A 487,587-nucleotide genomic window follows, 5' to 3' on the forward strand; every position below is an offset into this window, starting at 1 on the left:
GATTTTGCTAATTGCATCCCAGTGGTGTCACTTAACATGTTCTTTATTCCTCTTGTGTAGTTGGGAAATTGATAGAGGCTTGATTAGATTCAGGTTGGATTTTTTTTGGGGTGTGTATGTACAGTGACCTTATGGGTGGTATTGTTTACTTCCATTAGGACTAGCCTGCTTTATTCCAGTAAGTCTCTGCAAACTTTGAATCTTAGGAAACAAGTTTTGGGTTCCTGAACACTTCTCTCATATAAAACCCCTAGCCTCCTGAACACAAATAGATTCATTTTGCCTACTCCCTACTCAGAGTTCTGCATACCTAAAAGAAGGCCAGGTTTTGTTTAGTCCCTCCAAATAAATAAATAAAACTCAGCTCTACATTTCCCTCAGGATGCTGAGTTCTTCCTGTCCTCTATCAGTATAATTGAAAGGGACCAAGACACGGAAGCAATCTAAATGTCCACGAACAGATGAATGGATATAGAAGATGTGGTACATATATACAATGGAATATTACTCAGCCATAAAAAGAATGAAATAATGTCATTTGCAACAACATGAATGGACCTAGAGATTATCATACTAAGTGAAGTAAGCCAGGCAGAGATAGACAAGTATCATATGATACTGCTTATATGTGTAATCTAAAAGGGAAAAAAAAAGACACAAATGAACTTATTTCCAAAACAGAAAGAGACTCACAAACACAGAAAACAAACTTACGGTTACCAAAGGGGAAAGAGGGGTGGGAGAGGGATAAGTTAGGAGGTTGGGATTAACATATACACATTACTATGCATAAAATAGATAACCAACAAGGACCTACTATATAGCACAGGGAACTATACTCAGTATTATGTAATAACCTATAAGGGAAAAGAATGTGAAAAAGAATATTTATATATTCTTATATATATATATTCTTATAAACATATAACTGAATCGCTGTGCTGTACATCTGGAACTTACACGATATTGTAAATCAACTATACTTCAATAAAAAAAGTTATTTTAAAGAATAAAAATATTTTAAGTTATTACAAAATAATAGCTATATTTAAATATGTAGTACACTATATCCTTGTTGCCTATTTATTTTATACATAGTAGTTTGATCTCTTAATCCCATACCCCTATCGTGCCCCTCCCCCAACCTCTCCCCACTGATAACCACTAGCTTGTTCTCTATATCTGTGAATCTTTTTCTTTTTTATTTATTTATTGTTTTAAATTTTTTTTAAACATCTTTATTGGAGTATAATTGCTTTACAATGGTGTGTTAGTTTCTGCTTTTCTTTTTTATTATATTCACTAGTTTTTATTTTTTTAGATGCCACATATAAGTGATATAATACAGTATTTGTCTTTCTCTCTCTGACTTATTTCACTTAGCATAATATTCTCTAGGTCCATCTACATAAATGAAAATGGCAAAATTTCATTCTTATTCATGGCTAATATTCCCTTATATACATATAATTCCATTCTATATACATGTATTAAATATACATACCACATCTTCTTTATTCATTCATTCATCTGTTGATGGGCACTTGGGTTGTTTCCATATCTTGGCTATTGTAAACCACGCTGTATGAACATTGGCGTGCATATACTTTTTGAATTAGTGTTTTTGTTTCTTCTGGATATATAGCCAGGAGTGGGATTGCTGGATCATAAGGTAGTTCTATTTTAAATTTTTTGAGGAACCTCCATACTGTTTCCCACAGTGGTGGCACCAATATATTCCTTTTTCTCCACACCCTCTCCAAAATTTGTTATTTGTGGATGTTTTGATGACTGTCATTCTGACAAGGTGAGGTGGTATCTCATTGTGGTCTGGCTTTGCATTTCTCTGATGAGTAGCCATGTTGAGCATATTTTCATGTATCTGTTGGCAATCAGTATATATTTTTGAAAAAATTCAGGTTTCCGCCTATTTTTTAATCAGGTTTTTTTTTAAATTGAGTTGTATGAGCTGTTTGTATATTTTGGATATTAACCACTTATTGGTCATATTATTTTCAAATATTTTCTCACATTCAGTAGGTTGTCTTTTGGTTTATTGATGGTTTCTTTTGCTGTGCAAAAGCTTTTGTTTGATTCGGTCCCATTTATTTATTTTTGCTTTTGTTTCTTTTACCTTAGGAGACAAATCAAACAAACAAACAAGCAAAAACAATGCTGTGATTTATGTCAGAGTGTTCTGCCAATGTTCCGTTGTAGCAGTTTTATGCTTTCAGGTCTTACATTCAGGTCTTTAATCCATTTTGAGTTTATTTTTGTATATGACATGAAGAAATGTTCTAATTTCATTCTTTTACATGTAGTTGTCCAGTTTTCCCAGAACCACTTGTTGAAGAGACTGTCTTTTCTCCATTATATATTCTTGTCTCCTTAGTCATAGATTAATTAACCATATGTGTGTAGGTTTATTTCTGGGCTCTCTGTTCTGTTCCATTCATCTATGTGTCTGTTTTTGTATCAGGGTCATGCTGTTTTGATTACTGTAGCTTTGTAATATAGTCTGAAGTCATGGAGCATAGTATCTCCAGCTTTGTGTTTTTTCTTCAAATTCCTTTGGCAACTTGGGGTCTTTTGTAGTTCTTATGAATTTCAGGATCATTTGTTCTAGTTCTGTGAAAAATGTCATGGGTATTTTGATAGGGATTGCATTAAATCTGTAGATTGCTTTGGGTAGTGTGCCCATTTTAACAATATTAATTCTCCCAAGCCAAGAGCATGGGATATTTTTTCCATTTCTTTGTATCATCTTCAGTTTCCTTCACCAATGGTTTATAATTTTCAGAGTATAGGTCTTTCACCTCCTTGGTTAAGTTTATTCCTAAGTAATTTTCTTTTGATGTGATTTTAAATGGGATTGTTTTCTTGCTTTCTCTTTCTGATAGTTCATAATTAGTGTAGAGAAAGCTACTGATTTCTGTATAGTGATCTTGTGTCTTGCAACTTTACTGAATTTATTTATTAGTTCTAATAGTTTTGGGGTGGAGACTTTAGGGTTTTCTGTATAAAATATCATGTCATCTGCAAACAGTGACAGTTTTACTTCTTCCCTTCCAGTTGGGATGCCTTTTATTTCTTTTTCTTGTCTAATTGCTATGGCTAAGACTTCCAATACTATGTTACGTAGAAGTGTTGAGAGTGGGCATCCTTGCCTTGTTCCTAATTTTAGAGGAAAGGCTTTCAGCTTTTCACTATTGAGTATGATGTTAAGCGTGGGTTTGTCATAAATGGTTTTTATTATGTTGAGATATGTTCCCTCTATTCCAATTTTAATGAGCGTTTTTATCATGAGTGGATGTTGAATTTTGTCAAAGACGTTCTCTGCATCTATTAGGATGATCATGTGATTTTTATCCTTCCTTTCGTAAATGTGGTGTATCACGTTGATTCACATTTGAAAATATTGAACCTTCCTTGCATTCCTGGAATAAATCCCACTTGATCATGGTGCATGGACCTTTTTATTTACTGTTGAAATCAGTTTTCTAATATTTTGTTGAAGATTTTTTTATCTATATTCATCAGTTATTGGTCTGTATTTTTTTTTTTTTTTTGTAGTGTCTTTGTCTGGTTTTGGTATCAGGTAATGATGGACTTGTAAAATGAATTGGGAGTGTTCCATCATCTTCAACTTTCTGGAATAGTTTGAGAAGGATAGGTATTAGCTCTTTTTTATACATGTGATAGAATTCCCCCATGAAGCCATCCGGTCTTGGACTTTTGTTTGCTGGGAGTTTTTTTGGTTACAAATTCAATTTCACTACTAGTGACCAGCCTGTTCAGATTGTCTATTTCTTCCTGATTCAGCCTTGGAAAGTTGTAAGTTTTTAGAAATTTGTCTATTCCTTCTAGGTTGTCTAATTTGTTGACATATAACTGTTTGTAGTATTCTCTTATGATTTTTGTATCTCTGTGGTATCAGTTGTTATTCTCTCTTTCATTTCTTATTTTGTTTATTTGGGTCCTCTTTCTTTTCTTTTTGATGAGCCAAGCTAAATGTATATCAATTTTGTTTATTTATTTTTTTTAAATCACCTCTTGGTTTCATTGACATTTTCTATTGTGTGTTTTTTTTGGTGGGGGTGTCTACATTTCTTTCTTCTCTGATCTTTATTATTTCCTTCATTCTGGTGACTTTGGGCTTTGTTTGTCCTTCTTTTTCTAATTCCTTTAGATAGTAGGTTAGGTTGGGGTTTTTTGAGATTTTTCTTTGTTTTTGAAGTAGGCCTATATTGTTATTAACTTTCCTCTTTGAATGGCTTTTGCTGCATCCCATAGATTTTGGAAAGCTTTGTTGTCATTTTCTTTTTTTTTTTTTTTGAGGTATCTTCTAATTTCCTCTTTGATTTCTTCATTGACCCACTGGTTTTTTAGTAGCATGTTGTTTAGTCTCCATGTGTTTGTGCTCTTCTTCTATTTTTCTTCCTGTAATTGATTTCAAATTTCATACCATTATGGTTGGAAGAAATGCTTGATATAATTTCTATCCTTTTAAATTTGTTGAGATGAATTCAAAAATTTTTAAATACATGTTTTAATGTCCAAAATAGGCTTCATAATTTTTCAAATTTAGAGTTCATAAAGTTAGTACCTTAAGCCTGTTTGCTGACAATGGATGTTACCTCCTACTTAATGTTTTTAAGTATTATAAAGAATAAGATAACAATTATTACATATGTTACATGGAAGATTTATTATGATAGATTTTTCCAGATAAATATTCCTCCTCACTTTTTGTGTTCCCCCAGTATCCTAGCATAGAAACCATAAATGAATATTGAGAATGACAAACTTGCATTAAGTCAATGCAAAACGGTGCTATAATTCACAGCATATAAAAATCATCATATTTTCAGTTAACTAAGAGCACATGCACTAGCAGAAATTGTTCTTTCACTGCCTACCTTTGAAGTCATATATAGTCTGACACATATGGGGTTCATTAATAAAAAATCCAATGGAACAAAGCATACAAATGGTTTTCTAACTAAAGGCTAAGGTTAAAGGCAGAAAAATACCTTAATTTCCCAAAGGTTCCATGCACTCCAAAAGTGTAATTTGGCATCTCTGAAAGTTGTGTGAAACAGAAGTGTCAGCCACTGCTCTGAGGCATAAAATAGCCAACCTCAGTGACGGATCAGTCTTCAGGTATGGATTTACCTTCTAAGTACTTGCAGATTTGTCTTAGAAATTATCTATTCTAAATGTGCCATAATTACTAGGATATTATGTGTTAAATAAACTGTGCGGGACCTCACCTGGAATTGCCATATGACAAGACATCTGGAGAAAACTGTTTTCTGTTCTGAATTTCCAATTATAAAATGGCCAAAACTACTGATTGAGCGTGATCAGGGCATGCAGACAGAGTCATGAATAAAAGGTTCTAAAGGTGACCTGGATATTTCTGTTATTAATGCAGATCTCAATACCATATTTTTCTTGCCCAAATATTTAACACACTTCCCTAGAACAACTGCCACAGCTATGTGGGACGGACTAGGGGAAATCAATTCTGTATTTTATTCACACACTCAAAATATCATTAGAGGGCTTCCCTGATGGCGCAGTGGTTGAGAGTCCGCCTGCTGATGCATGGGACACGGGTTCGTGCCCCGGTCCGGGAAGATCCCACATGCCGCGGAGCGGCTGGGCCCGTGAGCCATGGCCGCTGAGCCTGTGCATCCGGAGCCTGTGCTCCGCGATGGGAGAGGCCACAGCAGTGAGAGGCCCGTGTACCACAAAAACAAAAAACAAAAACCAAACTTAAATAGTTTGTTTTGTTCCACTCTATGCTTTTAAGGAAGAACTAGAACATTAAAATCGTGTGAAGAGAACTTAACAAAAATTGCAGCTTGTTGCAAAAATATACCCTTGAAATAGCTTTTAAAAATCAAGACTTCCAATATAGAAATAGTGCCACAGTCAAATAAAAAAGTTTATTACCCAATCTTCAACATCTAGCTAAATGAGAGACATGTGGAGGAAAAACACTTCATCTAAATTTAGCACACAGTAAATATGCTTTCCCTTAAAAAGAAAAAAATTGTCACTATATTTAAATTATTTCAAAATAGTCTTTAAAATTTTATTGAACTTTATGAGAAAAATACAAACTGAGCTAGAAAACTGGATATGTCAGGATACCATGAGGAGGATTTATGTTTGTTACATGTATTAATTACAGCTGGGGAACTATAAATACCACTTTCTAAAGAAAGAGTCAAAGTTGTAGACCAAGTTAATATATACATTTTTGGGTAAACAAATGCTTAACATGATAAAAGTATAGTCCAGTCACTTGTTTTTATTCCCAACTCCAGCTCTAACTCAAAATGTCAAATTGAGCGGTCATTTATGCTCTATTTTTCAATTTTCCCATCTGCAAAATGAGGGGAAAGACTGTGTTGTCTCAGGGGGATATTATGTTGCTTCCTCTCCAGTCCTTAAAACCAAGCCTGAAACTAGGTCTGTTTCCTGTTTGATGTGATTTGTAATCCCAGCGGTCTTACAGGGGCACCACACCCTAAAATATCTCTCCTCTTACTATGAATATCATTCCCAGGAGCTCAAAGCATATGTTATGTGGGGATCTCCCCCACTGTATCACCATGACCTACTCTTATTTTATGAAGAACCCATGTAATCATGAGAAACAGTCTGGGTGAGCATGTCACTGTGGAAATTCATAATCTCAACCAGAGAACAGCAAAATTACAGTGGAACCTGTGATGTACGCAGTGAAAGGGAAAGTAGATGGATTCTGGAGACACATTTTTCCACTTAATGATTTTGCTTGATTTCTTGCTTAAAATTTGAACCATTACTTGACAATTCTGTACTCCTTTTGACCAAATTGAGCAAATGAAAGACACATTGTAATTACAGAGTCTCTCCTGTGTGCCAGTCACCATGCCAGGCTCTGACGAATTAAAAACAGAAAACAAAAAATGTAATAATACGAAGATAAACAAGACACAGTGTTTGCCCATGAGGAACTCATAATATGACATAATAGTTCAACTCTGGAAACATTCAAGAAAGAATATTCCATTTGTTTACCTGAGATCACTCAGAAAGGGTTTTTAAAAATTAATTTATTATCTGTTCGGAAAATGAAGGTATGAAAAGATATTCCCCAACTGAGCTAAGATTTGAGACTTCTCTTTTTGTTGAGAATCCTGGGAACATCCTTCTATTCCTATTTCTTCCCTTAGAAGTGTTATATTTTCAGAGTACAATTTTGCTACAAAATGTGAAAGTGTAGTCAGTTGGTTTTGTATTTTATATAAACAATCTATCATGAAACATAAGCAAAATGCACAATGTAAACCTGCCCCCTTTAGCTGAAAACAAAACTGATTCCAACTCTCAGTAGACTTCAGAGCTGAGAAAGGGGCACTCGTCATTTCGCACATGACTTGGGTCTGCGGACAAGTTGTTGAAGAGACCCACCACTCCTGCCAGGTAAATGCAGAAACAAAGAGCTCAGGGCTCCGATGCTCAGATGTGTCTTCTTTGCTCCCGTTGCCCCTGTTAAAACATGTTGCTCTTACACATGCAGGCAGAGTCACCCATCTTGCCAGCACAGGTACACTTGTATGAGATTATTGGCTATAGTGCATAATACATGGATAAGTAGAACATAGATGTCTAATCTGGGTCATATAAATCAATATTTAAATGTTGACTTATATATGTTATGCTTCTTAGTAATCTTAGTGTACTCTATGCAAAAATAAATACATAAATTGCTTTTTGAGAGAAACTAGAAACATAACCTGACTAGAACTAGGAGATTTCTCGTTCTTTCACTTAATTCGTCAGAAATCAAGAAAAAATATTTAACTAAAAAATATGGCAGCCTCCAGTAATGCCAACACTGTGAAGGATGATTTCTTGAGCAATTCCCATGCAGATAAACTCACTTTATTGTAAGTTTCTTTAAAGCTGGGATTTCCGAAGAGATCTAAGGCTGATACATCTCACAAAATGTCTCTTATATACAGATCCTTGTCAGCCCAGAGACTTTCTTAGGATGAGGTAGAAGAAGAGATGAAAATAATAAATGAGACAGTCTCCTGGGATTTTCAGTTTTTCTTGGGTCCTGTGAGGTCAGAAACCTCACAGGGCTCCCTTCCTAACGTTATTTCAGTGTTAGTATTTCCACGTCCAGTTCCAGCTGGAAGCAGGCACTGCGGACCATGTGAAAATTCAGCAAGGACACACAAAATTAGCCCTGAGGTTTTGAACCTTAAAAAGGCTTGGGTCGGGCTTCCCTGGTGGCACAGTGGTTGAGAGTCCGCCTGCCGATGCAGGGGACACGGGTTTGTGCCCCGGTCCGGGAAGATCCCACATGCCGCGGAGCGGCTGGGCCCGTGAGCCATGGCCGCTGAGCCTGCGCGTCTGGAGCCTGTGCTCTGCAACGGGAGGGGCCACAACAGTGAGAGGCCCGCGTACCACAAAAAAAAAAAAAAAAAAAAAAAAAGAAGGCTTGGGTCAGGGTTGAGTTTTTTCAGAATTATTTACGAGTCCCTGAAGATCAACAGTGTCACTCTTTGACAAGGTGTCCTTAACCCCAAACTTCTATTTTTCACGTTCAACCACAGCCTTGCATTCTCTCTCTCACCTCTGACCCATTGATTCTCCAGAGCAAAGGCTCTTTAGGGACTTAGATATATTTTAAATGCAAAAGAAGAGATACAAAAGCCTAGATAAGCCATTTCATAGAAATATCTGATATTGGAGTTCCTATGTACCTTGGGTAATTTCAGGGAATGACAGAGTGGATAAGAAGTATAAGAACACTTTAAGATCAGTTTGGACTAAAAGCAAAATCAAAGCAAGCATTTACTAAAAAATTCATAAAATCGTATTTTAGTATGATTCATCATTACAAGATATATTTGTAGCCCTCAGCTTCCCAGCAGGCTGGCTTCCAAAAGTTTGTTTGTAAGTTTGTTTTTCTGGATCTGAAAAGCCATTTCTCTTATAAACAATGTTCTAAATTAGTAGTTCTTGGGCTTTGTGTTATGAACCCTTTTGAGAATAGCCTAAAAGCTATAGACACACTTCCTGGAAAAATTCTCATATGCATGTGTACTCTAATTTTTCGTACACTCTCAGTGGCTTCACAGTTCTATTTAAGAACTTCTTTTCTCAGGCACCAGGGTAGCTCAAAAATCCATAGCCACAGGATGAATTAAATAGCTGGTCTGGAGCTGGAGCCACCATTTCTAACAACATACTAAACAATACACTTGTAATTACGTCTTTGGAGACCAGCGCACCAGATTAACATCCCTGGCAGCCGCCACGGTTAAGCTACGGGGTGGTAGCATGATAGTGTTCTTACCTCATCAGGATGCAAGCCAGAATCTGTGGTTTTACAGGGTTGGGTAGAAGGGGTGTATGTTTTGTAGCTGGAGCAGATACTGGCCTTATTTCTGAAGGACTCTTACTGTTCTTTGAGAAGGTGCTAAATCAAGAGAGACATTTGTGCAGCAGTTCAGTTGTTTATAAATCAGTGGTGCCTATAGTCCGGGTCAAACTACATACGATGAAGCATGTTAACTATGTAACTCTCTTTTTATAGATTTCTCTTCTCTTAGGAATCTGAGAGCCAAAAAGAGTTACTATTGTAAGAGCAAACCCTCTCCAAGGGTTTCTGAATATAAAGTTTACATCTCTTCATAGGCAGTCATTACCTTCCCCACGTTTGTAGCATTTATTAGAATAAATAAAAATCAAACAAAAATCTATCCTCTTTTTAGAATATTTATTTTAAAAAGGCTAACATCTCTTGATGACTCTTGACATGGTGTGCCTAGAGGCATCTACATAGCAAAGTCTTCTTAGACCCACACTTACCTATCTTGGCATGCTGCACAGTGAATGCACTGCATCAGTATTTGTGGTTCTTGTGGGGTGTCAGGAGCTGGCAAAGTCTCCTTCTCAGCATGCTGAGTCTGACAGTGGCTCTTGTGCTCTCAGCATCCCCAGGAACCAATATCAAGGTTCCTGGTAGTGACCCCTTTCAGGTCCAGCACTCAAGAATACCACAGTGTCTTCTTCACTGGCCTCCTAAGATCCCTAGAGATAAGGGCATATGGTGAGTCTGCCAGGTCTCCAAAGAGGTTCTCCCAGTATTTTGTACTATAGACCTACAGACACAAAATCTCCTAGTAGTGTCCAGATTCAGAAAACTTGGCAACAACTTCAAATTCATCTCATAGCTCCACAAAGGATATGGAATCAGAGAGATAAATTAGGAAATTGAGTCCAAAAAATAGCACCAAGATAGATTGGATTACAATTTAGCAAATATTCATGGTCCTTTCCCTCATGGTAGAGTGGACACTCCTGCTGCAAAGGGTTCCTGAACCCAATTTGTGTGTGTGTGTGTTGGCTTCAGCCACACCAACAAGCAATTCTCAGACACCAGCAGGGTGTTTGAGAACTCAACTCAATTCTGACACTATCCACCCAGAGATAGAATCATATTCTACAGGAAGAGGGCTCAGTTCACAAGACTGCCTTCTACTTCAGATACTTCAGACAAGTCCAGGTTGTTAACTGCACTTCTGACTGATGGGCTACAAATCAGAGGTTCTCACAAACCGTCCTTGGGTTTGATTAATTTTCTAGAACGGCTCCCAGAACTCAGGAAACCCCATTTACTCACTAGATTACCAATTTATTATAAAAGCACATTAAAGGATACAAATTAACAGCCAGATGAAGAGGTACACAGAGCAAGGTCATGAACAAAAGTAATTTTGTCCTAGTGGAGCATGGAGCCCTGCACTGTGGCAGACAGAAACTCTCTAAAAAAGGGCAAAAATCTGTCCTATTGGGTTTTTATGGGGGCTTCATTACATAGTAATGATGGACTCATTGGCCACTGACGATTGATTCACCCTCTAGCCCCTATCTTCTTCCTGGAAATCAGTGGGTAGGACAGAAAGTTCCAACCCTCTAATCACATGGTTGTTTCTCCTGGCAACCAGCCCCCACCATTGGGTGAGACCCAAAACTCACCTTCCCTAAAGCATTTTCAGGAACTAAGGACAAGAGACCTCAGGTCTCTCAGGAAATTTCAAGCATTTTAAGAGCTGTGAGCCAGGAACTTAGGATGAAGACCAAATATATATGCAAATATGTATTTGAATGATGAAATATGTATTTCTTATAAATCTCAATATTGCACCAGTCCACTTACTTAGGCCATGTGACTCACTTTGACCAATGAAATGGCTGCAGGTGTAGAGTGAGTAGTAGCTCTCAGTGGGCTGTGTAGTCTGCCCCTCTTGTGCTCCTACTGTTCCCCATAAGGAGAACATGCCCCAGGGTTGCTGGTTCAAAAAGAAGGTGAGAATTGTGGAGCAAACCCAAACCCAAACCTGGCTGATCTGTAGCCTGAAACCCATCTATTCAGCCTACCCACAGGCCTTTAAGTAAGAGAAAAATGCTGCTGTAAGTCGCTGGGTTTTGGAGTAGCTTGTTATGCAACATTGTTTTGACAATTGCTGACTAATTCACATATTAACTCATCTAGCTCATTAAACTAAGAAGTGGGTAATGTTACTGTTTTACAAAGGAGTAAACCATATACTGAGTTGGAGCAATATTTATTAAAATGTATTCCAATGAATCAGGGTTGGCTTCTGGGTTATGTAATCTCTATAGTCACACAGGGCATCACATTCAAAAAGGCCCTGCACTCAGCTTAATGCTCTGTTGTTGGGTTTTTTTAATTCTTAATCATTTTTATCTTTGAATTTGTGTTTTGTATGTGAAGTCCAGGGAACAATGAGCATGCATGTCAGCAGAGGAGATATGTACAATATGGGTGTCCATCCCATTCTTTGCCACTTCATCTGCATGTAGCATTTGCCATGCCCATGAACACAGAATTCTGGTGGACCGCCGATGCGTGGGAGTTCAGCAAGATACAAAGAGTACCTAAGCGCAAGGTAATCATGTTATGTCTGTATCTAAGTAAGCAGGGGTTCTGGCAGCCCTGAAAGGCCTTGCTTTCCGTTTGAGACAGAACTTGCTTTGAACACAGAAAGAAGGGAATAACCTTCTAAGAAACGCAAACAATCAAGGAACCCTATCATGCCTTTTTTATTCACGTTACTTCCCTGTATTAGCCGACCGCTTATGCTAAAAATGATGACATAGAGAAAAAGAGGAAAGATCAGGCAACTTGAACTTCTTTTTCCACTTCGTTCTTCCTTACTCATCAATAAGCATAAAGTAGAGAGCATCGGTAGAATGTGCATGAATCAGGAAGTGAAGTAAGAGGCAATGGACTTGGGAGAAAACTGGATGAACACAGGGAGAAGTTGAACAGAGTTAGAAAATATAAAGAAGAACCAAACAGACCTGAGAGTACGATAACTGAAACAAAAAATACATTAGAAAGAATCAACAGTAGATTAGATGATTCAGAGGAATAGATCAGCACTCTGGAGGATAGAGTGGTAATCACCCAAGGAAAAGAATTTTTAAAAATGAGGATAGTTTAAGAGACCTCTGTGACAACATCAAGTGTAATAGCATTCTTGTCATAGGGTTCCCAGAAGGAAAAGACAGAAAAGGATGGAGAACATATTTAAAGACATTATAGCTGAAAACTTCCCTAACCTGGGGAAGGAAACAGACATCCAGGTCCAGGAAGCACAGTCCCAAACAAGATCAACCCAAAGGAGGTCCACACCAAGACACAGTATAATTAAAATGGCAAAAATTAAAGATAGAGAGTCTTAAAAGCAGCAAGGGAAAATCAAGTAGTTATGTACGAGGGAGCTCCCATAAGACCATCAGCCAACTTTTCAGCAGAAACTGCAGGCCAGAAGAGAGTGACATGGTATATTCAAAGTGATGAAAGGATAAACCCTCAACCAGGAATATTCTACCCATCAAGGCTATCATTCATATTTGAAGGAGAGATAAGGAGTTTTAGACAAGAAAAAGCTAAAAGAGAGGCGGAGTCAAGATGATGGTGTGGGAAGATGGGGAGTTAGCGTCTCCCCACAACTTGGGCGCCTGCTGGCCGCTGGTGCAATACTCTGATGCCCAAGTAGACAGGAGGAACCCCAAAGCGAACCGGTAGGACATAGGGGGACTGATGGGGGAGGAGAAGTGGAGGCCAGACAGGATCTGTGCCCCTGAGGTTGGGGAGATCAGGAGAGGCAGGCGGGAGGGACTATCCAGGAAGAGCGGGAGAAGAGCGGAGGGCGATCACCTGGCCCATCCGGACCGGGGAGCCTGCTGAGCTCCCAAGCGGGTACACCCTCTCCTAAGCCCCATCCAGGCCACGTGGGTCCTTGGGGACATAGGAGGGAGGCTGGGGAGATCAGGAGAGGCAGGCGGGAGGAGGCATCCCGGAGAAGCAGGAGAGAAGCAGAGGGCGATTGCCCCACCCACTCGGGCATGGGGAGCCTGCTGAGCTCCCAGGCCCATCCCCTGCCCTACAAAGCCCCCTCCAGGCTGCACTAGTCCTGGGGGCATAGGAGGGAGGCCAGGGAGATCCGGAGAGGCAGGTGGGAGGGGGCCTCCCAGACCAGAGGAGCAGGAGAGGAGAGGAGGGCATTTGCCCCGCCCACTCCAGCCCAGGAAACCTGCTGGGCTCCCAGGTAAGGTCCCCTGCCCTCTGAGACCGGGGTGGTGGGGCACGCCTGGGCCTCTTCTGTTCCTTGAGCCTAAGCCCCACTCCCCACAGCCCCCAGGGCCTTTTCCAGCCCTGTGGGTCCTAAGCATAGGCCCTGAGCACCACCCAAACCTCGCCCTTGTTAGGCCCCGCCCTCCACAACCAAGGCCTTCCCCTCCCCCTTTTTATTTCCTTTTCCCACCTCCTCTTTTTACTATTGTGTTACTGATGTAGCTGCTGGTTGTTGATTCCTCTATATTTTTATTTTTATATTCTTTCTAACGTATCTGTTAATTTCCTAGTCTAATTTTATTTATTACGTTGTTATTGTTCTCCTTGTTTTTTCTTGTTTTTTTTTTTTTTTTTTTTTTTTTGCCGCCCCATGCAGCTTGTGGGATCTTGGTTCATGAGCAGAGGATTGGGCCAAAGCTCCTGGGGTGGGAGTTCCGAGTCCTAACCACTGGACTGAGAACCTCAGAACCCAGGGAATATTCATGGGAGTGAGGTCTCACAAAGTTCCTCATCTCAGCTCCAAGACCCAGCTCTACCTAATTGCCTACAAACTCCAGTGTTGGAAGCCTCAGGCCAAACAACAAGTAAGACAAGAACACAATCCCACTCATAATAATAATAATAATAATAATGAGACAGCAAAAAAATATGTCACAGATGAAGGAGCAAGGTAAAAATCTACAAGACCAAATAAATGAAGAGGAAATAGGCAACGTACCTGAAAAAGAATTCAGAGTAATGATAGTAAAGATGATCCAGAATCTAGGAAACAGAATGAAGGCACGGATTGAGAAAATACAAGAAACGTTTAACAAAGATCTAGAAGAACTAAAGAACAAACAAACAGAGATGAACAGCACAATAAATGAAATGAAAAATACACTAGGAGGAATCAATAACAGAATAACGAGGCAGAAGAATGAATAAGTGAGCTGGAAGACAGAATGGTGGAAATACCTGCCAAGCAGCAGAATAAAGAAAAAAGAATGAAAAAAATTGAAGACAGTCTCAGAGACCTCTGGGACAACACTAAATGCACCAACATTCGAATTGTAGGGGTCCCAGAAGAAGAAGAGAAAAAGAAAGGGTCTGAGAAAATATTTGAAGAGATGATAGTCGAAAAATTCCCTAAAATGGGAAAGGAAATAGTCACCCAAGTCCAAGAAGCACAGAGAGTCCCATACAGGATAAACTCTAGGAAAAACACACCAAGACACATATTAATCAAACTAACAAAAATTAAATTCAAAGAAAAAATATTAAAAGCAGCAAGGGAAAACCAAAAAATAACATACAAAGGAATCCCCGTGAGGTTATTACCTGATTTTTCAGTGGAAACTCTGCAAGCCAGAAGTGAGTGGCAGGATATACTTGAAGTGATGAAAGGGAAAAACCTACAACCAAGATTACTCTACCCAGCAAGGATCTCATTCAGATTTGATGGAGAACTCAAAAGCTTTTCAGACAAGCAAAAGCTAAGAGAATTCAGCACCACCAAAGCAGCTTTACAACAAATGCTAAGGAAACTTCTCTAGGCAGGAAACACAAGAGAAGAAAAAGACCCACAAAAACAAATGCAAAACAATTAAGAAAATGGTAATAGGAACATACATATCGATAATTACCTTGAATGTAAATGCATTAAATGCCCCAACCAAAAGACAGAGACTTGCTGAATGGATACAAAAACAAGATCCATATATATGCTGTCTACAAGAGACGCACTTCAGACCTAGGGACACATACAGACTGAAAATGAAGGGATGGAAAAAGATATTGCATGCAAATGGAAATCAAAAGAAAGCTGGAGTAGCAATACTCGTATCAGATAAAATAGACTTAAAAATAAAGACTGTTACAAGAGATAAGGAGGGACACTACATAATGATCAAAGGATCATTCCAAGAAGAAGGTATGACAATTATAAATGTTTATGCACCCAGTATAGGAGCACCTCAATACATAAGGCAAATGCTAACAACCATGAAAGGAGAAATTGACAGTAACACAATAATAGTAGGGGACTTTAATGCTCCACTTACACCAATGGACAGATCATCCAAACAGAAAATACATAAGGAAACACAGGCTTTAAATGGCACAATAGACCAAATAGACTTAATTGATATTTATAGAACATTCCAACCAAAAGTGGCAGAATACACTTTCTTTTCATGTGCGCATGGAACATTCTCCAGGATAGATCACATCTTGGGTCACAAATCAAGCCTCGGAAAATTTAAGAAAATTGAAATCATATCAAGCATCTTTTCTGACAACAACGCTATGAAATTGGAAATCAATTACAGAAGAAAAACTGTAAAACACACAAATACGTGGAGGCTAAGCAGTGTGCTACTAAATAACCAAGAGATCACTGAAGAAATCAAGAAGAAATAAAAAAAACACATAGAAACAAATGACAATGAAAACACGACGACTAAAAACCTATGGGACACAGCAAAAGCAGTTCCAAGAGGGATGTTTATAGCAATACAATCTCACCTCAAGAAACAAGAAAAATCTCAAATAAACAATCTAACCCTACACTTAAAACAACTAGAGAAAGGAGAACAAATAAAACCCAAAGTCAGTAGAAGGACAGAAATCATAAAGATCAGAGCAGAAATAAATGAAATAGAAATGAAGAAGACAATAGCAAAGAGCAATAAAACTAAAAGCTTGTTCTTTGAGAAGATAAACAAAATTGATAAATCCTTAGCCAGACTCATCAAGAAAGAAGAGGACTCAAATAAATAAAATTAGAAATGAAAAAGGAGAAATCATAACTGACACTGCAGACATCAAAGGATTATAAGAGACTACTACAAACAACCATATGCCAATAAAATGGACAACCATGAAGAAGTGGACAAATTCTTGGAAAGGTACAATTTTCCAAGACTGAACCAGACAGAATTAGAAAATATAAACAGAACTAGCACAAGTAAAGAAACTGAAACCGTAATTACAAATCTTCCAACAAACAAAAGTCCAGGACCACATGACTTCACCGGAGAATTCTATCAAACAATTAGAGAAGAGATAGCACCGATCGTTCTCAAACTCTTCCAAAAAATTGCAGAGGAAAAAACACTTTCAAATTCATTCTATGAAGCCACCATGACCCTGATGCCAAAACCAGAAAAAGATATCACAAAAAAAGAAAATTATGGATCAATATCACTGATGAATATAGATGCAAAAATCCTGAACAAATACTAGCAAACAGAATCCAACAACACATTAAAAGGATCATACACCATGATCAAGTGGGATTCATCCCAGGGATGCAAGGATTCTTCAATATACGCAAATCAATCAATGTGATACACCATATTAACAAATTAAGGAATAAAAACCATATGATCATCTCAGTAGATGCAGAAAAAGCTTTTGACAAAATTCAACACCCATTTATGATAAAAACTCTCCAGAAAGTGGGCATAGAGGGAACCTACCTCCACATAATAAAGGCCATATGCGACAAACCCACAGCAAACATCATTCTCTATGGTGAAAAACTGAAATCATTTCCTCTAAGATCAGGAACAAGACAAGGATGTCCACTCTCACCACCATTATTCAATAATTTTGGAAGTCCTAGCCATGGCAATCAGAGAAGAAAAAGGAATAAAAGGAATACAAATTGCAAAAGAAGAAGTAGAACTGTCACTGTTTGCCAATGACATGATACTATCCAGAGAAAATCCTAAAGATGCCACCAGAAAACTACTAGAACTAATCAATGAATTTGGTAAGGTCGCAGGATACAAAATTAATGCACAGAAATCTCTGGCATTCCTATACACAAACAACAAAAAATCAGAAGGAGAAATTAAGGAAACACTCCCATTTACCACTGCAACAAAAAGAATAAAATACCTAGGAATAAACCTGCCTAAGGAGGCAAAGACTTGTGCTCAGAAAACTATAAAACACTGATGAAAGAAAGCAAAAATGACATAAACAGGTGGAGAAATATAACATGCTCTTGGATTGGAAGAATCAATATTGTGAAAATGACTATACTATCCAAAGTAATTTACAGATCAGTGCAATCCCTATCAAACTACCAATGGCATTCTTCACAGAATTAGAACAAAAAAGTGCATAATTCATATGGAAACACAAAAGACCCCGAATAGCCAAAGCAATCTTGAGAAAGAGAAATGGAGTTGGAGGAATCAGGCTCCCCGACTACAAACTATACCACAAAGCTCCAGTAATCAAGACACTATGGTACTGGCACAAAAACAGAATTATAGATCAACGGTACAGGAAAGAATGCCCAGAGATAAACCCAGGCACGTATAGGCACCTAATGTATGACAAAGGAGGCAAGAACATACAGTGGAGAAAAGACAGCCTCTTAAATAAGTGATGCTTGGAAAACTGGACAGCTACATATAAAAGAATGCAGTTAGAACACTACCTAACACCATACAGAAAAATAAACCGCAAATGGGTTAAAGACTTAAATGTAAGACCAGACACTATAAAACTCTTAGAGGAAAACATAGGAAAAACACTCCTTGACATAAATACAGCAAGATCTTCTTTGACCCACCTCCTAGAGTAACAGAAATAAAAACAAAAATAAACAAAAGGGACTTAATTAAACTTAAAAGCTTTTGCACAGCAAAGGAAACCATAAACAAGACAAGAAGAAAGCCCTCAGAATGGGAGAAAATATTTGCAAATGAAACAACAGACAAAGGATTAATCTCCAAAATACACAAACAGCTCATGGAGCTCAATATCAAAAGAACAAACAATCCAGTTAAAAAATGGGCGGAAGACCTAAATAGTCATTTCACCAAGGAAGACATACAGGTGGCCAAGAGGCACATGAAAAGATGCTCAACATCACTAATTATTAGAGAAATCAAATCAAAACTACAATGAGGTATCACCTCACGTGGGTCAGAATGGCCATTATCAAAAAAATCTAGAAACAGTAAATGCTGGAAAGGGTGTGGTGAAAAGAGAGCCCTCCTGCCCTGTTGGTGGGAATGTAAATTGTTACAATCACTATGGAGAGCAGTATGGAGGTTCCTTAAAAAACTAAAAATAGAACTACCATATGACCCAGCAATCCCACTACTGGGTATATACCCTGAGAAAATCATAATTCAAAAAGAGTCATGTACCGGGCTTCCCTGGTGGCGCAGGGGTTAAGAATCCGCCTGCCAATGCAGGGGCACAGGTTCGAGCCCTGGTCCAGGAAGATCCCACATGCCGCGGAGCAACTAAGCCCATGCGGCACAACTACTGAGCTTGGGCTCTAGAGCCTGCGAACCACAGCTACTGAAGCCCATGTGCCTAGAGCCCGTGCTCCGCAACAAGAGAAGCCACCACAATGAGAAGCCCGCACACCACAAAGAAGAGTAGCCCCCGCTGGCCGCAACTAGAGAAAGCCCACACGCAGCAACGAAGACCCAGTGCAGCCAAAAATTAATTAATTAATTAATTTAAAAAAATACTCATTGAAAGACAAATACCTTATGCTAACACATATATATGGAATTGAAGAAAAAAAATGTCATGAAGAACCTAGAGGTAAGACAGGAATAAAGACACAGACCTACTAGAGAATGGACTTGAGGATATGGGGAGGGGGAAGGGTAAGCTGTGACAAAGCGAGAGAGAGGCATGGGCATATATAACACTACCAAACGTAAGGTAGATAGCTAGTGGGAAGCAGCCGCATAGCACAGGGAGATCAGCTCAGTGCTTTGTGACCGCCTGTAGGGGTGGGATAGGGAGGGTGGGAGGGAGGGAGACGCAAGAGGGAAGAGATATGGGAACATATGTATGTATAACTGATTCATTTTGTTATAAAGCAGAAACTAACACACCATTGTAAAGCAATTATACTCCAATAAAGATGTAAAAAAAAAATACTCATTGCCGAGCAAGTATCATAAACTTCATGGTAGCATCAATTTCCTTTGTTTCTCAAGTCCTACAGGAGTGTTTCAGAGAGGGCCATAGGCGTGAATTAGGTTTACATCACACCTGTGGAACCCTGAACTTAGGGAACACTAATCTATTATAATTGTCTATAAGTAAACGTACACAACCTATGTGCCAGAGAAAAACATTGTCAGTTAACAAACCTCTCATTTGCTCCAGGGGGAGGCACTATCTCTATCTTCCAAGATGATTTTCTATACAGACATCCTTGAAAAGATAGTCCAGAACAGTAGGGCACTGTAGTGCCCCTGCTCCCAAGAGGTGCTGAAACGTGAGAGGCCTATGGAGAATTGTCTCCTAGCAATTTTAACACTCAGAAGTCATTTACTGGCTTGCCTTGATTCAGGCAAAGATTTCATAGGTACAATACCAAAAGCACAGTCCATAAAATAAACAATAAATTAGACAATCATAATTAAGAATGCCTGCTCTTTGAAAGACACTCTTAAAAGAACAAAAAGCGCAACCCACTGGAAGAAAATACTTGCAAATCATTATCTTATTTCAGAATAAGAAAACAAACCAATGAAACATTGCCAAAAGATTTGAACAGACACACAGACACGTCACCAAAAAGATATACATACGGCAAATAAGGCACTAAAGGATGTTTATTATCAGTAATCATTAGGAAAACACAAAGCCATAATGAGGTACCACTACACACCTATTAGAATGTCTACAATTTAAAATATTGACCATGCCAGGCCTTGGTGGTGACGAGGAGTGGCTGTTGTTTAGAATGAGAAATGGCACAATGACTTTGGGAAACGGTTTGGCGATTTCTTACAAAGTTAAACATACGCAAAACATATAACTCAGCTATTCCACTCGTAGCTGTTTCCCAAGAGAAAGAAAGGAATGTGTCCATATGAAGACTTGTACATGGATGTTCATAGAAGCTATCTTTTTAATAGTTAAAAACTGCTTAATAGTAAAATATATATATATATGTTAACCCCATCCCAGCGATCCAACTCCTGCGTGTTTACCTAAGAGGAATGAAAACTCATGTTCGCACACAAACCTATATATGAACATTTATAGCAGTTCTATTCATCATCTAAGCTAAAAATGGAACATAACCCAAATATCCTTCAACAGGTGCCTGGACAGACCAACTGGTACATGCAAACGATGAAATACTACTCAGCAATAAAAAGGAACTGTGGATACATGCAAGAACTTGGCTGATTCTGAAAGGTGCTATTCTGAGAAAAAGGAGCCAGTCTGTGATGATTTCGTCCTGCAGGGTCCTATTTAGTTGATATTTTGGAAAATGAAAAAGTATAGTAATAGACAACAGATCAGTGGTTGCCACGGGCTAGGAGTTTGCAGGAGGTATGATGGTAAGGAGGCAGCAGGAATGAGGGTTTTTTAAAAAACTATTCTATTGACTGATCGTAGTTCCACAAATTTACACAAGTGTTGAAACTCATAGAACTGCACACCAGTAAGCAAACTAAATAAGCAGAGGTAATAAATACTCAAACCCTATCACTTTCCAATTATTTTACTACATTTTGCTGTCATCATGTTCTTGAGCTTATTCATGTCTATTGTATCTGCACAGAGAAAATGCTGTATAACAGCACTGCTGCACCCCTTTCCCCCACTCATCTTCAGTGATGACACACTGGTAGCTTGGAACCAGCATGGGGAGAGCATTTACACTATGGGTATTGACAGCTGCTGCAAATTGAGGTTTGGATTTTTTTTTTTTTTTTTTTTTTTTTTTTGCGGTATGCAGGCCTCTCACTGTTGTGGCCTCTCCCGTTGCGGAGCACAGGCTCCGGACACACAGGCTCAGTGGCCATGGCTCACGGGCCCAGCCGCTCCGCGGCATGTGGGATCTTCCCGGACCGGGGCACGAACCCGTGTCCCCTGCATCGGCAGGCGGACTCTCAACCACTGCGCCACCAGGGAATCCCAAGGTTTGGATTTTTGAGGGCTTTTTGGAGAGCTTATTTCTGAGAATTTACTGACACACCACTGCGTACCTTCCCTCTCTGATGACTGGATGTCCTTGCAGTGGAATGCTGGAGCCTTGAGCAATTACCTGAACCATAAGGATATCTACCTTTGTCTTTGACGTGGATATTTTACGAATCTGTAGAAGTTAAAATGAACTTGTCCAGAATTGATGACAATGCAAATGATTCTTGTCAGTGAACATGCAAATGGCTTCTGTCCAGTAGAGAGACAACGCTCCCATGTGTGGGAAGTTTGGGATCCATGTGCAAGTTCATTTCAATATTCCTGATCATAAATGTGTCTGTTCTTTGGATTCTCCTTTGAACCAACATCTTTTCTGGTTCTCTCATTTAATTAGTGATATAAATAATTTTTTTTACATGTCCTCATTTTACATTTGCTTGAGAGTCCAGTTTTAGCTTTTTTTGAAAAATATCTTTAATAGCATACTGTTTTGTCTGCAGCACTTGACTGCCTTTAAAATCCCTTGCTAAGAAGTCTGCCTTGTTCCAGTAAGATTATTTAAACTCCAGGTTTCTCTGCTATCCAGTTTTCCCAATACAGTTAAATACTCTGTACCCAGAATATGGTACTTTTCTTACGGATGGTACCACAGTGCAACCAAAGAGACTTTGCTGTCCTAGCTCTGGGGTGAAATATCAGGAAATGCTAGTTCTACAAGAGTGATATGATGGGATTGCGTGAAGATAGCCAGAGTTAAGATTGAGGGAGCTCTGGGAATCTGTCTTTGATTCCAATAAAAGACTCACAGCAGGGAAGGGAGCCCTACTTTATTTAATTATATTTTGCAATAACTGAAGAGACTGGTCTTGATCAAGTTAGCCATAGTATCTCGTGGGAAAGGATATGTTAACAATTGACTCGCTGGCTTCTTTCCTAGTGTCATTCATTAACATAACATTAACCACTAACAAATGACCTTTTAAAATTCCTTTTCTTTGGAATATTGACAAAATTCTCATTCAGATACTGCTTTTGCCTCTATTTTTTAATCATTGAATATTAGTTAATATCTCCCAGATCAGACAATTGGGATTCTGACATTTGCTGCACCAGGAACTACTTACAAAATAACTGTCCCTTCTTCAGCTCTTTTATTTAACAGTCATGTGAACTGGGATAAGTTGTATCACCTTTATTGGGATCAGTTCAAACATTAAGTCTAAAAATGTAACAATCACGCATTGCTGTTTTTCTTAACGGTTACATCATGTGCATTCACATATATATTTTTTTGGTTGTTCGTTTTTTAACAATATTAAGAAAATTGCCAATTTATCTAGAGACACTTGATAATTGGCACTTGGTCAACTAAATTTGGAATCCCAAGCATTTGTTACTGAAGATGTGTAGTGCACTTAATTCCTCCTGCATGTGTACTTTTTATTTAATATTTCAGAAATTACTGTGCTCCCTAGGAAAGTCAGACTAGATATAACATTTTCTTTTATTAATATAGTCTCTCTAAAAAGCCCAAAAGTGTATCTTCTTGGCCTATAGCAATAATATATCAGAGCCTAAAATGTATTGTAGTTTCCAAAATTGTATACATCCCAAAGGGGGAATAATTGTATTTGTTCTATGAGAATTGCTTAGGGGAGTTGTAATTGCTTCTTAGACAAAAGAGCTAGTCTTTCTTCCAATTTAGACAAATGACTGATGAAGCTCCCTTCCAGGATATATAATGTCATGAAACATAGACAATGCCAACTTTTCAATTACATAGAAAATCCAATTTATTAAACACTCTTGGACTGATCATCGATCTGTAATTGTTACTCTGAAATGAGTAATCAGATGAGTTTTAATGTTACCTTATTAATGTTACCAAGGAAACTCCACTGAGATGGTTAATAGTCACTCCTAACCTGCATTTCTACAATCCAGGGGAGAGCACATTCTTTGGGTATAGGAGAACTTATGTTCAAATTCTGTTCTTAGCTTTGTGACATTAGGCAGCTCACTTAGACTTTCTCAATTCACTTTTCTTTCATCTAGTAAAATAGGAATAATACCTGCCCCTCAGGGGTTTTGTTGGTGATGGTGGTGGTATGTTTTTGTTAGGATTATTTTTTTTTTTTTTTGAGACTGGAGATAATACTTATGAGGCTGTAACACAGGGTCTGGAAAAGTCATAATAATTCTTATAAAAATTTAATGTTCTTATAGCTTTATGGGACTTGAGGCATCTATGGGTTTTCCATGTTACAAGATTAAAAGCAGAGGTAATAACTTTTTAGTATATTCTGCCCCCTGAGAGAGAAGAGATCCATAAACCTTATTCATGTTGGGAAGAAGGGTATAGAATAATAAATAAGTCTAGGTCATGACTAAATTACCTTGGGATCCTGGGGAAACTTGCTCCAGAGTTGCTCCAGGCTAGATTGGATTTCTTGGTAAAGACTTAGCACTCTCAGAGCTCTCAGAGACTCCCAAAGTCCTTCCCAACCTCTATGAGGCCAATTAAACAAGCATTTATGTGAGCTAATCCTTTTAAAAACAGAAGTCTATTTAAAGGCATAAAGCAGACAAAACTGAGATTATAGCACAGTCCTTTCTCACCTGCCTTTCCAAGCCCTTGCCCTGGAGGCAGGAACCTCTCCGTGGCTGCGGTTCTGAAAGTTTGTTGCTATTCTTGATATAGGGATATAGGGATAATGATGTATTGGAGTGAGCAATTATCAGACAGATTTTAGCCACATGGTTGTGCTAGGCCCCAAAATTACAGGTTCATGGAAGGCACCAAAAAGTGAGGCCCAAATTCTAGTAGACTCCTGAGATAATTAGAAAACTCTATTTGCAAAGGCCCCATCAATTGAGTTAGGAGTGGTGCTTTATGCATGGCTTCACTCTGGCCAGTTCTTAGCTCCTGACAGATGTGGTGAGCTACAGCCACCTACAGCCATGGAAATTTGTAAACCCTCTCACATATATATATTTTTTGCCTTTTTTTTTGTTTGGGGCTTTTGTTTGTTTGTTTTTACATTTTCAAAGATATCCCTTTGTTATATGTTCACCTGGCACAAGAACTTCAGACTTTTGTTATATTCATCTAGAAAGAGAAATTTGAACTTTGCAGAGCACCGATTGACATGGTTGGCTATGGCTTTATTAACATTGCCCAGTCCATGCTTATATCCAAGGTATCTTAAATTATTTCAATTAATGAAAAGACAATAATAACAATCAATATAAGCACTGGCACATTTATGGGAAGTGAACATTTCAAAGATCAGTATAAAACTAGTCATGTAATTTAACCTTATCTTAAAAAGTTATTGATTCAAATATAAATATGCAAGGTTCTACTATTGAGAGTTGTTTTGTAAATAACCACCTTTCATATGCAGATCCTAAGATAACTCTCATTTCCTCAAAACAAACACTAAGATAACTTAGAAATTCAGTTGATGTCTAGTTTCTTCATTGGAGGCTGCACAGCGCCTGGCTTACTTCATTTGTCTAGTTGTCATTTCTACACAAATTTAACTGAGGACCCAACTTCTCAGATACTTTGCCTGTAGGAGCTTGCAGCCCTCATTGTGTGTGTAGATTGATGGGGGAGGAAGAAGAAAGCTGGAATCAGTATGGTAGCCGTAGGGGAGTTAACCTTGGTACAGAAGCTAACACCGGTAGGCCACGGGGTGACACGTGTCAGGTATTTGGTAAGGTAAGTGGCGTAGTGGATAGGTGTTCACGTCGGCTGGTACAGCCTAGCAGCTGAGAGCTGGAGAGAAGACCAGTTCTTTCACCCACGGTTGCATGGAGATCAAGCCGCAAGCTCCAAATGAAGAATGACAAGAGATGAAGCACAACAGGCTATCAAAAAGAGAGCTGGGTTACTGGCAGGAAGTCAACAACAAAGAAATCCATCTGGACAGGGTGGGCTAAACTGGTTGCTCCAGAGAAGTGGAGAAAGAAGAGAGAGTTCCAGGATCTGGAAACCTCGAGAACGTGGAGATCATCCCGACATACAAGAAGTGGGTTTATGGCAGCAAGACGAATTCTGAACCCCATCATGTGGTAGATTTCATTCTGCTGAGAAAGACCCCGTTATGATAAACCAGAACTCCAGCTCAGGTCTGAATTTACAGGGAAGAAATTTAAGACAGGGTCAAGGGATTTTAACACCATGAAGTCAGGATGTTTTGTTAGACCTGCGCGGTCTCCTAGGAGTTTCGACTCGCCCAGGAAACAACAAGAGTCGGAAGTCGATGCAAAACGCAAGAGGTTTATTGAAGGCCGGTGCACCGGGGTTCCTTGGTCCTCACGCAGGAGGTCGAAGAAGGAACCCTTTTGGGCGCGAATATGTCAGTTTTATAGGTTCCCACTTCCCCGTATGTAAATTATAGATTTGGTTGTGTTCTCCTGCTGATTGGTCCCGGCTTAGGCTCGGACCAGAGAGGGAACTTGTCCCCAGCTGCCTGATTGGTCTTTGACAGACACCTTTTTTACATTTTGTTATCTCCCTCCTTCTCCCCAGCTGCCTGATTGGCCTTTGACAGACACCTTTTTTACATTTTGTTATCTCCCTCCTTCTCGGAAGGGGGCCGGACATCCTGGAAATTCACCCATTGTCTAAGAAGCCCCTATTGTCTGGAGAGTTCTTAATCATTAGCTGGAACAATGTCCCTCGAGTCCCACATTCCCCCCTTTTTCTTGTGACTATTGATTCCAGTCATGGAATCTCAACCTTCTGTTCGTAAACTTTGGTACTGTTGTCTTAACATTAGAACTTGTACAGTACTGATACGTTCTCTAATAAATGCTATCAAGCGATTTAGAACACATGGTCCAAAAGTTAAAATCAACAATAAAACAATAAGAGGTCCCAACAGAGTAGAGATTAAGGTGGTAAACCAGGGGGACTTATCAAACCATGATTGAAACCATCCTTTTTCGTTCTCTCTCTCCCTTTGCCTTTTATCTAAGCGTTCCCTTAGTTTATCCATGGTTTTGGTAATGGTTCCTGAATGATCAATATAAAAGCAATATTCTTCTTTTAGAGCGGCGCATAATCCCCCTTCTTTAAGAAACAGCAAATCTAGGCTGCAACACCGTTTCTGAAAGTGAGGTGAGTGATTCCTTTAGTTGAGTTATGGAACTTTCTAATGCTCGAAGGTCGACGTCTACAGCCTGTCTTAAACTTGCATAATACTGGGGTTGTTGTATGAGGGCTGTGGTTCCTGTTCCTATCCCGGCAGATATTCCTAGTCCTAGAAGGACAGCCAATGTGAGGGTTACAGGTTCTCTTTTGTTTTTTGTTTTTCCTACGTATTCATCTAAAAAGGATGAGTCTGAATGGTAGATAAGTCTAGGGACTAATTGCACTAACACACAAAAGTCAGCTGAAGTATTAAGAACCTCTAAAGAGACACAAGGGGTGAGCCCCGTGTTACATGTCCACCATCCATCTTGAGGAGGTACAAGATATCCTGAGCCTGAAGGGAGGCTAAAATCATGACAAAGGTGTCTATGGGACTGGGGAGGTGTTCCTATACAAGTACCATTTCCAAAAACCGAGGACAGGGTTAATTTACTGTTCCCTTCTTGCTTCCATCGACATTGGTCTGAGGAGGTAGAATTAGTATAGTTGGAGCTATATCCTATAGCATCATAATAAGGGGGAGGGGCAGCATAGCAAAGCCAACATGATTTTGTAGCCTCTGGGTTTGTAGCATTGAGAACCGTAAAGGCTGCCTGCACCAAAGAAAGCATCCTATCCTGAGGAGTCCCAGGCTTAACTGTGGGTTCTTTGGATCCAGAGGTTTCATTAGTCTCATTCTTTGTTGACGTAGTTGAAGGGGCCGGGGGAAGCAAAGGGGGGCCAAGTATGGGATTTGGGCCTATTGATATAGGAGCAGGAGTCTCAATCTTTAGCTTAAGGGTCATTAATATTTCTAAATCATATCCTCTCATGTAAAATCTAACACCCCAAGAATGACCATTTATCCATTTTTTATCTCTTTTTCCGGGATTACTAAAGGAAATTTTAAGGGGATGACACCATCCTGAACATTTACTCCGGTGTCCGGTATCCTCATTATGAGAATAATTAGCCGTTACAGTAATAAAATCCCAAGTTGAGGTGGGTTTCCAATTAGTATCCCCGGTAGTTTCACATCCCCAGCTTTTGCAATAAAAGTTTTCAGTTCCACCACATTTATAATTCAGAGATCAAGGGCGGTGGAACCCGGGGCATACGTAGAAAGTGAGGATACCAAGCATCATTTTTTTGCCTGCATTTTTGCAACCCGGCCCAAACCAATCAGTTTCCGAAACTTTGGAAGGGGCAGTGTTCATATCATGAGAATCTTCTGTATCCCAATAAGGTGCTCCTATAGCCAATTTACAAACATCAGGAAAAAGATCTGGCCACCAGGTCCAGGGGGGTGCAGTATGACTAATGGACCACGTTACATCTTCAGTCTGAGAAATTACCTGCCAAGTTAAACGTTGGGGGAGGTGAGGGCTAAAATCACTTACAGTCAGTAAAGGCAGTAAAACCAAAATTATAAGTCTTAGGTTCGTAGAAGCTTGAGTTTGAGCGGGTTGTCGGTTCTTTGGGCCCGCCATCCTGATGATGCCGTCGCTGGTGCAGCCTTCACATGTGAAGCATGGATCTAGGCAGCGATGCCGTCCACTTTTATGGCCGTTGGGGTGGTGAGGAGGACGGTGTATGGTCCTTTCCATCGAGGTTCCAACGTCTGGGTTCGATGCCGACGGACGTATACGGAGTCTCCGACTTGGAAAGGATGAGTTTCTCCCGGTGTTCCCGGTTGGTAGGCCTTGGCGAGTTGGGACCATATTTCTTTCTGGACCAATTGGAGTCCCAGTAGCCTAGCATATAAGTCAGTGTTATTTTGACAATCAGGTTTTATTTCTTTTCCTAAAGTGGGGAGGGGAGGCGGGGCACCATATAATATTTCAAAAGGAGTAAGATGGTATCGGGAAGGTGTATTTCTAACCCGGAATAGGGCCAAAGGAAGGAGCACCGTCCAATCGGTACCGCCAGTCTCCAAGGACAATTTAGTTAGGGTCTCTTTTAGAGTCCTATTTATTCTTTCTACCTGACCTAAACTTTGGGGTCTATAGGCACAATGTAATTTCCAATCAGTCCCCAAATATCTGGCCACATCCTGACTTACCTGGGCGACGAAGGCTGGACCATTATCAGACCCTATTACCTTTGATGCTCCAAATCGAGGAAAAATTTCTTCTAAAATCTTCTTGGCTACTACAGCAGCTGTTTCTTTCTTTGTTGGGAAAGCCTCTATCCATCCTGAAAAAGTGTCTACAAAAACTAAAAGGTATTTATTACCGTACCTTTCAGGACGCACTTCGGTAAAGTCCACTTCCCAGTAAGTTCCTGGGCAGTCCCCCCTGAGTCTCTTTCCAGTTTCAAGTTTCCCTTTGTGACCATTTACCTGTTGACATGGGACGCATTCCTGCACAATTTGTTCAGCTAATTTTGTCATTCCAGGGGTTTCGTACCCGGCTTTTTGTAACAAGGCTACCATCTTTTTAGTCCCCAAATGTGTCCATCTGTGCATCTGTTGTAACATGGATTCTGCTTGCTGAGGGGACAAAGTTCCTTTTGTTGTGGCCGGGATGATTTCTTCATCGCGGCCTGGTTTTTCAGGAACTCTATCTGACAGTCCTAAAATGACTTCTCCCGATGCTATTTCTCGGGCCACTTGGTCAGCCATATTATTTCCCCTAATTATTGGGGTATTTTCTTTTTGATGTCCAGGGCAGTGGATGATACTGACTTTAGTAGGAAGCATGAGTGCAGTCAACAAAGCCACGATTTCGTCTTTGTTTTTAATTTCTTTGCCACCTGAAGTTAGTAGCCCTCTCTGTTGGTAAATGGCACCGTGGATATGAGCGGTAGCAAACGCATATCTACTGTCTGTGTAGATGTTTACTTTTTTATTCTCTGCCATCTCTAATGCCCTCGTCAGGGCAATTAATTCAGCTCGTTGGGCTGAGGTCCCTTGTGGTAGCGCCGCTGCCCATATGACTTGTTTTCCGTCTACCACGGCTGCCCCAGTTCGACGCTTACCTTCCTCCAGGAAATTGCTCCCATCCGTGAACCAGGTGAAATCAGCATCAGGGAGGGGCAGGTCCATCAGATCTGGCCTACTGCCGTGTGCTGCGGCTAGTACTTCCTGACAATCATGTATGATGGTGGAGCCTTCCAAGTCAGGATCAGGTAGCAAGGTGGCTGGATTGAGTCCTGTGGCTGGAGCAAACTTGATGCGATCTGAGTTTAGCAACAGGGTTTGGTAATGGGTCATCCTGGCATTAGTTAGCCACCTATCCGGTGGTTGACGGACTACATTTTCCAGGGCATGAGGAGCTGTTATCGTTAGATTTTGTCCTAAAGTTAGTTTGTCAGCATCTTTGACTAGAACGGCCACTGCAGCGATTATCTTTAAACAGGTGGGCCATCCTGATGCCACAGGGTCCAATTTTTTTGACAAATAAGCAACTGGGCGATTCCAGGGACCCAATTTCTGAGTCAATACTCCTTTTGCAATGCCCTTATTTTCGGCCACATATAAATGAAAAGGTTTGGTTACATCTGGCAGTCCTAGGGCTGGAGCTGAAAGTAAAGCTCGTTTGATTTGGTCAAAAGCCCGTTGTTCCTTATCGCCCCAAACGAAAGGAGTGCTGTTTTTGGTTAGGGGGTACAATGGGGCTGCCAGCTCAGCAAACCCTGGAATCCATAGTCTACAGAATCCGGCCGTCCCCAAAAATTCTCTAACCTGCCTGGCATTTTTGGGAGCCGGAATTTGGGCCACCGTATCCTTTCTGCTCTCCGTGAGCCATCTTTGCCCCCCTTTTAATAGATACCCCAGGTAACTGACCTGTTGTTGGCATATTTGTGCTTTCTTGGCTGAGGCTCTATATCCCAGGGTTCCAAGTTCCGTTAACAGTTTTTCAGTACCCTTGATACAATCTTCTTGGGTCTCAGCAGCTAATAAAATATCATCAACGTATTGGAGTAATGTTACCTGGGGATTTGATTCTCTATATAATGCCAAATCCTGATGGAGGGCTTCATCAAAGATGGTCGGGGAGTTCTTAAATCCCTGAGGTAGCCGTGTCCATGTCAGCTGACCAGACATTCCCGATGTTGGATCTTTCCATTCGAAGGCAAAGTAGGGTTGGCTCAGGGGAGAGAGTCTTAAACAGAAAAAAGCATCTTTAAGGTCCAAAACAGTATACCACGTATGTTGAGGTGGAAGAGTGCTCAGGAGGTTGTAAGGGTTTGGAACTGTGGGGTGGAGGTCTGCCACCCGTTTGTTTACCTCTCGTAGATCCTGCACCGGCCGATAATCATTTGTTCCTGGTTTCTTTACCGGCAGGAGAGGGGTGTTCCATGCTGATTGACATCTTATTAAGATGCCCAAGTCTAGTAGCCTCTGTATATGGGGACGGATACCGTCTTTGGCTTCTCTACTCATGGGGTATTGACGGACCGTTATTGGGGTGGCAGTTGCCTTGAGTTCCACTAGCACCGGGGACCGATTTTTGGCCATCCCCATTCCGGCAGTTTCTGCCCAGGCTTGAGGGAACCGAGTTACCCAATCAGTAACATTAACTCGTGAGGATGAAGGCTGCTCGTATAATTTATATTCATCTTCTAATTTCATAGTCAATATTTGAAGTAACCTTACCTTATTATCAGTTATGGTGGGACCTTCTGGCTGAAAGTGGATTTGAGCCCCTACTTTGGAGAGTAAATCTCTTCCCAGCAAAGGATAGGGGCATTCCGGAATAATCAAAAATGAATGGGTTACTCGTCCAATCCCAAGATCTACTGTCCTTCGTGTGGTCCATGAATATTGTTTATTCCCAGTGGCTCCTTGTACCCATGACCTTTTAGCTGAGATAGGACCTTTTGAGTGGAGAAGGACGGAGTGCTGGGCTCCGGTATCTACCAAAAATTGAACAGGTTCCCCCTCCATTTTAAGAGTTACCCGGGGCTCGGGGAGAGGGTTCGAGCCCTGACTTTCCTAGTCTTCTTCTTTCAATGTTAAGATTTTGTTTTTGGTTGGCCTTCCTCCATTCTTTTTTTTAGGGCATTCTCTCGCCCAATGTCCTTTTTCTTTACAGTAGGCACATTGGTCCTTGTCTAATGGCCGCCTTCTGTCTGCCGTTCGCCCTTCCTGCCTATTTCTATCCCCTATATTTCTTCCTCCAACCACAGTGGCCAGTATCTTACTTAAATTCCTCTCCTGTCTCTTATCCCGTCTTATTTCACGGGCTTCCTGCTCTTTCTGCTTTCTTTCTTCCTTCTCTTCCTCTGTTTCTCTTTTGTTATATACTTTATCTGCCTCTTTTACTAACTCCTGAAGCAAAAATCCCTGCAAGCCATCTAGCCTCTGTAATTTCTTCTTAATATCAGGGGCCGCTTGATCTATGAAAGCCATTGCTATAGTAGCCCTATGTCCCTCCGAAGTTGGATCATAAGGGGTAAAGCGTCTAAAGGCTTCCATTAAACGTTCCAGGAACACAGTTGGCGATTCCTGGGGCCCCTGAGTTACTTCCCTTACCTTAGCCAAATTAGTGGGCCGTCTGGCCGCTCCATGGAGACCCGCCACCAGAGCCTGGCGATACATTTTCAGGCGCTCCCTACCTTCCGGGGCATTGAAATCCGTTTGGCCTGACGAGTGGGAAACCAGCATCAATCTCGTTAGGCAGCTGGGTAGGTTGCCCATTGGCGCCTAATACATTTTTTCTGGCTTCTAAAAGAACCCGTTGCCTCTCCTCAGTCGTTAGGAGAGTCTGGAGCAGCTGCTGACAATCATCCCATGTGGGCTGGTGGGAGAAAACAAGAGATTCTATTAAAGCGGTAAGGGCCTGTGGATTTTCGGAAAAAGTTGGGTTATGCATTTTCCAATTATAAAGATCTGCAGAGGAAAAGGGCCAATATTGGAGAGGTCTATTCCTTTGGCCATCAGGGGGGCCATATTCTCTAAGAGGTAGGGCAGTGGAGTCCGGGGAGATAGCCCTCCGGCTCCTAGTGCCCACTGAGGGACCCCTTTCTTCTTCTATCATGGATGGTTCCCATGGTGCCGAGGGCAGTGGAGCTGGGGGGTCCTCTAGGTGGTAGGGGATTCGGGGCCGGAGGATAAGGGGGTGGGGAATCCAAAAGAAGCAAATCGGACTGCGGGTCAGGATAAATCGCCTTCAGTAGATCCGGGGCGTCGGGTAGCTTCTCCGTGTTGGGGTTTTTCTTTAAGGCTAATATCTCCGACGCTGCTGATGTATGCGCGGACGTACCTGTTGAGGAAACAAAGGGCCGGACCCACGGAGGTGGGGAGAGAATTAAATCTTCCCAGACCAAGACATATGGTACTTGGTCTGGATGTCCGTGGGGATCTATATTAAATATCTTAGACTTCAGCAGCTTAATCTTGTCTAATAAAAAGGATCCTTCGGGGGGCCATCCTATCTGAAATGTTGGCCATTCAGAGGCACACAAAGTCTGCCACTTTCCTTTCTTTACCTCTACTGAAAAATTATGGGCTCTGGCCCGAACTTCGGTCCAATAGCTTAGGGTAAGGGAAAGAGAAGTCGTCATAGTTTGTCCCATTGTCGTCCGTCAGAGAAGAAGAATAGACCACAATACAGAAACAGTTAAAACTCCACGAAACACATATACGTATGGGCCACCGCGAGCTCGCTTCAAAACCGAAACTTCTTCAGATGGCAGTTATCACCAAGGGAACTGCCGAAACCGAGTGAAGGGGAGACAGAGTTTGCCTCTCCTTCCAGATGAGCCACCAGGGCGTCCCCTAGGGCTCATGGACGCCGGCTATTAGCACGTCTGCCTAGCCAGAGGTCCGATACAGATTCCATAATAAGCCGATTCTTACGGCTTTCCTCCGATAATGGCCCACAAAGAACAAGGGACAAACAGACAATCAAGCTCGAGCTTACCTGGTACCTCCAACTCCCGATGTTCTTGTGGTCCGGGCGAGTGGAATCCCGGACGAGCCCCCAAATGTTAGACCTGCGCGGTCTCCTAGGAGTTTCGACTCGCCCAGGAAACAACAAGAGTCGGAAGTCGATGCAAAACGCAAGAGGTTTATTGAAGGCCGGTGCACCGGGGTTCCTTGGTCCTCACGCAGGAGGTCGAAGAAGGAACCCTTTTGGGCGCGAATATGTCAGTTTTATAGGTTCCCACTTCCCCGTATGTAAATTATAGATTTGGTTGTGTTCTCCTGCTGATTGGTCCCGGCTTAGGCTCGGACCAGAGAGGGAACTTGTCCCCAGCTGCCTGATTGGTCTTTGACAGACACCTTTTTTACATTTTGTTATCTCCCTCCTTCTCCCCAGCTGCCTGATTGGTCTTTGACAGACACCTTTTTTACATTTTGTTATCTCCCTCCTTCTCGGAAGGGGGCCGGACATCCTGGAAATTCACCCATTGTCTAAGAAGCCCCTATTGTCTGGAGAGTTCTTAATCATTAGCTGGAACAATGTCCCTCGAGTCCCACAGTTTTTGTTTTGATTTTTAAACCATTTCTGTGTCTGACAATTAAGTAGTTCAGTGTCAATCTTATTTTGCTTTCAATCAACAGATAATTTGTCTACCAGCCTACAACAAACTGCTGAGAACCCTGCAGTGTTCCACCTGGAACCCAGTCACATCTGTTTGTTTTACTTCACAAGTATAATAATTACTGAGGCTGTGGGAAACCAGTATCCAACCAATCCCTATATGTCCTCTCTTCTTTATTTCTCTGTGAATAAAAATCATTCTAATGAGAGAAACTTTTTTTTGCCTTCTGGGGAGAAGTTCTGATTCAGAGGCCATCTGAAAGAAAACCTAAATTATTCTTTTTGAATTGCCACATTTGCTTTGAGGTTAAGTGCTTTGCTAGAAATCATCAGCTCTTTCCACCAGGATTATGATTTTTAGAGACAAAAATCATAGTTTTTTCAAAGTTAGGTCTAAAATTTTTAACTGTAAAACTTTTATTGGCTTTGCCCTCAACTTCTGGCCAATCACATTGCTAATGCTTTGCTCATCTTGAAGCTAGGAGGATGTTAATATTTGTTGAAGCAGATCTGCAGATATGTGAAGAGGATTTTCTGCAGATGAGCCATCCTAAGAAAACAAAAATTGCAAAGAGAAATCATGTAGGATAGGGTTATCCTTCAGTTTATGTGTAGATTGATAGATATGATAGTATGGACTATTGTACAATAAATATTTACTCCTCCTTCAGTGTGGTAAGTTACACTCCCAGTCCCCATTGATATGGAGCTTGGCCATGGGCTTTTGCCAGTGAAATGTAGGCAGAAGTAATGAGGTGTAAGCTCTGAGCTAAGAGCTTAAGAGGCATTGTGTGTTTTCATTCAACTCTCTTGCATTTCTGCCTTTTGTCTCAGATAACTGCTAGACCATAGGGGATGAGAGAATACGGAGCAGACTTGGGCCCAAGCCATAGACTAAAACCAAGCCCAGCCATTCCCAGCCTCTATCAGCTGAACCCCAGGTAAGCCCTAACCCACCATATAACTGAGGGCAGGAAATAATTGTATTGGGCTTTGCCTCTGCATTATGGAGTAGTTTAACAGCATTATTGTAGAAATAGCTTACTGATTATATATTATATATTATAGCAATAGCTTACTCTCTCTATATCTGTATATAAATTTGTACTTCGTTTAATTGATGAAATAAGAAAATAATTTATGTTCATGATCTGAAGAACTGAAGTTGGGAAATTTTCAGTTTGGCGGACACCATACTAGCATTGATAAATATTATAAAAAGGAGATTGCTCATACTCAGATAGTAGGTAACTTATTCAGAACAAAGGTTTGGGTCAATGAGTATAATAACATCAGGAAGAAATGAAATTCCAGCCAGAAAAGAGGGTGAGATGAAAAATATATAACGATGTGTCTGTAGGAGATTTCATCATTCCTTGCATTTAAGGTTAATTACAAAGTGTAGTTCTTAATAGGTCAAAATTCTATCTTAATCCCTTTATCTCCAAAATTTTCTACTTATTCTAAAACCAAAGAATTTTACAGCCATAAAGGATCTTGGGAATCACTGGAAACATTTTAGTTCAATCATTTTAGAAATAAGGAAACTGAAGACAAAATAAGAAACCACACCATATCAAATTAGAAAAAAATTTTAATCTTGACTAATTAATTATAAATCCATTAATAAATCTCCTGATTAAAAATGTGATCTTTCTACTATATCACACCATCTCATTATCAATTTATATGAAAGTATTCTTTTGTTGACAGTTTTTTTTCTTCTGTTTATATGGGACTATTCTTTTGTAGTTAAGAGTATTCCATTATATAATTAAGATAAAGTAGCTGTAAGATAGGGTTTATATGGGTTTACAATGAAATTGTATATAATGCTCTGCATACCATTAAAATCAGTGATCCTTAATTTTCACCACACATGAGGATCCCCTGGACAGCTTTATAAAATACTGGTGCCTAGTCTCACCCTTTGAGATTCTGATTTAAATCGTCTGGGGAGTAGCCTAGGAACAGGAATTGCTAAAATCTTCTGTAAAGCACTATAAATGGCTTTTCTTCATTTTTCCTTTTTAGGCTTTATTCTTATATAAATAAACATCTATTCTTATTGAATAGAAACATTAAATGCTATGAATTTCCCTCTATAGCACTTTAGCTACACCCCACAATTATGATATGTGGTATATTCATTTAAAAAAACAAACTTTTTAACTAAGCACTATTTATTAAGAAGAAAAGAACTTTACTTTTCATTGATTTATAACTATAGTAAATATAGGTCTGGGCAAACCAAATTGCCTTTGCACTTCAAATATCTCCTTTTGCTATAAACTGTATATATTAAATAAATATAATATGTATAGGATATAAAAATATAATAGAACTAATTCACTTATAAAATTTATATGAAAATAATCATTAGAGAACACTATTCTGAGAACTAAGTTCCATCAAGCTTTATTTTGAGCACAAGTTTGAGTCTCGTAAGTATCATCCATTCTTAAAATAATGAACAAGATTCCTTTTGAAAAGAGACATTTCTGAAGTGTCCCAAGTTTCTTGGTGTATTTCTGGCATTCCAAAGTTGGTTCATTTGAAGTTTGAATCAGCCTTAAAGGAACTCACATCTGATTTCAGAATGTGAAGGTGGACAAAATAAACTCCAGCCTGTGAAGGAAGGTTCTTAAGTGCTTCCCAGAAGCACAGACAATGACGGACCTCATTTTGGAGGGGGGAGGTAGAGAACCAAACCTGGTGGCACGCGGTGTCTGAGTGGAGGGAAGTGAAGAGCTCCGCTTTCAGACCTTTAGTGAGGGACAGTAAGGATGCAGGCTTCCAGCCACTGCAGTGTTTGAAAAGTCTTCTTGTAATGTGATGTCTCTTAAGTCATTTTCTGGTGACTGGATCATTCTTATAATTTCATCCATCATCTTCTGTCTTGAGGGTCTGGACTTATCTTTCTTTATTTCTTTTACTAGAGAAGTCATTTCCTCCTTTGGGATTGAGTTGGTTCTCTTCAACTTTCCACATGTGTCCACCAGGCCCTGTGTTTTTGATGACTCTTTTCCTAGGCTGGTATCTTCTAAATATGACTCAGGATGTAAATATTCCTCTTGAACAGAACTAAACATGTCAAAAAATTGATGCTTCACCTGAATCAGTGCAGCCAGTGTTTGTGCAGCCAGCCTTGCACATAAAATGAGCTTCTAACCTAATGTATAAGTCTGAACAAATATAAGAGACCCACCAAAAAGACAATGACAGATACACACACCACTGACTCCCATCGGAGGCTGTTGTGGACAAGGCCTGGTCTCGTGTCATCTGGCAGCAGCACTGCTACCACTTCTCGTGACTTCCCTAGGAATAGCCAAAAACCAAGCTCCATAGTGGTTCACACCCGCTCTGTGGCACTGAAGTCCACCCCAGAGTTCCACTGGGTAGTCATGGCTCCCAAAGCCTACAACAAACTGCTGAGAACCCTGCAGTGTTCCACCTGGAACCCAATCACATCTGGCAAGCTAAGCTGGCTGCCAGTGGAGCTGGTCAAAATGAAAGACGGGTACAACGTTTTGCCATAGTGGCCTCTCTTTTCTCTTTCTCATTTTTCAATTATGAAACATTTTTATTAAAGTCAATTATATACTGTGAAATTCACATCTAAAATGTACAACTTGATGACTTTTGACAGGTGACATTTGTAACACCAACACTCCAATACATGTTCATCACTCTAGAAATTTCTTGTGCCTCTTTCCATTCCCTCGTGCCTCAGTCTCCTTCCCCAGAAGCAATTACCATTCTGATTACTATCACCATATAATGTTGACCATTCTTAAACTTCCCATAGATAGTATCATACAGAATGTAATCTTTATGTCTGAATTCTTTCACTCAATACAATGCTTTTGAATTTCATCCATGTTGTTGAGTAGAACAGTAGTTCACTCTTTAGTTTTCTATTATGCCATCATATAAATGTTCCATGATTTGTTTATCTATTCTCCTTATTGATAGAATTTTAAGTTTCCGTTTGTCTTAGGAAAATAGCTAGGAATGGAGATGTTTGTGTAAGACACTGCCGGTTTTTCAGTGGTTGTACAGTTTTACACTACTATCTACAATGCATGAGGGTTACATTTGCTTTGCATCCTCACCAACCATTTGTTTTTTCCAGTCTATTTTTAAATGTTAGCCATTTCTAATACATGTGTAATGGTCCTAGTGTTTTGTTTTTTTTTTTTGCGGTACGCGGGCCTCTCACTGTTGGGGCCTCTCCCGTTGCGGAGCACAGGCTCCGGACGCGCAGGCTCAGCGGCCATGGCTCACGGGCCCAGCCGCTCTGCGGCATGTGGGATCTTTCCAGACCGGGGCACGAACCCGTGTCCCCTGCATCAGCAGGCGGACTCTCAACCACTGCGCCACCAGGGAAGCCCGGTCCTAGTGTTTTTGATTTACCTTTTCATGTAAAAATCGTATAAATTCTTGTGTGAAAGACATCTTTGCCTTGTTTTAAAAAAAACATTTAAGATATTTGTCTTATTCTCATTGATTTATAGAAGTTCTTCATACATCCCGGTCATAAGTGTATATGTTTGTTATATGAAATGAAAATATATACTTCCAATCCGTAGCTTGCAGTTTCTTTTCCTAAATGGTGTCTTTTGATGTGTGGGAGGTTTTAACTTTGATGAAGTCCAGTTTAACACTTTTTCCCTTTTATGGTTAGTGCCTCTTGTGTCCTCTCTTAGAAATCCTTGTCTACCTCCAAGGTCATGAAGATATTCCCCTACCTTTTCTTCTAGGTGTTTTATAATTTTAACTTTCACATTTGCATCTTGAATTGATTTTTGTGTCGTGTAGTGTAGGAGTCAAGGCTTGTTGACTCTTTTCTCTTGATTATGGGTCACATTTTCCTACTTATTTGCATGCCCAGTCATTTTTTTATAATACACTGGACGTCGCGTATAATACATGGTCGAGAATCTGGGTTGGTTGTCTTCCTTCAATTGGTGTTGTGTATTTCTTTAAACATCTTTTTTTTTTTTTTTGCCGATGCCACGTGGCTTGTGGGATCTTAGTTCCCCAACCAGGGATTGAACGCCGGGCCCCCGGCAGTGGAAACACGGAGTCCTAACCACTGAACTGCCAGGGAATTCCCGTGTTGTGTATTAATCTGTTAAGTCAATCCTTTTGAGCAGGCTTGGTTTTATTTATTTTCTTGTTAGTACATGTTTTACTTTTTGTCTTTAATCCTAGGGGATGGCCCTTACTCTTCAGGTATGAACTTTCTGGGGTCTTCATAGAATGTCAGAGGTGCTCCATCTGTTCTCAACACAGTAGCCAAGCTGGCACCCATATGTCCCCAGCACTGGGCTCTCTCTTGTATCTCTCTTATGACAAGTGACACAGAGCCAGGGAAGTATAACTTCTAGGAACAGGTGATGCAAAAATTCACAAAATCCACTGGAACCTAAGTGGTGATGAAACTAAAGACCCAAATATTCTCATCTAATTCCATTGATAGATCACTTGAAATACCCTTAGATTTCTCTTAATACAGGACCCTGGGACAATTTATCTTCATTCATTAAAAAAAAAAACTCCACTAATCCTTAATTTAGACCCAAAAATAAATAAGAACATTCCTCACAGATTAAGGTATAACATCCATATCATTACTATTTTGCACAAAAACCCTAGTGTTATCCATTAAAATGCAGTTTACAGGAGCACCATTGGTCAAATTCAGCTTTGGGCTTTCAGCTCTGCAATGGCCACCCTCCAATACCTCATGGAGTTTTGCCCTGCGCCCTTGGACCAGCACCTGCGGGGAACCTCCAGGTGGACTTCTGCCCCCACCTCCCAGCCTGCCCCACGCCCTCCCTCTCTAATACTCTATCTTATAAATTCCAGCTGCCTCAGCAGCCCATTCCTGCCTCCTTAGCTCAAGGTGACCCCAGGGCTCAGCCTGGGCTCCACTCTACCTTCCTAGCTCTGGAGAGTGTCCCTACCTGAGAGGTAGGCCACACTGTGTGTGCTTCCATTCTCTCAAGGATGCCTCAGTCCAGGACTAGGACTGGAAACAGTCATGGCCTGTGTTTTCTCTAGTTCTGTGTTTGTGAATTATAGGTGGAACCGTGTGTTCCTGTATGGTCAGGCCACCGAGGATAGCTCTCTGTACAGGCCCTGCACCACCAGTCCCTGCTTCACCTACACCCTACGCACATGAGGAAATACCGACGTACTTGCCCTATCCCCCACCCGCAGCTAGACTGTTCTAATCTTTAGATCAGAATGGCTCCCCTTGGATAGTTTAACAGAGGGAAGACCTCTGCCTCTTGAAGGTACTTAGCCGGAGGAGCTAAGAGAGTTGTGCCTCTCTGCTGGTTTCCCTGGTAACCGATGAGCCAATCTGACCTCAATAGTCAATTCTCCCTATAACTGATGTCTCCCTATCCACCCCCCAGCCGCCCACCCCCCTCAACAGCAAAGACTGCTGCTGCCTTGTTCTGCCTGCCATCTGATGTCCACAGTAGGGTGTTGCTCCGGGACCCTTTAGCTTCAGGTATGTAAGATACCCATCTGTTAACCATCGATGTCTGTCACTGACGCAGGGCTCTTTCTTCAGTCTTGAGGCTGGGCAAGTAAAAGGCTTGGACTTGCAGGGTGCAGCCCAACAGTAAGCCCCCTCAAATTCATATGTTGAGGACCTGACCCCCAGCACCACAGAATGTGACGTTATTTGGAAATAAAGTTGTGGCAGATGTAATTAGTTAAGAGGTCACACTGAAGTAGGGTGGTCCCCTTATTCAATATGACTAGTCCTTATAAGGAAGAGAAAGTTGGAGACAGACAAGCACACAGGAGAATGCCATGTGAAGATAAAGGCAGAGATCTAATAAGCGAAGGCATCGAGTACGAGAAACTAAGAGAGAGGCCTGGAATAGATCTTCCTCTCACAGCCCTCAGAAGGAACCAACCCTGACAACACCTTGACCTTGGACGTCTAGCCTCTAGACTGTGAGACAACAATTTCTGTGGTTTAAACCACCCAGTTTGAGGTACTTTATGGTGGCAGCCCTAGCAAACGAATACATTGTTGTAGGAGACTAAGTCCAGTACCAGTAGCTCTGCTTTCGGTGGAATTTCTTGACTCTGCTTGTGGGCCCCTTCCTCTGAGGCATTCTGGGTAGGCCCTGCACCCACTTCCCCAGCTTCAGCTCAGCTTTCAGGCTCTGGCGCTCCTGCAACAGCTGCTGGTCCTTACAGGAGGACACTGGGAAGATTTTTAAATATACCAGAGCCCCGTTTCCAGAGATTCTGCCTTAATTGGTCTGGAGTGAGGACTGAGAGTCAATTTCTTTTTAATGTTTCCCAGGTGATTTTAATGTACAGCCAGGGTGGAGAAGCCCCATTTTAAGCCTTACAGAACGTCCGCTGCCCAGTTTGCTCGCAATCTGGCTTTGTTTTAGGCTTAGACATGTACCTATTTTCACAGCAAGTGAAATATATTTATTATAATATCTTTCATTAAAATAATGTATTGGCTTTAACTAAAAGATAAAGTGGTACACAATCATTCTATTTATTCAAAGGAAGAACTAAAACACAGGATAGGCAACAAATATTGAGATCTTCCCATGTGCTAGGCATTGATCTTGACATAGGAGAAGCAGTAATAAGCTAGACAGCTACAGCCCCTGGCCTCAGGAAGCTTAAATCATATGGGTTGAGGCAGACAATAAACAGGTAGACAAACAAATGATAAAGATAACTTATAAATAAAATAAAATCATGTAATGGAACAGAGTGACTGAGGGACAGAGGCAACTTGCAGAGAAGACCACCTCAGAGGAGGTGACATTTACACTTAGACCTGAATGAAGAGAAAGAATCAGCTTTAGGAGGATCTGGGGCACAGCATTCCCAGCAAAAGGCACAGAATGTGCAAAAACGGAGGAGAGAAATAGACATAGCATGTTCATGAAAGAGAAGGAAGGTTAGTGGGACTGTAACGCAAAACAAGAGTTTTATAATTCACATTTATAATCCATATTAGGTAGAGCTTTATAAACCAGTGTGGTATGCAAAATGGTCCCACAAAGATGTCCATATAAAACCCTGGACTATGGCAAAAGGGACTCTGCAGCTATAATCAAGTTTACAGGCCTAACGAGAGAGAGATTGTTCTGGATTATCCAGGTGGGCCCAATCTAATCACATGAGCTGCTGAAAGCAGAATGTTTTTTCCAGCTGGTGAGTGAAGGCGTAAGGCAGAAGGGAAGGCAGAGAGACTGAAAGCCTCGTGAGGTGAGCAGCGTGATAAAGGGCACAGGCAGCCCTAAGGTAAGAGGCCCCCAGCTGACAACCAGGAAAGAAATGGGGACCTTAGCCCTACAACCTCAAGGAACTGAATTCCACCACCAACCTGAGTGAGCTGGGAAGTGAATTCTCCCCCAAAGACTCCAGATAAGGGCCCAGGCTAACCAACATCTTCATTTCACCTTCTGCGACCCAGAGCGGAGCAATCAGTCAGACTCATCTGGACTTCTGACCTACAGACCTGAGAGGTAATAAATGTGTGTGTTGTATTAAACAGCTACGTTTGTGGTTATTTCTTATGGCAGCAGCAGGTAACCGATATAGCCAGACATCAAGCTGGTTATTTGTTTCATTCGTCGTTTGTTTTAGTTTGGGGTGAACTGAGTCAACGCTAAAGTATTCATCTATTTTAATCACTATGAAACTGACTTAGCTACAGGTTGAATTCTCAATATGTCAAGTATTGAGCCAAAATTGTCTCTCTTCAGCAACAACACTATAGACACAAAAGTTGTCCAATTATTTTGCTTCCTTAGATCAGTTTTTGCCTATATTTGTAAGGGGCCATTTTTATAATCTCTGCTTTAATTTTTCACCCATAAATTTGTATTTCTGCTTGACTCGGCACCAGCTCAATTTGTATAGTAATTGAAGATGGTTGAGAGGGAAGTGTTAAGTAAATACTAAGTGGATATTGTCATAAAAGAGATGTAGACATTGTGTCCTAATACTGATAAGAATGTCTCTGGGCCATTTCTCTTTACTTTTGAAATTAAATGGTCATAAAATACCATTGCTTCAGGCAAGAATATGTAAGAATGTGAAAATAAAGACATACAGCCTTTGGAAAAAAATTGGATTTCAACCTTACTTTCACCTCTCATCCTTTATTGTTTAACAAAGGAGAATTAGAAGGTTGAAAATAACTCTTTCCTTATTTGTTAAGTCATCATGGCTAGTGGGAGGGGGTATACCATTTAGCATGTGTTTTCATAAGAAAACAATATTGGAAAGCCAATTTGTCAGCAGTGGACCTAAGGCTTATTGAAGAGCTCTCAGCTTCTTAGGGGAAAGCAATTTTTTCTCCCAAGGCAAATTCAGTTCTGTGACAAATCATCTTTTTTTTTTTTTTCCTTCTCTCAAGTCTTTGGTCATACCTTTGGTGAAGCAAAATTCTGAATCCTGCCTGGTCTCTTCATAAATTTAGGCTGATTCAAGCTCTCTGAGGGTGGTATACTACAGATAATTAAGAAAGCCAGCAAAGTTGTATTTCAGCGGAGAATGATGTGGTTAGTTTTATATTTGGATACAAAAAGGAGGAGAAGATATTGAGAAGCAACTTTCCTTTTGGTTGGTACTTCTCACATCACAATCCATGAGGAGCATTAGCAAGCCAGCAGGGATAGTCAGGGTTCCTACAACATAAAAACAAGTGTGATGCCAGGACTGGACTGTTCTCATATTGAAAGAACCAACAGTGAGATTCATCAAAGTAAATCCTTTTTTAGCCCTCAGAAAGCCACTGATAGACTTAGCTTCAGGGTATGAGGATAGATACTTGGAGAATAATAGAAAAGGTTATTTTCTTAGGCTGCAATTCCTAGAAGGCTTGAGTTCCTAAGATCATGCTAGGCTGCAGGACAGTATCAAACTGAAGTGTTTAAACAGATTTAAAGACACATAAGTTGTATTCTTTTGTTCAGTAAATATTTATTAAGCATCTACTATGTGCCAGGCACTTTTATAGGCATTAGGGGTACAATGGTGAACAAAACAAAATCCTTGCCCTTGGAAAACTTAAAAATAACTCAATTCATAAATACTTAAGATCATTTAAGTGGCAATAGGTGCTATGAAAAAAATGAAGCAAGGTACGGGGCCAGAGAGTGGCAGGGAAGGTGTGTTTGCTGAGTCACAAGGTAAGTTCTCTCAGAAAGCGACATTTGACAAAGACCTGGGTGATAAAGAGGAGGAATTTAAACATAGATTTTGGGAAGAGCTTTCTAAGTAGAAATAACCACAGGTACAAATGCCCTAAGATTACAATGAACTTGGCGTTTTCAAAGGACAGAAGTTATGCTCAAGTGAGGGTAGTGGGAGGGAGCCCAAGAGTTTGGTATTTGAGACAAGAGGGAAGTGGGAACCAGATCATCTGAAACTTGTGGACCTTCACAGGAAGTTTCGGTTTTATTCTAAATGTCACAGGAAGTCATAGAGGGATGTTAAGTAGGGGGAATTATAATCTGATTATCTTTTGTAAAAGATCATTCTAACTGCTGTTGGGAGAATAGGTTGTAGAAAGATCGTAAGAAAGCAATTTTAAGGAAGTAGAATGCTGCAGTAGTTCCAGTAAGATATTATAGTGCCTTGGACTAGGGTGACTGTGGTGAAAGAACTAATATTAATATTATGTGTTGCTTTGACATCTGCTAAAATCAGAAGGGCATCAAATTGCCTAACCACGAGTTCCCCTCCCCCTCTGCCCCATAGATAAGGTCCCCTAGCCAGACAACCCTCCTTACCAAGCAGACTGGGTACAATTCTTGCTCATCCCTGAGTAGCAAATTTTGGTTCTTCTGAGCAGCACTCAGGATTATTGAAACAAGACAATCACATCCTCCTGCAGGAACTGGGGCACACCCCATCGTCTTGCTACTGCAAAGCTTGTCTCTTTCAGCCTCTGCTTGTTCGCTCTGTTCCCAAGTATAACTTCTGTTTGGCCCTGCATAGTGTGTAGTGTCCCCTGGGCTGTAAGTATACGTGACTAATAAACTGCTGTCACTTTCATCTGTCCAGTGTTGGGTGTGTTTGGCCATCCCCATAACCCTAGGATGGAATTCCCTCCCTCACCAATGAAATAAAGAGGAGGCTAATAAAACAGTGATAGCACTGGAGGCGATGAGAAGTAGAGATAATGAAAACTGATCATATGTATTTTGGAGGTTAAGCTAATAAGATTAACAGGTGGGTTTGGATATGACACCTAGGGGTTTTTTTTTCCAGCTTTATTGAGATATAATTGACATATAGCATTGTGTACGTTTAAGGTGCACCATGTGATGATTTGATACAAGTATATTTTGTGAATATAGAAATATAACCAAAATAAGGTTAGTTAACATATCCTTCACCTCACATAGTTGCCATTTTGTTTTTGTTGTTATGGAGAGAACATTAAAGCTCCAGTCTAATGGTAACTTTCAAGTATATAATACAACATTGTTCACTCTGGTCTCCACACCGTATACTAGATTCCCAGAACTTATTCATCTTATAACTGGAAGTTTGTACCCTTCGACCAACATTTCCCTATTTCTCCTACCCCTCAACTCCTGATAATCACCATTCTACTTTCTGTATCTATGAGTTTGATGCTTTTAGATTTCATATTTGAGTGACATCATATAGTGTTTGTCTTTCTCTGTCTGACTTATTTTACTTAGCATGACGCCCTCCAGGTTCATCCATGTTGTCTGTTGTCACAAATGGCAGGATTGCCTTCTTTTTTTTGTAGCTGAATAATGTATGTATATTACATCTTGTTTATTCATCCATGATGGACACAGGTTATTTTCATGTCTTGGCTGTTGTGAATAATACTGCAGTAGACATGGGGGTGCAGCTATCTCTTCAGCATAGTGGTCTTGTTTCCTTTGGGTGTATTCCCAGAAGTGGCATCGCTGGACCATGTCATTGTTCCTTAGAGGGTCACATGGTGGCTCCTTGCCAGCATTTGCTCTCTCGGCTTTTTGACGACAGCCACTCTAACAGACGTGAGGTGACGTCTCACTGTGCTTTTGACTTGCAGTTCCCTTATGATTAGTGATGTTGAGCACCTTTTCATGTACCCGTTGGCCATTCATATGTCTTCTTTGGAAAAACGTCTGTTGAGGTCCTTTTTCCATTTTTTAATTGGTGATTTGGTTTTTTTGCTATTGAGTTGCATGAGTTCTTTATATATTTTGGATATTAACCCCCTTATCAGATATTTGGTTTGCAGATATTTTTCTCATCCCGTAGGTTGTCATTAAATTGTGTATCTGTGTTCTCATGTAGCTCTCTGATCATATTTAGAACAATTATATTTAATTATTTGTCAGGCAATTTCTGGATCTCCATTTTTGGGGCATCAGTTATTGGAAGTTTACTGTATTTCTTTGGTGGAGTCATGTTTCCCTGATTTTGTGATCCTTGTAGCTGTGCATAGATATCTGCCCATTTGAAGAAGTAATCAAAATGAAACCGTTCTTCCTTCTTTGTACAGTTATTCTCAGATTTTCTCCTCCGCTGTGTTGCTGAATTTTCTTAAGTTGCACTCTGGAGCTCTCCTAGTGCTATTCTTGTTTGTGGATAGCTGTCTAATTGTTGATCTTCATTGGGGGATGGAGGCTAGGGTCTCCTCTATGCCATCTTGCTGACGTCTGACCACTAGGTTTTTTTCCTGAAAAACTGGAAACATGGTGAAACCCTTAACTGAAATAGGTAAAGATAAAGATAGGGACAAATATGATGGGAAAAATTAAGAGTTCTGTTTTGACGTGTAATCTTTGAGATATTTAATGGATATGCAAAGGATGCCCAGTTGGAATTGTGTAATAGGCAGGTAGAAATTTAGATCTGAAGCTTAGGAGTTTTATAGATCTTTGCTGCCCTAACATGTCACGTGGCAATGTGGAAACTGTAGATCAAGGAGATTAAGTGACTTGGTCAAGATTGTAGCTTAGAAATGGCAGATATTCAGACTCTAAGTCCAGTGCTCTTTCCAACAGAAACATGAATCCTAAAGCAAAGAAAATATATTGTCCCATTTGTACCCTTTTCCACTAAGCTACATGTAAAGCTTTGGAAAGGTAACTTGGAGACTGAAGGGTAGAACTGTTTAATGGTGGCTAACTTTTCTTCTACAAAGTGACAAGTAGCAACACAGAGAAGGGATTATTAGTGTTGGCTAATTCACTTTAAATATAGTGGACTTAAGCATGCACCCATTTTTAAAATTTATTTTATTAAAGTATAGTTGGTTCACAATGTGTTAATTTCTGCCGTATAGCAAAGTGATTCCGTTATACATATTTATACATTCTTTTTCATATTCTTTTCCATTATGATTTATCATAGGATATTGAATATAGTTCCCTGTGCTCTACAGTAGGACCTTCTTGTTTATCCATTCTATATGTAATACTTTATATCTACTAGTCCCAAACTCCCACTCCATCCCTCCCCTGTGCCCCCTCCCCCTTGGCAACCACAAGTCTGTTCTCTATGTGTGTGAATCTGTTTCTGTTTCATAGATAAGTTCATTTGTGTCATATTTTACATTCCACATATAAGTGATATCATATGGCACTTAGCATGCACACATTTAACCTTCATTGTTTAACCATTTATAAGTGACTGATTCCCATGATAGGTTGTGATCTTGCTAAGGTTACAAAGTGGCATCAAGGGAAGAATGAGTCTCTCCACTAGTGAATGGACCTAGCTGTCTGCAGAGTATCCACATCTCAAGTTGGTTTCATTGTTTCTACTTGTCTTCTTGTACATGGGGACTTTTAGTAAATGATAAAAAAAAAAAAGAAGGGCTTCCCTGGTGGCGCAGTGGTTGAGTCTGCCTGCCGATGCAGGGGACACGGGTTTGTGCCCCGGTCCGGGAAGATCCCACATGCCACGGAGCGGCTGGGCCCGTGAACCATGGCCACTGAGCCTGCGCGTCCGGAGCCTGTGCTCCGCAACGGAAGAGGCCACAACAGTGAGAGGCCCGCGTACCACCAAAAAAAAAAGAAAGAGAAAAGGTTTGATTCTAAAATGCACAACAATCAAAAACAAACACAAATAAAAACCTCCATAAATAAGAAGTTCAAATATAACTTTAGTATTGTATTTATAAAATTATTAGAGATTTGAAGAAATTATTTAAAAATTTAGTATAAAATGCTGTATTGCATCTTATAGGGGAAATTGTTTGCTGTCATAGTGCTTGGGAATTATATCGTTCTAAACATGTACTCCTTACAAACATCAGGAGTGTGTGCTAGTATTTATTTAAATGTCAGGAAATCTTTTTGATTCTAGACCCCAAAAGGCATTCATTTATCATCAGAAAATTTTTAAACATGCATTAAAATGGAAAATGATAAAGGCAACCTGTAAGTATATTTGGTAGGGAAGCTTTCAGTCTGGTACATTCAGTTGCCACATGGCTATCCAATGTTGGCAACGGTCCAGTAAATAGAACAGTTGTTCCAGTTTCAACAGATGCTCAATGAATTTAACAGGACTTACAGATCAATGTAGTTAATCATCTGAACCAAGAGAACATGTTATTATTGATACTAAGAACATTTTAGGGAAAAATATACAAACATTGCTTTTTTGGTTAAAAAATATAAAGTCCAACCCAACAACAAACTTTTACATTTGAGGAAAAACACTTATAACAATGGAAAATTAAAAGCAGAATCTCAGCAGGTGCAAGGGATTCTGAATGGAGCCCTGAAGTAATAAATACAAGATGAGTTGGTAGCAGCTTGGCGTGGGCCACAAACACCATTAACACAAACTGCTACTAATAAAATCTGTCCCAGAAGGAGGGAGCGGGCATGGTCACCCACACAGTCTGAGGACCCTCCTGGTTTGATATTTAGACCTTGAAGCTCTGCACATAGTCCAGAGTGGCACTTGAATTAATTAGGCAAGGTGAGGATAATGGGGAGGAAGGAATAAAAAGGTGCTAAAGAGGGAGGTTACAACATTTACCTGGACTTTAGTTCATGTGCGTGGTTGTGTGTGTATTTAATCTGTCTTCCTAATTGACTGTCTTCCTAAATGAAAAGTAACAACCACTATAAAAAATCCAAACAATCCAGAAATGCATAAAGTAAAAAATTGTCCTCTCTCCCATGTTCTCCTTCCAAAAGAAACCACTATTAGCCTATGCTGTACATTCTCACAAGCATTTTTTGAGCTTTTACATATATGTATACACGTTTATATATGGATAAGGAGAGGGCAAAAGAGCTTTATATTTCTTTCCAAAAGTGGTATCATACTGCACGCACTGTAGTGTAGCTTTCTGTTTTTGCTTAGTACGTTGTGAACACCATTCCATGTCCTTACATGGAAATCTACTTCATTTTTTAATGCTTTGCATACATGGAGTAAATATTCCATAGATTGTATGTACCATAATTTATTTAACAAATTCCGGATCGGTGGACATTGAGCTTGTTTCCAAATTTTAGCTATCAGTGTCACAAGCAATGTTGCATGGTAAACATATATTAATGCATACCAGTGTAAGTATTTCTGTAGGACCAGTTCTTACAAGAATTGCTGGGTCAATGTGCTCTCTTATATGGTGAATGCAAAGATAGAAGCAGCAATTGCATCCTGATTTCTTCTACCTCTCCAGGGTCCAGCACCTGAGAAGAAGAATTCAGGACACACAGGCAGAGTAGGGGGCTACCCTTCTGATATGGTATGAGAATCCCTAAAAGCCTTCCTGGCCAGAACTCATCCCTTTCCTGGTCTGCTCAAAAGCCTGGAGTTCTCAGCAGCCTTCTGCATCCTCTCTGTAGTGGAGTGATGGCCTTACTGATTTGGGAGTGGCAATATCCTCTCTGGCTGAAATATTGCAGGAATTTACATATCTCGTATAATCAGCACATCTTTTCCTTTCAACACTTGGTAAGGATCTTTATAAAATTTTAGTCTATTTTTCTGTCCTTGTGATTTTAGGAGATTGGATTAATTTGCTTTTCTAAACCTGAGGATATTGTGACACCTAAGAATCATTCTTACAGTAACACCGTATTTTGCCCAACTTATAACAGTTTGATATTTTATGATAGTGGGCTTCTTTTAGGTATAGCATCTCACCTCTCTCCCAACTGTCCAGTGAATCAAACAGGGCAAAGAGTACTTTGGTTTTATAAATGAGAATGTTGAGGTTCAGAAATGTTACAGGACTAACCTAAGACACGTGAGGAGTATTGGCAGGATTTATCAGTGATGAGTGCCTTATGTGATAGATTTAAAACCTATTAGAAATGGAACTGAACTTGATATCCTAAAAATTTGAGATTGGGAGTTTTCTGGTATTTTGTTTAAACACTGTTCTCTCTTTACTCAGTTCTTAAAACATCATGGTGCTATTTTTTTTTAAACATCTTTATTGGAGTATAATTGCTTTACAATGGTGTGTTAGTTTCTGCTTTATAACAAAGTGAAGCAGCTCTACATATACATATATCCCCATATCTCCTCCCTCTTGCATCTCCCTCCCACCCTTCCTATCCCACCCCTCTAGGTGGTCACAAAGCGTATGGTGCTATTTTAATTTACTATTTCCTTATAACATCAACGTGTTTTTTAAGTTATGTTAATTAAGAGGTCTGATTAGCTTCCTGATTCTTAAACGAGGTTTCACTCTGTTACTACATTGTGACTAGAGCATAGATGTATGCACATCCATCCCCAGTGGACACATCAGCCAAGTTAACGAGGCAACTCTGTGAGCCGCCACAAATAACATTAAGAAGAGCTAACCTTTCCATTATTCTTTCTATGTGTTGGTCATCCACCTAAGATTTACTCATATTAACTCACTTAATCCTCACAAACTCTATGAAGTGGGTTTCATTACTATCTCCCTTTTGTACATGAAGAAAACAAAGTGCAGAGCCAGTACGTAACTTGTCGAATGTCGTGTAGCAAGGAAGTGGCAGACCTGGACTATAAATCCCCTTGTTCTGACTCCACCATCTGTGCTCTTAAATCCCAGGGCTGTACCGCAGTGTCAGCATGGCAACTGCCCACTTTTCCCGTGTAATGCGCAGGTGCTCAGAAAGCTGGTGGCTTCAGGAAGCAAACACTTCAAACTGCAACTTGTAGATAGTTCAGTATAAACACGACTCCAGCCAGGCCAGAGAAGCCAAAAAGATTTGTAAAAAATTCAGACCACTTCCTCAAGACCCCTACTCTGAGTTGAATCTGACCTAACGTGACTCTATCATACTTTAGCTTTTACTGACTTCCCTGTAGGCCAAGAAAAATAATGGAAGGAATTTATTCAATTTTATTAGATTAATATTCCTAAGTGAGTGAGCTGTACAATAAACCTCTTATCCTTACCCATTGGTTCATATTTCATCTAAATACAGCCTTTATGATAACATTCTCCTTTTACCTATTAAAGTAGGGTTCAGTTACATAGTTGTAGGAAACTTGTTCTTTTTCCCCTGAGGCTTAATAGCCTTAAATGTTTTTATTAGCAATACTCATACTTTAAAGGCATTTTTCTTATGTAGTATTCAGTATTTTAACAAACCAAGACCTGATCTTGACAGTGCCACTAAAATTTAACTAAAATTTCTTATTTATACTGGGATCATCATATGCAATCTCAAGCCACTCTGCCTCGGTTCAAAACCCATCTCTGCCACTTACCAGGTGGTACTCTTGGGCAAATGACTTAATTGTTTTGTGCCTTAACTTCTTCATCTGTAAAGTAGGGATTTTGATATTAGTATTAATCAGAGTTCTCTAGAGAAACAGAACCAATAGGATATACCTAGATATATGGTGAAATTTAATTGACTCATGAGATTATGGAAGCTAAATCCCATGATCTGTCTGCAAGCTGGAGGCCCAGGAAACCAGTGGTGCAGCTGGTCCAAACATGAAGACCAGGGGGTGGCCAGTGGGGTTCGTCCCAGTCCAAGTCTGAAGGCCCAAGAACCAGGAGTGCTGATTTATGAAAGTAGGAGAAGATGGATGTCCCAAGCAAAGAGGAAATTCTCCCTTCCTCTGCCTTTTTATTCTGTTTAGGCTCTCAATGATTGTATGATGTCTACCAGCATTGGTGAGGGCAGTCTGCTGATTCAAATGCTAATCTCTTCCAGAAACACCCTCACAGACACACCCAGAAAAAATGTTTTACCAGCTATCTGGGCATCCCTTGGCCCAATTAAGCAGACCAATAAAATTAACTGTCACACCTATTTCGTGGGGTTGAGAATTTAATGAGTGCTTACTATGTCTGGCACTGGTCAAAGCTCTTAACATGTATCACTCACTCGTTCAATCCTCACAACTACTGAGATCCTAATATCATCTCCAATTTAAAGATGAGGACCCTGAAGCGCAGAATGGTTAAGGAAGTTGTCTAAAGAGAAAACAAAAAGCTCGTAAGCAGTAGAGTTTGGATATGAACCCTGCCAATCTGGTTATAAATCTGCAGTCTTAGGCACGGCTATGTGCTGCCTTTTTTAAAAATTAGTTTAAAACAACAACAAACTTTCAAACCCACTTTCTAAATGCAAGCATGCTCTCCAGTGGTTTCTCACTCTGACCTTCTGTCTGTAAGGGGCCAAACCACACCTAGTTTGCCATTCAGATGGCCCTGGTGTTCTGTCCACACACACTGTGATTATGTAATAACTCAAACATCAGTTTGATTTCTATAACTCCAATTCATCGAAATCCCTTTGTCTGCCACCAGAACTTACACCATCTACTATAGTAGATGGTTGGTCAGGGCTCATGACAGAACAAACCTCCTGATTAGAAACCTGTGCAATGACAGTTCTAGAATCACTGGAAAATTCTTCTTTCAGAGATAAAATTTTATAAGAGAAGCTTTAGGAGAAAGACTCAGAAGTAAAATTTAACAATTAAAATTCCACATCTCAAACTTTTTAATCCAATTATTTTTGGCTAATTTTATAGGAAAAAAGAAAAATGGAAATTTACATTGTTATTTTGGATGTGGAAATACTTCATTTTCATTGCTCTTGAGCCTTTAAACCAAAATAAGGGAGCAGACCAACTTAGAGGACCATACTTCAAAATATATTTTAAAAATGAGCATTGTAGCCTAGTCATGCTATTGCTGTAATAGATCTCTATTTTCCTTTCACTTTTGGTAAATTCAGTTAGTTGGCCCCAAATACAGTACTCTGCATGCTATTTGAAGTGAGTCAAATACTTTGAAGAAAAAAGTTTTGATTTTTGGACAAACTGTGGGAAGCCATTACTAAAAGGGACAAATATCAATACTATGTACTGAATTTGGATCAATCTTTATGATTACTTCATAGCTTTTTAAGTGAAGAAATATGCTCTTTGAATGAGGCTTTTAAAAAAAAGAAAAGAAAATGACCACAGTGTCCTCTGGGCTGATGGGACTTGCTATGTTTAAAAACACTGATTAGGGGACTTCCCTGGTGGCACAGTGGTTAAGAATCTGCCTGCCAATTCAGGGCACACAGGTTTGAGCCCTGGTCCGGAAGATCCCATATGCCACGGAGCAACTAAGCCCGTGCGCCACAACTACTGAGCCTGCGCTCTAGAGCCCATGAGCCACAACTACTGAAGCCCATGCGCCTAGAGCCTGTGCTCCGCAACAAGGGAAGCCACCACAATGAGAAACCCTCACACCGCAAAAAAGAGTAGACCCTGCTCGCCGCAACTAGAGAAAGCCTGCGTGCAGCGACAAAGACCCAATGCAGCCAAAAATAAATAAATAAATTTATATTAAAAAAAAAAAACACTAGTACTTCTAAAGAAATGTTTCAACTCCACTATAGGAGGAAGAGTCCATCTAAATCTGGAGCAGACACATGATGACTTGAGAATTTCTGAAACACCTGTCTACCTTTGAAAGAAGCAAAAAATTTTAAGGTCTCAAGATTGGAAAGAATGTAACGGTCAAATACTGTGACCAATCAGCTTCTGTTTTAAGTCCTTCTCTCTATATTCCCCAAATGTCACCACCAGCCTATGAATCATGCCTCTGATGATAAGAAACTTGCTTCTTCCTCAAGCTCTAAGTGCTATGCAGTCATTCCTTATAAAGACCAACTTGAATCCAAGACTTTTTCTGTATTACAAGTGTTGTATTCATATTTGTATTCTTAGGACCTAGTAAAACATAGGAACACAAGTGCTCAGTGAAACTGGTTGTATCAAATTGAAGAAATTTCCTTGGGTCATATATTACATTGCAGCCTAGTTAATTGTGCACAAATTTTATTTTCCCAACTAGATTGTAAACTCTGTGAGGGATGACATCTTGTTTTATACATCTTTGTATCCTCCACATCCCCTAGTATGGTATTATGCACATAGAAGGTCCCAAATAACTATTTGTTGAATTTAAAATGTGAATGAATGAATGAATAACTGAATGAATAAATCTTATTACTAAGCCATTTTCAGGGACATATTTTTATGCTGCTCTTCAAAGCTAAGGACAAACACTTGTATTCCATTTCTGAGACTTAAAAGAATGACTTCAGTTACAATTTTCCTATACCTAGAAGTTTCTACACAAAGCAGCCTATTAGATTATGGAAGAAGACTGGTACTTACCCCTTGTTAATTTTTTTTTTTGCATTTTTTTAAATTGAAGTATAGTTGCTTCACAATATTGTGAGTTTCAGGTGTACAACAAATTGATTCAGTTATATATGGTTTCTTCAGATTATTTTGCATTATAGGTTATTACAAGATATTGAATATAGTTCCCTGTGCTATATAATAAATCATTGTTGCTTATCTATTTTATGTATAGTATCAATAGTTTGTATCTATTAATCGTATACTCCTAATTTATCCCTCCCCCTCTCCCTTTCCTCTTTGGTAAACATAAGTTTGTTTTCTGTGTCTGTGAGTCTGTATCTGTTTTGTATATAGATTCATTTGTATTATTTTTTAGATTCCACATATAAATGATATCATATAATATTTGTCTTTCTCTGTCTGAGTTACTTCACTAAGCATAGTATTCTCTAGGTTCATCCACATTGTTGCAAATGGTATTATAGAATTTCATTCTTTTTATGGCTGAGTAATACTCCATTATATATATATATATATATATATATATATATATATATATATATATATATATATATATATATAAAAATCACGTCTTCGTAAGACAGTCATTTGTTAATGAGTATCTGGGTTGTGTTCATGTCTTGATTATCATAAATAGTGCTGCTATGAACATTGGGGTGCATGTTTCTTTTTGAATTAGAGTTTTTATCTTTTCTGGGTATATACCCAAGAGTGGAATTGCTGGATCATATGGTAACTTTATTTTTAGTGTTTAAGGACCCTCCATACTGTTTTCCACAGTGATTGTACAAATTACATTCCCGCCAACATTATAGGAGGGTTCCCTTTTCGCTACACCCTCTCTACCATTTATTTTTTGTAGACTTTTTGATGATAGCCATTCTGACCAGTATGAGATGATACCTCACTGGTTGTGATTTGCATTTCTCTAATAATTAGTGATATTGAGCATCTTTTCATGTACCTGTTGTCCATCTGTATGTCTTCTTTGGAGAAAAGTCTATATAGATATTCTGCCCATCTTTTGATTGGATTCTTTTTTTTTTGATATTGAGCTCATGAAATGTTTGTATGTTTTAGATATTAACCCCTTGTTGGTTGCATAATTTACAAATATTTTCTCGCATTCTGTAGGTTGTCTTTTCACTTTGATAGTTTCTTTTGTTATGCAAAAGGTTTTAAGTTTGATTAGGTCCTGTTTGGGTTTTTTTGCTTTTATTTCTTTTGGGAGACTGATCTAAAAAGATATTCCTATGATTTATGTCTGAGATGTTTTGCCTATGTTCTCTTCTAGGAGTTTTATGGTGTCATGTCTTATATTTATGTCTTTAAACGATTCTGAGTTTATTTTTGTGTACAGTGTGAGAGAGTGTTCTAATTTCATTGATTGACATGTAGCTATCCAACTTTCCCAACAGCACTTGTTGAAGAGACTGTCTTTTCTCCATTGTATATTCTTGCCTCCTTTGCCATAGATTAATTGACTGTAGGTGCATGGGTTTATTTCTGGGCTTTCTATTCTGTTCCATTGATCTATATGTCTGTTTTTGTGCCAATACCACACTGTTTTGATCACTGTAGCTTTGTAGTATAGTCTGAAGTCTGGGCAGGTTATGCCTCCAGCTTTGTTCTTTTTCCTAAGGATTGCTTTAGTAATTCTGGGTCTTTTGTGGTTCTGTATAAATTTTAGGATCATTTGTTCTAGTTCTGTGAAAAATGTCATGGATATTTTGATAGGTATTGCATTAAATCTGTAGATTGCTTTGGGTAGTATAGCCATTTTAATAATATCAATTCTTCCAATCCAAGAGCATGGGATATCTTTCCATTTCTTTGAATCAACTTCAGTTTCCTTTATCAATATTTCATAGTTTTCAGCATATAGGTCTTTCACCTCCTTGGTTAAGTTTATTCCTAGGTATTTTGTACACGATTTTAAATAGGACTTTCTTTTCTTTCTCTTTCTGATATTTCATTTTTGTGTAAAAACATGCAACTGATTTGTGTATATGTATCTTGTATCCAGCTACCTCCTTTTTGAACTCAGAGTCTAGTAGACTGGTGAAGCATGTTTCATTATTTATTCTTTCAGGGCATTTCACTTGTTCTTTAATTGGGAGTAGTTCCTCCACTTTTTCATTTTACTTAGCTTTCTCTGTCTCTCTGAATTTAAGAGAAACTGTTATCTACTGTGGTCTTGAAGAGGTGTTTTTATGTGGGAGCTTCCCTGTGTAGACTGTGTGAGTCCAGTATTTTTGGTGTGAGGGCTGGTTTTGCTGTGGATGCCAGCCATGTTTTTCCTCAGAGTGTGCTGCCCCTTATCCCCTTGATAAGAAGTATGATTGGTGTTGTGGTATCCAGAGCCTGCACTGGATTTTGGGCAGGCATCCTCTTGACTCCGTGGCTAACACTGCCCTGTCGGGGCAGGGTCTGCTACCCAGTTGTTGAAGTAGAAACCCTGAGGGTAAGGTTGACCAGACTCCATTGCCCCTGAGTGAGTGCCCTGCCCCAACCTTACTCCTTGATTTTTGAAGCTGGCTATTTGCTTCTTAGGAGTATGCAGCGTTTATAAACACATGGTTTAATAGAATACAAAGGCTTTTCTATATCTCACTTTGTCTATTATTTTTCTAATAGATCTTTTTTGAAGTATAATTGCTTCACAATACTGTGTTAGCTTCTGTTGCACAGCAAAGCGAATCAGCCATATGCATACACATGTCCCCATATCCCCTCCCTCTTGAGCCTCCCTCCCATCCTCCCTATCCCACCCCTCTAGGTCATCACAAAGCACTGAGCTGATCTCCCTGTGCTATGCTGCTGCTTTCCACCAGCCAACTGTTTTACATTCGGTGGTGTATATATGTTGATGCTACTCTCACTTTGCCACAGCTCTCCCCTCCTACCCCAAGTCCTCAAGTCCATTCTCTATGTCTACCTATTTATTCCTGCCCTAAAACTAGGTTCATCAGTACCTTTTTTTTTTTTTTTTTTTTTTTAGATTCCATATATATGCGTTAGCATACGGTATTTGTTTTTCTCTTTCTGACTTACTTCATTCTGTATGACAGACTCTAGGTCCATCACCTCACTACAAACAACTCAATTTGGTTTCCTTTTATGGCTGAGTGATATTCCATTGTATATATATGCCACATCTTCCTTATCCATTCATCTGTTGATGGACACTTAGGTTTCTTCCATGTCGGGCTATTGTAAATAGAGCTGCAATGAACATTGTGGTACATAACTCTTTTTGAATTATGGATTTCCCAGGGTATATGCCCAGTAGTGGGATTGCTGGGTAGTTTTATTTTTAGTATTTTAAGGAACCTCCATACTGTTCTCCATGGTGGTTGTATCAATTTACATTCCCACCAACAGGGCAGAAGGGTTCCCTTTTCACCAAACCCTTTACAGCATTTATTGTTTGTAGATTTTTGATAATGGCCATTCTGACTGGCATGAGGTGATACCTCATTGTAGTTTTAATTTGCATTTCTCTAATAATTAGTGATGTTGAGCATCTTCTCATGTGCCTCTTGGCCATCTGTATGTCTTCCTTGGTGAAATGTCTATTTAGGTCTTCCGCCCATTTTTTAACCGGATTGTTTGTATTTTTGATATTGAGCTCCATGAGCTGTTTGTGTATTTTGGAGATTAATCCTTTGTCTGTTGTTTCATTTGCAAATATTTTCTCCCATTCTGAGGGTTGCCTTTGTGTCTTGTTTATGGTTTCCTTTGCTGTGCAAAAGCTTTTAAGTTTAATTAAGTCCCTTTTGTTTATTTTTGTTTTTATTTTTGTTATTCTAGGAGGTGGGTTAAAGAAGATCTTGCTGTGTTTTATGTCAAAGAGTGTTTTTCCTATGTTTTCCTCTAAGAGTTTTATAGTGTCTCGTCTTACATTTAAGTCTTTAATCCATTTGTAGTTTATTTTTGTGTATGGTGTTAGGGAGTGTTCTAATTTCATTCTTCTACATATAGCTGTCCAGTTTTCCCAGCACCACTTATTGAAGACACTGTCTTTTCTCCATTCTGTATTCTTGCCTCCTTTATCAAAAATAAGGTGACCATATGTGCGTGGGTTTATCTCTGGGCTTTCTATCCTGTACCATTGATCTATATTTCTGTTTTTGTGCCAGTACCATAGTGTCTTGATTACTGTAACTTTGTGGTATAGTTTGAAGTGGGGGAGCCTGATTCCTCCAATTCCGCTTTTCTTTCTCAAGATTGCTTCGGCTATTCAGGGTCTTTTGTGGTTCCATACGAATTGTGCAATTTTTTGTTCTAATTCTGTGAAGAATGCCATTGGTAGTTTGATAGGGATTGCATTGAATCTGTAAATTGCTTTGCATAGCATAGTCATTTTCACGATATTGATTCTTCCAATCCAAGAACATGATATATTTCTCCATGTGTTTATGTCATCTTTGATTTCTTTCATCAGTGTTCTATAGTTTTCTGAGTACAAGTCTTTGTCTCCTTAGGCAGGTTTATTCCTAGGTATTTTATTCTTTTTGTTGCAGTGGTAAATGGGAGTGTTTCCTTAATTTCTCTTTCTGATTTTTTGTTGTTGGTGTTTAAGAATGCCAGAGATTTTCTGTGTATTAATTTTGTATCCTGCAACCTTAACAGATTCATTGATTAGTTCTGGTAGTTTTCTGGTGGCATCTTCAGGATTTTCTATGGATAGTATCATGTCATTGGCAAACAGTGGCAGTTTTACTTCTTCTTTTCCTGTTTGCATTCCTTTTATTTCTTTTTCTTCTCTGATTGCCGTGGCTAGGGCTTCCAAAACTATGTTGAATAAGAGTGGCAATAGTGGGCATCCTTGTCTTGTTCCTGATCTTACTGGAAAAGCTTTCATTTTAACACCATTGAGTATGATGCTTGCTGTGGTTTGTCATATATGGCCTTTATTATGTTGAAGTAGGTTCCCTCTGCCCATTTTCTGGAGAGTTTTTATCAAATGGGTGTTGGATTTTGTCAAAACCTTTTTCTGCATCAATTGAGATGATCGTATGGTTTTTATTCCTTAATTGGTTAATATAGTGTATCACATTGATTGATTTGCATATATTGAAGAATCCTTGCATCACTGGGATGAATCTCACTTGATCATGGTGTATGATCCTTTTAATGTGCTGTTGGATTCTATGTGCTAGTATTTTGTTCAGGATTTTTGCATCTGTATTCATCAATGATATTGGCCTCTAATTTTTTGTGTGTGTGATATCTTTTTCTGGTTTTCATGTCAGGGTGATGGTGGCTTCGTAGAATGAATTTGAGAGTGTTTCTCCCTCTGAAATTTCTTGGAAGAGTTTGAGAAGGATTAGTGTTAGCTCTTCTCTAAATGTTTGATAGAGTTCACCTGTGAAACCTTCTGGTCCTGGACTTTTGTTTGTTTAAAGATTTGTAATTACAGTTTCAATTTCATTACTTGTGATAGGTCTGTTTATATTTTCTAATTCTGTCTGGTTCAGTCTTGGAAAATTGTACCTTTCCAAGAATTTGTCCATTTCTTCATGGTTGTTCATTTTATTGGCATATAGTTGTTTGTCGTAGTCTCTTATAGTCCTTTGATTTCTGCAGTGTCAGTTATGATTTCTCCTTTTTCATTTCTAATTTTTTTTATTTGAGTCCTCTTCCTTCTTTTCTTGATGAATCTGGCTAAGGATTTATCAATTTTGTTTATCTTCTCAAAGAACCAGCTTTTAGTTTTATTGATCTTTGCTATTGTTTTCTTCCTTTCTATTTCATTTATTTCTGCTCTGATCTTTATGATTTCTTTCCTTCTATTGACTTTTACTGACTTTGGGTTTTCTTTGTTCTTCTTTCTCTGGTTGTTTTAAGTGTAGGGTTAGATTGTTTATTTGATATTTTTCTTGTTTCTTGAGGTGAGATTGTATTACTTTAAACTTCCTTCTTACAACTGCTTTTGCTGTGTCCCATAGTTTTGTGTCGTGTTTTCATTGTCATTTGTTTCTATGTATGTTTTTATTTCTTCTTTGATTTCTTCAGTGATCTCTTGGTTATTTAGTAGCACACTGCTTAGCCTCCACATATTTGTGTTTTTTACAGTTTTTTCTGTAATTGATTTCCAATTTCATATCGTTGTGGTCAGAAAAGATGCTTGTTATGATTTCAGTTTTCTTAAATTTTCCAAGGCTTGATTTGTGACCCAAGATGTGATCTATCCTGGAGAACATTCCATGTGCACTTGAGAAGAAAGTGTATTCTGCCACTTTTGGTTGGAATGTTCTGTAAATATCAGTTAAATCTATCTGGTCTATTGTGTCATTTAAAGCTTGTGTTTCCTTATGTATTTTCTGTTTGGATGTTCTGTCCATTGGTGTAAGTGGAGTGTTAAAGTCCCCTACTATTATTGTCTTACTGTCAATTTCTCCTTTCATGGTTGTAGCATTTGCCTTATGTATTGAGGTGCTCCTATGTTGGGTGCATAAACATTTATAATTGTCATATCTTCTTCTTGGATTGATACTGTGATCATTATGTAGTGTCCCTACTTATCTCTTGTAACAGTCTTTATTTTTAAATCTATTTTATCTGATACGAGTATTGCTACTCCAGCTCTTTTGATTTCCATTTGCATGCAATATCTTTTTCCATCCCTTCACTTTCAGTCTGTATGTGTCCCTAGGTCTGAAGTGGGTCTCTTGTAGACAGCATATATATGGGTCTTGTTTTTGTATCCATTCAGCCAGTCTCTGTCTTTTGGTTGGGGCATTTAATGCATTTACATTCAAGGTAATTATCGATATGTATGTTCCTATTACCATTTTCTTAATTGTTTTGCATTTGTTTTTGTTGGTCTTTTTCTTCTCTTGTGTTTCCTGCCTAGAGAAGTTTCCTTAGCATTTTTTGTAAAGCTGGTTTGGTGGTGCTGAATTCTCTTAGCTTTTGCTTGTCTGAAAAGCTTTTGAGTTCTCCATCAAATCTGAATGAGATCCTTGCTGGGTAGAGTAATCTTGGTTGTAGGTTTTTCTCTTTCATCACTTTAAGTATATCCTGCCACTCCCTTCTGGCCTGCAGAATTTCTGCTGAAAAATCATCTAATAACCTTATGAGGATTCCTTTGTATATTATTTTTTGTTTTTCCCTTGCTGTTTTTTTTTTTTTGTTTTTTGTTTTTGTTTTTTTTGCGGTACGCGGGCCTCTCACTGTGTGGCCTCTCCAGTTGTGGAGCACAGGCTCTGGACGCGCAGGCTCAGCGGCCATAGCTCACGGGCCCAGCCGCTCCGCAGCATGTGGGATCTTCCCAGACCAGGGCACGATCGCATGTCCCCTGCATCGGCAGGCGGACTCTCAACCACTAAGCCACCAGGGAAGCCCTCCCTTGCTGTTTTTAATATTTTTTCTTTGAATTTAATTTTTGTCAGTTTGATTAGTATGTCTTGGTGTGTTTTTCCTGGGGTTTATCCTGTATGGGACTCTCTGTGCTTCCTGGACTTGGGTGACTGTTTTCTTTTTCATATTAGGGAAGTTTTTGACTATAATCTCTTCACATATTTTCTCAGACCCTTTCTTTTTCTCTTCTTCTTCTGGGACCCCTATAATTCGAATGTTGGTGCATTCAGTGTTGTCCCATAAGTCTCTGAGATTGTCTTCAATTCTTTTCATTCTTTTTTCTTTATTCTGCTCCTCAGCAGTTATTTCCACCATTTTGTCTTCCAGGTCACTTATCTGTTCTTCTGCCTCAGTTATTCTGTTATTGATTCCTTCTAGTGTATTTTTCATTTCAGTTATTGTGTTGTTCATCTCTGTTTGTTCTTTAGTTCTTCTAGACCTTTGTTAAACATTTCTTGTATTTTCTCAATCCGTGCCTCCATTCTATTTCCAAGAGTCTGGATCATCTTTATTATTGTTACTCTGAATTTTTTTTCCGGTAGACTGCCTGTTTCCTCTTCATTTATTTGGTCTTGTAGATCTTTACCTTGCTCCTTCATCTGTGACATATTTTTTTGCTATCTCTTTTTTTTTATGAGTGGGACTGTGTCCCTGTCTTACTTGTTGTTTGGCCTGAGGCTTCCAACACTGGAGTTTGTAGGCTATTGGATAGAGCTGGGTCTTAGTGCTGAGATGAGGAACTTCGTGAGACCTCACTCCCATGAATATTCCCTGGGGTCTGAGGTTCTCTGTTAGTCCAGTGGTTTGGACTCAGAGCTCCCACTGAAGGAGCTTCGGCCCGACACCTGCCTCATGAACCAAGATCCCACAAGCCGCATGGGGTGACAAAAAAAAGCAAAGGGAACAATAACAAAGTAAAAAATAAGGTTAGACTAGGAAACTAACCGATATGTTAGAAAGAATGTAAATAAAAATATAGTTGAATCAACAACTGGAGTGTACATCAGTACCACAATTTTAAAAAAGGAGGAGTAGGGAGAAGGAAAAAAATATAAAGGGGGCGGGGGGGAGGCCTTGGCTATGGAGGGCGGGGCCTAAGCAAGTGCAAGTTTGGGGCAGTGGGTGGGCCAACGCTCAGGACCCTCAGGGCTAGAAAAGCCCTGGGGACTGTTGGGTGTGGGCCTTAGGCTCAAGAAACAGAAGGGGCCCAGGCATGGCCACCACACCTGTTCTCAGAGGGCGTGGCACCTCACCTGGGAGCCTAGCAGTCTTCCTGGGCTCGAGTGGATGGAGCAAATGCCCTCCTCTCCCCTCCTGCTCCTCCGATCTGGGAGGGCCCCTCCCACCTGCCTCTCCTGAGCTCCCTGGCCTCCCTTTATGCCCCCAGGGACCCGTGCAGCCTGGTTGGGGCTTTGGAGCATAGGGTACTGGCTTGGGAGATCAGCAGGCTCCCTGTGCCCAAGTGGGCAGGGCAATCGCCCTCTGCTCCTTTCCTTCTCTTCCCAGAGAGTCCCTCCTGCCTGCCTCTCCTGATCTCCCCAGCTTCAGGGGCGCCGATATTGCCTGGCCTCCACTCCTCCTCCCCCCTGAGTCCCCCTGCGTCCTACTGGTTCATTTTGGGGTCCCTCCCGTCTCTTTGGGCATTAGAGCCCCCCACCAGCGGCCGGCAGCTGCCCTAGTTGCAGGGAGCTGCTAACTCTGCATCTTCCCACACTGCCATCTTGACTCCCCAGTCTATTATTTTGAATCTATAAATATAACAGATTGCAAACCCATTTAAAAGCAAAACCAGATTTACATCTTTCATGAGATTATCACATCCTTTTTGTAGTCAGGGGAAACAGTGAATATGAAAATGAGCTATTGACACTGAATGGAACCAATATAATGTAGAGTATAAAAGTCAATAAAATAATTTTCAGCACAATAAGTATTAATCTTTGGTTAAATGTTTATGAAAACACAGAAGTTGACATATAATTACACATATTTCAAACTTTGTCTCTTTAGTTTTGGCTTGATGAAACAGCATGTATACAAAGTATGCCTTTGATCAAAATCTGAAACTGCTACAAAGTAACTGAGTTGTCTTGGATAAGTTACTAAGTCTTTCTGTGCCTGTTTCCTCCATGTAAATAGGATTTTTTTTTTTTTTTTTTTTTTTTGCGATACACGGGCCTCTCGCTGTTGTGGCCTCTCCCGTTGCAGAGCACAGGCTCCGGACGCGCAGGCTCAGCGGCCATGGCTCATGGGCCCAGCCGCTCCGCGGCATGTGGGATCTTCCCGGACCAGGGCACAAACCCGTGTCCCCTGCATCGGCAGGCAGACTCTCAACCACTGCGCCACCAGGGAAGCCCCTAAATAGAATTTTTTGATGAAGAATAAATATAAAGTATTTAGTACAATGTAAGTGATCCATAATTAAAAGTTATTATTATTAATATGCTCACAAAGGAATAGGGCATGGCTATCGAGTAAAAGAATGATTTTAAAACACTATTGCTATTATTTATGCAGTCAGAAGGAGCATACACTTTCAAATCTGTCATTTTATGTAACTATTTAATTATTCAAGAAATGCTGCCTTAACTCAAAATAGTTTTGGACCTCCTCTTTTGAAATTGCTGTAAAACTACTTTATGATCCACTTAAAGCAATAAGACAGAATCTTAAAATCATATCTTACTTATTTTTAAAACCAGTAATAGTGCTTCCCTGGTGGCACAGTGGTTAAGAATCCACCTGCAATGCAGGGGACACGGGTTCAAGCCTGGTCCAGGAAGATCCCGCATGCCGCGGATCAATTAAGCCCACGCACCACAACTACTGAGCATGCGCTCTAGAGCCTGGGAGCCACAACTGCTGAGCCCGCGTGCCACAACTACTGAAGCCTAGGCTCCTAGAGCCTGTGCTCCACAATAAGAGAAGCCACCACAATGAGAAGCCCGCGCACTGCAACTAAGAGCAGCCTCGCTAGCCATTACTAGAGAGAGCCCACGCACAGCATTGAAGACCCAACACAGCCAAAAAAAATAATGATAATAAAAAGTAGTAATACCCTACTGTTGTAGTCAACTTACAAGACTTGGCTGTGAATGACTTTGATATGTTTACAGAAATCTAATCATTTGCCAAAGGAGAAACATTTTTCCACCAAAGGGAATAATCAAAACAAGATCCTGAAAATGCAGAAGATAATTGCAAAAGGTACTTTATGCAGTGGTATTATTACTGGGTTTAGTGGTTGCTTCCCAACTAGTTTGTAAAGTCTATGAGGAAAGGCATCTTGTTTCACATATCTTTTTATCTTCTGCATTACTGAAAGGATTTTTGAAGGTGGATGCTATGTGTTTGATCACATAAGTCCTATAAATGTTGTACTTTATTGTATATTTGACTACACATGTTTATATATATAATGCTTTATGATTATTATATTTTATTATTATTCAGGAAATATGTGATTAAGACACGTGATTAAGGCACCAACCAAAATATCATCCAAGACAGATGGTAGGAGTGTCAGATACTGTGCCTGCTTGAGCTCTCATCAGGCTCTGATAGATACATTGCAGTAGTCCAGGAAGCTTGAGTAGAGATGATCATCTAGCTCCCAAGACAACATCCAGGAGGGCAAAAATGTGGCAGGAAGAGCATAACCCCTTCTAGACTCTGACGTTCTCTTATGCACTGGAGAATGAGATTCTCTCCTGAATATCCATTTAAGGGTTTTCCTCATCTTTAATCTCTTAAGCGCAGATTGGAAAGACAATGAGTGTTCCTCATTTCCATGTATTTTCTCAGTCACAAGGACTTGGAGAAGACAACTGTTAGGAGACAATTCTTTTTTTAAAAATAAATCTATTTTTTTTGGCTGCATTGGGTCTTCGTTGCTGAGCGCCGGTTTTCTCTACTTGCGGCGAGCGGGGTCTGCTCTTTGTTGTGGTGTGCGGGCTTCTCATTGCGGTGGCTTCTCTTGTTGCAGAGCACGGGCTCTGGCGCGTGGGCTCAGTAGTTGTGGCTCTTGGGCTCTAGAGCGCAGGCTCAGTAGTTGTGGCGCACAGGCTTAGTTGCTCTGCGACACGTGGGATCTTCCCAGATCAGGGCTTGAACCCATGTGCCCTGCATTGACAGGCGGATTCTTTTTTTTTTTTTTTTTTTGCGGTTCACGGGCCTCTTACTGTTGTGGCCTCTCCCGTTGCGGAGCATAGGCTCCAGACGCGCAGGCTCAGCGGCCATGGCTCACGGGCCCAGCCGCTCCGCGGCACATGGGATCTTCCCAGACCAGAGCACGAACCCGTGTCCCATGCATCAGCAGGCGGACTCTCAACCACTGGGCCACCAGGGAAGTCCCAGGAGGCAATTCTTATATTTCTGCACATTTTGCCTTTTCCTGATTATCTTTTCAAGGACATTTGTATAACAAAGATAATGTTAGTGTCTTCATTCACAGCAAAGGGCAGACTTACTACAGTCTTGGAGGATAGAGATAGTAGCTTCTTCCAGAGCAAAGAGCAGACATACTTATCATTCAGTATAATAAAGGCAGTGCATTCCTCTGGGGCAAATTACAGGCATGCTAACAGATTACTACAGATTAAGTTTTCCTAAACTCAGAATTCCTCTCCTGTAATGACACCCTTTAGGCATGTATCTTCATATTGCCAAAGGGAACTGGGTCTCAGGGAACTAGTGCAAAAAGAAAAAAATAAAAGGTTGGTACTCTGGTGAATGTTACTGTGAGTAGTAAACTATCCTTTACTTTTTGATCCATGGGTTCCATATCTTGTAGTAGCATCCCTGCAACTGTGGTAAGCCAACTTCATAGTTTGCAAATAGAATAAAACAGACCTTTTTAAAAAAGAACCTAGAAATCAGAGAGAATAGTAAGCAAATAGGATAGTCAAGAGCAGTGTTTGCCAACAGGAATATACTTTGGCCATATATATAAGTTTAAATTTCCAGTAGTCACATTAAAAATTTTTTAATAAGTAGGTAAAACTAATTTTAATAACATTTTATTTAACCCAGTCTATCCAAAGTATTGTTATTTTAACATAGCAATTAATATAAGAATTATTAATGAGGTATTTTACATTCTTTTTTTCATACTAAGACTGAAATCTAGTGCATAATTACACTCACAGTGTATTTCAGTTCACACAGGCCACATTTCAGAAGCTCTATAGCTACATGTGGCTACTGATACTGTATTGGACAGTATGGGTCTTAGAGAATGAGACACAGCTAGAGCAAGATGTCCCAAGAATGTTCCATGTATATGAATAGGGGTTCTATGAAGAAAGGGTTGCATGGTCACATAAGTTTGAGAAGTGCTGAATTATAGGAAGTTGAATTTATTTCCTTTTTTGCAAAACTTCTTAGAGCCTTTATTACTCTAAAATATTGTTTTCCTAATTAATTTGACTGAAAAATGCTTTTCTTTCAGAGCATTTTGTGGGGCTAGTGTTCTGTGTAATACCCTTGGGAACTGCTGACACAGATTGGGTTTTCTAGGACAGCCATGATTTCAAACATTTTGTCCTGTTGTCCACTTAAGCATTGTGTGCCATGATTTTAGCTTTGAACATCTTAATCACCAAAATGCACTGCTCTGCTAACTCTCGATTCTCTTCCTTCTATTGCATTCCCATTTTAGCCCTTATGACTTTTCTCACTTTCCAGACCATGTCACATACCACTGTTGTCGGTCTTTTAAGTTATAGTTTTGACCCCATCCATGTCTCCCCACTTTTTCCTAAATATATGTGTATTAGTTTCCTATGACTGCCATAACAAAGTACCACAGATAGCGTGGCTTAAACAACAAACATTTATTATCTCACAGCTCTGGAGGCTAGAAGTCTGAGATCAGGGTGTCAGCAGGGTTTGTTTCTTCTTAAGGGCTGTGAGAAGGAATCTGATCCATGCCCATGACCTAGTTCCTCGTGGTTTGCTGGCTCATAGAGCTTGGCCTATAGAAGCATTACCCCAATCTCTGCCTTCGTTTTCACATGGTATTCTCCCTGTGTGTGAGTCTGTGTCCCAATTTCCTCTTTTTATAAGGACACCAGTACTATTGAATTAGGGGCCCATTCCACTCCACTATACCCTCATTGTAACTACTTTCATCCACAATAACCCTATTTCCAGGTAAGGTCACGTTCTGAGGTACTAGAGGTTAGGATTTCAATATATGAATTTGAGGAACAGACAACTGAAGCTATAATTATAAGTAAAAAAAAAAATGCACTTAGCAAATATTTATATGTTCACTATATGCCAAGATGCTTGCTCCATTCCCCAGCCTACAGATTCAGTCCTATTTCCCATTACTCCCCTACAAACCATATCCAAACTGAGCTGCTCACTATTTCCTAAAACGCTGTATTTTCTTATTACATTAGTTTCCAGTTGCTTTTGCAGCAAATTACCACTTAAGGGCCTAAAAACACAAGTTTATTATCTTGCAGTTCTGGAAGTGAGAAGTCAGATATGGGACTTACAGGCTACATGATGATGTTGGCAGAGTCACCTTCCTTCTGGAGTCTCTAGAGAAAACTATGTTTCCTTGCTTTTTGCAGCTTGTGGAGGCCACCTGCATTTCTTGGCTCCTGGCCCAGTTCTCTCCAACTCTCTCAAGGGCCAGTTATATAGCAGCTTCAAGTCTCCCTCCCTCCTTCTCTCTCTCTCTCTGTCTCTCTCTCTATATACCTATATGTCTATCATCACCTCTCCTGTGACTCTAATCCTCCTACATCCCTCTTTTTTAATTGAGTTGTAATTAGCATAAAATATTATATTATTTTCAAGTGTATAACAGAAATTTGGTACTTATACATTATCAATATCACCACAGTTAAGACCAGTTAGCATTTGTCACTATACAAAATTATTACAATATTATTGACTGTACTTGCAAGTGTGGGTTACATCCCCATGACTTAAATACCTTACGGCTATAAGTTTGTACCTCTTAATCCCCTTCACCTATTTCATCCATCCCCTTACCCCCACCCCTCTGGAAACCACCAGTTTGTTTTCCGTATCCATAAATCTGTTTTCTTTTTATTATGTTTGTTTTTTTGTTTTGTCTTTTAGATTCCACATGTAAGTGAAATCATATGGTATTTGTCTTTCTCTGTTGGACTTATTTCACTTAGCATAATACCTTCTAGGTCCATCCATGTTGTCACAAATGGCAAGATTTCATTCTTTTTCATGACTGAGTAATATCACCTTATGTTATATATATATCACTTCATCTTTATCCATTCATCTATTAGTGGACACTTAGGTTGCTCCCATATCTCGGCTATTGTAAATAATGCTGCTATGAACATTGGGGTGCATGTACCATTTCAAATTAATGTTCATTTTCTTTGGATAAATACCTAGAAGTAGAATTGATGGATTGTATGGGAGTTCTAATTTTAGTTTTCTGAGGAACCTCCATCCTGTTTTTCATAGTGGCTGCACCAATTTACATTCCCACCAACAGTGTACGAGGGTTCCCTTTTCTCCATGTCCTCACCAACACTTATTGTTTCTTTTCTTTTTGATAATAGCCATTCTGACAGTTATGAGGTGGTATCTCATGGTGGTTTTGATTTACGTTTCCCTGATGATTAGAAATTTTGAGCACCTTTTCATGTGCCTATTGGCTATCTGTATGTCTTCTCTGAAAAATGTCTATTCAGGTCCTCTCCCCACTTTTTGCTGTTTTCTTTTTCTTGATATTGAGTTGTATAAGTTTTTTATATTTTGGATATCACACCCTTATCAGATATATCATTTGCATGTATTCTCAGTAGGTTGCCTTTTTACTTTGGTGGTGGTTTCCTTCCTATCCAAAAGCTTTTTAGTTTGACGTAGTCCCTTTTTTTTTTTTTTTTTTTTGGTTACCCTTACCTGAGTAGACAGATCAAAAAAAAGTACTGTCAAGACCAATGTCAGAGAGTATACTGCCTCTATTTTCTTTTAGGAGTTTTATGGTTTCAGGTCTTACGTTTAAGTCTTTGATCCATTTTGAGTTTATTTCTGTATATGCTATAAGAAAGTGGTTCAGTATCATTCTCTGTGTATGTAGCTATCCTGTTTTTGCAACACTATTAAAGAGGATGTCTTTTCCCCATTGTATTGTATCAGTATATTCTTGCCTACTTTGTTGTAGATTAATTGACCATATGAACATGGGTATATTTCTGTACTCTCTGTTCTGTTCCATTGTTTTATGTGTCTGTTCTTGTGCCAATTCCATACTATTTTGATTACTACAGCTTTGTAGCATCAAGTCTTGGAGTGTGATACCTTCACCTTTGTTCTTCTTCCTCAAGATTGTTTTGGCGAGTCAGGGTCTTTTGTGTTTATATATACATTTTAGGATTATTTGTTCTAGTTCTGTGAAAAATAACATTGGCATTTTGATAGGGATTACATTGAATCTATGGATTGCCTAGGGTAGAATGGACATTTTAATAATATTGATTCTTCTAATATCATGAACATGGTATATCTTTACATTTATTTGTGCTGTCTTCCGTTTCTTTCTTCAGTATCTTACAGTTTTCAGAGTATAGGTTTTTCACCTCCTTGGTTAAATTTATTCCTTAGTATTTTATTCTTTTTGATGCCTTTGCAAATGGGGTTTTTCTCTTCATTCCTCTTTCTGATAGTTTGTTTTAGTGTATAGAAATGCAACAGATGTCATTATATTAATTTCGTATCCTGCAACTTTACTGAATTCATGTATTAGTTCTAATAGTTTTTTGATGGAGTCTTTGGATTTTCTACATCTCTCAGACAACCAGGAGAAAAGATGCTTTTAAGAGGGTCTCTATCTCTTTTCTTTGTGCAAGGGCAGTCACTAATTTAGAAAGCTCCATGAATTCTATTCCTGATCTTCTCCAAATGAGTGACCCCCTAATTCATTAAACACTGTATCACAACCAGTTAACACCAGGTTACTTTCAGCATTTCGTAGACTAGATCCAAATTTTAAAGTACGTGTAAAACAGAGGGTGAAGGAAATATCATTTTAAAATAACCATAGGGCTTCCCTGGTGGCGCAGTGGTTGAGAGTCCGCCTGCCGATGCAGGGGACACGGGTTCGTGCCCCGGTTCGGGAGGATCCCACATGCCGCGGAGCGGCTGGGCCCGTGAGCCATGGCTGCTGAGCCTGCGCGTCCGGAAGCTGTGCTCCGCAATGGGAGGGGCCACAGCAGTGAGAGGCCGGCGTACCGCAGAAAAAAAAAACCCCAAAAAACCCCATAAAACCATCTGTTTTGATTTACTCATGTTGAAGTGACTAATTTTCTCTGAAGATTAAATAAAAGGGTGTGGGAATGATTTGAGAAAGCATACATTCTTAACAATTGATCTTTCTAAACTATGGTTATTTTTCTTCTCAAAGATAATTGGAGCCTTTGAGTTTCCACAGGATAATGGCAGTCACATAAATTTTAATCTCTTTTAAACAACTTTCAAAAACCACACAGATCAACAAGGAAAGCAAACAAAATCACCCATTGCCTCCTGCCCAATTACGAGACAGAAAATACTAGAGATTTATTCAGTGTACTGTACACCTAAGTGAGGAATTCAACATCAGAGACGAGCAGCCTTTGTCCTAGAGCCCACAGCTGGAATAAGATTGTAGGGATTGCAGAACGTAGAAGCCACTGCAGCAGGTTTGGGGTTGCAGTCATGCTGGAACATGGGTAACACCAATGAGGACACGCCCACAGGGAGAGTCCTTCCCTCAAGGAGAATTAACCCTGCGTTGGCGTGTGGTCTGGTAGATCAAAGTTCTGGCCACTGGGGTGGGGGTGGGAGGAGGGGAGGGTAAGGGAAAGGGGCTGAAAGTGTTCAGGATGACAGAGGGCACCCTTGGGAAGGTTCCACTTCTAGGGAAAAGGGAGGATCTTCAAGTGGTGGCCCTTGTAAGCTTTGTGAAGAGAGGAAGAAAGCAGGCAAGCATAAGGACCCTAATGAAACAAAATAATATTAAACAACCAGCAGAAGAGAGATTCCCTCTCCCACAAAGTAGTCACCATTTATTAAAGAAACTGCCTTTTCTTGACAAAACAGAAGAAATTCCTCTTGAACTAAGAAGCCATGGAAGCCCCCTGTAAATACAAAATTAAGACTGTGTTTGCACTTTAAAGTGGCCAGATGGTATTTTATTATTTTGATTGAGTGGATGAACTACAATATGCTATGGAGCTAGCCCTGGTCTCATGCATCATCTCACAGAAGGCAACGTTCATCCCCACCAAACATATTTTAAGGAACAATGGAAGACAAAATATAGTTGATTTGCTTCTCAAGAGCTCTACTCATTGTGTATCAACTTTCAAAGATTAATTTAATGTAATAAATGTAGTTTGCTGAAAACAAATCAACAATGTTGAAGTTAATAACAGAAAGATGGTCTGTCTTGGCCACTTCTAGATTCAATCCATATTTGTATTTTAACTTCATGATACCAATACAGAGATACTTGTTCACAAAAGTAGAATAGACAAAATTGTCTTTAAATATGTCATTGGCTAGCTCAGAATAACATCACTTCACATACATTACCCTGCCAACCTTGATTCCTCAAATGCCGATTTTAATTTATTCTCAAATTATATAAATGCTTTTAGTTCAATTTAACTTAGCTTTGTTGTGTTATTAAAATCTGCATTACACTGATATTTGATCCAGTTGTTGCTGAAATCACAATGAGAATATTTGCTCATTGTTTATTTACTACCCTACTTGCTGTTAATTATAAGCTGCCCAGTACATCAGCTCCTAAAATGCATGTGATACAGATTCCTATAATGTAGGATCTTGATGTGACATAGCTCTGACAGTTCTGACCTTGTGATGACTCTGTATGCTTGCCTCTGATTCAACTATCACAAGCCTTTTTGCTACAACAAGCCTTAAAATCTTTTGACCTTCTCTCAGCATAAATGAAAACACCAAGGTAATTTTGAGCCCTGAAACATTATCAGAGTGTTCAGTTACAAAGTAGTCACCCAAAAGATCCAGAATGTATATTTTTATTTATATGTGTGTATTAGATTAGCCTATGACCTTCATGTCCCCAGTTTGAAAAACCCTCCTTATTAGAAAGACATGATGTGTTAGGAAGAAGAGAACATTATAATCTAGAATTAGTTATAGCAAATTGCCTCAACTCTCTGTACCTACGCAATGGATGAAATGATACACTTCGTACCTTAACAAGATAAGATTGTCAAGAAGAGCAATGCCTTGAAATGAAATGACATAAAAATTCAAAGAAATGCTTTGTGAATTTAAATGTAAATAATGTAATAATGCAAGCTGTATTAACTCATGTCTGAGATTTTGTTGAGAATCAGATTCTGGTTTTCTTCAATGTTCTATCATGAAGCAAAACGTATTCAATTCAATCTAAAATAATTAGAGTCATTTGAGGAGAAGAAAATTTTTACCTAGCGTATCACCTTGGTTCAAAGATATCTTGAATAGGCAGCTTATGTAAATTATTCATGGAGATCCTTTATTAGTCCACTAAAATTTCCATTGATGAGCACTTTTTATTTCCTTCAACTGCTTAAAACTTGCTTAGGTGCTTCATTTCCAACTGGAAATGCAAGAAAATTTTCTCAGAGTAGCATATATTTTTCTGCATTTAAATCAAAAAGCCTCACATTCAGTTATAATTCTATGTAAGGGAAAGGAGATCATCTTTGTAGTTGCTTCAAGTCCTATAATTTTGATTCTTTTTGTCCAGAAGACCATTCCATGTCTTCTTAGTCTTATAATATTTGGTCAGTTCAGACCTTTTAAGTTGTGAAGATAAAAGATTTGTACTTTATCTGCAAGTCAAAACAACAATGAGATATAACCTCACTCCTGTCAGAATGGCTGTCATCAAAAAGACCACAAATAACAAATGTTGAAAATGTGTGCAGAAAAGGGAACACTTGCACACTGTTGGTGGGAGTGTAAATTAGTGCAGCCACTATGGAAAACAATTTGGAAATTCCTCAAAAAACTAAAAATAGAACTATTGTATGACCCAGCAATTCGACTCCTGGGTGTATATTCAGAAAAAACAAAAACACTAATTTGATAAGATACCTATACCCCAATGTTCATAGCAGCACTATTTACAATAGCCAAGACATGGCAGGAACCCAAGTGCCATCAAGAGATGATGGTATTAAGAAGATGTAGTATATGTAAAACATGGAGTATTACTCAGTCATAAAAAGCATGTAATTCTGCCATTTGCAGCAATGTGGATGGACCTAGAAAATATTATGCTTAGTGAAATAGACAAAGACAAATATTATATGATATCACATGTGGAATCTAATAATACAAATGAATGTGTATGTAAAATAGAAACAGATTCACAAATATGGAAACAAACTTGTGGTTACCAAAGGGGAGAGGGAGGTGGGGAGGGACAAATTAGGGGTATGGGATTGACAGATACAAACTACTATGTATACAATAGATAAGCAACAAGGATATACTGTAGAGCACAGGGGATGATAGCCATTATCTTGTAGTAACTTATAATGGAGTATAATCTGCAAAAATACTGATTCAGTATGCTGTACACCTGACACTAATATAATATCATGAATCAACTATATTTCAATAAAAATTAATTTATTAAAAGTCTTATACATTAATTTAATTTGTCCTCTCCATAGTAAGTCTTACGAAGTTTATCCAAAGCATATTTCAGTTTTCAAGCTTCCCAAAGGAAAAGTGAAATATGAGATTCATCCTAAAACAAAGTAGAAAATTATCCCATCTGTTTTGATTAATATATTAAAAATTTTTTAAGCAAAGAAGAAATGTGATCTATCACAGTATAACAGGAAAGAGATATGTCATTTTGTTCATAATTCTTTCATCCTATTGAACATCAATTATATCTTAAAACATATAATAAATAGTAGGATGTGGATTAAATATATTTGTGCCATATGGAAAGAGGGAAACATACTTTCTCTCGACAGCCTAGGGAAACTTTCAGTGGCAATGTGGTTGTAATAGAGAAAAACAATGCCAAATTGTTTGATCTCTTAGCGAAGAGCTCTGTTGTGCTGTGAAAGTATTTGTGGTTAGGTGAAATAATATAGAAGAAGAATTTGAAAGATGAACACAGATCGTGGAAAGCTGAGTTTTTAAATATTTTCTACCTCCTCTTCCTACACCATAATTGAAGAAAACTTTTCTTTCCCCAGGGTCTCCTATGCTAGGTCATATAGCCATACATTCCTATGTTATGCTTTCGGTAAGAGTTAGTATTTTTTTTTTCCCTGAATCTCCCTTCTGAACTCTCTCATTTAATATATTGAGGCTTTGGCTCTGCTTTTCTAAAATATCATAAATTTAAAAAAATTTTTATTAACTCTAGATAACATGTACTAAAGATGAGAACATAGGGTTGAATTCATTCTTGGCCATTAACTAGCTGTGTGGGCTCAGACCTCAGTCACCTGATCTGCCAAGTATGAATATTAATACCTTATCTTCATAAAGCCAGGCAGCTGTGCCAGATCACCTCCCAACTTCTTTCTAACTTTCTAAGTTATTTTTTCCTCTAGTTTATGGATTCTCTATGATACTAAGTCTAAGCTATTTCCCAACTGCATTAAACTGGTTATGCCGACTTTTGATGGACACATTTACCACGCTTTTTGTGGAGTGGGGTTGAGGGTTAATCCTTTTCTAGTATAAACCCTTCCAGAGTCTCCTTTTGGTTAGATCTTTGCATGCATGTTTAATTCAGCTAATTCAGTGCTTTGGCTGTCTAAGTCAAAGGAATGTTCTATAAAAGATAATCATTTGTATCATTGCATGAAAATAATATATGCAATATAATAGCTGTAATTAGTGTTCATGGCTCCAAATTACAAGGAATAGAATACCTTCCTGAACTATTCTAAAATTTTTATTAGTGCTAAAAGGGATGGTGCTGGGGGTACATAAAACCAAAGAAATATATGCACTAAGTCAGAGATGGTAGAATCAATTGAATCACCATTAAATGCAGCAGATCAAAGTAGTTTATTCCCATCCCTCTTATTCTTTATGTGTATAGATTGGGGAAATTCACTTAGAAATTATATGAAGTTAGGAAAATGTTTTTGAGATGCACTCTTAGCCATGAGGTTATTTTTCCATGAAGAGATGTCTTATCAGAGACCTAGATGAGTCAGAAAAGGGAACATCAGATAGATCGATGTTTATTTTCTTGCTGGGCCGATACACCACAAAATACCCTGCAGTGCTCTCATTTAGTCAAATGACCACCATGTCAATTCTGGTCTTCCATTCAGATAAATGTATCTTTTCTAAGACTTCCATTTTGTGTATATACCTGAGAAGCTTCTGAGCTGCTGGGATTTTATCTGAAGTCTTTAGGCCTGTGGTGATGAATCTCTCTCTCTCCCCACCACCACCTGGGCCCCCATTCACAGTACCCCTAACCATTAGCATTATTATGTCTGTCTCCTTCCTTTCTACCACTTTATTTTTATTTCTCAATTTCTATTCTACTCTGTCTCAGAAACCTCCAACTCAAACCTTTAAAAACAGTGCATATTTTCTGTGTTCAACCATAGTGCCTATATTGACACTTTTTGCTGTCCTCTTCCCTGCCCCAGACAGCAAAACTTCGTTTAAGTTAATGAAGCTTCTGGTTCCAGGCAGAACAGGGAAGAAGATGACTCTCATTTTTCCCAGCTCCAGGTCTAGCTCTATCTCTTCCAGTGCAAGTGGCCCGCTTGCCAAACGGAAACCCCACTTACACCTGGGTGTTCATGTAGCTCTGGCTCCAGAGAGGCCTTCCTGTGAGGCATCACCACATCCATCCCCACTGGAAGAACTCCAGGCATGAAGTCTTTTCGCTCTCCTTTTATTCCATTCCTCAGCAAAGTGTACTCACCATTCTTGGGTCCTAGTCCCTCAACTCCTGACTGCTTCCTGATCAAATTTGATAAGCCTAATTACTTCTAAGGTTTTAGTAATTGATAATGACTTGATTATTCACCTTTTGCATTTTAATAGTAACCTGCACTTCTTGGCCCTGAAGATGATGGCCCAGCATCAAAGCAACAGGAAGGGCACTGAGGTGATAATGATGATGACATGAGCAATGGCATGTGTACATGGGAAGGTGTTCATAGGAGGCTTCTTAAAACGTAAGTTCCCCCCCCCAAAAAAAAAAGTTAAGTCCCGTTGGGATATATGAACTGCATTATCCTTGTATAGAGAAGGTTTTATATAATATTGCTGATGGTGCTCTACACTTGCATATTTGAGAAGTATTATTGATAAAATATGTCGTTATAAGAATGTGAATAATAGACAACTTGTTAATACCAGAGACACCTAGATAAAACATCATCTTTATTACTAAGCATTACTAAACTTTTTATCAAAAAGAAAACAGAGCAACTGAGGCAAATAATAAGTTTGATTTGTCTCTGAATGGGCCTAAGGAGAAAAGAAGATAATTAGGTGTAATCAAACATCATCCCTAATTCATGGCTCCCCTCCTGATATTATAGGCTTGGGGAATAGAGACCAAGAAGGAGTTTTTCTTGCTGTCACTGAAAAGTGACTACTAATGGTGGAAATTTCAGACGCTGTGATAGTCTATGCAGGAAAAATCAGGGGGTAGCAGAGTCCTTTAGGCATCCTAAAGACAAGTCATCTAATCACCAGTGTGCCGGTGGATGGTCACAGTGAGCCACGTTTTCCAGGTAGCTGAGTTCTGATGGAAGAGGAGATGGTAGACACAGCCTTGCTGCAGACCAACTGAGGAAAGGGGAAGTTGTCTCCTGTGGCTGTAAGATATGGACACCACAAGGTGGCTTCCTCTCCCTGAGAGATTTAAGCAGGGATGCACACCACTGGAGTGTTATGTTTAGGAAGCGTGAAGAAGAACCTTCTCTTCCACAATGCCACAGAGATGAACACATCTGAACAAGCTGTTCAGAGAAGAAAAGGAGGAGTCAAAGGTCTTTGAAGACCTAGGCCCTGATGCACCACAGTCCCTTTGCTGAGAGAGTAGGTCTCAGCCCCATGGCTTCTGGAAGTGACCTAAAAAGGCAGACAGGAGTTGCTTCCTGACATGCATCAGAAGAGGCTGCAAGCAGCATCTCAATTGCACAGCTTTGGAATTTTTCCAAGCTCTCCTGGGGTTTGCAATTTCTAGTGTGAAGATCAGTAATTTAGTTAGATATCATGGGGCTTCTCGTCACACAAACTTCCTAGTTTCCATGCGTCGTCACTTATTCCAAAGACGTAATTGACCACCCACAGTTGTTTTCCCTCTAAAATTTTTGCCTTCTGCCCTCTGGAACTTTTGCTGCTTTGTAAACAAACTCTCCTAAGTCCCCAATCTCTCCATAGCTTGATGTGGTGTGAAATACTATACAGGAAAAATCTGAAAGATAGATGTGTTAGTCAGAGTTCCCCAGAGAAGGAGAACCGATAGGACGTGTAGATAGAGATTTATTATAAGGAATTGGCTCATGCCATGATGGAGGCCGACCGGTCCAAAATCTGTAGTCTGGGCTGACAGGCAGGAGACCCAGGAGAGCCAGTGGTTCAGGACATCCAAAGGTTTCTGCTGGAGGATTCACTCTTGCTTGGGGAGACTGGTCTTTTTGTTCTACTCAAGCTTTTAACTGATTGGATGAGGCCCACTCCCATCATGGAGGGCAATTTGCTTATTCATAGTTCACCAATTTAAATGTTAATCTCAACCAAAAACACTCTCCAAGTTGACGCACAAAATTAACCATCATAATGAAGAAAAAGAATAAATATTTGTTTTTTAAAAATATCTTCTTCCATTTTTCTTCTCTCCTTCCCTTAATGGGACCTGGCTTTCCCACAATGAAATTACTCTCGTTGAACCCTCTTCTATGGAGACAAGCCATCCTCCCATACACCATGGCCATGGGACTCAGAACAATGCTGTCATTCTCTTAGCCACCCAGTGTCACTTCCAGATCCTTTCTCCCCCTTTCTGCAGAAAGCCATCTTTCTTCAAGCTTGTGCTTATAGGTTATGTCTGCTGTCGTGCCACTGTCAATTTCCTGCTGATCAATCCCTTACATTCATCAAGGGTTCTCACACCAAACTCACAGCATTTCCTCTTCAACTCAGTTCTACCACTGAGTTGACCTCAGTGCCCACGGTGCTGACTCATCCTTAAATGAAGAGTTTCTTCACCACGCTGCCACCCTTGAGGACTCCACGCCTCTTCAGCAGTCCAATCTACATCCTAGGGCTGACCTTCCCATCGAGGCTTTAAACTGAATTCATTCCCTTTCCTTCATCTCCCCACATCATAGAAGCCACTTTCTACTGTCTAGTAAAAGCACCCAGTGGGAAGGACACTTAGGTAAAGAGTCTGAAGCAGGTGGGCAATAGAACAGAGTAAGAATGGAGTAAGCAAGAAATTTGCTACAAATGGGACTAGAGTTACCCTCTGGCCAATCTTCTACTCACCAATCACTTCTCCTCGCTCCCTCCAAAACACTGATCCACTGTTTTTCCCTATACAAAATACTTTAGTGGTTTAGTAGATAAGTCCTAATTTCTTACCATGGCATACAAGGGGCTTCATGATCAAAATTCTTCCTAAGTCTTCAACATTCAATGCCTACATACATACTCTGCTGTGTATTTAGTGAAAGACTTTCAGGTCCCATAATTAAACTGTGCTTCCTCAGATCTCATTCCTTTGCACGTTATTTTCTGTGTCTGGAAACTCTTCTGTATTTATACTTCTGTTTACCTAGCAAACTCCTGCTTATCCTTTCAAAACTAAGGCAAAGTGCTCTTTGTTGGATAAAACAAAAGGGCTGTTTCCTGAACCCCTCCCTCTCAAGCAGGGTCATCTCTTTCATAATTCCCTCTAGGTACTACCCTTCCCAGCATAGTTCCTATCACTTTATATTGCAATTACTTGTTTGTTTATGTATCAGTTCTCTTTCGCATTCTGAGTTTCTTGAGGGCAAGGTCTGTGTACCATTCAATCCTCAGCGCCTCACATAGTGAATGAATGTAAGCCTACTAAAGTCTACTTAGAGCAAGCTGACCACCAACATGGCCAGGAGACTTAAAGGCTCCCTGACCATTGATAGAAGTTATTCTAGGACTTTTTGCCCTGTTCCTTCTTACTCTGGTCCGTTGTCTTTCTGGCCTCTAATGTCTTTTGATCCATCTCTCCTCTCCCACTCTGTGTTTTTTCCCTCTGGACAGGACAACAGAACTTAGATCTCTAAGCTGCTTAGGGCAGCAATTCTAAACCTCTGCGTCCCAAATGTGTTGAGTCATAGAACAAAAAGAGAGGACAGGGTAGAGTTACAGTGACCTTGCTGGGAATTCAAAATTAAGACCATATGCACAGTATGCACGAATCTCAAAAATCATAACACTGAGGCATGCAGCCAGACACACACAAAGACGTACGTACATAAATTAGTCAGTGCTGTTAGAAGTTGGGATAGTGGTTGTTTAGAGGCAGAGTGAGTCGAAAGGAACGTACGGAGGGGGGTCACTGGGGTGCTTGTGATACTCTGTTTCTTGATCTGCAGGTTCATTTTGTGAACATTTATCTGTACTCTTATGTTCTGTGTGCTTTTCTGTATTATACAATACACAATACAGAATGTAATGTTAAACAATGAATACCACAATGGGAAATCATTTTATTCCCAGGAGAATAGGAAAAAAGTTTAAAGTCTCACAATGCAAATTTTTATCAAGAATGTGCAAAAATGAGAACTCATTGTTTTTAGAAGTGTAAAGTGGCAAAAGATCTTTGGAAAACAATTTAGCATTATCTTGTAAAGCTGGACATGTGCATGTCTTACAACTCGGTAATTCCATTCCTAAGCCAGAGAAATTCTTGCTTATCTGTATCAAAAAGCATGTAGAAAAATATGCATAGAAGCATTGTTCATGAATAAAAGCATAAAGAAAAGAGAAAAAGAAACGGTTGGAATGATCCACTATCAGGGAAATGAATAAATAAATGGCAGCATATTCACACTACACAGCAGTGAAAATAAAAGAATACAAGTACTCACGTCAACAGAGATGATTTTAGAAACAAAATGGTAAATGAAAATTTGTCTCAAGAGATTATATGCAATCCAATGTTCATAAAACTAGCAAAATAATATATACAGATGTGATAAAGCCATAAAAGAGAGCAAAAGCACAGTAAACACACAATCTAGGAGAGCGATTTCCTCTGGGATGAAGGAGGGAGATGCAATTGAGGAGGGGCATCAGGAAGCTTCATTGGCGTTGTCCCAGGTCAGGGAGTGGGTTACTGTTGTGCTGTGTAACTTGCATATTACCTATGTTGCATTATCTATATTCATGTGGATGTACAGATATTAACCAGCCAAACATTTATCGGCGAGTTCCTATTCAGTATGAGCGCATGATCTTACCTGATCTCCTTCATAAACCCTCGTTGAAGGAAAAACTGATAATAATAACAAAGGCTTTTTTTCTAAAGCACCAAGCGGAAGAAGAAGAACCATTAGCTAACAGGGCTGTCTACCCGCTTCTGAGAGACAGAAAGTGTCTGGAGGGGGCTGCTGAGGGAGCTCGGCAGAGGAAGCGGTAGTCAGAATGCGCGGAGGAAGGCTCGAGGCTGGGGAGGGACGGAGCCCACAGGGAGCTTAGCCCCAGGCAACGTGGAATGTGACCGAGGCGGGGGCCAGAAGTGAAGGGCGAGGCAGGCAGGTTCTTTGAACATCTGCATCTAAAAGTCTGATCCACTCCACGCCCATTCCCCCCCCCCCACCCCGACCGGATGGAAAAGTCACGCCCTCTTGGTGAACGCAGCTTCTTTCACGGGGAGCTAGGACCTCCATCTCCCGAGTCTCTCTGAGGTTCTGCAGCCGGACACCTTTAGGCTTTCTTTTCCCAGGGAAAGGCCTCAGTTAAATCTGTTATCGTTTGCCAGTCTACTGTCCAGCTTTCAGAATGCAGCTGCTAGTTTCTCCTCTTAGCCCCTGTGGTCTTGCCCTTTTATTTAAATTCCTTTATCTTGATGGAGAGGTGGGAGCAAGATGGCGCGGGGAGCTCCGGCAAACTTGAACATTCAGTCACCTGGTGACCAAAGCCTCTAACTTTTACAGCAAGAAAAATAAGAAATATTCTTCAATCAAATTAAGTCGGGGAGATAAAATGTATATGTGCACGTTTAGTGGGTTGTTAAAAAATGGAACAGAACCGAAAATATTAGGGTATATCATATAGCAGTAGTAAGTAGTTTCCCAAAATGTGTGTGTTATTTAAATATGGTTCTTATTGTGGGTTGTGATTTTTTTTTTTTTTTAAGTGTGAAAAACGCTCACTTAAACATAGCTCCCAAAGGCCAGAATGGGGCTTCCAGGTGCAGAGAGGCTGACAGTTTTCTGGATCGGGGCGGGGGGGGGGGGGGGGGGGGGAGGGGCCTGGGAAACAGCCAGATACACACTAGTTCTAAATCAACTGCTAGGTGCTGGCCTGGGATTAGCCCTGTGGGAGGAGAACTGGGTGGTCAGGGATGAGGTTCAAGGTAACTTCTTATAGTATATACTTTGGTAAAAATATCACTATTCATAAATAAATAACTAAACACATATCTACAAAAGGGCAAACAAAAATTTTTAAAGCTTATTGATGTCCTACAGTGTGGCAGGCATTGCCTTAGGATTTTACTGAGAGAGCTAACAAAGTGCCACAAGAAAGAAAATGCATCATTAAAAGTCTAAGGTTGGGATGGTGAAAAAGCAGTACTATGTGATGATCTTAGTATGTTCTAGTGATACTAAAAACCAGAGGGGGCTTCCCGGGGGCTTCCCTGGTGGCGCAGTGGTTGAGAGTCCGCCTGCCGATGCAGGGGACACGGGTTCGTGTCCCGGTCCAGGAAGATCCCACATGCCGCAGAGCAGCTGGGCCCATGAGCCATGGCCGCTGAGCCTGCGCGTCCGGAGCCTGTGCTCCGCAATGGGAGAGCCCACAACAGTGAGAGGCCCGTGTACCGCAAAACAAAAACAAACAAACAAAAAAAACCCCAAAAAAACCCAGAGGGATGTTATGTATGTATGTATGTATTTTATTTTATTTCATTGATGCAGGTTGAAGTGAGAATCAAATGCAGTCATTCAGGGGAAAGTACTTTGAAAATGAGGAAAAGCAATATACAGTTTTAATGTAAGGGAAAACCTCAGAGGTCTGTGGTCCCTTAGGGTTTAGGGAAAATTAGGACTTTTCTATCACAGAATGAGTTAGAGGGGACATTTACAAGGTTATATTTATTTTCATATTTTGGGATGAGTTTCTAAACAGCCTCAAAGGTTGGAATATTTTACAAACATCAGAAATGCTGAAAAGTCAGCACAGCAAGCCACGGAGCTTGTTACTAACAAAGCTCTCTGTTTTTCATGTCTTCTGTACAATATTAGTTTACTCATTGTCCTTCTCTCTGAGTGACCTTAGGCAAATGATACTTTCTTACCTTGCTTTCCTCATTTTTGATTATAGATATACAGACATAGAATTATAGACGTTGAACAAGATGTGGAAAATTCCTTCCAGTGCTAACTGTGTGTAATACATCCACCAGCATAGGGACCTGGGCCCATTTTCCCCTTGAACTCATTAATCGGGTCCTTTCCATGAACATCCTCAGGTCAATTTAACCGTGACAGCTGCCCTGAGATGTGATCCTTCCCACGGCTCCCAGATCAAAAGAGAACAATTTCTACAGGAAAGTATTTCTGGCCACTTCCAGAGAGCAGTCATTGGCAATGTTCAAATAACATGAGAAAAGCCAATCCACATATCGCTATATTTTACTTGCTGATTTTAGAAGAACGAAAATCTGTGCCTGCAGCAGAAGAGGGGCTCCCATGAGCACATAAGATCCTTAGCTCCACCACGTACTGTACTTCTAAGTGCGGAGGTCAGGAAGGGAGTGTTCGCATTGGTTTCTGACAGACTATAAGAACTACATGAGACTGTTCTTGACCTCACTAAAAAAGGGGGAAAAAAAAATCTATCAATAAATGCGAAAAGAAACTGAATTATAAAAATATTGAAGAAAATATTGGAATTTCTAAAAAATGATTGGGGATAGTGAAGGTTCTTCTAAGCAACAAACAACCCCAACATTTTAAGAGAAAATATCAGATTTGACCCTATGAAAAATTCTGTACAAAAAATAAGAAAAGTGTGTTTAAGTATATGCAAAATTAAAATACACTTTAAATATTTTGTGATTTTAGTTGCCATGTATACCTCAATAAAGCTGAAAAAATTAAAAGACCAGCAACTGATAGGGAGAAATGTTGCCAGTGTATTAATAAATACACATTTAATACCTAGAAAATATGAGTCTATGAGTAAGAAAGTATACAAACTAACAGAGAATAGGAAAAAGATACAAAGAAATGATGCAAAAATAGAAAAAGAAATAGCCAATAGCATCTGAAAAGATATTCAGCTTGATAAAATCATGTGAAGATTATGTATTATTGGTCATCATAGGAGCAAAATTAAAAAATAGATATCAAGTATTGGCATATGGGGAAATAGGCATTCAGATATAATTGGTAGGCTTTAAATTGCTACTGCCTATTTGGTGGGTAATTAGTGGTTTCAATTAAAATTTGCAGTTGCCTTCTTGGACCCAGCAGTTCTACTCCCAAGTATCTATTCCAAAGAACAATTCATACACATACACAAAGTTTTGCAAGTATGTTTATTTCCGCATTCTCTGAAATAACAAGTATGTAATCTAAAAATAATATATAAGATATATGTTAAATAAGTAAATAAATATATAATAAAATATATTTACTATGTTAAAATTTTATATTTTATATAATATAAAATTATATAAGTATACAAATAAATTTATATAAATGTATATAATTATATATAAAATTATATATATTTGAATAAATTATGGTATATCTATATTTGGATATGCACAATAATTAAAAGGAATGAGGAAAATTAATATACTACATGGAAAGAGCTCCCAGGTGGGCTAGGACTCTTGCAAAAAGCAAGTTACATTAGAATGAGAGGGGAGGTAGAGGGAACATTAACTGTGTAGGTAATTTGTAATAATGAATATGTACACGGAAGTATTGTTATGTTATTTATACATAATTGTTAAATTTGAGGAAGACATTAAACAATGCAGGAAAGGAAAGAAAAGGGAAAAGATGGGAAGGGAGGGAAGGGAGAGGAAAGGAAGGAATGGGAAGTAAAACTTCTACATTCATCAGGCACTGAATTGTCAGGTTAAGAAGCATCTGGGCTCCTTAATAATGATTTATTCTAGAGGAGTCTCATTGCCTTCACCTAAATTTCTTTTGCCAAGAGAAGTAGAGCAGAGTGATTCATAGCCCAGTCTCTAGAACCAGGCTATTGGATTAAAGTGTACTCTACCTTACCAGATATATGATCTTGGTCCAGTTACTAGACCTCTCTGTACTTCAGTGTTCTCATGTGAAAGGGGGAGAAAATAGTAACACCTACCACACGAAGTTCCTGTAAAGATTAAATGCATAAATCCTTGGAACAACATTGACACGTGGCAGACACCCAATAAATGTTAGTTCTAACTATCAGTACCAATGGGCATCCCCTGTCTTTTCTGGCTGAGAGTAACATGAAAGAGCACTGCTCGTTTTCCTTGCTTAGAATACAAGGAGAGAAGGTTGTGTTGGAAGCCAACCCAGGTGTGAGTAGATCCAGGTGGACAGCACGGCCCCTGGCATCATACAGCCTACAGACCTAGTGGGTTAGGTTCTAAGCCAAAATACGATCAATGCCTACTTTGCACTGTTGTAAGAGTTAAAAATATTATTTGCATAGTGCTTAATAGTGCCTGTTAGTAAATGGTAGCTGTTATTATCATGGTCTGAGTCTATCTAAGATGGCTTGTTTTAAAGTTTGGAAAATAATTCAACTTCATTAGTAGCACTGTTTGCAAAGAAGTCTCATGACCAAAACATAAGTCTAAACGTTGGACTATGAACCCAGAGTTCTTTCTAATTTTGGCTCTGTTGCCGACTTCTGTAGTGCCCTTTAAGAAGTCATTTAATCAAATGAAATATTCATTAATAATGATAAAGTCTATAGCCAGAGCACATCTACTTGCAGAATCACTCTCTGTGATTATGCATGAATTTCATTTAAAATTCTTAAACTTCTGTTTGTATGTGTTCTGTGAAATCATTAAGCTGCAGACTTGCACGGGATTGTCACCTATGAATTTTGATTTACTCTAGTTACTCAGAAAGCTCCATGCCTATGTCCTAGCATCCTTGGGCAGCCCCCATGTTTCCTAGTCCCACTTGTTTGAACTCCTTTACCAGCGATTTCAGAGAGGTTGGGCAGGGTGGTTCTTACTGCACTATAGTGGTTCCTTCCCTGGTATTCCATAGTTACTTGTCATATATTAACTCCAGTTGATTCCTCTTGCAAGTGACTATAGTGACACACCCACGCCATCCTTCCAACAGGAAATGTCTCTATCCAGTGTGAACCAGAGCATTTTATCTCTAACCACTTAGGGTATATATGGTTTTCTACCCCACACTATAATGACATATCTTCCCTTTTAGATTATAAATGCCTTGAGGGATCAAAATGTATTTGTATAGCCTCATAAGCCTAATAAAATACCTTATGATAAATTATGATCGAAAAATGAGAAGAAAGTCTATCCTGAGATTCGTTATATCTAGGATAATTTAAAAATTCAGGACCATGATTTTCTAATGGTTAAAAAATACCAATATAATTATTTATTACACTAGTGGCTTATTTTTTATCCTGATATTATACTCTTCATCATAAGACGTAACATTTTATTTCGAAGAAATAAGTTCATAAGATTTAACATTTTGTTTCAATTTATTGGATTGGAGAAAAATCAAAAAAGGTTAACTCCTTTATAAAGATGTCTGGAAAATTTAATGTTAAGTCTTCTATGGTATAGAGTATTATGTACATGTACAATATAAATATAGGACTGGCCCTGAGGAATATTTTTAAACTCCTTATAGTCTTAGTCTTTTTATAAAAGCAACTTTCTTTCAACACTTACTGTGTATTATCTTATTCAGTCTTCACAAAAACTAACCCTAGAAATAGATTACTCATGCATCTGTCATTCATTCAGTAAATATTTATTGGGACCCTACCAGGTATCAGATACGGTTCTGAGTACATTAGGATAAAACAGTTGAGGGGTGGAGAGGAGGAAGGTACCCATCCTCGTGGAGCTTATGAAAGGAAGAAAGAGAGAGAGAACAAATAAACATCTAATAGAATATCATGTAGCAATAAACGTTATCCCCTCCCTCCCAAAAAACCCAAAGCTGCATAAGGAAAAGGATTGGGGAGGTTGGGGGTGGGGGGGGAATAGTTAACTCATATAAGATGTCCTGAAAGGCCTCTTTGAAGAGGTAGCATTTGAACATTTGAGACCCGAATGAAAGTAGGGAACAAATCATGTAGATACCATAAGAAAGAACATTCTAGGCAGAGGAGATCACAAGTGCCAATGTCCTGAGATGAGAGCATATTAGCATAAAGTGAGGGTGGAAAGGTAGACAGAGGCGACACCCTGCAGGGCCTCTTGGGTCACAGCAAGAATCTTGAGGATTTTTGCTAAATGTAATAAGAAATAATTGAAGGGTTCTGAGCAAGGGAATGACATCACCTTAATGACTTCTATACTAAACACATTAGTTACAGGTTGAGAATAGAATGGTGACTGGGACAAGAGTGAAAGCAGCATCTTGTTTTATTTTTTAACATTTAGATGTTGGACTTTATTGAGTGCTTATTCTGCATCTATTGAAATGATCCGTATGGGTTTTCTCCTTTAATTAATATAGGAAATTACATTAAAATACATACCAATGTTTACCATCCTAACATAACATGAATAAACCATTCCTGTTCATAATGAATTCTTAGCGCATTACTCAATTCAACTTCCTTCTAATTTATCCAGGATATTTTCTGTGTTTATACGTGAAGTCGGCCTGTAATAATCTTTACTTACACAGTACTCACCCGATTTTGTTTCAAGGTTACACCAGCCTCATAAATTGGGTAGTTTCTCCTCGTCTACCATTTCTAGAATGGTTTTCATAAATAAATTATATCCATTGGAGATTTGGCAAAACTAGCTTATAAAGCTGTCTGAAATATGGGTTGGAGTAAGATATCTATACTAATGCATTTATTTAATGGTTATCAGTCTACTCAGATTTTTTGATCCTCTTCAGTCCATTTTGATAATTTGTTTTTTTCTAGATAATTAAAAATTTTCTCTCACTTTTCAAATTTATTTCCATGACGTTTTTAAAAGATTTAATCTATTTTTTAATAAATTTATTTATTTTAATTTTTATTTATTTTTTGTTATGAATAATTTCAAAATTAGTTGTGGCTCATAGCCAAAGCTTCAGATTTGCATTTCTTTCATTAAACCCAGGAAAGGAGAAAAGTTTTTGGATGAAAGGGAAATGAAAACCAAACAGCCAAATAAATATACTGGACAATTTCCTAGCTATCATCTCCAGTAGGAAACACCAAATTATTTTTCTGCTAATAAGGTCAAAAGTGGGGTGAGTGAAAATAAAATGACCAAAAATTAATTCTTTCAAAGCATTTTAGGAATACAGAGAAGTTTGCCCATTCTTTTTGGTGTCTTTAATACCAGGCAAAGTAGCTTAGGCTGTATCCTCAGGCAATATGAATTAATGAAAGATTACTGAATAGGGATGTGACATAATGTGGGCTATATTCATCTGTAAAATGTAGGACTGATCTGAATATGGAGAAGTAAAAGGCAAGCAGACCAGTTAGGAAACACTGAATTAATACAGTCGAGAAATAGCAGGGTCAGATTTAGGGAGAGGATTGCAAAAGGGAAAAAGAAAATTAGTAAGCTCTTTTCTTTATTCCAAGCAGTGCAGCACATATTATACATGTATAACTGACTTCAGCAGTTACTGCTTGGAAGAAGGAGCTAATCCAATGGGCTAGTTAGTAGTAGTAGTCTCTTTTTACAGGTTAGGAATCTGAGGCCCAAAGAGGTTAAATGACTTACCCAGTGTCACCAGCTCAGAAAGTAGAGCCCTGATGGAAGTAGAACAGAGTCTTGGGAACTGATTGGATGCCAGGCTGAAAAGGAAAGATGAGTAAAAGATGAGGCCCAGGTTGTCAGGCTGATTCATTTTGGTGGTAAAGTTAACAAAAGTGGGCAAGTCAGGAGGAGGAACTGGTTTGGGTGGCTGATGGGGAATTCAGTGTTGGACTTGATAAGTTTATCAAGTGGAATATATTGATGGACAAGTCAGTTAGTGTGTTAAAAATAGAAATCTGAACCTTAGCAGAATGGTCAGGGCTGCAGATAGAAATTTGGAAACTCTCAACTTAAAGCTAAACAGTAAGAGCAAATGAAATACAGAACATAGATTCCAAGAAAAAATTATTATTATCCCATTGAGGTGATAGGGAAAAAAAGGTCAGTGTAAGCATAAATAATTGCTCTTTGCTTGGGGAAAAAAAAAAAGTAAGACATTTTCTTTCTACTATCTCTTCCTAAAATAAGCCAATAATTGAACCTCAGACAATCATCATCATACAGCAGAGAGAGTTAGTTGCTGTTTCCTAAAGGCTGTATATGTGACAATCTATTTCCTATGGCTGCATTCCTCAACCTAAGTCTGATTTCCCTGTTAGAAGCATAAGGAAATGTTTCCTTCATTCAGCTCCATTACTCTTGCTTCAAAGTCTCCCCTTTAGCCAAGCTTGTTTTAGCTGGGACTGACTGTAGACAGAGGGAAATCTGTCCCCAGATCTCTTCCAGTTTCCGTGGTTCTTTTTTATGCTTCCAGAAAAACCTGTGGATGTTTAAGAAGCAAAAGACAGTATTACCTTTAACTTACTGTTTATTTACTTAGATTTCTCCACGTGTCAGGGGGTGTGCTGTTAAAAATCAGCTCAGCAAAGCTTTTGCTGAGAATTTGGGTGACAGCTGCTACGTATGGGACAGGAGGGAGGTGCAGTCAGCCCTACCACAGCCTTATCCAGATGCCGTTCAGTCAGAGAGGTCAGCACCGTCTCAGAGCAAGCAAGACATCAGAGCAGCCCCAGTTTGGCTTTAGTGTTTTGGCCCATTTGGGGCCATCATCTTTTGTCTTGGATTCTGTAGTTTCCTTCTTCCCGGAAATTTCTATAAAAATCCTGATATGTGGTAAAATAGGGTTATTGCTTTGCTTAAGTAGTCCAAAAAAATCAGATCCTAGTTATCCATCACTTCCTTTTTCTTTTTCTTCTACTTGCTTGCCATCTAATAAAATATAACTTGGAAGGAATTAACTGGTAAAACAAATATTTTGTTAGCAACAGTGGCAAAACAGAATTACTTATAGTCAAGAACTTCTAAAAGTATTGATGATTCTCAAAGATAAGTCAACAAAGGTAGCCTTAGGGAATGTAGCTCCAGCAATATGCTATTCAAAAACAGTGCTGCCCCGTAGCAATTTTCATCAACTGAGGAATAAGATAATAGTATGCAACTAGTATTGTGACACTATATGCTGTATACACTCGTAGAACAATGTAATTCTATATCTAAAAGGCACCATCGGGGAAGACCTTACACAAGTAAGAGGCAATGTGCTCCAGCAGAATGAGTGAGCTGTAGGATGAAACAGATAGAGGTGAGGCTAGCTCTGGCATTTACTATGGGCATTTACGGTGTAAGTTATTTAAATTATCTACAATAATGCCCTCACATTGTTGTGAATGTCAAATGCTGAAATACATTTAAGTGCCTGGCAGTTGCTTTCAGCAAATAATTATTGATCATCTACTAATCTCACCATGCTGGATGGGGGGGAAAGGTGAGGGAAATAGAGGGAAATGAGAAACACATGGTCTCTATCCTCGAAGACAAACATTAAACAAGTAATTTAAAGAGTCATGCATATAACAGAACAGGTATAGGATGCTGTACAGTAGGGGCTTAACACATAGTAGCTATCATCAGCTGATAGAATTATCACGAGTTGTTTTATGAATTATTTTAACTAAAAAATCTTTGCAAATCATTACTATGTCAGAAAATAGGGAAAATCATTTCTATTTTAAGAGAAAAACAAGGTGTTAAGTGTTAAAGTGAGACTTTAGTCTGTATTTATGAACTGAAATGAATTGGTTGGAGTACCAAGTTTAGAATACTTGTGTGATAGGCTGTTAAATCTAAATTGCCAATTTAAAATTCCTTCAACCCCCGGCCCTCTTATCTGTTGGCATTTAGCCTCATCCTTAATTAAGAACACAGTCTTTGGAGTCAGACATACTTGGTTTTCAATGTTCGTTCTGACTGTACTAGCTATATATCCTTGGGCAAATTTTAACCCTAAACTTTCCTTCTTTGTAAGTTGAGAATAATAACAAATCTTTTCTCCAAGTTGTCAAGGAAAAAGCATTTAGCAGTAAGTGCTTAACAAATGCTGGCTTTCACTGTTTGTTACCCCATAGCAGGCACTATGCAAGAGTGAACAAGTCTGTCCTCAAGAGTTTGTAGTACAGTAGAAGAGATGGGTATTTAAATAGGGAATTGTGAAACAGTTAATTGCTACAGTGGGAAGAGCACACAGTGCTGTGTTGGGGACGCATCGTAATGCCCTGGGCTAGCATGGAGAGATGAATAAGAAATCTCTGCCTTGGTGAGTTATGCTAAGCAAGGAGGAGAAGCAAGACATGTACCTAAAAACTACACTAGAAGGCATAAGTGTATAAGGTGGTAAGTACCTTAAGGAAAACCAATGTGTTGTAGAGGTTTCTTGTGATGGAAGATATCTCACCTTATACATATAGTTTGTGAGCCAACACATGCTTTTAAGGAACGGTGTTTATGAACCTCAAAACTAATGGAAATTTTATTGACACAAACCCTTCACTGTGCACAGTATACAGAGTTCTCAGCGTCTAATAAGAGACAGGTAGTCCCTATTATGCACTTATTGTCCAGTTTGTTGTGCCCACGAATATAAAACTCCATAGGAAAGATACTTGAGGCTAGCATCTAATGATTAGATCCTGATTTTCAGTATTCTCTTTTGAGAAACCCAAATGGCAGGAAGATTTCAGTCACAGCAAATTAATTGCCGTATTATAATGACATATTCACTTTTTTTCCAGCTTAACATTAAGAAACAAATCCTGGCATGGGGCTTCCAACCTTAAAGTCTCCTGAAATATTCAAAATATCTTGAACAATGCGATTTTCTGTGCTATTGTTCTCACCATTGCAGCTGTGCACATCGAGTAGAAATAAATCACTCAGGGTGTCAGGATTGGCACAGCATTTGTTAAGGCAAAAACATTCAATGCTCATAGGTCCATTATGTATTAAAATATTGATTTTTCCATAGAAGAGGAATGACCTTAAAATTCATGTTTCACTTAAAAAGAGATAAAAATACCTGACTGGAGGCCTTATATATATTTGAAACTTAATCCTTCAAGTTTATGTATTATGGTTCACATAGGCAATATGTAAGTTTGGTTATATTGCACACTTTTTAAGAGACAGCTGCAGCGCAACTAAAGAACATCAAAAGTATAAGATGAATATGTGTTTTTGGTGATTTTTACTTGAGCTGGTTACATTTAAGAAGCCAGCTGTCTGTTTCCTGACCATAATTCTAGTTTTTCACAGCCGACTGAGCAGATAAGACATTTCCACCTCAAACCAAATATTTATGGCAACTTATTAATAGTTTTAATAAGTTCAGGAAAACAAAAAGTAGAAACATTTGACTTAAAAGATGCTCCTAAATACTGGTTGTTACGGGCTGCACTGTATTCCTCCTCCCCCCACCCCACAAATCCATACGTTGAAGCCCTGACCCCCAGTGCCTCAGAATGGAAGTTAAGGACTGTAATTCAGTTGGTGTTAAGGACTGTAAAGAGGTGATTTCATTAGAATGCGGTCCTTAGGGTGGGCCCTAATCCGGTATTACTGATGTCTTTGTAAGAAGAAGAAATTTGGACATAGACACATACAAAAGACCATGTGAGGACACAGCAAGAAGGCAGTCATCTGCAAGCCAGGGAGAGAGGTCCCATAAGAAACCAAGCTGCTGATATCGCAAACTCGGATTTCTGCACTCCAGATCTGTGAGAAAATTAATTGGTTGTGTAAGCCACTCAGTCTGTAGTATTTTATTGTGGCAGCCCCAGCAAACTAATATAGCTGTGGGTTTCAGTCATATGGTTCCCACCCTACACATCCCCTTAATATGAATAATTGACTGCCGCCTGGATTCTTTTTTAAAAAGACACCTGGACAAGAGTAGTTACGCTTTTGGAGACGCTGGTGTTATGACTTGTTGATCGGGCCAGAAATGGGGCTCATGTTACTGAAGGGTCAAGCTGAGCAATACTCCTCCCCTTTGAATGGAGTCAGAAGAGGCTCCTGGGACAAGGTTATGACCCCTGTCTGTAACTGAGGCAACAAATAGTCAAGATACTTTTTGATATAAAAATAATAGGTTACCTCTGTCTAGACCGAGACCTATGCTAATTTCCAGTTGCCCTTTGTGCAATAAATTTTGAGATTAAATCAGCATACATGTTTCTCATAAATCCTGACCTGCATGACCTACCCGCACCCACCGCATCCCTGGAATTCTAGGCCTCTCCAAACATCTCTCCCTTCTCTGAATGAGGAATAAGAAGTGTGTGTTCATCTGAGACCTCATAAATCATGATAGCCTTTTCTTTACACCTAATGTGGTCTCACACTCTTAGAATGATATTTCATGGCTCTTGATGACTGAGAACAACGTCATTATAAGGATTCCAACAGCTCTGTAGTCTGTGAAGACCCCAATGCTATTTCACTACAGGTTCAGTTTCTGTCTTTTGTGCAAGAACTGTTTGGACTGAATAGTGAGATTGAGCCATTCCCTAAAACAAAACCTATTCCAAAGAAGCTCCACCATGGTATTTTATGCATTTCAAAACTATTTATTATTTATCTCTCCATGGGGACAAATATTCTGGGATTTCTCCACTTAAATTCCAAGAATTTCTGGATTTTATTGTGAGCTTTTGGAGGCTTTCCCTGACTTGGGAATTTTTTTCTACTCTTATTGTTTGTACTTACATTCTTGCAAGAACAAGTATAATAACTCAGTAATCCCAGCCGTCTATATCTTTGAAAATGGAACCTCAGGTTTAGGATTCCACCTGGCTAGATGTTTAGACATTTTAGAGGTTTTGCTACTCCTGCTGCTAGGTTATTGCCAAGATATTGTTGCATTTGCTTTGAGTGAGCGTTTCATGCAAGGGGCCATCAGGTGCTGGAAAGGAGAGAGAGCTACAAGTTCACTGAACAAGCAGGCACAGTTTGATGCCTGTTTTGTGCTTGCTGGCTAATAAGTCACAGTTGGCACAGTGGAATTCTGTCTGAGACTTTATTTCTTTGTAACATATCGCCTGGTAAAGAGGTAATTGGGCGGGGAAGATCTATAGCTCTCATCTCCTTCCAACCATTGAAGGGCACTGGGGCAGGGGTTGGGGGTGGGTGTGGAGGGAGGGAGAGAGAGGGAGAGAGGGAAGGAAAACAGGGAAGGAGGGAAAAATATGGGATGGTTAAACCATTAAGTTTCCCTGTAACAGTCAAAATCCCTAGCAAACTCAAATAAGTCCGGGGGCATGCATCCTGTACTGGAGAGTTGGGAAAATACTAGGAGACTGCATTTCCTTCCACAGCTTATGAGGGAGCAGAGGAAAGCAGGATGGGAAGCCTCAGGGAAACGTAAACTAGAGATTCATTGAGACTTTTTCCAGGGCCTGTCACAGAGAGGAATGAGGAAGAGAAGAGACACGCCCTGGGCTCACACGCGCCCTTAAGGACTCAAGTTAGTGGGGTGCCATTGTCCCGCTGTCCTCCTTTTCCCCACCTGTCCTGTCCATCAACTCTCGCTCTTTACCATTAAAACCTTGCCTTATATTCTTGAACGTTTTAGTTGGACAAATCTATTTTTACTCCTTCTTATTCAACACCCTCAATTTCCTGAACTAATATTAAATTATTCTTATCACTGTTACATTCACAATATTCTGGGATTTTAGCACTTTCTTCCCATAAATGTGCAAGTTGATATGTGCATTATGATTTATTTCTGCATTTTTGTGTTTCCTGCCTCCCAACAGTATAAATATGTTCTGTAAACAGTGCGGCTTAAAAAGTAACTCTTGCTTGGCTCTTCAGGGAGGCTTTTCTTGTACTGCATAGTTTTTATCCAGTCACTCCCAGAATAAGAACAACAACACACAACTCTGTACTGGGAATACCCACCAAGTGATGGACTGCGGGATCTGCCCTAGGGGTGACCAGGGCCATATTTAGACCTAAATCAAAGAGGAGCCTGAGATCTGTTAGGAACAGACACATTTGCTTTCTATTTAGAATCAAAAGTGGAAACTTACCATTCTTTGGTTGCATTACAAGAAAACCAGTAAAACACGGTTTTTATGGTTTTCACACTCTCTGGAATGCATGGAATATGAGACCCTAGCAGACCCTTTTGAAAAGCAGAACTATGTGATGATTTTTATACCCTTCACACTCCCTGGTGTATTTTAATCCCTCTGACTTCTCCTTAAACAATTACAAGTATCTGTTGGGGCAGATCCAGTGAGCAAAAAGAATATAAGATCTTGAAATTTACCATTTGCCCATCAATTTCTTTTCTGGGTTGAGTTTACTGACACTGACCTCTAAGAAAAATTTTAGAAGAAAGTAACCAGCTTGAATCTTTTTTCACATAAATTTCTGCAACTGTAGCTGAGTTTTATATTTTAGTTTTTGTTTTTCGCTTAGTCATACATGCATAAACAGAGCTCAGCTGTTATGCTGGTAAAGGGCATAAAAATTACATACCTACTGAGAAGTGAACTTTAAAATAGAGAAACAAAATGTCTTGGAAAAAGTGTTAAATATGACAGAACAATTTCACATTTGAACTCGAACACACGATTTTTAGTTATTGTCAGTAAGTGGTGAGAATCCTTACCATTGTTCATTTAACTAAGCCCAATATCCAGAGACTTACATTTGTATTTCAAGGGGAGATTATATCACAAATGAGATTACTGTACTACAATATAGCAGGTTTTATATACACACATATACACATGCACACATAAAACAGGAACAAAAACCCTTTCACCTATGTAAAAGGTAACTAATTATTACCTCAGGGTGTTATGAAGGTGCTATTTAATTTTCTATTACATCTTGAATCAATAATTTACAGTTTTCAAGTAATTTGTTTATTTCATCTAAATGATCGAATTTGTTGGCAAAAAAGCTATGCATACTTTTTCTTTACTATTCTTTTCATATCAGTTAGACCTGTAGTGAGTACCATTCTTTCATGCTTGTTATTGGTAATTTGTGTCTTTCTTTTTTCTTGATCAGTTGAGTTGGGAGTTTAGCAATTTTGTTGCTCATTCAGAGAACCTATTTTTTACTGTGCTAATTTCTCTACTGCTTGTCAGTTGTCTGTTCCAGTTATTTGTACTCATATCTTTACGATTACTTTCCTTTTCTTACCCTAGATTTAATTTACTCTCTTTTTCCAGATTCTTAAGGTGAAAGCATTGATAATTTATTTTAAAACTTTCTTCTTTTCTAGAATAAGCATTTAAAGTTATAAAGTTTCTTCTAAACATTGTTTAAGCTGCATCATACAAATTTTAATATGAAGTATTTTCTTTACCAGTCAGTTAAAAATATTTTCTGATTCCCCTTGTAATTTCTCTTTGACCCATGAGTTGTTTAGAAGTATATTATCTAGAGGAAATGCTTGGCATTTCCTCTAGATATCTTACTGTTATCGATTTCTAGTATAATTCCATTGTGGCCAGGGAATATACTCTGTATGATTTTATTAGTCTTTTTAAATTTATTGAGACTTATTTTATGACCCAGTATATAGTCTATACTAAATAGTCTATCTATCTTGGTTTATATCACATGTGTACTTGAAACACATATCTTACTGTTATCGATTTCTAGTATAATTCCATTGTGGCCAGGGAATATGCTCTGTATGATTTTATTAGTCTTTTTAAATTTATTGAGACTTATTTTATGACCCAGTATATAGTCTATACTAAATAGTCTATCTATCTTGGTTTATATCACATGTGTACTTGAAACACATATCTTACTGTTATCGATTTCTAGTATAATTCCATTGTGGCCAGGGAATATGCTCTGTATGATTTTATTAGTCTTTTTAAATTTATTGAGACTTATTTTATGACCCAGTATATAGTCTATACTAAATAGTCTATCTATCTTGGTTTATATCACATGTGTACTTGAAACACATATCTTACTGTTATCGATTTCTAGTATAATTCCATTGTGGCCAGGGAATATGCTCTGTATGATTTTATTAGTCTTTTTAAATTTATTGAGACTTATTTTATGACCCAGTATATAGTCTATACTAAATAGTCTATCTATCTTGGTTTATATCACATGTGTACTTGAAACACATATCTTACTGTTATCGATTTCTAGTATAATTCCATTGTGGCCAGGGAATATGCTCTGTATGATTTTATTAGTCTTTTTAAATTTATTGAGACTTATTTTATGACCCAGTATATAGTCTATACTAAATAGTCTATCTATCTTGGTTTATATCACATGTGTACTTGAAACACATATCTTACTGTTATCGATTTCTAGTATAATTCCATTGTGGCCAGGGAATATACTCTGTATGATTTTATTAGTCTTTTTAAATTTATTGAGACTTATTTTATGACCCAGTATATAGTCTATACTAAATAGTCTATCTATCTTGGTTTATATCACATGTGTACTTGAAAAGAATGTGTATTCTGCCATTGCTGGCTGTGGTCTTCTATAAATATCAATTCTGTCAAAGTAGTTGATAGTGTATTCAAAAATCCTATGCCTTTGCTGATTTTCTGTGAAATTGTTCTATCAATTATAAAAAAGAGTTTATTTAACCTCCAACTGTAGTGCGGATTTGTCTGTCTCCCTTCAATTCTGTCCATTTTTATTCCATGTATCTTGGTGCTCTGTTATTAGGTGCATACAAATTGATGATTTTCTCATCTTACTGATGACCCCAATATGCCTTTTTAATCTTTTAATATTCTTTGTTTGGAGATTTACTTCATCTAATATTAATATAGTCATCAGCTTTCCTATGCTTACTACTTGCATGGCATATCTTTCTTTATCCACTCAATTTACTTTCAACTTACGTGTGTTTTGTATTAAGTGTATCTCTAGTAGACAGCATACAGTTGGATCTTTTGGATCTTACACTTTTTTTTTTTTAATCTTTATTGGGGTAAAATTGCTTTGCAATGGTGTGTTAGTTTCTGCTTTATAACAAAGTGAATCAGTTATACATATACATATGTTCCCATATCTCTTCCCTCTTGCATCTCCCTCCCTCCCACCCTCTCTATGGATCTTACAGTTTTAATCAGTACTCAATAAGTTTCTTTTTCCTTTTATCATTATTTTGGCTTCATTCGTATTTCCTTAGTCTTTCTTGGTCCCTCAACTCTCTACACTAAAGACCCTAATATTTAAAGTCAGTATGCCCTCCTTAGTATAGCACAATATAGCACAATATTCAGCTGAGAACAGAGTTTCTCATAATTCAGAAACCTGTTCTGGGTGCTAAGTGAGAACCTGAGGCCTCTCATCTTCAAATATAGCCAGAGTTGTTTTTCCCTAAATGTTCTTCCTTTCCTTCCCTTATTGACACACATTTAACACTTTTCAGTCCATTCGCATTCTCTTGGAACATTCTTGTCACTTGGATGTTCCCTTTTCAAAAAGACCTTTGTGCTCTCTGCATCCATGAAAATTACAGTGTCTCTCTCTCTCTGAAATAAAACCAGCACCAAAGGAACTTGTTATTGATGCTGAAATTCATCTGGACAGTTGATTAATTTTCTTACTCTGTTCACTCTTTTTAGGCAATTCTATCCATGACTAAATAAAGTGTCTCCTTGATCCTATTCACATATTCAGGAAGTATTTAGTGGGTGACTGCTGTGTGTTAGGCACTGTTCTCAGCACTAGGAATATAGAAATGAATGAGACAGAAGTCTCAATCTCAAATTTAGTTTCCAGTGATCAGGTACTAACATTATATAAGTCAACATAAAAATAAACAAGATAACAGAAATATAGATCAATGGAACAGGATAGAAAGCCCAGAGATAAACCCACACACATATGGTCACCTTATCTTTGACAAAGAAGGCAAGAATAGACAATGGAGAAAAGACAGCCTCTTCAATAAGTGGTGCTGGGAAAACTGGACAGCTACATGTAAAAGAATGATATTAGAACACTGCCTAACACCATACGCAAAAATAAACTCAAAATGGATTAAAGACCTAAATGTAAGGCCAGACACTATCAAACTCTTAGAGGAAAGCATAGGCAGAACACTCTATGACATAAATCACAGCAAGATCCTTTCTGACCCACCTCCTAGAGAAATGGAAATAAAAACAAAAATAAACAAATGGGACCTAATGAAACTTCAAAGCTTTTGCACAGCAAAGGAACCCATAAACAAGACCAAAAGGCAACCCTCAGAATGGGAGAAAATATTTGCAAATGAAGCATCTGACAAAGGATTAATCTCCAAAATTTATAAGCAGCTCATGCAGCTCAATTACAAAAAAACAAACAACCCAATCCAAAAATGCACAGAAGACCTAAACAGACATTTCTCCAAAGAAGATATACAGACTGCCTACAAACACATGAAAGGATGCTCAACATCACTAATCATTAGAGAAATGCAAATCAAAACTACAATGAGGTATCACCTCACAACAGTCAGAATGGACATCATGAAAAAATCTACAAACAATAAATGCTGGAGAGGGTGTGGAGAAAAGGGAACCCTCTTACACTGTTGGTGGGAATATAAATTGATACAGCCACTATGGAGAACAATATGGAGGTTCCTTAAAAAACTAAAAACAGAACTACCATATGACCCAGCAATCCCACTCCTGGGCATATACCCTGAGAAAACTATAATTCAAAACCAGACATGTACCCCAATGTTCACTGCAGCACTATTTACAATGGCCAGGTCATGGAAGCAACCTAAGTGTCCATCGACAGATGAGTGGATGAAGAAGATGTGGCACATATATACAATGGAATATTACTCAGCCATAAAAAGGAACGAAATTGAGTTATTTGTAGTGAGGTGGATGGACCTAGAGTCTGTCATACAGAGTGAAGTAAGTCAGAAAGAGAAAAACAAATACTGTATGTTAACACTTATATATGGAATCTAAAAAAACTGTACTGATGAACCTAGTGACAGGGTAGGAATAAAGATGCAGATATAGAGAACGGGCCTGAGGACACAATGGGGGAAGGGGAAGCTGGGGTGAAGTGAGAGAGGAGCATTGACATATATACACTACCAAATGTAAAATGGACGGCTAGTGGGAAGCAGCTGCATAGCACAGGGAGATCAGCTTGGTGCTTTGTGACCACCTAGAGGGGTAGGATAGGGAGGGTGGGAGGGAGGCTCAAGAGGGAGGAGATATGGGGATATATGTATACATGTAGCTGATTCACTTTGTTGTACAGCAGAAACTAACACAACATTATAAAGCAATTATACTCCAATAAAGATGTAAAAATAAAAAACGAGATAATTTCAAATAGGGATAAATGCCTAGAAAGTTGTTGGGTCTGATGAGAAAGGAAAGGATTAGAGAGGAAACAAAAATTTTAGAAAATTGCAGTGTTCCTATTCCTCTCCCAGACAAAGCTAGGGTGGAGGGTTGGAGATTATAGGATCCTAGAAAGATCTGGAGATCTAGGAGAATAAGAGGGCCATGCCCCTTTCCTGGGTAAGGCACAGGAAAGAATTTCCCCCAGGCCCTGAATGTTTTAGGAGCAAAAGAAATATTGATTTGTGATGTCCATGCAGCGGGTATGAGACATCCCCACAGAGTACTGAGTTCCCCCCAAGATGTTTCAGAAAAATGCAGAAATGCAGAGGGAGGCATGATTATGGTATAAATCATTGGCAGGCCAAAGAGGCTTCATAATTGGGGCGTGAATCTTGACCTTGAGAGATCTCTTTTTCTGCTTTAGAATCTTAGTTTTAACCCCAACTGGTATGGTCTAGGAAATAGCTCCAATGTCCATTAAAAAAATTCACTCCTACGTTTGTTCATAGCATTGAAATAGAGTGGGAAAAGTGAACAAAACCACTGAAAAATTAAAAGTAACCCTACGGATAATTAAAAGCAAGAATTGCCCAGTTAAACCTAAGCTTACATAAAAGGGCATGTGAAATTTACCTTCATAAAGCCAGCCTCCTGTATACTTTCCATGACTTCTACACAGAAAAATACTTGTTTTTGTTTTCAGTTCCCTTTAGATTTACACAAAGCTTTAAGTATGAGCCTTTACAGCCACCCTACACTCCCACCTAGATAATCAATGCTTATGGGCATTTGATTAACTCTGTGATATCCAAGAGGGGATAATTGCTTGTGATCTCACAGGTGAACTGAGTTCTTTGATGCTGAAGCCAAAATACCATTATTGGAGCAAGGCCCATGGCAGAAGACTGGGGAAGCACAGCGCCTGCACTCTGGCGGCACCAAACCACTTTTAGACACTCTCTTCTCACTTGATTCTCCAGACTTGGAAATTTAATTTTTGGGGGAGTCTGATGAAGTTTAAAAATTCTCAGAAAACCGATTTCAGAAAAATCATCAAATATATATTTATATGTTCCATAGCCTTAAATGTGTATGTGCATTTTTATTCACTGTCCTTCAGAAACAAGAAGGGCTTTTGAAACGTAGTTTGTCGTTTGTTTTTTTTTTACGTGTAAGGTTATTATTTTTATGGCTAACAGCTGCTTTTCTAAATAGCCACAGCTTTTATTACACGTATTTCAAAATTGTAATTCTGGAAATACCCAAAGATATCAGTTTCTAAACATGCTTTTTTAAAAAAAAGCAAAAAGCTCCAAGACATGCTTTAAAAGACAAGTATGACCGGCTCATGACACTGGCCTCCTATAGGGGACTGGCAGCAGATTGTGTCATTGTGAAAGTAGACGCCTGCCTGGAAGCTCAGGCTGTGGCAGAGTTCATGATCAGCCAATATAAATGAAATTTAGGCTGCACTGGGTCTTAGTTGCGGCACTTGGCATCTTCACTGTGGCATGCGGACTTCTTAGTTGTGGCATGCATGCAGGATCTAGTTCCCTGACCAGGGATTGAACCCAGGCCCCTTGCACTGGGAGCGCAGAGTCTTATCCACTGGACCACCAGGAAAGTCCCGCCACTGGGAATTTTGATAGGGGTTGCTTTGGGTAGTGGATTGCCTTGGGTAGTATGGTCATTTTAATAATATTAATTCTTCCAATTCATGAGCCTGATTTAGCTTTCCATTTGTTTGTGTGGTCTTCAACTTTTTTCATCAATGTCTTATCGTCTTTCACTTCCTTGGTTAGATTTGCTCCTAGGTATTTTATTCTTTTTGATACAGTTGTAAATGGGATTGTTTTCTCAGCTTCTGTTTATTATAGTTTATTATTAGTGTACTGAAACACAACATAATTCTGTATATTAATTTTCTATCCTGCAACTTTACTGAATCCATTTTTTAGTTCTAATGGTTTTTTGGTGGTCTTTAAGATTTTCTACAAACAGTATCATACCAGCTGCCAACAGTGACAGTTTTACTTCTTCCTTTCCAATTTGGATACTTTTTAAATTTGTGTCTTTTAAAAGAAACTGTACATGACAAATATAATGTGAATATTGATCTGTGAGTTATTTTTTCCACAGAAGAGCTTTATATCTATATCTATATATCTGTATAAAAATAGATAATTTCTCTTAACTGTTATATAGAATTTTGTTTAGAAACACTAGCCATGTATCTATTCACTTCTAATGAGCATTTAGGTTGTTTTCTTTTTTGTCCTTCTATTTTGCTGTTATAAACACCACTGCAATGAATAGCATTCTACAGTTTCCTTGAGCATAAATGCAAAAACCATTCCAGAATATATGCCTATACTTAGCATTACACTTCAGTGTTTTATGAGATATTGCCAAATTGCTCTCCAAAATGGTTGTTCCAGTTTACATTTCCACAGCCACATATAGTGTTCCTATTTCCTTGCATCCTTGTCAATAAATTAATGTTCTTGGCAATTTGATGACTAGAAATGATATCTTCTTGTTGCTTGAATTTATATTTTTCAAAAAGCTGAGCATTTTTTCATACCATTTCGGTTTCCTCTTATGATTATTACCTGTTCATATCCTTTTTCCATTTTCAGAGAGGTTATTTTTCTTTTTCAAATAGATTTTTGGTGGTTTACAAAAATATTCTGTATACGAATTTGGTTATCCTCTACCTTTTGTGCCCCATACCTTCAACTTTGATTATGTGTTGTTGTTGAACATACATTTAAAATTTTGATGTAAAATTTATTAAGCATGTTTTATCATTTTTCTTTTCGTTTTTTATGTAAGACAACCTTCCTTAACACCAGTGTTACACATTTTTTCTATATTTTCTTCTAATGTTTAAAATTCTGTATTTCTCATATGGAGTATGAGTATTGTTATAATATTCATGATACTTTTCTCAATTTTAAAATTTTCTTTAAGAAAAAATGATGTTGGGCTTCCCTGGCGGCGCAGTGGTTGAGAGTCCGCCTGCCGATGCAGGGGACACGGGTTCGTGCCCCGGTTCAGGAAGATCCCACATGCCGCGGAGCGGCTGGGCCCGTGAGCCATGGCCGCTGAGCCTATGCGTCCGGAGCCTGTGCTCCACGACGGGAGAGGCCGCAACAGTGAGAGGCCCGCATACCGCAAAAAAAAAAAAAAAAAAAGATGTTCTATAACTGCCAGTGTGACTACATTACTACTTAGGAAGAACACTGTCACTCTAATTTTGGATTCAGTGCAGTGGCACCAAGTCACAGGAAAGATCGTTCTATAAGGGGGTTATTCCGTAAGGCAGCACAGGGAGATAAATGGATATAATTTAAGGACAGATATGCGTTTTAATTCTGACTCTGCTCCTGCGCAACGTGACCTTAGATACATTATTTGACCAACCCTGAGCCAAAGAGAATAATAATACGTATCTCATAAATTGTTGGGAAGACTTGATGAAATGTTTTATGTAAACTGCCTACAGGAAGTTTAAAATGTTAGCCCCTTCCTTTATGATTTGCCTAGTAATTACTGTCCAAAAAGAGAGAAGCAGTAAGAAGGATAGTAACATTTCTGAATTTCCTTTCATATACTATAGTGCTAGGGGTACAAGGTCACTTGCGCAAACTGTTTCCATTAAATTGCTTATGTTTTGCCACTTCTGGAAAATCAATTTCCTTAATTTTGTGTTGTCTAGTTTAATCCCTCTTGAACTGCCTTCATGTGGATTGCATTTTTTTCATTTTATTTTCATATTACTGAGTTGTCCTCAGTAGTGTGGGCTGATGTCCCCTGTGCTATTCATGATGACAGCTTTAGAGCTTTTTTCTCTTGACCCATTTTTCTTCTTCATTGCTTAAAATTGTCCCATGGCCCAGTGTTCCTCTTTTGCATGTCCCTGGTCACTAGACACACTTCAGTGCATGTCCAGGGAAAAGAATATATATGCCCCGAAAGTTTTAGACCCTAATTAATTGAAGGGCATGTGGGGCACTCAACCCCAAAAGCTCTGCCTTTTCCAACTGGCTTCCCAGCAACTAATGCAGTCAGCTAGAAAAATAGAATAAAATGCACAGTAAGGTCAACCCAGGAAGGCTACCCCAACTTCCTGAGTCATCCAAGTTATGAATGAAGGCAGAAATAGTCCTGTGTAACCCACAGCACTGGTGTTATCTGACTGAGCTGATAATCCTGCAGGGCTCACTGAACAGCCTAACCCGGGGGGAAGACTCCCCCACAGGAAGCACAGGGAGTGATGAAATACCTCCCATTTCTTCACCTCTTAACTTCAAATGCCTTTAAACACGTGTTTTTTTCACTCATTCATTGTTCTGTGCAGGTCTAAGCCTATCTGTAACCAGTGTTGTGGTGGGACTGGCCCTTGTGGCTCTTATTAGGATTGCAAGACACCCCCAGCAATAATCATAAGGAAATTTTGAAAGAGACGTGGTTTATTACCTACAAGTCCTAGAAATTACACAGCACACCTGGGGCCACACAGTGAGGTCGGGGGGAGGGAGGGATGGAGAGAGAGAGAGAAAAAGAGAGGATGAGAGAGAGAGAGAGAGAGAGAGAGCGCGCAAGGGGGGCTGGGCATGAGCATGAGAGCCTAGGGTTCTGCTTTTATTGGAGTCCAGGGTCGGGGAGCCAAGGCGTTTGCAGGATCCTTTTTATTGGTGAATTTAAATATAAGAGTGGGAATTTAATGTGCAGGAAGAGAAAAAACAAGCAGCCCACCGGTCAGTTATCTGGAAACCAACCAAGATCTTTAAAACATAGGTGGGAGGGGCAGGGGTCCTGTCTCTTTAACTAGTCCTATGTTTGGCAATGCATTTATTCAGTATAGCCGTCTTTGTGGAAGATGCCTCTTTGAAGTGGATGCCTCGGCAATCAAAGCTTAAGTCAGCACTTGCAAAAAAAAAAAGAAAACCCAACTGTCAGGGCTTACATTACATTCATTCTTTCATTAATCCATTTACTCTTTCTTTCAAGAAACACACAATAAGTGTCATTATATACCTGATCGTAGAGGTTTAAAAATTAATAAACTCTAATACTGGAGAATCTTAGTGAGCTGGAAAGATAAACTCATACTTTTAAGGGTGTGTGGTGGCAGCACAGAGAAGCAGCAGAGAGAAGGGAGATATTAGAACAACTTAGCCAAGGAGATGACAGTGGCGTTGAACCTCAAGGGTTGGGCAAATCTGGAGGCAAGGGAGAACAGCAGAGGCAAAGGAATGTGGGAGCAAATTCATTACGTTTTCAGGGATAACAAGGGGTCTACTTTGAATAGAGACGAGGTCTCTCTTATTCGTGAGGTCGAGCTATGTGAACTTGGATTTGTCATCTCTAAACTTAGTATCTCTGAACTCTAATTTCTTTACTTGTCAGGTGATGATAGCAATGAAAGATAATATGATTATAGTAGCCGCAGCTACTATTTATTGAGTACTTACTAGGACAACTGTCGTTCTTCGTATAGATTCCCTCATTCAGTTATCAGACAAGAATGTTATACTTTAGATATTATGATTATCCATATTTTATTTGGGAATTTTTTGATAGTAGGACATTCAGTTGGCTCTGGCCAGTGGATAGTAGACCCTGGGCCAACAGGCTCTGAATAAATATAATACACAGTCTTCCTATGGGGGTAAATAAGAGCACCCAGGGAATGTCAGGTGAGAAAAGAAGGGGGCACAGGACCAAACCCTGAGGAGGTTCATCCTTTGTGACATGTAGAAGAGTTCACAAAGGAGACCAAAGAAGGAAGAGCAGAAGGTAAACTGCAGAAGGTGAGGACAGGTTTTACCCCCTTCCAGGTTTGTAGGAATTGACACTAAACCCATGTGTGCACCAAAATTTCTCTTGCTATTGATGTCTGCTCTCACATACCCCCTTGCAGATTATAATCCCTATATAACTGCCCACAAGTAGAAGCTGAATTTTTACACTTATTTAATTTTTGCTAATGTAAATTTAAATTTAAGTAGCCCCATTTTTCTAGTGGCTGTGATATTGGACAGTGCAGCTTTCGAGTGACCAGTAAAAAAGTAATACAAAGAGCTATAGCTAAAAAGATAATGGAGAAAAAGAAATGGAGTGAGAAAAAAATGTTGATTATTTCAAAACAAGGAGGTAAAAAGAAATAAAAGAATAAAGGACAGGGGCTTCCCTCATGGCGCAGTGGTTAAGAATCCGCCTGCCAATTCAGGGGACATGGGTTCAAGCCCTGATCTGGGAAGATCCCACACGCTGCAGAGCAACTAAGCCCGTGCACCACAGCCACTTAGCCCGCGTGCCACAACTACTGAAGCCCACGCACCTACAGCCCGTGCTCCGCCACAAGAGAAGCCACCACAATGAGAAGCCCACGCACTGCAACAAAGAGTAGCCCCTGCTCCCCACAACTAGAGAAAGCCCACAGCAACAAAGACCCAACACAGCCAAAAATAAATAAATATTTATTTATTTTTTAAAAAAGAATAAAGGACAGATGGGGCAAATATAAACATATAGCAAATTAGGTAACTTAAATCCATATCAAAAAAAACCCAGAAAAACAAAAAACTCCATATCAGTTATTACTTAAAGTCTATATAAATAGATTAAATGCTCTAATTAAAAGATGGATATTGTCAGATGGGACCTCCAAAAAGACCCAGTTATTTGCCATTTCAAGAGACATATTTTAAACATAAAGATACAAATAGTTGAAAGTAAAAGATTCAGAAAAACTACATCATGTAAACACTAACCATAAGAAAACTGGTATGAATGGTGATTGAAACATTAAAAAAAAATTTTTTTTTAAAGAAAGCTGGTCTGGAACTATTTATATCAATCAAATGAGATATGAGATCAAATGATTGTATACAAGACCAAGAGGGGCATTTCATATAGATAAATGGTCCAATTGACCAGAAAGAGATAAAAATCCCATGTATATTTCTTTAAATATGAGTTTAAATATATGAAGCAAAATTGACAGAACCAAAAGGTAAAATAGACAATCTACTATGATAGCTGGAGATTTTAATACAGGTCATTTTGTAATTTATAGAGGAAGCCAACAAAAATCAGAAGGCATATTGACAGTTGAACAACATTGTTTACCAACTTGACCTAAGTGACGATTATACACCATCATATCCAGCAACCACAGAATACATATTATTTTCAAGTGAACATGAGACATTAACAAAAATAGGCTGTATGCTATATTTAGAATGCTATATAAAGCTGTATAAATCATTTTCAATAAATTTCAAAGGTCTAACATCATACAAATATGTTCTCTGATCACAATGAAATTAATTAGAAATTAATAACAAAAAGATAACTAGAAAATGCCAAAATATTTTAAAACTAAGTAATACACTCTAAATAATCCATGAGTCAAGTTGAAAATACAATGGCAATGAGAAAATATTTTGAACTAAAGTACGATAAAAATATAGAATATCAAAACTTGTGAGATATAGCCAACACAGTGATTTAGAGGAAATTTTCTATTTCTAAATGCATGTATTAGAGAAGAAGAAATGTGTGTAATCAGTGATAAAATTTGACCTCAAGAAGCTAAAATAAGAGGAGCAAATTAAACGCAAGGAAGGCGGAAGGAAGAAAATAATAAAGATAAGAACAGAAATTAATGAAGTAGAAAAATGTCCATCAAGAGGAGAAGGAATAAGTAAATTGTGGTATATTCATGCAATTGGATACTATACCGCATTAAGAAAGAACTGTTGATAACTCTCAGAAATACTGTTTGATTGAAATACATCTAACACAAAGAGTCCATATATTGTTCTATGTATATGACATTCAGGACTAGGCTAAAGTATCATAATAGAAGTGACAGTGGAGGTTATTACATGTGGCAGTATAGACAAGAAAAGAGGCATGAAGGAACTTTCTGGGTTGATGACACTGTTCTGCAGCTTGTACAGGAAGGAGGTTACAAAGGTCTATGTGTAGGTAAATATCAAACTGTACAATTAATACATGTCAGTTTTACTGTCTATAAAGCATGTCTCAATTTTAAATGAGAATTCAAAGCAGCATCTAAGGAACATGTTTTCCGTGGGGCAAATAGAGTTGTATATGGATGTGTTAACTTTGAGATACCTGTTGGAGGAACAAGTGTGAATGTTGAACTGGTAGTGGAATGGTAAGGATGAAATCCAAATAAGACTGGGTCACGAAGAAAATAGGAAGTCACCAGAAAGACAACAAATGCAGACCACATTTTGAGAAGTATTGCTGTATAGGAGAGTAGAGATATGGGGAAAGATGAAAATGAGAGAAGGAGAGGGAGAATTTTATGAAGGAAGAGATAGCATTTATTTCATGTAGGTAAGATGAGATGGGTCTAAGTGGAGGGTGAGAGTTTAGATAAGAGGGGGGACGATTTTCCACTGTAACAGGAGAGCAGTTACAGTAAGCAACTCCACGTGCCGGTAGGTTGATATATTTATCATTGGAAACATGATGTAATTTCTCATCTGAATATGTCTTCCTCAGTAAAGCATAAGACGAATTCAGCTGAGAGAGAGAACAATGTGTGAGATCTGAGGATAGAGGAGAAAATGTAAAATAATCATGTGGGAATATAAAAGTAAATTTATTAGAAGAATATCAGCCTTTTAGACCCTTTTGAGATTAGTGCTCATAAATTTTAGTGATGCACAGTTTTGTAGTTTTTTCCAACAACGTTTAACTGCCCTAGATCACATGTTGTTTTAGGTATAAATTGGGCATTCTCACATAGAATAATTTTGCCTTAATGGATTACTCAGTTACATGGTAAGCCAATTTTACTGTCTACCTTTATATTAAATGGACTAACTTAACTAGTTGGCATCCCCACTCCATTTTTTTTCAACTGCTGTTTCTGTTTTTAATGAAGAAATATTAAACTCAGGTATCCTAAAACTGTGAGTGCCTCTGTTACATCAATGGAAGCTTTACATTGATTTTAACTTTTGAGTAAAAACAAAGACTAAAAAGGAATTTTAAAGGATAGCTATATTCATAAGTGCTTCTTAATTTTACATATAGTTACCTAGTTTATGTTAAACATTGATATTTTCAAATCTTCAATCTGTTGGAAGAGTGTGAGTGTCTGTAAACTGAATTCAAGCCATGATTAAAATGAAGTATAAAATGAAAACAAAATCATCTCAAAGAAAACCCTAAGGTGTTTGTGAAATAAAGCTAATTTTTCAGCCTTAATTTCATACAGGTGCTATGAAGAAAAAATGAATTTTACTGATAATTTAATTTAAATGACTCTTACTTCAAATAAACAACCCTATACCAAAAATATATATGAGATTCCCTTCTCCAGAAGCAGGAGGAAATTCTCAAAAAGCAGTATAAAATGAAACAAAGCCACTTGAGAAAAACAACATAAGATGTTCATGAAATAAGGTAGATTTTTCAGCCTTAATTTCATATGGATGCTTTGAACAAAAAAAAACGAATTTTAGTTATGATTTAACTTAAATGACTGTTACCTCAAGCCATCCTAAACCACAGGGAAAATATGTGATTCATTTCTCAAAAAGCAGGAGAAAATGGGGAAAGGGAAAGCACTCACATTTAGCAAGCGCCTACTTTGTTCCAGGCACTAGTCAAGCATTTTTAACAGGACTCTCCGAAGGCTATTACTCAAAGTGCATCTCACCAGGTACGAAAACTGGATTTGCTCCTGAAAAGTGTTAACATTTAGACTAAAGTATAGTCTGATGTGCATTTTTCTTTATTATGGAAATGTGTAAATCAACTCACTCAATTAACTATTGTGAAAAGACTACAGATATTTTTACCCAAAGAAGCATATAGAGAGGTCAAAAATGTCTAACTATTTGAACCATTATTCCCCACATAAAAATTTTAGCTTAATCTGCTTTGTTATAGAAGGGACTTGAGTTGTTTGGGATAATTCATGCATAAGTTCCTCTACATTGCATGGCATATTACATGTTTCACTTTAATATCTCTGCAGCTATTACAATTTTAAATGGCAACAAAATGGAGAAATGAGGATTCTATGTGACTTCGTTGCTCTGGATAAAGCACTTTGCTCCTTTTACAAGAAATCATAGTGGTAAACATGTCTTTCATAAAGCAGCAGTGTGTATTTATTGTGAGAAATACTTTGCTTCAAAATCGTTTAAATGAAGCCAAGAGGAGTTTAGATATAAACTTCATGCTGAGTTCAAAGATTTATAAAACCAGTCAGGAATTTTTAGTCATGGTGTTTTTCTCAGCTGAAGCTTGATTTTATGCGTATGGATAAAATGGATGAATCAATGGATTTGTGCTATAGAAAACCTCTGTATTTGACATAAAGATTCACTCCATCAATTTCACTAAGACAAATTAGAGTCCATACGTAAACCCACCTGTTCTTCATAACAGTTCTAAATTTTGAAAATGACGAACATCTCTTTCAATCAATTTAACAAACCTATTAATGACACGATAACATGATTCATGGATTCAGCAAGGTGAAATGGTTTAACATTGAAATGCTCAGAATATATTTCAGGTACTATATTATGATCAGTGGCCTTTGACCACCATATTTTCTAAACTAAAAATCATCCCCCCTCTAGCTTGTGGGAATGCCTTTGGTAAGTGTAAATGCTAACAATCCCCAATTTTTGGAAATAGTTAAAGAAAATATCCCCTGGCCCATTGTAGTTATTAATTGTAGGAGCTAAATTTAAAAACATTCAGGTCAGTTGCTTCCTTTGCAAATATTTTCTCCCATTCTGAGGGTTGTCTTTTCATCTTGTTTATGGTTTCCTTTGCTGTGCAAAAGCTTTTAAGTTTCATTAGGTCCCATTTGTTTATTTCTGTTTTTATTCTCATTACTCTAGGAGGTGGGTCAAAAAAGATCTTGCTGCGATTTATGTCAAAGTGTTCTGCCTATGTTTTCCTCTAAGAGTTTGATAGTGTCTGGCCTTACATTTAGGTCTTTAATCCATTTTGAGTTTATTTTTGTGTATGGTGTTAGGGAGTTGTTCTAATTTCATTCTTTTACGTGTAGCTGTCCAGTTTTCCCAGCACCACTTATTGAAGAGGCTGTCTTCGCTCCATTGTATATTCTGGCCTCTTCTGTCATAGATTAGGTCACCATAGGTGCAAAGGATTAATCTCCAAAATATACAAACAGCTCAGGCAGCTCAATATCAAAAAAACAAACAACCCAATCAAACAATGGGCAGAAGACCTAAATAGACATTTCTCCAAAGAAGACATACAGATGGCCAACAAACACATGAAAAGATGCTCAACATCACTAATCATTAGAGAAATGCAAATCAAAACTACAATGAGGTATCACCTCACACCAGTCAGAATGGCCATCATCAAAAAATCTACAAACAGTGAATGCTGGAGAGGGTGTGGAGAAAAAGGAACCCCTGTTCATTGTTGGTGGGAATGTAAATTGATACAGCCTCTATGGAGAACAGTATGGAGATTCCTTAAAAAACTAAAAACAGAACTACTATATGACCAAGCAATCCCACTACTGGGCATATACCCAGAGAAAACCATAATTCAAAAAGACACATGCACCCGAATCTTCATTGCAGCACTATTTACAATGGCCAGGTCATGGAAGCAACCTAAATGCCCGTCAACAGACAAATGGTTAAGGAAGATATGGTACATATATACAATGGAATATTACTCAGCCATAAAAAGGAATGAAATTGGGTCATTTGTAGAGACATGGATGGACCTAGAGACTGTCATACAGAGTGGAGTAAGTCAGAAAGAGAAAAACAAATATATATTATCGTATATATGTGGAATCTGAAAAAATTGGTATAGACGATCTTATTTATAAAGCAGAAATAGAGACACAGACATAGGGAACAAACGTATGGATACCAAGGGGGAAAGGGGACTGGTGGGATGTATTGGGAGATTGGGATTGACATATATACACTATTGACACTATGTATAAAATAGATAACTAATGAGAACGTACTGTATAGCACAGGGACGTCTACTCAGTGCTCTGTGGTGACCTAAATGAGGAGGAAGTCAAAAAAGAGGGTGTATATGTATATGTATAGCTGATTCACTCTGCTGTACAGTAGAAACTAACACAACATTGTAAAGCAACTATACTACAATAAAAATTAATTTTGACAAATTAAAAATTAAATAAAATAGAAAAAAATAAACATTCAGGTCGGCCAGAATGCATGGCAGTGGGCATTTCTAGCAGTGGTTATGAACAACTTTAATGATTGATGCAACATCTTCCACATGCATTTTATAAAGTATACATAGATACTGACATTATTAATATTTATATAATGCTGTCCAGTTTACAGAGCATTTTTTCATAATTTATTTGCCCCTCACAACAGCTCCATGGAATAGAGTTATCATCCCAGTTTTTCAGGTTAATAACCTAATTAGGAAGATGTAAAATTGGGACTTAAACACAAATCCTCCCTTTTCTGACTCCCCAAGCCAAACTTTTTTCCACTGAATCATTCTGAATCTCTATTGATATGGTATGCTCCGTCTGTACTCATATAAAAATACACCTGCATACAACTTGGATTCCCAGATCGTTGGGAAACCTTCAACAGTGAAAACAGAAAACCATAAGGTATTATAGCGTTGTGTGATATGGAGAACACACCATAATGTGGTAAGGGGCAAATTGCAGTTGAAGATGTTCTTTGTAGAGAATGAACATGTGAGTTTTATAACTACCTAGAGATACTAGCATATAAAGACTTTTTTATTTCTACCTTACAGAGGTAGTGACAGAAAATAACCTGTCAGAGAACTGCTTAAAATAAGAGATTTTAACCAGATGAACAGCATCAAACATGCTGCAGTAATAATCAGATCTTTAAATTTAAAGATCTGATTATTGTTTCTGTTTCTTTGTTTAACAAATATGTATTGAGTGCCTACTCTTTGGCAAGTATTGTACTTGATGCAGGGGTAGAGTGGTAAATAAAAAGGACATGGTCTCACCTTTGTGAGTTACAGTCTAGTGAGGGTGATAAATATTATTTTAAAAATAAAAATCGGGCTTCCCTGGTGGCGCAGTGGTTGAGAGTCCGCCTGCCGATGCAGGGGATGCAGGTTCGTGCCCCGGTCCGGGAAGATCCCACATGCCGCGGAGCGGCTGGGCCAGTGAGCCATGGCTGCTGAGCCTGCGCGTCCGGAGCCTGTGCTCTGCAATGGAAGAGGCCACAATAGTGAGAGGCCCGCGTATCGCAAAAATAATAATAATAATAAAAATAAAAATCAATCATATAATTACCATATGGACAAGGTATAAAGGAAAAGGGCTGTCTTCTATGTGAGAGGATTGAAGAGGTACCTAATATAAATTGAAGGATCAGGGAAGGCCCCTTTGAAGAAGTGATATTTAAGCTGAAATTTAAAGAATGAGTTATCAACCACTTTTCTCCTCTATTATCTTTTAATGTTACATCTTTTATCTTGTTAATGCTTATGCAATATTAATAATAAATTGGAATGGAGTTTAAAATACTGAAAAGAAGCTGCTAGATATTAGGGACATATTATATATGGTAATTAATGATAATAATGGAATTGGAAGGTAAATTACCATGACTGCTTTATCAGTCTACTATTGCTACATTCAATTTGTATAAAAACAACTCCAAATTCTCAATAATACATAACAGCAAGGATTTATTTTCACAGATGAGGGTTAGCATGTCTCTCATCCTTGGACCAGTGGGAGCTTTTTCTTCTCATGGCAATGATAAATGTACAAGAGGGAAATAAGAAACATGGGAGACCTCTTAAGTCCTGGCAGAGTTGGTACACTATAACTTCTGCCCCATTCCATTGCCCAAAGCAAGTCATGTGGCCAAACTCAAAGCCAAAGGGCAGGGAAGTATATCACACCCTTTAAGAGGCCATGGCAAGGATGTGGATGCAGAGAGAGGTGAAATATTGGAGCCAATAATTTATTCTACCTCTATTGCTATGGATTATACTAATAGATATATCCCTGGCAGAGGTATATGTCAACAATGTATCAAATTTAAATAATTGACTTCAATAAACTAAGAACATCATACTCTAAATATATGCCCAAATTACGTTAAAAAGACCTCTGACTGGTTATAATGAGTCAAGTCCAAATGATAGATTCCAAATTGTGGTCAATAAACCAGCTATTTTGCATTTGATGTAACAAAACTCCTAAACATGCTATTGTTATTCTACATGCAAAAAGTACTTACTGAGCACAGTAAGAAATACCAACCAATATGAGAGATGAATAGAAAACATACAAGTTTGAGACAATTATCCTTATCTTACATCGGAAGCCTGGACAAAGTTAGCACACACGAAAGATGTATCCAGTCCCCACTAGGCCATGTGATAGATGCCATGTGACAGGCATGTGATGGATGCCAGAAATGCGGAAGTCCTGATCTGTCTGCAAAGAAGTTATGAATGGGCTATGCTAAGTAGTGATTTGGCTGTCTGAATCATAGTACTACTGGAGTTCAGAGGAGGGAGAAGTTGCTCTGGAATGTGGGGTGGGCCTTATGGCACAGATAGGATCTACGCAGGCCGAGATGAAAGTGGAGGGAAATCCTAGGAGAGGGAATGGTATTAGAAAATGCTTGCAATTAGGCATGCACATAACATGTTTGAGAGACACCGAGACTGCATAATGTAGAGCGTTTCTTGGGAATAACAATAATAATGATAGTAAAATAGCTAACCACATATAGTGCGTACTGTGAGCCAGGCACTCTTCTAATATTTTATATATACCTCAATGTCAATTAGGAGATAGTGCTTAATTAAAAGATTTTGTGAATTTATTTTACTGAAGTATAGTTGTTTTACGTTGTATTAATTTCTGCTATACAGCAAGTGATTCAGTTTTATATATATATATTTATATATACATATATATATAAAACTTAGAGTTACTGATTTAATGGCATCCCATTTCATTAAAGAGCAGAGAGGGACTTCCCTGGTGGAACAGTGGTTGAGAATCCACCTGCCAATGTGGAGAACACGGGTTCGATCCCTGGTCCGGGAAGATCCCACATGCTGCAGAGCAACTAAGCCCATGCGCCACAACTACTGAGCCTGCATGCCACAACTACTGAAGCCCACGTGCCTAGAGCCCGTGCTCCGCAACAAGAGAAGCCACCACAATAAGAAGCCTGCGCACCATGACAAAGAGTAGCCCCCACTCGCCGCAACTAGAGAAAGCCCGCGCATAGCAAGGAAGACCCAATTCAGCCAGGGGAAAAAAAAGAAAAACAGAGAAACTCATTGAAAGTGTGAAAGAGTCATAAATTATAAATTATAATTAAAGGAGAACTCCAAGCAAGAATTGCCTTTTGCCCCTTTATCTCTGCTCTGCCCACTGAATTTATAGCTACACATTACAAAAATGTAGGTATCTGGGAAGAAATAAAAGATCAATTTCATAATCCTAAGTTTAAAGTAGGGACCAGATTGATTTATTCAGGGTATTAGATCTAGTATTTTTTAGACTGTGTGGAGACAAGAAAGAGATGCAAAAAATATAAATAGCACGGGCAAGAAGGGTGCCCTGTATCTACTGACTAATCCTGGTAAGCCAGATTATCATGGCCATAATGTTATCTGGTGACCTGAGCCGCCTCTCACGGGGTCATATGAAGTCATATATATATTTATATATGAATGGTAATGGCAATGAAGTTATTGACTGAAGACCATGAGATTTCAGAACTAGAAGTGGCCATAGAAACCACAAGGTCTAATAGTGTCCGCCCCCCATCTGACAGAAGATAAATTGCAATAAGAAAGGTCAAAATCAAAGTCACATTGAAACAGCAGAAACCGGCACCAGAATAGTGATAAACAAGTGTCTGATTCCAAGTCCATTTCAATATTCAGAAAACATCTTCTATAAAAACTTAAAAAGTGGAAATGTTCTAGACAGAATTGGAATCAGAAGATTTACATACTAGTTGTGTGACTTTGGTCAAATTACTTGCTTGTGCTCAACCTCATTATCCATAACTATAAAATGACAATAATAAAAAGTACTTCATAGCACTCTTTTTAGGATCCAATGAGATAATAAATGTAAAATTGTCTCTAAACTACTTAAGGCAAGGTCATCAACTGGTAGTCTCAAGGTGTTTATTTAGCCTGGAGAGTTTTGTAAATTTTTTAGAATAGCTTAAAATGATAAAAATCTGGATATTTCACATAAAAGTTTAGGGTTTTGGTTTCTCTATAGAAATAAGAAAGTCTAGCAGTACAGAATTTGCATTTCCCTGTAGCCACAATTGGAGAGACATGCATAACAGTCACCACTACACATGCTCATACACTATGTCAGTCATCACTGTACATACCTGGCTCTTATTGGCATTGGGTTACCTGCCCTTGACTTAAGGCTTGATTCAAATACCAGATTTTGTTATGATTCAGACTTAATGATCCGTATGTTTAATAGAAACTGATAAACACTTTCTATGGAACTAAACAGAATAAAATAAGCGTGAAATAGATATAAAAACATGTGGCTTGGAGTACAGAAGTTGTTATGGAAAAAAACTATTCTTGCAAAATAATTCCTGAACTTAATGGCCAACTATACATTTCTTTTATGTCTATTATAAATTAATCTATTTGGAAGGAGAATGAGACACTGCCATAAACCTCTTTTCTCCTTGCAAGTTTGTAAATTAAATGCTACTTCTAGAATAGTGGGAAGCATTTGCTCAGAAACACCCAGAGAAACTGGGTGCTAGAGTGTCTTAAGCTGCATGGCTCCATCTCCTGGTTTCAAATTTGCCTTTTAATTTAAAAATATTTTTATGAGGAAAAATCTGTCAGTATTTTACTTTTGGTTTTTCCTTGCTTTTAGGCTTGGAAAATCTTTTATATTTTTATATTTAGGAATTCTTAATTTTACTTTGAACTCTTCAAGCCCACAGGAGTTCATTTTAATGAAGGAGGAGAGAAAATTCTTTTTTGTTGTTGTTCAAATAATACATTTCTTATTTTGTTCATTAAAAGATTTTGCTGTTCACATTAGTTCAATATACGACCTTTATCTTGGTATAAATTCCTATGTATATGAGTCGATTTCTTGCCTTTCTATTCTATGTCTATAACTTATTCATTTGTCACTACTATGATGCATTAATTACTGATGTTTTGTACGTTTTAATATTCGGTAGTGAAAGTTCCCACACAAAGTTTTCTTTCTTAAAATTTCTTGGACATTCTCATCTACTTCTTTTTCCAGATGATTTTTTTTTTTTTTTTTTTTTTGCGGTACGCGGGCCTCTCACTATTGTGGCCTCTCGCATTGAGGAGCACAGGCTCCGGACGCGCAGGCTCAGCAGCCATGGCTCACGGGCCCAGCCGCTCCGCGGCATGTGGGATATTCCTGGACCAGGGCTCGAACCCGTGTCACCTGAATTGGCAGGCAGATTCTTAACCACTGTGCCACCAGGGAAGTCCCTTGGATACTTACTCCTAAAGATGACCGTTAACATTAGCTTTTATTCCATTTTAAAATCCTATCAAGTTTTTATTGTGGTTGCATTGACTATAACTTTGAGAAGACTTGACGTTTACAGTAGTTACTCTTCTCATCCAGAAATATAAATTCATTATGTCTCCACATTCAGGTATACACTTATATCCTTTAATAAATTTTTTATAGATTACAGGAAGAAAGATGCAGAAGAAAGAACTTTTTAATAGTACTCTCACTTCTGCTGTCATTATTCATTAACTTAGATTACTCAAATTTAATTTAGAGTTAGATTGCAGTATAATTTCCACTGAGACATGAATTGCTGAGAAACTCATCCTTTGAAAGAGCATTTTCTGAGAGTAGAATTGGGAGAGTAACATTGTCTCTCAGGCAGAGTCCTTCTTTAGGGCCCCTAAACCAGATCCTACTTTTGGGTGACAGGGATCACCTAGGTTCTCTTCCTTTTCATGGTTTGCTATTGCCATTATTTCCCAGGTTTCCTTTGAACTGCTTCCAATTTTTTTTAAGGAGAAAACTTTAAATTTTGTCTATTCCAAATTCATTATTCTGGGCTATTGACTTAACATTTGAAAAAGTATGACTCATCTTAATTAACACTCATTAAATCCATCCCTCAGCTAATAGCATTTTAGTTTAGCTGAACACAAGAGTTTCACTAACAATTAGAGAGGGAGATATGGGTAGTTCAGGTGTCCAGCAGAGAGTAGAGTGCTCTGGTATCCAGTTTGATGTATTTTTTTCACATGGTTCTGTGTGGCTTTACTCTGTCACTTTTTTTAGTCACTTTTGAGTGAGAAGCAAAATGTCAGTTTCTGTGCATGAGAGTCAGATATTCAGTGCTTGCATGTTATAAATATCAATAATGACAGGGCTTCCCTAAGCCTGTGAGCCAACTAAGCCCATGCGCCACAACTACTGAGCCTGCACTCTAGAGCCCACTTGCCACAACTACTGAGCCCATGCACCGCAACTACTGAAGACTGTGTGCCTAGAGCCCACGCTCCACAAGAGAAGCCGCTGCAATGAGAAGCCTGCCCACCACAACGAAGAGTAGCCCCTGCTCCCCACAGCTAGAGAAAGCCCACGCCCAGCAACAAAGACCTAAGGCAGCCAAAAAAAAAAAAAAAAGTAAATATCCAAGAATTTCTTAGAAAATTCTGAAAAGTGAAAAATAATGAAGAGGAATTGGCCCTATTAGATGTTAAAACATACCGCAAAGCTAGAAATCTGTCTATGCATAGACATTAGATGAATGGAGAAAAGAAGTGTACAGAAACACACATATGGGGGACTTCCCTGGTGGCACAGTGGTTAAGAATCCGCCTGCCAATGCAAGGGACATGGGTTCGAGCCCTGGTCTGGGAAGATCCCACATGCCACGGAGCAGCTAAGCCCATGCATCACAACTACTGAACCTACGCTCTAGAGCCTGCGAGCCGCAACTACTGAGCCCACGAGCCACAACTACTGAAGCCTGCACGCCTAGAGCCTGTGCTCTGCAACAAGAGAAGCCACCACAATGAGAAGCCCGCACACTGCAATGAAGAGTAGCCCCCGCTCGCCACAACTAGAGAAGAGCCCGTGCACAGCAACAAAGACCCAAAGCAGCCAAAAAATTAAATAAATAAATAAAATTTAAAAAAAAACCCCAAAAACATGTGTATGGAGATCAGGTACATGACAAAGTTGGCATATAGTAGTGAACTATTTAGCAAATATCATTAAGGTACTTCGCTATAGATCTGAAAATAAAATGTAAAAATAGATCATTAACATATCATACACAAAGATAAATTCTAAATAGTGTGTACATAAAACTAAAAAAATACTGGAAGAAAACAGAAAAATATTTTGAAAATTTTGCATTGGAAAAAGATCCTATTAAGCAATTCACAAATCCCTGAAACAATAAAGGGAGTAAACTAAAGCTCTGGTTATTTAAAAAAAGTTTTTGAAAATTTATATCAAAATAATAAATAAAGTTAAAGACAAACAAAAACCAGAATATATCTGTAACATTTCTAAGAAAAGGTAATAATGCATAAAATATAAAGTACTTCTAAAAGTAAAAGGAAAGCCAACAACCCATCAGGAAAAACCAATAAATAATCAAGATTCTAAAACATATTTGCATGTTGATGGGAATGATCCATGATAGAGAGAGAAAATTGATAATGCAAGAAAGAGAGAGACCCAAGGTTTAATATTCTTAAAAAGGGTACAGTTAAATCCTAAGTGTTCTCATTACTAGGAAAAAGTTTTCCCTTTTTTCTTTTTTTTGTTTTCTTTTCTTTTTATTGTATCTATTTGAGATTATGGATGTTAGCTGAATCTATTGGGGTAATCACTTCACAGTGTATGCCAATCAAACCATCATGCTGTATGCCTCAAACTTATACAGTGATGTATGTACTTATATCTCAATAAAACTGGGAAAAAAAATTTTTTATGCACACACACCAAAAAGGATACAGGTGATGGGTTCTACAAAATGGAAGGACTAGTTCTTTGTTAGTTGTAATGGGTAGAAAGAGGGAGAAGATGAGCTCAGTTGCAGGTTAAGTTTGTAGAGTTGGTGGTTGCAAGATGAAGGAGTTGGCATCTTATGGCCTTAGGTTTTGTAATGATGTGGAATAAAGGCAAAGTTATTAGCTGAGGTTAGGAGGAAGGGTGGAGGGACTTCCCTGGACAAAGTGGTAACTGTAGGAAATCAGGGGGATTAGAATCATTTACAATGGATTCAGATAATAAGAGTATCAACTCTCATAGGTTGTTGTATTAGATTTGATTATACCCCAGAAGCATTATGCTCACTGTGTCAACATCAGCAAGTGACAATAAATGTTAACTGTTGTGGTAAGGATGTTCAAACTCCTTATTCCTTCTGTTTAGACCAGGAACCTGACAGTGAACTCAACAAACATTATTAAGATATCCTCAGCAAACAATTTGCTGAATCATTTCCAGCTATTATATTCATGAATATATGCCACTAGTCAGAACATGATTCATTACTATGGTAGTGGAGACTATTAAGTTAGTAGATTACCCTTTGATTTCAAAAGAAATGGAATTCAGAATATCAAGAAAATGGTTACAGAACAGAGTTGTTGAGAGATCATTTTTTACTCAAAGTCGTTTAGATTTTATGCCCGTTGATTAGCGAATCCCCATTTCTACCTCCCCCCTGCCCCTGGAACCACCATTCCACTCCTTGATTTTATGAATTTGACTCTTTTAGATACCTCATGAAAGTTGAATCATGCAGTATTTGTCTTTCTATGACTGGCTTGTTTCACTTAGCGTAATGTCCTCAAGGTTCATCATTGTTGTCACATATTGCAGAATTTCCTTCTTTTCTAAGGCTGAGTAGCATTTTATTATGTGTATATACCACATTTTCTTTAGCCATTTATCTGTCAATGGACATTTATGTTTTTTTTCCACATCTTGGTTATAGTGAATAGTGCCGCAGTGAATATGGGAGTGCTAATATCTCTTCAAGATCCTGATTTCAATTCCTTTGAATAAATACCCAGAAGTGGGATTGCTGGAACATATGGTAGTTCTATTTTTAATTTTTTGAGGAACCTCCGTACTGTTTTCCATAATGGCTGCACATTATGTATTCCCACCACGGTGTACAAGTGTTCCCTTTTCTCCATGTCCTTACTAACACTTGTTGTCTTTTCTTTTTTTTGATAATAGCTATCCTGACAAGTGCAAGGTGATACCTCATTGTGTTTTAATTTGAATTTCTCTGATAATTAGTGACAGTGAGCATTTTTTCATATACCTATTGACCATTTATATGTCTTCTTTGAAGAAATGTCTATTTAAATCCTTAGCCAATTTTGTAATTAGGTTATGAGTTTGGGTTTTGTTTTGTTGTTGTCGTTGTTGAGTTGGAGGAGTTCCTTATATATTTTGGAGGTTAATTGCTTATCAAATACATGGTTTGCAAATATTTTCTCCCATTCCATCAGTTGGCCTTTTCACTCTGTTGATTGTTTCCTCTGTTGTGCAAAATCTTTTTAGTTTGATGTAGTCTCACTTGTTAATTTTTGCTTTTGTTGTCTATGCTTTTGATATCATATCTATGTAGTCACTGCCAAAAACAATGTCATAAAGTTTTTCCCTATGTTTTCTTCCAGGACTTTGCAGGCCTTATGTTTAAGTCGTTAATCCATTTTGAGTTGATTTTTGTGTCTGGTGTATTTCTTTTAAAGTATGGTGTATGAAAAGTATAACATTATTTGCAAGTGGATATCCACACTTTTAATCAAAGCAGTTTTACATGGCCTAATAAAAATAGGGGTCTGAGAAAATTATTAGAAAAGATAACACCCAAAAAAATGTGTGATTAAACATTTATCAATTCACAGACTTCTCTCCAAAGCACTGTAGAAAGCAATAGCTTTGTCTTCATTTCTAATGAGCCAGACCAGGTCAGAGAATTCTTTGACCTTGAGAATACATTCACTGACCCCAGTGATCAGAAGAGTCTATTCCCCCACTAAAATTTAAACAACCTCACTTAAGACTATTCCATGAACAACACAAAACCAAACGTGAGATCTGAAACTACCACGTTTGGTTATAAAGTAGGCATGTAGACAGCCCCAAATATACTTGTGTTTTTTTAAGATTTTCATTGAAATAAAATATAAAATTTTAAAATTCTTGTAAGAATGTAACTGTGGATCACAGTGGTCTGGGATTCTAGTTTAAGAAATACAATACTAGGTCATGCCAGGAAAGGGCTAATCTTAAAATATTTTATTGCATCCATTAGTGACACTCTTGCAGCCTAGCCAAAGCCAAAGTGTGAAGAATGCTTGAAATAGACTTTGTGGGAATGGCTGTGCACAGTACTGGAATGCTGATGTTCTGTCCTAAATGCTGATGTACCATGGAGATATGAAATCATCCACTACACCGTTTGTTAATCTTTAACATTTGTATAAAACATTTCACAAAGTTATTAATAACTCTATTTGGCTCTAGGACAAAACGAATGTGAAAACTATTGGCACATGTAAGTTTGCAGGTCACTAAAAAAAAAGTGCCGGGCTTCCCTGGTGGCACAGTGGTTAAGAATCCTCCTGCCAATAAAGACGCAGATGTAGAGAATGGACATGAGCACACAGGGAGGTGGAAGGGTAAGCTGGGACGAAGTGAGAGAGTGGCATGGACATATATACACTACCAAACGTAAAATAGATAGCTAGTGGGAAGCAGCCACATAGCACAGGGAGATCAGCTCGGTGCTTTGTGTCCACCTAGAGGGGTGGGATAAGGAGGGTGGGAGGGAGACGCAAGAGGGAGGAGATATGGAGATATATGTATATGTATAGCTGATTCACTTTGTTATAAAGCAGAAACTAACACACCGTTGTGAAGCAATTAAACCCCAAGAAAGATGTTTAAAAAAAAAAAGAATCCTCCTGCCAATTCAGGGGACATGGGTTTGAGCCCTGGTCTGGGAAGATCCCACATGCTGTGAAGCAACTAAGCCCATGCGCCACAACTACAGAGCCTGCGCTCTAGAGCCTGCAAGCCACAACTACTGAGCCCGTGTGCCACAACTACTGAAGCCTGTGAGCCTAGAGCCCATGCTCTGCAATAAGAGAAGCCACCACAATGAGAAACCCACGCACCGCAAGAAAGAGTAAACCCCGCTCGCCGCAACTAGAGAAAGCCTGCATGCAGCAACAAAGACCCAACACAGCCAAAAATAAATTAATTAAATAAATAAATTTATTTTAAAAAAATTAAAAAATTTAAAAAGTGCCTAATGGAGCAGAACTTTTAAAGCAAATTTCCTAAGAGTAGCATAATGCAGAATGGAGCTGAAATCCAAGTAGATTTCTTCATTTGTAAATAAGTTTAGTGAAATTGGGTATTACTCATCCCCAAATCTTGAACTGCATTGTCTTCTTGTTAAATTGAATTTTTATAGGTTAGAAGAAGACCCAATGAAATGATACATTAAAACTGGGTATCCATTTACTAATGAATGACAAATATATGTGGTGAGATTAAGACAATTAACTTGTCCTTCAGAGCATTTTATAAATAGTATCCACTAAATCAAATATCTATTAAAAGCACATGTATATTAGTACGTGTTGAAGTATTAAGCTGCACATTGTTGGATTTGACTATGGGAGTCCCACTCGAGAGATTGAAAGAGGAATCACTGGAATTTTGTCAAGACATCTGAAAATAGAACCCTTCCTAATCTTATTCTTTTCTTCTAGCTAATGGATCAGTAAAGGTCAGAAAGAAACGGAAAATTATGAAATCCTCACTTTGAATGAAATCAGTTCCACTAAAGAGTGTAAATCTCTCTTTTCACTTTGATTTTGGGGAAAAGACAGAAATGAACTGACTTTGAAGATATGGAAAAACAGATACCTAAATGCCTACCCAGAGGGACTTCCCTGGTGTCACAGTGGTTAAGAATCCACCTGCCAGTGCAGGGGACATGGGTTTGAGCCCTGGTCTGGGAAGTTCCCACATGCTGCAGAGCAACTAAGCCCGTGCGCCACAACTACTGAGCCTGCGCTCTAGAGCCTGCGAGCCACAACTACTGACCCTGTGTGCCACAACTACTGAAGCCCATGCGTGCGCCTAGAGCCCATGCTCTGCAACAAAGAGTAGCCCCCGCTCACCACAACTAGAGAAAGCGCGCATGCAGCAACTAAGACCCAATGCAGCCAAAAATAAATAAATAAATTTATTTATCTTAATAAATAAATAAATGCCTACCCAGGATTATTTGCTTCCCATCCTGATTTCTGATCTAAAGTGCACCAGAAAGAGGATTACTGTACTTTACTGGAAGACTGTAAGACTCTCAGTGCTCCCTTTTCCCTCTGTCACTTACTGATTGTGAGCGCATAAGCCATCGGTTTAACTAATCTGGGCCTCATTTCCTCCAGAAACAAAATGGCAATAATGACATCTGTATAGAGGCATAGAACTGGATCAAATGAGATTTTAAGAACCCTCTCAAGGTATATGATTTTCAGTTCACAGACTTATCTCATAAAGTTGGAGTTACTCAAACCTATATAAACACCCTTAAAACCATTCCACATCCAAATTACATTGTAATGTGTAATACAGTTTGTTTCAAATTATTTGGAGATTAGTCCATAGAAGTTCATATAAAATGCTCACTATGAAAAAAGACTAATCCAGATGTATTAACCTCAGGCTCTACAAATAATAGTAATATCTGGACAATTTCAGAGTGATAGTATGAACGTAAGTTAGAGACAGTACAGATATAGTGTTATTGGTTTTTATTTGCTCAGTGTTACTTCAGAAGAAGTTTATGGGGTTTACATTTTTTTGTTTGTTTGTTTTTTCTTTTTTCCATGCATATATAATAACCCAAAGTCAATATAGGATAAATTGACTTTGAACATACACTACAATTTTTAACGTGTATTTGGACAGCACATAAATGAATTAATTGCCAAATAACTTGTACTTCAAACTAATATTATCAATTTTGTTAACGGCAGAAAAGAAATGTTAATATCACCATTATTTTTAGATGTCTTTAATTAAAATTCAAACAAATAAAGGGGAAACAATGGAACGGCAAAAAGGAATAAACTTAGAAGAAGGCAAGAAAGGAGACAAAAGGAAACTAGAAGAGAGTGGTACATAAGCACAAAAATACATGATTTTAAGCCAAAACAGATCAATAATTACCAAAGGTTGTCATTAAAAGTTACTTCTTTCGGTCCACCCCACTTATCAATGAGCCTTTGCTTCTGATTTATTTATTTATTTATTTATTCTTCTGTTTTCTGGCCTTTTTATTCTAGAGATATTTGACAATGATTCCTTTTCCAAATAATGACCCTTTATTGGATTTCACATCTCATATCAATTTTATCAGCAATATTTTGATGAGCTTCTTGTAACTGTTGTCCATCCTTTTTCTTAATCTCTTGAATTCTATTTTCCTCAAATTTAAAATCTAATCTACTCACTTGAAGAATATAGAATTGCAGCTTTTCTACAAATTGTTTTTGCTGAGACAAAATATTTGGAGTGTTCATTGTATGTCAGCAATAGAATGCTTAGAACTGGATTTCTGTTTTAAACTTAAAAGCAATCTTCATTCTAATCTTATTTCTTCCATCTGTTTTGAGGTTTATTGTCATTTGCATTTTCCTTCATCTTCATGTCCCTTTATAAAATAAAGTTAATAGGATGGCCTCTGATATACTTACTTCTTTTTACTCTTTTGGTTCCTTTATATCCCTCTCTGTTATATCTTTGAAAATAGCTTTCCACTGTACAGACAGTAGAATAATATCAAAGATATCTTTTTATTATCAAAAATAGTTGCAACTGTTTTAATAGTTGCACGTCGTTTTCAAAAATCAACTACTACCAAAAGGTAGATCCAAAAAGAGCAATTCTCCTTTCCACCACATATCACTCCCACTTAGTGCCCCCAGGGGCAACCATTTTCAACTCTTGGGCTGTTTCTTTTTCATTTCCTCTGTATCCCTAAATGTGTGTGTGATGCCACTTCTTGCTTTGTTGGTTTTGTCATTATTCTTTGACTCTTTGATATGATCTCCTTCACTTTATTACCCTTCCCTCATCATCCCAATGGGGTCATAGTTGGTACTCACATTATCATCAGTTGTATAATGTTGGCATAAGTAGTGTGCTACAACTACTTTTCCTTATTATGGAACTTCAGTAGGACAGATATATAAATATAGATATATGTTCTATCTTTGCTAGCCTTTTTATTCTACATAATATCCATTAAGTGGAGTTATTCTACCACCACCATTCATTTGCCAATAATTCAAAAAGCTTTCACCTCCAGGCCGCTCTCTTGAGCTCATTAAATAAATATATTTTGAGCATCTGCTTTGTCTCAGGCTCTTGAGGAAATTACAGTGCATTTGTTAACTATCCAACTGATATCTACATCTGGATGTCCTCATATTTAACTTGTTCAAAAGTAAATTCATGAAAGAATCCTATATCAATTAAGGTTGGGTTTGGCAGCAGAAAGAAATTTCTAAACAAGATGTAGGTTTATATTTCTTTCACATTAAAGGTATCAGGAAGTGAGTAGTCTAGGACTGTGGCCGGCTCTATAGTCATCAGACACTTGACCTCCTTCCATTTTTCTTATTCACCATCATCAGTGAGTGGTTTTCATCCTCATGGTTGCTTTTTTGCCCAAGATGGCCCTAGACCTTTAGTCATCACATCCACATTCCAGGCCAATCAGAAATGAAGGAGAAAGGGAAGAAGGGCAAAAGCTGTCTGATCTCTTTTAAGGATCTTTCCCATAAGTTCAATCCAATAGCTTCTGTTTAATATTATTGATCAGAATTTAGTAACATAGCCACTTCTATTTGCAAGGAAGGCTGGAAAATATAATGTTTATTGAGGCGTCCAAATATTGGTAAAAGGCATGCATTCGCTTAGTCACCCATATTAACAGGTCAATAGTATCTTCAACCTTTATTTCAGCCTCAATATTTGTATCTCACAAGGCACCAGATTAAGTCAATTTTATCATGGAACTAACTTACACAGTCTCTCTCCCCATCTTTATTGCCACTACCTTATTTCAAGTCTTCAGAATGTCTAGCAGGACCATTGCAACGGCCTATTGCCTGATCTTCCCCTTATCAATTGTTCCCAATTCCTGGCCACACTCCAGATTGCCCCTAGTTATTATTTGAAATAATAAAACAATTTTAATGTGTACTACTTCTTATAAAGCCTCAACATAGATGCTCAATAAACACTATTTTTTTTGGTTTATTGATTGAAAAAAAACTGCGAAAAGAAAAATTTTATGAAACAAAATTAGAAACCAAAAGATGCAGATTTCTTTTCAGCTTCTCTGCTGACTAGATGAGTCTGAAGAAAATTTATATTCTTGAATCCAGTTTGCCAGTATAAAAATAAAAATGCCACTCTAACTGACAAGAGAACTTGCTAATAATTGCAGAGCATATGGAGGCTTTGAATTAAACTTCAAAACATTTATTAAGTCACAGGTTTCAGTTGCACATTTAATTACCATTCTGCAATGAACTGGTCTCCATTTGTTTTGAAAAGTTGTCAGATAACTGGTTGAATTATACTATAATTTGACCAACTATAATGTGATTTCTACATTAAAATTTTAAGTATATTTGAATATGTATTAAGTCAGGGATTTCACAAAACACTTCTGGTTTAGCAGGATGAGCTGTATTTAAATTCTAGTAATTCAAAGAAGAGAGGGGCAGAAATGTATCTGACAATCAGATTTCATACTTGGTTGGTATTTAGGAAAACACAGAAACCTAGAAATAAAGTCACCACTAAATATGAAATCAAATAATTTTCGAGTAAGAGGCTGTAACACTTTGTACACTCAATAGTGAGAAATGCAAAGCAGCAAAATGAACAGAACTTGTTTACTGAAAGAGAATAATAAAACTGAAAAATATTTACAATAAAAATGAAAACACACATGCTTTTAAAAATCAGTGTAATAAGGTTTTATTCTCTCTACCACAAAGAGGTTTATGAGTAGACAAAAGTTTCATATTATCCTCTGCTACTGTGGAAAAGACATCACAGACTCAGAGTCTAAAATAAGTCTTTCTAATTTAGTTTAACAGTTGTACTGCATAAAGAAAATAGAGAAGACACTCACCAACCAGTAGCTAGATAGCTAGCATATCCAATGCCTTAAAAACCTCAAAATTACAGGTTTTCTTTTATGTAGAGGTACAAGCTAAGGCCCCTCAGAAAAGATTGCCTTGTGATTGGTATTCACTGGAGAAGTGGGTCTTATCACACTTATGCCTTGGAGAGGGGGTTCATTTACTAAGGTGGAAATACCATGATACTCAGAAGAGGAAAGGATGGTCATAAGTGAGCAAATATCGAAAATCCGTTTCAAGGGGTACTGTTAACAGTTGAAAATGGCCATTGTGTTTGTCCAGTAAAACATAAGGGACCGGTTGTTGAGACTTACTTTATTTCTCCAACTGGAAGGCTATGTCTTGTCTAGTAACTCTTCTGTTTTGAGGGAATTAGAGGTGGTTTTTCACCCACCCTCTGAGACTACCCAAGTCACACCTATGTGTACATGGGTTCCGCCTGCTTTACCAGATCTACTGGTGTTCATCATCACAGCAAAAGAAGCTTGGGAGAGAAGAACATGAGAAGTCAGATCCACAAAATTTTCCGAGTCTATGTCATAAGCCATAAATTTATTTGAAAGAATTTCTGTGTAATTCTCCAATATTACGTCTGTGCCTTCACTGTGTCTGTACAGATGCCAAGAGGAATGCCCTTTCCCTTGAGCTGCCACAAGGAGGTGAGAACCTGAAGGTTCCCATTTAAGTTTAATCGGCAAAATTTATTCTGATAATGGATAAAACTATTAACAAATTTTTACAATAACTTTCAAGGAGTCTTTGAATAATGTTTGATCCTACTTGCAAACTTAATTAAAAATGGCAGCATTTTAAACTACTTTAATTAATTTCCCTTTGTTAAGTACTCTGCTCAAACAACTAAAACCTCCTAAGTGCTAAATAGTACTAATATATCTAATAAATTAAACTTTTAATAAGTTGAACATACATCACTTATTTTTAATAAATAAGATTTTAAAAGATTTCAGGGGCTTCCCTGGTGGCGCAGTGGTTACGAATCAGCCTGCCAATGCAAGGGATATGGGTTCAATCCCTGGTCCGGGAAGATCCCACATGCCACGGGGCAACTAAGCCCGTGTGCCACAACTACTGAGCCCGCGTGCCACAACTACTGAAGCCTACACACCTAGAGCCCATGCTCTGCAACAAGAGAAGCCATCGTAATGAGAAGCCCGTGCACCACAACGAAGAGTAGCCCCCACTCGCCACAACTAGAGAAAGCCTGCGCATGGTAACAAAGACCCAAGGCAGCCAAAAGTAAAATAGATAAATAAATAAATTTTTTAAAAGATTAGGACACAAAAACACAGAGAAGACTTATGTAGGGAAACAGGTAGAAGGCAATCATCTACAAGCCAAAGGGAGAAGAAACCAAACCTGCCGACAATCTTGATCTCAGATATACAGTTTCCAGAACTTGGAGGAAATAAATTTCTGTAGTTTAAGCCACCCAATTTATAATACTAGTTTTTTTGTATTTTGTTTTGGTTTGGCTTGGTTTGGTTTGGGTTTTTTTTTTAATTGAATACAGTTGACTGACAATATTAGTTTCAGGTATAAAACATAGTGATTTTATATTTTTATATTATGCACCATACAAAGTTATTATAATATTATTGACTATATTCCCTGTGCTGTATATTACTCCTCTGACTTATTTATTTTATAACTGATAGTGTGTACCTCTTGATCCCCTTCACCTATTTCATTCATGCTCCACCATCCTCCCCTCTGGCAGCCGCTGGTTTGTTCTCTGTATCTGTGAGTCTATTTCTGTTTTGTAATATTTGTTCTTTTGGGTTTTTTTAGATGCCACATATAAGTGAAAACATACAGTATTTGTCTTTCTCTGTCTAACTTATTTCACTTAGCGTAGCACCATACAGGTTCATCCATGTTGTCACATATGGCAAGGTTTCATTCTTCTTTATGGCTGAGTAATATTCCATTGTATATATATACCACATCTTCTTTATCTATTTGTCTGTTGATGGTCACTTAGGTTGCTTCCATACCTTAGCAATTGTAAATAATGCTGCAAGAAACATTGGGGCGCATATATCTTTTCAAATTAACGTTTCCATTTTCTTTGAAAAATACACAGGAATGGAATTGCTGGATTATATGATAGTTCTATTTTTAATTTTTTGAGAAACCTCCATTCTGTTTTCCATAGTGGCTGTACTAATTTACATTCCCACCAAAAGTGTGCTAGGGTTCCCTTTTCTCCACATCCTCACCAACATTTATTATTTGTTGTCTTTTTGATGATAGCCCAGGTGTGAGATGATATCTCATTGTGGCTTTTGCTTGTATTTCACTAATAATTAGTGATATCGAGCATCTTTTCATGTCCCTGTTGGCTAATCTGTATGTCATCTTTGGAAAAATGTCTATTCAGGTCTTCTGCCCATTTTTTTATATCAACTTGTATTCATTCTATATGTATTTTGGAAATTACCACCTTATTGGACATATAATTTGCAAATATCTTCTTCTATTCACTAAGTTGCCTTTTGGTTTTGTTGATGGTTTCCTTCGCTGTACAAAGCCTTTTTAGTTTAATGTAGTTCCATTTGTTTATTTTTGCCTTTATTTCCCTTGCCTAAAGAGATAGATCCCCCCCCAAAAAATATTGCTACAACTTATGTCAGAGTGTTCTGCCTATGTTTTCTTCTAGGAGTTTTGTGGTTTCAGGTCTTATATTTAGGTCTTTAATTCATTTTGAATTTGTTTTTGTACATGGTGGGAGAAAATAATCTAGTTCATTCTTTTATATTCTTTCATCTGTGCAGTTTTCCCAACACCACATATTGAAGAGACCGTCTTTTTTCCATTGTATATTTTTGCCTCCTTTGTCATAGATTAATTGACATTATAAGCATGGGTTTATTTCTGGGCTCTCTATTCCATATATCTATGCATCTGTTTTTGTGCCAGCACCATACTGTTTTGATTACAGTAGCTTTGTTATAGTTTGAAATCAGGGAGCATGATACCTCCTACTTTGTTCTTTTTTTTTTCTCAGGATTGCTTTGACTATTCAGGGTCTTTTGTGGTTCCATACAAATTTTTAAATTATTTGTTCTAGTTTTGTGAAAAATGCTATGGGTATTTTGATAAGGATTGCATTGAATCTATAGATTGCTTTGGGTAGTATAGACAGTTTAGCAATATTAATTCTTCCAGCACATGAACGTGGAATATCTTTCCATTTATTTGTGTTATCTTCAATTTCTTTCATCGATATCTTGTTTTCCAAATACAGGTCTTTAACTTCCTTGGGTAGATTTATTCCTAGGTGTTTTATTCTTCTTGATGCAATTGTAAATAAAATTGTTTTCTTGATTTCTCTTTCTAATAGTTCATTATTGGTATGTAGAAATGCAGCAGATTTCTGTATATTAATTTTGTATCCTGGAACTTTACTGAATTCATTTATTAGTTCTAATAGTTTTTTGGTGGAATCTTTAGGGTTTTCTATACATAGTATTATGTCCTTTGCAAACAGTGACACTTTTACTTCTTCCTTTCCACATTGGATGATTTTCATTTCTTTTTCTTGTCTGATTTCTGTGGCTAGGACTTTCAATACTATATTAAATAAAAGTGACAAGAATAGACATTCTCATCTTGTTCCTGATCTTAGAGGAAAATCTTTCAGCTTTGCACCATTGAGTATAATATGAGCTGTGGGTTTGTGATAAATGACTTTTATTATGTTGAAGTATGTTCCCTCTATACCCGCTTTATTGAGTTTTTATCATGAATGGATGTTGAATTTTGTCAAATGCTTTTTCTGCATCTATTGAGATAGTCATATGATTTTCATCCTTCATTTTGCTCATGTCTTGTATCATGTTGATTGATTTGCAGATATTGAACCATCCTTACATCCCTGTAATTAACCCCACTTAATCATGATGTGTGACCTTTTTAATGTATTGTTGAATTTGGTTTGCTAATTTTTTGTTGAGGATTTTTGCATCTATATTCATCAGGGATATTGGGCTATAATTTTCTTATTTTGTGGTGTATTTGTCTGGTTTTGGTATCAGGGTAATGATAGCCTCTTAGAATGAGTTTGGAAGTGTTCCCTCGTCTTCAATTTTTATGACATAGTTTGAGAAGAATAGGTATTAATTCTTCTTTAAATGTGTGGTAGAATTCCCCTGTGTACCTGTCTGGTCCTGGATTTTTATTTGTTGGGAGTTTTTTATTATTATTATTACTGATTTAATTTCATTACTGGTAATTTGTTGAGATTTTCTATTTCTTTCTGATTCAGTCTTGGAATATTGTAGGTTTCTAGGAATTTGTCCATTTCTTCTAGATTGCCCACTTTGTTGGGATACAATTATTCATAATATTCTCTTATGATTGTTTATATTTCCATAATAGCAGTTGTTACTTCTGTTCTTTCATTTCTAATTTTATTTATTTGGGCCCTCTCCCTTTTTTTCTTAATGAGTCTAGCTAAAGGTTCATCAATTTTGTTTATCTTTTCAAAGAACCAGAGCTTAGTTTCATTGATCTTTTCTATTGGATTTTTGGTCTCTACTTCATTTATTTCTGCTCTGATCTTTATTATTTCCTTCCTTCTACTAATTTTGGGCTTTATTTGTTCTTCTTTTTCTAATTCCTTTAGATATAAAGCTATGTTGTTTATTTGAGACTTTTTTTTTCTTGTTGTAGAATTGTATCGCTATCAACTTCTCTCTCAGAACTGCTTTGGCCACATCCCAAAGATTTTGTGTCTTTTATTATTATTCTTTTCTGTTGAAGTGTAGTTGATGTACACTATTATATAAGTTGCAGGTGTACAGTATAGTGATTCACAATTTTTAAAGGTTATACTCTAATTTGGGGAGTTCCCATTCAGTGGAAGTGGATCATCATAAAGTTCTTCATCCTCATCATCTTCACATTGAGTAAGCTGAGGAGGAGGAAGAAGAGAAGGGGTCGTTCTTGCTGTCTCAGGGGTGGCAGAGGCAGAAGAGTTGGAGGCGGTGGAAGGGGAGGCAGGTTCATTTGGTGTAACTTTATGGAAATACATCATAATTTCTGTCTGACGTTTTTGCTTTTTCATTTCTCTAATAATGTTTCTATATGATACCAGTCTTTCTTCCACCATTTGCTTTAGTTTCAGTGCTCATACCATAGAAGGGTCCATGTCATAAAAGAAGTTAAAAGCAGTCTTGAGTAATCAGAAATCTTCTTCCAGATTCTCTAATGTCAGTTTGTTCTGTCACTGCTTCTTCTATGTCTTCTTCCTCATTGTCTGGCACTGGTTTGGAAGCACTCATCAAGTCATCCTCTGTTCATTCCTCTGGTGTGGTGTCTATTAGTTCTTGAATTTCTCCAAGATCCATACCTTGAAACCCTTCAGCCCCCTCCTTTTTTTGCCATATGCACCATCTCTTTCATGATTTCCTTGATTGGCTCTGCCTTAACTCCTGTGAAGTCATGCACAACACCTGGACACAGTTTTTTCTCCAGCAGGAATTTATTGTTTCAGAATTGATGGCTTTCACAGCTTTTTCTATTACAGTGGTGGCATCTTCAATGATGTAATCCTTCCAGACGTTCATGATGTTCTAGGAGCCCCTGATCTAGAGGCTGAATTAGAGAAGTTGTGATTGGGGGCAAGTAGACCACATTGACACCTTCAGTGTTGAACTCATGGGGTTCTGCGTAGCCAGGGGCATTGTCCAAAAACAAAAGAACTTTAAAAGGCAGACCCTTACTGTCAAGGTACTTCCTGACTTCAGAGACAAAGCATAGATGGAACCAATTCAGAAAAGGTGTTCTCATTGTCCAGCCCATCTTGTTGTACAAATGAAAGACTGGCAGCTGGTGTCTGTCTTTTTCCTACAAGGCTTAGGTGTTAGCAGCTTTATAGATAGAAGCAGTCCTGTTTATAAACTTGACTGCATTTGCACAGAATAGTAGAGTTAGCCTATCCCTTCGTGCCTTAAATCCCGGTGCTTGCTTCTCTCCCTTACTGATAAATGTCCTTTGTGGCATTTTCCCCCCCCAGAACAAGGCACTTTCATATGCACTAAAAACCTGTTCAGGCAGATATCCTTTCTCTTTAATGATTTTCTTAATGGCATCTGTGGTTGGCAGAAGCCGCTTCTGCTGTTATCTTAATTTTTTTTAGTCAAGACTCTTTCTAAAATTATCAAACCATCCTTTGCTGGCATAACTTCTCCACCTTTAGATCCTTCACTTTTGCTTTAAGTTGTCACATAATGACTTTGGTTTTTCTCAAATCATATTAGAATCTATAGGTATGTCTTTCTTATAGCAATCCTGTACCCACATAAAAGCTGCATTTTCAATTCGAGCTAAAAAGATATTTTACAAAAAGTACAAGGTTTTTGCACCTGCTGGCATAGCTGCAGCAATGGCTTCACAAATTCCCTTTTATTCTTTTACAATGGTCCTTACACTGGATTCATTTATCTGGAAATGGCAGGCAACCACAGCTGCAGACCTCAATCTACAGTATATATCTAGCAATTCAACTTTTTCTTATAATGTCATGACTTTTCTCTGCTTCTTGGGAGCACTTCCAGCATCACTGGTGGCACATTATGTGTGTCCCATGGTGTTACTCAAGGTTTATGGTATTGGGCTAAACATGATGAAATATATGCTAGAACCACTAGACATCACTTGTTACTGCAATACACAATTTACTAAAGAGACTAACTGCTCACATAGAGATGATTAGCATCACACGATGTCTCAAGTGGACACTCACAACACTTGCGCTTACCACAATAGCAACAGGAGGTGGCTACAAAATTATTACAGGATTACAATACACACTGCAGTGAATTTTATGCATTTATGGTTTAATGCTGCATCTTTACGTTTGTTTACATTTCTCTCAACTGTGAACAGTGCCATGTACAGTCTGTGTGTGTGTGTGTATGTGTGTGTAAGTTTTGGTAAAATTTCACATTTTGTAATAGATTTGTGTATACTTTAAAGTAGCAAATGATAAAATAGACTAGTATCTACATATATTTTATACATTTATGACATACCTAACTTTTTCTTAATTTTTTCAATATTTCTAAGCCACATGGTTCATCTGCAACTTTTTTCAAATTGTCACAAATCTCCAAAAAAAAATTCCAATACATTTACTGGAAAAAATCTGCATATAAGTGGACCCACACAATTTAAACTTGAGTTGTTCAAGAGTCAACTGGATTTGTTTTAAGCTAATAGTCATTTAACTTCAAACACATTCTAAAAGCTCTACATTTTTACTCCCCCTCCACATTTTGTTTTTCACATCATATTTTACATCTTTTTGTGTATCCCTTAGCTACTCATTATAGTTATAGTTGTTTTTATGACTTTGGTCTTTTAACTTTCATACTAGCTTTTTAAGTTGTTGATCCACTGCCTTTACTATGCATTTGCCTTTACCAGGGAGATTTGAGATTTTTCCCTTCATATATTTTCTTATTTCTTGTTATGACCTTTTCTTTTTCACCGAAAGAAGACCCTTTAACATTTCTTGTAATGCCAGTTTCGCGGTGATGAACTCTTTTAGTTTTTGCTTGTCTGGGAAACTGTTTACCTCTCTTTCAATTCTGAATGATAACCTGGCTGGGTAGAGTATCCCTGGTTGTAAGTTTTTTCCCTTTCAGCACTTTAAATATATTATGCCACTGTTTTCTGGCCTGTGAAGTTTTTGCTAAAACATCTGCTGATAGGCTTTTGGGTTTATATAGCCTTATGATAACCTTTTTCCCTTGTATGTGACTTTTTGTTTTGCTCTTGCTGTCTTTAAAATTCTCTCTTTAACGTTTGCTATTTTAATTATGATATATATGTCATGGTGTGTATCTCTTGGGGTTCATCTAGTTTGGGACTCCCTGTGCTTCCTGGACCTGGATATCTGTTTCCTTTTCCACGTTAGGAAAGTTTTCAGCCATTATTTTTTCATCAAATACTTTTTCTGCCCTTTTCTCTCTTTCTTCTCTTTCTGGGACCCCTATAATGCAAATGCTAGCACACTTGATGTTGTCCCAGAGGTCCCTTAAACTATCCTCATTTTTTAAAAATTCTTTTTTTCTTTTTGCTGTTCTGATGGGGTGATTTCCACTATTATGTCTTCCAGGTCACTTATTCATTCTTCTGTATCACCTAATCTGCTGTTGATTCCTTCTAGGTATTTTTTTATTTTATTTATTGTATTCTTCAACTCTGATTAGATCTTTTTTATATTTTCTAACTCTTTGTTGAAGTTCTCCTGTGTCTCTCTATTCTTCTCTTACCTCCAGTGAGCATTTTTATGACTGTTGCTTTGAACCCTTTATCAGGTAAACTAATTATTTCCATTTTATTAGGGTTTTTTTCCTCAGGCTTTTTCTTGTTCTTTCATTTGGAGCATATTCCTCTGTCTTCTTTCTGTGTCTGACTTTTGTCTGACTTTCTGTGTTTGTCTCTGTGACTGAAGCTGTAATAAGTGCGGCTGGGACTTTTTCTGAGGCGTGCTTATGCAGCCATCTTGGCAGGGTGGGCTTGATCCAGAGTTCAGCGTGTGCCAGGGGCTGTAGCCTGGTGGGAAGGGCGGGAGGACTGGAACTAGAGGGGCTACAGCTGGAGCCTAGCACAGGCCAGAGCTTCTTCTGTGGTGTGCCAGAGACTACCCCTTTGGCAGGAGGTTTGGAGATGAAGGGCTAGAGCCAGAGTCTCGTGCAGGCCAAGGCTTCTTCTGGGGCGCTCTGGGGGCCACTGCCTTGCAGGGGCATAGAGGGGGCGCTGGAACCAGACAGGCTAGAACCAGAGCTCAGCACACAAGCCAGCGCCTCTCTCAGGGCATGCAGGGGGCCACCCTCTCAGCAGGGGGATTGGAGCTGGAGCTGGGTGTGGGCTGGGGGGACATGCTGGAGTAGCCTTGGCAGGCCATCTAGAGTGCCAGGAGCTTTTCAATCTGCTGCCTCTGAGCTGGGACTCAGAGCAAGTTAAATGTGTGCACGAGCCCTTTAAGAGAGGAGTCTTGGTTTCCTACAGCCCTCTGGCTCTCCCAGTCGTAAGCCCCATTGGCTTTCAAAACCAGTTAAGGGAGCTCATCTTCCCAGTGCCAGTCACCAGGTCTGGTGTGCCCAATGTGGGGCTCGAACCCCTCACTCTTTAGGGAGGACCTCCAAGTTTGTGATATCTCCTTCCTCTTTTGGGTCATCCGCCAGGGGTGCAGGTCCTGACTAGATCGTTTCTTTTCCCCTCCTACCCACCTTGGTGTAGTTTTTTTCTTTATATCCTTAATTTTTTCTTTATATCCTGCTCTTCTGCAGGTCTTCAGGTCCTTCTGAGAGAGAGTTGTTCTGTATATTGTTATTGTTTTGGTGTGTCCATGGGAGGAGGTGAATTCAGAGTCTTCCTATTTTTGCCATCTCTGTTTGTGGTTCAGAATATATTATGCTTCATTAACTTTGTCTCTTTTATGATGCTTAGAAGAGAATCTTGAGCATAATTACAGTTCACATAATGGAATTGAACCATGCTTACACATAAAAAAGAAATATTATTTTCATTATTTCAAATATAGGGTCTTGGTAGAATGGATTAAGAATGCCCAGTATACATTAAATATATACAGTTTTTTTGTATGTGAATTATACCTCAATAAAGTGAGGTTTTTTTAATGCCCAAATGGGAAGTAGGTTAAAAAATTATCAGACTGCTTTCAGCCTTATAAGCCACATTCTGTTAGCAGCCAGAGTCCTACACCCCCAAGGATAAACTTTGTTCTGCATGCATACCTCAATTCATTTCCATGTGCTCCGTATCCAACCCCATACCTCCTCCATCTGGCCTTCTAATGGTGGCACCCTTATATCCCAAGTTGTTATCTTAGGCATTGTCACTATTCTAAAATCCCAGAAGAGAGGACAATTCTAACGCGTTAAGAAAGGTTTTCTCAGGAGAGATGGTATTTTGACCATTTTCTCAAGAAATTATACACATTTCTAAACTTCCCTGGGGGTCCTGTGTTAGGACTCTGCGCTCTCACTGCCGAGGGCCCGGGTTCAATCCCTGGTTGGGGAACGGAGATTCCACAAGCTGCACGGCATGGCCAAAATAAAAAAAAAAGCTGTCCCCCAAATTCCAAGAGTTTCAAAATATCCCATAAATCCCATTTACCGAGTAGGTTCATAGACCCTTGGGTTAATAATCTATTTTTCAGGCAAAAAGGAGTTAATCAAATGCAAGGAAATTTTATTGTTTATTTCTTGTTCAAAAGTCTTGTCATCTCTGTCTTTCTCTGTCTCTGATTTATCAATGCATAACTGTAAGGATTACTGATCTTTGGGATCCTTTTGGGGCAAAGGCTGCTAATTATCTACCTAATATTCACTCTCGGTTTCTTCTGATTTTATTTAGAATAGTAACAGGTGCAATTAATTTCCCAGCCTTCTTTGTGGCTAGTTTGGTTGTGTGACCAAGTTTAGTAAATGACGTGTAAACAGAGGTTGTTGGATAGGCCCTTTTTGCCCCTCCGCCCTTCATCTTTCTTGTTTCCAGCAACTGTGGATATGCTAGCTAGAGATCCAACAGCCATCTGGACCATATATCTATTTTAAAAAAGAAAACCACATGCTATTATAGTGGGGAAAAAGAAGGTCAAAGAAAGCAGACTCCTTGAAGATTTCATGAAGCTGCCTCACCAGCACTAGAATATCTATTTCTGGACTTTTTTACATAAAAAAAGGAATCTGTATGTGTTCACATCACTATAATCAGTTCTCTGTTACCGAGAGCTAAATGAAACTTCCTTCTGGTTTTTTCAGTGGTCAACAAAACACCAGCTATATACCACTCTAACCCTATTTTATGGCAAAGAGAGTGGGGAAACTTTTTCTTCATTTAGAAAACCCTGTGAGCAACAGACTTGGAATGACTACCTCAAGTCCATTACTAGAGGATAGTTCTCATTCAAGCAAAACAGTATAGAGAAACGTTCCCCGAGAATGTTAGGCACAAGGCCCTTATCAGTTAAAAAATAATGACTCTGTTTAGTCTTCATAGTTCTCCAAAGGTATGATGAATATCTCTCTTTGTCCACAATGAGAAAACATATATGAGGGATGTCTAACAATGTTAACCCACTAACCTCCCCTTAAGCCACAGATGTATTTTCCTCCTGGGGCTATCCAGAACAGAGGCTTTTATAGTCGGAATGTTTCTGGTTCTACTTTTCACTTTCAGTAGCTGGAATCTGGAATCTACCCACCATTTCCATTCATATTCCACAGGTACTTCAATTTCAATATGCTCAAAATGGAACCTGCCTCGCTTCCTCTCAATGACCAAATGGATGGTACTGGAACCAGAAATCTGGGAGTAATCCCACATTCCTTCTTCTCCCTCCCATTGGTCACTATGTAACTGTGGTCCTACTACCTACATGTTTCTTGTATCCTCTTGCTCTTCCTCCCTCTCGTCATTTCTCACCTGGTCTATATCAATTCTTGAATAACTACTGCCTTGCCCCCATCTAACTCATATTCCATGATATAAATAGATTAATCTTTTGAAAATGAAAATCTGATCACTTTAAAATTCAAATCTCTTAGCAGGAAATCAGAGGCCTATTAGAATCTATTCCATGATTGTCCCTGTAATGCCATCTTTTGCTGCTTCATCCCATGACCTAGATAGCAGCCAAACAAAACCACCAGCAACTTACCAAATGAGTCATGTTCCATCATATCTCCACAACTTTCCCTAAAAAGCTCTTTCCTATCTTCCTCACCTGGAAAACTACTATTCATGCTAAAACTTAATTGAGGCATTACCACCTCCAGGTAGCCTACTTTGATTCCGCCCCCAAGAAGCAATTATGATATTTAAGAACATAGTTCATCTACCATATTATCCATCTATCCCACTTCTGGGTATTTACCCAAAAAATATGAAGAACATTAATCTGAAAAGATATCTGTACCCCCATGTTCATCACAGCATTATTTATAGCAACCAAGATATGGAAAGAGCCTGAGTGCCCATCAATGGATGAATGAATAAATATGTGGTACACACACACACACATACACACACACACACACACACACACACAATGGAATACGAGTCAGTCATAAAAAAAATGAAATCTTAAAAAAAAAAAATGAAATCTTGCCATTTGCAACAACATGCTTGGAACTTGAAGGTATTATTCCAAGTGAAATAAGTCAGATGGAGAAAGACAAATACTGTATGATTTCACTCATATGTGGAATGTAAAAAAACTAATAAACAAAGCAAAACAAAATAAATGAACAAATCAAACCAAACAAAGACAAACACGTAGATACAGAGAACAAAGTAATGGTTACCAGAGAGGAAAGAACAGGGGTTGGGGGAATGGGTAAAGGGGATCAACAGTACGGTTACAGATGGAAAATAAATTTTTGGTGGTGAGCACATTGTACGGTATACAAAATTAGAAATATAATGTTGCACACATGAAATATATAATGTTATAAATCAATGTTACCACCATAAAAAAATAATTTGAAAAAAATTTTTTAAAGAACATAGTTCATGTGTTCAAACAATGGCTCTGTGATCTTCTTCAAGTAATTTAGCCTCTCTGTGCCTCAATTTATTCATGTGTAAATTGGAGATAAATTCTCATAGGGTTATTGAGAAAAATGAACAAGATACTATATATAAAAGTGGTTTGAACTATTCCTGGAATATTGTAAGCATTCAGTATATGTGAGCTACTTTTCTTTCTAAGAGTAAGTTAATTCCTTAGTTTTGTTGTCCCAGCCTTCCATGACCTACTCAAATGTGTGGAAGTTGTGAATTGGCTCACAAAGTCTCATCCACTTGTATTTGGAAAAACTAGAAAGTTAAAAATATGACTCTGACTCCCTCAGGTCTAAGGTTCTTCATTCAAGCTATACCCACAGGCAAGAAGAGCAGATATCAATCAGAGGTCATCATCTTGGCAGTCCTTGCTAGCAAACATCACCTTGGAAGTGACTACATTTCAGATTCCTGGGTATTGGAAAGCATCGTTTTGAGCTGATTCCCTAAAGGTAGAAGCTATGAGCAGCTATGAGTATCCATTCTTCAGTTTCATGGGTGTCCAGAGGTAAAAGCACAGTGGCAATAGAGGCAGTGGTAGTAGTCTTGACTTTGGCACAGCCTTTATGAGGCCTCAAGCACGGTAGCTCCCCCATAGGTCAGTTCTTTATTGTTCTGAAGACGTTTCTGGAGGCCCAGCCTGGAATCTGTTCCTTCTCCATTCTAAAAATTTTGTAAGCACCTAATTCCCTGTATTAAATTCCTTACTGCTTTGACTATCTAGGATGGTTTCTCTCTCCTGCAATGAACCCTAAATAACAAGCTAACAGACCCCAGTATTAGCTTTCATTTCTCCCAGCATAAACTCTGCAATCCATTTGGGGTGCTCCCTGCTTCCCAGTTACTCCATGCTTTCTTCCCCTCCCCACTTTTCTTATACCATTTCTACCCCATTCACCTCCTCCCTAGAATCACTCCTATAATCCCAAATCTTCTATTTGAAACTACAATTTTAGAAAGCTCCTTGGTCCATATTCAGTTATAGCTCTAATATAAGCAATTTTTATTTTGCAACTTTTGGCAAAAACAACCCACAAGAGTAAAATAAGGATTAGGAAAGTTCAGAAACATATACTCACAACCTAGCCAAGAAGATTTCATGAATCATTTCCAGATTTCCATAGAAGTCATAATGTGTCATGGAGATCTTTTTCTCAGGACTTTGTAGGGCTTTTCAATATCTATTCAACATCTCTTAATTCTGGGAAAAGAAATTTCTATAGCCCCAAGTTCAACATATAAATAGCATTAAGCTAAGTTGTATTACCCTTGGGAAATACAAGATTTTGAATCAAAAGAGTACATTTTGGGGACTTCCCTGGTGGCACAGTGGTTAAGAATCTGCCTGCCAATGCAGGGCACATGGGTTCGATCCCTGGTCCAGGAAGATTCCACAGAGCAACTAAGCCCCTGTGCCACAACTACTGAACCTGCGCTCTAGAGCCCACAAGCCACAACTACTGAGCCCATGCGCCACAAATACTGAAACCTGCACGCCTAGAGCCTGTGCTCCACAACAAGAGAAGCCACTACAATGAGAAGCCTGTGCACTGCAACAAAGTGTAGCCCCCGCTCTCTGCAACTAGAGAAAGCCTGCAGACAGCAACGAAGACCCAACACAGCCAAATATTAATTAATTAATTAATTAATTTTTAAAAAATCCATTTTGGACCAAAATATGTAAGTGCTTCAAGTTTTAAAATATCTAAGTAACGCTTAATTTCAACACTTTTTTATATGAGTTAAGGTATGGTCCCCAATCTTCATTTAGGTCATATATTTTAAGATCTGGAAATACAGATTTGTTCAGTAATCTTAGGCAACTAGTTTATCTGAGAAAATTATACAATTAAAGCAAAGGTCAGCAACATAAAAATACTGTCATTCTAAAGCTACTGAGATTGCCTTGGATTCAGTAGGAAGTCTAGAAACATGTTCCTCCACTGTGTCTTCTCAGAAGTGGCTTTTTCATTGTCCAAAGCACTCTGAACATTGTGGATGCCAATACGCTTCAGTAGAAACCTTCCTGTGAGGAAAGCAACAGTAATTCAACTTTGTTAAACTCTGCTACATATGCTATTTAAAAAAACAAAACAAAAAAGCAGCATCTGATAGCTTCAGGATCTTACATAAATTTTTGTGAAATAGCTCTTTATTTTTTTAACTCCTTCTCTATTGAAAGCTAAGGCTTAAGCATGAGTCCAAGGGACTGACTAGTGAGCAATGTGAGTAAATACACAAAGCTGTATGCTCCAAATTGTCTCAGTCTTCTGAGCCCAACACATTTTCAAAGGAAAACCCTAAGTACCCCAACTTTCTCTTCTCTTAAGCCCAGTTCATTCCCAGGAGGCATCTTAGTCATGACACCTCTGGTGGGCGATCCTTCCAACCTCCACATATGGTCATTTTCTATTGCTACTGTAACAATTTACTACAAATTTAGTGGCTTAAAACACTACTCATTTATTATCTCACAGTTGTAGTCAGAATTTCAGGAGGACTCAGGTGTACTGAGGACTCATTATTGTTTCAAATATTTCTTCTCCTTTCTCTCTTTCTTCCCCTTCTTGTATTCCTATTACACGTATGTTACACCTTTTGTTGTTGTCCCACGGTCCTTGGATATTCTGTTCTTTTTTTTTTTTTTTTTTTTTTTACTTGGTCTTTGTTCTCTTTGCTTTTGGGGTTTTGAGGATTCTATTGATATATCTCTAGTTCAGAGATTCTTTCCTCTGCCTTTGGTTTTATTTTAAAGAAATCTTAATGTTGGGAAGCTTACATCTCTCTCTTTAAGAGTCAGGAACTGTGATGAGTTTGAGATTTTACCTTACTTGGAAGCTAATAACTTAGCCTGGCACAGTTTCATGAGTGCTGGGAGAAGGCATAAGATCCTGAGTCAGAGACAAAGGCACAGCAAGTAGCCTGCGGATCACATTTGTGCCAGTTCCCCTTGTTCCTGCTGTCTCAAAGGGACACCGCACAGGGTCCAAGTGGATGTTGCACAGGCAGTGTGTCTTCATCAAGCACAGAAACCTTGAGCTTAGGGAACTTGAATCTTCTGTAATGGGCAGTAAACCTGCCTGAATTCTTTGCCCCAAATTAAATCATTACCTTTATGATACTGCACAGTAAACAACCTGCTTTCTTGCTCCAGGGAAAGACACTATCTCCATTTTCCAATGCTGTTTGCTATACAAACATCCTTGAAAAGATAGTCCGGACCAGAGATGGTCAGTGCCTTTGCTCACAAGACATGAAGAAACATAAGAGACTCATAGAGAATTGTCTTATAAAGGAGAAGGAAGGAAGGAAGGAAGGAAGGAGGGGAGGGAGGGAGGAAGGAAGGAAGGAAGGGAGCAAGAAAGAAAGGGAGGGAGGGAGGAAGGAAAAAAGAAATGGAAGAAAGAAAAGGCAGGAGAAAGGGAGGGAGAGATAGAGTTCAGCATTTGAAAGATTTTTTTAAATATTTATTTATTTATTATTTTTGGTTGCGGCATGCGGACTCTTAGTTGCGGCATGCATGTGGGATCTCATTCCCTGACCAGGGATCAAACCCGGGCCCCCTGCATTGGGAGCGCGGAGTCTTACCCACTGGACCACAAGGAAAGTCCCTGAAAGATTTTTATATACATCCCAAAGGGAACAAATTACCTCTAGAGGTAAATGTTGCCTAAATTAAGCTTGTTCGTATGTACAGAATAGAATTGGTGTTAGACCAGAGAGCAGTACTGTACAACTGTGTTATTTGAATGACAAGAACATTCACAGATAATGGGTTATTTGAGGAGGCTGCTGGAAATATTTTCATCCTCACCTCCATGAGGCAGTTCAGACTAGATTATGTTAGCTCAGATATACTCAGTGATAGGGGTCCCCATCCATAGCTGACCTTTGCAAATGATAACAATACAATTGTTCTCAAAGTTTTTGAGATCCAAGCGTGATTCTAAACTGCCTTTATTCTAGAACATAAGCAAGACTGAGCATGTTTTGAGGCATGATGGAAATAGACTAAAGAGATCTATTTGGGAAGAAAAATGAGTAGAGGATAAAGGAGCTATATATGTGGCATTGGTGACAGTATTTTGTATAGTCAATGCATACTATGCCAGCAGTATTGACAGTGTCAAGAGAACCTTGGCACAGATATCAGTACCACCTATGTCAATATGTCAGGGCAGTATCAGCGTACACATCTCCCAGAACCAGTAGTGATGGCACCTGCACTGGGTCTTATCTAAGTACTGCACATAGAAGACATCACTGGCAAACCAGAGTGAAAGAGGAGGCAAATAACAGACGACTTATCACACGTAAGACACTTCTGACAGAAATATCAAAGAGATAAGTGTCCATGCACAGTGAATAGTGGCAGAACCAGAGACATATTTCTTCTTTTTAATTGTCATTATTATTCTATTTTGCCCCCAAGATTGGAGTAACCTGAGAAACATCGTTTACTTATAAAATAGTGACTTCATTTCTGAACACAGATGTCTTTAATGACAAATCTAGAATTACCCTTGTGACATTATTTCTCCCCTCAATCAAACATTCCCAGTTCATAGATACAGAAACATATAATTTTATGTGTAATACAGTTTTTAACTGAATAGGTCATCTTGACAGTATTGTTTTGTTACAGAATTTTCAGGGGATTTTCTTTGGACAACTCCATTTGTAATAACTAGAATTTTTCTTTTTACTTAAGCAGCTACAATGTCAGGACCAGGAACACAAAATCAATTACAAAGATTATTTAAATTCCTCTCATCAAAACCCCAACATTTATTTTAATCACAAGATAGCTTTCAAGCCTACAATATTTCTTGTCTAAACTGGAACATTGGCCCGAATCGTTCAGATCTTGTTTTTCTAAGCTGACTGTGTTACACGTCTTGCACGTAGCTCCATACTTTCCTGTGGAATGAATTACGCCACCAACTGTTGATCCAGAATTTCTCATAGTAACTTTTAAGGCAACAAGCAAGAGTAGTCCTGTCAGAGACTTTTGAGTTGGCTATGCTGGCATCACCACAGGGTCAGGGACATGGCTTGTCATCTTGCCTCAAGGAAGGAACACTATTTTGCTCACAGCTGGTGCCATTACTAAAACTAATGATGAGCATATCATTGTTCAGTACTTGTTTGTGGAATGAAGAAATGAGTGTTTAAGACCATCTACCAGATTCTTGCTGCCTTCAGGACAAGGACAAAACCCTTCATTACTGATTTGGCTCTCAAGGGTCTCTCTAACTGTATCTCTTGAGGAGACCACTAATTTCTGTCCTGTGAAGCAGAACTGCTTTGTCCCAGGACAGTTCTTGGACATTCCAGAACACATTTACAGCCTCTTGCTTGACTACCAAAGTAGACAATTACCACACTGTGGATAGATTTTACTAAATTAATTTTCTGAGGGCAAACTCATTCTTGTCAGACACTTCTCCAAACATCCTTGTGTCAGTCAGGGGAAGCTAAGTAATGCTGAGGTAACAAATAATCCTATACTCTAAGTGGCCTATAAAACCTGAGGTTAGTTTTTCTCACTCACAGGATATGTCCACAGCAGATCAGCAGTGGGACTTTGTGCATAATAATCACTCTCAGTCCAGCAGCACACAGGCTGAGGGAACAGAAACTATCCAGAACATGCCAGTCACAGTGACAGAGGGAAAAGAGGATGGCAGAGCACATGCTGGCTCTTAAGTTTCTGCCTGAGAGTGCCACAGGATGCTTCTGCTCAAAATTGTATTAGCCAAAGCAAGTCATATGGTCACACCTGAAATCAATTGACAGGCCAAGAGTGTGTAATCCCCCTCTGAGGAAAGACTGCAAATATTACTAAACAGTAATATATTCTACCACCACCATGTACTGAAAAATAGAATGTAGAATGTCTAATCAGTCACTTAATGGCATGTGGGTCTAAACCCAGGTTATCCTCACAATGACTTGTGGGAGTGGGGGGAGAGATCAAATATACCATTGTATTTTTTACTTTAATGACTGGAGAAATATAGACTAAAAGTTCTTTTTGCTAAAAATGAAACTTACCAAAACAATTATAAAATTAATTAAAACAGTTACAGAGTTCTTTTCAAATCACTGGAGAAGCTAAAAGCAAAGTAAAGAAAATTCATACAGCAAAAGATCAAAAACAAAAGAAAGAGCAAGTGCATCAAAAAGAATAAAATACTTAGGAATATACCTACCTAAGGAGACAAAAGACCTGTACTCCAAAAACTATAAGACGCTGATGAAAGAAATTGAAGACAACACAAACACATGGAGATGTACCTTGTTCTTGGATTAAAAGAATCAATATTGTCAAAATGACTACACTACCGAAGGCAATCTACAGGTTCAATACAATCCCTATCAAATTACCAATGGCATTTTTCACAGAGCTAGAACAAAAAATCTTAAAATTTGTATGGAGACACAAAAGACCCCGAATAGCCAAAGCAATCTTGAGAAGGAAAAACAGAGCTGGAGGAATCATGCTCTCTGGCTTCAGACTATACTACAAAGCTACAGTCATCAAAACAGAATGGTACTGGCACAAAAACAGATAAATAGATAAATGGTACAGGATAGAAAGCCCAGAAATAAACCCACGCACCTATGGTCAATTAATCTATGACAAAGGAGGCAAGAATATACAATGGAGGAATAAATGGTCTCTTCAATAAATGGTGCTGGGAAATCTGGACAGCTACATGTAAAAAAATGAAATTAGAACATTCTTTAACACCATACACAAAAATAAACTCAAAATAGATTAAAGACTTAAATGTAAGACCAGATACTATAAAACGCTTAGAGGAAAACATAGGCAGAACACTCTTTGACATAAATTGCATCAATATCTTTTTTGAGCCGTCTCTTAGAGTAATGGAAATAAAAACAAAAATAAACAATTAAACTCAAAAGCTTTTGCACAGCAAAGGAAACCATAGACAAAACGAAAAAACAACCCTCAGAATGGGAGAAAATATTTGCAAACAAAGCAACTGACAGGGGATTAATCTTCAAAATATACGAACAGCTCATGCAGTTCAATATCAAAAAAACAAACAACCCAGCTTCCCTGGTGGCGCAGTGGTTGAGAGTCCACCTGCCGATGCAGGGGACACGGGTTTGTGCCCCAGTCCGGGAAGATCCCACATGCCGCGGAGCAGCTGGGCCCATGAGCTATGGCCGCTGAGCCTGCGCGTCCGGAGCCTGTGCTCCACGACAGGAGAGACCACAATAGTGAGAGGCCCGCATATCGCAAAAAGAAAAAAAAAAAAAAACCAAACAACCCAATCAAAAAATGGGCAGAAGACCTAAATAGACGTTTCTCCAAAGAAGACATACAGATGGGCAAGAAGCACATGAAAAGATGCTCAAAATCACTAATCATTAGAGAAATGCAAATCAAAACTACAATGAGATATCACCTCACACCAGTCAGAATGGCCATCATCAAAAAATCTACAAACAATAGATGCTGGAGAGGGTGTGGAGAAATGGGAACTCTCTTGCACTGTTGGTGGGAATGTAAATTGATACAGCCACTATGAAGAACAGTATGGAGGTTCCTTAAAAAACTAAAAATAGAACTACCACATGACCCAGAAATCCCACTCCTGGGCATATACCCAGAGAAGAACATGGTTTGAAAGGATACATGTACCCCAATGTTCATTGCAGCACTGTTTACAACAGCCAAGACATGGAAGCAACCTAAATGTCCATCAACAGATGAATGGATAAAGAAGATGTGGTACATATATACAATGGAATATTACTCAGCCATAAAAAGAATGAAACAATGCCATTTGCAGCAACATAGGTGGACCTGGAGATTATCATACTAAGTGAAGTAAGTCAGACAAAGAAAGACAAATATATGATATCGCTTATATGACGTTTTTTTTTAAATGATACAAATAAACTTATTTACAAAACAGAAACAGATTCACAGACTTAGAGAAGGAACTTATGGTTACCAGGGGGAAAGGGTTGGGCAGAGGGATAGATTGGGAGTTTGGGATTGACATGTACACACTTCTATATTTAAAATAGACAACCAACAAGGATCTACTGTATAGCACAGGGAACTCTGCTCAATATTCTGTAATAACCTAAATGGGAAAAGAATTTGAAAAAGAATAGATACATGTATAACTGAATCACTTTCCTGTACACCTGAAACTAACACAACATTGTTAATCAACTGTGCTCCGATATAAAATAAAAATTAAAAAAAAAGAAAGAGCAAACATGCACAAGAGATGAAAAGCTTAACAAAGTTTAGCAGACGACTGCATATAGCAATTATCACTGCATACACAAAGGTTTGGAGTCCCATAATGAGGCAAATACTAATTAAAAGGTAAAAACCAACTGTATGCTGCTTGAGAGACAAACTAAGGTCTTGAAGCAAGTTCTTGATAAGTAAGATATTTTCATTGGTTTACAACCAGGAGCAAGTATTTCCTAGAGGAATTATCTAAGCTAGATTTCCCTGGTCCCAGTTCTGGTTAGTCAAAAACAGGAAAGAATGATTTAGTCCAGAATTGGTCAGCACATGGACAGGAAAGTATGGTGTTTTCAGTGGTATGCATTTATATCTTCAAACACAAAAATGATCTTTTCAAATTTGAAATGATAAATACAAAATTATATTTTTAAATACAAAAACGTTTTCAAATACAAAATATATATATACTTTTTCAAATACAAAACTTTTATAAACATAGTAAATAAAAATATAAATTAACAATAAATGTTAAAACTGTTATTCAAATTATTGACATAATATTAATGAAAATAAAAATGTTTTTAAATCTAAACATAAAATAAAACAAAAATTAAATTAAATTTTTAAAAGATTCAATGAGTGCACCTTTTTATAGGTAATGAGCTATAATTTGTTTCAAAGAAAGCCTTTCTGGCTTACCTTTGTCTTCCTTAGTTTCATTATAAAACGATTAAGGTTCCAAGTCAGGGACTTCCCTGGTCATCCAGTGGCTAAGACTCCACGCTCCCAGTGCAGGGGGCCCAGGTTTGATCCCTGGTCAGGGAACTAGATCCCACATGCTGCAACTAAGAGTTTACATGCTGCAACTAGAAGATCCTGCGTGCCCCAACTAAAGACCTGGTGCAGCAAAATAAATAAATAAACTTTGTTTTTTAAAAAAAGATTCCAATTCAGTTACTAGGATCACTTCCAGTTCTGTCATGTTAATACTCTTGCTCAGAAAGTTTTGATTAAAATACAGATTACTCGGGCTTCCCTGGTGGTGCAGTGGTTGAGAGTCCGCCTGCCGATGCAGGGGACGCGGGTTCATGCCCCGGTGCGGGAAGATCCCACATGCCGCGGAGCGGCTGGGCCCGTGAGCCATGGCCGCTGAGCCTGCGTGTCCGGAGCCTGTGCTCCGCAACGGGAGAGGCCACAACAGTGAGAGGCCCGCGTACCGAAAAAAAAAAAAAAAAACAGATTACTCTTGCAATAGAAACTTTTATCAGTTATTGTTTCTTCCTCCTCTTCTGGATTATGGAGATAAGTGAAGACATTGCCTCATTCAAAACTTCAGTTCAGCGTAAAATAAATTTCTTAAGTCACTGTTATTTTGAGTCGCTGCTACATGTAGCCAAACCTAACTATTACAGAAAATCCAATAAAAGATTTGCAAACATTATGGATAAAATTATAAAGCTTTATTGAAAGACTTTAAGTTAGACCTAAATGGTATCTTACTATCCATTTTCTTTTGTGCTTTGTTTTTGTCACTCAATGTTATGTTTTTTACATTTTTCCATTGACACGAGTGTATCAGGGCCTGTGCCCTGGAGGATATCACACATGGCCACAGGAGGTAAACATAAGCGTGTTCCTTGCTTGTATAGAATTATATTAGGCACAATTTGAATGCCCATAAATAGATTAAAAGATTTGATATTTTAAAAGTCAGTTATCCCCAAATTATTCTATAAATACAATAAAATTCTGATTCCAAATTCCAATTCAAGAGGGGTTTTTAGTGAAATTAACAAATTAATTCTAATGTACAGGGAAAAGCAAAGGGCCAAGAATAGCCAAGGCAGTTTTTTTTAAAAAAAAAAAAAAAGAAAAGAACAAGTTAGGGAGACTTGCCTTTCTATATATGAGACTTATTGTAAAGCTTTAGTAACTGAAACAGTGAATAGTAACTAAGAGAGTTACAGTTATAGTAACTGACGCAGGAAAGGCAGAGAAATAAGACTAGATCCACACATACAAGAAATCCTGATGTTGGCAGAGGGAGTATTGCAGATTAGTCATTAAACAATGATCTAGTAATAATTGTTAATGGCATGATTTGTAACACATATAGGTGGGAAGTCTCAATATTGTAACATGTCGTTTCTATTTATTCTATAAATTCAATACACTTTTAAATGACTCCAAGTAAATTTTTCTTTTTTTAAAATTTTTATTGGAGTATAGTTGATTTACAATGTTGTGTTTCTGCTGTACAGCAAAGTGAATCAGTTATATGTATTCATATATCCCCTCTTTTTTTAGATTTCCTTCCCATTTAGGTCACCACAGAGCATTGAGTAGAGTTCCCTGTGCTATACAATAGGTTCTCATTAGTTATCTATTTTATACATAGTAGTGTATATATGTCAATCCCAATCTCCCAATTCATCCCACCCCCCTTTCCCCCTTGGTATCCATAAGTTTGTCCTCTACATCTGTGTCGCTATTTCTACTTTGCAAATAAGTCCATCTGTACCATTTTTCTAGATTCCACATATAAGTGATATTATACAATATTTGTTTTTCTTTTTCTGACTTACTTCAATCAGTATGACAGTCTCTAGGTCCATCCACATCTCTTCAAATGGCACTATTTCATTTCTTTTTGTGGCTGAGTAATATTCCATTGTATATATATACCACATCTTCTTTATCCATTCCTCTGTTGATGGACATTTAGGTTGCTTCCATGTCCTGGCTATTGTAAATAGTGCTGCAATGAACATTGGGGTGCATGTGTCTATTTGAATTATGGTTTTCTCAGGGTATATGCCCAGGACTGCGATTGCTGGATCATATGGTAGATCTATTTTTACTTTTTTAAGGAACCTCCACACTGTTCTTCGTAGTGGCTGTATCAATTTTCATTCCCACCAACAGTGTAGGAGGGTTCCCTTTTCTCCACATCCTCTCCAGCATTTATTGCTTGTAGATTTTTTGATGATGGCCGTTCTGACTGGTGTGAGGTGATATCTCTTTGTAGTTTTGATTTGCATTTCTCTAATAATTAATGATGTTGAGCATCTTTTCATGTGCTTTTTGGCCATCTGTATGTCTTCTTTGGAGAAATATCTATTTAGGTCTTCTGCCCATTTTTTGATTGGGTTGTTTGTTTTTTTGATATTGAGCTGCATAAGCTGTTTGTATATTTAGGAGATTAATCCCTTGTCAGTTGCTTTGTTTACAAATATTTTTTCCCATTCTGAGGGTTGACTTTATGGTTTTGTTTATGGTTTCCTTTGCTATGTAAAAGTTTTAAGTTTAATTAGGTCCCATGTGTTTATTTTTGTTTTCATTTTCATTACTCTAGGAGGTGGGTCAAAAAAGACATTGCTGCAATTTATGTCAAAAAGTCTTCTGCTTATGTTTTCCTCTAAGAGTTTGATAGTGTCTGGCCTTACATTTAGGCCTTTAATCCATTTCGAGTTTATTTTGTGTATGGTGTTAGGGAGTGTTCTAATTTCATTCTTTTACATGTAGCCATCCAGTTTTCCCAGCACCACTTATCGAAGAGACTGTCTTTTCTCCATTGTATATCCTTGCCTCCTTTGTCATAGATTAGTTGGCCACAGGGCATAGGTTTATCTCTGGGCTTTCTATCCTGTTCCATTGATCTATATTTCTGTTTCTGTGCCAGTAACATACTGTCTTGATTACTGTAGCTTTGTAGTATAGTCTGAAGTCAGGGAGACTGATTCCTCCAGCTCCATTTTTCTTTATTAAGATTTCTTTGGCTATTCGAGGCCTTTTGTGTTTCTATACAGATTGTAAAATTTTTTGTTCAAATTCTGTGAAAAATGCCATTGGTAACTTGATAGGGATTGCATTCAATCTGTAGCTTGCTTTGGGTAATATAGTTATTTTCACAATATTGATTCATCCAATCCAAGAACGTGGTATATCTCTCCATCTGTTTGTGTGGTCTTTGATTTCTTACATCAGTGTCTTACAGTTTTCTGAGTATAGGTCTTTCCTCCTTAGGTAGTCTTACTCCTAGGTAATTTATTCTTTTTGTTGTGACGGTAAATGGGATTGTTCCTTAATTTATGTTTCTGATCTTTTGTTGTTAGTGCCAAGTAAATTTTTCTTAAAGAATACACACATGCACACACACACCCACACACATACCAAACTATAAAAATGATTGATAAATTTAGCTATATTAAAATTTAGAATGTCTTTACAATAGAAGATAATATAAATAAAACTAGTAGACCAGCCAAAAATTGGAAAAATAGATTTGCAATATATTTGCAATAAACAACAAATGATTACTATAGAAAGTAAATTTAAAAGTCATATAATCAAAAGTAAAAGATAAACAATGAATAGAAAACTGTGCAAAAAATATGGACAATTTACAGAAGAGGTAAACAAAAAAACAGTAAATATAATTAAAAAGTACTTACCCTCACGATTAACCAGGGAAATGATAATTAAAACAACAGAATGTCATTTCAACCATCACATAGGTAAAACTTTAAAAACCATATCAAATCTTTACCACTTGGTAATTAAAATTCCACACACCCTCTCTCTTATAATCACTACTAGATTAAATAAGCCCAAATACTGTCTAATTCACAGTGTGGATAGATCATAATTTATTTACTAATTTCCCTATTAATAAGCATTTACCTAGTTTCTAGTTTTTTGGGCCCTACAGACAATGCTTCAAATAAATATCTTCATACATAAAAAAAAAAAAAGAGAGAGAGAGAGAAGCCGGGACTTCCCTGGTGGTCCAGTGGTAAAGAATCCGCCTTCTAATGCAGGGGACACGGATTCGATCCCTGGTCGGGGAACTAAGATCCCACGTGCCACAGGACAACTAAGCCTGCAAGCCGCAACTACTGAGCCTGCTCACTACAACTACTTAGCCCACGTGCCACAACTACTGAAGGCCGCGTGCTGCAACTACAGAAGCCCCTGCACCTAGAGCCTATGCTCCACAACAAGAGGAGCCACTGCAATGAGAAGCCCACGCACCGCAATGAAGAGTAGCCCCCACTCACTGCAACTAGAGAAAGCCTGCACGCAACAACAAAGACCCAGCACAGCCAAAAAAAAAAAAAAAAAGGAATGTTTTCATTACATTTAAGTAGAGAATCGTATGCGGAAGTACTGTCAAGAAGGTTTTTTTGCTTATGTGGAGCCCAAACATAGCAATTAACATGGCCAAGCTGGTGAAAATGATTTTCAACCCTTGATTTGGATATTTTGAGTGTGTGAGCTATCTCCCGCGTGGTATAATGCTGATTGTTCTCGATTAATGTCTTGATTTGATCTCTGTCAACTTCAGCTAGTCTACCCGACCGTGGAGCATCGTCCAGCGAGAAATCTCCAGCCCGAAACTTCTCAAACCAGTTTTGATGTTTGATCGGTCACAGCACCTTCTCCATACACTGCACAGATCTTTTTGTGTGTTTCAGTTGCATTTTTACCTTTCTTGAAATAATAAATCATAATATGCCGAAAATGTTGCTTTTTTCTTCCATCTTCAATATTAAAATGGCTACACAAAAACTCACCAATTCTGATGTCTTTTTTTTTAAATGTACGCTGATATGACAGCTGTCACATACAATCTAGCAAAATTGTTTCAAATGAAGTTCAGTCCAGTGGTTAAGACTTCCCCTTCCAATGAAGGGCGTGCAGGTTCGATACCTGATTGAGGAGCTAAGATCCCACATGCCTTTCTGGCAAAAAACCAAAACATAAAACAGAAGCAATATTGTAACAAATTCAATAAAGAATTTAAAAATGGTCCACAGGAATAAAAATCTTAAAAAAAAAAACCCAATTCATTAAAGGTAAGCTTTTACCAACGGAGAGGTTGGAAACTTTATCCAGAAATGTTAAGACTGCATCGGGGTAGAGTTGAATCTGTCAGAACACAACAACTTAAAGCTCTAACTAACAGTCTACTCCACACTCATGTCCTACAAGCTTTCCAGCTAAGAAGACTGCCAGACAAGTTGAACAGCAAAACCAGATACAACTGACCAAAAAAAAATAGTAGCCCAACTTAGCAAGGCTTGACATAGAAAATGGATAGACAACATTCAATTTTACAGCCTCTATTTGACAAAAGACTGCATGCCTATGTGCGTTCAAGTCACATCATAGTAATTAAACTCAATTTTTTTCATATTTTTATTGTAGCAAGGTATACATAATATGATGTTTGCCGTTCTAACCAATTCTAAGTGTACCGTTGAGTGGGAATTACATTCACAATGTTGTGCCACTACCACCACTTAAATATTTTAATGAACATTTATATTCATTCGTCTGTCAATACAGCAGGCTGGGATGGAGATCACATGTTGAACAAAAACTGCCATGGTCCATGCCTTCATGTGGCCTTAATGGACTAAGGTGCTGTTTGGGGTTTTTTTCTTTGCGGTCAGATGATGGTGAAGTCTTTCTGTACATCGGAAGTTGGGCAGGGTTGAAAGTGGCCGTGGGTACACTGCAGAGGTCATGGATTGGCGCGGGCGAAGGGGCGGTCTTCCAACGCCCGATTCCAGAGTCCGAGGCAAGAAGGATCTTAGCGCTCCCCGAAAGGGCGGGGCCGTTGGCAGGGCGGGACGGAGGAGCCTCAGAGAGGCTTAGGCGGGGCTGAGGGCGGGGCCGAGGGCGAGTCCTGGGTGGGGCGAGGGCGAGGGGCGGGGTCGGGGCGCGTCGGGGCGGAAGCGGCGGGCGGGTCCGTTTCGGATGACTACTTCCTCTGGCAGGGCCTGCGTCTGCACCCGGCGACGCTAGGGCCGCGGAGCTGAGTGGCGGCTTCGCCTCCGGCCCATCTCCACTGTGGTGGTGGCCTGAGGGGAAGGCTGAGTGGGATGCGGCTGACGCGGAAGCGTCTCTGCTCGATTCTTATCGCCCTGTACTGCCTCTTCTCCATCTACGCCGCCTACCACGTCTTCTTCGGGCGCAGCCGCCGGACGCAGGACGCGTCTTTGCGGGGCCTCAGGAAGGGGGCTGCCCCGGCGCGGGAGAGGCGAGGCCGAGGTAGGACACCGGCCCGCGGCCTCCCTCCTCAGCGGCGCGCCGGGACTCGGGGCTGCGGGCTGGTGGGGGCTGGGCTAGCGGAGCCGCGCGGCCACCGGTCCCGCTCTCGGGTCCGGGATTGCCCCCGGGCCCCGGTATGCGCTTTTCCTCCTTCAGCTCTGGGTAGCCAGCCCAGGCCTCGGGACTGGAGGATGTATGTATGAATGCCCCCGTCCTCGCCCAAGTCCCACACGCCGTCCCCACTCCCTACCCCTGGGGCTGACAGGTGCGCACACCTTTAAAACACATCTTAAATATCCAAGATATTTAGATCTTATGCCCATTTTTGGATTGGGTTATTTGTTTTTCTGTTATTGAGCTGCATGAGCTGCTTGTAAATTTTGGAGATTAATCCTCTGTCAGTTGCTTTATTTGCAAATATTTTCTCCCATTCTGAGGGTTGCCTTTTGGTCTTGTTTATGGTTTCCTTTGCTGTGCAAAAGCTTTTAAGTTTCATTAGGTCCCATTTGTTTATTTTTGGTTTTATTTCCATTTCTCTAGGAGGTGGGTCAAAAAGGATCTTGCTGTGATTTATGTCATAGAATGTTCTGCCTATGTTTTCCTCTAAGAGTTTTATAGTGTCTGGCCTTACATTTAGGCCTTTAATCCATTTTGAGTTTATTTTTGTGTATGGTGTTAGGGAGTGTTCTAATTTCATACTTTTACATGTAGCTGTCCAGTTTTCCCAGCACCGCTTATTGAAGAGGCTGTCTTTTCTCCACATAATTCAAAAAGAGTCATGTACCAGAATGTTCATTGCAGCTCTATTTACAATAGCCAGGACATGGAAGCAACCTAAGTGTCCATCAACAGATGAATGGATAAAGAAGATGTGGCACATATATACAATGGAATATTACTCAGCCATAAAAAGAAACAAAATTGAGTTATTTGTAGTGAGGTGGATGGACCTAGAGTCTGTTATACAGAGTGAAGTAAGTCAGAAAGAGGAAAACAAATACCATACGCTAACACATATATATGGAATCTAAGAAGAAAAAAAAAGGTCATGAAGAACCTAGGGGTAAGACAGGAATAAAGACACAGACCTTCTAGAGAATGGACTTGAGGATATGGGGAGGGGGAAGGGTAAGCTGTGACAAAGCGAGAGAGAGGCATGGACATATATACACTACCAAACGTAAGGTAGATAGCTAGTGGGAAGCAGCCGCATACCACAGGGAGATCAGCTCGGTGCTTTGTGACCACCTAGAGGGGTGGGATGGGGAGGGTGGGAGGGAGGGAGATGCAAGAGGGAAGAGATATGGGAACATATGTATATGTATAACTGATTCACTTTGTTATAAAGCAGAAACTAACACACCATTGTAAAGCAATTATACTCCAATAAAGATGTTAAAAAATATATCCAAGATATTGTCACAAAATGCCAGAGATTTGCTGGAATGCCGCTGGCTTAAGGACATCTATTCCCATATTGAAACAAAGAGCCTGCTCTAATCCTGCTGTGACTTCTGAAGGCCAGAGCGCTTCATCTCCAAGTTTTGATCCCCTCTCTTGTATTTTGACCTATGTCAGGATCGGACTCAGGCTTATTTCTCCCTTCTTTCAGAATTTTGCACAATAGTATCTGAAACTGTGGGACACTTTTCATGTTGAAGTCAAGTTTTTATGTATAGGTTGCATTACATATATACGATCTGTAAAGAACTGGCAAAAGTTAAACTTGTAACTTGATGCATATTACTGTACCCAGTCATTTTAGAAGGCTTTATTTGGGAGAGAGAATTTCCTGCCTTGTGTTAACATTTTATTATTTTATATCAAGCTCTTTCAGGGTAATGGTTCAATCAAACTTAAGTTATGATTTCCTTTTTTTATTTTTACAGTGTTTAACCAGTTCAAATTCTGTTGCTTTATCTCTTTGAAAAATTGAAGTTAGGATGCAATTAAAACTCCCTAACATCTAATTTAAATGGCTTGAATTTATCTACAACTGCAGCTCTATCTTATTGATAACACTTGTTGCTCTTTTTATAACATAGAACAATCTACTTTGAGAAGTGAAGAATGGAATCCTTGGGAAGAAGATGAAAAAAATGAGCAAAAACACAGACAGCAGATATTAAATAAGTCCACAAAAGAGAAAAAAGACTTCCATGTACAAATCTGGGGCAAAGCTGCCATTGGTAAATTAATGTTTAAAGCTAAGACATGTAAAAAGCACTTTGTTAATATATTTACAGTTTATTTCATCATTTGTTAAGACATCCTGATGCATTTTTTCACTTTTTCTCAATATTCCATTTCTCTTTTCTGTTAGACAACATCTGTGTAAATGCATACACACAAACACACACATGCACACATATATTCTATTGTTGGTCTTTAGCAGAGCACAGCTATATTTGTCAATACAAAGAGTGGGTTGTGTTTGCATAATTATACTGAAATGCCTATGTCAACTGAATTTTCATGGAATTATGTGTCTATTGGACACTTGATGCACAAGTACAAGATGTGGCCCCTGCCCTTAATGGCCAAACAAGTTTGGGAAACATTGAACTGAACAAAGTTAAACAAGGTTCTTTATTACAGGGCTTTGTCAGAGCCTTTAATATGACAGTGTTCATTGTGAATGTCTAAGAAGGGGATATAGTATGTAGTTGATTAAACTTGTTTGCCCACAAAAGCATTTTTGCTCTGAGTATCATGAGAGTGTAGTGTTCTAAGTTATATGATATGCTCAATTAGAGAATGGGGGACCCTCAATGGGGGACTCTGACAGAAGAGTCAGAAAGAATTTAGTGAGTTAGAAGGGGCTTTCTTTGGCCATAAAACGTTAGATTTATGTACAGTAAGGGATATGGATAGAAGGTACCAGGTGAAAGGAAAGTAAACAGAATAGTAGTGCCTGACCCATGATGTTTCATAAATTCATAGTCACTTGCATACATACATATATACATCCTTGAAAACTACTACTGACCTCTGAAGTTCTAGTACCCAGACCCAGGCATCCAATCATCAACTTCTAGCAACTTTTTTCTCTATAAAATCTCTAATATTAATTTCTTCCTTTAAATTTCCACTTCCCCATTCTAGTTTTTAATTATATTAACTTCTTAACAAGTTTCATGTTTCCAGACTTTTCTCATTTCAATCCAATAGGCACAAAGTGTCCAGATGAGCTTTATCAAGCACTGCATTCATTCATCGGCCTATTCTCTAGGCACAGTCATAGGATACCAGTCATAGAAATTCCCATTCCAAAAGGGAGAAGATGGGAGGAAAATGGAGTCACAGGTTTAAGCAATTTTAATATCCAGCCAGGCAAACTCCATTAGGTTTCAATGCCTGGGAGTACTCTGTACTCTGGCTCAGAGCTTTACTTCTGGACTTTCAGCTCCGTGCTTGGGAAGTCATCCTTCCATTTTCAGGAAGGTTAGCATGTGTTTGCAGCTCAGTAGTTTTATCATCCTGTTCCTGCTGTTAGAATTTTGGGAGTCCAATAAGCTTGTTTCATTTCAGGCTGTCTCTGTCCCTTTTAGTCCAAGCTGGCAGTGTTTCTGCTAATATAACATTCTCAAGAACCTTGTGGGTCTCCCATTTATGTCACAAAGATTTGCTTTTCTAGACAAGAGTTCGTCCACAGGAACTCTTGTTCTGGAGAGTTCCTGGATAATCCCATCTCTGTTTCTAGCTTCTGCTGAGATGGTTAAGGAGATCCATAAATTAACACCTAATATTTTCAAAAAACCCTCTTTGTGATTGAGTATTCTGACCAGGCATTAGCAAAGGGATGTCACCTACATCCTTAGCCTTCTCTCCAGAGCATGCTTTCTTGACAGTGAATCTCCTAATTTTTCACCTCTTTTGCAATCTGAATAGGCTAAGAATTTCCGAAATCATCAAGTCATTGTTCCTTTTTGCTTACCAGTTTTTTCCTCAGTCTCTCTTTTCAACTCATATTTTACTGTAATCAGCAAGATGAAACCAGGCCACAACTTCAACACTTTACTTAGAAATCTCTTCAGCTAACTATCCAAGTTTATCGTTTACAAGTTCTGCTTTGCATATAACTGCAGGACATAATTCAGCTAAACTTTCTGCTGCTGTATAACAAAGATCCCCTTTTCTCCAGTCTCTAATGACATGTTCCTCATTTCCTCCTGAGCCCCTACCAAGAGCAATTTTAATGTGCATAGTTTTACCAACAGTCAGTTTATGGTGATTTCGGTATTCTCTAAGATGATACAGGTTTTTTCCTATTGTTCTCCTCACTTTCTTCTGAGTTCTCAGAACTGAGTCACTAACATCCATATTTCTACCTACAGTCTGTTCAAAGCAATCTATTCTAGGTGTTTTTTAATCATGCTTCTCAAAATTCTTCCAGCCTTTCCCCATTACCCAATTCCAAAGGCACTTCCAGATTTTTAAGTATTTGTTACAGCAGCACCCCATTTCCAGGTACCATAATCTATTGCTACATAATCTATAGGTTCCTTTAGCTGCCATAACCAACTACCAAAAATTTAGTGGCTTAAAACAACACATTTTTTAATTGATCTGTGAGTGACATATAACATTATATAAATATGTTTCAGGTGTACTACATATGATTTGATATATATATTGTGAAAGGATCAACATAGTAAGTCTAGTGAACATCCATCACCTCACATAGTTACAATTTTTTTTCTTGTGATGAGAACTTTTAAGACCTACTTTCTTTGCAACTCTCATATATGCAGTACAGTATTATTAACTGCTGTCACCGTAAGTTTATTAGCTTACATTTGTGAAGGCAGAAATCTAAACTGTGTCCACAGGGCTATATTCCCTTTGGAGGCTCTAGAGGAGCATCTGCTTCCTTGCCTTTTACAGTTTCTAGTGACTGCCTGCATTCCTTGACTCACGGCCCCACCTCACTCTGACTTCTGCTTCCTCCTCACATCTCTTTCCCTCATTTTCAGTCTCCTGCCTCCCTTTCCTGAGGACCCTTGTGATTACATAGGACCCACCCAGGTTATCCAGCATAATCTCTCCACCTCAGTATCCTTATCTTAATCACATTTAGAAGGTCTCTTTTGCTTTGTAAAGTTAACATTCATAGGTGCTAGAGATTTCATCTTTGGACCTCTTGGGTTGGAGGAAAGCATTACTCAGCCTACCATATTTGGAAAGCTTTATCTGATTAGCCAAGTCTTTAAACATGGGTTTTGTGTGTGTCTTTTAGTACCACGGTGTAATGAGAATGGAACAAAACACATCTCTCAATCTAACTTTTTAGTTACATTTACGTAATTGGGCTCCCTGATTACCTCCTCATCTCCAGATTACCTCATTGTATGACAACACAGAGTTCTGAGACCTCTACTCACAGAGCTTTCATTCAGGTGAAATCATGATAAAACGTAGGGGCCAGCCTAAGGAGAAAAGACACAGTGGCATTTGTTTGCAGAGGGCATCATGCAGTGAAGGATGTGTGTTCAGGTGGGGAGGAGGTAATATCTCCTTGACATATTGAATGTATATGTACACACATGAGCTTCTCTGGTTCTGTTTGGCACAAGATGGTGATTTCCCCCCTCCTTCTGTTATAATATAGAAACAGTCCTAATCATACAGTAACTTACACTGTAATCATATAGTAACTTACACTGTAATAAACACATTTCAGGATAAGATAGGTAGTAAAGGTCCAGTGATGATTAGGGGTTTCTCAAATATAGAGTAAGAGAGTTTTTTGTCTTTAATATAACCCACATTTTACACTGACAACCTCTGAGTTTAGTCTCTCGTACATTAGCTGCCATATTGATGATTTTGAGCCCAAAGAGGAATAGAATCTGGTTTCCTAATCAAATGATATGAAAGAGCAGAACATAAATTCATCTCACACACTAGAGTACACCAGAAGGTACATGCTTTCATTTTTTGTTTTTTTAATTACCAGGTTTGTATCTCTGGGAGCATATTTTTGAAGGTTTACTTGAGCCCACTGATGTGACTGCTCAGCGGAGAGAAGGAAATTTAGTTGTTGGAAGAACACATTACAGGTATTAATTGTGCAGCATTAACCTTTGATATGTTGCTGTACAATTTTTTATGTAAATACTAGAAGAAAAATCAGAGGAAAATATATCAATATTTATAGAAAATATTTTCACTTCAACTTGTGAAGGATGGAGAGATAAACCTCATGTATATATATTTGTAGTTAAAGCTTACCTTAAACATTTTCTTACAAAATTGGATGTTACAAAATACGGGTTTTTTGGAATCATGTGTCTATTTCATTTTAATCAAAACATGTCTGATTGTATGGAAAAGTTCATGCTCTAAATTTTGCAACATTTGGTTGTTGATAAACATGTAACATTCTGTATGTTGGAATAATATGAAAACTTAAAGTATTTTTATTTTTCTCCTTCATGTAATAGATTCACATATTTCTATATATTCACGTGGTAGCAAAGCTACTGCTATTAGTTTTGAAATTTTTATCAAAACATTTCATATATGAATTCTATCATGATTTGATAGTATAGATTACCATTTCATTGCAATATTCAGAAATCTTTTTTTAATTCAATAAAACCAATGTATTACTGACATTTTTGCACTCTTATTTTTATAAAACTTTTTATCTGTGATTGCATATTTTCTGAAGATTTTTAAATAGAATTAAGATCATTTTATTTAGAAATATTGTGACAATGAAAGAATGCTATTTTCTTTTTTTTTTTTTTATTTTATTTTTATTTTATTTTATTTATTTATTTTTTTTAAACATCTTTATTGGAGCATAATTGCTTTACAATGGTATGTTAGTTTCAGCTTCACAACAAAATGAATCAGTTATATATATACATATGTTCCCATATCTCTTCCCGCTTGCGTCACCCTCCCTCCCAACCTCCCTATCCCACCCCTCCAGGCGGTCACACAGCACCGAGCTGATCTCCCTGTAAGAATGCTATTTTCTATTAGATTTTGCTTTCTTATTGAAATAAAAAACAAAAATAATTATTTTAAAATGCTTATTTCATTTTACAATTATATTATTAAGGGAAAAAATGTGAACCAAAGGTTATGGTTTCCTTTAGGTTTCCATTTATTTCTCACAGAAATCAAGAGGAAGAGCTGTAGTTAATATCAGTTTCATTTGAATTTTCGCTGCTCTTTTAATTCTTTATTTACTGTATACACACTTGGAAAGCAATTTCATTGCATGTGTCTTTTCAAAGTAATCATTCTTGAAAAGTAAACAGGCTTTTAAATCATCATTGGTAATGATTATTTTTCCTTTTATCTCCAGGCTTCTATTGATCTAATCCCATTGAAGAGTTTATACATAATCCTAAACTTAAAATAGTTGGATTTGGGTGTTTGAAAGTAAATGTGTATTATGCATATAAATGTAACATTTTGCTGTTTTAAAAGTAAACATGTGTTATGAGTATTAGTCTATTAGGTCTACCTACAATATATATTAGCATTTTCAAAAGAATTATTTGAAATTCATAGAGAAGTTAATATACAGTGTTACTACAGCAAAGGTTTTAAGCAAATGGCATTAACTCCCAAAAGAAAAACTAACTTCCTGTTTCCTTCTGAAATTTTTACCTGAGATTTTATATTATGATTAAATAACAATGCTACTTCCTTTTAGAATTTAAGAGAACTGTATATTCAAGGAAGTTCACTATTGTAAAAGATTTTTTTAAACATTTTATTGAAGTTTTAGGCTTATGGAAAGTAGCATACATAATTTATCCAAAATTAATAAACTTTTATGAAATTGCAAGTTTTGAGTTGAATCAGGCTACATGGGTATTAACTTAAATGTTTCAACACATTCTTTTTTTTAAGTTATTTATTTTATTTATTTATTTTTGGCTGCATTGGATCTTTGTTGCTGCGCGCCGGCTTTTTGTAGTTGTGGCGAGTGGGGGCTGCTCTTCATTGCGGTGTGCGGGCTTCTCATTGCGGTGGCTTCTCTTGTTGCAGAGCATGGGCTCTAGGTGCATGGACTTCAGTAGTTGTGGCTCGCGGGCTCTAGAGCACAGGCTCAGTAGTTGTGGTGCATGGGCTTAGTTGCTCCGTAGCATGTAGGATCTTCCCAGACCAGGGCTCGAACTTGTCCCCTGCATTGGCAAGCGGATTCTTAACCACTGCGCCACCAGGGAGGTCCCAACACATTCATTTTTATTTGACCAAAAGTGAATTGGCAGTAATCGGTCATCTTGAAGATACAGAAAGAGTTTCTAAATACTATCAAAATCCTTTAACTAAGCATAAATACATTCTATTTAAATAAACCTTTAAGTTTACAAAGAGCTTATATCATTTAACGTTAATTTCACAGCACTTCCGATACAGAAAATAGAAAGAGTATCCTCAGTGTTCCAGGGTCGATCAGGCTTCTGAATGCTGATTCTTATCTATTCATAGGCCCAAATAATGTAATCCAGAATGTCAAGTAAATAACTCAGAATGGAAATAGAACTATCGGTCAGTCCCCATGTTTGTATTGGCTTGACCAGCACATTCTTTCCATATAGGCAGACTACAAATGATACCTAAATATTTGAGAGTTGTCTGATTAAATATGGAATCAAAATGTGGGCTATAACTATATATAGCACTTCCAAATCTGTGTGTTTCAGAAGGGAAGAAATGAATGACTTCATGTTCACCACTGAGTCAGTACCATACATAGGCTGTGCTCAGGATGTGAATAGATGAATACATGCAGGGCAGACTGAACTTGTGAGGCAGGCTGGTGAAGTCCAGTCACCTGTTGGCAGTGTAGCAATGTGACTGAGTTGTTAAGGGCACAGACTCTGAAGCCAGAATATCTCAGTTCCAATTCCAGCTTTACCTCTTATTAGTGTCTGACCTTCGCAAGTTTCTTAACCTCTCAGTGCCTGGATTTCCTTGAGTTTAAAATAATTATAATGTAATATATATATATATATAATATATATATAATATAATATAATAATTTAAAATAATTATTAAGGTAAATATTAGTTTCTATTTCACAGGATTGTTTTGAAGATTAAACGCATTAAGAGATATACAGTGCTTAGACCAGTATCTGGCACATGGTAATCACTAATAGAAGTCTTGTTATTAGTTTTATTATTTTTACTGTTACTTAAATAGGTACTGCAACATCTCCCTACCTTTCAGTTCTCCTTTTTTTCTGTGTTTCCATTATTGTCTATTATCTCTCCATTCACATACCTCCCAGTAAACACCTTTTTGATACATGTTTTCTGTTAATGTGTTCAATTAGGTTACAAGCTAGCATGGCACCCATTCCGTCTCTTGAAGGAACTTTGGCTGTCTCAGCTCATATCTGTCATATGTTCATTTATAGTTTAATTTCAAAGGGCAACTTTATGTTTAATTTCTTAGGAGGAGTCTTCTGCTTATCATAACCTTTGATTATCCCCAAAAGACTGCCTTCAGAATTCTGTAATGTGCATGTGCAGGCATTATCATAAGATATATAAATGTCTACCCATTTGATAAAACAAAAGTTAGATGCTAAATTACTTAATTCGTTGTTATCTAAATTCAATTATACTTTCTTTTTTTTTTAATTTATTTTTGGCTGCGTTGGGTGTTTTGTCGCTGCGCGCAGGCTTTCTCTAGTTGCGGCGACTGGGGGCTCCTCTTGTGGTGCTCAGGCTTCTCATTGCGGTGGCTTCTCTCATTGCGGAGCATGGGCTCTAGGCACGTGGGCTTCAGTAGTTGTGGCACGCAGGCTCTAGAGCGCAGGCTCAGTAGTTGTGGTGCACGGGCTTAGCTGCTCCATGGCACGTGGGATCTTCCCCGACCAGGGCATGAACCTGTGTCCCCTGCATTGGCGGGCGGATTCTTAACCACTGCGCCACCAGGGAAGTCCTAAATTCAATTATTTTCAATGAGCATCTGCTCCTTATGAAAAAGTTGAACTTTTCTCTGAAGATCACGATAAAATGTGTCTGATTCCTATTTTTAGAATTTCCAGATATTACTATTATAAGAATTTAGTGAGCTCATTACTCATTACAGTGAGTGAAAGCTTTTATAGATAATGGCTATACTATGTTTCAGTCATATACTGGACCATAGATCAATACAGATCTCAAATAAAATTTTCATTGGTAAAGAAAGACAATATAGTTAATTTTTCATAATGCCCATTCTCCCACTCCAGCCAGGCTAGTATGAGGGTGGGAGTGTTCCATCATAAACACTGAATTCAGAAGGCGTGGAGTCATGGCAGTGATGCTGGCCACAAAAGTAGGGTGAATTGCAACAGCTATTCAAAAGTAAGGGCCATTCATGGGATCGGTATACCTATTTTCTAAAACTATGTATTATCCAAAAATGATGTAGAATTCGATGGCTGAGAGCTGTGTGGATGGTTTAGCTTGTGTGCTTATTCTTTATCAAGGCATTTGCCAGACTCTTAGCTGGCAATTATTAATCTTATCTGTAACTCACTTAATGTAATAGCATATAGCATTTGTTCAGTAGCACTCACTGAATTTAGAAAGAATGAAACAATAATTATATTGGATTCTAAAAAACTATATTTTGCTCATGTTCAGCTTAGAACTCAATATTCAAATGATTTCTCTGGACTCTGTAAGTATTGAAAGTACTTATTGAGAAGAAAGTTTTCTTCCGAACCTAGCAGAAAAATAATAAATATTGAAAATTAGAAGTTCTGACTATTAAATATATGCTAAGAAATCTAGAAGAGCAAGTCACTGTTTTAAAATTCTGTGTATGAGCTCCTTAAATATGTTCATTTTTCAGCTAATGGATATTTGTGACTGATGCATGATGAATAACTTCAGGAAACTAAAATACATCTTTTATCATGCATAAGTATACTATAGTATCTCATACATATGCCCTACTTTATGTAATAAATGTATAGCTAGAAATTTATAAATAAATTGAATTTTTGTAACTTGATTCATATTTTAAATGCAGTAGGAGAACTTAAATAAATTGGTAGAGCAGATAACTCCCTTAAAGAGAATTATGGCTTAACTCATTCAGCGTTTCCTGAGTGCCTGCTAGTTAGTTCCTTGTACGCTCTGAGGATTTCAAAGAGAATAAAATACTTTTCCCTAGCCTCAGGGAGTTCACACACTAGTGGCTGAGATAAACACATAAATAATTTTCATACCTTATACAAAGCATAATGGTAAGGACGTGCATACTCCTTAGTTGTTAGGGAAATATAGAGGGAAGGCCACTAACTCAATATGAGTAGAGTTGGGGATATGGGGCCTATCAAGAAAGACTTCCTAGAGGAGGTGATAGCTGAGCTAAGTCTTAAAAGATTAGTAGGATTTAGGAAGGCAGTGAGAGGAGTGAGGATATTCCCAGCAGAGGCAATATCAGGGCCTTAGAATTGATAAACAGCTTGGGTTGTGCATAGAATCGCAAACCATTCAGAATCCCTAGAGCATGAAGATGGGGTAGGGTAGCTCATATTGGGAGTGGAGGGCAAGGGCCAGATCGTCATGGGCCTTGTATTTGCCACATTAAAACTCTTGGACTTTATTCTCGTTCAGTGAAAAGCAGTTGAAGATGATTAAGCTAGATAGTGGTATTGTCATGTATGTTTTTTGTGTAGATGTCTCCAGTAGCCATGTGGAAAAATGATTTGAAGGAGACAGCTGAATGCAGGCAGACCAGGACGTTGCATTAGGAAACTATAAGTATCCAGCAGAGATATAAATAAGGGATGAAACTGGGAAGTGGTATTCCAGCAGAGCCAGGAATTTTAGAAATTTGGGGACAAAACTATCAGAATTTAAGGATTATTAGATGAGAGCAAGAATCGAATGTGATAGTTCCCTGGTTTCTAGCTTGCATGACTGGGTAGCTAGTATGCGTTCAAGATAGAAAATACAGAAAGAATAAAAGCAGACTTTTCTACTCTTCTCTAGGCCACTACCCAACACCTGCCTAACCCCCTCTTTCTCAGCAGACAACCCTGCCTCTATTTCCTCAAGATATCCACAATTATCTCCCCTAACTAGCTGCCCCTCTAACATTTACTTACAAGATCTCTATGTGATCCCTCACCTAACATTCTCTCTTTCCTCAGCTCTCAGACAATGAGGTGATCTCCCTCACCTGTGTTCAGTATTAACTCCCTCCACCTGTGCATCCCTTCTGCATATCCCAAGACCTTGCTCCATCGGTTACTTCCTTGCTCTCCTTTGTCTCCCACCTTTCACTCATTATTGCATTCTCACCTTCTCATCCACACTTTCAGAAGAGTTGTCTACACTTACTGTCCCCACTTACTTCTTTTTTGTAATTTATTCAAGTATAGTTGATTTACAACGTTGTGTTAATTTCTGCTGTACAGCAAAGTGATTCAGTTATACATATATATACATTGTTTCATGTTCTTTTTCATTATCGTTTATCACAGGATATTGAATATAGTTCCCTGTGCTATACAGTAGAACCTTGTTGTTTATCCATTCTATATATAATACTTTGCATCTGCTAATGCCAAACTCCCAATCCATCCCTCCCATACTCCCCATGCCCCTTGGCAACCACAAGTCTGTTCTCTATGTCTGTGAGTCTGTATTGTAGATAAGTTCATTCGTGTCATATTTTAGATTCCACATATAAGTGATATCATATGGTTTTTGTCTTTTTCTTTCCGACTTCATTTAGTATGAAAACCTCTAGGTCCATCCATGTTGCTGCAAATGGCATTATTTCATTATTTTTTATGGCTGAATAATATTCATTGTGTATGTGTACCACATCTTCTTTATCCGTTCATCTGTCAATGGACATTTAGGTTGTTTCCATGTCTTGGCTATTGTGAATAGTGCTGCTATGAACATAGGGGTGTATGTATCTTTTTGAATTAGAGTTTTATCTGGATATATGCCCAGCAGTGGGATTGCTGGATCATATAGTAACTCTGTTTTTAGTTTTTTGAGGAGCCTCCAAACTGTTTTCCATAGTGACTGCACCAATTTACATTCCCACCAACAGTGTAGGAGGGTTCCCTTTTTTGCACACCCTCCCCAGCATTTGTTAATTGTAGACTTTTTAATCATGGCCATTCTGACTGGTATGAGGTGGTATCTCATTGTAGTTTTGATTTGCATTTCTCCCCACTTACTTCTTACTGTCCCCTTCTCATTCACTTCTCAACCCACTGCAGTCTGACTAACACACCTCCCAACACACACACAACTATCTGAATCTTATGGGATTTTTTTTTTACCCCTAAAGTTTCTTTACCTAAATCTGTGCTTCCCAAACTGTATACTGAGGCACCCTGGGGCACCACAAATATTGTAGGAATCACAATTATACTTCATATCTGTCAAACACCATGCAAACTAGTTTGAGGTAGTTCAAGTTTCAACATTGGATCACCCTACATCCACTTCAGAGATGTCAAACATTTGAGGAGCTGGATTTCCTATGGTTGCTGTGATCAAATCCAAGTACTGTGCAAAAATCAAAGTGGAACAGGCAGCGACTGAGGCAGTGTCCTCTCTGATTCCAAGGTTTGAGAAGTTGTGTAGTGCTCAACGGGTGCACACATCCCATTATTAAGTGTGTGTGGTTAGTTAAGAATGAAATAGGAATATTATTTTTTCCTTCAGTGTATGTGTATTATTTTTAAAGTGGCTTCTAAGCTCTTAGGACATAAATACTAAGTTATTTGGATCTAACAACTTAAAAAACTGAACCATTACTCATTTCTTCTGGCTTGAAAAAATTACTAAAACACTGAAAGTCTTGGGAACCATTAAAATTTGGGAACCTCCGATCTATACCTTAGCTCCAGAGCATTGACCCCAGGGCTTTCACTATTATTTGAACATGGCCTTAAGGTCTAGAAAACCAATTAGTCAGAGCATAAGAGCTGACATGCCTGCTTGCTGGAATGTGAGAGCATTCTACAAAAAGAGAGCTGTGGAGATTCCAAGATGGGTCAAATGTGCCCTGAATGAATCATGCTTTTGTTAATTTGTGTGGATCAATAAAATTAGAACTATTCCCACCTATAATTTTAAAGGAGAGAAAAAGTGTTCATGTACTACCAATAATAAGTATTTTAAACCTATCATAAGTATCATCATTCTCTTTAAAGTGCTTCCTAACCCCTCAGATTCTGCCCGTTCTCTTAAATTACTAAATGATTGCTGAATTATTTATCATCTTCCTGTCCAAAGCAGACTCAAAATGCAGCTCTGATCCGTGTAGCTTATTATCACTGTAGAATAATGTCATAGAATTCATACAGTACATATACAGACAAAATACATATTTATATTTTGTGTTTTAACTAATATCTACTAATTTGAGTACTTGTTAACCATAGTGTCATGGGAATGACTCAAGCTCTGAAGTTAGATCTTTTGTTTTTGTTTTTGTTTTTTTTGTTGGGTTTTTTTTTGCTGAAGTTAGATCTTGATTCAAAACTTGATGCTGCCACCACAGGTTGTGCAACTTAAGCCTGATTTCCTAAATGCAAAATAGGGGACTAATCTCTGCAGAGTTGTTGTGGAGGTTAAAGGATAACCTGTGCAGAGTGCCTATGTATCATGTATATAAAAGGCATTTAATAATGTTAGTTTTTATCCCCAACAATAAGCAAAAAAAGCAGGATTTCAGCATATTTGTACTAAATATTAAAAGATTCTAGCAAGTTATAAAGAATTGTTTGAGCAGCTTGCAAAGAATCTAGGACCGTTGTAACTAAGTTTACGATAGGTTAAATGGTATTTTTTGTATTTAATGCATATTTGTGTAAAATATTTCAATGGTATTGGTTGTTCGAAGCAGCACATAATATGAAATGTGAGTTATGACATGTATCTATTCCTTTTATGATATTTTTTAAATACCTTAAAGAATAGAGAGTAATACAGTAGATTCCCATTTACCCACCACCTAGAACTAACAAATTCTGGCTCTCTGTCATACTTGCTTCAGATATTTAACTTTCCTCGTAAAAGAATTAGATATTTCCAGTAAAGGCAATAAATGCTCTCTTTGTATTGTTCCTCAGGCCCTTTCCTCTTCCTTCCTCCTAAGAGACAACCACTAACTATCGTGAGTTTGTTATATATATCTTCCCATTCAAATTTTTATATTTATACTTTTATTAGATATATAAGGTAAATATTTTTTCCTGTGGGTACTTTCAAATTTGCATATAATTAATCTGTCTACAACCAAAGTTTCCCACTAATCTACATCTATGTCCCATCATCCAGAGTTGTTCAAAAAAACATGTTATAGAAATTATTTCTAGAAAGAACATGGATTAAGTTTCATTATATACTTTATATAAAATGATTTAAAACTTCTGATACCAAATACTTTTGTTCTCTTTCTGTTTGTCTCTTGTTTTTGTTTTGTTTTTAACAGCTTCATCACTGGTCCAGCTGTGGTCCCAGGGTACTTCTCTGTTGATGAGAATAATGTGGTACTCATTCTAAATGGAAGAGAAAAAGCAAAGGTCTTTTATGCCACCCAGTGGTTACTTTATGCACAAAATTTAGTGCAAACTCAAAAACTCCAGCATCTTGCTGTTGTTTTGCTTGGAAATGAACATTGTAATAATGAGTGGATAAACCAGTTTCTCAAAAGAAATGGAGGCTCTGTGGAACTACTTTTCATAATATATGACAGCCCCTGGATTAATAACATGGATGTTTTTCAATGGCCTTTAGGAGTAGCAACGTAAGTACCAAATATTCTTACATGTTTTTAGACTCTAAGACCTGAATTTCTGTATCAGCAAGATTGTGTTTTAAATTTGTAATAAATGTAGTTCTTCTGAGCTCATTGAGGCTGTGTACAACCTTTTGTATGGGCAAAAATATGGTTTGGTCTCATGCTTTGGTAATAATGATGTTTTTAGAGTATTTTAGACTTTTATGAGGAGAGCAGATGAGTTACATTTTTGTATTTTAGAACCCCAAGTCATAGGATAAATTTTAAAGTTTATCACTAGTACCTTAAAGAAATGTTTAGCGGTGGATGGCAGACAGACAGACCTTCCTAAAACAATTATAGAATCTATATATATAACTATACCTATATAACTATATAGATATAGAGTTTTCTTAAATCCTTACTTTATTTCTTCTTTTTTTTGAGGGGGGGCATGCCACATGGCATGCAGGATCTTAGTTCCCTGACCAGGAATTGAACCCATGCCCCCTGCAGTGGAAGCGTGGAGTCTTAACCACTGGACCGCCAGCGAACTCCCCTTAAATCCTTACTTTAGATCCAATATTAAATGAAGAGCACACTGACCCTGGGGTTTGGGAGGATTATAATATGCTCAGGTCTCCGACTAAGATTGATAGAATTTGCACAAATCTGTTGTGTAAAAAGAAAGGGTAATTAAATAGTATGTAATATATGTAAAGTCTTTCTATAGAACTGGAAACTTATTTTGTATCATTCTGTTAATAGAGAGCCTTTGAATAACAGTAAGTTGACTTTAAGTTGCCACTAGTACATAAACTTCCTGATGGCAGGGATTTTTGTCTCTTTTGTTCACTACTTTATCTGTAGAGCCTAAAACAGTTCCTACAGAGTAATCATTCAATAAATATTTGTTGAATGGATGAATTATGAAATAGCTCAGTAATATGATACTGTATTTGAATCAGATGTTCATTATGCATTATTTTATCACTGGTTACAAAATGTGACCTTAGACTGCTGCCCAGTTGGCTACACAAATATCACCAGGGAAGCACATTAATAAGACATATTCCCTGGCCTTCCACAACAAAATTCTGACTCAGCAGGCTTAGGGTAGGGCAGACAAAAAGGTTTGTTAGGTATAGCCAAGTTAAAGGTGCTCTGAAAAATCTATCCCTTGTGTAGAGCCCATATTTGTAAAATGTTTTGAAACAAAAGAATTACTTCTTCACAGTAACTCTGGTAATGTTGGACAAAGCCAGTATCTTTCCTATAGAGCAGTGGTTCTCAACCAGGTGCAATTTCACCCCACCCCCACCCCCAGGAGATATTTGGCAATGTCTGGAGATATATTTGGTTGTTACAAGTGGAGAGAGGAGGTTGTACTGGCATCTGGTGGATAGAGGCCAGGGCTGCTGCTAAATATCTTACAATGTAGAGGACAGCCTCCACAATGGAGAATTATCTGGCCCAAATGGCAGTAATGCCGAAATCGAGAAAACCTGTTACAGACTAACTGTTACGTTAAGCTTTCTCTTATGTGAAGGTTGTAGTTCAGGCACATAATTTGATGCCTGGAATTACCAAATGCCTATTAGAATGGGCCAGTTGCAACAGGCCTCTCCTGTGTGGGATGTAAGGTTGTTTTTTTTTTATCTACTTGGTAAGCCTTTGGAGTTGGAGTTCTTTGCTATAGCAGTATGTATTCTGTAATCTTTCCATCACCTGCCTAAAACATTAATTAAATCATGATTGTTACGAATGTAGAAGATTCTTTATACCTTTAAGGTCTTAAATTCAACCTGTCTTATAACTTCAGGTAAGTAATGGAAGTTGAAGAATATAAAAAACAAAGCACTTTAGGCACATAGTCTCTATAGCAATTTTGTAAAAGATGTCAAAGTGAGAATTTTTTTTAAGTCAATAGATTTAGGAACTTTTCCAAAGTAAGCATGGAAAATTATAATTTGGGGTTTAGAAAATCATATTTTAAATCTCTTTTCTTTACATCATCATGCTACCTAAGATGTTAGATTATGGAAATTTTGCTAGCCCTATTGTCATATATTATTAACTCACATGTACTTATTTTTATAGATACAGGAATTTTCCTGTGGTGGAGGCGAATTGGTCAATGCTGCATAATGAAAGGCCATACTTGTGTAATTTCGTAGGAACCATTTATGAAAATTCATCCAGACAAGCACTAATGAACATTTTGAAACAAGATGGGAATGATAAGCTTTGTTGGGTTTCAGCAAGAGAACAGTAAGTTCTGTGTCTACTTGATTCATCCATTTTGTCTCCAATCTGAGAGTTGCTTTGTGTGACAGCACAGGTTTTCACAGACATTTTTAACTCCATTAATACCAGTCTTTCTCCAGAAGATGCATGAGTAATTAAAGCTGTGAAGAAACTATGTTATATACATTAAAAATAGAGAGACTCTCCTGTAGTCCATCTTGAAGGGGAATGCTGGTAACTATCATATGCAAATGTCAATTGTTCAGGTTTCCTCAATAATATTTGTTAGTCAGATTTGAACACAGGAGATTGTAAATGACAGTAATGGTCTTAGGTTCATCTCTGAGATGTTCGGCAAACCAGTTCAGTGTTCCAAGACTGGCATGCCATACTCCTCACAGCTTCAGGAACCTGACACCACCCTGAGGACAGAGGCCATGTACTATTCTTCTTTGAATCCCCAGATGTAACATAGGACCTTGAATAAAGTAGGCCAGGATAAGTGGGGAGTGGATGGGTGGATGGATGGATGGATTTAACTGCATTGACTTTCTTCCATCCTTTACATGGTAATCATGAAACAGGTGTTCTTGGACTGAAGGAAGAAATTTGGGGATCATTCATTTTATTTTTAGATAAACAAATGGAGTCTCATGTGTAAAGCAGAGTCATCAGAGAAGTAATGCCTAAACAAAAATGTCCTTTTAGATCTAGAAATAACATTAATTGGAGCAGATACTCTCTTTTAGAAAGCCTGACTCTACTACAAGAATACTCTACCCAGCAAGACTCTCATTCACATTTGATGGAGTGATCAAAAGCTTTACAGACAAACAAAAGCTAAAAGAGTACAACACCAGCCTTACAACACATGTTAAAGGAACTTCTCTAAGTGAAAAAAAGAAAATGCCACAACTAGAAAGAAGAAGATTACAAAATGAAAGAAGTAAAGGCAAACATACAGTGAAAGTAGGAAATCACCACACACAAAGCTGGTAGGGAGGTTAAAATACAAAAGTAGTAAAATCAGCCATATCCACGATAAGCAGTTAAGGCAGCAGTCCCCAACCTTTTTGGCACAAGGGACCAGTTTCGTGGAAGACAGTTTTTCTACAGACTTGGGGTGGTGGGGGTGTTGATGGTTTGGGGATGATTCAAGCGCATTCATTCCATTTACTCTGTGTACTTTATTTCTATTATTATTACATTATAATATATAATGAAATAATTATACAACTCACCATAATATAAAATCAGTGGGAGGCCTGAGCTTGTTTTCCTGCAGCTAGATGGTCCCATCTGGGGGTGATGGGAGACAGTGACACCCGAGGTGTGTTGCTTATGTCCAGTCTACTCCATAAGATGCAGCTTGTCACTTGCCACTCACTGATAGGGTTTTTTTTAAAAATTAATTTACTTATTTGGTTGTGCTGGGTCTTAGTTGCAGCATGTGGGCTCCTTAGTTGAGGCAGTCGGGCTCCTTAGTTGCAGCTCCAGGGCTCCTTAGTTGCAGCACACAGTCTCCTTAGTTGTGGCATGTGAACTCTTAGTTGCAGCATGCATATGGCATCTGGTTCCCTGACCAGGGATTGAACCCAGGCCCCCTGCATTGGGAGCATGGAGTCTTATCCACTGTGCCACCAGGGAAGTCCCACTGTGCCACCAGGGAAGTCCCACTGATAGGGTTTTGATATGAGTCTGCAAGCAGTTGATTTATTATGGTCTCTGTACAGTCAAACCTCTCTGCTAATGATAATCTGTATTTGCAGCCACTCCCCAGCACTAGCATCGCTGCCTCAGCTCCACCTCAGATCATCAGGCATTAGATTCTCATAAGGAGCGTGCAACCTAGATCCCTCACATGCGCAGTTCACAGTAGGGTTCGCCCTCCTATGAGAATCTAATGCCGCCACTGATCTGACAGGAGGTGGAGCTCAGGTGGTAATGCGAGCAGTGGGGAGGGCTGTAAATACAGATGAAGCTTTGTTCACTTGCCCACCGCTCACCTCCTGCTGTGTGTCCCGGTTCCTAACAGGCCACGGACCACTACCGGTCTGTGGCCTGGGGGTTGGGACCCCTGAGTTAAGGGATACACAAAACAATTAGATATAAAACATGATATCAAAAACAGTAATTGGGAGGATTTCCCTGGTGGTCCAGTGGTTAAGAATGCACCTTTCAATGCAGGGGACATGGGTTTGATCCCTGGTTGGGGAACTAAGATTCTACATGCCGCGAGGCAACTAAGCCCACACACCACAGCTATTGAGCTCACGTGCCTCAACGACAGAGCCCGTGTACCGCAAACTACAGAGTCCACGTATTCTGGAGCCTACGTGCCACAACTAGAGAGAGAAAATCCACACACCACAACTAGAGAGAAGCCCACACGCCACAATGAAGAGACTGTGTGCTGTAACAAAATATTCCCACGTGCCTCAACAGAGATCCCATGTGCCACAACTAAGACCTGGCACAGCCAAAAATAAAGAAAATAAATAAAGAAAATAAATAAATATTTAAAAGTAAAGAATAAAAACCGTATAATCATCTCGATAGAAAAAACTTTGGATAAAGTTCAGCATCCATTTATGACAAAAACTCTCCAGAAAGTGGGCATAGAGGGAGCATACCTCAACATAATAAAGGCCATATATGACAAATCCACAGCTAACATAATACTCAATGGTGAAAAGGTGAAAGCATTTCCTCTGAGATCAGGAATAAGACAAGGATGCCCACTCTCACTGCTTTTATTCAACACAGTTTTGTAGGTCCTAGCCACAGCAATCAGAGAAGAAAAAGAAACAAAAGGTATCCAAATTGGAAAGGAAGAAGTAAAACTGTCACGTTTGCAGATGACATGATACTATACATAGAAAATCCTAAAGACGCCACCAGAAAACTATTAGAGCTCATCAGTGAATTCAGTAGAGTAGCAGGATTCAAAATTAATATACAGAAGTTACTTGCATTTCTGTACACTAACAATGAACTATGAGAAAGAGAAATTAAGGAAACAATCTCATATACCGTCTCATCAAAAAGAATAAAATACCTAGGAATAAACCTACCTAGGGAGGTAAAAGATCTATACTCAGAAAACTATAAGACACTGATGAAAGAAATTGAAGATAACACAAACAGATGGAAAGATATACCTTGTTCTTGGATTGAAAAAATTAATATTGTTAAAATGACCATACTATCCAATGCAATCTACAGATTCAGTGCAATCCCTATCAAAATATCAATGGCATTCTTCACAGATTAGAACAAATAATTTTAAAATTTGTATGGAAACACAAAAGACCCCAAATAGCCAAAACCAGCTTGAGAAAGAGGAACAGAGCTGGAGGAATCACGCTACCTGACTTCAGACTATACTACAAAGCTACAGTCATCAAATCAGTGTGGTACCAGCATAGAAACAGACACATAGATCAATGGAACAGACTAGAGAGCACAGAAATAAACCCACACGCTTATTGTCAATTTAGCTATGAAGAAAGGAGGAAAGAATATACAATGGAGAAAAGACATTCTTTTCAATAAGTGGTGCTGGGAAAATTGGACAGCTACACATAAAAGAATGAAATTAGAACATTCGCTAACACCATAAAAAAATAAGCTCAAAATGGATTAAAGACCTAAATATAAGACCAGATACAGAAGAAAACATAGGCAGAATACTCTTTGACATAAATCACAGCAGTATTGTTTTGGATCTGTCTCCTAAAGCAAAGGAAGCAAAAGCAAAAATAAACAAATGGGACCTAATTAAACCTAAAAGCTTTTGCGCAGTAAAGGAAACCATCAAGAGAACGAAAAAACAACCCACTCAATGGGAGAAGATATTTGCAAATGATATGACTGATAAGGTGTTGATATCCAACATATATAAACAGCTCATCCAACTCAACATCAAGAAAGCAAACAACCTGATTAAATAATGGGCAGAAGAACTGAAAAGATATTTCTCCAAAGGGGAAATGCAGATGGCCAACACACACATGAAAAGATGCTCAACATTGGTAATCATCAGGGAAATGCAAAGCAAAACCACAATGAGATATCACCTCATACCTGTCAGAATGGCTATCATCAAAAAGAACACAAATAACAAATATTGGCGAGGATGTGGAGACAAGGGCACTGTTGGTAGGAATGTAAATTGGTGCAGCCACTGTGGAAGACAGTATGGAGATTTCTTAAAAAACTAAAGATAGAACCACCACATGACACAACAGTTCCACTCCTGGGTATATACAAAAACAAAAAAACTGGAAAAAAACCAGAAACACTAATTTGAAAAGATACGAATACATGCACCCCAATGTTCATAGCAGCATTATTTACAACTGCCAAAATATGGAAGCAAACTAAGCATCCATCAACAGATGAATGGATAAAGAAGATGTGGTACATATATATACAATGGAATACTAATCAGCCACAAAAAAGAACAAAATTTTGCCATTTGCAGCAACATGGATGGACTTGGAGGGTGTTATGCTAAGTGAAATAAGTCAGACAGAGAAAGACAAATACTGTTTAATATCACTTAATGTGGAATCTTAAAAATACAACAAACTAGTGAATAAGACAAAAAAGAAGCAGACTCAGATACAGAGAACAAGCTAGTGGTTACCAGTGAGGAGAGGGAAGCAGGAGAGGCAATTTAGAGGTAGAGGGGGAAGAGGGTTATTTTGTGATTATATGAAATTATGTGTGTGAAACTTTTGAAAATTGTAAAGCATTATACAATTTAAGAAATGTTTCATTCAAAGAAAAGGGGTTGGAAATTGTAAAAAATCAACCAATCAATCAGGCATAGAAATACAAAAAAAAGAAAAAAAGAAATCCTGACTCTATTGCTAGTGTAATCATATCCATTCAGTATTGCTAGCGTAATCATATATATATATATTTTTTACATCTTTATTGGAGTATAATTGCTTTACAATGGTGTGCCAGTTTCTGCTTCACAGCAAAGTGAATCAGTTATACATATACATATGTTCCCATATCTCTTCCCCCTTGCGTCTCTCTCCCCGCCACCCTCCCTATCCCACCCCTCTAGGTGGTCACAAAGCACTGAGCTGATCTCCCTGTGCTATGCGGCTGCTTCCCACTAGCTATCCATTCCACGCTTGGTAGTGTATATATGTCCATGCCACCCTCCCGCCCTGTCACAGCTTACCCCTCCCCACCCCATATCCCCAAGTCCATTCCCCAGCAGGTCCATGTCATATATATATTTTTTTAACATCTTTATTGGAGTATAATTGCTGTACACTGTTGTGTTAGTTTCTGCTGTATAACAAAGTGAATCAGCTATACGTATACATATATCCCCATATCCCCTCCCTCTTGCATCTCCCTCCCACCCTCCCTATTCCACCCTTCTAGGTGGTCACAAAGCACTGAGCTGATCTCCCTGTGCTATGCGGCTGCTTCCCACTAGCTATCTGTTTTACATTTGGTAGTGTATATATGTCCATATCACTCTCTCACTTCGTCCCAGCTTACCCATCCCCCTCCCTGTGTCCTCAAGTCCATTCTCTATGTCTGCGTCTTTTTTCCTGTCCTGCCCCTAGGTTCTTCAGAACTTTTTTTTTTTTAGATTCCATATATATGTGCTAGCATATGGTATTTGATTTTCTCTTTCTGACATACTTCACTCTATGACAGACTCTAGGTCCATCCACGTCACTACAAATAACTCAATTTTGTTTCTTTTTATGGCTGAGTAATATTCCATTGTATATATGTGCCACATCTTCTTTATCCATTCATCTGTCAATGGACACTTAGGTTGCTTCCATGTCCTGGCTGTTGTAAATAGAGCTGCAATGAACATTGTGGTACATGACTCTTGTTGAATTATGCTTCTCTCAGGGTATATGCCCAGTAGTGGGATTGCTGGGTCATATGGTAGTTCTATTTTTAGCTTTTTTAAGGAACCTCCATACTGTTCTCCATAGTGGCTGTATCAATTTACATTCCCACCAACAGTGCAGGAGGGTTCCCTTTTCTCCACACCCTCCCCAGTATTTATTGTTGGTACATTTTTTGATGATGGCCATTCTGACTGGTGTGAGGTGATACCTCATTGTAGTTTTGATTTACATTTCTCTAATGGCCAGTGTAATCATATTATATCCATTCAGTCAACAAATATTTATCAAGCAACTGCTATATGCCAAAAACTATTTTAGCCATAAAGGGATACAGCAGTGAGCAAAACAGTCAAAAGGGTCCATGCCCTCTTAGAACTTAAATGCTTATTGGAGGAGACAAACCAATAAAATATATTGTGTCATACATATATAGTGTCAGACGATGATAAATACCATGTAAAAAAATTGAGCAGAGGAGGGGGATGTAGAGAGGACTTGGGGTCAGGAGTGGAGCATTTGATATTTTAGAATAGCCAAGGAAAGTGCTAGTTAGAAGTTTGCATTTAAGCACAGGACTGAAAAAGGCAGAGGGGTGAGCCTCATGTCTCTTTGGGAGAAGAGTTGCCCAGGCAGAGGGAAGAGCAAATATAAAGGCCTAAGGTGGAAGCATGCTTACCATGTGTGAGGAACAAGGGACAGTGTGCCTAGAATGGAATGAGTGAGGGCAAAATAACAAAGCTTACTGTGGGAACAGAATTATTCTTGAAATCTCTCTCCTACCATTGAGCCAGGAGGTGGAGTAGGTGTCCTCCTTCTCATTGCTGCTTCCAGACCACTCTCCCTTTTCCCTCCCTAAAACCTCCAGTTTTGAATCTCATACCATCAGACAAAACTATCCATTATTCTTTCTCTTTGAAATCATAAGGGGAAGGGATAAATTGGGAGATTGGGATTGACATATACACACTACTATATATAAAGTAGATAACTAATAAGAACCTATTTATAGCACAGGAAACTCTACTCAATATTCTGTAATGACCTACATGGGAAAAGAATCTTAAAAAAAGAGTGGAGGTATATATATGTGTAACTGATTCACTTTGCTGTACACCTGAAACTAACACAACATTGTAAATCAGCTATACTCCAATACAAAATTAATTTTAAGAAAACTCCTAAAAGAAAAGAGAAATCATATACTGACCGTTGGGTTTATCCCCTTAATTCTTTGAAGAGTCTAGTTCCTGGCCTACTCTCAGTCTCTCCGACATTTTTTCCAGCCTCACTCTTAGTGATTCCCAAATCCACATAGATGGTCTTTCCATGACGTTGGTCTTGCAGTTCCTTTACTTCCTCTCCCCCAGCAATCTGGGTCTCCACTTGACCTCAGCCATTCACTGTCATGGTCATTTCCTGGACCTTATGATTACACATACTGCATGATCTCAAATTCCAGCATCTCTTTCTCTGTAAACGTCATTTTCTATCATTCCAGCTCATTCCCTGTAATAATCTGACTTCAGCAATTTAGCTGGGACTTACAGTTCATTGTTCCTAATACCATTTCATTGTCCTTCACCCACCTCATCTTTACTTTATTCTTTACCCACTTAAATTTCATAATCAATCATGACCACATATACATTCAGCTCCCTAGTTCCTTAATCTAGCAAACACTAACTCTGGTTAAATCCAGCTCTTACCTGCTCCATACCTTCACCCATGCAGCCAAACACACTTGGAGAAAGGTGCCAATTGATCTCACTTTAAATATATGACCTTGGGCTTCCCTGGTAGCGCAGTGGTTAAGAATCCACCAGCCAAAGCAGGGGACACGGGTTTGAGCCCTGGTCCGGGAAGATCCCACATGCCGTGGAGCAACTAAGCCCGTGCACCACAACTACTGAGCCTGCACTCTAGAGCCCACGAGCCACAACCACTGAGACCGCGTGCCACAACTACTGAAGCCTGCGTGCCTAGAGCCCATGCTCCACAACAAGAGAAGCCACCCAGTGAGAAGCCTGTGCACCGCAACAAAGAGTAGCCCTTGCTCGCCACAACTAGAGAAAAGCCCGTGCACAGCAACAAAGACCCAACACAGCCAAAAATAAAAATAAATAAATTTATTAAAATATATATATATATATATATATATATATATATATATGACCCTGACCCTTGAGTGTCCAGCAGTCATCCATCTCCCTTGTCCATGTATTCTTCCTCTCTCCTGGAAGATTGTTTCATACCTTCTTCTCTCTTCCCAACTGCTCTTACCTTATGACTCTATTGCTTATTTCACTGAGAAAATAGGAACAGTCAGGAGGGAACGTCTGGTTTTCTAACTAGCCTCTCAGCTCCTACCCTTGCCCCATACAATCTCTTCTCAACACAACAGCCAGATAGATTCTGATAAAACATAGATGAAGTCAGTTACCCCTCTGATCAAAACCCTGTGTGATGGGTGCTCTGACTTCATCTTCTACACCTCTCCCCTTCAGTTACCCTGCTTTAGCCACCCTGGCTTCCTTGCTGTCCCTTGAGCATGCCTGGCACATGCCATGTCATGGCCTTTATGCTTACTCTATGCTCTCTTCTTCCCCCAGATATCTGTGTGGTTTGCTCCCTCTCCTCTGGCTCCCCTCTCAGATGCCCATGAAGTGAGACACTCCCTGGTCACCTGTTTACAGTTGCAATACCATCCTACCAAAAACTCCCTCCTCACTTCTCTGCTTTATTTTTCCACACAACACTTAACACCTTCTAAATAATTTACTGACTTGACCTGGTTACTATCTGTCTCCACCACTAGAACTGTGATAATAAGCTCCATAAGGGCAGGAATTTGGATGGAGGGTGAGGTAGAGAGAGAAGACGAGCACTCACAAAATTTTGGCTGATTACAATTTCATTCAGAAATTGTATGGCCACTAGATTTTTTTTAATGTGTAGCTGTAAACTTCTCAAATTCTTAAATATTTTCAAGAAATCTATTTGGGCAAGATTTTATTCATCTCTTCTGCCTGCCATCTCTATAATGTGTTTACCATTTCTTGTAACCAACATTAAAAGATAAAATATTTTCTTCCACAAAAGATATGCTTAGTAAAGTGAAAACTTCAGGTTTTCTTCTGATTTTCTAGGTGGCAGCCTCAAGAAACAAATGAAAGCCTTAAGAATTATCAAGATGCTCTGCGTCAGAGTGATCTCACATTGTGCCCAGCAGGAGTAAACACGGAGTGTTACAGAATATATGAGGCTTGCTCCTATGGCTCCATTCCTGTGGTAGAAGACGTAATGACAGCTGGCAGCTGTGGAAATTCATCTGTTTACCATAATGCTCCTCTGCAGTTACTCAAGTCCATGAATGCTCCCTTTATCTTTATTAAGAACTGGAAGGAACTTCCTGCTATTTTAGAAAAAGAGAAAACTATAATTTTACAAGAAAAGATTCAAAGAAGAAAAAGGTTACTTCACTGGTATCAAAACTTCAAAGCAGAGCTAAAAATGAGATTTATTAATATTGTGGAAAGTTCATTTCTAAAGAACAATAAAGGTTAATTGTAGTTCATCTTTTTGAGCTAAGATCTGATTTTTTAAATCATTTCTAATACTGGGTATGTGTGTGTGTGCTTGTGTATTTATTAATGTTCTTTAAGTTACCCCTAGACCCTAGATTATGTCTGTAGTATTGACCAAGTACAGCCTTATTGGGCCACTCCTGAAAATAAAGTTAAAATGTTACTCAAACTCATTTGCACGAAGTTGAGTGATTCAGCATAATCAACTCTTCTCATTCATTTAAACCCGCTCTAGAGAAGCAGCATTGATAGTGGAAAGACTGGGCTTTGGAGTCAGACAAAACCTGGGTTAAAACCTTACCGCTGCACCTACTATCTGGGGACCTTGAGCAAAGCCACCTCATTGTTCTGAGTCTTGGTTCCTTTCCATGTAGAACGGAGATAATGGTACCTCATAGGGTTGGTTGTAAATATGAAATGAAATAATATGTAAAGTACTCAATAATTGTAATAACTTCCAATTCATTTTTCATTCCTTACTAGTTAATAATAGGGTTAAATTTAAATATTTTAACATATGATCATTTCCACAATTGTGGAGTAATCATGTCATGATAGGAATGTATGCGGACAAATCTTACAGAGTTAGACTTTTAGATTACTCAAGTTTTGTTGGATCACATATGTTGAGGTAGGTGCCTAGATACAGAATTTGGTCATAATCCATACAAAACATGGACTGGGGGCAGTCAAGAGCCAGAAAATTACTATCTAAACTCAACAGAAGTTGTCGTTGAAGTATGGAGTAGGACTAGCCAACTCAAAGGAGAGTGCTTGGTGCAAAGGCTGTCTCATGCCCTCGGGGAGCAGTGGCTTTGATTAAGGCTGAGAGAGTGGTCTTGTATCTTCAGGACCTTGGGCTCCTGAAAGGATACAGTTGACTTTGGGCTCAATCAGTTGCTTTGCCTGGCTTCTTATTTACTCAGGAATCCTATGGCTTAACTCCTGTGAAATCAGGGAATTAACATCATCATTCCTTCCAGGAGCTTTTTGTCTCATTATATGAATGGCCATAGATACTGAACAAGTGTAAGCTACCCACACTTTCTTATACCTGGAGCTCCCACAGGGGTGTCCACATCACCAGAAGGTCTGGCAGCCTCGATATAAAGAACCTCATCTTTGCACCATATTGGAGAATCGTCATGGTGCCTGCCACAACCCTATCCAGTTCTGAGGAAACTGCCCCTCCTATAGCCCCTGCTAAAGGAACTGCACACAGGGAGCCATTTTATACCATGTGTCTCTCCTCTTTGTCCCACACTTCAGGTGACAGCTATGGGCACTTTATTCAAGGGCACCCTTTTAATAGGCTTCCTGATGACCCTGGACGTTGATACCAAAAGATAAGAATAATAACTGAGGCAAACAGCTAGTTCAAAACCTTTTTAGACTAGGAAATACTGAGAAACTGGGAGTCAGCTACAGGAGCAGAAATGGAAAGGACGCAGTGGAATACAAGCTATATAAACTAGTGTCGGGGCTATGAGGGAAGCAGAGATGCTGAGAACAAGCTCAAGGAGAGAGAAACCTGACCCCAGAGCTGTTGCGATGTTGCCTGATGGGTTCTCAGTTCCCGCTCCCATGAACTTCGAGATTTCTTTTTTATTTCCCCATTGTATATCCTCAGAATTATCTTCTTTCTTCAACTTTCATCCCTCTTTGCCCCTGGTTACTTGAGCTGACTTCCAAACCAAAAGAGCCTACCCAAAACAATGACAAGATGCTTCATCTTTCAGAGCCCCCATTTTGCCTTTGCCTTGAACAGAAGTGCATGCCAGGTCCAAGGTTGTAACAGAATTCTCCTTTGACTAAGTTAAAGGAGTCTCTGTACTAAATTTTACGAACAAGACTAGACCATCTTTCTCTTAATGTGGTACTTGCTATTATTGCCCATAATCCTTTCAAAGAGTGCTTTCTGCATTGGTGTATTTGTTGCCAACAAAACCTTTGGAATGTCAAGACCATGGAGCAAGACACAAGTGAATCATATCAAAAGAAATTTGCCAATATCCATCAACATCCCTTCTTACCACATGGAGTTTGTTGGTAACTTACCTAGAGGCAAACTCTAAGCTATCCGTTGCCTCTAGAGTTAGATGGAAGTCTCCCTACATAGTTCTGGAGGTTTGCATGACAAAGTTGAGTCTGTAAAGTCTCAAGCTCCAGAACCTATCAAGATCTGAATTCAAAGCTTCACTAACCCAGAAATACAGTCTAAGGCCAATGTTGGAATGAGACTCCACTATTTCTGGTTGCTTGTCTGTCAGTACCAGAGAATTTTCCATCTCAGGAAGTAGCCAGGCAGTAGAATACATTCATACATTAGATATTTTGTAACATATACTATGCATACTATGGGTATACATAGTGTACCTGGGTATGCCTACAGTGAAGCCTTGTTTTTTTGTTTTGTTTTTAATTTTTTTATTGAAATATAGTTGATTTACAATGTGTTAATTTATGCTATACAGCAAAGTGATTCATATCTTTTCTTTTTTTGTATATATTCTTTTCCATTATGGTTTATCATAGAATATTGAGTATAGTTTCCTGTCCTATATAGTCGGACCTTGTTGTTTATCCATTCTGCACATAATAGTTTGCATCTGCTAACCCCAAATTCCCACTCCATCCCTCTCCCACCGCCACCCCTTGGCAACGACAAGTCTGTTCTCTATGTCTGTGAGTCTGTTTCTGTTTCGTAGATACGTTAATTTGTGTCGTGTTTTAGATTCCACATATAAGTGATATCATATGGTATTTCTCTTTCTCTTGGACTTCACTTAGTATGATAATCTCTAGTTCCATTCATGTTGCTGCAGATGGCATTATTTCGTTCTTTGTAATGGCTGAGGAGTATTCCATTGTATATATGTACCACATCTTTATCCATTCATCTGTCGATGGACATTTAGGTTGCTTCCCCATGTCAGCTATTGTGAATAGTGCTGCTACGAACATAGGGGTGCATGTATCTTTTTGAATTATATTTGTGTCCAGAAGCCTTGCTTTTGAAAAACATACAGCATAAAAGGAATTCCCCCTGCCAGGCTGGGGAGGGGCATCCCTGTACCACCCTTCCCCTCCATATTGGCTCCTAATCCTTTCCAGGGAGGTAGAGTTTGGGCCTAGATTCCTAATGTGTCCCTTGTTTGTTTTTTCTCTTTTTGATTTGCTCTTCTTTTGCAATCTGTTGTTTAAAAGGTTTGATTTGTTTAAAGCTTTTTAAAACTCACTAAAAACAAAGCAGGAAATGTGATAATGGATCATTAACTCAGAAACATGTTTCTAACTGATGTTGACATTTTATATATTATGTCTTACCAGTTTTCTGTCCATTACCATTTGCTGAAATTCCACTTGGGTTTTCATTGCATCAAAACTGTTTCCTTTAGTGAGCTTTGGCCAGGTTGCACTTTTGATCTTGTCTGTATTCAAACTTTTGATATTTTGTTCATCATGGATTCTTTTTGCATTAATTGTGACCTTTTTGAAAACACTGCATAAAAATATCACTCATCTTGATTACTGAGTTGTTTGAAACCCTGTGAATTTTGCACTCAAAAAGAGTGTCTTACTCCCATCACCCTAGATAACAACCAACCTCAAATCTTAGTGGCTTACAAGAACAAAAATATTTATTTCTTCTTCATATTTCTTTGGGGTTACAGGTCAGCTTCAACTTTGATGGACTCAGATGGGCTGTGCTCAGCTTGGTTCTACGTGTCTTCCCTTTCCAGAACCCATGGAAGATAAAGGAGTGGCCTTTCTCTGGGGTATTCTCATGGTAGAGGGTAGAGGAAGGATATTTTAATCAGCTTGGGCTGCCATAGCAAAATACCATAAAATGGGTGGCTTAAACAATAGAAATTTATGTCTCACAATTCTGGAGGCTAGATGTCCAAGATCAGGTTGCCAGCATGGTCAACTTCTGGTGAGAGCTCTCTTCCTGGCTTACAGATGGCCACCATCTCACTGTGTCCCTATATGGCAGAGAGAGAGTAAGCTCCAGTCTCCTCCTCTTCTTATAAGGACACTAATCCTATCATGAGAGCCCTGCCTTCATGACTTCATCTAAACTTAATTATTCCCAAAGGTCTCACCTCCAAATACCATCACATTGAGGGTTAGGGCTTCAGCATATAAATTTGGAGCAGGAGGTGGGGACACAAACATTCAGTCCATAGCAAAGGGGCGATTACTTCCACACACTGGGATGAATTGTGCCCTAGATTTTAGTTTAGTTTAGTTTAGTTTGAAGGTTGATTTTTTTTGTTGTTTTTTTTAATTTCTTTATTTTATTTGGCTGCATCGAGTCTTAGTTACGGCCCACGGGATCTTCGTTGCAGCATGTGGGATCTTTCGTTACGGCACGTGGGCTCTTGTGATGCACAGGCTCCAGAGCATGCGGGCTTGGTAGTTGTGGCGCACAGGCTTACTTGCTACGCAGCATGTGGGATCTTAGTTCCCCCACCAGGAATCGAACCCGCGTCCCCTGCATTGGAAGGTGGATTCTTTTTTTTTTTTTTTTAATTTATTTGTTTTTGGTTGTGTTGGGTCTTTGTTGCTATGTGCAGGCTTTCTCTAGTTGTGGTGAGCGGGGGCTACTCCTTGTTGCAGTGCACTGGCTTCTCATTACAGTGGCTTCTCTTGTTGCAGAGCATGGGCTCTAAGCGCGTGGGCTTCAGTAGTTGTGGCATGTGGGCTCAGTAGTTGTGCCTTGCACGCTCTAGAGTGCAGGCTCAGTAGTTGTGGCACACGGGCTTAGTTGCTCTGCAGCATGTGGGATCTTCCCAGACCAGGGCTTGAACCTGTGTCCCCTGCATTAGCAGGAGGATTCTTAACCATTGTGCCACCAGGGAAGACCCTGGAAGGTAGATTCTTAATCACTGGGGCACTAGGGAAGTCCCCTGCCCTAGATTTTGAAGCTTCTGCCCAGAGCTGAAATCCTGTCACTCTGCTCATGTTCCATTGGTCAAAGCAGTCATAGGGCCAAGCCTGAAGTCAGGGAGGGTGGGGAGGAGGGAGTATATCAACACATTTTGCCTTCCAAAAGAGAGAAAAAAATGGAGAAGAACAGTTCAATTTACTGCAATCTATTTAGCTAAAACCTGAACTCTGGGATATATAGTTGAGTTGAGTCCTGGGGCCTGCTCAACCATTCCAGTTCTACTCTCCTGAGCACATTATAGGATTGTACTCACTGCCCCCACTTGAAGGTTTACTTTGGTCAGTGACGTGTAGTAGAGGTGATGTTTCACTTCCAGGTAGAAGCTTTAAGAGGCAATGCACAACTGACCTTGTTACCTTTTTCTACCTCAGCAGTTATGAAAGCCTGTGTCAAGATGGACCTCAGTCAGACGGTGTCCCCGAGTGAGCAGAAACCCCCTGACAACCAAAGGAACATGGAGAACAAAATAGATCAACTTTTGTTATGTTAAGCTGCTGAGATTTGAGGGTTGTTTGTTGTAGAAGCATAACCTAGCCCATCCTGACTAGTACATTTGGCTTTCACTGATGGTTCCCCTTCTTATAGTCTGACATATGCATTGCTATGAAACAAAAGATAATCACTCTTCCCTCATAGGTTAAACCAGTCCTTCTAAATCTAGTGGGTGAAAGTCTGGTAAGAAACAGGAGACTTACATATTCTCAAAGTAATTACAAGGGGAAAAAATAGTAGTTTATAGTTGAGAAACCTGATAAACAGCAACTTAACCAAGTGATCATATTTATATTATCAGTAACAGGAGGAATAAATATCATGTGCTTCCTGAAAGGATGCATTGAGGACATATCATTTCTGCAGTAGTCCTGGCAAAAATGTATCCCCAGAATCTAATCCTGAAGAAACATTAAAAAGAACCAAATTGAGAGACATTCTTCAAAACAGTAAAAGATCAAGAGTAGCCAAGGCAAGAATGAATAAGAAGTGAAAGGTATGCAAACTTATGTGACATAGGGACATTGTAGATCATTGGAAACAATGTACTTTTCAATAAGTAGTTTTGGGATGACTATCCCCATGGGAAAAAATGAAATTAAACTATATCTCACAGCATATGCAAAAATAAATTCCAGGTGGATTAAAGATGAAAGTATGAAAAAGCAAAATTATTAACCAATACATACTCTTTAGAAATATAGGAAAAATAACTTTCTAAATTCAGGAAAGGGAAGGATTCATCTAAAATGATACAATAAACAGAAGCCATTTCTTTTAAAGTTGATAAATTTTACAGTTATCAAAAGGCTCCATAAGGAGAGGGCAAAAGAAAATCTACAAAAAGAAGTTATATGTAGTGAATAATATAACTGGCAAAGGATTGGGATTTAGAATATATGAATAACTGTGATTCAAAAGAAAAAAAAATCTAATAGAAAAATGGGCAAAGGAAAGAAATGGTATTAGCCCCAAAGAAAAAGATAAATGGCCCATAAATCTCATTAGTAATCAGGTCTTGCAATGCTTGACAGACCTACATGTCCTGCCCAAAAGTTCACCATGATTACCTGGAAGAGCTGGACTCAGACACAGAAAGTTGGGCTCCAGAGCTTACGCTCAATCACGATACCCTACCTGGGTCCTACAAATCCACAATCTTGAAATCTATTTTTTACTTAAGTGAACTAAGTGATGCAAATTCAAAAACGGAGCAACTTTTGGATTAGACTAGAAAGAAAACTCTAAGCTGAATGTTTGCTATATTTATGGAGTAAAAGGGTAAGTTTTTCATGTTTAGAGGAGTCTTCCTCTATCCCAAAGTCATGTCTTTGATGTGAATAAAAACAGGACCAATTGTTCTTTTTTATAGATAAAAAAAAAAAAGAAGTAATTGGCAGGAAGACCCAGGATGGACACAGCCAATTAAAATTGACAGCACCTACAGGTAATTATGAGAAGTCTCTTAGAAACACTATAGTGTTAGAGATTCAAATCCATTCAAAAAAGTGTGAAATGCCAGATGTTGTAATTATACATCAAATCCATTAATCCCATCTTTTCTGAATACTTGGTAGCTTTGGTTTTCCATTGTTTAGTTGCTCAGTGATTGACTTACAGCATGATCAGCATGTCTGTGATAAATGGTTGAACTCTTACCCACTTGAAGCAGCAGAGGGCCTGTATTCATTCACTCATTCACCCTACATTTAGATGTCATCTCCTAACTGACATTTATAACTCACTTAAATGCTTACAGCCTCTTAGAAAACATGTACAAATTAACTAGAGCTGGCAGCATGACAAACAGAAAATGCGCTGACAAGGGATTCCAAGGACATTGATTTTGAGACCTAGCTCTACCAATATCTAGTTACTTTTCTGGAATAAGTAACTCAATCTCTTTGACTCTCAGCTTTCTTATCTGTAAAATGGGAATGAAGACTGGGCACCCAAGGCAGATGATAACAGGATGAAAAGGTAAAGAATCAGAAAAGCTTGAGGTGAGGTGAAACTCAGGATGTCTTCAGTTAAGCAAGCCCAAGTTCTTAATACTAGCTGTACATTAGGATTACCTGAGGAAAATTTAAACTACCCACCTTTGTGATTCTGTTCAGTAGTCTGGGGTGGGGCTCAGGCATTGATATTCTAATGCCATTGTTCTCAAACTTTAGCAAACATCAGAATCACCTGAAGAGTTTGGGAAAACACCCCCAGAGTTTCTGATTCAGTAGGTCTGGGAGAGGGCTGAGAATTTGCATTTCTAACAGTTTCCCAGGTGATGAGGTTGCTGGGTTCCTACCCACTTGAAGAACCACTCAAAGTGTGTGTAGGAAGGATTAGTAGAAAATGCCAGAAGGGCATTTGAGGGCATATGCTTTTTTCTCTTATTAAATGAGGAAAGTAATATGTCATCACCCTGAAATTCTTCTTTATTTTGTTAAGCATGTGCAGAGAGTTTCTCTTATAAAATACATGTGTTGAGGAATTGACATTAGAGATTGCTCCCCCAGCAGGAAAGCTGACAAGTGAAAGACTTTTCTCACTGTATACATTTTGGTATTGCATAAATTTTTCATCATATGCAATTATTTCCAAATGAATAAACAAACAAATGAATTAATTAAAAGTAAATCCAACAAAACCTTAGCTCAACTTAATGAGTAACAAAAATAATAGAGGAACCATGCTCCCTGACCTAGGACTATACTACAAAGCTACAGTAATCAAAACAGTGTGGTACTAGCACAAAATCAGACATATAGATTAAGGAATAGGATAAACAGCCCAGAAATAAACTCATGCACTTATGGTCAATTAATCTATGACAAAGGAGCCAAAAATATACAATGGAGAAAAGACAGCCTCTTCAATAAGTGATTCTGGGAAAACTGGACAGCTACAGGTAAAAGAATGAAATTAGAATACTCTCTAACACCACATACAAAAATAAACTCAAAATGGATTAAAGACCTAACTATAAGACAAGATACTATAAAATTCCAAGAGGAAAACATGGGCAGAACACTCTTTGACATAAATCGCAGCAATATTTTTTTGTATCCACCTCCTAAAGCAAAGGAAACAAAAGCAAAAATAAACAAATGGGACCTTATTAAACTTAAATGCTTTTGCACAGCAAGGGAAACCATAAACATAATGAAATTACAACCTACGGACTGGGAGAAAATATTTGCAAATGATGCTACCAACAAGAGCTTAATTTCCAAAATATACAAACAGCTCATACAGCTGAATATCAAAAAAAAAAAAAAATCAAAAAATGGGCAGGAGATCTAAATAGACATTTCTCCAAAGAAGGCATGCAGATGGCCAACAGGCATATGAAAAGATGCTCAATATCACTGATTATGAGAGAAATGCAAATCAAAACTACAATGAGGTATCACCTCACACCAGTCAGAATGGCCATCATTAAAGTCTACAAATAACAAATGCTGGAGAGGGTGTGGAGAAAAGGGAACCCTCCTACACTGTTAGTGAGAATGTAAATTGGTGCAGCCACTATGGAGAACAGTATGAAGTTTCCTTAAAAAACTAAAAATAGAGTTACATATGATCCTGCAATTCCACTGCTGGGCATATATCCAGCAAACACTCCAATTTGAAAAGATACATGCACCCTAATGTTCATAGCAGCACTATTTACAATAACCAGGACATGGAAGCAACTTAAATATCCATTGACAAATGAATAGATAAAGATGTGGTACACACACACACACACACACACACACACAAACACACACACACACACACACTGGAATATTACTCAGCCATAAAAAGGAAATGAAATAGTGTCATTTGCAGCAACATGGATGGACCTAGAGATTATCATATTGAGTGAAGTAAGACAGAGAAAGACAAATATCATATGTGATACAAATGAATTTATTTACAAAAGATGTAGACTCATAGAAAACAGATTTATGGTTACCAAAGGGGAAAGAGGGGAGGGAGGGATAAATTAGTTTGGGATTGACATATACACACTACTATATATAAAATAGGTAAACAACAAGGATGTACTTTATAGCACAGAGAATTATATTCAATATCTTCTAATAACCTATAATGAAAAAGAATCTGAAAAAGAATACACACACACATATCTGAATCACTTCTCTATATACCTGAAACTAACCCAACATTGTAAATTAACTATATTTCAATTATAAAAAATAGAGAAACCCTCTGAATATATTATGGATGACTATCATCTTCCCCATATTGGGGTTCCCCAATATTCCTTGCATTGCACTAAAATTCATTTAAGCAATTATAAGAGATTTTTTTTAAGGAGGGAAAAAAGGAGGAATGGTAGGAAGGAGTGGAGGGATAAATGGAAAGGAAAGGAAAGAAACATGGGCTGATATAATAAATTTTGTGATTTGGGCTTAGTCAACTTCACTTTCAGGAGGAAAAAATCACTTCAGAGAACTAGATAAATATCAGGATTAAAAGGTACAGAATAAATGGAATATAAGTAAATACATCAAGGTCAAGGGTAAATTATCAATTGATAACACTTTAAAATACCTTATTGAGGGGATTTCCATGTCATAAAGACTTAGCTTGGTTTGTTTTCCTTTTTTCTATCACCTACTATCTGTACCTATCTGCCTGTGACAGTTGGATTAGACGGTAGACAGGAAAATAGATAATAGATAGATAAAATATGTTCATTATGAATCTTTACATGTTATATATATTTGGGGAAGTTTAGGTTACAAAAGTAGAAATAGAGAAACATTTTATCAATAATTATAGTATGCAGTGGAAAGTGAATTACTTTCACGGTGCAAGTTTAGGCTTTGGCCAGAAGAGGGCGATCTAAAACCACAAATAGCATCATGGTTCTTCTGACTGCTTCGGATATTTCTGAGCTAAGGAGCCTCAGGAGACTCTGGGACTGGATAAAGGAGGGCTGTTGGTATTTGGACAAATAAGTCTTTGGAGTGAGCAACTGTATCCCACACTGAAGCTTCGGAACCACTGAGCAGAACACCCAGCCACCAGTGCCCAGGCATGATTATCTGTCAAGTCCCTTTCCTTTACAACCTAAAAATTAAGATTATATCCTTATTGTTAGAAGCATTCCATTCTTTTTACGTGAAATGATTAGAATCTAGAATGTGTTCATTTAATGAAAAATGGGTTTGTGTTATTGAAGTCTGACTGTACAATCAGAAATCTAAAGAGTAGGAAATTTTTGTCAAAAATCAGTGTTCAAGGGCTTCCCTGGTGGCACAGTGGTTGAGAATCTGCCTGCTAATGCAGGGGACATGGGTTCGAGCCGTGGTCTGGGAGGATCCCACATGCCACGGAGCAGCTAGGCCCGTGAGCCACAACTACTGAGCCTGCGTGTCTGGAGCTTGTGCTCTGCAGCAAGAGAGGCCACGATAGTGAGAGGCCCGCGCACCGCGATGAAGAGTGGCCTCTGCTTGCCACAACTAGAGAAAGCCCTGGCACAGAAACGAAGACCCAACACAGCAAAAGTAAATAAATTAATTAATAAACTCCTACCCCCAACATCTTCTAAAAAAAAAAAAATCAGTGTTCAAGTTTCTCAGAACTTTAGTAGTTTTTCATTCTTTTTAATGTGAAAAGACAAATATGATTACTTATATTTTATTAAACGTAATAAATTTATTAGTTCCTCATAAATTTCACTTAAGTTTACTTAAATTGAATAAATCCTACTTAAATAACCATCAAGGCCTATCGGGGTCCAATTATGTTTTCACATGCAGCATGTCCTGTGCAAATGGGAACTGTCTCCTATATTGTTTTACATTTTCCAGACAATTCAAGGAAGAGGAAAGACAAATGGCCAATAAACATATGTAAACATGTTCATCCTTGCCAGTAATCAGGGAAATGCAAATTGAAATAAAAAGGAGACAGCATTTTAGACTCATCATATTGGCAAAAATTTTAATGTAAAATTTGAGTTTGTTGGAAAATGGGTACCTTCATGCGCTGCTGGAAGAGTTTAAACTGGTAAAACCACATTGGAGAGCAATTTAGCACATATAATAAAGTTAACGATGCATATACCCTGCAATCCAGCAATTCTATTCCCTCAGTTGAAAAACTGGCTGCACATTTAAACTCATTATCCCAGTGGGCTATCAACCCATCACCCTATAAGAAACTTGCACATGTGCATCGGGAAACAAATTCAAAAATATTCATAGCAACATTATTTATAACAGCAAAAAATTGTCCAACAGCATAAATGTCCATCAACAGGAGAACAGAGAAATAAAATATGGTGTAGTCATTCAGTAGGAAACTAATGAAACTGCACAGACTACAGGAACCTGCAGCTACACGATTGCACTTCTTAAATGTAATTTTAAGAGGCAGTCGGCAAAGAACACATGCAATGGAATTCTACATCACAGCCAAAGTCCTCCCATAGCTGCTCTCCCAAGCAAAAGGCTGCATTCCAGATCTGGCCTGCTACAGAATGGTGAGTTTGCTCCCTCTGCTTAATTGGGACATCCCTCTACTCCTGTCCTCAGAAGTTGGCACTCCTGGTTCTTGGGCCTTTGGACTCAGATTGGGACTTAAATCATTTGCTCCTTTGGTCCTCAGGCCATTGGGTTTGGACTAGAACCATACCATGGCTTTCCTGGGTCTCCAGCTTGCAGACAGCAGATCATGGGCCTTCTCAGCCTTCATAATCACATGAGCTGATCCTTCATAATAAGTACCTTTTAATACATATACTTTGGCTCTGTTTCTTTGGAGAACCCTAACTAATACAAGGACCAAGTATTTCAGAATCTGCCAGATTTAGGCGTGCCTTCCCCTGCAGAGCCACTTTATTTTGATGTTTTTCAATTACAATTAGATAGAAATTAAGGGACACAAAAAGGGAGAGACTAGCCCAAAGTCTTTAGCTTCTTTTTATTTCTTGAAACAAGACCACCAAGAATCCTGGATATTCCTGGCTCTCCCTCGCCCTCTGCCTTCAATGATATAAATGGCCCAGGGCTCAGAACTGGCTCCATTCACGGGTCTTTGGGGGCAGATGAGACAGGGGCCATCTTCTACCTGCCCCTGAGCTGCTGTCCACACAAGTGGGTGACCACTGAAAAGAGAGCAAAGTGTTTTGGGGGGAAGGGGAAGAGAGGTTTGGCCTCTTTTTTGCTTTCTTCAGAGGAGACTTTATGGGCTAAATCATGACATCTAATCACTATTTCCCTGGGAGCACTGTGGGGAGGGTTATTTCCCCCTATTCTATAATAATAACATTAAAAAGAAAGCAAACACAATCTCTCCAATAAAAGTGGGGATTGGGGACCAGTTTTTAACAGGGAACTAGGAAACTGTTGCATACTGTGTTCCATTGCCACAAATATATAGGCAACAGCTTAGTGGTTAAGTATTAGACTCTGGAGCTAGACTGCCCTGATTCTGATTCTAGCTTTGCTACTTACTAGCTATATGTCCTTGGGAAAGACTTGTCACCCTTGAGACTTCCCTGGTGGTCCAGTGGTTAAGAATCCACCTTCCAATGCAGGGGACACAGGTTCAATCCTGGTCAGGGAACTAAGATCCCACACGCTGCGGAGCAACTAAGCCTGTGCACCGCAACTACTGAACCCACGCACCGCAACTACTGAGCCCACATGCTCTGGAGCCTGGGCGCCACAACTAGAGAGAAGCCTGCACACCACAACAAAGAGCCTGCATGCCCCTGTGAAAAGTTCCCGCGTGCCGCAACTAAGATCTAACACAGCCAAAAATAAGTAAGTAAATATTAAACAAAACAAAACTTGTCACCCTCTGTGTCTTAATACCCTCCTCTATAAAATGGGTCTGATAATGATAGCACCAAGCCTACAAGGCTGTGACGAGGATTAAATGAGTTATGCGTGTAAACTTCTTGGAGCTGCACTATTACAAGTCTGAACGAGTGTTCCCTGCTGTTGTTGCTACTGTTGTTGCTGTTGCTGTTGTTGTTTCTGCTGCTGTTGCTGTTGTTGCTGTTGCTGCTGTTGTTGCTGCTGCTGCTGCTGTTGTTCCTGCTGCTGTTGTTGCTGTAGCTGCTGCTGTTGCTGCTGTTGCTGCTGCTGCTTTTGCTGCTGCTGTTGTTGCTGTTACTGCTGCTGTTGTTGCTGCTGTTGCTGTTGCTGTTGTTGCTGCTGCTTTTGCTGCTGCTGTTGTTGCTGTTGTTGCTGCTGTTGCTGTTGTTGCTCTTGTTGCTGCCGTTGCTCTTGTTGCTGCTGCTATTGTTGCTGTTGCTGCTGCTGCTGTTGTTGCTGTTGCTGTTGTTGCTGTTGTTGCTGCTGCTGTGTTGTTGCTGTTGTTGGTATTGTTGCTGTTGTTGCTATTGTTATTGCTATTGTGGGAAGGGAAACAAAGATCTCTGTGGAGACTTAGTTAATAATAACAGACTCTAGTCACAGTTTTCTTATTCCAAATGGACTGCCAGACCCCATCAAAGAGATGGAGTAATATAGGAATTTCAAGCACTGGGGAGAGACCAGTAGGGAAGCCATTTTGGCCAGAGAGCTTCCCGGGGGTTCCCCTGAGTCACACCACTTGGACAGTTACTTGTTCTGCCTCCTTGTACCCCACTGTGATCCGTAGTACTAATCCACAGCTTATTGCTGTGCCCAAACTGGGTAAACAAGTGGATCTAGGAACCCCAATTCCACCCAGATAGGCTGCCCTGGGTTTATGCAACTCAGCTGGTGTTTCCAGGAAGCCAGTGAACCCAGTTTGAAATTGAAGAATTCATTCCCAGCCCGAGTGGATGGCTGGAGGTCTTGATGTCCCACCATGTTCCCCCACAGGAGATGCTCCCACTGTCTGAACACACTGGAATCTCTGTCTCTGATTAAGTCAGGTTCTCCTGGGCTGCCTTCACAGGTCACTTCACACTTTGTACAGAGCTCTAGAGTTTATGACATCATTTCAAATACATTCTCTCTCTCTCTCCAGCTCTTAAATTACATATTCTTTCCATCATTTCATAAGCAAGAAAACAAAAGGTCAGAAAGGTCAAACCAACAGAACTGGAACCCAAGCCCAGGTCTCCTCTAAATCCAGGGCTCTTTCCATTACACCGTGGTTGCCTCAAACTTAGCAGATCTTACTCTCAGAGACTTCACCTAAAGGTGTCTCAGCTAAAACGCAATCTTCTTACTTTCATTCTTGGTGTCATAGCTCCATCTTTTATTTTCATTCATCATTCTTCATTTTGATAATTTGACTTCATCAAAATTAATGAAGGAAGATCCTCAGATACAAGGAATTTCCACTGAAGAGCAACACAATGTCCAAATTATGCAATTTGTCAAATGATGTCATTATTCATTCACGTTTTTCAACAGACATTTATTGAGCATCTACTATATGCCAGGAACAGTATTCAAGCATGCTCCATTACCATACAGATCAGAAGGGTGATCAGACAAATAGATAAATCAAAACATAGAGTGGTAAGTGCTCTGCCCAAAGAAAGCACAAGGTGCTGGTTCAGGGTGAGGTGCGGGGACATGAGAAGGGGACTTAATGTGGCCTGGGAGAAGGTGTTGGGGGGAAGGTTTTTCTAGGATGATGCTCTAGGTGAGTTATGAAGGTTGAGATGTTAGCCAGGCAAAGGATGGGAGAGGGGCAGGTACAGTGTGCTCACGTGTGTATGACTGTGTGTATTCTATGGCGACCCACTCACAACCCCAGAGTTGATATGAAGATTATTTTAAGCTGAAAACATTTGAAATTCAACAGATGCAGAAAGAAGCCTTCTTGGAGCTTCACTTACCTGACTAAAAGCAGAAACTTCTGGGAAATGAGGCTGCCATAAATCCCCTCTCCAGGGGGTTTCATGGCCATGAAGAAGATAGAAAGACCACTCTCACCTGCCTAACCAAACATTATCACAGACTTTTTCATCTCTTGTTTGTTCTTCTAAAAACCCATTTGTCTTTCCTAAAGAAATTTATTTGTTCTTTCTATAGAAGGCTGTTCTTCCCTCTTTTTTCCCCTACTAAGTTAGGTATATAAGCCTCTAACTTTAACCATTTAGCAAGCTAGCTACTTCTTTTGTTAGTCTCTGTAGGCGTACAAATACACCTTATTTCTCCTATCAATCTGCCTTATGTCAGTTTAATTCACAGGCCCTCAGAAATTGAACCTAAGAGGGTGGAGGAAAAGTTTTCCTCCCCAACAGTTTCAAGCAAAGGAACAGCGCGTGCAGAAGTGTGAAGGTGTGAGAGAGACAAAATGCATCTGAAGAGCAGTGAGAGGTGGAGTGCAGCTGAAGCAAGGGAAGGGATGGGGTATGGTAAGAGGTGAAGCTATATTGCCATGAAGGCTGATCATGAAGGATCCTAGGTCTGTCCCAAATGCACCTTAACCAAGTAATAGGTAAGGATCACTGTTAGTACTTCAGGATTCTGAAAGGATGTCAGATATGACCAAAGTTAAAGACAAGTGCTATCTGCTACTTTGTATCTGACTGTATTTATAGATAGGGATCTGCAAACTTTTTTTTTTATTATTAACCCCATCAGTAAAAATATTTGAGCATTCAACTTCAATATCTGTTTATTTTTAATAAATTATATACATATACTACTGTAGTAAGACTTTACAAAATATAAAATGCACAAAAAAGGAAATTTTAAAAGAATATAGACATTATAATATTTTTCCAAACCCCAAGAACAGATCATATTACACCTCTTGGGGTGAAAGTTCCTCACAGTCAAGAATGCCTGCCTTCAGACATGCATCTAATTCTGAGTTCTTTTAAGGAAAATTCAGAAGATGAGGCAGGAAAAGTTTTCCAGAAGAAAAGCCCCAAGGAGACAGTAGTGATACCAGGTCCTGTAATCGCATTAGATTTTTAAGAGAGTGGTTCTCAGTAGAAGCTGAATTGATGCATAGGAAGCTTCTGGATATGTCAGGAGTTGATTTGTCTCCATATTCAGAGAGGAGAGATGATGTTAACATTTAGTGAACAGGTCCAAGGCTGGATGTCCTACAATGCCCAGCTCAGTCTCCTACCAATGAAGAATTATCCCACCAGGCGTTCATATATGTGAAATATTGATTTAAGTTATCTGAAACTTTAGTCTTACTCCATTTTACTTGTTAAACACACAGTATTTTTTTATATATATTGAGTATGCTAGTTTTTATTCTAACATTCATGCATACTTTTGACTTGTAAATCTTTTTTCCTAGCTTTATTGAGATATAATTGACATGAAGTTTGTACATCTTGTATGGAATATCTTCTGGTCTTATTACTTCTCTTACATCTAAATTTATCTGACTACTTCAATCCCTCTCGTGTAGTTGGGTCCAAGTATTTACATATTGAAATTTATATCACTTCATTATGATTTACTTTGTTTTTATTTCTCCTTCATTTTACAGGTAGGATAATACACTGACTGCATAAAGAAAACTATGAGTGTGGGTAAATTTTATTTTCTTTTAGGATAGTTAAGTGAGGTGTTACAAAAATATTTATTATAAAAAAGAGACAATTAGGGTAGTAAAACTATTCTGTATGCTACTATGTTAGTGAATGCAGTCATTATACATTTGTCAAAACCCATGGAATGTACAACACAAAGAGTGAACCCTAATGTGAACTATGGATTTTAGCTAATAATAATATATCAATATTGGCTAGTCAATGGTAACAAAGGTACCACACAAATGCAAAATGTTAATAATAAGGGAAGTGTTAATAAAGGGGAAGTGGCAGGGGTGAGGGGGTATACCAGTGCTCTCTGTGCTTTCTGCCCTCTGTAACCCTAAAACTGCTCAAAACATAAATAAATTTTTTTTAAATAAATAAATTTTTAAAAGTTTAAAGGCAACACTGGTTCCAATTGGTTTGAGAACCACTGCTTTAAAGAAAGGCCTACTACATAAAAATTCAATTTTATATTAAAAAATTAGAGCAGATGATAATTGTTTTCCAAAAATATTCTTTGATTTACAAAAGGCTATACCTTGAGATTCTTTTAAATAGCAAGGGTCTCCATTATATTTAAATAAGATTCCATTTACCAACCTTCTCCTTCCCTGGTATACTCACCAGGAGCATATCTATATCTAAAATGAGGAATAACTGTATGCAGACTTGTTTCTCTGTAGAAGACGAGACAAAATTAGGCAGTCTTAAAATGTCTGCTGCCAAAGTATAATGGCAAGAAGGGGAGGAGTCTATCGTTCATTTCCTAAAATATAAGCATTAGAGATGCACGTATTTCTCGGTACAGTCAACCTTTTTATGAGCATTTGCTCTACATATTAATCCATCTCTGAATCTGACAACTGAGTTGAAGCTGCCATTTTTCGCCTAACTTTGGCTGTTTTCCTCTGAGTAACAATACCTTTTTTTTTTTCTTTTGTCTAAGTGATGGGATTTAATACTTTCATCAGAATGGGCTCGTTGAATATTCATATTCTGCTTATATTGTGCAGCAGCCACATGGGAAGTCGTAGTAGGATTTCAAAGCAGAAAATAGTAACTCTGATGAGAAGACTGTTATGTGTGGGTGTTTGGAAGTTATGAATATGAGATTAAACAAAGTAAATTCTATTTTAACGATCTGTGCAAAATGGAAATGTGATTTTAAGCAGATGGTTAAAAATATTATAAAGCAGTTTTATTCAAAGAAAATTACAGACATTTAAAAGTCCTGATTTATTTTAGCTTTAGTTTTCTTGAAAATTGGAGAAGAATTTTTTTGGAGGGGAGGGGAGCTAAATTATACAAATGAACATTTTAGAAGAATCATTCATTTTATTGTTCTCTTTTGCAGCTTCTCTCCCTGTGACTAGTGTCTTTACCTCTTCCTTTTCCATCTTTTCTCTCCTACTGTCCTTAGTATCTCTTGCATTGACCCCTCCAGGGCCTCATCTAAACTCATCTTTATTGTAACATTCTACCCTCTTCCCTGCCAGGGAAAGTGCATCAGAATGAAATTGGCAAGATCTTTTAACAGCTTGTCTTTACTACTCTGTTGCCAGAAAAGGGAAAATGGCTATTTATATGGTCCATTTCCACAAGCTGCTGTTAAATTATGGGCCAAGTTTCTTTTACAACAGTGGTTAATATTTCTTGATTGACTACCTGGCAGACTGCACTGGACTAATCCAACCTATGAGTGAATGGGATTTCCCTAGATTTGGGCAGGGTTCAACAGAGGCTTCACTTGGATATTCGGAAGTGGGTTTTTATTATTGACTTTTGTTTACACTAATTGCAGAGTGTGAGCTGATAGTATTGGGTTGAGTCATACGGCATTGCCATTTATTACGTCAAAAATGGTCAAATATCCGCACTGTCATATGGTTCAGCTTAATAGACAATAAATATTTGTTGATTAGAACTGAATAGACTATAGAAATCATTCTATAAAAATTTGAGGTAGTGTATCAGAAATACAGACACACAGTAAACCAATAAACTACAAAACAAACCTATTAAGAACAAAGAAATTCTCAATTAGCATAGGAGGTTTAAACAGGGAGGTAAATAAGACACAGATAAACACACTATAAGGTCCTCCACAATTACAACAGTTTGGTGTAAACTTGGAAGTTAACTTTCTGCACCAAAACAATAATGGCAATGACAAGGACAAGCAACATTTATGTAGCACTTACTCTGTGCCTGGCTTGGTGCTAAGTGCTTTATGTACATTTTGCATTTAATCCCTACGAAACCCACAAACCTATTAGGGAAATTATTATCCATCCCCATTTTACAGATGAAGAAGTTAAACGTTTTATTATCTTGAAGGTGAAAACAGTCCAGTTTCTTAGAGATACATTAAATTGAAAAAAAATCTTAATGTCATCGGCATCACTTGAGTAAATGTAGCAAATCTTTTATAAGGATGCTCTTTTTTTAAAATAGCTCTTGGGCCTTGGGCAAATATTCTCAAGCATAAGAATCACCGGAGGACTTTCCCCTCAGCCAAAATTTGGACCTTATGGGTCTTTGCTCCTCCAAGTATGGTCTTTATGACAAAATTATTGGCATGGCTTAGGAGCTTATTAGACGTGCAGGATCTCAGGTGTCACTCCAGAAGGCATCAGAACCTTATTTTAACAAGATTGCCAGGTGATTTGTATGCACATTGAAGTCAAGAAGTGTGGCTTTAAGTGTAGAAGAGCTCCCATGTGTCTGAATTCCAAACAGATTCCCAAGGTGATTCTGATGTAGGTGATCAAGGGTGAGCTCATACTTTATAAAACTCTGCCCCAGGACACAATACCAAAATGCAGTCCATGGAAAGCACTACTGCAAGCAATTTGAGAAGCTAAAGGGTCCAGAGTCAAGACAATGTAAGATATGCATGCACAACAGCTGGTGTTCTGATACTTAGGCTGGATCCAAGAATAAAACCTAGGATATTGGCCGGGCTTCATCAACTTTTTCATCCCAACGGGCAGAGGAGAACGTTTTCCTTATATGAAGAGGAGTAGCAGACTGGTCCACCTCAGACATGAAATTCTTAGACACTAAAACCATAACTAAAAAAATTGTGTCGATTTGGCATTGAGTCCTTAATGTGTTTGTATTTAACTTTTTAAATGACTTAAATTATTTACCACTAGGACAAAGTGATGCTGCAGTAAGGTGCATGATTTATTTTGTGGCTGCAAGGCGCCAGGTACGTTCTCCTACCTACTCCCAGGGTTTATGATCAGATAATGAATTAACTTCTACTTCTGGAAATTTGGAGTGGTCCTAAAAGGAGAATATTATATAATGGAGTGGATTAATCTGCAGTATGGGTCCCACTTTCAGGCGCTCCAAATTTCTCACCACTTGCCCCTAAAGAATGACAGTGTGGCAGGGGAGGGGTAGGTTTTAGGGGGCAAAGTGCAGCCATCCCTGTTGTATAGCTAAGAAAACAGCTACCACAAGGGGGAGCAAAGTCACAGAATTAGACTCAGTTGACTGTCTCCCAAATTGGACTTTTTGGGGGCTTTCTGGATTTTAACTCATAGGCATTCTCCATATAAGCTTTGTGAGGCAAAATATGGGAAAGATAAGGATAACCTGAAGAGATAAAACTATGAAAAGAAGAACTGACTTGTGAATCACACTGATTGGCTGGATCAGAAGAAAACCACCAAGGGAAAACCATCGATCAGTCATACACAGTTCACTGTATGTGATCCTGCTTCACAAGTTTAAAGGAATCATAAGTTCGTAGGCAGAAGAACAGCAAATTGGGAAAACCCAATTTGGAGGCAAGTAGATGTGGGCTGGAATTCTGGCCCAGCCAGGACTTTACACATTTACTGAACTTTCCAGATTCTCTCTGTAAAACGAGGACAATAGTATTCACCTTGTAGGGTTCTTATAAGAATGTATGCAAAATGCTTTGTTTTATTTGGGACCCAACCTTCTACAACAATAAAATGGTGGCTTACTAATATTAAGACATTAACATTCAAAAAAAAGTTTATTGACGGTTTGTTGGGCACTATGATAAAATCAGAGATGATTAAGATACTGTCTCCAATTTTTAAATAGCTTTCTCTCCAAGATTAAAACTGAGATAACAGTAACAAAGATAACTGAGTAGGTACAAAGATGTGGTGTTCTTGTAATTTTTAAGGATTATCTCAGTAAGTGCTTATAACAGTCCCAGGAACTAGGCATTAACCCATTTTACAGATAAGGAGACTGAGGCCCCAAGAGATGCAGTAATTTTTATCCGCTCACTTAGGAAGCCGCAGATATATGATTCACCTCTGGGTACACTGTCTTTGGGGCTTGTAACTACCACGGTGCTTTAGGTCTAAACTCAGCCACCAATTCATTCCCAGGGGCTGCATTCTCTGCACCAAGTTGTATTTCCCAAGTGCAAATATGAAATAAATCCCAGTAGCACCATGGATGGATGACATGAATCACATTTAGATTTGACTACAATTATCGCCAGAGTGTGCTGCTTGCCTCTGGTCTCTCCACCCCCATAGCCAACTCATCCTTCCATGCTGCCAACAGTTATCTTCATAAAACATGTATGTGATCATGACCCTTCTCTACTTAAAAGGCTCCCTGCTGTCTGCAGAACTGTGTCCTAGAGCTCAGCACAGGAGGCCTCTCCCAGTTGGCCCTGACCTTCCTTCTCAGCCTCTGCTTTGGAATATCCTGGCTCTTCACGCTACACTCTTACATAAGACAGCCCCACGTGAAATTAGGGCAGTCTGCGATTCCGTAGTTAACCTCCTGTGTGGCAAAATGGAAACAAAACTTTTTTTTTTTTACATTTTTTCTGTACATTCTATTCTGTCGTTATAAACTAAAAAGATTTGCTTAATTAAATTTTAAAAGGCCATATAATTTAAAACAACGTGCACACACTACCACTTGAAACACACATATATTTAAATTTTAAAAATATTTTTCACCTCCCATCAGAGATCTGGTATTTTAGAGGAGGGCATCCTGTAACTCATTTGCAATTCTCCCAGAGTAGGATTCTCCTTCTTCTCCGTGGAATGCAACACTTTCCCTCTCTAAGGTGGCAAACTACTTACTACTCACCCTTTAAATGCAGTTCAAATACCACTTCTGTGGGAAGCCTTTCTCCCCAAACCTCTTACGCAGGCCACTTTTCTTTCCTCAGGGCTCGCAAAGCCGGCAGTACCTCTCTTATAGCATCACAGTACCGCCTGTAATTACTTTGTAAAACAATAGACCGTGAGATCCTTTAGGGCAGGGTTCTACTTTCTGAATCCTTAGCTCTTACTTGGTGTTTGGTTCGCAGTAAGAAATGTTATCACTGGATACATGAATGAATGATTAAAGTCTCGAAGTCCCTACTCTTCTTTAGATCTAGCAGGGAAAACATTTGATACTGGACACGCCTTTGGACAAATCACTTTGGTAAATCAGGCCCATAATATTGGAGAAGGAAGGTCCCAAACGCTAAATGTGTCCGTCAAAACCTGGTGACATCCTAAGTGTGACCTGTTTCCCCACCACGCCTTTCCCGCCATCCTAGCCCCCTCCAGCTGCTTCTAGGATGGGGAGAATAATGGTGTTCAAGATGGGTATTTTTCTCTGCCTGATCAAGCAGCTTAGCTCTTCTTTGATTCTTAACAGCCAAGACGTTCACAATTCAGTCTCCAGTGTTCCTTCTGGGGTTTGGAGTGACATCTTGGAGTGACATCCTTTTCTTCCATGGAGACATCCAAAGTCTGGATTTCCCCACTGTACACTTAAAAGAGCCCCACCACAGCGCTCGCCCTCGGCCAAAGACAGACCGCCGGGTCGGGAGGGGTTTCCCAGCTGCTGGGGCTGCGCAGCTCGGGGAGGAGCTGGGGGCGTTGCCCACGGCCGCCGGGCTCGACGCGCAGGGCCGGGCTGTGGTTGGCCACAAGAGGCGTCCATCTTCCCGGACGAGCGCGGCGCTTCCTCACCGCGCCGGGAGGGGGCGAGGGCGGAGAAGGGAACGCGCTGCCGAGCCGACCCCTCCCGTGAGCCCTGCCCCGCCTCGCCGAGCCCCGCGCGGCCGCCCCGGCCGCTGCCGCCCGTAGCTCGCTCCCCAGGTGCCGGGGAGCTGCGGGCCGTGAACGTGCCGGCAACTTTGCGGCCTCCGGGGGCGCGGCTCCTCCGGGTGCGTGTGCGAGTGTGTCTGTCGCCGGCGGCCTCCTGGGGGCAGCAGCGGAAAGGGGGTCGGGGGAGAAAGAGACAGCCTCGGCGCACGGTGGCCCAGGAGGCAGAGGCCCCGCGAGGCGCCGGCGGTGGAGACCTAAACTCCGCCGGGGCTGTGCCCAGGACGCGTTCTTACGGTGCGGCAGACGCCCTTGCGGTCGGCGCCCGGGACTTGCTTTAGGATCGCGATTCCTCTTGCCTGCCCGGGGCAGTAGCAACCGTGTGTGCCGACGGAGGAGCGGCAGTAGCATCCCCAGCCCGGGCGGGACCCCCGAGCGCCGGAGCCGGCGGCTGGAGCAGGAAGGGAGAGTCGCGACGCCCGCCCTCCCCGGCTGGCCCTGCCCCGCGCGCCCCGTGCGGGTTGCTAACAATGGTGCGGAGCGCCGGCGCGATTCCCGCGTCCGCCCAGCGGTCGTAGAGGAAGTGGACGGGCTCCGGGTGGGGTGGGCAGGGAGACGCCCCCCACCACTCGCTTGCTGGAGTTTGCTGGCGCGCCGGGCCTCTCCGGCCCCGAGCCCTGGGCTCCCCTCAGCATCACCGACGGCAGCTCGATCCGGAGAGTATGGTGCCAGCGCCCGGGTTAATCTAGTCCTCGGCTCGCTCCTTTTTTTCCTCCTCCTCCTCCTCTCCCTCCCCCTTTCCCTCCTGTCGGTGCTGCCTCTGGGTTCCCGGCGTGTGGGAGTACAACTCTCTGCCTCTCCGAGGAGACTGGTCGGTGACCCTCGAACAGAACTTGCCCGCTGAAAGCAAACCCAGAACAGCTGGATAATGTCCACTCCGAGCAGATTCAAAAAGGACAAAGAGATCATAGCCGAGTATGAAAGTCAAGTCAAAGGTAAGGATGGGAGCGGCTGCCTTGCTCCTTTTGTGTGCTTTCTTGTCATTGTGCTCCGGGAGTTGCATTTCTCACTTGGGGTCTGTGTTGGAGGGAGGTGGTGAGGGACAGCTAGAGCGCCTCGTTGAGCCACCCGGGGCTTCGTGGAAGCCAATCCCAGTCCCAGTCCCGTCAAGCCCACAGGGAGCTGGAAACCGGGTGGCTCTCCGCCGCTGCCAGGGCGCCCCTCCAATAGGGGAGAACTGGCTTTAACTTAACCACCTTCAGCCGGGCAACTTACATAGGAGGCAGGCAGCAGCAGTGGTTCCTGCCCAGTTATCATCACCGTCATCCTTATTATTTTTTTTAAACGATACCATTGTCACAACGTAATTTTTTTTAAGGAGTCATTTTTTGAAGTCTGGCTCCGAAGTGCTCTAGAGCTTCATTGAGTGCAGGCAATTTTTGACATTCGCACTGTTCACTAATTTATCAGGGCGAGTCCCGCTTTTATAAAATAGCTCCCTAAAAGCTGGGCAGTTAAACCAAGCAAGGACTAGTGGAATCTGACTCCTCCTTTTAATCTCTCACACTCACACGGGAATATTGCTTTATCATTTGTTGGAGGCCACTTGCATGTAAAATGAAGGTTTGAATATTTGAGTAGTAGTTTCCATCCATTTACATTGTCAACTGATGAAGGAATCTAATTAAGGTTGATTACGCATTTTTACTTGACGTGCCTTGTGGTTTAAAAAATATATTTTCTCTCCAGTACAAGTATTTTGTGTTGCTGTTGAAGAGTTTAATAAACATATATTTGGGTTTTTTTTTTTCCCTCCTTTATGGTCTCTCATGGGTAGCTTTTCCCATCCATTGAGACAATGGATGGAGTGTTGAGATCACTGCTGTTCTTTGGAATATTCAAAGCAAAGTTGATAAAAATTGCTTTGTAGACACCTGTGTTTGTACAGACACAATATTATGAAAGGACTGCAGAGAAAGGCGTTCCTGTACTTGTCTTGGGAATAGCAGGAGCAGACTGGGGGTTCTTTTGTGTGGTCAAGTTGTGAAAATGCTTGGAGTCCTGTGAGAGGACCTGGTGGGGAAACCCTCTGTCAATCAGTGTGAATCTGGACCATCTCATCATGGCCAGAGACAAACACACTATGCAAGCCCAGAGACTTAAGTTTCCTTTAGGTTGACTCCAGTAATGGAGTTAAGATGAACACTGTTCAGGAAACACAGATTTTTATCTGCATGCAATTAAGATAATTTATACTTGTAGGAACTGGTTACACTGACATGGAAGTTATGTTAGCAGAGAAGTAATTATTTGCTTCGAGACAGGTAAACTTTCTAATGAGCATAACCTTTCTTTTCTTAACGGTCCAACACAGCCAAAAGTCTTTCATACTGAGGTAGAACTCTTGTTCACAATCACCATTTCTCTGTGCGGTTTTTCCACATGGCTCTTTGTGGCAGGTCTTCAAGGGGTAGCAGTCTGGTTTTCCTGCTGCTTGGAGCACTGACTTGTAGAATGTATTTCCAAGTATTGGTTTCGGTATTTCTGCTCTAAGGTCATTTGTCCATGATCAAGTCTTTATCTGAAAAATATTCTCATGATTAATCTCTTTCAGAGTATGAATTTTATAGTTATACGCTTACTTATATGCTTTGAGGGTATAGGCCGTCTATATGGATTTAAAAATAAATACAATGGGGTCTTCCCTGGCAATCCAGTGGTTAAGACTCCATGTTTCCAATGCAAGGGGTGCAGGTTCGATCCCTGGTCCGGAAGCTTGAGATCCCACATGCTGTGGGGCACAACAACAACAAAAATAAATAAAAAAAATAAAAATCAATAGAATGGGATGTGTTGCAATGCTTAAAATGTGTCCATCAAATCCAATCCAAGGAAAAATCACAAACATAGTAAAAATTACTTTTGGAACAAATTCTGTCCCATAGAAAGTGATCTGTCTATTCCCTTCAACCCTCCTCACTTACCTGTGAGTCCTCAGGCTGCTTTATGGCTCTTTACTACACCTGACCTGCCCTTCTCATCAGAGCCTGTGTCCACACTTCATCTACTTCCCCTGTAATACTTACACATCCTGTGTCTAACCCAGATCCTTCTATTCATATGCAAATATGGGAAGAGGGAAATATCAATACAATGGAATTGGATCATATACACCTTGAATGGCACACATTCACCTGAATTTACTAGGCAAAATCAAGAAGGCAGTGGAAGAGAAATGAGTTAAATAGTTAAATAGAGCATGAGGCCCGCTGTCCTGTGCAGTGAGAATAGGTACCTTTTTAAGGATAGTTTCAGAGGTAGGATCCTGGTTTTCCGTTTCTTTTCCTGAGCCCCTCTTTAAAGGTGAGTATCTCACCCTGGCAGATGCTAGTCCACTGCTTAAAGGTAGGTGGTTTTGGAGCAACCAACTCTTTCAATTCTAACAGGTATTTCATCTGACGGTAAACAAAAGAAAGTGGCTTATTCTGTTGCTGGAGGAAAACCTAGCTGTGCTGGACTCATTAAGAGAAGCCGTTGGTCTCTTCCCAATGAATAAAGACGTAAATATTGGACTCTCTGCGTGATTTAAGTGTATCTGTGATACACTTAAATGTATCAAGAGTCATTTTGGATTATATGTGACTTTTTTACCTTCTGACTTGAATCTAACATTCTGGAGTATTGTCCTTTCTTATTCTCTCCCATTTCCCCTAATACCAGTTGCATTTATCTCAGAATTTCTGAGGTAAGGGTTTGATTTAAAAGAATGACTCCACAGATGTGGGATTTAGCCACTGTGGCTGCCTGCATGTGTTTAGGAAACAGACTTCATGGGGCTATTTTCAGTGTGAAAAGAACCATCCTAGGTGTAACGTGTAATTTTATGCTGTAATTTTATGGGTAAGACCATAAATGTATCCAGTTAGATGTATCATGTAGGGCGAGTCACTTAGCTTCTTCCTGGGTTTTGGTTTTCTTATCTGTAAGATAAGGAGTTTAGATTCTCTCAGTCCTAAGGGTCTTTGAGTCTAATTGAAGATGTCATGTCAGTTCACATTAATTATGCAGTAAAATTTTCAAGCTTTTTGCGTTTTCTCTTGGCTGCCCTGTCTTGAGGAGGGTTACCTTTGCTTTAACTTTTTTCATAATTCACAAACACTATGTATTATCTGATTTCTCAAGGAATTAAAATGTAATACCACAGAAAATACAGAAAAATAATAAAACCACGTTCAGAAAAGTAGAGCATAGAATTGTAAGAGGGGGAAGAATTGGGAATTATACAAGCAGTTAAAGGAATAGATAGGTTTAAATCGAGGACAAAAGGACCCCAAGCAATAATTTAAAAGATTAATGTGTTAGGTAATGTGTTAACTATAGGAGGAGAAAGACTGCTTCATGCGTGTTGGTCAACTTCCCAAAGATTTAGAATCCAGAGAAATTAAGCTCTTATTTGTGTGGACCCTTAAACAGCAAGATTGTCTGGAAAAGTGTATGAAACTCAAACCAGTTGACTACACTACTCTTAGCATCTCTGGCAAGATCGTAGCAAGTGGCTAACAGAAGTTTTGGGGATCATCTGTAGATTTTAGAGATCTAGTAATTTTTGAATTCTGCAGCAGAAATATTATGGAGCCCATGTAAAAAATATTGGTTCACATATAAGAGTCAGAAGAAACAAAAGACACATTTTGTGAGGTGGAACTCATGGATGGGAGGTTGTGTTTATTTTTAATAATGCGTGTTGTTAGTTGCTAAGAATTGACAGCTATTATTTGCAGTATTTTCCTGAGGATAATCTCATACTCATCTATGTGCCATACGTGCAGGAAGTGCCAAGAAAATCTGGTGTTTTTCAACCGCTCTGCTGCCTGAACTACAAATAGTACATTTTGGTAGCAGATGGAGCATAAGGAAATGCCAGTTCAATTTAATATGACCTCCCGTCATGTGATAGGTTTCAATAGGGAAATTAAAAGTGCTACTGTCACTCATAGGGAACCTGTGTCTACCTCTAATGTTCTTCATTTAACTTGCAATCGAAAACAACAATTTAAATTACGAATTAAAACTTTATAGCTGGGAAGGACTTTAAACATTTCCTGTCCAGCCCACTTCAGCGGTGCAAGGAGGCATAATGTCAGTTACACAAGTAACTGTAACAAATGTGGGACTGGAACCCAGGTCCTCTGCTTTTCGGTAACAGTGGTTTACTTTTAGATTCCTCACAAAGAAGAGTAGGAGATAGAACACTTACCTGTTTAGACCTTGCATCCGTTGAAGGAATCATAGTTGGATGGACTAGAGAACGGCAACTCTGGTCCGTTAACAGGAGGAGTTAATTAAATTGATTAACCATAATAAGTTGTTTTTTCACCAAGATCATTTCAAGAAACCACAATGCCCAGGCAGCAGCTTCACAAGGTGATTTAAAGATCAAGGGGAAAAAAATATGGTGAATATGTACAAATGTAACGCACTTGAAATTTTGGTCATACTAAGTGAAGCTACTGCAATAAGCCCTCTTATGTTGTCCAGAAAACCTGATTTGTTTCATGAACTTCAAAGTATCTTAAGAAATAGTTTTGGAGAAATGTTTAAGCAAAGCATGCTCCGAAATACAGTGAGGGTTGGAGTATGCTATGGGATGGTAAATCTGAGCTCTGTCTAGATTGCTTTGCTTACTCCTGTGCTGTGTGATGACCAGGTCAGGAACCTCACATCCTCAGCTCTGGTCCAATTTGAGAGTCTACTTTGTGGACTGAGCAGACCCTTTTTTATGCTAACTATTTTTATTTCAAGTTACATAACTGAGAATTAAGATTAAGAAAAAATACGGAGTAAACTGTATGTCTAATCACTCAGTCTACCTTTGTTTTAGTGGTTTGAAGGCAGAAGCTGGGAATAGAGACAGTTACTAGAAGACATTTTTAGTTATTTGAAGGTATTTTTATTCGTTGGACCCAAATTACTTTCTAATTTATTGACAACATATATATGCTCACCTGTTGGTATGTCAGGATGGGAAAAAAACAGAACATAGTGTTTAAGAGCAGAAACTGGTGTTAGCCATTCAGCCCTGCCACTAATAATATATTTGAGCCCTAACAGTCAACTTCTTCATCTGTAAAATGGGGATAATAATAGTACTTACCTCCTTGCCTTTGTGAGACTTCTGTGAGGTGATTTGTGGAAAGCCTTTATCACACGCTTGGCACTGATAAATAGTCTATAAAAATTAGGCCTTGTTATCTGTTTCATTTTGTTTTTCTTTACGTTTCAACTGCTTCTTGTTATATTCTGACTTAGATAAGCTTTTTGAAATTCAAATACATAATCACCAATCTGCTGCCTAAATAGCAAAAGTGGACGATTCTTAAATCATCCTGATAAAGCCCTCTGTACTTTTAGAATGGAGTGAGTTTCATGGTGGGATTAAAAAGGGATATGTGATAGGCAGACCAGAGAGATTCCCAGCTCCTTATAAGGTGGATTTTTTTTTTATTGTGTCATTCCTTTTTATCCAAGTACAAGTAACAGCTGAAAAGCATATTTCCTGGGCTGCCATGTGTTTGCTTACAACTTTTGTTTTACATTTTCTCTACCTTTAATGATGCCAAATGGAAAATGAAAACTGCAGTCCAATCAATTGATTTTATTTACCCATGGTGAAAAGGATTCTTATGATGTCAGATAAAGTCTCTGACTTAATATCATAGTTTTGAGCAAAATATTTTGTTTTAAAATCAATATAGAAATGAAAAATTTCACTTGTACCTGCTAATTTGCTTTTGCTTCATTTGAAAGCACTTTGATTTTTTTCCAGCTTTATTGAGATATATTTGACATATAACAGAAAGCACTTTGATATTAAAAATTATTATCTAGGGCTTCCCTGGAGGCGCAGTGGTTGAGAGTCCGCCTGCCGATGCAGGGGACACGGGTTCGTGCCCCCATCCGGGAAGATCCCACATGCTGCGGAGCGGCTGGGCCCGTGAGCCATGGCCGCTGAGCCTGCGCGTCCGGAGCCTGTGTTCCGCAGCGGGAGAGGCCGCAGCGGTGAGAGACCCGCGTACCGCAAAAAAAAAAAAAACTATTGTCTATATATTTCCCACACCTCCTGGTATAGGGCTTCATTAAACATTAATTGAATGAATAGAGTAATTGTTTTGAATTATCATTCCTTTATAGTATAAACTAACATGGCGATCATTCAGAATTATCTACGGTGTCCAATGAAGTATTACCACAAAATTAAACTGAATTCAAATGTGTAAGTTACACACATTTAGAAAGTCACAGAGCTGGAAACAGAGTGTCCAACAATGGAGAATAGTTAACTAAATTCCACTGGGGAATGGTTAACTAACTTGTGCACATGGAATGTTATGGGGTCATTAACAGTGGTTTTTGAAGAATGTTTTATGGTATGGAGAAATATTTTATAATAATTGGGAAAAAGAGAGACCATTAAAAAAAAAAAAAAGCATGGTTAGGACAAGCTAAAACAGAGCTAAATTGATGTATAGGTACGTACATACACGTGTGTCAGCCATACTGGGTAGTGGGATTTCAGCATGAGGAGAAACCGTAGTTGGACCTCAGTCTATATGTCACCAACAAATGAAATAAAACATCACTCCCTCCAAGTCAGATGTTCTGTGAAGTCAAAAGTTTATAATTAAAGTTAACTTCCATGGCGGGGGGGAAAAAAGGATGATGAAATAATAATAATGAAAAATAATCGTAACAGCAGCTAACAGTTATTGAGCGCTCGGGGTGTGCCAGTCACTGTCATGGCTGCTTTGCATGGGTGGACTCAGCTTTCTATGTACATACCAAACTATAATGCGTGGTGGGAGGAGTTTCCGGTTATTTTTCCTGTTTGGTATAGGTTGTATTTCCTGTACTTTTGGACCTCAGTACATCCTCTCCTTGGTAAATTTCCTGGCCTAACGCAGGAATCTCACTTTGAGACCCACCCTCCTTCAGGATGGGGGTGGGCCAAGGTGCATCCAGGCGAGATTGAACCTCTGCTGATCAGGTTTGTTCACAGGACAATTTCAAACTTCCTGTTTGCCTACAGCTCAGTGATATACTTTGGGTTTTTTCTTGCTTCGAATTCAGCTAACAGTTCGTAGGTTGGGGAGTGGGAGGGTGGGAGAAGCAGCCTCTCTTTTTCTTTTCTTTTCTTGGGTGAAATATATATACAAGTGGGTACAGAAAATTATTTACAATTTAATGCATAATAATAAAATGAATACCTGGTTAGTAGCCACCCAGGTTAAGAAATAGAACTTTAGCAGTGTCTAGAAACCCCCACATTGTCCCCTTTCTAACAGATCTCTCTTCATCCTATTGCCCCCTCAATAACAATTCTGAATTTAGTATTAATCATTCCCTTGTTTTCTTTAAAGTTTTATGATAGTTTTATAGTTTTCTTTATAGTTTTGATGTATGTTATATACATGCATCAAAAATACAGAGCCCTTTTGAACACATACCAGATTTTTTAATGATATTAAAGAATTGATGTTGGGCTTCCCTGGTGGCGCAGTGGTTGAGAGTCCGCCTGCCAATGCATGGGACACGGGTTCGTGCCCCGGTCTGGGAGGATCCCACATGCCGCGGAGCAGCTGGGCCTGTGAGCCATGGCCGCTGAGCCTGCGCGTCCGGAGCCTGTGCTCCACAACGGGAGAGGCCACAACAGTGAGAGGCCCGCATGCCGCAAAAAAAAAAAAAGAAAAAGAATTGATGTTAATTTTTAAAAATAATAGTATTTTGGCATGTATAACAAATCTTTATCTTTTAAATATATGTGCTGAAGTATTTGGGGATGGCTAAGATTTGCTTCAGTATAATCTGGGGGAAGGAGGAAGTAGGTGGGAATATGGGTAAAATAAGATTAGCCAGGAATTGATAATTGTTGGGTACATGGGGTTCATTATTTTATTCTCTTTACTTTTGTGTATGTTTAAAATTTTCTCTAATAAAAAATTTTCAAAGTAAGTATGCCTTCTTATGACTTCCATTTTTCACTCAATGTTATATTAAGATTGATCTACATTAATGTGTGTAGCTATCATTAGTTTACTTTCACTGATATATAGTATTCCAGTGCATGAAAATCCTGGAAGCTATTTATTCTTTATTTATTTATTCATTCTTTATGACATTTGGGTTATTTGCACTTTTTGCCATCATGATTAATAATAATATATAAAATGCTGTGAGTGTCTCCTCGTGTACATGAGTTTCTCTATGTATACTTGCTGGGTCATAGGGAGTGTGCATGGTCAACTTTACTAATGTCAGACTTTTCTCTAAGTGCTTGGTAGTTATTCTCTTACCAGCAGTGAATGAGAATTCCACATCCTGAAAAACACTTAGTATGGGCCAATGTATTAGTTAAGGTAAAGGCTAAACTATAATAATAAAGAGAACCTTGAAAGACAATAACCTAAAAATGTAGAAATTTCTCACATAACAGTCTGGAGGTGTGCAGTCCAGGCTACCAGGACAGTTTTGCCTCCTTAAATTATTTGAGTTTTCTCCATCTCGTTCCTCTGCCATCACCTAGGGAACTGAACTTGTATGCCTGGTTGAAACTGGGTCTTAAGTATATCCATGTTCTGACTTACAGGAAGGAAAATGAGTCTTGAGGAGCATATGGCCAATGTGTTAAAATCCAGGCCAGAAATAATACAGAGAATTTCCATTCATTTAACTGGTGAGAACTTAGTCACAGGACAACAGCTTGCTGCAAGGGAGGCTGGCAAATGTAGTCTCCCGGGGCAGCCCTGTTTTCAGCTACAACTTCATGACCGTGAAAGGAGAGAACAGATTTGGACAACCAGTAGTCAGCATGAAGACAAGGTTTTCTGGAGAGGCAGTCTACTGGGGTAAAATGGTATTTTGGCTTAATTTGTATGTCTTTGATTGCTGATGAGATAGAGCATCTTTTCACATATTTAAGAGCCATTTGCTTTTGTCACTAAAATGCTTATTCATACCTTTGCCCATTTATCTGTTGGTTTGTCTTTTTCTTATTGATTTGTGCATTTTGTTTTGGTTTGGTTTTGGTATGTTCTTAATATTGATCTTTTGTCAATTATATCTGTTGCAAATATCTTCTCCCTGTTTGTAGTTCGTATTTTCATATTTTAAAAAGATATCTCTGAGAAGTTGCTCGTTTTCATTTGTTCAAATGTATCAATTATTTATATTTGGTGTTTAAGTAATCCTTCCCTACTCTAAGGTCAGAAAGATATTTGTCTATATTATCTTAGAAATGTTTTAAAATCTTGCTTTTGACATAAAAGTTTTTAATTTATCTGAAGTTATTTTTCATATTGTGAACTAGGGATATATTTTTAGTTCTTTTCATGTGGATGACCAACTTTTTTCATTCCGCTTGCTAAATAGTTTCTTCTTTTAAAAAGTAATCTACTAGCTACTTCTGTCTTGATCAGAGTTTCATGTATACATGTGTCTATCTCGACACTCTGTTGTGTTCCATTGGTTAATTTATAAATTCTTGCACATACCACACTATCTTAATTACTATAGCTTTATAATAAGTCTTATATTTGGTAGGCCAAATTCTACTTCCTTATACCCTTTCAGAAGTATCTTGGTGATCGTGGTCCTTTCTCTTTCATGTGCATTTTATTTATTTATTTATAAAATAGTTATTTGGCTGTGTCAGGTCTTAGTTGCGGCATGCGGACTCTTAGTTGCTGCATGCATGCAGGGTCTAGTTCCATGACCAGAGCTCAAACCCGGGCCCCCTGCATTGGGAGTGCAGAGTCTTAGCCACTGGACCACCAGGGAAGTCCCTCATGTGCATTTTAGAATCAGTTTTCCTTCCATGGGAAGCCCATAGCTATTTTGATTGAAACTGCGTGAAATTATAAAGCGATTAGCAGAGAATTGGCAACTGTATGTTAGATTATAAGTTCTACTTACCCATGAATATGAATATTTCTCCATTTATTTAGTTGTTTTTAAATATCTTACTGTAAAGTTTTATATTTTCTGTTTTTTGTTAGACTTATTTCACTTTTGTTACTAATGTTTATGAGATCTCTTTTTTTTTTTTTTTTTGCGGTACGCGGGCCTCTCCTGTCGCGGAGCACAGGCTCCGGACGCGCGGGCCCAGCAGCCACGGCTCACGGCCCAGCCGCTTCGCGGCATGCGGGATCCTCCCGAACCGGGGCACGAACCCGCGTCCCCTGCATCGACAGGCGGACTCTCAACCACTGCACCACCAGGGAAGCCCTATGAGATCTCTTTTAAAATTGTTTTCTAATTCTTTCTGGTATACAGAAATGCAGTTTACTTTAGCATATTGGTCTTATATCCAGCCACTTTGCTAGTTTATTATTATTTCAAATAATTTGTTCATATTTTGGTTAAAAAAAATCTTATTATTTGCAAATATAAAGACAATTATATTTCCTCCTTCCAAACCTTACGGCTTTAATTTATTCTTCTATTTTTGCCCTAGGCAGAATTTTGAGTATGAAGTTAATAAACGTAGTGAATTGTCTTTCTTTTCTTGTTCTGGATTTAAAGGGAGTGTTTTCAAGCCTCTTCTACCATAAAGGATAATGATTGTTTTCAGTTTATTATAGATATTCTTATCAGGTTAAGTTTCATGTATTCTCTGTTTACTTGAAGTTTTTTTTTTTGCGGTACGCGGGCCTCTCACTGTTGTGGCCTCTCCCGTTGCAGAGCACAGGCTCCGGACGCGCGGGCTCAGCGGCCATGGCTCACGAGCCCAGCCGCTCCGCCAACATGTGGGATCTTCCTGGACCGGGCACGAACCCGTGTCCCCTGCATCAGCAGGCAGACTCTCAACCACTGCGCCACCAGGGAAGCCCTACTTGAAGTTTTAATCATTAATAGTTGGTTGAAAGCTATCCTTTTTTCTTTTTGCATCTATTGATTTTTTAAAATATTTATTTATATATTTGGCTGCATTGGGTCTTAATTGTGGCACAATGGGATCTTTCGTTGTGGCGCATGGGCTCTTCGTTGCAGCACACAGGCTTCTCTAGTTGCGGCATGTGGGCTGTGTAGTTGTGGCATGTGGGCTTAGTAGTTGAGACATGCGGGCTTATTGCCCCCGGCATGTGGGACCTTAGTTCTTGGACCAGGGATCAAACCTGCATCCCCTGCATTGGAAGGCAGATTCTTAACCACTGGACCACCAGGGAAGTCCCTGCATCTATTGATATTATTTTTTCTTCTTTGATCTGTTAATGTAATGAGAAATATTTACAGAGTTTCTAATATTGAACCATCTCTGTATTCCAGAATTAAACCTATCTTCATCATTGTATTATATATGTAAATAGTTGGATTCAGTTTGCCAATATTTAGTTCAGGTGTTTTTGTTGTTGTTTTTTGTTTTTTGTCTCTAAATTCTTGAATGAAACAGACCCATGGCTTTCCTTTCAGATAATGTTCTTGTCTGGGTTCATATTTCAGTTATACTAGCCTAACAGAATGCATTGGAGAGCATTGCTTCTCTTTCTATTTTGTAAAGGAGTTTGAAATTTTGGAATATTCCTTCTCTTGAAAGGTCGGTAAAACTGCTTATTTGGGCCTAGTTATTTTCTTTGTGTGAAGAACTTTTAACTGCTAATCAGCAGTTAATCATTAGTTTTACTACTGATAGGATTATTTATTCTTTATATTTCTTCTGAAGTCAGTTTTGTTAAGTTATGTTTTTCTAGAAATGTCTCTGTTTTGTGTAAGTTTTCAAATATATTGACATAATGTTGATGATAGTATATTTTAAAAATATGGGCTGATCTGTATTTAATTTAAAATATTATTGTAGGGAATTCCCTGGTGGTCCAGTGGTTAGGACTTGGCGCTTTCACTGCAGGGGCAGCTGGTCAGGGAACTAAGATCCTGTAAGCCATGCAGTCGGGCCAGAAAATAAAAATAAAAAATTATTTTAGAATATTTATTTTTGCCTTATCTCTTTCTTGCTGAATCTTAAAAGGGGGTTGTCTCTTTTTGTTGTTTTTTTTTATTGATTTCTGCTCTTATCTTTACTCTCATCCTTTAAATTTTCTTCAGATTTATTCTGTCCTTTATCTGTTTTTTTTAAGTTGGACATACAGCTCATTTGTTTTTATCCTTCTTTGCTACTGTAAGCATTTAAGGCAATAAATTTCTTTTCTAATGTAAATGTTATTTCTAATAAAAGCATCATTCTTAACAAAGGCATCTGTTCTTCTCCCCAATAAATATTCTCCCCTAATAAATATTTGTGATAGTTCCTCTTAGAGTACCATCTTTGCTTCATCTAGAAAGTTTTGATGTGTAAAGTTTATTAAAATTAACTTCTAAGTATTTTGAATTTCTTATAATGGTTTCTCCTTTGCCCCATGAGGTATATAGGAGTGTGACTTTACATTAAAAAAAAAAGCGAAGGGACTTCCCTGGTGGCACAGTGGATAAGAATCCGCCTGCCACTGCACGGGACACAGGTTCGATCCCTGGTCCAGGAAGATCCCACATGCCGCAGAGCAACTAAGCACGTGCACCACAACTACTGAGCCTGAGCTCTAGAGCCTGCGAGCCACAACTACTGAGCCCACGTGCCACAACTCCTGAAGCCCGTGCACCTAGAGCCCGTGCTCTGCAACAAGAGAAGCCACCGCAATGAGAAGCCCACGCACCGCAACGAAGAGTAGCCCCTGCTCGCCGCAACTAGAGAAAGCCCGTGCACAGCAACAAAGACCCAATAGAGCCAAAAATTAATAAATAATTAATTTTAAAAAAATTTTTAAGTGAAGATATTTATCTTTTTTTAAAAATATAATTACTACATTGCAATCTGAGAGTAATCGTGTTTGAAATTAGTTGGGGATTATTTCCTCTTACTGTTCTCTGGAGGAGTTCATGTAAGACTGGAATTATGTCACTCTTAAATGTTTAGTAAAGTTATCCAAGTTTAGTATTTTCATCAAGAAAAAAAATCTGTCGGGACTTTCTTGGCAGTCCAGTGGTTAAGACTCCGCACTGCCAATGCAGAGGGCACAGGTTCAATCCCTGGTCCGGGCAACTAAGATCTCACGTGTTGCGTGGCATGACCAAAAAATAAATAAAATTTTAAATAAGAAAAAGAAAAAAATCTGTCATTGCTTTCAAATTTACAAATTTTCTTTTTTTTTATGGCTGCGTCGGGTCTTCGTTGCTGTGCATGGGCTTTCTCTAGTTGCAGTGAGCGGGGGCTACTCTTCTTTGCAGCATGCAGGCTTCTCATTACGGGGGCTTCTCCTGTTGCAGAGCACGGGCTGTAGGCACGCGGGCTTCAGGAGTTGCAGCACACGGGCTCAGCAGTTGTGGCTTGTGAGCTCTAGAGCACAGACTCAGTAGTTGTGGCCTGAGGGCTCAGTAGTTGTGGCGCATGGGCCCTACAGAGCACAGGCTTCAGTAGTTGCAGCACGTGGGCTCAGTAGTTGTGGCTCTAGGGTGTGTGGGCTTCAGTAGTTGTGGCGCGCAGGCTCAGTAGTTGTGGCTCACAGGCTCTAGAGCGCAGGCTCAGTAGTTGTGGTGCACCAGCTTAGTTGCTACACGTCATATGGGATATTCCCGGACCAGGGCTCAAACCCGTGTCCCCTGCATTGGCAGGCAGCTTCTTAAACACTGCACCACCAGGGAAGCCCCACAAATTTTCTAATTTACTAACATAGAATTGTTTATAGTATTGTATCTTTTTAGTCTCTGCGGTGTCTGCAGTTATACTTCTTTTCTGTTAATAACAATTGTTTGTATGTGTGCCTTCTCCCGTTTTTTCCTTGATTGACTTTGCCACAGGTATGTTTATTTTATTAGTCTTTTCAAAGAATTAGATTTTGCTTCTTTGAGTTACTGTGTTGTATGTTTGTTTTCTATTTTGTTAGTTTTTCCTCCTTGTGATTCCCTTCCTTTTACTTCTTTGTGAGCATTATTTGCTGATCCTTTTTAAAATTCTTATTTTCCAAGTTCTTTTCTTCTTTTCTAATGTAAACATGTAAGTAATAAAAGTTTCTCTAAGTACTGCTTTACCTGCATTCTACAAAAATTTTTTTTTACATGTTTATTGTTTAATTTGGGGGCATAGCAAATGTAGCTCTTCTTTTTTTAATTGAAGTATAGTTGATTTACAATGTTGTGGTAGTTTCAGGTATTCAGCAAAGTGATTCAGTTATATATATAACTGAATATATATATTACATATGTAATATGTATATATATTTTCAGATTCTTTTCCATTTTAGGTTATTATAAGATATTGACTATAGTTCCCTGTGCTATATAGTAGGTCCTTGCTGTTTATCTATTTTATATATAGTAACGTGTATTTCTATAAATTTGTTTTTTAAAGAATCAATTTAATTTATTGAATTTATTTATTTATTTATTTTTGGTTGTGTTGGGTCTTCGTTGCTGCACACGGGCTTTCTGTAGTTGTGGTGAGCGGGGGCTACTCTTCCTTGCAGTGCGCAGGCTTCTCATTGCAGTGGCCTCTCCTGTTGCAGAGCACGGGCTCCAGGCGCGCGGGCTTCAGCAGTTGTGGCACACAGGCTCAGTAGATGTGGCTCACAGGCTCTAAAGAGCAGGCTCAGTAGTTGTGGCACATGGGCTTAGTTGCTCTGTGGCATGTGGGAACCTCCCGGACCAGGGATCGAACCCCTGTCCCCTGCATTGGCAGGTGGATTCTTAACCACTGCGCCACCAGGGAAGTCTCTATAAATTTTTATATGTAGTGTTTGTGTTACCTTTCAGTTCTGTGTATTTTCTAATTTCCATTATGTTTTTTTTCTATGACTCATAATCTGTTTAAAAGTGTGTTTTAAATTTTTCAGATATACGAAGTTATTTCATTTATTGTTTTATTACTGATTTCTAACTTAATTGCATTGTCATCATAGAACATCGTCTGATTATGTTGATCTTTTGAAATGTTTTTCTTGACCATGTTATTTAAGATTATAAGCCTCAACCTCTCCTGGCTCTTCCCATCTTCCTTCTCCTGCTTTCTATCTCTCCATAGCGCTCTTATCATTTGATCTGCTTTATACTGACCTTATCTTGTTTGGGGACTTTTAAAGTTCATTACTTATGTGAAAGCTGGTGATGTGATTAAAATTATATTTTAAAAATATTTTATCCAGCATTTTAGTTTCAACCTGAAAAGTCAGGTTCAAAATCTATGTCAGAACTACTGACATATATAATAAGTATGAGTTAAGACCAAAATGATAATGAATTTAAAGGAATTTGAAAGGAAATGGTTTTGATGTTCAAAGAAAGATGATCTAAAATATTTAAATTTACTCTATTTAAATTTACTATACTGTAGGAAACAGAAGTCTAATATTCAGTAGTTTGTTTTTGGTTTTTATGGGGGCCCATCAGTATATTACATCGTTTTATTGAGATATAATTGACATATATTATAACATTATATGTCATAATAATGTTATAATAGTATATTAGTTTCAGGTGTGCAACATAATATTCGATAGTTGTAAATATTGCCAAATGAGCGCCACAGTAAGTCTAGTTAACATCCATCACTACACAGTTAGAATTTCTTTTCTTGTGATGAAAACTTTTAAAATCTACTCTCTTAGTAACTTTCATAAAATTATTTAATTTATCCAATATGAAGTTCTGTTTTAGCAAGAGAACCCAAAAGTATATACAGTTCAAGTTACTGGGAAGAATAAGTCTGTGTGTTTTAGTCCCTTGCTCTCCAGGATGATGTTTATAACCCAAGATCCACACACTGAAGAGGATACACATAGATGAGAGCAAATAACGTTACCCTAACAGTTTCAAGTTCTTCATATATAGGTTTATGTTTACGCGTGGAAAAATCCAGGATATATGGATTTTAGGGATGAAAATGTGTAGTGAGGATCAGTGAAAGGCTTTGATATGGGCAGAGCGTGAAAACATCCACACTTTTCTGAATAGTCTGAGATGCTGTTGGGAAATCTGGAGTTCTGCTTCTGTTGCTAATCATCCAGAGTCCTGTCTTTCCTTCTTGGAGTTTGGACTTTCGTTTTCTTGTGGAGCTGTTTCTACCATTTTATCCCTTGAAATTCTACTCGAAAGCTGGCTGCAGTGACCTCCTAGAAGAGGTAGCAGCACCCTCTAGCCTTGGCATCACAGCAGAATAGCCGATGCAGCATAAGCAGTATTTACAAAGGTTCCAGCAGTTCTTAAAGTGCTTGATGTCCCAGTTTCTGGGCTGTCACTTCCAACTCCTTCTCAACTGGTCTGTGGAAGACCTCTGGACTTTGGCCCTTTGCTTTTATTATTCTGAAGGTGCGGCTTACAAAAACAGCTCCCTCCCTCAGACCTCCAGCAGTTAAGATAGAACAATAGGTGTCTGCTAATCTTATTTAAGTCAGGCACTTTTCACTTCTGAGGACGTCCAAGTTTTAGTCTGGCTGTGAAAGTAGCATGTTTGAAAAATAGAATTAAGCCTCCAAACATTATTTACCAAAGAAGAGAGAGCAGGAAGAAGTCATTCTGCTCATCTCGTTTTCCATGTATCATGGCGGTGTGGCATATTTTGATGTCTTGTCAATGTCCAGTGAACAGAAGTTCTCCTTGAGGATCATTGTTGGCGTTTCCTTGTGCTCGTATTGATGGTCTACACTTCTAGGACAGTTCAGTCAAATTATAACCCCCAAGCACCAGCAGAAATTCTGGAACTCAGAGCCAAAGGTGTGCCCATTGCTTCAGGGAGCTGCCTGCTCCGTGTCTTTAGGGGACAGAGAGATAAGGACGGGTAGGTAAAAAGAGCAGCTCTTTAGAAGACTGGTTGAGCAACCCTAGAACGTGGAGGAATGTTTTCTGGGCTGACCCCTGACTCGAATAATTTGCTCTCATTTCTTTGCTGTGCTCAGTTTTCACCTTTCTTTTCATCATTACAACAGTGGATGCATTCCCTGGTAAAAAAAAAACATGGAACAGAAAGCTGGTAAATTCCGAGAAATTAGAAAAGAGAATTTGTTAGATTTCATGTCCCTTAGAAAAGAGAGTTTTCTGAGTGCACTACTACAAAAAGAGAGAGAGGTAATAAATGCCTTTTCAAATGCCCATTCCATTTTTAATTGACCTTCCATTGCAATTATATTAAAAATGTTTATGGAAACTCTCAAATGTGTCACCAAAAGTATGTTTGAAAGATTTCCAGACTGTATTTTTTTTTAAATATTTATTTATTTATTTGGTTGTGCCAGGTCTTAGTTGCTGCATGGGGACTCCTTAGTTGTGGCATGAGAACTCTTAGTTGCAGCATTCATGTGGGATCTAATTCCCTGGCCAGGGATCGAACCCGGGCCTCCTGCATTGGGAGCGCAGAGTCTTAGCCCCTGCGCCACCAGGGAAGTCCCCCAGACTGTATTTTTATAGAGTTTAAATTATACATGTTTTTCTCCAAATACCTAATATACAAATAAATATCTCTTGTTTGAAACTGGGAACTCTACTTCCTACAGTCAGGTTAATGTTTTAGTCTCTTTTCTATTGCGTATCTCATTTCCTCCGTCGGTCTTGGAATTAAATTGTGAAATAATGTACAGAAAGCACTGTGCACTGTCAACCCAATAAAAGTGAGTTTGATTGTGTTTGTGGTCAGTCATCTTTTGCCAGTTTCTGACATTCTCATAATGTCACATCCCATTTTCAGGTACCAGGTAACACTCTGAAATAAGCATACTCATATAAATTTATACGTGTTTTGTGTAGCATAGTAGTTTGTAGCGTGGCCTCAGGAATCAGACTGCTGGCCTGGGGTCCTCCAAATCCTGGCTCCGCCACTCTCCAGCTATTGAACTGTGGGCAAATTACTTACTCTCATCCTGCCTCATTTTCCTTGCCTGTAAAATGGAGATAATAATAGTACTTCACTCAGAGCATTGGTAAGACAAGCAGAGTATTGAACAAACAAACTGTCTGGCACACAGGAAGTGCTCAAGAAATGTTAGTGTATTGCCACTTTTATGAACTCTGGCTCTGGAAGCAATAATAATAAACTTTAAGTTATAAAAGATTTAGTAGCCCAGAGGAGCCTAAGGAGACATGAGGACGAAATCCTGGATGGGATCCTGGAACAGGAAAAGGCCATTAGTTAAAAACTAAGGGACTTCCCTGGTGGCGCAGTGGTTAAGAATCCACCTGCCAATGCAGGGGATATGGGTTCAAGCCCTGATCTGGGAAGATCCCACATGCCGTGGAGCAACTAAGCCCGTGAGCCACAACTACTGAGCCTGCGTGCCACAACTACTGAATCCCATGCACAAGAGAAACCACCACAATGAGAAGCCTGCACACAGCAACGAAGAGTAGCCCCCGGTCACCGCAACTAGAGAAGGCCCGTGCGCAGCAACGAAGACCCAACGCAGCCAAAATAAATTAATTAATTTTTTTAAAAAAAGCTAAGGAAATCCAAATAAAGTATGGGCTTTAGTTAATTTTTTAAAATACTTAGTAAGAATAGGAAAAGAAAACATTTTATCTTTTTAAAAAATCCCACTCATGTTAACTTTCAAAATTTTGGGGGGTAAAGTACAGCATTGGTAAGGCAAAAAATGGCAATTCTCAAATAGTTTGGAGTATATCCTTCCAGTGGCATCATTGGTATTTGTATTCATAACATTTATCTACTTATCTGTTTATAAACTGAACAAACGTGGTCATTTGCAGAATCGTTACTATAGATTCGCTTTTGTTCAACAATAAATTGTCTGCACCCATGCTGCTCAGAACTGGTTCGTAGACCAGGGCTGGTCAGAGCTATTTATTACCGGTCCATGAGGAGATAAGGTAAATCATGGCCCTGCTTCCTTTATCCAGAAAGTCTTGCTACACACAAATGTCAGCTAAACTAAACAGTGCTTAGTGATGTGCTGATTTAGGTTCTGGCACAAGCTCTTTATCTCATTGTGCATCTGCAGCCAGCAGTTCTGTGGCCTGCTTTTGAGTAATGCTGGTCGGCACCATTCCATAGATGTATATAGAGAGCTGCCTTATTCCTTTAATGGCTGTTACTGTTACTTGTTGTTCTTTGTTGATTTAGAGACAAGATTGCCCTTCAGATGGAACAGTGGTGACATTTACCAGTGGCCACCTATGTACTTTAATCACCAGTGTGCTTCCTTTAGAAGGGCAACACAGTTGTTGAGGTTAATATCTCGGATAAGTCCAATTCAAATTATGGTTCCTCTGGAACTCAATTTTCTAATTTGAAAATGGATATGATGATTATGTCTGTTTTATAAAATTGTTTTGAGGATTAAATGAAACTATACCTGTGACGAGTTTAGCACTGCTCTTGGCAAGTAGTAAGGGCTCAATAAAAATGAGCTGCTATAATAATAATTATTATTATTTACTACTGTACCTGAAGCTATTGTCTTTATTAGTAACGGATTTTTTTCTTAAATAATTTAAAACTCACTCATCTCCAGAGAGATTAAAATTACTAAACAGACTTCAGTTTTACAAAGCAAACACTAAAAATGGGGATTTTAATGGTTCTTTAGAAAAGCAATGGGAGACATTTAGCCAATCACCAGAAGCTATACTGGACCCAATCTTAAAAGAATTGTGTTGGTAGGCTTCCTAGGACATTTAGCTACAGAGGCACTTTGTTACATTCCTTTCATCGTCATCGTTGGAGAACCTTGAGAGATAATGAATTCTGTCTTCTTCATGTGTATGATTGCAGCTGTAGATGTAGATTGCTCTACCATTAACCTGTGCTCGTTGTTCGTTAAGGGTTGCCAAAAATAAATCTGCCAAACAAATGCAGAGAACCATAGTTATTCTAGCTGCTGTAAAAGGCATACTCCTCTCATTTGCTTCCAAATGGGATATATCTGTACAGTGTGTGTATGCATGTCTGTTTCTTTCCTCTCTTTAAGCAGAGCAGCGCCCTTCCTAAAGACACCCAAGATAGAGACTCCTTGAATGTCCCTCGTCAGCTGTTTATAAGTCTTTCAAAACTTCGGTCTGATTTCTCCTCTGTGTTCCCCTACAGGTATTCACTGTGCCCTTCAAGTCTTTTATCACTTGATCGTTTTAAGCTAAGATCTAGTCTCCCCTCATAATGAATCAGAATAAGGCTTGGGTCCAGACTTTTGCTTGCGACCTGATGCAAAATGACTGGTTATATTATAAATGTTGCCTGCAATTATTACTGTTAGCGCCTACAGTTCTAGCAGCTAACATCTGTGGTGTGTTCCTTTTGAGGGAGGTTATATTGTTGTTACCTTACGGTTGGGAAAAATGAAACTGAACACTTAGAAACTTGAAATAGTTTTCCCAAGATCACACAGCTACTAAACGGTGGAGCCACCGACGTTCAAACCTCTGTTCTAGTTCTGTAGAGCTACATAAGGACAATGCCTTATAAAAGATTAAATGCTTAGTTTCATTTCACAGACTCTCTTAAAACTTCCAGTCAGGAAGAATGATTGCCGTTTTTATCTTAATAAGCAGAGTTTGTATCAATTCAGATAAAAAGTCCGTTTTTTTGTTGTTCTTAGTGGATTACTTGGTAAGAAAACTCACGGTGGAGCTGCCTCTTTGTATGCAGCAGAGAAGGCGTTTGGGGGGAGAAAAAAATTTTAAGTCCTAAATTGGAATACTCTTGCGAAATTTAGTGCCCTAGTCTTGGGGATAAGAATTGCTGCCTCAGCTCTTTTGTCGTCGTTCCCGTGCCCCGCCCCGCCCCCCCCCCCCCCCCCCCCCCCCCGCCCCACTGGTCCCTCAGTGAAGAGGCCCTGACCTGTCTTGATTTCTCCTGAGAAAGGAGGTGTAGCTCTTTAGCTGGTTCTCTAAATTTACATTAGATTTGGGTTATCTCTTGCTGTTGTTCCTTTTTGAGTGGTGTTAGGACTGCCTGTATCGGAATCACCTGTAGGGCTTGTGGAAGCAGTTTGCTGGGCCCCGCCCCAAGCCCTAGAATTTGCCTTTCTAACAAGTTCCCAGGGGAGGTGGACGCTGTGGATGAGAGACCACACTTTGGGAACCATTGCTGGAAAAATCAAAGCAATTTTGTAACTTCTTTAAATGAGCCAGTTTTGATGCTAATTTTCCTCCCAAATTTCCCTAAAATCTTTACATTTCTTGCAATTGCTCTCAATTCCTGTAAATGGACATCAAATCATGGCACTTTAAACTAAGAGTATAGAAAATGCATGCCGCCCCCAGCTTCTTACTTAGTTTCTATCCCCCCACCCCCAATCTTCGTAATTTGTTAGTTTCTCAAACTGTAAAGAGTCTGTTCACATCACACCTGAGTAAATTGAAAACTAAAGTGGGAACATGATGAGCCCTGGAGGAATAAAGCTTAGATTTCCCTGCACATCTGCATGTGCTTTTGAATTAAGGAGAAAGAGCACCAGGCAAGGTACCCCTTTTAGGACCTCCTGTAGCACCTTTCCATTTTCCACTGTCACTGCCAGCTCTTAGGACCGTCAGGAGCCTTGACACCTAACTCTGGAGCAGCTGAAGTGCATGTTGTTTTGTGGGTTATGGTTAATTCAAGTTATTGTAAGGAAGGGATTTTTTTCTATAAATAGGAAATTTTATTATGTTTCATGAGAGTTTTTATTTGATTGTTTTAAAACCCTAGGTCCACTGACAATTCATGAAAGTGCTATAGCAGTAGTTACAGGGCAATTTCAATTTTTGCTGTAAGTTAGGATCTCAAGTCAAACCATAAGGAGAAAAATTAAACAGAATTATTCTTGAAAATCTCCAAGTCACCGTGTTACCAAGAACTGCTTCCATCAAAGCTCAGAAGGCAGAAATTGTGTTTCTCTTTGCTCATAGACTGTGGCCTCACACTTCCATGAGGCTAAGGTCTAGTTGAAAGACTGAAAGGATGTTGGGGAAAATAAGATTTTCCTTCCCTCCCTTGGACCCTTCCTAATAACTATGAACTTGTAGTTAAATTCTAATAAATGTGCTTATAATGTGACTGCATTATCTGTTAAGATAATTGAAACATTTGATTCTGGGTCTCTGGTTTAAATTCTTTTACAGTCATGCTGGAATTAAATATCATTCATTCATTCTTCATGCATTCAACAAACAGCTATTAAATACCTCCTTCATCAAACTGTAGACTCCCCAAGGGCAGTTTTTTTTTTAGTCAAGACATCTGCTTTGCCTTATAGTAGTTGCTTAGGTGGTGTTCATTGAATTGATAACTAATGATACACACCCATGTCTTTTTATGGATTGTGTCCTAGATTTAGAGATGGAGAAGTAAACAGAGATTTGCTATATAGTATGTTAGAGGTGTTTTAAATTTATGGGAACATTATGCAGGAAGAAATTAGTTCTGCCTGGGAGAGTTTAATACAGAGTCATGGGAGAGACGTTTCAGCTAGCTTTGATGGATGAGTAGGAGTTCTCCAGGAAAGGAAGGGCATTCCAGGTAAAGGAAAGTCTCCTCCAAGGATTCTGTGTTTTTTCTTTTTTTTTTTTAATAAATAAACAAATTTATTTATTTTTAGCCGTGTTGGGTCTTCCTTGCTGCACGCGGGCTTCCTCTAGTTGCGGCAAGCAGGGTCTACTCTTTGTTGAGGTGTGCAGGCTTCTCATTGCAGTGGCTTCTGTTGTTGTGGAGCATGGGCTCTAGGCCCGCGGGCTTCAGTAGTGTGGCTCGCAGGCTCTAGAGTGCAGGCTCAGTATTTGTGGCGCATGGGCTTAGTTGCTCCGCAGCATGTGGGATCTTCCCGGACCAGGGCTCGAACCCGTGTCCCCTGCATTGGCAGGTGGATTCTTAACCACTGTGCCACCAGGGAAGTCCTGTGTTTTTTCTTTTTAGGAATCATTAGCTTAATGTTTTAAATACTTTGAGCAGGATAACAATATGAGAATAGGAAGGTAATGCTGTTAATAGCTTATAGCTATTGGTTGTGTATTATGTGCCTGGCAGTGTAAGTGTACTTTGCACACATTATTTTGTCTGAATCGCACAAGAAACACATGAAGTAGACTGTACTAGTACCATTTTCCACATTAGAAAGTTGAGGAAAGTTTATTTTGTGAGAGATGACATAGTTAGTAAGATGATGATCATTATGTTTTATGTTTTTAAGTCATTAAAGCAGTTTAGACTTTGTGGACAGTAGGGAGCCATTGAGGGTGATGTGGTCAGATGTAAGGGTGGAAAACCCTGAGTGGAGGGAGGCAAATTTAAAAGTCTTCTCGTATTCTACCATGGCATAGTGAAGGCCTCAGTTCTGGCCTTGACCTTGGAGGTGGAAATGTTGAAATATGATGGAGATATGAGAGGTGGAATCAAAAGGACTTGATGGGGTTTCCCTGGTGGTGCAGTGGTTAAGAATCCGCCTGCCAATGCAGGGGACACGGGTTCAAGCCCTGGTCTGGGAAGATCCCACATGCCGCGGAACAACTAAGCCCGTGTGCCACAACTACTGAGCCTGCGCTCTAGAGCCTGCGAGCCACAACTACTGAGCCTGCATGCCACAACTACTGATGCCTGCGCGCCTAGAGCCTGTGCTCCACAACAAGAGAAGCCACCGCAATAAGAAGCCCGAGCACCGCAAAGAAGAGCAGCCCCCGCTCCCCACAACTAGAGAAAGCCTGCACGCAGCAACGAAGACCCAACGCAGCCAAAAATGAATTTTAAAAAATACATAAATTTATTAAAATCAAAAACAAACAGCCAAAAAAAGAGGCCTTGATGACCCTTGGGAGAAAGAAGTGAGTGATCAGGCTTACAAAGGGGAAAACAAGGTACACAGTGATGCTCTGGAAGAAAATGTCATATATATTCTTTGTCTTCTTTTAGACTTTGTGTTTTTTTGGTTTTGTATACAATACCCAATATATGTTAGCACAGTAGTGAATGCGCATAATGTAGAAATGGAAGCACACTGAGAGTATGCTCACTTTTTTCTTTATGGAGTGTACCATTAAAAACGTTTGGAGGCTCCTGATTCACATTTATCCAAGAGATCACAAAGTAAGCCAGCTACTGGGGCAAGAAAGATTGAATAGGGGAGGCGAAAAGATGACTACCTGTACTTTTACTTCTGCAGGTGATCATTTTAAGTTCTTTCTCTCCCTTTCAGCCATTTGTCTTTTGCATTTCAGAATAACCCCCAATAATCAGGATAGAGGTGCTAAAGGGGGAAAGGTATTCCTTTCCTTTGGAAAAGAGTCTGTTCTAAGATGTTGTTAGCATTGGAGAATGTGAGAAGTGGACCGGATGTTAAGGTTGTCTAATCCATCTTCTTCCTACCCATCCAGAATCTCAGACAAGTAGTCAGTCATTGGGCTTGTGCTTGAACCCTTTGAAAGGTGGTAGGCAACTCAACCCTTCATAAGGAAGTTTGGGCAGATGTAATTGGAGGAAAGTTCTTCCTTTTACAAGGATCAGTTTGCTTCCCCATATGCAACTTCTACACATTGGTCCTTTTCCTTTATTGAAAAAAGTTACAGAGCCAGTAAAACCGTACCTGGTGCTTTGCAGTTTACCAAGCACGCGTACATGCACAGTCACACCTGATGCTCACAACTCTTCTATGGAGTGGGCAGGTATGTGTTTGTTCTGATTGAAGAAATGAGGCAGTTGAGATTATAGTCCCATGGAAAAGCATCCTAGTTATTTTCCCTATAAACATTTGTCATGCCTTATTTGCATATTCTATAGAAGACATTGAAGTACCAGGAGCCATCTGACCTAAGTTTCAGTTCTGGTTCTATCACTTTCTAATAACAAGACCTTTAGCAAATTATGTTGCCTTTTTGAGCTTCAGTTTTCTTGTCTATAAGGATAATGCTATCCATCGCAGAGCACTGTTGGGAAGATGAAATTAGATGACTCTTATAGAGTCATTATAAAACCTTGGCTCAGAGTTAGGTGTGCAACAGATGTGAATTTACTTGCTTCTCCCATCTTGTTTGAAATAAGTTTTTAAAAATCTGTGTACAGCATGATGTTTATCTGTGTTAAGTTTTATATTCTTATAAATGGAAATTTGTACCCTTTGACTAATATCACTCCATTTCCCCACCTCCCAGCCCCTGGCAACCACCATTCTATTTGGTTTCTGTAAGTTTGACTTTTTTTTTTTTTAGAGTTCACATGTACATGAGATCATATAGTATCTGTCTTTCTCGGTCTGACTTATTTCATCTAACATAGTGTCCTCAGGGTTCATCCATATTGTTGCAAATGGCAGAATTGCCCTTTTTGTGGCCGAGTAATATTCCACTTTGTATATATACACCACATTTTCTTCATCCATTTATCCATCCATGGACACTTAGGTTGTATCCATGTGTTGAGAATAATACTGCAATGAACATGGGGGTGTAGATATCTCCTTGAGACAGGGATTTCATTTCTTTTGGAATTTCTATTTTTAATTTTTTGAGGAGCTAATGGAGGCTACTTTGCTTTTTTTGTTTTTCGGTGTTTTGTTTTTTTGGCTATGCTGGGTCTTCATTGCAGCACGTGGGCTTCTCTAGTTGTGGCGTGCGGGCTTAGTTGTGGTATGTGGGATCTTAGTTCCCCCACCAGGGATGGAACCCAGGCCCCCTGCATTGGGAGCGCAGAGTCTTAACCACTGGACCACCAGGGAAGTCCCTACTTTGGAACTTAATCCTCTCATTTGTCTTTTTAATTGTCTCATAATAATCATTAATGTTATCTTAATATTTTAAAAAAGAAGTTTATTATTTCAAAGTCATGAAAAGATGCATTATCAGAAAGAAATTTAATCTGTTTTTATTGAGAAAAAATGTTAAACCTGCCTTGACACTTTTAAAAACATTTAATTTTATATGACATCAATTTTTTTTCACAGATATATAGAATTATAATGAGTGCCTTTTTCTATTATATAGACAGTAGAAATGTTGGAAATACATTCTTATCAATTCTTTAGAAATTTATTTTGTTGAAGTATAGTTGATTTACAATGTTGTGATAATTTCTACTGTACAGCAGTGACTCAGTTATACATATATATATATATTCTTTTCCATCATGGCTTATCATAGGATATTGAATATGGTTGCCTGTGCTCTACAGTATGACCTTGTCGTTTATCCATTCTATGTACAATAGTTTGTACCTGCTTATCCCAAGCTCCCAATCCATCCCTGCCCCCAGCCCCCTTGACAGCCAGAAGTCTGTTTGTTGTCAATGTTATTTTTCTTTGGACCTCCCTAGAATTTTCCTTCTTGAAGAATGCATATTCTCTAACACTTTGGTGATGGGGGTGGTGCTGTGGGCACTAGCTGAACTTACCCAGTCCAGGGTACATATGAGATGTCTCTCATCCAAAAGTCTAGCCCTGCAGTCCACCTTTCACCAACAATGAGCAGCTCTTTCTTGCTTGCTTGCTTCCTTCCTCCCTCCCTCCCTCTCTCTCTTTCTTTCTTCTCTTTTTATATCTCCTCTTCAAATTTAGTCCAGTAGCACATTTATACAGAGGAGAAATCTTTCCCCATCTCTTGTTTTTCATTTTTTTTCCCCAGTAAGTTCATCTGTGCAGTGAGTCTGTTATCTGTTGTATCCATTTTCTAGCAACTTCCTGGGCTCTTGAGGGATATTAGGAGAAAAGAATTCAAGGCCAGATACAGTGTGGGTGAGGGTGTCTCCAGTTATGACTTTGACTTTTTTCCAGAAGTTGTAATGAATCATTTGGGAAAGATGCATTATGCATTCTGTGTATTCTCTCCGTGGTGGAGTTGCTCACATACCTCATTTTTGTTACGGTCATTTCTCGGTGGTAAATGCTTCACTCTTCATTTTATTTTATCTTAGTCACTGTTTCTAAATCAGTAGATTCTGTGTGCTGAATCGTAGTTCTTTTCTTCTACCATTTTGGCATTTAGAGTCCTCAACATGAATTTAATCTGAGAAAATATCCTAATGTCCTGACTTCTGGCAGGAAATATTTACATTAGGGAACTCCAGTTTTTACTGACTTTTCCTTGAGTTCTAGGAAAATGTGTGTGTAATGTTTGTCATGTGAGGTTTGCTGAATATTAATGCTATTTAATATGATTAAATTGTCTTCTTAAAAAAAATGTGTAACATGTCACCAGAACTGAGGAATGTTTGCTACACAGGTTGACCATACACAAATGAGATGTGATTTTACTTTTCAGTCGGAAAATGTATATATATATTTTTTTAGGATAATATTTGATGCAGCCAGTTCCTCACTAGGGAGTGTAAATTGATCAACTCTTTCTGGAGTATAATTGGACCCTGCAAATCTTACTTTTAGAAATCTATCCGAAGGAAATAATCAGAGATCAGGATTTAGGCATAAGAATGCTAATCACAGTTTTGTTTTTTTAATGAAAATTATAAGCCACATAAATATCCAAGAGTCAAGAAATAAATTGATTATGGTATGCATAAGTATTGGAATGTTATGCAAGCACTAATATTACGACTCTGAAAAGTATTTAAAGACAAGGGAGGGCTTCCCTGGTGGCACAGTGGTTAAGAATCCGCCTGCCAATGCGGGGGACACAGGTTCGATCCCTGGTCCGGGAAGATCCCACATGCCACAGAGCAGCTAAGCTCGTGCACCACAACTACTGAGCCTGTGCTCTAGAGCCCGCGAGCCACAACTACTGAGCCTGCAAACCACAGCTACTGAAGCCCGCACGCCTAGAGCTGGTGCCCCTCAACAAGAGAAGCCACTGCAATGAGAAGACTGCGCACTGCAATGATGAGTATAGCCCTCGCTCGCTGCAACTAGAGAAAGCCCACACGCAGCAGGGAAGACCCAATGCAGCCGAAAAGAAAAATAAATAAATAAATTTATAAAAATAAAAAAAGACAAGGGAAACTATTCAAGGTGTCTCATTAAGTAGGGAAAAAAATCTACTGTGAATAAAATATGATATATATACCTCAGAATATTACCATTATTATTTCTGAGTAAATGGGACAACTTAAAAATCTTTCTGTATCTTCCAAATTTTCTATATGTATGTGTTACATTGAGGATTAAATGAATATGTATAAATACTAGAATGACGCCTGGCCCCATCATGTACTCCCAAATATGAGCTTTTACTGTGGCTGTGATAATTACTTTTATAATAAAAGGAAATTTTTAAGCCCACTCTAATTGTAATTGATCATTTGCGTGACCACTTGTTAATATCTGTCCTCCATAGACTGTGACCCATTATCTGTCGCGTATGGGTTCTGCCTCAGCACATAGTGTGGTGCCTGGCATGGAGTAAGTGCTCATTAAATAATTGTATGGACCCTCAAAAATCAGATTTTTTAAATGTTTTCTCTTATTTCAGTTTCTTAGCAGGAAGGTCACCAGCGTGAAAGCTGTTAAAATGTTAGTTGTTTCCGACTGAGAATTGTTATATTCTTATGAGTGCTAAAAGATATGTAAACGAGGAGATTGCACTGTGCTAAATGGTATGTTGTTGAACCAGAAATATGTTTATTGGCATATATTATGTACAGATTGGCGCCAAGATTCTTTAAAATTTTTCCAAAAGTTGTTTTCAAACTTTAGAACACAAAGAACTCGAATAAGACTATGACAAAGCTGCTTCCATATCCTTTTAGACTGGCCCTAAGTTTACAAGTTTAGGCAAGAATAGGCACATTTTTAATAGCCTAGAAGGTATTTTGGTGGGACAATAGGAGTGTATTTGGTTATACAAAGATCTATGATTCTATAAAAGGACATAATTTGAATCTGTAGTTGATTACAAGCTTAGAGGTCTCTGTAATATACAAAGTTTCTTAATTGTAAATAGTCACATCCCAAGGCTTGCTGATGGCTCTGAAGAAGTAATGAAACTCAGCAAGAATTACCAGCTGCTGTTTATGAAACCAAACGATAGAATTCACTTAATGAAAGTAATGTGCTGACAGCAGTGTTTACTGTTTAAAACATAATAATCATGTTTATTGTATCTCTCTGAGACAGAATATATCATAAATATACCAGAGAAAATTGAGAGTAATGTGCTTTTTTTTTTAAAAAAAGTGCCTTTATTTACATGAAACCAACATGAAAAGCTTGAAGAATCTTTTGTTGGAGGTCTCAGTTTTACAGAGTTAAACTGGAAAGATTGCAGAATTGGAAAGTATTGTTTTTGGATACGAGAAATTCAGACGTATGAACTCAGAAAACATAGGCATTTAGGGAAAATATTAATATGAACCAGAGACCTTGTGAACTTCAAAAAACATTAAAATCCACTTGTTGATGATTTTTGGAATCTCAGAAATAGTGTTGAAATACCACAGGATAGAAAAGAATAATCAGGAAGCCTAATGCAATCAGAACCTCATAGCCTGTTATGGTAAATAGCATTTGGCAAAGCCTGCTACGCTACTGTAAATGAATGTTAATCACGTTTTATCAGCCGCTTGCACTATCTTTGTTACATAATTTGAATATTTATGACCCTGTAAATATGTTTAACAGTGAAATTACAGTGTTTATGAAACTCAAATTCCAAAAAGCATATAACCCTTTGATGGAGAAGAATTATCTTTAAATACTATAAAATTCAGGATGTTTTTGCCATTTAGCAGTTGTCTGTATACTATGGGACATGTATTTCTGACTAAAATTCTGTGACAAGCAGAATGATGTATGTCAAAATTGACTCTGAAGACACACGTGATTCAGTTCATTTATCATTTATGCAAAAATAGATGACCAACTGGAGTATTTTAACTTTTTAGGATTAAGTACAATTTATTTTCTCACTATAGTTTATATCAATTTGGTTGACTGCATCCATATCTGTTTGGAAATAATTAATGAACCTTTTTTTATATGAACCAGACTGGAATTGAGCAACTCCTCCTAAATTAGCAGTAATATTGAAATGAAAATAATGGATGTAAATGCCTATTTAGTTTTGTAATCTGTACTTATTTGGGGTGTGTGTATGTATTTGGTGTGTGTGTATGTATATTGACTCTCTGCCAATGCTTTCTTATTTCTTTGCAAATATAAACCCACTAAAAGGTATTTTTCCCTTCAGAAGGATTTAAATGCGCATTGTTCTTCTGGAAAGTATAATCTAATAGGAAGATACAGTTCATATTAGAACCAGAAAAGCCTGTAATTAAGATGTGTCTCAGTCACATTTTTTTCCTGTCTTTTGTTAAAACAGAAACATGGATTCATTTAAGTAAATAAAATTGTCAGTGGGTAAAGCATTTGTTTTCACAGGCGATAGCAAGGTTACAAATGTCTCTTTCTTCTCATTTTGATTGTCTAAAATATTAACAAATTCTCATTTCATAAAATGTGGGCATATCTGGTTACTTTACATTTTGAGGTGAATTTAGATTAATTTAGGTTAATTTGGGTGTTGCTGTCTTTGCAACACTACAGAGAAGTGATTCTGAGAGTGAACTTTGGAGTTGTAGATTATGTTTTTAAAATATATTTTTTATTATTATTTATTTATTTATCTTTGGCTGTGTTGGGTCTTCGTTGCTGTGCACAGGCTTTCTCTGGTTGCGGCGAGCGGGGGCTACTCTTCGTTGTGGTGCACGGGCTTCTCACTGTGGTGGCTTCTCTTGTTGCGCAGCGTGGGCTCTAGGCATGCGGGCTCAGTAGTTGTGGCTCACGGGCTCTAGAGCACAGGCTCAGCAGTTGTAGCACACGGGCTTAGTTGATCCACGGCATGTGGGAATCTTCCCAGACCAGGGCTTGAACCTGTGTCCGCTGCATTGGCAGGCGGATTCTTAACCACTGCGCCACCAGGGAAGTCCTAGAGTTGTAGATTATGTTGAGACCAAACTCTAGGTCAAGCACTCACTTAACTTAGACACTGTTGTTCTAATCAGGTTCTGAACCTCGCTGGGTCTCAGTGGCCGCGCCTTCATGGGGTTGTTGGGAGGATTACCTGAAATCCTCACAACTATGTGGAACGTGCTAAAAATGTGTGTCTGGAGTCAGTGGTAGTTCTTATACACTGCTATTACCCAGTTGATGATAGAGCCTCTTTATGCTGGGGGTCTCTTAAAACCCTCTGTCTTTCCACCATCCTTATTTGGGTGAATTAGCTAGTGGGTACACTCTCCTTTAAAAAGTTGACAAGGGAAACATACACAGAATGCAAGTCAGCTCTCTATGCCTAATAACAATGTTGGAGAACTTTTGATATATCAGCCTCTTGATCCTAACGCATAACGTGAGATGGAGGCTCACATTATTGATTTGCGCTCTGTGCTGTTGCCCGTCTTATTGGCACAGGGGTCGACAGACGTTTTCTGTTAAAAGCCAGGAAGTAAACATTTTAGGCTTTGTAGGTTTTATAGTCTCTGTCACAACTACTTTGCTCTGCCATTTTAGCCAAGACCAGCCATTCACAATACTTTAATTAACGGAATGGCTGTATTCCAATAAAGCTCTATTTATAAAAACAGCCTGTGGGCTGGATTTGGCCCATGGGTTGTGGTTTGCCAACCCCTGGGCACAGGTAGTTGAGCGTTAAGTTGTTGTCTCATTTTTTAGAACCAGAGATAAATTCTTGCTGTCAGGGTTGTAGTTGTCCATTATTTAGTTTATCCAAATCTACATGAACATTATAGGGAATTCCCTGGTTGTCCGGTGGTTAGGACTCCAAGATTCCACTGCAGGGGCCCGGGTTCGATCCCTGGTCGAGAACTAAGATCCTGCAAGCCGGCTTGGCCAAAAAAATAAATACACATTATAATTTTCTATTCTTTTTGTTTATAATTTTATCCTAAAAGGATAAACTGTCGACCTTTGATCTCTGAAGCTGTATGGCAATTGAGTTTTCTAGCTAGTTCTCTCACATCTCTAGGAACAGGTGGGGTGATGGGGAATACCTTGATTGCCTAAGAGATTAGACAGACATTACACCATTTTATTCGTAACTGAGTAGATTTTGAGTTCTATTGGACAGTATCAGGTTTGGCTTTGCAATTGGATAGGTTCACCTTGCTGCTCTGCCCCCTCCTAGCCATAGGTCACTGGCTTGTGACGTGGCTTTCTTAAGGCTCGATTTACTCATTGGTAAAATAATAATTCTTACCTTGCTGGGTTGCTCTGAGGATTGAATGAGCCCATGCATTTAAAGTGTCGGGGCCCAGTGCTTGAAAAAGATAAAACAAATAAACAGCAGTTCTTAAAAACTTGGGTGAGAATCTTATCCTGAAGGCTACATGCTTTTTAAAAACTTCATTGTTATTTTACATTCCTTGTTCTTTTTTAAAAGGGAAGATGCATTTCTGTGTACTTAAGCACTCAAACTTATTTGGAGCTGTGCCTTTCAAACTATTTGTGCTGAAAGACTTTTTTTTCTTATCTGTCATGAACCAATGCTTTCATAAAATATAATAAAATGAATTTATTATAAAAATGAAATAAACAGAACACATGCAAAGCCCTATTTTTTTTTAAATGAGATCCAACAAATACATCAAGTTTCTAAATGCTTACTCTAATTTGCCTGCTTATTTCTTTGGGAAATAATTAGTAGATTACTTAATAAATAATTTATTATTAAATAATAATAAATTAATAAATAATAAATAATTAGTAAATCTGTACTGGCCACAGTTTTAGGATCACTGGTTTAGGAGGAAGCCAGTTCATGGGAATTCTTTTAAAATACCGGCATCAGTCTCTCTTGAATAGAATTAGCCACTAAATAGACAGTGAGTTTCCCCCTTCTTAAAAAGTAGTCACCAGGGCTTCCCTGGTGGCGCAGTAGTTGAGAGTCCGCCTGCCGATGCAGGGGATGCGGGTTCGTGCCCCAGTCCGGCAAGATCCCACATGCCACGGAGCGGCTGGGCCCATGAGCCATGGACGCTGAGCCTGTGCATCCGGAGCCTGTGCTCCGCGACGGGAGAGGCCACAACAGTGAGTTTCCCCCTTCCTAAAAAGTAGTCACCAACTGCAAGTGAACGTTATTTACTTACCCAAATCTTTGTTCAACACAACCCCTCTCCACTGCCCAGTCAGATGGTTTGGTTTGAGGTAACCAGAGGTTCTCATCAGGGAATAGGCCTTGATGGTTTGCTCCAGGTCAGGATGACACTCCCTTGGCGCATCTCCCTCACAGGAGGGTCCCAGTGGCTCCAGTGCTGATCCTAAGAGCTTAGACCTCGTGGAGTGTGGATATAGGAATCTCAGCCCCTCACTTTCCCCTCCATCCTCTGCGATCTGACAGCACCTCCCACTACTTATATTAAACCACATATTTTATTATACCACCATTATTTTCTCTGACTCCCCCAGAGAACTATGAGCTTTATAAGGATAAGAGCTATTTTCTTTTCTTTTTGGCTCCCTGGCTCCTGACACACTCTAGGTGTACCTTGAAAATGTACTGATGTGTGAATGGATGAGTAGGCGATGCTGTCCAGGTCTCTCACCAGGCTGACATCCTTTATCTGCACGCTCTTCACTTTGCTAGGGTTCCTCTCAAAAACATAACCAGATTGGGAGGGGTGGAGGAGGAGAAGGGGGTCACTCCAGAGCAGCACACAGCTGCCAACACTTTTTTCATGCCCATAACCCAGAAGAACATGGACTGTGTATTTTGGGAAGTCATCTTTTTCTCATTCCTCATTTTTTTGGTGCTGACTGTGTAACAGGGTTGTAGGAAATTAGTCAACAGTGATGCTACCACCTTCAAAACTGTCACAGTGACTTTCTGGAAGCTGTCAGGGCCACACCTTACCCTAGTTGAAATTCAGTGGCATTGAGCTCTTGAGATTATAGATAGTGATTTTTCTGAAGTAGACACAATGGTGTGTGAACTGGGCTGGAATATACCCAGGTTCTTGCATGGGCTATTATGGGTCATTGACACATTACAGTAAACCACTTATGGATCTTTTATGATATGTATACAGAATAATATCACTGTGATGGGGATGGAAAAGGGGATTAGAATCATTTGTATGGTAACAATCATTTTCAAGGAAAAAGAACTTAAAAATCAGTTGATATCTTACAGTAATAGATTAGGTTTTTGGCAGTTATGTTTTCTTTGGGGGACCAGTAAAGTTAACAGCATCTTGACTAAATGTTGGCTTTGGATGAGGATGCTTGAATCCCATCTTAGCTCTGTGACCTCGTTCAAGTTACTTAGCCTCTTTGAGCCTCACTTTTCCTTATCTGTAAAATGGGAGTAATAATAGTATGGAGGCATAGATGATTATGAAGATTAAATGTGACAATTCATGTACAGTGTTTAGTGGTGTCAGTATTTCTTTAGCATGCATTATTACTGCTTAAGTGTGTATAGATTGTTTGTTGGTGTAGTTACACTTTTGAAAAGAAATGACAGCCTTCAATAGCAGTTGTATTTGAAAACTATTTATATGTGCAGAGTACTAATTTACATATTTCTGCCCTTCTTAACTATTTTATATATGTTAATTTATTCTTCTGGAATTCTTGTAATAAAAGTTATCTAACTTTTTAACACTTAACATTGAGAGGTGATTTATAGTTTATTAAAACAAATTGCTAAAACTCTAGCAAAAATAATAAGCAGACCATTAAACAAATTCTGCTAATTCAGTGGAATACAATATATGAAAACTAGCAATATAGAAAATAAATGAGGGGCTTCCCTGGTGGCGCAGTGGTTGAGAGTCCGCCTGCTGATGCAGGGGACACGGGTTTGTGCCCCGGTCCGGGAGGATCCCACATGGCGCGGAGCGGCTGGGCCCGTGAGCCATGGCTGCTGAGCCTGCGTGTCCGGAGCCTGTGCTCTGTGCAACGGGAGAGGCCACAACAGTGAGAGGCCCGCGTACCGCAAAAAAAAAAAAGAAAAGTAATGAAAAATCAGAATATAGAGTTATATGTATAGCATGAGTATAATTTATATAATATATAATATAAAATTAAGTAAATTATGCATCTTAAGATGAATAATCACTATGCTATAGTGTTGGAATTAAGGATGCCTCTTTTTCCCTTCACTTTCCAATGCTTATAATGTTGCTAAAAGGTATTTGTTTTTTTAATTTATTGTTTTTAACTGAGATATAGTTGATGTCAAATATTATCTAAGTTACAGGTGTACAACATAGTGACTCACAACTTTTAAAGGTTATACTCCATTTATAGTTATTATAAAATATTGGCTGTATTCCCTGTGTTTTATAATATATCCTTGTAACTTATTTATTTTATACATAATAGCTTGTACCTCTTAGTTCCCTATCCCTCTCTTACCCTACCCCCTTCCCTCGCCCCACTGATAACCACTAGTTTGTTCTCTCTATCTATGAGTCTGTTTCTGCTAAAAGGCTTTTATCATTTAAAAAATTTAAAGACCAAACATCTGTTATTCACTCTAATTGCTCAAAATGACAGACATTAAAAAGTCACATTGAATCTAAGTCTTTTATTATAGCTAGCAAATTTATTCAGTTTATTCACAGAATGTTTGCTAAAATCAAGCAACTGCTTTGCAAATTAACTAACTTTCTGGATGGCTAAAAACAAACAGGGTGTCTTTGTTTTATTTACTAGGTACCCAAATATTAATGGCATAGCCTCACAGGACCAGGAACAATTCTCTTGAAACTCTTAGTCCATGACATTTTGTAGACATTTCATGGAGGAAATTTCCAAGGCCAGTGGGCAGTCAGCAGCAGAAACTTCTGTGATCTGTTAAAGGGCTACCTAGAGACCATCACTGGCTCCTGAAGCATGTGTGGAGATATCCAATTACAACCCAGGGAAAGTACAGATCTGGTTCATCATGCGATCAGAGAGTTATCCTTCCCAGTCAGGGTGACAGGCTGCCAAGCTGACATCTGTCTAGCAGGGCATGTGAGCCCACCTGCCAACACCATTATCCCCATTTAGGGTCAGGCCAGCAGGGATCTTTCCCATTTAGCCCTGAATGTCTTCATTTTCACGAAGTTTTCAAAGGAGAATGAACAACTCAGCAGGGCACATGGTGGTGTGATTGAACCTGCCTCAGTTTATTAAATGATAGGACTGTTTCTTGGTCACAGATGGACCTGCCCTTTGTCCATCCCAGGCTATTCCCAAAGCTTCTCTTGAAACAGAACACATTTTTATAGTAGCAAATGTAATTTACCAAAGTACATCTTTTAACGGGAAGTTAGAAAGAAACTTGGTTTTTCATTGTTGTTTGAAGTGTTCCATATGGTGCACTCTGACACGTATCTCATTGCAAATGCTCTTGCTCCTATGACCAAACATCTTCCTAAATTGGAAGCTTAAAAAAATATATATTCTGACTAGAAGTAGATGACATTTTGCATATACAAAATTGCTGAACGTGTATAAATGCCTCTAGTACCAGAATACAGTCTTCACGCTGACAACCCCACCCAGGGCTTGCTCACCGTTCAACAAGACATCCTTTGATTTTGACATTTCCTTTCAAGGGAAATCCTTTTGAATGCATACAGCAAAAGGTATGGAGAGCATTAGTCACTGAGATTTTTACATGCTGTAGTTGAATATCATTGTTAGGTTTGACTCCTACATTATTCAAGTAGATTTTTTTAAAGCAACTAAAGTTTACAGAGGCCAACAGGGAACTTTTGACCTTTCTCTTACTACTGTGGCCTGTAGGGCCATTGACAGGAAGAGCAGCACTTTGCTATTTCAAATGTCCCCTGTGGCTGAACTGCTTGTGGAGAACAAATCATTAGGGAGTAATGGCCTGGCTCGTCACATTCAATTTTGCTGCTTATATTTTTTAGAATGTATAATAATGAGAATAATTTAAACTAGAGAATAATTTAAACTATCTCTTTTCACCAAATACTGTGTAAACATCATATCACATTGCAATTGGGCAAAAGCATAACCACTATGTAAAAGAGATTTGTTTTGTTTTGTTTTGTGTTTTGACTCAGTGTAAATAACTCAATAATACATCAGAAGAAAAAGATGCAAAATGACTCAAAGTCCTGTATGTCAGAATTTTGACCAGTGGGATCATGGGGTAGCTCAGTGACCCCACCTCCCTCCCCCATCCCCCAGAAGGGAGCAGACTTCCATATTCTGCATGGGGGTGTCCCTAACCACTAGAAGGATAAGGACAAGAGCCCCTTGATGGAAAGCCAGCCTGTGCTCGTGGAGGGTGGCAGGTGGTAGACAGGGGTTATCCATGCTTTCTGGAGGAGGAAGAGGAAGAGGAAATCCTCTTCCCATAAATGCCACCTTTGGATGCATTGAAAACTTTGTTATTATTATTTTTAAATTTATTTATTTATTTATTTTTGGCTGCATCAGGTCTTAGTTGTGGTGCGGGCTCTTCATTGAGGCATGCGGGATCTTTTTTGTTGCAGTGTGCAGGCCTCTCTCTAGCTGTGGCGTGTGGGTTTCTAGCTGTGGCGTGTGGGTTTCTAGCTGTGGCGTGTGGGCTCCAGGGTGTGTGGGCTCTGTAGTTTGCGGCACGTGGGCTCTCTCGTTGAGGCGCACGAGCTCAGTAGTTGTGGCGCGCGGGCCTAGTTGCCCCGCGGCATGTGGGATCTTAGTTCCCTGACCAGGGCTCGAGCCCGAGTCCCCTGCAATGGAAGGCAGATTCTTTACCACTGGACCACCAGGGAAGTCCCTCCACTGAAAACTTCGGATTTGGCAATGGAGGCAGCAAAAGGTTTGGCATCCAAGGAGAGAATCTGAGAGGGAAGGGTTTGAGACCTTCCTGTCTCAAAATGAGTAGCAGCCGGTGCCCAGGGGTGGGAGCAGCTGTGCCACCTGGCTCATCAGATGCACGAGGATCCACTTCAGGAGCTCGAGTTTAATCGCTGTTGAGTAGTCTCAGGTCTGTAGCCTCCTGTCTTGAGATGAGAATATCCTCCCACACCCTCACCCTGTGATGGTGAACTTTTAGTTCAAGGAACAGAGTTTGCTTTGAGAAGAAGAAGTGGCTCTTTCCAGCCTTCCTTCAAGGTGTTTGAATGGCTTTTTAAGGCTTCCAGCTCTTTATCCACGTGACTTATCCTGTCATCTGCTCCAGAACTTTCCTACTCTTGCTTTATTTCATGATCTGCCTCGAAGGTAATAATAGCCTGAAAAGTTCTGTTCGTTCTTGACAAAGTTCAGCCTTTTCCTTTCCCTTCTCCTGAAGATTTCAAACTGTACTTTCATTTGAGGCTCACACCATCTGAAGACATTTGAGATGATCTGTCAAGTCTGCTTTGTGTCCTCTTTTTTTAGAAATGTTGGTGTAGAATTGATTTTTCTCTGTATTCTGGTTGTTGAAATATACACTTAACTTTGCAACATCAGTCAGTTCCCTCCTAGCTCCTCTTGCCTGGTCATTAGCATCATAGCTGTCTCCAGATGCTGCCACGTCTTTAACCTTTCACACGCATTCCTCCAGCTCTGATATGAATTTCCACAGAGACTCTAGAGCCCTGTGTGGAGATCCTGACTTTTTCATCTGTTGCCCTGAATAGTGTTGAGTTTGTGGTGGCTTTTCCGTGTCTATGGATTTAGTTTCTGTTTATAGAGACTGGCCCTTGCAGCGTCAGACATTGACTCATCTTGTTTGGAACAAGGAGATTTTTCTTTTCCAAGTTGGTTTGCCATAAAGCACAAGATGGACCAAATCACAGGGTAACATGTCCAAGGCATCAGGCACTTCTGGGCTTTCATCTTCTTCCACCACAGGGTAGAACCATGGTGAACACGGGGCAGGATTATGCCTGGAACCAAGCCTGCACCTGGCAGCTGGGATGAACCATGAATGGAAAAGGCCAGCAGGGGTGCAGAACTGGTCCAAGATAAACACACCCTCAACCCTGCCCACTACTCCTTGACATTTTTCTAAAACTAGAAAAATGCTGAGCTTTTAATGGCATGTTTCTTGTCTCTCTGTATTAGAGAGACTTTTTTTTTTCACTGACTGAAAAATTCTGCCTAAAACTAAGAGAATGGGCCACTTCCAACTATCCAGGCACATGTCACTCTCTTCCATTTTTACCCCGTGAGGATGAGACTGGCCCCACATTGTTAGGTAATTCTGCTGCAGAACAGCAGAATTACATTTTGGCCAAAAGTACAGCTCATGACAGGGCGAAGCCCCTCCATGGTACCCCCAACCTGCCACCCAGTCCCCCGTGGTCCTCATGGGCACCTGGGCCACAGCAGGCCCTTGCAAACACCAGGCAGGGTTCTGCTTGGCACCAAGCTTGTACCTGGTGGCTGGGATGGACCATGAATGGAGAGGGCCAGTGGAGGGTGCAGGACTGGTCCAAGAAAAACACACCCTCAACCCTGCCCACAGCGTCTTGTTTTCCTAAACTTTGCTTCCTGTGGCCCTACCAGCCTCCCCCCATCCTCTGCACTTGCCATGCCCTCTGCCTTGAAAGCCCTTCCCCTCCCTGTGTGCATGGGAACAACATCTATCTTATAACCTCCTCATGCCTGCGACCCAAGTGCTTAGGGCAGGGCCAGGCTCAGAGCGGATGCTCAGTGCCCCACACGTTTGTGGAAGGAATGAAGGAGTGAGGGAGGGAGGGAATGACAGAGGGACAGAGACACGTTTGCCATCCCTGAAGATTCCCTGACTCATTGGCGGGCCCCTGCAAGAGAGCTTTAGGGCTTACCTGGTGGCGCAGTGGTTGAGAGTCCGCCTGCCGATGCAGGGGACACGGGTTCGTGCCCCGGTCTGGGAAGATCCCACATGCCGCAGAGCGGCTGGGCCCGTGAGCTATGGCCGCTGAGCCTGCGCGTCCGGAGCCTGTGCTCCGCAACGGGAGAGGCCACAACAGTGAGAGGCCTGCGTACCGCAAAAAAAAAAAAAAAAAAAAAAAAAAACTTTAAACTCCTTTCAGAATTCCAAACTGGGATGTAGAGAGTAGAGGAGGTGGTGGCAGTTCTGGACTGGGCTCCTGATCTCCTCCTCTCAAGTAGGTTTTCAAACAGCCTATCACGTGTGAATTGCCCAGTCAAATAAAGAGACACGCAGCAGCTGCGGCTACTATTAAGAAATGTAATGCCGTGCAGCTTTTGAGAGATTTGCTCTGTAAAAATAATGGAATGCAATGCAAGAGCTTGTGCTATAAAAAAAATAAATAACAATGGCTTCAGAGTTTTCTGTTTTTGTTTTTTGAAGACCTTTGTTATTTGGGCGTGAGTGGGTAGTGTGGGAAGAACACAGGTAACAACCAGACGGGCTTTTCCCTCCAAAGAACCTGAATCCTCGTGGGTGTCATGCCTGTGTCATACCAGATAGTTGTGTCTTAGCCCAAGCACCTAACTGGTGCCTCTCGCACAGTAGGCCCAGAATACCTATTTGTTGAATGAACTAATACGGCAAATACTAAATACTGCTTAGCTATAGGTTGTACGAGAATGTCTGAGGTTATTGTGCATTTACGACGAGCTAATCTTTCATTTGCTTTATGCGGTCTTTCCATGGTATTTCTTCCTAACTGGCCTGTAGTTTCCCTCCCTTCGGTCTCTTTTTCAGAGGGCTGCAGGTTCACATTTAATAGGTTTCTTGACTTTGCAGGTACTTCTGGAGTACTCCAGGCCCTGATACCTGCCCCAGAGAAGGGGAAGAATAACAGCGTTAATCTTAGATCACCCTTCTCCTCCCCAACCCCAAGAGGCCAGTGCTGTTTTTATTGGAAAGTAGTAGACGGGTTTGTTTGAGAGCCACACTTAACACTGTAGAAACAGATGTTGACAGAGGCCAAAGGGCAGGGGAGAGTAAGCCGGTAGAAAGGGTGTATGTAAGTGGACGGCGTGAGGGAATGTTCCTGAGGTGTGTGTTTTCCCTCCTTCATGCCACTTGCTGCAGTGGCTACTAGCACAAATTTGAGTTTTGTTTCCACAGTAGAAAAAATAATCCATGTTAATGCAAAAGTTTGCATTTTCCGATTGTGGGAATTTGTGAGAGTAGCTGACCATTGAAATTGGAACTCTTTTTTTTTTTTTTTTTTTTTTTTGCGGTACGCGGGCCTCTCACTGCTGTGGCCTCTCCCGTTGCCGAGCACAGGCTCTGGACGCGCAGGCTCAGCGACCATGGCTCACGGGCCCAGCCGCTCCGCGGCATGTGGGATCTTCCCAGACCGGGGCACGAACCTGCGTCCCCTGCATCGGCAGGTGGACTCTCAACCACTGTGCCACCAGGGAAGCCCTGAAATTGGAGCTCTTTAAGAGGACTGTGCTATGAGCAGTGTATGGTGAAGCTGGGGGTGTGGCCCCTGCCTCCACAGCCCCTCACTGACATCCCGCCTCTGATGCTCAGCTGTATCCAGGATGAGGCGGGAGAACAGACCAGACCTAAGTAACACCACCTGTGCTCCTGCAGGACCCGCCTGCCTGAGCACCCATATTGGCAGAACGAAAGCTTTTCACCTGGGTTACGGCACGTCCACGTGACCAGTGAGTTTCATTCCCCCCAGAAGGCAGGATGCCGTCCTCCCAGCGTGGCTCTCTGCTCTGCCCCTTTCCCGTCCTCTTCTGCTGGGCCCTGTGGAAAACTGATGGCAGTTGCATTGTAAGTAAATGCCCCAGCCTCGGGAACCTCTTAGGCTGTTCGTCCAGAACTTTCTGTCTCTGCCATCTCCTCTCATCTCCAAGGATAACACATCCTCCGTGTTATCCTCCGTGGCCTTCTCTAGAGGAAGCCCTGCACTCTCCCAGCCTGGGAAGCAGGAAAGGCCCTGCTTGGCTCTACACTGCTGATTCCAGACTCCTTCTTTTCCTTCTTGGTACAGAAGGCCTCCCTCTTCCCGGAGGTCAGGCCGCCTGCTAGACCCCTCCCTCTGTCATTCCTCGGGACTCTCCTGTGCTTGGTTCTGGGCCGCTCCTACACAGTCACTGGGGCCTTCAATACCTCTCTGCAAGTCCTCACTGCCCAAGTCCAGGGGCCTTCACCTCCATGCCTGAGTCCTTGTTACCAGAGGAAACTCCTCTGCTGCCAGACAGCTGCTCTCTTGCCGCCCCTCATTCTTCCAGTGTTATTGCTTGCTCGCCCCCAGCCCACCCATTCCGTAGGTGATGCACCCACCCAGCCACTTGACTCCCCACTGTTCTTTCCGTCATCTCCACACTCACCCCTTTCTCTGGAGGTTGATTTTGACCCCCATCAAAGCTGATCACGCCCTCCTCTGAATCCCTCCTGTGTCTGGCAGCATAGTTCCCTTCGTCAGTGGAAGACCTTACAGCTGAGTGGGATTACTCTCGTTCCAGTGATCATTGGATCCCTAGCACTTGGTACATCTCTTCACCTAGAGCTGACGTGGAGGGAATGTTGTTGAACTGGTTGAAGCTGTTGATGGGTTGTTAACATGTGAAGGATGTTAGTATATTCAGGAAAAAATATTGGCAAAGGAGGTAAATCTGCCTTCCTCCTGTCCGAAAAGTATGGTATAGCTATGGAGATGGTAGGGGAAAAAAGTATTCTGGAAGTTCTCTTGTAGACTCTCTTTTCCAAAATTTAGTCTTGTAACTTAAACAATTATCAAAGTAGTTTATGCACATAATTAAAAAAGAAGTAGAACAAACTAGCTTATAATGAAAATCAACCATCCTCTCCCTACCTCCAGTCTTGAACTATAGGGTCAACCATTTTTATTTTGTTTGTTTGTTTACTTATTTATTTATGGCTGCATTGGGTCTTCATTGCTGCACGCAGGTTTTCTCTAGTTGTGGCCAGCAGGGGCTACTCTTCGTTGTGGTGCACAGGCTTCTATTGTCGTGGCTTCTTTTGTTGCGGAGCTCGGGCTCTAGGCACGTGGGCTCAGTAATTGTGGCTCGCAGGCTCTAGAGTGCAGGCTCAGTAGTTATGGCGCATGGGCTTGTGGGATCTTCCCGGACCAGGGCTTGAACCCGTGTCCCCTGCATTGGCAGGCGGATTCTTAACCACTAAGCCACCAGGGAAGCCCCGGGTCAACCATTTTTAAATTTTCGGTTTTTAGTTTATCTGGTGGTTACTGGCAAATTTCTAAATGCTGTGGTTTAATCTCAAATAGGGCTAGTGAAGAGCAGCCCCTAAAACTAATGAAGTCCTAGACTATGTAACACTGAATTATTGTTCACGCTGAATCATTGTTACCAATTTCATTATGAAAATTACTGAAAAATATTCTAGACAAAAGTCTTAAATCATGACGCTGTGGAATCAAAGTTTTCACCTCTCACTTGTCTCTGTTTAGTGTTAGGAATGGAAGATTTTTTGATATTTTGGGGTATATTGTATAGTTTTTGTATATTTTAATAGAATAAAAGTGATGTTTTCCCAACCCTTTTTCTTTTCCATGTGTTTTTGCCTCTTGTGGCTCTTTGCTGTTTTCATCCCCTGGGGATACAGTATGGCAAGTTGATAGCACCTGATTTATACCACCTTGATAAGGGCTTTGTGTAGCTCTTTAAAGCTACCGTTCGCTCTGTCTTTGAATGCTATCTCCGAAGGTGGGTTTAGAAACTAGAGGCTTGTTCCTACCTCAAAGCCAGTGAGTGTTACAGGAAATGTCATGAGGAGAGGAATACTTCTTGAAAAAAGGCACATTGTAGATGCCTCATTTCAGAGTGCAAAATGGCTGCCTATGGTTGAAAATAAGTCGGTAGATAGAGTCTTCAGCGCATTTAATTAAAAGTACCGTGCTAAAAGAAAGTGTAGCAATTATATATTATTAACCTAAGTGGCGCCAAGGCTTTGAAGTTGTTTGCTGTGGCCTGTTGTTTCCTTTGATTGCTCGCCGTCTAAGACTAAGCTTGACTGCTCAGTTACGAAGGCATTTAGAAGAAGAGCAACATAGTAACTTTGATTGCACGCCGTCTGAGACTAAGCTTGGCTGCTCAGTTACGAAGGCATTTAGAAGAAGAGCAACATAGTAACTTTGATTGCATGCCGTCTGAGACTAAGCTTGGCTGGCCAGTTACGTAGGCATTTAGAAGAAGAGCAACATAGTAAACCCAAGTACAAAATTAGGATCTTTGGAGCCCCCGTGCTGTACATCCGAGCTGTTGCCTAGTGAATCCAGTCTTTTGCTGCTGTAGTTATTTGGACTGCGATTATTCTGCTTTCCCGACCCATTCCCCGATCAGACGTTGTTTAGTTTATTGGAAAATGCATGTTGTATATGTCAACTAAAAACAGGGTGTCATTTTGGGGCTTAAATGGAGGAGGCTTCTATTTCAAGCCGAATTGAATGAATAAGGAAATTGAAGAACTGAGAAGAACAATGCTGGGCCCATTATCATAAGAAAATGAGGCTCGGCAAATGTCGGGCTTACAAGTCATTATATGTATGGTAGGTAGCAGCGGGGAGAGGGGGCATCTCTGGCTAAAAAGAGATCAAAATGTACTTTCCTGCATTAATAACTGCAAGGTGGCAAAGGGTTTCAGTGAAAAGAATAAAAAAGGTTCTAGATCTGATTTTATCACTTTAAGCTGTGTACTCAGCTACAGTTATTAAATAGAAAAGGTTTACTGAGTGCTCATGACATGTGTGACAGAATGTGACAGCTGAAAATGACTAGGAATCAATGGGCCAAGCCCTTCATTCCACAGAAGGGAAAACTGAAACTGGTGAGGCCAGGTGACTTGCCTAAAGTCCCTTGCTAAGTGACCTTGGGCAAATCCCCATGTAAGTCAGCTATGTTAATTTTTATTAGCTCTGAACATTTCAACGCATTTTAATATTCATTAGAACTTTGTTACTGAAGCTGCATTTGATATTATTGAGTTCTTTGTGCACCAGGAAACAAAAGGCTTCATTTGTTTACTGAAGAAAACATTTATTGAGCACTCACTGTGTTCACAACACTCTTGCTTTTTAAGATATGGCTTGATAGCATAATATAAAACTTAGTGTTCAAACCAAGACTGATCATTTGCTTATCCCATATGGGAGGTATAGAGCCTCCATGAAAATATATTTCATGGTCCACACACAGTAGTAGGTGTGGTTAAAAAGATCTGTAGAACTTTTAGCCCTCTGTCATACAGTTCAGCAATGTAAGGGGAAATTCTGTTTTTTCTTCTCTACGCTCTGCTCTCTATACTTCTGGTCACCAAATGTGTGAAGGTTTTTCCTATACCAAGCGATTCTCAGATGCCAGCTAGGTGTCCTACGATTTAACTCGATTCTGACACTCCCTAGACATAGCGTCAGACCCCACAGTCTGCCCCCATCCCACTTCAGCTGCCAATTCCAAGTCACCTGGGCTAGGTCCAGCCAGCGATCAATTGGGGGTTCCATTGAACCCCCTCCTCAGGTTTAACCATTTGCTAGAATGGCTCACAGAACTCAGGAAAACCGTGTACATACTCGATGACTGGTTTATTATAAAAGGGTACGACTCAGGAACAGCCAGATGGAGGAGATGCAGAGGGCAAGGTAAGGGGAAGGAGTGCAGCGTTTATGAGCCCCCTCCAGGTGGGTCACCCTCCTAGCATCTTCATGTGTTCACCAACCTGGAAGTTCTCCGAATCCCTTCCTTTGGGGTTTCTATGGAGGCTTCATTACATAGGCATGATTGATTAAATCACTGGCCTTTTTTTTTTTTTTAAGAGTTCATAATATACCTTTATTCTTTAACTTGTAAACGACATTTAATTGTCCTCAAAAGCTAATTATAATTGGCAATAGCTTTTCTCAGTTACTTCTCTCACGTCCAAAAGAGGGGAAGATTTTAGCCCTTGATTTAAAACAAGCACACAAGCGGGGGGTGGGGGGAGAAGGAGATGACCTTAACTACTAATAACATTCCGCTGTTGGATTGTTATTGTAATTGGATGTATAAAACATCCAAGCTGGCGGTTCTTCCAGATGCCAATGAATGTTCAACCTCTATCCCTCTCACTGCCCCCCACCTCCAGAGGTGAGGAGCGGGGTGGGATTGAAAGTTTCAACCCACTGATCACAAGATTGGTTCCCCTGCTACCAGTCCCCACCATGGGAGCATTACAGAAGTCACCTCATTAACATAAACTTAGGTGTGGTTGAAAGGGGCTCACGAATAACAAAAGACTCTCATTTCAGTTTATTGCTCTTATCACGTATGAAATTCCAAGGGTTTTAGGAGCTACATGTCAGGAACCCTGGACAAGGACCAAAGTATATATTATTATAAATCACAATATCACAAGTAGCAACTAATCAGCATTTAAATTTAAATGTATAGGGGTCTTGGGAGTAGCCTGTTGACAGCTGGTTGGTCAGAAGCCCAGGTGACAACCTGGATTTGCAGTTGGCATCTGAAGTGGGAGCAGTCTTGTAGGACTGAGCCCTTAACCCGTGGGGTCTGATGCTATCTCTAGATAGATAGCTGACTGTTTAAATTTAAATAAAAATTAATTTTAAATAAGTATACTTAAAAATTCAGTTTCTCAGTCACACAACCACATTTGGATACGAATTGGACAGCATAGATATAAAATATTCCCATCACCATAGAAAGGTCTATTGGACAATGCTTTTCTACCCCTTTCCATGCCAGAGTTACTTACTATGAATCTAGATCTGGAATCCAGAGATCTGAACTTGAACTCCACATTCACCATTTACCCGGTTACATAAGCTATAAGGTCTAAGACAAGTCCTTTAAGCTGAACAGAGCTCTGGTTTCATTTTGCGTAAAATGAGACATATCCTGCAACATCTGTGAATTGCTTCACGTTATGCCTGAAGAGCTCATATAAAGGTAGAAAGAAATTGTTAACTTAGAGCTGTTCGCTTGGTTGCTACTGAAAAGTATTTGCAGTTGAGGGTGTTGCCTCTTTGCTTGCTTCATGGGGAATTCAAGCATGTGTGGTGTCTCAGATTCACCTGTGAGTGAATTCTGACCCTGCAACAGCAGGTAACTGTCTTCTTTATTCCTGGGTCTACCATAAGGCATTGCCTTCTGCCAGACTTCTTCCTCAGGTCTGCTCTTCACCGGAGCCAGTTTTTTCAATAAGGCTGTGTAATGTGTAATGGTTAAGACCACGAGCTCCGGCAACAGTTGGCCTGCTCTGCTCTGCCTTGGCCAGTCTAACCTTGTTTTCTCATCAGTAAATGGGGGGATAATGAAAGGACTTTAGGCCATAGAGTTGCTATAGGAATTAAATGGTATAGTACTAGGTTATTAGCCCAGTGCCTAGAACTTAGTGCTCAATAATTTGTTCTTGTTAATAACAGCATGATGACGTTGAGAATTTAGCATAGAAGATATATTGCAGGACATTCTGGTTGAACTATCTGGTGGGAGTACACAGTCTAGGTACAGATCTTGAGCACTGGAGGAGAGAAGGTGTGACATGAAAAGTTCCGAAGTTTACAAGGGATGAGCTTTCTCATTATACCTACACTTGATCGACTCAGGGGAGCAGGCTTCCGGTGCCTTCGTCATGTCCCCCTTTCTTCTTCACTGAGTCTCCAAGGCAGATAAATGCCTGGGAGCGGCAGGCAGGTAACGTCCATGCGCAAAGCAGACTGTGAATTCGAAGAGACTGTGGAGAATGAAGAGGACTTTATCAAACTGAAGAACGTGTTGTACTCCGTCTAAAGGGTCTCAATCCACTGCTAAGCTTCAGCCAGCATCACCATGCGGGAGTGGAGTATCCGTAAACCTAGATGTTTATGTGGAATCTCCAAATTTCCACTATTGGCTGAAGTTTTATTTACAACTTTATACGTGCGAGATAGAATACGGCCATGGGTAGGAATTAATTGGCCAATGGCCACTATTTTATGATCTTTTCAAAAAAGCAACATTTTCTAATATCTTCCCAAGAATGCTAAGTTGGAGTTGTTAAATTTGGAATTACTACTTGAAAAGAAGATTCTGTAGTCAAATAACTTTGGGGAACCTTGGTTCCAGGACCAAAAATGTTTAGAAAATACTTCACACTGGATTTGATTCCCCAGACTTACTTGATCTGAGAGCCCTGTTCCCCATGAACTGTATGAACCTTTCATTGTCACCATACAGTGTGGGTGGCAGTATTCTGGGGAATGGTGGTAAGGGTGGACTGAACTGGTGGACCTCTCTTTAGACCATAGATGTAAATAGAATCTTAATTAACACTGAGGAAGAGATCATCATCATGTTACTAATTAACTCTTTTGTAATGTAAATAGAATCCTTGAATTGGGTCAGATTTTCTGTTTTTAAATAAAAGATCTCATCACCCTAAAGCCTATTACTAGGACATATGTGCTATTTTGATGTGTTTTCGATAGGAATAAAATTGAGAAGAATACTTTTGTTTGGGAATTAGGCTCTACTGTGCTCCGTAACGATTTGTGCAGCCAAATTTGGGGGAGATAATAGTATATGAACCAAGGCTACTGCAGCAACACTTAGGAGAATCACGTTTGGACATACCATATGTGCTCTCAACTTTCCTACTGCTACTTTATTATAATGGTTTGGTTATTTGGAACAAAGGGATATTTTCACTCTCATCAGTGACACCTGTGCACTGTCTGTGGGAGGAGGTGAAAAAAATTCCTCTAAAAGGAATTCAATGAGCTTTCTAATTAGGCATTAACTCTTGGACTTGCTCTCAAGAACTCCTTGGGTACCAACCCCAATTTATCTTGCCTGCTATTTCAGATGTGTCTTAAAATAGCATGATTTCCCACAGTCCTCTTAAAATTGTGGTGTTCTCCACCTAGTAAAATGTTTCTGCATTAGATGTCATTTAATTGCATTTTCATGTGTCTTTATTTTGAGGCTTAAATTCAATTTGGGAGCACAGTTAACTAATACAAGTCTTTCTGGGGATTTCATTTTGGTTTGGATTTGGATTTGGGGGAGGGAAATAGATTTTTTTTCTTTGATGTTCTTCAAAGGTATTTCTAGATATTAATATAGAAATCAGAGAAACAAGAGGGCACAGCAGGCCCACGCACCTGAGGCTGAATATATTTCAAATGCTGAGAAAAAGAAAGGTTTGGGCACATGGGGTTGGGGGGAAAGTCTCACCCTCAGCACAGCTGCTTCACTGTGATAAGAAAGCAGAGCTCAATTTATGCTGATCTTGTATCTAACCAAAGTTTACCCTGCAAACTACTGGGGGAAGAAAGGAAGAACTTCCTGTAAAATACAGCTAATGTTGGCCTTTCAGAGGTTGCAAAATGAAAAGCTGTGGGCATGACGCATACTTGCAGGGGGGACTCCAACAGGATTTCCTGTGTTGGAAAGGAAGCTCGGTGGAAACCTTTAATTCATTCAGGAACGTGGAGACTAGATAATGGCCGTTAAGAGCTTGGCTTCGCAGTTACGGAAGCTAATCTAATATAATACAGTCAGCTCAGTACATCCCATTTCTCATTTATAAGAAAATTATGCATGCTATATTCATTCTAAACAATCATGATATCTTGTATGGGAACTTTTTCCTTGAACATTTCATGTATTCTTTTTTGATAATTTTAAAATGTAGTTTTGCCAGATGTAACGGACACTTTAGTGGGCTCCTTAGTCTCTGTTTTAATATGAGAAATTTCCTCAAATTAAATTGAAATCATGCTGAGTTTTAAACTCGATGTGTTGCTAACACTTTTAAAAGATGTACATTACATGAATATTACAGCATTGAAGTAGACACCAAAAAACATCATTCAATCGGAATCATTTGAAATAGTAGTATATATCAAGACTCAAAGCAATAGTTACGAGGTGTATATTGATATTATTGTAGTTAATCTTTTTGGGATCTTCATATTTACCATTGTTAGATATCTTTTTTTTTTTTAAAGAGGAAAATATATAAGTAAGTTGGAATGCAGGTATACCTTTTGGCAAAAGGAATGCTAAGGAAGCCTTAGCCACTTGACTCTCTTCAGATTGGACTAGTTTAGTTGGAAGAGTCTTTCTATATGTATTTCATTGTTTTCCTCATTGACCATGTGAGTGGTTGAGTTTCACTTTTGTTTTTGCCAACTTATTTAGAACCAGCTGTGTATAATGTATAATATGCTATACCTTAAAACTTCCTCAAGAATGAAGTTCGCTTTCTCAAAAACAGGACCAGGTTTGCTACATAATAGAAATATTACAAGTCATATTTTTATTGGTGTGTACACATGATTTTTATTAATCTCCTTATTCTGTGTGTTCATAGGTGTCTAAATAAGTAACTATGAAGTGTCTCCTTATATAATAAATTTAAGCTAGCTTTGTTCCAGTATATTAGACTTTAGAAAGAACTCATTAATAAATGTGAGGCAGTGAACTCAGTGCCAAGGGGAAGTTAGTGTTAAAGGACTTTCTAGGATCTCGATAGAGTTCTTAACAGGGCAGGTTTATTTTATTTTGAGTATTAGGAAACAGGTTGGGAAAAAAAGATATGTAATAAATCATGGTCTAAAGTGATTTACCATAGGATTCTTGGTTACCTGCAATGGACCATTCTCACTCTTGTTTGGTAAATAATGCTGATGGGAACAACTCTTGTCTGTAGGTATGAACTAAGCAACGCTTCATATCTCCATTTGCCTTTTAAAAAAATAAAAATAAAATAAATTGCAGGGCTTCCCTGGTGGTGCAGTGTTAAGGATCTGCCTGCCAGTGCAGGGGACATGGGTTTGATCCCTGTCCTGGGAAGATCCCACATGCGGAGCAACTAAGCCCGTGTGCCACAACTACTGAGCCTGTGTGCCACAACTACTGAAGCCCACATGCCTAGAGCCCATGCTCTGCAACAAGAGAGGCCACGGCAATGAGAAGCCCGCGCACCACAATGAAGAGCAGCCCCCACTCGCCCCAACTAGAGAAAGCCCGCGTGCAGCAGTGAAGACCCAACACAGCCAAAAATAAAAACAAATAAATAAATAAATTACAAAGAATAAGTTGTTATTTAGAATTTTGCACCATCAAGCTTAATAAGAAATTGTGCATAGTAAAAGGACGGTTAAAGGTAACAGGAGTGAGTGGGGAAGGGATAAAACAGATCTGTTTGATGGTGTTTATAGATTGTGAGCTCTCAACCAGATTCATGCATCCTTTTTTGTTGTTAAAGACAGTCCAGGCCTGCTGTTTTGGGCTATTGCTATGAGGCTATTGTTCAATCACTTACTTGCCAAGCAGTTTTAGAACACTCACTATGTGCCAGATACTATCCTAGGTGCTAAGAATTCCCAGATGAACACAACGAAAGCTTGTCCTGGAGAAATCTCACAGTTGTTCTTCAGAAGCACTATTCCTAACGTGGTTTGTTCTTTCTTCTCCACACTAAGTGATGAGGAACCCTGGGGCAAATAATTCCAGTAGTGGGTACATTCTTAAAGAAAAAATGAGCTATTCATAGTCTGGGCCCGTGTTTAGCTATGTGAATTTATCTTCCCCAGATCTCCACAGTGTCCACTCTTCTTGTTGAGTTACCTGGTCTGGTCTCATCGCAGCACGTGCAGAGCTCACCCTGTCTTTCTGTTTATACGACTCCTTGTCCCTCTTCCCCTCTGTCTCTATTGTACATGTGCTTTAAGGCTGAGCCAGATCTTCCTTTGTTCATGCATAAGGCTGTTTCTTTCTGGTCGTTGCTGCCCACACTGAGCTTCCATAATCCTGGACTGTCCATAGTTGGCATCTCACAGTTTAGCACTTAAATCACATGTTGGTTTGCACAGTGGGGTTTTAGTCACACATCCCCAACTTGATTGTCTGGGTTTTGCTGGGAGCTATTCCTGACCACACCTTGGATTCCCAGCTACTTTAGGAGAAAGCTGGACTCAAGGTTCTGAGGGGTGGCAAGAGAAAGCCTGAGATTAAAAATTAACTGGATTATCCTCAAGGAATGTAACCCATAGGAGGAATAACCAACTGTAAATTAGAATTTTAAATTAGAATAATTTAAACCCTAGAACTTGCCTGAATTTATTTTAACAGCATTCTTATGCAATAAGTTACCTAACATTGTTCACTAGATTTAGCTCGCCAAGCTGCCTTGTTTGACCTTCATGGTATTTGAAAAACTCAGGAAATCTTACAAAAATTCAGATTCCTACTTTGTCTGAAATAACCTCTCCCACCCTAGTGAACTCTAAGGGAAACTAACTAGCTCGTTTTCATAGTCATGGCAAAGGCAGATGACAACAGCAGCATCAGGCACGTATTATTGGGTGTTTACTCTGTGCCATGCACAGTTCCAAGGACAGTACGAACTCACGGTGCCTCTAGTAAGTAGGTGCTATTATTATCTCGATTTTACAGATGAGGAAACTGAGGCACAGAGGTTAAGCAACCAGTTCCACAATCCCACAGCCTGCAGACAGTGGCTGGGAGACCCAAACCTATGCAGGCAGATTACAGATGTATGCTTTACTGCCTCTTCAGAGGGACTGAAGGCACCTGCTCAAAGGTCTACCCTAAAATGATTGCCTTGGTTTGGTTATAAAGGAACAAAGTTGGTTATAATGTGTGAAAGTGGAACAGCAGTTTATTTTTCTGTTTCCTTAGATTTCATTTAACTTAATTCTAAACTTTGAAACAAAATGACAGCTTCATGAAGAGACCTGCACAGATCTGATTGCTTAAAATTAGTTTGCATGTTTATTATTGTTTTTATTAATGCTTACTCTATTTGTCACATTTGCTTAATTCCAGGGGTTATGGCAATCTCATCCTTCCTAAACCAAACTGATCTTTCTCTAGATTCTGTCCATACCTCTCATTTGGTCACTCCATCACACTGCATTATTTCAGTCTCAACATCCCAATTAGATTATAAACATTTTAAGGATAGCATAGTCCTTTATTTCTTTTTTAAAAATATTTATTTATGGCTGCATTGGGTCTTTGTTGCTGTGCGCAGGCTTTCTCTACTTGTGGCAAGCAGGGGCTACTCTTCCTTGTAGTGCACGGGCTTCTCATTGCGGTGGATTCTCTTGTTGCGGAGCACGGGCTCTAGGCACACGGGCTTCAGTAGTTATGGCTCGCGGGCTCCAGAGCACAGGCTCAGTAGTTGTGGCGCACGGGCTTAGCTGCTCCACAGCATGTGGGATCTTCCCAGACCAGGGCTTGAACCTGTGTCCCCTGCAGTGGCCGGCAGACTCCCAACCACTGCACCACCAGGGAAGCCCCGTCCTTTATTTTTCATATACATATAGTGTATGTGTGTAACACAACATTTAGGACAGTACTTTTTACAGAGTGGGTTTTTAATAAGTATTGTGTATATGAGAGGGTATTAAGATGAAAGTATATGTATATAAAGAGTGTGTGTATGTGTGTAAACTTTTTATTCTAGAATTTTTTAAGTATGCTTAGAAGTTGAGAAAATAGTGATAAATCCCCATGCACCCATATCCAGCTTCAACAAATCTTAATGTTTTTTAAATTGTGAAATATACATAATAAATATTCTATTATTATATATATATGTATAAGAAATAACAAGGAAAAATTGAACCCCATGTTGTAATCACGTGGCTTAAGAAATAAATGTTATTGCCCTTAAAGCCCCTGGAATGCATTTTTTTTCCCCTCCCTCCAAAGATAACTCCTGTACTGAATTTTATGTTCATCATTTGAGGCTGAAATTGCCACGGTTATTTGTGGATCAGCACCTGTGCTCCCTTCTCTTTTAGTAATACAACTTCCCATGTTTTAGCTGGACATACGCCTTCTGAAGACTATTTCCCATGTTCTCTTTCAGTTATTTATGTGTCATGTAACTAAGTTCTGACCATTGTGATGTGAACAGAAATGATATGTGCGACTTCTGTGTTGTGTTCCTGGAAGGATTGTGCTCTTTTCTTCCTTCCCTTTTTATTGGTTGGCTGAAGCAGCATCTTAGAGACCATGAGACAGAATCTGGGTGTTGAGGATAGAAAGCAAAAAGATTGAAGTAGGTTTTGTTCTTCCCAGCCCAGAGCAGGCTGTGCAGGACACTTCCCTGTTCATTTGGCTTTGAATATGCCCTGGTGAGTTTCCCTTATACTATGCAGTTTTAAAAAGGATTTTATAAACTAGTCACATGTTCAAAATCCACAAGTAGTAAGGTATAGAGTGAAAAATTTCACTTCTGCCACGCTCCCCTCAAAGCAAATACCACCAGTTTCTTTTACATCCTTCCAGAGAAATTTATATAGTACTATGTATTTTAAATATAATTCAGTTATAAAAATTTGGAAATAGCTACAGTTCCTAAGCAAGAAGTATCTGAGGACCCCTGCTTTGGGCCATGGTTCTAGGTTTTACCTTAAGTGACAATTCTGATATTGCTAGTGTCTTACTAAAGGATTGCCAAAGAATTCTGAAGCATGCTATGTTCAATTAAAAAACAAAAGGTTATGACCATTTATCAGAGTCTAGGCATAGTAGCTGCATGTGTTCAGATTAAGCTGTCATTCTCTTCAAATTCCTTAAGAGTTGAGTTGACGATGAGAACTGAGCAAGTAGGAGGAGTTCCAGCACAGTAGTGGGCGGCCCAAGCATCATGGAAAGCACTAGGTCTTTTTTTTTTTTTTTTTAATTGCCAAGTGCATGTACCAAAGCTCGTGTGCTTTACATACTGGGGAGCCTAAAAGTTCTACTCAAAACCTCAAACCCCAGTCTAGCACAGGGAACTATATTCAATATCTTATAATAACCTATAATGGAAAAGAATATATATATATATATAAACTGAATCACTTTGCTGTACACCTGAAACATTGTAAATCAACTATACTCCAATTAAAAAAAAACCCCTCAAACGCCAGCTTTGGTTTATACACATCCCTAAACTAGCAAGCTTAAATAAATCTGCTTCCTAATTCCTAGAACAATGGCGTCAGTACATGGGAAAAGCGGGGAGGGGAAAGGGTGCTTATTTATATATAAGCAGGCCCACAGACAGAAGCAAGAAATAACAGCAGACAGGATGACAACACAGGAAGGACATAAGACACAGCAGTCTGAGGCCATTTAATGGAGGGACAGACACTCCCACATACCTCTGTAAGCCCTTTTGCCGTGTTGGAGCTATACTCAGAGAAGCACAACACTTAGTGTTTATAGAGATGAGCCTGAGTCATCACATCAAGACGGTGTGTCCAGTGCACTGGGTTTTAAAAAGTTATTTTATTGAATCAGACCCGTAGAGGAATGGTAACTTGCAGCCTTGAAACCATAGAATAGACAACCAGAGGGCTAACAGATGCAACTATGTCAAGATTAATGACTCTCCACGCACATGCAAAACAAACCGTAAGACAACAACAGACTGGGGAAACTAGTTCTACTGTTTATATCAGGTAAATGGGGTTAATATTATAACCTAGAGAGGGGTCCAGAGTTTTTACTAGAAGAGGGGAGAGTTCATGCAGCTGATAGGTTAAAAAAAGAAAAGAAAAAGTTTGTACAAGGGTGTAGAACTGTTGGTTACTTTTCAAAACATGTATTTTTATGATCTTTTTAATAAATGCATATGAGGATAAATGAAAGTAGAAAAGGCACAGAACTTTGTACAAGGCATTCTAGAAAGATTGTTGTCAAAATGAGTATAAGACACTTCTGGTGTGTGTTGTCTTTGTGTGTACATGCAAAAAGGGTAAGAATATTTAGGTCCCCAGAAAACTTTGCCAAGGATATCTTATACCCTTGGGGCAATTTTTCTTAATAACCATGTAGGGGTCTGTGAAGGCATTCTCAGAAGTCCCTGAATTCTATGGAAATTTTAATTTAGATGCCTTAAAAATCTTCTTTGTGATCCTAAAAAGGCATATTTTGGATTATATGATGACGACCTCCTTTCAGATTCTTACCTCACATTTCTTTTTTTTTTAAACAGCTTTATTCAGGTATAATTTACATACCATAAAACTCACTTGCTGTAGGTGTATGTTTTAATGATTTTAGTAAATTTCTAGAGGTATGGAAACATCACCGCAGTCTAGGTTTACGACGTTTCCATTATCCCAAAAGTTATTTCCTCAGGTTTTTGTGCTGTGAATCCCTGTTCCCACCCCTATCCCAAGGCAACCAGTGATGTGCTTTCTGTCTCTGCAAATTTGCCTTTTGTAGATATTCATATGATAAATGGTATCAAACAATATTTTCTTCTTGTATTTTGTGTCTGGTTTCTTTCACTTAGCATTATGTCTTTGAGGCTCATCACTTTGTAGCATGTGTCACTAGTTGATCCCTTTTGCTTGCTGAGTAGTATTTCATTGTATGGAGTCCACAGGTGGCTTGTTCATTCACTCCGCTGATGGGCATTGGATTATTTCCATTCACGTTCACTTTTATGTTTACAATCAAATTGGTAACAAATAACCATCATGAAGCTAAAAATCACGATATAGGATTTCTCAGTTTGAGGTTTTTAGATTTTCCAGGACTCTGGTATTAAAAGGGTCCCTCCGTTATTCAAACTGGAGAAACACTGTTTAGACATATCAGATTTATGAGCAGTATCCTAGTGACAGGACTTCTCCCCTTTTAAAGTGTTAGACATAACAATACTTATATCTCTCTATACGGTTTGCTTAACTGCATGGTGAACACTATATCACTGAAAAGAATCTCTTTGATCTCTGCCTCCTAAAGTTAGAACTACTGTTTGTTAGAGTAACCTATCAGTAACATTAGGTGGATGCCTAGAGGAATATTTATTCTGTATCAGAAATTGTTCAAGGGAAATTAGTTTATATCCTGCCCTTTGCCTCTGTAAATCTCATGGTCCTGGGACTTATCCTCTGACCTTCCCTGAATATCAAAAATCTCTTCTGACCTCTTCCCAACAGAAACTGATTTGGGATAACTTAAGAAAGGGGGCATTTATTGGAATTAATTCCAATAATGGGAGACAGAATTGAAGCAGTGTTGAACAACCAGTATCCAGGGTAGCTCTGGGGAGCAAAGTTAAAAGGATTCAAGGACAGTGTCTGGAGTGCTGACATTCTAATATTTCAACTCCAAAGGCCTTCAGTCCCTGTGTGACTATGCTAAATATCAAATTCCTGGGAGGTTGGACTGCCTGTTTATTCCTGAAGCGGGGAGCATGGGGACGGGCCGCAAGAGACCCACCTTGAGGAAACATCAAGCTCCCACGCTTACGTCTCTCCTTTTCTGGGAGCACCTTACCTTTAACATATCTTCTCTGTTTTGGAAAGGTCCTCTACTTAAGCTAGTTTGATTATCCAGCTACTTCCTGTCCTTTCCCCTTTTTACAGCTTTATTGAGGTTTATTCCAGATTCCAAAAGGGTCACACAGGTAAAGTGATTCAGTGGTTTTTAGTTTATTCACAGAGTTGTGCAACCATCAGCACAATCTCAGTTTAGAACATTGTTTTCACACCCAAAAAAGAAACTCCTAACCCATGAGAAGTCACCCCAGTTCCTGTTCTCCTCCCTGCCACCCTCTACCTCCACCCCAGCCCCAGCCAATCATTAATCCTTTTTCTGTTTGTATGGATTAGTTTTATTCTGGACATTTCACGTAAATAGAATTATACAATGTGTGGCCTTTTGTGACTAGCTTCATTCACTCAGCGTATGTTTTCAAGGTTCTTCCATGTTGTAGCATGGATCAGTCCTTTATTTCTTTTTGTGACTGAATAATATTCCATTGTATACCAGTTTTGTTTATCCATTCATCATCAGTTGATGGACATTTGGGATTGTTCTTTTTTCTTTATCTTTTCACTCTTATGAATGATACGCTATAAATGTTGGTGAACAAGTTTTTGTATGGATATATATTTTCAGCTCTCTTAGGCATATATCTAGGAGTGGAATCGCTGAGATTCCACAATGCTAACTCTATGTTTAGCATTTTGAGGAATTGCCAAATTGTTTTCCAAAGTGGCTGCTCCATTTTATGTTCCCAACAGCAATATACGAGGGTGCTAATTTTCTTCACATCCTCATCAACACTTGTTATTATCTGACTCTTTTACTTTAGCCATCCAAATGGGTATGAAGTGGTATCTTGTGGCTCTGATTTGCATCTCTCTGATGGCTAATGATGTTGAGCATCTTTCCATGTGCTTCATGGCCATTTGTATATCTTCTTTGGATAAACGTCTATTCAAATTCTTTGCCCATTTTAAAATGGAGCTATTCATCTTTACCGTTAAGTTGTAAGCGTTCTTTATATATTCTGGATATAAATCCCTTGTAAGATAATATACCTTGCAAATATTTTCTCCCTTTCTGTGGTCTGTCCTTTCATTTTCTTCTTGGTGTTCTATGAGACATAAAAGTTTTAAATTTTCATGAAGTCCAACTTACCTGTTTTTTTCTTTTGTCACTTGTGGTTCTGGTGCCATATCTGCATTGCCTAACACGGGGTCATAAGTATTTACTTGTATATTTTCTTCTAGGAGTTTTATGGGTTTAGCTCTTACATTTAGGCCTGTGATCCACTTTACGTTAATTTCTGCATAAAGTGCGAGGTAGAGGTTCATATTCATCCTTTTGCATGTGGATATCCAGTTGCCCAGCACCATTTGTGGAGAAGTCTATTTTTTACCCATTAACTTTTTTTTGTCACCCCTGTTGTCACCCCTGGTGAAAATCAATTAGCCATAAATGTATGGGTTTACCTCTGGACTCCCAGGTCTATTCCGTTGGTGTATATGTATGTTTTTTTTTTAATTAATTAATTTTTATTTTTGGCCATTTTGGGTCTTTGTTGCTGCACATGGGCTTTCTGTAGCTGTGTGGCAAGCGGGGGCTACTCTTCATTGCGATGCACGGGCTTCTCATTGTGATGGCTTCTCCTGTTGTGGAGCACTGGCTCTAAGCGCACGGGCTTCAGTAGTTGTGGCACGTGGGCTCTAGAGCGCAGCCTCAGTAGTTGTGGCGCATGGGCTTAGTTGCTCCGCGGCATGTGGGATCTTCCCGGATCAGGGCTTGAACCCGTGTCGCCTGCATTGGCAGGCAGATTCTTAACCACTGCGCCACCAGGGTAGTCTCTATATGTATATTCTTATGCCAGTACCACAATGTCTTAATGACTGTAGTTTTGTGGTAAGTTTTGAAGCATGAATCCTCCAACTTTGTTCAAGTTTTTTCTTGTTGATATCCTGGGTTGCTTCCATTTTTATATGACGTTTAAGATTGTCAGTTTTTACCAAAAAAAATCAAACTAGCTCAGACTTTTAGGGGTTGCATTGAATCTATAGATCATTATGGAGACTCTTGCCTTCTTAACAGTAGTATGTCTTTGGATCTATGAACATGAGATATTTTCCCACTATTTGGATCTCTTTAATAAGTCAACAGTGTTGTGTAGTTTTCAGTGTACTGTTATACTTGTTTTGCTAAAGCTTTTCCTAAATTTTATTCTTTTTGTTTCATCATATTGTAAATGGGATTGTTAATTTTATTTTCAGATTGTTCGTTGTTAGTATATAGAAATAAAATTGATCCTAGTACATTGATCTTATATCCTGCCATATTGCTGAACTTATTCTACTTCTCTTCTTAACTACATAGCTTTACAATAACAATAATGCTAATCCAATAACATTCATTTATGCATTTATAATATCAAGAAAAATTAATTGAATAGCTGTGAAATTTATGAGGGTAGCCTTGTCCTCCAGGATCTGATCTTTCTCACTGCAGACATGGTCCTCCATTTGCAGCTCACTTTATTTCCTACCACATCACTTGCTCTATCCCCTGACCTTCGTCCTGCCTTTTTACTTTATGCTCCAACAGACATACTCTGTATTCTAACATCTCTTTTCAATTGTGTTTTTCCTTTTCCTGTAACAAATTCCCTCTGTATCCTTCTTTCAAATCTCAGATATTTTTGACTTTCCATGATTGCCCCAGACGAATATAGACACTCCTTCTATGTTCCTACTGCCTTTTGCACTTGGCTTCAGTATAGAAATTTACTTTTTTAAAAAAAAGATTTATTTTTTATTAATTTTAGGCTGCATCGGGTCTTAGTTGCGGCAGGCAGAACCTTCGTTGAGGCATGTGGGATCCTTCGTTGCGCCACGCAGACTTCTCCCTACTTGTGGCCTGCAGGTTTTCTCTTCTCTAATTGTGGCACGCAGGCTCCAGGGCGTGTGGGCTCTGTAGTTATGGTGCGCAAGTTCCAGAGCACATGGGCTCTGTAGTTTGCAGCATGCGGGCTCTCTAGTTGAGGCACGTGAGCTCAGTAGTTATGGCTTGTGGGCTTAGTTGCCCCGCGGCATGTGGAATCTTAGTTCCCTGACCAGGGATCGAACCCACGTCCCCCACGTGTTGTAAGGCAGATTCTTTACCCGTGGACCACCAGGGAAGTCCCAGAAATTTACTTTTATATTGGAATAATCTGAGTGTCTCTGCACTCTTGGACATGACCTTTGCAAGGCATCTTTGAACCGATTTGTTCTTCCCATTACTATTTGCTTAGAATTGCTTATAAGAGTGTGTATGAGGGGCTTCCCTGGTGGCGCAGTGGTTGAGAGTCCGCCTGCCGATGCAGGGGATACGAGTTCGTGCCCTTGTCCGGGAAGATTCCCACATGCTGTGGAGCGGCTGGGCCCGTGAGCCACGGCCGCTGGGCCTGCGCGTCCGGAGCCTGTGCTCTACAACGGGAGAGGCCACAACAGTGAGAGGCCCGCGTACCGCAAAAAAAAAAAAAAAAAAAAAAGAGTGTGTATGAGAGTTATCCAGAGAAACGGAACAAATAGGATGTAGTTCGTATATCTGTAGTACAAAATCTGTAGAGCAGGCCAACAGGCTGGAAACACAGGCAGAAACTGATGCTGCAGTGTTGAGGCAGAATTCCTCCTTCTCTCTGGGAGACCTTAGTTTTTGCACTTAAGGCCTTTCAAGTGATTGAGGCCCAGCTTTATTATGGAGGGTAATCTACTTAAAGACAACTGATTGTAGATGTTAACCACATCTATAAAAGACCTTCAGAGCAACACCTAGATTTGTGTTTGATTAAATTACTAGTTGTCATAAGCCTGTCCAAGTTAACCCACAAAATTAATCATCAAAGTATAAATTTCTGTAGGAAAGGGTTTGTGTCTTCCGTTTTATCTTTTATTTGCTCCAGGGAGTCAAATGCAATGCTAATAATCAGTAGGTGTTTTATAAATGCTGGATTAGATGGTTGAATGGCATGAACAGTGTTAAGTCCAAAATCCAATTTGAAGAATGGCGAGTTGTCATTTTGTAAGATTATTGCTGCTTAGCAGGTGTTTTGTATTGTAAGATATTAACAGGAAGTTGTTTTCCTCAATCTTTGGCAGCCTAATTATTTTAACTAAGTATGTCTGTGCCTTCTGTTTTGGGTTTTTTGCTACTTCAACATTGCTGATACACTAAACTACTGTTTTATTTTCTTTACTTGACTATCCTTCTGAGTCTGCTTGACTGTTAAATAAGTTCCGCATTCAAGAGTAACACAGTGCAGCACAATTCCTTTCCCACCCTCCTCTGCTCCATGTTTGACTCGCAGGCCCTGAGATGCTGCTGCCCATATTCCTCTCTCTGTAGGTACAATAATACTGGGTATTTTGAAACACACTGAAGTCATGATACATTGTTGTTAAGAAAAAGATTACATAGAACCTGACAGCAATGTTTTAGTAATAGCTGTAAGACATGGAAACAAAGCAGAATTCAGAGGTTAAAACATAATGAAAGCAGATATGGGGTACAGAGGTTGTGGGTTATAGATACCATAATAATATTTTCTCTTGACCTTTTATAGTCTCTCTGCAAGTGACAGTAAAATTAAATAGTTTTTTGCTTTTAAGAGACAGTGCTTATACTAAGTTCCTGTAGGTCAGCCTTTTGGCAAGTGGGAGCAGTAAAGAGGTCAGCCCATCCTGGTCTTACAGGGCCTCCTTCACGTTCGAAGAGGTCTTCCATTTGTCCTGACAGCTACAGAGTAAACATGCGGAACTGTTTGGAGAAGAGAGGAGAAAGGAATAGCAGAAACAATATACTTGACAATAAATGTGAAATATAAGGAGGAAAAAAGCTTAATAACTTTATCTAGGATACTAACAGCCTGCTGGATGCCTTTGCACAAGTGCCTTTAGCATCCTGAAGGTGACCCCCAGAACACTTGGGCCTCTAGATTCCTTCATGTTTCTACTGATGTGCCCGCCACATCTAAGACAACCTTGGTTCTATCTCTGGAATGTGTGCCATTACTAGGGGGGCCGCTGCGCCCATCCATGTAGTGGTGGTGTTTTGTCTAGGCGGCTGTGCCCTCAGCTGATCTTCCTGAAAAGACTCCACTCGATTTGGCTGCTACCAGCTCTACAGCTGCTAAATTAAGATAAACTCTTACATTCCTGACCCAAAATTACTACATCCCCTTGCTAAGCCTCTGCTTGAAGAGGCACCACGATGCTTATTCCGTAGTCTCCAGTTGTCGTCAAACTCTCAGTGAACTCCGGACAGCCACCTCAGACTTTAAAATATTTAAGCATCGACTAGATTGCTTTACATTGCTAAGAGGTGCTAAATGTTTTAAATAAAGCCTGCCTAAACAGTGTTGTCTCATTCCGGTTTTCTCTCACAGAGGAAGTGTCTTTCAATAACCCAAAACTACTGGCTTCTAATTTTAGGGATAACTAAGGTAGGATCAGGACGGAAAATAAGCTCTTCTCTATGGATTTTTCCTTAGTCATGTTACTCTAGAGGCCTATAATTAGCTCTGTTTTCACCACCTGTAATACGTGTTTAGCTTTACAGTGATGTTGGGGAAACAGTGGGTGATCTACAGGGTTAGAATTTAGGGAGCCTACTTCATCCTACTTTTGTTTTTTGGTTTTTTGTTTTGTTTTTTAAATTAATTTTTATTGGAGTGTATTTGCTTTACAATGTTGTGTTAGCTTCTACTGCACAGCAAAATGAATCAGCCGTACATATACATCTGCCCCCGCCCTTTTGGGTTTCCCTCCCATTTAGGACACCACAGTGCATTAAGCACAGTTCCCTGTGCTATACAGTATGTTCCCATCAGTTGTCTCTTTTATACATAGTATCAATAGTGTATATGTGTCATTCCCAGTCCTACTTTCGGAAGCTGATATGAGTGACACTGCTGGGGTTGGGAGGAGAAGAGGGATATTATCTATCCTTCCATTTCCATTTCCTTTTATTTTTAATGATATGACTAACTCAGTGACACTCATTGATCACCCACAGTTTGTCAGGCACTCTTATGTGTGCTTTACTTGTATGAACTCATCCAGTCCTTACAGTACAATAACCCTGTGGGGTAGGACTGTCATGCCCCTCTTTCAGTGTTGAGGAAACAGGAAGGGTAAATAAATTGTCCAAGGTCATGGAGCAAGTAAAAGTCAGCCCTGGGCAGAGCCCATCCTCTTGACGGCTTTCTTATCTGCAAGGAGAGATGGCAAAAGAAAAACAAAAACAGAATGAAACAAAAAACCAGTAGGAGGAATATAAACTTTGCCCCTCCCATCCGAAAGCACTCTAGGTCTGGCATGGTAGGAATTCTTTTCCAGTATTTTAGATGCTATGACAAGGGTTCATTAGCTGCATACTAGCTCTAAAGAAAGAGGAGGTCATATAAATATAAGGTGGTCTTAAATGAGCTCCAGCCAGAGGTATTACATTCACTGTGACTGTCGCTGGAGTTATTGTTGTTTTTGTAACAGTATTTTAAATACTGAGGAAGAGAATCAACTGCCTTCTTTTTTCAGTCTTCAGTATGAAATTTTACCAAATGGGGAGAGGGCTGTTACAAAGCTCACATTCAGCTTATAAGACCCTCCTCCACTGGCCTTTCTCTTCCCTCATTACTCAGTTGTATAGACAGTCTTGCTTTTCCTTCCTCTATGTGTTTCTCTTTCTACCTGCAATGCCATTCTTTCTACCCCTCACTGCATTTTACTGGCAAATCCTACTCCATTTTTTAAAGACCCAATTGAAGGGTCACATCCTCTATAAAACTTTTTCTTAGATTAACTCTATCCCTCTCCCCACAAACTGATCACATCACCTCCTCCTATGTGACAGCAACTTACATGCTCTTAGCACCTGTAATACTTCATTGCAGTGCTTGTCTGTGGACTGAAATGTGTTACTGCTCCTCCATGAAACAAGCTTTTATTACTTTTTTTAGCTTTTTTGTTTGTTGTTTTTTTTTTTTTTTACAAAAGTATCAGTCTGTGAAGGATTCAAATTTTTACAAAACTGGTCCTTCACCATGATAGTTTGAGAAGTAGTAGTTGTCATTTTTTTCTTACCTGTCCCCTGTGCTAGAAGGTTCATCTTTGTATGACAGTATTTTGTGTCAACAATAATGTGTTTGACATGTAGAACAATGAAACTGCCACTCTCATAAAATGTTTTTTCATACCAGACACTTGTCCTTTTTAAAAGACTGAATTAGGAGGAGATATGGGGATATATGTATATGTATAGCTGATTCACTTTGTTATAAAGCAGAAACTAACACACCGTTGTAAAGCAATTATACTCCAATAAAGATGTTAAATAAAATAAAAAAGACTGAATTATACTGTTTTATGCCCCAATGATTGTACTTATAATATCACATTGTAATTATCTATTTATGGTTCTATCTTTTCCACCAAATCCTCAAAGATAATTAACACCAGGTCTTAATCGCTTCTGCATCCCAAATGCCGACCATAGTACTTAGCATAGGGTAAATGTTCGATAAGCATGGTTGATTGAATGAACAAATGAATTTATTTATTTCTGTTTTCAGTGACCTCACTTGATTCATAAATTCACAGGCTCTGCAGATTCCTGATGATTTAACCCTGTATCTTAAGGAAATGTCTAAAACAGCTTCAGAAGAATTAATTTCTAATGTTTAACCATGTATAAAATCTACTTCTATAATATTGTTAAAAATCAAAATTACTGGCCTAAATTTAAGTAGCACTTTTTTTTCTTCACATGAACAAAATGAGCTTTACATTCTTTTATCTGTTACTTGTGCTAATAAAAGGCGTCTGTATTACATTGCCACTGATTCACATGATTGTAATCTTGCTGTGCAGATCTCCACCTTTGAAGATGTGAATTTTTGTCCTTGTCCCTGAGTTGCAAAGTAAAATCTTACAGGTTTCTGTCTAGAAACCATTCCCTATGATCCATTTACGAGTGTGTGTGTGTGTTCTAGAAGTGTTCCCTTCTCTGCAGATTTACCTAATTAGGGTTTTGGAAACCCCCTGAAGGATCTGTTGTATAATTTACACTGGAAGCCTAGATTTCAACAAGGCAGCTAACCCTGCTTGAAGAATGCTGAGATTGTTTTTGGATGTTGTATTTTAGCTTTATCCAGTTATCAGGATACTTAGTGCAATACTTAGGTTTTGTTTTAGTTTACTCAGCATTTCAAGTTCTTTTTCCTCTTATATATTTGTAAGAAGCAGCCATCATGAAATCATTTAGGTATTGGAAATGTGAATAATATGTGTGTAATCAAATAAAAGTATATTTACGTTATCTTTAGTCAAAGGGGGAAATAGAAAATTGCATACACTTTAAAATTAATCTTGAGATATTCCAAGCCAAGAGCTTGTTAAGTAAATAGCATGAGAAGAATCAGCAGGTTGGATATTTTTATTGGCAGTGTTCAGTTTCTTCCAGTGCAGATCAGTAGTTCTGAAAAAGAGGAGGTAGCCAGGGTGGACTGCCATATGGTCAATTTATTTTCAGGGAACCAAGAAACATAAAAGTATAAATGGTATTCCTAATGGACTGCCTAATATTATAAACCAAATCAAAGACATTTCCAGAGGAACCAGAAGAATGGGGGTGTTCTGTTTGTATGGAATATTGTACAATCAAAAAAAATTATGAGCAGATTGCATTCATGAAGAAATAAACTATGTGTGAAGGAAAACCAGCAAATAAAGGGGAGATGAGAGAGAATAAAAGCAGCCATCCACATTTTGAAGATTTTTAGCCGGGGACACTGAGTGATCATAGCAACCATCTCCAAGGAGACCTGTGGAAATGAGAAAACGCTGAGGTCACACAGGCGCGCAGAGAAATTCCATATTGATGAACAACTTCTAGATGTATCTTTCTCTCTTCACCTTCCATGCCTCCAGCTTTTTAAACAGCATTTATCAGAAGGATAAAGGAAAACCAAATGTGATTTGCCCTGCAGAGAAAAAGTAACTCTCAGAACAGAAAGTCTGCTCAAAACATTGTGAGCAGCTTTTCACTAAGCTTCAAAAGCTATTCAGAAACTTGGATATTAATGAAGTGAGAAGTCCCAAGGATTAAATGCAAGCCTTGGTTGTAGGTGGTCGTGATGGTTATTGTTTCATTGAAAAAGATGCAAGTTTCAATTCTAGGGCTGGAATCAAAGCTCCCAGAAAGGGGTCTCTTGTAAGTCCTTCATTACTAATCAGGCAGCTCCCTGCCTGTGCAGGGACTCCTCGCTTCCATCCCACTGGTCCTGCCAGGGCATTGTTTAGGTGGATGGTGAGAAACGCTGTGCTGTTCACCAAGAGCAGTGGTTTCCTTAGTTCACTCAGTCAGTAAACATTTACTGCTTGTCTGCAGCAGCCCAGCTGGCTCTATATCAGACACTGGGAAACCAAATGTCACCTGTGGTCTCAAGATGCTAGAAGTTTAAAGGGGAAATGGGCAAAATAAAATAAAAATGAAAACAGTAATTACATGTCACAGGAAATGTGTACTGAGTGTTATTAGCAGAGAGGGACTAGAGGAAGATGACAGGGAGACATTTGAGTCAGGAAGAAATTCCAAGAGGAAGTTTTGGCTGTGTTGAAAGCCAAGAAGGAAGGTAAGGTACCCAGGATGATGTAAAGGTCATGGGATATAAGATAGGTCTGGGAATTGCGTGCCAGTCTGCAGACTTGATGAGAAGTAAGTATGCTCTCCTTTCGCCCCCTCCTCATTTATTTCTACTTGGTTAATTCTGCAGAAATAGCATTAGGGGTTGGAGAGGGGATACCCTCCCTTGATCAAAACCAGGAGGTCAGGCCACTGGGAGCTGCTGTCTCTTACTACTGGGGACCATTTGGGATTTCTGCTCTGTCTGGGTCTCACCTTGCTCGGCAAGGTCAGGTCATTTTCTGGTCTCACTTATAGGGATTTAGTCAAATTACAAGCTTTATACCTAAGCCATGGAGTAGTTAAGTAGATTAAATGAACAAATATATGTAAAACTCTTCAGATAAATACTGCCTGATCCACAGTAAGCACTGGATAAAGGGTTGTTATTGTTATGAGTCATTATTATTATTAATCTGCGGTTCTCCCAGGCCACTGGAACCCTTGGAGTGGGCTCTAGATCTGCAGCCTGAACAGAGCTGGAGCAGATCTCCCAGAAGGACCTAGAGCTCTCCACAAGGGGATGGTTCCTCCAAGGGGAAGGAAGCCCTGGTCCTTGGCTGTAACCAGATGGAAAACGTGGGAGTTCACTGAAAGGTTCATCTTTATCGTGTGTGTGCTGTGAGCCAACAGCCCTGTAGAATTTGGTCCTTTTTGAAGGGAGCGGTGTTGATAGTAATTTTTACATGGGTTTCACAGCAGTGGAAGCCCTGGGTTTACTGCTATAAAATGAGACATTATTTAGGATGTGAAAGCAGATTTTGCTTTTTGTGTTTTGGTTTGGTTTGGTTTTAAAAGGATGTATTACAGCTGATAGTACAAGAACGGTGAGTTACTATTTGAATATTATCCACTCCAGAATCTGCTCGGGCCCAAAGTGGAAAACAGTTTCCAATATGCCCGCTTTGTGGAATTCTTGTACATACCAAGTTCCCAAGCTAGTTGTGGAGAATGAGCCAGATGATGTATCTGAGTTGTTTAGAACAGAGAAAGCCCTCAATCAACAGCAGGTGCTATTTTTCTTCTTCACATCTGGCTGATCTCCTGAGCTGGTGGCTAGGGCAGATGCAAGATTATATCGTGCCATCCTCACTGGAGGTTTGGTGGTTACAAGGTTTCCCTAGCACATCTCTTTAGTTTGACCAAACACAGAAATAACTAGAGGATTCCAAATTGGTCCACGGTTTAAAATTGAGTGTGGAGGAAATTGGTCATAGAAGAACTGCCTAAAGAATTCACATTGCTTGCAGCCACCAAGATGGACATCTTTTGTGGGGAAATTACGTTGTGACTGTATGATAATAATAATTTTCTGCTGGACAAAGTGCTAAATTTTTGCTTTAGTCGTCAGAACCACTCCCATTACAGGTTTTATAGGTAAGGATACTGAGACCCAACGAAGATCAGTAACTCACTCAAGGTCACTCAGCTAAGATTGACTAGAGCCTGGATTTTAGCCCAGAGGTGTCTGACTGCAGAGTGCACACACTAAATGTTTTATGCCCTATTGCTCTGCTAGTGCTATCTCGGCCATTCCTTCATCCTTTTATCCATGTATTTCTTAAATATTTATAGTGTATGCCAGGTACTCTTCTAGGCCTTGGTGATTTTGTGATGGACAAGAAGTCCAAGACTCCACAGTTATGGAGCTTACATTCTAGAGAGACTTAAACAAGAAAATGAATGTGCATGGTATGTATGTATATACACATGTATACCTTTGGGAGCGATGTGTGCTATGGAGGAAAATAAAATCCAGAGAAGAGGTGCAGTAGTCATTTTACATAGTCAGGGAAAACAAACTAAAAAGTTACCTAAAATAGTAACTTTTCCCCTCATTTTGGTTCAGCCATTACTTTGTATTTTAATTTATATTGCCTGACATTTAATATATACATGCTAACATGTTTGTAAGTTATGAAGCATAGCAGTGTAACACCTGTGACCCTACCGTCTAATCTAAGACGTAAGCATTACCAGTTCTGTTTCATCTTCCTGTGCTCTGTCCTAACCCGTCTACCTGCCTGTCTTTTGAAGTGACCACTTCTTAAATTTTTTGTTTACTTCTCTCTTGCCTTTAAAAAAACATAATACTTATCACTTATGGTTATATGCATTAGTACCATATTGTTTGATTTTGCTTGTTCCTTTTGCCTTATAAAAATAGCATCATTGTCCCACACTGTTGCATGTAGCTGCAGTTGATTCATCTTAACAGCTGAGTTACGGTTGGTGGGTTAATGAGCAAAGCCAGTTGATTCATTGCCCTGTGGATGGATATTTGGGTTGTTTCCAGCCTTCTTCTCTTAGAACAGTCCTGCTAAACATTCTTGTGTGTGCCTCTTAATGCACATGTATGGGAGTTTCTCCATGACATTCCTGGGACTGGAATCGCTGGGTCAACGTTCAACTTCACATGATAAAATCAAATTGTTTTCCAAAGGGGTGGTGCCAATTTACCTTCCCACCCAGAAGTGATTAAGAGTTGATCCACTTGGGGTCTTCCCTGGTGGCGCAGTGGTTGAGAGTCCGCCTGCCGGTGCGGGGGACGCGGGTTCGTGCCCCGGTCCGGGAAGATCCCACATGCCGCGGAGCGGCTGGGCCCGTGAGCCATGGCCGCTGAGCCTGTGCGTCCGGAGCCTGTGCTCTGCAACGGGAGAGGCCACAACAGTGAGAGGCCCACGTACCACAAAAAAAAAAAAAAAAGAGTTGATCCACTTGGCTTTATGAGACATCTTAATTTTTTGGCAGTCTGTTGGGTATAAGATAATGTTCCATTGTGGTCTTCATTGGTATTTCCTTGGTAAGTAATGAGATTGAGCCTCTGAGAGGGTAATTTTTGAGCAGAAACCTGAAGGAAGTGAAGGAACAACCAATGCAAAACTGTGATGGAACGTTCCAAGACAACGTTTCAGAGGCAGAGACTTTCTTGAAGTGTCCGAGGAGCAGCAAGAGAGAGGTTTTGATGAGAGAGAAGGGAGCCAGAAGAGATGAGGTCTGGAAGGAAGGCAGGGGCATGACTCCTAGGGCCTGGAAACACACAGGTAAGCACAGTACTTTAGACTTTATCCTAAGCGTTACGGGAAGACATGGGAGGGGACAAACATGATTTGATTGATGCTTTTAAAAGATCCCCTTGGCTTCTGTGTGGATAGACACTAGGGGGTGATGAGAACAGAGGCATAGAGATGAGTTGGAGGCATGCAGAAGTTAAGAGATGGTCCTTTGACCAGGGTGTTGGTGGAGAAGATGGTGAGAAGTTGGATTTAGGACATATTTTGAAGTTAAGGCTGGGTGAGGCTTGTTGATGGCTGGATAGAGGTGTGAGGAAGAGAGTTATTGGATGATACCTTGATCTGAGAGTGAATAACAGAGAATGTAGGTCCATTAACTGGAATGGGAAAGACACTGTGGAGAGAAGCAGCACATGGGGTGTGCTGGGGTGAAAATACAAAGATTTTTCATATGGAGAATAAATATTTATTACATAGGTAGCTATCTACTTGATGTGTCATCTGTTGATGTCTCAGAAGTGTCTCCAATAAAACATGGGTGCTGTGTCATCCCACTCTTGGACCTCTCCCCTGTGTCATTGAGTGGTAGATTATCTATCTGGTTGGACAAGCCAGAAATGGGGAGTCACCTTTGCTACCTCCCTCTGGCTTTTCACCATTATCACTCCATCTCCACAGCCTGCCAGCGTTACCTCTGAAATGTCTCTGGAATCTGTGCCGTTCTCTCCATCTCTGCCACAGCCACCCCAGTCCTGGCTACCATCGGTTTTCACCTGGAGTGCTGCCGTAGCCTCCTCAGTGCATTGGTTCTGGTCCCCCTCCAATCCACCGTCCACTCTGCAACCAGCTTACTTTGAACCCCCAAGCTCAAAACCCTTCAAAGTCTTTTTTTTAAACGATTATTGCTCTTAGGATAAATCTACAATTGCTCTTAGGATAATTGCTCTTAGGATAAATCTATTTATCCTAAATCTTAGGATAAATTGCTCTTAGGATAAATCCTATTGCTCTTAGGATAAATCTATTTATCCTAAATCTTAGGATAAATCTTAGGATAAATCTAATTATATATCTATAATTGCTCTTAGGATAAATCTATAATATGACCAAATCTATAATAATCTATAATATTATTATAATAATCTATAATAATAATATAATCTATAATCTATAATATGACCAAATCTATAATATGACCTGTGGATGAGCAGGGCCCTGCTCAGGCCCCTCTCTAGTCCCATCTCTAGCTGTCTCACTCCACCCCACGCCCCCAGCCCCATGGGTATTTTTTAGTTCCTTGAAGGCCCCTGTTCCTTTCCCTTTCTGGGCCTTTGCACAGACTGTTCCTAGAATACTGCCTCTCACCCCCCGTAATGTCATCCTTCAGATTTTACCTCAAATGATACTTCTTTAAGGAAGCCATATGTACTACCCCTCCACCCCAGCGCGCGCGCGCGCGCGCACACACACACACACACACACACACACACACACCTACACCTGCTCTGCTACAACAAGCTTAGGTTTCCTTGTTTCATGTTCTTAAAGAATATAATTTCTTGCTTTGCCTTCATAGCAGCTATACAGTATATATTTGTATATTTGCATAGCTATTAATATCTTTCTCTTTCCCTGGAAGGTGAACTCTACGAGGCCCATAAGACTCTGTCTTGTACTCCATTGTATCTTGAGGGTCTGGCCCAGTGCCTGGTGCATAGAAAGCATTTAATGAACATTTACTGAGTGAATCAGTGAAGGAAGGAGGAAGCCATGCTCAGTATCTGAATTGACTTTTGTAGGCCTTTCTAAGAGAAAGACATTTTCAGCTATGATAGACTCTTTCTTACTTGCTTGGGAATATCCTAGTTCTGTTTTAGACTTCCTTAGCAGTCTCAGCTTTTCATTCACTGTGTACTGTACATGAAGTAAAGACTTGATTATTTCTAATCTAAGAAACTTGATTTCTTTTTTAAATGTATTTTTTTGAAGTATATTTGAATTACACTGTTGTATTAATTACTGCTGTGCAGCAGAGTAACTCAGTTATACATATATATGCATTCTTTTTCATATTCTTTTCCATTATGGTTTATCACAGGATATTGAATATAGTTCCCTGTGCTATACAGTAGGCCCTTGTTGTTTATCCACTAAGAAATTTGATTTCTAATCTTATTTATTTTAATTTTTGAGAAATGAGGTGTGCTGCTCTTTTTAAAAATATTTATTTGTTTATCTATTTATTTATTTAGGCTGTGCCGGGTCTTAGTTGCGGCACACGGGATCTTCGTTGCAGCACGTGAGATCTTCTTTTTAGTTGTGGCATGCGGACTTCTTAGTTGCGGCATGTGGACTCAGTTGCGGCATGCATGCGAGATATAGTTCCCTGACCAGGGATTGAACTCGGGGCCCCCCTGCATTGGGAGTACGAGGTCTTACCCACTGGACTGCGAGGGAAGTCCCTAATCTAATTTAGAGTAAGGAATTTGTGGATGAATTTTAACTCAGCTGAGAATATTTTGTTCATCATTCCTGAGCAAATGCCTGGGTATAATGGAGGATAGTAGTAAACAGTATTTCAGTAACATTTACAGGTTACAAAGTATTTTTGCATTAAAGATATCTGGAAGTGAATGAAGTTTCTCTTTGTATAGCATGTTACTTCACCAGGAAAATCTTTCAGATACTTTCCATTATCTACACAAAGTCTTAATTCTTTATCCGGGTAAACTAGGCCTCCAGGATCCTATCCTAACCTACTTTTCCAGGATCAGCTATCACCACTTCTCAAGTTATCCATCACCTTCCAGCAACACCGGACTGTTAGCAGTTGCCCCAGGTTAGATCAGGTGCTACTCCTCTGTGCTCCTGTAATACTCTGGGCATGCGTTGCACGGTGGGCTCTGTTTGCTTGTCTCTCCAGTGGACTGCAAGCTCTCAGAGGGAAGAAATACCATCATTTCTTTTTTATACTCAGCCCCAGTAGTACAGAACTTGGTAGGGACTCAGTCAATGCTTGATGAATTTGCTTGTAGTCAACAGCCATAGGAGTAGATCTGTTTGATGACTAAAAGGGGGCATGCACCCTAAGACTAGCCACTTGATCAATACTTCACTGAAGACTTACTTGATCATCAAGAACTTCCTCTGTCTGTGTCTGCTCCTCTCATTGACGTCATTGAGGTTAACCTTTGGCCTGGGCTGTGGGACTAAATAGACTTCAGTGAGTTGCTGTGTAGAAAGCTGATCAACTAGGGTAACCCACAGGGTAACTGGGTAATGGTAGAACATTTTATGGCATCTGCTCTAGGACATCTGTCTGCATTGCGCTTCCCACTACCCTTCTTGAAGACTCACCTACTTAAGTCTGAAATCATACACTGAGCAATCCATAAACTGAAATGCTAATTTTATCACTCAGAGGTAAACACTTAATATTTTCTAATACCCTATCAGCCGTTCATCTGTGCCTATATGTATCATTTTCCTAAAATGGGATCAAACTGTGCCATTTTTTGGTAACATACCTTTCTCTCTTTATATATAATATAGATAAATAGGTAGGTAGATAGAGATATATTTATAGATATAGATCTTATTCGTGTTACTATTATTCTTACATGCTTACAACATCATTTTATAAACGCTTCTAAATATTTTGTTCATACTTTTGTATTTTATCAATAATTTTGTACTTTTTTATGTAAGGGATGATTAGGGTAAGAAAATAGTTCTCTCTTAATATTTTTATCCAGTCATAGCAAAGAAATTTCACATGATTTTATATGAAGGAAAGAAAATTTGAGATTATAGCTTCTTGGGTACATAATTAAGATGGTATTTAATAGCTAGCCTCATTCTGTCTCTCTAATCAAAATTATCTACCTCCGAATACTGATTTTTAAAATTCCGTCACTGCACAATATAATCAAGATAATTTCCTCCCTTGTTAGACTAAGTAAGACTTTGATAATAGTCTCCTTTGAGTTTCTTAGTTTTGTACAAGAAGTATACGAGATGGCTGTCAAAATTTTGTTCCTTTCAGGAGGAAGTCACTTAAGAAAAGGCTACAGTCTATATACCATTGACTCTTTTTAAAAAAAATTTATTTTATTTATGTATTTTTGGTTGCATTGGGTCCTCGTTGCTGCACGCGGGCTTTCTCTACGGGGTCTACTCTTTGAGGTGCGCAGGCTTCTCGTTGTGGTGGCTTCTCTTGTTGCGGAGCACGGGCTGTAGGCGTGCAGGCTTCAGTCGAAGCAGCACATGGGCTCAGCAGTTGTGGCTCCTGGGCTCTAGAGTGCAGGCTCAGTAGTTGTGGCGCACGGGCTTAGTTGCTCTGCGGCATGTGAGATCTTCCCGGACCAGGGCTCGAACCCGTGTCCCCTGCATTGGCAGGCAGATTCTTAACCACTGCGCCACCAGGGAAGCCCCTTTACCACTGACTCTTAAGGCACTGAACTAATTGTTAACTTGAACACTCAAACATTTATACAATGTTGATATGTTGCAAAAAAAAAAAAGTGTGAGCTCTATAAAAGTATGAGCTCCTTTGTCCTGAGATTTTCGTTGCCATGTTAATGTTACCTGAGGATCTTCAGTTTATTAGATTGTTCCGATTCAGTTTCAGAGAAAGTGGGTACCATCTTTCTTTTGGTCTGTTATAGATGAGCTGGGCATTTATAAGGCACTGCCCACCCCAACCTTATGCTGCATTTGATCAAGAGTTAAGCAGATCACAAATAGATTCTATATAACTTTTCATGATTATACTGTGTTCCCTGATTCCATACTTCAGTAGATCCTCTAATTTAGGTGTGACATGAACAGTTTTTTTGGAGAAGCAATATCTGATTTATTGTATGATTTTCAAAAGGAATATTTGCCATCATTCTGATAATCACAGGACCGAGCAAATTCCTACCTTAAGGACCTTCACTTCTTAAATGACTAGGGGTTCCTTTGTCTTTATTCTTTTGGATGGTGCCACCTCTTGTTGAGGATCGAGGAGGGAGCAGTTTGGTGAAATCCCAGAGGGATCGTCCTCTTGAGGGTCATTTGGTTGCCTTGTGGTTTGGTCCTTGAGAACCAGCTTATAAAATGTACAAATGTCTTTAAGAGACCTCTCACGTTTAGCCACTGCCTTTCCAGTATAGTACTGGGATGATAAACATTTGCTTAAGGAATGAATTATTTTAAAACTTTTGTTTAAAAAAATGAGTTAAGAACCTAAGCCAAGCCATGCCATGTGGTTGAAGGCTATTTATAGCTCTTAAGCAGTATCATTTTGACATGGTACAGGAGGGGTGACTGTCACCGTGCTTGATGTTATCCTATGTGTCCATAGTGCTTACTAGAACAGATGATTTAAAGTAGGTGTAATTTTTTGCCTGGATCTTGATTAGCAGCAGAAGCCCTTACAGGATAAGTGGCCCACCTTCTCTAGCCTAGAATCAAAGACAGACAGCTTTAGATGCATATCATACCAGCATTCATATTCAAGGTGAATCTATTGTTGACATCATTCTTTCTTTATTATGAACTATTAGCTTCCAGTATCAATGACTCAGTCTCTCACCAAGGCAGTTGAATGCTAGGCCTTTATGTCTTTATTTCATGGTCACTTGGAAAAATAAGTGAGTTGTATAGCATCTTAATTTTGATGAGTTTTAAGTTAAATTAGAGGAAGAAAAATTGCGAATATTTGCGTACGTTAAAAAGCTTCATTATTAAAATTATGTCAATTAGGATATCCCTGCAGTGCGGAAATTAAAATGTATAAGTGACATCATTATGTCACTCTCAGCGTCCTAGAATTCAAAATTTCTAGGAGGTGTTACAGCAAAGAAAAACCGAGCAAAGTGCTAACATTTACTGAGCATTTATGTTACTGAATTTTCACAGTCACCAGCATGTTAGTATCCAAAGCAGAAAAATCCCAGCAAGGAAGAAAAGAGAATGGAGGAAAGTTAAGGGAGAAGGAAAGGAGTAAAAATAATTTTTGTATGAAGCACTGGATGCACTAGTAAGATGGCCCCTTGTGGCAAGTGAAAAATCAATTTGAACCGAAGAGGACCACAGCTTGGCCTGTTTCAAGGGGATTTCTCTTTCTCTCCTCTAAATCCAATTTTATTTCATGTTCTAAAAATTATTGGATAATGTATATTTACAGTCCTTTGTTATTGTACCAGTGGTTTAAGGACTATAATTCTCTCTTCTTCACACCATCAATTATGTAGACTTTTTTGATATTCAAAAATCCTTCTAATTTAATCTCTTAACAGCAAGCTAATGTGGATTTTTTTTTTTTTTTTTTTTTTTTTTTTTGGCTGTGTTGGGTCTTCATTTCTGTGAGGGCTTTCTCTAGTTGCGGCAAGCGGGGGCCACTCTTCATTGCGGTGCGCGGGCCACTCTTCATCGCGGTGCGCGGGCCTCTCACTGTCACGGCCTCTCTTGTTGCAGAGCACAGGCTCCAGACGTGCAGGCTCAGTAGTTATGGCGCATGGGTTTAGTTGCTCCGCGGCATGTGGGATCTTCCCAGACCAGGGCTCGAACCCGTGTCACCTGCATTGGCAGGCAGATTCTCAACCACTGCGCCACCAGGGAAGCCTGGATTTTTTTTTGATAAAAAAAAATAATAATAGCTAAGAGTTGCTGAGGTGGTGCCGGGTGTTGGGCACTGTGCCATTCGATGTCGTCCAGCCTTCATACCATCTTTGGGAGGGGGATGTGAATGGAGTTATCATCCCAGTTTTACACACGAGGAGAGTGAGGCTCAGAGAGAGGTTAAGTTCTTTGGTCAAGGTCACCCAGGTTGCAAGTGGTCCAGCTGGGATTTGGACCACTTTGTCTACCTCCTGAGACTGAGCTCTGCCTTCTTTGTGGGTAAGGCTTATGTCTCTTTTTATTTACAGAGTCTAACATCCTCACGGTTTTCATACGATTTAAATAAAGAGTTGTCAGTATTGAAATTATTCCATTTGTCATACTGCATATTAATGAGCCCAAACCTCTCATCTAGAACTTTATGCTATTTCCCAAGCATCTCTACCTGGATATTTTTTCCAGTACCTCAAAATCCTCATCTCAACACCCTACTCTCCCTGCCCCAAATATATAGTAATGAGGGATCAATGATGAAATATATACATATTTCATTTTTATATCTGTTACTGTTTTCTTCAGAAATTCTTGAATTGAATGGATTCTGCTCTTAAAGCTCAGGGGACTTTGGATGTCATCCATTCCTATTCTAGAGTTCTAGAACTTGGCATTTGTAAGCAGCTGCACACCCCTACTATACTGCAGGGTCCATGAGAGCAGACACTGTGTCTGGCAGGTTATCACTGTACCCTGATGCTGAGTGCGGTCCCTGGATGGCCCAGATTAGGTACTTGGTAAATATTTGTTGACAGACTGATTGTTACCCTTATACTGTTGCCAACCAGCAGGCGGCCAGCCAGTGCGTAGAGATAGCATCCTCGGGTTTTCGTGGGAAACTGTAGATTCCCTCATGTCTGACCCCACTATATCCTAACTCAGCCAGAGTGACCCAGTCCTCTCGGCAGAATTTTCATTTATGCCCTTCACACTTCTCATTTGTTCTTTAGTTTACATTCTATCCTGAGTCCAGAATGAGAGCCCTTCTGCTTTCTCCATCCATTTCTACAGGTCTAAAACCTTACTGTCTAGCAAGACCTGTATAAAATATTATCTCCTCCATGGACTCAGACCCAGTGTTTTCAGACAAAGGTAATTGCTCTTAACTGTGTCTCCCAAACACTAGAACATTGGGAACACCATAATCTGCCTTGTATTTCTTAGAGAACTGGGGGACCCTTGATCAGCTGGGTTTAACGTGACTAATCAGTTTACTGATTTCCTTACTGTTTCTTTATTACTGGACTGCTCAGAGCCAGTGGGCATTTAATATTCTGGGATTCATTGTGAATCTTTCAGTGAGGAGCGTGCTGTATTTATAGTGGGCTTTCCCCCCTTTTGTCTCCCTTGATGTCTAACAGAACCGATGTTTTCAAGTGCCCACCTGTAAACATGCTGCTACAGGACAAATACCTGTGGTGGTGTTTAGGTTCTATTTTTCCTTTTTTTTGGTCAAATAGTGAATCATTGTCAAATTCCAAACTTCCCCTTCTCCTGGATGACTGCACTATGAAAATTGCAGAATGTTCTTCCTAAAAGGCACTGTAGGGACTTCCCTAGTGGTTCAGGGGTTAAGAATCTGCCTGCCAGTGCAGGGGATGCAGGTTCGAGCCCTGGTCCGGGAAGATCCCACATGCCGCATAGCTACTAAGCCCATGTGCCACAACTACTGAGCCTGTGCTCTAGAGCCCGCGAGCCACAGCTACTGAAGCCTGTGCGCCTAGAGCCCATGCTCCACAACAAGAGAAGCCACCGCAATGAGAAGCCCGTGCACTGCAATAAAGAGTAGCCCCTGCTTGCCGCGACTAGAGAAAGCCCGCACACAAATGAAGACCCAATGCAGCCAAAAATAAATAAATTTATAAATACATAAATAATAAAAATGTAGACCTTTAAAAAAAGGGCACTCTAGGGTACACATTGCTGATAGGAGTGTAAAATGGTACAACCACTTTGGAAAATAGTTTAACAGTTTCTTATAAAGTTAAATGTATATCTACCATATGATTCAGCAATTTCATTCCTATGCATTTAACCACGAGAAAACATAGATCCTCAGAAAAGCTTGATCAAGAATATTCATAGCAGCCTTACTCATAATAGCCAAGAAATGGAAACAGTGAATATAAAATGTTCATGAACCAGGTGACTGGATAAACAAATTTTGGATTCATACTACCTTGACCTGAGACAGACAAAGAACTATTCAGACACGCAACAACATGGGTGAATCTCAGAACCATGAAAGTGTTTGAAATCTTGTTTTGGGTGGTAGTTACATGGCTGTATACAGTTGTCAAAACTCATTGAACTGAATGCCTCAGGTTTTATTGTAGGTAAGTTATCTCTGGGAGAATCAGGCCAGCACAGCAGTTAAAGAGCCTGGGGTTGGGAGCCATATGGCACGGATGCAAATCCTGGTTCTACCGTTCCTTGTCTCTGGGACCTTTGGTGAATCGCCTAAATATCTGCTTCAGTTTCCTCATCTGTCAAATGTGACTGAAATTAGTAACTACCTTATAAAGTTGTAACAGAATAAATGAGTTAGATTGTTTGTCAGTGCTCTTTAGGTTTTTGCTAAATGAAATTTAAAAATTAAACACTCTGACCTTCATGACAATACCCCTAATCATCTGATCCCTAGTTGCCCATGAGAATCACTTGGGAAGGTTTCTAAAAATAAAAATACCTGGGCTCCATTCCCAGGGATTCTGCTCTAATTGGTCTAGGCTGGGGTCTGGGCATTGTAGGGTTTCTTCCTTCTTCCCTTCCTCCCTGCACCTCGCCTCCTTAGGTGATTCTAATATATAGCTAAGTGAAAACCATAGCAATCCATTAGTTTTTTTAAAAAAACTATATCTTGATGAGGAATGCTATATATTATAATAATATTACCTATTTCCAACAATTACGGCACTGTGTAACAGGTGGACTTATTTGCTTCATTTCCAGTAGCATTGGAAGCCTTTTCAGAGAAAACTAAAAAGACCAATTTAATAACGAACTTCCATAAGAATTATTGATCACTTCATTATATTGCCATGGAGAAATAACAGAAAATCCTAACATTCAAGGGGGAGCCCTGAAATCCCCCCTCTTTTTACTTAAATCATTTTTTTTCTTTCTCAGAATGAAATATTAAATATCTAAAGGGCTTGAGGGGAAAAATCACTCCTCAAAGTTGAGATAAGGCATAGGCACTTTAAAACACCCAAAATGCAAATTGTGAGGCCCTTGCCCTTTCCGTTCAGAGCTCTATAAATGTTAGGTGTCACTTTTCTCTCTTTGTAGTTGTGAATGCAGGCAGGGCTGGAAGGACACGAGTCTCTGATTAATATGAGGAGATAGGTTACATCAACTTTTTAGTGTCTCCGAAGAAAGAAATCAAAGTACCTTACTTTTGTTGGGAGTGACTGAGCGAATTGTTTGGGATTGCATTAATGGAAAAGATGATTTATAGTCATTGAGATAAGAAGGAAAAAATTCAAGAAGTGTCAAGAGTATCGCCAGTGAAAAAGCCACATATGGCACTAGACGAATAGACAACCATTTTCAGGTATTACTGCAATGCTATTTTTACCTTTGAAGATGAATCTAGCCAGCTGAGTTTTTGCATAAATGTCTGATTTGTTCCCTTTATGAATGTTTGCTCTTTGTTTATACTTGCATGCTTCTTACTGATAATCAGTCCAGTTATGGACTGGTTTATGATTCTCAATCCCACTGCATTTATACAGCCAGTGTATTTCCACCCTCCCCCACCTTTTGTTTGTAAGTGAGAAAGAACCCCCAGTCATGTAGAGGAAGTCTCTTGTAATTACTGCAGTGTGTTTCTTCATGAATGACGAGGTAATGTTGGTAGCTTTATTTTTGTAGTTTTTGGCAGATGATTTACATTTGCACTGTGTCTGGGTAGACTCAAACATCCATCAGTAATGGGCAAGAGGTGATAGAGGACAGTAGAGTAATACACTCGAAATGAGCCTAGTGGTTCTTCTCTGCTTTTCTTGTCTCATAACCACTCTGGGCCTCGGTTACTACATCTTTAAAATGGCTTTCCTTTTTTTTTTTCCTTTTCTTTCTTTTATTTATTTATTTTATTTAATTTATTTTTGGCTGCCTTGGGTCTTCGTTGCTAAGCATGGGGTTTCTCTAGTTGTGGCGAGCGGGGGCTGCTCTTCGTTGTGGTGCATGGGCTTCTCATTGTGGTGGCTTCTCTTGTTGCAGAGCATGGGCTCTGGGCGCGCAGGCTCAGTAGTTGTGGCTCGCGGGCTCTAGAGTGCAGGCTCAGTAGTTGTGGTATACAGGCTTTGTTGCTCCGTGGCATGTGGTATTCCAAACCCGTGTCCCCTGCATTGGCAGGCAGATTCTTAACCACTGCGCCACCAGAGAAGCCCTGGCTTTCCTTTTGAGCAAAAGAAGGTCATAGCCAAAGTACCATTGATCAGTTGGTGAAACCAGTTGCTTTCATTTTTTTTTCCTCCTGCAATTAACTGTTGACTTCTGTTCGATTGCATTTCCATTCTGCAGTTAAAAGATAAAATTTTTTCTGTCTTCTCTCCTTCCTTTAACAAATACTTATTGAATGGTCACTAATGCATATGGACGAAGTGCTGTGTTAATGCTGTGAACAAGACATGTCAATTGAGAGGCTTCTACTTGGCTCGCCAGAATTGTTCACTTATTTATTCAGCAGATATTATTGAGCCTTCAATAGACAAGACGTGATGCCAGGCACTGTGGGTCTTATCAAGATGATTAAGGCCAGAATGCTCTGAGTGTTCAGAAAAAATGAAGAGCATGCTATATTGGAGAGGGCTCAAGATCAAGGAATAGTTTACAGAGTAGAAGGCATTTAAATTGTGCCTTAAATAGGGTGGATGAGATTTTTAACAGGTGCACGTGGAGAGTACATTCTAGGAAGAAGGAATAGCATAAGCAAAGGAATGAGGGCTGGAAAACAGGGCCCTGATCAGGGGACACACACACACACACACACACACACACACACACACACACACACACACACACACACACACACACACACACACACACACACACACACACACACACACACACACACACACACACACACACACACACACACACACACACACACACACACACACCCACCCATAGGGTTAAGTCTGAAAATAAGATAAGGCCAGGCTATTGAATGCCTTGAATGTTGTCCGTCCAAAGACTTTGCGTAAATATCTACCTGTCCATGTGAGATTTAAGTGAAGGCACAGGGACATGTACTAGCAAATGTTAAGAAGTTCTGAGTTTGAAAAGAGTTGACGATGACAAATCAGACACATACTCTATTCTAACCATATATAGTTGTGAGATTTGTCTTTAGCTCCTTTAAACTTTTTCTAGATTTGTAAAAAGCCCATGCAAAGAATAAAGTAATGCAGATATGAATATTTTCATATTCATATCTTACGCAAATTGAAATTTCAAGTTTTTGCTGATACGTACGGTGGTCATACCAAGAAATATTTATCATGAATTCTTTTAATAAAAAATAAACAAATATATAAAATTCTTTTAATGAATCTTTTGCACTGTGTTCCAAAGTCCTTGAAATATACTCATAGGCACCCAATGCACTGAATGTTAGTAGTGTACTAGTCAGCAGAAGACCCAAGCAACTTGATTTTACCATTGGTGTTTAAGATTTCACTTATACTGTGATTTCTTGGGTATGCAAGGGAAAAGAGCCTGCATTCCTGGCCCCTGTTCACTTCCCTTCATCCTTTTGCATTTTTTCCTCCATTCTGACATGAGCCTGGTAGAAGTGGATAATCACCTAGCAGCCAACTATGTTTCTATGTTATTGCTAGGAAGAATCATGCTTACTTGTAGACAATAGTTTTGCTTTTTTTGGGAGACCATATTTTGGAAGAGGGGTTCATTCATTGGCACCCAAAAAATGCAAGAGTAGAGGGATGATACAGGTACTACACGTACCTACATTATAAGTGTTAGAGAGGGGAAAGGGGTGGGGAGAAGGAAACCATTTTCCATTCAGCAAATTGGAGACATATCCACATCCACATCTGATCCACATCAGATACCTAACTGGGATCAGAAGCATGCAGAAACAAAAAGCTAGTTAACTAGTACTGAGAATATCCTATCGAGTCAGTGCTATTGAGAACCGATAGAAAAAAAGACAACATTCTGCTGCACTTTGGGTCTATATATAAAGGACTCTGAAAAAAGCCATCTTTTTCTTCCATGACTTGTTAAAAAGGATGCACAAGTACACTAAAAGTAAACCAGTTAGAACAAAAAGCTCGAGTAGTTAGAGCTTGAATCTAATGTGGGGAAACTCATGGAGCTTATAAAACTTTGGTAACCAGGTTTCATGAGGCAGTCTTGCCATTTTAAGTGAACCAGTGGTAATTCATGGAAGTTCTTAGTGTTACCTAGGATAAAATGGAAATCAGTGGTGTTACAGCAATGTTAACACAAAGGACAAGCCACGTACTGTAAATATAAGTAATTCTGGCATACGTGGGAAGGCACCCAAGGAACAAACCATCACTGTCACTTTTTTTTTGGCTGTGTTGCTGCGCGCAGGCTTTCTCTAGTTGAGCCGAGCGGGGGCCACTCTTCGTTGCAGTGCACAGGCTTCTCATTGCAGTGGCTTCTCTTGTTGTAGAGCACCGGCTCTAGGTGTGCGGGCTTCAGCAGTTGTGGCACGTGGGCTCAGTAGTTGTGGCTCACGGGCTCTAGAGCACAGGCTTAGTAGTTGTGGCGCACGGGCTTAGTTGCTCCGAGGTATGTGGGATCTTCCTGGACGAGGGCTTGAACCCGTGTCCCCTGCATTGGCAGGCGGATTCTTAGCCACTGCACCACCAGGGAAGTCCAACTGTCACTTTAAATAAGCTTTTTATTGCAAAAGTAAAGCTTAAGGTACAGAAGTTGTGTCCAAAGCTCTTAGAAATATTGTCTTTCTGCCCTAAGATGCAACCCTCATGAGGGTAGAAATTTTAACCTGAAAAGACGGGAAGACTTTTTCTACTTCTTTCAGTTAATTTTTGCTTTCACTGAAGTTCAGTTCTTGTCAAGGCTTATAAACTCAGAGTCCATCCAGTGTGCCGCTTCAGCTGTCATCTCTCTGCCCGTGACTCCTGAGTCAGTCAACGCAGACCTCCTGACTGAGCTCTGCTCCCATACTGTCAGCTGCTTTTGAGTCTGTTCCATTGGGTTGGCCTCCCAAGGCCATTCCACCTACTAGGAGTGGCTTCCCCCATCTCTCTCCTGCCTCCATTCTGCCCCATCGTTAAGAGGCCCAGTAGCTCTCCTGCCACGTTAAGTCGTTGGAATACGCATTGGCCCACTGGAGTCCTTCCTTCTTCTGAACTCATAGAATTCGTTACTGTTCCATTTTTTTCTAGTTCTTGACCCACCTTGTGACAAAAGTTATATTTTTGTCTGTTCCCATGCATTATAATGTAAGCTTCTGTTGCCCTTTGTTGCTTTATCATCTGTGATTCTTCCGAGATCTGGGCACAAAGCACTCCCTGTCCTCAATCAGTATCTGTAGGCTGACAGATTCCTTGGATACCTTGAAGATACTAACTGCAGTAAGTTAACTGACAAGGGTAAAAGGGGACTTGAGGGGTCATCTCAGCCACTGCACGTCCCTCTCCTCCTGGGCTTTCAGATTGTTCCACATATTTTCATGCATTTCCCGAAGAGGTCCTACAACACACCCAAGCATTTGTAACTCATCCACTTCACCCCCACTTTTCCCCAGGAACTATTTTAATTTAAATTCCTTGTGTTTTAGTTCAGACTTGTTTGCTTGCTCTTGTTTAATTAGTGACGATGGAGACTAGAAAGGCAAAATGAAGATGGTAAGATCAGACACTTTGTCACTGGAGATTGTTACTGGGACAAAAAGACTTAAATTTCCTGTAAACCCTTTCAGCAGTGTCCTTGGATCTCCACCACCCTGTGAGCACCACGAGAACAGGATGTGCCTTTGTTTCGGCACACCACTCAATCACCAGCGCCAGGCACGTGGCCTGGCCCATAGTAGATATTCAGTAAACATCAATAAATACTTGTTAAATGAAAACAGGACCATACAATCCTATGGTGGGTTTGAGCAATAGAAGGTTTATCATATGGTTCTTATGCCACATAGAATTGTGCCTCAATTTAAGAAAATCCTTTGACAAAATCAGAGACCAAAAAGCAGATAAATTAGTAGACTATTTTTTTAATATTTATATATTTATGCTATGTTTCCTTCAAATAGCCACTCCAGTGCTTTGAAAATATGATTTAAGTGTATAGAAACATTGCTTTACACAAACGTGTTAGTGATCTTATCTTTTATGAAGTGAATTTGAGACTCATGCTTCCTAAAATTATATTTATCCTACCTAGTTTGCTGTTTGCTGTTGTATCTTTAAATGGAGGTATAAAGGAAATTTCTAGACATCAGGGAAATTACCCAATAGTTTCTGGTCTAAAAACAACATTTACTCACAGAAAACAGTATATCTTATTGCTAGATATTTTATTGTTAGAAATCTTATTGCCAGAAAGTTTAATAAGTTTATTACATGTCTTGGTGAAAAATGAGCATCTGAAAAATTAGTGGACACGTTTTGGAATGTTGTCTTATTAAATCTTCCTTCTTAGTCCCCCAAAGAAAAAGAACAGCTTATTTAAACTTTCTTTGTACGATCCATAGAATCTGAATCACTGTCTTTTAAGATCCCGTAATTGTATGGGGGATGGAAGGAAGCACAGAGAATCACAGTCCTCAGTAAGTTTAAATTTCATTTGGGAAAACCAGGAACGGTTATACCAAAAAAAAAAGACATTTCTCTTACATATAAACACACCTAAATAGGAAAAAAGAGTGGAAGAAAACATTCTGAAATATTAATAATGGTTCTCTCTCAATGAGACTAGGAGTGATTTTTATTTGTATATTTCTGAATTTTCTTCTGTGAACATATATTACTGGTATAATTTTTAAAAATTATTTTAAAAAGAAACTGCCCAAAAACGTGCAGTGAAAGCAAATAAGAGACACGAATAGAAGGGGCAAGGAGAGTGAGCTTCCTCGGGCTTGTGTAGTGAGGTTTCCCAGAAGAGTTGAGGCCTGAGCTGGGTCTTAGAGTAGATAATAGCATAACAATCATGATATCTTGAACTTATGTGCTACTTTTAGATCAGACTGGTTGCCTCCTCCGTCAGCATTCTCTCTTCCTTTGTTGGAAGAGTCCCAATTTTTTTCACTCGTGATGGCTTTTTTCTAGTTGTCAAGGATCAGTTGGTTTAAAATTGGTCATGTGACCCAGTTTTGGCTAATGAGATGGTGAAGGGTGGTGTGCTCAGGTGCTCCAGGGAAAGTTTCTTCAGACACTGAAAGAGATGATCCTTTATTGCCTGTGGACACACCATTGCCTGTGGTGTGTGATATGACACCTAGAGCTGCTGCATAAGGGGAACCTCTTTACATCCACAAGAGGAACCGGATTCAGGACAGTGGAATGTAGAAGGAGAAGGAACCAAGGTCATGAATCCCATTACTCAGCCAGTGTGCCTTGGGTGAACTAGTTTCTTCTCTACCTATGGGTTTATAACTTAACTAATTTCTTTATTGTTTAAAACCAGTTTGGATTGGGCTGAAACCATCCTCACTGATACAGTTCTATAATTTGCTAATCTCTTCATATCCAATATTGATTTTAATCTGAACAACAACTCTGTGAAGTGGTAAGTCGATGTGTTAGTCAGGGTTCTCCAGAGAAATAGAACCGACAGGGTGTGCATGTGCGTGTGTGTGTGTGTGTGAGAGAGAGACAGGTTGATTGAGTGTACAGAAATGGCTCATGTGGTTGTGAAGGCTTGGAGAGTACAAAATCAGATGGGGTAGGCTGTCAGGCTGAGGAAATAGTTGAGGTCTGTGTCCTAAGGATGTCTGATGGCAGAATTCCTTCTTGCTTGGAGGAAGCAAGTCTTCTGTTCTAACAGTCTTTGTTCTGTTAGCGCCTTCAGCTAATTGGATGAAGCCCACCCACACTATGGAGGGTAATCTGCTTTACTCAAAGTCCATGGATATAAATGTTAATCTCATCCAGAAAACACTTTCACACAAACATTCAGAATAGTATGTGACTAAATATTTGGGCACCATGGACCAGCCAAGTTGACACACAGAATTAACCATTATTATTCCCATATACTGATGTTGAAACTAAAGTTAAGAGGATGCAACTTGCCTAAGGGTTCAAATCCAAGTTAGTAATTTTAAATCTTTCTACCTTCTTTATGCTCTTCAAATGGAAAAGCATCTTCATGTGAATAAGAGATGTGGTTCTTATAATCCATCAGTTACAGATTGAATGCCTGCTCTATGCCAAGCAATGTTCTAGGAGCCAGGGATTCAAAGTGGACGAGGCAAGGAAAAGACAACCAGTAAAGAGTGAGAATGTGCTCAGTGTTTGGTTCATGATGTCTTGCATTGGCTTTAGCGGGTGTTGCATGTTGGTGGTTAATGACTACTGGATCCAAAAGTTAAGTTGGTACCAGATTGTGGAGACCTAAGAATTCCAGGCTAAAGAGTAAATTTTCTTTAAAAATTTTTTTTCTGTTCTATACAGAAAAACATCCAAAAGCAAATACATTATAATGATACAAGTGATTGATAACCTCTTTTCTGTTTTAGAGGGAGGCAGTTCTGTGATTCGATACAGCAGACAAGACTTTTAGCTTTATGCATATGATGTGCTTTTTTAAAACTATAAAGCATACTTATGTTAACTGTGAATGACTATATAAGGATAATTTACTTGTAATAGAGTTCTAGTTGATGTCTTTTGTATGGTGGGAAAACTGTGATATTGATGATAACGTCCCAGAATCATGTAGAACCAAAAACAGGAGGATCTTAAAACGTCCTTTTATCTTGGTGACAATTTCTAAATTGTTACATACAATTTTATATACAATTTGCCATAGAACTTGAAATAAAGAAAATCCAGACACCATCAAGAATGTTCTTTTTGGATGTGGGTAGTTTTAGCATTATCCATACCTCAAAAGAAATTTATTATTATTTTATGGATTACTTAGTTCAAATATAAGTTTCCTATGACACATGGGCCCCATATGGTAGATTAATTAAAGCAGGAATGCTGGACTTGGATGGTTTGATATCTTCTTCAAAGACTGACCGCCCTTAAGACCAACACGGGAAAATCCTGACATTTTGATTTCTCTGTGGGCCTTTAGCATGAGGACAATAAACAGGAATTTGTAGCTTCTTCTTTTTTTTTTTAAATTTATTAATTTATTTATTTTTGCTGTGTTGGGTCTTCGTTTCTGTGCGAGGGCTTTCTCTAGTTGTGGCAAGCAGGGGCCACTCTTCATCGCGGTGCGTGGGCCTCTCACTATCGCGGCCTCTCTTGTTGCGGAGCACAGGCTCCAGACGCTCAGGCTCAGTAGTTGTGGCTCACGGGCCCAGTTGTTCCGCGGCCCGTGGTATCTTCCCAGACCAGGGCTCGAACCCGCATCCCCTGCATTAGCAGGCAGATTCTCAACCAGTGTGCCACCAGGGAAGCCCAGGAATTTGTAACTTCTTAGTGAGAGGTGTCGCATGCTATAGGAACAGCCAGGAGCTCGCCTAAAACTGTGCTTCCTCATTAATAACTAATAAAATGAGCACAAAGTGGAAAACCATAGCATTTCTTTTTATTTTTTTTTTCCACCCACATCGGCAGCCTCTGTTTCCCCCGATGTTAAGTCCCCCTTCACAGCATGTGGAAACAGCACGCTAGTTCCAGAAGCACCCCTTGGCACGGTTAGCCTGGAATCTCCAATGATCTCCCCACACAGCAGCAGGCTGCCCTGGATTACCAGGTCAGCCAAAAAGTCAGATGAGTGTTTTGCACATTAGCATAGCACACATGTGGACTGGGCAATATATAATAGTCTCCAGAAAGGGATGCTGGAAGCTCTCTAAGGAGATGAGTGCACCAGGAGGACCAAAAGCTGGCTGTGTGGCCTGAGAAGACAGCCTTCTTAAAGGAACCAGAACAGTGGGGATGCACAGGCAATGAGAGGCGGGAGCTGCAGGGCCTCGTGGAGGCCTGGCCTTTAATAGTGTTTACATGTGTAAGCCTGGCTTGGTGCCTTCTCTGCTTCTAAATTTAAATGCTTACATTTAAGTCAGTTCACATTTCACTTCTCCTCAAACCACATAAATAATGTAGGGCCCTTTAGAGCCCTTGTAGGTGTGGAAGAGCAGATGCCACCACCCTCCTTTGGGGTGGAATCATCCAGGCTTGGAAGGGTGTCTGTTTGTGCTCACCTGTCACCTGTTACTCTGAGCCGTAGTGTGTTCTTACTCTTTGGTTGCTTGTGTCCTGAAGCTTGATAGAGACTCTCAAATCCAGTCCCAAGCCCATCTTCATGAGCAATGGAGTAGAAAAGAATACTTGGTTACTTTCTCTGTTGTACTTTATTTTTTTTCCTCCCTAGGTAGTATTGTACAAATAAAAATGATGCTGCCGTGGGCAGCCGAACAGATGGAAGGTGGTATAAATTATTATGCTATTTGTGGAAATGGAGCGAAACACATTGGCACCTTCTGATACTGTTTGTGAAAATCCTTTAGAAGTGTATTGCATTTTCTTTTCAGCCTGACATGTCTTTAATTTGAGTGAAAATGTGCCTTAAATGCAAGGTTTGCTAAGGTACTTCTCAATCTAATCTAAGTAAAATACGATAAACTTTAAAAATGTATATATAAAAATAGGAACTGAGTTTTCAGTTAATATGCCAACAATTATTACTCAGGAGGAATTACACTTGACCCTTGAACAACATGGGTTTGAACTATGCAGGTCCACTTATACGTGGATTTTTCCAATAGTTTATACTACACAGTCCCTGGATGCAAAACTGTGGATACGGAGGAAGGACAGATGCAGAGGGCCAACCATAAGCCATGGGTGGAGCGTTGGTGACCCTGAGACCTGCATTGTTCAAGGTCACCTGTATGTTTTAAGGGAATAGGTCTGAGCGTGCCAATCCCAAGACTGATCTCAGACTCTTGATACGACCATGTAAAGTGGAACAGTAATACTTGACCTCCGTCCCTTACAAACTCCATTGAGAATAGATGAACACATGCCTGTGAAACACACCAAGTTCCTTGGAAGGGCAAGTGTTCTATAAAGTATTTATAATATATATATGTATATATTTTGTTTCAGAAAGGAGCAAAAAGGGAGTTTGCAAGGATCTATAAAATACAGGAAAACAAAGATATTGAAGGGAAGGCCTAGAAGAAAGGGGGGAAAAAGAAGGCATGAAAGAGAGCTAGAAATTAGTTAAAAATGCCCATTCTGCCTGATTAACGAGGGACCCAGGCTTCCCATGAAGGTTGGTCTCCTCCAGTGAACAGGGAAAACTGGTCTGTTAAACACTTCACAGCAGCCGTGAAGTGAAAAACATGTTGTTTCTCAGGAGAAGAATATTCATTGTTAAGACAGCATTTTTCTCCCAAGGGTGCTCATAGTTAGAAGAGCCCTAATTATGTTAACTGCCTGACATTGTGACCCTGGGAAGGCAGCTGAATGGCTCTCCACTCTTACTTCCTTTTTATAAAGTGGCAAGCTTGAACTAAAAGATCTGTCAAGTCCCTGCAACTCTCAAGTCCAAAGAGTGTGCTCTCTTTACTCCTGATCAGTTTTTCTTCTAGAGAGCGAAACATTCTTCTTACACTGTCCTGAACTTACACTGTCCTTCCATCCTCCTCTCCAACCCTCTTTTTGCTGTTGCCTAACCTGACAGTCTATCAAACTTGTCTTCTCGACAGCTGCTTATCTAGTTTCCCTACTTAAAAAAACAAAAAAACAAAAAACACAAAACTGAGCAGAGGAGCTATGACCACAGAGTGTTATGTGTCGAGGGAGGAAGGGGGTGAGCGATGTGTCAGTGTCTGGAATTGAGGTCGGCCAGGAAACAGGAAGCAGTGTTTATGCTTCCTTCACTTGCAGGATGGTTGGGTATTGCGCTTGGAAGCTCAGCTTTTTGTTTAAAATATAGGCCACAAGGAGCACCGTCTCTGGTAGCGTGATTGAATGGTTAATTGTCCTTGATTGCATTCTTCTGTGTCTGCAGACCACTAACCACAGTATCAGCTTAAAAACAGTGTTTAGGAAAGTTGTTTGTGCCTCTGTTTCTCATGTCCCAGTATTTTCATAGTTGGAGGCAACATGCCTCGAAGTGTCACCATAAGGCTCACAAGGGCACCTGCTTTAGACAGCATGTGGCATCCCCTACCAATTATGCACCATCGACTTACGGGGAGTGGGGGCTGCCTGAGGAAGCGACCAGACTGTTGTCATTGCCATCGTTGTGCTGCTTTCCTATGACCTGACTTGGGGCAGTTTTCTGCTAGATGGGGGCTGTGATTGTTTCTTCCATGTGCTCTGTAGAGACTGTCAGAACCTTAATGGCTTCTGCATGGTGAGGCTTTGGTATCATTTAGTGTTGCTGGTCTATAAATGATAAGTTCATTGTGGTAAATAAGATATTAGAGGTCTAGTTCAGGTGTGGTAAATACACATTAAATTATTCCGCTTTCTTCCCCTCAAACACATTTTCTCCTACTGTTTGCACTTGGGCAGTTTGGTGCATCTGCCCAGATTAACTATAATCCCTTGTCCGCCTGTTTGAATAAAAAAAGGAATGGCTGTTATTAGCTCTTGCCAACATGCGAAAAAATGAAGTAATTATTCTTTTTGAACTGGAGATATGGATGATAGGGTTAAAAAATATTAGGCAAGCCCATTGGATTTGACTGTCAGCTCAACTAGTGACTTATCTTAAGAATGTCAGTGCTGATCTGTAGTTAATACTAATAAGCTAAATACATAAGGGTGAAGCACATGGTTTTCTCTAAAATTATAATTGGGATTTTATTTCAGAATTTTACCTAGATCTCATCAAATCTGGCCTTTAACAGTAAAATGTGTCAACATTATTTGCAAAACCCTCAATATGGCCCAGTTTTTTCATAGTGAAGGATTTAATCCTCCTTTTCCCAACACACCAGTTAAAAAAGAAAAAAAAGAAAAAGAATTGACAACCCCCCCCCTTTAAAATTATTTATTTATTTACTTGGCTGCACGAGAATTTATTTATTTATTAGTCGCGGCATGCAGGATCTTTTAGTTGCTGCATGAGGGATCTAGTTCCCTGACCAGGGCTCAAACCCGGGCCCCCTGCATTGGGAGCACAGAGTCTTAACCACTGGACCACTAAGGAAGTCCCAAGAGTTGACCCCTTTGAGTGGAAAGCCCTTTCTAGCATATTAGCCATTTTCTTGCCTAATATCTTGTTTTGCTGAAAACAGTTTAACTCTGTTCTCTAGTGTCGTGATGCCAGTGAGTGTAGATTCTGCTGAACGGAATGACTCCACCTGGCTGTGATTTCTGAGCTTTTCTGTCTGCTTTTTTTAGGAAATGTATTATTAAGTTATCTTTCTGTGTTCGCACTTCTTGACTTTTTCCACAGTTAACTTACTGCCTCCATTACAGGTTTGTAAATCAGATCTGAGTGTATTAGAATTCTCTGTAAAATAAGAGTAGGTGTATGTTAATAGCAACCCCGTGGGAACTCCTCTGAATAAAGACTCTGCAATTCTGTGCATTTATAACCCATTCCTTCAGTTCTGCAAATGTTTCCCCTTCTTAGCTCCCTTTACTCGCCCTGAAGTAAGAAAGTACTGAAGGTAGCCTCGTTGAAAAGATTTTCTATGGACATCAGTATAATGACCAGAGAATTCTGGCAGACCCCAAGACTGTCATTTACACTATAACAACAATAAGAAAAAAAACCTCGCCTATTGTAGTTCTTTAATTAAATAGAAAGGACATACTTGAAAATAGCTATATACAGTGTGACTTACATGTAGACTTTCCAAACAGTTAAGCTCATGACATACATGTCTAAGTAAAGTATATAACTGTGAATTAAAATTTTAATTGCCTTTTATTGTAAGCAATTTCAAATTATTTGGAAAATTTAGTAATGCAGTTAACCCTTGAACAATGGGGACGGGGGGTTAGGGGCACTGACCCTCTGTACAATCAAAAACCCACATATGTAGTATCTGTGGTTCCTCCATAACTGTAGATTCAACCAGCTGTGGATCGTGCACTACTGTAGTATTGGAAGAAAAAACCTGTGTATAGATGTGGACCCTCGCAGTTCAAACCAGTGTTGTTCAAGGGTCAACTTTAGTTTTTAGGTAACGTGACATTCCTTTTCTTGCTCATTGCTTCCGATTTCTGACCAGATGCTGCTGTTCTTTTTCAGTCCTAGTCGGGCCATGGTGATTTTTCTGGTTGGCTCAGCTGGGCTGGGTCTTCAGAGTAGTTTTTTCCACTTTGTAATGAGTGTCATAGTTACGCACTAGCTGCCTCAGCAAGTATCTTAATGAACCATTATTACCATCACTGAAGCTTGCCACTGAGCATCAGTAGTGCTCTTTGCTTGTGCTTTTTTCTTCTCTAAGCCCATCCTTCCTCCCATCCTCCGCACTGCTCCACACTGCCTTCCATGTGTTCCTTCTCCTGATGCCACCTCCCAGCATGCACTCTTTCCATTTTCATCCATTTGTTACTCTTCTTAGTACAATGCCTGACATATAAAAGTGATCATTAGATAGATGGACAGACAGATCTTTTTAAATGAATGGATACATCCAAAAATTATTTTAGCCACCTTCTAATAAAGGCATTAAAATAAGAAAAAGAGGAGCCCTGCAAAGTAACTGGGAGATTATAGGTACCAGGAAATCTAGACTAAATCTGGTTACTACAAATGAGTCCCAGATTTAACTCTGTCTTTCTTGAAGGTTTCAGAAAGGGAAGCACAGTGAGTTGGTCATCACTCATTGTCTGGTGGAAGGAAGCATGCCAGTGTACCAGGAGAAACAATTTTTTTCCTGAAAACTTGTTTCTGTATATATGGTTGTTCATTCAGCAAAATAATTGACAGTCTCATTGTAATTTTACAATAAGGTGCAGACATTTTTCTTCTCAGTTAAAAGAAATGCATCAAGCATTTAATACATGCAAGGTACAGTGCCAGGAACTAATCATACAAAGGTGAATGAGAAATGCCTGGTCTCTACCATCAAAGAAAGGTCTTTCTTTTATTATGTTCCACAGAGTGAGTTAATGGTAATAATAATTAGCATTCATTGAGCTGTGAGCTGTGTGCCAGGCGCCTGAGTGTGTACATGTATTAGCCTGTTAATTCTTTTTTTTTTTTAATTTTATTTATTTATTTTTGGCTGTGTTGGGCCTTCACCGCTGCACGCGGGCTTTCTCTAGCTGTGGCGAGCAGGGGCCACTCCTCGCTCTGGTGCGCGGGCCTCTCACTTCAGTGGCCTCTCTCATTGTGGAGCACGGGCTCTAGGCGCGCGGGCCCCAGCATCTGCGGCATGTGGGCTCAGTAGTTGTGGCTCACGGGCTCCAGAGCACAGGCTCAGCAGTCGTGGCACACGAGCCCAGTTGCTCCGCGGCATGTGGGATCTTCCCCGGCCAGAGATCGAACCCGTGTCCCCTGCATTGGCAGGCAGACTCTCAACCACTGTGCCACCGGGGAGGCCCTAGCCTGTTAATTCTTATAACATCCTATGTGTACTGTTATTTCTCCAGTTTACAATTGAAGAAACTGAGGCAAAGGGAGGTTAAATAATTTCCCCAAGATCCTATTACCTGGAAGTGATAAGAGCCAGGATTTAAACCTATGTAAGGCTGACTGGCTCCTGAACCCACACTTTTTGACAACTATTCTATATTGCTTCTCTAGGGGTATAGGAAAGGGAAGAGGAACAGATTTGTGGGGACTGGAGGTAGGTAGAGATGATTGGTTTGGAATATGTGTTGCATCTGAGCTGTCCGACAGTATCAAAAACGTAGATGCCATGGGGTGTACAGAGAGATCTGGGCCAACATTTAGGTGATTCTTTAAGTGCCAGCAGCACATGGTTGGCATACGAAGCCATAAGGAGAAAGCCTATGAGATGTATGAGATGAATACATTTAAACATCTACCCTCAGAAGAAAAGTCCAAGAACATAAATTACAGCTCAGTAAAGATACCACTAATAGGAGTTCATGTAATATAGGTGAAGATCTGTAACCCTCTGGCAGTTGGATGGATGTATATATGTTAGGTGCTAGAACTGAGCTTAGCTAATTCTAAGCTAAGAATGAGTGGTAAGCATTTTTCTCATCTTGTAATAGCCAACAATGTATTGGGGGCACATGTTACCTTGGGTCTCCCAATGCTTTCCAGGAAGGTGCTGTTATCCCCCTTTTACTGCCAAGGTTGCCCAGTATACTAAGTGGTAGAGCTAGGGTTTAAAGCCAGGGCTTTGTGTCTGCTCTGTGCTTCCGCCTGTGCTGCACAGAGTGGGGTCCCAAGAACAGCAGTGGGTGTGAAAGCTTTGCTGGGGAAACAGGTGTGGCTCTCCTGACAGACATGCAACCAGACATGCCGTTGAAGGCCTGTAGTTGCCTTTGGTAGTACATGGAAGAAATAGTCCATCTGAAAAGATTTTGAGGACTAGTGTTACCAGCATTCCGTCACACTCACGAAAGAACCCTACAACAGCCATGGTAGTGGAAAATGTGCTTTGGAGCAGGGCAAGAACCCAGGTGCTTGCTGGGTGAGCGACCACAAAGTGCCCCCCTGCCCAGCTCCTTTGCCTGTCCTCAGGCTGCTGGCCTCCCACCCAGGCAGCGAGCGCCATTTCCTAGGCAGACTGCCTCTCGCCTTCCCTGACTGTGCAGTGACGTGGACGGGCCACTGACCCACTTCCCAGTTATTCAGGCAGAAAGGATGACTTCCTGGCAGAGCCCTCAGGAAAGCCCCCCTCCCCGACCCGGGCCCCAGGAAACAAAACAAACAGAGCTCTTCCTATTCCCCTGTTTTGACATCCTCTTTCTGCCCACCCCTCCCTGCAAGACAGCAGAAATTTGGATTCAGCACTTTTAACTCTTTATTGACATTAATATTAATGGGGGATTCTTCTTGGGGGCCAAAGGCTTCTCTCTCTCTCTCTCCCTCGCCCCTTTTGTTATTTCTGGTGTTCAGCCGCGTTCCTAATAGCCGACTTCTCCCCAGGACTCTTGCTGCGCCACATCTCTGCTGACTCAGCTTATGGACCCACCACCTGCAGAGTGTTGTTACACTCATTATTACTCTAGGGATCTCTAACTGTTGAAGGACACTGTCACTGTAGTACACGCGTGTTCCGTTTTATGGGCTTCACTGTTATTGTCTGTCAGTTGTAATAAGGATCGTTCAGATTTTCTGTTGAAAAGGGTGCTTTCTGGAATGCTCTTCCTTTTCTCTGACCAACTTAAAAAAATTCTTCCTTTCCATCTTAAGCCCTCGCCCATATTTCAGCTTTTCCTTTCACGCCACTTTGGGTTGCTGTCTTAGGTGTGGCTCCCTGGGAAACAGATGGAGATTTGTATGCAGGTAGTTTACTGGGTAGTGCTTTGGGAATAAGCACCTTTTAAGAAAACTTGCCCTGATCCCACAGGGAGCTCAGGAGCTGGGATGGCCGTCAGAAGGGGGTAGCTTCTTGGGCAAGGTGGCTCCATTTTAGCCAAGGGCAGTGACTGGGGAGGGGCTCAGCTGTGGGCCATCCACAGCCAACACTCCTGGCAGCTGGAGGGGTGAGCACTTCACCCGAGAGTGGGGATCTGGACAAAAACACAGCATCCTCTGCAACAGCCTTTCTGTCCAGTCATCACACCCTGATCTCTTCAGGCGCTGACGTCTTTTTTTTTTTTGGCTGGGTTGGGTCTTTGTTGCTGCGCGCGGGCTTTCTCTAGTTGTGGCGAGCGGGGGCTACTCTTCATTATGGTGCGCGGGCTTCTCATTGCGGTGGCTTCTTCCTGTTGCGAAGCATGGGCTCTAGGTACGCAGGCTCAGTAGTTGTGGCTCGTGGGTTCTAGAGCGCAGGCTCAGTAGTTGTGGCGCACGGACTTAGTTGCTCCGTGGCATGTGGAATCTTCCCGGACCAAGGCTCGAACCTGTGTCCCCTGCGTTGGCAGGTAGATTCTTAACCACTGCGCCACCAGGGAAGCCCCCTGACGTCTTTTTTATAGAAATTATCTTGGCAAAATAAGGAGTCTTTTCAACTAAAAAATACCTCCTATCTTCTTTTGCCTTAAACTGCCTTATGAACTGGAAGTCTTTGTAATGAACAATAAAAACAAGCCAACATCATAATGGGGAAGATCTGGTTTCCATTTTCTCCTTTATTAACTAGCATTGTCACCATCCTAATTTTGGCCTTAATTACCTCTCTTCAGATTCATGGATTAACTTCTCCCTCTACCACCTTCTTTAAAAAAATTTTTTTACAGTTTTATTGAGATATAATTGACATACAATAAACTGCACATATTTAAAAGGTGCAGTTTGAAGAGTTCTGACATATGCACACACCTATGAAGTGAACATTCACCTATGAAGTGAGGTGAAGACAGTGAACATTTCTATCACCACCACCCCTAAATTTTGTCATGCCCCTTTGTAATTCTCCCTTTGGCCTCTCCTGGCTCTACCCACTCCAAGCAACCACTCATCTGCTTTTGTCACCAGATTTCTGTTCTAGAGTTTTATATAAATGGAATCATATAGTCTTTTTTTTTTTTTTAAGTAGAGGCTCTGGCTTCTTTCACTTGGCATAATTATTTTGAGATTCATTCATGTTGCTGGTATGTATCAATAGTTTCTCTTCATTGTTGAGTAGTATTCCATTGTATAGATAGACCACAGGTTGTTTTTCCGTTGACCTAGCTGATAGACATTTAAGTTGTTTCCACTTTAGACTACTGCATATAAAAGTGCTGTAAACATGTGTGTACAAGTCATTATGTGGACATCCACTGTCACTTGGGCACTTAGGAGTGGAGTGGCTGGATCACATGGTAGGTCTGTGTTTAACTTACAAGAAACTGCCAAGCTGTTTTCCAAAATGGTGGTGCCATTTCACAGTCCCACCAAGAGTGTAAGGGTTACCTTTGTTCTACATCATCAACACTTGGTAGTATGAGTCTTTTAAATTTTAACCAGTCTGCTAAGTCTGTCGTGATATCTCACTGTGGTTTTAACTTGCATTTCCTTAGCCCCAAGCTCACTACATTTTTTTTCTCTTAAGTTTTCTTTTAAAAGTTGTATGTTTGGGCTTCCCTGGTGGCGCAGTGTTTGAGAGTCCGCCTGCCGATGCAGCGGACACGGCTTCGTGCCCCGGTCCGGGAAGGTCCCACATGCCGCGGAGCGGCTGGGCCCATGAGCCATGGCCGCTGAGCCTGCGCGTCCGGGGCCTGTGCTCCACAACGGCAGAGGCCACAACAGTGAGAGGTCCGCGTACCAGAAAAAAAAAAAAAGAAGTTGTATGTTTTTAGTGCTTACTTTAGGTCTATGGCCCATCTTGAGTTGATTTGGTTTATGGTTTGGGGTAAAGGTTTAGTTTTTTTTTATATGTGGATACCTATTGTTCCAGCACTGTTTGCTGAAAAGATTTTTCTTTACCTGTTGAACCTTTATAGAAAATCAGTTGACTCTACGTGTGTGCCTATTTCTGGAATCTATTCTGTTTCATTTATCTTTATGTCTATTTGCTGATTCCTTACTTCAGAGTACTGTAACTTTATATTAAGTGTTGAAATCAGGTAGTGTAAGTCCTTCAACTTTGTTATAACTTTTTTGCAAATTGTTTTGGCTATTTTAGTTACTTTATTTTTCCCCATTAGTTTTAGAAGCAGCTTATTGCACTGGCCAGAACCTCCAGTTCCATGTTGAATAAAAGCAGTGAGAACAGCAAGAGATCCTAACCTTAGGGAATAACCGTGCAGTCTTTTACCACTAAGAATAGTTTTAGCTGTAAATTTTTCATAGATGCTTCATCAGAATGAGGAAGTTTTCTTCTCTTCCTAGTTTGCTGAGAGTTCTTATCATGAATGGATTTAAATTTTGTCAAATGATTTTTTTCTCCATTTATTAAGATGATGATACAGTTTTTCTGCTTTATTCTGTAGACATCACCTTAGCAATATAAGGAATCGTTTCAACTGAAAATACCACCTGATTTCTTTTGCCATAAATTGCATAATGAAATGGAGTTTATCTTAATGTAAAACCAGGAATAACTAACAAAATGGAAAAGACCTAGCTTCCATTTTCTCCTTTGGTTACCATAGTCACCATCCTAATTTTGGCCTTAATAACCTCTAATTTGGATGAGTAGACTAGTTTCTAACTGTTCTTCCCACCCAGTCTCTCTCCCTTCCTGTCTTGATCTGGGAAAAACCTTCCTAAAGAACACCTTTGGTCATGGTGTTAGTTGTTCTCCTAACAAACACCATCACTGGATTCTCGTTACCCTCAGGATAAGATTCACCTGCTCAGTAAGGAGGTCAGTGTTTCCCACAATCCATCTCTCTCTAGGAAGAGCCCATTCCCCCACTTCTTGATCCAGTCTAAATATGGTCATCTCCCATATCTGGGTTCTTATACCATAGGACACTTATCACACTTTTTTCCACATCTGTGTATATTTCATATTTTCCCCAAGATTGTAGACAGCTGAGGATACAAGGTATGTTGTATCTGTTTTTGTATGCCCACAGCACCTCCCTGATATAGTGCCTTGTGACAGGCACATCATGTGTTTATTGAATGAATAGATGAACATAACATTTAATCTCCACAAATACATATTTAATACTAAATAAGAGGATATATCGTTAGTACAAACGGAGACTATTTTCCCACTTCCACTTTTTTTTTTTTTTTTTTTTGCAGTACGCGGGCCTCTCACTATTGTGGCCTCTCCCGTTGCGGAGCACAGGCTCCGGACGCACAGGCTTAGCGGCCATGGCTCACGGGCCCAGCCGCTCCGCGGCATGTGGAATCTTCCCGGACCGGGGCACGAACCTGTGTCCCCTGCATCGGCAGGCGGACTCTCAACCACTGCGCCACCAGGGAAGCCCTCCCACTTCCACTTTTATAAGTGTTTTTTAATTCTGTAATAGCTGCTGGGTCAGTGTTTCTTGTTTTTGGTTTTTTTGGGGGGGGGGGATTTTTTGCCATTGGTGTTTAGGAATCCTAGAGTCTTGAATCAGATGTTTTCATTTTAAAGGATATAAAGTATTCTAGAAATGTGATGGGTCCCATAAATGGAATTTTATGACTTTGAAGCAGTTTTTCAGTTTATAAAGTACTCATAGTTACTGACAATTTATTTTTCTGACTATTATCAGAGTAATCCAATTATTCTTTGGGGCGGGGAAAAAAGAAGAAAGGAATCCAAACTACAGCACAAAAAATATTCCCTTCCCACTGATACTGACTGAACCTAATAGCTCTTGTTTTGAATTTCATAATTCTAGAAGAGTTAGACTTGAAAATGTATCTCTAAACAATGGAGCCTCTGTTTTCCACCAAAAGGCAGTGATTGTGTTGAGCATTTTAACTGGTTATCAGACCTCAGGCTGCCGGTTTGAAGAGTGAACTTTGGCAATGAGAACTTGGCTCTCAACCCTGTTTTGCAGCTGGCTAGAATGTGAATAAACTTCCTATTAAAAGAGAGACATATCGTCTCAAAGAAGGAGACAAATAAAATCCTCAACCTACTAATGTCCTCCTTTCTGTCTGCCCACCCCCAGCCTCTGCTTACCTTCTCTTCAAGTGTCAGAGAGGGATATTTTTATTTATTGTTTATTTTTTATTTTTTTTTTAATGTTTCAGTCTCTTTTAGAGGGATGTTTTTAGATTCTCAGAAACTCAGGAAGGAACTAGAAAGTTATTGCTTCCTTGTAATCCTCAACTTGAGAGATTTATTCTTTGTGAAATCCCCGCACCAAGAGTGTGGTTTTCTTTCTGACTTTTCCCTCTTTCAGGAAGCGTGCAAATACTGCGAGCCTTTGCGCTTTTTGCAGCTCTGCTGTTTCTCTTTGACTTTTATTCGGTTCCATCTCTGGTTCCTCACATGACATGGCTTTAATGTGCGTATGTACAGTACATGCTTCCTCGGGTGACCCCATATCACCCGCTCACGACATGCACGTGGTTTCTCCCACAGCGGTTCTTTGGGACAGCATTGTTAGTCTCGAGAGAGGTTCACCCCTTTCTGTATCCTCTCCCTTCACCCCAGGGCTCACCGTCTTAACCAAAGTCTTGGCGTTTAAGTGAGGTAGGGATAAAGGCTGTACAAACCTTCACATTCCATAGAGGGGTGTTTTGTTTTTTTTGACATTCTATCAATGTAGCGGAGACATTTGAGGTGTGTTGGAAGCCTTGTCTGGGATTTATCATTTCAAACAGTGAACCGTTCCTGAATGTTCCTTACACAGTGTCATCTCCTCTAGAATGACCCACCTGCCTATGCTGCATCCCCCATCCCTCCCTTCTGTGTTAAGTGTCCCACATCTGTGTTTTCTTACCCTTTTCTGCCTGTTGCTGCTGTGGTGCTTACCCTGTTGTCGGATTGATGTTTTTTTAATTAGGAGGACTCCTAGAAGTCAGAGAGGAGCCATTCACATTCTTATTTTATCTCAGGTGTCTTATCCAAGTACCTGACACATGGTAGGTATTTAATCCATGTTTGTGAATGGACCAGTCCCTTCCATTTAGAACTAGTTTAACTGTTGCCATCACCTGATATGCTGGGTTAATTATATGTGCCAGCAGCCATAACAGTGAACCTTATCTGAAAAATATGATTCTGTTTCTCAAATTCGTATAGCATTCTTACTGCAATTTTGGCAGATATTAAGAGTGTTATACATCTTATTTACAAAAACAGATTAAACTTAAAAAGAAAGCTTCTTGCACCATGGCTCTTCATTTTATCAGAATTTTAATTTATTTTTTAACCTGACTTTCAGAATGTTTATGTTGATGGTATGAAGATGAACTTTTTTACAGACACTTTAGTTCCTCAGGCATGCTCCGTAGTTTCTCATTTAAAGACTCTTGCAGTTGGGGGAGGGGAAAGGAGTCTGTTTTTTGGACTTAGTAACAGATAAACATGTGTACCTATTTATAGAAATTTTAGAAACATTTTATCTCTTAGAGACTATACCTTTATTCAGTGAATCCAACTTTTTTTTTGGTAAGTTACGTGTGATTTAGCCAACTTTTCTGCATGTCACTGGGAGTAGGAAGGGGGCAGCTGCTATCGTATAGCTCACGAAGAGAATGACCTTTGTTGACCCAGATGTTTCAGCATCTTTATCATCTAGGTCAGTGGTCCCCAACCTTTTTGGCACCAGGGACCAGTTTTGTGGAAGACAGTTTTTCTACCAGCAGGGGTTGGGGGAGGGGATGGTTCAGGCGGTAATGCGAGCCATGGGGAGCAGCAGATGAAGCTTTGCTAGCTTGCCCACCACTCACCTCCTGCTGTGTGGCCTGGTTCCTAACGGGGTTGGGAACCCCTGATCTAGGACATGTGGCAGTTTTAGGATCTGTGTCCTCTTGACTTTAAACACACACTCTCCTCTTTTTCTCTCTTACACACACACACACACACACACACACACACACACACACACTATTCTGCTTTCTGTTGCCCTTGTGGATCAAAATGTGTGAACTGGGATTGTTAAATAAAACCCACACTACTGAGCCTGCCTTCTGATTTCTGGATGAGAAAAAAAGGCATAATGCATTTGGAATATCAAATGGAAGTTAGCCCCAGGGTGATCAATTTGTCTTATGTGACTTTGGGGATGGAAATGTATTGATTAAGCCTTTACAGAGAGCCCCAGTGTGAGTTATTGGGGTATTGAGTAAAGCTAAATTAAGTGTTTAACAGGGGATAAGAGGGGGAGGAAAAGGAGATAAAGGTGATAACATTTTAAAAACACTTTGCATATATTATCTCATTTAATCTTTAAAACAACCTTGGTGGCAGGTTCCCATTTTCCAGAAGAAAAACCCAGACACTAAGAGGATAAGTAATTTGCCTGAAGTCACGTAGTCAGTGGCAGAGGTGACGTTCAGACCTACATCTCCATGGGAGCAAAGCCTGTACTCCTTCCATTACACCACATTGCCTAAGGTTTATGGTTGGCGGCTGTTTACAGTGCGAGAAAGGATGCCTCCATCAGTTAGTGATGTCTGCCCCAGGGCTCGGGGAGACCAAGGGTGAACCAGAAGTAGAGAATTTGACATTGTACATAATCTCTTTAAACTTCAATCTCTCCATCTTTGTAAAGAAGGAAAAGATGCCTTATCACTTTGTAAAGATTGGTCTAGTTTTACTCTTCCACATGAAGTTAAAGAGAACCTGTTCCTCCAAGACTTTCATCCTTACAGCTGCCATCCCAGCATTTATTTAAAATAACAGGAACTTGGCTTTGTGGTGGCACTTCGAGCAATGGTGCTGCTGTTAATAGCATGAATGCATTTGGGGACTTTTTCATTGGCTTATTTCTGAGCCCTAAACTATATCACTGACCAGCCTTTCTCATGTATGAATACGGGAGAAAATTATTTTTTTTTCGTTGTCAGCCATTTTTGTTATTTAAGACATTTCACTAATTCTTTTTAATATGTTGCAGACGTGTCTTCTTGCTAGCACAGGCCCCGATATATATGAGTCTGAATGTTCTATAAAATCTTGCAAAAAAATTTTTCCTGTTTTATTTTGTTCGTCAAGCTGTGCTTTGAGAGTAGCTCCATATGAAATGTTTTTCCCCCTCTGCCTAGGAAAAAAGGAGGTAGTTCTATATATTTCTATTAGGAAGCAGTTTTAATGGGTCAACATATTAGTGTCCCAGGAAATTTAATATTTTTCCTTTTTGTTTACTTAATTGCTTTTCCTAAAAAACTTTTCTTGGACTAGCAGTTTTTTGAGTAATTTTCTTTTATTTTTTGCTTTATTTGATGGGACTTGCCCCCATCTTTCTCATTAAAAAGAGAAAAGCAATATTCAGTGTTAGCAGAGACAGTTTGTTGCCATGGAAAGATTTTCAAGCTACATAGATGTAGGCTTGAACCCAGCTCTGCTGCTTTCTAGTTTGTGGGGACCTGAAGCAAGTCACTTGTGCTCTTGGATCCTTGGTTTTTTTAATCTCTAAAATGAGTATAGAAACTACCTCCAAGGTTGTTTAAAAGAATATGTGAGGTAGCTTCCTAGATTGTATTAGTAAACAAATTTTTTAAATTAAAAAATTTAGGGCTTCCCTGGTGGCACAGTGGTTGAGAGTCTGCCTGCCGATGCAGGGAACGCGGGTTCGTGCCCCAGTCCAGGAAGATCTCACATACCGCGGAGCGGCTGGGCCTGTGAGCCATGGCCGCTGAGCCTGCACTCCGCAACGGCAGAGGCCACAGCAGTGAGAGGCCCGCGTACCGCAAAAAAAAAAAAAAAAAAAATTAAAAAAAAACAAGAATATGTGAGGTCATTTATGTCAAATGTCAATAGTTGTTAATATTTTTTACTCCTTCCCTTTTCTCTTCTTTCTAAATACTTAATTTAGTTGGTCTTAACACCCCATGTGCCGCTCTTTGTAAGAGGCTTAATAAATACCTGCTAAATTGAATAAGTTAAAATGTAACTTTAAGAGAAACTCCATTGAAATATAAAATAAAACCAGATGGTAGAAAGGGTGACAGTCCTGCTTCTTTTTTATTTATTTATTTAGTTACTTATTTATTAAGAGGTACCTGAAACTGAGTTGTCTTTGAATTAAAATAATGAACTGTTCATGGACATGTCAGTTTGGGGTAAGGAAAAAAAAAAACTTAGAATAGTAGCAAATTCATTTCTTTTGGTAATTATTAGTTTGCCTGGATTCATTTATTTAAAATCACTTGAAGATGTATAGGTCTGATTACAAATCACTGCCCTAAAGAACTTTGTGTTCTCCCTCTAAAGAAGGCAGAGGCCTAGCCAAGATAGTGCGCCTCTTTAAAAAGACCCCGTGCAAACGCGAACATGTGCTTCGGGGTTTGTTATGATTGACCCACCGATTGTGTAACATGACTTTGACAAGTTACTGCTGTCTTTAGCCCCATTTGCATGACATAGGAATGACTCATACTCTTAGGCAACCTAGGTTTGTAAGGAATGGGAACCACTAAAAATGGTATGCTATTTCGCAAACATGCAATATGCTTTGAAATTTTTGACAATAATGTTTAATTATAGACCAGGAGATTAACCAGAAATCTCTCTTGAATACCAGAAAACTTAAGTTGTTGACATTTTTTTATAAAATGTGTTTCATGTATCAGAACGCATATTCCTGCCTTCATGGGGTTGTATTTCAGAGGAGGAAAGATAGACAATACATAGTTAAATAAGTAAACTATATGGTGTGTCAAATGATGCTAAGTGCTATAGAAAAAAGTTGAGCAGGGGCTTCCCTGGTGGCGCAGTGGTTGAGAGTCCGCCTGCCGATGCAGGGGACATGGGTTCGTGCCCCGGTCCGGGAAGATCCCACATGCCGCGGAGTGGCTAGGCCCCTGAGCCATGGCCGCTGAGCCTGCGCGTCCGGAGCCTGTGCTCCGCAACGCGAGAGGCCATGACAGTGAGAGGCCCGCGTACCAAAAAAAAAAAAAAAAAAAAGTTGAGCAGAAGGGGAAGGGAGAGGGAGTTCCTATAGGCAGGCATGTTGGTGCATTTTTAGATATGATGATCAGTTAAGATCTCACTGAGAAGGTAGGTTTGAGCTGAGATGTCAAGGAGGTGAGAAGGCAAGTCGTTGGGACATTGAGGGAGGAGCCTTCCAGGGGAGGAGGGAATGACCAGTACAAAGGTCAGAGCATGCCTGGCCTTGCTGGAGTGTAGGGAATGAGGTCGGAGAGTTATAGAGAAGGAGCCCTGAGGAAATGGTGTATCAGGACAGTGGATGAGACAAATCTTGGCTCTTACCCTGAGTGGTGTGGACTTTCAACAGAGAAGTGACATGATCTTATTTTCTGTTTGAAAATATCACTCTGGATTTTGTGTTTTGATCACTTTGGACTCTGTAGAGCAGAGACTAGAAAGGGGACCCTTTCCTGATTTACTAAATACAGTTATAGTGATAACAGTCAATTGTTTTAGTGAAGTGTCTTTGTAAAAATAGTGCATTAAAAAAAATAAAATTTTCAGTGCCTTGTGATGATCAGCCTGGACCCAGTGTTCATCAAGCATTTGTTCAGGTTTTTATATTAACCTGTGAAGATATTCATGGATGTGACAGATGGAGAAGATTTAAGAGTTGAGGTTGACTGACTTCCTGGAAGGACTGACTGCAGGACTTCCTGGAAGGTTTTCTTTTCAACGAAATTTCACCAGTTTTTGAAATGCAGATTTACCATTTCTAAAAGTGAAGTGCCGAAGAATAAAATAAAATTGAAGGTCTTTGCTTATTAGGTTTAGTCAGTGAAGAGTCCACAATTTATTTATTTATTTTAACAATTTATTTATGTATTTATTTTTGGCTGCGTTGGGTCTTCGTTGCTGTGCACGGGCTCTCTAGTTGCGGCGAGTGGGGGCTACTCTTCGTTGCAGTGCGGTGGCTTCTCTTGTTGCAGAGCATGGGCTCTAGGCGCACGGGCTTTAGTAGTTGTGGTTCGCGGGCTCTAGAGCGCAGGCTCAGTAGTTGTGGTGCACGGGCTTAGTTGCTCTGCGGCATGTGGGATCTTCCCGGACCAGGGCTCGAACCCGTGTCCCCTGCATTGGCAGGTGGATTCTCAACCACTGCGCCACCAGGGAAGCCCTCCACAATTTCTTTGTAGGTTAAAAGAGCTTATTTTTTTTGAAGTTTTTTTAAAAAACTTAAATTTTTTTTTAAGTAGGATGCGCATCATTCATGAACAGCAGTGGCATGGCCATGTCAGTATAACGTGCATTTGCTGGTTTATTGCTATGTGTCAGGCACTGTGCTTGATAGGGAAGATACACAGATGACTGAGATACAGTTCTTGTCTTTGTGGAGCTTAGAATTCAGGAGAGGAGATGCACACACATTCATTTCAACCCACAGTGGCTTCAAGATGGGCCTTCAGAGAGATCCAAATGAAGGTTAATGGGAAAATCACACGAAGACATTATTCAAATTGGGAAGATCTTATACATGCACCCCAATGTTCAAAGCAGCACTATTTACAATAACCAAGACATGGAAGCAACCTAAGTGTCCATAAACAGATGAATGGATAAAGAAGAAGTGGTACATATATACAATGGAATATTACTCAGCCATAAAAAGGAATGAAATAATGCCATTTGTAGCAACGTGGCTGGACCTAGAGATTATAATACTAAGTGAAGTATGCCAGACAAAGACAAATATCCATGATATTGTTTATATGTGGAATCTAAAACAAGGATACAAATGTACTTATTTACAAAACATAAATAGACTCAGAGGCAGGGAAAACAAACTTATGGTAACCAAAGGGGAGGGGGGAGAGGGATAAATTAGGAGTTTGGGATTAAAATATACACACTACTATATATAAAATAGATAATCAACAAGGACCTACTGTATAGCACAAGGAAATATACTCAATATCTTTTAATAACCTATAATGGAAGCAAGTGTAAAGAAAAAATATATATAATATTCGTATATATGTATAACTGAATCACTTACTATATACCTGAAACTAACACATTGTAAATCAACTATATTTCAATAAAAATTTAAATAAATAATTTTTTTTAAGATGACAAGGATCTACTCTAGAGTGACATTTGTAGATCTTCATGGAGCAAAGCATTAAGACATTTTTCACAATATAATATGTCATTAAAAACTCGATTCATTATGTAGCTATTAACATGCATCATATTTTCAAAGATGCAGGCACATAAATTATTCAAGGAGTCATAATGGTCAGTCAAAACCAAAGCTATGAACAAAACAGTTCCCACTGTCATGAACTCATTTAAAATGGAAAAAAAGGATAGCTCAAGATGATCAGGTGCTTGATAGTAGAGAAGCGTATGCAAGAGATAAACTGAAAGAGAAATAGGAAAATTATTTTATAAATAATTAAAATGTGAATGTTTATAGTAGCAGCTTTATTCATCATTGTCCAAACTTTGAAGCAACCAAGATGTCCCTTGGTAGGTGAATGAGTAAATAAACTGGTACATCCAGACAATGGAATATTATTCAGCACTAAAAAGAAATGAGCTATCAAGCCATAAAATGACATGGAGAAAACGTAAATGAATATTTCTAAGTGAAGAAACCAACCTGAAAGGCTATATACTGTATAATTCCAACTGTATTATATTCTGGAAAAGGCAAAACTATGGAGACAATAAAAAGATCAGTGGTTGCCAGGGGTTGAGTTGGAGGAGGGATGAATAAGCAGAACACAGGATTTTTAGGGCAGTGAAAATGTATGATTCTAAAACGGTGGATACGTGACATTATACATTTGTCGAAACGCATAGAATGTACAACAATCAGAGCGAGCCCTATTGTAAACTATGAACCTTGGGTGATCATGATGTGTCAATGTAGGTTCATCGATTGTAACAAATGTACCACTGTGGTGAGTGATGCTGATGATGAGGGAGGCTATGCATGTGTAGGGACAGAAAGAATGTAGGAAATCTCCATCCTTTCTGCTCAATTTTTCTGTGAATCTAAAACTCTTCTAAAAAACAAAAGTCTTTTTAAAAACTATGTCCTGATACAACAAAAATATAAGGGAGCTCCCACCATCTAGCCCTAGCTTCTCGACATGCTCTCATATTGATAGGATACAGATTTGCATTTTGAGGATCAAAAAACAAGGTACAATATTTTTTTTGGTAACAGCTTTATTGAGATATAATTTACACACCATACACTTGACCATTTACAGTAGTACAATTCATTGGTTTTTAGTACATCCGAAGTTGGGCAGCTATCTCCACAATCAATTTTAGAACATTTTCATCATCTCAGGGCTTCCCTGGTGGCGCAGTGGTTGAGAGTCCGCCTGCCAATGCAGGGAACACGGGTTCGTGCCCCGATCCGGGAAGATCCCACATGCCGCAGAGCGGCTGTGCCCGTGAGCCATGGCCGCTGAGCCTGTGTGTCTGGAGCCTGTGCTCCGCAATGGGAGAGGCCACGATAGTGAGAGTCCCGTGTACCGCAAAAAAAAAAAAAAAAAAGTAAAAAAGAAACCCTATACTCATTAGCCATCATCTCCTATCCTGTCCCCCTCCCCCCAGCCCTAAACAACCACTAGTTTACTTTCTGTCTTTATAGATTTGCCTATTCTGGACACTTCATATAAATGGAATCATATAGTATTTGACCTTTTGTGACTTTTTTTTTACCTTACGTGATGTTTTCAAAGTCCATCCATGTTGTAGCATGTACCAGCACTTCATTCCTTTTTACTTCTAAATAATATTTCATTGTATGCATACCCATTTTATATATCCATTCATCAGTTGGTGGACATTTGGGTTGTTTTCAGTTATTATAAACAAGGCTCTGAACACTTGAAGGCACAGTATTTTGCCAGGTCACGTTATTCTCAAGAATTAGGAACCACAGGCTCCTGGCATGTTGGAGGTTAGGCCGTTAGCCTAACCGGTTCAGGTGAGGAGCTGGACGTCAGGCCAGTTGGCGCTGGTGACTTTTCTGGGCTTCTTCCTCCTTGGCCAGCTGCTGTTTGTCAGTCTGCTGCTCAGGCCTCAGGCAGGAGATCCCCTTGAACAAGAGCAAATGTCCACAGCTGGACCAAAGAGCCTGGAACTGTGCCTGTGATAGAACATCTTCTGTACCTGACCCTGAGCAGAGAGAGAGAGCGGGAAGCAGAGTCAGGGGCTTCCCACAGCCTGGCGGGGGCCTCTGTTTAACTGGGCTTTCCTTTCTACCATGTTGTGGGATTCTGTGGTAACTTCTGTAGAAACAAAGTGGATGTGTGCTTGTTCCTGCCACACCCCACCCCCACTTTCATACTGAGAAAGAGAAACCATATGGGAACTGAAAGTGAGCACGTGGGTGTCAGGTAAGACATACAGGTGGCGAGAGACGGAGCTGCGGTACCTGTCTGCTGCCTGTCTTCGTTACTTGTCTGCCGGCTTCTTAATTCGTTTTTTTCCCTCATCAGTTTTCTTCTTGGAAGCTTGGCTTTTTTTTTTTTTTGGCCTCTGCATGAGTTAATCTTTTTTTTTTTTTGCGGTACGCGGGCCTGTCACTGTTGTGGCCTCTCCCGTTGCGGAGCACAGGCTCCGGACGTGCAGGCTCAGCGACCATGGCTCACGGGCCCAGCCGCTCCACGGCATGTGGGATCTTCCCGGACCGGGGCACAAACCCGTGTCCCCTGCATCGGCAGGCGGACTCTCAACCACTGCGCCACCAGGGAAGCCCCTGCATGATTTAATCTCGAGTGAGACGTGGTATAAAAAAATCTCCGGAAATGGTTTCTTGCTTGGCACTGCATCTCCATTCTCCATGACTCAGTGGGCACTGAGTCTTGGAAAAGGATAAGCGCAGTGGCCAGTGTGAACCCCCAAGAGGACAAAGGGAATGGTGCCATTGGAAGCTGCTCCCCACAGCAACGAGGGTACAGTTTCGGCGGGGGGGGGATGCAGAGCAGTCTCCGAGTCCCTGTTTGAGATCTTCTGAGCTTGCCTTCTTTTCTGACTCCGAATTTATGCTAGGAAAACACAGGGACTGAGTTTTCCCGAAATGTCACTGTGAAACGGTTCGGAACATGCTTGGTAGGGGTTAGGTGAGTGGCAACTCCAAGAAAACACCCTGGCACCCAGTGGAGTCACTGGGGCCCTTGGATTCCTTTTCAGAAACTTTGAAGAGCCCTGGAAAGTCTTCTGCTTGCCCGTCCTCAGTGCCACCCTCCAGCCGCTCACTGTGCCAGCGTGCTTAGCTGTCTTGAGCCGTACTTCGGCTTACCACCTTCTTCCCATCACTCCCTTCTCACTCCCCAGAAGACTGGGGAATTAGAGCCCTCCTCCTCAGAAGGCTGTGTCCCATGCTTGCTCCTAACTGTGAAATTGTCTTTAAGAGTTGCAGTCTGGTTTTCTCAGTGACCGCTAACTGTGATTGATCGTCCTTGTCGAATGACGACTTTATGAGCAACTTCACTGGGTGTTTAATAAGGTGAAGTAGGGTCCAGAGGATATCATTAAAAAAATACTGTTTGTGGGGCTTCCCTGGTGGCGCAGTGGTTGGGAGTCCGCCTGCCGATGCAGGGGACGCGGGTTCGTTCCCCGGTCCGGGAAGATCCCACATGCCGCAGAGCAGCTGGGCCCGTGAGCCATGGCCGCTGAGCCTGCGCATCTGGAGCCTGTGCTCCGCAACAGGAGAGGCCACAACAGTGAGAGGCCCGCGTACCGCAGAAACAAAAACAAAAACAAAAAAGTACTGTTTGTGGACAGTGAAGATGAGCATTTAATTTGCTATCCTTTGGTAGTTAGGGTTTGCAAATGAAGGCTAATGGGGCAAATTGTGTTACTTTGGCAGCCTGTGTCTTAAGTTGTTTACTAGCTTTCTGTAGCTGTTACCTTATTTTTAAAAACACAACTATGAATTTGAATCCAGTCTTAAAAAGCATACACCACACCCTACTATAGGCCTCATCAACAGAATGCTGAGTTTAACAATTTCTTGTATTTAAGCTCCGATGTCCCCTCCCCAGTCTTTTCTGTCCCTGTGTATCAGATTAATGGTGTGTCTGTTCATAAAGTCGTCCCATTCAACTAAAACGTTAACTGGGGAGGGGAATTGCTGTCTTCAATGTAAATGAAATGTCTTGGCCCCAGGAAGGTAATATAGATAAACGTACTTTAGATAGACCATCTTCCAGTTTGTCAGTTACAGGATGGGATGTTTTTTTCATTACCAGAAGGTAGAGATTACTTTGCCACTTCAGTCAAAACATGACCCTGGCAAGACCCCAAATTTAACGTGGAGCAATCTGTTTAGTTTCATCTGTGCCAGAATACCAAATACCGTCTATCCTAATCCTATGGCTGGTTTCCAAAAAATGTTACTGCATATTTCCAGAGAAATAAATTCCTGAAATTACCATTGGGAAAATAAGTTCTGATTACCAAAATCTAGTCTGCAAGATGTATATTTTTTTCAGGGATATAGCTAGTCCACAAATGGAGGATGCCTGTATATTTAATTTTTCCCTAATGTATTGGTGCTGATTAACTTAGGTGAGTTTTACTATGTTCCTTAAAACACTAGTGAAGCCTGATGGATCATTTAAAGCTGAGATAGAAGCTAAAAACTTCGATTCATCTGTCATTTATCCTGAAGCTTTAAATCCATGTCATTAGATTATCCATAGTTATTTCACGAGGATTTGCTGATTTGTTTTCTTTCCAGATTTGAAATTTCTATTTGTGTGAGTTTTTTGTTTGTTTTCTGGGTTTTGTTTTTGTTTTTACTATTTAGGAGAGCCTAACCAGATTTATTAGTAAGAAACAATGTGTTTTTCTGATGATGATTCTTGCAAACAGTGCTATCAGTTACTAAAGAATAATTACCTTTATTGATTACCTAAATTGTATTGGACATGAAAGAGGATATCACTTAACCCTCATAGCAACCCTATAATATGCATTATTTTCTCTCCTTTAACGATGAAGAAACTGGTGTTCAGAGGATTAAGTAGGTTCCTCAAAGGTCAAAGCTAATATTATGGTAAAGGCAGTATTTGAACCCAGGTCTATGAGGTATCAAAGCCCACACACAGGCTTACTTTCCTGTATTCAGATGAATCCACTAGATTTATCTTCTGGCTTTAAAACTCCATACTGCACCTTTGAAAAACTCCTAAGTCCCAATGAACATGCCTTGGCATTAAGCTGAAATGACCAAAAATCTTCTGGAGGCCAGACTGACCCTCCTGCCTTCTTGTACAGTGTATGCATCTGCATCTTTGAACATCCAGTGAAAGTTCTACATAGTGTTCACAAGATGAATCAGCTTTTTTAAAACACCTCATATCGTGGAAAATGCCCTTGTATATTGGTCGGTTAGTGGAATTAATTTAAGGTAACATTGATAGACAGGAAAATGATACAAATATTCTGAATCCCCAGCTGGAATTCCAAGAGGTTAGCATTAAAATTCTCACTCACTTTGTCCTTTCCTCCAACATCCCCTCGGGCCAGGATTCCCCACTGGGGGCTCTGGGGGTGCTACCTCCTTAATACTTCTCATCCTCATCCTTTCTTCTCCTTGCCCACCTCCACTAACTGGCTCTAGCCTTCCTTTTTCACCTCTTCTCTTTCCTTCCAGTAAGCATCGTCATTGGTCTCCCTGCCCTCAGTCTGACATCCCTCCAGTCATTCTGCTATACCAGAGTGATCTTTTTCCTGATCAAAGTCCTTCTCTGGTTCTCTTTTGCTCTTTGAGTCTCCTTATCTCCTGTAGCACTCAGTAAACTAGGTAGGCTGAATAATGGTCCTCCAAAGATATCCATATCCCCAGAGCCTGTGAGTGTTACCCTATATGGTAAAAAAAAAAAAAAAGACTTTGCAGATGTGACTGAGTTAAGGATCTTGAAATGGGAAAGGTTATCCTGGATTATCCAGATGGGGTTAGTGTGAAATCACAAGGTGAAATCATAAAAGGAAAGCAGGAGGGTTAACTGGAGAGAGTGTGGTGATGTGACAACAAAAGCAGAGATTGGAGCGGGTTTCCAGTACAGGTCCAAGGAATGCTGGCAGTCTCCAGAAGCTGGAAGAGGCAAGGAATAGATTCTCCCCTAGAGCCTCCAGAAGGAACTAGCCCTCCAGAAGGAGCTAGCCCTCCTGATACCCTTGATGCTAGCCCCAGAAGACTTTTTTGGACTTCTGACCTCTAGAACAGTAACAATAAATTTGTGCTCTTAGACCATTGAATTTGTGGTTATTTGTTACAGCAGCAATAGGAAACTAATTCAAACCTGTTCTGTAATCATTCATTTTCTTTTCCACTAGACTTGCACTGTCCAATACAGTGGCTGTTTAAATTTCACTTTAAAATTAGGTACAAAAATTAGATTTTTCAGTTCCTTAATTACATCTCATTTTAAGTACTCCGTAGCCATATGTGGCCAGTGGTTACTGTATTGGCCAGTATAGCTCTATTACACTTTCATGGTTGCGGCGTGTTCTATTGAACTGAACTGCTTAGGACAAGAATTGTGCTCACCTCTTCTGTTCTCACCCCCTAACCCTGTCCTTCACTGCAAAGGGCCTTGGCTGGATCTGGAGCAGGCCGTGGAAGCAGGCTCAGGCTGTATGCACAGAGAATTGAGAGCACATTCTACCTGTAGGGCGGGATCTGTGTGAGAACACTCCCTAGGTCCCCAGAACTCCTTACCAGCACAGGGGCACCATTGGCCCAAGTCTAAGAGTATCCTCTTTGTACCTGTCACAGTGGCTTAAAATGGATGGTAGATGCACAGTTGTGTTGAGTAAACATGTTGAAAACCAGTGAATGCCCTGCGTTCTGTGCGTGCTGGGGTTTCACAGTGAATAAAACAACTTCCCTGTCCTCGTGGAACTTACATTCTAGGGGAAGAAATAGCTAATTAACCAGTAAATAAATGTGTACTCTAATGTCAGGGAATAATCAGTGACATGAAGAAAAATGTAGCAATGGGATAGATTGGTGGGGGCTGGGGGCTGGTGGGTATACTTGATATCAATAATTGGATAAAACCTTTCAGAGGTGGTGACATCTGAGGATAGGCCTCTATGAAGTGAGACAGGGGACGTGGGAAGAAAGGAAAAGAGGAAATCAATATGGGGTGCAGTTTTTTTATTGAAGTATAGTTGTACAATGTTGTGATAGTTTCGGATATACAGCAAAGAATATATATATATTCTTTTTCTAAATTCTCTTCCATTATAGTTTATTATAAGATTGAATATAGTTTTCCCGTGCTCTACAGTAAGTCCTTATTGTTTATCTATTTTATATATGGTAGTGTGCATCTGTTAATTCCATAATAACAATTTATCCCTCACCACCTCCCCTTCCCCTTTGGGTAACCGTAAGTTTGCTTTCTATGTGTTTGAGTCTGTTTCTGTTTTGGAAACAAGTTCATTTGTACTTTTTTTTTTTTTTTTAGATCCCACATATAAGTGATATCATAGGATATTTGTCTTTCTCTGTCTGATTTACTTCACTTGGTATGATAATCTCTAGGTCCACCCATGTTGCTGCAAATGGCATTATTTCATTCTTTTTTGATAGCTGTGTAGTATTCCATTGTGTATATATATCAGATCTTCTTTATCCATTCATCTGTCAATGGACATTTAGGTTGCTTCCATGTCTTGGCTATTGTGATTAGTGCCGCTGTGAACATTGGAGTACATGTATCTTTTCGAATTAGAGCTTTCGTTTTTTGATATGGGGTGCAGTTTTAATCGCTGTCATTCAGAACTCCATGTCCCCCAGTAGTACACTTCCCGCATTCTTTCCCAGTGCTTCCCTTTGTTCGGTCACACTGGGTGTCCACACTGGCCACAATTTTATTATTTTATTGATCGTTATTATTTAGATACTAAAATCGTGTGTTTGTATGTATACACATACTTACAATCTAAGCTTTTTAAGTTCTAGTTGAAGAGGACCTTTACACTAAAACACTGTGTACCTCTTAAACAGTACAGAATTATCAACCTATTGTAAGTTTTCTCCTTGACCTATGCTTTGCTGATTGGGGATGAGAAACTGGCTTATTCTCTAATCCTCATTATACTCTTAAAACCGCTCTGTAGAACTTTACTGGCCCATATGGCAGCCACTAGCCATCGGTGACTATTCAGCCCTCGAAAGGTGGCTAGTTTCCATTGCAGTGTGCTGTAAGGTTAAAATACACACCCCATGTTGAAGGCTTAATACAAGAAATTTCAGAATATCTCATTATTAACTTTTTATATTGATTACATGTTGAAATTATAATATTTTGATATGTTGGGTTAAATACAATATATTTAAAAATTAACTTCATCTGTTACTTTTATTTTCTTCAATGTAGCCACTAGAAAATTTAAAATCACATATGTGGCCTACATTTGTGGTTCATATTCAATTTCTACCTGCTTACTTTCTGAGGGTACTTGTCTGCAGTTGGGCATATCATCTGGCTGTGATGCCTTGGGGAGAGAATTAAAATATGGGGGGACGAATATGTTCAACAGCCATAGACCAATGTCTAGCTCATATAATATTTAACTCCATAGGAAGCCCTAGTTAAAAGCGAAAACTCAGTAGATGATGCTGTTCAGTAGATTGAGTTTCTTTGAAATGTGACGGTTACCTACTTTAGATTTTTATCTCCACTGCATACTTTTCCTCTTTTTAGGTTTTTCCCAGAACTGAAAATTTAAGATTGTGTGTATCATCCCTTTCAGAGCAGGTGTATAATTTTTCAGGATCATTGGGGAAAGATTTTAATGAAAACCATCTTTAAAATAGCAGTATTCATGGGCTTCCCTGGTGGCGCAGTGGTTGAGAGTCCGCCTGCCGATTCAGGGGACATGGCTTCATGCCCCGGTCCGCGAAGATCCCACATGCCGCGGAGCGGCTGGGCCCGTGAGCCATGGCCGCTGAGCCTGCGCGTCCGGAGCCTGTGCTCCGCAACGGGAGAGGCCACAACAGTGAGAGGCCCGCGTACCGCAAAAAATAAAATAAAATAAAATAGCAGTATTCAGTATTTGAAAGAATTGTAAACCTTAAAAAAAAATTTTTAATGATATTACCTGGTATGCCTAAATATATATAACATTGCTGGAAAAGACAAATCTGTTTTGTGTTTTTTTTTAATCAACAGATTTTTCAGAGTAGCTTCAAGATTACTTGTTTTATTTATTTTATAAAGAAAATTATATAATTGGAAACAGCAAAAGTTGCCGAAGCAATTGAAAATATTTTGGTATTATTTTTTCCCCCGGGGGGCTTGGCACAGGGGCTGTTGGAAGTGAGAAGGAGGAAGTAAAGAATTCTACTATAACAGAAGTTAACATTGTAAATCAACTAGACTTCAATAAAATGAATTTTTTTAAAAAAGAATTCAGGAACCTTCTTTTTATAGTTAAAAGCCTGGACTGGAGTCAGATTGCCTGGGTTCAGAATCCAGCTTTACCTACTGGCCAAGTGACCATGGGCAAGTTATTCACCTCTTTTTGCCTCAGTTTAATTGTCTGTAAAATTGAGGTAATAATAGTACTTACCTAATAGAAATGGTATGAGAATTAAATGAGTTAATTCATATATCAATAACATAGAACAATGCCTGACATTATATGCACTCAATGAAATTTCACTATAGTAATACATTATTGTCATTACTTTTATTAAATATCTTACATATGAATGTAACATTATATTTTCTAAGCCCTTTGACATTCAGACCTCCATCCTTCTGACAATAGTGTGAGTCCGTAAGGATGGGTATTTTTTTTAATTTACTTTTTTAATTGAAGATAGTTGATTTACAGTGTTGTGTTAATTTCTGCCGTATAGCAAAGTGACTTAGTTATACACATATATACATTCTTTTTAATATTTTTTTCCATTACGGTTTAGCCCAAGATACTGAATATAGTTCCCTGTGCTACACAATAGGACCTTGTTGTTTATCCAGAGGATGGGTATTTTTTATACCTGTTTTAATGATGAAGTCACCTGAGCCCAGAAGAGGGTCAGTAACTTGCCCAAGGTCACTGAAGTATTTAGTGACAGAGCTGGGAATCTCATCCATGTCTGTGGATTACCAGTTTATCTTTACCAGTAGCCCGATAAGCAAGGCTTTTAAACCCCAGGGAAAGTTACACTGTGGTTTATACACTGAGGCTCTGCAACTCCCTAGTTAAATTGTGGGTTTTCTCTTTGAATTATAACCCAGTAACAGCACACCAGTGATTGCTTGTGGATGGCTTTAGGGTGTGTTTATTTTATGTAAAATCCCAGCGAACTCTAAATTTAAACATTTCACAGCAGAGGGTTATCTTTGCATTAAAATGGTGGTGTCCTCAACACACAACACACTTAACTGTTTTTAAGACCCAACCTTATCCCTGTTTACTGTGTAACTTTGTAAAATTTTGTAAAATGAGAACCATACTACTGTGTTCCCAAAATAAGGATCTGGATCGATTGAGCTTATTTAATTGTTTTCAGATACACAATAACTTTAAGAAAATATAGGCTTTGGAGTCAGACAAAGATGGGTTGAAACCTAGCTCTGCAAAATAGGGATATTGGAGTGTATTTTGCAGGACGTTTGTAAAGATTTGAAGTAACATAATAAAGCGCCTGGCCCTTAAGAGGGGACAAGTGATGGTAGTTAGAGATGCTCTGGAATTTTTACCCGTGTACAAGTGGAGTTGTATCTTCTACACCAGAAACTGCATGTGAAGAAATCATTAGGGGTTGGAAAATCAAAATGAATATAACCTAGAGCTTTGCATATTAGAAAATATTTGGGGAAGTATACAACAAAGTGTTATCAATATTTATCACTTGGTGACAGAAAATCAAGTGGGTTTTTAAACTTACATTTTCTAACACATTATAATATACATGTCTGCTTTTGTAGCAATAAACAGTTATTTTTAAGTTAAAAGAATCATTCATATATTTTTAAAAAGCACAAAAAGTAACTGCACCATATTAACAGGTGTGTTCCCAAGACGGATAATTTTCCCCTCTTTCTACTTTTATAATCTTCTAAAATGAGTATGTTTGTATGAATGATGGAGAAAATAAAAGTACATTCTTAATATGCATGATCACCACCCTCACATAGAATCTACAGTACATTAGAACTTACAGAAAATATGAATTCTTTGGAAATGTGTGAAGATATTCTAGGACCAACAGATGTAGTAATAATAACCGTAGGTACCATTTGTTTGAGTGTTTTCTATGTGAGGCTCAATTTGAATTCTTTACATGCATTATCTAATTTAATCCTCATAACAACCCAATGAGATTGGTTTTACTTGAGATTTAAGATTATATAAATTACCCAAATTCAGGACTCAGAATTTAACCTTGTGACTTTCAAAGAAAAAAAAAAAATCATAGTAACATGATCATAGTAACAGAGGAAATTTTCACTTATGCTCAGCTGGAGAAATAAAGCTTTCCACCAAATTTATGACCAAGTTTGTATAGGACCAAGTCTTCTCAGCAGCTGTCTGTCAGGCCAAATTTAAACTACCATATACTGATTTTTTTTCCTCAATTTTTTAATTGGGCAACTTGGGGTTGGGGAAAAATGGGAATGGTGTTGCTTGAATATCTTTTACTTGACTTAGGCTTAAGGGAGAGCATAGCAGAACAAGAGTACAGGTATCAATAAGGGGTGAGGTTTGTTAAGTGAAAACACGTGGTGATACTGAAACCTATTTTGATAGTACCACTTCAAGCATGGAGGTTATGGGTAAATCTGCTCCTATTGTAGTGGGTAATGAACTTGGCAACTGTCTTTCCTTTAGGCTTTGTTTCCCAGAGTGGTTAGGAAAAGATGTTAGGTTTTGAAGGAAGTTTCATATGAGTTTTCGTAACCATTTCCTCGTAACTGTTAAACCTTTCCTTTCTTTTAAGTATTCGCTTCTCATGAGTTGTCTGACATCCTGGGCTTTTTAATTGGTTGACTTTGCCCTGTCTCTCAAGTGCACTGACTCATACACAGTACCTTTTTGGAAGTTTGATATTTAATTTAAAAAGTATTTCTGTGAATTCTTTGCAGAGGGGGTGGGGTGCCCCAGTTTATTCATCTTTATGTAAAAGCAACTAGCATGAGTAGTATTGTTGGCATTTGATATGTTTTTTGTTGAACCAATGGAGGGGTTCTTGTTTCAGTTCAAGGAGCCTTTTCTAAGGGATGGAGTTGCCTGACAGTAGCACAGACTGTTCTTGGGAGACAGGTAGTGAATTCTGTGCAGGCATGGACTTGGGGGAGTTTGATTACCAGACAGTAGATAGGACTAAATGATTTCTAAGGCTTACGGTAAATTTGAGATTCTGTGATTCTTCTGTTTCTCTAACATGTGTCTAAAGAGGAGAGAAACAAAACATAAATTGGAACCACAGATCATCCGGTAGAGCCTTTGATAGCAATGATGGTTAATGGGGTTTGTATCAGCACTGGAAGCAGAAGTGCTTTTCTCTGGTTTCCCGAGTCAGCATGGATAGTTCTCGTCTTGAGAAACTGTTCCAATAAGATTGGACTGCAGATCATCTTCCAGATTTAGGCTGAGCCCTAGGAGATATGATGACGAGGAGAAAATGTTCTAGCATTTTCAATTCTGAGAAAACTAGTGTGAGAGTTTTAGAATGGTCAAACTATTCATATCCAGGTGACAAATAAATTCACTTAAAAGCCAAGAAATAATATTACTCACTAAATATGCCACCTTAAATTATTTTGATTGGTTTTCCACACATCATTTACATTGTAGCCTCATTCATGAGGTCCCAAAAGTTATAATTAATCTGAATTTTGTTTCTCTTCTATTTCTGACAGTTGGACAAGGTGTTGATTTTGTCCAATAAGCCGTCTCTGTCAGAAATAACAAAATGGTAGCCCAGAGGCAAAATCTGGCACAAGGATGGGTTTTCATTGGCTTGGACGGGGTTTGATTTTGTTTAATTAGTTGCTGATATTTAAAAATTTGGAGATTTTACCCCCAAATCAGATTTCTGGCTTCTCTCCAGAAGATCGGGTTTGGCATAACTGCATCAGACTTCGCTACACAGCAAGCATTATCTGGAGCTTGGTGGCTAGATGAGGCATGTGTTCCTGCTTAAGCAATCCTTACCTTTCCTTGTTTTTGTTTTTTTTGCGGTACGCAGGCCTCTCACTGCTGTGGCCTCTCCCGTCGCAGAGCACAGGCTCCGGACGCGCAGGCTCAGCGGCCATGGCTCACGGGCCCAGCCGCTCCGCGGCATGTGGGATCTTCCCAGACCGGGACACAAACCCGTGTCCCCTGCATCGGCAGGCGGACTCTCAACCACTGCACCACCAGGGAAGCCCTCCTTGTTTTTTTATGCCCTGCCCGCTTCACTCATTTATGGGCCCAGTCTGGGCTCTGAGGGCATTTAGGTTTGTGACCCTTCCTCTATAAGTAATGCTCATGTGCAGGTCTTAAGACTATAAGTAGCTATTATTTCAGCCTCAGGAAGGGACTGCAGAATAAGGGAAAGTTTTTCACTGGATCTGGGCAGAGTGTTCTGCTTTTGGGGTGATGCCGGCCTGCCAACTTGTAACCAGAGGGGAGAAGAAAAACTATTCATCCTGAACCGCGCCGCTGGCGTTCAGGAGAGCCCTAGTCTAGGAGACGGGGCCTGAAGTGCCCTGCAGACTGTGGCTTGCCTAAGCTCAGGGTGACTTGGCACCTGTGCCAGGGAAGGATCCAGTGGAGTGGCAGAAGGCTCCGTGCCATCCATTCAGACAGCTTTATGAATCCCGGCAGCCAAGAGAACATCATCTGTGCCTGTGAGTAGTGTGGGTTCCCGCCAGAAACTTCTCAACTTCAAAGGAAAGAAAAGAAAATTGTACTGTGGGTCGCTGTGGAAAAGCTTTCGGCCTTACTGAACTGGGCTCATTTTTACAGAGAAGGAAGATGGCGCAAAGAATTCTGAGGGATTCTACCTGTTTTTCGTGGCCTTTCCTTTCTACCCCGGAGGTGCCAAGATCGTTAAAATGCTCAAGGAACTGCTAAACCTAACCATGGCAATAGAATGAACACAAAGAATTGCTATAGTTTGGTCTGAGAGCTGTGTTAGAATTAGGGTAGTGTGAAGAAAGCACGGATGGGCCTTATGGCAAATTCCACTAAAGTTGAAGTTGCCCGTCATGACCAATTTGGATTTCACTTAGGTTTCCAAAGGCTTAAGGGGGTGGTGGAGGCGGGGGAAATCTTACAAATCTGAACAACCTACACTTCGGTTCTAATAAGGAAAAAACTGTGCTTTATGTTTGACGCCGAAAGTTTGTTCTTATGCTGGCCCAAGACTGAAGTCTGATATCTGGCATTATTAAAAGCAAAATGTACTCTTCAAAAAATCTGAGAGCCTGAACACAGGCAGGAGGAGACTGAAGCTCTCTCCAAGGCCCTCTGGTGCCCAAGTCTGATCCAGTGACTTCCTAAGACCTTCGGAATTTACTTTACACTTATTTCATTTGCTTCACCCGCCCCCTTTCCTCCCTTACCTACCCCTCCTTGCTCCTCTCTTATCTCTCTTCTCTCCTTGATTCTCTTCTCCTTTGTTTTCTCAGGAAGCTACGTTTCCCTTTATCTTTCTTCTACTCCCGCCTGCCTTCTTTCCCTCCGCCCATCAGCCCATTGTCTCCCGCATTCTTCTCGTAGTACCTCTTACCCAAGCCTTGGGGAAGCTTAACAGCAGAGGGGACAGTGTGTGAGCAGAGAGCTGGGAAGGAAGTTTTAGTCAAAAGCAACATTTAGATGGTAGATGCATAGTAGGGGCAGAAGCTCAGAGAAAATAGCTGGTCCTGGGGATTTGCAGGGAGGAGGATTGTATTTCTCAACAATGCACTGAGAGCTGTTCGTGCATCTGATCATATTTAAAAATGAATCTCTTCCAGATAAGAGCAGCTGTGTAAGAGGGGGTGTGGCAGAGGCAATAAAGCTAATACTGTGTTTGAGATCCTGTGAAGAGCTTATAAAGAGGTATAAGATGAGAAAATCCTAGCATTTTCACCTTAGTTTCTAAACTTCTGCTTTGTTATAAAGATTAAATGATACCTCTTCAAAGTAAATTGCAAGATGAATGGACCACAAAGTATATAAGAAAGGTAGAAGATAGGTGTTTTAAGTAATTTGCCATTTTAAGCTACTTCAACTCAAAATTAGATACAAATCTAATTATAGTGAAATAAAAGGCAATTCTGAGCACATTGTGGTACTTATAAATCCTTCTGCTCCATAGCCTCAGTATTCTGTTAAATATAGCTGACACTGCCTTCTCTTATCTAAATTGGCATTAAACACTTAAAAAAAATCTCATGTCAAAGATTTGGCAGAAAATGTCATTTTCTGATCATTTAACCAGTTAGAACATATTTCTACAGCTATCCTTTCTAAATGTGAATAGTATGCATTTTTAAAAATAAATTGAAGTATAGTTAACATACAATATTGTATTAGTTTTAGGTGTACAACCTAGTGATTCGATATTTTTATACATTACCAAAAACTCACCATGGTAAGTCTGGTACCCGTCTGTCACCATATAAAGTTATTACAGGATTATTGACTAAATTCCCTATGCTGTACATTACATCCCCAGATGGGAGGGGAGGACATGCCTTTGTTTTTAACTTGTTAAATAAATAAATTGAAGCATTCCCTATAATGAGAGCTGAGTAAAGATAACACCCCTTATCATTATAGAATATTTACTTTTAAGTCCCCTCCCTAATAATTGATCCAGCCCCTGTCTACCTTAGACCCTGCAATATGTAACAAACCGCCGTTCTTGTAAATGCCCTGAACTCTCCAGATACTCATACCCCGGGGCCTTGCACAGGCTACTCCTTTTGCCTGTAATACCCTTCCCACACCCACCCCCAATCTGACACTTCTACTTGGGGATTTGGAGGGAGGAGGGTAGCATTACTCAGCAATGCACTAAGAGCTATTCAGAGCCTTAGTGTCACCTCAGAGCCTTCCCTGATTTACCCTGGGCAGAATTTATTGTTCCTTCCTCTGTGTCCTCACAGCACTTTCCTCATGCTTCCATTATAGGTTTTACAACATTGCCGTTGTAGGAGATGATAGTTATAAAAATAAGTTACTTGTTTCCATGTGTGTAGACCAGGAGCTACCTTGGGAGGCCCTGGGGGTAAAAAGCAATGGGTTTATCTTTTCTTCTCCAGGGCCCAGCACCTGAAAGTTACTCAGTAAATGTGTGTCAGATGAAAAGGGTACTCACTCCTTGGCTTGTTGAACAATGAGAGAACATCGTTGAATTCGATTTCTGCAGGTTATGTGGGTAAAGGTTGAGCGTGCAGGACCAGAAGTAACTTTTACTATAGAATTTGGCTTTCATCTGAGGATAAAATAGAAGAATGTTACTTTAATACATAGGTTGCGTATCAAATTGGACATTTTCTGTGGTACTTTGAAGAGATGAAATGAAGAAGAGAATTATTATCTCTGACATTTTCACAAGCTGGTTGATGTTCAGTATTTGCTGTATCTAAGTATCTGCTTAGACCTAAAAAAAATCATCAAAAATATACATATATATATAATATGTATGTGTGTGTTTCCATAATAGATGTATAGAGCTATGTATGAGTTTTTAAATTGCCATCTCTTTAAGGATTTTGTAGCCTAGGATTGAAAGGTATTTATTCTATGATCCAGAATTGTGGCTTTCAGCTGTGAAATGAATGTTAAGGAAGCACAGGTAACTAGGCTACTTTCCAGTTTCCTTGTTTCAGCTCCTGAGTTAGAGTTCAGGTAGTTCACTTGGAGCCAGAGGTTATTGGAGCTCTCATTTATTGAACTGTAGTTAAATAAAAATAAGATATAAAGTTGCCAATAGCAATCTAATCAAAGTCTCTAATAGAAGTCTAAGGAAAATTAAGTGAAATGATTAGTGCTTCCTTTGTTATTTTCCTAGATGAAGGTTTTCACTTATGTTAGAAACGGACATATAAAAGATACCTTTAGGGCTTCCCTGGTGGCGCAGTGGTTGAGAGTCCGCCTGTCGATGCAGGGGACGCGGGTTCGTGCCCCGGTCTGGGAAGATCCCACCTGCTGCGGAGCGGCTGGGCCCGTGAGCCATGACCGCTGAGCCTGCGCGTCCGGAGCCTGTGCTCCGCAACGGGAGAGGCCACAACAGTGAGAGGCCCGCGTATCACACACAAAAAAGATCCCTTTAACTGAGAGATGTTTAAAACATGATTTTCACTGGATTTAACTGGAGTTCTTTTCAACTGTTGACTGAGTAGAACATTGTTTTTGTGGGAAAGCTTGTAGGGCTGGATGCCCTCTTCATTCTCAGCATGGAGCAGAGAATGGAGCAGAGAATGAAGAGGTGTAGTGATGGGGTGGTGTGTTGCAGGGAGATGAGGCAGGAAACACATTTTATGAATGAACAGAATTTGAGTCCTATGTCCAGATGTGGATAACGAAGCATTTTAGTAACTAATTATCTTTACTGAAGCAAGCATTCATCAGAGATAGTTATTGAGTATCTATTATGTGCTGTATGTAAATTCAGAGACGTGATATTTGTATTCAAGGGATTCATTCATAAGCTATATAGTTCAAAGCTCTACAGTCATTGTAACATAATAGCAGTAGTACAGTAATGATTTAAAATGAAAGCAATTGACCGAAATACATGGTTTCCTGTAAAGCTGTGACATTCAGGAGGTATTAGGGAATTAGCATTAGCCACTTAGCTAGTTTTGTAAAATGTTAGGGTTTTTTTTTTGGCTTTTGGCTTTCTTTTTTTTAAAAATTAATTAGCATTAGCCACTTAGCTAGTTTTGTAAAATGTTAGGGTTTTTTTTTTGGCTTTTGGCTTTCTTTTTTTTAAAAATTAATTAGCATTAGCCACTTAGCTAGTTTTGTAAAATGTTAGGGTTTTTTTTTTGGCTTTTGGCTTTCTTTTTTTTAAAAATTAATTTATTTATTCATTCATTCATTCATTCATTTTTGGCTGCTTTGGGTCTTCATTGCTGCACGCAAGCTTTCTATAGTTGCGGCGAGCTGGGGGCTACTCTTTGTTGCTCTGCAGCATGTGGGATCTTCCCGGACCAGGGCTCGAACCCGTGTCCCCTGCATTGGCAGGCAGATTCTTAACCACCGCGCCACCGGGGAAGCCCTGGCTTTCTTTAAGTAAGAGATGTAAATGCAATTTTTATTGCTTTTCTAAATGATGCTAGACATTTGACACTTAAACTTTTACTTGATACATTAATAGTTATATACAGCATCTATATACATCCTAATAACTTATCTCTAAGGCTAGGCCTAGATCACTTAGGCTTGCTTTGTGTAATTGCACACTATGTGTAATTGTTGAGAGTTATAATTTTGCATCATGAACTTTGGAGTCAGACAAACCTGAGTGGGAATCTAAGCTCTAGTACTTAATCATTGTATAACTTTGGACCAAACACTTAAACCTCCTGCTTCAATTTCCTCATGTATGTAATGGAGGCATTACATAATAGGTTTGCTGTAAGAATGAAATGAGCTAAACTACATCAAGTACTTATCACAGCATCTGGAACATAGTAGGAACTCAGTAAATATTCTCCTGTTAGACATAAATGGTAAATTGCTTGTGGGGTTAAACTGTGTTCTAGTAGATGCTTTAAAATTATAATTTGAAAAAAGCCTCAATTTGTAATTAATTCAATACAGAAGATTTAAACTAGTTTAAAAGTTGTTTATTCTTAAAACTTATTTAGAGAAAAAGATGTGTAACATGTTTACTCCATGAGACTCCATGTTGAGTAATTTCAGGAAAGAATGTCAACGTTTAAAGAATGCCTTGAACCTTTGTCAGTGACACAGCCCTTCCAAAATGTAAATCTTTGGACTCTCTGTAGATCAGTGATTTCCATACACTGTCTTTTCCTAGTAGTAAAAATCAATCTACTAATGTGGTCTTAAGTGTTCTTGCTTAATTATAGGGAAGGTAATGAAGTCCTGCCTCTTGTGCATTCTAAATAAAAGCACTAAAGCTAATCCTTCAGATCTGTACTTCCTTAAACTGGCCTTTCCTACAATGTAGTTAAACTGCAATAATTGATCAACTTAATTTATTGCCTTTTATCCTAGCTAGTTTTCATCTGGAAAAAAAAAAAGTACAAATTTGTTTTCCATACTTTTCCTGAAAATGTTATCTGGACCAAAATATAATATTTGGCTTTCAAACGCTATGAAAACTGATGCTTTTGTAGTAAGCTTTATTCTAAAATAGTACTGAGGTAAATGTCACTTCAAATGAGGATATTATTATGAGAACTTAGAAAAACAGACACAGCCTCTCTTTAAGTGCAGGAAATGTTGTGAAATTGACTTTACTTTCATATCCATACGGTGAGGATTAACTGTGCTGAGAGGACACTTTCTTATTTTATTCCCAAAGGTTTTTTTTTTTTTTTTTTTTTTTTTTTTGCGGTACGCGGGCCTCTCACTGTTGTGGCCTCTCCCGTTGCGGAGCACAGGCTCCGGACACGCAGGCTCAGCGGCCATGTCTCACGGGCCCAGCCGCTCCGCGGCATGTGGGACCTTCCCGGACCGGGGCACGAACCCGTGTCCCCTGCATCGGCAGGCGGACTCTCAACCACTGCGCCACCAGGGAAGCCCCCCAAAGGTTTTATCATTAACTCTACTCCCTCCCAAATGTGCTAATTATCTCTGGAGTTCTAGGATGCAGCCATGGTTCAAGCTTAGAATGGAAGCAAACCTGTTTCATATATGTCTATGGTATTTAGTTTGCCTAAGTCGTTGGTGATTTCATAAGTCAGAAGTAGAAAAAGACTTTAGGGAGTTATATTTTCCATGAGGCAGTAACCTGGTCCAGCCATGCTAAACTTCCTTCCCTAGAACCTTACTCTTCTGGGCCAGGGTATCAAGAATTATCATTTTCGGGCTTCCCTGGTGGCGCAGTGGTTGAGAGTCTGCCTGCCGATGCAGTGGACACGGGTTCGTGCCCCGGTCCGGGAAGATCCCACACGCCGTGAAGCGACTAGACCCGTGAGCCATGGCCACTGAGCCTGCGCGTCCGGAGCCTGTGCTCCGCAATGGGAGAGGCCACAACAGTGAGAGGCCCGCGTACCGCAAAAAAAAAAAAAAAAGAATTACCATTTTCAGTTATTTAAAGAACTACTTTTCCATTCCGCAGATTTGCATAGCCTTCCAAATTTTACATATCCTTTAAATGCAGTGCAGGGCCAACTACCTCTGAAGCTATCACTGATGAAGACCCCAGCTCTGGCCTATGGTCTTTTCTTTTCTGAAAGTCCTTTAGTCTGTGTAGTTGACACCATCAAATCTAGAACTTGTATTTTCCTTTTCTCAATCCATATTATATGATAATTGGCCAAAACAGTGTTTGACATGATGAGGAAGTCTTTGTATATCTCATCTCATTGAAGCCTTCTGTTGCCTTTGGGAGCCGAATATGGCAGTTATGATTAGCGATCATTTTGCAGTTGAGGAAACATGAGTTCCACAGAGATGGTTACTCTTCCAAGGTCCTACTTCTAACTGGAACTGACGTCCTGATACTCTGTATTCTACCCCATGTTTGCCTTGTGCATAAATCTTGTCTTCTGATCTCAAGTCCGCTAACTCTTCAAAGACCTTTTCTGATGGTAACCCCACAGTCCAGATTCCACTTATGAGAAACTTCGTTGCTAATTCACTCATGTACTAGAGGAGAATTGTCCTATAGATGAACCACATTTCCAATTTTAAATTTTCTTTAGCAGTCACGTTTTTTTTAAAAAAAAGGAGACGGACAGGTGATATTAATTTTAACATCTTTTTATAACCAAAATGTCTAAAATTTTTAATTCTAACATTAACTAATATAAAAATATTAATGAGACACGTTTATGTCCTTTTCTCCCCCACACCAAGATTTTGACGTCCTCTGTGCATTTTACACTTAGAGCACATCTCAGTTTGGAGCAGCCATTTCAAGTGCTCAGCGTGACAGATGGCTGCATATTGGGCAGCACAGCTTTCTTCCTACAATGTGGTTGACAATCAGCTTCTCCTCTCCAATAACAGATAACATGGACATACTCATTAGTTCCACACCAGATGACAGAAATGAGTGATTCATAACTAATTAAAATAATAGGCTTAGGCAGAGAAAAACATGGATACCATTCATTCTTGTGAGGGTTTTTGTCGGTGGTGTTGGTTTGTTTTGCCCAGTAATTCGTACTTCAAATGAGGACCCCTATAGCTTACGAAGGAAACAATTTAATAAGGTATAGGACACGTAGCCTGTCATTTCATTTATTTCTTCATCTATTTGTGCTGTTTTCTAGAATGCAAATCTGATCATGTGTCTCTCTTGTTCAAAATTGTTCAATTTCTCCCAACTGGTGTTTCCTACAGTTGCCCAGTGGTAAGATTCACCTGGGTACTTAGTTAAGATCCTCTGTTCCCGGTCCTGTCAGACCAACAGAATCAAAATATCCAGCTGAGGGACCTGGACACAGGTATTTTTAGTAATCACCCCTGGTGGCTCTTATCATCAAGCCAGTTGGGGAAACTGGCCTAAAAGATGACATTTTACTCCTCAGTCTACCGTGTGGGATCCTTTCTGACCTAGCCCATGACTAGACCCATTACCCAGCCAGAGTTAGGTTTTAGCACAGAGAAGCACTTGGCAAGATACTCTTCCTGTGCTCTCCTCCTGCCTGTGCTTGTGTTCTTTCAGCCTGGGATGCCCTTCCCCTTTGTGTCTGCCAACACACTGCTGAGTCCCCCTCAGGATCACCCCCGCAGCGTTTGCCTCGTTTCCCGACACACCTCCTCCCATTGCTCCTTGACATTGGTAGATCAAGGCCCTGAAGGTCACTAGCTCTCACTGTTTGTCTTGGCTGTCTTCTCACTGAGGGATGGGGCTTATGATTTCCAGTCTGTTATTAGAGCCACTTAGAAGGGAGTCTGGCACAAGGAAATAGTCAATAAATATTTTTCTAGTGAAAGCCTGCTGATACTAGTAATAATAACATCTCCATCTGTTTCATAGTGGTTTACAGATCGCAGCAGGCTTTCCACTTACATCATCTCATTTAATTCTCTCACCACAGCCTCGTGAGGTGGAACTCGTATTTTTCGAGATGTTAAGCAACTTGCCCCATGTCATGTGACTTGTAATAGGTGACACCGTAACTCCAACATGGGTCCGTAACGTGCAGAGTGTAAAAGAAGCATAAATCTTGGGTTCAGATTTCTAGTGAAATGAAGAAACGGCCTTTGCTTATTCAGTCTATTCACACACAAAAAGAAATTAATAAAGTTCTTTCACGTTTATGGATTTTTTTTTGCCCAAATTTCTAGCCTTTTTAGCATATTTCTTTTTTTAAATTAATTAATTTATTTATTGGCCGCGTTGGGTGTTCATTGCTGCACGCGGGCTCTCTCTAGTTGTGGTGAGCGGGGGCTACTCTTTGTTGCGGTGCGCGGGCTTCTCATTGCGGTGGCTTCTCTTGTTGCGGAGCACGGGCTCTAGGTGCACCGGCTTCAGTAGTTGTGGCTCATGGGCTCTAGAACACAGGCTTACCAGTTGTGGCACATGGGCTTAGTTGTTCTGCAGCATGTGGGATCTTCCCGGACCAGGGCCTGAACCCGTGTCCCCTGCATTGGCAGGCGGATTCTTAACCACGGCGCCGCCAGGGAAGTCCCAGCATGTTTCACAGAAGTTTGCACCTAGTGTTTAGCTAATCAGTAGCTGCAAGATTATATGAATATTCACATCAGCAATGATTATGTGAACGATTGATGGAACCAGTTAGTCTAATTGGGTTCTTCTCTTTAAAGATATTCCAGTGGTTCTTACCTGGTATTTGGGAGAATTCCTTATAGCCCACAGGTAAAGGTACTGATAAATCCACACACGATGTAGACTTTTTTGACATCATAAGGAAAGTCTGACGAAACAAGACTATGAAATAATTGAGATGGTCTGTGATGCTTTAGAAGTGTTGCTGTGTTTTTATTTTTTGCTGGATGGTCACGAGTATCACACCCAGTCTATCAGTTTTATGCCCTAGTCCTAACCATTCAGTAACATACGAGAGAAACAGCCCAGCCTGGCCTCAGTCTTTCCGTGAAACATGCATCACACTCTGTGGTCTCACACAGATTTATTTTAAGGGTTAGGACTTCCCTTTATCAGAGCAATAGCAAGAAATGCCTCCGTTTCCTCCTTTCCTAGGCAATTCCATTTTATTTGGTAAGTATTAGTCAATATTTCTGTAGCTTAGAGGAACTATTTCAATTTTTTAAACAAATTGAGTAGTTTGAAAGCATAGTCTTTTTGTGTGTTATTCTTGTTGGATTATTGATGTTGATTCATCCTGTGGTGATGCTCTGGTAGAACAGAAATTAAATAAGTCATAAAAAAAACCCAGTAAATTTTAGCTCCTTTAAAATGGCCATTATTAGTATTTAGTAGGTCCTGCCCTAGATTTAAATAATAGCTGCTTGGAGCCTCCTCAGAGATGGCATTTTTCTGCCTGAAAGAATTTGCGCTGTTTTATGCAGTTGTCTGGGAGTCATGGTGACAAGCCCCTCCTGATGTTCTATTAGGTAAATCTTTTCTATACCATTAGAACTTGTAATAATTAATGTACAAAGGATGCTAGCCAGTAATTAAATTTACTATTCTGACTCACGGATAAATTCAGGATGAAATTAAAATATTGAAGCAAGAGCCATTTTTTGAAGACATCATTTTAAAGGGCTTGCCCATATGTTGTCTAATTTGATAAACTGCTAAAAAGTACGAGGTATGGAAATAGGAGGACTCATTTTTTTAAATTATTATTTTATTTAGTTATTTATTTGGCTGCTCCGGGTCTTAGTTTCGGCAAGCGGGATCTTTGATCTTCGTTGCGGCACGTGAGATCTAGTTCCCTGACCGGGGAGCAAACCCGGGCCCCCTGTATTGGAAGTGCAGGGTCTTAGCCACTGGACCGCCAGGGAAGTCCCAAGGAGTCATTTTGTTGTTACTACTGTTATCCTTCTCAGAAATGTCTCAACCAATATTTCAATGAATTGTGATGTGGCAGTCTGTTGTTTTTTATATAACAGCTATATTGTGATATGTTATATATCATTCAATATACCCATTTAAAGTGTACAATTAACTGTTTTTTTAGTGTACTCACTGTTTTATAACTGTCACCACAATCACTTTTTGAACACTTTCATCACCCCCCGCCAAAAAAAAAAAACCCTGCACCCCTTAGCAGTCCCTTTCCATTTTCCCCAACACCTCCAGCCCTAGTCAACATCGAATCTACTTTCTGTTTCTGCAGATTAGTCTCTTTTGGACATTTCACATTAATGTAATCACACTTTCCATTAGTGACTACTTTTATTCACTACGTTTATATTTTCAATATAAGCATGAAACAGTACTTCATTCCTCTTTATGGTTGAATAATATTCCATTGTATGGCTATATCTCATTTTGTTTTTCTGTTCCATATTGATGGACATTTAGATTATTTCCAGTTTTCAGCTGTTAAGAATCATGCTGCCATAACCATTTGTCTATATGTTTTGTGGGAAATGTGTTTTCTCTTGGGTGTATACCTAGGAGTAGATTTGTTAAGTCTATGTCAACCTTTTGAGGAACTGCCACATTGTTTTACAAAGTGGCTGTACATTTTACATTCCTACCAGCAGTGTATGAGGGTTCCAGTTTCTCCACCCTTCACCAACACTTGTGTCTTTTTTATTACAGCCATCCTAGTGGATGTGAAGTGGTATCTCATTTTGCTTTTGACTTCCTTGTGATTTTTTCCTCATTTGTCCTAAACTTTTCTAAATTAAAAGATAATCAAACAAATTCTCTCCGATTTTTGGAGCATACTTTTTCTCCAGGTTCTGTCCCTCCACTTTTTCCACTATTGAAAATGTTGCCAGCGTCCTATTTTGACTGGAAAATTACAGATAATGTGAAATAACAGTTACTCCCTGCAAAATGAGGATGGGATTGTAACTGTTTAAAATACGGCCCTCTGGGGCTTCCCTGGTGGCGCAGTGGTTGAGAGTCCGCTGCCGATGCAGGGGACGCGGGTTCGTGCCCCGGTCCTGGAAGATCCCACATGCCGCGGAGCGGCTGGGCCCGTGAGCCATGGCCGCTGAGCCTGCGCGTCCGGAGCCTGTGCTCCGCAACGGGAGAGGCCACAACAGTGATGAGGCCCGCGTACCCCCCCAAAAATAAAATAAAATAGAGTCCTTCTTCTCAAAACTCCCTAGTTCTTGATTTTAAATCTAAGAATGAGATCCAAGAAGGAAGCCCGTATAATTTTTGTGTACTTCTACAAAAACAAAAAGAACAATGGAATAGTAACTTTACATATTGTTATAAAACCTAAGAATAAAAAGGAAATAGCCTATTCACCACATACTGGATTTAATAAGAAAAGGCAAGAATAAAGCAAGTAATACTTTGACACACCATGAGCTAAACTTTTAAATAATATACACATGTTTTTATAATAAAAGTTTTTTATAATAAAATTTTTAAAAAGGAGGGGGGGAGAAACAAAACAAAACAGAACTCATTGACAGCCAAAGACGTCTGATTTTTTTTTCACTTAGCACAGCAAGATGTGCTAAAATTACTTCATCAAAAAAGACTTCCTGGATGAGAAATGCCCCCACCCTTGATTTTTTTTTTTCTTTATGAAACAAAACTAGGTCTGTATTTGTGGAGGGGGGGGGTTTGGCAGACATGCTGATTATAATACTGTATTGAAAAATATTTACTTTGATGGACTAAAAACCAGCTGCTGTTCGTGGTAGTTAAAAGCCTGTAATAATGTCTTCACTTTGGTGTTCACCACACTTTTATGAGATTAATAATAGGATCCCCCAATCTCCAAGTGGAGAAACCAAGAGAGGACGCTTGAGAAATGCTTTCCTATCTTCTCCCGGGACTCCCCCAAAACCATGCTGCTTGGACATGAGCTTATTGAGATCAGAGACCTTGTTTCATAGTTACTGTATCTTCTTTGCCAGGATATAGGCCTGGCACACTGTAGGTACTTAAAACATGTTGCACGGATGAAAGGCAGGCAGAAGCGTTCAATTAATTGACGGACGGACCTGGGTTAGAGGTCCTGCGGGTGCCACTTACAAGCTGAAGTCTCTACATGAAGTATGTCATCTCATCAAACCTCAGTTTCCTCTTTGCAAAATGAGGATAATACTAGTATCCACTTCATTAGGGTGTAGAACAGCAAGCATTCGATTGTTATTAGCTCTTAAGTTGAGCAAATTTCCTGACTCCTCATTCAGAACTGGATGGCCCTGCTGTTAATGAGTCTGATTACACATGGTCGAGTATGTGCATACGTACTGTCAGCTCAGTCTCTATTTGAGAAGAAGCATGGGAAGAAATTGAGGAGCTGTTACTCGGACATCAGTTTCTTAAACTCCACTGAATTAGATTCAGCCCTCACTTTTAGGGAATCATGCACCCGACACTGGGAAGGATGAAATAAAGAAGTTTTCCAGTATGAATATTCTTGTCTTTGGATGTTAGCCCTGAGTCTCAGAACAAAAACAAGTCAGTAGTTAATAGTTACTGTATCTTATTTTCCAAAACACACATGGATCGTTGTTACAGTCATTTGCAGATAGTTTTGCATGACACACTTTTGCTTTTGTGTTTCTGCTAAATCACTAAATGACTAACCTTCCCGTTTGTATTAAAATTGTCAAAGGATTCTTTTCAGATAAATGTGTCGATAAGGCTTAGTTTGAGCAATGGGGACAAAGTGAAAGCCAAGTGAAGAGCTCTTGATCTTGTGATCAGAATAATAAAGTGGAATCCAAGGATTGCCCCATAATGAATGGATTATTTGGATATAAAAGGAAATTATTTTTAGGTGTGGCATTCCTATAAACCCTGAAGCTATGTGTTTTACAAACTAGAAATTTATGCACTAAATAAAAATTACCAGATGTCAGTGTTTGTATGTGCCAACTGGCAAAGAAATTGAGAAGGTTCAGAAGTCTGGAAGAAATGATGCTCACTTCTTTGCCATTCAAACTCTAAAAGGATAGTTGAGGTAAAATGCTGTTTAAAAAACTACAGGGTCCTCAGCTACCCAAAGATGTCACGCGTTACAAATTGTTATCTGAAAGGCTTTCATTTTTTTTCCCCTCATGACTCCACGCATGTTTGTGGCATTGCAAATGTAATCCATGTTTCTATTCTAATTTTTTTTTTTTTTTTTGCGGTACGCGGGCCTCTCACCACCGTGGCCTCTCCCGTTGCATAGCACAGGCTCTGGACGCATAGGCTCAGCAGCCATGGCTCACGGGCCCAAGGCGCTCCATGGCATGTGGGATCCTCCCGGACCGGGGCACGAACCCGTGTCCCCTGCATCGGCAGGCGGACTCTCAACCACTGCGCCACCAGGGAAGCCCTCTATTCTAATTTATTACATTCTTTCCGGAGGCTTATCTCATTCTTTTACAGGGTCAGCAGATATCTTATTTAAAGACCCAACCTGAGCACAGCAGCCTCGTAAAGGTCCAATACAGAGCTAAATGTATAATAGGATTCATTATTTTTATCTTGCACATACCACCACACCTCAGTGATTTTCATGAAATCATCAAATGGATTCTCTTCTCTCCTTAGAAATTCGAGCTCAACTGGTAGAACAACAGAAATGCCTGGAGCAGCAAACAGAGATGCGAGTTCAGCTTCTGCAGGACCTGCAAGATTTCTTCCGGAAAAAAGCCGAAATTGAGACGGAATATTCTCGGAACCTAGAAAAGTTAGCAGAAAGGTTCATGGCAAAAACAAGAAGCACTAAGGATCATCAACAGTACAAGTAAGAGGGACTTGACTCAAATTCACCTTTCCAAGGGGATATCCTATCTTTTTACCACCCTTATTGGTTTTAGAATTTTCCATTTTTGTCTGAAAAGTTGTTGATTGATATATCCCCATAGATAAAAGCAACCCTCTGCATTTATAATTTATGAGCATAAATGTATTACATTTTAAACTAATAGTATTCTCTTGACATGTTTCTCTTTCCAATAAATACTCTAAGAGTTGTTGTTTAACACAGGTAGATATTGGGATGGGCAAATTTTAAATAGCTGATTCTTCAAGCAAATACCTCAAGATTTCTGTATAGTGATCTTACATGAAAATAAGCAGTGAGGGTTGCTTAAATTTATATCCCACCCCCCAGTCATGCTCGTGGTCATTGCAGTTGAGACTGACTTAAAACAAGGGCTTTTGGTAAAATGCGTACAATCTAGCTTAATTAAACCTTATATTAATTGCACAGTTGACCCTTGAAGAACCCAGGAGTTAGGGGCACCAATCCCCTGCACAGTCGAAAGTCCACATACTGCTATCTCTGCCTCAGAAATAAAGGAATTGATAAATGAGTCACCTAAAGGCAGGAAGCTGAAACAGTTATGGACAGATCAGGACTCAAACCCAAGTTCTACATATTGTGATCTCTAACTGAACAGAAACTTTCCCCCGCATCTAGTTAATTTAAGGATGTAATGAAAATAGAGGTACTATGTTTTTTCATATAAATTTATTTTTTATTTGTGGCTGCGCTGAGTCTTCGTTGCTGTGCGCGGGCTTTCTCTAGTTGCGGCAAGCGGGGGCTACTCTTTGTTGCGGTGCATGGGCTTCTCATTGCGGTGGCTTCTCTTGTTGCGGAGCACGGGCTCTAGGCTCACGGGCTTCAGTAGTTGTGGCTCGCGGGCTATAGAGTGCAAGCTCAGTAGGTGAGGCGCATAGGCTTAGTTGCTCCGCGGCATGTGGGATCTTCCCGGACCAGAACTCGAACCCGTGTCCCCTTCATTGGCAGGCAGACTTCTAAGCACTGTGCCACCAGGGAAGTCCCACAGGGACTATATTTATTGAAAAACATCTGTAAGTAGACCTGCACAGTTCAAACCTACGTTCACTGTCAACTGTACTTCATTTGTTTAAAAAAAAAATACATGCAGGTTTTTCTGATGAGATTTACTTTAGAATTTAAATCTGAGACACAAGTAGGCAGACAACTCCAACAGAGTATACAAGGGCTCTGACAGGGTAGATGCCAGGGACAGACCTGACAGAAATCCATTCTGCAGTGGAGGTGGGGACAGCAGGGTCCAGGAAAGGTCCTGGAAGAAGTGATACATAAGTGAAGACCCGAAGGACTAGTTGGCCAGTAAAGGGACCAGAGCAAGAGGTTCAGGCAAGGGGAACATCACTCATAAGAGACCAGAAGGGAAGGGGTGTAGGGTAGCTTTGCAGAGCAGAAAGTAGGCCGGTGGGAGTGAGTAGCAAGGTGGTGAGCTGTGTGGCGCCCATTGTACCTTGTGCCAGATCATGGAGGCCTGTGAATCATACCAGGAAGTTTGGACGTTATCCTAAGGGCCTGAGAAACCTTCGTAGAGTTTTAAGTAGAAAGAAGACCAGCTCACACCTGCATTTTGAGATGATGACAAAGACCGTAGATAGGATTGGGGGCTGGAGGAGGACACAGTCAAGGGCGGGAGACCAGGTAGAGGACCCTCACCATAATGGCATGAACTGTCAACACTGCAGGTAGAAAGAAATAGACTTGTTTAGGAGATACTAAAAAGACCCCCCAGTCTTTCATTTCTGGAAATACAATGAACTGGATAATATGAAAAATACTTGTGCTGTAAAACTCCTGGAAATGCTGACTAAAATATAATAGACATCACTTTAAATGTATAACTGAACTCAGGAAAGTAAGGGAAATTTCCAGGGGCCAAAAAAGGAAAAGGGAATTGAAAACTTGAGTGGTGATTATATCACCCTTTAGTCCCACGTGGGGACAGAAGATGAGGCTAATGCAAGGTAGGGAGCTGGAAGGGAGGACTTCCCCATTGCCAATCCTATTGCACTGCATCACAGCCTAAAGTCAGGAGCAACAGAACTACTATCTCAGTGAACTGGTAGAACAGAAAGCCACTCGCCCACCCACACAGGGGACAACAAGGAGGCCCGTCTGCTCAGCCGGGGCTCCAAAGGGAAGGGGGTTGCAGAGAAGCGCATCTTAGCTTTCACCATTGGCTTTACAGTTTCATTTTACACCCTTCTGTGGCCTTGGATCCTACATAAAAAGTAGGGTAGGGACTTCCCTGGTGGCGCAGTGGTTAAGAATCCGCCTGCCAATGCAGGGGACACGGGTTCGAGCCCTGGTTCGGGAAGATCCCACATGCCGCAGAGCAGCTAAGGCTCTGCGCCACAACTACTGAGCCTGCACTCCTAGAGCCCATGCTCCGCAACAAGAGAAGCCACCGCAATGAGAAGCCCATGCACCACAACGAAGAGTGGCCCCTGCTCGCTGCAACTAGAGAAAGCCCGAGCACAGCAATGAAGACCCGATGCAGCCAAAAATAAAATTTAAAAAAAAAGAAAGCGTAGGTGTTTTGAGAAACCTCCATACTGTTTTCCACAGTGGCTACACCAATTTACATTCCCACCAACAGTATAGGAGGGTTCCCTTTCCTCCACACCCTCGCCAACATTTGTTATTTGTGTTCTTTTTGATGATGGCCATTCTGACACTACAATGAGGTGGTATCTCATCGTAGTTTTTTTTTTTTAATTTATTTGTTTATTTATTTATTTTTGGCTGTGTTGGGTCTTCATTTCTGTGCAAGGGCTTTCTCTAGTTGTGGCGAGCGGGGGCTGCTCTTCATCGCAGCGCGCGGGCCTCTCACTGTTGCGGCCTCTCTTGTTGCGGAGCACAGGCTCCAGACACGCAGGCTCAGTAGTTGTGGCTCACGGGCCCAGTTTCTCCGCGGCATGTGGGATCCTCCCAGACCAGGGCTCGAACCCGTGTCCCCTGCATTGGCAGGCAGATTCTCAACCACTGTGCCACCAGGGAAGCCCCCTCATCGTAATTTTGATTTGCATTTCCTCGATGATTAGCAATGTTGAGCATCTTTTCACGTGCCTGTTGGCCATCTGCATTTCCTTTTTCGCAATTCCACTCCTGGGTATATATCAAAAAAAAACAAAAACACTAATTCAAAAAGATACATGCACCCCAATATTCATAGCAGCATTATTTACAATTACCAAGGTATGGAAATAACCTACGTGTCCCTGAACAGATGAATGGATAAAGAAGCTGTGTTAAATATGCATAATGGAATACTGCTCAGCCATAAAAAAGAATGAAATGTTGCCATTTGCAGCAACATGGATGGACTTGGAGGGTATTATGCTAAGTGAAATCAGTCAGACAAAGACAAATACTGTATGATATCACTTATACGTGGAATCTAAAAAATACAACAAACTGGGCTTCCCTGGTGGCGCAGTGGTTGAGAGTCTGCCTGCCGATGCAGGGGACATGGGTTCGTGCCCCAGTCTGGGAAGATCCCACGTGACGTGGAGCGGCTGGGCCCATGAGCCATGGCCACTGAGCCTGCGCATCCGGAGCCTGTGCTCCGCAACGGGAGAGGCCACAACAGTGAGAGGCCTACGTACCGCAAAAAAAATAATAAAATAAATACAACAAACTAGTGAATATAAATAAGGAAGAAGCAGACTCACAGATATAGAGGAAAAACTAGTGGTTACCAGTGCAGAGAGGGAAGTGGGGAGGGGCAACCAGGGGGTAAGGGATTAAGAGGTACAAACTATTACGTATAAAATAAGCTACAAGGTTATATTGTACAACACGGGGAATATAGCCAATATTTTATAATAACTATAAATGGAGTACAACCTTTAAAAATTGTGAATCACTATATTGTACACCTGTAACTTATATGATATTGTACATCAACTCTACGTCAATAAAAAAATTTTTTCTAACCTTTAAAGAAAAGGTAGGAACTTTTGAAGAAAAAAAGGAAGTAGGGGTCCTTTTGCAGAAGCAAATGCAGAACTATTCTGGGTAGGGAATAGTTTTTTAATTTTTATTTTTGGGTGACTTTAACCTCTAGTGTTGGTCAGCATAGAAATAAATTTTGGTGATGGTTCCCAGGGTGAGCAAATATCAAATGTGCTTGACAGAGACTGGAGCCAGTACTAGATCCTCATTTATAGAAACTGTCCCTTTTTAAAAGTGATTGCAAATAAGAAGACAGCCCATTTGTACATTCAGTAAATATTTTTGAATGTCTCCTTCTGTGTTCTATACTCGGTAATCTCTTGTGAACTGAAAACATGGATGGACCCATGCACCTTAGTCTGATCCCTGAGTGGATCAGCTGCCACCTTTTGTTCCTCCTGGTTTTTTCACTAGTTTTCTTCAAAAGGTAGGCAGCTCGGAATTTTCCTTGAGTAAGTTTATTATTGACTACAGAAATGAAGATAAGGTAATAAGTTTACAGAAAGGACAAACCAGGGTTAGGGGGGAATAAATCAAAGACAGCCCTTTAGGAAAGAGTCACACAGACCTGGTTTGAATACTGGCTCTACTGTGTGACTTTCGTCAAATTGCTTAACCTTTCTGAGCCTTGGTTTCCTAACTTGTAAAATGAGATTTTGTGACCAGTAAATGAGAAACGTAACGAATTGTTGATGTGATTAATAGCTGACATGGGGTATGCACTCAGTATTCCTTCTCTTCACGAAACAAATGTTAAATCTTTAGCACCTTTACTTTACCAATCATTTAAGCTCTTACTCAGTTTTGGGATGCTTGTTGTGCAGGATAATCCTTGGCCTAAAGTTGCCACAGCATGGTAGAAAGACCAAGGCTTGGATCAGCCTCCCTGGACTCAGAGACTTTCTCTGACACCAGCTCTGGTCTTGAGCAAATCATCGTGCCTTGCTAAAGCTTAAGTTCTCTTATTGATAGAGGGGATACAAAGCATCTCTGCCTTAAGTTGTAGTGGTAAGGATTAGGTAGAGTTAATGTGTGTAAAGTCTTTAGACCAGCCGCTAGATGAAAATCGCTAACTTTACACAGCACTTACTGTGAATCTAAGGCATTCTAGTAAGCCCTAAAAATATATATATTAACTCAAATAATCCTCATAATCTTATGAAGTCGGTACTGTTGCTTTACCCATTTTACAAATGAGGTAACGGAGGCACAGAGAGATTTAAATAATTTGGCCAAGATCTCCTAGGTAATTGTTCCGGGCTTTGAAGCGAGGCAGTATAGATCCATATTCCATGCTCTCGCCTTGTGTGCTCAGTAGGTGCTCAGTAAATGATAGCTTAGCTGCCTCTGCTGTTTTTGTTGTTGTCGACACTGTTATCACTTACTATTACGGCAATAAAAAGGGTTTGTTCAATGAATGAAATAACATTTATTTAATGCTGACCACAGGCAGGGCCCTGTGGACACAAAAAAGTATGAAATGTTATCAAAGAACTTATGGGTTACTTCATCATAAAGGATATCCAGAAAAGTTAAGATAACGCTTACCTCTTGGGCTGGGCGGCTAGAGAATGTCAGTGGAAAGGCTTCAGTATTCTTCCATAGAACCATTGCCCCTTGCCCAATGGCTTTGAGAGAAAAGGAGGGTTCTTTAGGTTGGGGGTGTAATTCTTAGTGTGCCAGCTGGGAGAGTGGGAGGCTTCTCTTCTGGGTATAAGTGCTGGGACCCTAGATCAGGGGTTTCTTCCCTTACACCCATCCATACTTCTGTGGTCTACTTCTTCTTTCTTTTAGAGAGGGTTTTGACTGATGCAGGGTTAAATCCTGAATCCGAGGGACGTAAGGGCTGAAAGTCCTTCTTTAATCATTTTTCTAATTTAATTAGTATTCAGAATCATAAATCATCATGAATATTAGGAGGATAACATGTCTGATAAAATAGCACTAGTGGGGGCTTCCCTGGTGGCGCAGTGGTTGGGAGTCCGCCTGCCGATGCAGGGGACACGGGTTCGTGCCCTGGTCCGGGAAGATCCCACATGCCACGGAGCGGCTGGGTCCGTGAGCCATAGCCGCTGAGCCAGCGCGTCTGGAGCCTGTGCTCCGCAGCGGGAGAGGCCACAACAGTGAGAGGCCCGCGTACCGCAAACAAACAAACAAACAAAAAATAGCACTAGTGTCCCTGAGTTAGGATAAACATTCTGTGCCATTTTGCCATTTTAGAGTTAGATTTTTAAAGTAAAAAAACAAACACTGTACTTTTTTTTTTTTTTAAAGCAGTAATATCCCTTTCGGTCACTGCTTTTGTTTGGAGTTTTTCTTTAAAACTTTTTACAGGTTGCCCTTTGTGGTTTATATTCACTTTTCACTTTATTATGTAGAATAAAACAAGAAGTGGTTACAAATCTGAAATAACTTAATGGGTTTAAAAAGGAGATGTGACATGTCATAAGCCAGTAAACTTCTTGGTTCTATTCACAAGCCCTGAGACAATGCTGGAAAGTTCTGCTTCCCAGGAACACTTTTTGGGAGGCTGGAGGTTAAGTGTCAGGGGATTAGCAAATCATCGTCACATTTATGTTCCATGGAAAGTATACCTAGCCAAATTTCTTTTCCAACAGCAGACTGGACATTCAGAGCACGCTTTGCGTTCAGTGGCAAACCACAGTCTGTCTGTGACACAGTAGTCAATAGATTTTTATGTAAACATAAACTGCTTTCTTCAATGGGGTGTTTAAAGCTAAAAGCCTGCCTTAGTACTGTATATGTTAGGGTCCCATGCCCTTGTCAGGAGTGTGGGTTTTGACTGGTGTTCTCGGTTCAAGTTTTTTCTTCCAAGCCTAGGGGAGTTGCTGGCTGGGTGCCTTCCCAGCCTGGAAGGCTGTGGCTGTCGAGTGTCTTGCTATGAGCAATGCTCAGAGAAGAAAGAACAGGGACGATGCCCGTCTGTTGTGGCTCCTAGTTTGCCTTGGTGACTTTCCCTTAGCTGATTGGGGCAGCTTTGAACTTGATGGTAATTCTCTCTCTTCTTCACTCCTTAGGAAAGACCAGAACTTGTTGTCTCCAGTGAACTGCTGGTATTTGCTCCTGAACCAAGTGAGACGAGAAAGCAAAGACCACGCAACCTTGAGTGACATCTATCTGAACAATGTGATTATGCGTTTCATGCAGATAAGTGAGGATTCCACCAGGATGTTTAAAAAGGTATCCTCCATCAATCCTGCCAGAGTGTGCTTCCCTATAACCACTGAGCCCATAACCAAGACTGAGAAGGGTCTGCTGCCTTAATGACTTAATTGTATTCAATAAATATTAGGCTCAAAAAATAAATAAATGAACAAGTATTTTAAAGACACAGAACAAAAAGTTAAATCGCTGCTCTCTTGGGAAAATGTTATCACAGTTTTTTTCTTATTCCCACCAGACTAGCAGCAGAAGCTGTGAGAGAGTGACAGGAAAAAAATTCCCCAGGGCATGGAAAATTCAGTCCCTTACATGCCAGAGAGCTTCCTCCTTCCCAAATCCACTGGGCTTTTAAGGCTTCATATCATTGTTACCAGTCTCAGCCAGCTCTCAGCAATTTTTTTTGTTGTTTGGACATCTTTGTTGAGAACAATAACAAAATTGGACCATTTCCTGTGTAGGGAATGCAGCTACTTGCTCAATAAGACTGGCTTTTGGTTTTTATGTTTATAGGACAAGGGTTCTCCACCACCTCCTCAGCTTCATACTCAGGGTGTTTGGTGCCTATACCAATATCTGTACATCTATTCAGTAAGTAATTATTAGTTTCAGAAAGTGGGGGGGGAAACCATCTTGTAGATTAAAGACATTTATGTTTCAAAGGGACCCCTTAAAACGAAGTTGTGTCATGCAGGCCATCTGGGAAACTTCTTAGTCATGTTTGATGTGTCCACATTAGATTTGATTTCTGACCTAGAAATGGAATTTAGCAAACTCGAAGTTTTCTTTTGCTCTCTTAAATAGGGAAAAAAAAAAAGTTTCAAACAAAGGAGAAATTTTTAAAATTTGGAAATAAGAACATATTAAGAAGAGACCACGTAGAGAAATATCCTATGTATCTTAAAACATAGAGATTTTTAAAAAATAGTTTAGACTGAGCCAGGAAAGTAAGTAATTTTCTCGTACGTCGGCCCTTTCTGCCAAGACCTCATTTGGTTCAATGGGCTTTTTGTGTCTTGTCCTCTATGAGTGAGAGATGGTGTCAGGTCTTGGAAAGGTTACTTTGATGAAGAAAAACTAGTCCCCGTGCTCAAGGAGGTCACAGTTAATCCAAATTTGTATGACGCTATATGATGCTTCCCAGTCATGGGGATGCTGGCAACCTTTCAGCCAGGGCCTCTGGGACCAGCACCTCAATTGACTTCGTTTATTTATCCATCCAGCAAAACATCTTTAAAATGCCAGGCTGGGAAGCAGAGTTAAAAGACACGTTCCCTGCCTACAAAGAATCCATTACAATAATTAACAGTCACCACAATAAGGGAACACACAACCTGTGGTAGAAACTTGAAGGCTGGAAATCCTAACCCTACTGAGGGGCCAGGATATTCTTCATAGAGGAGGGGACACCTGAAGTGAGACCTGTAGGAGATGGAGGTGGTCATCAAGCAGATGAGAACAATGAACTATTCCAGGTAGAAAGCAGAAGCGTGACACATTCAGGGAAAGGAAAGATTTTGGTGTGACTGGACCAGGGGTTGTATGGGAGTGTGTGATGGGGTGTGAGGCTAGAAAGGACTGTCATATCAAAAGGGACTTTGCATGTCTTGCGAAGCTGTAAGGATTTGTGTTTTGTATGTCAAAGTCAAGGGCTTCATAAAGTTGATGGAAACTTAGGGCTGAGAGTCAAGTGGATTTGGACTTGAATCCCAACTCTTCTGCTTCTGTGATCTTGGGAGATGATTCAAGAGAGTGCTCTCTTCTGTCTAAGGGAGTGGAGAAGGCTGGACTGGCAGAAGGGGAAGGTGAGCCTATGGGAGCTCTGGGGCTGGGATGGCCCTTTGGAGTTTGTCGCCAAGGAGGCCTCGCCTTTGTTTTGCACACATTGGATTTGAGCTGCCCTTGGGGAGGGGCTAAGTAATCTTGGGGTGATGCAGCTCCCCTTGGTGGAGGGTAGTTCCCAAGGGTGATTCCGAGAGAGAGGTCAGCTGTAAGTTTCAACAGCCAGCAGCCAATATTCCCAGTAGTTGGGGAAATATGTTCTTGAAAGAGGGCCTGAGGAATGTACAGTAAGTACACACACACCATGCCTGCTTGTTTGCTACCTAGAAGTTCTCTTCTTATCCAGATTTTCTGGGACTCAAAGAATTGTAATCCTTGGAAGCTGCCTATTTATAGCAGACTCCTGGTTACTTCAGCATTTAGTGGGGAGAACAGTCTTCTCACCGCTAACTATTGCTGATCAGCTGGAAAGTTAGTAGTCATTACAGTGACAGGTATAAAATTCCACTTCTTCAAGCAGACCCAGCAGATGTCATGCCTCACCTTTCCATGTTTTTAAAATTAAGAATAAGAGAGGGTAAGACTGGAACTTCTTGAGGAGCCAGATCAGCCCACGAGGACACATTTGTCATCTGCAAAGATAGGAAGCCAGGACCCATTTCATATATATATATATATCTCTCATCAAGCCGTCTCCTTCTCCAGCTCTTCTTCCACTGTTATGGTCCCAGAAGCATACTGTGTATCAAAACAGAAGGAAATGATCAGAACCAGTCTGAATTGACCTTTAGAACTTCTGTGGAGTCCTTAGTGAGCATAATGCTTGTTCTTCTTGGGAGCGGATTTTGCAACTTACTCGTTTTTCAGAAATAACCCCATGTCTGTATGGAGATCCAGTTAGATGCTGGGTGCTTGACAGGTACGGCCTCTTACACAGCTGTGTCGTATTCAGTGTAGTCATTGACCAAGAATCCTTTTACCCAGACTGTTCTATCAAATAAGGAGTTCGGAGCAGGTAATTCTAGGAATGTTTTTGTTTCCAAATGGATATAATAATCAGGAAGACACTTACAAGAGTACCTAATTCCAGGCATAGGTATAGGCAGCAGCTTCAAGACTTAAATTTTAATCACATCAGAACCAGTTTTAGAAATAGTTGCCTATGCTTGCCAGTTTTCAACGGGTGAAAAAAGGGAAGCTTTAAAAAAATAATAATACCCAATTATTCAAGTATCAGCTATTTCAAATTTAGGTCTTTAGAGCCGTAGATGAAGCCTGTTGGTCAGAATAACATAGTGATTCATCTCTAAGTCTCTGACATCAGATACTTTGCGTATGAGTGTTAGTTTTGTCACTCTTGTTATCTTTGTGGGCCTGGGAGTGTTTGTAAACCTCTTAATTCAAGTCTCAGCTTCTGCATCTGTAATAGTAACCTATTTCAGACACCTGTGTGGAGATTCACGAGTCCTGCATGGAAAGCTACTTAACCCCAGTGTCCAGATTTAATGCTAATATGGTCTAACTAATTTTTAGCTGTTATCTTTGTTATTATCTATACTGTAAACACTTTTTCCTTACACCTGCAATAATTATGTAATGTGAAATTACACCAGACATTATCTTAAATGTGTCCTCATTCTAAAGAGACTACGTAGCACAACTGTGATGAACACCGTCCAGATCATCACATGGTATTTGTATATCACTTATTATGAAGTTCCAAACCATGTTTGTAAACAGACTCTGAGAAATGCTCCAGCATCCTTGCTTGGAGCTGAATTAAAATTTTGGTCCTCACATTTCAACAATTAATGGGAACTTAGGGGATAACACAGTGCATACCTGTGTTGGGCAGCACCCCCTGTGCCTCTCAGGTCCCCCACAGCTGTTTCACATAGACAGTCTTAACTTTGAGGCTTCACTGATTTCTTCGTTCATTCAACAATGCGTGATTCAATTCCACACCCTCTGTTAGGTATGGACAATGTGAGCACAGAGTAGGACTCTGCTTTTACTCTCATACCTTCTGCTTTACTGTTTTAGGAGAAGGTCAGAAATTGGAGACTCCTTGTACACAGGGGTTTTTCATTATCAGTCCTACTGTCCTTCCCGAAGAACAAGAAGCAGTGAGGTGCCTCTTGCCCTGTTCTCCAGCCCTGCCTGCTGGAGTGATGAGATTTTGCCACCTTCTTTCCATTACTCACACTCAAGAGTGGTCTGCATCTGGGTTGGCGCTGCAGCCAGAAATTGTGTGATTTGTATGTTACACATAAAGTAATTAGCGTCAGCAGTCACCATGTAGGAAAGACCACAGCTAGCTTGCAATAATCACTTTATTTAAGCACCTTATCACATGATCTTCTGTATCAAGTTTACGAATATTAACAGAAGTATGTAGTTTAGAGGGAGCACCATAAAATGGCAGCCTTTGAATATGTTAAATTATCTCTGTGTGTTTTAAATTATCTACAAGTCTCTCATTTCCCCATGGATTGTTTTCAAATTATTAATGTTTTTATTCTTGGTTTGCATAGATATGTGTACAAATATAATTTATTTTGTTTCTTCACCAATAATAATGACATAACCCTACCACTTAACTGAATTTTAACTGTGCACCCAGCACCGTGCCCAGCGTTTTTCACACATTAACTCATGCACCCTCACAGCTGCCCAATGAACAGGGATTATAAGGCACATTTCAGGGATGAGGAAACAAAAGGCTCAGATATAATTTGCAGAGCTGGGCTGGCTGGTACGTCTTCTTGTCTTTGCCTGTACGTCTTAGGTAGTTCGTAGTTACTATAACTGTGTTGGTGTTTTTCAGTGGTAACTGGAGATGTTACACAATGCACAGGTTAGAAACTTCTGAGCCTGGGACACTGTGGGTCTTGGCCCCATTCATTTCTAATGAAAATCCTGAAGAATGATCGCTCTGGATGAGGCAGCAAAATCTGTCAGTCATCCAAGTTATAGGCAGAGATTCAAAGCAGCAGAGACTGGCTGCAAGCCACTGAGAATGACCTCACTTTGGCCTAAATGCCGTAGGTTATCAGATTCAGACTCACAGGAATTAAATTAACCCACTTTTGGTATTGTTGATTGTATGGCCTAATCTGAAAGGAAAGAGAAATTACTAGTAAGATTTGGAAATTTGAGGTCATTTTAAAATTTTTATCAAAACTAATCATATTCTATTTAAATACCCTAGTATGAAAGAAAACAAAGACATTTCATGGGAGAAAAAAAAAAAACACTGTGTTTTCAATTAGGCCATTTAAAATAAGTTAATATTCAAGCAGATGCTTTGAGTTAATAAATGATACTAATCTAGTACAGATCTCTAAGGCTCTAACCTTGTTTTGAAGAAAAAGTCCCTAAGTTTAAAAAAAATCTGAAAACTTTACAGATCTATAAATAAAAGTCTTTCCTATTGTACAAATCTATATAAATCTATATATAAAAGAGAGTCTATTTCTTTTTGAATATAAAAATACATACTCATTGTAGAAATTTAGAAAACACCAAAAAATATAAAAATGGAAATGAGTTACCCATATTAATACTACCTACTGGTAATATTTCTGGCTATATCTTTTCAGCATTCATATGTATAAGCATACATGTATACTACATAAACATACATACATATGTATTTTACAAAATTGAGATTTCATTGCAGATAGCCTGGGAACCTGCCCTTTTCATGGAACATATCGTTAGCGTTTCCCATGTCTGGAAATAATCTTTTAAAATAGGATACTTCGCGCCTGCATAATGTTTCACTGTCAGCACGGCCGTGTTGCTTTTCCCATTGTAGGACATTTAAATCTTTCACACATCTTTGATATTTTTCTTATGCTACATTCCTTGAAGTAGAATTATTAGGCCAGAGGGTGGCATTAGAATTTCATGCTTTGGATGAAATTCTTACTTTCTGCCTTTCTGGAGTAAAGATGATCATGGCTGTGATTTACCAAGGAGCAATCTGTCCCCTGAAAAATAAACTGACTACTTATTAGCAGAGAGCTACCACATGTGATTTAGTATGCTGATGCAACAGTGGTAAATAATATAACAAGAGGAACTTTTTCAAAGGATTTCAGTGCAGTGTAGCAGAAGAATTAAATGGTATTCTGGTGGCCTCAAGGGACAGCTTAATAATTGATGGGGAGTGGTTAAATAAGTGAGAGTCGTTCAAGCTAATGCTACTAGCTGGTTCTCTTGAGTTTTATCAACCCTATGGTTAGCTCGTTTCTCTAGAAGTAAATCAAAACCAAACTACCGTTTCTTAGAGTGATGCGCTTTTCTGAAATATTTTAGAAACTATTTTAAATTTGTATTTATAAATTGCTTATCAGGATGGCTGGCACATAAATAAATGGCAGTTGTCAGTGCTGCTGTTCTTGCATTTATGTTGTTGCCTTTATTATTTAGTGACAACAGGACATATGTGATTGACCTAGCCATAAATTTAGCAGCTGAGTTACTAGATAAGAGCATCCCCCATCAGTTTAGAGGCTTCATTAAAGACTTTTAAATATGATATTAAGCAGATGTTATGTGTCTATCTTCCTGGAAAGTGATATAATGTTACAAAACCTGAGGTCAGTGAGGTCAGCTAAGTTGGACGTTTTGTCACACAGCTTGATGTAGTAGTTGAACCCATAATTACATTGAGAATGGTTTTCAAAAAGCACTTGAAACTTATTTATGGTAAAAAAAAAAAAATCTGAAAGTATATAGACCAAAATTATTTTAAATGGGTATCTCTAAGTTACTTTTATTTTCTTCTGTTTGATTATTCGTAATTTCTGATTTTTGTACAATGAACATACTGTATAAGACACAAAGAAAACAATTATTCATTGTAAACTAAAACCTTAAAGAAACTTGGCCCCGAGTACACCAGTCAGTGTTTACCACAAAGAAGTGGGGAACTATATCCAGGAACTAATTCAGCCCTAAAGGCTGTTTATTAATGGAGAATTAGCCTATTCTCCAAGTGCACTTGAAAACTGTGCTTTGAATATACAGTATTCAGGTGCTTAAAATGAAGACATGAAATCAGGGAACTTCTGAGCAAGATGGCGGCATGCACAAGGGCTGCAACAGCCTTACCTCCCAAGTTCTCTTTGCAGTGACTAATCAAATGTACAAATAGGAAAGACTGGAACAGTCCTTTTACCTTCAAGCAGATCCCATACTTCTTTGCTCACTCTATTCGTTCCCACCCTACTCTGAAAGGAAGTCTCTACCCCCATCTCCTTTCCCTAACTTTATTTTTCTCTCCAGCACTTATCCCTTTCTGCCATATTTTGTATTTACTCAGTATTTGTTTACTTTCTGTCTCCCCTCAATTTAAATGTAAGTTTCTGAGGGGGAGGAATCTTGTATTGTTCACTGAAACAGTGACTAGCACATAGTAGGTACTGTGTAAATATTTATTGAATGAATAAATAATGAATACTTACATCTGTATTAGAAACCAGAGGTAAGTGTCAGCCACATAATAGAAATTTCAGAAGACCCAGTATTGACAGGGCTGGATTTAAGCAGCACTATCACATGCTGTCTACTTCCTAAGAGAGAGAAATCAGAGGAGGAATGAGTCATGGCAAGTCTGTGGCAGGGTGGAATAACTAAAGTGCCAGGCTTCTGGGCTGAGGACTGAAAGGGGGTGTCAAAGGGACCAAAAAGTACTAGGGAGATTACAGAGAGGGTGTAGGTTTAAAAAGCAATCTCATGAAGTTCTTTGTTAACTCCTGGGCTCTCTCCTGACCTGCACATGCTTGGGTTTGATCTTAAGTAGTATACCTACCAAAGACTTCGGGAGCTGAACTAAGGGATAGACCACTGCCTGGGCTCCAGACTGGCCACTGAATGGTGCATATGCAAGTCAGATCCAAAGGGTGCTACACAGGTGTTGGCAACAGTATGGATATTGAAACCACACCCCGTAGAAGGCCGGTCAGAATTTGCATCCTGAATTCAACTTGGTTGATTTCCTGATAAAACAAAAATATCAGCATTCTACATGTGGTTTAAATAAAACCCAGAGTCTCATAACATAATATTCAAACTATCCAGAGTATAAGCCCAATTACTCAGCATACAAATAACCAGGAAAACGTCAGCTGACATGGGAAAAGACAACCAATAAATGGCCGATCCTGAAGGACACAAATGGTGCAATTAGCTAACAAAGACTTTTAAAGCAAACATGATAAAAATGTTCCGAGAAGTGAGAGCAAAATACTGTTGAAACGAATGGAAAGATAAGTCTCAGCAAAAAAAAAAAAAAAAAAAAAAAAAGAAAGAACCAAATGGAAATTTTAGAACTGAAAAATACAGTAACCAAAATTAAAAACTCACTAGATGGGTTTCAGTAGAAGAATAAAGATAACAGAGGAAAGAGATGAGTTTCAGTTCATCTTAAAGATAGATTAACAGAAATTATCTAACCTGAGCAACAGAAAAAAAGATTGGGAAAAAAATAATCAGTGCCTCAGGGAGCGTTGGGACAATCCTAAAAGGTCTGATATTCACGTCAGCAGAGTCTCTGAGGAGAGGAGAAAGCGAGTGGGTAGAAAAAACATTTGAAAAAATAATTACAACAAAACTTCCCAAATTTTGGCAAACAAGATAAGCCTACCCATTCAAGAAGCCAGCAAAACCCAAGCTGGATGAATCCAAAGAAGTACATGCCTACACTCATCATAATCAAACCAAAAACTAAAGACAAAGAAAAATATATTGAAAGCGGCCAGAGAAAAATGACACACTACCGATGGAAGAACAATTGGATGACTGTGGATTTCTCTACCTGCTAAATGCCAGTAGCACCTTATTAGTTTTGACAACCAAAAATTCCTTCAGATGTCACCAGATGTCCCCTGGGGGGGAAATTGGACCAAGTTGAGAACCATTAATCCAACTTGAGTTTTCCATTTTTCCAAACATTTTTTTAAAAGAAATGTTCCAATTTGGTTTACATTTCAATTACAGGGTTTACAACTCTAGATTAAATTAACAAATATGGAGTAGGTCAAAGGCACCCAGTCTCTCATCTCCCATCAAGAGAAGTTTAAAATATATATATATATATATATTCAGTACCAGGTTTATTTAGGTTCAGTCATTCATAAAAGATCAGCACTTAAGAAAGTTCATTTTCAAAGAGCCTTGAACACTGAATCCTTACCCATTCTCCTCATCCAAGAAGGAAACTACATTCTTAAAAGAACTGATGAGAGAACATTCCTATACCATGGGTCGAGGTGTCTGTAGTTGAGATCAACAAAGTCTGAAGCAACCTGAGAACAGTATTCTGGTTGCTAGCCAGTGTTTCTTAGCATTTGAAGACTTTGTTTAATTTCATGTGGTAGGATTCTAAAAGATTTCCAGCAGCTGCAAGAAATGCCATATTAGGGGATATTGCACATATAGCAAATATTTGGATTAAGAAACACTTGTGATACCTTGAGTAATAGCAACCCAAAAATATGCAGTTGCGAACAAATACTGAATGTGGCTGTCAGATTGATTTCAGTACCTTTTAAATCTCAGTCAAAGGGAAACATTTTTTTCTTATTAGAGAGGCAATTAAATAGAAACAAGCAGAAATTTTACCAACTAAATACTTTGTCAGATCAATCTAGAAACTTAACAAAATTTGACACTGGCTATATGAACTATATGGATTGAGAAAACCCACTAATGTTCAATAACAGTAGTAAATAAATACATGCACCACTTTTACTTTTTACACTTTGGTAGTTTCAAGTGAACACAGAACCATAATTGGCTTAGTGCACTGGCTTGAGTAAACATGGCCATTAAAATTTCATTTCTTTAGCTCTAAAGATAGAGATTGCAAGGGGCTGCTAAAATAATCTTTCATTTTTTGGTGAGGTCTTACAATTACACTGACCAGTCATGACAAATTCATTGCAACTTCTACTCTTCCTCTCATTTCCTTTTTTTCTGAAACCTAGCTTTACTGAAATCAGTTCTCTTTTCCAAAACAGAGTAGACATTCTATTTCATTATTCATTCATCAAACCTTTATTGATTATCGTTATGTGACAGGCACAATGGTGGGTTCTAGGGTCACAAAAGTAAGACACAAATCCTCAATTAGTATTCCAGAGGGGCTTATAATCTAGTAACGAAAGGAAGTATAGAGATAAAAATTACGTTATAAGTTGGCAACTGCTCTTACAGAAATAGGACCCAAGAGCACCAAAGGCACAGATGATTGAGTAAGGCATACTGCCTAGGAAAATGGAGAAAGGCTTCACAGAGAGAGCGGCATTTGATCAACGTCTTAAACTTGGTGAGGTTTTACAGAGGAATTAGGGGAAGTGCAACCTTCTATATGTATGTAGAGAGCAGCACAGGACCAGGGCCTGGGGTTCTGATCAAGACTAGCACGTATCCAGGAAATGATGCTAGGGGAAGATGACGGTAGGTGGGGCTCTTGGCCCCCTCTTCACAACTCTTAACGGAAGTGAATTGTCATCGTAGGCCACCTCTTTTTGGCCTGGACCTAAAGCTCACATCAGTTACACAGCTGGCTGGGGTTAGGAGTATAGCCTATAACACGGCAAAGTGTACATAGTGGGATAACAGCTACCTGTGATCTAGAAAGGCAGGTTGGGGGTGAGGGCTGCAGGCATGCAAGAATTTTGATTTTCAGTTTGAGGAACTGGTATGTTTTCATCTAAACAACTAAGGAAGCCAAGAGAGATTTTGCGTCAGGGATATGGCATAATCAGCTTTGTTTTTTGAGAGCGTTGTGAGGAGTAAATTGGGATGAGAAGAAACCAGTCTTGGGGAACCTAGTGAGGAAGCTGGTGCATTAGTAATCTGGGTGATGATTTTTGCTCTACCATGAGTTATTTCCATACTTATAATGATATTGTCTTCAAAAAGATCTCATCCATGCAGATCAAGAATGAATCAAATGGCTTTTTGTTGTTTTATGAAAGATCTGTTGGAAATTCAAAGCCAGGACATTCTTATTCAGTCCATCCTAATCAGATTGTAAGGCTTCTGCTCCTTTATCTGATGGCTCTTTAGCCTGTTGGAGAAAAAAAAAAAAAGCTAACAGTGATTCCAGGATTCTTGGGCTTACCTTAACTGTGCAGTTGTGGGTTTGGACTGCCACCACAAAACAGGGTGATTGCAAGCAAATGCAAGTCACTGAGAGGTGTGTGTTGCCTCCTAATCTTCCCAAGATCTTAGCTTCTACCCCTTGAAGTATAAAGAAAGTGTCCTTATTGCCACTAGCTCCAAGACAGTGAAAATTATCTGGGAGGCAAAGAGAATTCTCTCTTCATTTCTTTAAACTGTGTCATATAAGGAACAGTTGAAGACACTGGGAATGTTTGGTACAGAGAAAGTAAGCCTTAGCTAGGACATAGTAACTGTCTCAAATATTTGAAGACCTGTCATGTAGAAGATGGCTTAGATTAACTAGCTCTACAAGTCTCTAACAGTTAAGACTGACTGGTAGAACTTAAGTGGAGACAAGTTTTACTTTATTCTAAGGAAGACGTAACAGTCTAAAGTCAGCAAGGGCTTGCTCAGAATTAAGAGTTCTGCTTCTTTGTAGCTTTGCAGTGTTCTCTGGAATAGACTTTATCCTCCTTGGTATAATAGTACCTCAAACACAAGTATTCTAGAAAGTAAATCTTGAATTAGGTTGAAGTGACCATCTGAGACATACTGATTTGAAAGTTGCTATGAGTAGACTGTTACATTAGCATTTAGAAAAATGGAGGGTGACTTCATGAAATGAAACAAGGATATGATGCTGAGCTGATAATAGCGTCATGACAGTTACATTTATGGAGTGCTTGGTATGTGCCAGGCACCTTGTTACGCACGTAACAATGGATATCTCATTTAATCCTCTTAAGAACCCTAGGGAGTATATTATTGGAATCTTCTCCATTTTTCAGATGAGGAAACAGCTCAGGGAAGTAAAGATATTTAAATAATCTGACCGATAAATAATCTGGATCTATGTTGATGGTTTGGGGTTTGTTTGTTTGTTTTTTCCTGCTTCAAGTAGGCTGTCACCCCATGTACATTTGCCTACTAGCCATAGGTGTTTTCTCAAATTCTCTGGTAGTATTCAAGGAACCAAATTCTTGGTGAACAGGACACTTAGCCCATGGGAATTTGTTTTTTGGGTTTTTTTCTATTCCGTAAGCTACCTTTACTTAAATACATGGTTAATTCTATAGACCAATTAATGAGTTGTAGTTCTGAGATGGTACTATTAATATTAGGATAAATATATATCTTTAAAGGAAATCTCTGATTTAGGATAAATTCTTGAAGATTGGTTTATTAAATTTTGGGCTTGGTTCAAGAGTTATATAGAGAAATTTCACTTGGTTTAAATTGTTTGAATGAGCATATATCAGACTGAATTGAAATTGTTTTGTTTACCTCTCTCACTAAAATGTAAGACCACTTTTCTATCTTTGGCACATAGAAGGTACTCATATAAACTGGTGGAATGAATGACTGAATGCATGAGTGTGTACATGAATAAATGAACTTTTATCAGTATCTCAAAGAATCTCTGCCTTTTGCTTACTAACTCAATGAATGACTTATAAATGAACAAATCTCCTACTTACTTTATTTAGTTTTGTAAACAGTCCCTGGATTTTTTTTTACCACAGTGCCATTAAGACTGAGGTCATGGGTTCCCTACACAATATGGTCTAGTTTGCTTGACCACAGGTTATACTCATAACCCCAGCCCACTGTGCCATAGATGTGAGCTTTTGGTCACACGGGATCTTTGCACAATCACATCTGTCACAGGAGAGAAAGACAGTTGTCTTTAGTGATAAATTAGTAGACTCAGGTTCATGTACTAAAGATGATGTATTATTATGATAATTGTTAAGGAATTATATTAAGGAATTGTTAATAAAGCTGAGTTATTACATTTTTGTTAAGTTCAGCGTATTGAAAAGTGGTCTGGAAATGTATTTCTGATAGTTTTTAGTTAATTATGTTACAGTCTTAACCAGAGTTTCATAACACGTTCTGATTTTAATTAGGTAGGTTTGTTTATATCCGCTACTGAGAATTATGCCTAAGTGATTATTCATTTAGAGGCACTGAAATGGTGTTTCCAGTGTATCGCCATTTTGAGTAGAGAAGTATCCCTAGCATGAAAAATTGTGTTTCTTGAAGAGTTAAGGAAGTGCAAGCTGAAAATGATAATAATTGTTTCATCTACTTTATTCCCTGTAGGACTTAAAATTTCAGTCTTGAGTTACTTAATCTGTTCAAGTGCTCTTTATACCTGGGTGGTTATGAGTGACACTGGTGTACGTGACTTTGCACTTCTGCCTGCTCACAGGCTGAGCACAGTCGAAGGCCACGTTTGCCTAGCAGTTACATTAGTAAATATTCTAGGAGATGCCCCAGATATTTCCTTTAAGGTTAAGTTTTGTCTTGTTTCAGAATGAAGCTCTGGTTCCCCTGTATCTATGATTTTTTTTTCTAACTTTCCCACATTTTCTAGTGACATGGAGTTTTATCTAAAAGAATGTTGATTATTTTTCGCCTTGGGAATGCAGTAGATCATGAAGCTAATTCCATACACTGATACTTAGTTGTGATTTTAATAAGTACAAATCCATGTCCCTTGACAGATAGAAAGGAAATGTGCAACTACACTATAAATATTATAGCTTGCTTCAGGCCATTAAGCCCAGCCCCAATTTTTGCATTAGGCATTTTGAGGGATGCTGTTGCTGCTGTCTTCAGAGTTTACATGAATTAAGAGAATCTATTATTATAAAGACACATGAACACGAGGTTTTGGAAATGTGAAAGCACACGCACTGTAGAGGTGTGGCCTGACCCTTTTAACCAGAATTTCCATCCAAAACTCACTGAGCGTGAGACACTATAATCATTTGCAAGCCTCTCATTAAATATTTAATCTGGTTTTCCTTCTTCTCTCTTAGTCTCACTCTGACTCAGCATAAGGTCAGGATTTCTTGACTGGTCATCACAATAGATTTGCTTTAAAAATAACTCTGTGAGAGGCCAGAGGCCCTCTGAATTGGTCATTTAATCCAACCATATAGATCACTTGATCGATTGCCCAATGTACTCAATTATGGTTGTATTAATTATGCTCTTTCTTCTGCCTTCCTTTCTCCCCTTTCTGGGAGGTTCCAGGGAGCAAGCCTGCTGTTCTCCAGGAATAGAGATACTGGCCAGGGTCCACCCAGTGTAGCACTTATCACAGTGCTCTGTATAGGAAGCTGTTTGGGCACATCGAGCTCCTCCATGAGACTGTGGACTCTGGAGGGAGGAAGCCATACCTTACTCACCTCTGGGTCCCATTCATTCATCAAAGGTATATCGAGCACCTACAGTGTGCCAGGCACCACAGCAGGCCCTGGGAACACAAAAATGATTAGGACACAGTCCCTGCTTTCAAAGAAACCCTCTGTTTATGAAGAGAAAAAGAAACATGATGAGCGTAATAATAACGGGCGGCATCTGTTTAACACTCAACTGTGTGCTGGGTTTTGTGTTAAGTGTTTAATAAGGACCATCCCGATAAAACCCTGTGATGTAGAGGCTGTTGGTATCTCTCTTTTGCCATTGAGGAAACTCACAAAATTATTTAACTTATGCACAGACAAGAGAATTTGAAAACAGGCATCCAGTTTTAGAGTTTGAACAACTAACCACTGAATCATACAGCCTAGAAGTGATAATGAATGAATGTATTATACAGTCAAAAAGAAGGGAGGGTCTAATTTCTTTATTTGAAGGACAAGATAAAGTTACAAGAAAGTTTTCACAAAGTAGTAGCATGTAGGATTGTACTAGGCCAGAGAAGGAAGCAGAGTCTGGGCAATGAGGACGGCATGGGGAAGGCAGAGATGTGAAGGTAGAACCTGGGACTGAGCAGCTTATCAGGCTAAAGGATGTGGTTTGAGAGCTGTGGAAGGTAAGGTAGACTAGTTTGACAGGGGAAGTTATGAGTGATTTAAGAAATTGTAACTCTATCCTGAAAAAAATATAGCAAGAATTTGATGGGTTTTAATCAGAGGAAGGACATAATTAGCTCTTCATCTTTTTTTGGTGGGGGGAGGGTGCTGCACCACGCAGTTTACAGGATCTTAGTTCCCCGACGGGGATTGAACCCGTGCCCCCTGCAGTGGAAAGGCAGAGTCCTAAACACTGGACTGCCAGGGAGTTCCCTAGGTCTTTATCTTTAAAAAAAAATTCTCATGACGTACAGAAAAACAGATCAACCAGAATAGATAGGATTGGTGGCTTCTCTTTCAAGGAGAGGAAGCAAGTCTTGGATGAACCCCAGATTCTGACATGAATGACACTATTGTCCTGGAAGCGATATAAATTCATTATAACCCTTTTAGAAAGTAATCTTCCAATGTGAATCCAGGGTCTTTAAAATGTCAATACTTTTATCCTGGTAATTTCATGTCTGGGAATTGACACTGAGGCAACAGCACAGAATGCAAGGTATGACTTTAGAACAGCATTCATGATAATAGTTCAGGGTGATTAAAATATATTGGTGAAATTGAATGAATAAGTAAGTAATTGAATGATTGATGGAAAATAGTGGAAACATTGGAAACCATAATAGAAGAATGGTTAATATACATTCACTGTGTAGTTATTTTAATCAGTAATAATGTTCTGAAAATTATATAAGTACATGGGAAAATATATGATAACTGGAAGAAAGCAGAGTAGAAAAAAGATACTTTATTATTATAGAATGATTACAACTCAGACCTCTGTTTAGATAAACAAACTTGAAGGAAATATACCCATCAAATTATAATGGTGGTAGTTTTGGCCTTCTGTTCTCTATTTTTCCAATATTATTCAATATACTTAATTCATTTTTATAATGAAAAAGGTGGAAACTTTGGGACTGTTCATTTTGGACTTATTTGAATTGTCTGAAACATCAAAGCGATAATGAATAGGAAACAATTAGAAATTGACTTGGTATTCAACTCTGGGTTTACACATTGGAGACATTTAATAAATGTCAACTGAATGGAGGTTCTAACCATTTTCTTTCCCCTTGGTCAGAATCCTAGAATCCTATTGGGTCAGAATCCTAGAATCCTATTGCAATGCATTAGAAGTTTTTACCATCATTTGAACTTATATAGGCCCACAGAATGGGGGAAAAAAACCTGTTCGCTTTTTCAACTCCATACCTTGCAGTTGGAGGGGACTCTCCTTCCCTGGGCAAAAGTAATTTTAATCAGCCAATCGCAAATAACATGAAAAATACTTTATTTCAAGCATATATCATTTCATAACGTTATTTTTTTCTCTTGTACAAAGGGAGCATTGATTGCTTTCCTTAATACCCGTATCCTTTTTCTTACCTAGCAGCTCTTGGTCAAGGGTCAAGGGTCAAGGGTCTGCTCTCACTGTTTTCAAATTTTTAATGAAATAGAATCCAGAGGTATACTTAAACCTATTGAATTTTGATGGACTTTTGATAATCCAGATATTTTCTAATTAAAGGGTTTCAGTGCATTAGTTGAGTATGTCAGCATCCTGTGTGCCACATCAGATGTGTTTTGTTTTAAGATTGCTTCTCTTGGGGTCCAGAGTCGTATTTAGAAGAAAGGACTGTTTTTCACTGTTACTGTAATAAATTGGAGACATGTTTAAAGTTGGGGGTGGGGATAACATGAGGTGATCTTGTCGTTGCTTCTATGCCATGGGGACAGGGACCAAGCCCCCAGCACTCAGACTAGGACTTGATGTTGTCTGGCCCGGGTATCTGTGAACAAAAGGGTGTGCAAATTCATGCTTCACCCTTCAGTCACATGGTCTAGTGTTTCAGAGCACAGCCCAATTCTTTTAACAGTTTTTGCAGGCAAAAGGAGTGGTGCAGGGCGGGGAGAAAATGGTTAATTTCGAGGCTACTGACTAGGCCACGGAGAGTTTAGACTGTCATTCAAAGCGAACATCCAGGCGGAAACTTCGGTGATGTGTCATGAGGGTAGCTGGGGCTCTACCTACCTGAAAATAACTTGCCACCAACTTCTCACAGAATTTAAAGTTCCCACTGAAGCCTGGCTCCTTAACGGCCTCTTTCATGAGTTGTATATATCTTATCCCATTGGCTTGAGGAATTATCCATTTCCTAGTAGATGTTTGATTAATTCATCTGGTACCACCAGTAGTATACCCACGAAAATGGAACATAGATAAGTTCAGTGTACATGTGCGGCAAGGGTGTATGGATGTAAGAAGGGCTCAAGGGCTGGAGCACAATACTCGAGGCCCTTCCAAATCAGAGGTCACTTGCGTGGATCTAAAGGCCAGGGTAATGGGGAGTGGGGTGAAGGACATCCAATTCAATTCAACCGATATCTGCCAAGAACTTCCTATGTGGAAGTCAATGGAATAAGTGTCCGTAGAGACCAAAAGAAGGAAGAATACCATGTGGGCTTTTCACTCAAGGGAGTTACCCGTTACAGTGTCTGGGAAAGAATTAAATAATTATAACATTTGTGGGATGTTTACTGTGTGTTAGGTACCATTCTGAGTTCTGTGTATGTGTCATCTGGTTAATGCTCTCACCGACCGGATGACGTAGGTACCATGACTACATTCCTTTTATAGATCTGGAAACTCAGGCACAGGGGAGTCCAAAGCCTTTGGGACTTCAGTCCCAGCATTGTGACTCCAGAGTCCTTGCTTCGAAGTGTTATTCTATACTGCCTCCCAGACAGATGTTTTATATTTCAGGGCCTCCGAGGAAAGGTGAACCAAAAATGTGAGCGTGTGCTCAGCAGAGAACAGTATGTCTGTTTTGCCCGACTTCCTCTACCTCATTACCTAAAATCTTGTAAAATGTGAAATGTACAAAGAACCATTTTGCTGTTGTAAGGTATTTGACTTGGCTGGTTTAGCAGGCTCTTATCGCCCCAAACCCAAGTGTTCAATATGATCCTAAATATTCTTGGCTTGCAGTTAATTGGACCTAAGGGATTTTGGAGGTTATTGTTCTAAAGTCTTAGCCAAGAAATATTTTCTTTTTGGACTTGCTACCTGAAATGCGGGCAGCTGAGCAGAGTTACTTGGTAGCCTTTGATCCCATTAGAGAGTTCTGAATTGGTAGCTCAGATCCTTGAATGAAATATGATATTAAAATAACACCAAGCTGAAGTCATAGGAGATTGCAGTGTAATGTATATAGTCAGAATAGCCAAGATTTAAGGGAAATAAAATGAGTTTCATTTGGCTTCATTTGCTCACTTGTGACTTCCCTTTCACCCTTCAGTGATTCTTAACCCACCTCTTCACATAGCAGGGACATAGCAAAACATAAAAATCTCTAACTCAAGTGTAGGGATTTTAAATCTTTCAGAGCTCGATAAACACCAGCACCCTTTATCGCTCCAAGAAAACCCAGGGGCAAATGCAGCTAACGAACTTGAATTTCTCAACGTTTAGCTATTGCTCTGATGTCATCTTCCCACACTATTTTATGTTCACAATTTTTGCTTCAACACATGTGGCCTTTTTTAAGGGAGGCCTAACCCAATGACCTAGTGTTGGCAGATGGACTGTGTTTCATCTAGATCCTCTGATTTTATTAAGGGTGGTCTATGGGCCTTTCTTTTCTGCCCTCTCACCAGTGGCCAGCCTTCACCAAAGGCAGTAACTACTTCAGCAAATCACACAAACAACAGTATTTCACCTTATTTACAGATTCATTTAGCAAGTGCTGATTGGAAGCTTCCTTTGTGCCCAAGCGGGACCTGGACTAGTGTCTTCTTAAATTGCATACCCTCGGCACCCCACTTGCCTCACCCTAGTTCTGGCCTCATGCCCAAGCACTGTGCAGGACACTGGGGTCGCAGAGCTGATACAGATATGGCCCTCACTCCCAGTCCTGACAGCCCAGCAGGAGACACATAAATGAACCATGGATGCTGTTGTTATTGTCTCAAACTATAGCTTAAGCCATGCTACACATTTTTTTCCGTTTTCTGTACCTGACTGAATACTGAACTCAAAACAGGAAAAAAGGGCTTCCCTGGTGGCGCAGTGGTTGAGAGTCCGCCTGCCGATGCAGGGGACGCGGCTTCGTGCCCCGGTCCGGGAAGATCCCATATGCCGCGGAGCGGCTGGGCCCGTGAGCCATGGCCACTGAGCCTGCGCGTCCGGAGCCTGTGCTCCACAACGGGAGAGGCCGCAGCAGTGAGAGGCCCGCGTACCGCAAAAAAAAAAAAAAAAAAAAAAAAAGAAAAGTAATTTGGATATATGATTTCCTTTAAAGTTAACTTACAGATTTTGCTGAAAAAAAAAATTCAAATACTCCTCTGTCAAACCCTCAGAATTAGCCTAGGGAAGGATATCTTAAATGCTGTCATTTACCCACTGAGTGGAAAAGTAAAACTCTCTTTTTTGTCTTAATGAAAAAATAACAATAATAAATGCAGAGGCAAAAAGTATGTGGAGCATAAGTGGCCTTACCAACTCACTACTGTGAAAGTGTTTTCTTAAAATTAAAATTGTAGTCAGTCAAAGGGAGAGAGAAGTATCATATGATATCCCTTATATGTAGAATCTTTAAAAGTGATGTAAATGAACTTATTTATAAAACAGAAACAGACTCACAGACATAGAAAACAAACTTATGGTTACCAAAGGGGAAAGAGGTGGGGAGGGATAAATTAGGAGTTTGTGATTAGCAGACAGAAACTACTATATATAAAATAGATAAACAACAAGATCCTACTGTATAGCACAGGGAACTATATTCAATATCTTTTAATAATCTATAATGGAAAAGAATCTGAAAAAGAACATATATGTACACACATACATACATATATATATACATATATATATGTATATGTATAACTGAATCACTTTGCTATACACCAGAAACTAACACAACATTGTAAATGAACTATGCGTTAATTAAAAAAAAATTTTGTAGTCGGTCACATAGTTATTTTGGAAAGGGAGAGTAAATTTCCGTTTTGGTTTCTAACTTAACTTCTGGGGACTCAACACTGCAGAATTCCCTTGTGATGATACTGAGATGGGAAGCAAGATGCTGGAATTCATCTTTTCATGCCTTAAGTTCTGCAGCTCAACTTCTGAACAAGCATGGCGCCTCACCCTCCTTTTTCTCGCTCTTGATAAAGTCTGATTTGGATGGTGGGAGAGCCATTCACACTGTCCACTTCTTTGCTTCTGTCCAGCCAGTGGTAACCATTGGTGCACACATCTGGTATTTAGAAAGGGCCATTTGATCAAAGATGTTTATTGTATCAGGGTCGTGCTGGCCTTCCATTGTGTTATACACATTCTTCTATTTTTAGCCAGTGGACTTCTTAAGATGTAAGTCATCTAGAAACAAGTTTCTGTTACAGTTTTTAATATTGTTAATTTTTTCTCATTGCAGAGCAAAGAGATTGCATTCCAACTTCATGAGGACTTAATGAAGGTTCTTAACGAGCTCTATACGGTAAGCACTGTAATCTTTCTTTTGGAAAAATCTGGTGTAGAATTCTGGTTTGCAGAAACACTTCTCTTACTAGAACTCATTCCAAGCTAGAGTGTTGATGGTTGCTTGTCTGGTAGAAATGTGGAACCGAGTGAATAGATGGCACGAGACTGTTTCAAGTAAATATGTATATGCAGTCAGAACACTTTAAGAAACTGGACTATAGTTGTCCCAAAAAGAATGTTTTTATGTGGTTGGATTATATGTGATCTATTCATATATTCAGTTCCAGAATATTGAGGGGGAAGGGTATCTATTTTTCCTTCTTGGCAATAGTTTGCTTTTCTGAATTTAAGTTTTTTCAGGTTAATGCATATAATCAGAAGAAATTAAATGATGAACTATTAAAAAAACAAAATCAGTGATTAGTCATATGCCTATGTATATTTTGTTTTATAATTAATGATCATATTATTAAATACAAATTCCTTTTGGAGGAATTGGATGAGTTTTTATTTTATAAGAGAGCAACATAATGAGAATTGAGTAATGTTAATTTGTTCTAACTATAGATGTTTGCATTTTCATTACACAAGATTATTTGAATTTTTCTTTACAGGCAAATTAAACCTGAAACTTATTAAAATAGGTTTCTTGATTTACAAATTCATTTGTTCCTAAAAAGCAAGTGTGTAAAGTACAGTTTTGTGAATTAAATTGCTTTTAATGCTCCACTGATACTTGCTAATTAAAAGAACCTGTAGTTTTAAACTTTATAAAATGAGTGATATTCTTATAAAATCCTCTTTCCAGTTTTATTCTACATGTGTGATAAATTTGTGTTTTTATGCAGCATGTTTGCTACACCTGTGCTTTTGAATTAACTTGACAGTTTCTAATTGCTTGTTCCTCCTTCAGAAACCTTTAACTTTATGTGCAAAAGCCTCATGTTATAAGGTCATATCCATATAAAAGGCCATTTATTAGCCCACGCTTGGTGTGATTTATTAATTTCTGATAACCTAAGGTATCAACCATTTCTAGAAATCCTGGATGTAGCATTTAAAAGTTAAATCAGCATTGTGCCTCTGAGACTTCCACAGAAGAAACTCTGTCTTCTTCCATTGAACTATTTTAAGATGAGGGCTTCCTGGCACCTTCCTTGTGGTTCCCCTCGCTTGGGCATTGTTTTACCTAGAAATATAAATCAGTCTCTAATACTTTAAACAAGAAATCTGCTGGTTGTCATGGCATCATAAACAAGAGCCTGTTGTTTATGGTCTGGAACTAGTAATACTAGTCAGAGCAACACTGGAGAAGATAAACTTGACTGTTGAATACAAGAAAATTTGGTAGAATGTCATGAAAATTTTATCTCAGTGAGAGCTGTGTATAGAGAAATTTCTCCTGGATTCAGCCTATCAAGTGGAATTAGATATCTAGGAGACGCTATAGTTGAATCAAGTAAGTTGATAACTCCTCAAACCTCTCATCAGTATCAGTCTGAAAGCCTGAAGGAGCCAGATTCTAGAAAAGGTCACCAGAGTTTAAATAACCCTGTCAGTCATTTAATCTATGAATCAGTTGAGGAATCAAGGCATAGAGGAGACAGGCAGTGAGGTTTTAATTAGGTAGTCTGTAGATCACTTTGAGCTCTTGGGAGATAATTTTACTTTAACCAAACCAGAGAGCATGCACATTTGAGGTCAGATGTCATGTTCTGTGGGGAAAGACCATCTTATCATACACACAGACACACACACACTTTTTACTCTGAAAGATGGTCTCTCTTGCAATTTAAATTCAGATACATAAATTCTGTCATGTTCAAATGAAATCTGTCCATTATATATATTCAGTTTACATTCAGAAAGGAAGAAAAAGTGAGGAGTGTTTGAACAGGGGACCAAGGTTTGGGGGAATGCGGTTTAGGTTCTTTATTCATCCACTGACTGGTCACGAATAAATTACCTTCTGGGTTGCATCATGCATAGAATTTTTTTACAACTGATGACGTAATAATGATTGTTGAAGTAAGGTGTAAAATATGTAGCCTGAGTGAATTGAGGATGCAATTTAATTGCCTTTTCAAACAAATATTCACTCCTCCCTTTCTCACAACCCTTGATACTCCTTGGGAGTTGAAGGTGAGCTCCTTTTTGAGAGGTACATTAACTTCCTTAAACCAGAGGAATGCTTATTATTAAATTACAGTCCAACCTTAGTGGTGGGCAGTAGCCTTATGTGTGGGCTTCCCTGCCCCAAAATAGTTCTCTCACAGGTCTATTGATTATTCCAAGCATTCTATCAGAAGGCTTTGTCTTAAATAAAATACAAATGCCCAGGACAAATAGAAAGAGATGCCTTATGATCATTTCTACCTTAAAATGAACCGAGTTTCATCAGATTCTTTGAGAATGGGTTGTATCCATGGGGCATGAAGGCCTGGACCTCTGAGCAGGAGAGAGAGGATGGTGGCGTCTGAGTGCCGTCTGGAAGGAGAGGAAAGGCTTTGAAGACATGCATCTCCTTTTCTATATTTTTGCCTCAACCTTGCCTTTATTTACAGAAACAGGGCCTCAGAGTGGTTTTGAACCTACCACATGGGCCAGCCACAGCAGTTAGGATTACTTGGGCCTTGAGTAACAGAGGTACTCAGAATAATGGCATAAACAAGATAGAAGTTTAACCTCTCTCACACATAAAAGGAGTTCAGAGGTTGGCAGCACAGGACTGGTATGGAGGTTACATAAAGCCATCAAAGAATCAGGCTCCCCCTAATACACTGTTCAGAGAAACATAATTGTATCTTTGTTCTTAGAGTTCAAGATAGTTGCTGGAGCTCTAGCCATTACATCTGCTTTCCTGAAACGGAATGGAGAAAGGAAAGAAGGGCAGGTCCTCTGTCTCTTACGAAGACTTAATGAAGGTTCCATATAGCACTTTCATATACATCTCATTGGCCAGAACTTAGAAACACAGTTTCACAGGCTTCAAGGAAGTCTGGGAGTTACAGTCTTTTAGTTGGCCAACTCATTGACAGCCAGTTAAAAATTGAGGATTTTGTTAATTTGAGAGAGAAAGGGAGATATTTTTTAGGTAACTAGACATGCCTTTCAAAGTAGCTAACATTTATTAAATGCTTATTATATACGGCTAGTTATTGTGCTAAGCACACGCATTATTTTATGTAATCCTCACAGTGTCTCTATGAGGCAGATACTATCATTATCCCCATTTCACAGATGAGGAAACTAAGGCTCAGAGAGGCTTGCCTAGGTTGCACAATAAGTAGTAGAGTGGGATCTCAAGTCCAGGGCTGGCTCCAGAGCCTCTGTGGGTCTGTCATTTTATCTCTGTTGCCATAGTTTTGGGAAACCATTCTCTAACAAAGATCTCTAAATGTTAATGCCACCCTAACAACACAAAGCACCTAAGCCATTTATCACTTGCTCCTTTGTATTTTTTTTAAATCAATGGCATTAATGTTGCTTTAACAAAAACATAGGTGAAAAATTGAACATGTGTCTCACTGGCAACCTGTACTTCTTAGAAATGTTCATTTAAATGATCTAACAAAAAGGAAAAAGAAATAAAATGAAAAAATACAAAACCAACAACAGAAAAAACTAAGAAGTTAAAAATTTTTTAAGAAGATCTAACAGATGGGACTCATTGGGCTAAAAAGTAAGAGTGAACCGAGATCTTCAAATTCCCTTTCTAAGTCTAATCCACTAATTAACTTCCTTTTCAGTTTAACATGTGAAAGAGAACTAAAGTAGGGTTAAGAAAGCAGGGAGACTGCTGTGCTTTAAGGAAACAGAATTGACTGGACTCATTGAACTTGAATTTGAATCTCAGCTCACTTAGCCAATCTGGGCATCTGTATTAGTCTGGGAGAAACAGAACCAATAGGAGATTAGATAGATAGATAGACAGATAGATAGATCAATATGGGAGAGAAATTGATTATAAGGAGTTGATTCGTGCAGTGTGGAGGCTGAGAAGTCCCCAGATCAGCAGGCAGCAAGCTGGAGAGCTAGAAGGTAGTTCCAGTCCTTCCAAAGGCCTGAGAACCAGGAGAGCTGATGGTGTAAGTTCCAGCCCGAGTTCAAGTCCAAAGCAGGAGAAGACCATGTCTCACCTCGAAGACAGGCAGAGAGAGCAAATGCTCTCTTACTCAGCTCTTTATTCTATTCAGGCCCTCAGTGTATTGGATAAGGCTCACCCATGTTGTTAGGAAAACTAGTTTATTTATTCCACAGTTTTTGAATGCCTCCTACCATGCCAGCTACTTGTAGATGTACTGGGGATGTATAATAGATGTGAATAAAAACAGACCCTGTTACTTCCTCTCAGGGCATTTATATTCTAGGGAGGAGAAACAGACAATAAACAAATAAATATATAGTATGGCAGGTGTAAGTGCTAAGAGAAAAAATAAAGCTAAGTTAATACAGATTAAGCAATCAGAACAGTGCCCGGCACATAGTAAATGCTTAATAAATGGAGATAGTTAGTGTCATCCCCATTGTCATTGTCATCTTCCTCATCATCGGTGAAGTGGGGATGGCAACAGCTCCTTGTCTGCCTCTCAGCGTAAAGGTGGAGATCAGGGATGATATTAATAGTAATTTCAGATGGTTTATATATATATACATGGTTTTTCCTTATAATCAGTATATATTCGTTTTGTACAAAAAGAAAAAGGATGGTAACTTCCTGTAAGAAAACCAAATCAATAGTAAATGTGAACAGGGCTGTGACTGGGTTAGTGGAGAAGTGAAAAGGCAAAAATGGAAAAATGGTGACACAAAAAGTTAAAAGGAACATTCAAACCAAAATTGGCCTTCATCAGTCTGGGAAAGGGCTCATCATAAAACAGTGGTTTGAAGTGTTAAGCCTGTCCCCTCAGACCAAAATCTCAAAAGGTTATGCTGTATTTTAGGGGGAAAACAATTATTTGTCCTATATTAATGTTTCTTTACTTTGCCTAGGTTTTACAGCATTATACTCAGTGTTTTGAAAAACAAGGCGCTTACCATCCTCAGTAAGCAAATTCTAACGGAGATTAACACAGATGTCATGGTAAATCCACGTGAAATTGATTGTTAATTATGTGTAATTGATGATTACTCTCTCCATACATCAGTGACACACATGGCTAGCCAGAGTCAAGAGATAATCCATCTTCAAACTCCATTAAATTAAGAGGAAAGAACTGAGAAAATGAAGATTTATCCAACCCTTACCGTGAGGCACATGCAGGATCCCATTCATTTCTCACAGCAGTCCTATGAGGCAGGTATTCCTAATCCCAAGGTTACTAACGGGAGCCGGGGCTCCAGATAAATAGCTCAGGGTCACACAGATAGTAAATGAATGCTCCAAAATCTCAGCCCAGTTCCATCCCCAAGGCCCATCAGTTCCCCACTGCACAGCCGCCTTCGGGAAGGATGTGCAGGACAGGTGGGGAGAAGAAGGGTGGAGCCTGATCTAAGAGGTAAACCTCAGAGTTGAAACTTTTCTACTGCACGCTCTGATTGCCACTTGTAAAAACTTCATTGAGCTTTCCACATTGTTGATGTGGGTCACAAAACGGGCAAACCCAAACGGCTTTGGGTTTGCACACTCAGCTTTAACATTAGGATATGTTCATTTGGGGGGCGGCCTCTTTAAAACATAGCTTTTCATATAGCTGTAGTGTTCTGTGTGTCAACACTACCTGTTTAGCTGTGTGTTCTCACATGGTGATTAGTGCTAAGTATCCATTACTGGCTATTCCATGCACCTTTGTTTTCTGCCTTCTGAGCTCTAGCTCTAATTTGCCTAACAAATGCAAACAGAGAACAGAAGCCGTCCCAGTACAAACCCAAGTCTTTTGAGCCTCGTGTACAGGAGTTATTTGGAAAACAGTGTTTCTGAATGCACACAGGTATCCACGCTGGCCTTTACATATCTTTGAACCAGTTTAAAATGTTAAAATAAAAAGCTAATTATTTTTAGAGGAGATGGGAGGGAAGACACTGTTTATTATTTCAAGCCCTTCTTAGAAAACTCCACCTCTGAGGACTGCTGAGGAAAGCTTCCTTGGCTGGCTTTGTGAGCCTCCCACAAACCAGGAGCTAATGCATTCTTCTATAAGAAGAAACATGCCCCAGGCAAGGTTGAAAGGTCATTCTGAAAAAGCCCAAGATACTTGCCACATCCTATCAGAAGATTTTTCTCTGTGCCTCCAAGAGGTTTTGGGGTTTTTTTGTTTTGTTCTGGTTAAGTATTTATTTTAGCTCAAGGGCATTTGAAGTATTTGAAATATATATTTCTGTAGTGAAAATGCAAATTCATTGCTTTGAGAGGGACTACAAAGAGGTCTGGGTCTCGGGAAAAAACACTGAACAAAGAAAAATAAGGCATAAGGATATGTAAAAGGCTCCCCCAAATGAAAACCTCTCTGGAATACCACATTCTCCGTGATGCCACCTGGAAAACTTTTAAAAAGCAGTCTATTTAGAGATCTTGGGCTGACAAAGTGTTTCCATATATCCTTGCCCTGGCTTTATTACTAGACACTTAGATGGAAAGAAAGAGAGGTATTGGGATCACATGACTCCCTGCCAACTTCTGAATTCTAATCTTGGCCTTGACGCAGACTGACTTTAGAGACCAGGTTCGATAGTTTAACCTGGATTCCTCTTCCTGCCAAAACGATTGAGATTAATAAAATTTCCATTGGAAGACTCTCTAAAGACAGCTGTTGTTTTTTTCTTTAATTTTTAAAAAAAAAAGTTATTGAAATATAGTTGATTTACAGTGTTGTGTTATTTTCAGGTGTACAGAAAAGTCATTCAGTTGTTTATATATTATATATATTCTTTTTTTTACATTCTCTTCCATTATACGTTATTACAAGATTTTGAGTATAGTTCCCTGTGCTATACAGTAGGTCCCTGTTGGTGGTCTATTTTGTATAGAGTAATGTGTATATGTTAATCCCAAACTCCTAATTTATCCCTACCCCCGCCAGGACATCCGTTTGATAAGAACTTTATGTGTAGATGTCTTTTAGGGTGCCCTGCTAATTAATGAGGTGAAATGCTCGCTAGCTCCTGCTTGGAATTTTTCTTTTCTCTCTGAGATTTGAGAATTAGTTATGGTTGGTGCTTATGAACTACAAATAAAACTGTCTTTTAAAAGAAGTGAACAATATGAACCGAAAACAAGTATTTGGCTTAGAAATGAAAGAACAAAAAAGTGTTAGAAAGTATAGTTTAGTAAAAACAAAACATTTCTAAAGCATGTTTCATATCAAGAATCCTTCTCAGAGTATTTTCTCCAAACTATTACATTCTGAAATATAGTAGTGTGACTTTTAAATGATTAGAATGCTTTAATAACAGACAATCAGAATGTTTCATTTGTATTGGGTAATTAAGGTACTTAGCTTTGTTTATCATTATTCATCAAAACCAAATATATAATACATATACATAGAATAAATCATGGGCATTTTCCTTAGATTTATTGTCTCAAAATGGACTAGAAATGTTGACCAGTAAAAATCATGTGAAGGGAATGAAGATCTAAATCTGTTGAGCCGGGTGATCCATTTCAACATATCTTAACTCACTTGATTATCTGATAGAATTTTAGCACTGAATGGGCCTTTAGAATTGATCAACTTAACCTCCTCATTTAGGGAGACCATCACAGAGACTCAGATTAAGTGATTAACTAAAGTCCCAGGTTGGAACTGTAACCCAGGTTTTTATTTTAATTCAAATTAGTAAATAGGGCCCTACTATGTATGTGCTACTGTGATGGGAGCTTTAGGCAAGACAGTACCAGAAGTCTGGCAAATAAAAGCTAAACAAGGACTAAATAGCAACAGCTAACCTATATCTGGTACTATTCTAAGCAATTTATATAATTAGCTCTTTAAATTCTTCCAATGGCCCTACAGGGTAGATGAGGCACAGAAAGGTTAAGTACTTTGCCCAAGGTCACACAGCTAGGAAGTCTCAGACCAAGCAGAGTCAAAAGGCTCAGCTCGCACACTGTACTGTAAATAAATCTAAAATAATAGATTTATTTATTTTATTAATTTAATTTTGTCTGTGTTGGGTCTTCGTTGCTGCGCACGGTCTTTCTCTAGTTGCTTCAACTGGCGGCTACTCTTCGTTGCCGCGGGCATGCTTCTCATTGCGGTGGCTTCTCTTGTTTCGGAGCACAGGCTCTAGGCGCACGGGCTTCTGTAGTTGTGGCACGAGGGCTCAGTAGTTGTGGCTCGCGGGCTCAGTAGTTTTGGCACACGGGCTTAGTTGCTCCGCGGCATGTGGGATCTTCCCGGATCAGGGGTTGAACCCGTGTCCCCTGCATTGGCAGGCGGATTCTTAACCACTGCGCCACCCAGGAAGACCCAGTACTCCCTTTTTAATGGTGATTATAACTTAAGGCAGACCATTATGTACCAACAGAAAGGTTCAGCTAGAAGGCTTTGGAGTTTCAGAGAGGTCCACCCTGAGGATTAAGAAAAATTCAGAGAGGAAAGGGTCTGAAAATGGACAGGATTTTACGAGTAGGACAGACGGAGAGAAGTTGGGGAGGGTTTTTGAGGCAATAGCAGTGTGAGCCAAGGCATCCAATTAGGACGAACACAGGCATATTCATAGAATTTCCCTCTGGAGCCATATCTAGAGAGAAAGGAAAAAAAATCAGAAGTTGAAAGATTTCAGGAGAGTACCAAATGAGATTCTAAACGACATAAGCAGCAAAAAATGGTTAGACATCTGGTCAAAAGCAATTAGAAAGCTCAGAAATCTTTCTTGCATAGATTAACAAAGGCCTCTCACCTTTCTTCTTTTTTTCTCTCTTCTTTTTAATAAGTGGAGTGAGAGGTATTGAATTTGAGAAACAGGTGTTTGTGTCAAGTTCTAAACCATTTTCCATTAAAAGGAAAGGATTCCATATCATTCTTTCCATTTTAGTTGATGCTACAATTCCAAGGGTTTCAGGTCTTTTATGATTTTAAAATTCTAAGTGTCTGGTGTCCTCAGCTTAAATATTTCATATACTAAACCATATAACTTAAATGTCTAATACACACGTGTAATGTTGAAGACATGTGAAACATTTCCCTGAAAAGAATTAATGCCGGTGACTTTGAAATTCTAGTAAATTTGTTGGCCTTTCATTATACATGTATTTTCCCCCTCAACGTTGCCAACTGCTTGAAACTCTCCCTTCACCACTTCTGCTGCCACTGTGTTCACTATGGCCCTGGTTAATATGTATTCCAAGTGCCAGTTTGTGGGTATTATTCTTTCAGTAGCTTAAACTTGTATTTCAGGGCCTCTGAAGACTTCTTATGAAAACGCTTTTTGAAACAAGGACTTTCTGATGACCTTCCCTATCACTGACTTTCTCTGTTGACTTGTTGGGCAAGGATTAAGTCTCTTTGCAGCTCAGTTTCTTTGATGGATAGAACAAAGACCATCCCTCTGCTCTCAACCTTCAGGTGTGTGAGAGTAAACAAGTGAGCATTGACACTAAGCACTGGCTGAGGCTATCGTGGTCTTTAAAGATATGGTGGGGGGGGTGGTATTTTATGATTTTTGTAGCAACCGTGAAACACACTGTTCGCCAGTTACCACTGCAAGCGCTTGGCATGTATTAATTCATTTTATCTTCACAGCAACCTTAGAGGTATGATTCTTATTCCTAATTACAGGTGAGAAAACTGTGGAACGTGATAAAAGGCAAAACAAGGATCTGAACCCAGGCAGTCTGGTTCCTGAATTTAACCATTAGATCTGTTGAGAAATGGAATAGGTTATCTTTTAAGACGGTGCTCTCCTCCTCTGTAGAGTGGCTGCCCAGCACTTGTAGGGAGAGGGGTTGTGATTTGTAAGTTTCTAGGATTTATGGAATGCCATTATTCAGCGTTTGTTCCAAATCTCAGAATCTGTTCCGTCTCTAAGTCAGTTAAATGGAAAGTACTAAAAGCATAGTTGCCTCAGCTCTAAAATTATTAGAGGATCATCTCTGTTGCGTCCAGGTGATACACACTGAGAGGCTGGGAGGAGCCTTTCAATAAATGTATAGGTCCCGTTAATATATTGATGGCAAACAGCCCTGTCATCAATGAGTTAGACTTGTGAAATATTTCCATGTATGGTGTTGGGTGCTGGGCTAGATGGAGGTCTCCACAGCTCTGTGTAAACCTCCCAAGGGCTTCCTGGAGAAGCTGACACCTGATTTTATGACAAAGGAAGGGTGGGAAGGGCCTTCCAAAAAAGCAATTCGTGTGTGAGGGAAAGCACAGATGCATGAAAGCTCATTGCCTGTGCAGGGAACTCCATGTGCTTGAATATTGCCAGATTATTAGCAAATCATTCATGTCAGAATACAGGGAATATTAAGCTGGACTTTGTTTAGATCCTCTGCCCTTACCAATCTCTCTTTACCCCACTACAAATGGAGTGCTTGAGAGACAAGAAAGGAAAATATCTTCTGCAAAATTAGAAGTTCCTGGATAAAATGACATTCATTTTATGTTAAAAATCTCTGATCATTGTGAAGTGGGCAGATATTATACCAAATTGTTCATTGCTCTCATGAAAAATAATCCTGATGAACCTAGTGTAAATCAGTAGAGAATAAAATATAATTGGATTTCTAGTAATAGAATGTAAAGGAATCAAAAAAGATAAGGCCGGGCTTCCCTGGTGGCGCAGTGGCTGAGAGTCCGCCTGCCGATGCAGGGGACACGGGTTCGTGCCCCGGTCCGGGAAGATCCCACATGCCGCGGAGCAGCTGGACCCGTGATCCATGACTACTGAGCCTGTGCTCCGCAAGGGGAGAGTCCACAGCAGTGAGAGGCCCGCGTACCGCAAAAAAAAAAAAAAAAAAAAAAAATATATATATATATATATATATATAGTTAAATTTAGCAGTTTGAAAAAGATGACTAATGCCCTGCTTTAACTTAAATATAACAGTCAAAGATAAAAGCACATAGCAAATCCTTGTGTCAACCCTGCACCTACCAGATAGTTCCTGGGTTTTCCTCCTTAATGAGCACTTGATGATTGATCACTAATCAGTTTGAGAGCTAATTAAAGTCACTAGAGTGATAGATACCCCAGTTTAAGATTCATCAGTGTAATAGTACATTAGAGTATACAGGCATTGTTCATTTCTAGATATTTTCTGTGCAGCAAAGCAGATGAGTTATGGCCTCAGAGCCCATGGAAAATTCTAGGAGGAATCTTATGTCCTCGGCATAGCATGGTATACTGTTTGCTGCCTCAATCAACAGAAGCAGGAGATAATTAGTATAATTTGTTGTTAATGGATTTTTCCTTTTGATTAAAATTTATCTGCCATATACCCTGACACTGAAAAAAATCAGCCTCTTTAGCAACTGAGAAGTATATTTTATATATATGTATTTCCCCAAACAGTAAATACTTGTGATACTTAGTTGTTGAAATCATGGACTCATAGAATTTTAGAGTTGGAAAAGGCCTGAGCGATTACATGGTCCAGCCACGTCCTTTATAGGTGAGAACGCTCTGGGCCAGCAGGGTTAGACAGAGCCTTGCCACAAGGTCACAGTCAAGACCTGGCAGACTGAGGGTTCACACGCTTAGATATTTAGGACCTGAAAGCTCCTTCCACTGTCACAGGCTCTTGTAGGTTCTTGTTGAAGATGGAGAAGAAAAAAGTAAATCTCCAACAGAAAACAAAACATGAATGACAGTCCGGATGCTCTTTTCATATAGACTGCTAGATGCCATCCTATGTTATTTCCTCTGAGCATCATCAAATATTCTCCATTTCAGGGAATGTATTAAAATTCTTATGGAAAGAGGCCTTTTAGTTACATGATCAGTTTTTCTATGGTCAAACCTCTAGTTTGTGCTTTTTCTTTCATTCCACAGTTTTCAAAGTGTTTGAGGTTCATAGTTTTATTTGATTGGTTCCCTAATTTTGGTCCTGTCAGGAGGCCTCATGTTGCCATCTCTAATAGATGAAAGTTACACTGAGGGTCAGAAAGACTGAGGTTACAGAACTATTTTGCAGCAAAGCTAGGACCAAAATCCAGGTCTGTTGGATTTTATAGACCCATAAAATGTTGCTCTTTGTAATTACTCCTGAAACAAAACCTTTAACACCACACTGAACAGAACAGAATTATTTGGGGGACTTTCATTAGCCTTACTTTCTCCCTTTGCATATGTGTTCTCTGTTTTTCCCTTTGTTTTGTTTATTCTCTGTATCTCTGTTGCCCTGTCATTTGGGTGGTTAGCAGCCAGCAGGGTCCGGAGTCCCAGACAATGCCTTTTGTTCAAAGCATTTGTTTGGATTATAAATATAATTCGATGATAAACTCATACTGTTTTACTGATTTCATTTCAGTGGAGCCACAACATACCTCAAGTTTTCTTTGATAAACTAGCTATAAAGATGGGATCTCATGCTATTTAATCGTTCATCTTGAACTATCTGCTCATTTCTAAAGCGCTTTGCTAAAATTCTTCCCATACACATAAATGGAAGTATCACTTCTTTCCTTTCCTTTACCTCTGTTGGAAATGATAGTCTTTCCAGTCATGGAGAAATCATTACCTATTATTAAAAGGAAATCTTTTGTGGTAATTTTTTCAAATAGCAATAGCTGACATTTACTGTGCACTTATTACATGTCAAGCTCTTTTTTCTGTGCTCTTTACATGTCATGACACATCTAACCCTTCCAACTACCCTATGCATGCAGTGAGTAAGAATGTTATGCCCATTTTACAGTGAAGAAATGAAGGCACAGAAAGGTTAAGTTACTTGCTGAAGATCACACAGCAAGTGCAGAGGCAGGATTTGAGCCCAAGCAGTCTGTTCTGTGGGTCTAAGCCCTTAACTGCCAGTATACTACCTCTCAAAGTGAGTTCTATAAATGTTACTTTTCAAATATAATTAAGTTTTGTAAATTCTGCTTTCATTGACTTACAGTGAACCATACAAGCCTGGGGAAAGGAAGTGGGAAAGTTCATCATTGTAACAGTCCTATTGACCGCTCATTACCTCGGGTATCAGCAGCTTTTCCAGCCCTGATGCCACAAATGAGAATAAAATATACTGATAAGTGTCCCTCACAGGCCTTAAGTGGGAGATGGGGCATTGGGGTGGGAACTGAGATCCATTGTGGGCATTGACTGAGTAGCATTCATGTTGTGGGTGGGATTCTCCTGTCTTTACATCTGTATATAAATAAAATATATCCCCCCTCCCACCCCAACTTTCTCTCCAGGTGAGCTCCCAGACTTAAATAGAAGCTGATTAAAAGGAAGCCTAGGAGTCTTCTCCACCTGACTTGCACTCAGCCTACCTACCCTGAAGTCCATGGGTGCTTCCCTCCCCACCTCCTATTTGTCTTCAGTAAGAGTAGGCCTGCCTTTGTGTCTTTACCGGGTAGGGACTGTGTCTTTCATCTCTAGCTTCAGAGCCTAGCACAGTGCCTGGCTTACAGATACTCAGTAGCTGTTTGGTGGATGAGTAAATGCAGATCACTATGCGCTGCTCCCTGAAACCTGGGTAATTTTCCAGTAAATTACACTTAATTTTCCAGTAACTGTCAGCATACATCAAAAAGGGTGCTAATGATGAGATGAACATTGCAGAGAGGCTAGAAGCCTTCCTAAGTGTGACTTCAGGTGGTGTGTTTTATGAACATGTAGGTTTCTATGCCATCAACTCCTGGGTACTCATCACTGGTATATTAGATTAGTTTTTAAGAGGTTTTGGCTGTCCCGAGTTGTAATATGAAACAGCAGGAGAGGCCTCCGTCAGGTCTGCTTTTGCTGTACTCAGTTCTCCAGCTGCTTTGTCTTTGGGAGGCACTGGCCTGCACCTCTCTGCTTAGAGCCAGAACATGAAGCCAGTTAGTCTGGCCGCGGAGCCTGTGTACTCACTTCTACATCATACCTTAGAAACTGTCAAGAAAGAGAACTGCCCACCCTGTTCCTGTGCTTCCCAGGCATTGCATCACTTAATCCCAATTTCACCTCAGAGGAACTGGGGCTCAGGAAAGTTAAGAAACTTGCCCAGCTGATACGCGTAGCACGAGAACTCAAATCCAGGTCTGCCTGGCTCTGTATTCGTCGCCAAGGTTGGCTCAGTATACTAAAGGGCGGGAAAGCTCAAGGTTGCTGGTGTAAAGATCACAGCATGCAGTGTTACGATGCTGTCTGAAAAGTAGCTCCTGCCCACTGCCCCTATTTAAACTAAGCTCCAGGGACACAGCTTGGCTCAGCAGAGACTATAGTCTACACAGAGGAACAGAGGCTGTGTGAGCCCCTGAAGGAGCCAAGCTTACAGCACAGCTCCTGGGGCTCAGCCTAGGGTGGCCCGGGAGCCCTGCCTTCCCCATGAACCTGAGAGCTTCGTGGGAATGGACTTCCAAGGTGGTGGTCCTACCCTGATGGTTTTGTTAATCTGGCACCGGCAGAAACTCCGTTACAGTTAGAGCCCTCTCCTGTATTGATTATAGAAAAGAGATCTTTCTCTTAGGTTGTTGGTATTTAAGGAGACCTAAAGAACGTAGTTTCTCAGGAGAGCTTTTTGTGATTGATGGATTTAGTAAAACAGCAGGCTGTGTGTGGAATTAGGAAATACTGTCACTAACATACTGCTTTTTACCAGCCCACCCGCCAACCACAACACCCTTTTTTTCTGAGATGCCATAAATCCCAGTGCTATACTATCCCAGTATTTCACAAATGATTTAGAAATGTTTGCCATCCCGTCAGTCCTGTCCCAGGTATTTATTGGTGGTACTGTTTTGGGTGCCAGGGATGGAGAGGAACAATGCTAGTCACATAGTATTTGTTAAATGAATAAATGAATGGGCAAGCTGAATATAAAAGGATTCCTGTCCTTCATTTGTTTCTCACCAGATGCCTATTTTACTCCTCCTGTATATAAGGCAATATTAAGGACCTGGAGTTGCCTAAAATATTATTGGTGGCCTCACTGAACTTACAGGACAATCCATGATACTGAGTGGTACACAGATATCTGTAACACACGGCACAGAGTCTGAAGTGCTATCAGTAAGTAGGTCTTGGAGGTCGGAAGAACAAGACCACTCTGGCTGGGGACCCAGGGAACACTTAGCAATAGGTGAGCTTTGACCTTGCCCTGGAGGGTGAGTCAAAATGGTAACAGCAGGGGATGCTGGGGGAGGGCATCCCAGGCAGTGGGATTGGATTGTCTTGGGAAAAGGCCACGGAGGCAGGAAAGTACAAATTTTGAGGAGGGAGTTAAGTGATTGACTCAGTAGTATAGAGTGCTGCTTGGGCTGGTGTTGGGAGCAGAGCGTGAGAGCATTTGAACTCCGTGGTGGAGGGGGTCGTGTCAAGTTTAAGAAAAGGTCAGAGAGAGTGAGAGAGAGAAAAGGCCCTGGAGCTGTCATTCTGGATTCTCCTTCCTCCTTACCATTCCCTCTTCTTCATGCTAAATCAGGTCGCTTCACACCCTAAACCATCCTGCCTATCTTCACCAAATTACTGCTGAGGTACTGCTTTGACCATACTGTTCACACCTCTGTGGATTAACCAACCCCCTTCAGAATAAATTCTATGCTACTTAGTTGGGGTTTCAAGGCTCTCCTCATCTGGCCCAGTCTTATTCTTCAGCTCCATTACCCCATCATCCACTACCCTGGACTCCCTTCTCCACCGTCTTGGTCTCCTCATGCCCACCTCACCTGTGTGGGTCGCCTACCCCATTACATGTTTCCTGATACTGTCCTCTCAGCCCAAATGCCCTCTCACTTCATCAGTGTCCATGAGAATCTCCAAGGCCCATTTTTTAAATTCTAAAAACTTAAACTCTTAGAAGATGGAAACCAAGTCTTTATTTTTATACCCATCAGTGCCTTACAGGTGCTAAACACCAAGCAAATGTTGAATGAATAAATAATTATCTTTCATTCCTTCTTTTCCTCCATTCCTAAATATGACCAAGAGTAACTATATCCCCCAGATAAAGAGGCCTTCCATTTGTATAATGCATTAGACCTTCTGAAGGTCACGGCATAGCAGTCCAGAGCACTGAATCTGGAGCCAGACTGCTGGGGTACTACCCATTGCTTTGCCGATTATCAGCTGTGTGACCTTCAGCAAGTTACTTAACCTCTCTGTGCCTCACTTTTCTCGTCTGTAATACGGGGAGAATAAAGGTACCTACCTCATAAGCATTTTTAGAAGGATTAAATAAGCTATTATTGGGCTGTCCAAAAAGTTCGTTTGGGTTTTGCCGTAACATCTTATGGGAAAACCCAAATGACCTTTTTGGCCAACCCAGTATTTGTAAAATGCTTAGAACAATGTCTGGCATGTAGTAGGAATTATATAATGTTTGTTTAGCTAAATAGATACACATTACATATATCTCCATATATATATATGTGTATATATATATTAATGGTATAGATTATATACATATATATACACACATATGTAGTAAGTACTCAGTAAAGGTACAGTTGTACCCACACACAGGGACCATGTACAATTGGGTATCCGCAGCAACCTTGTAAGGTGAGTAGAAGTGTTAAATGACTCTCCACACCTCGTAACTGGTAGATCCATTCCTGGAACCATGTCTTCTAACTTCTGAGCCGGAAGTCAAAAAGTAGAATTTATACCCTTAATCGACTGATCTCCAACACATGGATGGTTTTCAGATACACCATGACTTCTTGACACTGAATATTGAAATTTACTATAGATACTTTAATTACTTTGATTTAAAGTACAAGAGTAGTGTCAGATCCATTATATAGGGTCTGTCAGTAAGAAATATACAGTTTCTGTCCAAAGTTTTTGTATAGGATTTCACATGAGGTGAGAGGTACATGAGGTCAAGAGAGATTGGTAAGGGCAGAGGATCTGAACAAAGTCCAGCTTAATATTCCCTTTATTCTGACATCAATGATTTGCTAATACTCTGGCAATAGTCAAGTGTCACAAAGAAATCCATGATGTGGTCACTTTCTACTTGACTGTATTCTTCTTGCAGTTGAAGGCAGAGCAGGGAAGATAAATTGAGCGTGTTCAATGGAGAATTATGCCTGAGGTTTTAGTAGAAAAGAATTCAAATAGGAAAATATGCTATTGGAGTACATTTAAATGGATATATACCTATCATGTCATTTGGTATGCAAAGCCTTGTGTTTGCATTAAGCTGATGGAGAAGCTGTTATTTTCTTTGCAGTCTATATTCAAAAGCTTTCTTTTACTTCTCTGAAAAAGAGAGAACTGTCTGTTATTTTAAATACAAAACACATTTAACTTCTGTCAACAGCTTACATTTTAAATAATGCAGTTTGTACTGGCATTCATTGTCTGCAATTAGAGTTCTCGAGAAGCTTTTAGTTTTTTCTCTCCAACTTTTAAAATTCATTCATTGTAACTGTTGACATTTTGGAGAACAGTGGAAACCCTAAGTCAAATTGGAAAAACGGAACAAAGGCATTACCTTTCTGGAAATTACATTGAACCCGGTGGAGAATCCTCAGCTATTGTGCTGAAGCACACTGTGATGAAATATTTATACCCTCTTCTTGCTAGTGTTAGGTCAGACTCAAACGTTTTCCTTTTAACCCAGCCTACTTAACCAGAAACATCGTGCTAGCAGCCAGCTCAGAATCCTTAGTGCCTAAAGCTTAGTTTGTGCAAATTACCTGCTTACAGTAGGCCTCAGCATCTTAGTAAAGCAAGAGTCAGGAGTTCAGGTCTTTTCTTCAGGATGTATTTAAAAACAAGATTTCTCAGTTACCCAGGTCTGTCTGGGATGCCTTTTCATCCAACTATGACGGGAGGCACGTGTTCTCATTTCTTCCTTCCTGTCAACTAGCAAGAAGACAGCCGAGCATCTGTGTGTCTGTGTGTGTGTGTGCGTGTGTCTGTGAGTGTGTGTGAGATTGGTTTTTTTCACCCTCTCATTTAAAGATGTAACTGGAACCAGGACCCAGACAGCCTGTGGGTTTGCTTCAGGCGGGGAATATAAACAGAGCCAAGCCTAGAAATGCCAGGTGTACAGTAGATTCATTGACCTCGTTGTTTGCCCAGCTGCACGGGGACTCCCATTTCATTCCCCAGCTGCTTCCTAATGCTGTCTTATTTTTCTTTCAAACTGGAGTAGCCAACCAAACCACACCCCCAGACAGATTTGATAATTACTAAGAAGAGACAACTTTGCAGTTACACACAGCTCACAGAAAGCCGCCATGACTTCGTAGTTTGGCCCGCACTTTGTTCTTGTTCAGCAGTGCCTTTGACGTAATTAGCTAGCTTATGATTTTAAGGAAAGGCATCATCAGATTTTATGAAAAGTAAAGCTCTTCATTAACCCTGTTTTACTCTTTAAAATAGTCATCTTAAGAGTGTGTATTAAGTTGAACCATAAGTGCTGATTTTCTACCTTTTTCATATAACCTACAAAAAACAGCAATTTGGTTCAACCAAAATAAATATATTTATTCCAGTGTTGCTTCCAGTCTTCAAACTATTTTAAAACTCATCCTTTGAAATGAGAAAAATCAAGTTCCTTACTTTAAAACATTACATCAATCTCTTTAACACAACTATTCCTTAGTTATAAAATTGACTCTGAATAACAGTTATTTACAGATGAAATAAAATCCATTTTATGTGGAGGAGAATTTGACATAATTTTTGAGAATGTGCCGGTACTGATTACTTGGGTGCTGAGTTCTGGTACCTGAAGGAACCCTGAGACATCAGTTGGCATCGGAGTCATCACACCTTTAAATTTTTCTAAATTAAAGAATATTTAATTGAGGATTGATTATATATTTACAATATATATGGAAAGGATACATTACAAAATTTCATCTCCTGTATATTCATAAATCTATCAAAATGCAAATTACCTTATCATTTCTAAGAGAAGAAACAAGATACTCTATATATGAAAGGTTTTCAGCACAGCTTTATTTATAAAAAAGCAAGAAGTTGAAATATTCTAAAATGTTCAACAGTAGGGAATTAGTTAAGTAAGTTATAGCACAGTCATATAAAGAAATATTATACAGCCCTTAAAATTATGTTTTACAAGACTATTTTGTGGTATAGGAAAATGTTGATATTTTTAAGTGGAAAAGGACATAGGAGATTAAAAATTGTAAATATAGTGTGATCCAGATTTTTTAAAAGGAGGAATGATATGTGTCATTTTAAAATGAATGTGTGTGTGTGTGTGTATTTTCATAGGAAAAAGACTGGATAGCTGTATACCAAAATCTTATGCTTTTTATTTTCTACTTGCTTTATATTTTACTTTCTTTTTTGTATCGTGTTTTCTTCATTGAACATAAAGTATTACTTTGTGCTCATAAAAAGTTTTTTTTTTAACTACAACTATATATGAACCTTATATTTACATTTTGTATTTTGACAAGTACATTTTAAGCAATAAAGTCCCTTTAGTAAGGGCTATATATTTATTTGGAGTTTTTTATAATCCCAAGGTTTGACTAAAATTTATCCATGCATAAGGGTTTATTCTTCAAATTAATAATGCAGAGGAGATTTTAGAGAAACACTTTTAAGTTTGAGGGAACTTTTTAAGTACACTGAAAGCACACGCAAGACTCTGTAAATCATTTTTTTCATCACAGCCTGTCCCTAAGTGCCTCTTCCTGGCAGGTGAATTTGCATATTTCTGTTTGCTTTATGTAGAAGGAATAGTATATACTTTATTTTACTAACAATCTGGCTCTCTGCCAGTTGAAAGGTGATATCTTTAACATATTATGTCATATAATGGTTTCCATTCACTTTCTAAGTTACAGACAGACATCTTTTAACAATGTGGGTCACATTTTCACAGGTGATGAAAACATACCATATGTATCATGCAGAGAGCATCAGCGCAGAGAGCAAGCTGAAAGAGGCTGAGAAACAAGAAGAGAAGCAAATTGGCAGATCCAGTGACCCAGTCTTTCATATCAGACTGGAAGAGAGACATCAGCGGCGAAGCTCTGTGAAGAAAATTGAAAAAATGAAGGAAAAAGTAAGTAAGAGACTGCAGAGCCTTTCTGTCCTCACTGGAGGTGACAAACCTAGGAACGCTGATGCAACAGCTGATAGACACACATTGTAAATTACTGTGAAGTGACATGCATTTCCTCCCACGGGAATGAAAAAATGTGTTAGAAACATAAAAATCATGTAGTAACAGCTGGACCTCATTTAGTGGTGAATGCCAAGTATCCAATACACAATGTAGAGAACTTTGAATATTAACAAAGAGATTTCATTGCAAATGGGCCTGGCGCCCCTATACGTTGTTGTTTTTCCTCATCGCTGGGTAATTTTCATTTATTTAATTCAGATTCGAAATGTACTTTTCTCAAAGGACTTCGAAGGTCATTTGTATATGTTGAATAAATTGTTTAGATGAATAGAAATTCATGTATGTTTCCCTGTCTTGTTTTAAAATGACTTTATTGATTTCCCCCAATGCCTGGATCTTCTTCATTTCCAGAGACAAGCAAAGTATTCGGAAAACAAGCTAAAGTCGATTAAGGCACGGAATGAATATCTCCTAACCCTTGAAGCAACCAATGCCTCAGTTTTCAAGTATTATATTCATGATCTTTCAGATTTAATTGATGTAAGTACTCGAAGTTTTTATACTTTCCATACCAAGATGGAATTAGCAGTAATCTCATTTCCTTGATTCTAAAACACCATCATTTATTAAAACAATGTTGTTTTATGTAATTGTCAGGAAAAAAACGCTGCCAATTAAACTACACAGAATACTAAGACACAATAAATTGTAAGATGCATGTGAAACACTGTGCATCCTAAAACCACTGAAAAACGAATTATGAAGTTCTATGAAGCTGTGAGTATCTGGAAGACTCAGCTAGGAAGGGGGTCCAGGCATTTTCAAATGATGCAGTGGCACAGCCCTAACTGTGTTCATTGATTCGAAATATATTTATTGGACCCCTACTATTGTGAGATGCTGAGGCTCTGTGAAGCCATAGATAAACAGTTCTTACCCCGTGGAATTTAAAGTGGAAAAAAAAAATGTTAAGCAAATGACGACACAAATGATTGCTTTATGACAGTTGTGATAAATACTGTGAAGCAAAATAGGATACACAGAAACCACTTTTATTATCTAACTCTCTTTACTTTTATAGGATATGATATAAAAAAAGCACTAATCGGGCTCATTTAGAACACGCCAAGTGTATGTCTACTATTGTATTTGTGCAGTGTTTACTGCCATTATTCCCCAACTTTGACCCTCAGCATCACTCATTCTTTCATTCAGAAATCATCCACTGAGTAGCCCAGTCATTGTGCTAATACTGTAGGATATAAATAAAACAGACAAAAATCCTGGGTCCAAAAACGCCAAGATCTGCAAATAGAAGATAAAAAGTGATGTGTCATAAGGAAAACACAGATGAAGTGGGAAGTTCAGAGAGTTATCTGCGGGAATTTTACTTGTATACTGCTTTGCAGTGATTGAATTCAACAGTTAGCCGATAATATAAGATTATTTTCTATGGCTTATGGTGTCTGTCATAATTTAGTCATATCGTAGGTTAAAACAGCTATTTTTATGGTGCATTAAGTCTCAGATATTTAGCGATTATTTTAGAGCCACAGTTGGGGACTTTTACAAAAGAATTGCTAAGAATTGTTACAAAAGATTTTTTAGTTCATTTTTAGTTCATTAACACTCTGATGTGACTTTTTCCTTTTATTTAAGTGTAAAAACAATTTTATCTCATATAATATCATAATTTCTTTATACAAAACCAGTTAGTAATAAATAAAACCAGGGAAAACTGTTTTCTCTTTTCCTTTGTTACAAGTATTTCAACCAAGTAAGTAATCACTTAATTGTTTTAAATACAGAAGCTTTAAAAAAAATTTTTTTTTCTTCTAGCACTCTGATGAAATAAAAGGATTTTTTTCTGCTAGATTGCTGCTAGTTTTCCTGAATAAAAATAAAAAATTTTATGACCCCTGCTTTCAAACTTAGATCTGTAAGGATTCTGCAAAATGAATGGAATATAGAAGAACTAATTCTTGTAACAGCTCCGCTTGCTTTTTTTGTTTAGGGCTTATTTTAGTAGTGATTGGAGTACTTCACTAAACCCAAGCCAATTTAACAAGAGGATAGATGAGTCTCTGTATCTTGAAAAGTGCTTCTTTAATACGTACAAGGTACCAAGTACTATTCTTGATAATGGGGATCCAGCAATGAACAAAACAGAGTGCTCACCTCCATGGAGTTTATGTACTAGTTGGGGAGACAAGCCATAAAAACATTTGCACATATATAATATATGTATGTAATATATGTAATATATTATATGCTTATATATTAAATATTTATATTTAATATGTATGTAAGTAGTAACTTATTGTTGTAGTAGTAACAGTGCCATGAAGAAAAATAAAACAGAGCTCTGGGGGTGCTTCTGTTGATGGCATGTCAGAAAAGCCTGACGTTTGAGCAGAGAAGTGAGCTGCAGAGCTATATTTGCTAATGGGGAAGGAATCCCTCATATAGAAGCACTGGCAAGGCTCCAGGTACAGAGGCGGAGGTGAGTTTGGCAAGTTCAAGATGCTCGAGAGTAGCAGAGGCCAGTATGGCTGGAGAGGAGCGAGCGAGGAAAAGGTTCTGGGAGAGAAGGAGGGGCAGAAGCCCAATCACTTAGGGGCCTTTGGACAGGGAAAAGGGGTTAGCTTTTGCTCTAAGTTTGGTGTGAAGCCAGTGAGGGGTTTGAAGCAAGGAAGTGACATCACGTGATTTCCATTTTAAAGACTTACTCTGGCATCGGGGTGGAAAATAGACTGAGGTAGGTGAGGAGGACAAGTGTGAAAAAAGCGAGCTATATCTAGGGTCTTTTGCAATTGTCCAGGCCAGAGATGATGCTGGCTTGGACTGGCGTGGTAGCAATAGACCTGTGAGAAGTGGTTGAATTCAAAATATATTGAAAATAAAGCTAAAAGAAAACTGGGGTGGTGGGTTTAAAAAAAAAAAGGATAAAAGTGACTCCTAGGGCTTCCCTGGTGGCGCAGTGGTTGAGAGTCTGCCTGCCGATGCAGGGGACACGGGTTCGTGCCCCAGTGCGGGAATATCCCACATGCCGTGGAGCGGCTGGGCCCGTGAGCCATGGCCGCTGAGCCTGCGCGTCCGGAGCCTGTGCTCCGCAACGGGAGAGGCCACAACAGTGAGCGGCCCGTGTACCGCAAAAAAAAAAAAAAAAAGTGACTCCTAGGCTCAGGTCTTGAATAACTAGGTTAATGATGTACACTTTACTGAGATAGGGACCCTGAAGAGGAGCAATAGTTCTGTTACACGTAGTAAGGTTGAGATACCTGTGGGGCACCTGTGTGGAGATGTACAGTAGCGTCCTTGGTACCGTTAGTATATATAGGACAAGAAGAGCATGTCAGGATTATGTGAGTCACCATCATGGTTGTGGATATTTATTGAACTCTTACTATGTGACAGGCATCTAGGTTTCTAAGCATAATTTCATCTAATCATCATAACCTTGTGAGGTAAATACTATTTTATAGATTAAAAGAGCTGACGGAGGCTTAGCTAGCTGCGTAACTTGCCAAACATTACACAACTGTTACGTTAGGTTTCAAACTCAGACATTTTAACCTCCAGATCAAAATAATTCTGATATAAATAAATAGTTAAATATGCCAAGTATTTTCAGTTTTATTTTTAGAAAGCTGAATTTTTTAAAGATCAGCCTTAAATTTAAAATGTAGATTGAGCGACGGCCGCAGCTGCAGCGGGACAGCCCGCCAGCGGCTCGGGGCGCGTGCGCCAGGAACCTCGCGGGGCGGGCGGGCGCGGCACCCCCTGCCTGGGTGCCAGCGCCCCGGGGAGGCGGCCCGCGCGCGACGGGACCAGCAGCATGAGCAGCGGCTACAGCAGCCTGGAGGAAGACGCCGAGGACTTCTTCACCGCCAGGACCTCCTTCTTCAGGAGAGCACCCCAGGGCAAGCCCCGCGCGGGCCAGCAAGCTTCCAAAAGTAGAAATGGACTAAAAATTGTTGGATTTCCCTGGTGGCGCAGTGGTTAAGAATCCACCTGCCAATGCAGGGGACACAGGTTCGAGCCCTAGTACGGGAAGATCCCACATGCCGCGGAGCAACTTAAGCCTGTGCGCCACAACTACTGAGCCTGCACTCTAGAGTCCGTGAACCACAGCTACTGAGCCTGCATGCCACAACTACTGAAGCCCGTGCGCCTAGAGCCCGTGCTCTGCAGGAAGAGAAGCCACTGCAATGAGAAGCCTGCGCACCGCAGTGAAAGAGTAGCCCCCGCTGGCAGCAACTAGAGAAAGTCCACCCATAGCAATGAAGACCCAACGCAGCCAAAAATAAATAAATAAAATAAAATGTAAACAATTCTCAAATGATACAACTTAAATATGAATTTTAAAAGAAATGTTATACAATTCTAAAAGGATACAACTTAAATATGAATTTTAAAAGAAATGTTATGAAATTGGTATGTTGTCATATTCAAAAGAAATTGAGTACTCTTTTAGTGAAAAGCATGCTTCAAGTTCGTTGACCCACTTTCAAGGCAATCAGAATGTGAATATGTACATTCTAAAATGGCTGCTTATTTTGTAGGAATCCAACTTACATATACGGGGGTGATCTTAAAAACGATTAAGCTTGACCCTTCATGATGAAAAAGAAACGGATTATTATGCAAAGGCACCTAGAATCCTTTATGCTCCCGTGTGAGCCTATTTAGCAAAATACCTTTTATACTGAGCTAATAATTATTAGAAGGTATAATAATTATTATACCTCTAGTGAGAAAAAGTTAAGACAACATTTTTAATGCTGTCTTAAGACACTTAATACAGCATCAAAAACATTTTATATGTGAAATGACATGGAAGATACTAAATGTATCTTGATTAAATCAAAGCATTATAAATAGTCAAAGAATTCAAGTTGAGACCTTTTTTATACAAACCTCCAGTTTCTCTTGGCTTCTACTCAAGTCAGTATCTGTCGCCTTTCTTAAAATTTTTCTATCATACATGATGATGAATGGATCTATTGATATAAAAAAGTCATATAAATTTTCCATAGAATTTGTTTTAAAACTAGTCTTATTATAGAAGCACTACATTTACATTGTAGAAATCTAGAAAATACTACAAACGAAAATAAAATGATCACATTCTTACCACCTGAGATCGTCACTGTTAAAATGTAGACTTTTTCTGTGTCCACACACACATTTTTAGACCAGAGAGTATGAAATCACATTTTACATATAGCTTTTCAACTCCCTTTTTTCAGTCGTTCATCTCCCATCCTTCCATTTCAGAAAAATTTTACCTCGTCTAATAACTGCTACATTCCCATTTGCGAACCCCCCTCCCCAAAATGTTTCTCAGCTGGTATGTCTAGACTAGATCCAATTTAGATCACATGTTGGATCTGTGTGATGTGTCCCTTTAGTCTTTTTTTATCCAGCCAAGTCCCTTGTTAAAGAGACAGTTGTTGAGGAGACAGGAGTTCCTGAGAAAATCTCAGCTTCTCAATTTGTCTGATAATTTGTTGTGTTTTTATTTAGCCCATTTCTCCATCCCTTATATTTCCTACAAAGCAAACACTACATAAAGGCTTTATGGATTCAAGTTAAGCACTTTGCAATGGAATACACCATGGGTGGTATTGCTGTGTCTTATGTAGGTATGTAACAACGTATGTTTGGCCCACTGATAGTGTTACTGAAATTGATCACTAGCGTATGGTGATATAGCTCTGATTCCTTCATCATATATAGTTAAGGTTTTTCCCTTGCAACAAACTATGGATATTCTAAAACCTCTTGAATTTGGATTTTATTAAATTGAAAATCTACTAATTTGGAACTCAGCAACATCTGGGCGATAATTTACTTTTGGTCAGCAAAATGCCTTCTTAGAGTACAAATTAATAATGTAAATTAAACAGGAATGATAATTTAAGAAAATATTTTCAGGCACTTCAGAGTATAAATTTACATATATATCACTGACACCCTATTTAATGGAATCCTCTTTTGTTAACGACTACAGTCTAAAAACTAATACTGCAGCAATTTGATAGATTAGTTCAAGTCTTTCCTATAGATTTGGAGGTGATCTAATGTTTTTTTTAATTTAATAATTCCAATTTTATCTGTTTTAGATAAACTTCACCTTTACCTATCAATGTTAGTTTGGATACTCCAGATACTGAGTTATCTTTAGGGAGAATGGAGGGGGTTGCAATTGGCGGGGTTAGAGGACTTATGAAATACCTGTAATATTTTATTTATTTAAAAGTATGCAGTTGTCCCTCGTATCCACAGGTAATTGGTTCCAGGAGCATCCTTCAAAATCCAAGGATGCTTAAGTCCTTTAAAGTCAGTCGGTCCTTCATATTCATGGATGTGGAACCTGTGGATATGGAGGGCCGACTGTATATATTTTGCACCTATCTGTAAGTTTGGCATGTTTTATATTTAGAAACGGAAAACGCAGGGAGTTATAAAAAATGATTAAAACCATGCCTTAGATATTTTAATCTAAAGTATACCAATGTACTTGAACTTGCTAATCTTTAAATTATTATTTATCTTTTTGTACAGAATTTTGAATAGTCAGTCTTCCTATGTACAACCACACCCACTGTGTATTATCTATGATTTCTACTTTAAAATTTTTTTTAACACACAAGAAAAAATATTTTAGATATATACAGTGTTTTCACAGTCTTGCAGTTGGCAATTGTGCCTAATTTGATAACAATTTTGTTTACTCTTAAATCTTCCAACAGCTCCTTTCTCAATTATTTTATCAGTTTATTTAATATTTAATTAAATTATAATAAATATAAATGGCACAGATATTATACAATCAGCTCTTTTTATATATAAATTTATTTTATTTATTTTTGGTTGTGTTGGGTCTTCGTTGCTATGGGTGGACTTTCTCTAGTTGCGGTGAGCAGGGGCTACCCTTTGTTGCAGTGCGCGGGCTTCTCATTGCGGAGGCTTCTCTTGTTGCAGAGCACAGGCTCTAGGCACATGGGTTTCAGTAGTTGTGGCACATGGGCTCAGTAGTTGTGGCTCACGGGCTCTACAGCGCAGGCTCAGTAGTTGTGGTGCATGGGCTTATTTGCTCCACGGCACGTGGGATCTTCCCAGACCAGGTCTCAAACCCGTGTCTCCTGCATTGGCAGGCAGATCCTTAACCACTGAGCCACCAGGCAAGTCCCTGTACAATCAACTCTTGAAAGCATACAGACTAATTGTTTGAGCAGAAATGTACAGGAGTATTAGAGAGGGCCTATTAACTGTGTATATTCACAGTGGCATTGGTCACTATGCTTTAGAGCAGGAGTTGACAAACTTCCTCTGTAAAAGGCCAGGTAGTAAATATTCTAGGCTTTGTGAGCCTTATAGTGCAGGAGTAGCCATAGTAAGTAAGCAAATGGATATGGTTATGTGGCAGTCAAACTTCATTTATCATATCAGGCCATGGGTTGGATTTTGTTCACAGGCTGCATAGTTGGCCAACCTCTGCTTTATAAAATGAACTGAGTATTAGTTAATCCAGAGTGTCACTTAAGCAGAAGATTGTTGAGATGGCTTTTCCTCTGTCTCTGAAGAAAGTTTTAAGTAAATTTTAGTTTGTAGAGTAACAGTCTCTTACTTTGGAATCAGGTGGGAAGTGAACAAAGTTAATTTCACAGTGAGGTTTTTATTATGTCATTCTAAAAAATTAATATGAATTGCAAGTATTGGCCAAAGGAAATTTAATTGGTTTGGGAGAATAAAGGCATAATTATAGGGTAAAATAGATCGTAGTTTTGTAAATAATAGATTTTGTATCTGTTATCATTAAATATTCCCAACATTAAGTGCAGAAGAGACTATAACTATTATTCTGTAAAAATTAGGATGTATTACAACAAGAAGAAAAATCATACAGGCAACAAATATATTTGTGATTGAATGCTGAAATTTTCAAGTGATTATGATTTGCTAAGAAAAAAGAGTTGGGGAGAGTACAAGTCTTAATGCTAGGAATCTCTGATCTATAATCATATTCACTAGTCTGTATATCTGAAATTCTTAAACCAACTGGTTTTAAGATTGCAGAACTGGTAATATAACCTCTTTCAGTCCAGTTCCACACCTACCCACCCTCAAAAGGTAGTCAGAGAAACAAAATCCTCAACAGTAAGATTCTATTAGTGCTTTGTCCCTGAGCACCTGCCCCATAATAATAAAGTATCTGTCATCCTTACAGTACAGTTTCACAGTCTCCAATTACTCCCTGTAAACGTTTGCAGGTCACTTTGAAGCTTGAAGGATAAATCTTTGTTACTATTATGGAATATTGCCATAAAAAATCCCCTGTTCCAGCTAATTTTCTTGGTAGAGATTTCTGTCATGTGTTTTATTAGCCATTTCTACAGAATAAGATTGAAGTTAGGTTACATTGTATACCGCATGCCATGTTTTTTATCACTTCTAAATAATCAGCTATCCTTTTGTCTCTAGGGACATATTTTTATTTGAAAAGCATTTTATTCAGAGTTCAGATTTTTCTTAATTAGTTTGACTTTTCCCCCACTACATAATAGTATTAAAATTTATCCACGAAAACCTGCCGAATTTTAATATTGTAGTCTCCATTAGGCCTGAACTCTTACCAGGAAGATTATAAAGAGGTGATGTTAGATGGGTTAGGACAGTGTAGTTATCATGTAAACTGATGTATGCGTGTTTTTATCCCTGCATGGAAGAAAGGGTATTTAAAAACTGAAATGAGTTGGTTGACCAAAGTGGATGGCTTTAAACATTCCTTCCAATGGAGATGCTGTGGGCCTTTGTTAAAGAAACTGCATCCACCTGCCGTATAGGCTGCACTTTCTCAGGCTCCAGTGCTTGCTTTTCCATCTTGGCAGTACCTTTGAATGTTGTGAAAGTTGCCTAAGGCGTGATCCTTTGTGTTTCTTTTTCTCTTGGTCCCTTGCCTTAAATACTCTCTGATGGTTCCTAGATTTTTTTTCACCAGCCTTAATCATATTCCTGGGCTTCAGATTTGCATATCCACTGCCTCCTGGACATCTCTAACCAGATGTCTGTAGACACCTTGAACATTTGCCCCTACTGTCATCATCATCCTTCACACATGTAACAACTTTTTCTTATCCATTGTTTACATCTCAGAAAATGGTACCACTTTCCACCCAGTGGCCCAAGCCAAAAACCCAGTTCTCTCATTTCCCACGTATAAACGCATCAGCATATCTTACCATCTCTACGTCCAAAATATCCCAAACCTTGGTATTTCTCACTACTTGCACTCTCAGTCTCTGAGACAAAGCCTCTTCATCTCTTGCCTGCACTTAGGAAGCAACAGCTTCCTAAGATGTCCAACTGAGCACTAAGACCTTCCAATCAATAATTCATTCTCTTCCCAAGCAACCAAAGTATTAAAAAAGATAAATCAGACCTGTAATCCCTATTTAAAACTCTCCATTAGAATAAAATCCAAACTATTCACTAAGACGCTATGTGAACTGGCACCCACCTGCCACTCAGTGTCATCTCCTGCAACTTTCCCCTTAGTCACCATGCTTCAGGTACACAGGCCTTTCTCTTACCCAGACCCACTAAGCTTTTTCTTGCCTGGGGCCTTTCTCGTTTTTGTCTAGAGCACTCTTTCTTCCAGAGCTTTACAATACTCCTCCTTTACATTCATGTGACACCCGGCTGTCCTATATAAAAGAGCAATGCCCTTCCCCCAGCACTCCGTGTACCTCTGACTCTTTTCTCCATAGCATGTATCACCTGACCTGTATTAATTGAGGCTTGGTTTATTGTTCTCTCTCCTCTCTTGTGATTTGATTCAGGGTAGTTACAGAGATTTGGCCTGGGAAAAAAATGAGTCCAGTAGCAGCTCCTCTGAAGGAAATAATTGCCCCTGTGGGTGGGAGCTGTATTAGGCAACAAAAGATTATTCAGCCTACTCATTGGCTCAGGCTATGCAACCTCTGTTCTCCTTCTCCTGTTTCCTACTTTGTATCCATTGGTATCACACCGATGTACCATTTTGACCTTTTCCATGCTAAAGAGAAACTCAAAACAAGTTTGGCTAAATGCTCAGCTGCAGTTAAAGTAGCAGCAAAAATTAAATTGTCAGCTAGGGACCATCAGGAGCCCAGAGGTGAAAGCAGGTGTGTAAAAGTTGCCTGTAATTTAGACATACAGTTCAGTTCCACAAGATGCCTCTGTCTCACAAAATGTGTTTGCGGTATCTTGCCTGAGGTACTGAATAGCTAGAGAAGAAATTAGTGAAGGACAAAGATACTTACACAGGAGAAATCAACTTTCTTCTTGACATCTACTGTAAAAGCTCTGAGAGTGTCTATTTCTGGTCTTTGAAAGCTACCCATGGTCATGTGAAAGCTGTATTTTGCAGTTCAGTTTGCTTGGGTTGCACTATTTTTCAGAAAGACCGAAAAGAAGGGGCAGACTGAGTCTTTACACAATATCCATGGTTCTGGAATGGTCAAAGCCAAACTTATTAAAAGCCAGGGATACGACCCACAAGAAAAGATCATGGAAGCTTCTCAGACAGAGGCAGGAGTGATGAAGTTAAGACCGAATACTTCAGGATTTCTTCCCTCTCCATTCTCATGACAACCACTTAATTCTGGAGTGACATACAGGCTTGGGGCTGCCCTCCAGCCACTTCCTGGGCTGCCCTGCAAATGACATTGGCTGTTACTGTTCTGGAAGCATGTATGTAGGACTTGTTTTCCATTATGGTAATCCCATCTAGGCCCAAACTTCTACCCCACTAGGGCTTCTCATGTCATGGAGTTTATTTCAAAAAAAAAAAAAAGTTGTCTCCCGGGACAGTTATGATCCAGTTATACCTGACATCCTGACATTATACCCACCAAGTATACTTGAACCAATCTCTCAGCCTTTGGGACAAGAAAAAGTATTTGTCACTGGCCTCAGTACCTAGATTTCATCTTCATTTTTTTTATACTATTTGTAACACTTTTGCCTAAGGAAATTAGCCTTACTGTGGTGCTACAGACTAATGCCTAGTGGAATCTATCTTGGCAGCTCTTAGGATATTAAAAAAAAAATACAGCCTTCGACTTCTAACAGTCTTTCCTTCCCCAGCTTTAATCCATAATTTAATATATCCATTCAGAGTTTTTCATCCATCAGAACAACACTATTTTGTTTTCATGAAATATTTTATTGGTTTCTTATGTATTTTCATCATTAAATGCACTTGGGCACTTGGGTTATAATTCAACTCTTTGTGTAGAAGCTGGCTCTTCGTGTTGTCATTAATAATTCATAAGCTCCGTAGAATTACTTTAGGCCTTTTAACCAAGTATCTTGAATCCTAACATATCCAGTGTCATTTTAGCTTCCAGTTTAGAAAAAAAAAATGGCTGTGACAGGTCTTGCTGTCTCAGGAGACCTTGAAAAAGAATTTTATTGCTGTTTCTTGTTTCTTTTAAAATTCTGGATGGTTAAAAAGCCTACAGTGTCGAAAAAGCTGCATATCACAAGTAACAAAATCATGCCAGTTACATGACCTCACAGACTGGAAAGTATTGGTAGAGGTCAGAGAAGGAAATTTTCCATCAAAGCTCATCACAGAAACCTACTAAGTTCTCAAAGTCCAGAAGACACCCAGGGAAGGCCCCTGGGTTGATTATGAAGCCACATGCATGCTTCTCCCCAAATTATTAGGAAACAACAGTGAAATAAGGGGTGTCTTACTGGGACCAGACTCACCAACTTTGTGTGGCTGAACTGCGTGTGGAAACATGCACTGGTACTTTTGAAATCTTGACATTTATTCCCCAAAGAAGCCACACTTAGAAATTTGAGGAGAGAACTAAGTCTGGAAGTAATGAAAATTTGGTATGTATTTTTCAGAGCTGTAATTCAAGTGGATAGTTGGGGTTGAATTTCTTTCTTTTTCTTCCTCTTTTTCCTTCATTCTTCTCTCTTTTAAGTTGAAAAGAGACTTGGTTTTTGTTGGGGGGAAGAAAAGGCTTTTCTCTGGGTTGTTTCCTCTCAATATCAATTTTCTATTAAGTCCCATTGGGATCAGTACTCATAAAGTAAAGGAGCTTGTGTGATCTGCTTCATTATAATCAAGTTGAATCTGCCTTCTTTCAGAATAGTAGGGTGTTTTGAAGCACTGGTACATCTCAAAGAAATGAGGCCATTTCCTTCACAAATTTATGTTTTCATACGATGAGGTGTTACTGAAAGAATAATTTTTCAGTTCCTCTGAGGTGTATAAAGCTGCTACACAGAACCTTTATGGATTTTGAGGAGTAAGAGGAATAAAAGAGGACTTTGCTCATCTGAGGCTAGAATTTTTTAATTAACTGAAAATCAGTCTCTGTATTTGAGTGCAGCTGATTCCGCTGGAAATGTATTAACGCGGAGACTGCTGCATCTCGCAACTATGTTTTGCTCATATTTGTAATTGTGATGTGGCAGCTACTGTCTGCTTTTTTAAATCAAGTAATCTTTAATCAAGTCGATTCTCTGGCCTGTTTGGAGAAATGGCACCCCTAAAGGACAGGGTTCAAGACCCTTTTACCTGATTGTTTCAGTGCAGTGCTTCTCAAACTTTAGCGTGTATATGAATCAACATGCGTTATTTCTTTTTTAACTTCAGATTCTGATTCAGTGGGTCAGGGGTGGGGCCCAGGAGTCTGCATTTGCTGCTGGTCCACAGACCACACTTTGAAAACCAAGATTTTATAATATGTTTATGTAAAAATCCCAAATTTAAGCATTATGAAATTGGAGGGTGAGGGTGGAATTAAATGTGTTAGCATTTCTAAGGACAGGTCAGTGATTAAATCTGTACCTTCATAAAACATAAGACAAGTTGTGTCCTTTGCACCCTTCTACTACTCTTTTAGTAGCAAACTGACGAACAACTTATACTTGAATTCCTTGAGAATGGAGATTATATTTTACTGTGTTCCAGTTTTCATATTCCTGGAGCCTAGCAAATGCCCAGGCATCTGTAGATGGCCAGTTAGTGAGCTGAGTTGAATTGAATCAAATTGAATTGATTGAACTTCATTAGAACAATATAGGGATGACCTGATTTTGTACCTTTAAAACCACTTGTTTTCTCTTTAAGAGATTTATATTGCTTTTATGTACAAATGTAAAATTCTGTCAGTAATTTATAACTGACTAGTATCCAGAGTTACATTGTTTTTAAAATTATATTCTCTTAAATTGCAATATGAATAAATAAATACAAATTAAAGATAGTGAAGATCGAAGCCCAAAGCCCTTGTATTCCTAGGAATACTAAACAAAATTCTGTCTCTGATAAAAGGACTTTGGCCAGTCATTTCTTATTGAAAAATTTTATTCTAGAGATAAGACAGAAGGCATGACTGGGCTATTTTGGCAGAGTCAAACCTGTTTTTCCCATTTCAGAAAGAGTACAGATTATTGTTGTCTTCAGTAAATTATACAAACATCAAAATACTACAGTTAGTATGTTTGCATCCCAGAAGGATTTCAGTAGATCACTGTATCAATCTCAGTATGCATGAACAAACTTGAAAGCTATTTTTTCATTATTTCTTTTCTGTATTTGATTTTGCTTCTTTTATTTTTTAATAGCTTTATTGAGATATTATTCACATACCATACATTTAACCCATTAAAAATCCACAGTTGGCTTTTATTATATCCACAGTGTTGTGTATATGTTGCCACAATCCATTTTAGAACATTTTCATTACTCCGAAAAGTCCTGCACCCCTTAGCCATCACTTCCTAATTCCTTCATCCCGCAGCCCTAGGTAACCACTAATCTACCTTCTCTCTCTATAAATTTGCCTATTCTGGATATTCATATCAATGGAGTCATACAATGTGTGGCTGACCCATGTTGTAGCATGTATCAGTACTTCATTCCTTTTTATGGCTGAAAATGTTTTGTTCATTCATTTATTGATGGACACTTAGTTTCCACTTTTCAGCTATTAATAATACTGCCAGAAACATTCATGTACAAGTTTTATCTCTTTTTTATATAGTCCTAGGAATGGAATTGCCAAGTCATATGTTTTATCTCTTTTTTTATATATTCCTAGGAATGGAATTGCCAAGTCATATGTTTTATCTCTTTTTTTATATATTCCTAGGAATGGAATTGCCAAATCATATGTTTAACCTTTGAAAAACTGCCAGGCTCTTTTCCAAAGTGACTGCAACATTTTACATTCCCATCTGCAGTGTATGAGGGTTCCAGTTTCTCCACATCCTCCCCAATCCTTGTTATTTCCTGTCTTTTTTATTTTAACCATCCTAGTGGTATCACATGTGGTTTTGATTTGCATTTCCCTGATGACAAATGATGTTGAGCATCTTTTCATATGCTTTCAACAATTTGTATATGTATTTTTTAAGAAATACCTAACAGATCCATTGCCCATTTTTTTAATTGGGCTATATGTCTATTTATTATTGAGTTGTCAGAGTTCTTTATATATTCTAGATACAAATTCCTTATCAGATAACATGATTTGCAAAATATTTTTCCCGTGATGTGGGTTATCTTTTTACTTGATAGTGCCCTTTGAAGCACAAAAGTCTTCAAATTCGATGAAACCCAATTTATTTTTTCTTTTGTTGCTTGTGCTTTGGATACTATATCCAAAAAACCAATGCCTAATGCAAGGTAATGAAGGTTTGCTCCTAAGAATTTTATGGTTCTAGCTGTCACATTTAAGTTGTGATCCATTTTGAGTTAATTTTTATATGTGGTGTTCTCTTACTTTTTAAGTGCTGTGATCTTGGCTACCATGCAAGTCTAAACAGAGCCCTGAGAACATATCTCTCTGCGGAGTATAACCTTGAAACCTCCAGACACGAAGGCTTAGACATTATTGAGAATGCAGTTGACAACTTGGAGCCCAGGAGTGACAAGCAGAGATTCATGGAGATGTACCCTGCTGCGTTCTGTCCACCAATGAAGTTTGAGTTTCAGTCTCACATGGGTGATGAGGTCAGTAATTGATTATCTTAAAACTAATGCATTGTCTCTTAACTTACATTACTCTTCCCCTGCTGTACCCAGCAGTTGTAAAAATTCCCAGTTGTCTTCTCATGGCTGCCTTTGCATGGGATCTTAGCACAATACTCTCAACAATCAGCCACTACCACCTTTTAAAGCAATGATCAAACACTCTAATGCCTCCAGAGGCCAAAGAAATAGAGGTGCAGACTCACCTGGGTGTAAGCACTAAACTGTTGCAGGATAGTTAAAGAATTCTTTCTCCACCACAAGACATTCAGATTTAAGTTCAAAACAAAGCGTTTTGTTGGCCCAATAGAATCTGTCTGAAGACTTCTTATAATCCTGATTTAAAGATCTCTGTAAAGAAAAATAATTATAAATGGCAGGAAAATGGAAGACAGGAAAAAAGATACAAACCATTTTTTTAAGACTCAAGTTATCTCCAAACTGGTAAAACGAGCATTAGAAAGGATGTATTATATCTTAGCTCCTTTATATGAGTTTAGCTTTCTATCCTATTTTATGCAAGGGAAAAACTCCATTTAAACCATTTATGAGTTACAGAGGTATATTTATTGTCTGTGAACAGGGGGAAACAAGAAGAACCAATAACGGAGCATGCTCTATAGCACTTGGTGTCCCAGCTGTGCAAAACAGTACTCATAGATTAAAAACTCAATTTTAGCTTATTGTGGTGACAGTATGTTTTTAAAAATAGACGTACTTATAATTTCCATGGCAGATATCTTCTTTAATGTCATATTTTCTCTGAAACACCTAATGTTAAGACTTATAAGATGTATATGTATGTACCTGATATATTTCTAACCTAATTTTATTTTTGCTTGATTTGATAGAGTGAATTACTTGATTAAAAATGGTAAGCAGTCTTTATGCCAATAGCACACGAATTTGACAGGCGAGTGGCTGATCCCACCCAGAGTTATGTTTCTAAAACCACATGGTTTTAATCTTTCAGTTATGGATGGATGTGTTAAACACAGAATGATAAAATGTCACAAACAAGTGATTTCATTTGGGTTAAAAGTTGTTACTTTTTTTTAACTATTATTATTTTAATATAGTAAGTCTCTTGCCCTTTTTTATGGCCAGTTCTGCCAGGAAGCAATAATCTCTACGATGTCTTGGAGACTCCATAAAAGGAAACTCTCATTTGCTGAGACCATTTCTGTGATGAGAAAGATGAAAAGAAATTGTTCATTTCTAGTCTGATTTTAATATAGTTAAAAGGCTCTTAATTTTGACCTTATCCATAATTGAGATCATGGCCAAGATATCTTTCTACCAAAGCCTAAGACAAGTGGCTTCCTCAGTTTCACAGTGAATCACATGATTTGGCTGAAAATTGGCAAGACAAGCCATGGTTGAAGATACAGAAAACAGTTATTCACTTTTTCTGAGTTTTCACTGTGTGCCAGGCAGTGTTCTAAGTGCTTTATGTACATCATCCCGTTTCATCCCCACCACAGCCCTATGGCATAGGTACTCTTACTATCCCCATTTTACAGATAAGGAAACTGAGGTTTAGTAACTTACTGTAGTCACCCAGCTGACTGTAACCAGCAGGCTCTGCTGCCTGCCCTACTTTGGCCTGCATGACCGTACACTTGGATCATCCGTCACACTCTGCGCAATAACTTATTCCACAGGTAGACGGCAGCATCAGAGCTCCATCTCCAGCAACCGCCACCTTCTTAGAGGGATGCTTCCTACTGCTGCTTTTTTCCCAGTCATATCCAGGCCAAGCAGCTGCATTCTGCTCTTGCCACTTACATAACAAGTTCATATTTAAGATTGAAGTTTTGAGGTGGCTGTTAAAAGTAAAATATGTAATTGGAATCTTGAGGGGATCCGCCTGATTCATGCAGCCTTTAAATGGGAGAACTGTGCACCTGGAGGCTGGCTGGACGGCTCCCTGTTGTAACTGTGGTTTCTGATTCCCCATCAGGTGTGTCAGGTCAGCGCGCAGCAGCCGGTCCAGGCAGAGCTTATGCTCAGGTACCAGCAGCTGCAGTCCCGACTGGCCACGCTCAAGATTGAGAACGAGGAGGTGAGCATGCTTTCTGCCCTCACAAGTAAAATGAATTCTAACGTAAACTGGAAGACAGTTTCGCACGACCTAAGGGAATTTAACATTGTAACTGCAATCTCTCCATCCTGCATTTTCAGCTAGATCATAGTTCCTGAAGTACTCCTTGTAGAAGATAAATGCAAAGGTTCTGTATTCTACCATAAATGAATACTTTACCAGCATTCACTGCATACACATGTAAACACACCTTTTATTCTTAAATTCTTAAATACTGAAAGTAGTTCCCAATAGATTATCAAATTCAACATATGTGTTCAAGAATCTACATGAATGTGTGGAAAGAGATGTCTGACATGTTCATTTAATCCTAACTTTTGAAATTAGTCCGTTTTTATGCTTTTTTGTAGTTTCTAGGTTTTTGGTACTGAATATGGCATTACTGATATAATTATGAGTACAAAAATCATAGTACTTGAATGGGAATATAAAACTGTTTATTTGCTGACATTACTGGATTTAAATGGATAGAACATAAAATGTGAATTATAAATATATGTTGAGCCAGAAAGCAGTCGTACAATTCAGCTGCCTGTTTCTGAAATTGATTTATTGGGTCCATGTTCTACTTAAATAAAAATAGGAACCACAAATGTTTCTTGTGTTAGTCAAGGCACTCAAATGTAATTTACAGGAACCCAAATCACAATTAGTCAAGTCACAAAGTTTACGTATTGGTCAATGTTTGCAGTAGCCTCAGTGGTGATTGGATCTGTGTCCAGATGATAGTTATCAGGAATCTCTTTTCATCACTTTGAAGTGGTATCTTCACGTGTGTTGGTAGGAAGTCTCTCCCCATGTCCTGTATCGGGAGATCCAGGACTACATGGTCCCTACAGTTTACCATCTCACCTCATCCCAACATCCTTATCTCTGAAATAAGGTCTTTCATTGGCCTGACTTAAGTCATGCATACTTTTGGACCAGCTATTACAGCCAGGAAATGGGATTTTTTCATTGGCCAGCTTAGAGCCTGTGCCCATTCATAGAACCGTTTGACAGCCCCAGCAGAAATACGTATTTCTAGAGACAAACAATTTCCAAAAGAAGAAGTGTGGGACAGAAAGGAAAAAAACAACAATTTGCCCTTGATAAAATAAATGGTCAAAATTCACTTTAGTACCCTCTTTTATTCTGATTCCACTGAGATGTTTTGAATTATGTGAATGTGTGTTTGTTTCTGTTAAGAAAGAGTGTCATGTTTCTAGACCAGTAGAGTTTGGTGAAAACCCATTGCAGCCTTTCTGGTTTCTGGTCTTTCTGGAAAAACCAAACCACCCCTTATTCAAACATGTGTATATAAGATGCAACCAATGTGATTACGATTTCAGTCTCTGGGTAAAGTCCCCCTAATGAAACTTCCCGAAGGAAGGCTGTTGCTCTCTTTGAGGTGTCGTTAGAGCTCAGGGCTCTGGCAAGGCATCACAAAATACTCACTTAATGCAGTTTACTGGATCCTATTAGACCTAGGGTTTGTATGCCTAGTGACTTCCAGTTTTTTTTTCATGCATAGGCTCTCGTGGTTTTATTTGGAACGGTCTCTAAACTCTAGGAAAATAGTGTATGATACACAAGGTCGAGACTGGCGGCCCACAGACCTGTTTGGTTTGGCTCCACACAATTTGGGCCTGTTAAAAACAGGAAAGTGTGGGAACTCTAGCCCCTGTGTTGCTTCGTGAAGGGAAATGCTGGGGTACTCGAATTCCACTTTGCCATAGTCGTTCAGTCCTGATTTTCTTACATTGGACTAGTCCATTTATGTAACCTGTCTGGCCTCTGCAGCCCTTTGAGTTTGTGACCCTAGTCTTCCTCTTTGGGCATAATGTGGAGAAGCACAGTATCTTTATAACCTGATAGGGGCAGACAGTGCTTTCTAAGGACTAATTTTTCAAAATTTACTGTAGAAACAAATGAATTGGATTGTCCTGATGTTTCTTCTGAGCATGACAAGTGGTTTATGATTCCGGGAGGTGGAACAGATTCACTGTAGTAGAATGGGATTCCCAAGGAAAGTAAGATTTAAATTGGATTTGTGGCAACCAGTAGACTTCATAGGTATAGAAAGAGGGAAAGAGGTTTTAATATATTTTCAAGGTTGGAGAACAGAGCAGTTTGGTTATCACCCAGGTTCTCCTTGGGGATGAGCTGAAGGTGAAGCTGAAATTGTGTGACGAGAGGCATTGAGAACAAACTTAAGGAGTTTTGATGCTGTGGGTCAGTTCATTTCAGTAAAATAAATATTTATTGAGCAACTTATACATTCCACATATTTTGCCAGGTGTGGAAAGTACAGAGATGAATAAGTTACAGTTAGCATGTGTCTAGTGGAGAAGTAGTCTATAACAAGTCGTTTATACAATATGAAAAATAAGAGACCTAACTTGGGAACAACATAGCAATCATTGCTGATTTGGAGCCCCTGTGTAGCACTTTTCTCCACCATGAATAAGGAATTTGCCTCTGATCTTCCACTGATAGGAGGACAGAAAATTGACACCTTGGTGTCAAAGCAAAATATACAAGTAAAGAAACACATGCATAATTTATGTAATTCTCTGCCTCTGCACAAACTTATGTGTATATGTGTGTGTGTGTGTGTGTGTGTGTGTGTACACACACATACTCATAAAGTCCAACATTTATTGGAAAGAGTTTAATTAACTAAAAATAATTATGACTGCCCAGTGAAAAGATCAAAGTTGAGGGAAAATTTCATCCAAGCTTACAAAAGCATAGAGAGGGCAGCTAAATAGAACATGAACCTTTTCACCAAATCTTAGACAACTATAAATAATGGACACCCCTTGAAACTGTAGGAGGCCTTCTAAGAAGGGAGTTTCCATGCTAAGAGCCCACAGACCATGTCTGGCCATGGACAAATTTTGTTTGCTCTACAGTGCTTGATTTTTTTAATTGTTATTGTCATTTAAAAATTGGAAGTTTTGGGGCTTCCCTGGTGGTGCAGTGGTTGAGAGTCCGCCTGCCGATGCAGGGGACACGGGTTCGTGCCCCGGTCTGGGAAGATCCCACATGCTGCGGAGCGGCTGGGCCCGTGAGCCATGGCCACTGAGCCTGTGCATCCGGAGCCTGTGCTCCGCAACGGTAGAGGCCACAACAGTGAGAGGCCTGCGTACTGCAAAAAAAAAAAAAAAAAAATGGAAGTTTTGCATAAAAATGTGGATTTTCAGCTTCAAAAAAATTAGATCTTCTCATACTAGACCTGCATTTCTATAGGACAATAACTGGCTTGAGCTGAGGAGTACATACTCCCCTTAGACGCAGAGCACGTGCTTCCTATTTGCCATACGCCCCACTCAGCCCACTTGCCTATTTTCATTACTTGGCCCTGGAAGATAGTTGATTTTGCAGCACTTGCCTTAAAACAAAGAGAAGAGAGCAGTATGCATTTGTAAAATGGCCTGAGTATACTTGTAAGTAGTAAAAGTTGGAAGTAAAGGCCTGAGAAGGGCTTGATAAAATTTGTGGTTGATGCAGATTCATAATGGATTGTGACATTTACTGTCACTTCACAGTAAATGAACTGTGAAGTTCAAATGTAAAAAACTTTACATTTGCCTGTTAAACCTTTTAAAATGAGCTTTCAGTTTCATTATGCTGTGAACTTGCATCAGTGATACCTTAGCCTTATGATTCCAACTTCCAGTCAGCCGGTCCACAAATATATATTACTAGGTTCGCTGTGTATTGTGCCCATAGAATTAGAGCAGGGACTGCTGCCCACACAACTCTATTCCCCCGGTTTGTTTTTTTTTTTTACTTAAAAGTATAACTTTTTATTAAAACTTTGAAGTGAAACCTTAATAAACATTATTTTTAAAGGCAACACTTTGAAAGCAACCTAAATCTAAATGATCATTTATACCTTTCTCACTATACACAGTTTCCAAAGTCCAACCTAATGTTACACAGCCATGTCCACTTTCTGAAAATTTACCGTTCAAGTGAAATAGGGAGATTAAGAGGTACAGACTTCCAGTTACAAAATAAATGAGTCAAAGGGATGAAATGTACAGAATGAGGAATATAGTCAATAACTATGTGATATCTTTGTGATATGTGACAGATGGTAACTAGACTTAAGATGGTGATCATTTTGTAATGTGTAGAAGTTTCAAATCACTATGTTGTACGCCAGGAACTAACTAACATGGTGCTGTATGTCAATTATACTACAAAAACAGACCAAATTTATAGAAAAAGAGAGGGGCGTGGGGGAGAGGGGGAGTTGGATGAAGGTCATCAAGAGGTACAAACTTCCAGTTATAAGATAAATTATTACGAGGGATGTAATGTGCAACATGGTTAATATAATTAACACTGCTGTGTGTTATGTGTAAAATTTGTTGAGAGTAAATCCTTTTTGCTTTTTTTATTTTGTATCGGTGAGATAATGGATGTTCACTAAACTTATTTTGGTCATCATTTCGTGATGTATTTTAAGGCAAATCAGTATGCTGTAGACTTTGTTATTGCCCTGTCAATTATATCTCAATAAAACTGCAAGGGAAAAGAAAGAAAGAAGGAAGGAAAGGGAAAGGAAGGAAAAAATTTACTTTTAACCGTTGTTGTAGGGATTTCAGCTTAGGGCGTCATTGCTGTGGCTCCTTTCTTTCAAAGCTAGCCTCTGGAGTAATTCCCCATAGATCACATTTCCCTTTCCTTAGAGTTCCTCATTCCTCCCTTTGTTGGAGGAGAATGGGGTGCAAGAGGATGGTCATGTCCCAGGTTTCAGGTGAGTTCCTGGGACAGGCTGCCAAGTGAGGGTCCTTGGCTTCACACAGGAAAGCATTCAAAAGTGAGCCAAGGTAAAGTGAAAGAGTTTATTTAGAGAGATGCACATTCCATAGGCAGAATGCTGTTGTCTCAGAAGCAGCCCAGGATGATTAGTTTTTTGGGGCTGGGTAATTTCATAGGCTAAGAAGTGGGAGGGATATTCTATTTTGGGGAAGGGGCAGGGATTCCCAGGAATTGGGCCACCACGCACTTCCACCTTTTGGCCTTTATGGTAGCCCTCAGAAGTGTCATGGCGCCTGTGGGTGTGTTGTTTGGCATATGCTAGTGTATTACAGTGAGCATCTAACGAGGCTCAAGGTCTAGTGGGAGTTGTATCTTCTGCCATCTTGGGCCTAGTTGGTTCTAACCAGTTTTTGTCATATCCTCAATGGCTGTGTCATTCTTTTAACGGTTGTGCCCTGCCCCCTTCCCTCCTGTCTCACCTTTATCAAAGCCAAAGAAAAGGAAAATGAATTGCATAAGTAAAGCAATTAGGCCTTTCTTTTCTTTAGGACAGCCTTATTTTTAAGTAGTTTGCCCCATTTTCAGACCATTTGTCCCAATATTTGCTCCAGAAAATAGAGCTTTCGTAAGCATGTCACTTCTGTGCTATGAGTAAAACCTTCTCACACATAAAACAACTAATTTCTCTTAAGTTATAGTAGATTTATCCCCCTGAAGGGAATAGAAAAGAGAGTAGTCTGTAATTAATTCCTCAGTTAATTTGTAACAATGTTTAATGAACATATAAATTTTCCTAGCACCACTTAAAATCTTTCACCAACAGTTTACTAGGGAGTATTTCGCAGACTATTCCCAAATATAATCCTTACACAGGATATTTTCAACAATAATGAACAAGATTTTAGGCAAACATGTGAGATAATTTTCACGGCATGGGTAATTGAGGGAAGTAAGAGATATCTTGGTTTTACTTTCTGTTACCCGAAAACTGGGTTCACCTCTTGGTGGGAGTGTAGCCAAAAGACACAACCAAGCCAAAGCGCAGGAGAAGGAAGGATTTGTTATTACTTGCAGCAAGTAAGGAGAATACCGGGCATCTTTCCCAAAGCAATGACTCCCCAACAGCGAGAATTGGGGAATTTTTAAGCTAAAGGTACATGCATATTCCTGAAGAGGTTTGAGCAGAGGAGAATTCAGCATAGAATTGGGGGCAAAAGTCAACAGAGTCCAAGTTTAGTTGATTGAGGTCAGGAGGGTCAACATCCTCTTTCCGTCCTCCACCTGGGTAGGGGCCTTAGTTCCTGCAGAACTCAAAGATATATTATGTATATCCCTTGAGGAGGAACTAGGACTCTGCTTTATCACTGTCTATTGTTTGGCTGCCTTTTCTCTGTTCCTGCATTCCTTTGTTCCCTTGAGATCCTTGGTTACTGAGACCTGTTCAAGGGCAAGCATTGTGGCCAGCTTAGATCACAAAATGGCTTAGGCTAAAATGGCTTCTCTTATGTCAAGAAAGCCGTCCATTCCTGGTTCTCTTTCTCCAGGGACCTGCTAACCTATCTGCTTACATTTCTACTTAGGGTAGAAAAATCACATTTCCCCCCATCAAATTTCCCATAATACCAATCGATGACTGCGGCAGAATCTCAAGTCATATACATCATTGATCAAACCCTTAGGGGCAGTTGGTTTAAGAAGTGAAGCTTGATAACCACTTAATCATTATTGCTATGTCTGATGACTTGTGTGGTTTTAACTTCATTTTAACTTAAGTGTTTCTTACTTGTCTGAAACCTTCTACTGATGAGGTTGACAGTAAAATCCCAAACAAAAGAAAACTGCCATTTATCCCTTAAATGATAGCATCATCTCAGCCAAAATTGAAAACAGGATCAACTGTTTCTCACTGGAAACGCCTGTTGTTAGAAGCTCTGTGCGTGTGTGCACGTGCGCGCGTGCGTGTGTTGTTTGTTTGTTTGTTTGTTTCAAATAAAGCCTTAACTCACTGAAGGGAGGGCCTTGATCCAGAAGAATACCAAGCGGAATGAGGAGAGTTTCTAGAAAGTGTCTAAAAGTGATTGATGGGGTAGGGCATCTGGAAGAAAATGGCAGAGCTCAGGATGACTGTCAGCAAGGAGACCCCACGTTGTTGGTGTGTGCTGAGCACTCCTCTGGCGTCTCAGCAATTTGGAAGGAGGAGGACTCCAACTTCCACCGTTCATTCAGTTCATTCTCACCGCCATCTTAAGAATCTGCTGTATTCCATGCACTGTGCTAGTTAATAAGCCGCCCCTGACCTCAAGGTGTTCCCGCTGGAGATAGAAAACAGAGGCCCTCTAAACAGTGTGGTGTAGGTGCTGTTGAGAAATGGATTTGGGATCATGCTCCTCAGACCACTCTTAGCAAAGGGTCCACCCAGAAGGGTCATTAAGTCAGAGTCCAGATGGGCTGCAAGAAAACAGGCTTTCTGAGACATGACTAAAGCAGAAATGTTGTTCAGAGGGCTCTAAGCAATGATGATGTTCTCTTCTTTGGATTAAGTTGTATCATTGCTGAGAATGAATTTTGTTCAGAAGTCAGGAGAGCCTGGTATTTGTAAACATCGCCTTAAATGCAAGTGTGTAGGTTACTAGTGTGAATTCCTCTGGAACGGTGACACGACCCTTCCCCAAAAGCAGGGGGAAGAGCAGCAAAAATCAGACTGTTTTTCTAAATCTGGCAACACCTTACCCAGCAGTGACAGGGTCACTGGCACCTGTACCCCCCTGTTAAGGTACCAGGAGCAAGGGAAGTGCTCTGCCGCTGCTCCTGCCTTCTGTGGCCTGTGCTGGCAAGAAGTTTCTGTACCCCTGGCTAATTAACTATGGCATTAATCCAGTTTATATGTGTGTGGTCTCCTTCTGCTAATTTTGAATACACCTGAAAGGATACAGTGCTCTAATTGAAATACATACAAGGTCAGTGGTAGCAAGGAGGGAGTAGTTAAGTGGGGAGGGGAGGACAGGGCTTGGGGTCACCTTCACAGATGGAATGATAAGTGTTAAATGATGAATAGGCCTGCACCAGGTGCAAGGTACAAGGCACAGTGCCATGAAATAACATGGTGTGTGTTAGGGGTTGAATTGTGTTCCCCTCAAATTCATATGTTGAAGTCCTAACCATCAGTACTTCAGAATGTGACCTTATTTGAACATAGGGTCTTCACAGAGGTAATCAAGTTAAAGTGAGGTCATTAGGGTGGGCCCTAACCAGTGTGACTGATGTCCTTATGCTAAGGGGAAATTTGAACACAGAAACACAGAAGACAATATGAAGAGACAGAGAGAGAAGATGCCGGCTGTCTATAAGCCCAGGAGGCAGGGCTAGAACAGCTCCTTCCATCACGGCCTCAGAAGGCACCAACCCTGGCCACACCTTGATCTCAGCCTTCCAGCCTCCAAAACTATGAGGCGATAAATTTCTGTTGTTTAAGCCACACAGCGTGTGGCACTTTGTCATGGCAGCCCTAGAAAACTAAATCAGTGTGTTTGGAGAAGGAAACTTCTTGTTTTCTCTAATAATTGTAATGTCCTGGGAGAAGAAAGGCAAAAGAGGTGGTCTACAGAAGGCTGCAGAAATCTGCTGTCAGAGTCCAGGCCACCTGGACGCTCCTCCAGTACAGCGTGTTCTTTGGGTTTTTCATAATTCCTTATCATGTTTTTGACCTCTCCTTCTACCAAACCCAACTGTGTTTCCTTGCTACTAATGGGGAGTCATTGCAAGCCTCATATGAGCTGTTTCATATCTGCTTCATTATGTTCCCCCTTGTGACTTATGAACATGGCTTGTGTGTGTGTGTCAGAGCTGGTGTTATTCTTCATCGGGAGTATCCCATGGGATAATACATAGTCCCAGCCATTGTATCTGGTGGCTTCTGTCACATCCTTTATTCTTCCCGATAATTCCAAATTTAACCATGACACTCTTGTTTCTGAGAAGGAAGTTGAAAAAAAAGAAAAGCGATTGACAAGGAATCACATTCACCGTTGCTGGGTCCACAGTATGGGCCATAGTCTGTGAGCCTGTTACCGAGGACTTGGGTGGGTGTGGCACCTGCCAAGTCACTGGACAGGTCCCTGGTGGGCAGGACTGGCCCTGGACTGCAGCTGAGCAGTCCTAGATCTAAGTCACAGGTCTGCAGTAGGGTCCACAGCCGGGACCAAGTTCTGCAGGCCTGCCTCTGGGGGCACAGATGGGCATGTCTCCCTCCTGGTCCCTGGGTGGGCAGGACTGCTTTTGGACTACTACCGAGAGGGACTGGATCCAACTTACAGGGCTGCTTCAAAAACCAAAACTGCACAGAGTTTGGCAGGCCTGACTCTGGGCATACAAATGGGCTTGTCTCTTGTTGGGTCCCTCGGATGGCTACGACTGCTCATAGGCCATTGCTAAGAGGTATTAGAGCCAAGTTACAGGGCCACTTCATTATCCACAGTTGGACCGAGGTTGGCGGGCCTGCCCCCAGGGCACAGATAGACGTGTCTTCAGCCTGGTTTCTGGTCAAGCAGAACTGCCCCCTGGACTGCAGCGGGGCTCATCTGGAGCCAGGTTACAGGACCACTTCAAGATCTGCAGTTGGACCAAGGTCGGCAGGTCTGCCTCTGGGAGCAATGACAGGTGTGCCTCCCAGCACGTCCCTGGGCAATAGCACTGCTCCCAGACCAGGGCTGAGAGGGACTGGAACTGCATCATGGGCTACTACAGGGTCCAAATCTAGGACTAAGGTCAGCGGGCCTGTTACTTGGGACATTGGTGGGCGTGACTCCTCTCGCGTCCCTTGGCAAATAGTGCTGGTGGCAGGCCCAAGGCCAAACAGGACTGTAGCTGCGTCTACAAGCGGACAGGCTATTTCTGGGTCTGTAGCCAGGGCCAAAGTTGGCAAGCCTGCCACCTGGGCGTGGGCCAGCTTTCTCAAATTGGTCCTTGGCAGTTGTGGGCTCCATCAAGGTTTTACCAGCTCCTACCTGGATCCCAAAGCCCCCACAAATGCACTTTTGTCCATGGATGGCTGCCAAATTGTGGTTGTGGGAGTGTATGAATAGGGGACCTCTAATTCTACCATCTTACTGATGTCACCTACAGGATAGTGAGTCTCTTCATTCAGCCTATAGATATATAATCATGACTTTCTCAAAGTACTTATAATGTTATTTTAAAAATCACCTTTAATGTGCTTTTTTCCAGTGTCTGTCCTTTGCAATTTGCATATCCTCAGGAATAATGACTAAATCTGTTTAATTTTTGCCTCCTTTTAAAATTTGCTCCATCACGTGACTTCTTTAAGCCTCTAAACTAGCACTGATTGTTATTGTTTCTTCCCTAAACAGTATTTTGTTGTTTTAAAAAAAAAAACAAAAACCAAAAAAAACAATCGAACATATCTCTACTTCCTGTAGTGGTGGACTGAGTCACTCAGCTGATTCTCGCACATTTCATTATCCAGGACAAGGTACATGACCAAACCTGAAACCCATGACATACGGAGCCATATGTTCCCAAAAGGAAGAGCATCAAATGTTTTGAACAGAAATAAAATCCAGTGATTCTGAACTATTAGTGCCCCTAATGGCTTGGAAAAATAAACAAACATTCTCTCAGGATGATAACCTCACCCTAGACCTCAAATAACTCTACAGAAACTGTCCAGCAAAGATAACTAGGTACATAAGGAGAAAAGACAACATGAGTGATAGCCAGAATACATAACAGACAATAGAAATATACCCACAGGAACTAAATATTGGGATTACCAGAAAAAAACTGTAAAAGAGCTATTTACTGTGTTCAAGAAGTTAAAAGTCAAGCTTAGATTTCAGCAGGGCACTCTTATAACCTATAAACAGTGAAATAACAGATTTGAAAATGAACCACACAGAAATTCTAGAGCTGAGAAATACAGTAACCCAAATTAATAAATCAGGCATGGTTTTAACATCAGATTAGACACAGCTGAAGAGTGAATTATCAAACTAGAAGACAAATCTGAAGGAAGTAATCAAAATGCAGCATGGAAAAACAAAAGGATAGAAAATATGAAGAGAAAGATAAGATACAGAGAATGCAGTGATTTTTAGCATACTAACTAAACTCCCAGAAAATATTGATAAAGAAAGTAGAGACAATATTTGTAAAGATGATGGCTGAAATCTTATCAGAGCTTAAGAAAAGTATCACATAATTCAAGAAGTCCAAAAATATTCCAGGCAGAATATATTTTTTAAATCCTTACCTAGATACATTATAGTGAAACTGTAGAAAACTTTAAAACCAGCTGGAGAAAGAAAGCAGGGTTCATTCAAAGTGTGATAGACTGATAGTAAACTTCTCATTCAACAGGAACATGGAAGCCACAAGAAAGTACAGTGATGTTTTAAATGTACTGAAGGAAAATAACCACCAACCAGGAAAAAATATCTTTCATAAATGAAGGTGAAATAAAAGACATTTTTAAATCAACAAAAGCAAAATTCGCCACTAGAGGATTCATGCTAAAAAGAATTTCTATGTAGAAAATAAATGTAGTTACCAAAGGGGAAGGGGAGGAATAAATTAGGAGTATGGGATTAACAGATACACACTACTGTATATAAAATAGATAAACAACAAGAATTTACTGTATAGCATAGGAAACTATTCAATATCTTGAAATAACCTATAATGGAAAAGAATCTGAAAAAGTATACATGTGTTTGTGTGTGTGTGTGTGTGTGTGTATATATAAAACTGAATCACTTTATTGTACACCTGAAACTAACATAATATTGTAAATCAACTATATTTTTAAAAGAACGAATTTCTAAAGGGTGTTCTTAAAAATATAAGGTATAGAGATCAAAGAATTTAATAAATATATGGATAAAGCTAAATGAATACTGACTATATCATAATAATGTCTTGTATTTAAATGTATACAAATATTTACATATATAATACATCCTATTATAAAACATTACAAAAATAGCATATAAGTCAGGAAAAGTAAATGGTTTTAAGGTGTTCTAAACTCTGTACATTGTCTGGGAAAAAGATAAAGCTATTGATTTACATTAGACTTTGATAAGCAAAGGTGGAGTACAACCTAATTGTGGAAGATAAATGCGGAAGATAAATTTAAAAGCTCCTAGAAGATAACATAGAACAGTATCTTTATGACCATGAGATAGGAAAATATTCCTTAAATAGGACACAAAAGGCACTGATTATAAAGGCAAGTAAATTGATTACATTAAAATTAGAGACTGTTCATCTAGACACTATAGAAAGTAAAAAACCAGAGCTCAGAGTGGGGAAAGATATTTGCAACACATGTAACTAACAAAAGACTCATATACGTATTACAGATCTGTAAAGAGAAAGGCTCGTCACCCAACAGAAGATTGAGCAAGAGGTTTAACAGAGTGTTTCAAAGAGAGAAAATCTAAATTGCCTTGAACATATGATAATGTGCTCAATCTCAACCATCAGAGAAATACATATTAAAACCACACTGAGATACCACTACACACCCAACACAGTGGTTTAAATTTTTAGCTGATTTTTTTTTTTTTCTTTTTTGGCCATGCCACACGGCTTGCAGGATCTTAGTTCCCCAACCAGGGATCAAACCCGGGCCCTCGGCAATGAGATCATGTAGTCCTAACCACTGGAACGCAAGGGAATTCCCAATGGTTTAAAATTTTAAAACTGACAATACCAATTGTTGTGGATGTGGAGTAATAGGAATGCTCCTGTGTTGGTGGGAATACAAATTAGAGCAATCATTTTAGAAAACAGTCTGGAATACCCAATAAGCAGCAATTCTACTCAAGTATGTGTGGCCCAACAAAAATGTGTTCCTAGCAGTATTATTCATGGTGGCCCAAAACCAGAAATAAGTCATCTATCAACAGTAAAAGGGATGAATTATGATGTATTCTTACAATGAATATTCAGCAGTGAAATACTGTACTCACAAGAAATGAATAAATCTTACTACATAAAGTTGAGCAAAAGAAACAAAACAAAAATAATATATGCTGTAAGAATCCATTTATTTATATAAAGTATTTTAAAAGGGTAAAACTAATATATGAGGTTAGAAATCAGGATAGTAGCTACCTCTGGGGAGCAGGAAAGTGTGTGTGGTGACTGGGAGAAGCACAGGTTACTCATAATGTGCTATATTTCTTGATCTGAGTGGTAGTCACATGAGTGTGTTCAGTTGGTGATAATTCATAAAGCTGTACACTTACGGTTTGCACATTTTTCTGTATGTAATTTCACTTCAGTTTAAAAGGTCCTTTAAAACAGAAAGTGTGGGCTTCCCTGGTGGTGCAGTGGTTGAGAGTCCGCCTGCCAGTGCAGGGGGCACGGGTTCATGTCCCGGTCCAGGAAGATCCCATATGCCGTGGAGCAACTAAGCCCGTGCTCCACAACTCCTCTTTCCCGGTCCGGGAAGATCCCACATGCCGCGGAGCGGCTGGGCCTGTGAGCCATGGCCGCTGAGCCTGCGCGTCCGGAGCTTGTGCTCCGCAACGGGAGAGGCCACGGCAGTGAGAGGCCCGCGTACCGCAAAAAAAAAAAAAAAAAAAAAAACAGAAAATGTAATTGAGAGAGTACTCAGTGATACATGTGATTTACAGGAACTCAATTATATCCTCCTCAGGATAATTTTGAATAAAGCCTCTCCTTATATTGGTGACATGGGGTATCGTTTACCTGTCTCTCTCCCCTAATAGACTCTGAACTTTGGTGGGGGCAGGGCCTGTGCCCCCATCTGTACCTGACAGAGCAGTTTCTCACTGTTTGTGGGATTCACGAAATAAGGTACTAACCTGAGAAATGTGCTCCTATTCCCAGGTTAAGAAAACGACTGAGGCCACCTTGCAGACGATACAAGATATGGTCACCATCGAGGACTACGATGTTTCTGAATGCTTCCAGCACAGTCGTTCCACAGAGTCTGTGAAGTCTACTGTCTCTGAAACCTACCTGAGTAAGCCCAGTATTGCCAAGAGAAGAGCCAACCAGCAGGAGACCGAGCAGTTCTACTTCATGGTATGCCTGCTGCTTCCCCAGCCACTCTTGGGGCTCAGATCTGGGGGCCCCAAGTACTGTTTCTGGAGTTGCATCAGAATCACCTGGGATTCTTTACTAAGATCAGAGTTTCCAATTCAGTAGGTCTGGGATAGGGTTTCGGAGATAGTACTGATATGCAGACAAATTTAAAGAGGACTGCTCTGAAACAGAACTTTTGGATTATTTAATGAACATACATGTCACCAGGAGAGCTTGTTACAATGCAGGTTCTGATTCCAGTAGGTCTGGGGAGGGAGGCACCTGAGAGCCCATATCTCTAATAGGCTGATGCCAAAACACTTTGCTTAGCAAGGTTCTATGATCTAAAAGACAAAAGTGGCTGGATTTTAGATATCCTATGGGAAGTTCCTGGACACTGAATACTTTTTTTAAAAGTTAAAAACATCTTTGCTTTTGCAGAAACTCAGAGAATATTTGGAGGGTAGTAATCTCATCACAAAACTTCAAGCCAAGCATGACTTGTTGCAGAGGACCCTTGGAGAAGGTCAGTTATCTGACATAGTTGGGGAGATGACCTGGATTATATGTTGTGTCATGTATGTATTCCATGAAGAGTGTGAACTGTGAATTTGTGCTGGAAGAAGCAGAGAACACTGTATGTTGAGATGTAGCTTTATCTGTGTAAGAATCAAGTTCTCCCTGGAACTGTTTTCTTTATGAGCTTGATGGTAAGCAGAACAGGGAAATCTAGCCAACACAGAGCTCCAGAGGAAGGGTCTTCAGAGCACCGTGCTCCTAGGAAGAGAGAAGTCAGAAGGAGCCGCACCTGTTCCCACCTGCTGACCCCGCGCCCCCCAGTCACTTCTTCCTTTCCTTCTTGGACTTCCCCATCCTTCCAGCCCCACCCCTTTTGTTTAAATGGACTAGTATTTGTTGTCCCATCTAATGCCTGTTTGGACTCTAGAAACCAGTTAAACCAGTTTGGGTGATTTTCTTTTCTTTCAGTAGGCATTGGTTTTACTTGAGAAGCAAACGAATTCTATTAAGCATATTGCTGTATCTAATGGTGCCAAAAACAACAGTAGCTACCACTAACACAAGGCCCTCTCTGTGCCAGCCATTGTTCTGAGCTGTATATATATAACTGGGCACTATTAATTTCCCCATTTTTACAGATGGGAAAACTGAGGAGGAAAAAAAGAATTAAAGTAAAGGGTACAGTGTAGATGTTATTGCTTCCCTTTTCATCTTCATGAAATTTAAAAGGGAAAAAAAACACAAATGAAGTTCCTGTCATAAGTACCTCATAATCTGTAATACATTTAATTATCTTTTATTCACACTAGATCTTGCTGGAAGTTATAAAAAATGAAAGAGAATACAGATGGGAGAGAGAAATCAGGGGACTGAGTTGTGTAAATAACTTGGGCCAAAAAGAGTTTGCTCCCTTGACCTAAACTCTTGCCTCCTACCATTTTAGAACCTTCCTTAGCCATAAAGCAGGGTTTCCATCACCTTATCTCCTGGTTTCCTCTAAGCGACCATTATCCTCTGGGAATGTCCACATGGAGAAAGATCATCATAACCTGAAACTCCGTGTATTGCAGTTAGGAGGACAGACTCTAAGATAAAAGGCCAATTTCACTTAGAAAAAAAACAAATAACATTTAAAGTGCTAAGAACTGTCTTTAAAAATAAAATAACCAAATACAATATGTGAACCTTCATTAGACTGTGAATCAAAAAGCAAAGTTGGGCTTCCCTGGTGGCGCAGTGGTTGAGAGTCCGCCTGCCGACGCAGGGGACACGGGTTCGTACCCCGGTCGGGGAAGATCCCACATGCCGCGGAGCGGCTGGGCCCGTGAGCCATAGCCGCTGAGCCTGAGCGTCCGCAGCCTGTGCTCCGCAACGGGAGAGGCCACAACAGTGAGAGGCCCGCGTACCAAAAAAAGCAGAAGTTATAAAAGGCGTTTTAGGGACAACTGGGGAAATTTAAATATAGACTGCATATTATATGCTATTATTTAATGAATTTTTAACTTTCCTAGATACGATAATGGTATTATGGTTATGAAGGAGAACATTCTTATTCTTAAGGAATGCTTGCTGAGTGTCATAATGTCTGCAGCTTACTTTCAAATGGTTCAGGAGAAAAGATATATATAAGAGAGGGAGAGAGAAGGAAATAAAGCCATTATGGCAAAATGTTAACCGTTGGGAAATCTAAGTGAACGGCGTAGGAATGTTCCCTGTACTAATCTTTCAGTTCTTCTGTAACAGAAGTTTGAACCTTAAAAAAAAAAGCCCTTTTTTTTCTTTGAATAGTTGACTTACCTCAGCAATTATGTCCTCTTTTTTCTTTGTTCTCCTCATTATATCATGTAAAGTCTTTTTTTCTTTTTTCCACTTTTCACAAATGCCTGATATTGCAGTGATGCCCTAAGGTCTGTTGCCAGTCCCAAAGCATAAATAATCTTCAGTGCAGATGAATACTTAATAGGCACAAAGTCCTTCCCTACACGACTGGAGACACCATTTAAGAAATTGTGAGTTGGAGGGAATTTAGTAGTGGGTGAATTCATTCTTGGCACTGCATGTAGACACGTGTTAATACTCTTGGGATCCCATTCTGAAACTTTTGTGGTACTCATTCTATGTAGATTCCCTTATGTCTCCTGGAGAGAAAGCCCCCCCGGTTGATATTATTTTACATGCCATTTTGGCTAGGGCTCTATTTCAGCCAGTTCACTGAATCCGTACGCCAGATTCCGTCTTCAGCTGCTGAACTGTGTAAAGCTGTATCGTACCTTGTGAGCTCCATGCCAGGATGTCTTCATCTTGTAATTACTTTCAATGGTTTCTGGTGTCCTAGCGACACAAGCTTGTTCACGTGTACCAGGCGTTCGCTGGACTGGGTTTATTCTGCGCGAGAAACTGGATGGTTCTCACCCAGTGCCGGCAGACCCACTGGCTGCAGACCTCTCTGCTCCCCAGCCCTGCCCCCCATGCAGGCTTGGCAGCACACAGTTGTGCTGCATGAGCTTGTTGCTGGCGGCTTTGCCCAGAGACAAGCAGAGCATGGGGGCCGTGCCCCACCTTTTAGCTCGGCCATTGTGAGCCCTTTGACTTTCCATGCAAGCCCTGTTGACATTAATAGGCTTACACCAAAGGAGACCAGGCAAGTTCATGGCGCCTGTACCACAGTGAGATTATGCAATGGTGAGCCCTTAAGAAGGGATCCGACTCTGGGTTTGGCCAACTAAGGTTAGTAGCACAGTATTAAACAATGTGTTTGGGGACAGTCCTGACTTTTTATGTAGAAATCACATCTCCGAGTTATACTAGGCTCATTGCTACAAAAACTGCCTTCATAGTAAAAGAAACAGAGCCTAACTCAGGGATTTAGCAGTTGATCGTACACAGCTGAAACTGTAACTGCGGACACGTGTTTGGCCTGTCTTGCTCACTTTTGGCAGGCTACCAGTGACCCAGTAAGTCCTTTGATTTACAGCACTGCAAAGCGACTAGATTGGGCTCTTAAAGTGGCGCTGTCAAAATTCAGAATTCCACATCTTTGAACACAACCGAAATAGAAGGAAACACATCATGCGTTGTTAAGACCAATATCGTCCTCATCATCTTCATCATCCTTCAGCAGCACCATTATATCATTTTGTGATGTCTTTGTTTTTAAATTGGAGATGTTCAGTGGAACACGGTTAATGAGCTATATAAACTGAGGCACTGAAATTTTTTTTCTTTTCTGTTTTAGTAATGAGCCTTAGTGTTCACATTGGCTTCTTTGAGTGCAGCATTTGGAGTTAAGGGGGTGTAAATATCAGTGTAATTTTTGCTGAAGGTAGAAAATCTAATACTGGAAGTTGAGTTCCATGTTACATTGTTTCTAGACCCAGGCATAAGGTTTCTGACAAAGGAATTGAATAGATGATCCTCACTTAATCCTTTGTCTGTCTTTGAGTAAGAGTACAAATATACTTTCAAAAGAGAAGCTGATTGTGAATAATTATGTTTTTTAGAAAAGCACTGCAGGTAGTTGGTATTTTTAAGGAAGAAAAAGGGCTGGAAAGTAACACTGGGAGTCCGTATCCGTCATTCGTTAGGGACAAAATCTAGGGTACCTCCATTCAGTCTGAGCTGCGCACATTTTAAACATTTTATCTAGTTTGGGGACTCAGATTGCAACCAAATTAATATTTCGGTTTTTCCTTTTACTCTGTGGACATAAAACACATTTGGGCATGAAAACTAATTCTCAAGTAAAATTTTAAAAGTAGTCAAAGTAGGTGCTTGTACCAAGAACAAGATAATTCTGGGTCACGGGTCATTCTTCTCTTCCAAATGGCTTGCATTGGGGTGGGAGGAGGAGTTCTCTGTTGTTCTTAATAATTAAGTAGCCTTCCAAAGAAAGTGATTGAAATTTAATCCTCAGACCACTGGAAGCGTTCACATTTCTCTGGGAAACAGATTCTTCTAAGCTTGCGTGTTATTGATCTATTAATGATGATACTGATTGAAAAGAAAACCTCATTCACCAGTTAAGACACACTCAGTACTATTAGCAGAAAAAAACGATGGATGCGGTGGTGGCAGTTATACTGTGAATGATAGTTCTTGCAAAGCTTGCTCTTGACTCGTTGATCAAAATGTATCTTTTATAGGTTTTTAATTTTTTATCAAATACTACTAACCATGGATGGATGGAGCAAAATGATTTTAAGCCATTTTATATAATCATTTTCTAACTCTAGTGAATATTCAGTTGGGATATTTTAACAAAATAGCAAAACTTAAACATTATAAAGCATTTCATTTCTAAGGAATTAACATCTTTATCATCGAATCACTTGAAAGTTATTAACCTCTGTAATTCTCTTTAATTTGATAGATATTAGATTTGTTTAATAATTTACTTAATTTATTAAATCTTCAGTATTTTGTATTTGGCTTTAGCCATATGAGGTGGACAGATATGTAGGCCATAGTCTCTACCTGTCTTCTCGCATCTTTCGGAGTATTTGCTGGGGAAAACAAAAGACTTAACATTTTACGATATATTGGATTGGCCCAAAAGTTCATTCGGTTAGTGACTACATTGTGCAATAAAATTCTTGGCAAAATGAAAAATGTCTTTTATTTTCACTTAAAACAGAACGAACTTTTTGGCCCGCCCAGTATTACTTGGGAGCTCAGATCTAGAATTAAAACAAACCTGAGCCTTAGTGCCAGACCCACCACATACTGACCATGTGACCTTGGGCAAGTCACTTGCCTTCTCTATGCTCAGTCTCTTCTGTAAAATAAAAATAGTAATAGTACCTACTTCATAAAGTTGTGAAAATTGTGAGTTACTATAGAGAAAGTGCTTAGAACAGTGTCTAATAAATATTAGACATTGCTGTTTTTATTGTTGTTATTGATACATATATAGTTTATGTCATACTTTTATGTTGTAATAAAGTATGCAGAATGGCAGAATATAATACAGCACAAGCCAGCTATTTCCTCTGCCTTCCATCCTTTGTTCATTCTACTGACCCACTGGGTGATCTCAGCTAGCTCCCATGGCCCCAGCACAACCTAAAGGGTGGTAACTCTTTAAATCTTAATCTCCAGCACTGTCTTCTCCTTGTGCTTTAACCCTGTATAGCCAGCTTCCTGCTGAAGGCTATCCTGTAAGACATCACACTCAGCTCACCGTCTGCTCTCTCCGCTTTCTGATAGACCTCTCCCACTTAGAAATAGCTATAAATTCTTCTGGAGTTCTGTGTCCACCGTCTCTTTTTTCTTGTTCCCCAAAATAGCAGAAGGCCAGCAGAAGGAGGGGACTTCCAGTTAAATGATAGGTAGAACTGGGTAATGGAGGAAAAATCAGATTTTTCTCCTTTCCCCCAACCCCAACCCCAAGTCATGGCCAAGGACAGATTCTACCAAGACTTAACTGTAGCCTGGATCTGTTTGAGAAAGGTATTCTCTGATATGAACTGGTGCCCCTTGTTTAGTAAATGGGTATTAGCAAAATACCTTATGTCACTTGTTATTCAAAAGCAGATGATAGAGTAAAAGACTCGTTGCAGCCTGGCAGTGTTCATTCACCATTCCCAACCAGGCGGCTCTCTCTACGGATTGTTACATTGGCCTTGCCCTACAAGCCTGAATCACCGCATTGTGATACTATGGGCTGGTCTCACCTGTTTGTGCTGCAACATGACCCTTCTCTGCCAGCTGTATTTTCAGGCTGTTTCAGGACCGTATCATCATTTTGCAAATAAACAAGTTGAATGGTTTAACTCTCCCACACCCCTTCCCACTGCTCCACCCTAAATATAAGAGAGAACAGACAGCAACCCATAGACATATTCAAACTTGGAATTACCTCAGTTTGTAGGAGCACCACAAAAATACAGAGCTGTTATTTAAAACAAATCAAGAAGCCTGAATGTATAAGAACTCATGTTTTAAGTGACAGAGAATTCTGTGAAAGGCTTTTAGCTTACAAGTTGGTGGAATGTAGCATAGTTTAATGTCCTTGTACTTTAATATCTGCAAATGTCATTTCCGACTATAAAATGCAACTTCTCTCCCTGATTTCATATTATAGAATAAACACCAATTTAATCTAAAGGAAAAGGAAATTGAGTTCTCCTAACCCTACGTGACCCCCTGCTTCTCTCTCACAAGTATCAGTCAAGGCGGGGAATAACTAACATTCAAATCTTGGATGTGTTTTATTTGTATTTCATCTTTGAACTTACAGTTAAGATCAAGCAGGAGCTTCCCTGGTGGTCCAGTGGTTAAGACTCTGAGCTTCCTCTGCAGGGGGCTCAGGTTCAATCCCTGGTCATGGAACTAAGATCCCACATACCACATGGCACGGCCAAAAAACTAAAAAAAAAAAAAAAAAAAAAAAAAGATTACGCAGCTATTTCTTTATTTAATAAAAAATAAAACTCCCCGGGCTTCCCTGGTGGCACAGTGGTTGAGAGTCCGCCTGCCGATGCAGGGGACGCGGGTTCGTGCCCCGGTCTGGGAAGATCCCACGTGCCGTGGAGCGGCTGGGCCCGTGAGCCATGGCCGCTGGGCCTGGGCGTCTGGAGCCTGTGCTCCGCAACGGGAGAGACCACAACAGTGAGAGGCCCGCGTACCGCAAAAAATAAATTAATTAATTAATTAAAACTCCCTGCCTCATATTGCCAAGTGAAATACGTTTCTCTAATCTATAGAATTTATTAAATTTTATGTATAGATTTTATGAAATATTTACTTTGAATATTTTATCTATCTTTATATACTGTCTTCATGCTCCTCACCATAAAATGTGTAAGTTATTATAAACTCAGCATCATAAATCAAGGGACAGATGATACAAAAGATTGCCCAATGCATTGCACGGATGCCACTCAGTTGACTTATTTTAATTTTTTTTTTCTGCAGGTCATAGAACTGAATATATGACTACAAGGTAGGAAAATATTTTATCATAACTCATTGCATCTCACTCTCTTATCTCTTTTAACAAGCAACCATTTAAATGCTGCAAGAATGAAGATATTTTGTTAATGAACATGGAAGATAGTTTGGGCTTGACAAAACAGTAACGTGAAGTGTTGGGGGTTCTCACAAAACCAGATTTGCTCTGGAAGATCTGAGGGTTTCCCAGTGGAATTGTAAAGCTCTTTAATGAGCAGACTCAGTTTAAAAAAAAAAGACATAAATTGAATGGGTTTGATTTATCTAATCCAAAACACTTTAAGTTTCTGGAAAGAGTCTGATAGGATTTTTGATTTGATAATTTAATTAGCAAGCAATATTATGCAAATATCTACTGTGTTAGTTACCTCTTGCTCCTGTATGGTGTATAAAAACTAGAGCTATGTTGAATACTCTTAGGATTTTAGCTCTGCCCCTGTTTGGTTTACTTTAAAAATTTAACTTCTAATGCCTAGTATCATATTGCACTTTCTTTCTTTTTTTCCTCCTTTTTCTCCCCTTTTTTAAAATTCTTAGAAGGACTTTGATGCTACTGCTGAGAAGGAAAAGCCTTTTTGGAAGCAGGTTCTGATTTGGGTTGGGGAAAGTTTGTGGCAAGTTTTATTTTTCTCTGTCAACATTTGTACAACAGCCAGAAATTATTCTAATTGACATAGCAAGAATTCACACTTTTAAAGTTGAGTTCTCTTTGAGGTAGGAGGCATTTAGAACACTGGTGTGTCTGTTGCAGTAGTTGGCAAGTTGATTTTAAGGTTCTGCAATGTTCCTGCTAGGCAGTTTATTCAAAAGGAAACCCCTCTTACTTCTCGGTGAACCAACTAGAAAGATACAGCTACTGACTTGTCTAAACTTCATGAAAATACTGAGGTTTTTCTTCCCTGTGTCAGTGACAAAGAGGCATATTACTCCTGCATAGTAATATGTGGTTTTTTTCACATATAGTGTCCCTTTGCATTATCAACTATTTTACCTGTTTCTAAATTATAATTAACATAAGGCACTTTTTTAAACGTTTTTTTAAAGGAAGGAGTGCAAATATATATTTGCAATGAGAGCTGTACTTGCCCAACAGACTTGATATTCACATCACCCTGACTGGTATTTCCTCTCATCCACATGGGCATTCTACCTAGAAAGCCAGATTATCTGGAAGTTGTGTGGCAGGCACGCAACCAGAAGGAGTCATACAATTCGAATGTTGAATGAACGTAGAATCTGTTCACCTGATGTGTACGTGGCAGAGCCAGGTCCATCCGTGCACCAGTCTGCCTGCCGAGCCAACTCTGCCGTGCAAAGTACCTTGATAAGCACTCAGGCAGTTTATTTTAACCTCAGATCCCTCTCACAGCTTTAGTAGCTTCATATTTGTCTCATACTTCTGATGTGTCAAGAGAGGCAATTTTCAGGCTTTGGGGAGAAGACTCAAAAGACATGTCTCCGTTAGCCCCAGCCAGGAGTTTCTCTGCATCTCTCAGTGATGCAGGAATAATTATCCAGTGCCACTGGGGGCTTCTTTAGCTCTAGCTACAACATTTGCTTGTCCCCACTAATCAGTAACCGAACAAAATGAGCCTGTGTTCCTATTCCCTTAGCTTCATCAACTGCTCCAGATAGCATTAAATGTGAAGTTCTTTGGACCTTGTTGTAATAACCACATTTTCTAGTTTCTGTATTTGATGCTTTGGTATCTTGGGGCCTTACTGACCCTGGAGGGACTGCCCCTCTGAGAGTCAGTCAATTCCTAGAGATAGTAAAGGGCTTGCTTACAAGTGTGCCTTTTGTGTATAAAACAACCAGTCCACAGCCCAGACTCTCAGCCACCTCCTTTATCAAGTCTTCACCTCAGGGCCACCATTCCTCTTCCCCAGTCACCCAAAGGCCAGGTACCAAATAGGGACAGCTCCCGTGCCCCCAGGGCCCACCAAAATTATTCAAGGACTAGCCAATCCTAAACCCGCTTACCCTGCCTTGCCTGTTCCTTCCCGTGGGAACTGCAACAAAGGCTCACATTTTCCCTCATTTTTCCTTCCTCCTGAGCGACCTTGGTGCTTCTGCGTGTGCCCCCCTCCCCCGTGTAGTAGCATGCCCCCAACTCTTGGGAACTGTGAGTAACAAACCGTCTTCCCAATAACAGTTGTCTTCTGATCTGTTGCCTCACCATATCTGAGTAAAAATAAAGTCTATATTTTAAAATACTTCTAAAGTAATGAAAAGAGTGGATGAAATCAAGCACATACGGTTAAATTCCTTGGTGGGCAGTTGTTTTGTTTGTTTATACCTACCAGATCCTTTCCTCGGTGAATGGCATAGAATTCAGTGCAAATCTTATTCAGTGTATAAACAAGATTTCAGAAACTTCAGCAGTGGCAGACTGTGACTTGCTTGGTGACATGTTTGCTTCTAGACACTTGCAAGGGCTCCTTTTAACCTCTCAAGCGCCGTGGAGCTTCAGGTGTTGCTTGCCTTATACCCCATTAGTCATAGGAGCCCAGCTGTTGGGAGAGCCTTAGAATTTGGCTATGGAAGGCGGTTATCAGCAAGTTTGTTCCCCTACCTCTCTTGACTGCTATGATAATACCTTAGGAAGCTAGCCAGGCTTCTACATAAACTCTTGGGCTTTTGTTTCTAAACTGGTCTTTCAGAACTTCAATGAACTGAAAAGGCAATTCTTCCTAGAGAGTTTGCAGCTTAATAAAGGGCTTTACCCGATTTCCAAGTGTGGTGTACATCCTCAAACCAGCCTTCCCTTTTAAGAAGGAGTTTAGATTGGAATGTCCAGAGAGAAGTTTGGGGATTCTTCTTGCATGTATTCCTTGCAGCACAGTTGTTGAAGTTGAGTCACGTAATCCTGGCCCTCTTTGCCGTAAAGGGAGAGGGCAGAAGAGGTTCCCTCTCTCCAGTTACAGAGCAAGATGATGCAGGGCTTCTAAATATGGTACTTGGTACCCTGGATGTCCATATGCCGGAGAGACTGACTTATCCATCAAAGCAAGCAGACTGGAGATGGAGAGAGTCCAGAAAATAATAAATGGGTGCATCTTAATGCTCTACAAATAGGTGATGAGCTAGTCTGTTTTAAAGAAATAACAATTCGTGTGAGCCTGGACCCACTGCCCCCCAGAAATAGCACTGAAACAAAACTCTATTTTTCACTTGTGACCCATTAATAGCTACTTTTGCATAAAATAAAATCCCATTAATTACCTGAGGGATAGCAAACAGATGTCATGTTATTTGCATTGAAGAATTATGTTGTAACTAAAAATATTATATTTAATTTCTCTACTGGGATCTATCAGAGTCCTAATTTTTATGACCTGTTGTCTTCTGTGTCACTTGTAAGCCGAATAACACAAACCTCGGTTCGTAACTCTTGGCCAAATAGCTCACAGTTAATTCCATTTGTTGGTGATAATTCCGCTTTAAAACAAACTAGCAAACAAATGTCAACTACAACTACAAGAAGAGAATAGTCTGATTGAATAGCTGGTATGGGTTTTGATATATAACTAAAAGTAAATAAATGGGAAAGGGGAGGACTGTTTTCCTCTGTGGGTAGGGGTGGGGAAGGAACACAAGAATTCCTGTGTTTTGTAATTTTGATGTGACCTATGGGTGTTTCATTTATTGTTTGATTTCTGCCATGCTCAGTAATTATATTCCCTCTCTTAGGCCTCCAAATGTTCCCCCTAAGCCCCAGAAACACAGGAAGTCCAGACCCCGCTCACAGTATAATGCTAAGTTGTTTAATGGGGATTTGGAAACATTCATCAAGGTACTGGCACCAGCCATCTGGGCGGCTGATCTCCACGCTTCTTACTATAATGGTCTCAGCCTCTCATAAAAGGAGGCAGGTCATTATGTCCAAGTCTGTCCTGGGGCTCTTTGCTTTCCCAGAAAATCAATATAATATTTCCTGAAGTCAGAGAGAGGAAAGAATATTTGGTTTGAGTGCCTTCAGAAGAGGGAATAAATGTGGGTATTATTATACTGGCAAAAGAGAAAGCCCTCTTTCTTAAAAAAAAAAAAAAAAGCCATAATTTGTACAAAAAGGAAAAGAGCTACCTGATAAAATGTTTTGTTTCTACTCATGCAAATGAGGTGGCACAAAATATATCTAAAGTCCATCGCTAAGCTAGCTCTGAAGCACAACCAGTTTCGATTTCCCATGACTTGAGGAATTCATTATATTGGATAAATTGTAGGACCCTGTGGTCTGTATCTGGATCTCTGCTATGTTTACTCTGTCTTTTTCATCCTGTATTTCTGATAACGCTTCTAGCCGAGGACGAAGGAATTCACACGCGAGACATCAGGTATAGTGCTCGAGGGAAGCGAGGGCACAGCCTCTTTCGCTCTTGATATCATTTTCAAATCACAGTCATGCTTGGCTTTAATTAGATTTTTTAAGGTCTTTAAAAGAAAAGTGTTTGCAATTGGAAATTAGACAGGTTTATAAATAGCTTTACTTAGAAAAGAATCATAGAACTCAGACACTGATTTAAGAAGAGTTGGATAAACTCTTAAGTTTTACATTATGTATTTGGCAAACATACTAAATTTGGGTCAGGGGCTTTTATTAAGGAGAGTCAATGTTAAATACCAAATGTACATTTAATACTGGATTTTGGACCCTCATGTAAATTATACAAAAAAGAGAAGAACTTACTCTTTCATAGCTAACATTTTATGACATGGGACGCAGTGTTTCTGAAGACTAAATTTATACAGGAAACCACATCATTGATAACCTCCCTTAACAATATGTTACAGCTGTCTTGCTTTCTTTAAAGACAGATCTTTTATTGGATATGTACCCTAATCGTTAAAAAATGTATGTGTGTGTGCGCATGCACGCGGACAGAGAGACACATGCATACATCCAGAGATTAAAAGCATCTGGCAACCTTAAAACTGAGCCCTAACCCTGGAATTGAGTGAAAAGTCACCGGACAACCTGCAGAGCAATCACGAATCCAATGCCATTAGCCTTAAACCCAGAAGAGCCTTATTGGCTCTAATTTAATATGAAATTATTGTCAAATTTGATTATCTGGTTTCCCAGCCCAGGGCTCACAAGCGGGGGCACACTAGATGGAGAGAAGGGAATGATAAAATGAAAGCACTGGGCTATGCAACTGCCTGGCAGAGAAGGAGAATATAGAAAAAGCTCAAAGAAGCAGATGTGTGATTCCATTATATTTGATAGCACAGTACAAGAATGACTGCTTAAGGTCATAGGAAAGCACATATTATATTTTTAAAAGATTTTTCATTAAGAACAGTTAAAGGAAACCAAATTTAGGCACGAAAGTGGGAGTAAACCACTTATCGTGGAAAATTCACTTATGTGAGCTCCTCTTTGTCCCAGATGCCATATTAAAGAATCTTTGGTCCTAGCAGTGAAACAGTGGATACAGGGATCCCTACACTGAAAAGTGCTCAGTCAGTTGAGGTCCCCACAGTATCACTGAGAGAAAAACACCACTTTTCCTGTTTCCCATGGGGAAACTGAGACACAAAGGGATTCGTTTGAATGGTTGATGGAGCACAGCCCATTGCTTCACTTCTTGTAAAATATTTTCTACCAAAGCATCTGGCATCCATGAAATTAAATTAAAACATGCACATTCATTACTTTTTGACTCCAAAATTCATGATATCTGAATGAAATAGTGATGATAGCTGAAAGATTAGCAGTTGCCTAAGCAAATGTGAAGACGAAAATATTTTTAAAATAATACACAAACCTAACACATTTTTATTTAGAACTTTCTGAATGCAAACATTTTCCTTTTAATAACCTTTTAATCTTGGTTTTTCTTTTTGTTTTAATCCTAAGTTCAGCTGTTGCAAACTAATATTCTTTTATCATTTACATTTAAATATTTGTTGCTCTTTTAGATTACAGTTTTATAGGAATTGTTCACATAAAAAAAGGTTGTATCCTAAAGAAAAATCCCCTCTCATATTTAGTAAGTTTTGATATAATTATATGGCTATCCTTGAGCCAACTGGTCCACAATTAATAAAGTTTACATTCCTGAAACAAATTGACTAATTAGAGAAACTTAATGCAGTCTCCAGAAGTAATTGAACCATTAACTGGTTTATACACTGATGAGATTGTCTTAAAACCGAAAATGAAATCATTCCTCAAGAAGTATATTACCCATTCTAGGAATGGTAAAAAGTTAGATTGCTGGACTGCATTATTCCTTTGCCCTGTTGATTAATTGGAAAGGTTAGTGGATTCTGAATTGTTCTAATAGATTGAGACAACCAAATTCTTCTTGTGTTGCAGAATAAAATTCCTCATGAATTAGTGCCTGATTTCAGCTAATCATTTTGAACCTCCATGTTAACCTTAAAGCTCTAATTCCTGAAAGAGCAGAGCCTGAAAAGAACATGAAAAATAACTCCATAGTCAGTAACCTTTTTTAACTACATGGAGTGCATGGCATTGATACATATTTAACTGTGACCTAAGCAGCTCCTTCATTTCATTTGTCATCCTGTACATGTCTTAATACATTTCCAGAATTCACATTTGCTCAGTAGAGTGCACTGACTATGTTATGAGATGTGGAGAAAGAAGGCTAAGAGATGGTCCTTCTAAGAAAACGAAATCTAATGGGGTGTGCGTTGGTGCCATTTTTTTCTCCATCCTTAAAACATGAAAAAATAACAGTGAAAAATCTCTAAGGATCAGTAAGTTCTGATGCCAACTAAATAAATACATGACACGTTATGAGCAGCTCTAAAGCAATTCTCATGTTACGATCTGGAAACACGTAAGCCCTTCTATAACTGTCATCCTCTAGATGGTGGACTCTCAGGGATGCCACAGAGAAGATCCTGAGATGGCTGAATGGTTGTGTTTGGTGACTAGTACAGTCAGTCAGTCCTAAGATGCTGTGCTTAAAATACACAGAGTTCTTTTCAGGTCCATTAGATCAATTACTTGTATAAATAACCTTTTAAAAACTGAGTGATTTATATATTCATTTCTATATGTAAGCCTACATACAGTAGCAAAGATGAATTCGCTTGACATCTTTAGGCACAGCAGAGTAAGTTGAAACATGATTGCCTTCAATGTATTTAATTTGGTTTGCCCCAGAACTGAAACATACCTTCAGTTAAATATAATTTGATATTTGGCCCTTGTGGAATATTTTAGAGGGAGTGTGTTTGGAGATGATCATCTGAAAGAGTAAAAGTCAGTCTTTAACTAGGGTTAAACTATGAGCTTTATTGTTATGTGTGATTTGTGCCTCTTCTTTGCGGTCAACTGGTTTCCATCTCTTTGCCCAGGACTCAGGACAGATCATCCCCCTCATTGTGGAAAGCTGTATTCGGTTCATCAATCTCTATGGTAAGCCCTAAACTGCAATATTCTTATTTTAAACAATAATTACTAGGAGTATTTCAGTAAATGTCTTTCCCTTTAATACTTAATTGTTGGGAAAAGGGGGACCTGGAGGACATGATGGGTCTTTCATGCTCTTTCCCTTCTGTTCTCTTTAGGTCTTCAGCATCAGGGGATTTTCAGAGTGTCTGGTTCCCAGGTGGAAGTCAATGATATTAAAAATTCATTTGAGAGAGGTACTTGCATGTCTGCACCTATAAGCAAACCTTGTTAAAAAGTCATCATTTTCTGTAGAGTGGAGTGGCATACTTATCCTGTATATCTTCACAACCTTTCTCTGCATTTATTTCATTGTGGATGTTGAGTTAAGAGTCTATTTAGAATAGCTAAGAAATGAAGCCAAAATCATAAGACCTTGTTATCAAGTCTAGAAGAGCACATGAGTTTTGTGTCCTGGTTTAGGACTGGCATTGATAATCCTCAGCACGTTGTCAAAGGTGGCTCATGAAAGGTTCTAGAAGAGTGGCAAGAACAGCCCTGGGCCTGCATAGCAGCTGTTTGAGGTGACTCATCCCAGCTTCATGTCTGTTTCCTTTGTCAGGAACTCTCCTTCCTCTTATTACCATCCCCAGACTCCTTCCCTGTGACCTTAGTTGGTGCCTTACTCTTATTCCCAATTGGCTAAATAAGTCCTCCTGAACATTATGATTAGCAAAACCGTACACTTTAGCATCAAGCGGACCTAGAATCAAATCACACTCTTGCATCCACTAATCATGTGATTTGGGTCAAGTGACTCATCTCTTATTCTGGCCTCGGTTTCCTCATCTGCAGAATCCCAGGACTGGTGTGAGAATTGGGTATAATCCATGAAAGTGCCTAACTCTTTTTTTTTTTTTTTTTTTTTTTTTTGCGGTACGCGGGCATCTCACCGTTGTGGCCTCTCCCGTAGCGGAGCACAGGCTCCGGACGCGCAGGCTCAGCGGCCATGGCGCGCAGGCCCAGCCGCTCCGCGACATGTGGGATCTTCCCGGACCGGGGCACGAACCCGTGTCCCCTGCATCGGCAGGCGGACTCTCAACCACTGCGCCACCTGGGAAGCCCATGCCTAACGCTTTAGGAGTGGGTCTTAGCTAATAATGCTCTCCAGTTATAATGATTTGTATTGTGTCTGCTTCTGGATGCATCTGCACCTTCCTGCCTCTGCTTGGAAGTCAAGCCAAGGATGCAGAGGGAGAGGCATCAAGGCTTGGAGACAAGGCAGCCCCTCTTGGTCCCATTTGCCCTAACCCAGGCTTGACACAGAGGCAGTTTGAAACCTTGGGTAAAGAGGTGAACTTGGAGCCGGATTGTTTCTCCTCTTCCAAAGCCTCTTACAGTGTGCATAGAGCCGAGCAGCCTCCCCTCTCAAGGGCTAAGTGTCCAAGTCTCTTACATGGACCATATTCAAGATAAATTGAAATGCAGTAAAGCCTCAGGTTCCTGTGCCAGCCACTGCAAGCAAAAATGCTTTATTCTTTTTCCTTGAACATTCCCCTAGTATGTTGTTTGTTTGTGATCCCTTTGGGTAAGGCTTTCTCACAGTGGGCCAAAAAAAAATATTTTGGTGAATTCGTGTTCAATGATTTCCTACCCTTGAAGCAGAGAAAAAGGAACCACAGGTCCCTGAAAATAAGCTGCCCCAACAGGCAAAAAAAAAAAAAAAAAAAAAAAAAAAATTTAAAATTCAATGTACAATTTTTGTGAACTTTAGAAGAGCAGACCTGTGAATAAAAAGACGGAGTTTGATTTAAGGCTGCACATCATGTTGAACTTCTTAAGGATTTTATTTCAGTTTGATTCTCAGGGAGGTGGACAAGCCAGGTCAGTTACCTGATCATTTTAAAGTGCTTAGCATAAAGAATAATATAATTTCATGTTTGTGATATATTTTTAAATTTTCCACTTTCTATGCAAATTCCTTGGTACTGTTAAGGTACATTTTCAAATTCCTCTCTCTGATTTCAAAATCTCCCACTGCTGAAAGCAGCTTTCAAGTCTGCTGTGAACACCACCATGCCACTTTGAGAAGTATTTATTTAATTGTCGGTATTCACAGTTAGGTGAGTCCTGTAGTATTTCTGATACATTTTGCTGATCCATATAGCGTAGCCAGACAGACCTATATTGTTTCTTTTCCCCAGTAGAATAAGAAACACAGAATATAGTATTTGAATTTATGTCAACCTAATATAACAGATTTTAGCTTTAAAAAAAAAAGTTGGGTCCAATTATAAATCCCACAATATTTTATTTTAAGATTTAGGTAATTTGTAAGGGATTATTTGGTAGCATATGATAAAAAAAAAAGCTTTATTTTAACCAACTATTTTTAGGTTAATCATGGGGTAGGATATCTAAACCAGTTATTTTAATTTTAGTAGCATATAATCTTCCATAAAACATAATTAAAAGATACATGTATATATAGAAATGTGTGTGTGAGTATAGAAACATTTTTGTTCAGAGATAAAAAGAGAAGCAATGTGTATGTAACTAATTTTTCTTTTTTGTTTTTTTTTTTTTTTTAGGTGAAAACCCTTTGGCTGACGAGCAGAGTAACCATGATATTAACTCAGTTGCTGGCGTTCTAAAGCTCTACTTCCGTGGGCTGGAAAACCCCCTCTTTCCTAAGGAAAGATTTAATGATCTGATTTCTTGTGTCAGTAAGTGGGCTTTTTTTTTTTTTTAACAATTCTTTTCCCACTAGAATTATTTCACTAACCAATTTCCTGGAAAAGGCAGTGGCCCCTCTCCCTGTATCTTCCTCCCCCACCATTACCCATCACCACCAAATTTCTGAGACCATTTGTTTTCTCTCTGGATCCAGCGTGAGTCATCTTCCCAGCTGTGGCCTCGCCCTTCGCTGAGTGGGCTCTGCTCCTAAACATTCCTCGGGCTCCACAGAGCCCGAGAGCTTCCCCGTTAGTATGTGGGATAGAGCAGAGAGGCAGGTACCAACCAGCTGAAGGTGAGGAGAAGGCTGTAAGCATGGAAATATAACTCCTTTTTGGCTTTTGGTTCTTAGTTTTCTCCACTGATCTTAGGAGTAGGGTAACTTATCCATCTTCGAATGTTACTTCAAGAAACAAGGTAAAAGGTGGGGACTTCCCTGGTGGCGCAGTGGATAAGACTCTGCACTCCCAATGCGGGGGGGCCTGGGTTCAATCCCTGGTTAGGGAACTAGATCCCACATGCATGCCGCAACTAAGAGTTCGCATGCCACAACTAAGGAGCCCACGTGCTGCAGCTAAGACCTGGTGCAACCAAATAAGTAATTTTTTTTTTTAAAGAAATAAGGTAAAAGGAGATAAATGATCATTATTACAGTGCAGGAACAGCAGGTGGTAATTATCTGTCAGTGGGCATCCCCAGCTAATAGTCAGAGTTGCGCTGGGACCATGTATGATATGTTATGAAACCCATAGTCAGCAGCAGAGTAAAGCATTGCTGTTCTCTGCAGGGGTGGGGAGCTTTTGTCACTACAGGAAGGAAGGTGACAATAACGATACTGAGAATTCGGTATTTAACCTCAGTCACGTCCCATACATCTATAAATGTAGTGTCCTTTAAGTCCAAATTCCTGGGCAAGGGTGTAGAGCTGACTTAAATCACATAGTGAGGGCTTCCATGAGAATCAAGCTTTACCATAATGAGCAAACCCCCTCTCCCAAACCACCCCCCTGAATCAACAGGTCCAGTGGACCTCAGAAAATCTCTCCACTCACCCTTCCTTCCCCCTTCCCGTCACCAGGGCCTTGGTTTCTCACTGGGAGACCCTACGTGTAGGTTTTACCCTCTTTCCTTACCTCTCAACCCCAGCTAGATTCAAAAGGGCAAATCGAGTGTTACATTACCACCACCGCACCACCCCGTTTAAAACCTATTTCAATATTGCCCACCTGAAAACAAACCCCTTGGTATGGCCAACTCACAGAATGAAATTCTTCCTCTCCTTGATCTCTCTCCTTCTATGCACTCATCTCCTGCCGTCTACCCTATTGCCTTTCTTTTATTTATTTATTTTTGGCTGCGTCGGGTCTTCGCTGCTGCGCGTGGCCTTTCTCTAGTCGTGGCGAGCGGGGGCTACTCTTCTTTGTGATGCGCTGGCTTCTCATTGCGGTGGCTTCTCTTGTTGCGGAGCACGGGCTCTAGGAGCGCAGGCTTCGGTAGTTGTGGCTCGCGGGCTCTAGAATGCAGGCTCAGTAGTTGTGGTGCATGGGCTTACGTGCTCCGCGGCATGTGGGATCTTCCTGGACCAGGGCTCGAACCCATGTCCCCTGTGTTGGCAGGCAGATTCTTAACCACTGCGCCACCAGAGAAGCCCCCTTATTGCCTTTCGATTTCAACAGTAGCAACCTGCAGGCACGCCAGGCCATTTCCCACCTCCGTGCCTTTGCCTGTGCTGTTTCATCTGCTGTCCCTGACAGCCATTTGACATCCACTAGGAAGGATTTGCTGAACTGGCACTCCTCCCAGGCTGCCATCCTCCCTAGTACCGAGGCAGCATTAGTCACTTTCTCCTCTACTAATAGTCCATTGTATACATATGTCTATAATTTTTCTTAAAGCCCCGCATTACAATTACTTTTAACCTCTCTGTCTCCCTCTACTACAGAGAGTTTAGGGAAGAGGCTAAGAACGTAGGTTCCAGACTCAAACAGCCTAGGTCCAAATCCTAGGTCCAAATTGCTCAGCAAGTTTCTTAACCTCTCTGCACCTCAGTGTCATCATCTATAAAATAGGGAGAACATTAGTCCGTATATAATAGGGTTGTGAGAATTAAATGAGTTAATACATGTAAAGTGCCAAGAAGAGTGCCCAGCATGGAGTGTGTTCAATGAAATGCCTACGTTTAGCTCCATGGGCGTGTGAGGTCTTGATAGTTTATTCCGTGTCGTAGCTCCAACACTTGGCATAGTTAATTCCAGACATGTGGTGAGTGAATAATTCATAGTTGTTAAATAGAATTTAAATGAAAATTCAAAATTCCACCAAAATTATTTGGTTGGCATCCATGCCTGAAGTCCTAGATCTCACTGAGTATGAATTCCCTGGTGATAATTACCTCCACCCCCGCCCCATACAGTCTGATGCGTGTGTGGAATTCAGAAGTGTGCCTGAGTGTCCATTCCAAGGCCCTCGCATAGCCTGAGTCATCACAGCAGCCTCTGACTCAGCTGGAAAGAACTGAGAAGGTGTCACACTTCTGGAATTCTCCTTTGGCCATATGCAAAGATTTCCCTCACCAGCTTAGCCAGGAAGTCTAAATCTGCAAAAATTATAAGCACTCTCTAATGTTCAGTGGTTTTCTAGGTACATACGTCATCAACATTTATGTTTACATATGCCAGCTGGATAAAGACCAGGGGGCTGCATTGTCATTTACTACTGCAAAATCACATCACACTTTCATTCGATGAGAAATATTATTTTATTGTGGTTATTAAAAGCTGAAGCCTTAGAGTCAGAAAGATCTAGGTTCAAATCCGAGCTTCACCACTTAACAACGTTGTAACCTGGGGCAGAGATAAATATTTAATCTTTTAAAATATCTGTTTCTTTATCTACTTCATAGAGTCTGTGTGCATAAAGGAGACAGTCCATACTAAGTGTTTATAGCATCATGCCTGGCACATAATGAGCCTAAGTATATGTTGCTAGCTGTCACCATCACAACTATTACAACTACTCCTACTACAAACTCGGGTCACATATGCCAGTACCTGGGTCAGACATTTACCAATCTATCTGTCCAGCAACATATGTGTTTCTCTGCCATAATTACTTCACGTGCATTTAGAAATGATGTTAGCTTAACCCAGAAGTTGTGTTGGTTCCAGCATGATTTTTCCCAGCACAGTAAATGTTTTCTAACAATCCAAGACAAGCTTTCTCAAAATTAAATACGAAGCAAAATAGGAAGAACATAAGGGAAAAAAAGGAAAATCTACAGAAGTACCTTTCTTTTTTTTTAACATCTTTATTGGAGTATAATTGCTTTACAGTGGTGTGTTAGTTTCTGCTGTATAACAAAGTGAATCAGCTATACATAAACATATATCCCCATATCTCCTCCCTCTTGCGACTCCCTCCCACCCTCCCTATCCCACCCCTCTAGGTGGTCACAAAGCACCGAGCTGATTTCCCAGTGCTATGTGGCTGCTTCCCACTAGCTATCTACTTTACATTTGGTAGTGTATATATGTCCATACCACTCTCTGACTTCTTCCCAGCTTACCTTTCCCCCTCTCCATGTCCTCAAGTCCACTCTCTACATCTGCGTCTTTATACCTGTCCTGCCCCTAGGTCCTTCAGAACCATTTTTTTTCTTTCTTTTTTTTAGATTCCATATATATGTGTTAGCATACGGTATTTGCTTTCCTCTTTCTGACTGACTTCACTCTGTATGACAGACTCTAGGTCCATCCACCTCACTACAAATAACTCAATTTCATTCCCTTTTATGGCTGAGTAATATTCCATTGTGTATATGTGCTACATCTTTATCCATTCATCTGTCGATGGACACTTAGGTTGCTTCCATGTCCTGGCTATTGTAAATAGAGCTACAGTGAACATTGTGGTACATGACTCTTTTTGAATTATGGTTTTCTCAGGGTATATGCCACGTAGTAGAATTGCTGGGTCGTATGATAGTTCTATTTTTAGTTTTTTAAGGAACCTCCATACTATTCTCCATAGCGGCTGTATCAATTTACATTCTCACCAACAGCGCAAGAGGGTTCCCTTTTCTCCACACCCTCTCCAGCATTTATTGTTTCTAGATTTTTTGATGATGGCCATTCTGACCGGTGTGAGGCGATACTCATTGTAGTTCTGATTTGCATTTCTCTAATGATTAGTGATGTTGAGCATCCTTTCATGTGTTTGTTGGCAATCTGTATATCTTCTTTGGAGAAATGTCTGTTTAGGTCTTCTGCCCATTTTTGGATTGGGTTGTTTGTTTTTTAGATATTGAGCTGCCTGTATATTTTGGAGATTAATCCTTTGTCTGTTGATTTGTTTGCAGATATTTTCTCCCATTCTGAGGGTTGTTTTTTCGTCTTGTTTTTGGTTTCCTTTGCTGTGCAAAAGCTTTGAAGTTTCATTAGGTCCCATTTGCTTATTTTTGTTGTTATTTCCATTTCTCTAGGAGGTGGGTCTGAAAGGATCTTGCTGTGATGTATGTCATGGAGTGTTCTGCCTATGTTTTCCTCTAAGTGTCTGGCCTTACGTTTAGGTTTCTCATTCTCTCATTTAGGTCTCTAATCCATTTTGAGTTTATTTTTGTGTATGGTGTTAGGGAGTGTTCTAATTTCATTCTTTTACATGTAGCTGTCCAGTTTTCCCAGCACCACTTATTGAAGAGGCTGTCTTTTCTCCATTGTATATTCTTGCCTCCTTTATCAACGATAAGGTGACCATCTGTGTGTGGGTTTATCTCTGGGCTTTCTATTCCGGTTCCATTGATCTATATTTCTATTTTTGTGCCAGAACCATACTGTCTTGATTACTGCAGATTTGTAGTATAGTCTGAAGTCCAGGAGCCTGATTCCTCCAGCTCGGTTTTATTTCTCCAGATTGCTTTGGCAATTCGGGGTCTTTTGTGTTTCCATACAAATTGTGAAATTTTTTGTTCTAGCTCTGTGAAAAATGCCAGTGGTAGTTTGATAGGGATTGCATTGAATCTGTAGATTGCTTTGGGTAGTAGAGTCATTTTCACAATGTTGATTCTTCCAATCCAAGAACATGGTATATCTCTCCATCTGTTTGTATCCTCTTTAATTTCTTTCATCAGTGTCTTATAATTCTCTGAGTACAGGTCTTTTGTCTCCTTAGGTAGGTTTATTCCTAGGTATTTTATTCCTTTTGCTGCAGTGGTAAATGGGAGTGTTTCCTTACTTTCTCTTTCAGATTTTTCACCATTAGTGTACAGGAATGCAAGAGATATCTGTGCATTAATTTTATATCATGCTACTTTACCAAGTTCATTGATTAGCTCTAGTAATTTCCTGGTAGCATCTTTGGGATTCTCTATGTATAGTATCATGTCATCTGCAAACAGTGACAGTTTTACTTCTTCTTTTCCGATTTGTATTCCTTTTATTTCTTTTTCTTCTCTGATTGCAGTGGCTAAAACTTCCAAAACTATGTTGAATAGCAGTGGTGAGAGTAGGCAACCTTGTCTTCTTTCCTGATCTTATTGGAAATGGTTTCAGTTTTTCACCATTGAGAACAATGTTGGCTGTGGGTTTGTCATATATGGCCTTTATTATGTTGAGGTAGATTCCTTCTATGCCTACTTTCTGGAGCGTTTTTATCATAAATGGGTGTTCAATTTTGTTGAAAGATTTTTCTGCATCTATTGAGATGATCATATGGTTTTTCTCCTTCAGTTTGTTAATATGGTTTATCACATTGATTGATTTGCATATATTGAAGAACCCTTGCATTCCTGGGATAAACCCCACTTGATCATGGTGTATGATCCTTTTAATGTGCTGTTGGATTCTGTTTGCTAGTATTTTGTGGAGGATTTTTGCATCTATGTTCATCAGTGATATTGGTCTGTAGTTTTCTTTTTTTGTGACATCTTTGGTTTTGGTATCAGGGTGATGGTGGCCTCATAGAATGAGTTTGGGAGTGTTCCTCCCTCTGCTATATTTTGTAAGAGTTTGAGAAGGATAGGTGTTAGCTCTTCTCTAAATGTTTGACAGAATTCACCTGTGAAGCCACCTGGTCCTGGGCTTTTGTTTGTTGGAAGATTTTTAATCACAGTTTCAATTTCATTACTTGTGATTGGTCTGTTCATATTTTCTATTTCTTCCTGATTCAGTCTTGGCAGGTTGTGCATTTCTAAGAATTTGTCCATTTCTTCCAGGTTGTCCATTTTATTGGCATAGAGTTGCTTTTAGTAATCTCTCATGATCCTTTGTATTTCTGCAGTGTCAGTTGTTACTTCTCCTTTTTTATTTCTAATTCTATTGATTTGAGTCTTCTCCCTTTTTTTCTTGATGAGTCTGGCTAATGGTTTATCAATTTTGTTTATCTTCTCAAAGAACCAGCTTTTAGTTTTATTGATTTTGCTATCATTTCCTTCATTTCTTTTTCATTTATTTCTGATCTGATCTTTATGACTTCTTTCCTTCTGCTAACTTTGGGGTGTTTTTGTTCTTCTTTCTCTAATTGCTTTAGGTGTAAGGTTAGGTTGTTTATTTGAGATGTTTCTTGTTTCTTAAGGTAGGATTGTATTGCTATAAACTTCCCTCTTAGAACTGGTTTTGCTGCATGCTGTAGGTTTTGGGTCGTTGTGTTTTCATTGTCATTTGTTTCTAGGTATTTTTTGATTTCCTCTTTGATTTCTTCAGTGAGCTCTTGGTTATTTAGTAGTGTATTGTTTAGCCTCCATGTGTTTGTATTTTTTACAGATCTTCTCCTGTAATTGATAACTAGTCTAATAGCATTGAGGTCAGAAAAGATACTTCATATGATTTCAGTTTTCTTAAATTTACCAAGGCTTGATTTGTGACCCATGATATGATCTGTCTTGGAGAATGTTCCATGAGCACTTGAGAAGAAAGTGTATTGTGTTGTTTTGGGATGGAATGTCCTATAAATATCAATTAAGTCCATCTTGTTTAATGTATCATTTAAAGCTTGTGTTTCCTTATTTATTTTCATTTTGGATGATCTGTCCATTGGTGAAAGTGGGGTGTTAAAGTCCCCTACTATGATTGTGTTACTATCAATTTCCCCTTTTATGGCTGTTAGTATTTGCCTTAAGTATTGAGGTGCTCCTATGTTGGGTGCATAAATATTTACAATTGTTATATCTTCTTCTTGGATTGATCCCTTGATCATTATGTAGTGTCCTTCTTTGTCTCTTGTAATAGCCTTTATTTTTAAAGTCTATTTTGTCTGATATGAGAAGTGCTACTCCAACTTTCTTTTGATTTCCATTTGCATGGAGTATCTTTTTCCATCCCCTCACTTTCAGTCTGTACGTGTCCCTAGGTCTGAAGTGGGTCTCTTGTAGACAGCATATATATGGGTCTTGTTTTTGTATCCATTCAGCCAGTCTGTGTCTTATGGTTGGAACATTTAATACATTTACATTTAAGGTAGTTATCAGTATGTGTGTTCCTATTACCATTTTCTTAATTGTTTTGGGTTTGTTATTGTAGGTCTTTTCCTTCTCCTGTGTTTCCTGCCTAGAGAAGTTCCTTTAGGATTTGTTGTAAAGCTGGTTTGGTGGTGCTAAATTCTCTTAGCTTTTGCTTGTCTGTAAAGTTTTTAATTTCTCTGTCGAATCTGAATGAGATCCTTGCTGGGTGGAGTAATGTTGGTTGTAGGTTTTTCTCTTCCATCACTTTAAATATGTCCTGCCACTCCCTTCTGGCTTGCAGAGTTTCTGCTGAAAGATCAGCTGTTAATCCTATGGGGATTCCCTTGTATGTTATTTGTTGCTTTTCCCTTGCTGCTTTTAATATTTTTTCTTTGTATTTAATTTTTGATAGCTTGATTAATATGTGTCTTGGCATGTTTCTCCTTGGATTTATCCTGTATGGGACTCTCTGTGCTTCCTGGACTTGATTGACTACTTCCTTTCCCATATTAGGGAAGTTTCAACTATAATCTCTTCAAATATTTTCTCAGTCCATTTCTTTTTCTCTTCTTCTGGGACCCCTATAATTCGAATGTTGGTGCATTTAATGTTGTCCCAGAGGTCTCTGAGACTGTCGTCAATTCTTTTCATTCTTTTTTCTTTATTCTGCTCTGTGGTAGTTATTTCTACTATTTTATCTTCCAGGTCACTTACCCGTTCTTCTGCCTCAGTTATTCTGCTATTGATCACATCTAGAGAATTTTTAATTTCATTTATTCTGTTGTTCATCATTGTTTGTTTGCTCTTTAGTTCTTCTAGGTCCTTGTTAAATGTTTCTTGTATTTTCTCCATTCTGTTTCCAAGATTTTGGACCATCTCTACTATCATTACTCTGAATTCTTTTCCAGGTAGGCTGCCTATTTTCTCTTCATTTGTTTGGTCCGGTGGGTTTTTACCTTGCTCCTTCATCGCTGTGTGTTTCTCTGTCTTCTCATTTTGCTTATCTTACTGTGTTTGGGGTCTCCTTTCTGCAGGCTGCAGGTTCATAGTTCCTGTTGTTTTTGGTGTCTGCCCCCAGTGGGTAAGGTTGGTTCAGTGGGTTGTGTAGGCTTCCTGGTGGAGGGGACTAGTGCCTGTGTTCTGGTGGATGAGGCTGGATCTTGTCTTTCTGGTGGGCAGAACCACGTCCGGTTGGTGTGTTTGTGGGTGTCTGTGAACTTAATATGATTTTAGGCAGCCTCTCTGCTAATGGGTGAGGCTGTGTTCCTGTCTTGCTAGTTGTTTGTATAGAGTGTCCAGCACTGTAGCTTTCTGGTCGTTGAGTGGAGCTGGGTCTTAGCGTTGAGTTGGAGATCTCAGAGAGCTTTTGCCGTTTGATATTACGTGGGGCCAGGAGGTCTCTGGTGGACCAATGTCCTGAACTCGGCTCTCCCACCTCAGAGGCTCAGGCCTGACACCCGGCTGGAGCACCAAGACTCTGTCAGCCACCTAGCCATTGAAGAGGTAAGTCCAGGTCCAGGAAGAAGCCCAGCTCTACAGTTCCTCCTCCAACACTCTTGATTTAGCCCTCTAAGCATCTAATGTGGAACAGTGAACAGGGTGCTCTGGGACTCCAGTCCCATCCTTCTAAACTCTCGAAATATCTTTCTTTTATGCGAGGAGTGCCTTATATGAAATGCTGCAGGTGCAAATAAAGAAGCTGCAGAGACATTTCCCCCTGTATTTAAACAATGGATTAATGGGAAAAAATGGGTTAATATCCTTGGGCTAATTTTTATGAAAATAGTCTCTAGTGGAAATGAATACCCTCCAGGACCCTCATCTCATAGAATCAGGAGTCCCCCCGGGGATTAAGGCCACTAATGCTAGGTGCACACACCAGTAGAGATTTAACTTGCTAGTAATTTAAGTAGTTTTTGTTTTTGTTTTTTGCGGTACGCAGGCCTCTCACTGTTGTGGCCTCTCCCGTTGCGGAGCACAGGCTCCAGACGCACAGGCTCAGCGGCCATGGCTCACGGGCCCAGCCGCTCCGCGACATGTGGGATCTTCCCGGACCGGGGCACGAACCCGTGTCCCCTGCATCAGCAGGCAGACTCTCAACCACTGCGCCACCAGGGAAGCCCTTTAAGTAGTATTTTTAATGTTTTTGTTCGTGCTCTAATTACAGAGTTTAGTAGATGTTGAATAGTCTGTCCCAACCCTACATTATTATAAGTCCTATTATTTTTAGTGCGTAATTTTGCAGAATGGGATGTTTTTCAAGAACACTTACTGGCACTATATATAACAACCCCCTTTCTTCCAACATCTAATCTGTTTAAAAGGGGGTTCCTGGCTATTATTGATTTATCTTTAGGCATGCATTTTCTCTTACCATGTGACCATGATATATCTTTTCTCTTGGATTGTCTGTGAATTATTTGAAAATGGTATATGTCATTCGTGATTATATCCTTTCGTTGATATTACAGACTTTTAATGATTTGGACCGTTGATTAATTGCCTGCAATGTTGCAAAACTTTCTCAGGATTCAAAGACTTGATTTTTGCATTCAGGAGGTTTAAAATCTACTGCAGGAGATAAGACATTTACAAATAAATGCAATCTAAGTATGTGATAGAAGCAAAAGATTTAGAAATGTTAGCAGAGAGAGAGAGGTTTCATGGAGATTGATTGCTTTGTCCATGTCATCTTCTAGCATCACCATAATTGGATTTGATTTTCCCTATTAAGGTAATTTCATGTGATAGTTATATCGTATAGAAAAACTTTCCTTTTCATCTTTTCTAAGAGTTTACATAAGTCTCTGGAACACCTACTACCTTTTGCTTACCTACTTTTGAATTGTTTGGGGAAAGATTTTTGTGTGTGTGTGGTGAGTTATTATTGTGCCATTTTTATGCCCCTAAATACCATGTTCTTTGGAAGCTTGCTTGCAAGTGTAGTAAAAGGGAATTTGTCTTAGCATTCTCTCTCTCTCTTTCTTTTTTTTCAGTGTGCACTCTTCATCCCCAATTCACTATAAATTTCTTTTTAAAAATTACTTATCTGGATGAAGACATCAAAGGCAGTCTAAATTTGAAATAAGCTTGATAGTATCTCCATTTCTCACCCAAGGATTTTGTTTTTGTTTTTGTTTTTTTGGTAAACCATCCACTTTGTGAATGGTTTTGTGAATGCTCCAGATCATACCCACACAGTCTGGGCAGCTTCTGAAATGTCCGTGTACTGTGGCTCTGAGGTTCCCTAGGGCATAGATCCAAGTGACTTGCTCTAGTAGACATGCTCAAGCAATTCATGGTTTTTCCTGACTGCCTTGGGGCTGTAAACCCAGAGGAAACATTTGCACTTCATTATGTGTTATCATTATGTGTTATTATTTAGGGGACTGTTTGGACACAAGCAAACTTTTATTAGGAGGGCAGATTTTTTAACCTATCACCAAACCAACATGTAGTCATTGTAGAAAACTTGAAAAATATTTAAAGAGCACATAGAGCAAAATACTGTCATACATAATGCCACTACCCAAAGAGAATCAATAGTGTGTACGCATTCTGATCGTTTATATTCATATACACACACAACTGTTTTTTTAATTTATTTTTTTATTGAAGTATAGCTGATTTACACTGTTGTGTTAATTACTGCTGTACAGCAAAGTGACTCAGTTATACATATATATGCATTCTTTTTCATATTTTTTTCCATTATGGTTTATCACAGGATATTGAATATAGTTGCCTGTGCTATACAGTAGGACCTTGTTGTTTATCCATTCTGTATATAACAGTTTACATCTCCTAATCCCAGACTCCCACTCCTACCCTCTCCCACCTCCCTCCCCCTTGGCAATCACCAGTCTATCATCTATGTCCGTGATTTTGCTTCTGTTTCATAAATAGGTTCATTTGTGTCATATTTTAGATTCCACATATAAGTGATAACATGGTATTTGTCTTTCTCTTTCTGACTTACTTCCCTTAGTATGATAATCTCTAGTTGCATCCATGTTGCTGTAAATGGCATTATTTCGTTCTTTTTTATGGTTGAGTAGTGTTCCTTTGTGTATATGTACCACCTCTTCTTTATCCATTCATCTGTCCATGGACATTTAGGTCACAACTGTTTTTAAAAGCCAAAGTGGTATAAATCCCCACTTGCCCATGCTGTCTTTGGAATTGACCCCAGTTCTAGACTGAGGTCTCTTTACCCATATTGCAATAGCTTCTAAATAAAATCTTCTTTTACCACTTTAAAAAAAAACAAAAAACAAAGTGGAACTGTACTCTCCTATTTGTAACCTACCTTCTTTTTGACTTATTTATTGTAGAAAATTTCAAACATCTACAAAAGGATACAGAAAGATATATTTATGTATAAATAATATAATCACCCCGCTTTAACAATTTCCATTTCTTAGCCAGTCTTGTCCCACGTATACCCCTTATATCATCCCTCTGACATCGATCATTTCATCTGTGTGTGTGTCTCTGGGAAATGACAGTTCTTTTCTTTTTTTATACAACATAGCCACAATACTATTCTCATACCTTAAAAAAATAACAGTAATTCCTTAAAATCATCAAATAGCCAATCAGTGCTTTTTAAAAATAATTGTTTAATATGCAACTAATATGTGATTACTATAGAAAATTAGAAACTAAGTAAAACAAATCATCTATAATTCTTCTGCACAAAGATAATATTAACCTTTTTAATATCTCCCCAGATTTTTTTCTATATATATATATATCTATGTACTTTTTAAAGCAGCTTATTGAGACACAATTCTCATACCATACAATTTATCCATTAACGTTTGCAATTCAGTGGTTTTAGTATATTCACAGGATTATGAAAATCACCACAATCAATTTTAGTTAGAACGCTTTCCTGACTCCAAAAAGAAATCCCAATTAGCAGACACTTCCCGTTTACTCAAAACCACCAACAGCCTCAGCGCTGGACAACCACTAATCTACTTTCTCTATATTTACCTATTCTGGCCATTTCATATAAATGGAATTATACAATATGTGGTCTTTTGTGACTGGATTAATTCATTTAGCATGTTTTCAAGGTTCATCCATGTTGTAGCATGTGTCAGCACTTTTTTAAATTGTCAAATAATATTCCATTATGTAGATATACCATAACTACATACTTTTGATAAAAACTGTATTATACCAAATGACTGCTAGTGAATGTAAGATTTCTTTTAGAGATGATGAAAGTGTTGACTGAAGTTACGGTTGCTCAATTCTGAGTGTACTAAAGACCATTGAATTATACACTTCAAATACGTGAATTGTATCTCAATAAATCTGTTATTAAAAATTATAACATATTTGCTTTTTTAAACTTTTTAAATTTAATGATGTTATTAACATTTTCCCACATCACTAAGTATTTTTCAAAACATAGTTTTTAGTGTCCATATAATGGTTTTTATTTAACAAATCCCCTAGTTTTAGAAATTTAGGTTGTTTCCAGTGATTTTGTAATTATACAAAAATACCATGATGAACCTCTTGGTACATAAATTGGTTTGCCCATATCTGATCGTTTTATGTAAAAATCTTTTGAACTCTTTTCCTGGCGCTCCAGTGTGTGTTTTTGTTGCTAAAAATTCTTTTGGCTTTACTGCCATACATGGTAATTCTCTCTCTGAACTCTATAAATTTGTTTCATGCCTTATAATGATTTTCTCAAAGATTCCTTTTCTCCTTAAAAATGTTTAATAGGCTCAGTATTGGAACTGAACAGGTAAGGTTTCCTAGGCTAAGACTCAGTTTCTTCACTAACTTCAATATGGTAATTCAGCAGAAGGAGAGACATTATATATTTATATCTACAGTGTTGCTAGTTAACTAGGAAAGAGCACAGTGGCTCAATTCACAGAATCCAAATCTATTAATGGTTAATTAGAGAGATTTACAAGCAGTTCATTTCTTACCTAGAAGAACAGCTGGTAACTCATCTCAAGGCTAAGCTAAGATCCATCCACATGTACGAGAACATCTGTTTTTCTTTTCCTTTCATTCGCACACATACACTATTACACACAACTGATTGATACCCTGACATTATTAGCATCTAACACTGAACCTAAAAATACCCTGGAACTGTTAAATTCCCCTTGATTACTGCTTGTTGGGCTATGGAGCTCAGAAATATCTGTGTACCTGCTCTTACATAAGCCATTTCTAAATATGGCCATCAAGGAATTTCCTTCCCTGTCTTTATACTTAAGGATAAATTTGCATCTTGTGTTATCTTACTTGTTTTCTGACACACACTTTTACAGATAGTGCCACAGAAGAACTGATATTTTCAGAGGAATGGCCATTTGAACTTTTTGTCGTTTTCTGAATCCACTTGTGTTTGGTGGTGAATTTTCCACGCACGTTTACATAGACGTGTCAAACCCCCATGCTGTGAAGTTGGCATCCTGACATGGGAACCTTGCAATGCTAGGGAAAGAACATAAATTAGCCTAGGGAGCTTTGAGCATGTGACCGAAATTGGATGAATGCCACTTTTACCTAATTACATGAGATGCTGAAACGTGGAAACAAAGGCCATCATAAAAGAAATCCAGATGAAATACTGATTTTCCTCACTGATGACTTTTCTGAGGAGAAGAAAACACCCATCTTTTCATGCAGCATAAAATTGTGAAAGACCATGTATTGCCACACTCAGAGCCAGGGGGGAATGCACGTTAATCAGAGTATCTGTAGCAACCATAAATTTTGACCCGCTAACGGGACTCAGGAAAGTTAATGAGTCATTTACACAAGAGTGCGATTCCTGTAGGATGCATGCCGCAAGCCTGTTAAGCAGCCAGCCAGGTAACATCTGAGTCCTGCTCACAGCCGTCGTGGTCTGGCCTTTGGGAGGCATTGATTTGCTCCTACTTCAGGAATGCCAGCAATTCTGTTTTGCTTTCGTTTATGAATGCCTGCCTCACATGATTTTATTTAGTCTTCTTGGTGTCACTTTTTTATATTCCTATTGCTTTTCTCTCCTGAAATCTTCCTTTGCATCTCACAGAGCACCCCTCTGCCATTCTTTTTTTTATTGCAGTAAAAGAGACATAATGTAAAATTTACCATTTTAATCACTGTTAAATGTACAGTTCAGTGGCATTAAATACATTCACATTGTTTTGCAACTGTTACCACCATCCATCTCCAGAATTTTTCTTATCATGCTGTACTGAGACTCTACCCATTAAACTCCTCCCTCCCTCTAGCTTCTGACAACCACCATCCTACTTTCTGTCTCTAGGAATTTGACTACTCTAGGGACCTCATATAAGTGGAATTATACAGTATTTATGTATGGCTTTTTGTGTCTGACTTCACTTAGCATAGCATCTTCAAGGTTTATCCTTGTTGTAGCGTATATTAGAATTTCCTTCCTTTATAAGACTGAATAATATTTCATTGTGTGTACATACCACATTTTGTTTATCCACTCATCCATCAATGGACATTTGGGCTATTTCCACCTCTTGATGGTTATGAATAATGCTACTATGAAATTGGTATGTAAATATATGTTCCCCAATTCTTTTTAAGTACAAAAAAAACAAAAACAAAACTGCCTTTAAGGAGCAGGGGAACTGAGTTTAGAACTCAGAAATAGCAACAATAGGATCTTGAATTAAGATGAAGCCTCTTGGAAGTAATACCTGTATTCTCTTCTAGCCTAAAAATGACAGGCCCCCTATGGAATTTGACAAATATTAAAGATGAATACTACATTGAGTGGTTCCTTTTGCATTCTTTCCTTTCCTTTTGTGCTTTAACTCTAGGACCCCAAAACTAGCTTTAAGATGCTAAAACCCTCTCCCTGATAGTTGACCTTAACCTTAAACTGAGGGTTAGTTGGAGAATCAGTAGACTTAACTCTTGAAACACTCCAGATCTTCTGTAAACAATAGTAAAACTTTTTTGCTACTTGGTTCTTAATCATAACCCCTATATGACTTTGTATGTGGTTGGAAGAGAGTAAAGGCCATTGCCAATCAGGGGGCCCATTAATGGGACAGTTCCTTTTTACAATTTAATATTTACAGATATATATTAAACATTGTAATTATGTGGCTTGAGGTATGATATAAAATTATTCAAATTTTTTTTAATGACCAAAGGAATAGATGATAATCTCAATGTTTACTTTTAATAATGGGTCATAATCTGTATAATTTCACCTTTGAGAGTTTTTGTTTGTTTTTTGAGATAGTCTTTCTATATACAAGCATGCTAAATCATCTTTTTATCTTTAACTTAAAGCAGCAACAACAGTCATACTTTAAAAAGTCAGTTATCTTAGATAATAAACTTTTAACCAGTTAATTTCAGATATGAAAAAATAATCCAATTATGCCTAAACCTATATAGCATTTATAGATGCAAAATTCACTCCACCAAACTCTCAATGCCTTGCAAATCATCTGTGGGTATTTCATCTTCCCTCTCCGTACAATGTGGGTTCTTCAGGTGTCCCATGAAGTTGTCATGAAAGATAAACCAATTTCCCTGGGACATGTTTTGGTCCTACTGACACTCTTGAGACTGAATTAGGTGGAAATGTTGATAACTTGATTACTGAGTTTTTGTGACCTTAGTAAACTTATGCACCTGTTTAACAACTTCTTTTAAAGTCTCATTCCCCTTTTTCAGAAAAAAGTCAAGACCGTTGTCTGGAAAGTATATTAAACAAAGTGCTTATACTTGATAGACGTGACACTGACCTTGTTCGTAGTATTGTAATTTTGTCCATTTTGAAATACTTTACAAATAAAACAGAATATAAATGTTTTACTTCAATATTACTGAAATTACACTATTATTAGTTATAGGTTTATGTTGAAAACTTGTGTTACAAAAATGTTCATTGGATGATAATGTTTGACTTACATTCTTTTTTCTCTTTATTTTTTATCGAAGTATAGTTGATTTACAATATTGCATTAGTTTCAGGTGTACAGCAAAGTGATTCGGTTATTTCCTTTTCAGATTCTTTTCCATTATGGTTTATTACAAGATATTGAATATAGTTCCCTATGCTCTACAGTAGGTCCTTGTGTTTGACTTACATTCTTTTTTTTTATGCTTTTTTTTAACATCTTTATTGGAGTATAATATCTTTACAATGTTGCGTTAGTTTCTGCTGTATAACAAAGTGAATCAGCTATACATATATATATATCCCCATATCCCCTCCCTCTTGCATCTCTCTCCCACCCTCCCTATCCCACCCCTCTAGGTGATCACAAAGCACCAAGCTGATCTCCCTGTGCTATGTGGCTGCTTCCTACTAGCTATCTATTTTACATTTGGTAGTGTATATATGTCCATGCCACTCTCTCACTTCGTCCCAGCTTACCCTTCCCCATCCCTGTGTCCTCAAGTCCATTCTCTATGTCTGCGTCTTTATTCCTGTTCTGCCCCTAGGTTCTTCAGAACCATTTTTTTTTTTAGATTCCATATATATGTGTTAGCATACGGTATTTGCTTTCCTCTTTCTGACTTATTTCACTCTGTATGACAGACTCTAGGTCCATCTACCTCACTACAAATAACTCAGTTTCATTTCTTTTTATGGTTGAGTAATATTCCATTGTATATATGTGCCACATCTTCTTTATCCATTCATCTGTCGATGGACACTTAGGTTGCTTCCATGTCCTGGCTATTGTAAATAGAGCTGCAGTGAACATTGTGGTACATGACTCTTTTTGAATTATGGTTTTCTCAGGGTATATGCCCAGTAGTGGGATTGCTGGGTCATATGGTAGTTCTATTTTTAGTTTTTTAAGGAACCTCCATACTGTTCTCCATAGTGGCTATATCAATTGACATTCCTACCAACAGTGCAAGAGGGTTCCCTTTTCTCCACACCCTCTCCAGCATTTATTGTTTGTAGATTTTTTAATGATGGCCATTCTGACTGGTGTGAGGTGATGCCTCATTGTAGTTTTGATTTGCATTTCTCTAATGATTAGTGATGTTGAGCATCCTTTCATGTGTTTGTTGGCAATCTGTATATCTTCTTTGGAGAAATGTCTGTTTAGGTCTTCTGCCCATTTTTGGATTGGGTTTTTTTTTGATATTGAGCTGCATGAGCTGCCTGTATCTTTTGGAGATTAATCCTTTGTCAGTTGCTTCGTTTGCAAATATTTTCTCCCATTCTGAGCGTTGTCTTTTCATCTTGTTTATGGTTTCCTTTGCTGTGCAGAAGCTTTTTTAAGTTTCATTAGGTCCCATTTTTGTTTTTATTTCCATTCCTCTAGGTGAGTCAGAAAGGATCTTACTGTGATTTATGTCATAGAGTGTTGACTTACATTCTTTTTGAGAGTTTCTGAAATCCATTTTCTCAAAGGTGTTAGCTACAGTTCCAGCTACAGCATACTCAAAGTTGGGAATGAAAGTGATTTTTCCCAGGAATTCTGATAAACTATTTGTTGTTTTGCAAACTCCTCAGTGGTTAAGTGAGAATATTCCTAATATTTTTTCCCCATCTTTTCACCCGTGGAAAATAAATGAAAATACCTTATTAACGTGGTGGTTTGATAATAAGTGGAAAGCAGCTGGAGTCAGCACTCAAGATTCCAGGGAAATGAGGCTTGGCGTGAGTAGTTCAGGCAGTGGTTCTCAACCTTGGCCGCATAAAAGAATCTCAGGCATCAGCCTTTTAATAAAATCTTCCTAAGTGATTCCAAGTCAAGGTTAAGAACTGCTGGTTTAAGAGGAATTAGAAAGGGAAACTTGAGTTAGGAGAGTATTATGATGGTCCAAGTTAGAAATAATAAAGACTTCAGTTAGGAAGTTAGCAGTGAGATATTCAGTGGTAAAAACAACAGGACTTATGTCCCAGACAAGGGAGAAAAATGAAGCAAAGATACCATCTTCATAGACGTGATGGTCCTAACCTTGAGACTGGATGAGGTTGCCATGGAAGAGAACCAAGTAGAGATCCTTAAAGGATAACTACATTCATGGATGGGAGAGGGTCCAAAAACCTGAGAAGTGGGAGGAGAATCAATTGGCTGTAGTGGTAGAAGCTGAGGCCTGAGATTTTCAAGTAGGATATATGATTATCTCAAGAGCAATTAAGAACAGTGTAGTAACATTAAATCATAGTAAGCTTCAAAATGTTTTTGAAATAGTCTCTGAAATATTTCTCTCAAATGTATGTTTATTGGATATCTTCGAAGTTATACTTTATAGGGACTTCTCTGGTGGCACAGTGGTTGAGAATCCACCTGCCAGTGCAGGGGACACGAGTTCAATCCCTGGTCCAGGAAGATCCCACATGCCACGGAGCAACTAAGCCCGTGTGCCACAACTACTGAGCCTGTGCTCTAGACCCCGGGAGCCACAACTACTGAAGCCTGTGCACCTAGAGCCCGTGCTCCACAGCAAGAGGAGCCACTGCAATGAGAAGCCTGTACACCGCAACAAAGAGTAGCCCCTGCTCGCCGCAACTAGAGAAAGCCCGCACAGCAGCTAAGACACAACACAGCCAAAAATAAATAATTTTTTTAAAAAGTTATACTTTATAAAGGTACTTTGAAATCCAAGAAAGATAACCAGACTTATGAAATAGAAAACAGTTTCTAATTCTAGTTCCACCTTTCTAGCCAGCTGACCTTGGGTAAGCCACTTACCCAGTGCTCATTTTGCTAGCCCAGTGAATGGCGATGCTAAGTGCTTGCCCTGCCTACTCCACTGTATTGTTTTTTGCATTAAGTTAGATAACAGATGTGAAAATGCGTTGTAAAATGTAGACCAGTATACAGAAAATGGATTATTAGCACTAACCTTTTTGCTGTTATTCACAACACTTTAGTATTGAGAAGCTTTGGACAATTTATATTCCTAATAAAGAGGTAAAATAATACTAGGAAGTCCAAGGTCACCTTCTGTTCAGGGAGCTCACCATCCCACAGGGAAAACAGGATAAGGAAATACGTAACTATAAACACCAGGGCAAAAGTTCTGTGAGAGCAGGAACCATGTCACTAAGGTATTTCCAATGCCTAACTTAGTGCTTGAAACCTAGTAGGCTCTCCTAAAATATTTATTTTTAAAATTTGATGAAGTAATACAAGGTAAAAGGTCATATAAATAAAATATTCGGATAGTTTTGAGGAAGAGGAGATTCAAAACCTGGCACATTGCGTGAATAATAGGAAAAGACAAATATATGATGAATTAATGAATCGTGGAGAGGGAGAGGTGTCATGTCCCAAAAAAGTCACCTGAGTTAACATGCAGCAAAAAGGAGTTTAAACCATATCAGATGCAAAATGTAGAAATAGCAGCAGGTGAAAAAGGATTTTTAAATTCAGAAGACTCTAAGTTGCTAAAGGCCAAGACCACGGACATCAGAAAACAGTGATGGGTCAGAGGAGACACCCTCGGAAATGGTGGTACACCCAAGCTGATCACTTATTTGCTTTATTGGTTACGACTGCATCTCACCCAAAGGCAAAAGCATTGCTTATGTTCAGATATGTACCTGAAATTTGGGTGCTAGAGTGTTCTGCTTTAAATGTGGCCAGTGAAAGCATCCTGATCATGTGCTCTTCTGTCTATAGGAATAGATAATCTCTATGAGAGGGCGCTTCACATCCGCAAACTCCTCCTGACCTTGCCCAGGTCGGTCCTTATAGTGATGAGGTACCTCTTTGCCTTCCTCAATCAGTAAGTACCATAATTCTCTGCCAAAATGCTCATCTTAATTCCATTTGCACCCCTCTGAGTTCTTTGTTCTTGGATTCTGTAACATGTGCGTTGGGTTCCATTTATCAGCAGAGTTGAAGAGGAAATGATTGAATAGAGACTGAAGGTACATTTTTCCTCAGCAGATCAAAGTCATTGTGTGACCTACCTTAAATAAGCCTGTCACCAGATGCAGAAACTGTGGCCATAATTGCAAAAATATACAAGTATTACTAAAAAGAGCACTTTTCAGTGAATTACCTGTTTTTCCAACTTCCATCCAAAGCCAATGTCATGAATGTTTTGTTAAAATGATGTAAACCACCTGCTCACTGCAGAAAATTTCTGTGATTTTTAAAGTTGTAGTCAGGGAAGGAGGGAAAGTGTAGGTGAGATTTATACACAAATCCAAAAAAGAATTTTCTGCAAATTCAGTATAATGAGACCTTGTCAAAAAGATGATATTTCTAAAACATTCTCTAAAACAATGTAACAGAAATCTTAAAACTCACTGCATTATTTTCAAGGAATCTTTACTCTTTTAATTTAGGCAACTTGATTTTCAGTTGTGTCACTTGTAGATACATGGGCTCCATTATAAGAACATCTTCCCCAGGTCCTATCTAAGAGCCCCCTTGCACTTCAGTGTTTCAGTTAAATAACTGGAAATTTAAAATCCAGGCAGAGTAAGCTTGGGCAAATGCTTTCTCACTCCAGCATGAATTCTCCCTTCTTAAAATTAGGATATTTTCTCTTCTCTATTTCACTGGAAGTTTTAAGTTCTTAAAAGCCATGGGGATTTATTACAACCCTGCTAACTCTTCCTGAAGTCACACCCATTCAGGCTGACCCCCTGCAAGCCAAGTATCCTAAAATAGGGAAATGCTGGCAAGGAACCATACAGAATGGAGCTAAAGCATTCACAAATGACATTTGTACAGAAGTCACCCCTGGAATTTAGCAGTATCTAGAGAGATGGGTATAATCTAGTTTAGGTTAAATACATCCTGTAAATTTTTACCTTTAAATAAGCCAAGTCACCCAGGCAATTGTAAAAATCTGAAGATTGCATGTGCCTCTCCTTCCCCAACATGGAGCACCTTGCATCCCTGCTGGTCCTCTCCATGCTGTCCCTACCAAATTTTCCTGACACACCTGAGCGAAACCAACTGTGAACGAATAAACCACAGTGGATTAGGAAAGCAGACTGACCATGAACCAAGAAAGTTCTCAAAACCTGAATCTAATTCACCGTGTATCTCAACAGAATGGCCACCGTGCCATTCGTCAGACGATTGGCATTGCTTCCAGCGTTTCTGCCCAAAGATGCCCCTTGGTCCCCTGCATCTGCCTTCATGCAGAGGCAAGGCCCAGCCTCTAGGATAGGATGCTCGGGACAGGAATTTTGGGAAAAGAAACTATTCTCTTTCAATTGTAAAATCAAAACATGTATGTAACGTTTTTATGTCAAGTTTTTGCTCTTCAAGCCAGCACAAAATTAAAGACCCAGAAAGACTGTGACTCTCCCCATTGAGCTTAAGTGGGTCTTTTGAAAATTAGACCATTCTTATTCTGAATCTCACTTTTCCTTCCTGCATTCATTTTCAAGATGATCTGTAACATGATCACTGGCTGTTATTTGTGAACTGTTTTTAAGATTTTATGTTGGAGAAATGGCAGAAGAGAAAGACATATGTTACCTGTGGAAATCATGCTTTTGTATTTTCCACTTTCTAGGCTATCTTATTTCCAAAACAGGGTGAAGTATCATGTCACATGGTATCTCAGTTTCTTTGTGTCTGTCAACATCTCACAAATATAGAGTCTCTTTTTTTCTCCTTCCATTTGTCGTCTGTTCACCTGGATTTTACATTTCCTTTCAATGTTGACATTCTATACACTGAAAGGTAGATTCTCTGGATTCTCCCTGGAGCAGTACCTTGCCCATGTGTTACGAGGCATAGCAGTAAAGGGCTGGCTTATTTTCAGTCACCTGTGGGAAATATCTCACAAATAGCCATTGGACTGGATTTAGAAATTAGTACTAGGCAACTGGAAATCTCCTCAGAGTTTGTAGCTTACCAGCTTTAAGTGGAATGCAAGAATTGAGGATTCTGTTCCCCTTCTCTTGCACTTGTGTGTTTTATGACACTGGTTGTCACCTAGTGTTGGTAGTCTTACCCAAAAGCAAATTACAAAGCCTGGAGTTGCTTGCTTTCTCACAGCGGGTACAAAGAAAAGGGGATTTGTTTTCCTCCAGACTCTCCTCAAGATTTATGGGAAAAAACTGAAATCTGAGATGTTTTCGGTTCGTTGGAGAACAATTTTAAAGATCTCCATAAAGCTTTATAGAGATCACTGCTGCCCCTCCCAGATTTACCTGAGCAGCATTTACAGCCGGACCATAATGTTTACAAATGAAACTCATTTACTTGATCCTTGTCTCCATTGTAGTAGAGATTATCTTAAACTCCCTTGTGGCTTTAAAAAATACCACTTAAGCAAACAGGATTTATGTTCCCCTTTCAGTTTCTACCAAGTTGAAAGGTAAGTCGCTTTACTTACTTTGGAATTTGCTGAGCCACCTTAAAGCAGGATGGAATATCATTTTATTCTAATAATAAAAACCAAATAAAATCTTTTAGATCGGTATTTTTAGAATAGGAAGTATCTTATTAAACATTGATTTTCTTTTTTTCTCATGTTAACTCCTTTCTTGCCTCTCTTTGTAGTCTTTCACAGTACAGTGATGAGAACATGATGGACCCTTATAACCTGGCCATTTGCTTTGGACCCACATTGATGCCTGTCCCAGAAATACAGGATCAAGTGTCCTGCCAGGCTCATGTGAATGAGATTGTCAAAACCATCATCATCCACCATGAGACTATTTTCCCAGATGCTAAAGAGCTGGATGGCCCTGTTTATGAGAAATGTATGGCTGGAGATGACTATTGGTAAGTCCAAGAATTTTAGTCCTTCTCCCCCTGGAAGAATTATGGAAGTACAGATATCAACTTAATTAAGAAAAAGAACACTGACTATAGGCTGCCAGTGCTTCCAATTTAAAAACAAAAGCAGCAGCAGCAAGAACACTTGAGATACATTAGAATACTAAAATCCATGACAACACTGGCTTCTTATTATGGAATTTCATATTCATCCCTCTCTTTTCCCCAAGCATGACATCTTTATAGATATATCCATCCTATCATGACTTTTGTAGAGAATGATTTTGATATATAGAGCTCTGTTAATTTTTACTATTATATCAAGAAAAGATAACTGATTGAATTGACAGATTTTATTTTTATTCCTAAATAGTTTTGATTCTATATAAAGTATTTCAAAATTCTCATTTAAAAGGAGCGCCGTCAACCAAATGTGTTTTCATTCTTCCTTATTTTCATTCTTACAAATAAATGTTATCCTAACCAGTTATGGTCACTTTGAGCAAATTTATTATTATATTGTTGGGATAAAAATGTTTTAACATGGCATTGTAGTCACCTCCCAATGAAGTATAAAAATGAGAGATATAGTCCATTGAACAATCCCAAAGGTAAGGAACCCTAAAATGTTTATGTTCACTGTTTGATATATGAGTGCTAGCTTCTAAGAAATCATATACAATCAATGTGGTTTTGACTCCTTGAGCCCCTACCGCGTGCCAGCTTCTCAGTGCATATGATCTCTTTTATTCCTCACAACCACTCTACCAAGTAAGTTAAGAGAGGCCGAGGAGCCTGTCCAATGGCTAGTGGTTACTGGACGCAGCCCAAGTCTTGTCTGATTCCAAAGTCCACACGAGTCTTCCCACTCAGCAGCTGCCTCCCAGCCTACCTCGGAAACTGCTTTGTGCAGCTCCGACTAAGGAGAAGCTGGAAATAAATTTGTCTAAGTCCTTCATTCTGGACCCTCCTCGGGACACTTTGTTTCCCACTGCCTTCCTGGAGATGAAGTAGAAGTAGAATAAGTAAGTGAAAGATCTAAATAACTCAGAGTACACTTATTTTTTACTTAAACCACAGTATATTCTTAAACCACATATCCTATGCCTTAAGAAAATTGAGAGTTGACTATTTCCACAAGTACTGCTAAATTAACAATAAAGCATGATAGATTCTAGTTTTATAGTATATCTAGCAATTTTATGTGAAATTCAATTTTAAAATATTTACTTGAGCACTTACTACATGCACATACTGACTAAGCTTGGCTCTGGGAAGATAAATGAATAAAACTCAGCCCTGGTGAGATTCAGAATTTTATTTTCCTAGTTGTATTTGTTTCAAGGCCAGTGTCAGTCATGTTTGGTATTTCCAAATATTCAGAGCTATGTCAGTAAGTTGTCTTGTTCATTGTATCACAAAGCAAGTATGTGGATGTCTGGTCGATATTACTTGATGCGTTGTATTCTAGAACTTTTGTGGTTGCTGCATTTTTACAAACAGGGTAAAAGCCCCATAATGAAGAGTCTTGCAGCCAGTAACACGTGCTTGATTATGTCCTTCTCCCATACATAGTGTTTTTTATGGGTATCGCTCATTTTAAACAGAAAGTCAGTAATATAGTAGTCATCCCTGTTCCCCAATGCCAGCAATATAAGTGGGCTTTTACAGTAATGTCAGGTTTGTATTTGTAACCATTTGCATTCCATTTATCAGCATACATTTGAGAAGAGATAGTGGTAATGTTAAAGGATAAAATCTGACTCTCGGATACAAAAATGAACATGTGTCTAGAAAAGTTAAAAAAGATACTACAATCAATTCAAAGCAGAAACCGAAGAGCCATCCATTTTTATGCAGTAGGGAATATTGAAATGAATTTGCAAAAACTGGTGTATCCATGGGGCAATAATCATATTCCACTAGAATTCAACAAATTTTCATTTTTATGGATAAGAATTATTTGTAATACTATCAACTTCCTACAAGTTAATTTTGTCTTTACAGATTTGTAATGTGTTAAAGGTGAAGGTACATACATTCCCATAGCATTAGAGAATCCTAGAGGCTCCAGCATTCCACTGAAAGGCTGTCCAGTAACTCCTTTGCCATTCCAAAGTCTTATTTTTTTTTTTACAGTAGCAATTGTTCATCTTTGAAATGCTTTCCACTTTGGCTTCATATGAATTTCTATTTCCGCTCCTCAGCGACAGCCCATACAGTGAGCACGGTACATTGGAGGAAGTGGATCAGGACGCTGGTACAGAGCCCCACACCAGTGAAGACGGTATGCATTTGTGCCCATGCTACTATAAAATTAGTCTTTATATCCATTTTTTAAGAATTGCTTATGATAAGAATTCAGTAGATACAAAAGAATACTTACTACATATGTGTAAAGTGCGAAGAATAACATTACAATGAACACTTGTGGAACCACCACCAAGTTTAAGAAAAAGGTATCATTACCTTTGCGCTTTCCTGAACCCATTGCCTTCTTTACCCCTCCAGGGTAACCACTATATGTTTGTACTTTTAAGTGATTTATTGTTTCATTTTCTATTTTCTTTAACGTTTCATAAATGGAATCATATGTATATACTTTTCATGATTTTTTTCTACTCAGTATTATGTTTCTGAAATTCATCCATTGTTGCATGCAGTTATAATCATTTATTTACCTATATTCCATTGTATTTATTTTATTATTGATGAATATGTGAGGTGTTTTCTATTTTTTTGCCATTAAAAACAGTGTACCTATGAATATTTCAAACATGTATCCTACTGCAAATGTAGAGTTTCTCTAGGATATACACACATAGGAGTAGCATGTCTTCAACTTTACTACGTACTGCCGAACTATTTTTGATAATGGTTGTAAGGATATCCACTCCCACCAGCAGTGTCGCAGCCTTTCAGTTGTACATAGTCATCAACACTTGATTTTTTTTTCCTTTATTTTTTTTTGCTGTGTCAGGTCTTAGTTGTGGCACACGGGATCTTCGTTGAGGCACGCGGGATCTTTCATTGCGGCGTGTGGTCTCTTCGTTGCAGCACTGGGGCTTCTCTCTAGTTGTAGTGTGCAGGTTTTCTCTCTCTAGTTGTGGCGCACAGCCTCCAGAACGCGTGGGCTCTGTAGTTTGCGGCACACGGGCTGTCTCTTTGAGGCACGTGAGCTCAGTAGTTGTAGCCCATGGGCTTAGTTGCCCCGCAGCATGTGGGATCTTAGTTCTCTGACCAGGGATCAAACCTGTGTCCCCTGCATTGGAAGGTGGACTCTTTACCACTGGACCACCAGGGAAGTACCAACACTTGACTTTATAAAATATTGTAATCTTTGCCAATATTGTCAGTGTGTAATGGCATCTCATTGTGATTTTAATTTACATTTCTCTGATTACTGACGAAGATGTTGTTTTAAAATATAGTGTATTAATAGAAAATTTGAGGTATGGTAAGGCCAGCAGATTGGGAGATGATCGCCATTGAAAAGATAATTTGATACAGTTCCTAAGAGGAGGGGACACATCATACCTGAGGGGGCCAAGGAAAGCACCAGGGTCAGTCAGGAGGCAGAGGGAGAGGAACAGCTGGGTAAGAGCTTTTATTGTGGTTTCCACAGAAAGGAACATGAGAGGCAGGGTAAGCAGGGTTAGGATTACCTAGTTTGGATAACTTCAGTGGGCTCTGGGCCTGTCTCTGGTTGTCTGGTACCTGGCTCTGAAGTGATTGGGGCAGACAGATAGTGGCCCAAAGTGTGAGAGCCCCAGAGAGAAGGTGGTTGGGATATAGGCTCTGGATTGGTTGGTTTGTATTTGAAAAGCACATTCCAGGTGAGTTGTTGACCGTCCCTAGGAATTGGCTAACCCTGGGAGGGACAGTCCCTCCAGGGGCAGCAAGGCCTCAGAGGTCACACTACAGAAAATGAAAAACATGGTTAATACAGATATACTAATTTTTGTATGTTTAGATTTCTTCTTCGTAAAATTCCTATCTTTTGCCCATTTAGGGCCCACTTGCCCACTATCATTTTCTCTGGGCTTTTTTTGCTTAGTTTAGTTTAGTTTGGCTTTGGTTTTTTCTTATTTATAAGAGCTCTTTGTGAGTCTGGATCGGGTCTTTTATTGGATATATGATTTGAAAATATCTTCCGCTCTGTAGTTTGTCTCTCATGTGCTTATTGTATCTTTTGCCAAACAGAGAATCTTAATTTTAAAGGCGCTGAATTTACCAATCTTTTCCTTCATGGTTGTTTCACTTTGCCTCTCCTTTAAGAAATCCTGTGCCCTGAGGTTAATGAAGAAGTTCTTCCATATCCTCTGCTAAATCCTTTCAGGTTTTGTTTTTCACACACAGGTCTTAATTCTACCAGGAATTTATTTGGAGGTATGGTGTGAGGTAGGGATTTGTTCCCTTTTTTCTCCATATGGGTGCACAGTTGTCCCCACTGTCCCAGCCTTAGTTGTCCTTTCTCTACTGCTCCACACCTTTATCATAAATCAAGTGTCATCTCTGCATGAATCTGTTTCTGGGCTCTGTTCTTTTCCATGGGTCCACTTGTCTATCCCTACACCCCTGTCTTAATTTTGATACCTTTTAATAAATCTTAACATGTGGCAAATCAAGACCTCTGAATTTGTTCCTCTTAACAATTCTTGGCCTTTTTCACTTAAATTTTAAACTCAGTTTTTCAAGTTCTTGAAACAAACAAGGAAAAAAAAACCTAAAGACCTGTTGAGGTTTGGACTGCCATTGCACTGATCCTACATACATTAATATGAAAAAAATTGATATTTTAAAATATTCAGTCTTCCAATCCACAAACACCTTTCTAGTTACTTAATGTCTCCCATTAAAATTTTATACTTTTCTCTGTAGTAATCATTTTTTTGTCTCTCTAACTTCTTAACTTTAATATTTAACATTACTTTTTGACACTTTTTTAATGTGAACATATAAAGCGGTCGGTTTTTTCTTAGTACCTCTTTAGCTGTATGCATAAGCCTTTTATTCTCTCTTTAGCTGTGACTAATCTGCTTTAAACCCATTCACTGTGTTTTTATTTTTAATTTTTTTTTCTACAAGTTCTGTTCAGTTTACTTTCACATCTACTTGGTCGGTTGCTCTTACGATATTAATCCTTTCCATTGTTTTAGATTATGTGTCTAATCATGCTAATAGCTGAAGTCTTCCTGGATCTGTTTTTGTCGGCTTTGCTCATTGAATCTTATTTCCAGTGTGTTTTATAAATTTTTTTACCTATTTCTTAGAACTTCATGGAATTCCTTTATGTTGAGTTGAAGGTATGTCCCCTCCAGAGAGGGTTTTCATATACTTCTGCCCGGTGCATAACCAGCCTGGGACCACAGTAGATTTTTAGTCTGAGATTTTTTCAGACCACCCAGGTAGTGTGAACTTAAACTGCAAACCTGCCAGAGGACTGAAACGTGGTTGGGATTCTCTAAGGTGATTTGTTTCCCAAGGCTTGAGATAGATTATTTCCTTAAGTCCAAAGTTGGTGTGGTTACATCTATGGAGAAGTATGGAGAGTGAGAAGGGAGGAAGATTTCAGAACTAGAAGTCCACTGTGACACAGAGAGTTTGATCCTTTGGTGGGGCTTAGATTCTCCACACTGGGCAGCCCCTGGACCTAGTCTTTTGTGCAGAATAAAGTTTAAGTTAACCAGGCAGGGAAAATTCCCTCCAGGCAAACTCTGACTTAACATATTCTAGTGTTCTGTTTACCTTGGTGGGTTCCCACATTCACCAGGTTTTTGGTCTTTAATATTCCTCACAGTCATAATTAATGTGATTACAAAGATTTTTTTTTAATCCAGCATTTTTAGTTGATTTCAGCAGGAGGGTTTTCAGGATGTCTAGGTCTACCCTGTGCTTTAAAAAAAAAAAAAGTTTATTTGTGTGTTTCTTTAATATATATATTAATTTATTTTATTTATTTATTTTTGGCTGTGTTGGGTCTTCGTTGCTGCACACGGGCTTTCTCTAGTTGTGGAGAGTGGGGGCTACTCTTTGTTGCAGTGCACGGGCTTCTCATTGCAGTGGCTGCTCTTGCTGCAGAGCACGGGCTCTAGGCATGCGGGCTTCAGTAGTTGCAGCACGCAGGCTCAGTAGTTGTGGCTCATGGGCTCTAGAGCGCAGGCTCAGTAGTCGTGGTGCACGGGCTTAGTTGCTCCGCGGCATGTGGGATCTTCCCGGACCAGGGCTTGAACCCGTGTCCCCTGCATTGGCAGGCGGATTCTCAACTGCGCCACCAGGGAAGCCCCTGTGTTTTTAAAAGTAGGATAAATTGACATTTTTAGAACTTAAGTTAGAAGAAACTAAAGTGAGAGCTTCTATTTCTGGGGTATTGCTTTTGAAGGTCTCTGAGCCCTCCCTCGGCCACTCTCCATTCTTCTGTCTTGAGTTTCTGTGTTTCTTTGTGATTCATTCCTTTTTCACTGATGACTTGTGAGTGTTTCCTTGCTTGCCCCAGTGGCAGGAAAAGCCCAAGACAAAGCCCCAGCCATCTCTCTTTCCAAGCATCTGTCTTACCACCGCACCATCTGGCAGTTGTTCTTACCTCTTGGCTACAAAAGAGCAGCTTTGCTGAGGGCTCTGTGTTTGAGATAATATTTTAATCATGTTCACCTGATTTTGCTGGAAAGAAAAGCATTGCTTACAAAGGACAGAGACCCTTGCCCGCAGCCAGAAAGTCCTGTAACTAAATTAACTGGAGTGTTGATTGTCTTTTTGATCATCTAGGTATTGTGTTTTCTTTTCTCTGTCATGGTATCACTAGAGAGTAGCTTTTGTTTCCAAAAGACAGGCTGTCACAGAACAGAATCATCGTCCGCAAGGGCAGTGGGTAACAGATCTAGGAGAGAAAGTGTCAGGGACAGCAAGGTCCCAAAGGGGTAGTGTGATGTACTAGCACTTTGTATAAAATTACAAGAAATGGAAATATAAGACTTGATAGCACCAGGCAGTCAGAAAATCAGCTTTGTTGAATTTTCTTTCCCTTTGCACAAAATTATAATTGCCTTGTAGGAAAATGAAGTTATCGTGTTCACCCTTATTAATGTTGTTATTGGTAGCAGTAGCATTCTACAAAGTCTCTGCAGGACCTTAAAGGACTGTGTAACCCTATATGAAAGGGGTATGGTGTGTCTCCATGCCCTGAGATCGATTTGCTCTGCAATGATGAGACTCAGATGTGTATAAATAGCTTATTGACACTTGACTGTGAAATTTCTCTCATGGGAGTGGAAAGAGTCAAAATAATGAAATTGCTCAGAATTACTAGTTGATGTAGTAGGATTACCAGTAAAGTGTACTTCTGATCCATCTGGTCATTCTTTTAAAACGTCTTTACATTTGAATTATATAAGCAGAGTCTGATAATCTTTTTGCTAGTTGTTTCCAAAAACAAAAAGAGATAATGAGCATAGAGGGCATGATGATGAAATTATGATAAAATTTGTATATATCTATTAAATAGTCTTAAATCGCCCTTGGCCAGTGTTGACAGTGTAAGACTGAATGGCATTAAAGAATATTAATAGTTCTCTCTTCTTTTCCCTTTGACAGGTACATAGGTTGTATGCTATGTTTTGCTGTTATCTTTCCACTTTCTTTCAGTAAAACAATTTAAACATATGGGTGTGTCACATAAGAATTTGCAAACTACATATCACGAAGCTCTTTTTGGCATGAGTTCATTGGCATGACTTCACTCCTCTGTGGATGTTTATTTGTGTCCCCTGTACCACAGACAGGTTGATTTCTGTCCCCCAGAGCAGTGGTTCCCAACCTTTTTGGCACCAGGGACCGGTTTCGTGGAAGACAATTTTTCCACAGACCAGGGGCGGGGGAATAGTTTCAGGATGATTCAAGCACATTACATTTATTGTGCACTTTATTTCTATTATTATTACATTATAATATATAATGAAATCATTATACAACTCACCATAATGCTGACAGGAGGCGGAGCTCAGGTGGTAGTACGAGCAATGAAGATGTAAGTACAGATGAAGCTTTGCTCGCTCACCTGCCGCTCACCTCCCGCTGTGCCGCCGAGTTCCTAACAGGTACTGGTCCGTGGCCTGGGGGTTGGGGACCCCTTCCCCAGGGAGAACTGGGGTAAAAAAAATTGGCATCTGTCATTTCAGTTCAAGCAGGATTTATTCTTTACATGCAAGTTTAGAACAGACTATAAAGTCAGTCTCCTTGAATAAAAGTTCTGTTTCCTCCTCTGTGAGCAGACTTATGGATATTTCATAAAGCTGCTATTGTTTTATTAAAATATAATTTTAGGATGGACTATCAGAGTGTTAACATACGATCTAAAAGTTATCAGTTATTAAAGGACTTAAACTATTGTTTTAAAATTATTTTTACACCTACTTTGCTGAGAAGTATACTATGTGCAGATCGTGTTGTGGTTCTGCCATATGAAATATCATTCACCTTAAATATTATCCACTAGCAAAAAGATGGGGCTTTTTTTGTGTGTCTTTATTTTAAACATAGAGCTGAAATTCACCCAGGCCCTTCATATAAGGTAAACCCTAAGCTTTTTCAGTATGTTTGTTGATTTTCATGCTCTTGCCATCCCAGAGGATGTTTGAATTTATCAAGTGAGAAAGTTTAGCTGGCTATCCAAGGATTTCTTGTGCAGTTATTTCATAGAAGTACAACAGATATTGAAGATATTGCAGTAAACTTTGGGAAGCAATAAACTCTTAAATGGAAAGGTTTGTTACCAAGGGAAATAGAAGATAAAAGTTCCTTACAAAATATTTGACAGGCAGGTTTTAATCTATTACGTGTGCATATATTCTAGAGTATTTGGAAAGTGATACATGCTCAGTTTTTAGCAAATGAGGTATCGTTCATTGCATAGACAGATTTCTCTAAGCATATGCCACTTGTACTGACCCTTTTTTGTTCTGTTTCTTATTAATTAGCAGTTTACTCACCTATTATAATTTTATTTATTTCTGGCTGCATTGGGTCTTCATTGGTGCGCGCGGGCCTTCTCTAGTTGTGGAGAGTGTGGGCTACTCTTCGTTGAGGTGCGCATGCTTATTGTGGTGGCTTCTCTTGTTGCAGAGCACGGGCTCTAGGTTCACGGGCTTCAGTAGTTGTGGCACGTGGGCTCAGTAGTCGTGGCACACGGGCTTAGTTGCTCCGCATCACGTGGGATCTTCCCAGACCAGGGCTCGAACCTGTGTCTCCTGCATTGGCAGGCAGATTCTTAACCACTGTGCCACCAGGGAAGCCCTACTCACCTACTGTTGGTAGCAGGGATGGGGTGATGGTGGGAGAGGGGAGATAGGATCATAAAGCCCCCGATTCAGGGCTTTTTGCAATGAGCTGGATCACAAAAAGCAACTCTTGTAGTTGTTTTGAGTAGTTTGTCCTCTTATTTGCCTTTAATATTTGTGGTCAGAATTAGAATAGAGCTGAAATTCCAATTCTAGGCCCAGAGCTTGATAGCTTTTTTCAACTTTTAATTTTGAGGTCATTGCAGATTCACATGCAGTTGTAAGAAACGCAACAGAGAGATGCCATACACCCTTCTCCCAGTTTGCCCCAGTGGTAACGTTTTACATAACTGTAGTATAATGTTACAAGTAGGAAACTGATATTGATATACTCCCTCCACCATTTTCACATTTCACCAGTTTTACATGCACTCATTCGTGTATGTGTTTACTTAGTTCTGTACAGTTTTATCACACGTGTAGATTTGTGTGATCACAACCACAGTCAAGATCAAGAACAGTTCCATCACAAGGATCCTTCGTGCTACCCTTTAATAGCCTTAGCTGTTTCCTTCCATCACTTCCCCCCGACCCCAGCCTCTGGCAACCACTAATCTATTCTCCGTCTCAATTATTATGTCATTTCAAGCATGCCGTATCAATGGAATCAGGCAATATGTAACTTTCTGAGGTTGGCTTTTTTCACTCACCATTGTTCCCTTGAATATTTTTTGATCTCTAGAAGATATAATTTTTGAATCTGGTCGTTTGAGTAGGTATGCTTGTTTCACAGGTGATATCCAGAATTTGTTTTTGATACTAGAAAAAATAAAGTTGTCTTTACTGTTGGTAGTAGTTTCAAGATTTGATAGTGCCAAAAAAATACATAAGGAAATTAAATGTATTCAAATAGTATTTAATGTGGTGATTTCTGTAAACTTGATTTTTTTTTTTAAATAAGCAAATAAAGCATAAACTTCTTAATGTTCTGAGATAGTGATTCTTCCATGTTCTAAATGGTATTAACATGTTGCCAGGGAACTTGATCAAATAATATTGGTCAAGATAATACTGGAGCTGTTGCAGAAGATATTACAACCCAAGGAGAGATTTTATATATCATATTGCAAAGCTTTAAATATTTTTTTATTAGACCGTCATGGTATCGCTAGTAAGAGGCTGTGGAAACTAAGAGCTAATGTTCAGTTTTTCTTGGCCTGAAAAACTGATGACAGCAAGAGAATATTTTTCTGTATCTCTTTTAACAGCATCATTTTCTCATTGTCTTGATGATTTTATTACCTTGTTCAGTCTGGATATTAAAACGACCTTGTTTATTTCTAAAGACTCATATAGACCTTTCAGTTAGTGCATCATGCCTTCCTGAGAACCCTGGCTCTCACCATCTTCTGGTGTGTTCTTTGTAGAAAATGAGCCAATAGAAGCAATAGCCAAGTTTGACTATGTTGGGCGGTCTGCCAGAGAGCTGTCCTTCAAGAAGGGTGCTTCCCTGCTGCTGTATCACCGCGCATCCGAGGACTGGTGGGAAGGAAGACACAACGGGATCGACGGGCTTGTGCCCCACCAGTACATAGTGGTGCAGGACATGTAAGTAGTCCCAACTTCCATCACCTGACGCTCCCAAGAGAAGACTCCAGCCACTGTTTTTATATATATAAATTTATTTATTTGTTTGCTTATTTATTTATTGGCTGCATTGGGACTTCGTTGCTGCATGTGGGCTTTCTCTAGTTTCGGCGAGCGGGGGTTATTCAGAAGTTGCAGTGTGCAGGCTTCTCACTGTGGTGGCTTCTCTTGCTGCGGAGCATGGGCTCTAGGTGCACGGGCTTCAGTAGTTCTGGCACACGGGCTCAGTAGTTGTGGCTCACAGGCTCTGGAGAGCAGGCTCAGTAGTTGTGGCACACAGGCTTAGCTGCTCTGCGGCATGTGGGATCTTCCGGGATCTTCCGGGATCTTCCCGGACCAGGGCTCAAACCCTTGTCCCCTGCATTGGCAGGCGGATTTTTAACCACTGAGCCACCAGGGAAGCCCAGCAGCTATTGTTCTTAAAATGACTTTGGTCTCGTGAGAAGCGAGCAGAAGGGATTACAGAGCAAAAATTTCTGAGCTGGGCACAGTTCTTCACCTTACTAATGGGTCTTTGCTAACAGCACTTCAGGGCCAACAGCTTCTCATTTCCCAAACTCTCCTAGAAGGTCTGGAGCCAAGGACTAGTGAGAGACACACCTTCTGAAGCGTTCAGGTTCTTAGAAAAATACCCTGTGCGGAGGATGGCTTTAGGAGCTAAAGTGGCCCTGCTGATTCCAGAAACAGTGGTGGCTCTTCTCTTGGTGCCTGTCTACTGTTTCAATTCCACATTCCCAAGAGAGAGGATGCTGACTTCAAGTCTAAAGAAAATCATCTTCAGGCTTTTTATTAATTTTGCTGATGAGAAAGCTCTGCTTTCAAAAAAATACTTAAAGAGACATCTTCCCGTCTGGTCATAATTTTAAGTGAAAGAAACAAGTTACAAAATACCATGTACAGTGTAATTTTAATTTTGTGACTGCAGTATTTCACAATGCAGCACCAATTTATGAACAGCTCTTCAAGGAAAAGGGGAAAATACCACATAAAATGTGTACAGTGACTGATTGAGCCTAAGTTTTAAAATGTTAAAATGTGTCTCTCAGAATGCAAGAAATATGATGTGTGTGTATGCAGACATACAGTCATATATATCTAAAGTACATAAACATATAAATATCTATAGTATAAATACTGTACATACCTGTGGACATCCTTGTAGATATGTATCCCAGGCAGAGAAGAAAAGCAGAGAAGGATATTTTCTAGAATTCGAACAGTAGTTGTCTCTGGATGTTACGTTATATTGTGGGTGATTTTTATGGGAATTTCGGAATTTTCCAATTTATCTGCCATGAAACGTTATTATTCTTATAGTGAAAAGAAAAAAGTGACGTTAGTAAGAGAAAGACTTACATACATAAATGCCATCACTTATTCTTTTGTCCCCATTCGTCTAGCAAAAGACCCTCACTCTTGATTCTCATCGTTTCAGGGATGATACGTTTTCAGACACTCTAAGCCAAAAAGCCGACAGTGAGGCCAGCAGTGGGCCCGTGACTGAAGACAAGTCTTCATCCAAGGACATGAACTCCCCAACAGACCGTCATCCTGATGGCTATTTAGCCAGGTAGGTGGAGTGGTCACCAGGCTCCTGAACCTCCACTTCTCCAGGGGCTCTGAGGGGCCGTGGCATCCACAGCCTTGCAGAATTACCCTGTGTGATAACCTCTCCTATCCTCTCGCTCTCTGTCTCTGTCTAGGCAAAGAAAAAGAGGAGAGCCACCCCCTCCAATGAGGCGTCCTGGCAGGACCAGTGATGGCCATTGCCCTCTCCATCCCCCACATGGTCTTTCCAACTCCTCAATTGACCTGGGGTCCCCAAGCCTGGGCAGTCACCCCCGGGGCCTACTACAGAACCGTGGCCTCAATAATGACAGTCCCGAGAGGAGGCGTCGGCCGGGTCACGGCAGCTTGACCAACATCAGCCGCCACGACTCCCTCAAGAAGATTGACAGCCCTCCTATTAGAAGGTCCACATCATCAGGGCAATATACAGGCTTCAACGACCACAAGCCACTGGACCCAGAGACAATCGCTCAGGTAGGCTGCTTTGGATAGAATATTGCATGGTAAGTACCGGTGTGTGACGAAGGAGGCGTACAGGAGTTACTTTCTGGAGCCATGTCTTTTGTACAGAATCAACTAAAGACAACAGAAAAGAAATTAACCCATTCTTCAATTTAAGTCCATGTGATACTGGAAGGGCCCAAGTGTATTAGGTTCATAGTGATTTAAACAAAGACACGGCAGAAACTTAGGACCCAGGACAGTCAAACACATCCTTGCTGAATGGCCAGGAAAATTCTAAAAAAGAAGAAGAATGAGGAAGGACTAGCCCTACCAGATCCGAAGTGCATGCCAGAGCTAGTAAAACAGACAAACAGATGGAATGGAATGGAGAGCCCTGAAACAACATTTGTAGTGTATGATGAAAGTGACACTTTCATCTTAGGACATGGTGGATTACTCAGTAAATGAAGTGAGAAAATGATGGTTGGCTGTTTGAAGAACAGCAAGTTTGGCTCCTCTGTCACTCCTGAATGGATGTGTGTCTTTACTTCCCAATAGTGACTGCAGAGAAGGGCCTTGTAGTTTTTTCTAATGATCAGAATTGACAAAGTAGGGTTTGCCTGGTGGCGCAGTGGTTAAGAATCCGCCTGCCAATGCAGGGGACACGGGTTCAAACCCTGGTCCGGGAAGATCCCACATGCCGCGGAGCAACTAAGCCCATGCACCACAACTACTGAAGCCCGCGCACGTAGAGCCCATGCTCTGCAACAAGAGAAGCCACCGCAATGAGAAGCCTGCGCACCGCAACGAAGAGTAGCCCCTGCTCGCTGCAACTAGAGAAAGCCCACGCACAGCAACGAAGACCCAATGCAGCCAAAAATAAATAAATAAAATTAATTAATTTAAAAATAGTATGACAGGAAAAAAAACTGAATCACTATGCTGTACACCTGAAACTAACACAATATTGTAAATCGAGTATACATCAATGGAAAAAAAAAGAAGAAAATATGTGTATGGCCAGTGAAAAAGGAGGTGAATAGATTCAGGGTTCACCATTTCAGTAAAGTGTCTTCCAGGTATCACTGAAGCTTAAAAATGGAATAGATCAAAAAAGGAAGTGAGAAATTAATGAAACAAACATGGGGAAGTATTAAAGATGGATTATTTTTAATAAAAAGTGCTCAAGGAAACCTGCATTTGATATGACAAATTTCCAAGCTATTTTCATTGTCCTAACTAAAAAGAATTTTGGATAGCAAATTAGATTGTGTGGAGAGTTTAATGTGTTTTTACAAAATTAAACCAATTTTAAGTGCACAACAGTTTTTCAGCAAAAACCAAAAAGACTTGACCTTTTTGGTTTTTTTTTTTATTTGAAGTGCAATGCAGAGTCCTTTGAGGTCTCTTTAGAACCAATGATATTTGGCTATAATCCATAACATCATTCCTTGTAATAAGTAGGTGAAACAGCATTTAGGTTAGAGAGACAGGGAGTAGGAGTTTAGTGGTGGGAAGGTATAATAAGGTCTGTTTTAACCCTTTTGCTTCTAGAACCAAAATCCTTTCATTGTAAATCATAAAAACAAAAACTCGACAGATAAACCAGGCTCTACACGTTCTCTCTGGCGCAAATACTTGTAAAAAAACAAATCCATATATTTAGCGTCAAATGGAAATCACATATGAAAATAATTACTTGAAAAGTGATGTCATCCTCACAATATGGCTTCCAGCTGTGTCCTTTATTTATCTTTCCATCTCTCATCTTCAGATTTTCCCATGAGGACAAGTAAGCCTGCCATCATGGTGTTCATACCAAAAACATGCAATTTCTTTTAGTAAACAAATCAGTGGAATCCCTGATAGAGCTTTTTTAAAAAAATTGACATATCCACATGTGATCACTGGATCTTCATTTATTCATTTAGCAAGTCTTTACTGAGCACTTACTGTATGGCAGCTCCCATGCTAGGTGTTATGGACACAGAGTTAAATCAATGGTCAGTAAGCCGCTGCATGAAGGTGCTCATAATTCAGTGGAGGAGGCAGATATGGAAATCAGTTGCTGCTGTGCAGGGCCACAGGCTAATGCTCCAGGTGAGTGGAAGAAGCCTGGGAATATGGAGAAGAGGTATTTCCATGAGACCAGGGCAGTGGTTCTCCACCCACCCTATCTCACACAGTACTCCACCATGTGTGTGTGTTGGTGCGGGGGGGGGGGGGGGGGGGGGGGGCAGTGTATAAAAAACATAATATGGGACTTCCCTGGTGGTGCAGTGGTTAAGAATCCGCCTGCCGATGCACGGGACACAGGTTCGATCCCTGGTCTGGGAAGATCCCACAGTCTGTGGAGCAGCTAAGCCCAGTGCGCCACAACTACTGAAGCTGGCGTGCCTAGAGCCCGTGCTCTGCAACAAGAGAAGCCACAGCAATGAGAAGCCCGCGCACCACAATGAAGAGTAGCCCCCGTTCGCCGCAACTAGAGAAAAGCCTGCGTGCAGCAACGAAGACCCAACCCAGCCAAAAATAAGTTAATTCTAAAAAAAACAACATAATGTAAAACTGACCCTCTTTACCATTTCTAAGTGTATAGGTCAGTAAAGTGTATTCACATGGCTGTGTAACAGATCTCCAGAACTTTTTCATTCTGCAAAACTAAAGCTCTGTACCCATCTAAGAACAACTCCCTTTTTCCCCTCCCCACCATGCCCTCGCCACCACTATTCTAAATACTTTTTGCTTCTGTGAATGTGCCCACCTCGTATAAGTGGCATCATGCAGTATTTTTCTTTTTGTGACAGGCTTATTTCACTTAACATAATGCCTTTAATGTAGCATGTGGCAGGATTTCCGTTTTAAGGCCCAGTAATAATCCATTGTACGTATACAGCACATTTCACTTATCCATTCATCTGTCGATGGTGCACACCTCACGTTTTTAAAACAAATATTTTGTAATTCCCCCTTTATTATCTGAAAAACTGATGATGTGCCAATTTTTTTAAAACATATAAAGCCCTAAATACAATGTAAAGGAAAAACAAAAGGAGATTAGTATTAAAAGAAATGTATTTCAGAATGCTTAACTACATTAGAAGACAAATGAAGTAGTGAGATGCTTTCACCTACATGTAGACTTACCATAAATACAATTAAAAATGTATGTTGATATAAGAGTATTATTAAGTTAATTAGTTTCGACTCAGTTTCCATAATGGTGTTCCCATTATGGAAAAAAATTATGATTTTTCTAAAATGGTGGACCACCCTCGGTCATACAGTTCTAATCAAAGCAGGGTATAATTTACATGATAGTTTCATTCCTAGAAGACACCATGAAAAATATATTTTGTGTTTATATATAAGAAAGTTAGGTTCTAGACTCAGACTATTATAAAAAAATTTTCACCTACATAAATGTCTGGAGGACATTTAAAAGTTGAACGAGATATGGGACAATTCATTGCATGTAAATTATCAGGACACTTGTAAGGTATCCAGTATCTCTGGCCCCTGCGCACCAAATGCCAATAATGCCACCTGGTTATTTTGACATTTAAAACTACACATACACGTACACCATATTACAGAAATGCCCTCCATGGGGCAGTACCACTTCCATTGAGATCCACTGGACAGAAGCGTCAGGGGGAGTCTTAAAATGAATTCTGAAGAACTGCTAGGAGTTAGTCAAGTATATAAAAGTGCTCAAAAATTATCTGTTGAATGCATGAAAGAAGCCTGATTTTTTCATGCCTATACGCATTTCTTAAAAATTGTTGCGCTAAATTTAAGCCATCTTTTACCACAGATTGAAATAGAATTCCATCTAAGATGTCAGCATGTAAGGTCAAACCCACCAGAGGGCTGCCACGTGCCTCAGAATGGCCAGTGCTTGTTCTGTGGCCCTTTGAGCCACTGGTGCCATCGCACGTCTTGTCTCCTGCACATCCTGAGTCACGGTGGTCGTGTGAGATGGCATTAGGTTTACACACTCCACAGGCTGGTGTTAAAACCGTCATGCTTTTGCTGGTCTGCCTGCTTTGAAGTGAAGTATATGGTTTCTATACATTAGTATTCATTATCAGCCTAGTCTGTCTCTCTTGCTGGTTATTTTTTTTTCAGCTAATTATCGAGTTATCATTGACACACAGCACCATATAAGTTTAAGGTGTACAGCATAATGATTTGACTTGCACGCATCATGAAATGATTACCACCGTGGATTTAGTGAACATCCAGCATCTCACAGAGATACAAAATTAAAGAAAGAGAAGAAAAAATGTTTTTCCTTGTGATGAGAACTTAGGATTTACTCTCTTAACCTTCACATGTAACCTACAGCGGTGCTCATTATAGTTATCACGTTGTACATCACATCCCTAGTACTTAATTCATCTTATGACTGGAGTTCGTCCCTTTAGACTGCCTTCATCCAATTGCCCATCCCCGCAACCCCCCGCCTCTGGGAACCACAAATCTGATCTCTTTTGCTATGAGTTTGTTTTTGAAGTATGCTTGACTTACAACACTGCTAATTCCCGTCACATGACATAGTGATTCGATATTTCTATACATTTCAAAATGATCACCAGAATAAGTTTAGTTACCATCTCTCACTTCTGGTTCTTTTTCAACAGGATATTGAAGAGACGATGAACACTGCTTTGAATGAACTCCGAGAACTGGAGAGACAGAGTACAGCAAAGCACGCCCCCGATGTGGTGCTGGATACCTTAGAACAAGTGAAAAACTCTCCCACCCCTGCCACGTCCACGGAATCTCTCAGCCCTTTGCACAACGTTGCCCTCAGGAGCTCGGAGCCTCAGATTCGACGTAGCACTAGCTCCTCCAGTGACACAATGAGTACTTTCAAGCCTATGGTGGCGCCCAGAATGGGCGTGCAGCTGAAGCCCCCAGCCCTTCGGCCGAAACCTGCTGTTCTTCCAAAAACAAACCCTACAGTAGGGCCCACCCCACCTTCCCAGGGTCCAGCAGACAAGTCTTGCACAATGTAAAAACCAACTGAGCGAGCATACGGGGAGGTGATTAGAAAGAGAAAACGGATTAGTGACAAAAGTCAACAATCCTTAACTTTCCTTAGTCGTGTGCTTTTAACTGGAGACCCTTTGGCTTTTCTGTGTTCTCGAATGTAATGTCTGAGACTAGCTAAATTAACACGGGCATTTGTATTTTGTAATTTCATCCTTTTTTTTAATAACTGGACATATCCTGTGTCATTTTAAAGACAATAGAAACACTTAGACTTACTTGAAAATCCAATGCTGCACCATTTGTAATGAAGGCATCACCGCTCTGCCCTGCACGTTGCACAGTGCTTCAGGCTTAGTGTAGCCTGGATGAGTCAGAAGCGTCTGAATCCAAAGGCAGGAGGATCTGAGTTCCAGGCCTTGGAATGTAACCAGTGTTGGTCTCTGGCACTCGGGGTAAGGCTGAAAGGTGACAATGGATTGTTTGGTAGCTGACAGTGAGTACCTCTTATTCCATGCAGTGGGGCAGGGGGCTGGCTCTCGCTACAGACTTGCTGTTGTCACAGTGGGGTGTTCCCAGCGCGAGCTGCAGCCCACCGGCTGACTTTCTTAACAGTCGTTTCCCTGGGTCCAGGTGAAAGTCTCAGCGGGAGCGGGTAGAACCTCTGCAGTTACTGCTTGAACTGAACCTGGGAAGGGACAGTCCTCCAGAGCTATTGCTGTGACTCTTTTCCCCAAGCCTGATCAGGCCCCGGAGGGTTTCCAAGTCCATCCCCTACGTTCACTGCAGACTAGAACAGTCTAATTTTAAAGACTGTCTGGTTACACTACTCCATGAACCCCTTCAGAGGTCTGTTGTTGCCTAGAAAACAACTTCTAGCTCCCCTAAGCCCCCGTGTCTTCCTCTGTGGCAACGGAGAAAGCAGACAGCGCACAAGTCCTTGGTTCGCCGGCCTTCCCTTCCCCTGACAAGATGACCTGGGTTCCTTTAAACGTGCTACAGAGGCCTGATGATCCTAAATTGAATCCCCAGCTCCCCTCGGCATTTGTCTCTTTGAGCTACGGTACTGGCGTAAGAGCCAGAGCAGCCGAGGTGGGACGATGACCTCATGCTTCCAGGACGACTTCCTCCCGGTTGTGCATCCTGGAACCATGGCTTTTTTTGTTTTCTCCGTGTGGTCTCTACTACATCACTCACACAGTCAGCTGAACTCCACTGACACCCTCTTTCTCTGACATCCTCACCCACAGACAGTTTTTCTTTAGCCCATATTTATGCTCTGTTTCTCCTCTATCTTAAAAAGCTTGCTTTGAATTCATTTGTTTTTACTAAGGTACAGATCACCACTGTCCTAACAGCAGCAGCTTATACCATCTGTAAGCCTATGAGCATTTTATCTACCCTGTCGTTGAACTTACTGAGGAAGAGTTTTTTTGTTTGTTTTTTGGTTTGGGGGTGTTTTTTGTTTTGTTTTCAGAAAAATGGGTGGCCAGAACTAACCCCTCTGGACCACTTTGATTTCAAACTGGCAGCCAACTGCGTGCCCACCTAAGAGTTACAGTATGGGCTTTGATTTCTCAGCTCATTGGTGAATGCATCAATGTGGAAAAAATGGGGATCTGTACTAAAATCCAGACATTACTTTGATCTCTACCTCAGTTTGCCAGTCGAATCATTCTAATGCAAAGAGAGATGACATTTGTGAGATACTGTTACCTTTCCAAGTCACACTGCTGGTGGCTTGCCTGCAGCCTGATTTCACAAATGGATTAAATAGTGAAAAAAATTATTTCAAATATAATATTTCCAGGTATTGTAAACCTCTGAATTTTTACAACATCCTTCTTGCCCATTTTGAAAAAGAGACCCAGCTCGGCATCTTGTGCAACACCCCCCCCCCACCCTCTCCCCCTTGAGCTTTAGTGGTCCTTCAGCACCTTTGGGCACCATGGAAACCCAGCCAGGACTGAGCTCTGAATAGCACGAACCCTTTTAAACAACCTTCCCAAATTTCTAGGAAATTGAAACTTTTAAGATAATCTCCCAGTTCTTTCTAGATTCCACTGTGGTCTCTAATTCTCTGTTGTTAACGGGGAAACAGAAACAGAGAAAAGGGTGGGAGCAATGGGGGAGGAGACTTTAAATCTTTTAGAAATTAAAGAGGATTCTTAAAAACCACTTCCTTATTTGATGGATGAGTAAGATGTTAACAGAGGGCGTCACAAGGGCAGAGGCGTTTTGAACTTACTAATTTTTGAAGGGTTCTTCTACAAGCTTTAACTTTAGCTTTTCAGATCTTACCCCTGCAAACTCATTTCTTCAGACTTCTCCCTGGTAATCCTCCCCAGTGTCTCCTCTCTTTGCTGTTGACACCTGCGATGGAACGAGGACTGCCTTTCCACCCTCCAGATCAGGACTCTGTTGCCTCGCACGGCAGAGGACATGCTGCTCCAGACCTCAGAGCCTCAGAGGCTGTGCCTTCTTCCAGGAAACACTTCCGAATACCCTCCCATCGCTCCCTTTCTTTACCTGTCTCTGTCTTTTCTCTCTATAACTCTGTTGTCACCCTGAGGCTTTTTTTTTTTTTTCCAATTCCCAGGGAAGGATGTGACCTCAGAGTGAGTAAGGACTCACTAATCCTTACTTTGTTTAGTAAAAGCCTTCAGATTCCAAGGATAAGACAAAGTGGCCACTTCACAAAGGATCCAGAATGACACCCAGTAAGTTCCTTAAAAGTTTCAGCAGCTGAGAGGGTTCACCTGTATGTGGGCCTCTTTACCGCCACAGGTGTAGCCCACAGTGGGGAGGTGGGAAGTCACAAGGAATGGGGAGAGAAGAAAGAAAATAAGTCCCTGAGGTGTTATGCCCCAGTTTCAAGGATCTTAACGGTTCATGTGCAGTTTGGGAAGTGGGTCATTTTGATGATGAGTAAATTATGGTTCTACAAAGATTACCTGACTCCACTTACACAAGAATATGTATTCACAGCTGATATAACTGAATGTTCACGTCCCATCCACAGAACTCACTGAAGTAGATTTACCAAATTGGCCTTTCTGTTTGGGTGGGGATGCTTGGAGTGGGTCGTTAGGATAGAGTGAACGGCTCTTAGTACCTGTTTCCTGATGAGTGTTCTGTAAATTATTTCAATCCATTGAATGGCCCTTTGTAGAGCTCCATGTTCAAGTGTGGCGTAAACGCCATTGTTCAACAGTTTTTCACACAATGTAATCTGACTTTGGTGCCCCTTGAGCAATCCATAGAATAATGTACAGCGGGGTCCCACTTCATCTACAGCAATGAACATGAACAGTGATCAATGGATATAGAGCGCCAAGGGTCAAAATTGTATGAGTTTTCTGTCTGTGTACTTTTGCCATTCCCAAAAATGGGTTTATAATTTAATTAAGAAAAAAGTGGGGGGACACGGTGGTCTCCTTAGCGTTTGGGAATGAAGCATAGCCTCTGGGGTCTGTAAACTGAAGAAACTTTAGTAATCACAGCCTCTGAAATTCAAAGTTAAAGAGCCTGTGGTTCTATTGGGTTTACAAGACTTCAGATTTGGGATGACATTTATTCCTGACCACAGTAGTGAGGGGCCATGAATTCAGGAAATGCGCTTGGGGCTGAGTCTCGCTCTGAGTTACCTGCCACATAGGCCCCAAGGCACGGGCAGCTTAGAAGTGAAGTCTCTTCCCATGTATGAATGAGCTCACGACTGGAGACTGGCCCCTGAGCTAAAAGCCAACCTCCAGCTGGGCTGGGGTGTCAGGCATGGGGCAGGGTGACTGGCACAGCTTTGTTCAAATCAGTAAAAATAAACTGGAAATTGAGCTTTCACTCACCCACCCTAGTATACTTTACAGAACAAAAAAAAGTCTACGTAGTATAATCAAAATGGTACCTGTATCTTAAAATTACGTAGGGAATTTTGTATGCTTAAATAATTGTTCTGGGTTCCATAATGCTTATCTTAGAAACTGTTTAGTAAAAGAAAATATATAAACCGTGCATTTGTGAATGCCCCCCCCTTAGAACATTCATCCAAGTTCAGTGTGTAGTGTGATGGTTATTATAGATGTTTGAAGTATAGTAAGTGGCTGTGTGACAGGAGAGACTGCTATTTACCTACTGACTTAAGGGTAACTCCTGCCCACGTAATTAAATCAGTATTGTCCTTTCCTGTCGGTTTGATTAATTGCAGTATTGGTGGCTTCCTGCTTGTGACTGTTACCTGATCGTGTCAATGTACATCCGTAGTATGTACATGTGAAAGTGCCTTTCTATTTTAGAGGAGTTTTAGCCTTGTTCTTTACTGTTGCCCCGCCCACCTCCTCCCCCAAGTGCCACCCCAATTCCTGCATCCACTTGACTGTTTTGAAATTTCCTTCCCTCTCTCCCAGCTGCTTCTCCACCCCCGCACCTTTTCATGCCTCGGTGCTTAGCCTTGTCCTGTCTTGCATTCTTGTCGGTCATGGTCAGGTCATGGTCATCAGACGTGTTGTTTTCCTCTTAGCCGTGACTGTGCCTTTCGTTCCCCACAGTCACTCTCCGGGTCCCCCGCAAATCGCCCCCCTCCCCTCCCCTGCTCACGTGCTGCTGACGGCCATCCTGTTCGCCTCTGCTCTGTACTGCCTCTTCCCATGACATTCCCTCCTCTCTGAAGTGAAAGTAAAGGGGGATGCTTTTCTAGTTCTGGAAGAGAAAAAAAGTTTTGTTAATCTGTTGTGACAATGCACTTTTATGTATAAGTACTGTACAGTTTGGCATGTACCATTCCAGGCTTCAGTATACAGTCAGGTCTGTTCTTCATGGTGTATCTTTATAATAAATAAGATAGTTCTGGCTGCCTTTGTCGGCTTCCGATGGTCTGATTCTCTGCCGTGTTTTCATTCCTTTCTATTTCTAATCACTATTTAATGCCCCCCCCCCACCACCAGAGCTGAGTTGCCTTAAATCGTTAAATCGTATGAAACTACCTTTTTTTAAAAAAAAAAAAGTTTTCATCTTTGATTTTGGTTTGTGAATTTGAAAATGAGGCCTCATGCACAGGGCCTATGTCCATGAAGCCAGGGTTTTTCAGAGGCATAGTTTGGAGACCCCTCTGTAATAAGAGAGATGGGGCTGGGAGAGTCTTAAGTAAGAGGCTGAGAGAGCACAGTCCTCCTAAACACTCCAGACTGAAATCTTTCCTTTGAGGAGTTTCTGACGTAGTAAACCTTGTGAAGCTGATTTTTGGTTTCATTTGAATCCATTGAAATGCAATCCTTAGGTATAGACTATGTTTAGAATTCCCCCATGTATGGATATTTTATCTCCAAACTTAGCTTTTTTTCCTAACTCTTGAGGACTGGCAATACATAATATAGTTTTGTAAAACTGTATCAGCAATGTGCAGATTGTATCAGCAATATACCAGACTGAATACTGATGAGCTGTAAAAAAAAAAAAAAAAAAATTGACATAAATGGAGGGGAAAAAACTTTTATTGAAGCATAAAATACATAGAGAAAAGTACACAAATCATTAGTGTAAGAGATTTCACAAAGTGATACACTAATTTATCCACCCCCCAGATCAAGAAATAGCACATTAACAGCCTCCTAGAAGCTAGGCTTTCAAAGTTATCAACATCCTGATGAATAACACCATAGTTTGGTTTTGCCTGTCATTTTAACTTTCTACAAACAGACTCGCGGTGTGTAGATTTTCTGTCTGGCTTCTTTTCTTGAAATTTATGTTTGGGAGAGTCCATGTTGTTAAATATGACGGTAGTTTTCTACATTTTTCAGGGCTGTATAGAATTCTATATGAATATGTATAGTCTAGTATTTCCTAATTAAACTTTAGGTATTGTATGCATGGCTGTATAGAATTCTATATGAATGTGCTTGGTGTTTTATTTTAGTATTTCCTGATTATACTTTGGGTATTATATGCAGAAATCTTTAAACATGGACAAATTAATGGGAAGAAAAAAAAAAAAAAAAGACCCACCTGTTAAAGGAAATCTTTTCCCCAAACATGATGGAATGACTTTGAACGAAGCCATTGACTGGAACGCCTATCTAAAAGCAGGTAGGTACCATTTTAGGACCTGAGAGTTGGATTTACAGGCTGCCCCATGGGAACAAATGCCCAAGTCAGACTATAGGATTGTTCCAGGAAAGCCCCACTGTCCTGCATCTCCCTCACTACTATCCGCAAATCCACGAGCCTCAGCCTCTGCCACAACCCTCCCCACGTGCGCCTGTATCCCTCACGCCTGAATTAGAGTCCCACGTGAGTATGGTTGTCAGCTCCCACTGTTCACAGGCCAGCACCCTGTAAGAATATTAGGAAGGCAGGGAAAGGGAGTTTTCCGGCTTCTATCTCGAGTAGTTGGGACTCAAGCAGAAAATTCCCAAACTTGATCTAAAATGCC

At 39.5% G+C, this 487,587-nt stretch overlaps 2 protein-coding genes and 2 long non-coding RNA genes across 5 annotated transcripts; 2 read left to right on the forward strand and 2 right to left on the reverse strand.

Annotated features, from left to right (window-relative positions):
* Positions 1-157,082: 157,082 nt before the first annotated feature.
* RXYLT1 (ribitol xylosyltransferase 1) lies at positions 157,083-184,850 on the forward strand. The gene is made up of 6 exons (XM_067697214.1): positions 157,083-157,388; positions 159,434-159,577; positions 163,348-163,450; positions 172,839-173,153; positions 175,227-175,397; positions 184,423-184,850. The coding sequence occupies exons 1-6, from the start codon at positions 157,220-157,222 to the stop codon at positions 184,838-184,840; spliced, it is 1,320 nt and encodes a 439-aa protein (XP_067553315.1). The 5' UTR covers positions 157,083-157,219; the 3' UTR covers positions 184,841-184,850.
* Positions 184,851-208,443: 23,593 nt separating this feature from the next.
* SRGAP1 (SLIT-ROBO Rho GTPase activating protein 1) lies at positions 208,444-487,027 on the forward strand. Of its 2 annotated transcripts, none has more exons than XM_067697213.1 (22): positions 208,444-208,836; positions 343,685-343,880; positions 350,930-351,092; positions 371,344-371,406; positions 391,300-391,482; positions 391,957-392,085; positions 406,355-406,576; positions 408,558-408,659; positions 422,334-422,531; positions 422,973-423,057; positions 429,966-429,993; positions 434,305-434,338; positions 437,340-437,400; positions 437,553-437,630; positions 439,965-440,099; positions 460,162-460,267; positions 463,018-463,242; positions 465,444-465,523; positions 473,936-474,116; positions 475,591-475,725; positions 475,859-476,198; positions 480,812-487,027. In XM_067697213.1, the coding sequence occupies exons 1-22, from the start codon at positions 208,770-208,772 to the stop codon at positions 481,187-481,189; spliced, it is 3,189 nt and encodes a 1,062-aa protein (XP_067553314.1). In that variant the 5' UTR covers positions 208,444-208,769; the 3' UTR covers positions 481,190-487,027. The 2 variants fall into 2 exon arrangements, with proteins under 2 accessions (XP_067553314.1, XP_067553312.1); XM_067697211.1 differs by lacking the exon at positions 434,305-434,338 and adding an exon at positions 433,695-433,797 and having other exon boundaries at positions 208,445-208,836.
* LOC137202863 (uncharacterized) lies at positions 355,246-360,228 on the reverse strand. Its single transcript, XR_010932807.1, has 3 exons — positions 360,058-360,228; positions 358,328-358,435; positions 355,246-355,969 (listed from the first exon to the last, which is right to left on the reverse strand). It is a non-coding gene; the product is annotated as an uncharacterized lncRNA (long non-coding RNA).
* Positions 470,293-479,781, reverse strand: LOC137202145 (uncharacterized). Its single transcript, XR_010932467.1, has 6 exons — positions 478,122-479,781; positions 475,300-475,465; positions 473,219-473,327; positions 472,221-472,478; positions 471,209-471,376; positions 470,293-470,648 (listed from the first exon to the last, which is right to left on the reverse strand). It is a non-coding gene; the product is annotated as an uncharacterized lncRNA (long non-coding RNA).
* Positions 487,028-487,587: the final 560 nt, after the last annotated feature.

Source organism: Pseudorca crassidens, chromosome 11, assembly GCF_039906515.1.
Source record: "Pseudorca crassidens isolate mPseCra1 chromosome 11, mPseCra1.hap1, whole genome shotgun sequence".
Classification (NCBI taxonomy): Eukaryota; Metazoa; Chordata; class Mammalia; order Artiodactyla; family Delphinidae; genus Pseudorca; species Pseudorca crassidens.

Bases quoted from the DNA above. Each gene is read 5' to 3' on its own strand.
- RXYLT1 (XM_067697214.1), top strand. From the start codon at position 157,220: ATGCGGCTGACGCGGAAGCGTCTCTGCTCGATTCTTATCGCCCTGTAC. The intron at 157,389-159,433 runs GTAGGACACCGG...TTTATAACATAG, and splicing joins GCGGGAGAGGCGAGGCCGAG to AACAATCTACTTTGAGAAGT. The intron at 173,154-175,226 runs GTAAGTACCAAA...TTATTTTTATAG, and splicing joins TGGCCTTTAGGAGTAGCAAC to ATACAGGAATTTTCCTGTGG.
- SRGAP1 (XM_067697211.1), top strand. From the start codon at position 208,770: ATGTCCACTCCGAGCAGATTCAAAAAGGACAAAGAGATCATAGCCGAG. The intron at 208,837-343,684 runs GTAAGGATGGGA...TTCTCTCCTTAG, and splicing joins GTATGAAAGTCAAGTCAAAG to AAATTCGAGCTCAACTGGTA. The intron at 392,086-406,354 runs GTAAGTACTCGA...TTACTTTTTAAG, and splicing joins ATCTTTCAGATTTAATTGAT to TGCTGTGATCTTGGCTACCA.